General features: G+C 44.1%; 1 protein-coding gene across 5 annotated transcripts; it reads right to left on the reverse strand.

Annotated features, from left to right (window-relative positions):
- Positions 1–35168: 35168 nt before the first annotated feature.
- ltbp1 (latent transforming growth factor beta binding protein 1) lies at positions 35169–407132 on the reverse strand. 5 transcript variants are annotated; one of them, XM_060831322.1, is made up of 34 exons: positions 406455–407132; positions 404969–405039; positions 377664–377946; positions 331805–331965; positions 315538–315705; positions 284653–284868; positions 280855–281132; positions 278752–278854; positions 248926–249003; positions 227565–227687; positions 222054–222218; positions 210967–211209; positions 198746–198768; positions 196962–197052; positions 195505–195603; positions 174454–174579; positions 173796–173918; positions 172469–172588; positions 171205–171324; positions 166798–166920; positions 162991–163113; positions 160517–160639; positions 155900–156022; positions 127587–127712; positions 121347–121490; positions 110550–110705; positions 108777–108863; positions 103459–103587; positions 101216–101356; positions 98978–99118; positions 95129–95287; positions 43281–43445; positions 38837–38986; positions 35169–36320 (listed from the first exon to the last, which is right to left on the reverse strand). In XM_060831322.1, exons 1-34 carry the CDS (start codon positions 406844–406846, stop codon positions 36151–36153), a joined length of 5043 nt encoding a protein of 1680 aa, XP_060687305.1. In that variant the 5' UTR covers positions 406847–407132; the 3' UTR covers positions 35169–36150. The 5 variants fall into 5 exon arrangements, with proteins under 5 accessions (XP_060687305.1, XP_060687307.1, XP_060687306.1 ...); XM_060831324.1 differs by lacking the exon at positions 160517–160639; XM_060831323.1 differs by lacking the exon at positions 227565–227687 and having other exon boundaries at positions 406455–407131.
- Positions 407133–496633: the final 89501 nt, after the last annotated feature.

A 496633-nucleotide genomic window follows, 5' to 3' on the forward strand; every position in this document is an offset into this window, starting at 1 on the left:
TGGCCTTGTCTGTGACAAAATGTTTATTTCTGGCCTCACAAGGCCATTTGACCTCATCCTGCTGTGGGTCATTGTTAGGCATATCCTTTCCTTACCATTATCTACTCCCTCCATCTGTGCCGCCCCTCTCATACAGATCGTTAAGACCCTTTTAATTGGGGTTTGTTCCTGTGTTTCTGTAAAAGTGGGAAACAGATGTTTATACCTACTGTTTGTACAGGTGTATCTAGCTTAACTGCCTCTCCTCACAGCACCTTATCTATTTGCCTGTATTTCTACCATTGTTTTGCAGTCCCGTTTCTTTCTTGCATACATTTTTAGCTAATACAAAAAAAATTATGCATTTCCTCCACATAGATTCCATTCTTGTTGGCTCAGCTCTTGGCTGAAACAATTACATACTGGGGTGAGTTCATTTACTTTGTATAAGTAATTACAATTGCAGAAGTAACACTACTTTACCTATATCCCACAAAGGGAACTTACAGGTTGTGGTGTTCCCATATATCCGCTGACCTTGTCCTTTTAGGTGGTAGTGGCTGTGAGTTTGGATGGTGCTGTATAAGGAGGATGGAGAATTTCTGCAGTGCACCTTTGAGACACTGCTGCTACTGACCAAGAGTAATGGAGGCAATGAATGTTTATGAATGTGATGCGCATCAGTGCACCAGGGAAAACAGCCCTAGCCTATTCAACCTTTTCCTGTAGCTCAAACTCTCCAACCCTGGTAACATCCTTGTAAATCTTTTCAGATCTCTTTGAAGTTTCACAACAACCTTCCTGATAGGAAGCAGACCAGAAATACACACAATATTCCAATCAATGAAAAGTTTATGTGAACAAAGTAATTCCAAACAGGAGTGGCACCGTCAGAGTGCCCAAGAGTAGCAGTTCCTATTCCCTGTGAAAATCTTTGATTTCTCATCCAGACCCCCATTCTCCCACAGCTGCCCAGGCCTCCTGCTGACCACTTGGCCCACTCCCCTTCCTGACTATCTGGTCCAGGCTCATAGAACATAGAGCTGAAAATGTTTTGCTGGAAAAGTGCAGCAGGTCAGGCAGCATCCAAGGAGCAGGAGAATTGATGTTTCGGGCATGAGCCCTTCTTCAGGAATCTTAGAACATAGAACATAGAACATAGAAAAGTACAACACAGAACAGGCCTTTAGGCCCACGATGTTGTGCCGGACTTAATCCTAACATAAAATATAGTAACTTAACCTATACACCCCTCAACTCACTGCAATCCATGTGCATGTCCAGCAGTTGCTTAAATGTCCCCAATGACTTTGTTTCCACCACCTCAACTGGCAATGCATTCTATGGATTCACAACTCTCTGCGTAAGGAACCTACATCTGATGTCCTTCTTCATACCTTCCTCCTAATATCTTCAAGCTATGACTTCTTGTACCAGTCAATCCTGCCCTGGGGAAAAGTCTCTGGCTATTGACTCTATCTGTTCATCTCATTATTTTGTACACCTCGATCAGGTCTCCTCTCTTCCTCCTTCTCTCCAGAGAGAAAAGTCCAAGCTTATTCAAACTTTCTTCATACGACAAGCCCTCCAGTCCAGGCAGCATCCTGGTAAACATTCTTTGCACCCTCACCAAAGCCTCTTTATCTTTCCTATAGTAGGGCGACCAGAACTGGACACAATATTCCAAGTGTGGTCTCACCAGGAGCTTGTAGAGCTGCAGCAAAACCTCACAGCTCTTAAACTCGATACCTCTGTTAATGAAAGTCAAAACACCATATGCTTTCTTAACAACCCTATCCACTAGGGTGGCAACTTTGAGGGATCTATGTACTTGCACACCCAGGTCCCTTTGTTCCTCCTCTCTGCCAAGATTCCTGTCGTTAATCCTATATTCAGCATTTGGGTTCGACCTTCCAAAATGCATCACTTCACATTTATCCAGGTTGAACTCCATCTGTCATTTTTCAGCCCAGCTCTGCATCCAGTCTATGTCGCGCTGCAGCCTGCAGTAGCCCTCGATACTATCGACGACACCTCCAACCTTTGTGTCATCTGCAAATTTACTAAACCACCCCCCAACCTCCTCATCCAAGTCATTTATAAAAACTACAAAGAGCAGAGGGCCAAGAACAGAGCCCTGCAGGACCCCACTCAACACTGACCTCCAGGCAGAATGCTTTCCATCTACAACCACTCTCTGCCTACTGTCAGCCAGCCAATTCTGAATCCAGATGGCCAAATCTCCCTGTATCCCATACTTCCCAACTTTATGAATGAACCTACCATGGGGAACTTTATCAAATGCCTTGCTGAAGTCCATATACATCACATCCACTGCTTGACTGTTGTTGACCCGTCTTGACACCTCCTCAAAGAACTCAATAATGACCTGCCTCTCACAAAGCCATGCTCACTGCCTTTAATCACACTATGCTTTGCCAAATAGTCATAAATCCTATCTTTCAGAATTCTTTCCACAACTTTGCTGACCACAGACGTAAGAGTGACTTATCTGTAATTGCCAAGGATTTCCCTATTAGCCTTCTTGAAAAGAGGAACAATATTCGCCTCCTTCTAATCTTCCGGTACGACTCCCGTGGAGAGTGATGAGGCAAATATCCTCGCCAGCAGCTTAGCAAACTCCTTTCTCGCTTCCCGGAGCAGCCTAGGATAAATCTGGTCTAGCCCTGGGGATTTATCAATCTTAATGTTTTCCAAACTTTCCTGCACATTAACTTCATCAATCTTGATCTGGTCAAGACTGTGTCCCAGCTCCTTTAAGTTTTCATTTACAACAAGTTCCCTTTTCTTGGTGAAAACTGAAGTAAAAAACTCATTTAGGGGTTCCCCTATCTGCTCAGACTCCACGCACAAGTTCCCTCCACTATCCCTCATCGGCCCTACCTTCTCCCTGTGCATTCTCTTCTTCCTCATGTATGAGTAAAATGCTTTTAGGTTTTCCCTAATCCGTCTTGCAAAGCCTTTATCATGCCCCCTCCTGGCTCTCCTCAGTCTATTTCTGAGCTCCTTTCTAGCAAGCCTGTAATCCTCTAAAGCTGTGCTAGATCCTTGCTTCCTCCACGTAAGCTACCTTCTTCCTTTTGACGAGAAGTTCCTCTGTTCTCGTCGTTCAAGATTCCTTAATCTTACCCCTTCTTACCTGTCTCAGAGGAACAAATTTGTGCATCACCCGCAACAACTGCTCCTTAAATAGTATCCACGTGTCTGCTGTGCCCTTTCTGTGGAACAATTGCTCCCAGTCAGTACATCCCAACACCTGTCTGATAGCGTCATAATTTCCTTTTCTTTAATTAAATATCTTCCCTTGGTAACTGCTCCTTTCCCTCTCCAAGGCTATGCTAAATGTGAGGCAGTTGTGATCACTTTCACCAAAGTGCTCTCCCACCATGAGATATGACCCCTGTCCTGGCTCGTTGCCGAGCACCAAATCCAAAATGGCCTCCCCCTTGTTGGCCTGTAAGGAAACTGAGTAAGAAAACCCTCCTGAACACACCTGACAAAAACGGCTCCATCCAAACCATTTGCACTTAGGAGGTTCCAGTCGATATTGGGAAAGTTGAAATCACCCATAACAACAACCCTGCTACTTTTGCATTTTTCCAGAATCTGCCTGCCTATGCGATATTTAATCTCTCTACTGCTATTAGGTGGTCCGTAGAAAACCCCCAATGAGGTGGCTGTTCCTTTGCTGTTCCGAATTTCCACCCATACTGACTCAGTAGACAAACCCTCCTCAACAACCTTCGTTTCTGTCGCTGTGATGTATTCTCTGATTAGCAATACTATGCCCCCTCCTCTTTTTCCACCCTCCCTGTTCTTTTTAAGTGTTCTAAACCCTGGAACATCAAGCAACCATCCCTGCCCCTGTGAAACCCACGTCTCCGTTATGGCCACAACATCGTAGCCCCAAGTACTGATCCATGCTCTAAGTTTGTCACTCTTATTCCAGACACTCCTTGCATTAAAGCAGACACACTTTAACTGATGTCTATGTTTCATCGCATGAGAAACCTTCCTGATAGATTCAATACATCCTGTCACTGTCCTGTCTGCAACTGCCCCCCTCTCAGACATGTGGCTCTGATTCCCACCCCCCTGCCAAACTAGTTTAAATCCTCCCGAATCGTACGAGCAAATCTCCCACCCAGTACATTTGTACCCCTCCAGTTCAGGTGCAACCCATCCTTCATGTACAGGTCCCACCTTCCCCAGAAGGTATCCCAATGGTCTAGGTATCTGAAGCCCTCCCTCCTGCACCAGCCTCACGGCCACGTGTTAAGCTGCATTCGCTGACTCTCCCTCCTGACCCTCCGGCCTAGTCACCCTGTTGACCCACCTGCCCACTACCCCTACTGACTCTCTGACCCGCTCCCCTTGCTGACCTTCTGGCCCAATCCTTCTGTGACTCTCCAGCCCGGTTCCCTAACTCCTGACCCTCAGCTGCAAAAACTATTCACCTCTCCCTGCCATCTGCTGTGACCTCCTGAGCAATGAGACTCACTCGTCCAACTCATCCAATCACAAGTGCCCGCTCTCTCACCATTGTGGACTCCTCCAATCACAGATTCTGTTTCTTGATGAGAGAGAGGGTACACACAATTGGTGCTTTGTTATGTCTCTCGGTATATCTTTAAGAGATATCTTCAAGATACCTTAAGATGTATCATAGCACATATCCTGAGAGTGTAAGATCTCAGACTCCATCTTCCCTTCCCTTTATGGGCGGCACGGTGGCACAGTGGTTAGCACTACTGTCTCATAGCGCCTGAGACCCGGGTTCAATTCCCGACTCAGGTGACTGACTGTGAGGAGTTTGCACGTTCTCCCAGTGTCTGCGTGGGTTTCCTTCGGGTGCTCTGGTTTCCTCCCAGTCACAAAGATGTGTGGGTCAGGTGAATTGGTCATGCTAAATTTCCTGTAGTATTAGATAAGGGGTATGGGTGGGTTGTGCTTCGGCGGGTCGGTGTGGACTTGTTGGACCGAAGGGCCTGTTTTCACACTGTAAGTAATCTAATCATGTGCAGCATAGCACTCAATTGGAACCATGCTCCTTGTTATAAACTTATAGCCTCCTCGTAACCCAGACTCCTGTGTGCCTGTGGAGTATAATGTTTGCACAAAAAATGTTGTGACAAAATGCCTGTAAGACTTCAATACCACCATGCCCACACTCAGTTTATCGTGATACAAGAGATAATAAAAGCTTTGTCACATCCGGTAAAAGAACCCTGTTGGAAGCATACTCAAAGTAATTGGAGGTGTTGAAGCATGCTGTGTGTAAGAGACTGATTAACTAGTCCAGTGTTTGAATTTTCAGGGCAATTTTGGGACTCCCAATGGTATAGTCGCTTCCATTCCTGTGGATTTTGAGCACTCATGTGCAGGGCTCCCCCATCATTGAGGATGGGGATGTTTCTACACGAGGAGATGGTGGTGTAGTGGAAATTGAGGCTGGTAATCCAGAGGAGCAGGCTAATACTATGGAGGTTCTATCGCAGCTAGTGAACTTTAAATCTGATTCAACTGGACATGAGAGCTAGTCTCAGAGATGTCTTGTCACCATTGTCCCTCAGGGAAAGAAATCTGCCATCTTTACTTGGTCTGGCCTACATGTGATTCTATATCCACAACAATGTGGTTGGCTCATAACTGCCTCCTGAAATGATCAAGCAAGCCACTCAATTTAAGGACAATTCAAAACTAGTCTTGCCATTTGATACCCACATCCCATGGAAGAATATTTGAAAAAGTATGGAGATTCCTCCTGCTCCCGTTTGTTGGTTAATTACCCAACACCATTCAAAACTCAATCTAAAAGGACTGCAGAGTTCAGATCTGATTCTTCGATTATTGATGAATCATTACCCTTTTCCAGTGCTTGTTGTTTCTGTCATCTGTCATGAAAAGTAGTTCTGTGTTGTAGCTTCACCAGGTTGACATTATGTTTTTAGGCATGCCTGGTGCCACTTCTGGCAATCCTACTCCCCCAAAGCCCTCCCCCAGCCCACACTCTTCACTGAACCAGCGTTGATCCCCTGGATTGATGGTAATAGTGGAGTGGAGGACATGACAGACCATGAGATTGCAGATTGTGTTTGAATACAGTTCCCTGCTGCTGCTGTGGATGGGCCACACTAATTCATGGATGTTGAGATTTGTCCCATTTGTCCCATTCATCAGGATGGTAGTGCCACACAACACAGTGAAGGATATCCATCAGACTGTCTCGTCACATGGCTTTTGTGCAGTGGTCACTCCTATCAATACTGTCATGGTGTTCCTCACCACTGACACAATCTGGCAGTTATGTCCTTTAGATTCAGCCAGCTTGGTCAATAGTGGTGCTGAGGAGCCATTATTACTGATGGACATTGAAGTCTCCCATCCTGTGTAGATTCTGTACTCTTGGAACCACTCAATGCTTCCTCCAATTGGTGTTCAATGTAGAATAGTGCTGGCTCATCAGCCAAAGGGCTGTAGGAGGTTTCCTTGTCTCTGTTTGACCCAGTGGCATGACAATTCAAAGTCAATATTTCGGACTCTCAGGGGATCTCCTTTGTGACCATTTCACACAGCCCATCAGCTCTGCTGGATCTGTCCTGCCAATGGGACAGACATAACCAGAAACTATGACGGTGATGTCTGCGATATTGTTAAAAGGCAAAGTCACCACAGTCCATGGCATTGCTCTCTCATTGGAGAGTTAATCTCAGGCATGGGTCAATTTAGAGAAAGAGAGTCCTTCATGGTGCCCTCAGTCAGCACAGGATTTAAATCTACACTATTGGCATCACTCTGCGTCTCAAACAAATCATTCAGTCAACTGAGCTAACCACCCCCCAGTATAGTCTGTAAGATATGATTTGAAGAACATGACTATGTCAGATGGTTGCGTGATGAGTTTGTGGGACTGTTTTCCTAGTTTTGACACAAACCCCTAAATGTGAGTAAGGAGAATGTTGCAGGGTGAACCGGGCTGTGTGTTTGCAGTTATGTCCAGTGCCTAGGTTGAAGTCTTTTCTAAATTGGATCTACAAGATCAAAGCTGCACTGTCATAAAAAAAAACATCATAATGGCATACAGGGAGGCCATTCAGCCCATCTTGTCCAAGCAACTAAATGGCACGAATATGACTTCAATTGATTAGTAATTGGCAAGGAACTGTTTAACTTATAAAACAATGTTAAAATGCAAATATGCATTTAGTTTATCATAATTACAACTTTGGTGGTTACTAAAATTAAATGATTTGTCAGGTGGGACAACAATAAAACTTGTCTTTATTCATTTGTGCAACCATTACTTTATAGGAAATTATGTTTAACAATTGGGATAGACAATTAGAATTGATGGTCTCCCTATTCCCTGAGTCAGGAAATTAGTCTACCCTCTTGTTGCTGGATACACTCAGCAAAACATTTGTGGCTCTGTTAACCATTGCTGCCACCTATGGTGATATTTCTACATTACACCCTGTCTGATAGACTGGCCTCCACCCTTTTAAATTACAGAATTAATATTTTTTGAAAAGTAATGTTTCAACTTGGGAAGGAAAGGTTGCAAATTCTTTCTTTTTATGTTCAGGGCTATCCCCTACCTCGTTTTTGACACGATTTTCGGTGATGTTGTCCAACTGCGCTAATACAGAATCTGGAATGTAAGTTTTTAAATTGCGTCCTTACCATTCAGTTCCACATTTTAGCAAATGACGATGTTAAGATTGTACAAAGTTAGCAATCACACAACATCAGGTTATAGTCCAACAGGTTTATTTGGAAGCAATAGCTTTCAGAGCGCTGCTCCTTCAACAGGTGGTTGTGGAGAATAAGATTGTAAGATACAGAATTTATAGGAAACGTTTCCAGTGTGATGTAACTGAAATTATATATTGATAAACACCCGAATTGTTTAAGTCTCTCATCTTTTAGAATGACCATGTTGGTTTCAGTTCTTTCATATGTAAATCGCAAAACATTTTTTAAAAGTTACATTCTCAAGTGCACTTTAACAATTGGTGTCATGTCGGCCCAGATAAGATATTGTAGACTATAAGACCATAAGACATAGGAGTGGAAGTAAGGCCATTCAGCCCATCGAGTCCACTCCGCCATTCAGTCATGGCTGATGGGCATTTCAAGTCCACTTACCAGCATTCTCCGCGTAGCCTTTAATTCCTTGTGACATCAAGAATTTATCAATCTCTGCCTTGAAGACATTTAGCGTCCCACCCTCCACTGCACTCTGCGGCAATGAATTCCACAGGCCCACCACTCTCTGGCTGAAGAAATGTCTCCACATTTCTGTTCTGAATTTACCCCCTCTAATTTTAAGGCTGTGTCCACAGGTCCTAGTCTCCTCACCTAACGGAAACAATTTCCTAGCGTCCACCCTATCCAAGCCATGTATTATCTTGTAAGTTTCTATTAAAACTCCCCTTAATCTTCTAAACTCCAATGAATACAATCCCAGGATCCTCAGCCGTTCCTCATATGTTAGACCAACCATTCCAGGGATCATCCATGTGAATCTCCGCTGGACATGTTCCAGTGCCAGTATGTCCTTCCTCAGGTGTGGGGACCAAAACTGGACACAGTACTCCAAATGGGGCCTAACCAGAGCTTTATAAAGTCTCTAGTAGCACAACGGTGCTTTTATATTCCAACCCTCTTGAGATAATTGGCAACATTACATTTGCTTTCTTAATCACGGGCTCAACCTGCATGTTTACCTTTAGAGAATCCTCGACTAGCACTCCCAGATCCTTTTGTACTTTGGCTTTACGAATTTTCTCAGCGTTTAGAAAGTAGTCTATGCTTTTATTCTTTTTTCCAAAGTGCAAGACATCGCATTTGCTCACATTGAATTCCATCAGCCATTTCCTGGACCACTCTCCCAAACTGTCTAGATCCTTCTGCAGCCTCCCCACTTCCTCAGTACTACCTGCCTGTCCACCTAACTTTGTATCATCAGCTAACTTCACTAGAATGCCCCCAGTCCCTTCATCCAGATCATTAATATATAATGTGAACAGCTGCGGCTCCAACATTGAACCCTGCGGGACACCGCTTGTCACCGGCTGCCATTCCGAAAAAGAACTTTTTATCCCAACTCTCTGCCTTCTGTCAGACAGTCAATCCTCAATCCATCCCAGTAGCTCACCTCGAACATCACAGGCCCTCACCTTGCTCAGCAGCCTCCCGTGTGGCACCTTATCAAAGGCCTTTTGGAAATCTAGATAGACCACATCCACTGGGTTTCCTTGGTCTAACCTACTTGTCACCTCTTCAAAGAATTCCAACAGGTTTATCAGACACGACCTCCCCTTACTAAATCCATGTTGACTTGTTCTAATCAGACTCTGTTCTTCCAAGAATTTAGAAACCTCATCCTTAATGTTGGATTCTAGAATTTTACCAACAACTGAGGTTAGGCTAATTGGCCTATAATTTTCCATCTTTTGTCTTGATCCTTTCTTGAACAATGGGGTTACAACAGTGATCTTCCAATCATCTAGGACTTTCCCTGACTCCAGTGACTTTTGAAAGATCTCAACCAATGCCTCCGCTATTTCCTCAGCCACCTCTCTCAGAACTCTAGGATGTATCCCATTGGGGCCAGGGAATTTATCAATTTTAAGACCATTCAGCTTTTCTAGCACTTTCTCTTTTGTAATGGCAACCATACTCAACTCAGGCCCCTGGCTCCCTTTAATTGTTGGGATATTACTCATGTCTTTCACTGTGAAAACTGACGCAAAGTACTTGTTAAGTTCTCCTGCTATTTCCTTATCTCCCATCACTAGGCTTCCTGCATCAGTTTGAAGTGGCCCAATGTCTACTTTTGCATGTCATTTGTTTCTTATGTATTGAAATAAACTTTTACTATCATTTCTAACATTACTGGCTAGCCTACCTTCATATTTGATCCTCTCCTTCCTTATTTCTCTCTTTGTTATCCTCTGTTTGTTTTTGTAGCCTTCCCAATCTTCTGATTTCCCACTGCTCTTGGCCACTTTATAGGATCTCTCTTTATCTTTAATACATTTCCTGAATTCCTTTGTCAGCCATGGCTGTCTAATCCCACCCTGGATAATCTTTCTTTTCTTGGGGATGAACCTCTGTATAGTGTCCTCAATTATACCCACAAACTCCTGCCATTTTTGCTCTACTGTCTTCCCCGCTAGGCTCTGCTTCCAGTCTATTTTTGTCAGTTCCTCTCTCATGCCGTCATAATTACCTTTATTTAACTGTAACACCATTACATCCGATTTTGCCTTCTCTCTTTCAAACTGCAGACTGAACGCTACCATATTATGATCGCTGCTTCCTAAGTGTTCCCTTACTTTAAGATTTTTTATAAAGTCTGGTTCATTACATAGCACTAGGTCCAGAATAGCCTGCGCCCTTGTGGCTGTTCCAAAAAGCCATCCTGTAAGCATTCCATGAATTCCCTTTCTTTGGATCCACTGGCAACATTATTTACCCAGTCCAGCTGCATATTGAAGTCTCCCATGATCACCGTGACCTTGCCTTTCTGACATGCCTTTTCAATTTCCCAGTACATGTTGCGCCCCTGGTCCTGACCACTGTTAGGAGGTCTGTACATAAGTGCCTTTTTTTTTGCCTTTGTGGTTCCTCAATTCCACCCATACAGACTCCACTTCATCCGATGCTATGTCATTCAGTGCCATAGATTTAATTTTGTTCTTAATTGTAGGTGTTAACTCCCTGTGAGGCTGTCTGTTCCACAATGATCAGACTGATTAAAAAAATGGATTTACAGAATCTTACATTTGAACAAGTAAAATGAAATTCTGCAAGTACAAATGCACCCCACAAACTTATATGCGTATGTGTGCATATGTGTGTGTTGGTGGGGGAGTGGTATTATGAGTGTCTGTGAGAGGGTGTGTGCATGTGTGTGAGTGTAAAAGTGTTAAGTCTGTCACAGGGTGTGTGTGGGATTGTATGGGTGAGTGTATGAGAGAGAGTCTGAGTGTGTGTGTGTGTCCGTTAGTCTGTCTGTAGTGGACAGCGAAGATGGTTACCTCAGATTACAACAGAACCTGGACCAGATGAGACAATGGGCTGAGAAGTGGCAGATGGAGTTTAATTCAGACAAAGGCAAGATGCTGCATTTTGGGAAAGCAAATCTTACCAGGACTTATACACTTCATAATAAGGTCCTAGGGAGTGTTGGTGAACAAAGAGACCTTGGAGTGCAGGTTCACAGCTCCTTGAAAGTGGAGTCGCAGGTAGATAGGATAGTGAAGAAGGTGTTTGGTATGCTTTCCTTTATTGGTCAGAGTATTGAGTACAGGAGTTGGAATATTGCAAGCAATTCTGGTCTCCTTCCAATCGGAAAGATGTTGTGAAACTTGAAAGGGTTCAGAAAGGATTTACAAGGATAGAACATAGAACATAGAACATAGAAAAATACAGCGCAGTACAGGCCCTTTGGCCCTCGATGTTGCGCCGACCAAAGTCTACCTAACCTACACTAGCCCAATAACCTCCATATGCTTATCCAATGCCCACTTAAATGACCATAAAGAGGGAGAGTTCACCACTGCTACTGGCAGGGCATTCCATGAACTCACAACCCGCTGAGTAAAGAACTCACAACCCGCTGATGTTCAGGTTTGGAGGATTTGAGATATAGGGAGAGGCTGAACACGCTGGGGCTGTTTTCCCTGGAGCGCCAGAGGCTGAAGGGTGACATTATAGAGGTTTACAAAATTTTGAGGGGCATGGATAGGGTTACGAGGCAAAGTCTTTTCCCTGGGGTTGGGGAGTCCTGAACTAGAGGGCATAGGTTTAGGGTGAGAGGGAAAAGATATAAAAGAGACCTATGATGCAACCTTTTCATACACAGGGTGGTATGTGTGTGGAGTGAACTGCCAGAGGATGTGGTGGAGGCTGGTACAATTGCAACATTTAAAAGGCATTTGGAAGGATATATGAATAGGAAGGGTTTGGAGGGATATGGACTAGGTGCTGGCAGGTGGGACTAGATTGGTTGGGATATCTGGTTGGCGTGGACAGGTTGAACTGAAGGGTCCATTTTCCATGCTGTATTTCTCTATGACTCTATGACTCCATGACTCCATCTCATTTGCTACAGGCTAGGATGCCCTGACGCATGATACATCGGTAAGACCAAGCAGAGGTTACATAAATGGATGAATGGGCACCGCATAACAATCAACAGACAAGAATGTTCCCTTCCAGTTGGGGAACACTTCAGCGGTCCGGGACATTCGACCTTGGACCTTCAGGTGACCATTTTCCAAGATGGACTTCGGTACAGGCAGCAGCGAAAAGTGGCCGAGCAGAGGCTGATAGCCAAGTTCAGTAGTTCAGTACCCATAGGGAGGGCCTCAACTGGGACCTTGGGTTCATGTCACATTCCAGGTGACCCCATTGCAAGATACACGCACACACACACACACACACACACACACACACACACCTCTCCCCCAAATTATCCCCCCCCACAAACACACACTCGTGCACACCCACATGCACACATATGCATATAGGATTGTGGGGATTTTTATACTTCAGAATTACATTTTACAATACCTTATCTGGGCCGAAATGACACCAGTTGTTAAAGTGCACTTGAAATGTAACGTTTAAAAAAAGTTTGCGATTTATGTATGAAAGAACTGAAACCAACATGCCCATTCTAAAAGATGAGAGACTTAACAAACAATTCAGGTCTTTTTCAATATATCATTTCAATTACATCACACTGGAAACTTTTCCTATAAATTCTGTGTCTTACAATCTTATTCTCCACAACCACCTGATAAAGGAGAGCGCTCTGAAAGCTAGTGCTTCCAAATAAACCTGTTGGATTATAACCTAGTGTTGTGTGGTTTTTAACTTTGTACACCCCAGTCCAACACTGGCGACTCCAAATCATGTTAGGATTGGACCAATACCACGACCAATATCATGTCACCCATGGAAACAGGAGGAACAAGGGAGCAATGCTCCATAATAACATGACACCTGACTTACCAGGCACCTGAATTCCATCAATGGGCTCTATTTGCATCTCCCATCTGCTCCATGAGTAATGCACTGAGCCTCAATTGATGAAGAGGAGATGAGGAGAAAGTGAGGTCTGCAGATGCTGGCGATCAGAGCTGAAAATGTGTTGCTGGAAAAGCGCAGCAGGTCAGGCAGCATCCAAAGAGCAGGAGAATCGACGTTTCGGGCATGAGCCCTTCTTCAGGAATTCCTGAAGAAGGGCTCATGTCTGAAACGTCGATTCTCCTGCACTTTGGATGCTGCCTGACCTGAAGAGTAGATGACATTGGAAATAAAAGCCAAACTGTCGGCCTCCCTCAAAGCACTCTCATTAATTAGAAGTGAGGGTGTTTTCTTTAACTCAGGAGAGACCAGTTTTGTCTCTGTGTCAGAACATTATAGAACATATTGTTTGACATTAATCCCTTCAAATTTCAGTATTAGTACAAAAAGAGGTGAATTTCAATTTTAAAATTGAAGAACAGATTCCAAATTATTTCTTCTTTATGTTTGGGACTGTCACCCATCTTGTTTGAGCAAGATTTTCATTGGGGCTAAGGAGAGATAAAGGAGATTTGTGCATCGGCATATGGATTAGGAGGGGTAGTATGGCCATTCAGCCCTTCAGCCTGCTGTAGCATTCAAGAGGTCATGGTTGATGTGTTCTGCTCTAAAACCCATATTCCTATCCATCCCCAACAGCCTTCAGTTTCCCCCCTGCCTATCCACAATAATCTAACCACCTCCGTTTTAAAAATTTAGAATACCCCCCCCAGTGCTTGACGCACTTACAAGAGTTAACATCATTTCCACTTTCAATTTGTCAAGAATATACAGGATTTTATAAACTTCCTTCGAAATCATCCCTTGCTCTGCAAAACTGCCCATTTATCTGACCAGAATAATCAGAGCAGAGCTCTTCAGTGTAACAGTGAAGGGAGGGTTGCTTGTGCTGTCGGGGAGGTTTTAAACTGATTTGGCAGGGCTTGGGGCACAGAGTCAATGTTAAGTTGGGAACAAGATCCAGTCAGATATGGAAGGAATGTTGGGACAGTCCAGTAGGCAAAGAAGACGTGGGCAGGGAGCACATGGGAGATTGAGAAAGCTAAATAATGCAAGGAGCTTGACTGGTAAGGAGAATAAACTTACAGCATTGATCAGCATGTGGGAATATGACACTGTTGCAATCACTGAGTTATGGTTGGAGGAAGGACAAGGAGAAAGTGAGAACTGCAGATGCTGGAGATCTGAGCTGAAAATGTGTTGCTGGAAAAGCGCAGCAGGTCAAGCAGCATCCAAATGCTGCCTGATCTGCTGCTCTCTTCCAGCAATACATTTTCAGTGTGGATGAAGGACAAGACTGGCAGCTTAACATTTCAGTTTCAGGCATGACTTGGGAGAGAGTTGGGGATGGGGTCTAGGGCACATTGGATTATTGATGAAGGAAACCATCACTGCAGACATGTGGGAAGATATCCTAGAAGTGCTACTCCTGGTATCCTGGCTAACATTTATATCCTTAGGTCATCATCATGTTGCTGTTTTTCCAACATTTATTATTAGATTCCCCACAGTGTGGAAACAGGCCCTTTGGCCCAACCAGTCCACACTGACCCTCCGAAGAGTAACCCACCCAGACCCATTTCCCTCTGACTAATATACCTAAGACTATGGGCAATTTAACATGGCCAATTCACCTGACCTGCACACCTTTGGACTGTGGGAGGAAACCAGAGCACCCAGAGGAAACCCACGCAGACATGGGAAGAATGTGCAAACTCCACGCAGACAGTTGCCCGAGGCTGTAATTGAACCTGAGACCCTCGTGCTGTGAGGCAGCAATGCTAACCACTGAGCCACCATGCTGCCCCATTGGGTGTAAAGTATCTTGAATTGTCCAATGACTGTGAAAGTTGGTAAATAAATGCAATTCTTCTCTTTTTCTTATAATGGGAGACCATTATATAACCCTGAGGTGAGACATCAAGACATTATCCTGGAGATCATTTGTGAACACGGATGGATATTACAATCACAAAATTTTACAGTACAGAAGGAGGTCATTCCACCTACCAAGTCTGTACTGGCTTTGCTCATTTTTTAATCATTTTCATGAGTCTGTTTTTGTTTGTCAAGAATCAATTGTCCATTGGTCAGATTTATTGCCCATTATACAGTTGTTAATACTCAGACATACAATGTAGGACTGTTGTCTCATGTAGGCCAGATTGGGTTAGATTGACTAATTGTCATCCCTGAAGGACAATGGCGAACTAATTAGGTTTCCACAATAGTCCTGTTGGTTTCGAGGTTGTTGAGTCTGATGGCAGCCCAGGAATGATTAGATGTACTGACTTCAATTTCCAAACTTGTCAGAGTGAGATTTGAACTCACAATCTCTGGATTGCCAGTCCACTCCAAGACCACTCAGCACCCTTACCCATTTTTAAAGGACATGCATTATTTTGCTCTTACACGGCAAGTTGAAAATTAAATTGTGTCTCTCATTAATTCCAAAACCTGGATGAACTGGGAAATCCGCTGCCTACTGAAGACCGGGTATGTGACATTCAAGTCGGAGTAAACCCAGGAAAGTGACTGGTCCAGACAGAGTCCCCAGCCATGCACTCAGATCCTGTGTGTACCAGCTGGCCAAAGTATTCGCTAATGTCTTCAACCTTTCCTTGTTACAATCTGAAATCTCCACCTGCTTCAAGTATTAAAGTATTTTGAAAGACTGCTCATGATCCACATCAACTCCAGTCTCCCAGCCTGCCTCAATCTCCTGCAATTTGCCTACTGGCCCTGCATTCATCTCTGGAATATCTGGACAAGGACACCTACGTTCAGCTCCTACTCATCGACTACAGCTCTGCTTTTAACACTATATTCTCAACCAAGCTAATCTCCAATCTCCGAGACCTAGGTCCTCAGCAACTGGCTCCTCCACAAATCACAATCAGTGAAGGCAGGAAGCAGCACCTCCCCCACGATAATCCTCAACACCAGCCTCCTACAAAGATGCATACTCAGCTACCTACAGTACTCTGTGTACACTTACAACTGTCTACATTTACAACAATCTATCCCACATTGTCAGCAAAACTAATGAATTGGTTATTGACTTCAGGAAGAAAAGAGGAGGACATGCCCCTGTCTACATCAACGGAGCTGAGATGGAGTGGGTCGACAGCATCATGTTCCTTGGAGTGACGATACCAATAATCTGTCATGGACCTCCCACTAGATGGGATGGTCACGATGACACAACAATGCCTCTTCTTCCTCAGGAGGTTTTGGAAATTCGGCAAATCCATAAGGGCCCTCAGCAACATTTACAGATGCACCATAGAAAGCATATGGTCTGGGTGCATGATGGCCTGGTACGGCAACTGCTGTACCCAGGACCAGAGCAAACTACCAAAGGTTGTGTGTACAGCCCAGACCATTAGAGAAGCCAACCTCCCATCTATGGTCTCCATTTACACTTCTTGTTGCCGTGGAAAGGCTGCCAATATCATCAAAGACCCCTCCCACCTGATAATGCTCTCTTTCAACCTCTTCCTTCAGGCAGAAGATACAGAAGCTTGAATCAACAGGTTCAAGAACAGCTTCTTCCCAGCTGTTCTTAGATTGCTGAATGGACCTCTCTAATTTCAAATCTAATGTTGATCTTGCTTTTGTGCACCTCCTGTGCTGTTGTAACCTTGTATGGCTCACTCTGTCTAAGCACCTATGATCTGTATGTCCTTGCTAGCTATGATCTGCCTGTACTGCTCACAAAACAAAGCTTTTCACTGTACTTCAGTACATGTGACAACAATAAATCAAATTAAATCCAACTCATTCTGCTCATGGAAAATCTCACCTTTTAGTCTTTTTCACTCTCATGAAAGGGTCTAATATTTCTCAAGTCTTCCTTCACTCCCCTCCATTAACATTCACTCGATCATTGATGCTCAGTGTCATCAACAGGAAACACTGCAGAAATTCACCAAGGTTTCTGAGATAGCACCTTTCCTACTATCTGGAAGGACAAGGATATAGCAATATGGGAACACCGCCATCCACAGGCTCACCTCTAAGCAGCTCACCACCATAACTTGGGGATAGATCATTGTTCTTTCAGTATGACCCAGTCAAAATCCTGGAATACCCTACCTAACAGCACTGTGGACTGCAGTTATTCAAGAAGGCAGCTCACCATCACCTTCTCTATGGTAAATAGGGGCAGGGCAATAAATGCTGGCCAAGCCAGTCATGCTCACATCCCACAAGTGAACTTTAAAAACGTAAAGTCCCAGTGAATGTAAATTATACTTTCCGTCAGCTGCAATATAGCGATGTGGTGCAACTCCCTTCAAGAGCTGGAGCTGCGCAAACCCGGTGAGACCGAAGACTTCAACCGCTTTGGAAGCAAGTGAAGCAATGATTGAAATAGCAGAGCCATCTCAGCAGCCAATAGTGGAGCTGCATCAGCATGACATCAAAGAGTTATCAAAAACAAACACTCATTCTCAACACCCAAACATTACCAGCAAAGCCATGATCGATTGCCTATTGCCAGTTGCTCTGGAGAAGCTGATGGTGAGCCGTCTGTTTGAACAGTCACAATCTGTCTCAGGGAGTTACACCACAGGGATCTTCAGTGGGAAATTCTGGGATTTTGACCTTGTGAAGCTGAAGGAAGGGCAAAATATTTCCAACTCAGAATGGTGCATGGCATGGGGCGATGGTGTTCCAAAGCATCTGCTGCTCCCGTCCTTTTACACAAGATCAGGCAGGAGAAATTACACACCATATAGACTCTGTTGGGGAGGAAACAGAGCACTTGATTTGTATTGTCTATCAAATGCAGCATGGAGATTTATTTCCAGAACATTTAATAATGTGGAAGGCAAGAGCTTTTTCAATATGTATGTTATTTATGGTTCTGTGATGAGAAGGTAGAATATGTTTATCATGGGATCAATGTATTCTCCTCCTGATACAACTATTCACATTAGAGACTAGAGTACAATCGAAATGTACTGGGGAATGCACTCTGAGCTGTCCCTATTTGTTGAGACACTAATGAATGTCATTTCTTTCAATATCAACCATTGAGTTATATCTAAGGTGTATAATTCCCACAGAAAAACATCAGCATCACAGAATTCAATTCCAAAGTAAACTCCCTTGCCATATAAATGCCAATGTAATGTATGTCATCAACATAAACTGTACATCTAAGGGACTTGAGAGTGAATGCACCTCGGGGTTTAATATGTCCTCAGGGATTAGCTAGCTCATCCTGGTCATAGCAGAACAGCCACGAGAACAAGGAGGTAACAGCAGAGCATTTAGGCACAGTGCCAGGCAAGAACCATCGCCAACCATAAAGAATCAAACCATCACCTTCTGACATTAAGTGGCCTTACCATCACCGAATCCCTGCTGTCCATATGCTGGGGTTACCAGAAACTGTACTGGACTGGCCATTTAAATGCAGTGGCTACAAGATTAGTTCAGAGGCTAACAATCCTGAGAGCGAGTGACTCACTTCCTCACTCCCCAAAGCCTGTCCATCATCAACTAGATACACTGTAGAACAAAAAGGATTTTCACTGTGGGGAAAGGGCGGGCTGTAGTCACCCTAGCCAAGCTGGGAAAGAACTCAGAGGTCACTTGAGGACATTATTCTCAGTTAAAGTAATAACAGTCAGGCTCTCTAGCCTTCCCCTCCCACACACTGATCATGCCCCCACCGTGCCACCTCATGTTGTCTACTTCAAAATGGAATGTGGGTCCGACCATTTCCAAGTATAACAGGCTCTTCCTGCTTTTTCCCATCAAGAGGGGGATTAGTGTGGCAGAGAGGGGGTGAGGGGCCATGGGAGCACATGGTGAATTTAGCTTGGAGTGTGGAGAATGAGGGGCCATGAAGAGTAAGTAGAGGGGGGATTTCATAGCTTGTCATGTAGGCTATGACAGTCCCTCAGTATACTGGGTGCAGTTCGGTAATAGCAGGGGAGCACAGGTGAGATTTTATGCACTTTCAAAAGCTTCTCTCATCACTGCATTTGACAACCACCACCAGGCTAATCTGAACATATCCTGGCCTGACTCCCTAGATGCTGGAGAGGACTAGGCTAAGCATCACCCCGATATGGCAGAGAGCTGTGGGGTTAAAGCCTTATGATTCGAGTTCACCTGTGTCCCTAAAAAAGGAACGGCTGGGAATGGGCATTTCCAGAAATGAAAGTGGGGATCTCTCACAATTAAGTCCTGACCATCAGATTTCATCCCTCCACAGAGTCACCCTGAAAACCCAGCCCCAAAAACAGCTTCTCCCCTTCATGGTGAAAATCCAGCCCCACATTCACAGATCCACAGATTTGTGAAGGTGAGTGAGGAGGTTCTGGATTCCCAATCGTGCTGTTGCTGACCCTCCGAACATTTTAACTTCAGGCCAGCTTCTTGCCTTTTCCCTCCTAACCCTGCACATTATTTAACCCGAAACATCTGTCCAACATCCTCCTGAAAACCTCCGCTAAACCAATCTCCACCAGTCGGTGCATTCAAGACCCGAACGTTTTTAATCTCCCCTATTTACATGAATTCCTGATGTATTTCCAGATAATCCAGCTTTCCACATTTTTAATATCCTTTATACAAGCAAATAGCAAATGCTCCACTCACTGTGTCCGGCCAATTTTTTCCAATTATTTACTTTATAATTTCCTGCTACAGTCTCCCCTTTCTAAAATCCAAATTGCTGTTGTTCATTTCATCTTCGCAGTGTGAATGAGCTGCTGCAGGTTTGAGAATGAAACTTAAATGGGGATTTCAGTCTGCAAGCCACTACAGTGTGACTCAGAATCAGTGCACCTCCCCACTCCAGTGCTCTATCTGGGCAGATGAGTACATGAAGGACTTGAGAGGCTGGAGATTCTAAGTTTCTGTCCGTGAGGAATACCAGCTGGAGTTGGTTTCTTGGCTCTGGATAGCAGACCTGGACAAACATGGAATATTTCCCCACGTACATTTGAAACCAAGGTTGAAAAGGAGCTGCAGATTTGTGACAGAAACTACATTTCCCCTGCAGGTATTGGAAATGCCGTTAATGTTCCAACCATCATTCCTTCAAAAATGTAACATCCATTCCAGGCTCAGAAAGAGAATTCTGGTCATGTGAAGCCAATATAAACCAGGGAAACACTTATCATTGCTTTATAAATTCCAATAGAGTCTGGCACGTGAGATTAAGCCTGGGGTCCCAAAAGCTAGTTCTTCACTTTTGGCCACACATCAAACACAGCCTCATGTCTTAAATCACTCTTTATGTCTAACCCTCCAATCAAACTAAGTCTTATCTTTTCTCCTCATTTCCTTCTCATTCTCCTCCACCATATTTTGGCCCCTTACAGAGACATCTTTTTCTTTCACTCATTCAGAGGAAGAGGGTGTCGCTGGCTAGGCCAGCATTTATTGTCCATCCCTAATTGCCCGGAGGGGAGTTCAGAGTCAATCACGTTGCTTTGAATCTGGAGTCACATTATCCAGACCAGGTGAGGATGGCCGTTTCCTTCCCTAAAAGGACATTAGTGAACCAAATGGGTTTTTCCAACAATCGACAATGGATTCATGGTTGTCATTAAACTCCTGATTCTAGACTATTTTTTTAATTGAGCTGCCGTGGCAGGGTTCAAACCTAGGTCCCCAGAACATTACCCAGATCTGTGGACTAGCAATCTAGTGATAACATCACTAAATCATCACCTCCCCTTTTATACTGAGGCAAGGTTTTGCCATGGTCCCTATCTCTGTAACCTCCTCCAGCCCATCACCTTGCTGAGGTCTCAGTGTTCCTCCAACTCTGACCTCCTGTAAATCTCATATTTTTAATCACTCCACCAAAGTCATTATCCTGGTATGTGCCTGGATATTCACAACAGGGAGGTGTGTAAGATGCTGCACATGCCAGTTATTTGTGACAGAAGTTGCAAAAAGCTCAACCTTAAAGTTTCAGCTTCACAAGGGGACGAAAGACAATCAAAGATAAGCTTAGAATCAGAGACCCTTTCGAGTGGGTCTCAACCATTAATGCTCAATTATACTGAGTGCTGGTACCTGACCAGTAACCAGGTGTAAAAGCAGGAATGTGTGGGATTTTGTTATTGATTTATTTCTGCCAGTCCTTGTTGTTTATTCAATCATGGGATAAGGGTATCATTGGCCAGACCACCATTTATTGCCCATCCCTAGTTGCCCACATAGCAGTTAAGAGTCAATCACATTGCTGTGGGTCTGGAGTCACATGTAGGCCAGACCAGGTAAGGATGGCAGATTCCTTCCCTAAAGTGAACCAGATGGGTGTTTTTTCCTCACAATGGATTCATGGCCATCATTAGCCTCTTCATTCCAGGTTTTTTTTATTGAATTCAAAAAATTAACCACCTGCTGTGGAGGGATTTGAACCCAGGTCCTCAGAACATTGCTGGGGTCCCTGAAATAGTAGTCTGGCAATAATACCTCCAGTGCCCTGTCCTCTTTTCAGACACAAAAGAATGAAACAGCATGACACCCTCCGGTTGAATGAGCCACAGAGACAGTTTTGGGACAGGAGTGGGTCACTGCCTCCCCACATCTCTTACAATTCATCCCAGACCCCCCGCTGCCATTGCAACAAAAATCATGGACTATATTTCTTACTCGAAAACTACAAATGTATAAGATAGAAGTCGGGTGTAGTGACCCATAGTTAATATGAAACTGACTGGACAGTCCGAGGAGAAAGTGAGGACTTCAGATCCTGGAGATTGGAATCAAAACGTGTGGCACTGGAAAAGCACAGCCGGTCAGGCAGCATCCGAGGAGCAGGGAAATCCATGTTTCGAGGAAACCTGATGAAAAGTGTATGCTCAAAACATTGCCTCTCCTGCTTTTCTAGCGACACTCTTTTCGACTCTGGACAGTGATTCCATTGAGGAGGGACAGATGTATAGCACCTGACCAAACCAGAGTTCAAGCAGTTCACAGAGATCATCTGAAACTGAAATGAATTTGCTTTCATCTGTGTTTACATAGACCTGTACGTCAATTCGAAGATGGTTTTTGACACGGGATTGGATTAGTTGAGAGTTTCCAGGGAGAGGGAGACAGTGCATGCATTTGGTGGTTAGAAATGGAGACAGGTGCAGACAAGAAAAGCATTTATTAAAACAAGGGACTTGAGGAATGGAGTCTTTCAATTGGTGTTGTTTTAGCTCCAGAGTAAACCTTTCAGACAGAAGATGAATGTCTGGCACATGGAGCATCAGACAGTGTTTGCTATGAATATATCCTGGCTCTGCCAGCTTCAATAAGCAGAATCTCAATGTATTACGGAGAGGAATTTCTGTTTTAAAAAAACAAAGTTTGCTGCAACCTGTACAAGGCCATTATGATTAAATCCAAAAGAAAAAATGTACTTCAGTTCATAATTAGCTGGTGAGCCCCAGAGAAAGTGAACGAGTGAGAGAAGGAAGACAGTGCTGTCATGATAATGTCACTGGGATAGTAATTTTGAGATCCAGGCTAATACCCTGGGGAACTGGATACAGAACCCAGCAAAGCAGCTATTGAAATACAAAATCTAGAATTCAAAGCTGGTCTCAGTAATAGTGACCGTGATACTGGACACAGATATGAAAGTTCATCTTGTTTTTTTTGTCCATTTATCAAAATATTATCACATTTACATTAAAGAAAAATCGATATAATATACTTTTGAAACGAAGGGTGGACAGTTAAAGGAAAAGTTTGTTTTGAATTAGTTGTTCTAATAAAATGTTGGACTTCTGCTGCTGCTTTTGTAAGTCCTGAACAATTCCTTTGTTTTACCTATAAAGTAACAGCTGCATTTATCACTTAGTGTCAAAGAATCTCGAAATAATTCACACCTTATTTCTGGAATGTGTTGACTGGTGTTATGTCGACAGATGTGATAGGAATTCTCACAACTCAACTGATGAAAGACTTGTTTCAATCTTTGTCTATTGTAAATGCTGATTTTGAAAAGATTTTGGGTGTACAAAACTAGACAAGTTTCATTTAGGATCAATCAGATCTTTACTATAATTCACAATTGGCAGAAGTAACTTGAATTTAACCTTATTTGAAAGGTGATACCCCAAAAATTATGGCATCTCCTCAGCACTGTTTTAAAAAATGTGAAATAACTCCACAGCGGCCAATATCCCGTCACCAACTGACCCTTTGTTTACCGGTGGTGAGTCTTTGACACTGATCCAGCTTCCTCAGAGCTGGAGTGAGCAGAACTTTTGACACTCCTGGTTTTTATTGTGTGCAGGTGTTAATCTTGTTTATTCATGCCTTTTTTGAGCTGTCTTCATTTGGTCAATCTTATCTGACTGTTAGCCCTACCAGTCTCACACAGGAATTTTAAGAAGCTATGGTGGATTTAGCCTTCAAGAGCTTGAAATGCAGAACTGGCAGAGGAGCAGATATTTGTATCAGCACATTTGTCCGTCAACAATGGGGGAGTGTGCAACCAAATGCCACCCTAGACATTGCTATGGTCTATTAGAAAGTGGTGATATTCAGAGTCACACAGGTAAAATTCGGCACAGAATACCAAAGGTTTGGGGTAGGATTTAGGCTGTTGATATGAACTGGAAAACTAAGAACAGGAGTAGTCCCTCTCGAGCGTGCTACACCAATCAATAAGATCGCAACTATTCTGCTTGGTGTCCTTAACTCCACTTTCCTGCCTGTCCCCTATAACCCTTATCTCCCTCGTCCATCCAAAATCTGTCAAAATCAGCACTGAGACCAGCCTTCACTGCCGCTGGGGTATGAGAAGCATTCAAAACCCTCATGTTCCTCTGAGAGAGGAAATCCCTTCTCATCTCTATTTTAATCCGACCGCCGCAGGTCTGCAGTATAGGGAGACATTATGGTAATGAATCTAAAAAAAAAACCCAACAAAATTAGGTGTAGAATGTTTGGAGTGGAAGGTCCCTCCTCATAGACCTCTGTAGGTAACAGCGAGAAAAACGCTATTAATTATCCCTCAAATAAACCCGAACAAGGCAGTCAGATGCTACTTAAATGGACTAGTAAACTACTTTTATCAATATGCTGCACCCTGTGTGTGAATTCTCTGCAATAAGCCTAACCCTAACCCTAATCCTGACCCTGAACCTGACCCTACGATAATTCGTTACCTGAGCTCTCAGTGAAAGAACAACCAACATAAAGGAGGCAGAATTACTTGCAAAGGCAGATTCTGATTGTAGTTGGCACTTCAAGGGAAAGAAAGAATTGAAATGGAGAAGCAATAAACCTATTTCCTTTCAGCAACGTCCCATTCCACAGAAGTTGGGGCGAGGTAATGGTTTGGAGAAGGAATCAGTCAGGAGCATGCTCTTCTGTCTATCGTTCTCCACAGCTCTACACAGTGCTCTCCAACTTCCACAAAGATAGCAACTGGAAGCTGTTGCTGACTGATAATGTAAAAGGATGAGTTTCCTGGGCAGTCAAAAACCAGCAGGAAACCTTTATTTCCTTCCTGTGAGTATGGATGTCGTGGAAATGAAGGGCAGTGGAAATGACAGCTTGTCACAACATATACCGGAATCTGATTTGACCACTCGTGTTGCTAATCCTTGTGTGTGATAATGATCCTGTAGAAAATCAGTCACCCGTGCTATGTGCCAATGTCTGCACTGCCAGAATTGAACAGCAACCTCCATTTATATAGCACCGTTCACAGTAAAATATTTCACAAGAGTGCGAGCGAGTAACCTTTAACACCAAACTAAAATAGACAACGGTGGACGCTGGAAATCTGAAGAAAAAAATAGAAATTGCTTGGAGAAATCTGTAAGGTCTGGCAGTACCTTGGAGAAAAAGCAGAGTTAATGTCTCAGAAGACGTCACTGAACTCGAAGTGTTGACTCTGTCAGAGCTACAGAGTTTCTCCAGCAATTTCTGTTCTTGTTTTCACACAGAACAACACAAAGATTATATAATATGGGAAAAAAGGCCATTTGGCCCATCCACCTTTTGTGCTCCACTCTTAGCTTGCTCCTCATGTAACCATTGTCCCTCATATCCTTGCTTGGAAATATCGCACGCTATGATGGATTGCATACAGTACTCACCTCAACCACTGCTTGGATTTTATGGGGCACTGCAGCCTGATATCTTGGGGAAACCTGCCCAGAACGCTGACTCCTGCCCAGCAGCAATTTAATCTTGAGAGTGTGGTGCTGGAAAAGTACCACACTCTCAGACAGCATCCGAGGAGCAGGAGAATTGACTTTGTGGGCAAAAGCCCTTCATCAGGAAAGAGGCTGGGAGTCTCGGGGGTGGAGTGATAAATGGGAGGGTGATGACAGTCTGGAATGAGCTGCCTGGGAGGGTAGCAGAGACAAGTTGCCTCATATCCTTTGTGAAGTTAATAGATGAACACGAGGCACTCATCACAATATTCAAGGCTTTGGGCTAAGAGCTGGTAAATGGGATTAGGTTGAAGGTCAGGTATTTCTCACATGTCAGTACAGACTCAACAGGCCGAAGGGCCTTTTCTGCACTGTACGATTCTATGATTCATCTTATATCAAGCTGTGGCCCTAGATCTACTCTCTTCTACAAGTCAGCTTAGTCTGCCTCAATAAGGCCACCTCTCATTCTTCTACATTACAAAGGATTCAGACTCATCCTGTTCATTCCTTCCTCACGAGGCTACCTTTTCATTTCAGCACAAACCCTTTCCTAAATAAGGAGGCCAAAGTATACACGGTACTGTAGATACACTCTCAACAAAGCCGTGTACGACCAGAGTAAGTGGGGCGGGGGAGGGTTGAGAACTGAAGTTGGAGTTGGGGCAGATGGGGTGGATGGATTTAGCTAGCCAGGGCGAGAGTTGAGGACGGGGGTGGGGGGGATCCCAAAGGAGATCTCACTTCCTCCTTTTCCAACACGGTCCTTGCTGAGTTGGGGCATAGGGTATAAAAATTGTCAAGATTCACTTTACCCAACTTTAGTTCTGCCATATTTGGAATATTGCATATAGTTCTGGCTGTCACACTAACAGAAAGATGAGGAGGCGCTGGAAACGGTACAGAAATGGTTCATCAGGATTCTATCTGCTCTGGAGGATATTAGCTATAAGGAGAGGTTGAACAGTTTGTTTTCATTTTAATATCGGAGGCTGAGGGGTGACCTGATAGAAGTTTATAAGATTATGAGAGGAATGGATAGAATGGATAGTTGGAGAATTTTTGCTAAGGTAGAAATATCAATGACTACGGGACGTAGGTTTTAGGTAAAAGGAAATGTGAGAGGCAGGGTATTTACACAGAGGGTGGTAAGTGGGCGGCACGGTGGCACAGTGGTTAGCACTGCTGCCTCACAGCACCTGAGACCCGGGTTCAATTCCCGACTCAGGCGACTGACTGTGTGGAGTTTGCACGTTCTCCCCGTGTCTGCGTGGGTTTCCTCCGGGTGCTCCAGTTTCCTCCCACAGTCCAAAGATGTGCGGGTCAGGTGAATTGGCCATGCTAAATTGCCCGTAGTGTTAGGTAAGGGGTAAATGTAGGGGAATGGGTGGGTTGCGCTTCGGCGGGTCGGTGTGGACTTGTTGGGCCGAAGGGCCTGTTTCCACACTGTAAGTAATCTAATCTAAAGTGCCTGGAATGCACTGCCAGAGGAGGTGGTGGAGGTGGATACAAGAGCAACATTTAAGAGGAATCTTGACAGAAACAGGGATTGTGGGATACAGACAGCCTAGAGGCTAAAGGCTTTAGATTTAGAAGGGCATTGGCACAGTCTTAGTGGGCCAATGGTCCTAGTCCTGTACTGTATTGTTCTTTGTTTCTTCGTTGTATTTAACATCAGCCCAGGTTCCCCCTAAGGCAGGCACCACTCACTCACCCCATCACAGGTAAACTATCAAAGTTCTTCATTGCCACCTGACATCTCCACCATTGCCCCATAAATTGTCAGACAGGCCAGGGACGGGTGGTTAAGTGGCACTGGGTTTAACATGCTTCCAAAACCCAATGCACCAGTCATAAGGAATGAGTTCCTGTCAAATTCCTTGCTGAGTTCTGTCGTGAGGGTCTTCTTTGAGTGGTCTCTAATTATACTGTTCCCCACAAGAGGAAGCATTCTCTCCATGTCTACTCTGATTGGAACCTTGCATAATTCTCAAGATTTCTGTCATTCCTCAGCCTCCCTTTTTTTTAATATCGAGACTCGGAACGTTAAGGTTTTCCTGAAATGAGCACCCACTTGTTTCTGGCATCTCCTTTGTAGACTACCTCTGCATCATGTCCAGTGCCTCTTTGTGATGAGTATGGAAAACCAGTCTTAGCAGATGAGGTCAGGTGACTGAAAGCGCAGCTAAAGAGTTGGGTTTTGTGAGCATTTTTTAAAATGGCAAGTAAGGGAGGGGGAGCTAGCAGGGAGGGTTGAGAGACATTTCCTACTCTCATTCCCACTCCATCCAAACCCAATCTTAGGGTCTACTCAGCGAGAGATATGGTTGCCATTGGTGGAGTGAAGGGAATTGGAGCTGGGCTGGAGGACTCTATACAGGCCAGCATACCTTCCTTATGAAGAAGCCACCCAACAGTCTAGTTTGAGGACCGGGATGGTCTATGCAAGTAACATAAACTGGGATCTCCATGAATCATCAGCTTGTTACCCCCTGTACCAATGGAAAAGAAAACTGAGCAGGCTATAACTCAGGCAAGCATGTCCTTTCAACTGGAAACAGTAATTACTGGAGAAGCTCAGCTGGTCTGGCAGCATCTATGGAGAGACGTCAAGATTAGAGTGGTGCTGGAAAAGCACAGGCATTTCGGGAAGCAACTGAGAAGCAGGAAAACTGATGTCCCAGGCAAAAGCCCTTCATCAGGAATGGCTTTTGTCCGAAATGTTGATTTTCCTGCTCCTCGGATGCTGCCTGATCTGCTGTGCTTTTCCAGCACCGTTCTAATCCAGACTCTAATCTCCAGCACCTGCAGTACCCAGTTTCGCCTCTTTGTAGAGAAAGCACAGTTAACGTTTCGAGTCCAGTGACCCCTTTTCAGTACCGATAGTAATGAGGGAAAGGTGGTTTGTATCTTCAAGAAGGGGTTTGGGAGGGGGGGTGTCATTTTCTTTGTTCCATTTTTGTTCCAGACAAAAGTAGCTGTGGCAGAATGGTTCTGACACAGAAGTGGCCATTCAGCTCACTGCATCTGCATTTGTTCTAATTCCCAGTCTCCTGCCTATTCCCATATCTGAGCATATCTACCTGAATGATGGTGCCAACACCCTGGGCATTGCTTTGTGATCTCTCTAAGGCAGATCCTACTCTCACATTTCTTAGAATCATTCTGCGTTCCATTCTAAGTCTGCAAAAATTACTCTTGCTTTATGTACCTCCTGTGCATCCATAACCTGGTATGTCTTGCTCTGTCTAAACACCCTCTGATCAGATTGTCCTTGTTTACTGTGGTTTTCCTGTACTGCTCGCAAAACTAAACTTTTCATTGTACTCAGACACATGCGACTACGATAAATCAAATCATACACAAGTCATGCCTACCCACAATATCATCCAACGCCCTTTCGAATGCCTCAATGGAAGCTGCCTCTACCACATTTCCAGGCAGTGCATTCCATATCTGAACCACTTGCTGTGTGACACCTTTTAAAAGCAGATGTTATCTGTCAGGCTGCGATGAGAGGAGAACATTAAACAAAGGTAATGTAATGACTCGCTGTCATAGCCTGGCCAAAATGTAGCGACAGGAGGAAAATTAAATTCTGATAATACCAGGCACACCCCCCCCCTCTCCCCCCATTATTTGGTGCTTTATCCAACCATAAGTAGGGTGACACAGTGGCTCAGTGGTTAGCACTGCTGCCTCACAGGACCCGGGTTCAATTCCTGCCTCGGGCAACTGTCTGTGTGGAGTTTGCACACTCTTGCCATGTCTGCATGGTTTTCCTCTAGTGCTCCAGTTTCCTTTCATGGTCAGGTGAATTGGCTGTGCTAAACTACCCATAGTGTTAGGTGCAGGGGTAAATGTAGAGGAATGGGTCTGGGTGGGTTGCTCTTTGGAGTTCAGTGTGGGCTTGCTGGGCCGAAGGGCCTGTTTCTGCGCTGTCGGGAACCTAAATCTACATTAATCAATTAGAAACCTTTGAGTTAAAATCAGGTTACTGGCCTTTGTTTTAAGCTTCATGATCATTAATTTAAATTTACATTCTCCTTCCCCACCCTTAATTCGAGGTCGAGCATTATCGCATTTTATTTAATATTTGTGTGCTTTAATGAGGTTCCCCTTTTAACTACCACTGCTTGAGTTTTTATAGCCTTTCCTCAGAGTTCATTTGCTTTACACTTGGGATCTGTCTTGTGTCTCCTCTCCAGCACACATATATCATTTCTTGTGGTTGGGTGTTGGAACTGACCACAGTCCTCAGTGTGATCCAACCAGTGAAGTCTTGTGAGTAACTGCTGGCTAGTGACCTTTTCTTAATCATTTTTTTCTCTCTCAGTCAATAGTTCCCCATGTGTCCCCATGCTGTTGTGCTACAGTGTTAAGGTCTGGGCTGGGGAGATTTGTATATTAGTGTGATACCAATATACGAGCTTCATTGCACATCAGATTGAGACCAGACTCAACGCCAAACTGCACTACTCTTGCAAACCAGGCGTTCAGTGTGCATTATCTTGAAAAGAAACAATTCTTTGGCACCTGTGTGGATGCTCTCTTTGGTCCCGTGATTTCATTAAACTCAATAAACTCTTCATCATGAACATCTGTGTTGCTAAGAGACTGTCACTATAACTGGAGCCTTAAGTTACACTCTTGGCAGACTGGTTAATCATTCTCAAGTTGAAAATTCCCCAGAAAAATTCAAGCCTGCATATAATCGGAAAACTGCTTATGATTGGAACAAATAACACCCCAGCTATTAGATCGCTCTACTCGTCCAAATAAATTATTGATTTCATTATCTTTGCCTCCTTGTAAACTATATTAAATAACCTCACTCATGGACTTAATCACCACTGGATGCCAACATTGAAAAACTTGTGGCACAGTTTGTCCCTATTTCAAAACAATGTTGTTCTCTCCAGCTGGAAGAAACAAGGTATAGATATCTGTGTCAAACACTTCCAAATCTAACTTCATAATAGAGTTCAAATAAAACAGGGGGTTGAATCTGGGGACTATCAGAATAATTGGAAGCACATTTCAATCCCAGGAGATTAGGGGGTGGTTAAACCAGATTGGAGGAGCTGTCTGACATAGTGACCATTCGTGTGAGAGTAACCAGTCAATGACAATATATAGGTGCCTACAGGTAAACAGAGTAGACAGGTAGTAGGCTGGAAGAACATAGCAAGCTTGGCAGCAACAGGAGGTGCTGACGTTGACATTTCAGGTGTAATCCTTCTTCAGGAGCCAGAAATCAGAAACAGGCAACTCCCACCAACCAGTCTCATTACAATCCTTTGTACATCTGATCGCCTGTGCAGAAATAAGTGATTAGTGGTTGACATGACTTGAGAAGAGATTGATCTTTCCTAACTCAAACTCCTTGGCTTGGCTGAAGACGTGACAAGGGGATTGTGTTAAGCTGCACATTGTGTCATAGCTGGCCTTCTAGAAAGCATTTTACAAACAACCACACCAAGGCCAGTAATTGAGTTCAAAGCTACAGGGAATTCAGTGTAAATTTTGGACTGAGCCAAGAAATTGGCTGAAGGATAGAAAACAATAGAGTATTTGTTCGACCAGTTACGTCAAATGGGACTGAGATTTCCAGGGCTTAGCATTGTAACCAATTTCTAATTAAAAAATAGAAGAATAAAGATTACATTTATAGAGCACTTTTCCCAACACTGGATGTCTCAAAGTGTTTTACAACTAATGAAATACTCTCAAAATATAATCACCATTGTAATTTGCATATGGCTAGTCCCCTTTGTGTTAATGAGCAGATATTCTGTTTTTGTAATGTGCATTGTGGAGGTAAATATTGGTCAGAACATTGGGGATAACTCTTCAGCTCCTCCACAGAATAGTGCCATGGGACCTTTTACATGTACCAGACAGGGCACCCAATAAGATGCCACCTCCAACATGTTCCCTCAGTGCTGGACGGTCAGCTTTGATTATTGTGTTCCGGGCTGAGTTTGAACCGACAGCCTGCTGACTGAGCCTTGGATCTCACCGGATTAATGTAAATTGGTATCAATCACAGAATGACAGAGCAGTCATAGTTCAGGAGGAGGCCGTTCAGCCCTTCCCATTCATGCCAGGTTCTGATACAGCACATCAGCTCCTACCCATGTACCCCTCTTTTTCCAATTTCTTTCTCTTTGGATAATTGATGATTTCCCTTATAAACATCACAACAGAGTCTGCCACCAGCACACTCTCAGGCAGTGTATTCCAGGTCAGTTAGCTGGATTGTGGGACAGAGTAATGACAAAAGCTTGGGTTTGGATTCCAATTGCTGGCTGCATAAAAGTTTTTTTTCTCAAGTCGTCTGTGGTTCATCATTTATTCCTATTCAATTGGTTTCCTCCGGTTCTTGAGCCTTTCACCAATGGGAACAGTACCTCTTCTACTCTGTCCAGACCTCTCATGATTTTGAATACCTCAGACCAAATTTCCTCCCAGCCTTCCCTTCCATTAGATAAACAGCCCCAACTTCTACCCAGTCCTACATTCCTGAACCATAATCCCCCCTAAATGCGGTCTTGCACTCTCTTTGTTCACATCCTTCCCGAAATGTGGTGTCCAGGATTGAGCACAGTATTTTTGATGAGGCTGTGCCAGTGTTTTATAAAAAAATCACCACAGTTTAATTACTGTGGCAGTCTATGCTTCATTTTATAAAGTCTTGTTCGCCACTTTCTCCACTGGGCCTGGAACCTGCCACGCATTGTGTGTGTACACTCACAGGTCTATCAGCACATATTCTTTATATTGCCTCCCCTCATCTTTCCTACAAAATATGTCATCTCATAGTTCTCTGCTACAAATTTCATGACATATATCTGCCTTTTCTAGTGGTATTATTACTGGGCTTTAGATCAGAGTGGTCCTGGAAAAGCACAGCAGGTCAGGCAGCATCCGAGGAGCAGGAAAATCTTTTGCCTGAAGCGTCGATTTTCCCGCTCCTCAGATGCTGCCTGACCTGCTGTGCTTTTCCAGCACCACTCTAATTTAAACTCTGGTTTCCAGCATCTGCAGTCCTCACTTTTGCCTTATTACTGGGCTGTCAATTGAGAGGAAACACATAATGCTCTGGGGACCTGGGTTCAAATCCCGCCAGAGCACATAGTCAAAATTTGAATTCACTATTTTTAAAAAATCTGGAATTAAGAGCCTAAGTGATGGCCATGCAATCATTGCCAATTATTGGGAAAAAAACCCACCTGGTTCACTAATTCCCTTTAGGGAAGGACACTTCCATCCTTACCTGGTCTGGCCGACATGTGACTCCAGACCCACAGCAATGTGTTGACTCTCAACTGCCCTCTGGGCAAGTGGGGTTGGACAACAAATGTTGGCCTAGTCAGCAAGACCTCATGACATAATTTTTTAAAAAATTCCATTAACCTACCCATGTCCTTTCAAAGGAGAAAGTGAGGCAGATGCTGGAGATGAGAGTTGAAAAGTGTGGTGCTGGAAAAGCACAGCCGGTCAGGCAGCATCCGAGGAGCAGGACAGTCAACGTTTTGGCATAAGCCCTTCATTAAGAATGTGGAGGGGAGGGCAAGAGGCTGGGAGATAAATAGGGGGTGGGGCTGGGGGCAGGCGATAGGTAGATGCAGGTGGGAGGTGATAGTGATAGATCACAGGCAGATAGGTGGGAAGGAAGATGGACAGATAGGACAGTTCAAGAGACCGGTGCCAAGTTGGAGGGTTGGATCTGGGATAAGGTGGGGGGAGAAGAGATGAGGAAATTGGTGAAATCCACATTGCTCCCCTGTGGTTGGAGAGTTCCAAGGCGGAAGCTGAGGCATTCTTCCTCCAGGTGATGGTGGCTAGAGTTTGGCGGTGGAGGAGGCCCAGGACTTGCACATCCTTGGTGGAGTGGGACTGGGAGTTGAAGTTTTCTGCCACGGGGCGGTGGGGTTGTATAGTGTGCATGTCCCAGAGATGTTCTCTGAAACGTTTCGCAAATTGGTGTTCTGTCTCCCCAACATAGAGGAGACCATGTCAAGAGCAACGGACACAGTAGGTGATTGGATGTGCAGGAAAATCTCTGCCAGATGTGGAAGGATCCTTTGCAGCCTTGGACAGAGTTGAGGGGGGAAGGTGTGGGCATAGGTTTACACCTCTTGCAGTAGACAGGGAAGGTGTTGGAAGTGGAGGGTAGGTTGGTTGGTGGGTGGGTGGGGGGGGGGGGGTGGGGGGGGTGGTTGTGGACCTAACAAGGGAATTGCGGAGGAAATGGTCTCTGTGAGATACTGATCAGGATGGGGAGGGAAATACATCTCTGGTGGTGGGGTCTGACTGTAGGTGGGGGAAATGGTGGAGGATAATGCGCTGAATCTGGAGATCGGTGGGGTAGAAGGTGAGGACTGATCCTCACCCTCAGCAACTTGTTCTTCAAATCCTTCCACTTCCTTCAGACCAAATGGGTAGCCATGGACACCAATATGGGCCCAGAGATGCCTGTCTCTTTGTAGAATACGCGAAACAATCCATTTTCCACAGTTACACCGGCACTACCCGCCATCTTTTCTTCTGTTACATTGATGACAGTATCAACACCACCTCATGATCCCATGAGGTGGTTGAACAGTTCATCAACTTCACCAAAACCTTCCATCCTGACCTTAAGTTCAGCTGGACCATCTCAGATACCTCTCCCCTTCCTGGACCTCTCCATCTCCATCTCCGGTGACCGACCCAACACAGACATCTTTTACAAACCTACCGACTCCCACAGCTACCTGAATAACACCTCTTCCCACCCTGCTTCTTGTAAAAACACCAGCCCTTATTCCCAATTCCTCTGCCTCCACTGCATCTGCTCCCAGGAGGGCCAATTCTACTCCAGGACATCCCAGATGGCATCCTCCTTCAAGGAACACAATATCTCCACCCATGTGATCACCTATACCCTCCAGCGTATCTCCTCCACTTCCTACAACTCCACCCTTGAATCCCACCCCTCCAACCTCAACAAGAATAGAACACCCCAGACCTCATCTTCCACCTAATCAATCTCTGGATACAGCACATTATCCTCTGCCGTTTCCACCACCTACATCAGACCCCACTACCAGAGAGATATTTCCCTCCCCAGCTCTATCTGCATTCCACAGAGACCATTCCCTCAGCAATTCCCTCGTTAGGTCCACACCACCATCAACCCACCCTCCACTCCCTGTGCCCATGCCTCCCCCCCCATACCTTCATCCAAGGCCCCAAAGAATCCTTCCACATTCAGCAGAGATTTTCCTGTACATCCAAACACCTCAACCACTATGTCTGTTGCTCTCGATGAGGTCTCCTCTACATTGGGGAGACCGGGCGCCAACTCATGGAATGTTTCAGAGAACATCTCTGGGACACGTGCACCAAACAATTCCACCACCCTGTGGCCGATCACTTCAACTCCCCCTCCCATTCCACCAAGGATACGCAAGTCTTGGGCCTCTTCCACCACCAAAAACATGCCACCCAACAAGTGGACTTGACCTGACAACAAAGGTACCATTCCACTAGCCGACAGTTCAAGAACTAGGGAATTCAGCAAGAGTTGTAACAGAGTTGGAATTTGAGGAAGAACTGTGAGTGATAACGATGTGGAAATCCCAGGCTATGAGCGTAGCGGAAGTGAGGCAGAATGATTTTGCAAAGAATTGGACAGGCAGTTGAACAAAATAAAATGACAGGGTCATGGGGATAGCGCTCAGGACTGATGCATTCCTGGGCAGAGAGCCAGCATGGGCCAAATGATCACCAACTAATTAAACTGAAAAAGCATTTGGCTTTGGCTGCAATTAGTCACAAACCCATGAAAACGCATGCTCGTGTGTTGGAAATCTCGGTGCCCGCTGGTACCAAATGCACCCCCATACTTCTACAGGAGAGGTAGAGCAGTACACTTCCATAAGTGATTTATTTATAGGTTTTACAGAGGTTTAGAATACAGCTTTAATATGCTTTAAGATGATCATACAAGAGCTATCTGCTTGTGAATTATTTTTGTTTCAATTTACAACTTACAATACAATAATCTGGTTCTTTTATTTCTTCAGTGTAACTGTACACATCATGTCTCTATTGGCTGTCCTGTAGCAGCTTTGCAACCTGGCAAGTTTGAACTGTGTGGGTTGTAGTGCAGTATATAATGTGTGGAGAACATAACCAGGAACTTCACACCTCTACGGTTGTATAAAACTTCTTTTTTTTAAAAAAAACCTTATCGAAACAACACGCCTGCTCCACAGGGCAGACACTGAACAAGGTAAAAACTCACTGACCAATGTTCCAGACACAGAATAGCACGACCTTTTTAAAAAAAAACATACAAACGGACTATAAGTTGCTATCAAAGAATTTACATTTGTCATAAAACTCTAAAGTCAAAGCAGTATAAACACATACTGCATTTTATCAAATACGTAATACAAAATATTTTCACCGCTGTTATACATAGTGTAAACCATGTGCTAATAACAAATGCTATTTTGTGTGAATGATTGTGGATGCGGTGTGCTTTCTCACTTCGCATGTCCCTTATTGAGAGGGCTTTCCTTTCCATATAAAAAGAAGAAGCACATTAGGAATCCATTTGGTCTTTCCGTTCATTGGTAGAATTGGGGTTCACCCCCCCCCCCAGTTTGAGGAAACGATATGTCCATTTGGTGTCCCCTTCCTTAACGGCATCAGTGACTGACGGCAAACACTCATTGACAAGGGGGTGCTGCATAGGCAGAGTCTTTGTACGTCGCTTCTGGGTGGGATCTGGTGGTGGTGGGGATTAGAGGGTGGGGAAGAGGGAGAGGGTGCGGAGCGTAGGTAGGATTTGTACAGTAGTGGGGCTGGGGAGAGGGAAGGGGGATGTGCAGCTCTTCGCAAATTACTCCAACTTTGACTCTTTCTGTGCCTCTGTAGTTACGCAGTAATTAGGCTGCTCCGAGGGGACGTAGCCTGGCAGACACACACACTTGTACGATCCATCAGTGTTGATGCATTTGGCGTTCCGGCAAAGTGACATTTTATCATTGAGCTCGATACATTCATTCACGTCTATGGCACAGAGAGAGAAGACAGAACAAAGCACAGGGAATGAAGTAATGTTGAACAGGCCTGGTCTTACTGCAAGATGCTAGTCAGGGGCTGAATTTTATGGTGACATTCCCAGTTGAACATTTTGACAAAGGGTGTTTCCTCCACATGCTGGTGGAATGTTATCTCTGCTTCAATATCAATCTAATTAAAGGCAGTATTTCAGAAGTTGAATGATGAATGGTGTGATACTGTGAGAGCTTAGACACTGCCCAAAGGAGGGATCAACACGCTGAGTTCTCAGAAACTTCTTAAACAAGACAGTCCTGGGGGAGGTGGTGATAATGTCACTGGGCTAGTACCACTGAACCCCAGGCCCAGGTTCAGGGAAGCTGTTACACTGTAGCTTACCACCTGGTTCTGGATGACCAGAAAACTCCTGCTGGAAAGGTTTACAGATTAAAAATCAACCCCTTTAGAGCTGGCACATGATGCAGACTCTTCACGTCAACCATCGTCTCCCATCACAGAACGTTATTGGTCATTACTGGTCGCTATGAAACATGTGCGTGAGGATCGAGATTAAGAGCCACTCAGCCTCTGACTGGTCTCCTCAATGTGAGGAGCCCATGTCTTCCAACACAGTTGGCTTAGTGAGCTGATTATGTGGAGCATATGCCTTTGGAAGACAGGGTACATGACCCTATGAAGTCATCATGCCAAGGTGGTCAAAATCCAGTCATGCTGCGAAACAATATTTACAGCTGACTGAGTTTCTGCTCCTAAGCTCCACCCATTAAAGTAGCTGGCTCATTCTTCAATCTGCTTTTGTCTTCAGTTGTGGAACTGCCTGGAGTTATATCATTTGAAAGGAGGACACACTGACCTGACCTGATTAGAGTTTTGACAGTGATCAAGAGGATTAATAAGGTGATCTGGACAAACTGTGCACTGGGGTAAAGGGATCAGTTAATGTCCCTTGCAATTTAGTGCATTGGGATTATAAAAGGGAGTTCAGTGACACTATTACAAACAAAGAGTTGTGAATAACTGATAGTGAAAGACTATTGAACTGCACTGTATAGACGGACTCAAAACAACTTGGTATCTTTCTGAGGGGAGAAGGATTTGAGTCTTAAGGGAGAAGGTGGCAAGGGAAATTGAGATGATTAAAAAGTTGTATGTAAGTTTGCTTATTGAGCTGGAAAGTTCATTTTCAGATGTTTCGCCACCATACTAGATAACATCATCAGTGACCTTTCAGTGAAGCACTGGTGTTAGTGACCCACTTTCTATTTATGTGTTTAGGTTTCTTAGGTTGGTGATGTCATTTCCTGTGGTGAATGGGGTCCAAGTTGATGTGTTTGTTGATAGAGTTCCAGTTGGAATGCCATGCTTTTAGGAATTCTCGTGCGTGTTTCTGTTTGGCTTGTCCTAGGATGGATGTGCTGTCCCACTCGAAGTGGTATCCTTCCTTATCCGTATGTAAGGTTACTAATGAGAGAGTCATGTCTTTTTGTGGCTAGTTGATGTTCATGTATCATGCATGCTAGTGGTTAGTTTTCTGCCTGTTTGTCCAATTGTTACAGTTACAATTTATAAAATATCTTGCAAGTTCTGTAATAAACACTACATTGGACAAACAGGCAGAAAACTAGCCACAAGGATACATGAACATCAACTTGCCACAAAAAGACATGACCATCTCTCACTAGTATCCTCACATATGGATGAGGAAGGACACCACTTCGACTGGGACAGTACATCCATCCTAGGACAAGCCAAACAGAGACACGCACGAGAATTTCTAAAAGCATGGCATTCCAACCGGAACTCTATCAACAAGCATATCAACTTTAGATTAGATTAGATTACTTAGTGTGGAAACAGGCCCTTTGGCCCAACAAGTCCACACCGACCTGCTGAAGCGCAACCCACCCAGACCCATGCCCTACATTTACTCCCCTTCACCTAACACTATGGGCAATTTAACATGGCCAATTCACCTAACCTGCACATTTTTAGATTGTGGGAGGAAACCGGAGCACCCGGAGGAAACCCACGCAGACACAGGGAGAATGTGCAAACTCCACACAGAGTGTCACCTGAGGCGGGAATTGAACACGGGTCTCTGGCGCTGTGAGGCAGCAGTGCTAACCACTGTGCGGCACAATGACACAGTGGTTAGCACTGCTGGACCCTCTGTGAAAAAGAACAGGAAATAACATCACCACAGGAACTGACATCACCAACCCAAAGAAACCTAAACAAATAAATAGAAAGCAGGTCACTAAGACCAGTGCTTCACCAGAGACTCACTAATGATATGACCTAGTATGGGGACGAAACGTATGAAAATGAACTTTCCAGTTCAGCCGGCAAACTTACATCAGAAACCTCCACCTGATTAAAAAGCATTTGCACTTCTTGGGTCATATGACTGTCTTGCTGGCAATCATGGTGCTGCAGCAATGTCTTGTTATGTATGAACTAAATCACAGTTCCATTTTGAACAAGTACCCTGAGGTTGATCTTACCAACACACTCCAGCTTACTGATGTCCAGCTGGTAGCCATCATAGCAGTCACACGTGTAGCCCTCCTGCACTCTGACACAACGCCCATTCTCACAGCCATTCAGGATACCGCATTCCTCAGCCTGCAGTCCCTCGAAACTATCAAACGGATCTGGGGAGCAAAGTGGACACAGCCATTAACGAGCAGCGAAACTCTGACATGCTATAGGTTCCAGATGGGGTTAAAGCCAAACTCTGACCACACTCTTCCACACGCCCAGTTTGTCAATCCGTGACTGGATATGCCACCTGGTGGTTAGTTCTGTGGCATGGGTAACTCTCTGCCGACTGAGTGGGAGATTTGGACTAGCATTGGACAAGATGAGGGGTGAGGAGGTAGGTAGGGAAGTTTGGTATGATTCCCTTGCAGGGAGAAACTCTCAATGAAACTTGACAAAATTGACTCTTTGCTGATTTCGGATAATACCCAAAGCCCATCCATCCATATACACAGAGGAAAACTACCTCACTGAGGCTCCTTCTGTAAAACCAGGTTGAACAGACCAGGTCCCGAGGTCTTCAACAGCCCGAAACCAAAAGGGAGAGAGTGTTTAAATATATATCCCTGAATGGAGAACGGGAAAGAGCAGGAGGAGTCAGAAGTGGAAAGAGAGAGCAACGCGCAACACGAGTAAGGGAGGCCAGTGAGGTGGAGCTGATTGCTCACCCACTGTGGGTCACATGTTCAATCCCCAATGTGTGGGGGAGCGGTGAGGTCACGTACGGACACACACTGAAAATAAGGACCCATCCCCCGATCACTGACAGTGTGTCCACATTCTGACACCTCGGGAATGCACTACAGTTTTCCCAAAGAGGGGGAGCTGGAGGAAAGGTGAGAGGCAAAGACCTGCAGATGCAGGAATCCAAGGTAGACAGGCAGGAGGCTGGAAGAACTCAGCAAGCCAGGTAGCATCAGGAGCTGGAGAAGTCAACGTTTCAGGTGCAACCCCTCTTCAGGAATATGGGGGGGGGGGGGGTGTGTGCAGGGGGAGCTGCAGATAACAGGGTGGCAGGGGCAGGGTGGGAAGTGGGGATAGGTGAAGACAGGCAGAGGGTACAAGCTGATTGGCCAATGGGAGGAATGAATCCAGTTGATGGAAGAGAGGGGGAGGGGCTGGGAAGGGTGTCGGGGGATGGGAAAGGAGGCTATTTTCAATTGGAGGTCTCAATGTTGAGTCCTCCGGGATGTGGGATGCCCAGGCAGAAGATGAGGTGCTGTTCCTTCAATTTGCGGTGGGGTTCGTTGTGGCAATGGAGGAGGTCAAGAATGGTGAAGCAAGCATCAAGTCCACCTTCAACAAACTGCCCACTCGGCCCACTGAGAGCTGGGGAGGGGCAGAATGAAATTCTCCGAACAGGAAGATTGGGACACGACAGAACACAGGAGCATAGCAGCCGGGGTATACTCACTGTGGCTGCCGACTGTAAAGTACCGTAAACTGCCCCTCAAACTGAGGTGAGCGCATGGCCACGTAAAGTTAGCATCCTTTGATTCGAGCGGTTAACCGGCTGACAAGAGTGTGTTCAGACACTCACATGGGGCTCTCTGCTCTCATACCTGACCCCATTCTGCAAGACGGCAGCGGACTCCATCATGGCTGCCCCCTGCCTTTGAAAATTGCCAGATTGTGGTCAACTGGGTCTAATATCTCCTGATGTGGCATGGGGTCGTATTTTCAAACGAGATCACTAGAAGTAAATAAAATTACTGAAGTTACCACGTATGGGTACAGCAGGTGGAACAGAAGGCAAACTGGGTGGCTTGCTGTAATTGCACAAGACCTTAGTGAGACTGAGAGTATAGTGTGCAGTTTGATCTCCTTATCTGAGGAAGGATGTTCTGGCTATGGAGGGAGTGAAGCAAAGCTTTACCAGAATGATGCCTGTGAAGGTAGGATTGACAATATGAAGAGAGTCTGGATTGGTTAGGCCTAAAATGGAGTTTACACGAATCAGGGGGGCAGGGGTTAATCTCATCAGAATTCCAACAGAACAGGAAAGGTAAAATAGGAAGGATGTTCCTGGGAGTGCAAAACCAGGAATCACAGTTTCAGGGCTGAAACGCGGAGAGGTATCTTCACCCAGAGAGCGGTGAATTCTCTGCCACAGCAAGTATTTGAGGCCAAAACATTAAGTGTCTTGAAGAAGAAGTTAGACAGAGCTCTCATGGCGAAACGGATCAAAGGGTATGGGGATGGAGTGGGAAGAGAGTGCAGATGGTCAGCCATGATCACATTAAATGGCAAAGCAGTCACTGCTGCTTCAATTTTCTACATTTCAATGTTTGTTTTATAATGTGGAACTTGGGAGTTTTATTTTGATGCTATATGAATAAAAGCTGTTGTTGTACAGCAGCAATCCTGCTTGTATTGAATTAACACCAGTATAGTTACAACTTAGCTAACTTCTGCTTAGTCAGCAATACATTATGAGAGGGACACGTTGCCCCAGGGACAGGGACAGCTAACTTATACAGCACAGTCCTGCTCCCTCCAGCCTCTCAGCGTGGGCACATTCAACAGACCAGCTGGAGGGTCAAAGGGTACATGACAGGTGTGGCCTCCACTGTCAGTGAGCTCCTTCAGTAATGAGCTGTACACACGGTGATAAACATGACGCCTCACCCACTGCCCTGAACATGTCCAACAGGTAAACAACTGGGAAACAGCTCTGAGTCCCACTTTGTTTGACTTTTGAACTGTGAATGATCTGAGAGCAGGGCAGAAAGAGGGTAAACCTAATTCAGTCCTTGCAGTCTTAGCAATAATGAGATTACTCCAAATACATTGCTAATTGTCACACTGGACAGGAATAGGAAGTGAAGGTTACATTAGTCCCAGAGGACTACAGGCTGCTTCCTTGTTAGAGAGAGAGAGGGGGGTGGGAGGGAGGGGAAGAGCGAGAGAGAGAAGAGGGGGCAGACTGGTGGTAAGTTTGACCTGAGGGTCACCACACCTCAGGCAAGAGGCTTTCATGCCAAGGTGGGATCACCACACCATTAGCATTACTGTGCTATGCAAACCAGCTGTCCAGCTAACTGGGGTAAACTCTGGCCAAGGAAAGGTTATCCCATACATGTTCCTTCCCTCACCCGGACAGGGTAGACGAGGTGATGAGGGACTGACTTTGCTGCTGGGATTAACATTCAATGAAAGTGTAGAGATTTTGCACTCAACGTGTCCCCTTCATCAACAAAACTAAATAAAGAATCACACTTGGCTTGTGAAAGTGAGCTTCAGTTCACGCGCTACGCTCACTGATAAAGCTGATAGCTTCGCGTTTTGGTGCATCATGTGGCGCCTGGTCTGAAGGCAATTTACAGCTGGCTGGCACAGCCACCAGGTGGCGACAGATGCCTGTGGATTTGATGGAAATGTTCCTGTCTCATTGGCCTCGGAATAACATTTTGGTGACAGAGTGAACAGAAACCGTGTGTGCTATTTCTCAGCTGGTGCGGCCTGAATGAGTCACTAAGCATTCTGTACAACACACTTACTTGGTGCTGGGCTGACAGCTGCCTGGATTGGGAGTGTCAGGCTGAAGGAATGTTGGGCAATAAGCTACTTTCACCCCCAGCAGGACCACCCACCTCTAACTCAGAACAAATCCCCAGATGTTAAGGATGACTTTGCAGGGTTGACAGAGCAGGTGTACACTTTTCGTCTCTGACACTGGACAATCTGCCTGGTCTTATTCTCTCCCTCTCTCTCTCTCTCCCTTCCAACCCCACCCCCCCTTCCCCCACCTCTCTCACTTACCCCCTCTCTCCCTCCATCCCCCACACCCTCTTTTGCTTTCCCCACCTCTCTTTCTACCCCTCCCTCTCCCTCCACCCCTTTCATTCTCCCCTCTCCCCCCTCTCCCTCCCTCTCCCCCCCCCCCTCTCTCTTCTCCCTCTCTCTCTCTGCCTTCCCCTCTCCCCCTTCCTCCCTCCCTCTCTCTGCCCCTTCTCCTCCCTCCCTCTCTTCGCCCCTTCCCTTCCCCTCCCTCCCTCTCTCCCTCCCTCTCTTCCCCCCACTTCCCCTCTCTCTCCCTCTCTCGAGGTTCAGGGTAACTGAATAGTTTGCTTGAGGTCACTTCTGAGGGGAGGTAAGGGATGACTGCATTGCTGAGGGTCTGGAGACATACATAGACCAGGCAGGGTAAGGACAGTGCATACAATTCCCTGAAGGACATTGCTGGTGGGTTCTACCTTTAATTGTAGACCCTTTTCTCCTCGTCACATGCAGACGTAAATTTGCCTCTGTTCCCAGGTCCCTGATAGATCCCACTGGATCCCAAACTCTCCCCTGTACTTTCAGACACTTCCAACTGCATTTTGAGGCACTCGGTTCCTTGCTGTCTTTTTCCCCCGAAAGGACAAGAAAAATAACGTATTCCCCCACAGGGAGAGTTCAACTTACAGTGTGCGTCGACAAAGAAGGGCAGGTTACCACGTAGTGCCTGCTGGGAGTGGTACTCAGAGGCTGGGACTGAGTAGTCAGGCTGGTACGGAGGCATCAATGCATCCTGACCATACTCATGTCGTCTCCCAGGAACAGGAAGGTTACAAAGTCGTGCGTAGTCATCTGCGAGTGAACAAGAAAGCAGGAAAAACCATGGAGTTGATGCAACACAATTCGGACGCTTACACACCCGCATGCAAACAAATGGTGGACCGCGAGACCTTCATCATTGTTGGGCTCAAACATGGAAACTCTGCCCCCTACTGGCTGTGCCAGGAACGCAGCTCACCACCACCATCTCCGGAACAATTAGGGATGGGTTGTTCATGCTAGGCCAGCCCACGCGCCCACGTCCCTGTGATTGGATACTGAGACAGTGAGGTCAGGAGCGGCCAAGTTAAACAGTCGCCCCCAAAATTGGCTCAGTTGTCCGAATTGTTCCACGTTTAGTTCCGACTGGCTTTCCAGTGGCTTCGGTTGAAGGTACTGAGGGCAGAATATTGCTTGCCGTGACTTCACTGCCTGGCTGAAGAGTCTTGAGTCTGGCAGAGGAGGTTTGGGACAGAGTGAGACAGGGGGGTGGGGGGGGGTGGGGGTGTCAGACGGGTGGAGGGGTGGAGGAGTCTGGCTGGGAGTGTGAATGGGCCTAGGACAGAGGGGGTATGGGGGAGTGCAGCTGGGGAAGTGGGGGGAATGGGGATGAGGATAACGGGAGTGGGTCCGGGAGAAGGGAGAGTGGGTCCTGTTTTGGGGCAGTGGTCTGGTGCTGGGGGGGGGAACGGGTTTGGGGTGACATGCAGAGGTGGTTAGTGGATCAATGTGTTACCTCCTCAGGGTCAGGACACCATGACAGGATTTTATGACGATCAGGCAGCCAATGAGTTCCCAGAATCCAGACCCATGAGGAAGGAGGCCTTGCCCCAGTGCCGTCAGCCAATCAGAGGTCCAGCTCCTGGCCAAGCCCAGGCAGCGCCACCAGGGACAGTGGTCGCAGCTAGAACTGCGGTCTGTCCACACAGAGAACAGCAACGCAGAGCCGAGTTGGCTTCACTGGGGGCCAGTCAGGCAGGTTCCTGGAGAGGGGGCTGGCGGTGTGTGTGGTGGTGGGGGACATTATGAGGTCGATTCAGGAGGCAAGGCATTGACCTGTGTCGGGGGGAGAAGGGATAGTGCAGGTCCCCTAGGTGACCCCCCTCACTCCCACAACCCTGTGTAACAGCCACAACCCCCACCCCCCCAACCATCACTGGGGACAGTAATAAACCCTCAGTGCTTCCCACTGTCTGCCAGTCTGCTCATTCCATTTCAAACTGCATTGCAGACGCTCCTTCCCCATCCTTGCCCTGCCCCTCCTTCCCCTGCTGGAAGTCCTTGCAAAGCTTATCGCACCATAACATGGGGCAAATCTCCTGTGACTAATCAGTTAAAAGATGGCTCCTTATTTTTGTTTGGGAACATCCCTGGCCTGTTCCTCCTGCTCCTCAGCTTGCCTTGTACAGTCTCACTTTAGGGTGTGGTTGCTCGAGAGGCAACAGTGGTCACCCTTGGAGTGTAAAAGCTGCCAAACGTGTCCAAAGTCAGTCACCGAGGGAGAGTGTCTCCGAGCGGAACATTCTCTCGCAGCTTTTCCAGCAAACATCTGCAAGAATGTCTGACTTCAAAGCCTGGGCCCACAAAAAGGGGGGACCTCCATCCAGCCTTTCAAACAATGGGAAGATAAATGATCCGCGAATCTGTTGTGAGGGTGGCGCTGTCAGGAGGCTTTGTGGTACCCGTCCACCTCTCCAAGTAATGTATTCTACATCCACTTGAAAGGGGTTGAAGTCTCATTGGCGTCCAATGTTGCAACCTTCCCTCAGTATCGCCCATGGGGTACTGTACGCTGTGGTTAGGGCCCCGGGCCTGGAGTTGGGGAGGTGGTGATAAGAGGCAAGTGGTGGGTCTAAAAGGTTCCTGCAGAACTCAACAACCATTATCCCAGACGCACAGCCACTGAATTTGAAATTCACAAGTTAAGCTTTCACAGCTGGGACTGTTTTGATATTGGCTGCTGTGAACAGACAAGAATTTGTTGGGGTTTAAGTCAAAATGCAATTCAAAGGCCTCCTTCTGTCAGTATTAAAATAAAACAGAGTCAAAGTTAGAAATGCTCTTGATGTCCATGCATTTCTTTAAAACAATGAAAATGAAATAAATCTCATGTTTGAAATAATGTAATTGTTAAAATGTCTTGGGTTAACTGCATGTACAAGTAGGAACTCAAATCACACATCCGTTCAGACCAGAAGGTGAATGAACAGAGCTAGGCCATTCAGCCCATCAGATCTGCCCTGTCATCGGATCAGATCATGGCCTCAACTCCGTTCTCCTGCCTCTTCCCCATAACCCTCCGCTTCCTTACTGATTAAAAATCTCTATCTCGCGCTGGAATATACTTCACAGCTTGGCATCGACTGCCCCCTGTGATATAAAAAAATTCCACAGATTCCCTATCTCCTCGAGGGGAAAACCCACCCACCCCCTCCCACCACCCCCAGTCTTTGTCTTAAATATCTGACTCCTTATTCTCAGCTATGTCCTTCTCCCAGAAGGGCAAACAACCTTCCTACATCTACCCTCTCAAGTCCTCCTTGAATAGCTTGTGTGTCAATAAGTCACTTCTATTTTCCAAATTCCAAAGAGTACAGGCCCAAACTACTCAACCTCTCCTCCTTCTGCACCTGGTGCCTGTCGAGTGAACCGCCTGTGCACTGCCTTCAGTGCCTGTACAGCTTTCATTAGATAAGGGGCCAAAACTGTCCACAGTATTCCAGTTGTTGTCAGCCTCGTCTCCTGTGGACCCAGGCCATGTCTGTTCTCTTCAAATAGTAGGAGCACTCTATGGAGGGTTGAGGCCCACAAACCGAATGTCAAGTTCTGCTGCTCACCCCCTTCAACTTCACATGGCACAATCACTCTAATGTGGTGCACGAGGAGCAGGTGCCATATTTCCAGTTGTGTGTGGCCTTACACTATCCGAGCAAGTATCTCTGGAACATAAGAAGAGTTCATTGAGCCCCTCGAGCCCTGTCCAAGTGCTTAGTGGACAATTCCTGGTCTAATCCCATGTCCATATGGGCCTGTGCCCCATATTTCTTCACAAGTGTAGCTGTCAGAAATCTTTCAACCTCAGCTTTAACATTAACAACCGATCATGGAGCAGTTGCCACTTGGACTTCCTAACATAGAAACATGGAACATAGAACAATACAGCACAGGACAGGCCCTTCGGCCCACGATGTTATGCCGAACATCTGTCCTAGTTTAAGCACCTATCCATGTACCTATCCAATTGCCACTTAAAGGTCACCAATGATTCTGACTCGGCCACTCCCACAAGCAGCGCATTCCATGCCCCCACCACTCTCTGGGTAAAGAACCTCCCCTGACATCCCCCCTATATCTTCCACCCTTCACCTTAAATTTATGTCCCCTTGTAACACTCTGTTGTACCCGGGGAAAAAGTCTCTGACTGTCTACTCTATCTATTCCCCTGAACATCTTATAAACTTCTATCAAGTCACCCCTCATCCTTCGCCGTTCCAATGAGAAAAGGCCTAGCACTCTCAACCTATCCTCGTACGACCTATTCTCCATTCCAGGCAACATCCTGGTAAATCTTCTCTGCACCCTCTCCAAAGCTTCCACATCTTTCCTAAAGTGAGGCGACCAGAACTGCACACAGTACTCCAAATGTGGCCTTACCAAGGTCCTGTACAGCTGCAACATCACCTCACGACCTTTGAATTCAATCCCTCTGCTAATGAACATCCTGAACAGAATAGACTGTTTTCAAGAGAATCAAAATGCAAGGGAATGCTAATCATTCTCAAAATCTATCTGCAAATTAAATTTAGCTTCTGAAGCAAGTGTTTAGAATCAAATGAGAAAAGATACAAACTGTACAAACAGCTAGATTAAAAGGAGGACAAAAAGTTATAAACCTCAAAGTGATGGAAAGTCTCAGATATGCAAAATAATTACCTCCCCACCCTGTCCCCACCCCAAATCACTCAAACATAGTGACAAGAAGGGGCTTAAGGTTTAACTCAGTTCTCCCAGCTATTCATTCGAGGAGTTAATAGCATCAATTGATTACAATTCGTCTGCCTCACAGTGCCTGAGACCCGGGTTCAATTCCCGACTCAGGCGACTGACTGTGTGGAGTTTGACTTAGACTTAGACTTACAGTGTGGAAACAGGCCCTTCGGCCCAACAAGTCCACACCGACCCGCCGAAGCGAAACCCACCCATACCCCTACATTTACCCCTTACCTAACACTATGGGCAATTTAGCATGGCCAATTCACCTGACCCGCACATCTTTGGACTGTGGGAGGAAACCGGAGCACCCGGAGGAAACCCACGCTGACACGGGGAGAACGTGCAAACTCCACACAGTCAGTAGCCTGAGTCGGGAATTGAACCCGGGTCTCTGGCACTGTGAGGCAGCAGTGCTAACCACTGTGCCACCGTGCACGTTCTTCCCGTGTCTGCGTGGGTTTCCTCCGGGTGCTCCGGTTTCCTCCCACAGTCCAAAGATGTGTGGGTCAGGTGAATTGGCCATGCTAAATTGCCCGTTGTGTTAAGTAAGGGGTAAATGTATGGGTGGGTTGCGCTTCGGCGGGTCGGTGTGGACTTGGGCCAAAGGGCCTGTTTCCACACTGTAAGTAATCTAATAAACAGTTAGTACTGGCTGGTGCTGCAGGACGTGTCGGATTTTGTACTAATCACAAGTTGAGTCTCCTGTTATGATACATTGTTATGAGAGCCAGGTCTCCCCGATCCCACCCCCACCAACAAGCTTTTTGACTGACCTCCACACTACCCCCCACCCCGGTATTAAATCCGATGTAACAAATCTCAATTCAATCTGAATGCCCTGCTTTTAATTACAAAACTGCCCGAGATGGAAGAAGGTTCTGGAAGACACAGCGCAGGTGAATGGTGAGACAGGAGAGGAAGGTTCTGGGGATGGGGTTTATCACCCCGAGATGACAGCTCCATCCTGTCACCCTCCCTCCCTGCTGCCAGGCTGGATGAATGTTTCAGCATTTACCATCTTGTGGCAGCACTTAGAGTATTTCATTTTGTCAGTGAAGTTGTGGCCTGGGTAACCCCCAGGGGAACTGTTGGAACAGGAAATGGTCTTTTAAGGCCAACAAGCCTGACCCTTTCCCAGGCATCACCCTGCACCTACTCCCCTTTATACCTCTCAAAGCCTTCACCTTCTGGGAATCCAACCAGGGGGTCTCTTGCGCCAACTGAAAAGCCCCCTCTGGTAATCTATTCCATTGGCTTCTGGTCTGAAAGATCTATCCCCGAATCTGTCCAGCAAAATGTATCTTGCCAAACGTTTCCTCTCCCTTTATCTCGATGATTCCCCGTGTTGGGGCATCTTGCTCCAGCAGCTAGTTTCTCACACAGGGGAGCAGAGGCTGGGTTTGAGCAGGTAGTTCAACCTCTCTGGGGAGGGAGTCACAAACCTCAAGGAGCAGACGGGAGAAAAGCTGAAGGAGTCGGAATGAGGGGCTGGAAATAGTCATTCGGGAGGTGAAATAACTGCACAGAGCCTGAGTCCCGTCACCACGTCACACTTTCTTTACTAGTGCACAGTGCACTGGCTGTGGTTTGTGAGCCCAGAGTCACTTCTCAACTGAGGAGATTCTAACCTCCTGGGTTTGGTTTTGACAAGATAAGAATATATTTATGTAGCAACATACTACCTGAAACAGCAGTGGGAGAAGATTCAATGTTTTCAAAGAGGAACTAAGTAAACCCTTTAAATGGGAAAAATCTACAGGTTATGGAGAAAGAGCAAGGTAAGGGGGGGTGGGGGGAAAGGCACTAATTGGAAAACTCCTTCAAAGAGCTAGTACCAGCACAATGGGCTCAATGGCCTCCTTCTGTAGGAAGTGTTATGTCTTGCTTAGGATTCTTGACTGGTTTATTCTTTATACAAAATCCAATGAAGATGAATATTACTTGGTAGCTTAAATTATTTAAGATGTCGGAAATAATTCCTCAGAAGCTGTATCCCACCATCAAGTCATCCTCTATACATGGAAAGTCCCTGATACTCATCCAGCTTCCTCAGAGCCAGCTCTCGGAATGAGCAGAACCTATGATGCTGGCCTCCTTCTGCACTGGTCAGCCAGGCTTTCCTGACTGGTCCAGGTTAACAACCCCAATCAAGCTGTCAGTGAGATCCACCTGGTCCCAATCATGGCAGGAGGAAATTGTGGAAAGCTCAGCGTGCACAGGCCTGGCCTGTGGGGCCTGCTCTTTCAGCCTTCCACTTGGACATCTAAAACAGGTCCCCTCAAATAGGAGGCTTCTGCCTGCCTAACTCCCCTTTGACAAAGGAACTGGGTGTGACCTGCTCAGGATTCGACCACCAAGAGGCAATCTTTGAAATATATATTTTTATAAACCTTCGAATAGAGACAGACCACAACCCTGACTGCACCCCTGCCATTCTCTCACCTCTCCTGATAAGCTGTTCCAACATCCCTCAGTGCCCTCGCCCCCACCACTTGAAGCTTAAGATGGGGACCAGCTACTGGAGAAGGCAAGCCGTGCAAACTCGATGCTACGTACACAAACTCGTGGACAACCTCAACTGATCGCTTGGCCCTTCTTGCTTTGGCACCCGACATCTAGTCTCTCACATACATCTGGCCAGTGGTGCACTGTGTATGTTGCTTTAGTCTTACCAGAACATAGAGCTGCCCTCTCACTAGAAAGAGAGGTGACTGGTGGTGATTTAACTTGAAGGCCACCAGACCTCTGGCAAGAGGACAGTCCTTCGTAGTAACCTCATCCAGTGATGGGAATTGAACCCCCCCCCCCCCCCCCCCCCCCGCTGTTGGCATGACTGCTTCGTAACCTGTCCACCCAGCCAACAGAGTTAATGGTGCTAACAGATAATTGTCCGTTTGATAGGAAGTGTCAATATAGTAGCCCTTTCAGGACAAGATAAAACCTTTTGTTCGCTAGCACGTCGCTTCCCATTGCCAGTCAGGAAGCTGCTGAGAAACATTTATCTTCTTGAGTAGAATGACCACAAAATGAAATCTGCACAAGAAGTGCTAACTTTCTATAATAATCTCCATGGTGCCACCCTCATTCAGTAAGCAAGCTCTGGGATGCAGGAAAGCTACATCGATAACTTGTTTATAACATCAAATGGGAGGTCCATCTGCGGAAGGAATAAGGAACTGGGCCATTGACTGATATATCACACACTCGGCTAAGTCTGGGTGGGAGCTTCAGCTGGAGTTACCTCAGCATCCTCCCTGGAACAAGAGAGAACAATCTCTCTATTTCCCATCACCATGAGTATTGATAAGTCCAGACCCTGTAGGTAGCCAGCGAATAACAGCCTCCCCCAGTCAGGCATCCACTCCCCCCACGGCTTTAATGATCCTAGTGGATTAAACCAAAATTCCCAATGTCAGTCCTTATACTGTGGCAAATTGCTGGAGTCGATGGCCTAGTGGTATTATTGCTACACTACTAACCCAGAGACCCAGGTAGAGTTCTGGGGATCTGGGTTCGAATCCCACCCTGGCAGATTGATGGAATTTGAATTCAGTAAATATCTATAATTAAGAATCTAATGACTGCTATTAAATCTATTGCCAACTGTTGGAAAAACACACCTGGTTCACTAATGCCCTTTTGGGAAGGAAACTGCCATCCTCACCAGGTCTGGCCTACATGTGACTCCAGACCCACAGCAATGTGGTTGGCACACAACTGCTCTCTGGGCAAATAGGGATGGACAATAAATGCTGGTCTTGCTGGTGACACCCTCATCCCATGAATGAAGGATAAAATAAAGTTACCACTCGTCACCTTCTGAGACCCTGGATCTCAACAATTCTGCGTGTCTTGTACATCACCTCCTTTTCTCCCCACCACTGGTAACTACTGTCCCTTCAGCTGCCTGCACCCCATTCACTGGCGGATCCACCAGCACTAAATTAACACTCCATCATCTACCCCAGCTCGGATTTCAAAATCCTTTCGATAAAAGCCCACTTTCAGCATGGAGTCCCCAGGCCTCTTCCTATGCATCGATGAGTCAAAAAATAGTGACTAGGGATGTTTTTAAAAAATTCTTTCCCGGAATGTGGGTGTCACTGTCACGACTGACCATCACCAATTGTCCTTCAAAAGGACTCACCCCCCACCAACCCCCCACCTTTTCTCCCAACCATTCTCAGAATACAGGGGTCACAAATGAATGAGACTGCCTGGGGACCAACTTGAACTTTACAGTTGGCTATCTCTGGAGCAGCTTTCTAACATTGAATGCATTCCCCTGGCTTATTCCAGAGGTTAACTAAGAGTCAACAATATTTTTAGGGAATTGGAATCTTCAGAATCTCATAGATTCACCCTCTCTTTCAAACTGATCTGTGTTCATATTTTATTCACAGATTTTTATTTTCCATTCTTAAAAATATCAAACTCAATTTTAAAAGCAAACAAGGTGGGATTTGAACTCTTGCTCTCTGAATTATTAGTACAGGCCTCGTTACATCGCCTTGACTGATATATTTGATATGCTGATGCCTCTGAATTGCTTCAGGATGTTTTTCTATTTTGCAGACACTCTGTAATTGCTAGTGATGGTTGAGATACAACTAAAACACAATAATGTGGTTAAACAGCTACATCTGGCACTCGCACCTCAACAATGCTCAATGCCAGGAATGTTATTGGTGTCCAGGGTCACAATGGGCTGGGGACAGCTGTTCTTAATTTTCAATCTACTGAAGGAAAGACCACAGCAATCCCATTGGCCTCTTTCACCGTCACTCCCTGGTTCCTGGAAACACACTGCTGCTACAGTAACTCACCAAAACTGCAGCAACTCTCCAAAATTGGCCACAACTCACCAAGACCCGTGGCAACACTCCAAAACAAGCCATACCTCTCCAAAACCGGCCACAACTCTCCAAAACCTGCAACAACTCTCCAAAACCGGCCGCAAATGTCCAAAACTGGCCACGACTCCTCAAAACCTGCAACAACTCTCCAAAACCCGCAATAACTTTCCAAAACCCATCTCAACTCTTCCAAACCAGCAGAAACTCTCCAAAACCTATCGCAACACTCCAAAATGCACCACAACACTCCAAACCCGCCATAGGCGGCATGGTGACACAGTGGTTAGCACTGCTGCCTCACAGCGCTAGAGACCCGGGTTCAATTCCCGCCTCAGGCGACTGACTGTATGGAGTTTGCGCATTGTCTGTGTGGGTTTCCTCCGGGTGCTCCGGTTTCCTACCACAGTCCAAAAAAGCGCAAGTTAGGTGAATTGGCCATTCTAAATTGCCCGTAGTGTTAGATGAAGGGGGAAATCTAGGGGAATGGGTCTGGGGGGGTTGTGCATCGGCAGGTCGGTGTGGACTTGTCTCCACACTGTAGGTAAGTAATCTAATGTAACTCTCTAAAACCCGCAACAACTCTCTAAAACCCGCAACAACTCTCCAAGACCCGCAACAACTCCCCAAAACCTGCAACAACTCTTAAAAACACACACCAACTCTCCGAAATATACAGCAACTCTCCAAAACCTGGAGCAACTCTCCAAAACCTGGCGCATCTCCCTACACCCTGCACCAACACTCCAAACACTGCAATAACTCTCCAAAACCCGCAGCAACTCTCCAAAACCCGCAGCAACTCTCCAAAACCTGAAGCAACTCTCCAAAACCCGCAGCAATTCTCCAGAACCCACAGCAACTTTCTAAAACCCAAAACAACTCTCCAAAACTCACAGTCACTCTCCAAAACCATAGTAACTCTGCAACAACTACCGCAATGGTCCAAATCTGCAGCAATTCTACAAATCACACAACAACTCTCCAAACTGTGGGGCAAATCTCCAAAACCCGCAGCAACACTCCGAAACCTGTTGCAATTCTCCAAAACCTGCAGCAACTCTGCAAATCCTGCAACTCTCCAAAACACACAGCAACTCCCCCAAACCAGCAGCAACTCTTCAAAACCTGCAGAAACTCTCCAAAACCTGCAGCAATCCTCCAAAACCCGCAGTAACTCTCCAGATCCCACAGCAATTCTCCAAGACCCACAGCAACATTCTAAAACCCACAAAAGCTCTCCAAAACTCACAGTCACTCTCCAAAACCTGCAAAAACCCTCCAAAACCCGCAGCCACTCTCCAAAACCATAGTAACTCTGCAACAACTACCGCAAAGATCCAAATCTGCAGCAATTCTACAAATCGCACAACAAATCTCCAAAACCTGTGGCAAATCTCCAAACTCTGGGGCAACTCTCGTAAACCTGGTGCACCTCCCCAAAAGCTGCAGCAACTCTCCAAAAGCTGCAACAACTCTCCAAACCCGCAGCAACTCTTCAAAACCCACAGCAACTCTCCAGAACACACAACTCTCCAAAACCCACACCAATTCTCCAGAACCTGCAACAACTCTCCAAAACTGTAGCAACTCTCCAAACTCCACAGCACCGCCCCAAAACCTGCAGCAATTGTCCAAAACCATAGTAACTCTGCAAAAACTACCACAATGGTCCAAATCTGCAGCAATTCTACAAATCGCACAATTTCTTTTAGATTAGATTAGATTACTTACATTGAGAAAACAGGCCCTTCGGCCCAACAAGTCCACACCGACCCGCCGAAGCGCAACCCACCCATACCCCTACGTTTTACCCCTTACCTAACACTACGGGCAATTTAGTATGGCCAATTCACCTGACTCACACATCTTTGGACTGTGGGAGGAAACTGGAGCACCCGGAGGAAACCCACGCAGACAAGGGGAGAACGTGCAAACTCCACACAGTCAGTCGCCTGAGTCGGGAATTGAACGCGGGTCTCAGGCGCTGTGGGACAATTCTCCAAAACCTGGAACAAATCACCAAAAATTGGGGCAACTCTGCTATACCTAGGGAAAATCTCCAAAACCTGGAGCAACTCTCCAAAACTTAGGGCAAATTTCCAAACTCTGGAGCAAATCTCTAAAACCTGTGTCAACTCTCCAAAACCTGGCGCATCTCCCTACAACCTGCACCAACTCTCCAAACACTGCAACAACCCTCCAAAACTTGCACCAACACTCCAAAACCCACAGCAATTCTCCAAAACCAGCAGCAACTCTCCAAAACCCGCAGCAATTCTCCAAAACCTGCAGCAATTCTCCAAAACCCACAGCAACTCTCCAAAACCTCCAGCAACTCACCGAAACCTGCAACATCCCTCCAAAACCTGCAGCCACTCTCCAAAACCATAGTAACTCTGCAACAACTACTGCAATGGTCCAAATCTGCAGCAATTCTACAAATCGCACAACAAATCTCCAAACCTTGGGGCAAATCTCTAAAACCTGGCGCATCTCCCTACAACCTGCACCAACTCTCCATACACTGCAATAACCCTCCAAAGCTTACACCAACACTCCAAAACCCGCAGCAATTCTCCAAAACCAGCAGCAACTCTCCAAAACCCGCAGCAATTCTCCAACTCCAGCAGCAACTCTCCAAAACTCGCAACTCTCCAAAACCCGCAGCAAATCTCCAAAACACGCAACAATTCTCCAAAACCTGCTGCAATTCTCCAAGCTCCGCAACATCTCTCCAAAACCCGCAACAATTCTCCAAAACCTGCTACAACTCTCCAAAACCTTCACTAATTCTCCAGAACCCACAGTAAAAATCTCCAGAACCCACAGCAACTTTCTAAAACCCACAACAACCCTCCAAAACCTGGGGCAAATCTCCAAACTCTGGGGCAACTCTCGTAAACCTGGTGCACCTCCCCAAAAGCTGCAACAACTCTCCAAAAGCTGCAGTAACTCTCCAAAACCCACAGCAACTCTCCAGAACACACAACTCTCCAGAACCCACACCAATTCTCCAGACCCTGCAACAACTCTCCAAAACTGTAGCAACTCTCCAAACTCCACAGCACTGCCCCAAAACCTGCAGCAATTGTCCAAAACCATAGTAACTCTGCAAAAACTACCGCAATGGTCCAAATCTGCAGCAAATCTACAAATCGCACAATTTCTTTTAGATTAGATTAGATTACTTACATTGTGGAAACAGGCCCTTCGGCCCAACAAGTCCACACCGACCCGCCGAAGCGCAACCCACCCATACCCCTACTTTTTACCCCTGACCTAACACTACGGGCAATTTAGCATGGCGATTTCACATGACCCACACATCTTTGGACTGTGGGAGGAAACTGGAGCACCCGGATGAAACCCACGCAGACACGGGGAGAACGTGCAAACTCCACACAGTCAGTCACCTGAGTTGGGAATTGAACGCGGGTCTCAGGCGCTGTGAGACAATTCTCCAAAACCTGGAACAAATCACCAAAAATTGGGGCAACTCTGCTATACCTGGCGAAAATCTCCAAAACCTGGAGCAACTCTCCAAAACTTGGGGCAAATTTCCAAAATCCGGAGCAAATCTCTAAAACCTGTGTCAACTCTCCAAAACCTGGCGCATCTCCCTACAACCTGCACCAACCCCCCAAACACTGCAACAACCCTCCAAAACTTGCACCAACACTCCAAAATCCACAGCAATTCTCCAAAACCAGCAGCAACTCTCCAAAACCAGCAGCAACTCTCCAAAACCAGCAGCAACTCTCTAAAACCCGCAGCAACTCTCCAAAGCCCGCAGCAACTCTCCAAAACCTGCAAGAACTCTCCAAAACCCGCAGCAACTCTCCAATACCCGCAGCAACTCTCCAATACCCGCAGCAACTATCCAAACCCCACAGCAACTCTCCAGAACCCGCAACAACTCTCCAAAACCCACAGCAACTCTCCAAAACCTGCAGCAATTCTACAAAAACCGCAGCATCTCTCCAAAACATGCAGTCACTCTCCAAAACCCACAACAACTCACCAGATCCCACAGCAATTCTCCAAAACTGTAGGAACTCTCCAAAATCCACAGCACCACCCCAAAACCTGCAGCAATTCTCCAAAACCTGCAGCAATTCTCCAAAACTGCAGCAACTCTCCAAAACCTGCAACATCCCTCAAAAACCCACAGCAATTCTCCAAAACCAACAGCAACTCCCCAAAACCCTGCAAAAAATCTCCAAAATCAGCAACAACCCTCCAAAACCTGCAGCCACTCTCCAAAACCATAGTAACTCTGCAACAACTACCGCAATGGCCCAAATCTGCAGCAATTCTACAAATCGCACAACAAATCTCCAAAACCTGGGGCAAATCTCTAGAACCTGGCGCATCTCCCTACAAACTGCACCAACTCCCCAAACACTGCAATAACCCTCCAAAACTTGCACCAACCCTCCAAAACACGCAGCAATTCTCCAAAACCAGCAGCAACTCTCCAAAACCCGCAGCAACGCCCCAAAACCCGCAGCAACGCCCCAAAACCCGCAGCAACCCTCCAAACACTGCAACAATTCTCCAAAACCCGCAGCAACTCTCCAAAACCCACAACAATTCTCCAAACAACGCAGCAACTCTCCAAAACCTGCAGCAACTCTCCAAAACATGCAGCAACTCTCCAAAACATGCAGCAACTCTCCAAAACATGCAGCAACTCTCCAAAACCCGCAGCAACTCTCAAAAACGCACGGCAACGCTCCAAAACCTGCAACAATTCTCCAAAACCTGCACCAACTCTCCAAAACCCGCAGAAACTATCCAAAATGTCCAGCAACTCTCCAAAACCCACAGCAACTCTCCAAAACTGCAGCAACTCTCCAAAACCCACAACTACTCTCCAAAACACGCAGCAACTCTCCAAAACCTGCAACAACTCTCCAAAACCTGCAGCAACTCTCCAAAACCCGCAGAAACTATCCAAAACCTCCAGCAATTCTCCAAAACCAGCAGCAACTCTCCAAAACCCACAACAATTCTCCAAACCCTGCAGCAACTCTCCAAAACCCACAGGAACGCTCAAAAATGGCAGCAACTCTCCAAAACATACAGCAACTCTCCAAAACCTGCAACAACTCTCCAAAACCCGCAGCAACTGTCCAAAACCCGCAGCAACTCTCCAAAACCCGCAGCAACTCTCCAAAACCTGCAGCAACTCTCCAAAACCTGCAGCAACTCTCCAAAACCCGCAGCAACTCTCCAAAACCCGCAGCAACCCTCCAAACACTGCAACAATTCTCCAAAACCTGCAGCAACTCTCCAAACCCACAACAACTCTCCAAACCCTGCAGCAACTCTCCAAAACCCACAGGAACGCTACAAAATGGCAGCAACTCTCCAAAACCTGCAGCAACTCTCCAAAACATGCAGCAACTCTCCAAAACATGCAGCAACTCTCCAAAACCCACAGCAACTCTCCAAAACCCGCAGCAACTCTCCAAAACCTGCAGCAACTCTCAAAAACGCACGGCAACGCTCCAAAACCTGCAAACAATTCTCCAAAACATGCAGCAACTCTCCAAAACATGCAGCAACCCTCCAAAACCTGCACCAACTCTCCAAAACCCGCAGAAACTATCCAAAACGTCCAGCAACTCTCCAAAACCCGCAGCAACACACCAAAACCCGCAGCAACTCTCCAAAACCCGCAGCAACGCTCCAAAACCCGCAGCAACTCTCCAAAACCCGCAGCAACTCTCCAAAACCCGCAGCAACTCTCCAAAACCCGCAGCAACTCTCCAAAACCCGCAGCAACTCTCCAAAACCCGCAGCAACTCTCCAAAACCCGCAGCAACTCTCCAAAACCCGCAGCAACACTCCAAAACCTGCAACAATTCTCCAAAACATGCAGCAACTCTCCAAAACATGCAGCAACCCTCCAAAACCTGCACCAACTCTCCAAAACCCGCAGAAACTATCCAAAACGTCCAGCAACTCTCCAAAACCCACAGCAACACTCCAAAACCTGCAGCAACTCTCCAAAACCCACAGCAACTCTTCAAAACCCGCAGCAACTCTCCAAAACCTGCAACAATTCTCCAAAACCCGCAGCAACTCTCCAAAACCCGCAGCAACTCTCCAAAACCCGCAGCAACTCTCCAGAACCCGCAGCAACTCTCCAAAACCCACAGCAACTCTCCAAAACCCACAGCAACTCTCCAAAACCCACAGCAACACTCCAAAACCTGCAACAATTCTCCAAAACCTGCAGCAACTCTCCAAAACATGCAGCAACCCTCCAAAACCTGCACCAACTCTCCAAAACCCGCAGAAACTATCCAAAACGTCCAGCAACTCTCCAAAACCCACAGCAACTCTCCAAAACTGCAGCAACTCTCCAAAACCCACAGCAACTCTCCAAAACCCACAGCAACTCTTCAAACCCTGCAACAATTCTCCAAAACCTGCAGCAACTCTCCAAAACCCGCAGCAACTCTCCAAAACCCACAGAAAGTCTCCAAAACTGACAACTCTCCAAAACCAGCAGCGTTTCTCCAAAACCAACAACTACTCTCCGAAACACGCAGCAACTCTCCAAAACCTGCAACAACTCTCCAAAATCTCCACCTCTCCAAAACACACATCAAATCTCCAAAACCTGCAGCAATTCTCCAAAACCTGCAGCAACTCTCCAAAACCCGCAGCAACTCTCCAAAACCCGCAGCAACTCTCCAAAACCCGCAGCAACTCTCCAAAACCCGCAGCAACTCTCCAAAACCCGCAGCAACTCTCCAAAACCCGCAGCAACTCTCCAAAACCTGCAACTCTCCAAAACCCGCAGCAACTCTCCAAAACCCGCAGCAACTCTCCAAAACCCGCAGCAACTCTCCACAACCCACAGCAACACTCCAAAACCTGCAACAATTCTCCAAAACATGCAGCAACTCTCCAAAACATGCAGCAACCCTCCAAAACCTGCACCAACTCTCCAAAACCCGCAGAAACTATCCAAAACGTCCAGCAACTCTCCAAAACCCACAGCAACACTCCAAAACCTGCAGCAACCCTCCAAAACCTGCACCAACTCTCCAAAACCCGCAGAAACTATCCAAAACGTCCAGCAACTCTCCAAAACCCGCAGCAACTCTCCAAAACCTGCAGCAATTCTCCAAAACCCACAGCAACTCTTCAAACCCTGTAACAATTCTCAAAAACCTGCAGCAACTCTCCAAAACCCGCAGAAACTATCCAAAACGTCCAGCAACTCTCCAAAACCCACAGCAACTCTCCAAAACCCGCAGCAACTCTCCAAAACCTGCAGCAACTCTCCAAAACCTGCAGCAACTCTCCAAAACCTGCAGCAACTCTCCAAAACCTGCAGCAACTCTCCAAAACCTGCAGCAACTCTCCAAAACCTGCAGCAACTCTCCAAAACCCACGGCAACTCTCCAAAACCCGCAGCAACTCTTTAAAACCCACAGAAAGTCTCCAAAACTGACAACTCTCCAAAACCAGCAGCGTTTCTCCAAAACCAACAACTACTCTCTGAAACACGCAGCAACTCTCCAAAACCTGCAACAACTCTCCAAAATCTCCAACTCTCCAAAACACACATCAAATCTCCAAAACCTGCAGCAATTCTCCAAAACCAGCAGTAACTCTCCAAAACCCGCAGTAACTCTCCAAACACTGCAACAATTCTCCAAAACCCGCAGCAAATCTCCAAAACCCGCAGCAACTCTCCAAACCCACAGGAACGCTAACAAATGGCAGCAACTCTCCAAAACCTGCAGCAACTCTTCAAAACATGCAGCAACTCTCCAAAACATGCAGCAACCCTCCAAAACCTACACCAACTCTCCAAAACCCACACCAACTCTCCAAAACCTGCAGTAACTCTCCAAAACATGCAGCAACTCTCCAAAACCTGCAGCAATTCTCCAAAACCCGCAGCAACTCTCCAAAACCGGCAAATCTCCAAAACCTGCAGCAAGTCTCCAAAACCTGCAGCAACTCTCCAAACCAGCAACAACTCTCCAAAACCCACAGCAACTCTCCAAAATCTGGGGCAAATTTCCAAAACCTGCAGCAACGCCCCAAAACCTGCAGCAACTCTCCAAAACCCGCAGCAATTCTCCAGAACCCACAGCAACTTTCTAAAACCCACAACAACTCTCCAAAACTCACAGTCACTCTCCAAAACCTGCAACAATTCTCCAAAATCTGCAGCAACTCTCCAAAACCCACAGCAACTCTTCAAACCCTGCAACAATTCTCCAAAACCTGCAGCAACTCCACAAAATCAACAACTCTCCAAAACCTGCAACAACTCTCCAAAACCTGCAACAATTCTCCAAAACCCGCAGTAACTCTCCAAAACCCGCAGCAACTCTCCAAACCCACAGGAACGCTAACAAATGGCAGTAACTCTCCAAAACCTGCAGCAACTCTTCAAAACATGCAGCAACTCTCCAAAACATGCAGCAACCCTCCAAAACCTACACCAACTCTCCAAAACCCACACCAACTCTCCAAAACCTGCAGTAACTCTCCAAAACATGCAGCAACTCTCCAAAACCTGCAGCAATTCTCCAAAACCCGCAGCAACTCTCCAAAACCGGCAAATCTCCAAAACCTGCAGCAAGTCTCCAAAACCTGCAGCAACTCTCCAAACCAGCAACAACTCTCCAAAACCCACAGCAACTCTCCAAAATCTGGGGCAAATTTCCAAAACCTGCAGCAACGCCCCAAAACCTGCAGCAACTCTCCAAAACCCGCAGCAATTCTCCAGAACCCACAGCAACTTGCTAAAACCCACAACAACTCTCCAAAACTCACAGTCACTCTCCAAAACCTGCAACAATTCTCCAAAATCTGCAGCAACTCTCCAAAACCCACAGCAACTCTTCAAACCCTGCAACAATTCTCCAAAACCTGCAGCAACTCTCCAAAACCTGCAACAATTCTCCAAAACCCGCAACATCTCGGCAAAACGCACAGCAACTCTCCAAAACCCACAGCAATTCACCAACACCCGCAGCAACTCTCCAAAACCCACAGCAACTCTCCAAAACCCGCATCAACTCTCCAAAACCTACAACTCTCCAAAACCCGCAGCCACTCTCCAAAACCATAGTAACTCTGCAACATGCAGCAACTCTCCAAAACATGCAGCAACCCTCCAAAACCTACACCAACTCTCCAAAACCTGCACCAACTCTCCAAAACCCGCAGAAACTATCCAAAATGTCCAGCAACTCTCCAAAACCCACAGCAACTCTCCAAAACACGCAGCAACTCTCCAAAACCTGCAACAACTCTCCAAAACCTGCAGCAACTCTCCAAAACCCGCAGAAACTATCCAAAACCTCCAGCAATTCTCCAAAACCAGCAACAACTCTCCAAAACCCACAACAATTCTCCAAACCCTGCAGCAACTCTCCAAAACCCACAGGAACGCTCAAAAATGGCAGCAACTCTCCAAAACATACAGCAACTCTCCAAAACCTGCAACAACTCTCCAAAACCCGCAGCAACTGTCCAAAACCCGCAGCAACTCTCCAAAACCCGCAGCAACTCTCCAAAACCTGCAGCAACTCTCCAAAACCCGCAGCAACTCTCCAAAACCCGCAGCAACTCTCCAAAACCCGCAGCAACCCTCCAAACACTGCAACAATTCTCCAAAACCTGCAGCAACTCTCCAAACCCACAACAACTCTCCAAACCCTGCAGCAACTCTCCAAAACCCACAGAAACGCTACAAAATGGCAGCAACTCTCCAAAACCTGCAGCAACTCTCCAAAACATGCAGCAACTGTCCAAAACCCGCAGCAACTCTCCAAAACCCGCAGCAACTCTCCAAAACCCGCAGCAACTCTCCAAAACCAGCAGCAACTCTCCAAAACCTGCAGCAACTCTCCAAAACCTGCAGCAAGTCTCCAAAACCTGCAGCAACTCTCCAAACCAGCAACAACTCTCCAAAACCCACAGCAACTCTCCAAAATCTGGGGCAAATTTCCAAAACCTGCAGCAACGCCCCAAAACCTGCAGCAACTCTCCAAAACCCGCAGCAATTCTCCAGAACCCACAGCAACTTTCTAAAACCCACAACAACTCTCCAAAACTCACAGTCACTCTCCAAAACCTGCAACAATTCTCCAAAATCTGCAGCAACTCTCCAAAACCCACAGCAACTCTTCAAACCCTGCAACAATTCTCCAAAACCTGCAGCAACTCCACAAAATCAACAACTCTCCAAAACCTGCAACAACTCTCCAAAACCTGCAACAATTCTCCAAAACCCGCAGTAACTCTCCAAAACCCGCAGCAACTCTCCAAACCCACAGGAACGCTAACAAATGGCAGTAACTCTCCAAAACCTGCAGCAACTCTTCAAAACATGCAGCAACTCTCCAAAACATGCAGCAACCCTCCAAAACCTACACCAACTCTCCAAAACCCACACCAACTCTCCAAAACCTGCAGTAACTCTCCAAAACATGCAGCAACTCTCCAAAACCTGCAGCAATTCTCCAAAACCCGCAGCAACTCTCCAAAACCGGCAAATCTCCAAAACCTGCAGCAAGTCTCCAAAACCTGCAGCAACTCTCCAAACCAGCAACAACTCTCCAAAACCCACAGCAACTCTCCAAAATCTGGGGCAAATTTCCAAAACCTGCAGCAACGCCCCAAAACCTGCAGCAATTCTCCAGAACCCACAGCAACTTGCTAAAACCCACAACAACTCTCCAAAACTCACAGTCACTCTCCAAAACCTGCAACAATTCTCCAAAATCTGCAGCAACTCTCCAAAACCCACAGCAACTCTTCAAACCCTGCAACAATTCTCCAAAACCTGCAGCAACTCTCCAAAACCTGCAACAATTCTCCAAAACCCGCAACATCTCGGCAAAACGCACAGCAACTCTCCAAAACCCACAGCAATTCACCAACACCCGCAGCAACTCTCCAAAACCCACAGCAACTCTCCAAAACCCGCATCAACTCTCCAAAACCTACAACTCTCCAAAACCCGCAGCCACTCTCCAAAACCATAGTAACTCTGCAACATGCAGCAACTCTCCAAAACATGCAGCAACCCTCCAAAACCTACACCAACTCTCCAAAACCTGCACCAACTCTCCAAAACCCGCAGAAACTATCCAAAATGTCCAGCAACTCTCCAAAACCCACAGCAACTCTCCAAAACACGCAGCAACTCTCCAAAACCTGCAACAACTCTCCAAAACCTGCAGCAACTCTCCAAAACCCGCAGAAACTATCCAAAACCTCCAGCAATTCTCCAAAACCAGCAACAACTCTCCAAAACCCACAACAATTCTCCAAACCCTGCAGCAACTCTCCAAAACCCACAGGAACGCTCAAAAATGGCAGCAACTCTCCAAAACATACAGCAACTCTCCAAAACCTGCAACAACTCTCCAAAACCCGCAGCAACTGTCCAAAACCCGCAGCAACTCTCCAAAACCCGCAGCAACTCTCCAAAACCTGCAGCAACTCTCCAAAACCCGCAGCAACTCTCCAAAACCCGCAGCAACTCTCCAAAACCCGCAGCAACCCTCCAAACACTGCAACAATTCTCCAAAACCTGCAGCAACTCTCCAAACCCACAACAACTCTCCAAACCCTGCAGCAACTCTCCAAAACCCACAGAAACGCTACAAAATGGCAGCAACTCTCCAAAACCTGCAGCAACTCTCCAAAACATGCAGCAACTGTCCAAAACCCGCAGCAACTCTCCAAAACCCGCAGCAACTCTCCAAAACCCGCAGCAACTCTCCAAAACCAGCAGCAACTCTCCAAAACCTGCAGCAACTCTCCAAAACCTGCAGCAACTCTCCAAAACCCGCAGCAACTCTCCAAAACCCGCAGCAACTCTCCAAAACCCGCAGCAACTCTCCAAAACCCGCAGCAACTCTCCAAAACCCGCAGCAACTCTCCAAAACCCGCAGCAACTCTCCAAAACCCACAACTACACTCCGAAACACGCAGCAACTCTCCAAAACCTGTAGCAACTCTCCAAAACCTGTAGCAACTCTCCAAAACCTGTAGCAACTCTCCAAAACCTGTAGCAACTCTCCAAAACCTGCAACACCTCTCCAAAACCTGCAACACCTCTCCAAAACCTGCAACAACTCTCCAAAACCTGCAACAACTCTCCAAAACCTGCAACAACTCTCCAAAACCCGCAGCAACTCTTTAAAACTCACAGCAAGTCTCCAAAACTGACAACTCTCCAAAACCTGCAGCAACTCTCCAAAACCCACAACTACTCTCCGAAACACACATCAAATCTCCAAAACCCACAGCAACTCTCCAAACACCGCAGCAACTCTCCAAACCCACAACAACTCTCCAAACCCTGCAGCAACTCTCCAAAACCCACAGGAACGCTCAAAAATAGCAGCAACTCTCCAAAACATGCAGCAACTCTCCAAGACCCGCAGCAACTCTCCAAAACCCGCAGCAACTCTCCAAAACCCACAGCAACTCTCCAAAACCCACAGCAACTCTCCAAAACCCACAGCAACTCTCCAAAACCCACAGCAACTCTCCAAAACCTGCAGTAACTCTCCAAAACCTGCAGCAATTCTGCAAAACCCGCAGCAACTCTCCAAAACCTGCAACTCTCCAAAACCCGTAGCAACTCTCCAAAACCTGCAGCAACTCTCCAAAACCTGCAGCAATTCTGCAAAACCCGCAGCAACTCTCCAAAACCAGCAGCAACTCTCCAAAACCCGCAGCAACTCTCCAAAACCTGCAACTCTCCAAAACCCATAGCAACTCTCCAAAACCTGCAGCAACTCTCCAAAACCAGCAGCAACTCTCCAAAACCCGCAGCAACTCTCTACAACCTGCAACTCTCCAAAACCCGTAGCAACTCTCCAAAACCTGCAGCAACTCTCCAAAACCAGCAGCAACTCTCCAAAACCTGCAGCAACTCTCCAAAACCTGCAGCAACTCTCCAAAACCTGCAGCAACTCTCCAAAACCTGCAGCAACTCTCCAAAACCTGCAGCAACTCTCCAAAACCTGCAACTCTCCAAAACCCGCAGCCACTCTCCAAAACCAGAGTAACTCTGCAACAACTACCGCAACGGTCCAAATCTGCAGCAATTCTACAAATCGCACAACTCTCCAAAACCTGGAACACATCACGAAAACTTGGGGCAACTCTCCAAACCTGGGGCAAATCTCCAAACCCTGGAGCAAATCCCCAAACCCTAGAGCAAATCTCCAAAACCTGGGGCAAATCACCAAAACGTGGGGCAACTCTCCAAAACCTGGAGCAAATCTCCAAAACCTGGAGCAACTCTCCAAAACCTGGAGCAACTCTCCAAAACCTGGAGCAACTCTCCAAAACCTGGAGCAACTCTCCAAAACCTGGAGCAACTCTCCAAAACCTGGAGCAACTCTCCAACGCCTGGGGCAACTCTCCAACGCCTGGGGCAACGCTCCTAATCCTAGGGCAAATCTCCAAAAACTGCGGCAACTCTCATAAACCTGGCGCATCTCCCCAAAACCTGCATCAACTACCAACAATCTGCAGCAACTCTCCAAAACCCGCAACAATTCTCCAAAACACACGGCAACTCCCCAAAACCCACAGCAACGCTCCAAAACCTGCAGCAATTCTCCAAAACCAGCAGCAACTCTACAAAACCCGCAGCAACTCTCCAAAACCCGCAGCAACTTTCCAAACACTGCAACAATTCTCCAAAACCCGTAGCAACTCTCCAAAACCCACAACAATTCTCCAAAACCCGCAGCAACTCTCCAAAACCCGCAGCAACTCTCCAAAACCCGCAGCAACTCTCATAAACATGCAGCAACTCTCCAAAACATGCAACTCTCCAAAACCTGCACCAACTCTCCAAAACCTGCACCAACTCTCCAAAACCTGCACCAACTCTCCAAAACCCGCAGCAACTCTCCAAAACCCGCAGCAACTCTCCAAAACCCGCAGCAACTCTCCAAGACCCGCAGCAACTCTCCAAGACCCGCAGCAACTCTCCAAAACCTGCAGAAACTCTCCAAAACCTGCAGAAACTCTCCAAAATCCACAGCAACTCTCCAAAACCTGGGGCAAATTTCCAAAACCTGCAGCAACTCTCCAAAACCCACAACTACTCTCCAGAACCAACAGCAATTCTCCAGAACCTGCAACAACTCTCCAAAACCCGCAGCAACTCTCCAAAACACACAGCAACGCTCAAAAACCTCAGCAACTCTCCTAAACCGGCAGCAATTCTCCAAAACCCGCAACAACTCTCCAAAACATGTAGCAATTCCCCAAAACCTGCAGCTACTCTGCAAAATCTGCAACTCTGCAAAACACATAGCAACTCTCCAAAACCCACAACTCTCCAAACCCTGCAGCAACTCTCCAAAACCCACAGCAACACTCAAAAACCGCAGCAACTCTCCTAAACCGTCAGCAATTCTCCAGAACCTGCAACAACACTCCAGAACCCACAACTCTCCAAAACCCGCAACAACTCTCCAAAACCCGCAACAACTCTCCAGAACCCGCAACAACTCTCCAGAACCCGCAACAACTCTCCAGAACCGACACAATTCTCAAGAACCTGCAACTCTCCTAAACCTGTAGCAACTCTCCAAAACCTGCAGCAACGCTCAAAAACCAGCTGCAACTCTCCAAAACCTGCAGCAATTCTCCAGAACACACAGCAATTCTGCAGAACATGCAACAACACTCCAAAACCCACAACTCTCCAAAACTCGCAGCAACTCTCCAAACCCTGCAGCAACTCTCCAAAATCCACAGCAATTCTCCAAAACCCGCAGCAATTCTCCAAAACTTGCAGCAACTCTCCCAAACCAGCAGCAACTCTCCCAAACCAGCAGCAACTCTCCAAAACCAGCAGCAACTCTCCAAAACCAGCAGCAACTCTCCAAAACCAGCAGCAACTCTCCAAACCTTGCAGCAATTCTCCAAAACCCGCAGCAACTCTACAAAACGCAAAGCAAGTCTCCAAAACTCACAGCAATTCTCCAAAACCTGCAGCAACTCTCCAAAACCCACAGCAACTCTCCAAAACCTGCAGCAACTCTCCAAAACCTGCAGCAACTCTCCAAAACCCGCAGCAACTCTCCAAAACCCGCAGCAACTCTCCAAGACCCGCAGCAACTCTCCAAGACCCGCAGCAACTCTCCAAGACCCGCAGCAACTCTCCAAAACCTGCAGAAACTCTCCAAAACCTGCAGAAACTCTCCAAAATCCACAGCAACTCTCCAAAACCTGGGGCAAATTTCCAAAACCTGCAGCAACTCTCCAAAACCCACAACTACTCTCCAGAACCAACAGCAATTCTCCAGAACCTGCAACAACTCTCCAAAACCCGCAGCAACTCTCCAAAACACACAGCAACGCTCAAAAACCTCAGCAACTCTCCTAAACCGGCAGCAATTCTCCAAAACCAGCAGCAACTCTCCAAAACCTGCGGCAACTCTCCAAAACCTGCGGCAACTCTCCAAAACCCGCAGCAACTCTCCAAAACCCGCAACAACTCTCCAAAACCCGCAGCAACTCTACAAAACGCAAAGCAAGTCTCCAAAACTCACAGCAATTCTCCAAAACCTGCAGCAACTCTCCAAAACCCACAGCAACTCTCCAAAACCTGCAGCAACTCTCCAAAACCTGCAGCAACTCTCCAAAACCCGCAGCAACTCTACAAAACCCGCAGCAACTCTACAAAACCCGCAGCAACTTTCCAAACACTGCAACAATTCTCCAAAACCCGCAGCAACTCTCCAAAACCCGCAGCAACTCTCCAAAACCCGCAGCAACTCTCCAAAACCCGCAGCAACTCTCCAAAACCCGCAGCAACTCTCCAAAACCCGCAGCAACTCTCCAAAACCCGCAGCAACTCTCCAAAACCCGCAGCAACTCTCCAAAACATGCAGCAACTCTCCAAAACATGCAGCAACTCTCCAAAACATGCAGCAACTCTCCAAAACCCACAGGAACTCTCCAAAACCTGCAGCAATTCTTCAAAGCCTGCAGCAACTCTCCAAAACCCGCAGCAACTCTCCAAAACCTGCAGCAATTCTCCAAAACCAGCAGCAACTCTCCAAAACCTGCAGCAATTCTCCAAAACCTGCAGCAACTCTCCAAAACCTGCAGCAACTCTCCAAAACCTGCAGCAACTCTCCAAAACCTGCAGCAACTCTGCAAAACCTGAAGCAATTCTGCAAAACCTGCAACTCTGCAAAACCCGCAGCAATTCTTCAAAACCAGCAGCAACTCTCCAAAACCTGCAGTAACTCTCCAAAACCTGCAGCAACTCTCCAAAACCTGCAGCAACTCTCCAAAACCTGCAGCAACTCTACAATACCCGCAGCAACTCTACAATACCCGCAGCAACTCTACAATACCCGCAGCAACTCTACAATACCCGCAGCAACTCTCCAAACCCTGCAGCAATTCTCCAAAACCTGCAGCAACTCTACAAAATGCAAAGCAACTCTCCAAAACCCACAGCAATTCTCCAAAACTTGCAGTAACTCTCCAAAACCCACAGCAACTCTCCAAAACCCACAGCAAATCTTCAAAACCTACAACTCTCCAAACCCTGCAGCAACTCTCCAAAACCCGCTGCACCTCTCCAAAACTTGCACCAACTCTCCTAAACCGGCAGCAATTCTCCAAAACCAGCAGCAACTCTCCAAAACCTGCGGCAATTCTTCAAAACCCGCAGCAACTCTCCAAAACCCGCAGCAACTCTCCAAAACATATAGCAATTCTCCAAAACCTGCAGCAACTCTGCAAGACCTGAAGCAATTCTGCAAAACCTGCAGCAATTCTCCAAAACCCGCAGCAACTCTCCAAAACATGTAGCAATTCTCCAAAACCTGCAGCAACTCTGCAAAACCTGAAGCAATTCTGCAAAACCAGCAGCAACTCTCCAAAACCTGCAGCAACTCTCCAAAACCTGCAGCAACTCTCCAAAACCTGCAGCAATTCTCCAAAACCTGCAGCAACTCTCCAAAACCTGCAGCAACTCTCCAAAACCCGCAGCAACTCTCCAAAAAATGTAGCAGTTCTCCAAAACCTGCAGCAACTCTGCAAAACCTGAAGCAATTCTCCAAAACCTGCAGCAACTCTCCAAAACCCACAACTACTCTCCAGAACCAACAGCAATTCTCCAGAATCTGCAACAACTCTCCAAACCCTGCAACAATTCTCCAAAACCCACAGCATCTCCCCAAAACCTGCAACTCTCCAAAACCAGCAGCAACTCTCCAAAACCCGCAGCAACTCTCCAAAACCCGCAGCAACTCTCCAAAACCTGCAGCAACTCTCCAAAACCTGCAGCAATTCTCCAAAACCCACAGGAACTCTCCAAAACCTGCAGCAACTCTGCAAAACCTGCAGCAATTCTGCAAAGCCTGCAGCAACTCTCCAAAACCCGCAACAACTCTCCAAAACCTGCAGCAATTCTGCAAAACCTGCAGCAACTCTCCAAAACCCGCAGCAACTCTCCAAAACCCGCAGCAACTCTCCTAAACCTGCAGCAATTCTTCAAAACCAGCAGCAACTCTCCAAAACCTGCAGCAACTCTACAATACCCGCAGCAACTCTACAATACCCGCAGCAACTCTACAATACCCGCAGCAACTCTACAATACCCGCAGCAACTCTCCAAACCCTGCAGCAATTCTCCAAAACCTGCAGCAACTCTACAAAATGCAAAGCAACTCTCCAAAACCCGCAGCAATTCTCCAAAACTTGCAGTAACTCGCCAAAACCCACAGCAACTCTCCAAAACCCGCAGCAACTCTCCAAAACCCACAGCAACGCTCCAAAGCCTGCAAAAACTCTCCAAAACCTGCAGCAACTCTGCAAAACCCGCAGAAACTATCCAATACCTCCAGCAATTCTCCAAAACCAGCAGCAACTCTCAAAAACCTGCACCTCTCCAAAACACACAGCAAATCTCCAAAACCTGCAGCAATTCTCCAAAACCAGCAGCAACTCTACAAAACCCGCAGCAACTCTCCAAAACCCACAGCAACTCTCCAAAACCCACAGCAACTCTCCAAAACCCACAGCAACTCTCCAAACACTGCAACAATTCTCCAAAACCCGCAGCAACTCTCCAAAACCCGCAGCAACTCTCCAAAACCCGCAGCAACTCTCCAAAACCCGCAGCAACTCTCCAAAACCCGCAGCAACTCTCCAAAACCTGCAGCAACTCTCCAAAACATGCAGCAACTCTCCAAAACATGCAGCAACTCTCCAAAACCCACAAGAACTCTCCAAAACCTGCAGCAATTCTTCAAAGCCTGCAGCAACTCTCCAAAACCCGCAGCAACTCTCCAAAACCCACAGGAACTCTCCAAAACCCGCAGCAATTCTCCAAAACCAGCAGCAATTCTCCAAAACCAGCAGCAACTCTCCAAAACCTGCAGCAACTCTCCAAAACCTGCAGCAACTCTCCAAAACCTGCAGCAACTCTCCAAAACCTGCAGCAACTCTCCAAAACCTGCAGCAACTCTCCAAAACCTGCAGCAACACTCCAAAACCCCAGCAACGCTCAATAAACCGCAGCAACAGTCCTAAACCTGCAGGAACTCTCCAAAACCCACAACAACTCTCCAAACCCTGCAGCAACTCTCCAAAACACACAGCAACGCTAAAAAATCTCAGCAACTCTCTTAAACCGGCAGCAATTCTCCAAAACCAGCAGCAACTCTCCAAAACCTGCAGCAATTCTCCAAAACCTGCGGCAACTCTCCAAAACCCGCAGCAACTCTCCAAAACATGTAGCAATTCCCCAAAACCTGCAGCAACTCTGCAAAATCTGCAACTCTGCAAAACACATGGCAACTCTCCAAAACCCACAACTCTCCAAACCCTGCAGCAATTCTCCAAAACCCACAGCAACGCTCAAAAACCGCAGCAACTCTCCTGAACCGTCAGCAATTCTCCAAAACCAGCAGCAACTCTCCAAAACCTGCAGCAATTCACCAAAACCCGCAGCAACTCTCCAAAACCCACAGCAATTCTCCAAAACCCACAGCAACACTCAAAAACCGCAGCAACTCTCCTAAACCGTCAGCAATTCTCCAAAACCTGCAGCAAATCTCCAAAACCTGCAGCAAATCTCCAAAACCTGCAGCAACTCTCCAAAACCCACAACAACTCTCCAGAACCCACAGCAATTCTCAAGAACCTGCAACAACTCTCCTAAACCTGTAGCAACTCTCCTAAACCTGCAGGAACTCTCCAAAACCTGGGGCAAATTTCCAAAACCTGCAGCAACTCTCCAAAACCCACAACTACTCTCCAGAACCAACAGCAATTCTCCAGAACCTGCAACAACTCTCCAAACCCTGCAACAATTCTCCAAAACCCACAGCATCTCCCCAAAACCTGCAACTCTCCAAAACCCGCAGCAACTCTCCAAAACCTGCATCAACTCTCCAAAACCTGCAGCAATTCTCCAAAACCCACAGGAACTCTCCAAAACCTGCAGCAACTCTGCAAAACCTGCAGCAATTCTGCAAAGCCTGCAGCAACTCTCCAAAACCCGCAACAACTCTCCAAAACCTGCAGCAACTCTCCAAAACCCGCAGCAACTCTCCAAAACCCGCAGCAACTCTCCAAAACCCACAGTAACTCTCCTAAACCTGCAGCAATTCTTCAAAACCAGCAGCAACTCTCCAAAACATGCAGTAACTCTCCAAAACCCGCAACAACTCTCCAAAACCTGCAGCAATTCTGCAAAACCCGCAGCAACTCTCCAAAACCCACAGGAACTCTCCAAAACCTGCAGCAACTCTGCAAAACCTGCAGCAATTCTGCAAAGCCTGCAGCAACTCTCCAAAACCCGCAGCAACTCTCCAAAACCCACAGGAACTCTCCAAAACCCGCAACAACTCTCCAAAACCTGCAGCAACTCTCCAAAACCCGCAGCAACTCTCCAAAACCCGCAGCAACTCTCCAAAACCCACAGTAACTCTCCTAAACCTGCAGCAATTCTTCAAAACCAGCAGCAACTCTCCAAAACATGCAGTAACTCTCCAAAACCCGCAACAACTCTCCAAAACCTGCAGCAATTCTGCAAAACCCGCAGCAACTCTCCAAAACCCACAGGAACTCTCCAAAACCTGCAGCAACTCTGCAAAACCTGCAGCAATTCTGCAAAGCCTGCAGCAACTCTCCAAAACCCGCAGCAACTCTCCAAAACCCACAGGAACTCTCCAAAACCCGCAACAACTCTCCAAAACCTGCAGCAACTCTCCAAAACCCGCAGCAACTCTCCAAAACCCGCAGCAACTCTCCAAAACCCACAGTAACTCTCCTAAACCTGCAGCAATTCTTCAAAACCAGCAGCAACTCTCCAAAACATGCAGTAACTCTCCAAAACCCGCAACAACTCTCCAAAACCTGCAGCAATTCTGCAAAACCCGCAGCAACTCTCCAAAACCCACAGGAACTCTCCAAAACCTGCAGCAACTCTGCAAAACCTGCAGCAATTCTGCAAAGCCTGCAGCAACTCTCCAAAATCCGCAACAACTCTCCAAAACCTGCAGCAATTCTGCAAAACCTGCAGCAACTCTCCAAAACCCGCAGCAACTCTCCAAAACCCACAGTAACTCTCCTAAACCTGCAGCAATTCTTCAAAACTGGCAGCAACTCTCCAAAACCTGCAGCAACTCTCCAAAACCTGCAGCAACTCTCCAAAACCTGCAGCAACTCTCCAAAACCTGCAGCAACTCTCCAAAACCTGCAGCAACTCTCCAAACCCTGCAGCAACTCTCCAAACCCTGCAGCAACTCTCCAAACCCTGCAGCAACTCTCCAAAACCTGCAGCAACTCTACAATACCCGCAGCAACTCTACAATACCCGCAGCAACTCTACAATACCCGCAGCAACTCTACAATACCCGCAGCAACTCTACAATACCCGCAGCAACTCTCCAAACCCTGCAGCAATTCTCCAAAACCTGCAGCAACTCTACAAAATGCAAAGCAACTCTCCAAAACCCACAGCAATTCTCCAAAACTTGCAGTAACTCGCCAAAACCCACAGCAACTCTCCAAAACCCACAGCAAATCTTCAAAACCTACAACTCTCCAAACCCTGCAGCAACTCTCCAAAACTTGCACCAACACTCCTAAACCGGCAGCAATTCTCCAAAACCAGCAGCAACTCTCCAAAACCTGCGGCAATTCTTCAAAACCCGCAGCAACTCTCCAAAACCCGCAGCAACTCTCCAAAACATGTAGCAAGTCTCCAAAACCTGCAGCAACTCTGCAAGACCTGAAGCAATTCTGCAAAACCTGCAGCAATTCTCCAAAACCTGCAGCAACTCTCCAAAACATGTAGCAATTCTCCAAAACCTGCAGCAACTCTGCAAAACCTGAAGCAATTCTGCAAAACCAGCAGCAACTCTCCAAAACCTGCAGCAACTCTCCAAAACCAGCAACTCTCCAAAACCTGCAGCAACTCTCCAAAACCTGCAGCAACTCTCCAAAACCTGCAGCAACTCTCCAAAAAATGTAGCAATTCTCCAAAACCTGCAGCAACTCTGCAAAACCTGCAGCAATTCTTCAAAACCAGCAGCAACTCTCCAAAACCTGCAGTAACTCTCCAAAACCTGCAGCAACTCTCCAAAACCTGCAGCAACTCTCCAAAACCTGCAGCAACTCTCCAAAACCTGCAGCAACTCTCCAAAACCTGCAGCAACTCTACAATACCCGCAGCAACTCTACAATACCCGCAGCAACTCTCCAAACCCTGCAGCAATTCTCCAAAACCTGCAGCAACTCTACAAAATGCAAAGCAACTCTCCAAAACCCACAGCAATTCTCCAAAACTTGCAGTAACTCTCCAAAACCCACAGCAACTCTCCAAAACCCACAACAAATCTTCAAAACCTACAACTCTCCAAACCCTGCAGCAACTCTCCAAAACCCGCTGCACCTCTCCAAAACTTGCACCAACTCTCCTAAACCGGCAGCAATTCTCCAAAACCAGCAGCAACTCTCCAAAACCTGCGGCAATTCTTCAAAACCCGCAGCAACTCTCCAAAACCCGCAGCAACTCTCCAAAACATATAGCAATTCTCCAAAACCTGCAGCAACTCTGCAAGACCTGAAGCAATTCTGCAAAACCTGCAGCAATTCTCCAAAACCCGCAGCAACTCTCCAAAACATGTAGCAATTCTCCAAAACCTGCAGCAACTCTGCAAAACCTGCAGCAACTCTCCAAAACCAGCAACTCTCCAAAACCTGCAGCAATTCTCCAAAACCTGCAGCAACTCTCCAAAACCTGCAGCAACTCTCCAAAAAATGTAGCAGTTCTCCAAAACCTGCAGCAACTCTGCAAAACCTGAAGCAATTCTGCAAAACCTGCAACTTTGCAAAACACGCAGCAACTCTCCAAAACCTGCAGCAACTCTCCAAAACCTGCAGCAATTCTCCAAAACCTGCAGCAACTCTCCAAAACCCGCAGCAATTCTTCAAAACCCGCAGCAACTCTCCAAAACCTGCAGAACTCTCCAAAACCTGCAGCAACTCTCCAAAACCTGCAGCAACTCTACAATACCCGCAGCAACTCTACAATACCCGCAGCAACTCTACAATACCCGCAGCAACTCTCCAAACTCTGCAGCAATTCTCCAAAACCTGCAGCAACTCTACAAAATGCAAAGCAACTCTCCAAAACCCACAGCAATTCTCCAAAACTTGCAGTAACTCTCCAAAACCCACAGCAACTCTCCAAAACCCACAGCAAATCTTCAAAACCTACAACTCTCCAAACCCTGCAGCAACTCTCCAAAACCCGCTGCACCTCTCCAAAACTTGCACCAACTCTCCTAAACCGGCAGCAATTCTCCAAAACCAGCAGCAACTCTCCAAAACCTGCGGCAATTCTTCAAAACCCGCAGCAACTCTCCAAAACCCGCAGCAACTCTCCAAAACATATAGCAATTCTCCAAAACCTGCAGCAACTCTGCAAGACCTGAAGCAATTCTGCAAAATCTGCAGCAATTCTCCAAAACCCGCAGCAACTCTCCAAAACCAGCAACTCTCCAAAACCTGCAGCAATTCTCCAAAACCTGCAGCAACTCTCCAAAACCCGCAGCAACTCTCCAAAAAATGTAGCAGTTCTCCAAAACCTGCAGCAACTCTGCAAAACCTGAAGCAATTCTGCAAAACCTGCAACTTTGCAAAACACGCAGCAACTCTCCAAAACCTGCAGCAACTCTCCAAAACCTGCAGCAATTCTCCAAAACCTGCAGCAACTCTCCAAAACCCACAGCAATTCTCCAAAACATGTAGCAATTCCCCAAAACCTGCAGCAACTCTCCAAAACCTGCAGCAACGCTCAAAAACCTGCAGCAATTCTCCAGAACACACAGCAATTCTGCAGAACATGCAACAACACTCCAAAACCCACAACTCTCCAAAACTCGCAGCAACTCTCCAAAACCCGCACCAACTCTCCAAAACCCACAGCAACTCTCCAAGACCCGCAACAACTCTCCAAAACCTGCAACTCTCCAAAACTCACAGCAATTCTCCAAAACGTGCAGCAACTCTCCAAAACCCGTAGCAATTCTCCAAAACCTGCACCAACTCCCCAAAACCTGCAGCAACTCTCCAAACTCACAGCAACTCTCCAAAACCTGCAGCAATTCTTCAAAACCAGCAGCAACTCTCCAAACCCTGCAGCAACGCTCAAAAACCAGCAGCAACTCTCCAAAACCTGCAGCAATTCTCCAGAACACACAGCAATTCTGCAGAACATGCAACAACTCTCCAAAACCCACAACTCTCCAAAACTCGCAGCAACTCTCCAAAACCCGCACCAACTCTCCAAAATCCACAGCAATTCTCCAAAACCCACAGCAATTCTCCAAAACATGCAGCAACTCTCCAAAACCCACAGCAATTCTCCAAAACCTGCAGCAACTCTCCAAAACCTGCACCAACTCCCCAAAACCTGCACCAACTCTCCAAACTCACAGCAACTCTCCAATACCTGCAGCAATTCTCCAAAACCAGCAGCAACTCTCCAAAACCCGCAGCAATTCTTCAAAACCAGCAGCAACTCTCCAAAACCTGCAGCAATTCTTCAAAACCAGCAGCAACTCTCCAAACCCTGCAGCAATTCTCCAAAACCAGCAGCAACTCTCCAATTCCCGCAGCAACTCTCCAAACCCTGCATCAATTCTCCAAACCCACAGCAACTCTCCAAAACCTACAACTCGCCAAAACCCACAGAAACTCTCCAGAACCAACAGTAATTCTCCAGAACCCACAGCAACTTTCTAAAACCCACAACTCTCCAAAACTTACAGTCACTCTCCAAAACCTTCAACAATCATCCAAAACCCGGAGCCTCTCTCCAGAATGATAGTAACTCTGCAAAACTACCGCAATGGTCCAAATCTGCAACAATTCTCCAAATCGCACAACTCTCCAAAACCTGGGAAAAATCGCCAAAAACTGGGGCAACTCTCATAAACCTGGCACATCTCCCCAAAACCTGCAGCAACTCCCCAAAACCTGCAGCAACTCTCCAAACCCGCAGCAACTCCCCAAAACCCACAACTCTCCAAAACCCTCAGCAAATCTCCAAAATCTGCAGCAACTCTCCAAAACCAGCAGCAACTCTCCAAAACCTGCAGCAATTCTGTAAAACCTGCAGCAACTCTCCAAAACCTGCAGCAATTCTCCAAAACCCACAGCAACTCTCCAAAACCTGCAGAAACTCTCCAAAACCCACAGCAATTCTCCAAAACCCGCAGCAACTCTCCAAAACCTGCAACAACTCTCCAAAACCTGCAACAACTCTCCAAAACCCGCAACAACTCTCCAAAACCCACAGCAATTCTCCAAAACCTGCAGCAACTCTCCAAAACCTGCAGCAACTCTCCAAAACCCACAGCAATTCTCCAAAACCCGCAGCAACTTTCCAAAACTTGCCGCAATTCTCCAGAACATGCAGCAACTCTCCAGAACCCACAGCAATTTTCTAAACCCAAAACAACTCTCCAAAACCCGCAGCCACTCACCAAAATTATAGTAACTCTGCAAAAACTACCGCAATGGTCCAAATCTGCAGCAATTCCACAAATCGCACAACAACTCTCCAAACCGTGGGGCAAATCTCCAAAAACTGGGGCAACTCTCATAAACCTGGCGCATCTCCCCAAAACCTGCACCAACTCCCCAAAACCTGCAGCAACTCTCCAAAACCTGCACCAACTCCCCAAAACCTGCACCAACTCCCCAAAACCTGCACCAACTCTCCAAAATCCGCAGCAACTCTCCAAAACCCTCAGCATCTCTCCAAAACCTACAACTCTCCAAAACCCGCAGCAACTCTCCAGAACTCGCAACTCTCCAGAACCCGCAGCAACTCTCCAAAACCTGCAGCAATTCTCCAAAACCTGCAGCAATTCTCCAAAACCTGCAGCAACTCTTCAAAACCCACAGCAACTCTCCAGAACTTGCAGCAACTCTCCAAGACCCACAGCAACTCTCCAGAACACACAGCAACTCTCCAGAACCTACAGTCACTTTCCAAAACCCAAAGTCACTCTCCAAAACCCACAGCAACTTTCCAAAACCCGCAGCAACTCTCCAGAACCCACAGCAACTCTCCAGAACCCACAGCAACTCTCCAGAACCCACAGCAACTCTCCAGAACCCACAGCAACTCTCCAAAACCCACAGCAGCTTTCCAGAGCCCGCAGCAACGCTCCAAAACCCACAGCAACTCTCCATATCCTACTGCAACCCTCCAAATCTTGAAGAAACTTTCTAACACCCACAGCATCCCTCCAACACCTGCTCTGCCCTCTCAAGCAATCTGAAGGACTGTGAGACCGACAGTAGCAGGAACACTGCAGTCTGTTTTACACTGCCCCACCAGCACCTCCTGACACCACAAGCAGTGTTCAAGATCACAGAAAATATAGAGGTGGACAAGAACCTAAACTAGAGGAACAGAGAAGCAGTGAAGAAGCAAAGGCAGGGGACGGGAGGTTACAATTATATCCTCAGATAAACGAAAAATTTCTGATGACCAAACAGACTGAAAGTATGGAAGTAATTTAAAAGGTTCCATTCTTGTAGTACTCACATTTGTCAGTGTATAGGAGAGGGAGCTGGAAATTTATGGAAAGGTATTAAAAACAAATCTGATCTCGATGAGACTATTGCAACATACAAGGACCAGCCTCGAACCTGCAGTACAATACGTTGTGTAATGAGCCCAAATGAATTGTTTCATTCGCTCAGGCATTTCCAGTCATTGTGGATGTTGCCAATGGGACTTTCTGTTTTCTAACGTTCTGCAGAAACATCATGAAACAATTCGAGAAAGGAATCTTTCGTGGTGGAGCTCGATATTTGGGTCAGTCTGTGTCTGCTACTTCAGGCGCCACATTCATTGCCAGCTGACAAGAACATTGAGAATCTAAAACAAGTTTGCCCATCTGTAGTGGGGAGCAGCCAGCATGGGGGATTGTGAAAGAATGCTGCCTTGGCCAGATTTCTCACCCAACGCTGTCAGAATGTGTGGAAGATAACTTTTTTTCTCTCTTTCTTTCTCTCTCTCCCTTTCTCTCCCTGCCTGGTTTTTCTTAGATATCAAAAGAACTCTGAAACACGGGCCAGACAGAGCAGGTAGGCAGTAAGCCATGGTACCACTCTGTGGTACGGGCACATTACTGAAATACTTTCCTGTGAGTCAGCTAGCAGATCCAAATTTACTTAAGATGCCTCCCTTTTTATTTAGTTTTGCTGAGGCCTCGCCATCCAAATTTCAGCCTCGGCTTAATGCAAGTCCATCTTCCTTTTCAAAATGAATGATGGAATTTCCTTTTGCACGTGACGAGTGTGCCCCAGAGTTTGTCAGCCGTGCCTATTTGTCCTCGAGGAAAGTGGCTTGTGAGGGCCATTTCAGAGCCAACCCCGTTGACCTGGGTTTGGGGTCGCCATGACAATGCCAGATCTTCATCCTTAACAGGTATTAAGTGAACCAGATGGGATTTTAGCGATGGTCAACGTTAGCATTACACGCCAGCCTGAATCTGTCCTCCTCCAGTGCTTCCTTGGCTCTGGATTATTGCTCCAGTGGCACTACCACAGTGCCAGCCTCTGCCCACAATGTCATGCCGATACTTGTGAATGGCACTGGCCTCACGTGGTTTACCTTACTTTTATACTCTAGGATCCTAGTTATTCGGCTGTGCTTTGTTCTAAAGGATGAAAGCAAATTAGCGAAACTGCACCACTAGCTGTTGATCAAAGGCAGGTGAAGATACAAAGCAATGGCTTGGGTAAGTTCCTCTAGCCTGCTCCCACTACCCAATACCATAATAGCTCATCTCCTGCCTGAACAATAGCCTTTCCACCTATAACCACACAAATAAAGAAGGGTGGTTGCTGGCAATCCAATAGAATCAGAAATTGCTAAAAACAATAACTTAGCAGGTCCAGCAGGTGAGAAAGCAGAGTTAAAAGTTTCACGTCCAGTGACTCTTATTTAGTTCTCCCCCTCACCTTCATCCCAAATCCTTTGACACCAACAACAATAAATCTCAGCCTTACCAAGATGGCGGCACTGGTAAGGCAGGCTGCATTCAGGATCCTGGGCCCATCTGCTCCATATGGCCACTTTCTCCTATCTTCCTATGGAGAAGGTGACATCATGGAGGAGGAGGAGGAGGAGGGCAGCTGGCACGAGTGAGACATGACATGGCATGGCCTGGCAGCGGAGCCAGGTAGCCCTGGTTGTGGTAGGCCCGGGGCGAAGACCCCAGACATCAGCAAGGCAGCAGCAGTGTGGCACGAATCAATAGGGGACTGATAGCTATTGGTCAGGCAATGGCAGCAGCAACAGAGTGCGGGGCTGCTGGTTGCCGGGGGATTGCGGTTCCGGCATGGGACCCAGCCTTGGTGACCCATCAGAGAGGTGGGCCCAGTAATGAAAAGATGACACCTGAAGGGTAGCTACCGTGATGTTGGTGGGTCTGGCACAGGCAGTGTTGTAGGTATCATTGGTCAAGTCTCATGGTGGAGGTGGTGGGAAACATTGACGGACTTCCTTCCAGCTTTATCTTTCGATTCATAAAGTATTCAAATAGTGCCGGATTGTAGCCAACAGTTGAAACGTTCCACTGTATTTCATTGCACTGTTCACTGTAGCAAACAAGTGACAACAAATCATCATTCATTAAAAATGCTCAGTCTGGAATATCCAGAATCTTCCAAAGTAGAGAATTCTAAAGATTCACAACCCTTAGGGTGAAGGCATTTCTCCTCCTCACAGTGCCAAATGGTTGGCCCCTTATCCTGTCTTACTATGCGCCCTGTGAGGTAAGACAGCACTGCCCTCAGTGGCTATCCTGTCAAACCCCTTCAGAATCCTGCACGCTGCGACAAAGATCACCTCCCATTCTTCGAAACTCCAGAGAACCCCAAAGTCAAAATGGCAGACCAGGTGGGATTACTAGGATTGGTGACAGGAGGGGCAGGACCTCCCTTTTGAGCTGACTGTGACAAAAACAGAAGAATCTAACACGCACCAATGAGCTACAACATAGCAGTGCCTGAAATATTCTGAACAATAATGTACTTCCTGCAAACCTTTGCTTTTGCCAAATGGCATCCAGTGTGGAAAATAGATGGACTCGCTCTCTGTTCTTCGCTTTTGATTATTCCATTTATCCTCATTTTGGCAATGTAATCCACATCCCCGTCAGCTCCTGCTAAAGTATGCAAGCAATGTCTGGTCCCATCTTCTAACCCTGGCCCTTGGCACCTGCACCTCTGGACCCAGACATCTGTGTATCTGGTCACATTTATGCAAGTTTGGAACAAAGCACCCAATTCAAAAGTGAGCAGAGAGAGCCAGTTTGTACATTATCCATGGATTCTGAACATGACCTCACGGGAACATTGACCAAAACCACTACTTAAAAGATTTTTTTGTTTTAAAAATGCAGCTTATTCTGATCAAAGGTGCCAAATTTACACCGACATAAAACGATTTGATTTTCAATAAATAATGTATCGCGGAAATCCCTGCTGAGGCGTCAATCAGAGATGGGTAACAATTGCTTAACTTGCCAGCAAGACCCAACTGCCTCAGAAAGAACTAAAACAAAATATCAGCATCCTCAAAAGTTTCTCTCGATAGAAAAAAATCTCGCAGAGTACTGAATATTTTTTTAAGCACAGAGGGCAGTTGAGGATGGTTCGCTAATTATATTCAAGGCTGAGACAGACAGGTTTTTAGTCTGGAAGGGAACCAAGGGTGATGGGGAGACGGCAGTCAAGTGGAGTTGAGGGTTATCAAATCAGCCATGATCTTATTGAGTGGTGGAACAGACTCAATGGGCTGAATGGCCTACTTCTGTTCCCGTGCTCTAGGGTCTTATTAAAGGTGTACTGGAAATCTGGGGGCAAAATCAGAAAATGAAGAAAATATTCTTCAGTTTGATCAGCATAACATTCTGAGCAAGGGTTACACAAGATACGTTTCTGGCTGTCCTGCATTTTCTGTTTTCCCTAAAAAAGGAACTGTTTACTTCGGTTTTCCAGGAAAGATTGATGCATTTCTTGTTTAAATACGATGGTGTTCTAAGTCATAAAGTGTTGGACGCGATGCATCATTTTCTATTAATCTCTGATGTGGCAAAAATAAAAAAAGAGCAAAGTTAACTGCAGCAGTCCTGAGGTTTTAAAGACTTTGAAATTGGTCCAAGCATAACCAGGCAGCTGGCAATTATGAACGCTTTTCTTAGCCTCCTCAGCCACTGAGAATGTTTCCATCAAATGGAACACGTTTACCCTCTGAGTTGTGTCCATTCTGTGTTCTGAGGGCCACAGCATGTAACCTGTGAGGGACACGGCCTATCCCACAATCCCCTGCATCGCTGAGGTGCTTGGATTTCCCACGCTGCACCACTGGCCAGTTTGAGTGAGATAGCAGCGGGGGAAATGGGACTGCTGCCTCAATGGAGGTGAAGGGCTGACACTCCATTGCTGGCAAGCGGCCTGCCAAAACATTGCAAAGCTCTTCGCTGGAAGGGAGTGCCAATCAAAAACCTGAAAGCGCCAAAGGTGATGTGAGCAAAATCTTGGACAGAGAGTTCAGTTTTGTGGAAAGTCTTAAAGGAGAGGGCGCGAAGAAGTGGAGTGTTTTAAGGAGGAACCTCCAAAACTTAGAGCCAATGTTTTTTAAAGGCAATGATAAATATATTTTTGAACAGTGAAGAAATTAAGGCAAGTGGAGCTGAGTCCACGAGAAAGGTCAGCCATGATCATATTGAACGGCAGAGCAGGTTCGAGTGCCAGATGGCCTACACCTGCTCTGTTTCTTATGTTCTTGCAAAGCAGCTGAAGACACAGTCACCAACGGCAAATGGGAAGCACTGAGAGGCAGAATTGGAGGAACAGAGAAATCTTTGAGGGATGAGACGATGACAATTCAACAAATACAGTGATGCCTCCAATTTCAACTACTGATAAAATTACAAATATCGGGTGGTTCAACGTGTTCGCTAAGGGCTTTACAGGAGGAATCATTTGGGCAACTCTGCACGATATCTCATGCATTGACTCACGGTGCTTCATCCAGTTCTCAGAATACACGAATGGATCCCATAACAATACCCAAAATTCCACCCAAACTGCCTGAAGGAACTGTAATGCCAGTGGCACAAAGTTTTCCTTCCCTCGCTGAGTTCTTCCTCACTCACTCTTATTCGCGCTCCCAATTCTCCATCTCATCCCTGCACTGAACTTCCTGTATCTCTGGTCAGAGTCTGGGCTGCCATAGATGGGGGAATAATGCTGATCAGGAGAGGCAGGATGAGTTGAACAGTGACCATTAGGAACAGCACTGCCAACCGTGCCAACTTTGACGAATACCGTGGATCTGAGATACACTCCTGGTAGATTGGGCCTCTGTGAGGAATACCATAGCTCAACGATTAAGTTTCTTAGCTCGGAAAACAGAGGATGGGAGTTCAAATTTCGCCATAGCAGTGCAGGGATTGAAATTCAGTCAAATACCTGTGGATGTTATGTTGATATTGTACAGCACACTTTTGAGGTCTCTTCTGGATCGCCCTGTCATAGGAAAGTTGTTATTAAGCTGGAGAGAGTTCAGAAGGAGGCAGGATAGGCTGTAACTTTTTTAACTGGAGTGTCGGAGATTGAGGGTGATCTTTTAGAGTTTTAATAAAATCATGAGGGGTATAGATAAGGTGAATGGTAAGGTTCCTAGGGTGGGGAATTTCAAGACAAAAGGGCATATTTTTAAGGTGAGAGGAGAAAGATTTTAAAAATTCAAGAGGGGCAATTTCTTTTCACACAGAGGCCCATGCCTAGATCCAAGTGCAATTACATTGTTTAAAAGCCATTTGGATAAGTACATCAAAAGAAAAGGTTGGGAGGGATATGGCCAGGAGCAGGCAGGCAGGACTAGTTTAGCTTGGGATTATGATCGGCATGGACTGGTTGAATTGAAGGGTCTGTTTCTGTGCTGTGTGGCTCTCTTACTCTATATTAGGCCTGGAAGTTTTGGTTTTGTTTCTGTAATAGCGTACCAGGAAGCTGCCAGACTGTCATTTCTTTTGATGGAAACTGGATCACTTTGGGGAAGTGGGGGATTGGTGTAATCCAGAGGGCCAAGTTAATATTCTGGGGAACCTGGGTTCAAATCCCACTAGGGCAGAGTGTGAAATTGGAATTCAATTAAAAATCTGTAGTTAAAAAGCTCGCCTAATAGTGAACACATATCCATTTTCGATTGTTGATTACTTTTAAAAAACACATGGTTTACTCATGTTCTTGAGGGAATCTGACTTTCTCACCTAGTCTGGCCTATGTGTGATTCCAGATATTAGATCACAGCATGTGACTCTTGATTGCCCCACTGAAGACAATGAGTAAGACTCTTGGTTCAAAGGGGGACAATTAGGAACAGGCAGTGATACCTATCTCCCATACAAGAAAAACAATAAGAACAATTCGCAGATGTTATGAGTGAAGTAAATCCACTCTCCACACCCATCGTGCTTTCTTGTGACTCCAGGCACAAGGCAATGGGGTTGTCTCTTCAACCATCGTCTGAAATGGATGAGCAGCTGGAAGGTGATGGGGAGTGCCATTGTGATATGAGTAATGAATGTAGGTCCTACCATTGGTAAGACACCCACATTCAGTGAATGAATTTGAAAAGAATGACCTGCATTTTCAACAGATCCCAGTGCTCGCTTGTTGTTTGCAAACAGAATTTAAATATTGACAAGTACTCTGGGCTATGGAAATCATTCAGAGATTATAAACTATCCTCTCCGACGCTCAATCTTTTCTCTCTTGCTTCTTTACTGAAGCTGGTATCTCAAAGCATGTTCTAGCTCCCCTCGGCACACTTACATTTTACTCAGTGGGTGTCGAGTATCGGTTAGCTCAACTGGATGGACAGTTGGATTGAGATGAAGCGTGATGGGTGGACAGTGTGGGTTCAATTCTGACTGTGGCTAACATGAAGGACTCTTTTTCTAACGTCACCACTTGCCTGAGGCACAGTGACCCTCAGGTTAAACTCATGGCCAGGTACCTCTCTCTAATCTGATGGCGGTTGGATGGTTCTGTGGGAACTATGGCAACTTATGCCAGTGGACATTAACTTTGGACAGGCACCAAATCCAAGACTGACTTGACTCTCAACGATCTAACTCCCCTTCCAAACAGCAATCATTGGATCGTGACCTCCAACAGGACATCTTTCACAAATAAATTTCTCCTCCCGAGACGAATACCCAAATAGACAGGTTATACCCCTTGGAAAAGATCAAATGGGTCAAGTTCCTTTTCTCTGGAAAAGAGAAAATAAGGAGCTGCCCAGGAGGGGCAATTAAGGATAGGTAACAGCGGTGGGCCTTGGCACTGATATTCACATCCCATAAACAAAATGAAAGGAGGTCTTTAGGGACATTAGAGGATTTGGTAGTGGACAGGAGCAGGGTCAGAGGTCTGAGACAGTCACTGTCGAGAATTCAGAACAAACCATTTGACTAGAGGATGATGACAATGTGGAATCCACTAAAAAAGAAGTTGAGGGTAATGGTATAAAATTATTTAAGGGCAAGCTAAACATAGGAAGGTAGAAAAAAAATAATCAAATTGAGTTCTGATTGAGTTAAACGAAGTGATGTTTGAAGAGGTTCATGTAAAGTGTAAATACCAGCATGGGCTCGTTGGGATGAGTGGCCTATGGCTGCACTATAAATTCTTGGTGACTTTGTAAGGCTGCCCTTGCTTCTGCCTCAGGCTGAGATCAAGTAACATTGAGGAGAGATCAAATTAGGGAGAATCTTCCTAATCCACGGGGTTTCAGTCTCACATCTCGAGCTGAAGTTGTGAGAATTATGCTTTAATGTCTGGCTGCGGCTGGGTTTCTTGTTTGAAATTATCAGTCTAGTAGTTGTTTTGGCAGAGGTACACGTTCGATAGAGGCACGGTGGCCAAACCACAACACAACACTGTGTTTTGGATCGAGCTGTCCTCTCTGGTGGGTTTCCTGGCCTTTCACTTCTCCATCAATTACTTACAACGTCAGGAGGCCTTGTGTTCTGTCAGGCCGCAGCCTTTAATGGAACTGTTTGCTTTGGCTTTCACGGTTACTTTCCTACTTGGGGCTCTCCAACCTTCACCTGGCGCCACACAGGAAGGTCAGAATTTCAGAGTCAGTGCCACGTCACTCTTCATATTAGGCAAGTGGTTGGATCCCAGGCAGTTACTGTGACCATTAAATCCAATTCAGGCTCTTCCCAAGGACTGGTGGGGAAAAATTGCAAGGATCTGGGGAAACAGTGGAGACTGAGAGTGACCGCATCACTCCTCAAAAAAATCAGGCATAAGTTCAGCGGTTTGAATGGTCTCCTCTTTATTGAGCTACTGGGTGGTTCTTGTACCTTGTTGTGTTTGCAAAACAGTTTACATTATAAAATGAGTTCTGGTGTTCAGTGAGTGTCCAGTGGACAAAGAATAGCCTCTGAACTAGCTACTGCTCTGTCTCTGATAGAGACTTATATAAAAGACACCTCGCTAACCCTTTCTGAACGTAGCCAGACTCTGCTTCATAATGACTGACGTGCTGTGCAAGGCTACATCACGAATAAAAACGAGACAGGCACATTCACTCCGTTTGACATAAGTTTTAACAACATACATCATTTTTATCTCATCATTATTTTAACAATACGCCAGCATGTTATCCTGCTCTTGAGAGAGCACACGTCCCTGTGAATGTTGGTGAGAGAATATAGGGGCTATAGCAGTATGAAAAACAGATGTAGAGGTTCACGATCACACACTCAACCTGACAGCTACATTCGAGTGGTTGGGACAATATTTACATTATCACAAGGGAAATGTCAGTCCCGTTACAAGCAGACCTCATCCTCCAGTAGCTTATCACAAAGAACAAACCAAAACCCAGAAGGAGATGGTGAAAGCAAAATCTGAGAGAGAGAAAACAGATCCATTCCAGTTAAAATGGAGTTGGAACTGAATAATATAGAACTGCTTAAGGGAAGGTGGGGGGGCAGAATGGCCCACCCATGATCCTATTACCTTATGAACAAAGGGTATTATTTTCTTTAAGATGAAACACTTTATATTTTTTTGATTTTTAATACCTTTGTACTGCATTTGCCACAGAAATTACATCATTTCTCTTCACCAATTGTTATTCCCTCCTTTTCTCTCAGGACATCACACTGGCTGTTTGAGTAGGTGCTTCCCAAATTGGGGTCCGTGGAGAGTTTCCAGGCAATGCACAGCCCACGGCTGGCTTCAGAGGGAGACAACAGCCAAGTGTAATCAAATTAAAGACATGCTCATTTCCCCACAGTGTCCCTGCACTCCTACTGCTCCACTAGTGCTCTCTGCCACTCTGTCTCTCTCTCTCTCTTGCTCTCCCCATGCTCCCACTCTCTCCCCAAGCTCTCCCTTGTCCCTGCTTTCGCCCTGTGCTCCCACTCTCTCCCCGTGTCCTGACATTCTCCTCATGCTCTCCATCACTCCTGGTTTCCCGCCATCCTCCCACTCTCTTCCTGTCCTCCCTCGCACTCTCCCCCTGATCCCACTCTCCCTTGTTCACACTCTCCCCATGTTCTCGTTCACTCTGAGCAGGTACATCTATCTCACTGCTCTCCACGTGTAAACACATATTTTCATAACTGGCTTGTTAAAAGTTTCCCTGTATCACTGCCTTTCGATTACAGCCTCCCAGACCAGCTCAGGTGCTTACACCCACACACTCCATGTCTGAATGAAGGAGACTTCCCAAAATCCTAATATCCCTAACTGGCCAAGAGCTCCTCCATGTTTAGGTTCCCTCACACTCTCCTTCTTCAGCTCCACTTACCTCCCCCTCACACTCACACTCCCTCAACTCCAATAGTCTCCCCCTCACACTCACCCTCCCTCAACTCCACTCACCTCTCCCTCAACTCCACTCACCTCTCCCTCACATTCACCCTCCGTCCTCAACTCCACTCACCTCCCCCTCACACTCACCCTCCCTCAACTCCATTCACCTCTCCCTCACACTCACCCTCCCTCAACTCCACTCACCTCTCCCTCACACTCACCCTCCCTCAACTCCACTCACCTCTCCCTCACATTCACCCTCCGTCCTCAACTTCACTCAGCTCTCCCTCACACTCACCCTCTCTCTTCAACTCCACTCACCTCTCACTCACACCTCACCCTCCCTCCTCAGCATCACTCACCTCTCCCTCCTCAATTCCACCTCACCTCTCATTCACACTCACACTCACCTTCCCTCCCCAGCTCCATTCACCTCTCCCTCACACTCTCCTCTTCCTCACATTCTCCCTCATCTGCTCCACTTGCCTCTCCCTTGTACTAACCCTCCACAAACCTCTCACCTTCCATAGCACCACTCACCTCTCTGCAGGTAAGGGCGCTGGTCATCCAGCATTGCAGCCATTTCTGATTGGCTGTCCTGTCATCTCTGATTGGCTAACTTTGTCATTTCTGATTGGTTATCCTGCCTCAGTCACCCGATTACAGGTTACAGGGTGCCAGTGAGGATGCCACATCCTGTAAAGTTGCACCAGCAGCTGTCCCGACAGCACCCACAGGCCTGGGACCTCCATTCCACCCCAGTGCCTGTTGGGAAATTCTCCTTTGGTAGATGTAGTCAGCTGCAGGTTGAGAGAGATTGACTTGACATTGTCCATTTGGGATCTGTTTCATGGACTCCCCTGATCCCATTTAATTGACTGAATCTGTTGCGATTTCCGGTGTTTTCTATCTGTGGTAAAAACGCGTCTACACTCATTGCTACAGATATCAGCGTGACAGTGTCGCATGGATCCCCAGAGCAAAGCAAATTTTTAAGAAGCCATACTGCAGGATTTGAGCCCATTGCCTTGATACGTTGGAGATATCATCTAAAATATTCAACTGAGATTCCATTCTCTGGTCCTGGGATGGCTGTAAAAGATCTCATGGCAGGATTGGAATGGATGTAGGTTTGCTCGCTGAGCTGGAAGGTTCATTTCCAGACATTTTGTCACCCAATTAGGTAACATCTTCAGTGGGCCTCTGGGCAAAGCACTGTTGATAATTCCTGCTTTCTATTTATATATTTGGGTTTCTTTGGGTTGGTGATGTCATCTCCTGTAGTGATGTTATTTTCTGTTCTTTTTCTCAGGGGGTGGTAGATGGGGTCTAACTCGATGTGTTTGTTGATAGAGTTCCAGTTAGAATGCCATGCTTCTAGGAATTCTCGTGTGTGTCTCTGTTTGGCTTGTCCTAGGATGGATGTGTTGTCCCTGTCCAAGTGGTGTCCTTCCTTATCTGTATGTAAGGATACTAGTGAGAGAGGGTCATGTCATTTTGTGGCTAGTTGATGTTCATGTATCCTGGTGGTTAGTTTTCTGCCTGTTTGTCCAATGTAGTGTTTGTTACAGTTCTTTCACAGTATTTTGTAAATTACATTAGTTTTGCTTGTTGTCCGTACAGGGTCTTTCAAGTAAATTTGCTGTTGTTTTAGTGTGTTGGTGGGTTTGTGGGCTACCATGATTCCAAGGGGTATGAGTAGTCTGGCTGTCATTTGTGAGGTGTCTTTGATGCAGGGGGGAGTGGGTAGGGTTTCTGGGTGCGTTTTGTCTGCTTGTTTGGGTTTGTTGCTGAGAAATCAGCAGACTGTGTTCATTGTGTAGGGATTGGCCAAGCAGTAGAGTTTAAGTTGCTCAAACTGATTTCCTTGTCATAAAAGCCAGTGTCCCACCACTGAGGCCAAATGGAATTGAATGGGCTCTCAGCTGAGACAGCAGAAGTAACAATCTGGAAATTCTTAAGCAACAGTGCTGTTATAGGAGGGGTGCAGGACTGTGCTGAATGACCTCTGACTTCTGTACCTCTTGTGATATTTATTCATCATCATCATCATTGATGATCCCTCGCAGACAAGGATGACTCTGTTCCACTCTCTGGGTGAGTTGGTAAATGGCTGTATAGACTGATGCTGCTACCACAGGCTCTGTTACACCTGGAGCAGGTTGTGATCATGGCAAGGGATGGGTGCAGTATTGGTATGGCAGAAACCTTTCCTTGTTTTCTCCTGGCTTCTACTTATTCCCAACGTCAAGTCCTGAGTGCTCAACACCTCCCTGGATGCTCCTCCTCCACTTTGGACAGTCTTGGGCCAGTGATTCCCAGGTGGCTGTGGGAATGCCGCATGTGACCAGTGAGACCTTAAGAGTATCCCTGATATTTTGTGATATCTTGTGATATTATGATGCCACAAACATACAACAGCAAACTTGCCTTATTCAACAGTGTGAAATGGTTAATAGTGAATGCGCCACCCATTTCACATCTCTGTTGATTAATATCAATGAATAAAAGTCAGGACACAGACAGCTGATTCATTATCACCCACAATACACAATGCGAGAAAGTCACGGTTAGCCCAACGCTGTTTTTGCCAAATGCTTAATTTTTAAAATAATTTAGCTTATACTGTAATTACTTTGTCTAGTTTTCCAGGAATAGATTTCAGAAATGATTTAATTATGCATATTTTCTTTAAAAAATATCATTCGCTCTTGTGGCACAGTCTTGGTGTCCCTGCCTCTGAGGCAGGAAGCCTGGGTTCAAGTCCCACCTGCTCCAGAGCTGTGTTATAATACAGCATATCTGAACAAGTTGGTTCGAAAATACCAACAAGTAGTTCCATTATCAAGAGGGTAATCAGTTAGCTTAGAACAGCTTGAGCGTACAGTAGATCAATGCAATGTCACAAACTCAATGCCAGAACCACTTGTGACTGTTTATAGACACGTTCCTCCTGACCATGACCCATTCCCAATGAGGAATGCTGCTCATCCTGTTCTATGTATCTAATTGTCTCTGTCTAATGGAAAGAGAGGCTATTGAAAATGGCCTCACTTCCTGCATGTCAACACTGCAAGTTTCAAATCATAGAATCCCTACCATATGGGAAGAGGCCATTCAGCCCATCAAGTCCACACTGATCCTTTGAAGAGCATCTCACCCAGACCTAGCCGCTCTCCCCATATTGTAACCCCATATTTCTCATGGCTAACCCATTTCCTAACCTGTACATCCCTCAACACTATGGGCAATCTAGTATGACCAATCCACCCTAACCTGCACATCTTTGGACTGTGGGAGGAAAAACGGAGCACCCGGAGGAAACCCAGGCAGACATGAGGAGAATGTGCAAACTCCACACAGTCACCAAAGGGCAGAATCGAACCTGGATACCTGGCATTGTGAGGCAACAGTGCTAACCACTTAGGCACTTTGCAGCCCAAATCTTAGGAAGTTACCTTCCATATGAGGAAAAATGCTTCCAAAAGCAGTAAGTACTCATAACAGAGAATATTTTAGTCTTTCTGCTATCATTATACATCAGGGAATTCAAGAATTAGCTGAGTGGACAGTTAACACAGGGTGACTGAGCGACAGGAATGGTGTAAGGCATTGTGTGTTTCGGAACTTGCTGGTGGTTCTTCTATTTCTATGAATCTATAATGTAGTCAAAGGGTTAAGTGCAGAAAGCTCTGTTGTTACTGCCAGATATCCTGCTGAATGTGGTCACACTAAAGCACTGCCAACACAGCAGATGGACAGCTGCAAGTAACTCATGAATTCAGACTGCGTTAAGTTGCTTCAGTTATAGTTCATAACTTCATAGTTCATGCCTCTGATAAAATATTTTCTTCCGAGGAAGTGGGCATTTCTGGCTGGGCGAGCATTTATCACCCATCTGCCATTCCCTCAGAGAAGTAACTTGTGATCTGCGTCCTGGAACAGCTGCAGTCCAGGGGATGAGGTTCGGGAGGGTTTCCAGGGTGTTGGCCCAGCCACAGTGAAGGAATGTGGATACCATTCCAAGTCAGGATGGTGCATGATCTGGAGGGGAACTTGCAGGTGGGGATGCTCCCAGCTGCCTTTGCCTCCCAGACAGTCAAGGTCACAGTTCTGGGAGGGGCTGCAAGCAGCACCTTTACAGAGCTGCTGCCCGATATCTTGTAGAACACACACACACACACACACACACACACACACACACACACACACACACACACACACACAAATCCTGCATTTGTATAAAACCCAATCATGTCTATGCAACATCCCGAATTGCTTTGCAATAAATTCACTTATGCTTGTTACGTAGAGAAGGGGGTTAGGTTTCTCAGGTGTGATTTTGGAAATCTTAAAATTTGATATAATGTTGGATTTTTCATGCTGAGGGATGTAATCCTGGTGATCTTCAATGGTGCTTTGCTCACACTGTCAGGAGGTGGCAGTAGCGAACCTGACATCCATGCCAGTCCTTTTCATAATGTGCAATCTCAACTCAGGAAATTCCTACATTTCAGTTTAGTGCTGGAATATAAAGAGGCCAGACCTTTGGATATGGTACCATGTCTGGGTCAATTCAGAAGCAGTACATATTGATGGATATAACGCTGAATAAATTCACACTTTTGTCACATTATGATCCAATTACCAGGAAGACCCAGCCTCTGTCAAGAAGTGCTCCCAGCACGTTTCGGGTCTCCCAGGGAAGGCTGCAACTTGAATGCTTTAAAATTAGACAGCGAATGGAGTAAGTCAATGGAAAAGGCTTACGGGGTGAGGCTCAGATGTACCTGCCTTTGTACTGCAGCTGGGCTTTACTGTAAAGATCAAATTGTATAACCTTGCATGGCAATGAGACACCTTATGACACTGCAGTTCTCGCAGTGCGTTGCGATTTGCATACATACAGCACATGAAGGCAGAGAGATGAGGGTGGAGTGCTGGGGTCTGATATCACAGAGACCACCCCTCACAGACAGGAGGAAAGCCATCACCTTGCTCTAGTTCCCCACATCTATGAGCAAATGGACCAGTTATAGAGAAAGGCTGAATGGGCTGGGACTTTTCTCAGTGATGCACAGGAGGCTGAGAGGTGACCTTATATAAGTTTACAAAATCATGAACGGTATAGACAGAGTTAATGGTAGTTGTCTTTCCCTTCGGATGGGCACATTTTTAAGGTAAGAGGAGAGAGATTTAAAAAAGATATGAGGGCAGATTGTTTTACAGAGGGTGGTTCCCATGTGGAATGAACTTCCTGAGGAAGTGATGGATGCGGGTACAATTACAACATTTAAAAGATATTTGGATACGTATATGAATAAGAAAGGCTTGAAGGGACATGGGCCAGGAGCAAGCAGGTGGGACTAGTTTAGTTTGGATTAGGGTCAGCATGGAGTGTCATAGAGTCATAGAGATGTACAGCATGGAAACAGACCCTTCAGTCCAACCCGTCCATGCCAACCAGATATCCCAACCCAATCTAGTCCCACCTGCCAGCACCCGGCCCATATCCCTCCAAACCCTTCCTATTCATATACCCATCCAAATGCCCTTTAAATATTGTAATTGTACCAGCCTCCACCACTTCCTCTGGCAGCTCATTCCATACACGTACCACCTTCTGTGTGAAAAGGTGGCCCCTTAGGTCCCTTTTAAATCTTTCCCCTCTCACCTTAAACCTATGCTCTCTATTTAGACTCCGCTACCCTGGCAAAAAGATCTTGGCTATTCACCCAAACCCTGCCCCTCATGATTTTATAAACCTCAATAAGGTCACCCTTCAGCCTCCGATGCTCCAGGGAAAACAGTCCCAGCTAATTCAACCTCTCCCTATAACTCAAACTTTCCAACCACGGAAACATCCTTGTAAATCTTTTCTGAAGCCTTTCAAGCTTCACCCTTCTCACTGGATTAGTAAAAATCCACCTCAGCCCCCAACCCCAGCACATCTTCTATGTTGTACAATTATATAACATTAATGATATCGAGCTAAACCTATGCCCTCTCGTTCTGGACTCCCCGAACCCAGTGGTTGGACCAAAGGGTCTATTTCCATGCTGTCTGGCTTTATGACTCTATGATCCTTTTTTAAAATTCAGTCTGCTGGCTATGGAGTCCTGTTTGGCATCAGTTTAGACACCCTCAATCATTCCCAAGGTATAAGTAAATTACCAGCATCACTCCAAACGGAAACACCAAGCTGTTGTGTGGCTGACAGTGTTTTTGTAAGGTCGAAGTAAGAGTGAAAAAGGAATGAGAAAAACAAAGGCATCTGTTTATGATACTGCAAGCTGTCAGCCAACATATCACAGAGTGACTAAATAAAGAGTATTGGTTATTCAGAAGGGGAGTGATCATTCATAGAATGATTCCGAGTACTTTGGAATGATTATAAACCACAATCTAAATGAGGTTGTGGGAATGATGACTGCTTAATTATCACTGGGGCCTAAAATCTGCTTGGCAAGCCTCTGTCTGGAGATGGTCTGAGTAGCAGCAGGAATTGCAACAGCCGACTCCCATTCACGTTTGAGATGTGGGATGACAATGATCCGAATGATGCCCGGTGTCTCACCCTCTGCTGGCTCTCCACTGATTTCTCACATTCCTTGACATGGTCAGAACATGTACATTTCACAGATTATTACTGCCACTGCTTTAGATGGAGAATTGCCAGGCAAGGATGTTGCCAGCATTGGAGGTTTGAGCTACAGGGAGAGGCTGAATACACTGGGGCTATTTTCCCTGGAGAGTCAGAGACTGAGGTGTGACCTTATAGAAGTTGATAAAATCAAGAGAGGTATGGATAGGATAAACAGACAAGATATTTTCCCTAGGGTGGGGGAAACTCTATAACTAGAGGGCAAAGGTTTAAGGTGAGAGGGGCAAGATTTAAAAGGGATCTAAGGGGCAATCTTTTCACACAGAGGGTGGTGTGTATATGGAATGGACTACCTGAGGAAGTGAGGGGGCTAGTACAAATACATTTAAAAGGCATCTGGTTGGGTATATGAATAGGAAGGGTGTACAAAGGCTGGCAAATGGGACTAGCTTTAGTTCGGATATCCTGGTCGGCATGGATGAGTTGAACCGAAGGGTCAGTTTCAGTGCTGTACATCTCTGACTCTCTGACAATTCTAAGACAAGTTTGCAGAAAATTTGAAAATAAAGAGAAGTGATTTTGCACTGTGCTATTGCTAATTACTATGAATTTATCAACCCTTTTCCAAAAAGTATAAAACAGCCCTCAGACTCACAACACTGCATCAGGTTTATTAACTGGTAAACTGTGCTCAAATTAAACAGAAATATGTTTTACAATAAAACTCAGGTCATTTCCTTCCTCACACTTCCATGATCCCATCACTTCACTTCCATTCTTCAGGAAAAGCATTACATGTAAATGACTAGGTAACTCTTACTCACCTGTGTTTCGAAGGGGACAAAGAGCACAGTCCATACCCCAGGCTTCTCCATACATACAGCAGCACTCAGTGTAGGTGGTCCTCCGATCCACTAGGGGTGACCCACACACAACCTCACTGCTCACAGCCTGCCAGCACACATCCTCTTCAGTGGTTTGTTCTGAAAAAGACCACAAGACCATCAGACACAGCAGCAAAAATAGGCCATTCAGCCCATCAAGTCTGCCGTGCCATTCAATGTACCGTGGCAATAATCCTCAACTCCATTTGGCTGCTTTTTCCCTGTAACCCTTGGTTCTCTTATTGATTAAAGTTCTGTCTATCTCAGCCTTGAATATATTTAATGACCCAAAGTCTCAACAGCCCTCTGCAGTAAAGAATTCCACAGGTTTACTTCCCTCAGAGAGGAAATTCCTCCTCATCTCTCTCTTAAATATGTGACCCCTTATTCTGAGATTATGGCCCCTAGTCCTAAACTCTCCCACAACGGGAAACAACTTTTCTGCATCTACCCTGCCAAGTCTCTGAAGAATTTTGCATGTTTCAATAAGGTTGCCTCGCATTTTTCGAAATCCGAATGAGTACAGGCCCAGTTTACTCAAACTCTCCTCACAAAACAGTCCCTCCGTACCTAGTACCAGCTGAGTGAACTTTCTCTGGATTGCCTCCAGTGCAGTATACTTTTCCTTGCTTAAGGAGACCACAACTGTTGATAGAATTTGAGTTGAGATCTGACTGGGGCCTTATCTAGTTTTATAAAGACCTCCCCAATTTTATACTCCATCGCTTTGAATTAAAGGCCAACATTCCATTGACTTCCCTATTACTCACTTAAATTGTTTGCTCGCTTTTTTAAAATGATTTATGCATGAAGATGTCCAAATCCCTACCTGCTGCCTCTTTCTGCAGTCTTTCTCCATATAAATAACGTTCAGCTCCTCTACTCCTCCTGCCAAAGTGCTTAACCTCACATTTTCCCATATCTGCCAGGTTCTTGCCCACGCACTTAACCTCTGCCCAACAGTTTGTACCATCCTCCCCACTCACCTTTCCACCTACTTTTAGATCATTTGCAAGCTTAGTGACAGTTCAATCACTTCCCTAATCAAAGTCAAAGCCATATATATAAATAGATGTATATACATATATACATAATATGGTAAATAATTATGGCCCCAGCACTGATCCCTGCTGCACACCACTAGTTACATACTGCCAAGCAGAAAATGCCCACGTTATCCCAACTTACTGTATAAGGTTAGGGAAGGATGTCATTCAATGTTGCATTGGCATCACCTTGTGGATACACACGTGTGCTCCTTAGCTTCAGTCATTAGTGTTCATAGGGACATGAAGAAGAGGCCATTTGGCCCCTTCACCTGATTTTGCCATTCAGTTAGATAATGGCTGATCTATAACCCATCCTGCTCAATTTCCTGACTCTTAATCCTCTCAAAAAACAATCAATAAATCTCAGATTTGTACTTTCAATTGATCCAGAATCTCCAGTTTTCATTGTGATGGATGGAGTTCCAGGCCGACACTACATTAGCTTACTTACAGTGTGGAAACAGCCCTTCAGCCCAACAAGTCCACACCGACCCGCCAAAGCGCAACCCACCCATACCCCTACATTTACCCCTTACCTAACACTACGGGCAATTTAGCATGGCGAATTCACCTGACCCGCACATCTTTGGACTGTGGGAGGAAACCGGAGCACCCGGAGGAAACCCACGCAGACACGGGGAGAATGTGTAAACTCCACACAGTTAGTCGCCTGAGGCGGGAATTGAACCCTGGTCTCTGGCGCTGTGAGGCAGCAGTGCTAACCACTGCGCCACCGTGCCGCCCGCAATTCTGTGGAGCATTGCGAGCATCACACCCGCATTGTGCAGTTTATGCCCCTTTTGTTCTGGCCTTCCCCAGAAGCAGGAAATTGTTTCTCACTATCTGCCATCAAATCTGTTAACCACCTTGAGCATCATTCTTTTGAAGGTTAGCAGGGAAAACATGCTTGAAATGAGAAGCAACCCAGGGCACTGAAGTGACGCGATGTTGGTGGGAAAGCATCAAATGAGGGTCACGTGTGCATTTTAAGTGTGAAGGAGCGATCCTTCGCCAGGCGTTCTGACCGTGAATGACAAAATATTTTCCTGTATGTGTGGGTGGAAGTTCTCTGATAAATAAGTCCAAAAAATTAAAGAGGACTTTAAACTGAGAGGTCTCAGACACCAAGACAATGGGTGTTTGTACAGCTGCTGCTTTTCTAGATCTTAGCAAACTTTGGATGAATGTACCGCAGCAGTGCCTGGCCTCCCCCTCACCACGATTCCCCCCCCCCTTTATGTAACACAGTTGGATATCGATTCCTGTCACATCTGAGCGTCTGTGGAGAGGGACAATGTGGGTACAGAAATCAGGAGTGAGGGCTGTGAGACTTTAACAAATTACCACCAAGTGGTTTAAATAGGCTTCAAATTGGATAAACACCTAGGCCCAGACAAGATGAATCCCAGACTGCTATGGGAGGCAAGGGAGGAGATTCCTGGGACTCTGACATTAACTTTCAAATCACCTCTGGCTACAGAAGAGGGGCCAGCACACTGGAGGACAGCTAACGTACCACTAGTTGAGAAGTGTAGCAGGGATAAACCATGGAACTATAACTGAGGAGCAAATTACCGCAGATGCTGGAATCTGTACTGAAAACAACAAATGCTGGAGAACACGCGGGTCAGACAGTATCCATGGAGAGAGAGCAAACTAACGTTTTGAATCTAGATGACTTTTCATCAGAGCTGAAGTGAAGTGTGAAGGGGGCAGCATTTATGTTATAGTTGAGGTTGGTGATGGGGTATAGAGTGTTGAGGAGAAAAGATGTTGATAGTTCAGATTAAATGATCAGAATATGAGCATGGCAAGACAATGGTGCCAGATTGGAAAGGATGAATAGTCCCACTGGAGTAGGGGGACGGGAGAGAGGACATGGTGACAGAGAATGTAACGAGTAAAGCTAAAAGACAGGGAAGGAGTGGGGGTTGGTTCACAGTTTGAAAGTGATGAACCCAATATTAAGTCCAGAAGGCTGCAAAGTGCGTAGTCAGAAGATGAGATGTTGTTCTTCTGATTTGCGCTGTGATTCCCTGTAAATCTGTGGTAGGTAAACATTTGGAAAATATTCTGAGGAATGGAATTAATCACCATGTGGAGAAGCCAAGATGAGACAAGGATACTCAGCATGGGATTTCCCAGGGCGAGATTATATTTACCAGGTTTGGCTGGGTTTTTTGAGGTGGATTGATGAGTGCAGTTGACATGGTCGACATGGGCTTTTCTGCGGCTGTGAAGGGGTTGGGGGGGGGGAAAGAGGAGTCCAGTTTTCCTTGAAGCTTTACGTAAAATGTTGCTTTAGTCAGAACAGGCTGCACACTGGATAAATGCATGTCTTCTTTCCTCTCCTCCCATCCAAATAACAAAAATATGCATTTTTATCGCACATTTAACATGGTGAAACATCCCAAGGTCCTTCTATTATCAGACAGGGGTTTGATGCTGAGACACAGAAAGGATTGAATTAACTTATTGTCTCATGTAATGAAATGAATCCAGTGAAACTTATATAAGATACCACTTACAACGTTATCTTAGAAACAAAGCTACAGAATAGAGAACTGAAGAATAAAGGGGTACATTAGGACAAAGAGGTCAGTTTTAAGCAGATTAATGTCAATGACATTCAAGCCTCTTTTAAAATAAAGAGCATCTGATATAATCTGCAGTATAAAATGAACGTATATCATTGCAACCACGCCAACTATAGTAAGCTGCTCCTGCCACTGGGACTTACCACTAGTTTCTGGAGGCTCAATGCAACGCTTCCCTGAAGAGTCGAGGATCATTGGGTATGTGCAGAAACAGTTGTATGAGCCGTCAGTGTTGATGCATTGACCACCGATACAATTTGATGGATCCTGACACTCGTCGATATCTAAGAAATAAAATGAAATACTGCACTGTCTGACATCATGCACAGAAACAGTGGAAAGTTGGGCAGCAGAGAAGTCAAAAATGAAACAAATAATCCCAGTACCGAACGTCAGGTACTGCTTCAATTCCAAATGAGACCATCTTTACAGAGGCCATTTAAAATACAACAAAAAGTGGAGGGTATTTTTGTACATAATGATTTTCACAAGAGGAACTGAGGAACAGCAGCCAGGAGCAATGAATTGTCATAATAACACAGATCCAGAGCTTAGACAAGTCAGGTACAGGAAACACTTTCAAATTTCCTTTAGCAAGAAACATGATTCAGTGAGTGTACAACTTGATCATACCATTGATCTTATGTCTATTACACCTAGGGAACCCAGGCAATCTGAAACAAACCTGAGAAACATCCCTCCTAGTCTTTACTGAATCACAGCATGGGACAGCAACAGAAGCAAGTTCCACACCCCAGATGCAGACTCTTTAATAAAGCTGTCAATTTAGTCCCATTCCTCTGTGCTTTCACTTTTCTTTTCAAGTATTTCTTCAATTCTCTTTCTTTCACCCATCCATCCTAAGCCATAGGAGCAGCAATTAGGCCATTCAGCCCATCGATCCACCAATCAGTCATGGCTGATGAGTATCAAGGGGATCATGGGATACGGGGAGAAAGTGGGAGAATAAGGTTGAGAAACTTAAGATAAAATAAAATTATTGCAGATGCTGAGAATCTGAAACCAAAAGGGAAAATGCTGGAAAATCTCAGCAGGTCTGGCAGCATCTGTAAGGAGAGAAAAGAGCTGACATTTCGAGTCTAACTGACTCTTTGCCAGACCTGCTGAGATTTTCCAGCATTTTCTCTTTTGAGAAACTTAAGAACCTATTTATCTCAGTCTTAAATATATTCAATGACTGGCCTCCACAGCCTTCTGTGGCAGTGCATTCCTTAGATTCACCACTCTCTGGCTGAAGAAGTATTTCCTTATCTCTGTTCTAAAAGGTCTTCCTTTTACTCTAAGTTTATGTCCTCAGGTCTCTCCTACCTAAGTGGCAAGCAATCTGGCAGTTGTTCGTTCTGGTCAGAAAGGGGCTAGCACCATCCCATGTGATTTCGGACCTTCCCAAAGGTGAAATGTCAGTGACCAGAGAGGGTATAATTTGTAAAAATCTGATGGGAACGATGTCAGAATACTGAAGCAGAACAATGTCCACATGCAGTAAGACCAGAACAATGTCCAGCTCGGCCTGATAAATGGCAAGTAACCTTGGCACCACACAAATGCAATGTAATGACCAACTCAAACAAGACAGAAGCTAACCATTAAAACAAAACAAAGAACTGCAGAGACAATCAAAAACAGAAACAGCTGGAGATGCTCAGCCAGGCTGGCAGCATCTGAGGAGAGGAGAACACAGTTACCACTTCGAGTCCAGTGACCCATTTCAGAACAGTTCTGAAGAAGGTTCACAGGACTTGGTGGCTCAGTGGCTCAATGGTTAGCACTGCTGCCTCACAGCACCAGCGACCTGGGTTCAATTCCAACCTCAGACAACTGTCCATGTGGAGTTTGCACATTCTCTCCGTGTCTGGGTGGTCTAGTAACCTCCCACAATCCAAAGATATACAGGTTAGGTGAATTGGCCATGCTAAATTGTCCACACTATTCAGTGAGGTGTAGGTTGGGTGCATTAGTCAGGGGTTAAATGTAGGGGAATGGGTCTGGGTGGTTTACTCTTTGGAGGGTCAGTGTGAACTTGTCGGGCTGAAGGGCGTGTTTCCACACCGTGGGGATTCTGTGATTCTCAGACTTGAAACAATTTCCTTCGTTTCTCTCCACAGACGCTGCCAGAATCTAACCAATTCCCCTTGATACTCAACAGCGTTACCATCACTGTCTGACATTGAAAATTCTGGGCCATAATTTCCACTATTTCGTCAGGGTTTCCACAGATGTCTGGTGGTCATTCTAAAAGGATGATCTGGAGAACCCCATAGAAATGCAGCCCCAATGCACTGTGAGCCTCATCCCTATAAGCTGTATTTTATTCAAGCCTTTCGCCATGTAAAGTTTCCATAGCAACAGTGGGAACATACCGTCAGAATCTAAGGGCTGCGTGCAGCGTTTCCCTGAAGCATCCAGGACCATCGGGAGGGTGCAGAAACAGTTGTACGAACCTTCAGTGTTAAGGCACTGCCCATTTATGCAACTCGCTACATCCTGGCATTCGTCGATATCTGGTGTAAAGAATATTGTTTATATGTTACAGTCTGGCTCTAGAGGAAAAGCACAGCATGGTGACAGCTTTGCGTCAATTATCTCCTGAACCTGGGAGGAAGGGTAGGGAGAGTCCATCCATCTATGTGGCTCAGCTCTCATGGGAGTGCAGGAACTGAGAGAGACCTCGGGAGGAGAGTATAAGACAAACACTTCATTTAGGACTAAGCAATAAATGCCACCTTTGCCATTCATGAAGGGGCAATGAATCAGTAAACACGTTCATAGATTTAAGTGACAATTGTAGAGTGTGATGTGATCATTCCCTGATGTGATCTCACATGGACGATCTTTGTTACTCACAGCAGTGAGAGAGCTGTCCATTTATTTAACTTTTCAGGAGGTGCAATAATATATCAGTTCTGTTTGCTGAACAAGGAATAACTCTTTTTAAAAAAAAAATTCATGGACTGAAGGCACTTCTGGCTAGGCCAGCATTTAGTGCCCATTCCTAATTGCCCAGAGGGCAGTTAAGAGTTAGCCACATTGCTGTGGGTCTGAAGTCACATGTAGGCCAAATGAGGTAAAGTTGGCAGTTTCCTTCCCTAAAAGACATTAGCGAATCCATAGGCAACAGTTTCATGGTCATCATTAGACTCTTAATTTTTTTAAAAATTGAATCCCACTATCTGCCATGGTGAGATTTGAACCGGGGTCCCCAGAGCACTGCTTGGGTCTCTGGATTCATAGTCTGGCGATACCATCACAAGGCCAATGCCTCCTAAACTGATAGAAACCTCACAAAATGTGGACCTGAGGGTTGAGCACAGAGCAAGACTAACACTAAATTGTCGATGGCACTCACCCTGTCAAGTAGCAGAGTGTTAGGGCTCCCAATCGAGACACTGGGCAAATGCTACCAATCAGCTGTGCCCTACTTTGACCACTGCCATTGGGATTGGGAGAAAACTACGCAGGCCTGGAGTTTAACACAAGGCTGACTTGGTGCTTACAGATGAAAGAAGCAAATAAAACTCTCACTAGATCTCAAAGAAATTCCACTCTAAATCCAATAGCCTCTTACCACCCCCGAAAACATCCATTTCTGTCACCTCTTTATAACTGTGATGTGTACTTCCAGCTTTCCATGCTATTGACTGTGTTCTTTCACTATTGTGCCTCTGAACAGTTACAGTCAAGGCTTCACAATAGCAGTAAAGAATAAATAAATTGTGTCCACTACTATGTTTAACTCTTGATTGTTACTTTGTACACAGCTCAAAATTGTACATTATCAATGCCATAAATGTCTCTGATGTGTATTTGGGTCTTGGAAGTGACTCATTTCTCAAATTATGGTGAAAGTAACATTATCTTATTAAAATAATCAGGCAAATGTTACAGAAGTTAGGGAGAGTGCCATTTACACTGGCCAACAGCCTCAGCAAAACTGCTGGGAAAATCAGCAAGAGATTGACCAGAAAGTCAGGCAATCCAGAGGTCAATAGTTAGGCCCGAGGACTATGCTAATCGAGAGTCTAGCATGGGAATGGGAGAGACAGCGAACCGAGAGTCAGAGAGTGAGGCAAAGAGAAATGGCAGTGGTGAGTTCTACAGCAGAAAGGGAGAAAGACTGGGGAAGGGTTTCAGGAAACAAAGCTGATGTAATAGGGTTTGAATCTGCATGAGTAAATGAACTCCCCACCTCTGAAGAAAGTGCTTCACTTCCCTGAGGAACTGACTATGTAAGAGATTTCAGGCTGGCAAGGGCAGAGTATCCATTCCATTTTAACTGTTCAATATCAGTGTGCATTCTAAGTATATACGTCTACTCTAACTTCTTAGAAACATCAAAATGAAGAGCAAGAATAGGCTATTCAGCCCTTCAAACCTGCTCTGCCATTCAATATAATCATGGCTTATCCTGTATGAGAACACAATATCCTGCTTTCTCTACATATCCCTCAAAGCCTTTGTTATCTTTAACACTTCCATTCTTTATAAAAATCCCATTTCCTTCATCCTTCTCCTTGATCCGTCGCTCTTTCATTAATTGGTGACCTAAGCATAACATGGGCCACATTTGTGCTTAATTTTTAATGTTGCTATGAAGTAAACTTACCAAGACATTGCAGTTTGACTGGATCATAATACAAGCCTTGTCTGCAGTAACATTCAAAGCTGGGCTGTGTGTTCAGGCAAAAGCCATCCTTACAGATCTCTTGTCCAAATAAAACACATTCATCAGCATCTGTGAACAAAAAAAGTATGTTTTTTTAATGTAATAAACTGACCGCAAGATAACATCTGACTTTAATCAAACTAGAATGTAATGCATTCTGAAACATTCCCTCACAATCAGCCATCACTTGCCTTGGCACTGGTACTGCAGCCAACATCAGTTCCATACAACACAGATGTTATATAAAAGCAAAGTACAGCAGATGCTAAAAATATGAAATAAAAACAGAAAGTGCCAGAGGGATGCAGCACATCTGGCAGCATCTGTGGAGAAAGGAGGAAAGAGATAATATTTTGAGTCCATTATTCAGAAGTTTTGGAGAAGTTTAAAATTGGACTCAAATCTGTTTCTCTCTCTATAGATACTGCCAGACCTCTGCGTTTCTCCAGCACTTTCAGTCTTTATTTATGTTGTTTGATTTCAGAAAGTTAGTTAATGGAAGATGTAATTGGAGCCAATAGTTACTCAGTCTCACATTTATTTACAAAGTGAGATATTGCAAGCACCTCCTAATTCAATCATGCCACAGTTTCAATTAGTTTTATTTATGTGCGCTCAAGTGAAATCCATATTAATATCCTCCACATGCACATAATCAAACACAATTGATAAACATTTAACTACAATAGCCTTTGAAGCACAAGAGTGCATAGTCTTTCAAATTAACAACTGACACACTTAATAGAGTTATAGAGTCATACAGAACAGAAACAGACCCTTCGGTCCAACCAGTCCATGCTGACCATAATCCCAAACTAAACTAGTCCCAACTGCCTCCTAATATTTCTTCTGTATGCACTTATCTAAACATCTTTTAGACATTGTGACTCTATCCACATACAGCTCTTCCTCTGAAAATGCGTTCCACACGCAAACAACTCTCTATGCAAAAAGGTTGTCCCTCATGTCTTTTTAAAATCTTTCTCCTTTCACCTTAAAAATATGCCCCCTTGTCTTGAAATCCCTGACCCTCGGGGAAAAAAAAAATCTGCCATTCACCTTACCTATACCTCTCATGATTTAATAAACCTCTGTAAGGTTACCCTCATTATTACAGCTCAGAAGATTAAGAGGAGAATTAGTAGAACATCTGAAATCATTTGAAAGGCTTTAGTGAAGTAAATGATGACAAACATTTCCATTAGTTTGATGAGTTGATGCACAAAGAGGATTAACGTCAACAGCAAAGCAAAAAATGTGAGGTGTTGGCAACTCTGGCAAGACCAACTCCTGGCCCTTCCTAACTGTTCATGAGAACATTGCGGTAGGTCACTACCACCTTCTTGATGACTGAATGACTTACTGTGCCATTTCAGAGGGCAGCTAAGAGTTAACCATTTTGTTGCGGTTCCAGAGACACACGTAGGGCAGACTGAATGAGGCCACAAGATTCCCTTTCGTAAATACACGACCAAATGAGATGGGCTTTTCCAAAAACCTAGTTGTTTCACCTTTACCGTTTATTGATCCTAGCTTTTTTAAATTTTGGATTTATTTATTTAATTGAATTCAAATTTCCCAGTTACCACAGTGGGATTAGTTTTCAGATTACTCGTCCACTTGCATAATCATTATGCTACCATTTCTCTGAGTCACTGTCCATAGAGAGTTGCTAAAACATGGACTCGCCTCCCACAATTAAGGAAGTTGACTCTGTGATTGCTTTTAAAGGAGATACGGAAAGACAAATGACAAATGTTGGAAGCTGACACCAGAGAGATGAGCAGCAGTTTTGTTTTTGATTGAGTTCTTAGCTGCAATCCTCTCAACAAAATCAGCTTCATTTAAAAACGCATGCAAACTCTTTCAGGAAATAAAAAAAATGCCTAGGTCTTTGGTTCTGAGTGGCATTGGTAAATCTAGTGATAGGTCAACTCTGCAGGAAGTGTAAATGTGTCCAGAGGCCCACAGGGCTTCTCTCTCATTGGACGGAGACGACTAGTGGTGATTTTAACCTGAGGGCCAGCATGCCTGAGAAAGCGTGACCTTCATGCTGACCTCAGCCAGTGTTGAATCTGCGCTGCTGACATCACAACCCAGCCATCCAGCCAACTAAGCTAAGCATAGTGACAAGTAGATACACAGATTGGTAATTATGGCAGCAATCTGATATCGTGGTCTACAGAGCAAGTTATAGATTGCCAGTGACTGAGAGGAGATCATTTGAAACCTCAAAGGGACATCATCCCAGCTGTTGTACAAATTGCCCCCAAGTACAACACAGATTCTCGAGCCATTGCTAATGGGAAAAACCTGGTGGTGCTGGCAGAAGACTGAGAACCTTGAGTGATAATGGTTACCTGCAGCAGAAATATCTTTTGGGAAGAGGTCTTGTGTTTCCTTTAAGCACATGTGGAAAGTAACAACGAATGACCTGATGCATTCTTTCCCTTGTCAGATAACTCATAGCTCACCAAAGTTCAAAATGACAGGTTTCCATGAGCAACAGAAAAGAAAAATGTTAAGACAGCAGGGTTAGACTGATCACTATTACACACACACAGGCTTAGGAAGAGACTAGTTGCTACTGGGACGGGAAGAGACTGATGACTATTAGGACAGGAAGTGGTATGTATAGGGAGAGGCAATGACTGCTCGCTGTAGCGATTGGTAAAGAATGATAACATTAGAAACCGGCAGAGGTGGGTAACTATTGAGAATGTCAGTGATTGATAATTATAGGGACCAGTAAAGGCACTAACACATCCTGTTTAACCTGCCCCTCTGCTTCGTTTAACAAGATAGAGTAATTTGCTTGCATTGTGGCAACAGAATTATAACGCATCTTAGAACAAACAGTGAGTGTAGGCTATATTTTGCCCACTGAAGTTAACCCAAATGTTAAAGTCACACTTACACAGAAGTATTAGGATAGAACATGATAATCCCAGCTAAATGTAGTTACTCCCGTCTCTGTTGCCAGTCTCCACAGACCAAACATGTTGTGCAGCTGGTCCGATTCCGGGCTTTCAACAATGAAATTTGGAGACAGGTGCCGAGAGACAAATGGCCTGGGGATAGCCCCCTCCTTTCAGCCTTCCAGTCGAAATGTTCAAGCATTTGACTTTGGGTGATCATGGAGCATGGGTTTTAAAATGCCTGCACGTTATAGATCTCGACCAATTTTAATTCCCATGGACTTCAATGGAAATGAAAGGTGAATAATAGGGTGGCTGAACCATTCGTGATTCACCCCCTTTGCCCCCTGTACAAATTAGCCCTGAATTCAGTTTCTCGATCCCAGCAGTACTGCTGAGATTGGTAAGACAGAAACTCCAACTTAATATATCCAACAAAGTGCAAAGTTCTGTGAGCTCTGTGCTGACAACAATTTACATTTATGTGGTGACTTTAAAGCAATAAACATCTCAAGGCAGTTTCAGCAGTGTGTCATTGAGCCAGATGTGACAGCAAAGCATATAAGGTAAGATTACAGGAGATGGTCCAAACCTCAAGCAAGGAAGTGTGATTGAAAGGAGATGAGTGAGGCGGCATGTTGGGAGGATATAGGGAGGGAATTCCAAAGCTTCAGGACAATCCACCTGAAGGTACAGCCCACACTGATGGGTAACATCAGGGATAATCAAGAGCCAAAGTTCAAACAATACTGGCACCTCAGAGAGTCGTCAGGCTGGAAGACAACACAGAGATGCAGGTGAGGGGTGGAGGAATTTGAAATTAATGGTGAGAATTTGTAGGTCAGGGAGCACAGGAGTAAAGTGATCAGGTCTTGGTGCAAGTGAGGCATGGGCAGCAAGGTTCAGCTAATGGAGGAGGTAGGCCTAGTGCGCTCGGGAATAGTCAAATATACAAGTTGGTAAAAACTGGAATAAAGGTTTCAGCAGCAGGTGGGCTTGGCAGGGTCAGAGTGGGTGGTATTACAGAGATGGTAAGGGATGGTCTTAATGATGGTACATGGTAGGAGGATCACCTTGGGGGTCAAAGTTGAGTAGTATGACCTTGCTGAATAAGGAGTGTGGCTTTTAGCATTTCTACTCTGTCCTCTACCTCTGTCCAGACCAGGCAAATCAATCGTGGTTTCTACTGTCAAATAAGTTCAACTGCAAGTCAGTTGGAAATATATGACAAGTGCAGAATTGCAGCTGTTGTACCAACCAGCAACGGACTGTTGCCAAAAACTGCAATTGTACATGCACAAAGATTTGCACATGAATAACAAAGCTTTGCTGACACATCTAAAAATATATTAAAGCACTAAAGCAGAGTTGTCAATTCCTCCACATACGCAACTGCGCTTTTTTCAGAAGCTGACTTATTTTTTGAGACAGGTTGGATTCCATTTGAGCCAAAGAGTGGGTGTTCGAACAGACTGAAACACGGTTCATTCCTGTCGTCAGTGAAGTGTTAAAGCAGCTCTGTCTAGACTGACATGGTCTGGGTTTTATCATTCTCTGTTCACTTTGCCATTTTCATACTTTAAACATGGGCAAATGTGCTGCCCCTTGCAACAACAAATACATAACAGGAGTTTACAGAGAATAAGTCTTTTCAGTTAAATGGAAAATTGGAACATGATCACATTCAATGTCCAAGACAGTGACCGAAGTCTCAAATCTTTTTGCTGATCTGTGAATTTGAGTACGTCAATGCAGTGACCGGTTTTTCAGCACTGGAAGCACAAATACAGTTTGCAGACAGATCAGTCAATTCACAATTTATGCCAGGCAGAGAACATCTTGATTAGTGTGTTCTCACTCATTCTTGAAGGGAATGTTCCTGAATAGGGTCAGACTTGACATTCCACCAGCTTTTAGGTAATTACTCATCACCTGTTCTCCCAACTGTAGACAGGTAAGAGCGAAATAAGATTCTGTTGTTAACGGGGGCTACGACTCTGTTGCTAACGGGGTAAGATTCTGTGGCATTGAAGGAATAGGATGATCAGAACATGGGACTGGAGGGGAAATCCTGCAAACTAGTAGCAAAATGACACCTTGTGTTAGACTGGCTGTATGCCCTGGTGCATTCAAAATTGGGGTTATCTGTGTGGCATGGACCACTTTGAAAAGCATAATTTCTTGAGAGTGCCAAACCAAACAATCTTACCCAGGCACCTCACTTCAGTTTCTATCACGTTTTCAACTGGAAACATGGCTGACTACAGCTGGAACACCACCACATTGCTTCCTTGATGTCACGCAGGATGTGTTATTGAAAATGAATGGTTCGATTCTGACCTTTGTAGTTTTGTCCACTGATTCCATAGGCTGAGTCTCCATTAGGAATGAAGCCCTTGCCCTCAGGGCACATGGCAGCGAATTCAGCTACAGAATAAAATAGAGAAGTTGCATCAGAATAAAACTGAGGGTTGATGGAAGAGAATGTTCTCATATGTAAGCAATCCAAATCCATGAAGGCAAAACAAAAAGAGCAAATGCTGGAGAAATGCAACAGATCTGGCAGCACTTGTGGAGAGAGACACAGAGTTAACATTTCAAGCCTGTATGACCCTTCATCAGAATTGATGAAGGAGATCTTTATGATCTGCACTGGATGGCCAATCAGTTACAAGTGCAATCATAACTGGCTCAGACATTTGACAACATTCACTTTACCCTCTTCTTATTCTCCAAAACTACATGCTCCACACACAATGACTGTGCAATAATCTACAAAAGCATATATTTATTTAGCAATTTTAATCTAATGAAACATCCCAAGGTCCTTCACAGGAATATGATAAAACAAAGTAGCATGAAGTAATTAGAGGGTCAACCTGTGTTGCAAAACCCTGCCCAGAACCATATAATAAATATGTGCCCCAAGCAATATGTGGGCCTTTGTCCTTTCTATGCAATTTAGTCTTGGGTCAGCGCTAGCTTTACTCAATCCCAACAACAAGGTGGGAAGTGGAGCTGAGTCCATGGAAAGATTAGCCATGATTTTATTGAATAGCGGAGCAGGCTCAGCAGACCCGATGGTCTACTCCTGCTCCTAGTTCTTATGTTGTCACTGGAGGAAAGAAGCCACCTAACATGCTGTCTTGTCGAGTGATGCTGTCCCTGGAAACAACCTTAACTCCTGCTTGCCTTGTAAGTCCCTGGGACACAAAGGACATACTCTATCTTTTTTCAATGGCTGAGCGAGTCAAGCCAAGCAGCACTGTGACAGGCAGACAGACCCACAGGGGAAAGTGAGGACTGCAGATGCTGGAGATCAGAGTCAAAAAGTATAGCGCTGGAAAAGCACAGCAGGTCAGGCAGCATCCGAGGATCAGACTGAAGGGCTTATGCCCGAATCGTTGACTCTCCTGCCCCTTGGATGCTCCCTGACCTGCTGTGCTTTTCCAGCACCACACCTTTTGAAAGACCCACAGCCCCCCCAAAAGGAATATATGCCACACTAAGTGACACATGTAATCCAACCTCATTTTATGTGATGAGACCATCTCACTCCAAAGTTAAAAATCACACAACACCAAGTTATAGTCCAACAGGTTTAATTGGAAGCACACTAGCTTTCGGAGCAACGCTCCTTCATCAGGTGATAGTGGAGGGCTCAATCCTAACACAGAATTCTGTGTTACAATCGAGCCCTCCACTATCACTTGATGAAGGAGCATCGCTCCGAAAGCTAGTGTGCTTCCAATTAAACCTGTTGGACTATAACTTGGTGTTGTGTGATTTTTAACTTTGTACACCCCAGTCCAACACCGGCATCTCCAAATCAAGCTCACTCCAGCACAGGGTCAGGTCAATGGAGGGTGAACAGGTGGGGACTTTATTATTGAATCCTGTCCCTCAAACATACTCAGCTTCATGGACTGGTCACACAGAGAAAAGACCTCCTTTTCATTTGGAGGGTGAATACAGTTTCTTGTCAAACATATAAAGAACTCTCAGTTAGCAAGCAGCATTCAAAGTTTTTAACGCTCTGCTATCTAACCGTTTTCCCTATCAAATGCACGGCAAAAACATTACAGCCGGTCCTTTCTCCAGGAGCAAACTTACGAGTGCCAAACATTGGGCATGGAAACACTTCACAGTTGTCACCCCAGCCAGCTCCCAGTGTGCAGCAACATTCTTGTTTGGTGACGTTGGAAGCCAGGACATTGTCACAGAAGTGGACATCATTGAGATTGTAGTAACATTCCTTTTTCCCTTCCGCTGGAGAAAGAAAGCACAACAGTTGGTTAAGCTTTGAGGTGAATACAGTTCAGAGTGCCCCATATTCCCAGAAACCCTTAGCCTGTGGCTGTCCTGTTCATCTGAAGTCTCCACTGAATTCAGCAACACTTTCCAAATCAACAGAACAGTGGATGATCCTGAATATCAACAAGTGTCCTGCAATTGCTCGTGTATATGATTTGAGGAAATGGAACTATTCTGAACATTTCAATGAAATTATTTAAAAGCTGCCATGTTGACAACACATCATTTATATCCTTCATGTTTCTCTGTATCTAATTACTGCAAATTCTCTTCTATTGGATTCAGCAAATACATTATGTGCTTCCTCCTTTAAAGCCATTTTCCTCTATATACATTTGTATTCACATCAGCAGAACGCTGTTCACACATTTTACGGTGTAGTATTTATGCAGATCATTCTAAGCAGTGCAGGACTGAAACTATTCAGGCCAGAAGGGGAATCTCTCAAAGATTGCGAGCATTGGGCTGACTCAAATAACTGACTATGGTAATAGCCAAATCTAGCAGTGTGGGGAGGGGGCTTTTGGGGGTGGGGCGTGAGGGTTAAAACAACGTGGACAGACCATTTCGAGTGTCACCTCAAGGCTTCTGCTCAACAACAAGTGAACAGGCATATTTACTTGCTGAGGCCTAAGACAGGGTTAGGCCACAAACTCATATTGGTTTTCACTTAGGGTTACTTGGGATGGGTGCCCTCTGAGGACCTGACGCTCGGTGAGTCTGATGCCATATTCTATAGGCACGTCTTCATTTGGTCTTCTGGGCCCACATTGCCCGGTCAGAAATGTGCCTCATCCACGGGCAGTGGGAGGAATGCCCACATGATATGGGGAGATGGGGCCCCCAAAACTGCTGCTTCCACAAAAAGAGCCCTGGGCAAAGAGGAAATCAAAGCCGAGCCAAACGTTCTGGCCCCAACTGCACAGGTAGCCTGGGGTGGGCAGTACAAACACAAAAGGTGCCCTCAACCCTGAATTCCAGCCATCATTACCAGTCACTGATGGGCAGAACCTCTGTGGTTATGGCAACATGAAGGAATTGTCATACACCTCTGATTGTACAGTGCTTGTGGCATGCTGCAACTCTGTGGTGGACTCACGAGGAAGAAAAGCAGGTTATTTGGCCCATCCTGGCTGTGCTGGTTCTTTGAAAGACCTACCCAAGTAATCCCTTCAGCCAGTGCCCTGAAATCTTTCTATTTCACACAGTTATCCATATGCCCATTGTAAAATCACTGTTAAAGCTGATCCCAACCGCTCCTCAGGCAGTCATTGTAGAGTAGATCACTATGACTGCAGTTCAGAGGTTCAAGGATTGATGATTTCGCATCTTTTAAAAAATGTATTCTTTCACAGATTGGAGTGTTTTGGGCAAGACCAGTATTTGTTACTTGATTCCAATATTCTTACCTAGGGCAGTTAAGCATCAACCACATTGCTGAGGGTCTGGAATAGACCAGACTAGGTAAGAATGGCAGATTTCCTTCTCTAAAGGGCATTTGTGAGTCAAGTGGGCTTTTAGTGCCAATCATTATATAGCCATATTCATTAAATGAACTTCAATTCCTTCAGCATTTGGTTTTGACCCCATGTCCCACAATTGGGATTACTACCCCAGTGATGTTACCACTATGCTGCCATATCTTCTACTGGGCAATAGAACAACACTGCTCCTTTCTGTTTTTCTTCTTTCAAACGCTGAAGCCTAACATTCCTATTGGCTCTAGTAATTGCTTTAGGTCAGGCATTCAATCAAAAACTCCCTTACATATTCATTTATTAAAATGTTTTGTTTTCTAATGCAACACAGTCAAACAAAGCTTGAAGGCCAGTTTGCCAAGTCCTTTTCAAACAGAGACAGCTGGACAGTGACCAGGAATGGGAACCCCGAACGATTTTCTCCACGCTATAACTGAGCTCTCCTGAATCCAGCATTCCTGCTCCATGCCATCATTAACTGACTCAGCGCAATCTAACTCCAGAGATGACAGAAAAGTCCCAAATCACTCTCTGAACCCACTGGACAAAAGAGGTTTCTACTGAAAGGCAGAACAAGACAACTGCACCAATCCTCAAACCTCTGCTGATTCATCCGGGAGACTCTGCCGTCTGTCTGTCTACCTCTGCAATAGCGAGATTACTATCACCCATAGGCAAATAAAAATTTGATTCCAGTAAATAAAAATGGCAGTTAGCTTAGTATGGAAAGATCCCTGTTTTTCCTATTCTGTCCCTTCTAGGAATGTTATTACCAATAAATTGCTGTGTTGCAGGAATGACTTATTTCACTTTATAATGTGCTGCTGTCATACTCAGAGGAAGTAAAGGAGGACTGCAGAGCACGTTATTGTGCAGTAACTTTCAGCCAACTTCTTTCATTAATTAAACCAGACTTTGTGGAATCTCTCATCGGTGGGTTTTGCAATTGGCATAGTTTTAAAACCTGCAATTCTTTGCGACATATTGATTAAAACAGACCGCCACATCACTGGCGTTGACAACTCGACACAATTTCTCACCGAATGGGAATAGGAGATTTTGCGACATCGCTATTTGTCACTTTGACTGCAGAGCTCTCTGAAAGCAAAGAGAGTGAAACCAGCTCAAAGGTGTGCAGCAGAACTATGGGCAAGTGCTGACTGAAACTTCCAAAGTCTGGGCACCTGTTGACCTGCCTGTGAATGTCAATGTAAAGTCAGAGCACTGACTCCTAATGACTCTCAGCAGGAGTAAACTAGGTTCAGAAAGTTGGCTAGCGCTCTGCTGTACTTGCCAAGCAAACGTGCTCCAGTAATGTGCTCCAGTACCCCATTCACCCCCCTCACAGCTCTCCCATGCACATCCAAGAATGGAATTGGGAAAATAACTAACCCACACGCTTAGAGGGTGCCAAACGAGATTCTTCATGATCCCGGAAAGGAAAGGTGACCTTTCGAAAAAGGGGAACATCAGACAGCTCTAACAACCTGCAGGGTTACCTGCCATTCCTCAACTTTCCCAGGAAAGAAAGGCTTGCATTCATACAGCACCATCTGAAAGTGCCTCATAGCGAATGAGGCTTGGTTGAAGTGTCATTACAACTGTAATGCAGGGAATGCACTGGCGGTTTTGGCACAGCGAGCTCCCACAAACAGCAACGTAGCAACAACCAGATACAGAGGAACCTCGGTTATCCAAACAACATGGGCGGGGAGTATTTTGTTCGGATAATCAAATGTTTGGAGATTCGAATGCCGGATAACACAGCTTAGGCAAGCATCGGCACCTTGTTCGGAAAATCTGACATTTGGATAATCGAGGTTCCTCTGTAATCTGTTTGTTCATGTTTTTAATTGAGAGATTACTCCAGAGTCCTTCTTTAAAATGAAGCCTGGGATCTTTAGTATCCACAGAAGAAACATGGTTATGTAACAATATACAACATCCAGCAGAACTTAAATAATACAGACTCAACATGAAGGCCAGAGATATATTTGATTCACATTATTCATTGAGCCAGTCTTAAATCTTGAGCCTTGCTCAATGCAGTTGTTGGGGAGGAGTGGTTCTTGCCAGCTGGCAGGGGGAGCTGCTGAGAGATGGGCACTGATTCCTTCAGGCAAAACCCACAAAATCAAATGCAGCAGGGAGGGAGGTACCAGTGGGCCTTCGTCTGGAATTAGGACCCGGCCGGGGATGGGACTGGGGTTGAGGCTGGTGTGAATGTTGCAGATGTCCCACCTTGTGAGAGTCACTAAACAATCAGAGACCGGCAACAATAGTGGGCGGCACGGTGGCACAGTGGTTAGCACTGCTGCCTCAGCGCCTGAGACCCGGGTTCAATTCCTGACTCTGGCGACAGACTGTGTGGAGTTTGCACGTTCTCCCCTTGTCTGCGTGGGTTTCCTCCGGGTGCTCCGGTTTTCTCCGACAGTCCAAAGATGTGTGGGTCAGGTGAATTGGCCATGCTAAATTGCCCGTATTGTTAGGTAATGGGGTAAATGTAGGGGTATGGGTGGGTTGCGCTTCGGCGGGTCGGTGTGGACTTGTTGGGCCGAAGGGCCTTTTTCCACACTGTAAGTCTAATCTAATCTAATCTAATAAATTGGAGGTTAGGGCAGCTGTTGGAGGGGCGCTCAGGATCAATAAGCATTGTGTCAGTGTGTGTGTGTGTGTCTGTATATACCTGTGTATATCTCTGTATAACTGTATGTATATGTGTGTGTGCGTGTGCATGTCCCTGTGTCTGTGTCATGAGTGCGTGCATCTGTGTGACTGTGAGTGAGTGTGTGTGTACTAGGGGGTGGGGGAAGAGTGGGTAGGATGAATTATAATTAGAAGTTATGGGGGCGGGCAAGGGGTTCGAAAGCCAGAGCAGAGGAGATGCCTCTCACTGGTCAACTCCCTGCCCTAAATCCTCAATCAGGCACTGACTGCCTTTGGTCAAGAGATTCTCTGTCCAGTAAACCCCCTAAACCCCATCTGACAGGCTGCCCACACTGGTTAACCTCTTCCCCTCCATCACCATAACACAATAAGATATGCTTCGTCATTCAATCATGCCAGTGCCTTGTCCCTAACACTATGGGCTGGTCTTATTCAGCATTCTCCTGTGCTGCACCTTGTCAAAGGCCTTTTGGAAATCCAAACAGATCAAAGATGGCTCTTCTTTGTCTAAGTTGCTCATTATTTCCTTAAAGAATTTTAACAGATTTGTCATGACCTCCCCTTGATGAAGCCATGCTGACTCAGCCCTATTTTATCATTCACCACCAACCTGGTTTTCCCAGTCCACCTGCATGTTGAAGTCCCCCATGGTTATTGTAGTGGTGCCTTATCTATCTCCTAATTTAGCTGCTGGTCACACCCTGTCTACTGCCAGGAGGCCTTGACACAACTCCTATCATGGATTGTTTTCCTCAGCGCTTCCTCAAGTTACAATGTTTGGAAGACATTTGGATAAGTTCATGAATAGGAACTCTTTGGAGGGATATGGGCCAAGTGCAGGCAGTTGGCTGTAGTTTAGTTTGGGAATGCGGTTGGTGTGCACTGGTTGGACTAAAGGTCTGCTTCCGTGCTGTATGACTCTGACTGTATGACTCTGTAATTCTACCAATACAGATTCTACACCTTCCAATTCAATACCACTTCTTGCTGTTGATTTAATTTCATTTCTTACTAACACGGCAACCCCACCCTCTCTGCCTGTCCTTTTGGTAGGATGTGTATCCTTGAATATTTAGATCCCCTTGCATCCATGTCTCTGTGATACCCACAACATCATGCAAATCAATTTCATTCTGCTCTACTGGCTCATGGTCTTGTTCCAGTGACAGGTTCGCTTGGTACTGAGTTAATCCTTAAATGGCCAGCTAAAGACCTCAACTGACAGTGGGAGATAGACAATGGGCCTTCAGATTGAGCTCCATGTCCCCTGGTTGAGTGACATTCCCATCTCTGTGCACTGAGAGTTATTGATTCTGGTCCACGGAGTGGGGTAAACACAAAGAAAGAAAGAAAACTTTAGCTTGGAAGAAGATCAGATCAGGTTTGGAAATTTGAAATAATGGGCTGTCCACCATCAGTTTTGATGGTTGGAGCCATCCACAGAACCAGTGGCTAAAGTGACTGGGTAGTTGGAGATGAACATTGCCAAAGATGGTGGACAGCTCCTCTGGGTCCCCCTTTTACCACCTCAATTGGCAAACAGCTCGCTGTCCAGGTGAGCTCTTAACATGCCCGCCCTTTATACTAGGAGGTCACAGACACATTCTGCTAAGACACAGGCAGCTAACAGGGGGGATTCATTCATTGGGATAGAAGTTAGAACATGCTGAACTATGTGGAAAACTCACCTTAAGGAAAAGAGGCCAGAATCAAATACTTATGGGGAGAGCAGACTTCCAGACAAGAAATGAACTCTACACCATCACAATGAGCTTTGCTGCAGGTTTATCTGAGACTGGTTCATGTCTCACTGTGAGACATGAACCTGTGAAATATATAACTATATATTTCATACCCAAGACTACTGGGCTTAATTTTCCATTCAACAAAAAATTGAATTGCCGAATATGATCTCAAAATATTCATAAAAATCCAATGGAATAGGAAGGAATTTCACTTATTCAATCACTTTAAGTAGTGGCTTCAGTGTTGGTGTTTATCCGGGGATTTTTTGGTTCAGTTCTACATTGTTTTTCAAGCTGTCAGCTTTTTTTGGGTATGTGTCAGCTTTTTTTCAATCTAGCGGGTTGGCATGTACACTGCTCTGGGGAGACATAAACCAGAATGTAAAATGACCATCAGCAAATCTCATCAAAGCTGTGACTGCCAACCCCACAGAGTAATATCAACTACAGAGCAGGGTTTTACAATCCGATCAGACAAGATGATAAACAGCATCGCCCAGTTTATTTGCTCAGTTTAAGATCATGAAGATCGAAAGGGAAGACTCAATCAGAGCTTGTGTTCAAAGAAAAAGTCAGCATCAGAGTGTCTCACAAGGAAAGGTGAATGGATTGGGCCCACATTTATTGCAGTTGAGATAAACATGAAGTGATCCCATTGAAGTTTTTGAATTTCTAAGTGCTAAGTAAGATAAAGCTATGCGATTGTTGCCCTTAGCTACAGAGTCTAGAATTGCCTCAAGGTGTCAGCCATTTGGGATTACAATGAGAAACTCCTTCACTCAGAGGAATCTTTCAAATCCAACGCAAGATTAAAGAAACAGCTCTAAATAACGAAGAGTCTATGCCAGTATCATTGCTTAAAGCCATCAAATGAGTTAAATCCCTTCTCATTCCATTGGATTGCTATTAATGTTTCGAGATGATATTTGGCGATTCAGTTTGTTTTTTTAATGAAAATGTAGCCTCAGTAATCTCAGGTATGACATCTGGAAGAAAATACTTGCAAAGGAACTCCAGCGAGAAAGTGACATGTCTCAGAGAAAGCTGTAGCAAAGCCGAAAAGCCCACTTTGTGAATGGTGAGCATAAAACTGCGATGATGCTGACGTCTTTTTCTTTAACCTGTTCATGGGATATGGGCATGGTGGGCACAGAAGCATTTACTGACCGTTCCCCAATTGTCCTGAGAAAGTGGTGGTGAGACATTTGCAGTCCTTGGGGTGTTTTGACACCAACTGTGCTGTTAGAAGGTTCTAAGCATCAATGAAGGAGCAAATCACTGCAGGTGCTGGAATCTGTACTGAAAACTAAATCGCTGGAAATCACACTATCTCTGGAGACAGATCTCTGATGAAGAGTCATCCCGACTCGAAACATTAGCTTTCTCTCTGTCTCCACAGATGCTGCTTGTTCCATTGTGATTTTCAGTTTCCACACTGAAAATCAAGCCCTGAATTATAAACTGCAAGTACAGTACCCTGAGTTAGGCAGAGTAGATGTAAATGGTTGTCTCATCAACAATTAAAACCTCACTGCAGTTCCTGTAAATGGTGTGCTTTATACATTTCAGTGTTATTTATTGTATGTTTAGGATTTTGACTTTGAATTGTAACCACTGGATTTTTTTGTGTGTCTACAGATTATATCGTAAACATTTCCGTAAACATTGCATCTTCTTCTAAAACAGCGTTTGAACACTAGCTTTAGAATAAAGGGTTTTTTTTGTATGTTAGTGGGATTTTACCCCTGAACAAGTTTGAGTTTAGAAAATTGGCAGAGTTTTTTTAAGTTTAAGGGAAACACAAACACCTTTTTTCTCTAAGTTATGGGTGTTTAATTTTAACTTTGAGTTTTGGGTCAGACCAGTGAAGTCATTGAAACAGGATGGCGGTGTAAACCATGCTCCTGAGAAGGGAAGGACCTATAGTGGAGTGACTTACTTGGAATGAAGAGTTAATGTTAGTTCCATACCAGACGTGTTAGGATAAAACTCTGAAGAGAGTTACTTAATGCAAAGTACAGTAAAGCTGATGAAGGAGCAGCATTCCCAAAGCTAGTGCTTCCAAATAAATTGTTGGACGATAACCTGGTGTTGTGAAATTTTTAACTTTGTACAGTAAAGCTCAAGCACACTATAGCTCCAAGAAGATATTTGTAGTTCCATTCAAAAGTGACTTAAATCTATTGTCGAGTTAGGTACAGACACTATGGTAAGAGTATTATAGTGAGTGATGTTTCAGACACTGTACCAGTCATAGGTTTTCAGTAATATACAAAAGCCATTCTATTACTTCTCAGCGTTTTGGGAAATGTTGATATTATACTTTTACAGTCTGTTTAAAAACCTTCGCACCTCTATTATAAGTAGATGGTTTGGGTTTATCCTATTTTACCTTCATTCCTTTTGTTAATAATAAGCTTCTGATTCTTTTTTGTTATCTGCAGCATGGTGTGCTAAAATCTTAGCGACAAATTAAAAATTGATCTATCAAGCCAGGTTCCTGTCTGGGATCGGACTTGTCCGGTATTTACATCAGCTAGGATCATAATAACATTCTCCGTCTATGGATAATGCTGGTGTTTTTTTTTGCAATATCTGGGTCTGTTCTGACTGGGCAAACTTCCATCATAGCCACAGGTGCTTTGAAAAAGACACAGTCGCAACTTTCCACCAAACAATTACAGCACATGTAGGAGCTGCACTCAGATGTCAAACATTGGAATGTGTTTGGAATACTCGGCACAGAGAATGTCTCGATTTCTTCAGTGAAATGTGCAACTCATGTAACACAATATCTGAGTATTCATAGCAGACATCGCACAAATTATCGGGGGCTGAAATTTAAATCCGCAGCCCTGCCCCTAATACTGCCTTTGATTCTCGACTTATTTAGGGGGATTAGTTGGAGCACCTGTACCATGTAGATTCAATCACTGTGGTGGAATCTAACTGAGTGAAATTCAATCCAGGCTAGGTTTACTCAAGGAAGGACTGGAATCCGAACCACTCAATCTTTCTCCATTACTATATGAGCTTTAAATGAGTAGTCTCTCTTCGATATGTCACTTTAATTTAACCAGAGGTTTCAGCAGGATTGATTTGACAAAGCCACGAGTGTAATTTTACCCGGTCCCACCAGTGGATCTGAAGGTGAGGTAGGTTTGTGAAATGGAGTTTGTGTCCTTCCAGCTGCCTCCCGCATGTCTCCCATTCTCTGAAGGGGGAGGTGGAGACTTTGTGCCCTCTCTCAGGCCTTTAAGGGGCCAGTGAACTCAAGTACCTCTTTATTCTGACTGTTGTTTTACCCACAGCAAGGGGGATAGCCTACCAGCTTTAGCTGCGAGGACAGTGTGTAGGGCAAGAGGGCAGAAACTCTAAGTACGCCCTTCAGAGGTCTCCTTTGTTCAGCAGAGGCAACACCCACCACCCACCCAAACCACACAGTGATGCATCTGTTAGCTCATCCATCCCCTGTACCTCTCAAAACTAGCCTCCTTACTGGGCTCTGCCAACCAGGTCCCATTGATAGCCCAGACCTCCCAAATGCCCAGCCTCCATTTGCTCCTCAGGGGTCAGTTAGCTCAGTTGACTGGATGGTTGATTTGCAATACAGAGTGATGCGAACAGCGCAGGTTCAATTCCTGCACTGGCTGAGGTCACTTTCTTAACCTCGCACTGAAGCATGGTGACCCTCAAGTTAAACCACCATCTCCAATGTGAGGGCAACCCTATGGCCTGCTGGGACTTCCCTCATTTAACCCCGCCCCCTGCCCCAAAGGTCTGGCTGCAGTAGCCACCGTGTTGACCTGCCGCAGCTGGGACTATGGAGTCGCCAGCCAATCAGATTAGCTAGTAGCTCATTTAGGCAGGGCCTCCTCCCCATGGGGAGGGGGAGAAGCCTTGTCTTTAGCCAATTAACCACCCAACCCCAGCCAACATTAAACAGCCATGGAGCAGCCAATATTAACGGGGATATGTTCCCTGTTGACTTGACAGGACGTCACAGAAATCCGTCCCACAGATCAACAGAGTCTACCTGCTCCTAATTTACTTGAAATGATGCAAAAGGGGATTTTGACAGGCAGTAAGTTTACAGAGAATGTCATGTGCCATTCACAGTTGGGGGAGAGGGACAGGAAGATGGAAGCTCTGACGTAACATTTGAAATCCTTAAAGAATGCCAAATCCTTATCAGCCGACAGAGATTAAACTTGCAAGAATGGACTATTCATTTCGGAATGTCATCTGGGTTGGAAAGGGAGCAGAATCTGAAGCTTTTCCACTGCTGCAGTGAAACAAGAGCTTTGCTGTGTGAGAAAGGTTAGCAATACCCTTCAAATTAATGCAAAGTGATACTGTTGTCACTCTCAAAGGCATACTTCAGAAATGTGTATATTCTAGAATAGCTTGCTGTTACTGCAAAAGATGGTTCAGCGCCAACAACAACAGAACTAAATTCCGTCCGCTAGACTTTCAAACCAACCCCGAGGTATCTATCCATAACAATATTTCAGATATTATTAAGTGCTGTGAAACTATATATTAGAATCTGAGCTAGGTGTTAACATGTGGAACCCAGGTCCAAGAAAGAAATCCCTTCCAAATGTTCCTTCTTGCATTTACCCATTCTATATCCCAAGGATTATAGCACAAAGAAGATAAGGTTACACTGTTTGAATGGACCTCAGGGATTTTTCTTGCCATACCTGGAGGCTCAGGGGAGTGGCACTCCCCGGTCATTGGGTCAAATTCCTGGACATCATCTGGACAGATGCAAAGGAATGTGCCATCCACATTCTCACAGAGAGCTTCACCACAAACTCCGCTGATCATTTCACACTCGTTTATATCTGGAGGTGAGAAAGGGGGCAGCATTAAATGAGAAAAAGGAACAGCCCACACGCAGTGCCATCTCAATACTTCCATAACTGACGTTTCCGCCATCATCTGTACTTCCACTCACATTCACACATGGCTGAGATGATCATGTCTCTATAATTTTGAGGGGAAATTTTGGTTTCAGAATTGGGTCATTTTGAGAACCTTGCAACTTACACTCCAGTTCCAGCTCAAAACAAAGGAGTAGGGAGGAAGTTTGCAAACTAACCTGTTCAAAACAATTCCTAATTCTTTCTGTAAGGGAAAAATTCCCAGGATGGGTTGAGCTTTTGGATTCAAAGTTAAAATTGCAAAGATTAATTCCTGAGTAGGTGCAATCTCCATTGGACGATCATCAGGGACCTTGGATGGACAAGTCTTTCCAAACACCAAACTTATGGTGGTGGCTCAGTGGTTAGCACTGCTGCCTCACAGCGCCAGGGACCCAGGTTCGATTCCACCCTCGGACGACTGTGTGGAGTTTGCATATTCTCCCCGTATCTGCGTGGGTCTCCTTCAGGTGCTCCAGTTTCTTCCTAGTGCAGGTCAGGTGGATTGGTCATGCTAAATTGTCTCCTGGGATGTGCATTCTAGGTGGATTAGCTGTGAGGAATGCAGGGTTATGGGGAAGGGGGGGGAGGGGAGGTTGGGTCTGGGTCTAGGTGGGCTGCTCCTCGGAGGGTCAGTGGGCCGAATGGCCTGCTTCCACACTGTCACAATTCTATGAATGCATAAAATACAGATCCAGCACATGTCTCTTTAGGTTAAACATATACCAGCACCGTCATAGCACTAAGATTTGTTCCTAACATACTCTAATCAAGATTAAACAAATAATATCATCTGCATCAAGGTCACACCTCCACAAACTGCGTGTCATTGGAATGCTCTGCAGGAGATATGAACCTCAATCTAATCTCCACAACCTGGACTGAGCACAAAATGCACTGGCGGGGTTTACATGCTCTTACAGGTGTGCTTTCAACAGGGATTGGGGGGAGACAGACACCTAAAATCATGCAGATGCCCAGCTCGAAACCTTCCCATCCATCCCTGAGCTCACGGTCACAACTAGGTGGGGAGGTGAGCATTAAGGTTCAAAATCAGCAGCTCAAACATCACAGGTACATTAAATTCTACCCAAGGGCTTGTCACAAAGAACTTGGGGCAATGGAGCAATGGATCATGTTGTGACCTTGTCAGCACCAAGTGCCCCCTATTGAAGCAAACAGCTGACGGAATTCCAAGTGAAGCTCACTTGAATTGCATTCTTACGGACTTGAATTCCAAACCTTATCCTCAATCATCTTCACAGCACACTGAGAAAAGCTCTGGGCTCTGCTTTCAGGTCCAGCATTACAACCAACAAACTAACTTGATTCCCCGTGAGACTAATTTGATACATTGTTTATTGAGCAGAACTTTCCACAGAGAAGAATACAAAAAAAAATTAAAGTCACTGGTGGTGCCAAGCAAAAGTCAATCCTGACACAAAAGAATTAAACCCAATCATTTTTGTTCCATTTTCTTCAGAGCCAATTCAAGGATTGATTTAAAACTATGCAAGAAACGAGTTCCATGTGGAGGCATGTGGGTTCATCCACTTTGGGTTTGAAAGTGCCAAGCCTGAATATCTCCAGGGATTTGTTTGTCCGTGTCCCATCGTCAAGAGAGTTGTGATGGGGGATTATGGGGAACAGAGAGGGAAGCAGGATTGAGACTGTAGTGAGAACAGCCATGATCTTACTGAATGGCACAGCAGGCTTGAAAGGCCAAATGGCCTACTCCTGTTCCTGAGCTTTATATATCTTGGTGCATAGGTGAACAAAAAGCAAAATGGTGGTTGTGTTGCAGTTTATCCCAATGGGTTTGCAAGGCCAAGGTGAGGAAGTCTTACTTCTGCTGACCAAATTCTTAGTCAGGTCCAAACTGGAGAGAAAAAATACACATAAAAAGCTGCCGACGCTGGAAATCTAAAACAAAACACACAGATAGCTGGAGAAACTCAGCAGGTCTGGCAGCATCTGTGGAGAAAAAACCCTTGTTCCAGCGACCTTTGTTCAAATTTTGCGTACTGCAGCTCAGGAAAGGTATATTGATCTTGGAAGAGGCAGCATGGATTCACCAGCTGTAAGAGTTAGATGATGAGAAAAAGTCACATCAAATTTAGAAGTTTGCTGGGCCAATGACAATTTTCAAAACTGAAGTTGAGAGAATTTTGTAAAGGGAAGGCTTTGAAAGATAAGAAATATGGGATGATGCAATGAATTCGGGTCTTTCTCTGTAGTGATCTAATAGAGGGACAGGACACACTAGATGGGTCGAAGGCCCACCATATTCCCACCTGAGGATGATGTGGATGCTAAATAGGTGTATGACAATGGGAGGTCCTCTGGGTCCTTAAGAGGCTGTGTATTAGTCCAGCTCACAGATACAACAATCTGTCCACCTTGAACAGCATGATCAAACTACAAAGCATTGCTGTCTTTGTACACTCATGTGGGATATTGATTTTTTTTTAAATTTCACATATCTACAGTTTCCCACACGTTGAACATAAACTTAGTCAGATCATGTGAGGGAGTCCACCATGCTGGCAGAGGTGGCAACATCATGAGAGGGAAGGGGAGGCAGGAAACGTAACCCCTCGCTGTTTTTGCACACTTCCTGGCAGTGTATGCCAATGCCCAGGAAGTGGCTGTCTCCCTGTCCCCTCACTCAGGTTCTGTAACACCGTGCAATGGGTGGGAAAATGTGAGGAAGTTTATCATATAAATGGGAATGAAGATACCACTGATAGAAACTGCTGAGCCCAAAAGGTCACACTGCTGCTTATTCCATGGAAATCCACTCCAGTGTTTATTTTCTTTAAAGATTAATACCGCTCAAGAGGCCTTTTATTTGTAAAGCCAACAACATTCAGCAGGAGATTGCAAGGATTTAGAATTACAGCTTTAAGTCCCACTATTCTGAGTTTACCAACTGAGCAATAAATAAGCTATTCTGAGCACTTTGTTGATGGGTGAGAAATCCTTAGCAGTTTATCTTACATCGCTTCTGAAATGATTTGGAGGTGGCCGGTGTTGGACTGGGGTGTACAAAGTTAAAAATCACACAACACCATGCTATAAATTCTGTGTTAGGATTGAGCCCTCCACTATCACCTGATGAAGGAACGTTGCTCCGAAAGCTAGAGTGCTTCCAATTAAACCTGTTGGACTATACCTGGTGTTGTGTGATTGTTAACTTCACTTCTGAAATGTGCATGTTACATGCCACAAAGAGAGCAATAGAGTTTGGGTTCACTTTAGGTAGACAACCTATCTAAAGTTGGGGGTGGGTGGTGGAATTTAGCTCAGAAGATGTATAGAGAGGAAAATTAAAATACAAGTACCCCAATGAACTAAGGTGTCAGAGCTGGAGTGAGCCATTGAGCCCATCAAATCTGCTCTACCATTCAATGGCATCATGGCTAAACTGCATTTCCCCCCATAACCCTCAATTCTCTTACTAATTAAAAATCTGTCTCCCTCAAGTCTTAAAGATATTTAATGAGTCAGCCTGTACAGCCTTCTGTGGTCAGGAATTCCACAGATTCACTACGCTCTGAGAGAAGAGATTCCTCTTCATCCCTGTCATAAATGGACAACTCCTTATTCTGAGAGTATTCCTTCTGGTCTGAGATTCTCCCACAAGGGGGATAACCTACCCAGTCAAGCTCTTTGAGAATGGCATATGTTTTAATAGGTTTCAATAAGTTTAATTTGTTTCAATGGTATCAATAAAGGAGCAAAGATTCACGACTTAAAGGCTGGAAGCAGCAGCTACTACGATACTAATATTAAGCTTGCACCTAATGATACAGTAATGCTAATAATTTTAATTTAAAATAATTACAACTCATTATAAATCTTTGCTGCACACAGCTCCATCTTTCAAATTATGACAAACATTTCCACATTGCTCTCAGTTCCCTAAATAAATGCTTTTCCCCACCCAGAAATGGCAATGTTTAATGCAGAGATTTACAACAAGTAGAGCAGCTGTGTAAAATGTCTCTCCTCTCTGTGAGCATCTTCAGTCGATTTGCAGACTTCCAGCAGGTGACTTGGTCTTTTTCTGTTTGTCCTATCGAGCCACATCCCTCGCCTCAGACCAGCCTGTTTACAGATCATGAGTCCCACTCTCAGTGTCCGCTGTGCCAGGTGGGCGTAAAGTACAAGTTTCTACGGTGGAACCTCCATGCTGTAAATGTGATTGATGACGTGTGTGCCAATCCATCATACTGACTAAAGGAACGAGGTGTTGTGGTTTGTGCACTGACACACAGACTGGGGAGTGATGGACAGCCTGTTAGACTATGTTTCAGAATGAAATTGGAGCACTGGGATTTCTCACTTGAGATATACACTGCCTGACAGAACGAAGAACACTGGCCAGTGAAAGCAATTTTTCAAAAAAAAACTAGTCTGCAAAACAGGCCAAATGTCTACAGAGCTTTTTTGCTTAAGGAGGTATTTTATCAAACTCCAAGCAGCGAGTGTGCGTATCCAGCACCAGACAGTATTTCCGGCAGCAGATACTCTAGTCAACCAGTTCCCCATTCCAGATTTGGAATTTTATCCTTATAGGTTTACGCTTTCACTTCTTTTGTTTTTTTACAAATAAACTCTGCTTTCACGTTTGATTAATTCTGCTTCATAAATGTCAGGAAATAAATTCCATTTGACGAGCTATGGCTGCAGCTGCAGCAAAATACAAATTATTGCCGACTTTAGGTTTAATAAGCAGGTTCGTTTTCTCCTTAAGTATTCAATTACTGTGGTTTTAAGATGGCTTATTAGATTGCACCACTTCCAACAAGTGTTTCCAATCTCCCTCGCCAAGTCCAATATCTCTCTTCAAAATCTTCTCCTTTTCTCATTTTTTTCAGCTTCAAGTCTCCTAGAAACCAAGGGTTGGATCTCAAACCTGGATGGCGGGAGGCAGGCTGCTTGGAAGAGGGAGCAACAAAGGGCTCTCTATCAGACAGGGCAATCTGTCATAATAATGCTTATCCAATGCTCCCCATTGGGCTTGTGGGTTTTGGATGAGGATGGGATCAGTCTCAGTAGTGACACTTTTCACAATCAGATAATGCCTAATCACTAGGACAACTGAGAGGAGGCTAGTCCAGTCTGTTAATCCAGACGTGAGCAATAAGTGTTGGCCCAGTCAGCGACATCCACAGGCCGTGAGCAAAATACATGCATCTGGCTCTTTGGCCTCCCTGGAAATGGCTTCCAAAATAAAGGAAGACCCCAGTGAAGTGGGTCACAGTTAACGGAAGCCCCATTTCGGAAAACTGTAGCTGGATTCCACCCAAGTGTATGACACCCCACGGACATCGAGCAAACAGATAAGGGGGAGAAGCTAGATGAACACATGGTTGGGAATAGAAGGATAAATGAATGGGTTCTTGTGTGAAATAAGTTGAGAGGAGATTTGTGTGTAATATAATTTCTGGTAGGACCTTCTGGACTGTTTACTGTAAATTGAAGGTGAAAGCAGAATACCGCAGATTATAAGTGGAATTATTTGCTAGTTAGAGCTTAGTATTAAACTCATAAGAATGGATTCAGTGTTTTCAGTAAAAACTGATAGACCCTTGCAGCTATCTGTGATTTGTACAGAATGTACAGAGTGCTTTATTTCCCTTAATATTTCCAGGTATTTAGTATTTACATTTAGAAAGTTAATTTCAGTCTTTGCGGTTTGCAGTATTAGCTGCAGCCATGTATGAAAGCTGTCGTGTATTACGTGGACACGCTCTCTACCATCTCAAGGGAGCACCACGGATTAAAATGACTGAGAAAAGTGCAAGCCTAGTATCTTCTCTCAGACTTTGATGCTGCTGTTCTCTGTGCTCCAGTCTGGTGATCACACATAACCACACACTATCCATCCATTCTTTAGCTATTGAGCTTCACTGTTATCCCTGGAATGTGCTCCGATCCTGCTGCAGGTTGTCTGAACAGAGTCCATGGTTCAGCCTTTGAAGCATTACTTGGCAAAGAACAGGAACTCACCCACACAGCCTTGCCCCTCCAGTAGATCCTGGAAGCCCTGGTCACAGAGACAGCGGAAGGACCCAGCTGTGTTTTCACAGAATCCATGAGTGCCGCACACCGTGCTGTTTGCACATTCGTCGACATCTGCAAATAAGATGTTACAACGATCAGCCTGGCTCCAGGAAACATATATAAAAAAATTAATAAACCGTACTGTGAAGGACAGGATCTACTCAGAGTAAACTGCTCGGGAGGGAGGCAGATATCACAATCAGCTGGTCGAATTGACTGTCATGTGAAGGTCTCAGAGCAAAGGTCAGACCTGAAACTAAACTCGTAATGTTAACATAACTCCAGATATTTCGAACTAACACTGAATATGATGGACTCTGGTTTCTGCAAGTATTATTGCATCGTAATAGTGTACCTGATCAACTATCCAACCTGTTCTGTTTGAATGGGGAAGACGATGGGAGCTATGGGGCCACAAAGGAAAATGAGTAGGCTCAGGGAGAACCTGACTGATATTTAATGAATAATTCAGCGCATTTGAAAATGTAATTTTATCTATTCCCTTTTATTTCAAAAGTGCCTGCGGGAAGGATTAGGGTTTATAAATTGAATAACTAATAAAGCTCCATCAATATAAAATGTTGAGAAATCTCTCAGGGGCATGGCAGAAATGTTTTGTCAGGTTAGGAGGTATAAGTAAGCCCCTTTTTAAGTTAAACCTGAGACTTTCTCTTTCTGAGGTGCCACATGGCAATGAAGACTGAGGTCAAGTAAAGTGTACCCGAGTGTTCCACAGTCAGACTGCTCTCTACCACTCCACATCATTCAATGATATCCCGAAACATTCACTAGAAGAGCAGCCTATTGTCTATCCTTCCTGCTGCAGGGATTGCTCTCACCAAAGGGGGGGGGTACATCTTTACTGCAACCGCTGGTTAATAATCAAAGAAAAGAATGCAGAAAATTTAACATGAATGTTCCAAATGAGAGCTCCATTCACAGTAACCCAGAAACTGTGCTTGCTCTTAAAAAGCAAACATGTTATTGTCAACAGAGCCTGCCATTGGCTATGGATGACCACCATTTGTTAGCTAAACCAAACTCAACAAAACTCCTATTCAAGCTTGTTCTGGCCTGCACATTTGTTCCAGGTTTCGACCATCGTTCTGTTTCAGACAGTGTTGTACTTCAGGGCATTTTCTGTCCTAAGGTACTCAATGCAATGCAAGCTGGAGTTAAAACTTTTCATGAATAATTCTGCCGAAAAGGCTTATTGGAGAACGTCGAGGTTGTACAATATGTTGGAGTTTGACCGTACTGCTCCACATTTATGATTACTCTACAGTCAGCTATGTAGCCACAAGCAGGCGGAAAGGAGAAGCTCAGCATCTTGACGAAAGCAGGCCGGCTGGGAGAAGCCCGAGTCCTTTCAGTGCAAGGGGTTACCTTTAGCCACAGGGCAGTTGTGTACCTGAGCAGCTCATCGGAGAACACTGCATCATCAGGACAAAGAGTCGGGGGGAGGGAAAGCATCAAAGTGCTGACAAAGAGGATTGTCTGGAAAGTATAACGATGGGAGATTGTGCAATCTTAAACATAAAACGCACAAGGGGATCTGGCTCATTTCAGCAGTGAAACGGTGTCACGTTGCAATGGCACTTTCACTGACATGAATTATAACTCTCAGTGAGGCGTTCACACATCATCTTTCTTCTTTGCTGTGAAGTGGCTCCAGCGTCTCAGTGAGACTAAAAGTGGAGACGTAAACAGGGTCAAGGGGGGAGCAAATGGATCTCCAGATGCAGCCCAAACACATCTGCTGGCCCCTGACCCCTGACCTGCAGGTTGCGAGACAGCAGAGTCTGCTCGGGGGGAGGGGGCGCGACGTGGGAATTCACAAGAGTGAACCAAAATGGGACAGCAAGAGGGAGCCCTGGGGGCAGAGGGAGCCTGGCAGCATAAACATCACTATCCCACTGCACATGGCTGAGCAAGAGCAAGGATTGTGAGTGGGGTGGGGGGATAGAAAAACAGATGAATGATCTTTTGGTGTCAGCTGAGGGGCATGTATTAGCCAGGACACCCCCGGCCTGAAGCACAAAGTCTAGGCTGCCACTTTTGTGCAGACAAGAGGAGGGGATTTCTCGATTGTAGCTGTGTAATCATTTATTCATCAATTAGCCCCTCAAACAGAAGTATCTGGTTGAGCTTTACATGCACGTAACTGACTCCACATTCCAACAGTTCCAACAATAATTCCACTCCCAAGGGTCTTAACTTGCTGTGAACCACACTGGGAGAAAGTGAGGCAGATGCTGGAGATCAGAGTCGAAAAGTGTGGTGCTGGAAAAGCACAGAAGGTCAGGCAGCATCCGAGAAACAAGAGAATCGACATTCACAGCATGAGCTCTTCATCAGGAAAATGCTCAAAACATTGACTCTCCTGCTCCTCGGATGCTACCTGACCGGCTGTGCTTTTCCAGCATCACACTCTCAACTGTGAACCACGCTAGAATGGCTTGGGGGGGATTGGAGGGCTCTACCCAAACGCAAACCTTTCTTTTCCTTCACGACATGGTCTATTTCAGGAGCCAACATGAGAGGGATTTCAGATAATGCACTCCACTGTGTGGTGTGGGGTTAAGCATTGAAGATGCAGTGTGGGACTCCAGTAGTGAGGCTATAAGACCCTGAAGAGCCCACTAACATTGTCCATGAGGACCACAATTGATGGCGCAGTGGGAAATGATCCACTGGCCTCGGTGGTAAGGCAGCGGTGCCCTCCAATCGTTCCAATTGAATAATTCCCCTCTTTCATTGTGTCTCCAAACTAGCTTCAGGAGAGATAACCTTCCATATCCTCCACTGAGTTCAGAGAACAGAACAGTACTGTACGGTGGGTGTTTTATTTGATCCCAAAACAACTTCTTATCTCATATTCTCTGAGGCCACTATTGTTCACCTCGTAACATCATCCAACTGAGTCCTATCTCAGCTCATGTGCTGCTGAGGATCTCGCCCAGACCTTCATTACCTCAGACATATCCATTCCATGCACACCCAGCTGACCTCCCACATTCCCTTCATTGTAAACTTGAGGTCATCTCAAATTCTGCTACCTGTTTCTTAACATCACAGCCAGTCCTGTGTCAACACCCTCACATACCGTGCTCACTAACCTATACTGGTTCCTAGAGAAAGTGAGGACTGCAGATGCTAGAGATCAGAGCTGAAAATGTGTTGCTGGAAAAGCGCAGCAGGTCAAAATTCACCTGCACCTCCACACACATCATTTACTGCATCCGCTGCACCCGATGTGGCCTCCTCTGTATTGGGGAGACAGGCCGCCTACTTGCGGAACGTTTTCAGAGAACACCTCTGGGACACCCAGACCAACCAACCCAACCACTCCATGGCTCAACACTTCAACTCCCCCTCCCACTCCATCAAGGACATGCAGGTCCTTGGACTCCTCCATCGCCAGACCATAGCAACACAACGGCTGGAAGAAGAGCGCCTCATCGTCCACCTAGGAACCCTCCAACCACAAGGGATGAACTCAGATTTCTCCAGTTTCCTCATTTCCCCCCTTCCCACCTTGTCTCAGTCAAATCCCTCCAACTCAGCACTGCCTTCCTAACCTGCAATCTTCTTCCTGACCTCTCTGACCCCACCCCCACTCCAGCCTATCACCTCACCCTGACCTCCTTCCACCTATCGCATTTCCAACACCCCTCCCCCAAGTCCCCCCTCCCTTCCTTTTATCTTAGCCTGCTGGACACACTTTCTTCATTCCTGAAGAAGGGTTCATGCCCGAAACGTAGACTCTCCTGCTCCTTGGATGTTGCCTGACATGCTATACTGGTTCCTAGTCAAGCAACATTATGGTTTTAAAAATTTTATCCATTTGGCTGAATCTCCCACAGCCTCATCCCACCCCGCCTTCATAATTTCCACAATCCTCCCAAATATCTACACTCTCTAATTCTGGCTGTTTTGCTTCCCAGACTCAACATGGTGACTGTGCCTTCAGTTACCAGGGCTCTGAGTGATGGTATTTATTCCCTTAACTCCTCCACCTCATCTTCCTTATTTAAAACACCCTTCAAAACCCACCTCTTTGACCAACTGCCTCGATAACCCATGTGGGTTGAAGTCTTACTTTGTTTCACAATGTCCCTGTGATTAAAGATACTAAGTAAATAATTTGCCATTGGTGTTAAAGAGGCAGTTTTACAAATTGCTAATCCATCATCTAGGAAGGGTATAGGAAAACAAAGAAACTAAATGCAGAAATAGGCCATTTGTCCCCAAGAGCCCGTTCCACCATTTGACGTAGAGTCACACAGCGTGGAAACTAACCCTTTGGTCCAGCCAGTCCATACTGACCATAATCCCAAACTAAACTAGTGCCAGCTGCCTCACTTGGCCCATATCCCTCCAAAACTTCTTATTCACATGCTTATCAAAATGTCTTTTAAATGTTGTAACTGTACCCGCACCTAGCACTTTCTCAGGAAGTTCATTCCACACACAAACCATTCTCTGTGTAAAAGATTTGCCTCATATGTCTTTTTTAAGTCAAGAAATCCCCCAATCTTGGGAGAAGATACCTGCTATTGACCTTATCTACACCACTCATGATCTTATAAACCTCTGTAGGGTCAGCCGTCAACTTCCTACGCTCTGGTGAGAAAAGTCCCAGCCTAACCAGTCTCCCCTTAAATCTCAAACCTTCCATTCCCAGTAACGTCCTGGTAAATCCCTTCTGAACCCTCTCCAGCTTAATAATATCCTTCATATGGTCATGGCTGAGCCTCTATCTCAAGGGAATGGAGGAATAATCCAGCACACTTTAACATCACTGTTGCTTACGAAAAACAAAAGCAAAAAAAGCACTTTATATGGAAGAAAAGCAGGAAGACTTTTGCCTGCGGTAGATATAACAATTTACGTCTTCCAGACAGTAATTGAGACTGATCAAAATCCCGTATGCTCTGAGGTTGTAGATTATTGATCAGGTAAATAACCACCAAGGGATTCCCTACCCACACTCATTGTCCCATTTCTCAAATATTAACAGACCACACACTATATGTAACCATTATGGGCTTGAAATTCCTTCCTTGACAGTTTTAGGTAAAAAAGGCAGTGAGACTGTACTGCAGCCAACTAAAATGATCAAAGGAACCATTCCACCACTTGTTTTTACTTCTAAGAAGAGGAAAGTTCCCAGGATAGGGAGAAAGAGCTCATTACCATGTCAAAACTGACGGGACCTTTTCTATCCGTGCAAGCCTCAGGAAAGTAGATGCAGCAAATTTGATCCTGAGCCCAAATTCACATCTTTTCTATATTAGTCCAAACTGGTCCAATTTGACCACTTCCTAAGGAATTAGTAACATATTTCAGCTGCAGCTAGAACAGGTCTGCAGTCCTGTTCAGGATTGAACAAGGATCAAAGAGGAAATCAGAAATGTTAACTACAGAATCAGAAGTTCCCAAGGGGCATGACGAGGAGCAGATCTCCTGAATTTGTAGGCACATGGAGTCACAGAGTCAGAAGTTTTCAGCAAGGAGTAAGGCCTTTCGGCCCATCAAGTCTGTGCCAGCTTTAATTTTCCTGAACTGTTCCATGGTCCCTAGTTGAACACTGGCTGACCACATTCCATTGACTCTTTATTATCGTCTTGATCTAGGATTGGAGTCTCCCTATAGCACTCCTCTCTCTTGTGACATTGTCAAGTTCTGGTTCAGACAGATTGTGAACAGGGAGTGTATGACTTACTGGTGATGTCACACATATACAACAAGGTTGATCATCATCCTGAGGGCAACAGTGAATCAGCAACCCATTTTATACCCACTCCAATATTCCATTAAACTTAACCATTTAACCCAACATGCTCTCCCTTTGATTGCTGATATTTAATGCACTATTATGGGTTGCAGAATGGATAAGGGAAATGGGAAAAGAATCAAGGATGATAGGGCTCACGTTTGTGATAATTGGCAAAAGAAGCAATAATAACATCAGGAAGAATGTTTCTAAACTGGGACATGGCACGCGATGCTCAGGAATCTGATAAAGCTATCAAGGAATTACAAACTGAATTAGATTGTTAACTAAAGAGGAAAAATAGACAGAGGTTAAAGGGAGAAGACTGGGAGTGTGGAATGACACTAGGCACATTACTAATTGGGGGAGAGAGAGGTACAGAGAGAGAGAAAGAGAGAGAGTGAGAGAAGGTATGATCAACCCACAGGCCTCCTCAAATATTGTAACAATTATGTGATTATGAGAATCCCAGAGTCCCTGCTTTGCTGATTCCAGTGCCCATTACTTGACCTTGCTCAGTCAAAGGGATTAAATCTTCTTTAGTCAGGTGCTGCCTAAGAACCACAAATTAGCTCTTTAGTCCCAACAGATTATTGAAACTCAGCCTGCAGTTCCTGGAATGGAGGAGCCAAATGGGGTGATTTGATGGAGGGTTTTATGGTTTGGCTCAGGCTGAGTTTTGAATCCTTTTACTGTTGGAGGGGCATCCAGGAGAAGCAGATCAAACCTGAAAAGCAGAGCCAGGTCACCCACAAGTGACATTCCAAAATATTTCAGTGCACAAAAGGTAGCAGAAATGTAGAACTCTTTGACATAAAACGTGACAAAGGAACTCACTCAATCAATGATTTCACATAGAGTCATAGAGTTGCGCAGCACAGAAACAGAGCCTTCAGTCCAACTCGTCCATACTGACCAGATATCCGAAATTAACCTCATCCCATTTGCCAGCATCAGGCCTTTACTTTTTTCACCAGTTAGCAATAAAAAACATTGTGGATTTGGATCCAATGGGCTGATATCAGATTGGAAAGTCCATTGGGTAGAAGATTGATTTTACACTCCATTTGATTTTACTCTTCACTTACACGCCTCTCAAAATTATTTACCACTTAAAACCCACCCAATATCACTTCTCCTTTATACCTCGCGCACAGTTACTCTTCATTCAGCGCCCACAAACACAAACGCTGCTTCCCAGCCACTGACACAAGCTGTTTGACTGTTTGAGCGCGAACAAAATTGTTCCCCTATCTTGCTGTTGTATTTGACACTGAGAAAAGTTTTTGACTAAATAGTCACTCTGTTACCGAGACTGCCTCCTACTGCCTGTCTCCACTCATCTATTGCTGAGACTCTGAGATGAATTATCTGAGTGAGATTTGTTTGAACTAAAGCTGGAAGGAGGTATTTAAGAGGGCACTGGATTATTATTTGGATGTAAAAAATCTCCTGCCCTAGGGTATGGACAAAAAGCAGGAGATTGATACTAGCTGGTGCAGGCACAACAGGCTAAATAGCCTCCGTGTGCAATTCTCTGTTAAATATTTATGGAGTTAAGGCAGATGGGAGCAGCGCACAGGTCGGCCATGCTCTGACTGAACAGCAGAACAGACTCAAGAGCGTGAATGGCCTCCTGCTGTTCCTAGCTTTGCACAGATGAGCTCAGTGTGGTCTGATCTGACCAGATGGTTTCCTTACGCGAAATTTAATCTCAAAGAGTGGACTCTCACTGCTAACCAGTTCCACTACTATATATCTACCGTAACAATGTAGTGAGAGCTGAAAATGGTATGGAAAGCCTGAGGTGAAAGGAGGAGCCAGCTGCAGTGGACAGAGGGGGAGAAGGTGGGGCTTGAAGAAAATAAATGCAGAAAGGAATGAAGTTGACAGGGTGGGTGGGAGGAGGGGCACTGCCACAAAACTGCTGTGGGTTTTTACTGACAGGTATCTGGATTGGCGTAGCCACAAATGCCACACCTGAAGTTGAAGACAAGATTTAAAACTCTTAATTAAGGCAATTTACGCTGCTTTTATGCTGCTGTTTATTTAGGTGAGGTGCCAGGAGACCTCTGGTCATGAGCCAGCTCCTAATATTGACATTAGTGCATGTTATTCCCACAGCTCTGGGATTGTGCCGAAGGGATAAGGCAGCTGGCTTTAGCTGCAGGAGTGCAGGCAATTGTCTCACAGAGAGCCCCCACTTCCCACCTAATCACAATCACTGGAAAATGAAGCCCTTGTCAGCCCGACGAAGGCACTGGCATTCTGCCAGTCTTGAGGAAGGTCTGTTCCCCAGCTTTTCTCTACAATTTCAGAAATACCAAGGCTTACTGCTCATTCTCAAGGGCGGAGGGGGAAGTCTGACCTTTCTGCTAATCTTGACAGGAATACTTCTGGATTCAAACGGCCTCAGTTCCATCTACTAATAATTGCCTTTTTCTGCTGACTGAGTGTCAAAGCACAAGTCAACAGCCATGTAATGTCCTTCTCAGCTCTGGGCAGAAGAACTCAATGGCTTTGAAACTCCATTTCAGCTTCAGTTTAGGGAACATCCAGGTGACCACGAGGAGGGCCAGGAAAAAGAGCACTTTGTAGTTCAGGAGTCCATTATCATGAGCATTGCTTTCAGTAAAGCAGAACAAAGAGATTTCAGACTCCTTTGACAAAGTACCTGTTCCAACCTGAACTTTATAACTTCGATTTCCACCTCCCACCGAACGGCAATGACTGTGGCATGCCCATCCTATGCTTTTTGTTTCACCCATTCGTGTTCTTAGTGGGGACACTCGCATCCCAACTGGTGGTAAGCTCATTCTTAATGAAGAGCTTAGGCTTGAAACGTCGACTCTCCAGCTCCTCAGATGCTGCCTGACCGGCTGTGCTTTTCCAGCACCACACTCTTTGACTCTGCCTTCCTGAAACGCTCCAGTCCCCAGCTGTGGGTAGACCTACAATCCTGATAGCTGACAGCTACAAGATTTACACCCAGCGACAGGGAATGAATGGCAATAGAGTTCCAAAACTGGATGATGTGCAGCTTGGAAGAGAACTTGTAGATGCTAGTATCCTCATGCATCTGCTGCCATTTTCTTCCAGGTGGTGGAAGTCATTGGACCACAAGTTGCCGTCAAAAGAGACTTAGTGAGTGATTCCAGGGCATCTTATGGACAGCACATATTGCTGCTACTGAGTGCTGATGGTGGAGGGAGTAGATGCTTGTGGATGTGGGAGCAATCAAGTGGGCTGCTCTGTCCTGGATGGCGTCTAGCTTCTGCAATGTTGTTGGAGCTGCACATGTCCAGGCAAGCGGGGAGTATTCCATGCCACTCCTGGCTTGTGCCTTGTCCATGGTAGACAAGCTTTGGGGGGGTCAGGTGTTGAGTTACTTGCTGAAATTTCCCAGCCATCTCAAACTGACAATGCCAATACAGCTATTCTTGGACTATGCTAGCCTACAGTTAGTTTTGGGATAGGGACCAAGAGGGTAAAACACACTGTGTGTCTTAAATGTGTCCCCTTTTGGCATTCCATACAATCAGGGTCAGTCCTTCTCTATCCGCTCTACTTTTCTACAATTCTGTCTTTTCAAAATATTGTGTATTTTGGAATATTTATCTCTGGCCTTGGTCACATTCTAACCAGAGATTACTATCTCTGTAATTGTGATTAAATCAAAACTATTTGTCTCTATTTGTGCTGCCAGTTCATTTATTTTATTTACAAATGTGTTGCAAATTCTGACAAGGAACCTAAATCTTTGTTACTGACCTTTGCATTCACCTTATGCACTGATGAGCTATTACTGCCTTCTGTCCATTCCTGGTTTCATTCTGATGCTGTTCATCAAAATCGTGACAAGGCTCCATTCAACTTCTCTGTTTAGATTTCTGCATTTCCCTCCACCTGTCATCCACTTTCTTTGAGCTTAAAGCCCAGTCCAAGGTCCTTGGTATATACTGATCAGAGCACAGATCCCAGCTCAATTTCAGTGAAAGCATCCAAGTGGAACAGCACTTTAGTTACATTTGTAATTATTGACAGTAATGACTATCATGACCTAGTTAGTCAATAAAACCATGTAATTCAGTGAACCAATTTTCCCACCTTTAGCCACAGGTCACCATTGCACCTTGCATCCACAACACCTTCAGATTCATATCCTATCATAGTCCATCATTATCACCTTCACAGCACTTTCACTTGAACAAATGTGGATTCATTAATGAATGCGAGCATGGACTTGGCAATGGTACATTGTGCTGAGCCACCTTGGCAAGAGTTTTTTGATGAGGTCACAGAGTGGTCAGATGAGGGCTGATGTGGGTTGATATGGGAGCTTCCGAAAGGTGTTTGATAAAGTGCCACACTCTGAGGGTTGTCAGCAAATGTGAAGCGCGTGGAATAAAATGGAAAGTGGCATCATGGATATGCAGTCAGCTGTATGGTAGGAAACAGAGCAGGGGCGAACAGTTATTTCACAGACTGAGTGATGGTATTCACTGGGGTTCCTAGGGGTTTGTACTAGGACTTTGATTTTCTTGACCAACATCAATCATGGATATACAGGGCACAACTTCAAGATTTGAAGATGACACAAAATTTGGAAGTTTCTGTAAAGGCAATCCTGATAGACTTCAACAGGACGTAGACAGGCTGGTGGAATGTGAACATCTGGCAATTGAAATTTAAAGCAGAGGAATGTGAAGTGGTCTGAAGAATGCAGAAGGGCAAGATGAAACCGTGGATATAATTCTAGAACAGAAGGACCTGAGCTCTATCTGCACAAACTGTGGAAGGCAGTAAGAGAGGTCAAGAAGATGGTTTGAAATGCATATGGGATCTGAGCTTTGTAAAGAGTACAGGGGAACGTTGAATATCTGAACAAGATGGGCGGGCACTATTTTGTTCAGATAATTGATTATTCAATTAATCAATTCAATGCCTTTCCTCTGGGACTCCGAGTTTTCTATTAAGCCTGCTCCCTGTTCAGTCGAGGCAGTATTGCACCACACACAAGCCTCTTCCCATCCCCCAACCCCATCCAAAACCACTCCCCGCTCGCCCGCCAACACCTTCCATCACTGCCCCCTGCCCACTCCCAATCCCGTCCGCCTCCCCCACCCCCCCCCCCCCCCCCCCCCCCCGCGTGCTCCATTCGCCCACACCCTCACCCCCACACACCCCAGCCAGACTGGACACCACAACAAGACTGCTGCTGCTACTGCATTTTTGGGGTGTGAGTCTCCAAACAGTACAGTACACACACACACACACACACACACCTTTTTACTGCAACTTTTTGACAGGTTCCATCTCTGCCCTGTACAAGACAATGCTGGAGAAATTATCTGGGGAAGTGGGGTTTAGGGTACACCTTTGTGTAGAACTCCAGGGAAGTGTGGGGAGAGAGAGGGGGTGGGAGGTGTGTCATTTAGAGATGGTACTGCACTCCCATCAGTCCAGGACTGTTTTCGGCAACACTTTTAATCACTGTAAACGAAAGATACGATCAGTGTTGGACAAATGTCTTTGATGTAATGTTTCTGTTGAGACCTCGAGATCTCCTTCAGATAATCCAATTTTCGGATAATTCGTATTCGGATAATCGAGATTCCTCTGTATAGAGTATGAAAGCATGCAGGTTATGATGAATTTTTGCAAAACTCTAGTTTAGTCTCAAATGGACTATTGTATTCAACTTTGGCCACCACACTTAAGGAAAGAGATAAGGACTTGTAGAAAGAGTACAGAAAGGATTTACAGGAACGGTTCGAGGGTTGAGGGACTTCAGTTACAATGACAGATTGGAGAAGTAGGGAGTTGGTCTCCATCCAAGAAGAGAGATTAGGAGAATGGGCCTAGACAGGAAAGACAGGGAGAAACTGTTCCCATTGGACCAAAATCTCAACAGCCGGACAGTACCAAATTCAGGTAAACGGCAGAAAACCAACAGCGATAGGCTGAAAAATCAGTTTTACAAGGTGAATAGTTAGAACCTGGAATGCACTGCCTGTGAGTGAGGTGATGGTGTATGTGCATCGTGCCTTTGAGAAAGCTTGCTGTTAAGGATGCCATGTGCTATGTGTACACAACTTTGTGACTCTGCGTGATGTGGTCAACCATGTTGGAAAACATGGTGCTGATGCAGCCTCCCCCTCCTGAACAATCAGTGAGCTGGTTCATTTCCAGGAGATGCACATGATTGACAGGTTTAAGTTGTGCTGACATTTATATACAGAGGAACTTCAATTATCCGATCAACATGAGTGGGCAGTATTGTGTTCGAATAATCAGATGTTTGGATAATCGAATGCTGGATAACACAGTTTAGCCAAGCAGAGGGACCTTGCGATCTTGTTTGGATAATCTGAAATTCGGATAATCAAGGTTCCTCTGTATAGAATCATAGAGATGTACAGCACAGAAACAGACCCTTTGGTCCAACTCATCCATGCCAACCAGATATCCTATATAAATCTAGTTCCATTTGCCAGCATTTGGCCCATATCCATCTAAACCCTTCCTATTCATATATCAATCCAGATGCCTTTTAAACACAGTCAATTGTACCAGCCTCCACCACTTCCTCTGCAGCTCATTCCATACACGCACCACCCTTTGCGTTAAAAAGTTGCCCCTTCAGTCCCTTTTACATCTTTCCCCTCTCACCTTAAACCTATGCCCTCTAATTTTGGACTCTTCCCCCTCAACACCTTTGTTACAGTGACAGACTATATTGAAAACACAGTTTGGTGGTAAGCAAACAAATCTTTAGTGAGGAGTCAGTTTCAGTCACTCAAGAAAGGTAAGTGATCGGAGTATGTGTCACATTGATAACAGTCAAGGCAATATGAAAGGCATATTGTCAGGATGCCCACACCGTTCCTTTGTTTACATTGAGACATAGCAGGTCTTGGAACAGATTTTAAAAATGCTGTTTAAACAGCATTCAGAGTTTTGGTGTCTGCACTCAGGTCTGTCCAGTACAGAAAAGCAAGTCAGTAAGATTTGCGTAGCAAATGGGAACAGAGGTATGCACACACTTAACATGTCAGGATTACCAGCTAAAAACCTAAAAGATCCCCAAAGGACACTGACTACACTGGAAAGACTTTTAAATCTAGAGTCTGATTAAAATTTTAGATTGGTGTGACTAGAATTCCTGCCACTTAGACATAACCCGTAAACCGCTTCCTGTGCAGATGCGGAGAAAAAGACTCAGTTTGTGATATTTCAAATGGAAAGCTAGTAAACACAATGATCACATTCACCCCAAAGGACGTTCGCTCAACAAACCAAACACGTATCACATCAAAGAGCTACAGAAGGATGGGCATAAGCACGAAGCCATCCTTGCAGGTTGATAAAGCTGACAGATCCTAAGACAAACTCAATAGTTGAAGTAATCACTAGAACACTCAAACATACCATGAAATGTGGAAGGTTTGGTCTTCTGTATGCACCAAGGAAATACCCAGTAGTCAATCTATTTTGCAAGAAAAGCCCAGTGGCAGAGACAGTGCACAACAGTAAAGGTTGTTGCAGCTATGAAAAGCCATGCACATGCCCAATCAAACCAAGCACTCGGAGTACCTTCAAACTACAATAAAGACCATCGGCTAATCCACCAGAACATACATATGAAGCGATCAACAAACCAGAACCTGACGATATACAATGAGACAATGAATTGTGAACACTGTCAATCTCATAGAAAACTTTAAAGTCATCGCACCATCTCGAGTTTCAGTAAAAATCCTCAGAAAACAGACAACTATTCGCTACTGGCTAGGACTGACATAGGAGTAAGTGCCAATACACTACCCCTGTGAATGCTATAAAATATGTAGCGGAGACATTTGATGAAGCCTGTGAATGTAAAACATCCATCATAAAACACTGCTGGAGTGCAATTACAATCTGCCTGCCTGGACATCACCGATGTTTGATGCTAGACACTGCTACCCAATTAGGTGTGCCAACACGTTGTGACCTTACACTGGATCCAATCCATTGAACCTATCAAATATCTAAACGTCAACAGAAACTGCAGCATGCTATTGAAGAAACACTTGCAGAGCTTAAAAATCAAAAAAGGTAGAAAGGCCTCACTCTCTACCGAGTCAGGGCAGCTAAACCCTCACTTCTCTGCTATAGCAGCAGGAGGAAAAGGCCGAACCACAGGCTCAGTGTAAATCCAAACTTGAGAATACCATCTCTAAGGTGAAGAAGTCTTTAGGGCATACCATTGTGTATCTGCCAAAGAGGAACGAAGATCTGGAAGAGCTAGAAAGGCAGCAGGGTGAACAGCCCTGGATCACCAATCCTATGTGATACTTTTTAAACAATCAGGATATTGCTGACAGGGTCAACATTTATTACCCATCCTAACAGGATGGAGTGGCTCACTCAGCTATTTCAGAGGGCAGTTAAGATTCAACTACATTGCTGTGCCTCTGGAATCATGGATAGGCCAGGGATGGCAGATCTCTTCCCTTACATTAATGCACCAAATGGGAATATATAACAATTGACTAACGTTTAATTCCAGACTCTTAGTTAGTTAGTTAGTCAAATTTCACTATTTGCCATGATGGGATTTGAACCCACTTCCTCAGAATATTAGACATGAACGATGGATGACTAGTCCAGAGACACTCTCACTGCACCACCACCTCCCTCCTGGGATTGCTGATTTCCAGGACGACCTACAGCAACTCACATATAAATGAGATCAGGCTCAGCAGGAGCAAACAGGGTGGCACGGTGGCACAGTGGTTAGCACTGCTGCCTCACAGCGCCAGAGACTCGGGTTCAATTCCCGCCTCAGGCGACTCTCTGTGTGGAGTTTGCACGTTCTCCTCGTGTCTGTGTGCGTTTCCTCCGGGTGCTCCGGTTTCCTCCCACCGTCCAAAAATGTGCAGGTTAGGTGAATTGGCCATGCTAAATTGCCCGTAGTGTTAGATAAGGGGTAAATGTAGGAGTATGGGTCTGGGTGGGATGCACTTCGGCGGGTCGGTGTGGACTTGTTTGGGCAGAAGGGCCTGTTTCCACACTATAAGTAATCTAAAAATCACAGAAGCATCAGCTTGATCTCAAAGCAATGCTGGCGAAGATACAGGGGCAGCAAAACTACAGATGGAGCACAGTGCACATAATAAGGAAGTACAAATCACTCAGGAGCCAATCCTTTCAAAAATATCTAACAACAATACTTCTCAAGTGGATACCTCAATAGCAGAAAATCAAACCACCAGTGAAGTAGCAAGTGTAAGAGACCCAGGCTTCAAAGGAAACAAAATGAAGAGAAGGGAAGAAGCTGGAGAGTTATAAGAATAGGTTATAAAGACGAAGGAAAATTCACTAACAGAAGCCTAATACTTTGACCAAATTCAGAGTATCTGGCAGTAAAACCGGAAATTTCAAAGTGAGCTAGAAGCTGTTAGAGAACAAAACAGTAAATATCATTAAGTCTTGAACCACTCAAAACATAACCAGATCAGTCAGTGGGTGACCGAATGCAGAGCAATAGCGCGTAAGGAAAAGCAACTCCAATTCATGGAATAAAATTTAGCCACACAAACAACAAGAGCACTCAATATTACTTATGTCTTTGAGTCACCAAACGTACCATTATGAGATCTGCACATATCAGCAAATTACTACTCCACCATAAATACTCACTGGCTTACCTACATCTGTAAATAGGGTATGTACCCCACACCTTTAAGTGAGGACACCCATGTGCTCTGTGTGCACATTTGACTGAGTATGGCATCTAGGTGCCCTAGTAAAACTAGAGCCAAGAGGAATCAGGCGAAGATCCCTCCATGGGTGGAGTCATATCTGGCACATAGGAAGATGGTTGTTGGAGGTAAGGCATCTCAGCTCCAGGACATCTTTGCAGCAGTTCCTCCGAGTAGTGTCCTAAGTCCAAACATCTTCAGCTGCTTCATCAATGACCTTTCCCTTGCTCATAAGGTCAGAAGTGAGAATGTTTGCTGACAATTGCACAATGTTCATCACCATTCACAACTCCTCAGATACTGGTGCAGTCCACATTCAAATGCAGAAAGACCTGGACAACATCCAGCCTTGGGCTGAGAAGTGGCAAGTAACATTTGTGTCACACAAAGGCAGGCAATCAGCACCTCCAATAAGAGACAAACTAACCTTCAATGGCATTGTCGTCACTGAATCTTCTACTGTCAATATCCTCAGAGTTACCATTGACCAGAAACTCATTGGACTCACCACATAAACAAAGTGGCTCCAAGAGCAGGTCAGAGATTAGGAATACTGTCGCGGGTAACTCACCTCTTGATTCCCCAAAGCCAGCTCACCATCCATAAGGCACAAGGGAGGAGTGTTATTGAATATTCCCCACGTGCCTGGATGAGTGCAGTCCCAACAACACTCAAAAAGTTCAACGCCATCTAGGATTAAGCAACACATTTGATTGGCATCACATAGACAGATATCCACTCTCTACCACTGACACACTTAATCAGCAGCGTGTACCATCTATAAGATGCAGTAGACACATGGGAACACCACCTCTTGCAAGTTCCCCTTCAAGAAACTCACCAAACTGACTTGGAAATAATTTGCCATTCCAAAGTCCTGGAAATACCTCCTTAACTGTATTGTGGGTCTAACGACAGCACATGGACTGCCGTGATTCAAGAAGGCAGCTCACCATCACCTTCTCAAGGACAACTAGAGACAGGTAATAAATGTTGGCTCAGCCAGCGACACCCGCATCTCATGAATGAATGAACAAGAATGATATAATTTCGTCTTGCAACCATCCTGCTGTGCGTTTGCATGCTGCATACATAGTGGGACTGTTGTAATATCTGCTTCATAACTTGTAATATGTTGTACTGTTTCAAATAACTATATCATAGAATTAATCAATCCCTGACAAGGAACTTAATTTAAATCATGCTATGCCTGATTCAAAGTCACTTTTGTGTAAAACTACTGCTGTTCACAGTGATATCCCAAAGAGAACAGATTAAATCTTTAAAAGTGCCTATTTTAATGTGCAGCCAGCGATGGACTTCTAAGGTAAAGCTCAAGACATAGAATCAAACAGAAAGAAGAGATCTTTCAGGCCAACACATCTGCACTGACTAAACTACTCTTAATCTACACCGGTCTCATTGCCCCATAGCCTTGAATATTATGACATTTCAATGCTCATCCAAGTCCTTGTTGAAGGTTGTAAGTTTTCCTGCTTGAACTACCCTCCCAGGCAGAGCATCCCAGATCCTCATCACCATCAGTTTTCCTCAATTCTCCTCCAAACCTCTTTCCCTCCATCTTAAAATGATCCTAGACCTTTCAACAAAGGGAAACAGTTGCTTCCCATCCAACCTCAGAACTTTATGCATCTCAATCGGGTCTGGTCTCACAGTCTTCTCTCTTCCAAACCACTTAACACAATGAGTGAACGTTAATTAATTATCATTCAACTCCATTCTGATTTCTGAGCAATAATGCAGTGAGCTGAAATTCAAATGAGGATACCAATCAGTCCACAATTCTCGCAGCAGCACTACAATACTGTGATTATTCAAACAAAAAAAACCCTTGTACAAAGTGAGGGAGAAACAGTGACCAAAGTACTGACTGAAATCTATTTCCCACAGAATTGGATCAGAGCAGTGCTGAGCCTTTGCTCTGCTATGTCTGTACATCGGAATGAGAGACCATACACGCGCAGTTGTGAAATGGTGCTGCTCACTAAGACGTTTACCCCACTCTATACAACACTGTTGGGTGATCCTGCCTTTGAATCAACTGCAATGAATCTGGAATCTGATTGGCCACAGGTAGTGAGTGTACAAGCGCCCTGAGAACATTCACACCCTCCTTCCACTCTCTGAAAGGCTGATAATATTCAGTTTCATGTTTTACTCGAGGTGTGGGTCATACATTTCTGTGATCACAATTCCTTTGACAGTTCAAAGTCTGAGGAACCTACAACGTTAGAGCTGTAGTGTCCTAAAACCAAACCAGCAGTGGAAAATTAGAGTCAGGAGGTTAGTTCAGGTTGGTCAACCATTTCCCCCGAATGATGATTGGATAGCAATTTGGATCCATTGCAGTCATAAGACATAAAAGAGTTCAGGGAAACAAATCAAACAAGACTTTCCTCAGTCCCAGTAATCGTGAGACGAATAAAGCAATGGATATTTGCATTACAGCAAAGGGGTGAGAAGCAAATCCTCTACGGGCTGAATTGACACGAAACATAGTGCAACCAGACAGACCTAAAGAGAAGCTTATTGCACTGGTAGTATCACATTTAAGAAATGTCTCATTTGCTGCCTACCATTAAAACAAGGATTATTCAACACAAAATCTCTTGTGCCATATCTGTCATTTGGAGTCTTATTCCACATTACTATAAAAACAGAAAGGCTAAACATTGATGACTTTCTGCCAGAGAAAGGCTGAGAAGCAGCTTCCAAAGGTAGTCTCATATTCCTTCAACCCCTGTTACAGACCAGACCAAACCCCTTCAAATTATATTAAGAAGAAAACCTAGACTAACATTTTTCTTATTTTAGAGGCAAGTGCTAGGTGCTGTGTTCCAGATGCAATTCAGTGGGTCTATTCTACCAATCTTGAAGCAAAACACACTTTATTCATACACTTTAGTTAAAATACAATAAAAGAAAGAAGAGATTGGAATAACTTCAATTCGATTGGAACACTTAACAGAATAATAGATTATTTGGAGATGCCGGTGTTGGACTGGGGTGTACAAGTTAAAAATCACACAACACCAGGTTATAATCCAACAGGTTTAATTGGAAGCACTAGCTTTCAGAGCACCGCTCCTTCCTCATGTGGTTGTCACCTGATGAAGGAGAGGCGCTCCTAAAATAAGTACTTCCAATTAAATAGCTTATTTAACTACTGAACAGTAACTGTTCCAATATACTAACATCCCATAAATACATCTTCGGCAAAGGCAAAATCAGTAAAATAGATTGTTTCATATGAAATTCTCGCAGTAGAAAGAGGCAACATGGTGGCTCAATGGTTAGCACTGGTGCCTCATAGTGCTGGAGACCTGGGTTCAATTCTAGCCTCGGGTAACTGTCTGTGTGGAGTTTGCACTATCTCCCTGCGACTGCATAGGTTTCCTCCAGGTCCTCTGATTTCCTCCCACAGTCCAAAGATGTGCAGGTTAGATGAGTTGGCCATGCTAAATTGCCCATAGTGTTCAGGGATGTGTAGATTAGGTGCATTAGTCAGGGGTAAATGTAGAGTAATAGGGGAATGGGTCTGGGTGGGTTACTCTTCAGAGGGTTGGTGTGGACCTGTTTGGGATTCTATTATAATTCTATTAAATACTCACAGCTTTTAGCTATAACAGAGACAGGAAAAGCAGCTTCAAGATCCCAGCAACAACTGCTATTGAAAAACTAAAAGTAAAAGTCCTGGTCCTGTGTATGCTTGACCACACCCCTTCAGGCTGCTTCTATTGTTCCAACGATGGAAAAAAAAACCCAAGACCTCACAAGCTGTTTACTTTATGGGCTTTGTAGCAGACTGCTTGTCACCTCTGTCTCAACCTTTCTTCTTTCAAAAGAAGGACCAAACACACCTCTTAAAGCTGCACTTCCTTTTCAAAAACCTCTCACCACAGGCCAGGATTGTTATAGCTCACCAACACAGACCCTCTGCAGCTTCTAAAGATCAGCCAGGCCAACAAACCATGGAGCATCTCAGACAGTCAACAGCATTTTCATAAGGTGACTGTGAGGACTGCAGATGCTGGAGATCAGAGTTGAGAGTTTGTTGCTGGAAAAGCACAGCAGGTCAGGCAGCATCTGCGGAGCAGGAAAATCGACATTTTGGGCCAGAGCCCTTCATCAGGAAACCTGATTCTGAAATCCGAAAGGAAGCGCGTAAAATCGATTTTCCTGTTCCTCGGATGCTGTCTGACATGCTGTGCATTTTCAGCAACACACTCTCAACACAAGATCCACTGACATTGTTCCATTTAAACCTATTAAAGACAGTGTCAGCCGGTTCATGTGACCTCTCCTCATTCAACCTATGTTGAATGTTGTTTCATTCATCTCAGTGGTACATTTTGTCTCTACCTACATCCAACAGCATGTCCGAGGGCACCTCATGTTTGTTCTCACACCATCTGCCAACATTGCAATCATGCCCCACATAGAGTCATAGAGAGTCACACAGACCCTTTGGTCCAACCAATCCATGCTGACCAAGTCCCAAATTAAACGAGTCCCACCTGCCTGCACTTGGCCCATATCCCTCCAAACCTTTCCTGTTCATGTACTTATTCAAACAGAACATAGAACAGTACAGCCCCTTTCGCCCTTGATGTTGTGAGACCTTTTATCCTACACTAAGATCAAACTAAACTACTTCCCTTCAATTTACTATCATCCATGTCTTTTACATGTTGTAACTGTACCTGTACCTACCACCTCTTCTGGCAGTTCACGACTCACTCTGTGTAAAGAAAGTTGCCACTCGAGCCCTTTCTAAAACCTTCTCCTCTCATTTTAAAAATATGGCCCCTAGTTTTGAACTCCCCACTCTGCAGAAAAGACCTTTGTTATTCAGCTTATCAATGGCCCTCATGATTTTATAAACCTCTATAAGGTCAAATCCTCAACCACCAAGCCAAAACATCTAAGCCTCTCCAGCCTATTCTTATAACCCTCCAGTCCTGGCAACGTCCTGGTAAATCTTTTCTGAACCTTCTCCAATTTAATTATATCCTTCCGACAGCAGGGCGACCAGAACTGGACACAATACTCCAGAAGAGGCCTCACCAACATCCTGCACAACCTCAACATGACATCCCAACTCCAACCTCAACGGTTTGAGCAATGAAGGCAAGAATGCTAAACGCCTTCTTTCACCACCTTATCTACTTATGACGCAAATTTCAAAGAACATTCCTGAGGCTCAGGAACTAGGAATGTCGACTTGATGTGTGATGGATCCCAGGCACTCACCAATTGAAAAGTCGTTACACGCCATAATCAATCTTGACATTTTTCGTGCAGTAGACATAAACTTGACAATAACACACCAACATTTCGCAGCAGCGGTCTGTCAGGAATGTAACACTGTATCATGCATTCGCTCAAGTCATGGAAGTTTGTAATAGCCTGAGCAAGGATATTACTCAGTGACACCATTGCATTCAGAGCCAGGAACACACAGCTTCTAATTATTAAGAATGCATAAGACATGAATATTACTCTGTAAAAAAAATGATTACAGTGTGGAAAACAAAAGTGACAGTGTGGGAAACAAAAATCACAGGACAGAGACTGCATTTAGAGTCATAGAGACATACAGCACAGAAACGCACTCTTTGTCAGCGCCAACCAGACATCCCAATCTGACCTCATTCCATTTACCAGCATGTGGCTTATATCCCTCTAAACCCAATCATATACCCATCCAGATGCCTTTGAAATGTTATAGTTGTACCAGCCTCCATCACTTTCCTCAGTTCGTTCCACCCTCTGCGTGAAAATATTGCTCTTCAGGTCCTTTTTAAATCTTTCCCCTTTCACCTTCAACCTATGCTCTCTGGTTTTGAACTCTCCTAACTGGGGAAAAGACCTTGACTATTCACCCTATCCAAGCACCCCCCCCACCCTATGGTTTTATAACCCTCTATAAGGTCACCCTTTAGCCTCCAATGCTCCAGGGACAAAAACTCAGCCTACTCTCCCTGTAGCTCAAACCCTCCAGTCCCGGCAACAGGCTTGTAATTTTTTTCTGAACCTGTTCAAATTTAACAACATGCTTCCTATAGAAGGACAAGCAGAATTATATGCAGTATTCCAAAAGTGGCCTCACCAATGGCCTGTACAGCCACAATATTGGCATCCCAACTCCTATACTCAATATTATGACCAATAAGACAGGTGTAGCAAAAGCCTTCCATACCATCCTGTCTACCTCTGACTCCACTTCCAAGGAAATCTGCACATGTTGCAGTTTATGAGTTACCTCTAATAACTGTAATGTATAAGCCTAAATAATAATAATAATCTTTAAGTACTGCATATATAAGATATGTATGGCTAACTACGTGTTCTGGGGGATTTGCAGCCTTAAAAATGTCACGTGAAGATACAAGTGATTCAACAGTTTTTAGAAAATCATTCCAGTGCAAGGACTGATGATGACTTCAAATTCCATTCCATTTATTTTTCTTCCAAACGTTCACTGTTGACAGGGCCTCCTAACCAAACCTTCCAGTTAACAGTCTTGGGCAGCAATGAAGTGTTATAGGGGTGAGGATGGCATCCCTACCTAAGGGAGTTACCTGAAGGGGGCAGGGGTGGGTATAGTTCAGGCCAGTAGATCCAGGAAGGCCTCCAGACTGTAACTACAAAAAACAGACCTCCTCTGGGCTTCTCAGGCTTCTGGAGCACCAGCTGCCACTGAAAGGCCTGGAAATGTGCAGCTGCAGATTGGCCCTAGGTTATATCAGTGAGCTCAGCAGAGACGGTTTTGCAGTGCAATTGTGCCATTTAAACTGTAACCTGGTTTCTCTGGGACAAGAGAACCTCCCAGGTCTGATTGAAAGGAATTTGGGCTAATGCAGCAAGTTATGTAATAAGACACCTCTGCCATTTTAACACTGCCCTCGTTCCAGCTGACCTCGTCACTCTCCCACCACATTCCAGCCGCCAGACCCCACTCTCACCCACTTGACCCTCCAGCGACACCAGAGGGTTGATGTTAATATATTGAACAGGCGAAGATTGGGTGCAAACTCTGACTTGGCACAAGGATAGTACTCACCATTCATGCAGAGGATTCAAACTCAAGTTGGATATTTGCTTTTGAATAGGGCAGACGTGATGGGCAGTTTACAGAGCTCGATGACAATGTTGAGGTTGGAATGAAGGCCAGGTGGATCTCATTGACTATGAGATCCCTGATTGGGGTGGTTAACCTGGGCCAATCAGGGAGCCCTAGCTGACAGATATAAACAGGGAATTCAGAGAGTCCTCATTCTAGGGATTGGCTCTGAGCTGGCTGGGTCAGAGACCATGTACTGTACACATGTCAATAAAGAGTGACTTGGTGGCAGGATACCAGCCTCTGTGCAGTGATTTCAGACTATGACCACAGTCTGCAGGAGTTCTGCTGGACCCTAGAACAGCATTCACCATTCAACCAGCACTATCTGGCCATTTCTCTCATTGCTGTTTGGGGGATGTTGCTGTGCACAGATTAAGCAATGTTTTACAACAGCGACAGCACTTCAAAACTGTTTATTTGGCTGGGAAGCATGAAGGGATGTATGAAAATCTCGAACGGTGCCACAGAAATGCAATTTATTTCGAATTCATTTTCTCAAAGGTCTGACAAAAGCCTATCTGGTGGAAATGACAGCTTGGCTCACAATCTTAAACGTGTGTAGAATCTTTCTTTCTTTCTGCTCCTTGTGTGACAGTGCTGAGGTGAATTCGAATCAGTGAATCTTTCACCTAGAGAGCTGTATGAGTGCTATCACAGGAACTGACAATTTTGAAATGTTAAAGATGCACAGCCAGCTAAAGGAGCAGGACATTCATTCCAAAAAATGAATTACTTTGGATTTTGTACTCAGCTACCATGTTCCTAAGATGGCGCCTTGGATGGCGACATTGTAAACTTTTCACTGTACCTCTGTGTCCCTGTACTTAAAGACACATGACAATATAACCTGTTTCTAATCCTAATTCCAAATATGGGCTTGTGTGGATTTTAACGAAATACAGGTTGTGATATAGGATCAGTCTTCAAACAACTGGGACTAAAGATAATCTGATCATTTCACAACGTGTGCCAACAAATGTTACGCTACAAAATAACATGGAAAACTCGTGTAATGCAATCACTGTAGTGATAGGAATCAGGACAGCCAGATGGACCTCACAGAATATGAGTTCCCTGATTGGGGCTGTTCATCTGGTTCAATCAGGGAGCCCTGGCTGACAGATATAAAACAGGAGTGTCAGAGGCTCTGTTCACTCTAGGAGCTGGCTCTGAGGGAGTTGGGTCAGTGTCTTGTACCATGCATGTGTAAATAAAGAATGATTTGGTAATGGTATACTGATCTTCATCGAGTTATTTCAATCATGTTTTCTGATAACACAGAGTTTGAATAGTTTAATGGCCTTGTGGTCATATCATACTGAGCAAAGTTACTGGAGGAACAACACTAAGTTTTGCTCAGTTAGTTTGTCCATCTTTATTATTTGTTTCATGCACTTTGAAGAGAGATTTCTGGCAGCTTGAAGAGACCAGGAGGTGATTGCAATTCTCATAGTCAATGGATCTCTGTCTCTCTGATAGTTCCTCAAAGCAAAGAGGATGCTTGGCATAATGTGCACCACATTGCAAGGTCCAGGACATGTGGAATTATTTAATGTGGGTAGGCTGTTATATTGCAGCTACCAGGAAGCCCTCCCATAGGTATCTTTGGAAATATCTGCAGATTGATAATGATTCTGTGTGGCCACATCATGGAATTGCTCTGACGGCCATCAAGTCCCAGAGTTTCCAGCTGCTACCCCTACTCCTCCAATGTTACGACATGCAATGAACTACAATGCGTGTTTCAGCAATCACCAGCCCGTTCCGCATTGCACAGAGAGATTGTGAGAGGTGGGGGCTGAGGGAACGCAGGACCATAAAATAGATTTTACAAACATTGCGAACATTTGGTAGGTCTATTATTCAGCTCTGTGACCACCAGTGCGGGAAATGTGACTGATTTTCAGGAAGTGAGAGAGTGGAGGTTGTGAATTAAAATGGAACATCCATATGATACGGTGAAGCCAGGGGAGATTAAGTGACAAAACAGCTCATGTTGCAAGGCCAAAGGGATTAGTACGGAGACAAGTGAAGGAATAAAACCTATATCCTGGGGGAGGTGTGTGTGCAGGCAACCCAAGAGTTACCTTCTGAAAGTGAAGGCAACAACAGGAAACAGGAGGCAAACAAAACCAGCAAAGAAAAATGTCACAGAACGAGGACAGATGTTACAGGCTAAAACTGAACTCAGAACTGAGACCAGAAAGCTGCAGAGTGTACACCCGAAAGGGGAGGTGTTCCTCGACATAGAGACATAGAGATGTACAGCACGGAAACAGACTCTTCGGTCCAACCCATCCATGCCAATCAGATATCCCAACCCAATCCCTTGCCACCTGCTAACACCTGGCCCATATCCCTCCAAACTCTTCCTATTCATACACCCATCCAGATGCCTTTTAAATGTTGCAACTGTACCAGCCTTCACCTTCCTCTGGCAATTCATTCCATATACACACCACTCTCTATGTGAAAAAGTTGGCCCTTAGGTCTCTTTTATATCTTTCCCCTCTGATCCTAAATCTATACCCTCTAGTTCTGGACTCCCCCACCTCAGGAAAAAAACTTAGTCCATTTATCCTATCCATGCCCCTCATAATTTTATAAACTTCGATAAGGTCACCCCTCTGCCTGTGATGCTCCAGGGAAAACAGCCCTAGCCTGTTCCCAACCTTTCCCTATAGCTCAAATCCTCCAAACCTGGCAACATCCTTGTAAATCATTTCTGAATCCTTTCAAGTATTGCAACATCTTTCCAATAGGAAGGAGACCAGAATTGCATGCAATATTCCAACAGTGGCCTAACCAATGTCCTGTACAGCCGCAACATGACCTCCCAACTCCTGTACTCAATACTCTGACCAATAAAGAAAGTATACCAAAAGCCTTCTTCACTATTCTATCTGCGGCTCACTTTCAAGAAGCTATGAGCCTGCACTCCAAGGCCTCTTTGTTCAGCAACACTCCTGAGGACCTTACCATTAAGTGTATATATCTTGCTAAGATTTGCTTTCCCAAAATTCAGCACCTCACATTTATCTAAATTAAACTCCATCTGCCACTTCTCAGCCCATTGGCCCATCTGGTCAAGATCCCGTTGTAAACTGAGGTAACCCTCTTCGCTGTCCACTACACCTCCAATTTTGATGTCATCTGCAAACTTACAAACTGTACCTCTTATGCTCACATACAAATCATTTATATAAATGATGAAACGTAGTGGACCCAGCACCAGCTGGTGTTGAGTTCATTTGAACACTGCAGCTATCAGAGACAGAGAGGGCAGGGTGACAACAAAATGAAGAAATAAAATGACCCCCTCCCCAATTCAACTGCTTCACATTGAACACATCTCTAGCTTTACACCGTTTTGAAGAAAGTTCAAAGTCTTGAAAGATTAGACCTGTTTTCCCCTACATAAGTGCTGATGTATATTTCCTTCTGGCTTTTGCTTTTATTTCTGATTTCTAGCATCTGCAATTTGTACGTGCAATAAAACGCATGGATTTATCAGCAGAGAGGACCAGCAGCTGACTCCATAACAAACATAAAAGGGATACATCCTTCTGTACAAACTAAATATCCAATAGCTTCTTAGAACGATTCCAGGGTTCTTACCTGGAAGACCAGACCAGCTCACAATCCCTTTCTGGGAGAGGACATAGCTTGGTTCTTATCAGGTTATTTAACTAGCTAAAGAGACAATAACGTTTCTCATTAAATATCATGCTATTTTAAACAGCAGAATAAAGTTGACATCATTTGGTCTCTAAATATAACGTATTTTTCCCTTATTATTAAATAAATCCACATTGAGCTATCTGCCTCCTTGAATTTCACGTCAAAACAGAGTTGACAAAATGTATGAGAAAAATAGAAATGACTGGAAAAGCTCAGCAGGTCCAGAAGCATCTGTGGAGAGCAATCAGATTTAGCGGTTCAGGAGCGAAAATGTTAATTCTGATTTCTCTCCAAAGATGCTGCCAGACCTGCTGAGCTTTTCCAGTCATTTCTATTTCTGTCTCTGATTTACAGGATCTGTAGTTTGTTCGATTTTTATTTGGCAAAATTTATTAATGATTAAGTTATTATTTACTGATATTTAAATAGGATTAAGATTAAAACACTGTGCTTAATATACTTGCTCACATCACCCAGTGAGAATCACAATGTTAACTCTTTCTCGCCACCAGTTTTTTTTAAGGGACCCTATTTAAAACATTGACACTTTGAAAATGTCAAAACTTTCTCGTTCTTAGCATAGTTCCTGGCCTGGGGGTAATGTCTGTGCTCAGAATTTGGAAGCAACAACCAAAGTTAACACACAGAAGGAAACCAGATTGAGCAAATTGCTAGAAGATCAAAGGTAAATAGTTTTAATGGTTAGGGAAATGGTGCTGGTGTGGGACAGTTCACTCAGAGAGTCCAAGCATTTGTGGCAATACGCACTGTTACATACAGCTTCTAGTCTGGAGCTATGCAGTGTTACAGGACAGACTCTTAACTTTCTTTCCATCAGACTGCTGGATGAGGAATCTCTCCTGCTCTTAACATTTACCATTGCCATATTGGAACATTTCACAGTTAATACTCAAAGAGTTTGGCCATCAAATACTGGAGTAGGCCTTGAATGGGGCAGCTCAGTGGTTAGCACACTACTGCCTCACAGCAGCAGGAACCCAGGTTTGATTCCACCAGGTGACTGTCTGTGTGGAGTTTGGACACTCTCCCTGTGTCTGTGTGGCTTTCCTCCGGGAGCACTGGTTTTCTACTCCAGTCCAAAGATGTGCACGTTAGATGCACTAGCCATGCTAAATTGCCCATAGTGTCCAGGGATATGAAGGTTAGCCATTGGAAATGCAGAGTTACAGGGATTGAGATGGTTCTGAGGGGGTGAGTGGGATGCTCTTCGGAGGGCCAGTGTGGACTCGATGGGCCGAATGGCCCACTTCCACACTGTAGAGATTTTATGAAGTGAGAGCTTCACTGACACTGCCTACTGCGCTCCAACGAGAACATTTTCTCATTCATTTCCTGTGCACAGGGAACTCAGATAGATTCTTGGGCAATAAGAGCTTTGATAAGAGGATGTAAAGCTCTACCTTTTGCTGCTAAACCAAGGGTGTCACATCTCTGGAGGTCAATGGGCAGTGTGGATAGTGGGTGGTGAAGGGACACACTGTTCAGTGGAGATGCCAGGCAAAGGTAGGTTCATCCAGAAAACTAGCTTGAAGGAAGACTGGCAAACACAGATGGCACCCATCGAAAAACTCACTTTCAAGGAATGATATGGTGGGACAGAGATAGAGAGAAAGAGAGGAAACAGTAGTAACTGTGAATACAATGGCAGGGATGGACATGATTAAAAGTGGCACTGGCTGCTTGTATCCTCACAGACCTCTCGACTACATGTCATTAATGAGCAAACTGTAAACTACACTGACGTGAGCTATGTTGTGGAAATAGTTGATCTGATGTATTAGTTTTATTTTTTAAGAAACAGGAATTGTGATTTACTGCCATTTTTGTAACAGTAATTTCATCAATCCATTTCCCTCACAAAAAATAAATCAGAAGTTACCAGCACATGCTTCACCAGTAGGGTTCAAACGATAGCCTCTGGCACATTCACATCTATAGGAGCCGTCGGTGTTGACACAAGATCCATCATGGCATTTGGTGCCATCTGCGCATTCGTCAACATCTGAAAAATATGCACATTTCAGTCTAATTAGATCACACAGAATACTCAAATCACCAGCAAAAGGGAGATCTGTCTAAACTGCTACCCATGTGCACAGAGAGGGAGGGAGGAGTAGAGGGAAGGAGAACGAGAGGGACAGAGGAAGGTGAAAGGGAGGGACAGAGGAGAAAGGAGACAGAGATTGGGCTACCGAGGAGAGACAGTTTAGAGAACAGCATGGTGGTGAAAGAAGTGGAACGTGGAGGTGAGTGAAGGGCAAGGACAGACTCATTTGTAAAGAATAATTTATAATAGTTCTCAGAAAACTAATAGAGTCCTAGAGATGTACAACATGGAAACAGACCCTTCAGTCCAACCCGTCCATGCTGACTAGATATCCCAACCCAATCTAGACCCACCTGCCAGCACCCGACCCATATCCCTCCAAACCCTTCCTATTCACATACCCATCCAAATGCCTCTTAAATGTTGCAATTGTACCAGCCTCCACATCCTCTGGCAGCTCATTCCATACATATACCACCCTCTGTGTGAAAAAGTTGCCCCATAGGTTTCTTTTATATCTTTCCCTTCTCACCCTAAACCTATGCCCTCTAGTTCTGGACTCCCTGACCCCAGGGAAAAGACTTTGCCTATTACCCTATCTGTGCCCCTCATAATTTTGTAAACCTCTATAACATCACCCCTCAGCCTCTGACGGTCCAGGAAAAACAGCCCCAGCCTGTTCCCAATCTCTCCCTATAGTTCAAATCCTCCGACCCTGGCAACATCCTTGTAAATCATTTCTGAACACTTTCACGTTTCACAACACCTTTCCAATACGAAGGAGACCAGAATTCCAACAGTGGCCTAACCAATGTCCTGTACAGCCGCAACATGACCTCCCAACTCCTGTACTCAATACTCTGACCGATAAAGAAAAGTATACCAAACGCCTTCTTCACTATCCTATCTACCTGCGACTCCACTTTCAAGGAGCTATGAACCTGCACTCCAAGGTCTCTTTGTTCAGCAACACTCCCTAAGGACCTTACCATTAACTGTATAAGTCCTGCTAAGATTTGCTTTCCCAAAATGCAGCACTTCTCATTTATCTGAATTAAACTCCATCTGCCACTTCTCAGCCCATTGGCCCATCTGGTCAAGATCCTGTTGTAATCTGAGGTAACCCTCTTCGCTGTCCACTACACCTCCAATTTTGATGTCATCTGCAAACTTACTAACTGTACCTCTTATGCTCGCATCCAAATCATTTATGTAAATGACAAAAAGTAGAGGACCATAATGATTGAACACTTTAAATATTACTTGAGTAATTACTCTCTCCTTCTCCATTGCCTTCCCACCCTGAAGGAAAGAGGTAAAGCTCATTCTTAATGTGTATACATCGGAGGCAATTTCAGGAAGGTTCCTTTGGATGATTCTTCAGATGAAGGGTTGCCTTTAAAGGAAACGTGAAGCAGGTTCAGCCTATTCCATTCGAATTTAGAGGTGTCTTATTGAAACATACAATATCCTGAAGAAATTCTCATGATGTTGTGGTACTGTCCCTATTCTGAGCTAGAAGGCCCATTTGCTCCAGAAATGTTCGAACTGAAAAGGTTGATTACCCAAAAAAAGTCTAAGATTCTGAAAGGAGATATAGAGAGGCTGCTTCCTGGTGTGGGGGAAATCTATAACTTTCAACATGAGGGTTCAATTCAGAGGTGAGGTGGACTTCCTGCTTTTAGCAGGAATGCCCTGTTCCAGACAGTTGAGGAGGAGAAGTCATGCAAGTTAAATTAATGCCAAGGAAGATGGCATGAGTCAAGGGTTCTGGATTACAAATAGAAAACTGGAATTGGGGCCAAGATCAGATCAACCATTCATGATCTTATTGATTGGCAGAGCCGCCTCAAGGGGTCATATGGCTAGGAATTGCTTCTATTCCTTAAGTTTGTCTCTGACTAAAACAGTCTGCGAAAAACAGCCTCATTCAAAATTTCTCATTATTAACGATTGTGCCTTACTGTGGCTACTTCAGTCTCAGCTTGCTCACTAACCATAGAATCCCAACAGTGTGGATAGAGACCATTCAGCCCATCGAGTCTACGCCAACCCTCCAAAGACCATCCCACCTACTCCCTTCACCCAATCTCTTAACCCCACATTCACCACAGCTAATACACATAGACTACACATCTCACCCATCCAATCCCTGAACCCCACATTCATCATGGCTAATACACATAGATTACACATCCCACTCACTCCAGGGCAATTTAGCATGGAACATCCACCCTAGCCTGCACATTGTCAGACTGTGGGAGGAAACCGGAGCACCAGGAGGAAATCCACGCAGACACAGGAAGGACGTGTAAACTCCACACAGACAGTCACCTGAGGCTGGAATCGAACTGGGGTCCCTGGTGCAGTGAAGCAGCACTATCAACCACTGAGCCGCCGTGCTACACCATTACCCCAAGTCACAAGGCACACTTCAGTAACATCTCAACCTCTCTCTCACTTGCGAGCTACAAACATTTGGCAAAAGTAGGATTACAGGTTTCAAATTGCCACATGTGGATTATGATTAATAACTCTATTCAACTCAGGCATTGTAGGGTTTAGCAGGTTTTGATCTTTAGATAATGATCACGGGACTGATTTAGTGCCAAACACTCTTACAATGATGCTATTACTGTGCTACGCTCCAGTGAGATTGCACTCCATTTTTTTTCACTAAGGCCTCAAAGTACCAGGTACAAAGCCTTAAATCTTATACTCAGGACTAATTAAAAGCTTTGTTTTCTTTCTGAAGCAATAACTATCACTCATTCTATTCCACCCAAGGCAGTTTTCAGTCAGATGAACGCACATGAGAAGAAGAGAGAGAATCTGTCTAACATAAGCCGAATAAAGCATGGGATGAGATGTGCAGGTATCCATTGCAAGTTTATGGAAATTGTAGCAGAGTCTGCTGGGCCTTTTAATTCACCAGGCTGGAAAATTTCTCCTGCTACATCAAATTAGCACTAAAAGGAAAAAAGAAGCCAGGAATTGCCTGTAATAGAAAAAAAATACAATTGGAAGCAAAATGCATTTGATTCTCGATTGTACGAGTCAATGTTTACTAAGTACTGAGCTGAAAACTCCTGTAAAAGTCAAATAGTGTTCACAAACACCTGAGAGGGCAAATGTTCCACTCCCAAATATTCTCCCTTGTCTAGACAAGGCAACTCTTGGACCACTGAGAAGTTTCTGTTGAAGGATGTTTGTCACAAAAAGATTACCTTAAGAATACTTCTCTCTCCTCTGATACTGTCGATCTGATGAGCAGTTCCAGCATTTTGTTTGTCTTGCAGATTTTAAACACCTCCAGCATTTTCCTGGTGTGTGGAAGGGTCTCACTCTCCATTAGTGAGGACACATTAGTAGTTAATAAGTGGAATAAATAACAATTTTACTGACTGAATTGAGGATGCTCCATTATATTTTTTAAACTGCCAATGCCCTGTTTAAAGAATTTGAATGTGGCCTGAATGAATATTAGTACGTACTTTGAAATCCTAAGAGCTCTTTTCTAGCCTTCCTGCTTTTGCAGCATTATTCATGTCCATACCAGAGGCTGCCTATGTTACTTACGGCAGTTCCCAGCAGATATAACAGATCCAGCACAGTGAGGACTATGGTCCAAGAGTTCCGATTATAGGGGCTCAACATTAACTTTCAAACACTTTCTGGACACAGGACAAGGACTAGAGTACAGGGATACTGAGAATTAAAGGAGCAAAGATATCTCGGAGAGCCTTAGGGCTACAGGAGGTTAGAGAAATAGGGAGGTGCAAGGCCATGTGGTGATTTGAAAGCAAGAACAATAATTATGAACTCAAGGCACTCCTTGTTGAGCAGCCAATGTGGATCAGCGAGCCACAGAGGCAACAGCAAGATTTGGTATGAGTTAGGAGATAAGTAGCAGAGCTTTGGACATCCTCGGGTGTATGGAGGATGGAACATGGTTGGCCGGGAGAGTGCTGGAATGGTCAGGGTGCGGCAGAAGCAAAAGGCATGGAGAGGAGCTCCAGCAGCAGATCAGCTGAGGCATCCAGACAACATCACAGTCTTAGTGGCCGGATGGATATGTCAATGAAAGCTCGATCCTGGGGCCAAATGGGATCCTGGGGTTGCAATCAGTCAGATCAGCCTTAGGAAACTGTTTGCTCCTGTGTTACCATAACAGAGGCATTCATCTGATTAAATTAAGTGAGCTTAATGCATTCATTAATTTCATTGCATTCATTTCCAATACTGAGTAGTACATTTTTAGCCCAATTAAAAGACTTTTTTTGCAAATTTTGCCAATCTTTTGGCAAATTGGATGCATTTCTCCACACATGTGAGCATTCAATTCCAGGGTGAACTGCCCGGTATAACACAGGCAGGGGCCAGTTACAGGGTACACAAGGCAAAGGACAAGGGAAGATGTGGCACTTCCTGCTAGTATCAATTCTTTACCTTGGCACCTAACACCATTCACCAGCTGGAAGCCACCTGGACACGTGCATGAAAAGGAGCCAGCATTGTTGACGCACACACCTCCCTGGCAAGTATCCGAGTTTTGTTGGCATTCGTCAATGTCTGCAACAAATATGTTCAGAAAGCAGTTATGTTGATGCTGCCTCTAAATCTTACCAACAGAATCCACACTATTTATTGTTCCCTCACTAATGGGACACCAACACTTAGAGCAACAATTGCCTTGGTGTAGTTTCCAAAGACATATCGGAGCCTCCAGCACTTGGTTTGGTTATGTTGTCTGCAACCCTCGCCAAAGCCTTGAAGAAACAGCATTGACCAAAAAAAAAATGACCTTCTCCCTAGTTCGACTGAGGAGCCATGAGCTGAACTTATTGTTCAAAACAACTGAAGGTATATAAAGGATGGTGGACTCCAGAATAAAATGGATGGGTTCTTTGTAGTGAGGTTGTAAACACAGCTTTCCTTAGCTAAACTGAGAGGCCGGTCTCATTCTTTACATTTTTTACAAAGGACTGGAAAAGGCTGACCAATATTTTATTCCCACTTATTATGGCTGCACCCAATAAACAGGGAACACGCTTTTCTTTCTGGTGACCGTGTCTAACACGCGCAAAAAAAGTCAAGGCAAAGAAAGGGAGGAGGTGGAACAAGTACCATCTCACAAATGAAACTGTTTAGCTTTCTTTTCTAGAAGCTGATAGAATTATGTACAGCATACAGTGGCTCAGTGGTTAGCACTGCTGCCTCACAGCACCAGTATCCGAAGTTCGATTCCAGCCTTGGGTGTCTGTCCGTGTGGAGTTTGCACATTCTCCCTGAGTCTGTGTGGGTTTCCTCTGGGTTCTCCAGTTTCCTCCCACAATCCAAAGATGTGCAGGTCAGGTGAATTGGCCATTCTAAATTGCCCGCAGTGTTAGGTGCATTAGTCAGAGGAAAATTGGTCTAGGTGGGTTACTCTTCGGAGGGTCAGTGTGAACTGGTTGGGCCAAATGACCTGTTTCCACACTGTAGGGAATCTAATCTAATCTCTAACCATCATAGACAAAGGCCATTCGACCAGCCAGGGCTGTTTCAGCTCGTTAAAACAACAATCCCGCTTGATCCCACATTCCTGATTTTGGCACCTGAACCTGCAAGTTCCACATTCTGTTTAAATTAGCCAATCAGATCAACCCCTGCTGATTTTGTCAGGTGGAACATCCCAAATCATCAGAACCACAGAAACCATTTCTCTTCAACTCTCCCCGAAATCTCCTGCCAAAGATTTCAAATCAACCCGTAATTGAACCATGTCCTGGAGGAAATATTTTATCACTGGCAGCTCTCTTGAAACCTCTCATTGTCTCACAAGTGTCAATGGAAGGTTGATCTTTCAGACTTAAGTGATGAAGATCCCAATGGATGGACTAACTAAGCACCAATCACTCAATTTGAGCTCAATACATTTTAGAATTATAGAGTCTTAAAGTATGGAAACAGATCATTTGGTCCAACTCATCCATACTGACCAAGTTTCACAAACTAAACTAGCCCTGCTTGCCTGTATTGGCCCATATCCCTCCAAACCTTTCCTTTTCATGTACCTATTCAAATGTCTTTTAAATGCTGTACTTTACCTGCGTCTACCACTTTCTCGGGAAGTTCATTCCACATACAAACCACCCTCTGTTTGAAAATGTTGCTCCTCAGATCACTTTTAAATCATACTCCTCTCATATTAAACCTATGCTCTCTCGTTCTGGACTCTCCCACCCGAGAGGAAAGACCTTTGCTATTCACCTTATCCATGCCGCTCATGATTTTATAAACCTCTATATGATCACCCCTCAACGTCCGATGCTCCAGAAGAAAAATGTCCCAGCCTAACCAACTTCTCCCCATGACTCAAACACTCTAGTCCCAGCAACTTCCTTCTAAATCTTTTCTGTACCCTCTCCAATTTAATAATATCCTTCCTATTGTAGGGTGATGTCAACTGTATACAGTACGCCAAAAGTGGCCTCAACAACGTCCTTTGGAGTGGAGAGCATGCTCTGTACTGCAGAACGTGGACACATTCAGTCAACTGGGAGAAACCAATGCCCTAAGCACCCTCCATCTCTCCAAGCATCTTTCTCCGATGAATTTTCATGTTGCAAATATTCTCCTCCATTTTAAATAGAGGCTGGAAATATTACAGTGAGAAACAACAAAGGACAATTAACTTCCCTGACATTTTAAAGGGTGATGCTGAAGGGACTGTGTGATTTTTATGCAATATTCACCTCACTTTACAAAACAGCCAGCTACTGCTTTGGAATTCTAATTGACCCTGCTGAGCCAAGTCCTCATCCTATCTCAGTGAATGTTACCAAAGGGAGTTTTCTACAAACACATATACTGGTGCACAGCCAGTGAAAATTAAACCCAACAAGAGGTCTGCTGAGGGTATTCTATGAAATTGCTGTCACCTTCACACTGGTCCCCTGTGGCAGTCAGACGGTAACCCAAGTTGCATTCGCAGAAGAAGGAGGCCTCTGTATTCGTGCATTGCCCATTGGTGCACAGAATCGCATCTTGACACTCATTCACATCTGCACCAAAGAAGAAACAGATGAGTCATTCCTCTTTCCAATGTGTTGCAAACTTTGTTTCATCAAAAGTGAATGCCCTGATTAACCTCTGAACCAGAAAACCAAATTGGACAAATTTGCAAAGAGACAGGAAATCTGCCCCATCAAATTACCATCAAACCACTAAAGACCTTCTGGAAACCACTGGTTCTCAATACCAATTGTATATTAGGGAGTTATTACAGACACTGAGACATACTTAGAAATGCATCGCCTCAACTTTGAGTGCACAGATAATTGAAAGATTTTTTTCAGGCTAAGTAGAAACGAGGTGGAGGCTGGGCCTATTGGGTAGTGCCTTCAAAGAAAAACCACTGAATCAGGGGCTGAATTTTTAAAATTTATTCACTCATGGGATGTTGGTGTTGCTGGCTGTGCCAGCATTTATTGCCCATCCCTAGTTGACCTTGAGAAGGTGGTGGTGAGTTGCCTTCTTGAACCACTGGAGTCCATATCCAGTAGGGAGACCCACAATGCCCTTGGGGAGGGAATTTCCAGATTTTGATCCAATGACAGTGAAAGAATGGCAATATATTTTTCTGGTGTGCCCATGTATCTGCTGCCCTTGTCCTTCTAGATGGAAGTGATCGTGGGGTTTGGAAGGTGCTGTCTGAGGATCTTTGGTGAATGTTTGCAGTGTATCTTATAGGTGGTACACACTGCTGCTTCTGAGCATCAGTGACTGGGAGAGTGGACACTTGTGGGTGTGGTGCCGATCAAACGGGCTGCTTTGTCCTGGATGGTGTCAAGCTTCTTGAGTGTTATTGGGGCTGCACTCATCCAGGAAGTGCAAAGCGTTCCACCACAGTCCTGACTTGTGCCTTGTCAATGGTGGGCAGGATTCAGGGAGTTATCCTTTCTCTATTGTATCATCCTATAGGATATATATCCAATGAGCTGGAGGAACACACACAGTGATATACATGTACAGGCATACATACAAAAGTTTATGAGAGAAATTAGACCTTGGGCCCATGTTGGCAGATGGTGGAATGGGTGGGGTAATATAAATGTTAACTACAACTGAGCGAAGAATGCAGCTATGGTGAAGCTAGAACATGAGAATTGGGCAATGGAAGGAATCACAATGGGATGATGACAATATTGGAGCCAGTTATTTGGCACAAATCAAGAAACCAGTCAAGTTTGATAGGGGTCTCCATTGAAATTGGTTGCTGAAATTGGGTCAAATTCTGCCAGGACTAAACCCCTTCAAACAACAAGGAGGGAAATTTCTTCTAAACTTCTTGAAAAGACAAACAAGGATATAACCAAAATAGTAAATTCTTCAAAGGAACTGTGTTCCCTTTGGCACCTTCCGTGAACTCAGTTTGTCACAAATTAGCCAAACATGGTGACTTATTTTCCACACAGCAAGATGCAAACAGTAATTGAGGTAAATTGCAAGACAATGTTTTTGGTGATGTTCATTGAGTGATAAAAATTGACTGGAACACCGCTGGAGTTCCGTTTGCTCTACTGGGAGGCAATACCATGGGATCTTTTACAAACACCTGAGAGAGCAGAAAGGACCTATGTTTCAAACCTCACCTGAAGTTTTTCCCCAATAAACACTCAAGGTTCAGCCTTAAATGTCCCTAAATCTCTGCACTGGAGCTTGACTCCATGGTCTTCTGACCAAGAGGTAATATCACTAAACCAAAGCTGACACTGAAAGAGGATTATATTCTTAGGCTTTTCGGCTCTCTATTGGCTTAAAGTCAGAGTTCAAGTGGCATGAGGATGTCTGAGTGGTAATTCCTGAAGATAGTGAAGACTACAAATGTTAGAGAATCAGAGTGAATAAAGAGTGGAGCTGGAAAAAGCACAGCAGGTCAAGCAACATCAGAGAGAGGGAATCAATGTTTAATCCTGATGAAGGGTTCCAAGCTGACACAGCGACTCCCCCTCTCCTCTGATACAGCTTGACCTGCTGTGCTATTTCCAGCTCCACTCTTCATCCATTCTGCCAAGTACTTCCTCCCTCGGATCTGGGATGGATTCTAGAACTGTACTCCTGTACCTCTAAGCTCCAGTACAGCAGTGGGTTGTCCAACTTCCTTGTCGAGAGTTTGTCAGTTAAGTAGGGAGATCAAAAGAGGAAAATGCTTCATTTTGCTCAAACGTTGACTCACAGGCCTCTGCATGCTTCAGGACCCCATTCGGGGTAACACATGGGGGTCCACAAGCTCATATTTACCAGTGCACAGACATGGGAAGCTACTTTCCTAAAGGTAACCTCTCACATGGCCCAGCCCAGTGCCATATTAAGGATAGCCAACAGGCTCTCAATAATGCAGGCCCAATCACAGGGCAGGTAGCAGTCGAAAAGCCTTGTCCGCTCCATTGAGAGATGGGGGCGCTGCTGAGTCAGGGCAGAAAACACAGGAACACCTCTCAGAGAAATTGCCCTCAAGGTTTGGGGAGGGCAGGAAGGGGGGAAAGGATAGTAAGTCTGCAGTTAAATCTCAGTGGGATTGAGCTGGTCGAGCCTTCTGATAAGAGGGGAAACCCCTCCTGTACAGTTTTTGGGTCATGGTCATGGCCTGAGTAACTGTCTGCCCACCTTTAAGGATGGAGTGTCAGGTTCCAATATCCTCCTCCCCACCTCTCAGGTTGGCACAGGGAGTCTGCCTCTATTACAATGGTGCCTCCCCATGTGGCAACTGGATTGGAGGTGCCATTGCATGGCAAGCACAAAGTATTGCCTTGATTGGGCCTTTAATTACTTTAGTTAGCTGTCTGCATTGAGTAAGCAACTGATGCAAATCCTGGGCCTCTCCCTAGAAATGTAACTGGTGACAGGAACACATTGAGGAAGTCAAACTCCTGATTGGCAGCTGGTCAGAGAGGAGATCAGATCTTTACTCTGTTTCAAAGAGAATCCTGACAGATGCTTAGCTCCAAAATCCATTACCCAACACCGGTGTCAATATGCTTTCGCTTTTACACTTCTGATCAAGCGTTTAAACTAATTAACTAATCCAGAGCCAGTTAAAGGAGTGCTGTAACAAATAGAAAACTTCAAAGGAAGTTTACAAATTTTAAGGAAAATACCATTCCTGAGGATGGCCATGAACCCCAGCACACTCCTTATACCCACAGGTCACAGAAGACCTCAAGTGTATCAGAGGACCCTGTGTGTTACTCTTCAGGAACAGCCAGTTGTGAAGGGTCATTTTCTAGGCATAAATGTAATCATCTAATGAATGCATCCCATAACCACATACTTCACCTTAATCTGTTTAGTTTTCAGGACAATCATTCTGAATGGCTACCTATCAGCTATCCTGATTTGGAGATGCCAGTGTTGGACTGGGGTGTACAAAATTAAAAATCACACAACACCAGGTTATAGTCCAATAGGTTTAATTGGAAGCACACTAGCTTTCGGAGCGATGTTCCTATCACCTGATGAAGGAGCGTCGCTTCGAAAGCTAGTGTGCTTCCAATTAAACCTGTTGGACTATAACCTGGTTTTGTGTGATTTTTAACTTTGTACCAGCTATCCCACTGCCAGGCCCATCCTAACTGTCAATCAAATGTTTCCATTTCATAAACGAAGCCATTTAACTGCTTTACTTTGGTGACCTGATGCTAAATGATGTGGCCATCTGCGATGGTAATCCCTGTGGGAATGGTTACCTTTGCACAGTTTGCCATCAGGGGATGGTTCATAGCCTCGGTTACAGGTACAGATATAAGTCCCCTCAAGGTTCGAACATCTGCCATTTGCACAAGCTGATCTGTTGAGGCATTCGTTAACATCTGGGGGGAAAAAAAGAAGCAGGGGTCAAAAATCAGACTTCCAAGGACAACACAGACAAATCTCGGCCAATTTCAAACAGGTAACACAAGACAATGAATGTTAGAATTGAACAAATAGCCCTCAGGAGGAGAGTGAATGGTGAAAAGACAAAGAAACACCTGGAGTGCTGTTTCGAAAATGATACATTTATCATGGAACATCTGCAGCATCCATCTGCCGGTCCATTTAAGAAATGACTGTCTGAATGGGTCTCAAATTGCCTTTTTCTCAGCATGCGACCATATGTCCTACTGTAAAAGGAAACTGACAAGAGATACAGTTGATTCCTGATGAGCCCCTGGCCGGTTTGTCGGGAGGGATTAAGCTTGGATGAAGCTTTCCACACCTGCCTTCCAATCACACTTTCTAATATTTGTACCTCAGGGCATAGAATCCAAATGTAAATATCAATTGTATCTCTGATGATAGAGAAGGAAGAATTTGTTCAACCTAAAATTATATTTAACAAAGCATTGAAAGTCAAACTTAATACACTTGAGTGGCTTTGTTCATATAACACACCGTGTTATACACACCGTGGCCAGTACGTGTGCTAAAAAGGTGATATCTGCAGTGGAACAGATTCGATCTCCTGTAACATTGCACATAATAAGTTAGAGGAAATGATCTCTTCCTTAGCTACTTCTGTCTTCGCATTTCTCTCTCGCCCATTGTCTCTCTGTGTCCACCTTTTTTTTCTCTTTTTTTAACAGTCCACTTCATGGCTCTTTTTGCCTCAGCATCCTCTTCCCTATCCTTTCTCTTGTGCGACAGTCTGAGAATAAGGGGTAAGCCATTCAGGGCTGAGATGAGGAAGAATGTTTTCACTCAGAGAGTTGGGAACCTGTGGAGTCCTCTCCCACAGGAAGTTGTTGGGGTCAGTTTGTTAGATGCATTCAAGAGGGAGCTGGACACAGCCCTTGAGGCTAATGGGATATTCAGATTGCATGATCAGCCATGATACAGGCTCGAAGGGCCGAATGGCCCACTCCTGCACCTATTTTCTATGTTTCTATGACTCCAGGTAGCTTCTCCAAAGCCGCAGCAGTTGAGACAGAGATAGTGGGGAAAACGTGGCTAATAGGGTGCCCTTAGACCCCATTAAAATGTTGCATCTTTATCCAACAGGGGAATGTTGCAAACTATTGTCTTAAACAGATCATTGATAACAAACAGCTACACCAATTATTTTCAGATATGAGAGGTGACCCAAGAGCTATTAGCAATCAGTCTGTACAATTTTCAGAGTAGGCTATTAACCAGCAGAAACTATAAGCATCTAATCAATCTGCAACAAATTGTTTCAGGAACAGCGAAAATGACTTAACCAGGAAAAGGGGAAGGCAGCACACCGGGTACAATCCTGGAGCAAAAGGGAATTTTCACAAAAGCCCACACTCGACTGCTCATCAAAATGGACAGACGTTCGGTGATATCTTCACAGTAAAACGCAGAGAAAATAAAAAAAGAGTGGGGGAACGGGGAGACAAAATCTTTACGTTGAGCAGGTGGTGCCTGTTTGTATGACCACAACCAGTAAATGCTTTCATCAAGCTTCAGGAAGCAGGGAGCTGCACGCCAAAGCCAAAGTAAATATTGGCTTTGGGCTGGTTCAGATATTCAGCACAAGACCAGAAGAACTGAAGGCATTAATTCACAGAACAGGAACCACTACAATAAAACTGGCCGTGCGTTTATCAATGAAATTGAAAGTGTTCATGGAACAACCTGCAGAATTTCACAAAAACTCACAGGAGAAGAAGCAGTGAAATTTACTGGTTGAATAAATTAATGGCATTGGACACACACTATCACATCGCAAAGTGGATGCTTTTAAGGGGGTTTTTGTTTGCGATATTCAGCATTTCACCTGTAGTTATGCTTTCATTATTTCCCCAGATTCAAATCATTAACCAGAGAATCATGATGCTATATTTCCTCCCTACCCTGGTACATATTTATTTCTATCAGGTTATAATGTCAATATTGTTAAATTTGGCAGCACAAGATACTTGGGAGGTAGAATAGCAAACGCATAAACAGTAACAAAGTGATCACAGTACAAAGCTGGTAAAAGACTTCATTAAAAGAGAAAGGTATTGACTTTGTGTTAATCCAAGTGACATTCCCCCTTTGTCAACTTATATAGTGCAATGTGGAAGTATTGGAAAAGATGCAGAGGAGATTTACCAGGATGTTTCCTGGACTGGAGGGAAGGTCTTATGAGGAAAGGCTGAGAGACTTGCGTCTGTTCTCTTTGGAAAGAAGAAGACTAAGAGGGGATTTGATAGAGACATACAAGATGATCAGAGGATTAGATAAGGTAGAGAGTGAAAGTCTTTTTCCAAGGATGTTGACGTCAGCTTGTATGAGGGGGCATAACTACAAATTGAGGGGTGATAGGTTTAAGACAAATGTCAGAGAAGTGGTGAGGCGTGGAATGCCCTGTCTGCCAATGTAGTTAACTCAGCCACATTAGGGAGATTTAAACATTCCTTGGATAAGCACATGGATGATGATGGGATAGTGTAGGGGGATTGGTTTAGATTAGTTCACAGGTCAGCGCAACATCGAGGGCCAAAGGGCCTGTTCTGTATTGTAATGTTCTATGTTATAGTAATAGTGGAGTGTGCTCAGAGTTTTGGTGGACATGTGCTGGTACATTCCCCAAGTCTTCACCCATTCCATCTCTCGACTTTCTCCAACATTTTGATCAGGTTAATTCAGCAACTCAATGTTTCATAATGTGCCAACAGGCCTTTTTTTTCTATTTCATATCCACCAGAGATAACCAACCTGCTACTTGGTTGAAAGGACCCTCAAAGCCATGACTGTGATTATTTTCTGGAACCTACTTTTAAAAGGAGTGTTCTGGATTTTATCAGCAGGGTTAAGGTGTAGAATGGTAAGAGATCTGATGGTGAATTACAAATTGAGTAGTTCATTAAGCAAATCCATTATCACATTATCAATAAGTCCCTTTCTCCATTCTCTTCACACTTGACTTACTGTCTTGAAAAATGCCAAGTTGTCTATATTTTATGTTAAACAAGTCCCTTGCATTTTGTTTGGATGCATATTGCACTCACACTCAATGAGATGGTCAGTAAATGGTAAAGGAAACTGCTTTAGCAGCTGAATGCGTGATTAGTCCCATAATATTTCATACCTTAACATTTCAGCAACTAGATGACAACACACTCTAAACAACATAATTTATCGTGAATATATCACAGAAGAATAAAAACCAAAGGAACTGCTGATGCTGCAAATCAAAAACAAAAACAGAAATTGCTGGAAAAGCTCAGGTCTGGCAGCATCTGTGAAGAGAAATCAAGAGTTAATATTTTGGATCACTCGACCTGAAACGTTAACTCTGATTTCTCTCCACAATGCTGCCGCACTTGCTGAGCTTTTCCAGCAATTTCTGTTTTCATGTCACAGCAAAATGTAAGATACATTATTAAAGTGAAAACTTGTTTATGTCAGAGACCCAATTCACCATTCTCTACAGGAAACCATGCTCAAAGGGAACGTGGACCGGAAGATTGGCACCACAGGTTGGTAACTCTATCTTTCACTAACAATCACTTCAAGCTTAGTTCCCATCCAGGAAAGCAGGATTGTTGAATTCACCCTGAGATTTTATCTTTAGTCTTCAGAAAAGATTTAGAAGGATGTTGAGGAGGGTTTGAGCTACAGGGAAAGGCTGAATAGGCTAGGGCTATTTTCCCTACAGCGTTGGAGGCTGAGGCATAACCTTATAGAAGTTTATAAAATCATGAGGGACATGGATAGAATAAATAGACAAGGTCTTTTCCCTGGGGTGGAGGAGTCCAGAACTAGAGGGCATAGGTTGAGGATGAGAGGGGAAAGATATAAAAGAGACCTAAGTGGCAACTTTTTCACGCAGAGGGTGGTGCTTGTATGGAATGACCTGCCAGAGGAAGTGGTGAAGGCTGGTACAATTGTAACATTTAAAAGGCATCTGGATGAATATATGAATAGGAAGGGTTTAGAGAGATATGGTCCAAGTGCTGGCAAATGGGACTAGATTAGGTTGGGATATCTCACAGGCATGGAAGAGTTGGACCGAAGGGTCTGTTTCCGTGCTGTACTTCTTTATGACTCACATCAAATGTTTGCATGAAAGAACAACTTTTATTTGGAAACTTTCAAATGAGAATGCTTATTTGACAAACTTACTCTTGTTGTACCAGAACCAGTGAGACTACAGAACATACCTACGCATTGGCCATTTCTGCCTGTGTATCCATCTGGGCAAGACACACACTCATAAGAGCCAGGATTGTTAATGCATCTTCCAGACGGACATTTGTTGGAATCCTGGCATTCATCAACGTCTGTGAATTTAAACAAATCACAGAGTAAATTCAGCTGACATTTGAAAAAGCTTCAAGTTCAATTTCAGTGTTCTGAAATAACAGAAAAGGGTGACATTTTAAAGGGAGTCCATCCTTGTTCCAGAATTGTTAGGTTGTAGTTCAATTGCTGACAAAACTGCTGAGCTCTTTAAAGATTTGGTTATGACATTACGAGCCCACAAGGAGCAGATTTCTGATGGATATTTAAAGACACAACCTGCGCCAGTGTGCCTTTAAGATTCATTTGGTGTTCAGGGCTGATGTTAGACAGACAATAATGTCCCAGACACTTCGCTGGAGCAGTTCCATGCAGTGCCATCAGAATTAGTTCTGTTTCCCACCCAGCTTCTCAGTGGACCCTGTTGCATTGATCAGTGGCTGAGACTCAAGAGAGCAGTGAGTGGTCAGTCACTGCAGAGATGCCATTTTTCTTAAAGCCGGGATCATGGCGAATTGACCAAGTGCTTGGGCCCAACTGCAGCAAGACTCAAGGTTCAGAAGCTAGCATGACTAAAGAGACTCTGAGAGAGAGAGAGAGAGAGAGAGACAGCCAAACAATCATTAGCAACATACGAGCTGAGAGCTGCTTTCGTAAACTTTGTGAAGCAAAAGTGATTAGAATTGCCTACTTAGTGATAATAGTGGTGAAGAAATTAGTTAGGGTGGAGGTTGGGAGGGAGGACATAAAAGGCCATGGCAACATTTCTTCCACCCCACAACCCTTACCACACCCCATTTTCATGCCTTTGATTTCACTCTTGGCAATAGTTTTTTTGGGTGTGCATCCCTTTTGTTTATTTTTCTACATAAGATTTTCAGATTAATTTTCAGTTCCTCCCTGTAATTCTCCTGGCTCCAGTGTAGCAACTATGACACAACAATGGGTGGCTCGGAGACAAGACTAAATTGGACACATACTGCTGCTGTGATTTTTCGAAGAAATTATCCTCCCCTGCCTTCCATACTTCTCCATGTCTTTAACCATCACCTAATTCTGTTGGCAAAATAATGTAACAGAACGGTTTGTGTGAAAATATCCCACCCTATTGCCAGAACCTGCAACTTTATACTCAAAGATATTCAGTACAATAGGATCTGTAAAAGGTACTGGAGGCAAACTCACCTTCACACTGTCCTCTGTTCATTTTGTATCCAGCATCACAGAACTGGCATCTGTAGGAGCCTACAACATTAATGCAATGACCTTCTCCACAGATACTGGGGCTCAGGCACTCGTCAATATCTTGAAAGGAGATAGAAAAGTATTTGCATTTAGTTGCAAAATAAAATTTGCATCTAGCACAATTCATCTAGCAACATATATTTAACAGTGCATGAATAATGTACATCCGGCATTACATCAGTGGTCAATTTATTCTGTGCAATAAAATGTTTAGGTTAAACAATCTCTTACTGCCTTGACGGACTCTGCTATCAGATTAGTGCAGCATATTTTATCAAATACATACATAAAGAGTTTAACTTCTCCTGATCACTGTTGTTAAAGAAATGACATATGCAGGTTAAATTCCTCATGTTCTTTCAAATTTGGCAACACTCCTTCTAAACTAGACAGGTTAACAATTGGGTAAAATTACTGAGGATGAAGAGTTAAAGACAAGATATGCACTGGCATGCGAAAAACTGTGAGGACTAAGAAACCTCTTACTGAATTCCACTAGCACCAAAGGAAAATCCATCCACTCATACTCGAGTGAGTTTATCTTTGTTTGTCAGCTGGTGGCTGATTTTGACAGCATTGAGGGAGCATTGACAGTGAGATTATCCCCTGAGTTAACAAGTGGTGATTCCCAAAACACAATGACTGGGAATTTTCCTGAGGTTTCACCTGTTTCTTATCACACATGGGAAGGTCAAGCAAACTATGTCCCAACAAGGTGATGTATGTCATCTTCTGTTGGCGAGTGTGAAATTTCCTAATGAAATTCTTTTCACATACTGTTCCCCATGTTCTCCCGTTAAACCGGAACAGGAAAATTGATCAAGTAAACGTATGGGCTATATTTGAAGTTTGGAAGTGGTTCAAATTCCCTTGCTGTGCAATTTTTAAAATCGTAGAGTCCCTGAAGTGCGGAAAGAGACCACTTGGCTCATCGAGTCTACACTGACTCTCCGAAAAGCATCCCACCCACATCCAGACACTGACTCTATCTCCATAACACTGCATTTTCCATGGCGAACCCACCTAGCCTACACATCCCTGAATACTATGGGGCACTTTAGCATGGTCCCACCTAATCTTTGGACCATGAGGGGAAATCAGAGCACCTGCAGGAAACCCAGGCAGACACAGGGAGAATGTGCAAATCCCATACCAACAGTCACCCAAGGGTGGAATCGAATCCAGATCCCTGGCACCGTGAGGCTGCAGTGCTAACCACTGAGGCACTGTATCACCCTTGCAATCCTATCAATATGTCAAGCATTACCAGCGCATTCTGTTCCTCCGTCTGATGTGAACCCTCGATGACAGAGGCAGCGGAAGCTTCCTACTGTGTTCTTACAGTATCCATTGGAACACGGACGCGGAATCTGTGCACATTCATCCACATCTGGAACAGACAGACTGCAGTCAGAAGGAGTAAGGTACATTCATCCTGGTTTGGCTTTGGGTTTCAGAATGGGAGGAATGCACCAAGAGCATGGACAAAGTGAGGTCTGGTCCAAGATAGCAGAGAAGACCATGGATCCAAACAACATCCTTCAGTGAGAGAGTCAGGCTGAACAGTTCCTGATCTGCACAGCCATGCCTGACCCTTCGTTTGTACCTGTCTGTCTCCTTGCCCCTCTGTCCTTAAAATTGGTAAAGATCAATAATGGATTGTGATTGCCACTTGAGCTTTCTCAAGACTTTGAAATGTTTGCTACCCAACTTGAAATTAGCCCATCAATGGTTACCGCGTCTTCAAAGTTCACATACATGTGGCCTCTGACACCTGCTGTATCTGACTCGATCAGCACTTTGAAGCTGTCCTGATGGGGCAGTAGCAGAAAATAGGATGCGGCCAATATATGTCTGTTGCAGACACTCAGGGCCAATCTGCTGTATGACACTGAAAGGGAAAACTACGTGTTATATTGTCTTACCAATGCAAGCAGTTTTCACTGTGTTGAGCTGGTAGCCAGGATCACAGTTACACGTGTATCCCTCTGGTAGATTGATGCATTGTCCGGGTCCACAGATCCGAGGATCAACCGAGCACTCATCAATTTCTGAAAGCCAAACATTCCACGTTTCAGTGAATTGGTAATAGATATTGAAGCCACTTTGGTTTATTGGACCACAAATCTGTCATGATATATCTTGCTATAATAAAGATATTTTCTATAAGTGCAACAAGTACTTAGGTAAAATGTCCAAGCATTCATCAGTACAAGTGTGAATTGCATTAATCTGCACTTTGATAAATGTGAAACGGATCATGCTTTCCAACCAGACCATGCCAACCATAATGCCAAACTTAACTAAGTCAGTGTGGTATGGCCACATCAGCTCACTACACTGTACGAGTTGCTCTTCTCAGTGAAAATTGCTGCCATTATCCTGTTTAAGTATTGGAACAACAAGGCCTACTTGGTCAAGCATGGTAGAGAAAAACTGCTTCCTGGTCTTTCACTGTTAACAAGGTACAGTTCATTACACTAGTTACAGATGACATTGACATGATGGATTCTGGATCAGTGGTGCTGGAAGAGCACAGCAGTTGAGGCAGCATCCAACGAGCAGCGAAATCGATGTTTCGGGCAAAAGCTCTGACATAATGGTCATTATTACAGAGACTTGAAAGAAGACATGATGTTAGGTTGCTCTCCTCCAAGTCCCTGCCCCACAAATCTATGTGACATCAGAGAGTGGGCAGCTAATGAATGCCACAGTGTTAACCCTTTCGGACCCACATGCAACAAAATGTATTTGAAATATTGAACTCAATTCTCAATATGTTTCCCTGGGACGACTTAAAAGGAAGAGTATTAGCAGTTATAAACTTCGATGGTAGTATGAAAACAATGCCTGTGATTCATATCAAGTCGACATCAAAGGAGACCATTCAGCCTGTTGATTTCTTGCTATCTGCAAGAGCAATTTAACTAATCCCACGCCCTCTGACCTCTCTCCATTCCTCTGTAACTTATCCAAATCCTCTTTGCAAGCAACGCCTGAAATGACTCTGGCCATCCTTTCCAGCAATGGATCCCAGATTGTAAACACTTGGTAAATGGAAGAAAGTTTTTCCTCAAAGTCGCCTTTGTTTATTTTTTCAATCACCTTAACCTAATGTTGTTTGGTGCCTAACTCCTCAGCCAAAGGAAACAACTCCTCCTTGACATATCCTGCAGCCCTGTCCCTGCAAAGTAGACCAAACTATGTAAACTTTGATAAGTTTGCAGAGGAGAGGGAAATGTTACAGAGTGTCATGCTGCAAACCCTTCACCTTTTACCTCAGTTGTTAATTAAGTGGAAGCTGTTTGAATGCCCATCAAATTGGAAGCTTGCTGAAGATGGTGGCATGGACTGATTGATTTATCATTGTTACATGAACTGAGATACAGTGAAAAGTGTTGTTTTGCATGTTACATGGGCAGATCATACCATACAAGGTGCAGCAGGGTAGCAGAACAGAGCACAGAATACAATGTTACAGTCACAGAGAAGGTGCAGAGAGAGAGATCAGAATTAATATTCAAAATATTAATTCAAAAATTTGAAAACAGCAGGGAAGAAACTGTTCTTGAAACTGTTTGTACATATATTCAAACTTTATTATCTTCTCGCCAATGGCAGAGAGTGGAATAGCGTATAACCAGGGTGGGAGGGGTCTTTGATTATATTGATTGCTTTCCCGAGGCATTGGGAAGTATAGATGGGGTTAGTGGATGGGAGAAAGTGAGGACTGCAGATGCTGGAGATCAGAGCTGTAAATGTGTTGCTGGAAAAGCGCAGCAGGTCAGGCAGCAGGCTGGTTTGCCTGATGGATTGAACTGAGTTCACAACTCTCTGTAGTTTCTTGCAGTCTTGGGAACAGCAGTTGCTGTTCACACTGTGATGCATCCAGATAGGACACTTCCTACAATGCATCAATAAAATTTGGTAAGAGTCTTTGAGAACATGCTGAACTTCCTTAGCCTCCTGAGGAAGTAGAGACATTGTTGCGCTTTCTTGTCTGTCATGTCAACATGAGTGGACCAGGACAGATAGTTGGTGATCATCACTCCCAGGAACTTGATGCTCTCGACCACATCCACCTCAGCACCACAGCAGCGTGCCCTCCACTCCACTGCCTGAAGTCATCGACCAATTTTGTTAACGTTGACGGAGAGATTGGTGTCTTCACACCATGCCACTAAGCACTCAATTTCTTTTCTATGTTCTATCTCATTGTTGTTTGAGACTCGACCTACAACGATAGTGTTGTCAACAAACTTGTAAATGGAGTTGGGATGACATTTGGCCACACAGACCCTGTAGTTACACTGTCCCTAGCATCAAATCTTCCTACAAACCTGAAATGTGCAAGAGAATCACCTTGCTCACTGTTTTATAATGTCATGTTGCAGTCACAGAATCAAAATGACTGTTTTTTTTTGGCAAATGCTGAGATTAACCATAGCAGCCCGATGAGATGACATATTTACTTTTCATGGCAAGCTTCGAGGTCACAGTTGAATGGGTTTCCTAGATGATTTACTGGAGGAATCTGGGCCAGTCCTGCTGCAGATTATGATGCAAACAGAATGTTGATCTTCTTTTACAACATATACATCAAGTCCCTTCACTTTGAACTCCTTGACTTCTGACAGATGAGCTGGGGACATTGCCAATGAAGTTAAATTGCAGCTTTGGAAGAAAAGGCTCCATTATAGCAATCATTGTTATGGTTTGCTTGAAGTAAAACCAACACTTAAAAAAAGGAGCATACCATCTCCTGTATTCTCCCACAATCCAAAATACCACATTCTTTAATGTTCCCCAGGGTCCTTCCTGCCACAGTTTTCCGTGAGAGAGCCTGGTCGACTTTGGAACGTTATGAATGGCAATTCACAGTCCATCCTCTCTATTTACAACACCACGGCTATTGGCTAAAAGCTCCACAGTTAAGACTATGAGAAGGCCTTTGGCCAACGGAATTCCTGCGATAAATCAAAATAAATCCAACATTATTGATATTACTCTGTCCCCCAGTGTTGGTTTGGTTGGAATGGTGAAGACGACATTCTCACCAGTTTGCAATGCGTTAACATCCAGGGAATTGGTGTATCGTGTACTATGCTGAAAAAAGCCAGGCTGACCTTCATCCTGTACGCTGAGGAGTGTGTGTCATAATTAAGACCATAACTGACTTCACATGAACACAAAACTAAATATGTAAATCCTTGAAGGTCAAGTAAACAGCAAGGAGAATTGCTAATTTATAATGCAGGCATATAAAATAATTGCACATCCTTAATGTCAGTGCACAGTGTTATAGGGTATAGTGCAATTATCCTCACATGCACTAAAGCCCATTTAAAATTGATACTGATAAAATCAAGATCTTGATCAATGTTTCATACACATTAATATTCCTGTTGGCTCTAATGAACGCAACAAATTACATAAAAACCAAAGCAAAACATTGCCAAGACATTGTTTTGGATTAGCTTTCTTCCCTCATTCTTATTTATGATTATGGTTACACAAACATTCAATATTTTCTCTACAAATAATGTGAGTAAATTCAATATACATCGCAAGCACTTGGAAAACTTGGGTAAATTTGTATTCTCAGTCATTGTGTCTTCCCAATCCTGGCTGTGCCATTAAAGTGAGACAGAAACAGAAGGCAGGTGGAAGAAGAGAGAAAATCCAGACATAGTGGACATCAGGAGCAGCACTGTGTAAGGGAGTAGGACAATAACATCTGTATCCTGTTCTGGCAGGGCCCCAGCTTTCTGGAGAGACGTACACTTCTGAGAATTACCTCTTAGGATAATCAAAAAAAAAGAGTTCAGGAAATGTTTGGACATGTAGGGAATTGTAATTACCTACTGAGTCACTTTGGGGCCAATTTTCCAATTAGTTGCTGGCGGCAATGGGAATGTCAGTCATAGATTTTCATCAACAGAGGATTACATCTTTTTCTGACATGTTGTGCCAACAGTCAATGCCACTCAGCTACCAGAAGGTTACACTGAAAGGTCCTCGGGCATGATGGCATTGCATTTGCTTCAATTCCTGGTTTTGCCTCGGAAGGACCGGTGGTAAACATGTTCAGAAAACAAGACAGAATCAATCACCTGCAGTACAGAAAGCAGCCGCACGAGGAAGGCAAGTATAGTAGGATGGGCTGTTAAGGTGGAAGGAACGAGGCTGTGTGCAGAAACATGTCAGCAAGGACCAGCAGGGCTGAATGGCCTGTTTCTGTGCAATACCTGATTTCAGTCAGTGAGCAGTACTGCTAGAACCAAAACCTTCCTCAGGAAGGGTCATTCGACCTGAAACGTTAACTCTGATTTCTCTCCACAGATGCTGCCAGACTTGCTGAGCTTTTCCAGCAACTTCTGTTTTTGTTACGGATCGAGAGCATCCGCAGTTCTTTTGGTTTTTACTGTGATAAACAAGTTGGCAGCCATTGTCGACCAGTGCTCCCATCCTGCCCCGATTTTGAGGCTTGAATACTATCTTTTGAATACAAGGACAGAACACCCTCAACCCCAGGTCCTCATCTTCCATCCTCCTCTGCATACATTGCATCATCCTGTGCCACTTTTGCCACATCCAAACAGACCCCACCACCAGAGTGATATTTCCCTCCCTACCCCTACCAGCATTCCAGAGAGTCCATTCCCTCTGTGACTCCTTCATCAGGTCCACCCCCACCCCCAACAACACCCCCTCCTCGTCTCCACTAGCCCACACACCACATCCAGCACCTTTCCCTGCCACCACAGGAAGTGCAAAACCTGCGCACACACCACTCCCCTCACCTCTGTCCAAGGCCCCAAAGGATCCTTCCACATCTGACAGAAATTCACTCGTATCTCTACCAATGTCATCTACTGTATCCGTTGCACCCAGTGTGGTCTCCTCTACACTGGGAGGACAGGATGCCTTCTTGCGAATCATTTCAGAGAACATCTCTGGGACGCACACACCCACCAACCCCACCACCCATGGGCTGAACATTTCAACTCCCCCTCCCACTCTGCCAAGGACATGCAGGTCCTGGATCTCCTCCATCGCCAAACCATTACCACACGACGCCTGGAGGAAGAGTGCCTCATATTCCACCTTGCGACCCTGCAACCACATGGGATCAGTTTCCTCATTTCCCCTCCCCCCACATTATCCTATTCCCAAGTCTCCAACTCAGCACCACCCTCCTGACCTGTCCATCACTTTCCCCATCTATCTGCTTCACCCTCCTCTCCGATCTACCATCTTCGCCCTCATCTTCATCGACCTGTCGCATTCTCAGCTCCCTTACCCCCCAAATCCCTATTTATCTCTCAAACCCCTGGGCCCACAAGCCTCATTGCTGATGAAGGGCTTTTGCCTGAAACGTCAATTCTCCTGCTCCTCAGATGCTGCCTGACCTGCTGTGCTTTTCCAGCACCACATTCTCAACTCTTGAATACTGCCCGTGTTGTGATATTGCAGGTTTCTATGATATTGCATCAATGGTACTGTAGATGTTAATGATACGACATGTTACATATGACATTGTTAGTATCTATGATACTATATGTATCCATGATATTTCATGTATCGATGATCAGACAAACATGTATCTTTAAGAGAGTTTAATGATGAAATCAACATGATATCATGTCATGTGATATTCTTCTCTAAAAGTATTGGCCCCCTCATGAATTACTATTGCAGTCCTTTTCAATCCCTCAGGAAAACAGTTAGTCAATAAGGCTGTTAAGGAATAGAGCCCAGAGCATATAGATGTTTAATGAATTTAGTTTCTCTGTGGGTAGTTCTTCTGATATTTGATCTCAGTGAGAACAGTGTTCATGTTATCAGGGTTAACAGTTAGAGAACACATCAGTCATAATCTTTCATCAGTGGGAGTGACCAGGGTGCAGGGATGTGTAAGATCTAGAAGAGCATGGGGGGGTGACAGTATTGGGGAGAGATGCCATTGAAAATAGGAGCCCATCAGAGCTGGAAGGCAGCTGTTGTAACTCAGCCAGAGAATTGCAAAGACCATTACTGCCTTAGAGCTCTCTTTGCAACATTTCAGCTCACAAACGCACCGGTTTGGGAAGCTTTGGTGCAGGCTAATCTAAGGATTCCACACAGGTAGTGATCATGGAATTCTGGCCCACCCATAATCACATTCCTGGTGTAAACTGATCTCATCCCAGATTGTAGCAGGAAGCCAGTGGTCCTCTAACCTTGGATAAAGGAGGGGGAGAAACAGGCCAATCATTCCACTCTGGATTGCTATCCTGTGAGCCTTGGTGGAGACTGTGTGCTCCAGGCAGAGCCAGGATTAGATTCAGCTATGTTGCTCCCCACTGTCACTCCGAATGCACCCATCACCCAGACTCACTTTGACAAATTTTATATTACAGGAAGTAGCCTTTTGGCCCATCACACTTATGCTAGCTCTCTGGAAGAGGTCTCCACTTTTTCTCCCATTTCCTAGACTTTTGTGAAGCAATCTGTTTCCAATTTTGGGTAATTCCTTTTTTCTGGTTGTTATGGATTTTGCCTTCACCACAATCTCTGCCAATTATTCCCCTTCCTTCAATATTCTTACTCGATGAGCGGTCTGGTAGGAAAAGGGTTTCAGCAGCCCATCTCCCCCAACCCTGCAGCATGTCAGGCCTATTCCTGGCCAACATGTGTCTTCAGTTAGCAGGTCAGTTCCAGATTGCCGTGAAGCAGCTTCAACTGATGCAACAACAACAGGGTAGTTATAGTGGGTGACTTTAACTTCCCCAATATTGACTGGGACTCCCGAAGAGCAAAACGCTTAGATGGGGTTGAATTTGCAATATGAATCCAAAAGGGTTTCTTGAAACTGTATATGGACAGTCCAACTGGAGGAGGGGCCTAAAGGGACCCTGTTTTGGTGAATGAGCCTTGCCAGGTGACTGACCTTTCAGTGGGAGAACATTTTGGGAACAGTAATCACAAATCTTCAAGTTTTAAGATAGCTCTGAATAAGGATAAGTCAGGACTTCGTGGCAAGGTACTAACTTGGGGTAGGGCAGTGTTAGGCCGGAGTTAGGGCGTGTTAATTGGGAGGAGCTGTTATTGCGCAAGTTTGAATGTGGGAGTTGTTTAAAGGCCTACTGATCAGAGTTCAGGACCAGTATGTTCCAACCAAGGAGAAAGGACAAGGATGGGAATGAGAAAGTAAGGACTGCAGATGCTGGAGATCAGAGTCGAAGAGTGTGGTTCTAGAAAAGGACAGCAAGTCAGGCAACATCCGAGGAGCAGGAGAGTCGATGTTTCAAGCATAAGCTCTTCATCAGCTTATGAAGAGTTTATGCTCGAAGCATTGACTCTCTTGTTCCTTGGATGCTGCCCAATGGTATCTACCCCAAGTTATTGAGAGAAACAAGAGAGGAGATTGCTGGGGCCTTGACTGAGATATTTGTATCTTCACTCTCCAGTAGAGAGGCCTCTAATCATATCAGCAAGTAGCTAATGTTGTTCCTCTGTTCACGATTGGAAATAGGGATAATCCAGGAAACTATAGACCGCTGAGTCTCACACTGGTGGTTGAGAAGCGATTGGAGAGAATTTTTAGGAATAAGGTTTGAGTGCATTTGGAAAAGCACAGCCTAATTAGTGATTCTTTTGTGCAGGGCAGGTGATACACAAGTAATTTGATCGAATTTTTCAAGGAGGTGATTGAGGAAGGTAGAGCAATGGATGCTGCCTACATGGATTTTAGAAAGGCTTTCGACATGGTTCCTCATGGTAAGCTAAGCTTCAGATGCATGCGATCCACAGTGACTTAGCCACTTGGATTCAGAATTGGTTTGCCGGTAGAAGGCAGAGGTTAGTGGTGGAAGGGTGTTTGTCAGGCTGGAGGCCCGTGGTATTTCGCAGGGATCCATACTCGGACCTCTGCTGTTTGCGATATACATAAATGACTTGCTGGAAATGTAGATGGGTGGTTTAGTAAGTTTGCAAATGATACAAAGATTGGGGGAGTTGTGGAGAGTGTAGAAGGTGGTCAAAGGATACAGATCAGTTGCAGCCATCCGCGGAGAAATGGCAGATGGCATTTAACTAGGGTAAGTGTGAGGTGATGCACTTTGGGAGATCAAATGTTGAGGAAAAGTATACAGTTAATGGCAGGACCACAAACATCATTGATGTACAGAGAGTCCTTGGGATTCAAGTCCTTGTGTGGCCACACAAGTACATAGGGTGCTAAAGAAGGCTTATAGCATGCTTGTCTTCTTTGGGCAGGGAACTGAGTATAAGAGTCAGGATGTCATGTTGCAGCCTTATAAGATGTTGGTACGGTCACACATCCGCCACATTACAGGAAGGATGTGGAGACTTTGGAGAGGGTGCAGAAGTGGTTTAACAGGGTGCTGAGGAATCAGAGGGTATGAGCTATAAGGAGAGGCTAGACAAGTTTGGGTTGTTTTCTCTAGAGTGACCAAGGCTGAGGGGAAACTTGATAGAAGTCTATACAATTATGAGACACATAGATAGGGTTGACAGTCAAAATATTTTTCCCAGAGTTTAATACAAGGGGGCCTGCATTTAAGGAGAGACAGGGAAAGTTCAAAGGAGATGTGTGGGGAAAGTTTTTACACAGAGAATTGTCAGAGTCTGGAACGCACTGCCAAGGTTGGTAAAGGAGGCAGATATAATAGTGGCGTTTAAGGGACTTCTAGATGAGCAGACGAATATTCAAAGAATGGAGGAATGTGGACCAAGGGATTATATTAACTTGGCATCATGTTCAGCACAAGATCGTGGGTCAAAGGGCCTATTCCTGTGCAGCACTGTTCTATGTTCAGGGCCTATTCCTGTGCAGCACTGTTCTATGTTCAGGGCCTGATCCTGTGTGGCACTGTTCTATGTTCAGGGCCTGTTCCTGTGCAGCACTGTTCAAGTTCAGGGCCTGATCCTGTGCAGCACTGTTCTATGTTCAGGGCCTGTTCCTGTGCAGCACTGTTCTATGTTCAGGGCCTGTTCCTGTGCAGCACTGTTCTATGTTCAGGGCCTGATCCTGTGCAGCACTGTTCTATGTTCAGGGCCTGTTCCTGTGCAGCACTGTTCTATGTTCAGGACCTGTTCATGTATGGCACTGTTCTATGTTCAGGGCCTGTTCCTGTGCAGCACTGTTCTATGTTCAGGACCTGTTCCTGTGTGGCACTGTTCTATGTTCAGGACCTGTTCCTGTGCAGCACTGTTCTATGTTCAGGACCTGATCCTGTGCGGCACTGTTCTATGTTCAGGGCCTGATCCTGTGCAGCACTGTTCAAGTTCAGGGCCTGATCCTGTGCAGCACTGTTCTATGTTCAGGGCCTGTTCCTGTGCAGCACTGTTCTATGTTCAGGGCCTGATCCTGTGCAGCACTGTTCTATGTTCAGGGCCTGATCCTGTGCAGCACTGTTCTATGTTCAGGACCTGTTCCTGTGTGGCACTGTTCTATGTTCAGGACCTGTTCCTGTGCAGCACTGTTCTATGTTCAGGGCCTGATCCTGTGCGGCACTGTTCTATGTTCAGGGCCTGATCCTGTGCAGCACTGTTCAAGTTCAGGGCCTGATCCTGTGCAGCACTGTTCTATGTTCAGGGCCTGTTCCTGTGCAGCACTGTTCTATGTTCAGGGCCTGATCCTGTGCAGCACTGTTCTATGTTCAGGGCCTGTTCCTGTGTGGCACTGTTCTATGTTCAGGATCTGTTCATGTATGGCACTGTTCTATGTTCAGGGCCTGTTCCTGTGCAGCACTGTTCTATGTTCAGGACCTGTTCCTGTGTGGCACTGTTCTATGTTCAGGGCCTGTTCCTGTGCAGCACTGTTCTATGTTCAGGATCTGTTCATGTATGGCACTGTTCTATGTTCAGGGCCTGATCCTGTGCAGCACTGTTCTATGTTCAAGGCCTGTTCCTGTGTGGCACTGTTCTATGTTCAGGGCCTGTTCCTGTGCGGCACTGTTCTATGTTCAGGGCCTGTTCCTGTGCAGCACTGTTCTATGTTCAGGACCTGTTCATGTATGGCACTGTTCTATGTTCAGGGCCTGATCCTGTGCAGCACTGTTCTATGTTCAGGGCCTGATCCTGTGCAGCACTGTTCTATGTTCAGGGCCTGTTCATGTATGGCACTGTTCTATGTTCAGGGCCTGTTCCTGTGCGGCACTGTTCTATGTTCAGGGCCTGTTCCTGTGCAGCACTGTTCTATGTTCAGGACCTGTTCATGTATGGCACTGTTCTATGTTCAGGGCCTGATCCTGTGCACCACTGTTCTATGTTCAGGGCCTGTTCATGTATGGCACTGTTCTATGTTCAGGGCCTGATCCTGTGCAGCACTGTTCTATGTTCAAGGCCTGTTCATGTATGGCACTGTTCTATGTTCAAGGCCTATTCCTGTGCAGCACTGTTCTATGTTCAGGGCCTGTTCCTGTGCGGCACTGTTCTATGTTCAGGGCCTGATCCTGTGCAGCACTGTTCTATGTTCAGGGCCTGTTCCTGTGTGGCACTGTTCTATGTTCAGGGCCTGTTCATGTATGGCACTGTTCTATGTTCAGGGCCTGTTCCTGTGCAGCACTGTTCTATGTTCAAGGCCTATTCCTGTGCAGCACTGTTCTATGTTCAGGGCCTGTTCCTGTGTGGCACTGTTCTATGTTCAGGGCCTGTTCATGTATGGCACTCTTCTATGTTCAGGGCCTGATCCTGTGCAGCACTGTTCTATGTTCAGGGCCTGTTCCTGTGCAGCACTGTTCTATGTTCTATGTAACTGCAGAGAGAACTCCATTTTCTGCTCTTAACTGATCTGCCTAATTATTTCCAACTTCAGCATCTAATTCAGAGTTGGGAAGAGAAAATTAGCTTGCACCAAATTTTGAGAGTAAGGCACACATCAGTACAATATCACTGCGTGTCCAGAAGCTATTGAATTTGACCAAGCTCTCCGTCCATGACACCCACAATCCATGTGCTCACTAATGCTGCGATCTTCTGTCATGTCTGTGTAACGATAATAGTTTGACTGTGTATAGCCTGAAATGGTATTCAGAGCTCAATCAGTGCTAACTCTGCCTACTTTTTTCCCAATTTCAAAGCCAAGTCCTTAAACGCTAAGCATTATGGCACTCATTAACAAGCTCAATAACTTGATTGAGGTTTTTGGAGAAAGTAACCAAGAAGATTGATGAAGACAGAGAGACAGACATTGTTCGCTTGGACTTTAGTGAAGCCTTTGGCAAGGTTCCACATGGTGAACTAATTAATAAAGTTAGATCACATGGGATTAAGGGTGAGCTTGTCAATTGGATACAAAATTGGCTGAAAGGCAGGAGACAGAGAGTGATAATGGAGGATTGTTTTTCAGTCTGGAAGCCTGTGACCAGCAGTGCTCCACAGGAATTGGTCTGGGTCCACTTTTGTTTGCCATTTATATCAATGATTTAGATGAGAATCTAGAAAGCATGATTAATAAATTTGCGGATAACACCAGGATTGGTGGTTTTGTGGACAGTGAAGAAGGTTATTGAAGATTACAAATAGATCTTGATCAATTAGGAAAATGAGCCATGGAGTGGCTGATGGAGTTGGATATTGCATTTTGATACAACAAACAGTGGCAAGACTTATACAATTAAAAGCTGGGGCTTGGGCACTGTTATAGAAGAAAGATACCTCGGGATTCAGGTACATAACTCTTTGAAGTTTATATCAAACCTCCTGATGAAGGAGCAGCGCTCCGAAAGCTAGTGCTTCCAATTAAACCTGTTGGACCAAAACCTGGTGTTGTGTGATTTTTAACTTTACATCAAATATAGATAGTGTGGTTAAGAAGGCATTTAGCATGCTTGTCTTCATTGCTCAGACATTAAATCATAGGAATTGTGGTGTTACGTTGAGGTTGTACATGGTGTTGGTGGGGTCTCTTCTGAAGTATTATGCCCAATTCTACTTCGCCCTGCTATTGGAAGAATATTATTAAGCTGGAGAGGGTTCAGAAGAGATTTACCAAGATGTTACTGGGAACGTAAGGTTTGAGTTATAAGGAGAATCTGGATAGGCTGGGATGTTCCTCACTGGAGCATAGGAGGTTGAGAGGTGACCTTATAGAGGTTTATTAAATCATGAGGGCTATAGATAAGGTGAATGGCAGATGTCTTTTCCCTAGGGTGGGGATTTCAAGAGTAAGGGGCATATTTTTAAGGAGAGAGGAGAAAGATTTAAAAAAGACATGAGGGACAATTATTTTACATGGAAGGTGGTTTGTGTGTGGAATGAACTTGCAGAGGAAGTGGTGGATGTAAGTATAGTTACAACATTTGAAAGACATTTAGATATGTACACTAATAAGAAATGTTTGGAGGGATATGGGTCAAGCACAGGCAGGTGGGACTAGTTTAGTTTGGGATTATGGACTGGTTGGACCGAAGGGTCTATTTCCGTGCGATATGACTCTATGATTGTTTAAGGAAAAGTGCCAGGATATCAGAACATTGTTCGAGACACAATATTGTTTTTGACAAAATTGAAGGACCTTTGCGGCAGGGGTACAGACAACGAAAATTGTTTTTGCCCAGTTTTTGGGCCTACTAATTGGGCAAAGTGGGAACAGCAGCAAATACAGGCAGCAGTCAGCAAAAAGGCAAATGAGTGCTTCATCACTTAGCCCTCTCTTTAATGGCCGAACTGAAGGGGATGTTGAGTGAAGCTTGTCTTTGTTTCGGTCACTCAGAGGTACCAATCCCTTACGCTCTGTTTACAGAGTGCTGCAGCTATCTTCCAGCACACAACTGCAGGTATGAACCTTTTGCTGCACAGTGGATACAGGTGCCATTACAGCAGATGACAATGTTTGGTGTGTGAGGGAATCGCGGTGGAGGGGGAACTGTAGGTGCACTGTCTGCAAACTGACACCATTGATCTTCCACGTTTTGTAAGCAAAACAGCAATATAAGAATGAAGAGTTGCAGTAGACAAGTGGCTACTCAAACCCACTTTGTCTTCAATTCGGGCTTGGCAGATCTTCCATATTCCAATCTTTATCTTATTTCCATTGATCCATTTAGTGCCCAGCATCTGTCGCCCTCAGTCTTGGGCGTGCTCAATGACTGAGCATCCACAGCCCTTCAGAGTAGAGTTCTAAAAGATTTATAAACGTTCCAGTGAAGACACTTCTCCTCAGGACGGACATAAATAGCCAATACCTCGTTGCGAAACAAAATCAGAAATTGCTGGAGAAACTCAACAGGTCTGGCAGCATGTGGAGAGAAAACAGAGTCAAAATTTCAGGTTTAGCGACCTTTCTCTGTGAGACTAACCCCTGACATTACTTGGCCCAGCAGGGGAAAGCACTGTGTCAGTCCACAATAAATACCATAAATGCTTAGCTCCAAATAAAATTCAAGTTGCGAAGTCATCCAGTTCCAGCACTTTCACTGATATAGGGGTAATACAATTAGGAATGAGACTGGGAAGGAAATGAGAAAAACACATTTCTGAGACCAATATTTGACATGAATGCCTTGCACCTTTTAAATTCAATTTGAACTGAGGAATTCTTCAGCTTGTTGCCAAGGACAGGAAGAGGAAGTGACATTATTCAGGAGGTCATAGGTTACCAACTGGATGTGTCCCCCCCTCCCTGGCATTCATGACCAGTGGAACAATACCTCTGAATAAGAGGTATCGGTGAGAAATTCCACAGTCCCCTGAAAATCTGTGGGGGTCAACAAATACCCTGACACAGATTGGAGGTCAAACCCTGATAGCCATATGGCCAACACGTTAAAAAGAATTAACTCAAACAGGGTCATCTGTGCACAGCTCCCAGCTCTCAGTTAAAAGGTAACATTGTCAGCTGAGAGTTTGCAAAATGGGATATGTTGGAACCTGAAGCATGACAATTGTTGCACTGTGGTTTGTGAGGGGAACAAGAGTATATTTTTGGTTCAAACCAAAATTGTTTCACGTCACTTTGTTTAACCTTCAGCTCCTCCTCAGAAAGATGGCTTTGGGAATATCCGTGGCGTATCCGTGATTGTGCCCTGGGTACAGGTTTCAACCGCAGAGAAAATGTGAGGCATTTGCCACCGAAGCGAAAAGCAAAGCTGTACTCAGTGCAACCAATGTCCTTTACTCCAGCAGCCTGTATCATTCAGGCAAATGATCCAACACTAAAGCTGACACGCGCTTTCCCATTGGGAACACCAGCAGCCAAGGAAAACATCACTACGCTCCCCATTAGACATTTTCACCCCTGGTTACATCACCTCAAGTGATTCTGATGCAGTGCTAATTTGCCGAACCCAAACGTATTTTTACTTTCATTTGACCAACTCCAGAACAAATATTTACAGTACACGCTCACTGGGTAACTGCACTGTTAATAATATGATTCCTCCCGATATGCATCTACGAGAATAACATTCAAGATCAGATCAGCGCCAAAATACTGCTGAGGCTGGATTGAATGATGTAAGTTCAACAAGCAAATTGGATGAGTTTTTTGGTGGAAATGTTTATTGTGCAACAAATGTAACAGAGATGACGGACAGGTCCACCCGCCCCACCACAGTGTCTGGCTGTAGCACCGAGAGTTTACTTGTAACCAAGTACTTATGAGCTACAGATAGCCCCGAAAAGAAGGACACCAAATGGCTGCAGCTTGCAAATTGTTACCTTCCACGTTTGTTCATGTGTGGAATAGGGAGCTCCTCTGACTAACAGAAAGATACTTTGTTCTGTATGCCAGCTGATAACCCACAAACAACCAACCCCTGCAAGCAGACTATCTGGGTCTAACACAGGTTCTGTACATTTTGAGGAGCTGGTGGCATGTTGGTAATACTGCCACACCCAGAGGCCCGGCCGATCAATACTCGGGATACCTGGTTTAAATCCAGCCACAGCAGGTGGGGGCATTACAGTCATACAGCTCTACAGCACGGAAACAGACCCTTCGGTCCAACTATTCCATGCCAGCCCGATATCCTAAATTAATCCAGTCCCATTTACCAGCATTTGGCCCATTTCCCTTTATACCCTCCCTATTCATATACCCATCCAGATGCCGTTTAAATGTTGCAAGTGTTCCAGCCTCCACCTCGTCTTCTGGCAGTTCATTCCAGACACACGCCATCCTCCGTGTGAAAAAGTTGCCCCTTAGGTCCCTTTTATATCGTTTCCCTCTCACCTTAAACCTATTAAAAGCAAGTCTATGTGTGAGTCCAGCCCCACAGCAATGTGGTCGATTCTTCACCACCCTCTGAAATGGCCCATGAAGCTGCTTGCTGTAAGGACAATATGGAATTGCTGCAGCTTGCTCAACAAATTCTTGCCAAAAATGTCCACAAAAATACCGAAGAGTAAAAATTTCACCTATCTCCTCTCCTAATGTCTGTGTGTATTTAATTGGAAAGAAAACAGGTTCATTTCGAACATTTTCAGGTGGGCCACCCGTTGATGATATTGCCCCATACACCATGAAGACTGGTGACATGATTGGCCGAGTGTGACAACTATAGAATTACACTGAGGCTGCAGAAAGAGGTAGTGATGGGTTGGATTTAACATGCCCCCACTACTGGGATGGGGGGGGGGGGGTGCATGTTAAATGCAGTGCCTGCTACCTGTCCACCCATCCGTGCCTCTCCCTGCTACAATTTTACTGACAGCAGAGTGAGCATTAGATAGCCCATTGGACTAGTGAACCAATTGAGGCTCCTAAATGCATAACTCGAGCAGTAATTATCACCACCACTCGGATTAGGCTGGTGGCAGGAGACAGCTATAACATTCATTCAACACAGCAGCTCCCACCTTCTGTGGGCTGGGGAAAGGGACCTCCTTTATTGGCTTCCTGAGCCCACTAGATTGCCTCCATCCTAGGTTCCTTCCATAACCACTTTCCTAACTTTTTTTAACCCCTTCCCCCCACCTTCCATCAAACCACACTCCAAAAGGTGAAAGGATTTCCCAAAAGATTGGCGCAGACTTTGGCCTTGTGACACTATCGCTAGGCTTGTCATCCAGAGAGACTGGTAATATTCTGGAGACCTAGGTTTGAATCACATCATGGCAGATGGTGAAATTTGAAGTCAATTTTAAAAAATTTTGAAGCTAATTTCATCAAATGATGACCCATGTGGGCAGCACGATGGCTCAGTGGTTAGCACTGCTGCCTCACAGCACCAGGGTGCCAGGTTCATTTCCAGCCTTGGCCAACTGTCTGTGTGGAGTTTGCACATTCTCCCCGTGTCTGCGTGGGTTTCCTCTGGGTGCTCCGTTTTCCTCCCACAATCTAAAGATGTGCAGGTCAGGTGAATTGGCCATGCTAAATTGCCCATAGGTTAAGTGCATTAGTCAGAGGGAAGTGGGTCTGGGTGGGTTACTCTTCAGAGGGTTGATGTGGACTGGTTGGGCCGAAGGGTCTGTTTCCACACTGTAGGGAATCCAATCTAATTATTGTACAATCTCATTTGTTTCACTCATGCGCTTTAGTGATTTCAGTTTGTAAGTCCCTTCAGGGAAGGAGCATGCTGTCCTTATCTGCTCTGGCCGACATGTAACTCCCAGACCCACAATAATGTCATTGAATCTTAACTATCCTCTGAAATGGGCTAGCAAGCTACTAGGTTCCAACTGAGGGCAACTAGGAATGGGTAATAAATGCTAGCCCAGATAGCGGCGCCCACATCCCATGAATGAATAATAAAAACATTATGTATCAGTTGTTTCTCAAACACACACTGATCAAACAATACCACCTGTTCAAAGAACTGATGGAAGAAAATAACTTGAAGGATATCAAGATTAGTACGAATTCTTTGTCAAGAGCACAGTTTTAATGGATCCTGACGTTAATGCACAACTTTTCTATATAGTACTTTTAATACAATAGAAGATCTAAAGATGTTTCAAATTAATAAACAAAATTTGACATGAAGAGCTATTTAGACAGATAAGAGCAAAGTAGTAACGGTTGTCTTAACGAGGGAAGTGAGGAGGTGAAGGAGTTTAAAGAGGGAATTCCAGAACTCAGGCAGCTAAAGGTTTGGCCATCAGTGGTGTAGTGATTAAAACCAGGAATATTCAAAGTTAAAAATCACACAACACCAGGTTATAGTCCAACAGGTTTAATTGGAAGCACACTAGCTTTCGGAGCGACGCTCCTTCATCAGGTGATATCACCTGATGAAGGAGCGTCGCTCCGAAAGCTAGTGTGCTTCCAATTAAACCTGTTGGACTATAACCTGGTGTTGTGTGATTTTTAACTTTGTACACCCCAGTCCAACACCAGCATCTCCAAATCAGGAATATTCAAGAGATCAGTATCAGAATAGTGCTGATATCTCAGAGATCTACAGGACTCGGACAGAATACAGAGATAGGGAGAGACAACCTCCCAAAAGGATCTCAAATTAAAGAGGGCAACAATGTAGGTTAGTAAGCACAAGGGTGATTGGGTGAATGAGACTTGCAGACGATGGGACATCGACTAGGAGTGTGTCAAATTGGTCAATTCTAGAGTTAACAAAGGCACAAGTAAGGGTTTCAGCAATGGATGAGCTGAGACAAGGGCCCTGTCAGCTGATGTTATTGAAGTGGAAATAGGCTGCTTCATGATGGAGCAGAGATGGAGTCAAAAACTCATCTTATTGTCTAAGATGAACCCAAGGTTGTGACCCGTCTGATCTATCCTCAAACACTTAGTAAGGAGAGGGATGAATTTGAATAGAATTTGGAGATAGTCCAAAGTCAATAGCTTTGGTATTCCAATAATAAACATGAGGAAATAACTGCTCATCCAGTGTTGAATGTTGGATACACAATCTGGCAATTTAAAGATAGTGGAAGGGTCAAAGGCCATCGTGGGGAGATTGAAATGAGCTTCATTACTGATGCTGCAACTTTCAGATGGTGTTGAAGGGCCACATATAGTTGAGAAATTAGCCGTCTAGGCTCCACAAATAATGTGGTAAACAGAACAGGACTCCAAGCCCTCCAAGTCAAACAGCAGTTGCCTCTGCAATCTGTGGAATATTTCACTAGGCACAAGCTGTAATGTCCAACAATAACTCTGTGCCTACAATGTTCTGGTCACAGCTGTCTCGAATTTTAATTTTACTGGACAAGAGTCATTTGCAAACACCTAAATACAGAAGGAACCTTTGTAAGACTCAATCTAATCTTTAAATAAACATTGCTGAGGATGTTTAATAGGAAACTAAATCCACTGTACTAATTTAATTACTTTAGTAATCCTGTTTCCAAATATAGAGTCAGACTTGCTTTAAACATCCTTCACCTGTTTAGCTGCAGAGAGACAATAATGAAAGCTGGAACACTTAGATTCACTTTAAAAGCCAACAGACTATTTTTAGCATTATTTTAATTGTTAAAAATTCACATATCAAGGGCTACTATAAAATTTCATAAGACAGTTAAAAAGTAACCCTTTCTTCACCTTTACTCACAGCTTCAGTTTCTTAGGAGTCTCCATCATCTGTACTTGCAATAATAATTGGAAGAGAGTGAAAAGTCACGTCCATCACTGTAGATTAGTTCTGACAAAATGACACACCCAGAGTTCATTTGCAAGCCAATTGATGTTGGCACTATCACAAGTCATCATGTTAAAAATCACACAACACCAGGTTATAGTCCAACAGGTTTGTTTGGAAGCACTAGCTTTCGGAGCGCTGCTCCTTCATCAGGTGGTTATCAAGTATAAGATCATAAGACATAGAATTTATAGCAATAGTGTGATACAACTGAAATTATACATGCGGTGTCCTATGATCTTACACTCTACAATCACCTGATGAAGGAGCTGTGCTCCGAAAGCTAGTGCTTCCAAACAAACCTGTTGGACTCTAACCTGGTGTTGTGTGATTTTTAACTTTTCAACCCCAGTCGAACCCTAGCACCTTCACATCATAAGTCACAATTGTTTTGCTTGAACTTTGCCGATGTAGTTCATTGCTTTCTGAATGTGCCATTTTCAGTAACAAACCTTGTTCAAGTCACTCTCCTTTTATAATGTGACATGAATTTCATCTATTTACTACTTTCAGAAGACTGAATCATTTCCTTACTATGCCCAAAATACTAGCAAGGAGGGAGGGAGAATTGTCTTGAAGAAGTAATCAGAACATTGAGTGGAAGAGTTGGGATGTCACGTTGCGGCTGTACGGGACATTGGTGAGGCCACTTTTAGAATACTGGCAGAAGCTGTAATGTCCCAATGGTAACCCCATTCTTAAGATATCCTACAATGTTCTGGTCACAGCTGTCTCACATTCTGGTCATCTTTCCACAGAAAGAAATGTTGTCAAACTTGAGAGGATGTTGAAAAGAATTTACAAGGATGTTGTTGACTGGACAGTTTATTTTGCAGTGCAAGACTGAAGAGGCTGGGGGTATTTTACCTGGAATGCAGAGGCTGAGGGGTAACCTTATAGAAGTTTATAAAACCATGACAGGGCATGCATAGGGTGAATAGCCAAGGTCTTTTTACCACAGTGGGGGAGTCCAAAACTGGAGGCCATAGGTTTAAGGTGAGAGGGGAAAGATTTAAAAAGGACCTGGGGGGTAACTTTTTCATGCAGAGGGTGGTGTGTGTATGGAACAAGCTGCCAGAGGGAGTGGGGGAGGCTAGTACAACATTTAAAAGGCATCTAGATGGGTACATGGATAGGAAGGGCTTAGACGGATAGAGGGCAAATGCTGGCAAATGGGACTAGGTCAGATTGGGGTGTCTGGTCAACTTGGAATGTAGGGTGTGTTCATTGTTGTATAACTCAATAACTCTAAGTGAAAACAGGGCTTACAGCAGCTTGTGGAATTGGTGGTTGTGGTCAGTTAGATCAGTTCACTAGAGCTGAAAATGTGTTGCTGGAAAAGCGCAGCAGGTCAGGCAACATCCAAGGAACAGGAGATTCGACATTTCGGGCATAAGCCCTTCTTCAGGAAGGGCTTATGCCCGAAATGTCGAATCTCCTGTTCCTTGGATGCTGCATGACCTGCTGCGCTTTTCCAGCAACACATTTTCAGCTCTGATCTCCAGCATCTGCAGACCTCACTTTTTCCTCAGTTCACTAGAGAGCTAGAATGTGATGAAGAATGATATAACAGCATGTGTTCGCTCCCTGTTAGAACCCTGGTCTGTCACAGTTGTGCCTCCTCCTTTTATCACAGGTTTGTAGATTGGTGCCCTCAAGCTATCCATATCTAATTAGCTCTCTCTAATGGACGGGATACATATAGCCCTATGTCAACTTTGAGTAAATATTTAAATTATTGGTTTTCACCTAAGTAAAATGACTGGCTTTGATGCATTCATTGAAAATTACCTAGAGTACAATCATATCCCGCAATTCATACCATTCAGCACAATTCTGGCTTAGTGGAAAAAGTTTAAATGCTGCAAAAATAAAAGTAAATATTGGGGAATTAGCCCAAAGGAAGGAATTTGGTTGAATCTTTTAACTCAGTGGGCAATGGATTTGTTGAATAAGTTACCAGGTGTGACCACTGAAGCGCTTTAAATTAAGAAATATTTGGGGGTATTTCTCAAGAATTTGAATTAAGGAATATGGTGGGAGGCAGATGAATGCTTGATCTCAAAGTTTTAGTTCGAAAGAGAGTTTCCTCATTCCAACAGCTTTTCTCCATTTCTGACAGTTTGTAAATTTCACACTATCACCCCATCATATTCCTTTCTGGTCGAATCGGAATGTTCACAGAAATGAAATTTTCAAGAGTGGTCTAAACTAAAGTTTGATAATACAAGTCACCAAGATTAAGCTTCTTTATTTAGGTGATTGATGTTCCAACACAAAGGAACAAATAACTATGGCTTCTGCTAACGTAACTCTGGCACAGATAAGCAGAAATCCCAATGTATCTGGAGGCTCCTGCAGAAAGCTATGATGGTTGGTCAGGAGGGGCCCCGAGTTAACCCCAGCGACTCGAGTTTACTGTACCTGCGACTTGAGTAGATGCAATGAAATGGGTCAGACTGGAGGTGGACACATCTGGGGCAATGTGGACCGGGTTCGGGGGTGAGGTTTTTTCCACCACTGCTGTTATAAAATAAGAACAAAATAAAATCCACAGGTCAGAATGCAAAGTAGTGTAGCAGTTCATTTTCACCTTTAATTAAATGTAGCTTAACTTCGCCAAGGGCAGCAGATTCAGCACGGGCAGGAGAGTTCAAACACATTCTCACAGGTTAGGGTGAAGGTTACAGTCAGAGTTAGGATTGGGCACGGGGTTAGGCACAGGGTTGGGGACATGGACAGGGTCTGGGTTTGAATTAGAGTTCAGAGTTCGAGTTAGAGTCAGGGATAGTGTTAGGGCTAGATGTGGTAGAGTTCAGAGTCAGAGTTAGATTCAGGGATAATGTTAGGGCTAGGTGTGGTAGAGTTCAGAGTTAGAGTTAGATTCAGGGATAGTGTTGGGGCTAGGTGTGGTAGAGTTCAGAGTTAGAGTTAGATTCAGGGATAGTGTTGGGGCTAGGTGTGATGGTGAGGGTTATTTTAAGATGGTCACCCCAACAATCAATCCCTGTGGATGACAAAAGAAAACTATTGCAGGGAAAGAGGCCTTTTTACCATGTGCACCCAAACATGATTCTCCTAAGGCTAAGTCTCAGCCAAGAACGGGAGCTGCCACATCATGGTATATGTTGCTGGATTAATAATCCAGAGGCCTGGATGAATACTCTAGTGCCCTGGGTTCAAATGCCACCATAGCAGCTGCTCCATAAATGTGGAATTAAAAACTGGTCTCAGAAACATCATGAAACTGGCCGATTGTTATTAAAAATCCTACTGATCTACTCATTGGGGAGGGAATTCTGCTGTCCTCATCCAGTCTGGCCTACACAAGTCTCCAGAGCTTGCATTATACGTGAGACTCTGATTGAAATGGCGCTCCACGGTAACAAACTGCTTGCAGTCTGGGTTCACCTGGACAAGAGCAGTTTGAGAGGGCAGCTCACCAGCACTTTTCTGGGGAAATTTGGAATGGGTTAAAAACACTGGGCACATCCCAAGCAGAAACTAGTGTATTAACAGCACCCACACTGCCTGGGCCTTGCTGTTGTCCCATAACAAATATGTGAGAGGAGACTTTGGGAAAGAGTGGAGGCAAGGAACTCCCACGCTCAGCTTGTCCTGTTAAAATTTAGCAATTTGTTAAACTAACATCTCAATCAAATTTCATTGTAGAACTGCAAGTAATGTTCATCACCCTGATGATGCTCAAAATACAGATCAGCACCTGATACAGACAACAATCAAAAGTTAAAAGCATCAAACAAACCACAAATAGAACAACTGCAATATCCACTGTGGCTACAGCTACAAAAAGAGTGGGGTTGGGGAGAGATCAGAATCAATGCAAAGTGATAGTTGGTCACGATATAAAGAGAACATACCAGGGTAGCCCGAGTTGATCTGGATGGTGGTAATGCTGGGCGATAGCTGGGGCAGGCCAGATTCCACAACACGCTCATCTTTTACAAGTTCCTAAATGTAATGAAAAGATTATGTTATGTTTCAATTTAAGGGTATTTTGATGAAAGGTTAGTTTCAAAGACTCGGCATTTTTATAAGAGTGAGTACGCTGACCAATCCAGTGATTACTACATCTGAAAAAACCACTCTTAAAGTCAGACACAACCACATTTAAATGCTACTTGCATGACCTGATCTGCTTATTGTAGTTTTTGGATTCCTCAGATTGTGACATTCACAACTCCTTTGGTTTTATCCTCCTCTCCTTCTCTTTCCCCTTCCCTTCAGAAGTGTCTACCCCTCACCCTACTTCACTGCTCTGAATCCTGCATTACACTTCTGTTTCTCTCTTCCTCCAAATATCTCCTCCCTTCCTGAACAGCTGTCTTGTTATCCTCCACTTCTGTCTTCCTTTCAGCCAAACTTTCTATTTCTAATCTTGATTTCTTCTTCATTTTGGTCTTGGTTTTCCTTCCCTCATGTCTGTCTCTTTCTCTCCTTCTCCCCTCTTCTCCCCTTTTACTCTCTTTTCCCTCCTGCACTTTGGGGTCTCTTCTTCCTTTACTTTGAGCTCTCTCCTCCTTTCAGGAGTCCCTCTATCTCTTCTTCAGTACTCCCTCTATCCCTGCCTTAATTCCTACCTCTCTCCTGCCTCTTTACTCTCTTTCTGGAAGGGGTGAGGGTTTTGTAAACTGTAGAATGCACAATCATCGCTTGCAGGGTTGGCAGTTAAGTTTGGTTTGGATATTTTAATCCGACAATCCAGAGTTTATCAAATTAACACTCTGGCACTGGTTCAAGGTATGCCACTGTGTTTGTATTAAATGGAATTGGACACTAGCAGGATAGCAATAAATGATCATAACCCGTGGGATTCATGAGCAAACCAGAAAGCAGTTCAAATACTTGTCAGCTTTTACTAACAAAACTAACAGTGACAGTTGTTTTTCTTTAAGGTTATTGTTAAACTGCCATCCGAAGTTTATAGTGTGTTATGTCTAGGAGAAAGTGAGGACTGCAGATGCTGGATATAACTAGCTCAAGTATGTGGCGCTGGAAAAGCACAATAGATCAGGCAGCATCCGAGGAGCAGGAGAGTTGACATTTCAGGCATAAGCCCTTCATCAGGAAATGTCAATTCTCCTGCTCCTCGGATGCTACCTGACTTGCTGTGCTTTTCCAGCGCCACATACTTAAGCTTGTTATGTCTGACTGGTTCAGAAAAATAAATTACTAACGGTCAGATTTTCCAATGGCAGCAGCGATGAGTGGCTACAAGTGGGAATCTGAAAGCTGTTTTGTCCTGCTCAGAGTATACCTGGGAAGTTTAAATACCTGAGGGGCAGAATTCCATCCAGGTCCCTTTGAGAATATCTTCCAGAGCCTGGATGGTCAGCAGCTGTATTTGTGTGAGAAAGAAACAAACTGCCAATGACAATTTGTTACTGCAGTCTTCACAGGGAATGCATTCAGAGAGACACCTGCTCACAAAACTCTCAGCCACATACTCGTTGAACCTCCCACTATCACATCTGCTGTGAGTTTCATTACACATGGGCATCTTGTTGCCTAGGTTCAATTGGCACCCTATCTCAAGAATGGATTGGACTGATCTTCATGCCTAATTCTGTGCAGTTAGAGAATTGAAATATTCATAGCCAACAGCCTGTAATTACAATTGTCATATTAATGTTGAGTAACCTACCTGTTCAGGTGTGCTGGTAGCCACTGGAATGAAAAGAGTTATAAGAAGAGATTAATTTGAGAATATTGTGTAAATATCTAACATTAACACGTGCATAAAGGCAATGTTTCTGTTCAAATTCTAGAAAATAATGTGGTTTATTTGCAATTAATGATTTTGGAGAACTTTAGACTAACAAAAGATTTAGAAAAGCAAACAGTTCATCCAGATTGTGTTGAGTCAACATAATATATACCTCCCCACCAGAGAGGGTACCAGACAGGGCAAGATAGCAACACTGCTGGTCATGTCAGATGATACACTCTCTCCCAACTTAAAAAAATACAACTTACACATCAAAACATAAAATGGTATGTGACTAAAACAAAACCCTGCTTAAAATTTAACTGGTTACGTTCCATATTTAACTGGTCATGCTCTATATTTAACTAGTTTATGTTTCATATTTGTTTTTACTGTCATCATAATCTATGACCAATAATTACAGAGCAAGCAATATATTTTAAAAAGAGGTATTTTTGCTTAACTGCGGAACACGTCTCACCAAAGTGGAATTTTTGATAAGAAATAGTGAAGAGGACAACCTGCCTGGTCTTCTTTTTATTTCTGTCTAGGGATGAGTCTAACTCTGCTTTCTCAACATCTCAGCTTTGACATGAACTCCCAATTCCACTCAATAGTCAGGACTCTGACACTGATTTGTCTTACTCCCTGTGCTACTCTGGGGGATTCCGTAACACTTCCAAACTCCAGAGGATATGGGCTCAGCCTGTCTAGCCTTTCCTCACAAAGCAATCTGCTTATTCCAGGGATTAATTTAACAAAGTTTTCTCTGGACTGCTTCCAACACATTAACATCCTTATGCAAGTATGGTGACCAGTATTGTACACAATGTTTACCCTCAGCTTAGATGACTATCGAAATGCCTTCGTTCTTAAAAAGGCTTCCATTTTTTCCATCCTTTCCCCAAATACCCCATCAAAGTGTTATATTTCATTCACTGGGTCACTGTGCATTTATCATGTGGCCCTTTCAAATGTTCATATTTGCAATGCTCACAGCATTTGTGCAGGTCTCAAATATTCTGTAACCTTAATGTGACGATGAGCAGGAGAGTTCCCCAGATAATCTCCCTCACATTTACCTCTCAAACAACATCACCAGAAAGCAGACCATTTGATCATTTTAACAATATCTTTGCGAGGGCTTAAAGTACACAAATTGACTTTCTCACCTACCACCCCACCAACCTGCGCATACAACGTATTATCCGCCGCCATTTCCGCCACCTCCAAACGGACCCCACCACCAAGGATATATTTCCCTCCCCTCCCCTATCAGCGTTCCGCAAGGACCACTCCCTTCGTGACTCCCTTGTCAGATCCACACCCCCCACCAACCCAACCTCCACCCCCGGCACCTTCCCCTGCAACCGCAGGAAATGTAAAACTTGCGCCCACACCTCCACACTCACTTCCCTCCAAGGCCCCAAGGGATCCTTCCATATCCGCCACAAGTTCACCTGTACCTCCACACACATCATCTATTGCATCCGCTGCACCCGATGTGGCCTCCTCTATATTGGTGAGACAGGCCGCTTACTTGCGGAACGCTTCAGAGAACACCTCTGGGCCGCCCGAACCAACCAACCCAATCACCCCGTGGCTCAACACTTTAACTCCCCCTCCCACTCCACCGAGGACATGCAGGTCCTTGGACTCCTCCACCGGCAGAACACAACTACACGACGGCTGGAGGAGGAGCGCCTCATCTTCCGCCTGGGAACCCTCCAACCACAAGGTATGAATTCAGATTTCTCCAGCTTCCTCATTTCCCCTCCCCCCACCTTGTCTCAGTCGGTTCCCTCAACTCAGCACCGCCCTCCTAACCTGCAATCCTCTTCCTGACCTCTCCGCCCCCACCCCACTCCGGCCTATCACCCTCACCTTGACCTCCTTCCACCTATCCCACCTCCATCGCCCCTCCCCCTAGTCCCTCCTCCCTACCTTTTATCTCAGCCTGCTTGGCTCTCTCTCTTATTCCTGATGAAGGGCTTATGCTCGAAACGTCGAATTCTCTATTCCTGAGATGCTGCCTAACCTGCTGTGCTTTGACCAGCAACACATTTGCAGCTGCAACACTTCCTACATTATTACAATCATGACTCGACTTCAAACAAACAGTTCACTGAGAGGAGAACCGAGACATCGTGAGGTTGTAAAGGATACTATACAAATGCAAGTCTGCCTTTGACAATATTCGCTATGCAAATAAATTTGTTAGACACGCCTTACCATTTCACCAACTTGTGCCAACAGAGTGGCTCCAATGACTAGTCAGGCTGTTACCATCACCACTGGGTGATGCCAGGGAGCAGAGGAGAAAGCATAAGCAGTAGATTGGGAAACAATAAACTTAAAGACCCCTTAATCGAAAGTGCCACTGCTAACTGTTGTAGAATCTCATATGTCCGGACCAGAGGTATGCATACGACTGATGATAAAAAGGTAACTTGTGCCATTTATCTTTTACTCTTCATAAGTAACGACTTATAATGGGAAGATGCACCGACTGATCTCTGACGAGAGAGTCCCCTATCACAATCAACCACTTCAAATCTGGCATACCCCTTATTACACTGGAGCTATTCTCAGTACCAGAAACCTGGCAGTCAGTGCTACATTGCCCTGAGAGTCCATCACTGCCTACATTTTCCAAAACAGCATACTTGTTTGAGATGGGGAGAACCACAGGAGACTCCTGCACTACCTGCCTCCCTCTCCTACCTTTCCTGGAGGTAACCCAACTACCTGACTGTATCTTTGGTTCATCTCCCTTCCTGCAAATGCCATCCATCAAACGCCAGCTCCTGTAAATTCCTCACTGCCTCGAACTGCCACTCCAACTAATCCATGCAATCCGATGGGATTTGTAACCAAACACACTTCCTGCAGATATAATCATCAGTAGCATGGAAACTCTCCCTAATTTCCCACATCCAACAGGAAGAACACATCATGTTGCATATTAAAGGCCATCTTTGCAGCTTAACAATCTACACACCCAGAAAATAGCATTCTTAGTGCTCCAAAACACTGTTCCAGGTTAACTTAGCAGCTATGTTTTATATATTTAAAGTTTAATCAAGAGACAGAGCTCAATAAAAATATATAATCAAAAAGAACACACTATACTCACTATTGTAGATTCACAAAAAGAACTAGCCACTTAGCTGCTCCCCTGCTATGACCTTCTCTCACATGTTCCCCCAAGGTCAGATGTGAATTTCGCTCTTTGTTTATTTTCTTAGACAAACTCTGATGTCAGGAGGTACTTGAAATCAAACAGTAAAGGCAGTAGCTGTGAAGGTTCATTGCTGGGTCAGATAGCAGTGTAGGTTTCTTTCTCTGTTCATTCACTTCCCATCATGTGGTCACTGTCTTTGCCTCCCTTCCTCTTATTTTAAAGTGTCATTGTTTTGATCATTTTTTCCCCCAAGAGTCCCAAAATAGTGCATCAGTTTATAAAACAGTAATTACCACTCCTAAAATTTGAGAAAATTAGCTCCAACACTGAAAATACCTCAAAAAAGGAGCAGCACGTACAGCCACAACATTTTCCCATCCTCCATCTTGGATTACCCAGAATCCCCTACACATGTTGTACACATTGGAACTGACAACAGGAAGAGATAAGGACGAGATTCTGAGGAGACAATATAGGAAGTTATGCAGGAATTTAAAAAGGAGGTCCTCATGGATAGTAATATCTGGATTACTCCTGATACGAGTGAGTGAAGGTACAAATGGAAACATAGAGTAGATGAATGCATGGTGAGGAGCTGGCACAGGAGAGAAGTATTCACGTTTTTGGATCACTGGAATCTCTTCTGGGACAAAAGTGACCTGTACAGAAAGGACAATTGCACCTGAGTTAGAAGGATCTAATATACTGGTGGGGAAATTTGCTAGAGCTGCCTGGGAGGATTTAAACTAGTAAGGTGGGGGAGTGAGACCCAGAGGGATGGTGAGGCAAGAGATCAGTCTGAGCCTGGTACAGTTGGAAAAATGAGTAAGTCAAACAGTCAGGGAAGGCAGGAACAAAGCAGAGAATGAGGTAGGACTGATAAATTAAACTATATTTATTTCAATGCAGAGGTCTAACAGGGCGGTAGATGAACTGAGGGCATGGTTAGGAACATGAGACTAGGATATCAATAGCAATTACAGAAACATAGCTCAGGGATGGACAGGACTGGCAGCTTAATGTTCCAGGGTACAGATACTATAGGAAGGATAAAAAGGGGAGCAAGGCCGGAGGGGGAGTGATGTTGTTGATTAGGGATAACATTACTATTATACTTAGGATAAATATTCCTGGAATACATCCAGGGAAGTTATTTGGATGGAACTAAGAAATAAGAAAAGGCTGGTCACCTTGTTGGGAATGTACTATAGACCCCAAATAGTCAGTGGGAATTTGAGAAATACATTTGTAAGATCTCAGAAATGTCAGAATAATAGTGGTTATGTTAGGGGATTTTAACCTTCCAAACATAGACTGGGACTGCCATAGTGTTAAAGGTTTAGATGGAGAGGAATTTGTTAAGTGTGTGCAAGACAATGTTCTGATTCAGTATGTGAACATACCTACTAGAGAAGGTGCAAAACTTGACCTAATCTTGGGAAATAAGGCAGGGCAGATGACTGAGGTATCAGTGGGGGAGCACTTTGGGGACAGCGACCATAATTCTTTTTAGTTTTAAAATAATGATGGAAAAGGATAGACCGGACCTAAAAGTTAAAGCTCTAATTTAAAGGAAGGCCAATTTTGATGGTATTAGGCAAGAACTTTCAAAAACTAACTGGGGACAGTTTTTCGCAGGTAAAGGGATGGCTGGAAAATGGGAAGCCTTCAAAAATGAGATTCTGAGGGTCTAAAGACAGTATGTTCCTCTTGGATTGAAGGCCAAGGCTGGTAGGTAAAGGGAATGCTGGATGACTAAAGAAATTGAGGGTTTGGTTTAGAAAAAGGAAGCATATGTCAGATAGATGGAGTGAATCCTTAGAAAATTATAAAGGCAGTAGGAGTACACTTAAGAGGGAAATCAGGAGGGCAAAAAGGGGACATGAAATAGATTTGGCAAATAGGGTAAAGGAGAATCTAAAGGATTTTTACAAATACATTAAGGACAAAAGAGTAACTAGGAAGAGAATAGGGCCCCTCAAAGATCAGCAAGGCAGGCCATGTGTGGAGCCGTAGGAGATGGGGAGATAGTAAATGGGTATTTTGCATCAGTAATTACTGTGGAGGAGGACATGGAAAATATAGAACGTGGGAAATAAATAGTGATATCTTGAAAACTGTCCATATTACAGTGGAGGAAGTGTTGGACATCTTAAAATGTATAAAAGTGGATAACTTCTCAGAACCTGATCAGATGTACCCTAGAACTCTATGGGAAGGTAGGGAAGTGTTTGCTGGACCTCTTGCTGAGATTTTTGTATCATCGATAGTCACAGGTGAGGTGCCGGAAGAAGGTTACCTTAGAGTACAATGGTATCTTGATCAGATGGGCCAATGGGCTGAGAAGTGACAGATGGAGTTTAATTTGGATAAATGTGAGGTTCTGCATTTTGGAAAAGCAAATTAGGACAGGACAGATATACTTACTGATAAGGTCCAAGGGAGCGTTGACGAACTAAGAGACCTTGGAGTGCAGGTTCATTTTTCCTTGAAAGTGGACTCACAAGTAGATAGGATAGTGAAGAAAGTGTTTGTAATGCTTTCCCTTAATGTTCAGTGAATTAAGTATAAGGGTTGGGAGGTCATGTTGCGGCTGTACAGGACATTGGTTAGGCTACTTTTGGAGTCATGCATGCAATTCTGGTCTCTCTCCTATAGGAAAGATGCTGTGAAACTTGAAAGGGTTCAGAAAAGATTTACAAGGATGTTGCCAGGGTTGGAGGATTTGAGCTATGGGGGGATGTCTGCATAGGCTGGGGCTACTTTCCCTGGAGCTTCAGAAGCTGAGGGTGAGGGGTGACCTTATCGAGGTTTATAAAATAATGATGGGCATGGATAGGGTAAATAGACAAGGTTTTTTTCCCTGGATTGGGGGAAAAACTAGAGGGCATAGATTAAGGGAGAGAGGGGAAAGATTTATAAGGCACCTAAGGGGCAACTTTTCATGCGTGAATGGAATAAACTACCAGAAGAATTGGTGGAGGCTGGTAAAACTACATAATTTAAAAGGCGTCTGGATGGGTTTATTAATAGTGAGGGTTAAGAGCAAAATGCTGGCAAATGGGTTAGGATATCTGGTCAGCATAGATGAGTTAGACTGAAGGGTCTGTTTCCATGCTGTACATCTCTTTACTCTATGATTTGCTTCTGGGCAAGATATCACATTCTCTCACAAGATTCCTTCATGGTCTAAGATCAGAGATGGAGAAATATTGCTGGGGCAAAATACAGGAAGACAGTTGTGAATATCTAACTATTCACAGCATTGGTGAAGAAAAAGGGATAGAACCAAATTGGAGACAAAATAAATACAAGGCAGTTTGGTTTTGCTTTTGCAAGCTGCCACACATTGAAAAGGAATGGCAAATGCACCCAGATATTCCCCCCAAAACGTTTGCATTTTGTGAAATATTGCTGCTGTGTGAATAATTTGTACACCAGTCCCATCTAGAATTCTCTTCCCAACAGACGTTTGTTGGATCAACCAAAATATTAAAATAGTGAACCCTGTTGGAATTCTTATCTTCAATTAATATTTGATTGGAGGCTTTTGGGTGCAGCCTGCCCGTTTGTCAGATTTTGCAACGTTTATTAAAAAAAAATTGTGTCAAAATGGCAACGGCATTTTCCAAACTGGACAACAAACACAAGGGCAAATGTCATGCGGCATCCATGTTTACAGTAGATTGATAGAAATGTAGGGACATGAGAAGCCACACACCCCTTTACAGCACAAACCTGTTTTGGGTACTTTCAAATAGTTAATACTTCCAGTAAATCAGAGCTACAGTGTGTTTGGTAAAAGGGTCCCAGATCTCTTTGCCATGAGATGACATGCATATAACTGAGGCCACCTAAAACGTCCAGCTGTTATCATTTCATACATTGCTGGCTTCATGGTCAAGATACACCATCAAATTTTAACAGCCTGTTATACATGAGATATTTTACGGACGGAAATGTTCCTTAAAAAAGCACAAGTACTGAACTAAAATGGCTGCCGTGATCACCTGATCATTGACTGAGCTGAAAAATATGTTGCTGGAAAAGCGCAGTAGGTCAGGCAGCATCCAAAGAGCAGGAGAATTGACATTTCAGGCATGAGCCCTTCTTCAGGAATGAGAAAAATGTGTCCAGCAGGCTAAGATAAAAGGTAGGGATGAGGCACTTGGGGGAGGGGCGTTGGAAATGCGATAGGTGGAAGGAGGTACTCACTGAAATCCTTGTAGAGGGAGAAAGAGAGCTTTTTCAAGGAAGGCATCCTTGCAAGAGGATTTGCAGTAGGTTAAAATCTTCTAGGAGAAAGTGAGGACTGCAGATGCTGGAGATCAGAGCTGAAAAATGTATTGCTGAGGCAGGTTCAGGAGAACAAAATGGAATAAATGAAAATGTCTGCATTTAAATTACTGTTTTATCTAAAGTCATTGAAACCAGGCAACTGAGTCAGGTTTCAAGAAGCTCACATTGTATCTCCTATTTTAATTCAACCTGATATGGTAATATAATGTATTGAAGATGAAGAGTTTGCTGGCAAGTTGTACAATTTGGAAAGCTAATGAAGCTAAACTCATATGTACAAACAGAACAATATTTCAACAGCAGTTTTTAAGCGGCACAGCAGAGAGAAATAACATGGATTATCAACAGCAATAACTGAAAACCTCTCTCCCTCAGTTAGTCCTTAGCATCTCAAGACAATACTCGATGGAAAAGCAAAGTGGTCATCATCCAAAAGGTACCTACCAAATGTCATCACTATTGAGGATACAAGTCAACCATTAAACGGCGGTGGTCTCAGGTTTAAATTCTAACAGCTCAGGGACTCTTAAAGACTTTTAGACCGTGTTGCTTTTATTCTTTCTGCCAGTACCAGATGTTCTCCCATTTAAACTTATTACCTGTGTTTGTGGTATTTGATGTCACATTTTAAACATTTTTTCCTCAGGATTGGGGTTAGAAGGTAACAAAGTTGTTCTTTCTTCCTTTCAAGGAAGCCTTTTAATTAGATCCTTCATTTTGATTGAGTTAACTATCTTTAAATGGCAGATGAAACAAAAATATTTGTTGCAATTGACCAAGAGGGGATTAAAAAGGGAGCTGAATTATTCCTCCATACCTATCGCAACAACATATACAGAATTTCTGATTTCACTGAAAAGAAAATACAGCAGCTTTCTGTAAAATACGTTCCAGATTTAGAATGTTGCCCTTTTACAGTTTCAAAGCATTAAAGCTTCTGCATTCAGAACAGATGTTCATCTACCATTATATGGAATTAAATATAGTAACTTCAGTGTGGTAGATGTCCTTGGACAGTTCTTTAAGAGTCAGTGGATATAAGGAAGGGTAATTGAGGAGAGGTAAGCAGACATATGGCTAGAGGTAGACTTTAAGAAACCTTGCAAGTAGGCAGTGCAGATTCTAACCCCAGCAGTTCATCAGAGTGGGTCAGAGAGGGAAGGGTGGCCAAGTATAAAAGAGTCCAAAACAGAAGAATGAGAAGGCAAGATGTGATGTTATCTGGAAGAGGTTCCAAAGTTAGGTCAGCCAACAATGGCAGACATTACAGAGAATGTGTCAACATGTTAATGAGGCAAAAGGATGTATGTTCACGCACAGAATGTTTCAATCAAAGCAGAGCTAAGACCTTTCTAGTGGACTACCCCAGGGAATGTTTCCAGGAATGATGATATCTTTGAGCTCAATTTCATTGAAATGCCAAAGGTTTTATATTTTAAAAAAATTGAAATTACCCTCTAGTGATAAAAATCTTGGCAATTATGAATGTAATGTCACAGTAAGGCCTCATAAAAATTCCTCTGTCTGGGATTTCAATGTAAGCATTGGTATATTCAAAGTAGATCTTTGTTGAAACAGTAAAGAGCAAAATTTGAAACAAATGTGTTGAGTGTTCAGGCAATAATATTGCAAAGCATAGGCTCAGCGCTGCATTGCACCTGTAGTTATTCCACATGCTAATATTTAGAGTCTTTGGGGAGATGGTGGTGTTGCGGTAATGTCACTCAACTACAAATCCAGCACCCTCTCAGGCAGTGCACTCCATAGTTCTAACACCCTCTGGATAAATGCACTTTTCTCAGATCTCCTCTAAACCACTTATACCTCACCTTAAACCTATGTCCTCTGGTCTTAGCTATGTCTGCCACGGGGAAAGATTCTCATGATCTTACCTGTCAATGCCGTTCATAATTTTGTACATCCCAGTCAGATCCTCCCACAGCCTCCTCTACTCCAGCCTATTCAGTCTCTCCTTATAACTGAGACATTTCATCCCAGGAAAACCCTGGTGATTCTCCTCTGCACTCTCTCCAGTACAATCATGTGTAGTAACCTGAACTGGATATGGAATTCTATTTGCTGCCTAACCAAGGCTTATAACAAGGCTTCCTTGCTCCTATATTCTCTGCCCCAGCAAATGTAGGCTTACTCTCTTCAATATTAGAGTGGTGCTGGAAAAGCATAAAAGGTCACACAGCATCCGAGGAGCAGGAAAATCAACATTTCGGGCAAAAGCCCCTCATCAGGAATTCAGACAGCATCGGAGGAGCAAGAAAATTGACATTCTGGGCAAAAGCCCTTCTTCAGGAATGTCGATTTTCCTGCTCCTCGGATGCTGTCTGACCTGCTGTGCTTTTCCAGCACCACTCTAATCTTGACTCTAATCTCCAGCATCTGCAGTACCCACTTCTGCCTTACTCTCTTCAATACCCTGTCTACCTGCGCTGACACCTTCATAGATCTATGGGCTTGTACATCAATGTCCCTTTGGTACTCAATCCTCATTAGGGACTAATCACTCATTATGTAATTCCTTTTCTTATTAAACTTTCCATTATACATCACCTTGCACTTTTCAGGATTAAATTCCATCTTCCATCGCTCTGCCCAATTTACCAAGTGATTAATATCAGACTGCAGCCTCACGATCAACATCATCACTAATTTTCGTGTCATCTGCAAACTTACTGATTTTACCCTCTCTATTCACATCCCAGTCATTAACAGATCTAACAAACAGCAAGGGTCCCAGTACCAATCCCTGTGGTACACCCCTGGTCACAGGTTTCCGATCACAAAAACAATCCTCCACCCAAAGGGGCAGGTTGAGAAAGCTAGTCCTTCATGGTAACTTCAGCCAGTTCAGGAACTGAACCCCCTGCTGTTGGCATCACTCTGCATTGCAGATCACCTGTCCAACCAGCTGAGCTAACCGACCCCATTTATAATTGAAGTAATTAACTCCAGAAATGTACACGAATGTTGAAAATTACTGGAATCGTTTTGTGGTGATCCTGAAGGATGGGGTCCCAGCCAGGAGTACACCTCCCAAATTTAAAACAGGCTGACTTTCGAGAATCTTTGTGGATGCTGTGCTGAGAGATTCCTGGCAAACATCCATCCAGAATGGCCTGGAACTGATTGGAAGGGCAAATATTACTGGGCACTCAGTGACTGGAGGGAATAGCAACTGCCAGTGGTATGACCAATGCCTAACACATTGCTGGCTGGCCTCCAAAGACAGAGGTTGGGGAAAGAATTAACCTGACAGCTCCCAGATGTTGTGTTTGGAATGTCACTGGAGCAAAGCTTGGAAACTGCAAAGAGGCCACAGAGCTAATCCCGTGAATTGAGCAGCCAGCTACTGGGCACATGATCAGAGAAGGTACGGAATCTGCTTCTCAACACTCTCAAACAGTCTCGGATACATCAGACAGACAACAGACTCTCAGCACAAAGACATCCAGGGCCCCCTTTGTAGTGGCTGTGACAAGGTCAGCCAGGTGGATCTCATCGAATATGAGTTCCCTGATCGGGGCTATTAACCGGGTCCAATCAGGGAGCCCTGGCTGACAGATATAAACAGGCATATCAAAGGTTCTGTTCGCTCTGAGAGCTGGCTCTGAGGGAGCTGGATCAGTGTGAAGGACTCTCCACATGTAAATAAAAAGTGACTCAGTGATGGATACTGACCTCTGTAGAATTATTTCACTCTTGACAGAGGAATTTACCTTGAACTCAACCACCAACACTTCCAATTACACTCCCTCCAAAAAACACTCAGGACAAGCACAAAGCAGAAGTTCTAAAAGATACACATTAGACACGGCAGGGGGAAGTTATGAAGGTCAAAACATTACGTGTAAGGAACTAAACTACTCACTCTTCATTTCAATTTTCTCTAGAAAGTTGGTGCAGACACAATGGGCCAAATGGCCTCTTTCTACACTGTAGGGACACTCCATTCTGTCAAGATGGAGTGGACCAAAGCAGTTAAAGATTAAAAAGATGGATTCAGAGAGAGCCCAATGGGTGGTGTTGAGTCACTACATTATGCGAACATTTTGAAAATCATCTGGAGACAATCCTACCAATCCTATTCATAAATTCCCTCTCTATGTATCACAGTAGCAGCAGAGGCTGTTTCTCAGGAAAATAATTACCCACAAACCAATGAACAAGTTTACACTGTCCAAACAAGGAAACTTTAATGCAGGCTCTGACAAGAGACAGATTATAGAAAGTACATTTTCACCAGGGAACATAAACATAGTTCATTGTTTCCTGGTACACATGGAAGTCAAGTTACAGCCTGGAGATATCATGCATGTGTGTCCATTTACCTCAAACTATTGAACAGCAGACAAATCAAGCTGAGAGGAGTGCATTAATACCTACAAAGGAAATTAGACTCAAAGGATGATAATTTGCCTGCATCTTAGCTGTGTATCTGAATATCTTTGATTAACAAAAAATAAATCTGAGATTTAAAATTATTAACTGACTCAGAATCAACTGTTACTTGCAGCAACATTCCACCACCTTGTCCCGTGGTTCCTGGTTCCAAACCAGTGAAGAAAATGTCTTTCTTTACCCATGTTATAGATTCCACTTACCATCTCCCAAACGTTGATCAAAACACCCACAGCTTGCTTCTAACTGAGAAGCTGCTTACCTTCTGGTATTAACACCGCTGGCTGTTGAGTCTCGGTTGATGGGAAAGATTCTAAGGGCTGTTGTTCTGGTGGTATCTTTGCCGGAGTAGGTATCGGATCAGAGTGTTTAATCTCGGGATGAGTCATGGTCGAGTCAGGACGCTTCTGCACTTTAGTTTCAGACCCAGGCTTGATAGTCACCTTCTTGAAGGTTTGACTAACATGGTAGCCCATTCCACCAGGGCAGATTTGCTTGAAGGCAGCTGTTTTGGACAACACAAAATACAACAAAGCATCATTTAAATTACTCCAGCTTACACACAGATGTATTTGCAATGCTGACTAAACATTTAGAAATGTTTTCTAAAGTCCTCGATATTTGGAATTTTCACAGCTAACTTTTCAAAGGCCTCAAAAAAAATGAAGATATGATGTAAGTGTAGCAAAGTAAAAGGTGGCACAAAATTAAAATCCGAGATCTTTGATCAAACTGGCCATTGAGTGTAAACCTGCAATGCCAATGGCCGGCAGAATAAGCATGACGTATTTCTGGAAAAGCGCAGCAGGTTAGGCAGCATCAGAGGAACAGGAGAATCGACGTTTCGGGCATAAGCCCTTCTTTATACCCGAAACGTCGATTCTCCTGTTCCTTTGATGCTGCCTGACCTGCTGTGCTTTTCCAGCAACACATTTTTAAGCTCTGATCTCCAGCATCTGCAGTCCTCACTTTCTCCTGACATATTTCTGGTCAACATCTGGACCTAAGAATTTTGGAGCCTCTACCGTCACAGTCCATAGCTCCAGACTGCAATATGCCTGTTTCCAAAGCAACCCAGACTTCCTGAGAGAACTGTAGCCCACCAACTTCTGACACATTGACAGAGAGACATTAACAACGTGTGACAGATCTTGTTATGCATTCATTCTGATATGACATGTCTTGTTCTGGACCATTCTACCTGGAGTCTGTCAAATTGTTGGAGACCATTTTCATGTAGTAGCAGAACTGAAAGAGAGACATTGGGAAGGGTTTTGGCCCACAACAGGGTGTGGAAATGGAGGTGAGCTGGGGAGCAGTTTTGTACAGCCACCTGGCAAAGCCAGTTTACTGGCACTATCCTCCTCTTTGCCTAGTTTGCCAGAGACTGAATTGGGTCATCCAGCTACATGACCCCGAGCAATTGGCAACTCTTTAAAGCCAGTAAAAGCTAATGACAGCCAACTGGACCTTTCCAGTCAGCCTTAGGACAGCCTTCACACACTGCATTGGGAGTGCAACAGCTACTGTGGATCTAGAGGCACATGTAGGTCAGATCAGATAAGGGTGGCAAGTTTCCTCCTCTAAAGGACATTCATGAGCTAGATGTGTTTTTATGATCATGACTATATGGTTCCAGTAGATTCATTTTGAGTTTCGCATTATATTGAATTCAAATTCCACCATCCACTGTGATTGGATTCAAACGCATGTCCTCAGAACATTAGCCTGGGGTTGTAGATTACTAGCCCAGTGACATTACCACTACATTAGTGCCTGCCCATTCGCAACAGCTCCCTGCACCTTGGACCCCTCCTATTGGACCTCTAGTTTCCAATCTTTAAATGGACAGTATAGCCTCTTGCCAGTAGTTCCTCAATCCAGCCAAAATTGTGTCTGTTCTGAAAAAGGTTCACCGGAACTGAAACAGTAACTCTGCTCTCTCTCCCTCTCTCTCTCTCCACAGATGGGACCAGTCCTGCTGAGTTTCTCCAGTTGTTTCTGCTCCTATCGAGGTGTGGGATCAGGATCCCCACCTCCCCCATTCAATTCTCCAAAACCCCAGGTCGGGTCCAATATGTGAACTGGTTAAGCAGCGGTGAAGGAGGCTTGAATGAATTCCTCTGAACCGAGGAACAGGAGGAGGCCATTCAGCCTTCTCAAGCTTATCCTGTCATTTGATTAAGTCATAGCTGATCCAAATCTTAACATCATTTATCCAACTTGGTTCAACAACCTTCCAGATTTAAACCAAATAAAAATCCATCAGTTTCAGTCTTCACATTTTCACTTGAGCCACCAGCCTCAATAATGCTTCGGGAGATGGAGTCCCATATCTCAAGTAGCTCGTGTGTGAAAAATGGAGTATTGCTGTCGTTAGTAATATTTTCTTGGTATGGGGTGGCCAAGAGTGTGGAGAGGTGAGTTTCTTTGTCGTCTTTCTCTGCCTCCTTTGCCAAGGTAACTTCAGTGGATGTTGTTTGAAGACCTGGTCACCCGGATAAGCAGTGTTTCCTCACTGGAAAAGTGGAAGTCCTGAAGGAATTCACCATTTGCCAGCAATTCCAATGGAACACGAGATTCTGCACAGAATCACAGAAGAGGAGGCCATTTGGCCAATCGAGTCTGCACTGGCTCTTCAGATGAGCATCATTACCCACTGCCAATTTCCTGCCTTTCCTCCATTGCCTTAAACATCTAACCCAGATGTTAACTTGTCCATTGCAAACTTAGAGACATGAAAGGTTCAACACGATGTCCATCGCCATTTAATAAGATCATGGCTGATCTTTCATAGATCCAGCTCCACTTACCCGCCTGTCCACCATAACCCTTAACTCATTTACTGTTCAACAATGTTCGTCTTAAAAACATTCAGTGAGGTCACCTCAACTGCTTCCTTGGGCAGGGAACTCCACAGATTCACAACCTTTTAGGTGAAGAAGTTCCTCCTCAACTTAGTCCTAAACCTGCTCCCCCTTAGTTTGAGACTATGCCCACTCATTCTGGTTTCACCCACCAGCGGAAACAACCTCTGTCCCCTTCATGATTTTATATGTCCTGCTGGAGCAGTGCAGAATGCTGAGGCCAGACAAGTGGGTATGCAAGCAGGGAAAGGTCAGGATCTCGGAGTGCTCTGCAAAGCGGTCACCCCAGTCTGTGTTCAGTTTCTCTAATGCTGCATTGACCATATTGGGTGCAATGAAAGCAATAGACCAGATTGGAGGAGATACAGGTGAAGTGCGGCTAGAGCGTCGAACATTACACACAGTACAGGCCCTTCAGCCCTCCATGTTGCACCAACCTGTAGAACCAATCTGAAGCCCACCTAACCTACACTATTCCATTCTTGTCCATATGCCTATCAAATGACCATGTAAGTGCCCTTAAAGTTGGCAAGTCTACTACTGTTGCAGGTAGCACGCTCCTCGCCCCGATTACTCTTTCAAGTAAAAACTTGGAAAGAGTGTTTAGGCCCTTGGATGGTGAGCAGGAGAAAGGTGAAGAGGTACGTGTTGCACCTTCTGCAGTTACATAGGAAGGTGCCTTAAGGGGGACATTGGTGGTCATCGAAGAATGGACTAGGGTGCCCCGGAGACAACAATCCCCGTGATATGCAGACAGGGGAGTGAGAGGAAGATGTGTTTAGTGATGGCATTCTGCTGGAGTTGTCTGAAATGGTGGAGAATGATCCTTTGAATGCAGAGGCTGTTGGGATGAAAAGTAAGGGCAAGGGGCACCCAATCACGTTGCTGTGAATGATGGGAGGGGGAAAGGGGGGAAGCAGAGGTGATAGGTCAGATGTGGTTGAGGGCCCTGTCAACCACAGTGGGTGAGTAAACCATGGTTATGGAAGAAGGAAGCCATGTCAGCAGCACTGTTTTGGAAGGGGACATCATCTGAACAGATGCAATGCAGGCGAAGGAACTGGGAAAATGGGATGGAGTCCTTTTAGGATGTGCTGTGTGACGAGCTGTAGTAAAGGCAGCTATGGGAGTCAGTGGTTTGTAATGGATGGCACTGGATAGTTTATTCCTGAAATGGAAACAGAGAGGTCAAGGAAAGGAAGGGAAGTGTTGAAAATGGATGAAATGGAAGTTATAGAGGGGTGGAAATTGGAGGAAAAATGAACAAATTTTTCAAGGTCCAGGCGGGGAGTGTGAAGTGGTACTGAAGCAACTGTTGATGTAACAAGAAAAGACTTGCAGGAGGGGGCCATTGTAGGACTGGAACAAGGATTATTCCATATACCCCATAAAGAGAGGCAGAACTGGGATCCCCATGTGGGTGCCCACATCCCCTCCCTTGACTTGGTAAACATGTGATGAATTATAGGAGAAATTGTTCAATGAGAGAACACGTTCAGCCAGGCGGAGGAGAGTGGTGGTGGATGGGGATTGTTCAGGCCTCTGGTCAAGGAAGAAGCTGAGAGCTCCCCCAACTGCCCTGGTGGGGAATGGAGGTATCGTGGGATTGGACATCCATGGTGAACAGGAAACACTTAGGGCCAGGGAAGGGGTCCAAGTGGAGGGTGAATGCTGGATATGGACCATGTGCAGGCAGAAGGGATTAGTTTAATTTGCCATGATGTTTGGTACAACATCGTAGGCCGAAGGGCCTGTTCCTGTGCTGTACTGATCTGTGTTCTACATCTTCATGTTCATTACATTGTTCCCTTCCAGCAATGCTGCTTGGACAGCTCCGTGTATTCGGGATTAGTTTTGCCGATTCTCAGGATTTGGGATTCATCGGCAAGGCCAACATTTCTCACCAGGCCTGAACGTCTCAAGAGTTAACCACATTGCTCAGGGTCTGGAGTCACATGTAGGAAAAACCTGGTAAAGGCAGCAGGTTTCCTTCCCTACGTTAGTGAACCAGATGAGCTTTTACAACAAACCTGCAGTTCCCTTGACAACTGCCAGATTTATTTAAATTTAACTTGCCCAGCTGCAATGGTGAAATATCAACCCACAGCTCGGTATAGTTGAGGAACATAACCATTGCGCCACAGCAACCCAGTTAATAATCCGTCAATAAATGCCTTCACAGGAAACCTCTCAGTTTCCACCACTTGCAGTGCTGTTTCATCGCTATCTGAATGCAGAGAACAAACTGGTCTTTGTCAGCATGAACGAAACAAAATGTAAGTTGCCTCCACATTGACCAATCAAACAACATTCTGCTTCCCAGCTGTATCTCTGAAGTCCTGTCACCTTCATGTTGAATTTGGCAAGTGAGGGAAGGGTCAGCAAGATCCTCCGAGGGGTCAAGCAGCTCAATTCTGAAATGCAGAAGAATGGGGCGAACATCCCGCTTTCTCCACAGGGCCACGTGGAAATGAACTGAAAATGTGTTGCTGGTTAAAGCGCAGCAGGTCAGGCAGCATCAGGTTTCCTGATGAAGGCCTTGTGCCGAAACGTCGAATTCCCTGCTCCTTGGATGCTGCCTGACCTGCTGCGCTTTAACCAGCAACACATTTTCAGCTCTGATCTCCAGCATCTGCAGACCTCACTTTTTACACGTGGAAATGAGGTCTGGAGTCCAGGGTATGGTGTGGCTCAGCCAGCGGCGCTTCCCACTCGCCCTCTGACCTCACATCCACGGAGCGTCACAGGCCTCGGAGAGGGGCCAAGCCCAGCTCATTCACCTCTCAGTGTGATTTTAAGTAGCCCTCAGTTAGAAAAGAACAAATCCAAATCTCAAGAAGTGAGTTGAGTTTGTTCAGAAGTCTCACCGGTTTGGACAGGTTGAGGAAGTTACCATTACAGTCATCCACTTACTTGAGTGGATGTTTCCAGGATGAGTGCATTGTGCCAAGCCATGCTATGAGGTACAAGTACATCAACATTTGTTAAAAAGTAACACAAATTTTAAAATTTAGTCACAATTTCATACAGTTCCACGTACAAATTTTCTTGAGCCTAAACGTGGCATAGCACAAGGCCAGAACGTTTGGTGACATGACTGTTCAACTCTTTATGTTATCAACCCAAGTCACGTTCATGTGAAGTTGGTCATGAGTGTTCACTGATGACAGAATGTGCGCAGTGTGAGATGACTATCTGCACATTGTACAGTTTGTTGGAGCCATTTGTCTGAATGTGACATGATGCTAAAAATGCAGTGCAATATGATGTCATACACCAAGAAAAAAGAGATCATTTGAACTGGGAGCAAATACGTATTTTAAAAATTTATCAAAGTCAATGGGGAGAAGGGGCTGAACAATGAAGTGAGGTTACAAATTGTCCACTTGGTTCTGAATCCAGGTTCCACTGAAGGGAGTCAAACACTCAATCTTCTGCCTGTTAAACGATGCCACAAAATGACGTGGATGGCACAATGATAGGTCCGAAGGCAAGTGGTGAGGATAACACAAGGAGTCTATGGAGGGATATCGACAAGTTCAGTGAGTGGGCAAAAGCTTAGCAAATGGAATAGAATATGGCAAAATGTAAGGTGGCAGGAAGAATAGAAGACTTGAATATTATTGAAATCTGGAAAGGATTCAGAAAGCTGCAATCCAGAGGGATTTGGGAGTCCTTATCCATGAACCACAAAAAGTTAGCATCCAAATTGAGCAGATAATGGGGAAAACAAATAGAAGGTTGGCCTTTATGTCAAAGGAAATGGAGGATAAAAAATAGGGAAGCCTTGCTAAAACTAGGCAAGCCACCAGTAAGCTCACACATGGAATATTGTGAACAGTTTCAGTCGTCTTCTCAAAAGAAAGATCTCTTGGCATTGGAGGCAGTTGAGAGTATGGAGATACTTTCTGAGGAGGCGAGGTCAAGTAGATGAGACTTGTACTCACTATGGTTTTGAAGAATGAGAGGCACCCTGACTGAAACAAACATGATTCTCAGGGGATTTGACAGCATGGATGCGGAAATTTTGTTTCCTCTTGCGAGACAGTCTAGGACCAGTCTCGGTACAAGCTCTCTCAGAGGACAGTGAATCTGTGAAATTCTTTACTACAGAGAGCTGTTGATGATGGGTCATTAAGTATATTCAAGGCTGAGATAGATTTTTAATCAGCAAGGGTAAAAGGCAGGAAAGCGGAGTTGAGAGTTACCAGATTAGCCATAATCTCATTGAATGGCATTTCTTTTGTTCTATGTCATAAAGTCATATTGACTTAAGTGGAAGATGTACAAAAGATAAGGACCCCCTTCCCAGTGGGCGTGGTGTCATAGTTCAAAACCAACTCATCACCTAACAAGCAGTGACTGTCTGATCCAAAGTGGGCAGCTGGGTGGCCAATGAGAAAGATTCACTCTGCTGTGCCAGTTGGGAGATGAGGTTTCACTCGGAGACTGATGGTCCCTTTCCTGCCCCAGAGTAAAACCAGGTTGGCACTGGGTAAATCATTAAAACTTTGTTCTGTTTTTCTCACTTTCAAGAGGGAGGAAAATCAAAACTAAGTTTCAGAAAAGAAAAATTCAGAGCTACATCTCTCAAATTCCAGTAAGGGCCTGTGAGCATTCTCGATTGGTAACCTTACAAATTACCCATGTTTCATCATAGTCATTTGATATGATTATATGACTTGATATGATTTTCCATCCATCAGAAGCTGGGAGCATCGGGTAATGGCTAATGAATGCACCAAGATAACTTCTGATGTATCTGGTATTGAGTTACAGGATTCTCTGCATATTCTGTCACACAGTCTGCACATTGAGGGGTTAGACGTTCTCTCTGTTGAGGCACTTTGGTCTGAGGGTGGTAGCAATGTCCCGTGGGAGACCACACAAAAGTACCACCAGCAACTCAGAACCTTGGAAAACAATGGAAAACAAATTGTACCATAGCTGCCTTGTGGCATAGCCAAGGGAAATGATTTGTCCCTTTCTCCTTTGACGTGGCACTAGTGACCAAAGATTGATTTGTAACTGGGCTGACATGGCAGAGATCAGACATGGCAACAGGAACTGGCAGTGTGCTGTAAAAGGTTGGGTCCAATGGTTATAGCCAGACAGGGGAGCTAACAAATGAATCACATAATAAGAGACAAAGCTGTTTTAGTTAAGCGTGCACTTGCCCCACACACCTCTTCAGTAATGACTGTGCTCCCTGCATTATTCCGCTGGGGAGGAAAGAGTAAATGGTGGCTGCTGTCTCTATCAATTCTTCCCAATTCTCCTCTGCTTCATCCTGTGCTGTTCCTTGTCATTTGCTTTGGTATCAGCACAGAAGGTTTTATCCATAGGGAATGGTATGCAGCTTCTGAGAACCCTCGGTATCAGTAGGGTGTAACCAAAGTCCATCTTAGTAAGCCCAGGTTTGTACATGCATTTACATCAATAATAAAGTGTTTCCCAATTTGCCAGGGAATCCCCCCTCACTTGCCAAGCTCAGACACCAGTCACCTCCACCTCACTTTCAGTGGGCACTTGCGTCTTTGTCAATTCTCAGCCTGGGCTGCCCAGAGTCCATTAATACTCTCAAAGGAGGAGCCGGCACAATGGAAGTAAAGAGAGGCTTCATGACGGGTATGGGAAAGGCCAGAAAACACAAAGAAGAGCAATGCTAGAGTTAGTGTCGCGAATATACTCCAAAAAAACAAGGTGCAACTCACCTTCCCAGTGTCTGTCACCTCACACAAACCTGTGGTGATTCATTTGGATTGTATGTGGATGCTAAGTAAGTCTGGCTTACATTTATAGAGTTCACAAGGAATTGTGGTATAATAACATTTAAGATGAATACACGCATTTATTTCAAATATGAGAGGTTCCTCTCATCTCTGAGAAAAGGCGGCTGGGCCATAAATTATTGAGCTGAGCATGGGGACTGTGGGTAGGGCAATAATGGGGTGAAGGCTTTGACAGCCACTCTGTCTATTCATCCCAACCGGCCCTGCTCCTGTCCCAGAATTCCCAGCCAGGGTGGGCAAGGGGTGGCGAGCTGTTTTCTGAGATTATAACACGAACCCTAATCGAAGCAAGGGCTCCAGCTCCAGTATCTTTTCGAGGCAGTATGCGTGTGCCAGTGCCTGCAAATAATTTTGCTCAGCACTTTCACTGCGAGGTTGGAGATTTTTCCCATCAATATCAAGGAGCTTTGCAACTTTCCAGTAGACTGCAGTGTGCAACTTAAGCAACAGAGAAAATAAAAATTCATGGATTATGGGGGAAGGACAAGGACTATCTACATTGATCTTGCAAAGATTCTGCATGGATCTGATGGATTGGATGACCTCCAGCTGTGCTGTGTACATTGTATGATTAGAGCCACGCCGTACTGCACTGTCCCCTTGAGTGGCCGGCAACGGCGTTGCCATGCCACAACAGAATCTCGGCCTACTTCTGTGTCCAGCTCTTCCATCCTCCAGTTGGATTGCATCAGAATGTACATCACAGACCTCATTAACCACAGCACCCGTTTCTCAGGTCTCCCGTTGCAACATGGGAAAAGGTTTTGCAGGTTCAATTGAGGCTGTGATCTACTGAGAGCAGCAAGGGATGTTGGAAATACGGACAACATAATGGCAGCCAAGATTTGCTGTATCAGAGGAACAGCAAATAAAGTGGTGGCTCATTAGATATGACAGCTTTTCCAGCAACACATTTTTCAACTCTGATCTCCAGCATCTGCAGTACTCACTTTCTCCTAGCTCATTAGATACGGGTCATTTACTCCCCTCGCCCTGGCAGTAACTTGTTACAACCAGCCAACTGAGGAGGAGACAAACAAGAGGCAAGGCACACATGTACCCTACACAACCCTTTCTCCCAGATGTCAACGTTCGTAATATTACTTCCAATTGTCAGAAGCACAGGTCATAACACAGTTTCACAGTCAGCTTAATTTTAAAGAACACACTCCAAAGAAACAGAAAAATGTAAAAGACTTTGCTGTTAATCAAGTATGTGACCAAAATAGTTGGGTTTTTCCCATGAATATACAGTGTCAAAATCATAAAATCTCCAGAGTGTGGAAGCAGCCATTTGCCCCTTCATGTCTACACCAACTCTCTAAAGAGCATCCCACCCATACGAACCACCCCACCCTATCCCAATAATCCTGCACTTCCCATGGCTAATCCACCTAGCCTACACATCTAATGGACACTGTGGGTAATTTAGCATGACCAATCCACCTGACCTGCACAACTTTGGGCTGTAGGAGGAAACCGGAGCACTCGGAGGGAGCCCACGCAGACACGGGGAGGATGTGCAAACTCCACACAGTCAGTCACCTGAGGCTGGAATCAAACCTGGGTCCCTGGTGCTGTGACGCAACAGTGCTCACCACTGAGCCACCATGCCACCCCATATAACCTGAAAGCTATTTGTGATTAAACACAAACACAGATCAAAATGGGAGCTATGTGGAGTGGTGGGGAGTGGTTTGACATTTCCCCCCGGAACCTGATCATAATTCCTCGATGTTTCTGCTGAGTGCTGAACTGGATGAGGAGTTGTTCAATCAGACACTCTGTCTGATCACCAGCTGGGCTGTGCAATCTCCAAGAAAGTTCAAATCTGACTGGCCCATTTAGTTTAAAGATGACAGGTGAACTAACAATGGCCAAAAAGGCTACAAGTGACAAAAATGTGTAGAGATGAGCAGGAATGATGTTATTCTCCCAGCACTTTCTATTAGTGATGGATATGTGGGAGCAGCATTTCTAAAGGGAGTATGTGGATTACCCATTCCAGAACATTCAAGACTGCACTCAGCAGCCAGAAACCCTAGTCACTGGGTCATCTCCCAACTGGGAGCTCAGGAATATAGAAAGGGGTCAGCACCATTATTACTTTCAAGAAATAATTCCAGATCAGTCATCTCCATTGATCCTTCAACACGGTGTGCACAACTGACAGATGCTTTGACTCATTCCACTGTGTGATTCACAACATTCAGATTCCCTTTTGAAAGAGCGCATAAAAAAATACAAACAAGAACTATATATGCCATTCTGAATTAGTCAGTTCCAAACCAGCAAAGGTTAGTCAATTAACAGGATCTTTGAAGGAAGGTGTGTGGATCAGATGTGCTTTTGAGATGACAGTATAACTGCACGTACCAAATAAAGTGTGCACTTTGGGGGAAAAAGGTTTTGTTTTTGAATAAATGAGCTCAAACATTTGTCTTGATCAGCATTTTAAATCTAATTTAAAGGGAAGTGGGGTAAAAGAAACAAGGACGGGGTATATCAGCGTCTGCCATTCTTAAGTTGGGTAGCAACTACGGTTTAGCAATTAAAATCCTACTCTTGTATGCCACAGGATACAACAAGCATAACAGTAAAAAGCAGCCAGCAAAGAAAGACCAAAGAGCAGTATCTGTGAAGCAAAAAAAAAGAAAAAAAAGTTATTCGCTGGTTTCTGCTGCCCTTACCTGTTCCCAGAATGGGACATTTCTCGCAGTTTGTGCCCCAGGCCTTGCCAACGCTGCAACAGCACATCTGCTTGCTGAGCTGCACAGACAGAGGATGCATGCACTGCTTTCCTGCACTGACAAACCGGTAGCAGGGCCCTTTCTCTTCAATTAAAAGATTTTCAGCTGCAGCAGAGAGAGAAACAAAAAAGGGAGGGAGGTTGCCAGAAATGATCTAAGAGAGAAAAAAAAACCTGCAGAAATTCCATCACCAGCTGACAAGGACAGAACAGCGAACAAAGCTAAAAATAAAAACAACATACATTAAGGCGTGACTGTGTGTATATACATATGTGCGCCAACATAGACACATTCGGAGCATCCTTTCTACCAGATTAAAGCCCCAGGACATGAAGGATACAGGTTTTACATTGGCAACCATCTGACAAATACATGGAGTGTTAAACCTTATGAAAAGCAACATGCTCTAAGCAATAATAAGCAGGGTGTAAGTATCTTCTCACATGCATCTGTATTAGTACAGCAATAGCTCTAGCATTCAGGAATGGCAGAGAATTTCCATTACGCTCAAACCAAAACAAAATCTTTAAAACCAAATACAACTACCTCCAAGGTCACTATATTGAAATGACTTTGTCATGCTGGCAGGACAAACCAAATCATTCCCTTTGGCAGGCAATTGAGGCAATTTTCTTCCTCATTCCATTCGGGGCTTGGTTAGTTATAATTGCATTAGACAAACTACATGTGCAGAATGCTTATCTTCTGTTAGATTGTCATTCTTTCTTGACAAACAGGCCCATGTGGTGCCTAGCTAACATGGGACAGTATGTGCAGTTTAGTCCTACTTTGTCAAATACAATTGAAGTCATTCAGCATTCTCAAAGGATACCAAGCTTAGCCAAAGGAAAAGCTCCACTTTGACCTTTTGCACATCCCATTCCCACAGGATCCTTAAAAAAAGGGAGGTAATTAAATCCTGAAATAGGCTGAATCAGACCGACGGAGCCAAAAACGCATTTTAAAAAAAGCCTCGTTTTGCAAACATCCAAAACTAGGAATGGTGACGTGGCCTCTGCAACAGATTGTGGAGCCAAACACTCCCACAGTTCAGCCTTCAAACCTGGATTAAAGGAACTTCGGCAGCACAAATAGTCTGAGCAGCCAATGAGACGCAGGCACTCAAAAGGTGTGGCTTCAATTCCCGGCAGAGGGAAACAGGGTCAAAGCAGAACTGGTATCCACAACTGGCTCCAAAGTGACAGCAGCATTCATTCCACCATCATTGCTGCTACACCCGCAGTCAAAGCCACAGCTTAACCCCTCCCCAGTAGTCTTAAATTTTGGGATGTCTGTTTGCAGAACTTTATGGAGAAGTGGTGAATGCAAACGGTCAACAGGGAAGGCCCAGTCATGTAGCTATCTACACAACTAGTGCCAGGAAGTTTTATGAAGCATCTGCAACAACTACATTGGTGTCAGGCTGATAGTACGTTCTAATCAGTGTTTAGGATAATACAGTTGTTACCACTTAACATGCTGGCTTTGATGCTAATGTCCTTTCACAGCAGATTACCCAGTGTGGAATTTTATACAGGTGCATCCGTAAAATGTGGAATTTGGTTTGAACTTACACTTTGTCCATTTTACATTCACAGCAGTGTTTAAGAATTAATTCACAACCACAAACTAACCCCAACCCCAGTTATATATAAATATGCTTTTAGTAAGGTTTCACCCAGTGTCCGTGAACATTAATGACATCTTATGTTTTAACGGCGATACAAAAAGAAAACGAGTTGACCTGGAATTAAATTGGTTTTTCATGACTTTCTAAAGCTCAAGTATTCAATGCTTTAAGTACTTTGTCTTGGCAGAGAGTTGTAATAGTGCCCTAAGGTTTGTGTGCAAGAAGCACAGCATAGTATATGGAGGGGCTGAGCTTATTCTGCCAGTGAGGAACACCCTATTAAAACCTGCATGATAATCTCAAACTGCAGCATCTCTTGCTAAGTAACTTGGCTTCTTGCCGATCACAGCTATGTTTTGGCCTACACTGCAAAAGAACACTTATACATGCAACACAGAAGGGAGTCATTTGGCCCATCTTGTCCATGCCAACCCACATGTGTTGCTGGTCAAAGCACAGCAGGTTAGGCAGCATCTCAGGAATAGAGAATTCGACGTTTCGAGCATAAGCCCTTCATGAGGAATATTCCTCATGAAGGGCTTATGCTCGAAACGTCGAATTCTCTATTCCTGAGATGCTGCCTAACCTGCTGTGCTTTGACCAGCAACACATTTGCAGCTGTGATCTCCAGCATCTGCAGACCTCATTTTTTACATGCCAACCCACAGACAGGAAGATAACCTTCCTGCACACAGCCCATAGCTTGGCAGCATACAGTATTTAAGGTGCAGATCCAAGTAAGTTTTAAGAGAGATTAGGGTCTCTGCCTTCACCACTAAGTCAGGCAGTGAATTCCAGACACCTACCACCCTCTGCTTACAAAAGGTTTTCCTCACGTCCCCTCTAATCCTTCTGCTGCTTAGTTTAAATCTATGATCCCTGGTTTTTGAACTGTGTGCCAAGGGAAACAGGTTCCTCCTGCCTACTTTATTTCTACCCCTCACAATTTTGTATACATCAATCATATCACTCCTCAGCCTTCTCTGTTCCAAGGTAAACAATCCCAACCTCTCCAATCTCTCCTCATAGCTGCAATTATCCAGCTCTTCAATGTTCTAGTCAATCTCCTCTGCACTCTCTCCAGAGTATTTCCTGTCTTGTGGTCACCAGAACTACACACAACACTCCAGTTGTGGCCTTGCCAGTGTCTTATACAATTCATCATTATATCCCTACTTGTATATTCAAAACTCTGACAATGAAGGAGAGCATTCCATATGCCATCTTTGCAACTGTGCACTTGCATGTCATGATCTCCCACTTCATCCATCCCTCTCAGTATATTCCTGTCTATTGTGCATTCCCTTTTAACAGTTTGACCTTCTGGAACACATTATCTCATCAGAGCTGAATTCCATCAGCCACTTTCCTTCCCATTCCACAATTAGTTTGGAGCTTACAGCTCTCCACCACACTATCCACTACACGGCCAATTTTGTGTTATCTGCATATTTCCCAAGTATGTTCCCCCCACCCCCCCATGTTCAAATCCAAATCATGAATAGTATAAGACAGCAGGGGCCCAGCACTGGGCCCTGTGGAACACCACTGGATACAGCTTTCTGTTTGTTAGGGCAACCATCGACCATTCTTTGTTTCCTGTCACTGAGCCAACTTTGGATCCAATTCGATGGGCTTTTTTGACCAGTCTGCCATATGGGATCTTAACAAATGCCTTATTAAAATCCATATAGATAGCATCCAGTGTTCAACCCTCATCAATCCTCCTTGTCACTTCGTCAAAGAATTCAACTTAATATATAAGGCACAACATTCCCTTAACCAAGCCATGCTGACTATCCCTGACTAGACCATGCCTTTCTAATTGACAGTTTATCCAATCTCTCAGGACTGATTCTAACAATTTGCCCACCACTGAAATAAGACTATCTCGCCTATAAGAGTTTGGCATTTCCTCTGTGCCCTTTTTAAAAAAAAGAGAAGCACACTTACATTTCTCCGGTCATCTGGCACCTCACCTGTGTCTGGTGAGGATTGGAAAGTAATTCTACAGAGCATCTGCTATTTCCTCCCTGACCTCCTTCAACATCCAAGGGAACAACCATCCGGCCCTGGCAACTTATCCACTTTCAAGGATTCTAACTCCTTGAATACATCTTCTCTCGTCATGATTATTTTGTCCAATATTTCACACTGCTCCTCTTGGATTACTATATCCACATCATCCCTTTCTTTTGTGAATACAGCGTTGAAAAATTCATTTAAAATTCTTCCTATACCCTCTGCATCTTCACACACGTTCCCTTCCTCATCTCTGATAGGTTCCACTTCTTCCTTAACTATCGTTTTGCTCCTTAAATACTGGTAAAACATCTTTGAGTTTTCCTGTATTTTGCTCATATTTTTCATTCCATCTCTTCGATTTACTTTTTTTTCACTTGTTCCCTGTACTTTCTATACTCCTTTAGCTATTTGCAATGTTGAATTTTTTGTGACTATCATAAGCTTCCTTTTACTGTTTAATCTTCCCCTGTATTTTTCCAGATGAGTTGGTGGGGCAGGGGGTCCGGATTTGGAAGCCCCATATTTATTTTTGAAGGGGGCATGTCTGCTTTGTGCCATAAGGATCTCAGTTTTTCGCACCTCCCTCTGGCCTATCTCTGATTTACCCTTTAGCAGTCCTCCCCAGTCCACCTCAGGAAAATTATTTCTTGGATTTATAATATTTACCCTCCCCAAGTAAAAAAAAGATTTTTACTCCTGATTTATCTCTGTCCTTTTCCAAATACCAAATCTAACCAAACTGTGGTCAGGAAATGACCAACGTTATTAATTATAATCCACCCAGCAAGTTGGAGAAGCTGAAAATCTCTTGTTATCTGACTGTGGCATCAGAATAACCGCTGGTCTATCACGAAGAGTACTTTCTTTTAGAATACATTTTTTGGAAATATGATGTATGAAGATTCAACCAATGTCTATCTTTCAAGTCAGTGCAGAAAAAATTTGTTTTTTTTTGTACAGACATGAATGAGATGTGAAAATTAGGAGTGCCCTTTTCAAAGGGTGAGCCAACTCTTCAGAAACAGACTTAACCTTTGTGGAGATGTAAAATGGGATTGGGTGACAAATGTCGCTCTTAACATAGGCCTTGTTCCATTTTCTATTCCACTGACTTCCTACAAATTGTTCCCATCCACTTCGCTTTCTTGCAAAAAGAATTTCACTCTCCACATCAGTCCACCCCTGACCCAGAGTCCCATTTATATATCCTTGGGGTGGCACGGTGGCTCAGGGGTTAGCACTGCCGCCTCACTGCTGGGTTCGATTCCAGCTTCGGGTGACTGTTTGTGTGGAGTTTGCACATTCTCCCTGTGTCTGCACGGGTTTCCTTTGGGTGCTTCTGTTTCCTCCCACAGTTCAAAGGTGTGCAGGTCAGGTGAATTGGCCATGCTAAATTGCCCATTGTATTCAGGGGTGTGTAGGTTAGGTACATTAGTCATGGGAAATAGGATGGGGGAATGGGTCTGGGTGGGATACTCTTCAGAGGGTCAGTTTGGACTTTTGGGGCCGAATAGCCTGTTTCCACACTGTAGGGATTCTATGATTCTAGTGATTTTCCCTAATGGGTGTGGCAATGTTCCATGACTGAGAGGCACCTTGATCTTCAGGGATGGACTGTGAATCATTTTGATTTTTCTTTTCAGCTGAGATTAGGCAACTAGCCTCTGATGAACATGTTTCTAATACTTTACAGAAACCCAACTTTGGAAATGCTGGTGCATTGGCTTGAAATTTTCAGGGGCCTAGGGACCCAGTTCCAAACAGGCCCTGGAAAGGTTGTGGTAAACATTACTTACGGACACAGGCAGATTGTGCAGGACCTGGAACAAACCCAGGCTGGCATGTGCACCTATAGCTGCCCAGGGTATTCAGGCATTCTCCATGTAAGCACACCCCTTGGAGTTGGCATTCATTGATATCTACAAAATAAGAAGTAGTATATAAGTGGGCATCTAGGACTGGCAATGACACCATTAGTGTGGCATCAACAACTCCTGCATAACTTGGTGGCAATGAAGAAACTTTAACCATCCACAGAAGCTAATTTTGGAATCCCACTGCTACACCATTGCAATTTTGTTGATGCACTCTAACTACCCCTTCGTTCCCCCACAAAGTGTTTGTCATAAATCGTATGTGGTTTCTCCTGCTTCATTGGCACTGAGAACCAGGAAAAAGAAGCTTGTGATACTGGCTTCCAGGCTCCAGCCTACCATTTCCTGGCATTCCTTTGTTTTTCTGTATAATTGTAAGTGGAGTCAGACTGGGAAAAATAGCTACCTAGCAAATAATTTACCAATCTGGTATAAATTGAGGCATGGAACTTTGGTGCCATTTTAGATTTTGGAAAGAAAGAGCGGCCATTTGATAGCTGGACAAAACTGGTTCGAAAATACTGGAAAACGAAAACTTCTGCACAACAATCTCACTTTACTGTCTCCCTCCCTCTGTTCGACAAATTCCATCATTTCGAAAAGCAGGGGCAGCCTCGTAATTATGGACCGGTTTTCACTCTAATAATCACTCATGCAGCAGGAAAATAAAATTGCAGACAATTTCAGTCCTGAACTTATCATCCTTCCAAATGCTTGCATAGCTTGGCTCGGATGAACTATATTTCTGGCACCTTTTAGGCTGGCACAGCACGTTTCAGCATGGCAAGAACACATTCATGTCTGAGTCACACTGCAGTGAAAGCAACAGCATAAAAAGTGAGTGAGCACTGATTTATGGAAAGTATTCAGACAGAAATTCCTGAATATATAAGAATTGTCATTTATACTAAATCATGTTAAATAAAAAAAGCACTGTTGAACTCAATTCCATTTTAATGAAGATTTACAAGAAAGTACAAGTCTGTTCCTCTCCTTGGGTTTATTACATTGCCTAAAATTGCTAGTTTCTAAGCCTTCAACACTTCCACGTATTTTGTCTGCCTTGAACTCACCGCCAGCTTGCTTGTGCTCAGTTCTTTAACAAGTTTCTCGTAACCAGTCCTTACTTGGGCATCAACTCAATATAAAAGCTGTTATGCATTCTTCACTTTTTGTGTAATATCCTAGGGACTCTGGACAAGTCCGCACCAAATAATGAGCTGGCATCCATCTTTGGACAAGAATTGCCATTTTACGTAAGAAACAATAAAATGCATTTCACAAACATCCTTAACATGGTATCATGTCCCAAAGTGCTTCAAGGAGAACTATCATTAGATCACACAAGGCAATATGGACCAGGCTGCAACAAGTTTAGTCAACCAGGCAGATTTGAAGTTGTGCTTTTAAGGAGGAAGAGATGTGGAAAGACAGAGAGCTTTTGGGAGGCAATTCCAGAACTGAGAACATTGGCAACTCAAGGCATGACCACCAATAGCAGCACAATTAAAATGCAGGATGCTCCACAGGCTAGAACCTCAAGTGGTGCCAGGGGCTGGAGGAGACTGTGCAGATGGGGATGTCAGAATTTTATTAATCTAAATGCAATACTTCAAAATCCCTCATCACCTCATGATTTAATTCAGGGCCATCCATGTGATTGGCAAGTCTCTCATGCTGTTGGAGTTCTCAAATACCAATCCAGTTTGTCATCTCCAAAAGCAAACTGTAAAATGAAAGAAAATGACTTTTTTTCCCCCTTGTGTGAAGCTTTCTTGGATTACTGGCAATTTTTTTGTCGCCTGTATAAAATAAAAATCACAAGATGGCTGCAGCACAGGGGAAGACCATGTGCCCATCGTAACCAGATCAGCTTTCTGCAGGAAAACTCCTGTTTCCAGCTGCTTAATGATACTCTCAGGCACTGAGTTCCAGATCTTAACCACCCACTATCCTATCAGGGAATTCCCTCATATGGTTAGCACTGCTGCCTCACAGTGCCAGGGACCCAGATTCAATTCCCACCTCGGGCAACTGTCAGTGTGGAGTTTGCACATTGTCTCCGTGTCTGCGTGGGTTTCCTCCGGGTGCTCCAGTTTCCTCCCACAGTCCAAAGATGTGCAGATCAGGTGAATTGGCCATGTTAAATTGCCCATAATGTTAGGTGCATTAATCAGGGTAAATATATGGGAATAAGGCTGGGTAGGTTGCTCTTCAGAGGGTCGGTGTGGACTTGGGCCTGTTTCCACACTGTGGGGAATGTAATCTAATCTAATCTTAAATTTGTGTCCCTGGTTCCAGACCCTTTCAACAATGGGAATGTTTCACTCTCTTTCCGTCTATCACTCTTTCTTTCTCTCTCTCTCTCTGACCAAACACCACATGATTTTGAACAGCTCTGTCAAATTTCCTCTCAACCTTCTGTTCTCTCATGATGCCACCTTCTCAAACCTATTGACAGAAACTGAAACTCTTTCGGTCCTGGAATCACCCTCACAAATTTTCACCATACTCTTCCTAAATCTTTCACATCTTTTCTTGAATTGTTGCACCAATCAGAATTGGACACAACGCGTACAGGAGCCAGAGGCCAGTAGCATGGGCTGCTGGGTGCCAAGATGAGCTCTTCAAAAGACCTGGCATCATGGCCTGGACCTTGTCCCAGTTACAATAAAAGTAATAACACGAAAAAATTCCTCTAACTCTCACACTCCATAGGCATGCCAAATAACGCCATCTGATGCCCTCCCACCCATTCTCCATGGTCACACATATCATCCATACTATCTGTGACACTTTACCTACCTCCATTGCCCTTTATCGTACCCATGCAAACTTAATGCCATCTCAAGCAAAACTATGAATCCCCAGTCATCTGGATGAGCTGTTATAGCTTGTGCACCAACATATCGCTAACTCACATCAACCCATGCCTTCTCCCCCACCAACTCTTTACCTTTATACCCTCCATAGTACACTATGGGCAGTCCTCAGAAGCCATGGCAAGATGAAGTTAAGTACTAAGTGTCTATTGAAAATGCCCCTATATGTTTTTAAAGTTTGATTGATCATATATATATATATATATAAAACCCTTTGAAGTACCACAAAATTAAAATATCTTTCAAGTAATTAATCCCTTGCAAAACAAATATTTGTATTCATAGCACCACATTAAACAAAGCTAATCTCTTTGTAAACACTTGCATTTATTAATCAAACAGTGAGTTTACAGGCTAACCACTATGATAATGAAAGGGTGTGGAAGTCTTGAAGCTGATGCTGATGTCAACAAGCACTGGACTAGCTCCACTAATTTAGTTTTTCAACTGCAGACTAGATTTTTCTTTTCAAAAAGTGGAAGAGTTTGGGATGTTAAATGACTTGACAGCTTGACAGAGCTGGAAAATCAACGTTTTGGGCAAAAGCCCTTCATCAGGAATGAGGTTGGGAGCCTTGGGGATGGAGAGTTAAATGCGAGCGGGGTGGGGATGGGGAAAAGGTAGCTGAGAGTGCAATAGGTGAATGGAAGTGGGGGTAATGGTGATAGGTCAGAGAGGAAGGTGGAGCAGATAGGTGGAAGGAAGATTGACAGGTGAGACAGATCATTAGATGGTGCTGAGCTGGAAGGTTGGAACTGGGGCAAGATGGGGGGGAGGGGAAATGAGGAAACTGGTAAAGTCCACATTGATGCCATGGGGTTGGAGGGGCCCGAGGCAGAAGATGAGGCCTTCTTCCTCCAGGCATTGGGTGGTAAGGGAGTGGCGATGGTTCCATATTGATGACATGGGGTTGAAGGATCCCGAGGCAGAAGATTCTCATCCGTCCTCATGACCTGTCCGATCTGTCAATCTTCCTTCCCACCTATCCACTCCATCCTCTTCTCTGATCTATCACCTTCAGCCCCAGCTCCATCCACCTCCCATTTCTCTCTCCACACCCGAGGCTCCCAGCCGCATTCCTGATGAAGGGCTTTTGCCCTAAATGTCAACTTTCCTGTTCCTCGGATGCTGCCTGACCTGCTGTGCATTTCTAGCACCACTCTAATCTTGGCTCTAATTCCCAGCATCTGCAGTATCCACCTCTGCCCAGTTTGATAGAGCTTACCCACTTCTTACGCACATTCCTAAATACTGTTAACAATCCCAAAGGGCTACTTGACTTCTCTCCATGGATGTATGACCTCTCCCAGTGGATACCTCCAAAGAACCTTGATAGATTCAGGCCTTTTCTGCAAACGTCTAAATCCCACAAAACAGCACTTCCAAAATCGGGGATCCAGGCATGACCTTGGTTAAGCTGTAACACCCTTCTGTCTTTTTTGCCTCTTAGTAAAGTGCAGAAACGCATGCGAAATTACTTTAACCACCTCCAGCAATATGTGCATATATGCCCCAGGTCACTGTTTTTCTGCAGCAACTTATTTGTATTAAACTTAATTTACCTTATGCTGCTGATTCCAACAAAATACGCTCTCTTGAGGTCTATCACTATCTTTTTCACAGTTCACTTTATGGCCAAACTTTGGAAATTTTAAAGTGAATTTCTGGGAAAAGTAGGATTACGTATAATGTCTGTGACAGAGGGGAGTGCTTGTTTGTTCCTAGTGCTCATTAAATTTTTCAGTGACGCAAATTAAGACTCTCTTCAATGACCCTTAATTGTAGCATTGGCCCTTAATTTCAGTAAATTATTGACGGGCTTATTATTCATTAAATCTGGGTAATGACGAGGATTTTTCCGAATTGTTTTGGCTGACGGGGTGCGTTCATAATCCATGCGCAGCAAAAGCAGAGAGTGGCTTCCTAATCAGCAAGAATAAATCAGGTTGAAATCGCAATGCAGGGGTTTGTGGCTCCACTGTTTTGCTCAGAGTCCCATCTTGTGGATGGCAAATTCAACAAAAGTTAAGGCTCCTTTCGGTTCAAAAACTTGGATGAACAAATGTCCACTCAAATGCCACATTTTGCAGAATTTTTCTCTGAAATTAATGAGCACCGTGTGCTTCCCCTCACTGAGAGGGTTCGATGCAGTTCAAGATAGTCTCGAGTTCCCTCATTTGGCATTCCTACCGTTTAACTACAAGGTTTTTAATGAGACCAAAGGCACTTATCAAATCAAAAAGGCAATAATCCTGACTGCAGCCAGATAATCATAAACACACATTTCAAAGGGCCATTTATATTAATGACCCATAACAATAAGTACCATGATTCCTGAAAGATTACTTAAGTAAACTCGCTGATGCTCTTTTGACCAGAAAGGTCATGACCTTTCCTTCCTCTGCTGACAGCAGTAAAATTTGTCTTCAAAATATAAGCTGCTCCTGTTTAAACTGACCCAGGTGACGAAAGAACATTTCAGTTACATTTAGAGGGACTTCCCATCGTTTGAGCAGAATTATTTCTCAGTCACACGTATCGAAGGATAAAAACCACCATAAAGGTTGGGGGATCTTACTCCCGACTCTCTCTCCCCAAACCTCCCGCCCTTCACCCTAAGTTCCTGCTGAAGTTGCTGTTGCCAAAACTCTTCCAGCAATTATTTCCCAGTGACTTTATCATCAAAGCAGATATAACTTGGCAACAGAAATTGGTTTCTGGAAGAGTCAGTAATGATTTTCTTCTAGATGAAGTAAATGCTCAAGAATGTGTCTGTGTGTGAACGTGCACATGTGTACGTGTGTGTGTGCATGTTTGTGTGCATGCGTGAATGAGCATGTGCATGTGTATTTAAGTGTGAGTATGTGTGCAAGTGTGTGTGCGGATGTGTGTGTGTATGTGTTTGTGTGTGAGTGAATGAACACGCTCATGTATGCTTGTGTGAATGTGTGCAAATGTGTTTGCATGTGCGTTTGTGTGCAATGGCGAGTGTGTTCTTTATGTGTATGTGTGTGCATGAGTGCATGTGTATGTACAAATAAGTGTCAGCGTGTGTGAGTCTGAGTGAAGTGACTGATTGAACGTGTGTGTGTGAATGTACGTGAGTGTGAGAGTGTGTCAGGCTGTGCGTGATTCTGAGTGTGTGTGAGTATGATTGTGTGAGTGTGGGTATGAGAGTCAAAGTGTGTGTGTATCTTGTAACTATTTCAGAATTGTGTAAAGCACCAACAAGATTCAATACAAACTCGCTGAAGCACTTTTGACCAGAAAGGTCAAAAATCTCTTGTGCATCATCTGCATAGAGGGGTCTTCATGCACTGAAGAATCACAGAACCACTACAGTTGATGCCTTAACTCAATCTACCTCTATCCTTCTCTGAGGCAGTACATTCCAGCCTCCAACTACTCGTTACGTGAAAAAAGCTTCTTCTCATCTTGTTTTCTTTTTAGTTTAAATCAGTGCCCTCTCTCTCGCTCCTGATCCTTTCATGACTGGGAGCAGTTTCTCTGTATCGTTGCTGTACAGACCTGTGATGATTTTGAAGACTTCTACTAAGACTCTTCACAAGCTTCTCGTCCCCAAGGTAAAGAACCACAACTTCTCCCTCCATGACCATTTGCTTCAGGCTCCCCATGTGGGAATGTAAGGAGACTTGCCTAGAACAAGGCCGGCAAAGCAACCTTTCTGGAGCTAGCCTTCTGATTGGTAGCCTGCGAGCTCACCACCCAATTAAAAGCCTTCAGCGATTCTAAAACAGAAATTACTGGAGAAACTCAGCAGGTCTTGCAGCATTTGTAGAGAGACGGAGCTTGGGGGAAGGGAAAGACAATGAGGCAAACAAAGGGATGGATGATGGTAAGTTGGAGTATCCATCCCTACTTCAGCCTAACAGTCTCTCTCTCCCTCTGGGCTCTATCTCCCCTATTGCTCAATCCTTTACTACCCCTGTCTTCACACATACCACCTTTTCTGAGCTATTGCTAGTTCTGAAGAAGGGACACTGGATCTTAAATGTTTAACTCTGCTTTCTTTCCACAGATGCTGCTAGACCTGCCACGTTTCTCCAGCCATTTCTGTTTCGGTTTCAGGTTTCTAGCCTCTGCAGGTCTTTGACAGGCTCTTGACATCACCCACCAGCTTCAACAGGTTCAGGAGGCCAGCCCAGAGTGGCTGGTGCTGCAGAGGTATGGAGAGGATCACAAGGGCACCACAATACAGAGGCACTCTCGTTGACCTGAACAGCAGATATCAAACTAATAGGATCCAGCCTGGTTAGGACCTTACAATTGGCAAGAACATGTATTCTCTCTTGTGGTTTGGAGCCTCCAGCTCCAGCACTCTCCCCAACCCAGTCGGCGACAGCAACACAGACTCCACGAAGAGGAGGGGCTCTCCAATGCCCAGGTAATGACCACAAGCTCAAATCTGCTGGATCTATCCAGTCAGTTGGGAATGACATCACCCAGGGATAGGGATGGTGATGGTGGTGTCTGGGACACGCTCTGTAAGGTCTGATTCTATGAGTATGACTACGTCAGGTTGTTGCTTCACCTCTCTGTGGGATAGCTCACCCAACAAGCCTCCAGATGTCAGTAAAGAGAGTTTGATAGGACTGTGTTGGCCACTGTCATTTCTGCTGGTTTGGCCAGTTCCATGGCTTGCTCAGCCATTTCAGAAGGCAGCAGTTCAGAGTCAACCACCTTTCTGTGGGTCTGGAGTCAGGGTGCAGGCCAGACGTTGGTGGCAGGTTTCCTTCTCTAAGGGGCATTAGTAGGACCAATTGGTTTTTATAACCACATTAAACTACCTTTTACGTCCCGAATTGAAGTCAAATATCACCATCTGCCATGGTAGGATTCAAAACCAGGTCCTCAGAATATTACCTGTGTCTCTGGATTAATAGTGCAGCAATAATACCACTCGGCTGTCACCTCAGTAATTCTCACCCTTGTTGTTCTCGTTCTTTGTCAGTCAATATTTCTCCCCAGTTTCCCTCCCTTGCCATCACTTTGGCATGGATGTGACTGAGGTTAGAGGCTCCCACCTTGGCAGTGTTTAATACACTCACCAAAGGGCTGCTGATCATCAGTGAGGTGAGTAACCACTGTCAGACTGTGACACAGATGACCTCCTGCACACAGGTAACTGCTCACTCTCCACCAAGTGTGCAAGCTACTCTCAGACCCTTCAATACTGCAAATTGGAGACTCAGTCTGTCCTTGAATGTTATCACAACAAAACTCATATAAACCCACGAGACTGGTCAGCGAAATACTCCACTCCCATGTGTTAAAGGTAAGATCTTGGAACATATTCAGCATTTCCCACACCTTGGGAGCCGCCTCTCCCAAGAAGTCACCACTGTCGATGACATCCCAATGTCAGGTGCACCAGCTCAACCTCCACCACTCTTCCCCTACGACAGCAGTGAGTGTGTGACAGCAAAGACCTCTGCAAGTCAACAAAAGTCCCACATGTACCACCACAATGACTGTGTAAGAGTGAAGCATGAGAAACCGAAAGAAAGTCCCCCCAGAAAAGCCTGCTCCACCTCCCCCGATTCAATGGGGAGATTGTTGTACAAATCCCACTAGCGTCTGAACCAGCTCCACAAACAGTCAGAAAAGTCTCCTGAAACATCAGCTACAATCTGTGCCCAAATGGTTGAGAGAGGTGATGGTGAGCTAACCTCTCAAATACTGCAGTGGGCTAAGGACACACACAGCGAGGGAATTTGAGCCACAGTGAAGGAACGGTGATGTATTTCCAAGTGAGGATAGTGTGTGGCTTCAAGGGAGACTTGCAGGTAGTGATGTTCCCATGTATCTGCTGCCCTTGCTTTTCTAAGTGGTAAAGGAAGTGAGGGTAATGGATGAGGTGTCAATCAAGCAGGCTGCTTTGCCTTGGATGGTTCTTAAGTGCACCCATCCAGACAGATGAAGAACATTCCATCGCACTGTGACTTGTACCTGTATTTGGTGGACAGTTACTGGAGAGTCAGGAGGTAAATTAATTACTGCAGGATTACTAGCCTCTGACCTGCTCGTGTAGCTATTTATATGGTTGGTCCAGTTCAGCTTCTGGTCAATCCCAGGATGTTGATCGTGGGTGATTTAGTGATTATAATGCCATCGAATGTCATGGGTGATGGCTAGATTCTCTCTTGTGTGAGATGGCTATTGCCTGGCACTTGTGTAAAATGAATGTTACTCGACACTTAACAGACCAGGCCTGAAACTGTCCAGCTCATGGACACAGACTTCTTCAGTCTCTGAGGAACTGTGAATGATGCTGAATATTGTCCAATCATTGGCAAACATCCCCACATTGGGTCATTGGGTGTTATGATGGGGGTGGGGCTGTGGGGGGGAAAAAAGGTCATTAATGCAGCAGCTGAAGGTGAGTGGGCCGAACACACCATCCTTTCCACCGCTCCTGCAGTGATGCCCTGTGACTGAGATGATTGACCTCCAACATTCACAACCACCCAGCTTTGTGCCAAGCATGGCTTCAATGTGCGGGGAGCTTTTCCCCTGATCCCCGTTCACGCCAGATTTGCTAGGGCTTCTTGATGGAGCAAAAGTGTGGAAAATCTGTCTTTATTTTCACAAAGGGCTTAATCTGGACCGTGAAACTCAGTCAGCTACCAGATAAATCTAGCAATGAGCTAATCAAAAATGAGAAGCAGCTGCTGTGAACTAAAATTAGTGCATTCTTTCCTCATGCAGAATTTAGCATGTATGATGCTGCATTTCCCAATTCATGGTCAATGAAAGAACACACAGGCATTTTTCAGAGAAAGCCACTTCATTACAAGATGAAGACAGAAGGGATGCAGTCAAGGTGCCACAATGGCATCTTAAGGTGTATGAGTGAGGAGACTGTGTCAGTTTTGAATACCACCCAAAACCCATCGAGTGTTCTACACCCTTGGAAACACAGCAAATCATTTTCTGCTCTATAATAAGCACACAACTTCTTCCATATCCCCTTCCCTCACCAATTACTAAGGTTTCTGCTTACATTAGCTGCTTGACTTCAGACCTCCATCGCTCCTACCAGCTTTCCACTCGACCCGCCAAGTCTCACTGGTTGGTTTCACATCGACATGGAGGATGTTTGAAAGGGATTCCATAGGAAAATCAGTACTGACTGGTTTGTCAAATGTTGTGCTCAGTATCCAAACATTAGCAAGGCACAGCGACAGGGCCAGGCAAATAATCAAAAACAAAGCTCACAATTGAAAAAGAAAATAACGCAAGGAAATTTTAGCTCACATCATGTAGCTTTGCAGCTTGTATATTCACTGAAGTTGGAGGTTATTGCAGTGTTGGTGATGAACATGCAGCAGAAGAAGTCACACAATGAGAGAAGCATATCGATGACTAAACGTACATCTAATGATTCAGGTAATGGAAGTGCTGAAAGGGGAGTATTTCATTGCTCTCCCAGAGGATCCTCACTTTATGGAGGAAATTCACTGCTCTCTGTAACCTTTCAAATGCTTTAAGTTGTTTCAGAGCTTTACAGGAAAAATTAAATGCCAAGAAGAATTTATTCATACATATTGTTGAAAGTCTGAAGAACATTTCATATTCACATGTTCTGCCAATTTTCTGTTTCAACCAAAATCTGCTTGACAGTTTGAAAATGCCAAAAGAATCACAGAGGAGTACAGTGACAGTAGAGACTTGATGGTCGAAGGGACTGTTCTCTGATGTATGATTCTATGGAGCTGATTTTTAATTTTTAACATTTTTACCAAGTTGCTGTGAATATGGAGAGAAAAAAGTCTTTATGTTTTGGGTTTGGAGGAGCTGGTGTTGGACTGGGGTGGACAAAGTTAAAAATCACACAACACCAGGTTATAGTCCAACAGGTTTATTTGGAAGCACTAGTTTTTGCAGCACTGCTCCTTCATCAGGTAGTTGTGGAGTATAAAATCGTAAGGCACAGAATTTATAGCAAAAATTTACAACTGATGCCCCTGAAATTATATACCGTAAAATACCTGGACTGTTTGCTATCTCATCTTTTAGAATGACTATGTTAGTTTATGTTCTTTCATATCCAAATCCCAGAACTATTTTTAAAATAGTTCTTCAGGGGAGCATCGCGAAAGACCTACTGAGTTTCTCCAGAAATTTCTGTTTTGTTTGAGATTTGCATTTGCAGTTCTTTGTTTTACTATATAATTGTGAGTGTGCAGATTGGAGTGTAACTTCCAAATGGAAATTGGAAATACAGTTGAGAAGGAAAACATTGCAAATTTATAGGGAAAGAGCAAGAGAATTGGACTAATCTTTCCAAGAGCTGGCAAATAATCTCTATTTAGAGAGAAGCTAACCATCTCCCTTTGCAGTCAACAGTCTGATCCTCAATGGATTCCCTCCCATTAACATCCAGGGGGTGTACCACTGACCAATAACTGAAGAGGACCAGCCAGTGACTACAGGAGCTGTTCAGAGTCTGGGAATAATTCAACCTCTGATTCCTCAGGTCCTGTCCAGCATCTAAAATGCACGCATCAGGAGTGTAATGGAACACTTCCCACTTGCCTGGATGGGTGCAGCTCCAACAATACTCAAGGGTAAAACAGCCCATTTGATCAGTAATGTTTCACATTTATTGTCTCCAACACTAGTGCAGAATGGTTACAGTGTGCACCCACTGGTGGATAGACTGTAGCAATTCGCCAAGATTCCTTTAGCACCTTCTAAAACCCACATCCCTAACACCTAGAGAAACAACAGCATTAGACACAGGGGAACAAGCTCTCCAAGTCACACACCATTCTGCGTCGGCACTATATCAGAGCTGAAAATGTGTTGCTGGAAAAACGCAGCAGGTCAGGCAGCATCCAAGGAACAGGAGATTCGGCATTTCGGGCATAAGCCCTTCTTCAGGAAAGGCTTCCTGAAGAAGGGCTTATGCCCAAAACGTCGAATCTCCTGTTCCTTGGATGCTGCCTGACCTGCTGCATTTTTCCAGCAACACATTTTCAGCTCTGATCTCCAGCATCTGCAGTCCTCACTTTCTCTTTGGCACTATATCACCAATCCTCAACTGTTACATGGACAAATTCATGCAAGTCTCCCCTAACAGCACTCTCAGTGTCCCGACAGCACATGGACTATTTTTATCCATTCATCGAAGGTGTTGCCACTGGCTAGGCTAACATATATTGCCCATTGGAGCAGCTGAAGTAGGCGGTTCACAACCCACCACCTTCTCAAGGGCAGTTACAGATGGGTAATAAATCGTGGTTTTGACTGAACTGCTTACATCTCAAGAATGAGCACAGTGGCTCAGTGGCTAGCACTATTGCCTCACAGCACCAGGGCCCTGGGTTCGATTCCAGCCTTGGGTGACTCTGTGTGTGGAGTTTGCACATTCTCCCTGTGTCTGTGTGGGTTTGCTCTGGTTTCCTCCCACAGTCCAAAGATGTATAGGTTAGGTGAATTAGAGGTGCTAAATTGTCTGTAGTGTTCAGGGATGTGTAGGGTAGGGGAATGGGTCTGGGTGTGCTACTCTTCAGAGGGTTGATGTGGACTTGTTGGGCCAAAAAGTCTATTCCCACACAGTAGGGATTCTATGATACAAATGATTTTTTTTAAAATCCCTAACTTTCCCCCTCAATCTTTTATCACTGTGTCCTCTGGTCTGACAGCTCCCTGCCAGTAGAACAAGTTTCTCCAGATCTACTCTATCAAAAGGCTTCATGATTTTGAAAACATCGATTAAATCTTCGAGTTGGCAGATCGTGGCTTGCTGGAGTGCTGGACAGGTCAGTGGGAGAGACTCAGCTATTCATAATTGTCTGGTAATGACTTGCACATAGAGGCAGAGTGATGGATGTAAATTTGCTGATGATTCAAAGCTAGGTGGGAACGTCAGGTGTAAGGAGGACACAGACTGCAAAGAAATGAAGACAGGTTAAGTGATACAAGACGGCAAATGGAGTACAACATGGGGAAGTGTGGGCTTATTCATTTTGGTCGTAATAAGAGAAAAGCAGAATAATTGTAGAAGGCTTGAAACTTGTAAAAGCTGATGTTCAGAGAGACTTGGGTTTCCTCATAAAAGAAGTGCACATCTTGCAGGTACAGTGAGTAAATAGAAAGGCAGGTGCATTGGAGTACACAAATAAAGAAGCCTTACTATAATTGTACAGGACCTATCTATAATACTGTGCAGTACTGGTCTCCATATTGGAAGAATGATATACTTGCAATGAAACAAATAACACAAGGTTCACTAGATTGGTCCTTGAGCTGACAGGGTTATCCTGTGATGAAATTGGGTTTATATTCTCTAGAGTTTAGAGGAATGAGAGGGAATCTCATTGAAACATTCCAAATGCAGAAGGGACTGAGAAATGGTAGATATTGAGGGATCGTTGCTGGTGGCTGTCGAACAGTCTCAGGACAAGGGAATGATCATTTAGGAATGAGATGAGCAGAGATTCTTTCAGTCAAAAGCTTGTGATCATTTAATGTGGTGGGTGCTCCATCGTTCTATATATTTAAGACTGGGGTCGACAGATTTTTGGTCTCTTGGGGAGTTGGGAGCATCAGGAAAGTAGAGTTGAAACCCAAGATCAGCCACGATCATACTGAACAGCGCAGCAGGGTCAACAGGCCTGCTCTCAGCCCTTGTGGTTTTCAGTGCAGGAGTTCATTACAACCTGGGGTACAAGTCAGCTCCCCAGCTTTCTTTACATTATTAATGACGACATTATTAGTGGGCGGCACGGTGGCACAGTGGTTAGCACCGCTGTCTCACAGCGCCTGAGACCCGGGTTCAATTCCCGACTCTGGCGACTGTCTGTGTGGAGTTTGCACATTTTCCCCATGTCTGCGTGGGTTTCCTCCGGGTGCTCCGGTTTCCTCCCACAGTCCAAAGATGCGTGGGTCAGGTGAATTGGCCATGCTAAATTGCCCGTAGTGTTAGGTAAGGGGTAAACGTAGGGGTATGGGTGGGTTGCGCTTCGGCGGGTCGGTGTGGACTTGTTGGGCCGAAGGGCCTGTTTCCACACTGTAAGTAATCTAAAAAGAAGCAGCAGCAGACACTCTAGTCCCAGCACTGCGACTGACAATGGGTCTGTTGCCGATTGGAATATATACATAGCTGGAGTCTTTGTACAGGCTAATCCAACAATGTCACTCAAAACCTGGACCAGTATTATCACGTAGCAACATGATATACTATAAAAGTAGGGTAATGGAACTAAATTGTAGCACTTTCAGAGAGTCAGTTGAGAAACCTTGTTAGCTAAATAGCCTCTTTCCACACTGTTATTGTATCCCAAGCCTAAAAAGGCTGTTGAAGAATGAATGCCCATTGAAATTCATGAGCATCTCCTGCATGTGTGAAAGATTACTGAAACCAGATCTCCCTGTCCTTCCCAGTGTGGCATCTGGCCAGGTAAGTGCAGGATCCGCAAGCATTAAGTACTGTGCTTTGGGCTGAACGTTTCAAATTTACCCTTGTCTCACAAGTGACCCCTCGTGTTTACTGTTCCTCCCAGTAAATGTCACTCAGGTGCTGGGGCTCCAATTCCTGACTGTGAGGCATGTAAGAAATGAATGTTACGGTCGCTGCGACTTTCAATGTTCCAAACTTTCCAGATGCACTGGCTCAAGTGCATCAGCTGCGAATCGATACAACAGCAATGCAACCATTCCTGGATGAGACAAGATGCATAATCTCACTTGGAAAGGACGATAAAACCAAGAGGCAAGTCCCTGCTTCTCGTATGAACACAGCTAGGTTTTGTGTTTGCAAGGAGCACAGAAATCAGAAAACTGCAATGAGACCTTACTTTGAGGAAATACCGAATTGTCCACGGTCTAGTTATTAGTCAGTTTAAGCCTTTTTAATTAAAAGATCATGCTTGCAGACTGAGCTGAACCAGGGCACAGCCAGTCTGTGAACTTTCCAGTCGGTGCACAGTGCTGAGATTTACTCTCAGACAACCAGCAGATGGATTTTTTTTAAACAAGAGACAGCTCTAAGTTCTGCTGTGCAGACCGGTTTACAGAATGTTGCTGAGGTGTTTCAATCACTGAGTCTTTCTGCCCGATTCTGCAATGCCAGCTGAAGACAATTCACTGAGGGTGTACCGCTGCGGCTCTGGTTACAATGGCCCTTTACTTTGGCTTTGTGGCCAGGGTCTGAAGGGAAACCTTTTACACTCTTAAAGGCTGAGTTGCATTCCAATGGCTTTGTTTCCCACAATTACAGCCTTCCTAAACGTAGAATGGAGTTTGATGTGACACTGTGCTTACAGTTTAGAAACAGTCCCTTCAGCCCAACAGCTTGATGCTAGACTGAATTAATTTCATTTGACATTGGTTCAATCTAATTACCAATAGCGATTCTTGTAAGAACATGAGAAAGCAAGAAATGGAGACAATTCAGCCCCTGGAGCCTGCATTCAGAACTGATCTGGTATCTCAACTCTATCTTCCTGCACCTGCCCCAAATCTCTTAATTCTCTCAAAATCTGCCGAGCTCTGACTTGAATGTATTCAAAGATTGAGCGTCCAAAACTAGCTTAGGTGAGAATTCCTCAGATTCTCAGTCCAAAGTGAAGAAATTTCTCTTCATCTCAACCCAAAGTGGCTGGCAATTAATTTCAAGAGTGGAACCCTCTGGTCTAGGCTCCCCAGTCACAGAAATATCCTTGCTCAGCTCTTTAAGTCTCGTAATTGTTCCACTGAGATTACACGCTCTTTTCTCGAAACCACCAGGAACGTGGCCCAGCCTACTAAAGGTCTCCTCTTGGGTCAATCCTCTCACTCCAGCAATCAATGTGTTGCATTCCTTTTCGGGTAAGTACATTAGTTCTCAGGTAAGGAGACCAAAGCATTGTACTGTACTCTGGGTGAGGTCTCAACTGAGGTCCCATCAAACTGCAACAAAATTTATGTATGCTTATACTCCAGCTCCCCTGTAATAAAAGCTCACAGAACATTTTCTTCCCAAGTTGTTTGTTGAAATTGCAAGCTTTGTTCTTACCACTTGATCTCATCAATCAGTTGTCAGTATTTATTCGTTGTCAGTGAAGACTCTCATTCCTGATGAACAGCTTTAGATTGAAACATAGACTCTCCTGCTCCCTGGATGCTGCCTGAGCAGCTGTGCTGTTCCAGTGCCTCACTTTTTGACTTTGATCTCCAGCATTCACAATCCTCACTTTCTCCTAGTTGATACCTGCCCTTTGTTTAAACATTAGAACATTTTTCCTTGTTGTGCTTCCATTCTCTACTTTTAAGTACCAACATTCATTTTATTTTTTATTTTCTTTCAGAGAAATGAATACAGATGTGTAGCCTGTGAAGTGATCAATGGTTTTTGATGCAGTAAGAACAGGAAAGGGTTGGCCACATTTCTAGCCCTGTGGCTCAGTAGTTAACACTGCTGCCTCACAACACCAGGGTCCCAGGTTCAATTCCAGCTTTGGGAAACTGTCTGTGTGGAGTTTGCACATTCTCCCGGGTGCTCTGGCTTCCTCCCACAGTCACAAAGATGTGCAGGTTAAGTGAATTGGCCGTGCTAAATTGCCCATAGTGTTAGGTGCATTACTCAGAGGGAAGTGGGTCTGGTTGGGTTACTCGTTGGTGTGGACAGGTTGGGCCAAAGGGTCTGTTTCCACACTGTAGGGAATCTAATCTGTCTTAATACTTGCTTGTATTTCATCACTATGCTGCACTTGCCCTGGATCCTTTAATGTGACAGCGTAATGGAACTTTTACTCTGTATCCAATGGGTTCATTGTCAGAGCTTTGATTCAATACTACATTTTCTTTCCTGGAGTCATACAGCACGGAAACAGACACTACAATCCAACAGTCCATGCCGACCATAATCCTACCTGCCTTCTCCTGGCCCATATTCCTCCAATCATTTCCTATTCATATACTTATCCAATTGTCTTTTAAACATTGTAATTATACCCACATCCACCACTTCCTCAGGATGTTCATTCCTCACGCGAACCACCCTCTTTTATAAACAGTTTGCCCCTCATGTCATTTTTAAATCTCTCTCCTCTCACCTTAAAAACATGATCCCTGGTCTTGAAATCCCACATCGTAAGGAAAAGACAACTCCCATTAACTCTATCTATACCTGTCATTATTTTATAAACTTCTATATGGTTAACTCCTGTGCTCCAGTGAAAAAGTTCCCGGACTTTCTTTATAACTCAAAATTTCCACACCCGGCAACATCCTGGTAAATCTCTTCTGAACCTTCTCCAGCTTAACACTATCCTTCCTATAACTGGACCACAACTGCACACAGTACTCCAAAAGAGGCCTCACCAATCTCCTCCTCTTCCTTCTTCCAGCGTTAATTCAATGCAAGTATTAGCTATTTTTTAAAAAATTAAGTTATTAAGAAAAGCAAATAAGATGTGTATCCTGTGAGCAAACTTGTCAGTTTTTACCAGCATCAATGTACCAATCATTATCGACGGATTTTATTGCGATGGTGCACATGCTCTTTTGTCGATGGCTTCACAACTACCTTTGGGCCCAAAGGCCTATTTAAGTTTCTTTGTGCCATCTGAACGGGTGACCTGAGTGTGCTGGCGAGATGTCAGTCACACAAGCTGCCAACAGAACTTACCAGGAGATGCCTCATACTCCAGCCAGAGCTCTTCCGACACCACTCCATATGCGCCTCAAATACCTCACTCACACGTTTATCAGAAATATTTTACAGTACCTATCGTTGTGCCAAGAGCAAATTAAGAAACCTCACCTTTGATCCCTTCACCTAGGTCACTGTAAAATACTGAAGCCCCAGCACTGATACCAGTGACACACCACTCATTATATCTTGCCGAACAGAAGGTGACCCATTTATGGCAAAAGTGAGGACTGCAGATGCTGGAGATCAGAGTCTAGATGAGAGTGGTGCTGGAAAAACACAGCAGGTCAGGCAGCATCTGAGGAGCAGGAAAATCGACGTTTCGGGCAAAAGCCCATCATCAAGAATTCCTGATGAAGGGGTTTTGCTCAAAATGTCGATTTTCCTGCTCCTCGGATGCTGCCCGACCTGCTGTGCTTTTCCAGTACCACTGTAATCTAGATGGTGATCCATTTATGAGGAAAAAGTGAGGACTGCAGATGCTGGAGATCAGAGCTGAAAATGTGTTGCTGGAAAAGCGCAGCAGATCAGGCAGCATCCAAGGAACAGGAAATTCGACGTTTCAGGCATAAGCCCTTCTTCAGGAATCCCATTCCTGAAGAAGGGCTTATGCCCGAAACGTCGATTCTCCTGTTCCTTTGGTGATCCATTTATGCCTACTCTCAGCTTCCTGATGGCTAGCCAAGCCTTTTAGCATGGTGAGCTTTTATTTTATGCATTAACTTTTGATGTGGCACCTTATGAAGTGCTTTCTGAAAATCTAACCACAGGACAATCGCTCCTTCCCCTTCATTCACAGCACATTCACTTCTCCAAAGAACTCCAATAATTTGGTTCAACTTGACTTCCCTATCACACAGAGTCAATAAAGTGGGGCGCTGGAAAAACACAGCAGACCAGGCAGCATCCAAGGAGCAGGAGAATCAACATTTCAGGCTTAACGTTTCATCAGGGCTAGGGAGGGGAAGGCAGCTGAGAAAGAAATAGGGGAGAGTGGATGGGACCGGGGGGTGGCACTAGGTGGGCGAAGGTAGGAGGAGATTGTGACAGGTTGGTTGGGAGGGTGCAGCGGATTGGTGGGAAGGAAGATGGGCAGGCAGGTCAGGTCAAGAGGGCAGAGCTGGGTCTGAGGGTTGGATCTTGAATGGGGTGGAGGAAGGGGAGATTTAGAAACTGGTGAATTCTCCTGCCACTAAAGAGGTGCAAAACCTGCTCCCACACCTCCCCTTTCACCTCCATCCAAGGCCCTAAAGGATCATTCCAAATTCGGCAGAGATTTATTCGCGTGTCCTCGAACCTCATTTACTGCATCCGTCTCCTCTACATCAGAGAGACTGAGCGCAAACTCGCGGAATGGATCAGGGAACGTCTCTGGTCCACACGCACCAACTAACCCCACTTTCCTGTAGCCATCCATTCCTGTAGCCTCCCATGCTCCCCACCCCCCCATGTCATGTCCACTCTGACCCTCCTCCACTGCCTACACAAACTGGAGGAAGAATACCTCATCTTCTGCCTCGGGAGTCTACAACCATACAACCTCAACTTTGACTTCACTTGTTTCCAAATCTGCCCACCCCCCCCCCCCCCCCAACTCATCCCAGATCCAATCCTCCGACTCAGCTCTGCCATCTTGACCTGACCTACCCGTCCATCTTCTTTCCCACCAATCCGCTGCACCCTCCCAACCGACCTATCACAATCTCCTCCTACCTGCATCCATCTATCGCTGTCCCAACTACCTTTCCCCCAGCCCCACCTCCGTCTCCTCCTATTTATTTCTCAACCACCTTCCCCTCCCCAGTCCTGATGATGGGTCCTGCCCGAAACGTCAATTCACTTGCTCCTCAGATGCTGCCTGACCTGCTGTGCTTTTTCCAGTGCCACACTCTATCCGTTCTGACTTCTCCAGCATCTGCAATCCTCACTATCTACTATTCCCTTTCAGACAACCATTTTGATTCTACCAATCATCTTGAACTTTGCTAAGTACACTGCTATAAGATCTTTAATAAAAATGACTAACATTTTTCCCTGTGACAGATGCTAAGCTAACTGGCCTGTAGTTTCTCTGCTTCCCATCTCCATTCATTTCCAAATAATGGGGTACATTCACTATTCTCTAATTTGGTGGAATCTTCCCTGAATCTGTGGAATTTTGCAAATTAAAGTCAACACATCAATTTTCTCATGACTCATTTCTTTTCAGACTCAACACTCAGCCCCCAGCTCAACAATTTGCTCAGTATGAGACAAAAAAAAACTGCAGATGCTGGAATCCAAGGTAGACAGGCAGGAGGCTGGAAGAACCCAGCAAGCCAGGCAGTATCCGGGGGTGGGTAAGTCAACGTTTCAGGTATTAACCCTTCTTCAAGACTCCTGAATTTGCTCGGCACTGCTTCCCTGGTGGTTGTAATTTCCTGCAATTTCTCCCTTCTTTCCAATTCTGGAATTATAACTATTCTGGGAAGTCACTTATGGTGATCCATCTCCAATGAAGACTGGTGAAAAATATCTATCCAGTTCATTGATCATCTATTGTTTTCCTTTACTCATTTCCCATTTTCTACTGGATGAGTGCTCCCTTTGTAAACTCTTTTTTAAAAAAAATTCATAGATACTCTTACTATCTTCTGTTTTAGTATTTTTAGCCAGGTCTCTCATGGTGGGGTTTTCTGTCCTTATTAATTGTATAGTCTGCACGCTCACCATGACCTCAACATCCCTTTCTAAACTAGTACATATAAGCCTGTCTACACACAATAGGCATAACCTCAACTTGGCCAGAGATATGGGACAAATAGCAGCAAATCAGTGACCCACATTACAACCCACTCGATGCAGAAGACCACTGAGTGAACTGTCTAACAAGCTGTCAATCATTACCACCCCAACAAGGATGACATTTTTGCCAGTATTCTAAATGGGATCTGACCATCTCTTCCACCTCTGGCATCTGTAACTTAGAACCTGTTTCCCCAACTATCATTTAAGCCATTTTTTTTATCTGAAAGACATCATGGAAGCTATTGTCTCTGAAGAATCACTTGACTGGATTTGCAATAGCTGGGGATTTAAGTTACTTGAATACGAATTATAGAAACATATTATGGCCTACGTATTAAATAATTAATACATGCCCTTTCCTATATATGCTCACAGCATTTTATTTTACTGAGACCTTTTCCTATTCTGTTTCACATCGCTCCTGAGTTCATGCCTCCCTTCATTAAGGTTCAACTCCTCAAAAATATGACATATTTAATTTGACTGCTGTAATTTCTTGCCCATCGGTGAAATATGTTATAGGGGGAGAAATATGTACTGACAAAATACATTTTTTCAGATGCGAGGTTGCATAGTTACACATAAGGTGTACTTAATGAAAGAGAGGGAGAATGTCTGTGTGCATTTAAGCTAAAGATGAAGTCAACTGCTAACAGACTGAGGTTTAAAAATCTAAATTCACCCCCAGGTTTGGGTTTGACGTGTGCAATCATTATTTCACGGGAACGTCGCCTGATGTCGAGCAAACCTCTCAGTTTCTCAACAGCAGCAGCAGTGTGACAGACGTGAGAGAAATCATCTGAAGACAGACTTGTTCTCCTGTCTCTGAGGTATTTTCACTGCAGTTGAAAACAACAGGCTCCAGTGAAGTGAGCCTTTGAAATGGCATTCACTGCTTACATAAAGGTATGGCTGTAAAATCTTTTGAATGAAGAGCTCTTAATGCACTTACCCTGACAATGTGTTGCATTAACCTGCTTGTAACCCACGGGACACTCCACCACTTGTCCATTCCCTCGAATGGGGAAAGCTGAAATTGAACAAAAACAGATCATTCACAATTATTGGTTACCTATATCTGTGCATTATCAAAACATTGATGGTGATGGCTGAGGGGAGGGGGGGTTGGCAGGTGGCGGTGAGAAATAGATACCATGACATTAAAAAAAATTCAATAAAATAACAGGAACACTAAGACAGTAAACACCTCAAACCACGGAGAACATTACTGTTTCGCATCATAAACAGATACAATCCCTTCCTGAATACGCAGCAAGTAACAGTCTTTCTCATGCACCAGAGTCATCTGCATTAAATAAGCTACTGCTTGCCAGACAACCATTTTAATATGGATGTGCGTGGGACTGCTCTCCCACTGCTTCAGATCAACTGCTCAATGTGAGTGACTCAGAAGATGTTGCTAACTAATTAGCACAGCAAATGCTCAAAACTGAGTGCTGCTACACATAGTGGCTATGAGTGAAAATCATCCAAGGGTTATCCTATATAGAAGATAATTTCTTGTCACATGTACTCAAGCGAGTACAGTGAAAACTTCCAGTGCCATCTTAGGTACAAGGTACCTAGGTACAGATTCCTAAGGATAAAAACATAGAAAAATAGAGAAATAAAAATCTACCATTATAGATCATTGCAATAACTTCAAAGCAGAATGGAATAGAAAGTTCAGAATGACAGTCCTTCCATACCTGTCCACACAAGCACCTAGATCCCAAACAGCACACAGACTCCAGCCTCCACCCACACGTAGGCCTGCACGCACACCCCAGCCTGCAGCCACACCCCAGTCTGCTCCCGCACCCCAGTCTGCTCCCGCACCCCAGTCTGCTCCCGCACCCCAGCCTGCAACCGCACCCCAGCCTGCACCCACATCCAGTCTGCACACACACACCAACCTGCACCCACATCCAGTCTGCACCCACACCCCAGTCTGCATCCACATCCCAGTCTGCACCTCGACCCCAGTCTGCACCCACACCCCAGCCTGCACCCACACCCCAGCCTGCACCCACATCCAGTCTGCACCCACACCCCAGCCTGCACCCACATCCAGTCTGCACCCACACCCCAGCCTGCACCCACATCCAGCCTGCACCCACATCCAGTCTGCACCCACACCCCAGCCTGCACCCACATCCAGTCTGCACCCACACCCCAGCCTGCACCCACATCCAGTCTGCACCCACACCCCAGCCTGCACCCACATCCAGTCTGCACACACACACCAACCTGCACCCACATCCAGTCTGCACCCACACCCCAGTCTGCATCCACATCCCAGTCTGCACCTCGACCCCAGTCTGCACCCACACCCCAGCCTGCACCCACACCCCAGCCTGCACCCACATCCAGTCTGCACCCACACCCCAGCCTGCACCCACATCCAGTCTGCACCCACACCCCAGCCTGCACCCAATCCAGTCTGCACCCACACCCCAGTCTGCACCCACACCCCATCCTGCACCCACATCCAGCCTGCACCCACATCCAGTCTGCACCCACACCCCAGCCTGCACCCACATCCAGCCTGCACCCACATCCAGTCTGCACCCACACCCCAGCCTGCACCCAATCCAGTCTGCACCCGCACCCCAGTCTGCACCCGCACCCCAGCCTGCACCCACATCCAGCCTGCACCCACATCCAGTCTGCACCCACACCCCAGCCTGCACCCACATCCAGTCTGCACCCACACCCCAGCCTGCACCTATACCCCAGTCTGCACCCACACCCCAGTCTGCACCCACACCCCAGTCTGCACACACACCCCAGCCTGCACCCACATCCAGTCTGCACCCACACCCCAGCCTGCACCCACATCCAGTCTGCACCCACACCCCAGCCTGCAGCCACAACCCAGGCTGCACCCGCACCCCAGTCTGCACCCACACCTCAGTCTGCACGCACACCCCAGCCTGCAGCCACAACCCAGGCTGCACCCGCACCCCAGCCTGCACCCACACCCCAGCCTGCACCCGCACCCCAGTCTGCACCCACACCCCAGCCTGCAGCCACACTTCAGCCTGCACCCACACCCCAGCCTGCACCCACACCCCAGTCTGCCCCCGCACCCCAGCCTGCAACCGCACCCCAGCCTGCACCCACACCCCAGTCTGCACCCACACCCCAGCCTGCCCCTGCACCCCAACCTGCAGCCCCACCCAGCCTGCAGCCCCACCCCAGCCTGCCCCCGCACCCAAGTCTGCAGCCCCACCCAAGTCTGCAGCCCCACCCAAGTCTGCAGCCACATCCCAGTCTGCACCCACACCTCGTCTGCACCCACACCCTAGTCTGCACCTCGACTCCAGCCTGTACCGACACCCCAGTCTGTACCCACACCCCAGCCTGCCCCCGCACCCCAGCCTGCAGCCATACCCCAGTCTGCACCCACACCCCAGCCTGTATCCACACCCCAGCCTGCACCCACAACCCAGTCTGCGCCCACACCCCAGTCTGCACCCCCACCCCAGCCTGCAGCCACACCCCAGTCTGCACCCTCACCCCAGGCTGCACCTCAACCCCAGGCTGCACCCACACCCCAGTCTGACCCACACCCCAGGCTGCACCCACACCCCAGTCTGACCCACACCCCAGTCTGCAGCCACATCCTAGCCTGCAGCCACACCATAGTCTGCACCTCGACCCCAGCCTGCACTCACACCCCAGCGTGCACACACACCCCAGTCTGCACCCACACCCCAGCCTGCACCTCGACCCCAGTCTGCACCCACACCCCAGCGTGCACACACACCCAAGTCTGCACTCACACTCCAGCCTGCACCTCGACCCCAGTCTGCACGTCGACCCCAGGCTGCACCCACACCTCAGCCTGCACCCACACCTCAGCCTGCACCCACACTCCAGCCTGCACCCACACCCCAACCTGCACCTACTACCCAGTCTGTAGCCACATCCAGTTGTACCCACACCCTAGTCTGCACCTTGACTCCTGCCTGCACCGACACCTCAGTCTGCACCCACACCCCAGTCTGCACCCACACCCCAGTCTGCACCCACACCCTAGCCTGCACCCACACCCCAGGAGTCCGAGTCCATGTCGGGGCCTGGAGTCCAAGTCCACACTGTGACCGGGAGCCCAAGTTTGGGACTGGGGCTGGGAGTTCAGGACATCATGGAGAAGGAGGAAAAAGAACACAAAAGAGAAAAGAAAACTGAAAAAAAACTGAAATGAAACAGACCGAGATGCTAAGCTTGGGCTGAGGTTACCGACTCTGCCGCCATCTTGGATCTGAATTATGCTTTCATTGTCACTCTGCTGTTAAGTAATATTGCCATTATGGATTTCTAAGTTGAATAATTAAATGCCAAGATCAAGTTTCTGATGGAAAATAAAGGGAAGCCGAAAGCAGAGGTCAGTGGAAACAGTGTCATTTGAGTAGAAATATTTGGAGAGTGACAAACAATGCAATAATCTCGCATTTTGTCCTGGGGTATCGAATCGTCATACTATGAATGAACTGTCGAGGTGTCAAAAAACATATCAGGCTAGACCTCTCCCAGAGTTTGCCTGATCTTGCACTGAAACTGCAGCCGAGATTCACAGCAGCTGAATGAAGATCTGTTGTCCCCAGTTTATCTGGGTTTCCAGCCAAAGTCAATCTTCATACTCAAAAGCAGGTACCTTAAAGGTTTCAAGGAAAGACAGAACATTGCAGCATTCAGATCATGGAGGAGTAAAGAAATATTGAAGAGTTTAACTCTTGGTGAAGAAATTAAGAAACTCAAGTCGTCAAAATAACAAAGGAACTCAATATTCTAGTGGTAGAAGATATCCTTTGCAAAATCACATTCAGAGAACCAGATGAATAGAGGAACGTGGTTATTGTGGTTAGGTAACACTCTTGTCTTAGTGACTTGAAGAATTCAAAAAGGAAACAGGCCAATTTTTGATTCAACGAACAATGGTTGAATTTAAAGGCCTTGGAATGGTAAAGGGTGGAACATGTAGAGCTCAGGTTTGGATACATTACAATGGACTAATGCATAGTTCTAACATCTTCAGTCATGAAGAAACACTGAAGCTCTTTTATTATTATGAAGATCATTTATTTCTCACAAAGAAATCACTAAAGTACCATAACTACAAACATTTCGTTCAGAAAGCAAAATATACAGTCTTAAGATTTGTAGCTCATTTCAAATTTCTAACCATACCCTGGCCATTTCATTTCTAATCTAACAATCCAGAACCTTCAGTTAAGAGGCTAATCTTATTCTGAGGATCTCAATGAAGGTGTCAACATCACACCGTCAAACATCGGGAAGGTATGGTCCAGTAATCTTTTGCACCCTAACCTACAGAAGATGAATTCAATTCACCTTGAAAAATACAAGCTGTATCTATTTGTTATTTTTTTCCACAAGTTTACAAAAGAAAACTAAAGACCCAAGTATAAACATTGATAAATCTTAAATAAATGATAACCAAAATCAGTCAAACAAGAAAACAGAAATACCAAGAGAAAAAAAAGGACAAAAATCAACTAACTACTCGTCTAACTTACAACTAACCAGAGTGCATCATTAAAATTCTTACATTATTCAAGAGAAAAAAAAATCCAACGGATAACACATAAACTGAGCAGTGATATTCATGCTCGGAATGTGTGAACATCAGATCACAACAAAACCCGTATTAATCCAAAACATCCCGAGCACAGAGCATATCAAATTCACAAAAATAAAAGCTCTTTAGTACATTCAGATCAATATAATAAAAAAAAATTTCTAAATAGTTAAAAAAAAGTAGAAAACGTATTTAAATGGAGATCTTCCCCCTTATTCCCAGGGGCATCACTTCCTTTTCAAAAACCCATCATAACCTCTCCCAACCAATGCCCCACCCTTGACCCAGACACCCCACGATAGGATAAAGAAAATTCAAATATACTACTGAACTAGAACTAACAGTGAGTATCCTATCCCCCACTCCACCCACACCAACACCTGAATACATTTGGTAATGTTAATACCATATATGAACACATATGACTATAAAAATTACAGTCTCAGCAAATAATAATTAAATATATTAATACAAAATAACAGGGGAAAACAACCCCTCTCTCAAGGACAAAGATAAAAGAAGATAAGGTAGCCACCTTCCCCCCATCTACATTAACTAGACCCCCTGGCCTATAGGGAAAGGAAATCGCTAAGTAAAGGATGAATAAATAAGCCCTTCTTCCCACCCCCCGGAGATAATATTAAACAGTAAGATAATGAAAGGAAAAAAAAAGGCGGGGTAGACCGGGGTGGGGGTAGGGAAAAACAACATCAATTAACTCTTATAGTTTGTCTAAAAGAGTCCAAAAGTTCCTTGGCCTTCTCCTGTGATCCAAAGTTAAACACGGACCCTTCATGGCTAAAGCATAGTATAGCTGGGTAGCGCAAGGAGTATTGAATATTTAAATCTCTTAAACACTTCTTTGCTTCATCAAACACCTTCCTCTTTCGAACCAAACCTGGAGAAAAGTCTTGAAATAACATAATATTGGATCCTTTATGAGTCATGGCTTGTGGATCTTTCCCAAGATTTCTGGAGGCTTCCAAAAGCATCTGCCTCACCTTATAGTTCTGCAGCCGACCGGGCGGGGGCGCTAGTTCAAGCCGGGCCCGCGTATTGCGACCCGGTAGGCCCATTCCACCCTTTCCTGACCTGATCCAGCCTCCAGATTCAATAACTGCGGAAACCACTGTTCAAGGAACCTTGTAAGCTGGCCTTCTTCTTCCCGTTCGGGAAGGCCCAGCAAACGAATATATTTTCGATGACCTCGATTCTCGAGGTCGTCAATGTGGTTCTCTAAAGTCCGGACTTGCTGCTCGAGTGTCCGGATCCGATCCACGGCCAATTCTGCAATGGCCTCGGAGGTCGCGGCCTTTAGCTCCGCCCCTCCGACTCAGCATTCAATTTCTTCGGTGTCTCAGCCGTGCTTTTGTAGCGCGGCTGAGAGTGAATTCCACCGACTTTGGGACTCTTCTATGAAAGCATTGACCTTCGCGTTGAGTTTGGAGATTATTTCCGCGAGGCTCGCCACTGTGGGTAAGTCCCCCGGGGCGGCTGCGGACGCCTCTGCTGCAGCTGGGGAGGGTGGGGGAGGGGCTCCTGCCTGCTGAGAGCTGCACGCTCTTTTCCCCCTAGTCATTTTTACAGGAGACTGAACTGTACAAATTTTTTACAGGAGACTGAATTGTATAAATTTAGTACTAAACCACTAATTACATTAAATAAAAACTATTTTTAGTTGATTTGGTGAGTGTGGTGAGGGAGGGTGGCCCACTTTGCCTAGGTCTTGGGAGGAGCACTATAGACTCAGACTTGCTGAGTCGCTGCCATCTTGGATCTCCACAAGCTGTATCTATAAACTTGGTGGAGCAAATATCCAATGTCCTGGTGTAAATTGACATGCAATGGGTGGACCAGGGTTTTCTTTTGTAGAATCTGCAGTGAGAAGCTTGGGATTATTGGTGATTATTAAATGTTGATCAGTCAATCAGTAATCAAGGCGTTGAACATAGTGATAGCAGTGATGGCTCAGGAAGCCAGGCTTGAGCCCATTGCAGCCATTTCCAGGAAGCCAGGCACCTCAGGGGATCTCCCATCCACCGCCTCCAACCTCATAGTCCCACAACCCCGCACCGCCCGTTTCTACCTCCTGCCCAAAATCCACAAACCTGACTGCCCCGGCTGACCCATTGTCTCAGCCTGCTCCTGCCCCACCGAACTCATCTCCCAATACCTCGACACGGTCCTGTCCCCTTTAGTCCAAGAACTCCCCACCTACGTTCGGGACACCACCCACGCCCTCCACCTCCTCCATGATTTTCGCTTCCCCGGTCCCCAACGCCTTATCTTCACGATGGACATCCAGTTCCTGTACACCTCCATCCCCCATCACGAAGGACTCAAAGCCCTCCGCTTCTTCCTTTCCCGCCGCACCAACCAGTACCCTTCCACTGACACCCTCCTTCGACTGACTGAACTGGTCCTCACCCTGAATAACTTCTTTTTCCAATCCTCCCACTTCCTCCAAACTAAAGGAGTTGCCATGGGCACCCGCATGGGCCCCAGCTATGCCTGTCTCTTCGTAGGATATGTGGAACAGTCCATCTTCCGCAACTACACTGGCACCACCCCCCACCTTTTCCTCCACTACATCGATGACTGTATCAGCGCTGCCTCGTGCTCCCAGAGGAGGTTGAACAGTTCATCAACTTTACCAACACCTTCCATCCCGACCTCAAATTCACTTGGACTCTCTCAGCCTCCTCCCTCCCCTTTCTAGACCTTTCCATCTCTATCTCGGGCGACCGACTCAACACAGACATCTACTATAAACCGACTGAGTCCCACAGCTACCTGGACTACACCTCCTCCCGCCCTGCCCCCTGTAAAAACGCCATCCCATATTCCCAATTCCTTTGTCTCCGCCGCATCTGCTCCCAGGAGGACCAGTTCCAATACCGTACAGCCCAGATGGCCTCCTTCTTCAAGGACCGCAGAGTCCCCCCAGACGTGATCAACGATGCCCTCCACCGCATCTCCTCCACTTCCCGCTCCTCCGCTCTTGAGCCCCGTCCCTCCAACCGCCACCAAGACAGAACCCCACTGGTCCTCACCTACCATCCCACCAACCTCCGTATACAGCGTATCATCCGCCGTCATTTCCGCCACCTCCAAACGGACCCCACCACCAGGGATATATTTCCCTCCCCTCCCCTATCAGTGTTCCGCAAAGACCACTCCCGTCGTGACTCCCTCGTCAGGTCCACACCCCCCACCAACCCAACCTCCACTCCCGGCACCTTCCCCTGCAACCGCAGGAAATGTAAAACTTGCGCCCAAACCTCCTCCCTTACTTCTCTCCAAGGCCCCAAGGGATCCTTCCATATCCGCCACAAATTCACCTGCACCTCCACACACATCATCTATTGCATCCGCTGCACCCGATGTGGCCTCCTCTATATTGGGGAGACGGGCCGCCTACTTGCGGAACGCTTCAGGGAACACCTCTGGGACGCCCGGACCAACCAACCCAACCACCCCGTGGCTCAACACTTTAACTCTCCCTCCCACTCCACCGAGGACATGCAGGTCCTTGGACTCCTCCATCACCAGAACATAACAACATGACGGTTGGAGGAAGAGCGCCTCATCTTTCGCCTGGGAACCCTCCAACCACAAGGGATGAACTCAGATTTCTCCAGTATCCTCATTTCCCCTCCCCCCACCTTGTCTCAGTCCATTCCCTCGAACTCAGCACCACCCTCCTAACCTGCAATCCTCTTCCTGACCTCTCCGCCCCCACCCCACTCCAGCCTATCACCCTCACATTGACCTCTTTCCACCTATCACATCTCCATCGCCCCTCCCCCAAGTCCCTCCTCCCTACCTTTTATCTTAGCCTGCCTGGCACACTCTCCTCATTCCTGATGAAGGGCTCTGGCCCGAAACGTCGAATTTCCTGTTCCTTGGATGCTGCCTGACCTGCTGTGCTTTAACCAGCAACACATTTTCAGCTTACATTTCACTGGTCATCTGGCAGCTAACAGCCTGGCATCCAAACATCCATATCTGTAAAGAGGAATATTCCACCTTCAAGTGCTGCCATCCGTTCAGAAAACCAGCAGTTCTTCAGTTCCAGCAATGCCACTCAAAGGCAGCAGACACATCGCTTCCTGCAGGATCCCCTCTGACACATGCACCATTCTGACTTGGGACGATATCACCAGTTCTTCACTGTCGCCGAGTCAAAAATCCTAGAACGTCCTCCATTACAGTCCTGCGGGTGTACCTTCACCACAAGGGTGGCAAAGGTGGCTCATTGCCTCCAATAATACTGGCCTGGCCATCCACATCCAGAATAAGAAACCTCAGGAGGGTCCAATTTTGGGATGGGAGCTGGTCAAGAGCAGTGAAGTGCAGGAGGCCTCAGAACTTTCAGGGTGCGGGGGGGGGGGTTAAGGATTTACTGTTGAGGGTCTAGGCAATCATTCCAAAGGGAAGCAGGCCCTTATTGTTGGGGAGACATCTGTGAACCACAGGCTTCTGCCCTGCCAGCCTTTACTGGGGATTACAGAGAGTCAGGAGGGTAAAGGGCATTCCAGCCCAGTCTTCCCTTTTGATACTAAATTCCACTCCTATCTCTCAGCTCTTCCCCAAGGACTGGTTTAAACTCTGCCCACCTCCTGCAATAATTGGGAATTCGTGTGTTAATATTTTTCACCAATGTTGCACAGCACCATTTCAAACTAATGAACGGCAATCATTACAATATTGTACAGTAGGGCTTTGACCCAGTGCATTTATTTCTCACAAAATAAAACCCAGATGTTCTCCATAGAGTCTCACTTATATCCAAAGATCCTCCACTGCTATTTGCTAAATTACAGAGCAGGTCAAATACTCCTTCCCTTCACCACTGAAAACCTCATTTCTTACCTCTGAGAACAAAACTTATATAATGATATAATGACAGACTTGTCATGGGATAAATGCTGGATGTGTTTCCCCTATTTGACAGGACCAAAAGAAGGCATAGAACATTGGATGTTCTCCACACCTGACATTAACAACTAGTTATGCCACTAATACTAGGTCAACGTTTGAAATTGGCATAAGTTCCTGATCTGCTCCTATTGCCTCACATCAGATCTAACAGTGGCTGGAATAACATTTTCAAAGTGTTTTACACAGAGCACATTTCCCCAGTGCCCTGCCCTTTCTGATGTTATCAGAATATTTTTCCAGTCTGAAACATAAAGTGTGCTGGAACAGTCATCACAACCACATCTCAGACTGAACAATCTGTGTAGCATTGCCAAGTAAACAGCCTTCTCCCTGAACTGTACAAAACAGTAGATTAAAAAAAGTGTACAAGGAACATATTGGATTGATTCTTGATTGTTAATTTAATGAAGAATCTCAATGGTAATATAAATTCTGATTGAAGGAAGAAGCAGTTTGTAACTTTCAATTTTGGGTTTGGACTAAAACATTGAAACTATTCTCTTGAACCTGTTAACCAATGTTATTACATTTGAAAATTTTTAACAATATAACTGGACTTTCAGTTACAATACTCAGTGGATTACAGTTAACTCATTACGCCCTCATGGGGCTAATCTTTCAACATCCCAGCAGAAACAGAAACCCACCCATTCCCTCAACCCTGACCTCCCTCATCCCATTGCTCCCTGACAGAATAGTGCGTCTGATCTTCCTCTCCCTACCACCACAATTAAGAGGGTCTGCTTAGCTACAGCTGTACAGGGTGTTGGTGAGGCTACACCTAGAGTTCTGTGCACAGTTTTGAACTCCTTACCTGACAAGGGATGGGTTGACACTAAAGGAGTTGGACAGGAGGGTTAATTAGATTGATTCCAGAGTTGAGGAGGTTGGTTTATGAGGACAGATTGAGTGTACTGGGTCCATACTCACTGTAATTTAAAAGAATGAGGGGGGTCTTATAGAAACGTGTAAAATTATGAAAGGAAGAGATAATTCAGAAGCAGGTGGGTTGTTTCCACTGGCGGGTGAAACTCTAACTAGAGGTTACAGCCTCAAAGTAAGGGGGAGCAGATGTAAGACTGAGTTCGGGAGGAACTTCTTCACCCAAAAGGATTGTGAATCTATGGAATTCCCTTCCCAGGGAAGCAGTCAAGGCTACCTTGTTGAATGTTTTTAAGGCAATGATACATAGATTTTTGAAGAGTAAAGGAATTAAGGGCTATGGTGAGCGGGTGAGTAAGTGGAGCTGAGTCTACAAAAAGATCAGCCACAATCACACTGAATGCCCGACCAAGTTCAAAAGGCCAGATGGCCTACTCCTGCTCCTATTCCTTATGTTCTTATGACCTTTTCTCAGAAAAGGACCATCTCCCTCTGCAAAATCCTCTGAGGGATTTCAGTCTCAACCACTGTCTTTATTTCTTTGCCCCTCTCCAGTTCTCCACCCACCGCTAGCCCATCCCTCCTGTCCCACGTCTATTCTCCAGCAGTCTCTGCTCCATTCCCTGAGCCAGAACAGTGAGAAGGGCATTTTGTTCATCCTCATTTTGTCCAGCAGTGTGCTGAGGATTCCATAAACTCAGAACAAAAGTGTTATGTGCGTCCACCATTTCGCCTGAGGGAGACCCAAAGTGTGGGTGGGAAAGTTACTGTCGTTTAACTAGATTCAGCCTGTAACAGAGAACAAGCTGAACATAGTACAATGGCAACAACTTGTGAAACTTGCCTTTCCAAAAGAAAAGTTGGCAGACACCCTGACTGTTGTAATTGCTTAGGGTTTATGGGACAGACTGCTGGCCAACATCATCCTCCATTGTCCAACACATCGATAGAGTACTCGCCCATCCCATTGACAGCTTGCACTGGTTTATTGGCTGAATGCACCAACCTCATAGTCCATAAAACCAACCCAATGTGCTGAGGGCTCCTTGAACAGAGTGGGCTTTGGGGCACTACTTGCTTCTTGTTTCAGAAGTCAACCCTGGTCTGTCATACAGGAAAGAAGACTTGCATTTATATCGCAACTTTCACAAACTCAGGACATCCCAAAGCTGAAGAAGTACCTTTGATACCTCATTTCTGTTGTCAGGCTACAAAGGAATGTGTCAAGCGATACCATATTAATGGAGGCTAAAGGTTATCCTTTTGTAAAACCCACAAACAGACATTTTTAGAAAGAGTCAGACCTAGCTTACAAACACAATACTTCCTGCACAACACTGTGACTTCCTTGATAAGAAACTATCCACAGCTACAGATAAAAGGTATTTTACAGATCTCTTCCGGACACTAGTAACTGACATACAAAGTTAATTAAAACCACAATCAGACTGTTGAATATTAGACGCCAAATAGAAATTGTTGGAAAAGTTCAGCAGGTCTGGCAACATCTGTGTGGAGAAATCAAGAGTTAACATTTCGGGTCCAGTGACCCTTCTTCAGAATCTAGGATTGTCACTTATTTGATATCACTCTTGACTTTAAGTCAGAAGAGAGTTCTACTCCAAAGTTGAACACAACGATCAAAGGTAATATCCCAGTGATGCACTGATGAAGTGTTGCACTGTCAGAGGTACAGCTTTCAGGTGAGATATTCAACTATGAACAGACGTGTTCTGAGGAAGGGTCACCAGACCTGAAACGTTCACTCTGATTCCTCTCCACAGATGCTGCCACACCTGCTGAGCTTTTCCAGCAATTTCTGTTTGTGTCCCTGATTTCTAGCATCTGCAGCCCTTTGACCTTTTAAATATTAGACCCTAAGCCTTGTTATCTTGGGTTGAAGCTGTTTTTTTGACTTAGCAAAGATGAACTAAGATAGTTAGCGAAAATTCAGTTTTCCAGAAACAGGTTCAAAAGAACATTTCAAAGAATTGAACAAATCCCTTCAATATAAGGCACACTTTCACAAATTTTAAGAAAATCAAAAAGGGCTGGCTGCTTATGAATAATAGAAATGTTATCTATTTAAAATTAACTTTATAACACCCCAAAATTACTCCATAGAGTTAGATGTATTTTGAACTTAATAATTCAGCAATAAGATTACTTTAATACTTGTCTTTTCCTTTCTAAACTATGATCTTTGAAACACTTGAAGGTTAGGTTCTCTCTTCAGATTCCCTGCTGAAATAATAACTAGCTATCTTTTCTTTGTGGTGAATTTCTCTCATATTACAACTTATGCTTTTTATGTTACACTGATTATTATTTTAATAGATTTGTGTGATCTTTAAAATTTAAATTGTCTACTTCTCTATATCAATAACTAAAATAACTCTCTTTTGGGAGATAACTAACTGAGATCATTTCAATCAAATCGTCATAATTTCTCAGAAATGTACTATCAGGTGAAAACGTAGTTAAAAGTATAAAGCTATCAGCAAATAATCTCAACAGATTCCTTTCCTTCAGGTACTGACTGATCAGACTGTACAGACCCAGTCAAATGCCCATGAAGTCTGGATTACTTCATGTGAGGTTGAAGGGGTGGAACTGGGAGCTACACATAAACCAGAATTACCCCCCACAAAGGGGCTAAGGTTATAAGACACCAGAATGTGAAAAAAAAAAGCCAACTTGCACATAACCAGCTAAACAAAAACTACTGGAAAAGCTCAGCAAATCTGCCACCATCTGCGGAGAGAAATCAGAGTTAACGTTATGGGCTGTGTGACCCTTCCTTAGAACTGTACTCCTACTTGGTTCAGGATCAGAGTGGGCTTAATATAGCCATCCTAAAGAAGCTGAGCACCAGATGGTTTAACCCATGGTTATAAATCAAAGTGTGCTTCAGAGAGTCCAGATGCCACTACTGACTTTACAACGGACTGGGAGAGAGAAGGGGCTTATGCGTTTCAGAGAACTTGACAAGACTGAAGCAAATATAGAAATAGAATTCACAGGGAAAGGTTGACCAAGAGAAACTGTACACAACACAGCAACACTAGTTGGACAACAGAAATTAGGAAGCCAATGCTTATAGTGATGACATTGACTGGTTTCTGTCTTATCTACTGCAATATTAAGAGAAGAATGAAGACATACCAAAACGTTTGGTCCAGACCTATTTGCACCATCGTTGTTGGAATTTATAATTTAATTGATGATAAGGTTGAATTAATTAACTTGATGTTGAAAGATAGCCCCAGTAACAGTAGCATATTGCTGTTAAAAACCCATCTGCTTCACTAAAATCCACGTGCCTTCAGGAAGGAAATTTGCTGTCTCTACCAGGTCTGGCCTACATGTGACTCTCGACAGACAGCAATATGGCTAAATCTTGGCTACCCTTTCAAACAGTCCTGTAAGCCCCTCTGCTCAAGGGCAATTAGAGATAGGCAACAAACACTGGCCTCACTGCTGATGCCCACAAACTGTGAAAGGATATTAAGAATATAAACAATTTTTTGGCTTTGAAAGTGTTGTAAGAACTCCCATGCACATTTGAACCTAACAGACCCAGTCAAATGCCCATAAAGTTTGGATTACTTCATGTGAGGTTGAAGGGGTCGAACTGGGAGCTACATATAAACCAGAATTATCCCACAAAGGGGTTAAGATTGTAAGATGCCAGAATGTGAAAAAAAAACAGCCAACTTGCACATAACCAGCTAAACAAAAACTGCTGGAAAAGCTCAGCAGATCTGCCACCATCTGCAGAGAGAAATCAGAATTAACGTTATGGGCTGTGTGACCCTTCCTTAGAACTGTACTCCTATTTGGTTCAGGACCCAGAGTGAGTTTAATATAGTCATCCTAAAGAAGCTGAGCACCGGATGGTTTAACCCATGGTTATAAAACACCATCTCTAAAATCTGTCTTTTTCCACCTCTAACTCAGCTTCACTGCTGCCCCAGCCCATCTGCTACCGAAACCTTGAGTTATGGCTTCGCCACCTCTTGACTCAACTACTCCAACTCCGCCCCGGCTGATATCCCACATTTTACCCTCTGGAAAGTTGAAATGATCCAAATATCTGCTGACCCAGTCAGAATGAGCACCAGATCCCATTCTCCTGTTATCACTGTGCTCACTGACCTACACTGGACACTAAGCAAGAAAGCATTGGTTTATATTCTCATCATGGTATTCAAATTCATCCATGGCCTTGCCACTTTACTATTTCTATTGTTTTCCCAGCCCCACAACTCCACTTCCTCGAATTTTGGCCTCTTGTACTTTTCTATTCATAATTATTCTATCATTGGTGGCCACATCTTCAGTTGCTAAGGCCCCTAGCTTTGGAAATCCCCCTCTACACCTCTCTATTTTGCCTTTCTTCTTTAAGACCCTCCTAAAATTAACATCTTCGACTAACCCTACTGTCATACACAGGTATCAGGTCTGGCAATCAGCCTACACCTGTATGCCTTTAAGAGACATGCTCACAACATTAACATAGAATATAGAACATAGAAAAACATAGCACAGTACAGGCCCTTCGGCCCTCGATGTTGCGCCGAGCGAAGCCTACCTAACCTACACTAGCCCAATAACCTCCATATGCTTATCCTATGCCCACTTAAATGACCATAAAGAGGGAGAGTCCACCACTGCTACTGGCAGGGCATTCCATGAACTCACAACCCGCTGAGTAAAGAATCTACCCCTAACATCTGTCCTATACCTACCACCCCTTAATTTAAAGCTGTGTCCCCTAGTAACAGCTGACTCCATTAGCGGAAAGAGACTATCATAGCACTATCATAGCACGAAACCCGAGGGCAGAAGGGTCTCAGACTCCAGCTTAGCTGGGACCATCTGAAGTATGACACTCTATTGTAACTTAATATTAGCCCAGATGTTCGCAAGGAATGTAATGTTTGCACATCACAGTTGTAATAAATGTTTGTTGGATTCTTAATTGCCACAATATCCAAGCCCAGCTTTTTATATTATGGAGGATAATATAAGCATCACTGCATCAGGTAAAACATACAGGTGGAAGCAAATTCACATCATATCCAAGATAATAGCTCTATAGGTGGCTCTGTGTCATAGTGTGTTTTATAGCCTTACCATAAAGTGCCTCCAGACGTTTCATTACATTAAAAGGTACTGCAGAAATATAAGTTGTTGTTTAATGAGTTGGGGTGGGGGGGGTCTAATTACAAAAGAAAAGCCCATTTAAAAAGCGTAACTGGAAGGATTGACTTTGTCCTCATCTTACCAAAACTCAAGTAATACTGGCATCTGAGCTGCTTTTGATCTCTTTTAAAAAAGAATCACTCTTCAACATCCGTAGATAAATTGCATTGTACAATAGTGAAAGTTCACATTACCTCCATTACGGTTTGATTGCTAAGTAACATTTTGGGAGAAAGATGAAAGGGATCAAGCAGCTCTTGTGTGAAAAGACAGATAGCCTATAACTGTTCCTTGCAAGTATGTAGCAATTATGTTGTCATGGTAACATTCTTGACACAGAAGTACTCGCTACATTACCCTGTCACTGAACTGCTGCATGTATACATGGAAATACTGCCCTTCTCCTCCGCAAATAGACCCCAGCTTCGTTTGACAAGGCGAAAGCATCTTGGCAGCCGTAAAAATAGATTCCACAGGTCTTGACATAAAAAAAAATGTCCTTGGGAAAGTATTAAAACAGAGTTTCAGCTATGGGAGCAAGTCTATTCCTGTGAAAATCAGAATCTTACTGACAGGCAGGATGCCCTCTGGAGAATCGGCGCAGTTCTCCAAATGGAAGCTACACCAATGAACTGGGGTTGCTTCAGAGACCAGGGTCAATACCTGCTTTAGTCGGTAAAAGCAAACTTGTTCCAGTAAGATGGTGGTGCAGTAGGGTTCCGGAGCCCAGGGCTCATCTGCTCTGTCCACTTTCCTCGTTTCTTTTGTCTTTTTTTCTCTCTTTTCTCATTTGTTTCTTTTTTTCTTTTACTTACCTTCTGGTGGAGATCTCGGTCGTGGTGAGCGCAACGGTGGCTTCAAGGGAACCCAGTGCTTCTGAATCAACTAGACGGTGCAAGAGCCGACTCAGGCCTGCTGCGGGGGAAGTGGGTTTGGGATCCCCGTGGCGTGTGGCTGACTCACAGAGATGGCGGCAAGTTTGGGCCTGGCAGCGGTCACATCGACGAGGTGGGCCTGGACTGGACTCAGGGGGGTGGAGGAGTGGTGCAGTACCTGGTGGCATTTGGTGGCGACTGCATTAGAGAGGCCCAGTGTGGTCTCATGATGGTGAGGGCATTGGTGGAGGCAAAATGGTGCCAAAGAGTGACATCTCTTATTCCAGCAATGGGCAGCACTATGACTGCTCACCAGGCCCATGGTCCATGATAGAGCGCTTAACAAAAAGGACTATAAAGTTGAACACTTTCTCTTTAATCTTCTGCCTTTATGTTTTGATTTATTTTTCTGTGTTTTAAAGTGGCGCCAGAGAGTGGCGACACTATACAACACTTTTCACTGTATTTCCTAACAAAATTCACATGACAATAAATAAATAAACAAACATAATTCATTACATAAATAGATGCTGCCATTGCTGGGGAAGTGCTCATTAGCACCTGACAGGCAGAGGTAGTATTTCGGCTTGGTGACCTGTCGTCAGGATGGGTGACCCAGGAGGCGCTGTCCACTCTGAGATAGGAAATGATCTCAGAGGCAGTTTCGTGTGTGTGTGTGTGTGTGTGTGTGTGTGTGTGTGTGTGTGTGTATTGCTGACTGCTCCTACAGTTCTGGGCAGCTTCCAAATGTTCTTGGTACAGACATAAAAACTGCTATTCTCACATCAGCCGAAAATATGGAGAGCTGCGCATGAGGCCTCACGCAAGAAATGTAGGCGTCGGGGCATTTGAAGCAGCAGTGAATTCTCATGTCTCACACTGGCACTGGATTTGATGGTTTGGAATCTCTTTGGTCCCATTAAGTAAACAAGCAGGCAAAGATTATCCTACTTTACTTTGTGTGGGTGAACATAAATCTGGCGGCAGACAGGAAGTGTCAGGTTCCATTCCCACCGTCTGGGAGTCTGCAGCTGAACTGCAGGATGGATTATTAGTCAGCCAGTGTGGGCTGGAGGAAGGCAGTTGGCAGCAGCTGGTGATACCTCGAGCAGTGGAAAGTGACTTGAAGTGCAGACAGAGCACAGCAGCCAGCTCCCCGACCTCACTGAGGTTCAGTGTTGGGCTCAGCAATGTTGGAAAGGAAGACCTCGCCTGAACCTGCCTACTAAGTAGTTCTGAGGTTTACCAGCCACCCTGGCGCCATGTTATGGACAGTTGGGTGGTGTGAAAATTGACTTCAGAGAAAAACATACTCTTTATAAGACCCACCCAGAAGTCTGATCAACTCTAGCACAATGGCTCAGTGGTTAGCACTGCTGCCCCACAGCATCAGGGACTCAAGCTCGATGCCATCCTCAGGCAACTACTGTGAGGAGTTTGCATGTTCTCCCTGCTGCTGCATGGGTTTCCTCTGGGTGCTCCAGTTTCCTTCCACAGAAGATGGACAGGTCAGGTGGATTGGTCATGGGAAATGCAGGGATTGTTGGGGTGGGGATCTGGGTGCGATGCTCCTTGGATGGTGGTAGGGACTCAATGGGTCGAATGGCGTGCTTCGACACTGTGGGGGTGGGGAGGGAATTATAACTGTCTTCAGTACCTCTGATGGCAGATGGGAAAATCCTACCCAATTCAAACCCCACTCCTTGTGTATTTCAGAACACAGAGCTGAATGTTACCTGCCATTGGACCAGGCTGGTGGGGGGTGGGGGGATCTTGAAACATATCAAGGAATGTTACCAGCTGAGGGGCCCTGGGGGTAACATCCACCCACTGTAGTGGCCTGGCGATTGCCTGAGGCAATTGCCCATTTCTCAGTGCCCCCTGGCATCTCATGTGTCAGGTGGCATTGACACCAGGCAAGGTGACCAGCCAGGTGAACCCTCCATCCCTCCCTGAGACTGGGGGTGTTCCTTGATGAATGATCCATGGCCCATGGAGAGGTGAGACAAGGCAACATCATTGGGATAACAGCCCAGTGACACCCTCCACACATCTCACTACCAATGTCCTCTCCTCCTCACTCCCACGTGCCTCCCCCCCGAATTTCTATATCCACCTTGGCAGGTACCTCAGCCTCTCCTTTGGCAAAGCAGCCACAAGAACAGCTGTTGATATTGGCCGTGCTTATTGAGCTGGCAGCCCTCTGATTGGACAGGATGCTCTAAGGGAGCAGGGAAGGTCTTTAATTGGACTTTGCCACCCCAAGGTCCCCTCATCCACCACAGCAGGGTCCACCCCCACTCCCTGGCCTGACAGTTAGTCTTCCAGAAAATAATTCACCCCAATGCCAGACAACTGAGCAAACCCACAACAATGTATATCCACAAGAATGGGTTTGAACAGTCAGAGGGCCCACCCACTGATTCCTCAGGTGGACCCCTTCTGTTGCATCACTAGGTTTTACTGAAGGGCCAAGAACAACACATGCATTGCTCAACAGACCATTACAATTGTATATGAAGAGGGGCTCTATGCACGTCATCGGACAGAGGGGCTTCCTACGCACTGAATGGTTTCAGAGCCATAAGAGGCTGTGACAATACTTTGGATTTTTTTTTAAAGAGAGGTTTTCAGGCAGAGGTACCCAGCAGTAGAAAGTGAGGACTGCAGAGGTACCAAGCAGTCTCCCAGAGCCACTAGAGTAAACTGTGTGTTTTTTGGGGTTTTTTTTTGAAAGGTGGAACAATAGAAGCAGCCTGAGTGGGTGTGGTCAAGCTCCCACCCACAGAACCAGGATTTTTAGTTTTAGCATTCAGCAGTTGTTTTGAGGTCTCAGCAGGGTTGGAAGACAGTGAATCTCTCCTGGCTGCTATAGCATCTCTCGGAGATTTCCCTGGATGTTTTTCCTCCTGGGCTACTGGAGTTTCAAGTGAGACAATTCTGTTTTCTGAATTTGCCCTTTGCCAAGGGTGTGTTTATGCGATGTTACTATGCTCCCTGTTCCTACAGCAGGAAGACCAAAATTGAACACAGTATTCCAAAAGTTGTCACAAACATTTGTGAAAGACAAAACCAGTCAAGGGTTAGAATCAGGATTAGCATTAGATGAATGAAAGGGGAAGTTACAAATAGTTTCCTCAAGCAGAAGATTATTAGAACACAGAATGACCATTCAGGGAGGTACTGCAATAAATTTTGAAAACAGAATATAAATAGATCTTAAGAAAGGCCAAAGGAATAGGCTAGGAAAGCACTAAAATAGGAACGAACATTGAAACTGGTACAATGGACTGCACAGTCTGGCTGTTGTTGCAAACTCTCTGACTGTGTGCACAGAAAAATACCCGTAATGTTAAACATCCCAGCTTGCTTAATCCAGGTGGATTAAGTATTGCAAAAAAATTACTGTTTTGAATATTCTCATCTTGACTGACCTGTTATTAAGTAAAAGTGCAGCCTGAGAAGTTACTTACAGTGGAACGTCTTTGTTTTTCCAACAATTCAGGTCCACACTGCAAGTCTTGTTGCTTTCAGATTCTCCTCAGAAGTGAAGTAGTAATAAAGAAACCACTAACAATCTGCTGTCATTTTGACCATTTTAAATCCACTTAATGGCAGCCCACATGAAAGCACATCATGTACGATAGTGCATTCCTCATGGGCATCATTTGTGGAGACTGGAATTAACTCAGGAAATAAATATTTCCCAACTTCTATTAAGAAAGGAACTGGTTAAGAAGTGAGTGCTGTTGGATCGAGAGTTTTGCAGGAAGGAAAAAAGCTGAGAATCTCATCGTCCAGCAGATAGGAAAGCTACAACATTATTTAATTAATATAGACTTGAGTCCTCACTGTACCCATTTATTCTGTACAATTCAGATCACTAATGCAGGAATGTAATGTCCTCTTGTATCTGGAGGGTACATGCCACCTACTATCATGCAACAGCATAGCTGTCTTTTACCAAATCACTAATAGCTGGAGACTCCCAAGTCTTACAATTCACTGCCCAATTTCTAACCCAATGTTCTTTGTATAAAACTCACCTCAATTGTTTAGTGTGTCCTCCATTCAAATAAAACTGCAGAAAACAGCCACTAGTCCGACCAAATGGACTTCAGGTCTAAATATAACGTAACGGTTGCATTGACTAATTGTTACCTCTTTCACACTGATACGTACCAAAAAACATAAAGCCCAATGGTCATGAAAGTAGCAAATCAACCATAATAAACTGATTAGGTGGAAAAATAAAAAGGTTTTAAGCATGGATGGAAAATATTGACCACTGCAATAACAGTGCGACCAACAACGATCCAATAATGATTTTGGGAGAGCATCAGGCTGTTCCTCTGGTGTTGCCATCATAATGGAGATCATCGAGGAGAAAGTGAGGTCTGCAGATGCTGGAGATCAGAGCTGAAAATGTGTTGCTGGAAAAGCGCAGCAGGTCAGGCAGCATCCAAGAAGCAGGAGATTCGACGTTTCGGGCATAAGCCCTTCTTCAGGAATCATCGTCATCTCCATTAGTGGAACTGTCCCAAGTGTCAAGGAATCATTCAATGAAGTGACCATCTATTATTTTTTCTTACAATCCACTGCACAAATGGATGATTCAATGCAGGAATTAATCCTTTCAGTTAATGACAGCAATACACTCAATGAACACAGTGTTCATGTCGTGAAAGTAGTACTGAAGTCAACAGGCTCTCAGTCTATGGTTGACTTTTTACACGAGACAAAAAAAAATCAAAGCTCCCTCAGTTATAACAGCAGAAAGTGCTTCCTTGACATGTGATGAAGGAAGAGAGTGCTTTGATACCTCTGCTGCAGTTTAGTGGTTGACCTCATGCTAAATGCAGGAAGCAGTCAGTCCCTGCAGTTGTGTGAAATGTTAGACAATTAAGAAAAGGAAATTGAAGACAAGCTTTTCCTGAAATGTACCCTTTGGCCATCAAAGCAATTCCCTGTTGAACTCTGATATTTGATGAGTGGTAAGCTCAGTACAAGCTCATCAGTGCAGTTTTCTGGGGAGGTTTCGTCAAGAGAGAAGAGACAATGTCATAAAAGCAATTTTTTTTAGAATTCCAACATTACCTGACTCAGCCGCCAGCTCTGAACATTTAGTATAATTAGTGTAGTCTGCAGCAGATGCAATTCAGACCCATTCAGCTGAAGGTGACATGGGAAGCATTGTCAGTTTTAGAAAGGAGATATGTCAATGTTTGTGACAGATAGTATCACCAGTCCAGCTTAATGTGGCATTACCCTGCGTCCGCCAGCACACTGTAAAAATACACCCACGTTGCTGCCCAGACGGTATATGTCAAAGTGTACTGTTCTAATTAACTTTCACAGTCAAGATTAAAATGAGAAATCACTGTAAGTATTCGGCTGCATTCTGGGAAATATTCCAAACTGTTTCCAGACATATTGCCACCCAAGGTGTTCGGGTACACAGCCAATACAATATAGAGTGGCATGGTGCCGGAATCATTCACAAAAAATGGCGTCTGTTCGATTCAAATCCACCTATTTTCAGGACCATAGTCTGAGGCATTGATTGAGGGCACTTCCTTTATAAATTATCTTTTCTTGGAACAATGAAAATCAACAGGAGTGTCACTGCCTGGGAACGAGGAACACAAGAAAAAATGGCCACTTGCAGCCTGTGGTTTCAGGTCCATGAACTGCCCTTTAATTGTTCCTGTGAGTGAGTTTTCAACCCTCTCTCACCGGATGCAGAAAAACCCATCAAGCTTTTCTATCCCCTTACAAAGGGTCAAAGGGAAGTGACTACCTTGCTGCATGAGGTGGGCCTCAGAATATTTCAAACAGGTTTCACATCAAAGATAGATAGAAAGCCCTGGCCATGCCATGTCTTTGCACTGTAGACCAATACAGAAACATAGAAAATAGCCCGCACCACCATTCAATATGACCAAGGCTGATCACACAATCTCAATATCTCATCCCCACTTTCTCTCCATTGTCCTTGGTCCCTTTAGCTGCAAGGCCCATGTCCAGCTCCCTCTTGAATATAGCTAATGAACTGGCTCCAATAACTTCCTGTGGGAGAGGACTCCACAGATTCACAACTCTCTGAGTGAAGACATTCTTCCCCATCTCAGTTCTTAGACTGTGACTCATAGTTCTGTACTTCCCCAACATCAGGAACTTTCTTCCCACATCTAGACTGTACACTCCCATTAGGATTTTGTATGCTTCTATGAGATTCTCTCCCCACTTATCCCTTTGAATTCCAGCGAGTTCAAGCCTGGTCAATCCAGCCTTCCTTCACATGTCAATCCTGCCATCCCAGGGGAATCAGTCTGTTGAGGCCTTCGCTGGAATCAGTCAATAACAAGAATGCCCTTCCTCGGGCTAGCAGACCAAAACTGCAGCCAGAGTGTGGGATGATGACTAGACGTGAATCATTTTCATTTCTGATTTGAAAGAATTAAAATGAAGATGGTTTCAGTCAGAAATTCCTGATCCAATGCTTCTTCTCCTGAGAATGAGTGATGGAGAGTTTGTATCTCTGGTGAGGTTACTGAGTTTGCAAGCAGGGAGGAAACATTGTTAAGAGGCAGCGGCTATTCCTCAGCTGGAAGCAGATGATCTGGGTTTTGTTAACACACCAGGACTCTGGCAGAAGAACTCAGTAGAGATTGTACTCCTTTCATTCTCTTCTGCTTTCCTGAATCTCAAACGTTGCCCCAGGCACCAAAGGGAAATGCACGACAGAAGCACACTCACACAAAAAGGCTTGTGTCTTCGGGTTGCTTTTGTTATGAATTTGCTCCCAGATGCTGGCACGTCCCCAGCTTCCAATATTTGATCAGACTGCCAATAGAGAGACAGCAGCTGCAGAGATGAGAAACTATCCAAAACCGATTTCCTCAACTGCACCCGGGCACAGGCCCAATGTAAATGGTTAGCAAGCTGCATTGAGTTTGGGCCATCAGTAACATAATCAGCCTGACTGAGCCGCTTTCTAAACCCTACACTGTAAAACACAAATGTAACGGGGCAAAGGTGATGGGACTGCTGATGCACACCTTTCAGGCCATCTTCGGATTAGCCTCGCCTCACTGGCAATCTCCCAGTTTCACATTCAGAAGGTGATGAAGTTGTGACCCTTTGCCACTGCAAAGAAAGCATCACACCCTCAAAGTCCGGCTGCCTCCCACCTTGGACTCAGCAGAGGGATCACACTGCGTTGGCTGGAGAACGGCAAGGCGTTCCGGTCAATCCTTATCCCTCAAATCGACACCACTAAAATCAAAAAGAGAACATAGATCATCTGCTCTTCATTGACACCGCCTTCTGTGGGATCTTGCTGTGCCAGGCAACAACAGTGGCTGAACATCGAAAAGTACTTTGAGTCATTCCTTGTAAAAGGTGCTCTCTCATTTTCTGTAAAAGGCACCATACAAACGCAAGGTCTTTCTGAAATGTAAGCAGCCGAGCTCTTGGTTATGCACTCCCAGATGGCAGGGTGAGAAGGTTTACTTCCAAGAAATTACCAACAGCATCCGACTGCGTGGCTAATGCAGCATGAGACTGCTCAACATTCCCTTGGCTGGAGGGAAATCAGGAGAGCAGGATCCGTTGTCTGGTAACTTTCTCTTTTACCCATTCATTTAAAATGAGTAGATTCCAAAATCAATCCTATTCAGTGTTCGAAGAGTCCAACAATATATCCCAGTTTCAAGTTAATGTATCTAACATGCTGACTTGCAAGCAGTTTTTGTGGTGAAGGCTAATACACCATAATGAATGTTGCTGGAAGCAGAAACACATTGCCAATGCTTTTGTTTTGAACTCATCAGGATGAACACAAGAATGCCAACATTTCAACTTATCACAACGATTTACATCCATGGGAAAACAAAGGGGACTGACTGCTTGGCACATCAAGACTGACTGGCGGAGGCATTTCCAAGGAGAACACAATCGACTTCCCAAGCTCCTGGATTATTCACAATCAGTGCAAGGCTTGAATGTGTTCCTTTTGTGTGCAGAGAACAGATTCCTGCGTGTTCGCTTTGAGGGAACATTGGTGAATCAATGACTAGAAATGTCCTCCTTCATCATGGCAAACTGCAGGGCCACCAAGCTGTGTATAAAAAAGATTCTGCAGTATGGTGGAGCGATCTCATAAATGTCACGCCAAGTTTGCTCTTTTTTTTTGAAAATGTCGAGTCACATTTCACGGTTTTCTCATGATTCTAAGAGAAACGGTATCATGATTATTGCCCTAAAGTACATTTACTGAATCATTTACATTTGGTAAATTATAACTGTCTCTGTTTAAAGAAAGAGTATCATTTTCAATACCAAGGCTAGCTCAAACCAATTTTTCCAGGCCTGGGTCCTGATAGATCCATATTTGGTAGTTTGTACTGAGTACCCACAAGGAAAACTCTTTCTACGTACTGAAAGACTCGCATTCATGTAGCACCTGTCAATCAAAGCCACTGGACATCTCAAAGTGCCTTCCAACCAATGGTATATGTTCAAGTGTTGTAATGCAGGAAACACAAAATTTCATTTATGTACAACAAGCTCCTTCGAATCATAATACAGAAAATGACCAATAACTCTGTTTTTGTGATGCAGATTGAGGGATGAATATTGGTCAGGACACAGGGAATCCCTCCTCCAACTCTTCAATATAATACCATGGCTCACAGGGAACTGGCATGGAGCAATGATCCCTCAGAACTGTTCTGGAGAGTCAGCATTGGTTTCATGTTCAGTCCCTGGATTGGATGTTGAATCTTGAAGCCTATGACTTAGAGTTCCAAGTGCTACCACTGTAGCCATAGCTGGCTGTCAGCCTAATTAATACAGATTCAGTAATAATTCAGCAGCACTCAGTAATAAATGTTTGCACAACGTGCTGACGCAAATAGAGTTGGAGGGTTACACAATTCCTACTATCCCACTGGGGCTCCATAGCTATTTCGCACTTAGATTCAATGAGATGATGTTGAAAAAACTATATAGATATATACTTGTACACCGACAATAATTAGAGTACAGATTGCAGTAAATAACTACGGTCTTAAATTTATCCAACCGTTATAATTGATTTCTCACAGTGTAGGGGTGGGAAATGTAACTGCTCCTCTTCCTGTCCCTGATGTGTCGTTGCTTCTCTATTCCCTTCCGCCTCCAGCTTTCATTACTCAGCTTCTTTAACTCTTCCAGACTTTTTGCTCTCATCTACATTCCGTTTACATCTCTGGCTTTTCTCTTTTTGCATGAGAGAAGAGGCATTGTACGAAACAGTTGGGGAAAGACCCCCAACAGTTGTGACAATTTTCCAGGTTGCCATGGCTCCATTCACATCATCTCCCCCAATCGCTTTTCCCTCCACCAATCCCTTCAATCAGGTGTAACCTCTACATTAAAACCGGCAATAGGAGCTTTCCTAACCCCTCAGAGCAGTTACTAACTGTTCTTCATCACGAGTATCAGCTTGATCCTCTATTTTGTTCCCTGCCCCTTACTCCATTGATTTTCACGTCAAGAAACAAAATGTAACAAAAAATAGGAACAACAGAGGCCACTCAGCCCTTTGAGCCTGCTCCACCATTCAATACAATCATGGTTGATTATCCAACTCAATAGCCTGTTCCTGCTTTCTCCCCATTCCCTTTGAGCATTTTAGCCCTAACAACTATATCTACCTCTTTCTTAAAAACATTCAATGTTTTGTCCTCAACCGCTTTCTGTGGCAGAGAATTCCACAGGCTCACCACTCACTGTGTGAAGAACCTTTTCCTCACCTGAGTTCCCCATCTCGTACATTGTGGCCCCTGGCTCTGGACTCCCCAGTCACGTCGAGTGGTGGTGGTGGTGTTTTATAGGTTTCTATGAGATCACTCTTCATTCTTCTCAACTCCAATGAATATAGTTCTAGCTGATCCAGTCTCCTTTCATATGTCAGTCCTGCCATCCCAGGAATCAGTCTTGCAAAACTCTTCATCCTCTCCCCACAGCCAGAATTCCCTTTAAGCTTCCCTCTATTCTCCCCCATTTCCATTCTCCCTCCCACACCCAGTGATGGTGAAAGATCAGTTTACTCAGTCTCCATGAGTTTGTCTCCTGTTCTCTCTCTCTCTCTCTCTGCCTACCCTTTCTGAAGAAAGGTAGCATTTGCTTTCAAAATTCAACTTTTCTTCAGAAATCAGAATGAGAGATGACACCACCTTACATTTCCATCTGCCTTCTACACTTGCACTTGCAGTCATTTCTGACTCAACAGGTGGATGGTAGCAGTATTAGCCTTTGTGTCACCAATACACCATTGGCTGAAGATGTCTTTCTCTCTCTTCCCTCCTCCTTGTCTCTTTATTTCATTCTGTCTCTCTCTGTCTCTCTTTCTCTCTCGCTGTTTCTCTTTCTTTCTGTATCTGTCTCTCTCTCCCTTGCTGTCTTTCTCTTTCTCTCTCGCTGTTTCTCTTTCTTACTGTCTCTGTTTCTCTCTCCCTTGCTGTCTTTCTCTTTCTCTGACTCTCCCTCCCCCCACCTCCCCAACTGTCTCTATCTCCCTCTCCCCCTCTGTCTCTCTTCCTCTCTGTCTCTACCCCTGCCTTTTTCTCTCTCTCTTTCTGATACCCCATTCTGCCTGACCCTAGTATCTCTAAACCTAATTTTGATACACCACAACAGAGAGGGTGGGGTCAAGTCAGATATAAAGATCATAAACTTCAACCCCAGCCTGTCTACCTCTACGTTTAACAAAGATATTCATGCAACAGGCTGAATTAACAAAATATCCAAAGTCCCATGCAATAGAGAAAACAAAAACTTAGCTCGTTGGTTTAAGATTTCTGTATTACAGACTGTACTCTAATGAAAAAAGCATTGTCATAATTTCCTTATTCACAATCATAGGATGTGGGCGTCGCTGGCTGGCCAGTATTTATTGCCTGTCCCTAGGTGCCCCTTGAGATGGTGGGGATGATCTGCCTTCTTGAACTGCTGCTATCCACCTGCTGTGGGTTGACCCAGCATGCCATTAGAGAAGGAATTCCAGGATTTTGACCCAGCAACAATGAAGGAACGGCAATATATTTCATAGGCAGGATAGTGAGAGGGTTGGAGGGGAACTTGCAGATGGTGATTGCAGTAATTATAACAAGGTCAGGTGGATGGACCTCACAGAATATGAGTTCCCTGGTTGGGGCTATTAACCTGGTCCAATCAGGGAGTCCTGGCTGATAGATAAGAAGAGGGGTGTCAGAGGTTCTGTACACTCAGAGCTGGCTCTGAAGGAGCTAGGAGGAGAAAGTGAGGTCTGCAGATGCTGGAGATCAGAGCTGAAAATGTGTTGCTGGAAAAGCGCAGCAGGTCAGGCAGCATCCAAGGAGCAGGAGATTCAACGTTTTGGGCATAAGCCCTTCTTCGGGAATGGAGAAGGAGCTAGGTCAATGTCAAGGATTCTGTACATATGTGACTTGGTGACAGGATCCTTGTCTCTGTGGAGTTATTTCAGTAGTGTTCCCATGTATCTGCTGCCCTTGTCCTTCTAGATCGAAATGCTGGTGGGTTTGGAAAGTGCTGTCTAAGAAACCTTGAGAAGTTATTGCAGTGAGTCTAGTAGACAGTACACACTGCTACTGCTGTACAGTAGGAATGGAAGGAGCAAATGTTTACAGTGCTGATCAAGCGGGCTGCTTTGTCTTAGGTGATGTCAAGCTTCCTAAGTGGTCTTGGAGCTACTTATGGGGACAAATGGGGAGTATTCCATCACTCTCCTGGCTTATGTCATGTAAATGGTGGACAGACTTTGGAGAGTCAGGAGGGGAGTTAGTTACAGTAGATTCTCAGCTTCTGACCTGCTCCTGGAGCCTCTGCAAATACCTGGAGAGTCCAGTTCAGCTTCTGCTAACATTCTGAAACTGCCAGACATTTCCTGACAAGTTGACCCTTGCTGATGCTTGTTGTTAAATTTTGACAAGTTGAATATACCCAGGGTATTATGCACAAAGTTCCAAAATGCATCTGACACTCCCAAAGGATCCGTGACACCACCCCACCCAAACCTCAGTTCTCCAAAGGGAAATGCTGGCTTTCCAAAAAAAAAGTGCAATGAGAACAGATCTGTTCTTCTCTGGTCTAACCTCCTCATTCCAGATTTCAGGAACTCTAAAATCCATTTGAAGGGAGGTTGGAGGTCATTTCAATGACCCACTACTTTGAGGAGCCAGGTATGAACCAGGGCCCTCCCCTGTGAAAATGAGAAGCTCAGGTTTGGGAGCTGCTCCCACAATTCCTGACAAATTATTGCATCCTTGCAATTTGCAAAAGTGTGGCTGCTCCACATCCTGGTGGAAATCAGGGCGAAAGCCAAAAGGCCTTTTGAGAAAGGTTGGGACCTTCATATAAAAGCTTTGAATGAGGAAATGCTGCAGTATGATTTGAAATTAACATATGCTTCACAGATGAGGAATGGTTGAGGACTCTGGGACTATACTCCATGGAGTTTAGAAGGATGAGGGGATAATCTGATTGAAACTTACAGAATACTGAATGACCTAAACAGAGTGGACGTTGGGAAGATGGTTCCACTGGCAGGGGAGATGAGAACCCGAGGACACAGCCTTAGGGTGAAGGGAAGACCCTTTAAAATGGAGATAAAAAGAAACGTCTTTAGCCAGACAGTGACGAGTCAGTGGAATTCACTACCACAGAAGACTGTGGAGCTCAGGTCATTGAGTATATTTAAAACAGAGATCAATAAGTTCTTGATTGTCAAGGGGATTAAGGGTTACTGGGAGAAAACGGGAAAATGGGGTTGAAAAACCGTTCAGCCATAATTGAATGGCGGAGCAGACTCGATGGGCCGAATAGCCTATGCTCTAATGGAAAAAATCATTTTTAAAAATTAGTTTAAACAACATTGAAATCTCAGACATTAGAAATTTCAGTCACTGTGGAATTTATAGCAATAAAAAGTCACAGAATTTTGAGCAATGTGTGCCCCTGGTGGCCATACTGAGCAATAACATGCTGCTGCCTTCTCACTATAAAACATTCATTGCCATGTATCACCCAGTGAGAGCCTTTTACCATTGAAAACTATCAAAACAAAGTGTAGTAACAAGCAGTTAACAAAAGGTTTTCACCGCATTAAGTGAATTTTGTACCAAAATAGATCAATATGTAAAATCATACACAGGTTTGTGAGCAAAGACACCACTTAAAACATTATTTTTCACTTAAAACAAGCAAATATACTTACATGGCTTCTTAGGACATTTCTGGCATTTGTTGAAACCCCAAGAAGTCCCCACAGTTCCACAGCAATCTTCTTGCTTTGAAAGGCCAGGAAGAGGTTTCCCACACTGCAAATAGCCAAAAACGTTGGAGTTAGTTCTAGATCTCCACAGGCACCAAAGGCAAACAACTCTTAATGTATTTCTATCCCACTTCTCAAACTATTCCTACCTGTCTAAGTCTGCCCATTCAGCCTCCTGCCCAATACTCAGACTGTGAATTACTTTGGGACAACTGGTTGTATTAAAGTTTGCTGCTGGGTGAATGTGAATTGTTACAGACGCTGCAACATGGCTGACGATCATTATTCTCCATTCAGGACGTTGATATTTTTCAGTCACCCATGTCCCGTGGGTAAGCACAAACATGTCACAGCCTTCCCGAGGGATAAAGAATGGGAAGTCAGGGAAGGAGACAACTTCATTGGCTATTTTTGCATGCTTCCTTGTGATTGGCAATACCGCACTCTATACACTAGTGAAAGTCAAGAGGCAGGACTCTGGAGTCCATCTCAGCCCAAAGTTTTGGAAGATCCATGATAGCATGAGGCAATATCACACAAATAAAATGTGCGGATAAGGGAAACCTCCACGTTGTGGTTAGGAAAAGGCAGATTTAGAGAGGTGGTGGTTTGTGAGGCGGGGTAGTTGGGGAGCTAGGGTCCACTCTTAGCAATGTAGCATCAGCTAATTTACACTGATGCCAGTCCTTCTGAGTTTCTCCAGCACTTTCAGTTTTTATGTCAGATCTCCAGCATCTGCAAGACTTTACTTCTACACATCTTGTGTGTGTGCAGGCTCTACTGGAACTTCCCTTCAAGAGGAAACCGGTCTGCATTGAGAGGATTAACATTGCAAAGTCTAGCCATGATCTGGAGAGTGATTTCAAAGTTAAGAGGTGCAAAGACAGTGCTGACAGCATGCAGTAACACAGTACATAAATTCACACACTCTCTCTTTCTCATACCTCCGTCAGCAGAACAGGGAGAGAAATAAAAAGGAAGACATCATTTCACCACACACGTTAACTGTTCACACTAAAGGTGAAAATATGCAATAATCATTTTTCTCATGCAGGTTGCGTTTTCCCTGGGCGCTTCATAAACAAGTGTAAGGAAAACAAATAACCAGCCAGGAAAGGACAGATTTTGAATGGCTGAAAGAGTGGCTGATTAGATGGGTTTCGATAACATTTTTAAAAGACAGGTGAGAGTCGGATTAGTGAGCTGGTTTGGAGATTGAATTCCAGAAAACATGAATCACAGCCACCTGCATTTACACCTCGAAAAAAAAACTAAAATGTTCCTCAGCAAAAAATATCACACGAAGAAACCAGTTCTTGACCACAACATAAAGCAAGTACAGTTTCAAAATGTTTCTTGCTCCTGACCAATTAAACAATCAGGTCAAAACATGCAACTAAACTCAACAATGATTTATGTGCATCAACTTGATAGAAATTATTAACGGGTGATCCCAGCAAATGGGAAGTTTGTTGAACAAGTTTGCAAGAGTATGCTCTGTGTAACATTAGGGTTTGAAATATTCACAGCTTTAACCTCTTAACAGAAGGGTCTGTGAGGTAACAGATAGTAGGAGGGAGGGGTAATGTCGACCATTATTTTGTGAAAGAAATGTATCAGCTGCCCATTTTCTAATAATGTGTCATCAAATCTTCAGACATTCCACAGGTAAAGGTTTGACATTCAGAAATCTGGAGCATAGTTAGCTTCCATTATTAATGAGTCTAGAGTAAGATTTAAGAAAATAACCCTGTATGAAAGTCTGCATCAGTAACTATTTTCTGCCTCCAGACATCTGTAGCATAGCTAAGCGAATATAATACAGTACAATAATCGGTAAATTTGTCAACAGCATCTAATGAAAGTCATCAGTACTACAGAAGCCTTTATTTATATTAAAATGTTTAGCTATCCGGTACAGAGCAGTAAGGGTTAGATTTTTGTAGCATTTCTCCAGGACGTTTACCATTGAGTATTTCCACTCTGCGATGGCATGTTTGACACAAAGCTTACAAAGAAGTAAGCAATAAGCCTACAGTGCCTCACCTGTGTACCTGTAGTTTCCTGGAAGCAACGTCCTAACTTGGTTTGTGTTCGGGGAAAATGATGGGTGCGAACTTGCTGCTGGTGTGTGTACACAGAATTCGGTACGTGAGGGACTGAAGGACTCAGAGCATGATAAGTGATCTGTTGTTGGCTTGACTTGACACCATTGACCTTCTGTCCCAAGGAAGAACTGTCCACTCTGGAGACCTGGTGGATCTGCACATTTGCCTCCGGTGGGTGTTTAACATGGATGTTCACGATGTTTGGAGGGAACTTCACTATATAGTTATGAGAGGAAAAACAAAACATGAGGCTGGTGAGCAAGCATTGTGGAAAACAATTTTTTTCAAGTAACATCATTACCACTATAAAAGTTACTTTCAAGGTAAATATTATATTAAGAACCTAACAGCAAGAGTAGGCCATTCTGTCCCTCAAGATTCCATGAATCCAGAGTTAGGATGGCTTCACCATCTGAGATTACCCCCCACCTCTCAACTATCACCAATCTGTGAATTAACCTTGACCTGAAACTGGACTGGACTCACCAAATAAAGGCAGTGGCTGCAAGAATAGGTCAGAGACTAGAATCCTGCAACGAGTATCTCACCTCCTGACTCTCCAAACCTATCCATCATCTCCAAGGCACAAGTGAGGAATGTGATGGAATACTCCCCACTTGCCTGGATGGGTGCAGCTCCAACAACACTCAAGAAGCTTGACACCATACAGGACAAAGCAGACCACTTGATGAACATTACATCCACAACCATTCACCCCCTCAACCACTGATGCTCAGTTGTAACAGTATGTACTATCTACAAGATATACCAGAGAAATTCATTAAGGCTCCATAGAAAGCATCTTCCAAACTCTTGGCCACTTTCACCGAGAAGGACATGGGCAGCAGATATATGGGAACACCACTGCCTGCAAGATCCCCTCCAAAATACTCACCATCTTGATTTGGAAATGTACCGGCTGTTCCTTCAGTGTCACTGGGTCAAAATCCTAAAACGCCCTTGTAAAGGGTACTGTAGGTATACATATACTAAATGGATTGCAGCCATTCAAGAAGACAGTTCACCACTACCTTCTCATGGGCAATTATACATAAGAAACAAATGCTAGCCCACCCATTGACCCCTATGTCCCATAAATGAATAAAAATCATTTCTTTAAATCATGCCTGATCTTCTACCTCAATGCCCTATCCCCATATCCATTCTGACATTCGTAATGAAAAATCTATTGGTCTCAGTCTTGAACCTACTGAACTTACACAACCCTGTGAGGAAAACAATTCCAAAGATCCACACCTCCTCAGAATGGCAAAACTCATCCTCATCTCAGTCCTGATGGGATAATCCTTATTCTGAGACCAAATCCAAGACCTCAACTCCACCTTGAAGCCAAGGGAAAACTCCTTTCTGCATCTATCTTGTAAGAATTTGGCGAGTTTTACAAGATCTCCTCTCACTCTTCCTAAACTTTCTTCTAGAAAAAATAATTCATGAATGTAGCACATATCTAAATCTATGCATCCAGTACTATGTCTCTGTCAAAGAGTGTTTTGCATAAGAATGCGCACGTTAGGGTGATAACTATATGAGCAATCCATCCTATAATATTCACAGGAGTGTTGCATTACTGATGTGAGTTAATGCAACACAGGCCAACAATCAGATCTGTAACCTTCTGGGAATCTATATAATTTATACTCCCTTGCTCCTTGCTCATCTACACTTTGCCATCAGAAAAGCAAGACTGTTTTTTGATTTGTAGATCACTATCTCAAGGCACCCACCACTGTCTCGATTTTACCTTCAGGAAAATGATTAACAGCTACTGTCAGTGTGATTGCCAACATCACAACATGGGCAGAGAAATTTGAAATGCAAATATGGTGACCAAACTTACAAAATTAAAATAATTAATGAGAGACAAAACACAATGAGTAAAAGAATTTGCAAGATTTATTCCACTGACGTTTTTCTTCTGGTTTTTATTAGCAGCACTGTTTGTTCCTTAATTAATTAGAATTTGCTGGCAAGTTAATGCATTAAGTATTGTTATTATTTGAAATGCTGGAGAGTCTCATGAGATATGTCACAACATTGTGCAACACACACTGGGGCTTGCTCTGATTATGTCTGCCTTCTGGAAGCATTAATCAGCAAATACAGAGCTTAGTTAAGAAACATTTGCAAAACTGAAACAAAACCAAAATTGCTGGGAATATGCAGCAGATTTTCCAGCCTCTGAAAGGAGATATTAATTGCCTGGCAGATCTTTAACAGAATTACACAGTCCTCACCACACAGAAAGAGGCCATTAGGCCCAGCTGGTTTGCGGTGGTATTTATGTCCCACACAAGCCTTCTCTCACATCTATTCTTATCAATATATCCATCTCGTCCTCTCTCTCTCTCCCTCTCTCTGTTTATCTAGCTGGTCTTGAAATACATTTATGCTACTTGCCCTAACTACTCATGTGGTGGCAGGTTCCACATTCCAACCACTTACTGGTGAAAGAAATTTCTCCCAGATTCCCAGCTGGATTCCTACACATTCCTTATGTCTGGATATCCTGAACCATCATTCACCTGGATGGACTTTCCAGTGTTCTGCTCCTCTCTAGAGTAATAGCCAACTGATGTCCACCTACCAATGATCACCAGCCTGAACCTCTCACTTGCAACAGGTTCTCACTGAGCTCCACATGCAAGAGATTTCAATCTGAAACACTCCTCTAGTCTCCTCTCTCTTCAGATGCAGGCAGACTTTGCATGTAAAGAGCTCTCTGTTCTCAAAGTAGAAAATGTGTGGGTGCATTCAGTAGCTGACCATCAAATACCAGCAATACCTTCCGAGATCTATAATCCTATTTCGCAATCTCAGCTTTCCTCCAGTTCCCATCCCCTGAACATCTCCAATTCCCATGTTGCCCCAGCAGTGTTTCCTTCTCTAAACCTTTCCTCCTGTAAAGCATTTCTTCAATCCTATCTCATTGACCAAACATTTCTGAAGTCTCTCTTCGTGACTCTGTGTCAAATCCTGTTCTGTAAAACTCCTGTGAAGACCCTCGGGATATTTTATTACTTCTGAATACAAGTTACTGTTGCAGAGATTAAAATAAAGAGTTGGTTGAGTCCACACTTCACTGAAGCAACACTAGGGTGCCATGATGCAGGCAATTTGCACCTTCCTGAATGAAAGCAAAATACTGCAGATGCTGAAAATCTAAAACAAACAGAGTACACTGGAAAAACTCAGCAGATCTGGCAGCATCCGTGGACAGAGAAGCAGAGGTAACGTTTCGAGTCTGGTATGACTCATCACTGTCCTCGTCAGACGACTGATTTAATTTGTTTGAACTTATTATTGCCAAGCTCTTTGAACGACATCTTATAAAATGCAAAGAGCAAATGGTTTAAACATTACCGAGCAAGAATGTCCAAGGGAAAGCCACTTCTATTTTATGTAATTTACTTAAAAATCAGTAACTGGAAAATAAAATCCCTGAATTATAATGTACTGAAGAGAAAACATGCAACTCAGCCCACTGAGTCATTCCCAAAAGAGTTCTGAAAAACAGCCATACTGGACTTGAAATGTTACCTCAGTTTCTGTCCTCCACAGATGCTGCCAGATCACGATCAGAAAGGTTTTGGCCATTATTAAACAGAAAAGAATTGACTAAGAGAGTTCTCTACTTTGCTAAGTTGCTGGCAGACCGAAGGAGAAAAATAAACGTATATAACTTGAGAGAGAGTTTGAAAGACAAATTGAGCCTTACTCTGTAGGCCGGGCTTCCCACCGTGAGACAGAGGCAGTGTGTGTGTTGAATGAACTACTGGCGAGGTCGGAGCTTTGCCAGGCTGCTGGTGATGCTGCTGGCCATTGGAAGGCTGCACTGGGATATGGCAGAGCTTGCCGGTAAAATGAGGAGAGCACTGGCATTTGTTCCTGGAAGTGCACTGTCCTCCGTTCATGCAGGGCAAGTGGCAGACCACTGGAAAAATAAACCCAACATTAGTGGAATGCAACAATCTAGCACCAAACAACAATGTCTTCTTTCAGTGGTATGACCTTCAGGATCCCACTTGTAAATAGTTGCGGACCAAGAAAAAAAATCACTGCAACAAATTGCTTTTCTATAGCATCTTTGAAGTGTGACAAGGAGCTCCCCAGGAACCATGCCAGGCCAGATTTGATACAGATAAGGCAATATGACAAGGGGCCAAAAGCATGGTCAACATTTTAAAGTTTTAAGAGGCAACGTAAAAGGGAAAAGAGAAAAAGTAATGGTTAAGATTTTCAGTATTTGGTGCCTAGACTAAAGGAACCGACACCATTGAAGGCAAGGGGTAAATCAAGAAGGTGCAAGAGACCGGAACTATATTTTTGATTTGTTCATGGGGGTTGCTGGCTGGATTGGTGTCTCTTGTGCATCCTTAATCGCCTTTGAGAGTGTGGGGGTCAGCTGCCCTCTTGAACTGCTGCAGTTTTTTGGGATTTAGGGGTACCCACAGTGCTGTCTGGGAGTGGGATCCAGCAAACTAACCCAGAGACAGTGAAGGAACAGCAACATCTTTCCAAATTAGGACAGCAATTGGCTTAGAGGGGGACTTGCAGGTTGTGGTGTTCCTGTGTATCAGCTACCCTTGCCCTTCTAGATGGTAGTAATCATGGGTTTGGAAGATTTATGTCTGGGACATTCGACCTTGGACATTCGGGTGACCATCCTCCAAGGCAGATGTCGGGACAGGCAGCAGCGAAAAGTGGCCGAGCAGAGGCTGATAGCTAAGTTCGGTACCCATAGGGAGGGCCTCAACCGGGACCTTGGGTTCATGTCACATTACAGGTGATCACCATTACTTACAAACACACACACACACACACACACACAACGCACACAGACACCCACACACACCCTTACAGACACACACATTCCCACACTCATACATGCACCCCCCTCCCAGACTTAAGACACTCTGCACTCACTACACACACACATATATGCTTTCTCACACTCACAACCCCAACCCAGACACACACTCACACACAGACAGACAAAGACCCACAAGCACACATATATTTTGTGGGGTGAGTTTGTACTTGCAGAGTTACATTGTACTTTGCTCAAAAACTGCATGAATTCATGTAAAACTCCGTTATCTCACTTTTTAGATTAGAATCAATCTAAACATCATGGCATAGACAGAGAACACAGGGGGCCAACACCTTCAACATATTGTCTAGCTATCACCATTGTTAGCAGCTAACCTGAGAATGCAACTTTTTTAAAAAAAGGTTTTGTGATTTACACATGAAAGAAGTGAAACTGTCATGGTATTCTAACAGATGAAAGGCTTAACAGACAATCCATTTTTCAATGTATAATTTCAGTTACATCACACTGTAAATTTTTGCTATAATTCTGTGTGTTAGGGTTGAGCCCTCCACTACCACTTGATGAAGGAGTGACGCTCCGAAAGCCAGTGTGCTTCCAATTAAACCTGTCGGAATATAACCTGGTGTTGTGTACATCTGACTCAAGCCATGACCTTGCATAACTGGAAACCAAATGTAGTAGTGGAGCAATAACAGGATGAAGTTGAGGGGTGCAGTAAAATGACAGATTTATAATAGTAGTCTACCTCCATCCAAGGCCCTAAAAGAGGCAAAAACAATGACTGCAGATGCTGGAGACCAGATTCTGGATTAGGGGTGCTGGAAGAGCACAGCAGTTCAGGCAGCATCCAAGGAGCAACGAAATCGGCGTCTGGTGGTGAGGGAGCGGCGGTGAAGGAGGCCCAGGACCTTCATGTCCTCGGCAGAGTGGGAGGGGGAGTTGAAATGTTGGGCCACAGGGCGGTGTGGTTGATTGGTGCGGGTGTCCCGGAGATGTTCCCTAAAGCGCTCTGCTAGGAGGCGCCCAGTGTCCCCAATGTAGAGGAGACCTCATCGGGAGCAACGGATACAATAAATGATATTGGTGGATATGCAGGTAAAACTGTGATGGATGTGGAATGCTCCTTTAGGGCCTTGGATAGAAGTGAGGGAGCAGGTGTGGGCACAGGTTTTACAGTTCCTGCGGTGGCAGGGGAAGGTGCCAGGATGGGAGGGTGGGTTGTAGGGGGACGTGGACCTGACCAGGTAGTCATGGAGGTCTTTACAGAAGGCGGAAAGTGGTGGGCCCTAAAGGAGCCTTCCACATCCATCATAAGTTTTACCTGCACATCCACCAATATCATTTATTGTATCCATTGCTCCCGATGCGGTATCCTCTACATTGGGGAGACTGGACGCCTCCTAGCAGACCGCTTTAGGGAACATCTCTTGGACACCTGCACCAATCAACCACACCGCCCTGTGGCCCTACATTTCAACTCCCCCTCCCACTCTGCCGAGGACATGGAGGTCCTGGGCTCCTTCACCGCCGCTCCCTCACCATCAGACACCTGGTGGAAGAACGCCTCATCTTCCACCTTGGAACACTTCAACCCCAGGGCATCAATGTGGACTTCAACAGTTTCCTCATTTCCCCTTCCCCCACCTCACCTTAGTTCCAAACTTCCAGCTCAGCACTATCCCCATGACTTGTCCTACCTGCCTATTTTCTTTTCCACCTATCCACTCCACCCTCCCCCCCGGTCCCAACCTATCACCTTCACCCCCTCCCCCACTCACCTATTGTACTCTATGCTACTTTCTCCCCACCCCCACCCTCCTCTCACTTATCTCTCCACCCTTCAGGCTCCTCTGCCTGTTTTCCAGATGAAGGGCTTTTGCCCGAAACATCGAATCTACTGTTCCTCGGATGCTGCCTGAACCACTGTGCTTTTCCAGCACCACTCTAATCTGGACTCTGATTTTTAACTATATCTGGGGAACGCAGAGTAAAGCAGAAGATGTGATGATACACAATCCCTTCTCCTTTAATGGTGAATGGGGTTCAGTTGTGTCAAAATTTAATGCAAGATAATAAGCCTGAGAGACTGGGCAACAGTCCAGAAGAAAACAGGTACATAAATACTCCTGTTAGGTATGGAATGTTCCTCTTTATAAATCAAAAGTACTGAGTAAAGCACTTGAGCAATAGTGAACATATATTTTAACTCTGCTATGCATGACTGTATTCTCCTCATTATAGTTGAATAATTGAGAAGAGTGCGGTTTGGTGAAGAATTGAGCTCGTGGGGATTCAGCATAAAAAATTCCACAGACAAAGAAAAATGCACTCAGTCTGCAGAACCTTCCAGAATCATAGTTAAAAATCACACAACACCAGGTTATAGTCCAACAGGTTTATTTGGAAGCACTAGCTTTCGGAGCGCACTCCTTACTTGTACAACCACCCGATGAAGGAAGAGCACTCCTAAAGCTCGTGCTTCCAAATAAATTTGTTGGACTATAACCTGGTGTTGTGTGATTTTTAACTTTGTCCATCCCAGTCCAACACAGGCACCTCCAAGTCATTCCAGAATCATGTACTATTTGGCCTCTCCTTGATTCCATCCAAAATCCTATCAGAAGGTTCTGCACCATTTTCTCCATCTGCACAAAAGTACTGCTTTAAAAGCTTTCCACCTTTGTGTAGAGCAACGCCAGTCTGTACTGTCAATGGCACGGCTACTCATTGTCCCTGTGGTTCAGGAAGCACTGCATTCCTTCACGTGTTTGGTCACCTTGAGGTATGTTTACCCTCCCAATCTGTTCAGAGCAGCTATTTATCCAGCTGTTCTCAGAGGTGTTAATTGACACTGTATTAACTGTAGCAGCTGAGTCCCGTTCCACAGTTTAGTGAGGAAATGCATTCATTCTGATTTCCAGCTAGTCATGTTCACGGAGTCTTTTTTGTAATTCACAGCCCAAGATAAATAGCCAGCTTACATTCATGCCTTCTGAGAGAGATAGAGAGATAAAGTACAGAGAGGATAAGATTAGCAAAAACATACAAATTGACAGAGATAGGCCCAGACAAGAAGAAACAGAGACAGACATTGCCAGAAGTCACCATCCTTCCAAACCTGCATTGAATTTAAAGCATACTGTTAAAATGATAGCCAATTTTCTTCTTTATCAAAAGGAACAAGAGAAAGTAGTTTTAACCAGTGCTTAGAATGAATTTACTCCTGTACCTTGTGGATGCAGCAACAAACTAATGTAGTTTCAAAGACAACAACATCTTCATGTCTGCAGGATGACTCCTTGTGTCTAACTGAACAGGAGCTAATCACCAAGATAGGAGAAAGTGAGGACTGCAGATGCTGGAGATCAGAGCTGAAAAATGTGTTGCTAGAAAAGCGCAGCAGGTCAGGCAGCATTCAAAGGAGCAGGAGAATCAACGTTTTGGGCATAAGCCTGAAGAAGGGCTTATGCCCGAAACGTCAATTCTCCTGCTCCTTTGATGCTGCCTGACCTGCTGCGCCTAATCACCAAGATGCCTTCATTTTATAAACCCTCTGCTATTGGAAGGTGACAGATAGTGACAATACGAACATGTTACCTTTCCTTTACTATCTTTGAGTCAGAATCCTGGAATTCCTTCATACCATCACCTCAATAAACCATAGTGACTGATGAAGGTGACTCACTACCACCTGTCCAAAAGCAGTTACAGATGTGTAATAAACACTGCCTTCACCAGCGTCACTAACATGCAGTAAACACTGGGTCTATGGTTTGGTTCACTGCATTGGAATTTTCGGTGAAACACAGAATTGATCCATTAAAAGGTGACTTTGTGGAATGATACCTTGCATTAGCTCCCACTCTGACCGTAGCTTGGCTTTAAAATTCTCAGTGTTATTTTCAAACCCAACCATGGCTTCACCATTCCATATGCTTCACCATAATGTCCTCCATCCCAATAATCCTCAAACTCCTTCAGTTCTAGTGTCCTACGTATCCCTGATTTTTGTGTCTGTCCGATTTGCAACTCAGTTTTCACCTGCCTGGACCCTCCATACCTCTCCTTCTTTCCTAAAGCTCTCTGTAAAACCTACCCATTTAATCTAATGTTTCGTCACTTGTCCTAATATCTCCTCACATAAGGTGGTGAGAGGTTTTACTTGATTATCACTCCTGTGGCATGCCTTGGGACATTTCACCACCTTATGAGGTGCTACAGACATGCAACATGCTGTTGATATATTGTTGTACCCCAGTCAATTGTCAATCTCTCATCTTTTCCCGTATTAAGCCTCCAGCATAAACTCTACCACCATGTATGCACACCGAGAACTTCCAAACCACCTGTGCAGGGCTGAGGGCAGGGGTGGAGTCTGTGGGCAAGTGGTGAGGTGGGACAGCTAGTGGTCAGTTCCAGACCAGTACGGCTCCACCAGCCAGGCCTGCCAGTTTCAAAGGATCGGAGTGAAATGTGGGCCTGAGAAAACACATGACAAAAGAGTGAAATGAGAAGCAAAATGAATGTGAAGGACAAGTTAAAGGGCAAGAGTGTGATGGCAATGTTCTGTCATGTTCTGTTCTGTCAAAAGTCTGTTCAGATTTCACAAACCTCGTGTGATGCGACACCTGCAACTTGCTGCATCACAGACAGATCAGGAATGGGAGTAGGCCATTTGGCCCCTTGAGGCAGTTCTGCCATTCAATACGATCATGGCTACTCAACAGCTAACCTTAGGTAGCCATCAAAATGCACAAGGTCAGACATAATTTTCAAAACGTGTATATGAAAATTAGCAAGGACATTCACCACTGTACAGGTTACTCTGATGACACACTGGCATGGTTAATCAAATACAGTCAGTTCTGCCATAATACAGTAGTTCCATTCTCATATGTTATAAGAAACCCAGTATTGTAAGAAAACGATGTAATAGCAACACAATTTAAACCAATGAGGTCCAAATCATGTTATAACCAACACATACTGTAAAAGTTCGCGCTATAGAAACAGTGTCTCCAATTTGTCATAGAGTCAACCATGTTATGGCAAATTTGCATGAAACGAAATGTGTGTTACAGCAGAACAACCATCTATAAACAATGCGAACAATCTTAGGCTGGAAAACAATGAATTCCTTGCAAATACCTCTTGTGTGAAAAGGGATGAAATCTCCCTTTGAGCTGCTTTGAACATGGACAGCAACCACTATGATTTAGGGAAAAAAAATCAAAAATTAAAATGTCACCATTTGGACCTATCTCCACTCCCAGCTTTCAAGTGCTCATCTTCTTTGACCTCCCGTTGAAGTTTTCAAACACTGAGTATATTTACAGCTGAAGATACACGCCTGTGTGAAGATTTGCTTTCACAGGTCACGGTTTTATTATCAGGGCAGTTCTCGAGCTGTCAAGTTCATGGAAGCTCTGCCAGATTTTGCTTGTTAAAGGTTAGCACAGATGCCTCAATTTCACAGAAGTCTCCAAACTGTAGCCTTGCTGTAATCTCACAAGCATCCGCCCACTTTCCAGGGACTGCTATTCCAACATGTTCAATCCTTCTGGCCAAAATGGACAATCTATTGACAGCAAGAACCCAAAGAGCTGTAAATATGTCACCACTACTGACAGAAAGCTCCTGAACACAAGCATTGCCACATCCACATCATTTTCTCAGGTCACTCAGAGAGCTTTTATTGTCATTTCCTTTATCCTTGCGTGTCTTCAGAACGTAGTAAATACAAAATGAATAAAGGGGGGGGGGCGAATGCACTTTTTAATCGACTCTGCTTCACCCTGCTACTGCATTCCTTGAAGAAAGCAGCAACCAACCATTCTTACATTAGTAAAAAGAAAATGCCAGTCACAATTAATTAATATTCCACACACGAAAGCCCTCCACTCCACTGAGACCAGACCTGCTTCCAATAAGACAATGTCGCATTGATTTTTAAAACAAACTAAACTCTTCTTTGAAGGTCCTTGTTACCAAGTGCTGCAGAATATACCTTTCAACCCCAGTCAGCTGCAACTAGAACCTTTGTGTCCTTTTATTGCCACAGAAATAAGCCATTACAATACCACTGCCCCTCAGTCTTATGACTCTATTAAAGACACTGACGCAATTACACAGCTCGGTTCTTTTCCCCCTGCAGCCTTAAAGAAAAGTAAAGTGTTAAGGTTTTTTTTCTGAGATTCGCATTTTTTTTAGTTGAACTTTCAATGTAAGTGCTTTCCATCAATGTATGAGCAAAAGGGACATTGCAGTTCCAACTGACAATTACTGGTCGCTATATCTGTGTAGGTTACTCATCAAGCTCCTGGCACACCACGGCAGCTCACATCAATATAAAATCATCACAAAAAGGAGGAGTAGGCCATTCAGCCCTTCAAGCCTGCTCTGCTATTCAATACAATCATGGCTGGTCATCTAATTCAGTCCCCTATTCCCTCTTTCTCCTCATATCCGTTGTACCAAAGAACGATAATCAAACTCCTTCTTGAAAACAACCGGCATTCAAGATATTATGGCTGGGTATATCTCTGATTTTCTCCAATTTCAGATTAGAATAGAATGGCACATAGAATCCACACAGTGTGGAAGCAGGCCATTCAGCCCATTGAGTCCACATCAACCTTCCGAAGAGCATCCCACCCAGCCCCATCCCCATACCCTAACCCTGTAACCCTGCACCTCCCGGGACACAATGTGCAATTTAACATGGCCAATCCCACCTAACCTGCGCATCTTTAGACTGTGGGATGAAACTGGAGCACTCGGAGGAAAGCATCGCAGACACAGGGAGAATGTACAAACTCCACACAGACAGACACCCGAGGCTGGAATCGAACCCTGGTCCCTGGCACTGTGAGGCAGCAGTGCTAACTACTGGGCCACCATGCCGCCACCTTTTACAGTGTGGAAGCAGGCCATTCAGCCCATGGAGTCCACACTGACGCTCCAAAGAGCACCCCGCCCTCCTATCCCTTTAACCCTGCACTGCCGTGGCTGAATAACAGCAACTGAGAGGGTTTTCCCAATGTGGAATCACAATGTACACCAGGGAATGGAGATGTCTCATAGCTGGGCAGTTTGGATATTGCACAGTTAACCAGCACAATAGAAGGAGGATCACAACAAAACATCGTCTTTAAGAAGCATTTTAAGGCAGTAAAGATGGCACGGTGCCTCTCAGATGTAGGAACTAAGCTTGACACCAAAGCACCTGTAGAGATATTCAGACAGGTGACCTAAACCAGGTCAGAAGGCTGCATTGTCAGGAACATCTTAAAAAGGACGTTGAGGTGGCAAAGGTGGTTTAATAAGTGAATTCAACAGTTCAGGAATGGAAAGCATGTCAGCCTCTGGTGCAGTGATAACTATCAGGGATGCATAATAGTTCAGAATCTAAGGAGACATTAAACGGGTTACAGGCTGACAAATCATTTTCAAAAGTATTTATACAGCAACATGAGCCAAACACCTTTGCTTTTTCAAATGCTGACAGCCCTGCTTTGTACTTTCAATATTTTCTGAGCTTTCTTTTATATTTTACTGCATGACACAGGGAAAGCCTTGCACATTTTCTCTGAAGGATCTACCAGCAGAAGCTTCACATTTTTGTTCATTTTTCGAGACCCGTGGAAGTTGATGCTAGGTTTTGTGGCTGTCAGGGAACCACTGGCAGTAGCTATTGGGTATAACATGAAGAAGGTGGGGACTGCAGATGCTGGAGATCAGAGTCGAAGAGTGTGGTGCTGGAAAAGCACAGCCAGTCAGGCAGCATCCAAGGAGCAGGAGAATAGAATCGATGTTTCGGGCATAAGCCCTTCATCGGGAATGAGCATGCCTAACACATGCTCTGGCAAGTGATATTGACCAATGGTGGCAGGGGCAACCATGATAGGCAAGCTATTTTGTCCCACATTTGACTATCACTTCAGTGGACTGGGGATTTCCAGTACTCACAATGACAGGAGATTTACTGATCAAAGAATCCCTACAGTGTGGAAGCAAGCCATTCATACTGGCCCTCCAAAGAGCATCCCTACTATATCCCTGTAACTTGTATTTCCCACTACTAATCCATCTAAGCTACACATCCCTGGACACTATGGGCAACTTAGCATGACCAATCCACCTAACCTGCACACCTTTGGACTGTGGGAGGAAACTCACACCGACATGGCGAGAATTTGCAAAGTCCACACAGACAGTTGCCCGAGGTCGGAATCAAACCCACCTTTCTGGTGCTGAGAGGCAGCAGTGCTAACCACTGAGGCACCGTGGCACCTGACTGTTGTGCCAACAAAACCCAAGCCGTGTTTGACTGTGAGCCAGCCTGGGTGGTGGTATGAGTCAAGATTAGAGTGGTGCTGGAAAAGCACAGCAGGTCAGGCAGCATCCAAGGAGCAGGAAAATCAATGTTTCGGGCAAAAACCCTTCATCAGAAATAAGGAGGGCTTTTGCCCGAAACACTGATTTTCCTGCTCCTCGGATACAGCCTGACCTGCTGTGCTTTTCCAGCACGACTCTAATCTTGACTCTAAATCTTCAGCATCTGCAGTACCTACTTTCACCTGGGTATGAGCTTATCACATTGGATTGCTAAAAGAAAATTGAAATTCAACAGCTTTGTGAAGCCTTAGGCCATTGACAACGTTCATCTTAACTACTGCCAAGTTAGTAATGTAACAAATAGATGTTAAAGATTACAAATACAAGCACATGGATGTCAACAATATTAAAATTGTAGAAGAAAATTTCCATTTTTACCGTGGTTTCACAAAACCTCAGGAAATCTCTGTGGTTTTGCAGTCAAGTAAATGCAGTTTTTGAAGCTGAACTTTCAACATTCTGACTCGGAGGCAGCAGCATAATCACATAACCGTGACTGACGTGTAAAGTGATAGTCAATACTATCCGAAAATAGTTGATCACTCTGAACATATACATATAGAGTCATAGAGTCATACAGCATGGAAACAGAGCCTTCGGTCCAACTCATCCATGCCGGCCAGTTTTTCCAAACTAAACTAGTCTCACTTGCCTACATTTGGTCCATATCCCTCTAAACATTTCCTATTCATATACCTGTCCAAATATCTTTGCAACTGTACTTGCATCTACCACTTCCTCTGGTAGTTCATTCTACATCTGAACCACCCTCCGTGTGAAAAAGTTGCCCCTCAGGTCCCTTTTAAATCTTTCTCCTTTCACCTCAAAGTATACTCCCGAGGGAAAAGACCGATGCTATACACCTTATCAATGTCCCCCCATAATTTTATGAGCTTCTATCGGGTCATCCCTCAACCTCCTACACTCCAGTGAAAAAAGTGCCAGCCCCTCCTTTATACCTCAAACCTTCCAATCCTGACAACATCTTTGTAAATCTTTTCTGAACTCTCTAATTTGATAATAATATCCTTCCAATAGCAGAGTGACTAGAACTGTACACAGTGCTCCAAAAGTAGCCTCACCAACATCTTCCGCAACCTCAACATGACGTCCTAACTCCTTTACTCAATGGTCTGAATAATGAAGGTAAGCGTGCTAAATGCCTTCTTAACCACACTATCTATTTGGTTAAAAGAACTATGTACCTGAACCCCTAGGTCTCTCTGTTTGACAACCCTACTCAGGGCTCTACCATAAATCGTATAAGTGCTGCTCTCGTTCATTTTACCAAAATGCAATCCTTCGCATTTATCCAAATTAAACTCCATCTGCCAATCCTCAGCCCATTGGCCCAATTGGTCAAGATTCCTTTATAATCGTAGATAAAATTTGAGGACAAGAGACTTCCAAATCTTCAGATAATATCTATGCCTTGCTTTTGGAGTGAATATCTAATTTGAAGTAGAATTGTTTTTCCTTCATAATAGATGATGTTCATTAAACCATTCATCCTGGATATCCCAATACACAGCACCATTTCTGTTCTAGATTTATCAGTACGTGACTAAACTAAGGCCGAGGCACCTTCTGGAGAATGCAGCCCTCTCCGATATAGTAATGTGCTAGCGGCAGTAATAAATTCCTGCTGTCACTATCTATGAAAGTAGTCATTTAGAGATCATTTGAAAAGTTGTAAATGGCTTATTGCAACAAACTGAATCTGGTGTATGGACAACATAATAGACCATGAGACCAATTTATGATTAATAGCTGAATACACAAGACTTTGAGAGGTGAAGTAAGGAATAGTGGACCTATCATTAGGCAGATCACTACTAAATATCTGATCTCAACAGGTTTATAATTTATGAAAAATGTACTGATCATTAATAATACTGACTGGATAGTAAGTTTCTCTTTTCTTCTTGTCATGTAGTCTGCAAGTGCTCCAAAACATAAATGTTGGTCACAGACAATGGGTGCTATGATGTGGAACCCAGTGTATATATTAAGCCGCAGGACAAAAGCTGTTACACCTGTTTCTTCCTCCTCCCATTAGATTAAAATTCCAATTAAATTTCAAACTATGAACTCTTTAAACTTGTGGTAATTCAACACTCTGCTGCATAAATCTTAATGTGCAGCAAGCCCCATTCCACTATTGGCCATGTGCTCATGATTTACATTGGCTCCTGGTCAAGCAAAGTCCTGATTTTAATGTTCTCATCCTTGTTATCAGATCTCTTCATGACCTTACTCTCACCTGCTCTGTAATCTCTTCCAACACCCCTTCTCCCACTAACACCGCCCCCCATCCCCCCCGCCACACCACCCCCCATCCCCCACCTTTCGTAACACCTGTATTTTTCTAATTCTGAACTCATGTGCATTCCCAACTACAAATGCTCCATCACTGATGAACAATTGCTTAAGTCCCAGGATCTGGAATACTGTTATCACTTAGAGGTAGTGTGTTGGTAATGTCTGATAATGACATTTGACAAATAATTCTGGGGACATGCAACTGATGGGAGTTTAAATTCAACTAACACATTTGGAATACAAAGCTAATTCAGCATTCTGAGAACAATTATTATTATCGACGCGTTAAGAGTGCAAGGACTCTTCACCGTCGGTAATTAAAGGCACAAACCCACAAGTGAAGATTCTTACAAAAGCAACAAATAGTCCAATCTCCTGTTTCAGTTTTCTCCCTGTTTTCCGTTGACCCACCTAAAACATGTAAGGAGTGGGTAGGGATAGTGCTGTCAGCAGCCACTGTCAAAGGTGATAGGTGATTAAAATGGCCGCTCGTACACATCGGGAAGTCAAGAATAACAGGAGGAAATGTTGAAGTTGGAGAAAAACAAATTACATTGCGGCTTCATATAAGCCAACACCCTTTAGCAGCAATTTGAAGTAACAACACTGAATCATTCAGAGTCATTTGTGCTGTCCTTAACTACAGACCAGCTGCCACCCACACAGTGCGGATTACATGTGAAAACACGTCAAATGAAAGTGCCTGGGCATCTTCACGGAACTGAAGATAACTTGTGAAGGAGCAGCAAGAGATTCTTCTCACATGTTTATCTGGAATTGTCACATTTCAAATCTGCTACTGTCCTTGGACTAAGGAGCTGAAAATCTTGCCAACTGTCACATTTAACATTGTGCAAAAAGTAGCCTGATACAAATGGGTAAAATATGGATGAAGATTTTCTGTAATCTAAGCCATTAGTGCTTCTAAATAATTAGTAAGAGAATGATTAAACATTCCAGAATTTCGATGACAAGTGAAGGCAGCTGCTTGTGGTATTTACTCTCACTAAAGGTTTTCTGGGGCGATCTAACCAAGGAGGAAAAAGTGAGGTCTGCAGGTGCTGAAGATCAGAGCTGAAAATGTGTTGCTAGAAAAGCGCAGCAGGTCAGGCAGCATCCAAGGAACAGGAAATTCGACGTTTCGGGCATAAGCCCTTCATCAGGAAGGGCTGATGAAGGGCTTATGCCCGAAATGTCGAATTTCCTGTTCCTTGGATGCGATCTAACCAAGGAGCCCAGTATGATACAATGTGGAGAATGTTGGAGTGGCTATCCTGTGACACACCCTAAAATCCAAGACACTTAAGAGTCCAGACCAGAGTTGGGAGAATCCTGTGACACAGCCAACGTGATAATGGAGCAACTTAAAACAAACAAAGCAGTCTGACACCAAAATGAGGAAAAAGTTCCAGACAACATCTTCACACTTCTCCTTTCACCTGTGAAGTCTATGTCAACTCGAACCTGGTCAGGAAATGAAAGCCAACCTGCCCCTAGCTCTTATTAAATACTCTATGGATGGTCTTTGACTCCCTGCATTCATTTCAAACTGAACAACCTAGTTGTTAAGCTCCATAAAATCCACTTATCGGTCTTTTTTTATCCCTCAGTTATTTTGAACCAGAGTGGTTTTGACTCTGAGGATTATGCTGTGAAAATTGAGAGAAATTGCAGAAGTTAAGGACAAGAACAGCAAGGAATTAGGTACAGGGTAAAGCTCTTTCTACACTAACTCCCCCATCAAAGACTCCCAGGGCAGTGATAGCACAGGGTTAGATACAGAGTAAAACTCCTTCAACACTGTCCCCCCACCCCCTCCATCCCCCGCCCCACACCAACCCCAATCAAAGACTCCCAGGACAGTGACAGCACGGGGTTAGATACAGAGTAAAGCTCCCTTTACTGTATACCAATCAATATAGGAGTTCAGAAATCATTTGAGGTTGTACAAGACCTCATGTGAGGCCTCTTCTGAAGCACTGTGTGCAGTTCTGGTCACCCTGTTATAGGAAGGCTATTATTAAATTGGAAAGGATTCAGAAAAGATTTACCAGCATGTTGTCAGGACTGGAGTGTTTGAATTATAGTCTAGATTAGAGTGGTGCTGGAAAAGCACAGCAGTTCAGGCAGCATCCGAGAAGCAGTAAAGTTGACATTTCGGGCAAAAGCCCTTCATCAGGAATACAGGCAGACTGCCTGAAGGGTGGAGAGATAAATGAGAGGAGGGTGGAGGTAGGGAGAAAGTAGCATAGAGTACAATAGGTGAGTGGGGGAGGGGGTAAAGGTGATAGGTCGGGGTGGTGGAGGGGATAGGTGGAAAAGAAGATAGGCAGGTCAGACAAGTCATGGGGACAGTGCTGAGCTGGAAGTTTGGAACTAAGATGAGGTGGAGGAAGGGGAAATGAGGAAACTGTTGAAGTCCACATTGATGCCCTGGGGTTGAAGTGTTCTGAGGCGGAAGATGAGGCGTTCTTCCTCCAGGCGTCTGGTGGTGAGGGAGCAGCAGTGAAGGAGGCCCAGGACCTCCATGTCCTCAGCAGAGTGGGAGGGGGAGTTGAAATGTTGCGCCACAGGGCGGTGTGGTTGATTGGTGCAAGTGTCCCAGAGATGTTCCCTAAAGCGCTCTGCTAGGAGGCGTCCAGTCTCCCCAATGTAGAAGAGACCACATCGGGAGCAACGTATACAATAAATGATATTAGTAGATGTGCAGGTAAAACTTTGATGGATGTGGAAGGCTCCTTTAGGGCCTTGGATAGAGGTGAGGGCGGAGGTGTGGGCACAGATTTTACAGTTCCTGCAGTGGCAGGGGAAAGTGCCAGGAGGGCGTGGACCTGACCAGGTAGTCATGGAGGGAGTGGTCTTTGCGGAAGGTGGAAAGGGGTGTAGAGTGAAATATATCCCTGGTGGTGGGGTCCGTTTGGAGGTAATGGAAATGTCTTCAGATGATTTGGTTTATACGAAGGTTGGAAGGGTGGAAAGTGAGCACCAGGGGCATTCTGTCCTTGTTACAGTTGGAGGGATGGGGTCTGAGGGTGGAGGTGTGGGATGTGGACGAGGTGCGTTGGAGGGCATCTTTAACCACATGGAAAGGGAAATTGCAGTCTGTAAAGAAGGAGGCCATCTGGTGTAGTCTGTGGTGGAACTGGTCCACCTGGGAGCAGATACGGCGGAGGCGGAGGAATTGGGAATACGGGATGGCATTTTTGCAGGAGGACTATAGTTCCCGGTCCTCACCCTCGCCCACACATCAATGAATTTAATACACGCCATGACATCAAACACTTCTTCCGCCGGCTCTGCATCCGAGCTTACTTTCACAATCAGGACTCCTGCCCATCTTCCGAGGACCCCTTTGCCCGCCTCCAACACACTACATCCACCTGGATACCCCGTGCTAGCCTATTACCTGCCCACGACCTCTTCATTTCCAACTGCTACCGGGACATTAACGCCTCAACCTGTCTACCCCCCTCCCCGACTCCAACCTCTCACCCTCAACGCGCAGCCCTCCAATCCCTCTGCTCAAATCCTGTTATCACCATCAAGCCAGCAGATAAAGGGGGCGCAGAGGTAGTCTGGTGCACTGGCCTCTACACCGCTGAAGCCAAACGCCAACTCGAGGACACCTCTTCCTACTGCCCCCTCGACCATGAACCCACCCTCCATCACCAAACCATCATCTCCCAGACCATACAGAACCTCATCACCTCAGGAGATCTCCCACCCACAGCTTCCAACCTCATAGTCCGGGAACCCCACACTGCCCGGTTCTACCTCCTTCCCAAGATCCACAAGCCTGACCACCCTGGCCGACCCATTGTCTCAGCATGCTCCTGCCCCACTGAACTCATCTCTACCTACCTCGACACTGTCCTATCCCCCCTAGTCCAGGAACTCCCCACATACGTTCGAGACACCACCCACGCCCTCCACCTCCTCCAAGACTTCCGTTACCCCGGCCCCCAACACCTCATCTTCACCATGGATATCCAATCCCTCTACACCTCCATCTGCCAAGACCAGGGCCTCCACGCCCTCCATTTCTTCTTCTCCCGACGTCCCCAACAGTACCCTTCCACTGACACTCTCATTCATTTGGCCAAACTGGTCCTCACCCTTAACAATTTCTCCTTCGAATCCTCCCACTTCCTCTAGACCAAAGGGGTAGCCATGGGCACCCGTATGGGCCCCAGCTATGCCTGTCTCTTTGTTGGCTACATAGAACAGTCCATCTTCCGTAATTACACCGGCACCACTCCCCAACTCTTTCTCCGCTACATTGATGACTGCATTGGCACCACCTTGTACTCCCTCAAGGAGTTTGAGCAATTCATCAACTTCACCAACACATTCCACCCTGACCTTAAATTTACCTGGACCATCTCTGACACCTCCCTCCCCTTCCTGGACCTCTCCATCTTCATTAATGACGACCGACTTGACACTGACATTTTTTACAAACCCACCGACTCCCACAGCTACCTGGATTACACCTCTTCCCACCCTACCTCTTGCAAAAATGCCATCCCGTATTCCCAATTCCTCCACCTCCGCCGTATCTGCTCCCAGGAGGACCAGTTCCATCACAGAACACACCAGATTTACAGACCACAACTTCCCTTCCCACGTGGTTAAAGATGCCCTCCAACGTATCTCGTCCACATCCCGCACGTCCGTCCTGAGACACTTGCCCTCCAACCGTAACAAGGACAGAATGCCTCTGGTGCTCATCTTCCACCCTACCAACCTTCGCATAACCAAATCATCCACCGACGTTTCCGCCACCTCCAGACGGCCCCCCCACCCCCCCCCCCCCCACCAGAGATATATTTCACTCCCCACCCCTTTCCGCCTTCTGCAAAGGTCGTTCCCTCCGTGACTACCTGGTCAAGTCCACATCCCCCTACAACACACCCTCCCTTCCTGGCACCTTCCCCTGCCACCGCAGGAACTGTAAAACCTGCACCCACACCTCCTCCTTTCCAGCACTACTCTAATCTAGACTCTGGTTTCCAGCATCTGCAGTCATTGTTTTTACTGGGTTTGAATTATAACAATAGACTGGACAGGCTGGGACTTTCTTCACTGGAGCAGAGGAGGTTGCCTTTTAGAATCATTTGTAAAATCATGAAGAACAAAGATAAGGGTAATCGGGAAGGTCTTTCTCCTCAGGTGGGCAAATTCAAAAATAGGGGACATATTTTTAAGGTGACAGGGGAAAGATTTAAAAAGAACAATTATTTTACACAGAGAGTAGTTCATGTGTGGAATAAACTCCAGAGGAAGTGGTGGATGCAGTACAGTTACAACATTTAAAAGACATTTGGATAAGTACACGTATAGGAAAGGTTTGGAGGGATATGGGCCAAATGCAGGCAGGTGGGTCTAGTTTAATTTGGGAACGTGGTCGATACGGACTAGTTGGACTGAAGGGTCTGTTTCTATGCCATATGACTCTATGGCTCTTTGATTCTAAGTCAGTAATACGGAGGGCATAGGTATCCTTGTAGATTAATCATCTAAAGTTAGTATGCAGCTATAGCAAGTGAAGACAAACATACTGTTGGTGTTTACTGGAGGGGAGTGAAATACCAAAGACAGGAAGTCTTGCTGCAGCTATAACGGACTTTGATGACATGTGAAGGATTGTGTGCAGTCTTGGCTTTTTTACTTGATACAGGATATAGTCGGATTAAAAGCAGTTCAGGCAAGGTTCACACAACAAATTCTTTATCTCATGAAAAAAAATGGGTGGGCTTATACCTGTCAGGGTTTATTCCACACAAAGCAGTGGAGGTATTGAAGTATTCAAGGCTTAGTTAGATTGATCGTTGATAGATAACAGAGTCCAGAGGGGCAAACAGCAAAGTGCCATTGAGATCCCAACCAGGTCAGTGATGATCTTATCAAATGGCACAACAGGTTCAAAGGACTGAATGGTCTACAACCATTCCTAAGTCACAAAGACAGCATGAATTTAATGACAGAGGGGTTGGTTAGCTGGACAGCCATTCTGTGATACAGACTGATGCCAAAGGCATGACTTCAATTCCTTCATTAGCTGAGGTTACTATGATGGATCCACCGAATTCAAACTCTCCCCTTGCCTGAGGTTGAACCACCACCAGTCATTGCTCTCTCTCTCTCTCTCTCTCTTTCTCTCTAAGGAGGGGGCAGGCCTGTGGTCAAGTAGGGTTATGGTAACTATGCTTTAGCTTTAACAACACTCAACACTGGGGTCGAGATTAGAGTAGTGCTGGAAGAGCACAGCAGTTCAAGCAGCATCCGAGGAGCAGGAATATCGATGTTTCGGGCAAGAGCCCTTTATCAGGAATACAGGCAGTGAGCCTGAAGGATGAAGAGATAAGTTAGAGGAGGGTGGGGGTGGGGAGAAAGTAGCATAGAGTACAATAGGTGAGTGGGAGAGGGGATGAAGGTGATAGGTCGGGGGGGGGGGTGGAGTGGATAGGTTCCTATCTTCTTGTCCACCTATCCACTCCACCCTCGCCCCCCCCACCCGACCTATCACCTTCATCCACTCCCCCACTCACCTATTGTACTCTATGCTACTTTCTTCCCACCCCCATCCTCCTCTAACTTATCTTTCCACCCTTCAGGCTCTCTGCCTGTATGCCTGATGAAGGGCTTTTGCCCGAAACGTCAATTTTCCTGCTCCTTGGATGCTGCCTGAACTGTTGTGCTTTTCTAGCACCACTCCAATCTAGACTCTGGTTTCCAGCATCTGCAGTCATTGTTTTTACCTAACACGCAACACTGGTTAGCATTGAACCAGCCTTTGAGAGTATTCGCGTTTCACAATCCGCCATGATGGGATTCAAGCCCATGCTCCAGAACATCACCCAAGGTTCTGCATTGTCACTCCATTGACATTGCCACAATGTAACCACCTCCCATTAGCTTTAAATCTTCAAAGTGACCACTGTAGACCACAACCATAAACTTGATGAAAGAGATGCGATTGAGCGTGAAGCAGAGAATAGGATTGCTCCTCTCTGCCCCACATTAAAACCATGGGGCACTGTCAGGCAGTGGGCAATGCCCACTGAGCACACACGGAATGCACCTGCGCCCCACCGTCCCCACCCCAACATTGGCACATTGATCCTTGTCCAAACATCACTCTGCATGCTCCCAATTACTCTGAACCATTATTCTCAAACACAATTACAGATCGTAAAAGAAATGCAAGCGTAGCTGAATAAAATAATTCCAGCACTATCTATGGTACAATGTTCAGTGAATGGCAAGGAGATTGGGTCCACTTAGTAGGTTAGGGGTTCAAAAGTCTTGCTGCAAAGATTGTTTGCAGTAGTTAGAATACCACAGGAAATGGGGTTAATAGATGGTTTGCAATGTGTGAGAATAGTGCAAGGAATCAACTAATGAGTGAAACGGCCTTTACACATTCCATCATTCCAGTATTTTCATCAATCCTCAGAAAACAGGAAAAAATTGGACCAATATTTTAAAATTGCACTCTGTGAGTATGAAGCAATTAAACTCCCTATTTCTCACTAAGTAATCGTCAGTTCGATTCTCAGTTATTCAGGTTACATTCTGTACTTTCTATTTTCTAAGCTTATATGGGCAAAAAGAACCTACCTCCGAGCCAAAGAAAAACATTCCAACTCTCGGAATAATAACTGAGGAGAGTAAGGTGCTGCAGTCTGAATCAACCCTTTGTTTGTAATTTACTCTAAAAAACTGTTTTTTTTCCAATAAATGTTAAGAATTGTCAAGCACCCAAAGCTTAGTCATGTACAAAGGAATTTCCTCTGGTGTCCAAGGCTGTCTGCACACACTTGTACTGTAGCTCTGGCCCAAATACACATACAGGACACGGGCAGTTTTATTTTAATCAGGGGTCCAGTGGTGTCACAAATTATTCCCGCATTTACAAGGATGTTGAAGGATTTGAGCTATGGGGTGAGGCTGACTAGGCTGGGGCTGTTTTCCCTGGAGCGTCGGAGGCTGAGGGGTGACCTTATAGAGGTTTATAAAATCATGAGGAGCATGGATAGGATAAATAGACAAGTCTTTTCCCTGGGGAGGGGGAGTCCAGAACTAGAGGGCATAGGTTTAGGGTGAGAGGGGAAAGATATAAAAGGTACCAGAGGGTGGTGCGTGTATGGAATGAGCTGCCAGTGGAAGCAATGAAGGCTGGTACAAGTATAGCATTTAAAAAGCATCTGGATGGGTAAATGAATAGGAAGGGTTTGGAGGAATGTGGCTGGGTGCTGGCAGATGGGACTAGATTGGGTTGGGATACCTGGTCAGCATTGACAAGTTTGACTGAAGGGTCTGTTTCCGTGCTGTACATCTCTATGACTTTATAATACACAAAAAAAAATGTTTGTGACAGAACTTGGTCAATGAGGGGCAAGACATCAATGTATTGGCAATGCAAATGTTTAAAACAAAACAGTTTGGGAAGTTATCAGCACAGTAAGATGGGGTTGTGATCAAGTTTTGTTGACTTTGGTGAAGAAAGAAAAATGTCCTTTTCTCGACCGACCCACATTTTCCATGTGACTGTCTTCATTTGAGCAACTGTGCAAGTTAGACCAGCTCTGGTTGCCCATGCATATGACTGAGTAGTTTGCAAGGCCATTTCAGCATGAACTACATCACTGTGCATCTAGAGTCACACATAAGCCAGAGCAAATAAGGATGGGAGGTTCTTTCCTTGCTTCAGAGGTGTGTAATAATATTCCTAAGCAGGTTGATTAGGAAAACAGATTGAATAAAAACATTACGTTTTTTGTAAAATTATAATGCAGTCCCAGGGATAGGTCTGCCGCTCGGTCTGTCCTGGACTGGGACTAGCCTTTGTATGCTATGAGTAGTGGCTTTATTTTGGTGTTCAACAATGAACAGTGTTCCTTTCCAGTCAGGCTTCCTGAGTTATTACAATGGGGTTAGATCAGACTGTACCATTAAGAGATTAAATGAATCTGGGAGAACTATTCTCTTGTTCCGCATATTGTTTTTTTCTTACTGGCCAATAAAACATAGGGTTTGCTAAAAATGACTTGGTTTTGCAGCTAAGTGCAATTATAGTGATGATGAGGGAGTTAATCGTATTATGCAATTGAGCACATCTCACTTAATATAATAACATTAAAACCTAGTTAAAATATGAGATTCAGTTACTGTCCTTTGCATGATTAAAACAAGTCACCGTTAACTATTAACATCTAATTTTGGCAAATTGGAATAATTGGGCCACTGTAATAAGATGCAAGTCACATCTACCAAATCAGTCTGCCAATTTGCAAAGGTTATGGTTCCACTCCATTTCATTTGTTCTGATTAATGACATACCTTCGAGTGGAAAAATGCTTGGCTTAGATTCCATCCTCAACTGTCTGTACATTAACCAAACTCATTCTGCAGCCTGTACCCAGGTGACTCTATTGTTGTTCCAAACCTCAGCACTAACTCACCTGAAAATGCTGAGCCTTCAGTTACCATGCGGTTGAGGTACTGTTTTAGAATGGCTTCTGTGCTTTAAGTAAGAAAGTGGGATGTACATTTCAACCTGTTTGCAAAAATCACATTGCAGCTTTTCACTGTATCAGGAGCAGGCCATTCAGCCCCTTGAGCCTAATCCGCCTGTTCAGATGGTTGATCTGTAACTGATTTTGTTCAACCAGCTTCGGCCCTATAACCTCTAATATCCTTGTCTGATGGAAGTTCATCAGTTTGGACATTTCCAATTAACGTCCAACCTACACAGCTTTCAATTTTTGAAGGGATCCAAGATGGTTTGGGATTGGCACATCTCTTTCTGTGAAGAAGTGTTCCTGTCATCACTCACGTAGAGATCTCATTTTAACTTCTGCCCTCTTGTCCCACAACAGAAGAAAGACATTCTCTCTCTCCATTACCTAATTATTATCTAACTCCTTTAATCACTGCAAACACCTCAATTGGATATCCCAGTCCAGGGGTCAAGACACTAGCACTGCACCACAAGAGGGCCCCAATTTTTTTTAACCTATTTTTCTAAATAGCCTCTTCAAGACGTTATTACATAGTTCTGGAGCAGGTGGGACTTGAACCCAGGCTAGCTTGCTCAGAGGCAGGGCCACAACCACTGCAACACAAGAGGGCCACAATTTTTAAAAAATATTTTCTCTAATCAATGCTATTTCACAGCTCTGGAGCAGGTGAGATTTAAACCTAACCCTCCTGGTTTGGGGTAGGAACATCACCGCTGTGCCAAAAGAGGATAACAATTTTTTAACCTATTTTTGTAATCAGTCCTGGAGCAGGTAGGATTTGAACCTGGGTGTTCTGGTCCAAGGGGTAGGGACACTATCACTGCACCGCAAGAGGGTCCTGGGTCTGCTTTATTTTCTAATCAACCTGTACAGCGATATTATTACACACCTTTGGAGCAGGGAAGGAGACCCCCATCTTTACCTGCTCTGGCTTACGCATGACTCCAGACCCACAACTCTGAAATGGCCACGTAAGTCATTCAGTTGTATCCATGGCCAACCAGAGATGCTTCACCTTCCACAAGTGAATTAAAGAAACCTTATTTGTAACTCCATCAGCAAACTGATAGTCTTCCCATGCCTCTCAACATTCAAAAGGAAATGTTCTTCCTTTTTCCTCTACCTTTAATAAAATTCTCCTCAATTCTATAAACTTGGCATCGTGACTGAGAGCTCAAAACCTTACAAACAATGGTCTCAATCCAAACTCTAGATGAGAACTTATCACAAAGTTCCGACACATGACAGCAGAAGACCCAAACTGTCCCGTTACCGCCTTCTCCAATGTGTAAGGAATTTTCTGGCTATCGGTTTTCTAACTCAGCAATGCGAGTCACATGACAGCACTAAAGGAGTTTGACAGTTTCCTACAAATCTTTCTTGAAATCTAATTAAACGAATAAACAGATAAAGGATTAATATGTCCTTTGTCTTATTTTTCCAGTCTCAACAAGGCATGAGAAGGTCATTATTTTTATGCCAAACTGATGCTTACAGCACTGCAGCCAGCAAACAGAAGAGCAGTTATAACATAGATCAGCCAAGCTACATTCCAACTTTTTTGCCACACTTTCAGACAGATCCCTTAAATAGGAGGCTTATAGTTTAGTGGGCGTGACATTAGCAACAGGACATAGCAGAGACCAGCAGTGGCTCAGAGAAGAGCTGACTTCTCTACCTGATTAGGCAAACCGTGAGGACTGCTGGAAATCGGAGTCTAGATTAGAGTGGGGCAGGAAAAGCTCAGCAGGTCAGGTAGCATCCGAGGAGCAGGAAAATCGACATTTCGGGCAAAAGCCCTTCATCAGGAATGCCGATAAATGGATTCAGATTGCATGTTGCTGGATGAACTGAAGAAACTAGGCTACTGACAATGAAATGGTGCTGATTTTATTTTAAGGATCTTCACTTGTACTAAATGTCTAGCAACAGAAACACTCTCTGGATAATGGTGGGCTAACTCAGTGTCAGATTCTCCTCCGAGGGCAGATCACAGTGAAACAGAGTCAATAGACAATAGACACTAGACAATAGGTGCAGGAGTAGGCCATTCAGCCCTTCGAGCCTGCACCGCCATTCAATATGATCATGGCTGATCATTCCTAATCAGTATCCGCTTCCTGCCTTATCTCCATAACCCTTGATTCCACTATCTTTGAGAGCTCTATCCAACTCTTTCCTAAATGAATCCAGAGACTGGGCCTCCACTGTCCTCTGGGGCAGAGCATTCCACACAGCCACCACTCTCTGGGTGAAGAAGTTTCTCCTCATCTCTGTCCTAAATGGTCTACCCCGTATTTTTAAGCTGTGTCCTCTGGTTCGGCACCCACCCATCAGTGGAAACATGTTTCCTGCTGCCAGAGTGTCCAATCCTTTCATAATCTTATACGTCTCAATCAGATCCCCTCTCAGTCTTCTAAACTCAAGGGTATACAAGCCCAGTAGCTTCAGTCTTTCAGTGTAAGGTAATCCCTCCATTCCAGGAATTGACCTCGTGAACCTACGCTGCACTCCCTCAATAGCCAGAATGTCTTTCCTCAAATTTGGCGACCAGAACTGCACACAGTACTCCAGGTGTGATCGCACCAGGGCCCTGTACAGCTGCAGAAGCACCTCTTTGCTTCTATACTCAATCCCTCTTGTTATGAAGGCCAGCATGCTATTAGCCTTCTTCACTACCTGCTGTACCTGCATGCTTGAATGGGCACTGACATTATTTCATACCCCAACGTCAATTCGGCTTTTCTCAAACAAAACTTGTGGTCTCACGGGTCTTCCGCACCTCATCCCCACTGAAGGTCCCTCGTCAAGTATCGATAGGGTTTTTCCTCCATTGCTCCGTATCGACAAGGCTCCTGCCAGGTGACTGATGCACATATCACATTTAGATTAGATTAGATTACTTACAGTGTGGAAACAGGCCCTTCGGCCCAACAAGTCCACACCGACCCGCCACCCACCCATACCCCTACATTTACCCCTTACCTAACACTACGGGCAATTTAGCATGGCCAATTCACCTGACCCGCACATCTTTGGACTGTGGGAGGAAACCGGAGCACCCGGAGGAAACCCACGCAGACACGGGGAGAACGTGCAAACTCCACACAGTCAGTCGCCTGAGGTGGGAATTGAACCCAGGTCCCTGGCGCTGTGAGGCAGCAGTGCTAACCACTGTACCACATTTAGTCAGGCATCAACAAGAAAAGGAGAACCAATGTCAAAGCATAGCTTTGGCTTGGCTCACGCGCTCTCGCCTTGGAGTCAGAAGGTCATGAGGGTTAAGCCCTGACCACAGCGTTGATACTGACACAAACACATTAGAACTGCACATGTCCCATGTTATTGCAGCTGCCGGCTTTCAAATGAATTCCTGAACTGAGGCCCAGTCTGCATCTTAAGGTGGACACAGTAGACCCCAAAACAGTCGGCAAAAGAAAAAGGGGACTGCCCACAATGTTCTGGCCTCAAATCTCCCCTCACAAATGCCCTGTCCCTCACCCGAAAACAGATTAGTCAATCATTTCTCCACTCCTTCTGAGGCAATGCATTCCTGAAATAATTCACAAGCTTGAAAACACTTTAAGATATTTGAAGAATGCGAAAAGTGCAGGTTTGCTTCTCTCCAAATATCATTTCACTATTGCAAGTGTGCTGTGAGAGAAAAATACTCAATAGACGAGGAGAGAAAACAAATTGGCAGATCCATTCTGCTTCATTTTAATTAATCTGTGGCTATGACACCACCTCCAGTGGGACTTGAACCCGGACCTGTTGTCTCAGAGTCATGGACACTACACTCTGCCACAAAAACCCGAGGCTATTAATCCGTCCTGTGAAATAGAACCACGTACATTAACACATCGCCGATGTCATTCAGTAAAGAATTTAACAGAAGCCACTCCCTCTGCTGACTAGGAAGAGCTCATACCATTGCAATGGCTGTGATGTAAAAAAGGAAAGTAATATCCCACCTTATCCCTGCTTCGCAAAATAATTATGATGCAGAAGGAGGCCATTCATCCCATCATGTCTGTGTCAGGATGTAATACAACAGGGGAAGAGGTTTGAAACATTCATAAAGCATGAGTAAAAGTCTTGAAGTCCCTCGGGGGTTCTCCCTGGTGGCTGCTGTATCTCAATTCCCCTCCCACTCCCCTAAGAACATGCAAACCCTGGGCCTTCTTCACCGCCAGGTCCAAGCCATTCGCTAACTGGAGGAAGAATGTCTCATCTTCCCCCTCAGGACTCTACAACCATACGGCATCAACATCAGTTTCCAAATCTCCCCTCCCCCACCTCATCCCTGATGCAGCCCTGCAACTTGATCCCTCCCAATTGACCCGTCCCACCCATCAATCTTCCTTCCCACTTATCTGCTCCATCCTCCCCACCCACCTATCATAGTTACGCCCCACCCCCCACATCCACCTATCGCCATCCCAGCTACATCGCCCCCAGCCCCACCCCTACTTCCTATTGATCTCTCATGCAATTTATGTCTCAGTATTTAATAAGTCCCACTGAAAATCTTGTCAGCAGAGTGTACCTTACAGTGAGGCACCATTCCAATGCATTAGATATCAATCAGGTTTTTAGCTCAAATATTTAACAGTGGATAAATTCTTCTTACTTTGCTGCACCTTATGAAAGGAGAAAGGGTGCTTTTGGTTGAGGGATCGTGTACTTGGATCATGTCCATCATTAATCACACCACCGTCACTTGCTCACTTAACTATGACCACTTTTCAGAAAATGGAGCACAAGTCATTCAGAGATGGAACATAATCCAACTCATTGATAAGAATGGAATTCACTCATTCACCCTTTGGACTAAATCGCTTCTATCCTCAGAGACATATTCTCTATATCCTATGATATACATAAATAATTATATCCTTGGATAAAAGACAAGGGATGGTGGGGGGGGGGGGGGGGGGGCGCGAGCAGTGGTGTTATGGTAAAGTCGCTGACCTAGCAACCCAGAACCCCAGGCTAATATTGTGAGGACATGGGTTTCCCCTCTGCTGTGGCAGACAGCAAAATTTGAACTCAAATCTGAAATTAAAATCTGGCATAACAGAACCCATCAGGTTCACTAATGTACTTCCGGGAAAGGAAATCTACCATCTTTACCCGGTCTGGCCTACATGTCCCGAGACACTACAGCAATACGGTTCAATTCAATTAAGTCTGGCCAATAAATACTGGCCAAGCCAGCAACATGCACATCGTCTGAACATTTTTTTTTAAAACAGTATTTTATTGATATTTCTTCCAATTGTTTTTGGAAATGGTTTTGTTGTCATCTTAATAGCACAGTAAAAATGTCCAGCTTTTTTTTTAACTTTTAGACCACAAATGTGCTTTATCTCTAGAGGTTAACTGCCAGCCCATAAGGTGAGAGACAATTCTCTGACAACTAAAGATTCTTAAGAGCTTTATTCACAAAAGAAATAAGAACTGAATCAGGCCATTCACCCCCTTGGGCCTGCTGTCCCATTCATTAAGATCATGGCTCATCTGATTGTGGCATCAACTCCACTTTCCTGTCTATTTGCAGAGCACTTAACTCTCTTGTTGATAAAAAATCTCTCAATAGAATCAATGTCGCAGCCTGTGTCGAAGGAAGAGAATTTGAATGACAAATAGCCCACTGAGAAAAAAAAACAAAACCCTACTCATTTCAGTCTTAAGCACTTAATTCTAGACTTTCCCACAAGCTGAACCATCACCCTCTCAGCGCCCATCCTGAGAAGTCACCTCAGAATCTTACATGTTTGATAAAATCACCTCTCTTTCTAAACGCCAGTAGAATCCTAGAATAGATGAATGGATCTCACAAACTATCCACAATCTGGTACTAACTGGCCAGAGGAAGATGTAGGAGAAGCCATTTTCACTTCCGACAGAGGTGGACAATAGAGGAGTCAATAGAATGCTTCACGCCCTGCCTGCTCCAAAGTCAACCCATCCAACACTACCCATTCCACACCCTGTGTGCCTCACATACACCACACACCCTGCATTCCACTGTCCACCCACATTGTCATGGGTGCACCTCCAGCTCAAGCATGCGTGTGCAACAGCCATACTTAATCCTTTCCCCCTTCTGTTTTCCACATGCAAAATGGGTGCACTGGGAGTGAGAGTCCTTTGGGATGAACGGAACAGTTCAGGAGACTGAGCCAGTCATTCCCATGGATGCAATCCCCGGGGTACATCTTTACACAGTGAACGCTGCACTGTGTTCCTTGGTGCTGGTTGGCTGAAGGCCAGGCCCCAGACTGGCTTGAGCTGATGTTTTAATGTTGAAGGTGATGCTAACTCATAAAGAGGTGACTGATCCCACCAGCAATGTCTGCTGTCGATCGGAATTCTGTAGACAGGTGCGGTGCCTGCTGTGCGGGGTCTGTACACTTATATCACCTGAAAACCTCCAAAGTTACATTTCCCTTCAGTCAACTGTTAACAAGGGGAACATTCATTTCAGTTGTCTTTCCCTTTCTGTCTATTTTCTGTCCATATTATAACAACAATGCCGCTCACCCCTGACACAGACACGGTTCTCATTTCTTACAGGCTCTCACATGTGCCGAGGTGTTTATTTTTCAAGGTTTCTCGCACTATTTAGTTTTTTGGCTCCCAATTTCAGAGCAGCTACAAATTCACTCAGGGAAAGATACTGGAGTAATGAGAGGATGAGTAACACACAGGCAGCGCTGGAGCCACCCAAGGGGGTCAAAACATGGAAGCAAACTGGCACAGGCAATTGTTTAGGAGCTTCCTTTTTTTTGACCCCTCCGTAACCCAGTCCTCCTTAACATGAACAGCAACAAACTACATCTCGAGATAACACACTGTAGTATGTAATAATATGGATATTATTGGGACATATGGATACAAAACAACATTATATTTCATCCAGGATATTTGCCCAGACCTGTTACTTTATCAATCACAGAATTATACAAAAACAGTCATTTGAGCTATCCATTAGTCTCATGCTTTTACCTTTTTAAGTGTTTGATCAATTGCCCTTTGAAAATTATTATTCAATCTGCTTCCACTGCACTTTCAGTGCATTTCAGGTCAATACAGCCCACTCCATCAAATGTTATTTTATCCTCATGCAGCTTCTGATGTTTTTGCCAACTGCTTTACATCAGCTAAAGCCCCAGCTGTTGAGTACCATGTCCAATTCCGGTCACAGTGCTTTTGGCCAAAGCCCTAGACGATGCAGAGATTTACTCAACTGCTACCAAGAATATATTGGACTTCAGTGCTGAGGAGGAACTGGGCTTGTTCCTCTGACAGTAACGATGATTAAGACAAGATTTAACTGGGTGTTCAACACCTTGAATGATTTTTTTGTGGAGTACAGAGTAAACTGTGTCCGACGCAAGAAAATCAGTAACCAGCCGTATGGTAACTGGCCAAGGAAGCAGGAGTGAGATGAGGACTTTTATTTTAACACAACAAGTTGCTCTGACTTGGAAAGTGGAAGCACACGAAACATAAAATAAAATAATTAAAAATGATGTCACGATTGGCAGGGTTATAGGGAAAGGACAGAGCAGTGGGACCAATCAGACAGCTCTTTCAATGACCCAGCACGGGAGCAATGGGCAGGATGGCCTCTTTCTCTGCTCTACCATTCTATAATGACAGGTAAAGGCTTCTTTGTGGAACTCTGTAAAAAGGCACTTCAGAAAACAGGACAGACAAGGGGTGAAGCCAAGAAAAGCCTTCCCCTCTGCACCTTCACTCCAGACAAACAGAGGTTGATTTAATAGTCCCATTTAGAAAAATGTTGAGTTGGAGGTGCAAAGTAACCTCAGGATAATGTCAAGTACTTCCAAGTATTAAAAACCTACAAAAACCTTCACGGGAGTCTCTACCAGACTGTACCAAACAGCTGACCAGCACGAGAACTCCAAATTACCCTGCTGTGGTGCCTGGGTAACGTTAAAACCTTCAGGAGAAAATCTGAGACAAGGGGCTGAAGTAACAGCAATGACATTTACATGTACTATTGCACTACCCACCTACTACAAATATCCTTTAAATAGGTGGCAATTAATGACATCAGAAAGGCTCTTGTGACACTACGTTAGCAGCCCATGGATTCATAGAATCGTACAATCACACAGTACAGGAGGGGCCCATCAGGTATGGACTGCCATAAGGCACTACTACCCCATACTAGTCCCACTTTCCTGCACAAGAACCACAGCCTCGAATGTTCTGAGACTTACAGATGTTGATCCAAATGCTTTTTGAAAGGTTGTGAGGGTTTCTCCCCTCCCAGGCAGTGCATTCAGACCCCCACCAGCCTTTGGATGAAAACATTTTTCCTCCAAACCTCCTGCCTTCCATTTTAAAATTCTATTGGAAGGTCCTTATCCAATCCCACCTGCCGTGGAAATGTGTCCTTACAGGTTGATAAAAATATATAAATGGAAATTTTTCCACGTATGGAGTCAGCTATTACGAGGGGGCATAGCTTTAAATTAAGGGGTGGTAGGTATAGGACAGATGTTAGGGGTAGATTCTTTACTCTGCGAGTCGTGACTTCATGGAATGCCCTGCCAGTAGCAGTGATGGACTCTCCCTCTTTATGGGCATTTAAACGGGCATTGGATAGGCATATGGAGGATAGTGGGCTAGTGTAGGTTAGGTTGGGCTTGGATCGGCGCAACATCGAGGGCCAAAGGGCATGTACTGCGCTGTATTTTTCTATGTTCTATGAAATCAGACAGAGTTGATTAGGTATTCTCTCAATACTCAGGATGTTATAAACCCTTTGCAACCTACCATTTAACAATGAGTGTGCAACAACTTCAGCTAAAAACAATATTGAAAAACAAGCAACCCAGGTTATGATCAGAACACAGCAAATCCCCATGAAAATGAACATTTCTAATGGACACCTTTGCTTACAGGGAATACTTGTTCAGTAGTTAATTCAGTCTTTGGACAAACTTTCATTAAAATGTTTGAAAGACTGAGAAGCTGATGGAGTCTTTCCATAGTCTCTGATCATTCACCAGCGAGTAGCATTTTTACTGACAATCTGGGTGTCAAGTGCCTTCAGCTGCAGTTACTTCGGATGAGGGCGGTTTGGGGACAATTAAAATTCACAAAACAGCTGCACCAAGCATTCAAACACCGAACTCACAGGGAAAAAGAGAAAATGCTTTACAGAGGAACCAAACTGCAGGGACAGTAATTTAAAACAAGCTGATGAGGAAATGCCAAACACTTTGATCAGGGAGAACTTGAGACTGCTCTGGTAACATGGAGACAAAGTCACAGTGTTGGTGAACTGCTATTAACAGTGAAAAGTTAAATCTGAGCTCCCATTAACTTTTGGATCCATCTCTGGATGCAGTGTTCCTGCATTGACTACAGCCCCTGATTTCAGGACCAAAGTCCAAACCCAATGTCCCCCTCCTGACTGTCCTGGTATTCATGCAGATCATTGAGAGAGAGAGAAAAAGCCCCATATGTTACTCACCCACACGGAAGTTCTGCGCTGTCAGAGTGTCAGCAGCATGCCCGTTCTCGCTGATGAGGGTGGTGGTGTTGCCCTGTTGGCAGCTGTTATGGCACTTGCCTTTGATGCAGGTCACTTTGCAGATGGTGGGGGTGAAGACCACCTTGATGCGGCCGGTGTGGTTTCCGACTGAGAGCGAGGGCACAATGAAGGAGAAAAACAGAGAGATCAACTTGATATCCATCGGTTTCGCCTGATGAAGGGCAAGGGAGAGGAGGGTGGGAAGAGGTGTCTTTTTCGGGGAGGTGGGGGAAGAGTGGGAGGATTTGGAGAGGAAGGGGGAGAAGGCTTGTAAAACCTTTCCACTGTCCAGACACCTTTCTGAACCGGGAGAGGCAAGTCCGGCAGAGAGAGAGAGCGCTCCGGGGATGCAACTTTTTGAAGTTAACGTAGCACGACAGGATTAGGAATTATAGAGCTGAGCTTTATTTTGACTCAGATAAAGGGCATGACAGGCGAGAGGCGGCTTGAAAAGTCAGGCTGTGCACTTAACACAGAGCAAACACTTGCTTTCACCCGCATATTTCAACTGCTTCGGTTTGGTCGACATTGAGTCATTTGCAGCTCACCGCTGGAAATGTTTTAGGCATGCCGCATGTCTGAAAACATCTGTTTCAAATATCTGGCACTCGGCTGCAGTGTTATCAAACTCCCTGACGCTGCTGCTTGGCCGATTCCTCCGCCAAATGTTGGCACGGCCTCTTGCCCCAGCTCCTCGCACTGGACTCTCAGACCGAAGCCACCAACATCCCGCGACACAGAAGACAAAATAACAACCAAAACCCAAACAACAACAACAAAAAACAAAAAAACACGCGCTCACCGGCAAATTCGGAGCTGAGTAACTCACTTCAAGATGGTCCGAAGACAGGATTTCCAAGAAAGGGCAAAACTGCGCCTTGTGCTCATTTTAAAACGATGCATGATTCAACCTGATTTCACGTGCAAACTATTTCACTCCTTTCTCTTGCATTTTTTTATGATTAACATTGCCAAATTCACACTTGTGTTCAGGACTTTTTCGGCCAAATGGGAGCGAACAGCTTTATCCCCTCGGTGACTTTATCCCTGGGGAGTCAGCAGACAGCAACATCCAGTTCTATGATGCACTTTGATGCATTTCCACACTATCCTGTGCTTCCATTTCTCTGGATCATTCAGAGAACCCAATTCAGAAGGACAGGCCATTAACCAGGGGTCTAAGAAGTGTGCATGTGTGTCTGTGTCTTTGTGTGTGTGATGTGTGGGTGCATGGTCTGTGTGTGTGTGTGTGTGTGTCCGTGTGTGTATGGGTGTGTGTGTCAGTATGTGTGTGTTTGTGAGTGTGTGCGCGTGGTGTATGCATGTGATGAAAGCGAGAGAATCCACATTTAACTGAATAAACACCGAAAAGACTGCAGATGCTGGAAATCAGAAACAAAAACAGAAATTGCTGGAAAAGCTCTGGCAGCATCTGTGGAGAGAAAGCAGAGTTAATGTTTTGGGTTCAGTGACCTTTCCTCGGAATGTAATCTGTGTGTGGTTTCCTGTCAGTTCAAGACTGTGAGTGAATGTTTTGTTGCAAATCAGACAGCACAGTTTCTGAGGAAAACCGTGTAAGAAGATGCACATGACAGACTGGGGAGTTTGAATGCCTTACCAGTGGATTATCTGTGGCTCAGTATGACACACGTTTACAGCTAAATAACAAAACTTAGCTGGAAAATCTGGCAAGCAGCAAATCACAGTGGGATGCAGCAGTACAGAAGTGAGGAGAGGCTGGGGGAGGGGGGAGTGCTGAGAGACAGGAGATTGAAGATTGAGCCATCACTGGGAGCAGGGTGGAATTATAAACAGACCGCTACCAGTGTGGCACCCTCTCTGTGTCATTGTACAAGGAAAGCTGTCAGATAATCATGTTCCTCAGAAGTAATTTGACAACCTTGCTGTAGCATCAGTTGTGATTGTACAGTTCACTCAGGGAGTCTGAGTTGCTATGGTGACATTCACTTCAAACACGCATATCTGGGGCGATGGGCAACAATGATCTTTCTAACATGTGGCTGACCAGGAATCTCTCCCATTCTCTCACCTGCCAGATATTGGAACGGCTATCTCAAACTGTTTGGCCATGTCATCAACTCACATTGAAACCAACAGTCGGAAAGTGGCCCAGTACTTTCTTTGACCAGTAAATCCTGAGGTGACACTCATAAAACCTGGATCTCCTGATTGAAAGGCCACACAGCATGCATCATGACCTCAACGGGAGAGGGATTGCGCTCTGTCTGTTTCAGAAAGACAGAAGCTCAGACACAAGGGGAAGGTATAGGGGCAACTCTCAGAATTTTCACAACCTACAGTTATCTGCAGGCCCAGATCAGAAACTTGAAAGTGCAGCCAACCACTTCCTCACCATCAGCCTTGAATGGACAGAAAAACCACAGACACACACAGAGTACATTCACATTTTCAACTGTGAGCCCGAGAGGGCAAAGTTGGAAGATTAGCGACGAGAGTTCTAAGGGAACACAGTAAATTTTCAGCAAAGTAGATTAGTCTGATTGCATCGTGCTGCTTGAGCAGGTTGGAAATTAGTGCATGGGGTTTAATACCTTGCAACTGATGTACAAGTGGTTTAGTGCCAGAGCTGTCCTGTGACTCGCATAAATGCAGGGTCATGACCCTGTCCTGAAACTTGGGCACATAGCAAAAGCTGGCAGTTTGGTGTCTGGCTGGGGGAGCCTTGCTTTGTTGGAGCTGCTGCTGGTGTTCATTGTAACATTAAAGGCTTTTTCAGACTAATGTAAAACATCCCACAGGACCATTCAAGGAAGAGCTGGGGAATCCCCGAAGTATTATTTAAACAATGCACCTAAAACAGATTATGTCGTCATATACCTCATTGCTCCAGGTGCCATTTGCTACACCAATAATTCCCTTTCAGAACAGTGACTGCACCTCAAATGTATTTCTTTGGCTGTGAAGTGCATTGGGGTATCTGGAGGATGTGAACTGCACTATATAAATGCAAGTGTGTTCTTTCAAAGCCTGTGTGCCTGACAGAAGGTAGATGCATCAGCAAATTCACCACACAAGTAGCTGAGTGTATAAGGTAGACCCACACTGTGTGGAGAGAGGCAAACCAGCAGTATACCTGTCTCAGCTGCACACAGTCAGTGCAAAACCCACACATTATTCCACTAACCTGGGAAGCTTGAACATGGAGTAACATGCAGGGCACACACAGAGTGACACACAGACACAAAGTAACACACAGCACACACAGCGACATGCAGGACATAGAGTGACACACAGGGCACACATAGAGCAACATGCAGGACGCAGAGTAACACACAGGACACAGAGCAACACGCAGAGCACAAAGTAACACGTAGGGCACACACAGAGCAACACGCAGGACATACACAGAGCAACAGGCAGGGCACAGAGTAACATGCAGAGCACACGCAGAGCAACACACAGGGCACAGGGTAACATGCAGGGCGCACACAAAGCAACAGACAGGGCACATGCAGAGCAACACGGAGGGCACACACAGAGTGATACACAGGGCACAGAATAACACGCAGGGCGCACACAAAACAACACGCAGAATACAGACTATCATGCAGGACACAGAATAACATGCAGGGGGCACAGAGCAATACGCCGGACACAGAGTAACATGCAGAGCACACACAGAGTAACATGCAGGACCCAGACAGCAACATGCAGGGCATGGAAAGCAACGCACAACACACACTGTAATACACCAGATATGCAGGACACAGAGTAATACACAGGAAACTGAGCAGGACACAGAGTAACACACATGATAGACAGAACAGGATATGCCCAAATGACGCGCACAGCAACACGCAGGATACAGAGAGCAAATGGGACTTGGGGTGAACACCGGCAGTGATTTTAGAAACGTTACTGATACCTGTAAGTTTACATTGCCACTGACTGCTGAGAAATGTCAGGACTGAATTTGCAGCTGTCACTCAAACCACACAGCATGTGAGCTCAGCTTTGTAATGTGCCCTGATATTAGACCATTTTAAACAAGAAGAAGGGTTAACTGACAGAAATGCAGGCATATGACATCCCCTAAATCAACATGACTTAGACAGCTGGTCTGATCATTAACATCATTCTGTTATATCATTGGGAGCTTGTTGTGTATATAGTGGCTCCTTATGTCCTACATTACAATAGCCTCTACACTGAACATACTTTGTGTATATCCTACAAAGTGCTTTGTAACATCCTGAGGGAGCTCTACAAATGCAAATCTTGTGTTATTTCCTTCCACTCACTGCCACTGATGTATAATGACATTTAAAAAGTTTCTCTCTAAGGGTTCTGGGTCTGGGTGGGGTGGTGAGGACTCGATGAGCCAAATAGCCTGCCTCCAAACTGTAAGGGATTCTATGATTATTCAACTGACTCCGTCCACATGGAAACTTGGAACAATGGATTTAGACCTTCACCTGAGTCCAAGGTACCAACTCAAACCCACTCCAGGTGGGATTGAGGACTCAGAGAGGGAGACGATTGGGAAACCTGCTGACATTCTAACCATGGAGCCTCAGTTCAAGGCAGCACAGAGGGAGGAGAAGGGAAGCAAGCGGCAGGATCAGCTTCGGGAAGGGGACAAGCATGGGGAGAGGCCATGGAAGGAAACGGCTCAACTTTTACTGTGGAACAAACTGAAGATGGAATTCTCCATGGCAATGTTTGACTGCCCCCAAAACGCCCCACTACATTGAAACGAATATCTTTGGCACCCGAAGCTCCGTAAACATCTCAGGCACTCCTGGGAAACAGGTGATGGCATGGTAGATGTTTGAGACCCACTCCTGAACTGCTCAGCTTCTTCACCGGATTGAACCAATTGTCAGCAGAGGAGCAGCCAAGAATCAGTACACCACAAAGAGAGTGTTCATCAGTCCTTACAGAGTTAGCTAGTCTTCCCGAGTTGTTCCACACATGAACAGTTAGGGCTTCTTGTTTTCCATAACCATCCCTTCATTTCTTTCCAAGTGTGTTTGAGTGTCTGTCACTTTACTCCCCACCCACCCACCCACCCAGCATTCATTTTGCAGCAAGCACGCATTAAAGAGGGCGGGCAAGGGACAGTATGGAACAAGGCACAACAAAGGGATCTTGGTGCACTGTGCATTCCAAACTAATGAACAGTGAAGGCGGAGCAGACGCTGAAAGCCCGAGTCTTCTCACAAACAAGACAATTGATGTCAAGGTCCAGAGATACTTTGGTGGAGAGTTTACGCCAAAGTGCAATAAACAGCAGAGCCCAGGTGGAAATCTGAGTATATAACTTACAGCAAGAGCAAAGTTAAAGATCACACAGCACCCGGTTATAGTCCAACAGATTTAATTGGAAGCACTAGCTTTCGGAGCGACGCTCTTTCATCAGGTGGTCGTGACAACCATTTGGTGAAGGAGCAGCACTCTGAAAGCTAGTGCTTCCAAATAAACTTATTGGACTATAACCTAGTGTTGTGTGATTTTTAACTTTGTATACCCCAGTCCGACACTGGCATCATGACAGCAATAGCAACACACACATCTACAACATCTCTTCAATGTAGCAGAAAACTCCTGAAGGTCAGCACACAAAACCTGACTCCAGGGCACATATTAGGACAAGTGAAGGAAAGCGTGGTCAAAGAGGTAGTTTTAAGGAACATCTTAAAAGGAGGAGGGAAGGGTGAGGAAGTGGGTGTGTTTTCGGGACAGAACTTTCAGACTTCAAAGTTAGGCAGTTGAAGGCACAACCACCGATGGTGCTGCCATTAAAATCAGGGATGCTCAAGAGCTCAGAATTGGAGGAAGGTTAAAAACTTAGGAGGGATGTAGGACTGGAGGGCATACAGAGATGAGAGATGCCCACAGTGGGATCTGAAGACAAGGAGAATTTTAAAAATCACGTGTTTCTGGACTGGGAGCAGCCCAGGGATCAAGGGAGGCCAATGATTGAACAGACCTTTGTGCCAATTAGAATGCAGAATCAGAATTTTAATGAGAGCATTTAGAGATGGTGAAAAATGGAAAGTTAGTCAGGATAACACTGGAATAATCCAGTCTGGAATCAACAAGATGGATGAGAATTTCGCAGGACAAGCTGGGTAATACTTAGAAGATGAAAGGTGACTCAACTGAAACATATATAACAGCTTGACTGAGTAGGTGCTAAGAGGCTGTTTCCATTGGATGGACAGCCTGGATCTAGGGCTCTTGGTCTCAGCATGAGGCGTCAATTGTTCAGGTTTGTGATGTGAATAAATGTCTTCACTCAGAGGGTTGTGAATGTTTGGAACATTGTCCCAGAGAGTTGTGGGTTCATTCAATGAGTCTATTCAGGACTTAAGGTGGGAACTGAGGTAAAAGATACTTAGGAAATGCCCTATACAAAAGGAACAAAGTGCAGGAGTAGGTCATACAGCCACTTAGGCCTGATCATCATTCAGGAGAAAGTGAGGACCACAGATGCTGGAGATCAGAGTCAAAAGTGTGGCGCTGAAAAAGCACAGCAAGTTAGGCAGCATCTGAGGAGCAGGAGAATCGATGTTTCGGGCAAAAGCCCTTCATTAGGAATGGCAAGTAATATTCATGGCACACAAATTCCAAGCAATGATCATCTCCAATTAGAGACAATCTAACCATCACACCTTGACATTCAATGGTATTACCATCTCTGAATCCTCCATTATGTGGGGTGACCGTTGACCAGAAACTCAGTTCGACTTGCCATATAAATACAGTGGCTACAGCAGCAAGTCAGAGGTTAGGAATTCAGTAGCAATTAACTCACTTTGTGACTTCCCTAAGACTCTTCACCATCTACAAGGCACAAATCAGGATGCGATGGCATTCTCTTTACTTGCCTGGTCCAACAACACTCAAGAAACTTGATACCAACCAGGACAAAGCAGCCTGTTTGATCGGCACCACATCCACCAACATGTATTATCTCCACTACCAATGCTCAGCAGTAGCAATGTGTACCATCCACAAGATGCACTGCAGAAATTCACCAAAGATCCTTAGATCGCACTTTCCAAACCCACAACCACTTCCATCTAGGATAGCAGATACATGAGAACACAACCACCTGCAAGTTCCCCTCCAAGCCACTCACCTTCCTGACTTGGAAATATATCGTCATTCCTACACTGTCCCTGGTCAAATTCCTGGAATTCCTGACCTAACAACATTGTGAATCTACCAATAGTATGTGGACTGCAGTGGACTGAGCAGTCAACTCACCATCACTTTCTCAATGGCAATTAGGGATGGGCAATAAATGCTGGCCAGCCAGTAATGCCCATACCCCACGAGAGACTATACAAATGAAATAGTTCCTCTCTATCTCCCTCCCTGCTTGATCGGTCTCCCTTACTGTGAAGCACGTTAAACAGTGTGGGCTTGATAAGCCAAATGGGGTTCCATATGTGGATGGTCTGTCAACAAATGCGTTGAACTCCTAAATCCTGCTCCCAATTCCTGGCTTCATGATACACTAATAGCTGATGACAATTTTATTTACTTCATCATAGAAAACTGAAGCAAGTGTCATTTCTGAGATAAGGATGGGAAAGATTCCAATATACAAATGGCCTTTCATGAAACTCCCCAATCCAGATGTCTACTTGAAACCCTCCATGAACTGAAGAGTTAACTAGAATGTTTTGGATGGCTGGAAGTGAATTGTAAAGCTGCAATAGAAAGAAAAGAATCGGATGAAGTCATAAGCAACTAAATTGAAAACTAAGCATATTCGAAAAGCCAAACCCATGATTAGATTTCAACTCCATACCTTACACTTTGCCAACTGTCACTTTTTAAAAACAAATATATAATGTTACATTTGAGTGCGAGTTCTACACACCACTTTTAAGGTCTGTTTTGGTTGGCAGTAGCTGACAACATACATTATCTCACTGATTTGTAGTGACAGTCATTAAAGAATATTTTGTCTTGTGATGTTGAAAAGAGCTATAAGTATAGAGCCATGGATGATTGGGATTCAGTAAATAAGGCTGCAATTTACCTTCAGGATTCAGATTACTTCATAAACCACAGGAGCAAAATCTGACAGTGTTATCAGTTTCATCTAAACCTGAAGATTAAATTTCAGACTCACACCTACTCTCTACTAGCTATCATTTTCTTTCGTAACATGCATTATGGGCTGAGCGAAAGACTGGCTTAAGGATAAATATTGTCAACAACGTGTGCTACTTTCTAAGAGAAAAAAATTCCTTCACATCTCAGGTTTAAGCGAACGTCCCATTATTCTGTAATTGTTTCCCCTAGTATTTGATACTCCCACTCATTGAAACATCTTCTCAACATCAAGGCCCCCTCAGAATCTTAGGAGCAGGCGAATTGATGTTTTGGGCATAAGTCCTTCATCAGGAATGGTTATCAGGAACCACATTCACTCCAGATGAAGGACTAATGCCCAAAACATCAATTCTCCTGCTCTTTGAATGCTGCCTGACCTGCTGTGCTTTTCCAGCAACACATTCTCGACTCTGATCTCCAGCATCTGAAGTCCTCACTTCCTCACCTCAAATCTTGTCTGTTTCAATGAGAGCTGCAAATGTGTTGCTGGTCAAAGCACAGCAGGCCAGGCAGCATCTCAGGAATAGAGAATTCGACGTTTCGAGCATAAGCCCTTCATCAGGAAGGGCTTCCTGATGAAGGGCTTATGCTCGAAACGTCGAATTCTCTATTCCTGAGATGCTGCCTGGCCTGCTGTGCTTTGATCAGCAACACATTTGCAGCTGTGATCTCCAGCATCTGCAGACCTCATTTTTTACTGTTTCAATGAGATCACCCCTCATGCTTCTAAGCACTAATGAACAAAAGTCTATACTGTTTAGCCATTCTTGATAAGTCAACCCCTTCATCCTATGTAACAGCCTCGCAAATCATTTTTGAACTTCCTCCATTAGTAATATATACATTAGGAACCAAAACTGGACACAATATTCCAGTTACAGTTTCAACAACACCCTGTACAAATATAACAAGACTTCCTATTTTTAATCTCCAAACGCTCAGCAATAAAGGCTAAAATCCTACTGCCTTCTTAATTACATGTCTTGTGAGTCAATTACAAGCACACCCAGATTCCTCTGCACTGTAGGTTTTGGAGTTTTTTTCTCGATTTAAATAATAGCTTTTGATTTTTCCTAGTAAAACGCATAACCTCACCGTTCCCACCTGCCAGGTTCTTGCCTACTCATTCAATCCATTAATATCCCCTTGTAGATTCCTCAAATCCTCATCACAAGATGTCCTCCCATCTATTTTTGTATCACCGGTGTATTTCAATACATTACACTCTGCCCCCTCCCCCAGCTCATTGATATAAATAGTAAATAATCAGAATCCACTGATTATTTACTATGTGGATTATTATGTGGATTATTATCCACATAATCCTTGGATCCACTTGTGAGATTGATTGACCCTGACTTTGCTATGCAATGTCACCTGGAAGGTCGGGAAGCCATAGAGATATACAGCACGGGAAACAGATTCTTCAGTCCAACTCGTCCACGCCAGCCCAATATCCGAAATTAATCTAGTCCCATTTGCCAACATTTTGCCGATATCCCTCTGAACCCTTCCTATTCATATACCCATCCAGATGCCTTTTAAATGTTGAAATTGTACTAGCTTCCTTCCTCTGGTAGCTTATTCCATACACACACCACCCTCTGCATAAAAATGTTGCCTCTTAGGTCTCTTTTAAATCTTTCCCCTCTGACCCTAAACCTATGTTCTCTAGTTTTCAACTCTGCTACCCTGGGGAAAAGACTTTATCTATTCACCCTATGTATGCCCCTCATGATTTTATAAACCTCTATAAGGTCACCCCTCAACGTCCAATGCCCCAGCTTATTCAGCCTCTCCCTATAGCTCAAATCCTCCAACACTGGTAGCATCATTGTAAATCTTTTCTGAGCCCTTTCAAGTTTCACAACATCCTTCCTATAGCAGGGAGACTGGACTTGCATCCAAAAGTGGTCTAATCAATGTCCTATACAGCTGCAACATGACCTCCTATACTCAATGCACTGACCAAAAAGGCAAGCAAACCGAACGCTTTCTTCACTATCCTATCCACCTACAACTCTACTTTCAAGGAACTATGAACCTGCACCTACATCCACCTATCGTCATCCCAAGCCCTTCCCTGAATATACTTCTGGGCTCCCTCCTCCTCCCCAGTCCTGATGAAGGGTTTTGGCCTAAAATGTTGACTCTTCTGCTCCTGAGATGCTGTCTGACCTGCTATGCTTTTCCAGTTTCACATCTATTGACTCTGATTTCCAGCATCTGCATTCCTGGCTCTCTCCAAGCTCCTGCACTCCAAAGTCTCTGTGCTCAGCAACACTCCTCAGGACCTTACCATCAAATGTATAAGTCTGCCCTGATTTGCCTTTCCAAAATGCAGCACCTCACATTTATGTCTTGGGCAAAGAAAAACATCCTCACTCTTTCTAGACTGATCATCAGAAATGGTGTCAGATTTCACAATACAAGCAGTGATCTTTTTCGGAAAAGGGTGATCTTCCTGTCAATCACAAGAGGGAATCTATTAACATTCAACTGGAGTTTCAAAGTCAATGAGATTATGACTGAATTATCTGTGAACAAACATAATTGAATTATGTGACAGTGCAACATTTCTGATTGAGAACAGAAACAGTCACACAGTTCACAATTTCTCACTATGACAAGTTCCCTATCTTGGTCATGTCTGCAGACAGACTGGAGGCTACATCAGTTTCCAGAGAGACAAACAGGTTAACATGCAGATTTGGTCATCTAGTTACATGAACAAGGGGTGCCTAATCCAGCATTACTGGCATTTGAGGACTGGTCAGGTAACAAGAAATAGAGACTCCGTGACTCGATCTGTATGTATTTACAGGAAATGACTTGCATGAACGGACTAAATGCATGGTTGCTAAATTTGCTGACAATGCGAAGATATGTGAGAATAAGTTGTGAAGGGGACATAAGAAGTCTGTAAAGGGATATGTATGTGCTAAGTTACCAAGCAAAGATTTGCCAGTATAATTGGGAAAATCTGGGCTCATCCAGTTTGGCAGAAAGAATACAAGAGGAGGTTATAATTTAAATGAAGAGAGATTGAAATACAGAGGCAATTTATGTACCCTGGTACATGAATCCCAAAATAGGATACAGGTAAGCAAACTATTCAGAAAGAAGATGTCATTTATTGAAAGGGAATGAAATTCAAAAATAGAGAAGCCTTGCTACAACTCCCTTCTCTCTCTATAAATCAATCTCTTATAGGACAGTGCATTGGTGAGATCACATCTGGAATACTGTGTACAGATAGTTCTTCTGTAATGCAATGGTTGTGTGATTATAGAAAAACCACGCTTAATGTGTTGCCAATGTAATTGCATTACAACCAACACGCATTTTAAAAGTTTGCACTTTAGAAAAAGTGTCCCCAATTCATCAATCGTGTTACAGCGAATTCACTTTAATAAAATGTGTGTTATAGCAGAACGACCTGTACAGTTTTTAGATTAGATTAGATTTCCTACATTGTGGAAACAGGCCCTTCGACCCAACCAGTCCACACCAACCCTCCGAAGAGTAACCCACCCAGATCCATTTCCCTCTGACTAATGCATCTAACACTATGGGCAATTTAGCATGGCCAATTCACCTAACCTGTATATCTTTGGACTGTTTGGTCTCCTTATTTAATAAAGTATGTATTTGCATTAGAAAGTGGACAGAGAAGATTCACTTGACTGACTTCTGGGAAGAAAGGGTTGTCTTGCGAGGAAAGGTTAGACAGATTGAGTCTGTATCCATTGAAGTTGAGAAGAACAAGTGGTGTTCTTTCTGATGTGACTTGATAGGGTGGATGCTGAAAGGATGTTTACCCTTGTGAAAGTAAGGGACGCTATTTAGAAATTAAGGGTCTCTCATTTCAAACAAAGAGAGTCTAATTCTGTTGGCGGGTTATTAATCTAGAACTCTCTTCACCAGTGGAGGCAGGGGCATTGAATATTATTAAGGTTGAGTTAGATAGATTCTTGACTGATGAGGGAGTCAAGAGGTATGGGATAGATAGGAGATTGGAGGCCACAATCAGATCAGCCATCTTCTTATCAAATGGCAGAACAGACTCAGCGAGCCAAATAATTTACTCCTGCCCCTAACTCATATCTCTTGTGATTCCCACAAAGTAACATCAGTACAAGAATCAAACCAACACCTTTGGTTTTGCTTTGTCAGTTCATCTTTCTTGGGCACAAAAAGAGAGCTTGTTTGAAGCATTCCTGACCAACCTGTCGTGTCTAAGGTGTTGGCTGGTGACTTACCTCGGCTTGAACTCAGAAGGTTATGATTTCAAGTCACACTGTAGCCTTAAAGCCAGAGTGATTTTCTAGTGGCCACCCAATAGACTGCTGGAGTACCAATGGAATACCACATTTCATATGAACCAAAGGCTCACCTCCCATCTGAGGTGCATGCAAGAGATACTGTTGCTGCTCTTTTCAAAGAAGAGAATGGGTGCCAACAATGGGGTTGTGTGAAATAGTTATCCCTTGACCATCTCTGAAAAAGTGATTATGCAGCTCTTTACTCTTTTGTGACCTTCCAGTGTGCAAACTAGCAACTCCCTTTTTCTCCATTCTAAGGGACTATATTTTGAAAATATAGTCAATGGTTGTGGAGCATCCTAGGGCACTGTGTAAATCCATGTCTACCATTCAATCCTCTGACAGCCAGACAATAACGAAGCAGCGCGGCACAATGGCTCAGTGGTTAGCACTGTTGCCTCACAGTGCCAGGGACCTGGGTTCATTTCCAGCCTCAGGCATCTTGTATGTGTGGAGTTTACACATTCTCCCTGTGTCTCTGTGGGTTTCCTCCCACAATCCAAAGATGCGCAGGTTAGGTAAATTGGCCATGCTAAATTGCTCAACGTGCTCGGTGCATTAGTCAGAGGGAAATGGGTCTGAGTGGGTGACTCTTCAGAGGGTTGGTGTGGACTTGTTGGACCAAAGGACCTGTTTCCACACTGTAGGGAATCTAATCAGTGCTGGAGACCAGAAGAAGTGGGAAGAATGCAATCAAAGCTACTTGAGTTAGAAAGCAGACAGTGGCAAGTAGTATGCTGGTTGTTAATCTTTCTTGTCAAAGAGCATGTGCAGCAATACCAAACTGGAGTGCATTTTCTATTCCCGACTCCAGTTCAAAGGACCTGAAACCACAGAGATGAATAACACAGCATCCCACATCGTACAATCTGGATCAGGAAGGATGGGGCAATGGAATTTGGGTTTCAATAAACTATCCTTAATACAAATCAGGACATTAGGAGAAATATATTTAAAATTCAAATAAATAAATAAGAAAACACATCAATCTCTAAAAGTTTAACATTAAATAGCAGGTGAAGGATAAAACAAAATGGTTTTCCAGGCAAAGATTTACTTTCATAGTTTGCACATGCCTTTTCCCTCAAGTTTAATTGCAGTGTTTAGACTCAATTCTTTTCCAGGGTTTTGTCTTTTGACATTAAGACAGGAGAGTAGTGGTTACAGGCACGGCTTTTAGGTTAGATTCCCTACAGTGTTGAAACTGACGCTTCAGTCCAAACAGTCCACACTGATCCTCAGAAAAGTAGCCCATCCTGACCCATTTCCCCTCTGACTAATGCACCTAACACTATGGGCAATTTAGCATGACCAATTCACCTAACCTGCACATCTTTGGACTGTAGGAGGAAACCGGAGCACCCAGAGGAAACCCATGCAGACACAGGGAGAACATGTAAACTTCACATAGACAGTCGTTGAGGCTGGAATCAAATCTGGGACCCCGGTGCTGTGAGGCAGCAGTGCTAACCACTGAGCCATCGTGCCACCCTTAATTGGACAGTTTTCACTTTGATGTGTCTCTCAGTAAACATTTTGGCAAATATTCATCCCAAAATATCTGGCAGCTGTAGCGTCACAACTCAATGGGATCAAAGTTCCCCTAACGCTGTGTGATGGCTGCACCCTGGTCAGATACACAAACTTGATGGCTCAGTGGATAAGTCAACAGAGAGGGTGTGGCAACCAGAAGGTCCTAAGTCTTGGCAAGGGAAGGATTGGCACATTATAACTGGGCTTTAGTGAGTGGAGGATTGAGAGAAAACTGCCACAGATTGCTACCTCATTTTTATGATCAAGCTTGGTTTCATCTCAACGCACCAAAGTGAATTACTTTTGGAATGCACTAACCATCATGTCAATTGATTTTGACTGCACTTATTTCATTGATTCTTTCATGGGATGTGACATCACTGGCAAAGGAAGGACACCACTTGCTGCCCGTTGTGACCTGCCATTGAATTGTGTGGCTTGCTAGGCCACTTCACAAGGGCAGATCAGAATCAACCGCATTGCCATGGCTCTGAAGTGAACGTAAACCTGATTGAGCAAAGATGGTAGACTTCCTTCACTAAATGGGCTTTGAAAACAATTGTTGATGGTTGTCATGGTCACCGCAACCAACTTCCAATTCCAGATGCTACAAACTGAATTTAAAATTTCACCGGGTGCCTTGGAACACTTGTCCCCAGAGAATTAGCCTGGCCCTCTGGATTCCTACTCTAGTGATACTGTGTCACTAGATCCCCACCATTTCAGCTTTGTCCAGTATTACCATCAGCTGAGATCAATAACAACAAGATTTGTAGCAGCACAGCCTGCAGGGCCCCTTTGTAGCACAATGGTAGTAACCCTTCCCCCCTAGACTGAGAGACCCAAGTTCAAATCCTGTCTGGTCCAGAGGTGTGCAATAACATCTGTGAACAGGTTGATTAGAAAATAGGTTTTAAATAATAATAAAAATGTAGCTATGCAGTGGTAAATAGTTAATACACTGAACCTGCTGATGCAAGGCACCAAACCTCAATCAGTGTCCAAATGAGCTCGTGTTCAGTTTATTAGTCAAGCACAGCATTGGTGTCCACTTCAAAATACTGGTTCTTCTTGAAAGAGCAGTCTATTGAAATATATTGTTTGTGCGTCAGGAATAGTCACTCGGGCAAGATACTGGGAGAGCTGCTGATTCACAGGATGGAATGGATGGGGAGCGTATGTAACACGGAAGTAATCAGGCTTCCAATACAAAGTGGGAGGATGGGAATTGCATCTTCAAGCACAGAATTGTGTATATTGTAATAAATATTCAGACTGGGATGAGTTTCAAATAATCATCTTCCACAGAATGTATATAATAGAAGCAGATACTATAGCAACATTTAAGAGGTATTTAGGCAGCTGCATGAACAGGCAAGGATTAAGGGGATACAGACCACATGCAGGCATCTGGTATTAGTTTAGAATGGCATCAATGTCAGCTCAGACTCAATGGGCTGAAGGGCCTGTTCCTGTGCTGTACAGTTCTATCTTCTGTAAACCTCAGTTATTCTAACATCATATAACTCCGCTGTTTGTCAAATTATGTTGCAAGACAAACATGTTTTTAAAAAGGAAAATTTCTGACAAACATTCCATCGGTTGTACCCTAGAATTCAGATTTCCTCGCGAATTGAAGAATGAAGACCTCAACAAAACACAACCTCTGCTACAGCAATGTCCCCAATTCCTGGAGGTTAGCAACTACAGCCAAATAGTACATGAGATAGACACAAGGACTGAAAGGTTGGGACTGTGCTCCTGAGAAAACCTCGCAAAAGGATTAACAGGACATCATAAATAATAATTGCAAAGAAATGGATGTTTGTAGCTCGCCTTTGAACCCAGAGATGATAGGTGTGAAATCACTCTGAGATATCCTTTATGTTTGATTGTACGTATCGTGACCCTCAGATACTATTTCATTCAGAGGCAGCTCTTCCTCATTAACTGCAATTGTCACTGATGCCGCAGACCAACGTACACAGTAATATTCACACGGAAAGACTTATGCTGGCAATGTCCTGACTACAGGTTTATTACAGGTCAATTGCTAATGATCAATTGCTAATAAATTGCCAGTAGTATCCTTGTGTGTTACAGTGTGTGGAACCTTTTAAGTGAAGAGACCCGTATTGGAGTACATTCCAGATCACTTTCCCTCCATTTGTTTGTATTATTTTAAAAGGTTTGCATTTGGAATCTGAGAGAGTCAGAACAGTGAAACTAACCTTGGAACTGGCTCCCAGATGAAGCCTGAGGCAGCGAACTTCCTGCAGCCTGTCCTCCAGGATAAAACTTCTGGCTGTAATATTTGGGTTTAAACGTGAATTGTTGAGATTGGCCCCGTTGCACAAGCATCATCAGTGGTTGCGATGGAAGGGGTACCATGCTGAGGGAGAAAAACAATTCGAGTAGTCAAACAGAAAAATACCTACAGCACAGTCACTGTGAAATACAACAGCATTTAAACAAGTTACAATTAAAATAGCTTCTGAAAGTACAATTGATTTATACACCATAAAATCATAAAATGTTTACCGTGCAGAAATACATTCTGTTCACCATGTCTATGCCAGCTCTGTAAGAGCAAATCTCTGCTTCCCCCAAACCCTGTACTGTCACCCTGAAAATACTCTCTATACAAATCATAACCTCAGTGCCTTTTGAAAGCCTTTACCATTCTCTGAGGCAATGCATTGCAGCTCAAGTCTCGTGTTCCACCAAACCAGTTGTTATTTAAGTTGAGGCATTGGATATTTGATTGGGGTACTGCAGAATGGCTAATCGCTGGGGTAACTGCATTCAAATTTGAAACACGCACTTGGAAATGTCCTCAAATCACCAGCTCAGCTCCAACGGGGGAGCTGCCTTGAAAGGGGAACACAATTCACACACAATCCTTGAATCTACAACAAAGCAATGGAGGATGAATGGAATCAGTCCTATTCACCTCAGAGGAACCACAACCCACAACTTGTTACTGAGAAAAGAGTCAGAATAAAAGTTAAACTTACTGCTGTGGCAATAGCATTTCCCATTGTTACATTTAAAAAAGAACGGCATTCATTTATATAGCACCTTTGACACCATCATATGTCCCAAAGCGCTTTTCAGCAAATGAAGTACTTTTAAAACATAGCCACAGTTGAAATGTAGGAAATGCAGCAGTGAATGTGCACAAAGCTCAATTCCATAAATGGCAACTTGAGATAAGGTTTTAGAGATGTTCACTGAGAGAAAACATCAGCCAAGAAATAAATCTCTTGCATTTCTGTGAAATAACATTGTGTGATTTCTTTGCACTGTACTTAACAGACCAGACAATCCCTCAGTATTGTCCAGATGGATGTGTTCAGGTTGCTGGAGTGCTGCTCAGATGTGAGGATGCTATTGTTGTGAAACCGTGCCTTACATCAAAAAAGATTTTCTTTGACCTTATTGCTGGACACACTTCATTAAAGATTTACTAAAAGGTGAAGTCACATTCCAATTCCTTTACATCACTCTCAAAGATGGTTGAACATTTGCATCACTGCAGTTTTACATTCTGAGGCCACAGAATTGGAGGCAATCAGTTTACAAAGCTGCATCAAGAACTCCTACTTTGAAAGATGGTGAATGAGGCCATCTCTTATCCCATGAGCAAAGTATCTAGACAATCAACTGGATATAAATCATTGTATCTCATCACTGGGATAATATAACCTTGACTATGACAGGAGTGTGCCTGTATGTAATCTAAACCAACCAACCCAACCACCCCATGGCTGAACACTTTAACTCCCCCTCCCACTCCGCCAAGGACATGCAGGTCTTTGACCTCCTCCATCGCCAGACCATAGCAACACGACGCCTGGAGGAAGAGCGCCTCATCTTCAACGCCTAGGAACCCTCCAACCACAAGGGATGAATGCAGATTTCTCCAGCTTTCTCATTTCCCTTCCCCCCACCTTTCTCAGTCCCAACCCTCAGACTCAGCACCGCCTTCCTGACCTGCAATCTTCTTCCCAACCTCTCCGCCCCCACTCCCTCTCCGGCCTATCACCCTCACCTTAACCTCCTTCCACCTATCGTATTCCCAACGCCCTTCCCCCAAGTCCCTCCTCCCTACTTTTATCTTAGCCTGCTTGGCACACCCTCCTCATTCCTGATGAAGGGCTTATGCCTGAAGTGATGATTCTCCTGCTCCTTTGATGCTGCCTGACCTGCTGTGCTTTTCCAGCAACACATTTTTAAGCTGTAATGTAAACATGTAAGCCAGGCAATTAGAATCTACTACTCATGACCACACTTGGGTGACTGGGCAATTGGAGGGAGAGACTGACTTGTGTTAAGCCACTTAGCACTTTATGTACTTAACCAATTGCTCTTCTGCAGGGGATAGGAGACATGCAAATGAGATGCTGGAGAAGCAACGTCCTAAGTGGATCCTCTTTCTCTTTCTCCACTCAAGTCACAAGTTTTGAGCCCTGTTTGTTATTTAACTGGGTATGTGCTGCAGGCAGAGAGCAAACAATCAACCTAGCAGCTGCTGTCTCAGGAAGATGTGATGAATCAACTTTCAACATCTTCACCAGCTCAGCGCCAAACCCAAGTTCAGCCTGAAGCCAGCCAAGCCACCAACCTTCAAAAACCATAAACTCCTTTAACATTACTGGAAAACACATTGCTTAATCTAACCGCTTACTCTGTAATCGCGCGTGTATATATATGTGTGTGTGTAATTTGACATTTCTTTACACTTTATTTAGACTGGTTAAGTACAATGAATGCTATTCTGTTTTTTGTTAAATAACTGAACTGTTGGTGTGTGTCTTTTACAGTCACAGCATTGTAGCTGTTAAATTATCATCGCACTGGCAAGCCCAATCTCTTTTTTTAACAAAGTGCAGTTAAGTAAAGAGTGGGAAGAGAGAGAAACCATTTTACCCCTTCTCACTTGATCATAACAGTTCCCTACCAATCACCAGCTGACACTGGGGGATCTAGTGAGTCTCAACAGCAGCAGTTTGCGAGAGATACAATCAGTGGTAGGTTGTAGGGGCATGGAGAAACAGTAGAAAGGAAGTGATGGTGGCAGTGCGTTTGGGTTATTAAAACTGCCCTGGATGACTGCCTCAGAAACTACAAAGAAACCCATCAGAGCCAGCGGGATCTTTTGCAGCAGATCCATGTCACTGGAACTCTCAAGGAGGTGAAATAACGCAATATCAGACAGGATCAGGTGTCATTCCAGACTCAGTTAAAATAACTTGCCACTACATCCCCTGACTCTGCCCACTCGCCATGAGGCAGTTTAGCCACTAGCTTCCCAGACCTACCAATGTGCGTACAGACCATGGAGCAGTGTGCCATGCCCGGCCAGCATGTTGGTGTGCTGCCACATTGCCTCCTGTGCCCTAGTCTCAGGGAGGCAGCCTCAGGGACTGGGCCAGCAGTTGCCCACCTGCCAGTGAGAAGTAACCAATCACAGTGCTCACTGAGAGCACTCTTTAGCAGCCACCTGGGTTTCCCACAAGTACATCCGTTGTAACACAGTGAGCAGCACCAACCCCTCTGTGTCACAGGATTCTCGTTTCAAAGCTCACCCCAAAATGGGAGCACAAAGAAGCAAGGTTAACATGCCAGGGCAGGACTGAGGGAGTCTGCTCTCTCAGATAGGCGTAACAACCCCACAGCTCTCGTTGGAGGTGTGGTTAGCTCAGTTGGCTGGATGGCTGGTTTGTGATGCCAACACCATGGGCTCAATTCCCATACTTTCCGAGGTCATCGAGAAGGCCCTGGCTTCCCTTGCCGGAGGCAGGCAGCCCTCATGGTTCAGCCCCAGTTGGCTCTCCTTTTCTCGCTGTGATGAGGGAGCTGTCTATGTTGGATTTCCATACTCACTGCCCACCTCCACAGAAGGCTAGTAACCTCCCATCAGTGGGGACTGAGACACACCCGTCAAAGCAGCCCACTATGGGGTTCACTGGGCTGTCAGCCTCATTTTTTCCAGTCACAGGGCGGATATCCACTCCTCCTCTTCCCAAATCTCCCTCCCCATCCCAACGCAGAGATGACCTGGCAGCTGTGGCCAAAATGTACTTTGTTGAAATTCCAACTGTCCAGAGGCTGTCTGTCTCTCCCTGTATTGCCATCCGTCAGGATGGTAGAGGTCACTTGACATCCTGGAGAGAAGGTCACCTCAGGAAAGAGTCCACTTGCAGACTGGGTTCTGGCACATGAGGCGCTCAGACACGCACTTGGTCCTCATGGCATGTTTACAAAGCCTGGGAGAAAATCCAGATTTGAGGTTAAAATCTCCTGAACATGGCCCCTTTTCCCCAAAGTGAATGGCATCAAAGGCCACCTGCTTGAAGACTGGGCCTCAATTAAACCTGAGGTTAATGTATGATGCTTATGGGTTATACTTTGTACCTCAGAGAGAAACAGCACCATTATAAACAGACCACTTAAGGTACAAAGAACAATTGTGCATTAATGGGTAATCTCACATTAATGTTAAATAAAAACCTTCACCTGACTTCCATCATTTTTACTACTCATCTTGTGTGATGCAAACAAAATCTAAGGATCGGTGGAGTATGGCTGTATCCTTACCTAATTTATTCATAAACTGTCAACCCAGCCCTGTATCCATGTGCAAATTGTAGCTCATTCCCTTTATACCAATGCTGTTTGCCACCAGTATTGATCTAGCACATTAAGAAGATTTACAAATACAATCTATAATAAATGCAGCTTCCACTTTGAATAGATTCAGCCAGACCTAATCATCTTGACACAAAAGCCAGGCAGCTGGGCTTTCTGGACACAGAGAAATCCCAGACACAGAAACCCAGAAAGGGAGAGGGACGTCACTGCAGCTGGGAAAAGCAGTGGGAAGACAGATTAAAGAAGCCGCTGTGCAGGATGCGGAGGAGAACTGATTTTCTGTTTGATAGGAGAGGATTAAGATCGAAGGTTCAAACTGTCATTGGAGAGGGCCTTGATGTGAGAAGTTAGTTTCAAGATACTCAGAAGACTAAGTGAAGCTGCTTTCAAAGGTGCTGCGAAAAGCGAGCTTACTTGAAATCCATGAAGCGTTTCGAACTGAATTATCAAAGCTACATATTTTGTGTCCAAGGTTTGTACCTACTTTGTACCGAAGATGGCGCCATGAGGGGCCACATTTTCACTGGACTCCTGTACTTCCTGTACACATGATAATAAACCTAATTCTAATTTTAACACACAAATGTATCGTAAAGTATCTTCAGTTCGAGAAGCATGTTTTCTACACTTTGGTGTATCCTCTGCCAGTTGAGTTTGTTTAGTCTATGTTGATTTTAGTTTAATTGTTAAAAGGAAAAGTTTTAAATCATGAAATCTTGCATACGTTGTACATCTCAGCTTGTAAGTGTATCATTTGAAACATGCAATGTTTATAACTAGTGAGAATGTGATATGACCTGACAACATTTTAAAAATTTATTACAGTGTGTTTTGTGTTTGACATAAATGCTTGCATACCTGTGTACACTGACACACACAAGTAGGCATAATCATCGAATCCCTACAGTGTCAAAACAGGTCATCTGGCCCAACAAGTCCATACTGAGCCTCTGAAGAGTAACCCACTCAGACCAATTCCCCTATCTTATTACTCTACATTTACCCCTGAATAATGTACCTAACCTACACATCCCTGAACAATTTAGTATGGCCAGTATATCTTTGGATTGTGGGAGGAAACTAGAGCACCAGGAGTAAACCCACACAGACACTGGGAGAATGTGCAAACTCCACACAGACACCCACCTGAGGCTGGAATTGAACTGAGTCCCTGGTGCTGTGAGGCAGCAGTGCTAACCACTGAGCCACTATGCCGCCCCAAAAAAAAAAGCAATCAAGAAGAAAACCAAGAGTTAAACATGAAATTCAAAATGTTGAAGAAATAAAGACTTGCATTTATAAGGTCGTGTCCGTGGCCTTTAGTCAATGAAGAAATGTGTTTGAAGTTTAGTCACTGTTGTGAGAAACATGGCAAATACCTACTGCCCACAAAGTTCCCATAAACCACAATGTGTGAATGAGCAGATAAATCTGTTTTTTTGGTGTTGATTGAGGGATAAATATTGGCCAGGAAATCATGGATAAACCCCCTGCTCTTATTTGAAACAGTGCCAGAGGATCATTTGTATCCAATTGTGGGGTCAGATTGGACTTTAGCTTCATTTCTCTTCCAAAGGATAGTACCTCTCAACAGGGCAGCACTCCCTCATAGTGCACTGTAGTGGCAGCCTAAGGTAACAATCAGAATTGCCTTCCCTTCCTCCTAACTCAAGGCAAAAGACAAGTATAAGTCAAAAAAAAACACAGAACTGCAGAGGCTAGAAATGAGAAACAAAAATATGAATTGCTGGTAAAACCCAACAGCTCTGGCAGCATCTGTGGAGATAATGTTTCAGATCCAGAAATTCTTCAGCCCTGGAAACAAAGACCTGGAAACAAAAGGCAATGATTTTAATTGAAAAATGGGTGCCCGGCAGTGGAGAATAAGGAAGAGATAAAACATATGATGGAGCTGGGGTCGATAAACCTTCAGAATTGGCTTGGAGTCTTGAGAGATTGGGGATCTATCTCAACAACACTACTGCATACAACCCTGGATATTTTAAAAAAGGCTGTTTTTGTCGATTTCTTTGAATGTTGCTCTTTATAAAATAAATAATATCCAAAAAAAATGGAAAAAGGTAAAAAAAAATGTCTATTTGGCTGGGAGTCAAGCATCTTCCAACTGGATAATGGGTCTTTCCAATTGACGTCACTCGGCTGGATGTGTTGGTGGATTGATGGCTGGAGCACAGGACAAGTCATGTGATGAGAGCTCCAGGAATAGGCTTAATCACAGTTGGCGACCCTGGACTGAGCAGAAACGAAGAGAGTTATTTTGAGAAACGGAGGCAGGCACTTTCAGTCAGAGAGACTGAAAATGCAGGCGAGAGAAAATGATCTGAGGACAGGGCTCGAAAGAAAAGACTGGTGTAGGCTTTCAAGTGAACAAGCTGACATCATGATGTTCTCCTCCTCACAGTGACAACATGAATGGGGATCGCTGCCCACAGACTCTTGAGGGAATTCCTATTTCCCATTCATCACTGCAGCGGAACCAATGAGGTCACCACAGGGGAGAGTTATACACAGAAGGAAAATTCCAGCTTGGTCTAACCAGCAGCTTTCGAAGATAAAATGAGGAAGGACAGCTGATCATCTCGCGCATTAACTCCCCCGCACAATTTTAAACAAATAACGCAAAGCTGTCTTGCCCAAAATTACTTAATCAGTGAGACACTCGCAGTGATTAAAACAAGAGGAAACATTATATTTGTAGAATGTAGGAAAAAAAACGTGGTGTCACATTGGCAGAGTAGCCAACCCCATTCGTACATTACTGAGCTAATTGTTGCACAGACCCAGGCCACAAGCTGCTAACATGTATCAGAGATGACTAATTAATCCCTTTCGCCATGTCCTTCACTGTCAGCTGTAACTGGACAGTAGTTCGTTTCCATCCCCCCCCCCCCCACCCCACCCCCACCTCCATTATGGGCAGAACCTGTTCCCTAACTCTTGTCATATCCCTGTTTTTTTTATGTCCTCAATGGCACATCAATTACCATGCGAAATCTCCTTCTCTTCTCAAAAAGAAGCAACTGGGGCTGTTTGCCGCTGGTTGAGGTTGTCACCAGTGCACCTTTCCCTGGGGCTGTTTTGTCTTTGAGACTTGTAAACTTCTGTGATGTGTCCCAGCCAGAGGCCTGGTCTGTTCTCCTGTAACACAAACAGAAGCTTTTTGTGCACTAAGGGAGGGTCACCGGACCTGAAACGTTAACTTTGATTTGTCTTCACAGATGCTGTCAAACCTACTGAGCTTTTCCAGCAACCTCGGTTTTTCTTTGCGCGCGTTGTTACTTCTAAAACTAGGAGCTTGTTTCTTTAACCACACACCACTCCAGTGTGGTAAGGGCCAAACTAAGGCCTATTCTGTGAGGATGAAGTGGAAAAATTGCTGATCTGAAGACAACCTACAGTCAAAGCATTGCTCTAATCAGGCTCTGTTCATTGGCAACAATGGGTGTTTTCCTGACGGTGGAGATATTTTACACACACACACACACACACACACACACACACACACACACACACACACACACACACACACACACACACACACACACACAAAATGGGTGATTATGTAGGGGAAAACAAAACCAGGGGACTGACCCTGAGCTGACTGGCCACAGCCAGTATACTGTGTACATGGAAATAGAGGTTGACTTGGTCACAGTATAGCAGCCTCAGTGTAATTATAATCAGTGGTGTTGGGACAAAACAGCATTTGCCTGAAAATTAAACAACCTACAGTCGAGCGAATATTTGTCATCAATTCGTAAGCTGTTCAAAACATTTAATTTCAAACTGAGCTTATTTCTATGTGATTGTGATTCTCCACTCAGTGATTGTAGAACCGTGCCCCATCTGGAATGCCCTGTTAATTTATAGACTCTTTCGCACAAAGGAAACTATTTGGTTCGTTGAGGCAAGGCCGGCTCTCTGTAGCACAATCCAGTCTGTTCCATTCCCCCACTCCTCGCTGTGACCCAGCAAGTCTGGTGCAATCAAGCTTCCTTTCTGAAACAATTGGTCACCTCTGTTTCCTCCACTCTCCTAGGCAATGATTTCCAGGTCATCACCATTCACTGCATAAAACAGTTCTTGCTCATATCCAGCAGTGAATCCCTTGCCCAAAACCTTACTTTAAAATTAGAGCCAGGACTGTGAACATGGATCTGAGCCGGGTTAAAGAGCTGAAAGCGCTTGGAATGGAGCACTTCATCTAGACTAAATAAGCCAAACATGAATGCGGCTAAAAGGACAATATTTACTAGAAGTCTAAATGGTATTAAGTCAATAGCTATTCAGAACTGGCATTTTACTCAGTACTGGAATGAATATAATCTCTCTGAAAGAATTCTTAAATGGTCCCAGAGATTAACGGTCTGTACACATTCTGCAATGTCAGAGCTGAAAAATAATGTGTAAACACAGTGTAATCTAACCTCCTAGAAATGTGCCGTAATTAAGAAACTATTTGGAGCCTATTTTTACAGTGCTGTAAGAAACTGATTTTGTGAAAGCATTTTTTTTGACAGCCTCAAGCCATGTTGTAGACACAGCACTTGGAGGATATTGACTTGGCTAGACACCTGCTTTTTGTTTTATATTGAAGATTTGCACGTGTTTCGTTGACTGGGACCCACTAATATCCTTTCACGGTTCTAATTAAGGTTTGAAGTCAATAAAACCTTTTGCAGAGTTCACTGCATCCACTCCCCCTTCTCTGTTCCAGGAGCCTTAAATATGAGCCAAATTCTAAAGCATCAAATTATTGCTGCCATTTCAAATAGTAACTGACAGAAAGAAAATGGAGAGGGAAAGGAAAGTGGAGGGGTGGATGTAGTGAACAATTGTTCTGGTCACTGTACAGTGACATGAGGGATATGTTGAAATGGAACATATTTACTGTTTCACCAGAATAATTAATGATCACAGCCACTCCTTCTCAAACATATTACATTGTGCCAACTGACAAAGGAAATGTTTCTATATCTATAAAATATTACAAATCTTAACTCAGACTTTGTGTTAAGAATAAGAATGGGGCCATCAGCACCCACTGTTATTATGAAGTGAGTTAGACAGCGTCTGGAGTATACAAAATGTGGAAATTACTGAGTTGCTGCCTAAATGACCCTGCCCTTTCACTGGCTGTGCTGAAACAGTGCCTTGCCAAGAAACTAAACTGAAACACATGAAAGGTAGGAATCTGTAACGTTTAACCCACTCAATATGCACTAAATATGCTTGATAAAATGTGCAAAATTTTAATAGCATGGTAAGTCTTAGTTGATATTGGACAAACACTACAGTGCTGAACCTAAGCATTTACAAATGTGGGTTCTCATTGCTTCCAATTTGAATTTTTGTTGCAGATCTTTTATGGAAGAGGTTTTACTTCTTGTCTGATTGCTTTGTTTTGCTGTCTGATCAATTTAAAATAATTAATCAAGCTCATAACATAACTCATTTGCACTTGCTTGAAACATGATGGATTTATATAGAGAGACCTATTCTTTGCAAACAAAGGAATATGTTCAAGCCTTGCACGTTCTGACTGAACCATAACTTTGGTGTATACGTTGTTAGTGTGGTAAAGGGGTTGCTAAGCGTTTTTCTTTCAAATGTACAAACAACATGCGAAGTCACTGAAATCCAGCTCTGCATTAATGCTACCTAACAAAATCATACTTGAATCTCCTGCCTGTTCCATGCTCTAAGTTGAAAGAAAGGCATTTGCCAAGGACATTATTATCATCTCTTTAAAGCATACAACTTTGCGTGTATTTGATTAATATGTTCATTATCTCCTTTCAACTTGTAAACCTTTGTTGCTGAAATGTTGCCAAAGCTTTTCTCGCACTGGCCAGGACAGATGCAAGAATTCCTAATTTCAAGCAACCACAGCTATTTAGAGTTCAGAAGAAAAGAGGGCTGATTGCTTGGAAATTGACTCTGACTGGGTCAGGTGTCACCATCGAGAAGTCAAATGCAAACAGCTAGCAGATTGTTAAAATGAAAAAAAATCTCTCCAACAAGCCTAGGCTCAGCTACCTCTCTACATTTTTACTCAAGATAACATCTTCTGAGACTGACCTCAATGACAATATCACAGTGGGGTCTCCAACCTACACCCTCTGAACTGATTTTATTACCCCCCCCTCACCTCCATAGTGATTAAATGCCATCCTGGCTATGTTTTCTATTCATTTATAGAATGTGAGAGTCGTTGAAAGAAATAGCTTTTGTTGTATACAGCATTTGTTGAATTGAAGGAATACCCTTCTCAGTCTTCACTCCCCAGCAGTGTTCTTGCTTCAATGCCAATGCTATGTGCCATAGGAAACAACTCGCAGATTTCTCTAGACATAAGGTACAGTGTATGAGACACCACAATAATCTCCTCAAAGGCAGTTGATCATCAAACATGCATTCATTCATTGGTGCTCCCTCAAAGGTAACAAACCCACAGCAAAGTCTATCCTGCAGCACTTTGATAGCAAAAACCAGAAGGAAGATTATTATCTGAATGGTTATAAATTAAGGGAGCTGGATGTCATCAACTAGACCTGGGTGTCCTCTCTAAAGTTAAGCATGCAGGTGCATTGGATGGTGAAGGAGGCAAATGGTATGTTGGCTCTCACAGTGATAGGTTTCGAGTACAGAAGAAGGGGTGTCTTGCTGCAGTTAGACAGGCCCTTGGTGAGACTACACCTGGAATGTTGTTTGCAGCTTTGCTCTCCTTACCTCACAGAGATTGCAGTGAATTGATGCCTGTCGCAGTCAGAGTCAATTATGAAATTAATTCCTAGGATAGTGGGGCTTTATGTTTAAGGAGAAGTTGAATCAATGAGCTTATGTATTAGTTATAGTCACTGGAGTTCAGAAGAATGAAAAGGAGTGTTGTGGAAACCGATTCTGACAAGACTCGATAGGGTTGATGTTCCTGATGCTTGGGCATCCAGAATCAAAGGTCATAGTCTAAAGGTTCAATGTAAATCATTTAGGACCGAAATAAGGATAAATTTCTTCACCCAAAGAGGGATGAGTCTGTGGAATTCGCAACCACAGAAAGTAGTGGAGGGCAAAACATTCTATGATATCAAGAGGGAATTGGATAAAGCACTGGGGGCTAAAAGGATCAAAGGATATGTAGTGGAAATAGGAACAGGCTACTGAGTTGGATAAATTGCCATGATCATAACAGATATCAAACAGATTTGAAGGGCCAAATGGCTTATTCCTGCTCCTATTTTCTAAGTTTCTACACAAAGCAAACAGCAAAGTGAACAAAATCTATTTACACAGTGCATTTAAAAGTGGTGTCCACAAGCAACAGCAATCAGAGGGCATCTACCAGTTGAAGCAGGGTGAATTCTCCAGCAGTTTTCACAGAGTAGAGAACAGTTACAGGATAAAACTTATCAGTGTACTTCCAGCCTCATCCCTTCGAATAGTACAGTTTCCTGTGGTGATTGACGGTGAATCTACTCAGTCACCTCTGTACTGTCTAGGATTAGTGGTGTCATGAAACACTGTTCAAAATAATACACAGTCCTTGTCCGGCCAAAGCTTATTTTGCTGAACACATGTTGAGGAATACAATGAGGGTTTAATCAAGATTCAAATGTAAAGTATCAAAGAATCATAGTCTATACCCACAAATCTCTAATAAACTGAAGAATATCTTGAGCTAATTGATCAGTTATATAAATAATGGTAGGCCATCTCTCACCACTTTCACAGCAACTAATTCTGATTTCAAAATTATATGACTCCATCAGTCTAAGAACTGTAAAACCTGGTTTGCTGTTGCTGTTGCAGTTTTAGAAAGCTTTCAGCAGGTTATAAACATATTTCTGAACTTAAAAAGTATTAATTGTCAACAGAACCAGAGGAAAGGTCAGGAGACATTTCTGACACGGTGTATTGTAATGTTATGGAATATGATGTCTGAAAGGGGAGCAATAGGCAATTTAATCCTCACTTCGAAAGGGAATTGGATGTCTGGTACGAAAGGAAACGCTTACGGGGCCATGGGAAAGAGCAGACAGTCGCAACATACTAATAGCTCATTCAAAAGACTGGCACATCAGGCACAATGAGACAAAATCAGGTTTCTTTGTGCCTTATAAATCAATCTAAAATGTGTACGTTTGACAAATGAAGATGGAGAAGAGGATGAAGTTAAGGATGATAAGCTTAAATCATCACAAAGAGAATGTTCTTGTCCTCCCTTTAAATGAATGGTTTCATGTGTTAGCATTTGAACAAGATGTAGGGAATCTCTAAATAAATCTGAGGTGTTACACTCAGTATGGAGTCTCTTCCCCAGTTCCAGGTTCTGTTACTTAGAGACATAAAGTTATACAGCATGGAAACAGACTGTGCTGTCCAATTCATCCGCGCTGACCAAGTTTCCCAAACTTAACTAGTCCCACTGGCTCCGTTTCACCCATATCTCTCCAAACCTTTCCTATTCATGTACCTGTCCAAATGTCTTTCACACATTGAAACTGTACCTGCCATCTACCACTTCCTCTGGCAGATTATACCACATTTCAACAACACTCTGTATGAAAATGGTGCCCCTTAGGTCCCTTTTAAATCTTTCTCCTCTCACCTTAAAAATATACTCCCGAGTTTTAAACTCCCCCACCCTGGGGAAAAAGACCTTTGCTATTCACCTTATCTATGTCTCTCATGATTTTATAAACCTTTATAAGGTCATCCCTTAACTTTCTATGCTCCAGTGAAAAAAAAATGCCCAGACTATTAAGCCTATCCTTCTAACTCAAAGCCTCCAGTCCTGGCAACATGCTGGCAAATCTTTTCTGAACCCTCTCCAATTTAATAATATCTTGCCTATAGCCGGGGGACCAGAACTGTACACAGTACACCAAAAGAGGCCTCACCAACATTCTGTACAACTTTAACATGTCATCCCAACTCCTGTACTCAATAGTCTGAACAATGAAGGCAAGCATGCTAAACACTTTCTTAACCTTCCAAACACCTTCTCAAAGTGAATCATGAGTCATTGTGAGGGAGCTGATCCCAAGCCAATCTCTTCAAAAAAGCGCATCACAAAACATGTCTGAGGAAAAAAATATGTAATAGATATAGTTCAACCTACACTTTGGCGATCTTACCATGTTATAGAGTCATAGAGTCATAGAGATGTACAGGATGGAAACAGACCCTTCGGTCCAATCCATCCATGCCAACCAGATATCCCAACCCAATCTAGTCCCACTTGCCAGCACCCGGCCCATATCCCCCCCAAACCCTTCCTATTCATATACCATCCAAATGCCACTTAAATGTTGCAATTGTACCAGTCTCCACCACATCCTCTGGCAGCTCATTCCATACACGTACCACCCTCTGCATGAAAAAGTTGCCCCTTAGGTCTCTTTTACATGAGTAATTCATTAAACTCAACTTGCACCCCAGACATCTGTCCATTAAAATCTACAACCCAAGTCAATAGCTTTGTTCATTTCTGTACCCAGGTACGAATGACAAAAGATGGCAGGTCTTGTACCAGTTCACAGGACAAATCATCCAGGGTGGTGCCAATTTACTCAGCAAATTCCTCAAACACCTGTCAACAAAGCATAGGTTTCCAGGAATGTGTTTGGAGATATTCCCACATGCATACACAGAAGAGCAGAAGCCACATAAGGGGGACATTGAGGCCATGGTGTCAGCTCAGGCTAATATATACAGTCTGCTGTATTTGATCAGAAATGGGAAATATTGCAGCATGCAAATGGCAAGGTGAACAGGATATTAGTCAATCTAAATAATCATAAGTATCCATTCGAGAATTGAAAGAGAGCGTGGAAGTTAAGTCCAACGGGTCACTGCCTGAGAATCAAAGAATCTTTATGGGGAGATTAAATGACGCAAACCTAGCCATTTATACCCATAGCCCTGTGACACACAGAATCCTGCAAAAGGAGATCACTTCACTTATTGTACTTGTCCTGGCTCTTAGAAAGGGCTGTCCGATTAAGTCATGCCACAATTCCCCGTAATCCTGGAAATCATAATCACTTTCACATGCAGCGAGAAATATTACTTCTCTAGAGTTTGCATCAAATTACAGAATAACGATGCATTCCCAGAGTGCGATGATAATATGCTGTGTAAAAATGTAAGCATCAGCTCATCCCTTCCAGCACACAGGATCTCTTTATGCCAAGTAAACTCAACAAGGCAGGTGCATTTTCTTAATCAAACCCATCAGGAATTTATAACTGGAAAGCATTCCAGGCTCAGTCTATTCCCAGCTCGTGCCCAATGTGTCCGTTATTTTCTGGTCTCCTTCAGGTTGATAGCACAGTTCATCATTTCCCTGGGTGGTTGGGTTTGGCAGAATTCTGCCAGTGCTGGATGGATGCACTAACACTAACCATGTCTGTATCTTTCCATTCTGGCTCCACTCTAGCTCTTACTCAGTATTGGCTTGAGTTAGAGAATTTTGTCCACAAACTTAGGTTCTAATTTTTGAAACACAAAGAGGAAATTTTGGAAAACTCAGCAGGTCTGGCAGCATCTGTAGAGAGGAGCAGAATTAAATTTGAGTCCAGTAACCCTTTACCTGAATTCAACCAGGGAAAGGGTGGTATTTATGTAGGTGCTGCCAGACCTGTTGAGTTTCTCCAGCACTTTCCGTTTGTGCTCTAGACGTCCAGCATCATATTTGTTTGGTTTTACTGTCAATCCAATTTTTGATGGAAATTAACAGCTCGCATATTGAAGCCTCCATGCACACTCACAATAGGAAATATGTTAAACGACAGAACATGAAACTGCTAACATTCATTCCAAATGATGGACTTGTAGTAAAAGGCAGACTGGCAGAGGATGGGATGTGAGGAGCCGTTCAGATCACAGCTGGAACCACTGTAAAGGAAGCTGTGAGTGAACAAACTTACAGAATGGACATATAATTGGCAAATGACTTCTTTTCAAGATGTGACAGTAAAAGATACAAGTTACATTGACTGGTTTGGCATAATTACAGATTATCAGGAGCTAAAAAGGACATTCTGTATTCATCGGGATCGTGTGCTACACTCATTCCTTTCTGCCCAGACTGAATTCCATCATCAGACTGGATGGAGCTTAATGCAGTTAAAGCCTAACTCTTTCCACACCATTACCTTATAGAGTACTGATGTTACCTGACTCTCAATATTTCCTCATGGTTTACTTTATATACCCTGGAGAGAACAAGCATTTTCCCCACAATGACAACTTGCACCTGGAAAATGAAACTTGCCAAGTTGCAGGTAGTTACGAGCTAGTGAATCTGTGGAATTCTGTCCCACCGAAGGCTGTCCAGGCTGAGTCATTAAGTACTTTCAAGACTGAGATCAATAAGTTTTTAAATCAGTTGGGGGCATCGAGGGTGATGGGGAAAAGGCATGCAAGTGCAGTGGAGGATTAGTGGATCAGCCATGACCCCATTGAATGGTGGAGCAGACTCGATGGGCTGAACGGCCTACTTCAGCTCCAATGTCTTACAGCAGCAAGCTCTTTATTCAATGTTGTGGGGATTTGCCATTCTATTACATCTCAAGCTGATTGGTGGGTGTGATTTTGGTCTTTCCATGTTGAATATTGTTGCCTCTCTCCTCATGATGCTGAATACTGGTGTCAGTGTTTGTTCAGTACCACTGAGGTGGCAATAAAAACTCAATATCACTCCACATCAGAGTCCAATTTAATTGGAGCTAGTCTATCAAGTAACAGTTAGGAAAGAATTAATGCTGAAATTACACCAGTTTCACCCATTCCATTGGTGTCATGCATCATCTGCGGGTGGAGACAATGAGCTCTATGGGAACAGGTGTATTCTGTACCACGCCGGAGAGTCCTGAGTAAACTTGCCACATTTACATTGTAACCTGTACTTATTGATAGTATGCAATAAACCATCGTGTTCACTCTAAGAAATTCCTCTTGTGTTTACACTCACCAGTGGGTCCATCCACTACCACAGATAATTAGACAGACCCTAGATGCAGTACCAAAGAGGATCTGGTGAGGGCACGTTACCTGAGGCAAACTGAAATAGATGGCAGATAGCACAAAGTGCTAATAGTGACAATGAGGTTAAATATCACAGCTGCCCACATATATTTGACAATCACTTCCAGTGCAACATAAATTTATGACCAAAAAAGGGCAAGTTTTCACTTTACAGGCTCCTGGTGGAGGGTCCAATCAACAGTAGAGCAGCAAAATGGTCTCTTTTGTCCCTGGACACACTTATAAGAATGAGGCGCTGCAGGGCAGTACATATGGAACAGTAAACCAGCCAAAGTTACCATCTTTAGGAGAAGGGAGAAGAAATTCAGGTGCAAATCTTTCTTCCATACAAGTGGGGAAGGGCATCTTCCCACAGAAAGTACAACATTAGACATTCTTTGAAAATGGCATAATACACAGAAACCCATCGGTGCCCAAACTGATCGCAAGTAGAGCCTCGGGTCCTGTTGACTAATTGAGGTGGGCAGTTGCCGTGATTCACGCTGGAAGAGGCAGCTTGCCCAGTCTGGGAGTCTGTCATGTTTCACCAGGAGTAGTCTTGGTTTCAGTCCCGGGAAAGAGGAAGGAAGTGAACCAGGGGTAGCGAGGGGGTAGCGAGCGGTTAGAGAGGGGGTAGCAAGGGGTTCCAACAACAAATTTCTGAAATTGTTCCAGAGCTAAGAAGACATATCTCAGCAACAAGATTAATCTTTTCTCCTGGGGACCTCAATAAGATTGTAAGACCATAAGATACAGAAGCAGAATTAGGTCATTCAGCCCAGTCTGTTATGCCATTTGATCATGGCTAATATGTTTCTCAATCACATTTCCTGCCTTCTCCCTGTAACCCTTTATCTCCTTACTAATCAATAGCTACTTATTTCTGTCTTAAATACATTCAATGACTTGGCATCCACACTCTTCTGTGGCAATAAGATCCACAGATTCAATATCATTTGAGTGAAAAACTTCCTCCTTATCCTCAGTTATAAAGAGTTGCCCCTTCACCCTGAGGCTGTGCCCTTGTGTCCCAGTCTCTCCTACTAGTGGAAACATCTTCTTCATGTCCACTCTATCCAGGCGTCCCAGTATTCTGTAAGTTTCTATCAAATCCCCCTTCATTCTTCTAACCTCTACCAAGTTCAGACCCAGAAACCTCTACTACTTCTCATACAACAAGCCCTTAATCTCCGTGGTCATTCTTGTAAATCTCTTCTGGTCCCCATCCAAGGCCAACATCTTCTTTATTAGATACGGGACCCAAAACTGCTCACAACATATCCCAAAAGTGGTCTGACCAGACCCCTATAGAGCCTCAACTGTACAATGCTGCTCTTGGGTTCTAGTCCTCTTGAAGTGAATGTTAACATCACATTTCCCTTCCGAACAGCCATCTGAACCTCCGTGTTAAGCTTAAGAGAACCTCTGAACTATGACTCCTAACTCCCTTTGCGATCTCAATTTCCAAAGCCTTTCCCCATTTAGAAAATAGTCTGAGCCTATATTCTTCCTACCATGGTGTATAACCTCACACTTTTCCACATTGCATTCCATCTGCCACTTCTTTGTTCACTCTGCTAGCCTGATCAAGACCTTCTGCTGCTTCCCACCTCCTCGTCACTCTTGTCACTCTACCTACCTTTGTGGTATCTGTAAACTAACCATCAATGCCTTCACTTCCTTAATCCAGATCGTTAATGTACAATGTGAATAGTTGTGGTCCCAACACTGACCCCTGCAGAACTCCACTAGTTACTCGCTGCCATCCTGATAAAGATCTTTTTACTTCTGGCTGAATAATATCCTCCTCATCTGAATTCTAAAGGGTCGCCCCTTCATCCTGAAGATTTTTCTTTCGTTTTTATGTGGTCACTGATGTCCCTTGTCAGCCATGTTTGCCTCTTGCTCCCCTTAGTATCTTTCTTGTTCCTTAGGATGAATTTATGCCGTACCTCCCAAATTACCTCCAGAAACTCCTGCCATTGCTGTTCTACCATCTTTCCTGCTAGACTCCCCTCTCATCAAATCTGGCCAACTCTTCCTTTATACTTTTGTAGTTACCTTCTCTCAATTCTAATACCATTACATGTGATTCCAACTGCTCTTTCTCAAACTGCAGGCTGAATTCTATCATATTATCATCACTGCCCCCTCAAGGTCCCTTCACTTTAAGCTCCCTGATTCAGTCTGCCTCATTACATGCTACCAAATCCAGAACTGTCTGCTCCCTAGTGGTTTCTATCGCAGGCTGCTCCAAGAAAACCATCCCATAGACATTGCATGAATTCCTTTTCTTGGGATCCACCCCAAACCTGATTTTCCAAGTGCACCTGCATATTGTAGTCCCCCACGATTATTAATAGTGCCTTTCTGACATGCTTTTGCTATCTCCAGATTTATTTTCTTTCCCACATCCTGACTGATGCGAGGAGGCCTGTACGTAACTCCTATCAGAGTCATTTTTCCTTTGCAGCTCCTCACCTCTACCCAAATAGATTCTCTGCCTTCCAGCCCTATATCTCTTCTTGCTATTGATTTAATTTCATTTCTAACTCACAAGGCAACCACAGCCCCTCTGACCCGTCTACCTGCCCTTTAATAAGAACGTGTATCTATGGATATTTAATTCCTAGCCCTGATCCCCTCGAATCTCTGTGATATCCACAACACTATACCTGTCAATCACAATCTGCCCCTCAAGCTCATTGACCTTATGTCGTATACAGCATTTAAGCACAACAGCCTCAGTCCTGTGCTGACTCCCCTCCTTCTCATTGTTCTCCCTTTAACAGCTGTGCCTGACCCTTTACCTGCTCTGAGTCTTTTTACTTGCTTTTGAAACTTTATTAACCACCCAGAGCCCTTCCCACCTTTAACTTTTGCCATATTTTCCATGCATTCCCCCACCTCCCCTGCCCACCATTTAGTTTAAAGCCCGATCCACAGCCCTAGTTATGTAGTTCACCAGGACTCTGGTCCCAGCAATGAATTCAGGTGAAGCCTGTCCCATCAGAACAGCTCCCTCCTTCCCCTGGGCTGGTGCCAATGTCCCATGAATTGGAACTTGTTTCTCCCACACCATCTTTGAGCTACACGTTTACGTCTTTAATCTTGTTGACCCCCTGCCAATTTGTTTGTGGCTCAGGTAGCAATCTGGAGATTGTTACCTTTTTGATGCTGTTTGTTCATTTAGTCCCTAGATGCTTACACTTCCTCAGAAGGACCTCCTTCCTCTTTCTACCGATATCATTGGCACCTACATAGACAACGACAACTGGATCTTTCCCCTCCCATGCCAAGTTCCTCTGCAGCCCAGATGAGGTCATCTGAATCCAGTCACCAGGCAGGTAACACAGCCTTTGAGACTCCAATCCTGCTCATAGAGAACAGTGTCTATTCCCCTGACTATACTATCCCTCATTACAACTTCATTTCTCTCTTCTTCCCCACTTGAATAGCTCCCTGTACCACTGTGCTATGGTCATTTTGCTCATCCTCCCTACAGCCCCTATTCTCATCCACACAGGGATGGGGAGTTGGGGAGAAGTGAAGTCGGAGCATGGAGGCTATTGGGAAAGCAAGTGATTGCTATTTAAGTAGGTGTGTTAAGAAGGACTCTCCTGTGCTGTTAAGGTAAGGCTTTTCAATTAATATGTCTTGTGGATCATGTGATTGATTAGAAGTTTAATTGGTTAATTGAATAAGACCCCAGCAGAGAGGTACTGGAAATTATTTAAGACATAAATTGTAAAAGTGAATTAAGTGAGTAAAGATAGCTGAACAGGTGATGTGCTGTAGCTGTATGATGTGGGAACTGGCTGATCACATTGTGAAGGGCAGTGACCACATCTGCAGCAAGTGTTGGTTGCTGGAAGAACTCTGGATAAGTGTTGATGATCTGGAATCTGAGCTTCAAGCTCTACGGTACATCCAGGAGGGGGAGAGTTACATAGACACTTGAAGTACAGGTTCTCAAGAGTCACAATCTCCAGATTATTACCCAAGCCACGTGCCAATTGGCATAGGGATAAGAAAATTAGGGAAGTAAACACGTGGTTAAGGGATTGGTGTGGGAAAGAGGGATTCCACTGGTATCAGTTTTGGAAATGAGGGCATCCGTACCAATGAGACGGTCTTCACTTGAACCGATCTGGAACCAGTGTTCTCGCGAAAAGGTGGTCAGTAGGACTTGAAACTTGTGAGTTGGGGAAAGGGAAAGTTAAAGCGACAGGGAGCATGGAGTTAAATGGAAAGATAAACAGCAGGATAGCATGTGTGCAGGTGGGTTTAACCTCAAGGCAGACTAGAAGTGCAGCAAAAATGAAGGATAACTTCGGACATCTTATGATTTCCAATATCTCTAATAATAAGACAGTTAGCATTAAGGTACTTTACCTGAATGCTCATAGTATTCGTAACAAAGTAGATGAATTAACAGCACAAATCAACATGAATGATTATGATGTGGTAGGCATCACAGAGACGTGGTTGCAGGGGGGTCAGGACTGGCAGTGAAACATCCAAGGACTTACAACTTATTGAAAAGACAGAGAGGTGGGGAGGGGGGTGGGGTTGCCTTGTTAGTTAAGAATGAAATTAAATCAATGGCTCTGAATGACATAGGGTCAGAGGATGTGGAGTTTGTGTGGGGGGAATTGAGGAACCACAAAGGTAAAAAAAACATAATAGGAGTTATGTACAGACCTCCTAACAGTGGTCAGGATCAGGGGCGCAAGATATACCAGGAAATAGATAGGGCATGTCAGAAAGGCAAGGTCAGGGTGATGATGGGGAACTTCAATATGCAAGTGGACTGGGTGAATAATGTTGCCGATGGATCCAAAGAAAGGGAATTCATGGAATGTTTACAGGATGGCTTTTTGGAACAGCTTGTGATGGAGCCCATAAGGGAGCAGGCTATTCTGGACTTAGTGCTATGTAATGAAGCAGCCTTTATAAAAGATCTTAAAGTAAGGGAACACTTAAGAAGCAGCGATCATAATATGGTAGAGTTCAAGCTACAATTTCAAAGGGAGAAACCACAATCTGATATAATGGTGTTGCAGTTAAACAATGATAATTCAGAGGCATGAGAGAGGAACTGACAAAAATCAACTGGAAGCAGAGTTTAGTGGGAAAGACAGTAGAGCAACAATGGCAGTAGTTTCTGGGTGTAACTGAGGACACAGTAGACATTCATCCCAAAGAAAAGAAAGATTATCCAGGGTGGGGGGGGGGGGGGGGAGGGATTGGGAGGGCTACAAAAACAAACAGAGGACAACAAAGAGAGAAATAAGGAAGGAGGGTATCAAATATGAAGGTAAGCTAGCCAGTAATATTAGAAATGATAATAAAAGTTTCTTTCAATACATTAAGAAACAAAGCAGGGGCAAAAGTAGACATTGGGCCACTCCAAATTGATACAGGAAGGCTAGTGATGGGATATAAGGAAATAGCTGAAGAAAGTATTCAATACTTTGCATCAGTCTTCACAGTGGAAGACATGAGTTATATCCCAACAATTAACGAGAATCAGGGGGCAGAGTTGAGTATGGTAGTCATTACAAAAGAGAAAGTGCTAGAAAAGCTAAAAGGTCTAAAAATTAATACATTTCCTGGCCCTGATGGGCTATATCCTAGAGTTCTAAGGGAGGTGGCTGAGGAAATAGTGGAGGCATTGATTGTGATCTTTCAAAAGTCACTGGAGTCAGGGAAAGTTCCAAATGATTGGAAAATCGCTTTTGTAACCCTCTTGTTCAAGAAAGGCTCAAGAAAAAAGATGAAAAATTATAGGCCGATTAGCCTAACCTTGGTTGTTGGTAAGATTCCAGAATCCATTGTTAAGGATGAGATTTCTAGATTCTTGGAAGTGCAGGGTCAGATTAGAACAAGTCAGCATGGATTTGGTAAGGGGAGGTCGTGCCTGACAAACATGTTAGAATTCTTTGAAAAGGTAACAAGTAGGTTAGACCAGGGAAACCCAATGGATATTATCTATGTAGACTTCCAAAAGGCCTTTGATAAGGTGCCTCACAGGAGGCTGCTGTGTAAGGTGAGGATCCATGGTGTTCGAGGTGAGTTACTGGCATGGATTGAGGATTGGTTGTCTGTGAAGGCAGAGAGTTGGAATAAAAGGTTCTTTTCTCGAATGGTAGCCGATGATAAGCGGTGTCCCGCAGGGTTCTGTGTTGGGGTCGCAGCTATTCACTTTATATATTAATGATCTGGATGAAGGGACTGGGGGGATTCTGGCGAAGTTTGCCGATAATACGAAGTTAGGTGGACAGGCAAGTAGTACTGAGGAAGTGGGGAGGCTGCAGAAAGATTTAGACAGTTTAGGAGAGTGGTCCAGGAAATGGCTGATGAAATTCAACGTGAGCAAGTACGAAGTCTTGCACTTTGGAAAAAAGAATACAGACATGGACTATTTTCTAAACAGTGAGAAAATTCATAAAGCCAAAGTACAAAGGGATCTGGGAGTACTATACAGGATCCTCTAAAGGTTAACTTGCACTTGCGACAGATGTGGTCACTATGAACCACAATGAGATCCACCAGCTCCGAGCGAATGCAGTTACAACACACTGCCTAGCCCTACATCTCTACTTTAATTACTTTAAGTTCTTAATTTGTTTTTTTTTAAATTTGCTACTGGTCTTTTAATTTGTCATCCGTAGATGTTTCTCCTTCTTACCTTCAATCTGAAAGTAATCCATCATGGTTAAAATAGTAGATATTACCAACCAATGACCATACAGGTTATCTGTGATGTCACTACTTCGTGTTGGTACTTCAATTGATCCTGTTAAGAAAATCCCTTACAAACTATGAGCCAAGAAAGCAAGCAAAACGTGCCTCTTTCCTTCTGTATTAAATTCCCATGCTGTCTTCAAAGTTGCTGAATTACAAATTCACTCGCACTCCAGATGTGAAAACTCCTACCTGACTATGTGAGGCTTACTGCCGAAGGAAACCCAGCTCTTTCTAGATTCCTCTGTGGGTTTGAAAGGGAATTTAGGCCTTTTCTATTTGAGCAGCCATACTGCTGTTTCAGACAAGTGTTGGCATACTTTGGCAGCTGCGTGTGACAATATGATATCTCTGTATGCCAGTAAGAAAGGTCAATGGTGCACTCTGACTTTAGTTCCTGTTGTGTTCACTTCACAACAGGGGTGTAGAGAATCAGGATGCACCCCATTGCCTTTCTATGCTCATCAATGAGAGCAATACCACTCTTTCATTTTCACTGCATTTCACCACAAGGGGCTAAATGACCTATTCCCCTTTCAAGGACTATGTTGCAGGTATGATCCTAACAGGCTGGAACTGTAAACACCGACAGTACTGAGTCAATATTCACACTTGTATTCCATTTCTTTTTTGAAAGAAAGCTGTTGATAGTTAAACTTCAACAAACCTCGAGTTATTCCACAAATGTTAATTGTGTGATTTGATTCATCCACCCACTATTCCTGGAATTCACCTCCACGTGCTGTTACCAACATCAACTTTCACGTTTGGTCCTTTCCTTAAAATGATCGGTTTTATTTTGAGATTAATGTCGCAGTGGTAGGTTGCGAGCAAGTGTAAACAAACATCTTATAGCAGCAAGAGAGAGAAGTGCCAATTGAAAATTGTTGAAACTATTCTCATTTAACTTATCCAAGCAAAGCTTTGTCTTATCAAACAACTGGATCATCACACATCCTTGAGCACAAGTAATGTCCGCACTTCTGACTTTTTGAGCTTGCATAGGCTTGTAGTCTGAAAGCTCAAGTCTTAGGTCTGACCTGAAAATAGCGCCCTCATACAGATAAGTGATGTGAAATTCCAGCATCTCCAACCAACCATACATTATTCCCTATCAAGGGGTTGCCTCCCAGTCACACAATAATCCTTTGTGTTCCATGCAATTATCTCATCTATAATTACCCTTATAACCGACAGCCCTGCTCGTGCCTAGATCTTAATCCAGTGCTGTCCAACACAGCATGAACAGCTTTCATTGACAACACCCAGGCAATATTGCTTGCTGACAATTCATTTCAGTAATTTTGATTCTGTTAGGGGTCAATCTTCTACCAGCTCAACAAACAAGATTCCCGAGGGATTGGGCAAAATGCCATTCAAACACCTTGCCCACATTTTTACACTGCACTGATTTTGGAGGAAAGCAAAATGCAACGGCCAGTGAAACGAGCCTTCCATTTCATCCCATTTGTTTCTTGTGCAGGCAGATAAAATTGACCCCAATTCCCTTCCTATTTCTTCCCACGTTTTTCATCACTTCTTGATGGCTCTTCCTCCAACAGGGAAAGGGCAAACCCGAATCAGCCTACCAGATCAGAGAATGTGAAGGTGGTACTACAGAGAACAGGGTAAAGGATAAGGAAGGATTTACACACTCTAACACCGCAAAAATCACCGGATCAGCTAGAGACCCCCATGACCGTGCTGACATAGTTTCATTATGTCACTGACGCGACAGGACGATTGGAATAATTATCACGTTGAGCAAATTAATGTCGAGAGGTTTAATTGGACTCCTGTCATCATAATAGCGGAGGATAACCATGGAAAAGGAAACTGCTTCTCATCAAACATGGACATAAAAGGAATGGTTATGTAGGGCTGTATGCCTGATTTCTTCACAATTTGTTCAGTGCTTACTGACAGAATTCCCTAACCAGCAATAAACATACAAGTGCGCTTCAAATCATGCTGTATTTGGCACATTTCATATTTACAGATTGTAATTAACTGGCCTCCTAAAAGAGCCAGGGACACTTTATTTACAGATACAGCTATACAGATAAACAGTTACCTCACTAGCATCGTGTGAATGGGGGCTAGCGCAGAACTGCACACAAAATATTTTTCCCTCCTTATATCCCAAATTCATTGAGAGTAACTATCAAGAAGGCTTTGGCCTTTTGTATCTCCCTCCTCGCTTCGTAGAGTCCATAGTGTCAAAATCTAACTTAATTCCACAAAGCATGGCAGTCCCTCAGAAATAACTGAATGAGAGACAGCTCAGAGGAGATTCATTCCACTGATATCTGGGATGGGTGTGTTATCAAATGAGGAAAGGTTAGTCCAGGGTCCACTGGAGTTTACAAGGTTGAGAGATGATCTCAGTGAAACATTAAAGATCCTGAGGGAACTTGACAAAGTGGACACTGAGAGGATGTTCCCTTCTTATGGAAGAGACCAGAACCAAGTGTGAAGGTACTATGGCTTTAAGAAGTGTACTTTGTACTGGTTTTAAAGGTTTTAATACAGAGGCACAAAGTTGTCTATTTGAATCCAATAAAGTAAACAGCTTGTGAGACCTTGTGGTTTTCTCTAAAGTTGAAACAGTAGAAGCAGCCTGAATGGGTGGCATCAAGACCCTCCCCCCTTCTCCACCAAAAGCCAACATTTTTAGTTTGAGTTTTTCAGTAGCAGTTGGTGGGGGTGTTGAAGCTGGATGTGGAAGCTATTTTTCCTCTCTCTATTATAGGTAAAACCTGGGGGGTTATCTTCCTGCTGCTAGAATTGCATGAGAAATGATCTATTTTATTGAATTTGTCTTTGTCAAGGGTGTGTTTATCAGATGTTACTATATTGGAACAGCTACTGTTTAGGAGTTAAATAAGCTACTATTCTGTTAAGTTTTCCAATCCAGTTAAGTTAAAGTCATAGAGGCATAGAGGTCTGCAGTATGGAAACAGACCCTTCAGCCCAACTTGTCCATGCCACCCAGTTTTCACAATTTAAACTAGTCCCACGTGCCTGCACATGCCCCACATCCCTCATACCTACACTATCCATATACCTGTCCAAATGTTCCTGAATTTACAAAATTGTATTCACTTCCACCACTACCTCTGAAAGCCTGTTCCAGACATTCACCACCCTGTGTGAGAGAAAATTACCCCTCTGTACCCTTTTGCATCTTTCCCCACTTACCTTAAACCTATACCCTCCAATTTTAGACTCCCCTACCATGGAGAAAAAGCTATCAGCTGTCTACTTTATCTCTGCCTCTCATGGTTCTACAGACCTCGATAAGGTCACCCGTCAGTCTCCTACGCTTCAGGGAAAAGTCCCAGCCTATCCAACCTCTTTTTATAGTTCAAACCTTCCAGTTCAAGTAGCATCCTAGTAAATCTTTTCTGCACTCTTTCTAGTTTAATAGTATCCTTTCTATAATAGGGCGACCAGAACTGCACGCAGTACTCCAAATGTGGTCTTACCAAGTTATTCCAATTTCTTCTCTCTCACGTTTAAATAAATTGTGTTTTGCTTCAAGACTGATAACTTGACCAATTGAACTGCATCCAGAACACAACTTCTGGCATTTGGTTTAAAATAAGAGAACCTTGGGGTCTACATTATCTTCTTCATATATTTTAAGAGGATTTAGTCTGGTCCATAACACAATGTAAAAATAAAGGAGGTAAGGAATTAAGATAGAGGCGAAAAGATTTTTTCTGTCTCAGAATAGGATTAACCTGTGAAATTCTCTTCCCTGCAGGCTGGATCACTGGATAATTTCTAGGTTGAGTCAGTCTTAAAGTCACAGAGTCATAGAGATGTACAGCATGGAAACAGACCCTTCGGTCCAATTCGTCCATGCTGACCAGATATCCCAACCCAATCTAGTCCCACCTGCCAGTACTGGCCCATATCCCTCCAAACCCTTCCTATTCATATACCCATCCAGATGCCTTTTAAATGTTGCAATTGTACCAGCCTCCACCACAATGCAGCATCTCACATTTATCTGAATTAAACTCCAGCTGCCACTTCTCAGCCCATTGGCCCATCTGATCAAGATCCCGTTGTAATCTGAGATAGCCTTCTTCACTGTCCACTACCCCTCCAAATTTGGTATCATCTGCAAACTTACTAACTATACCCCCTACCTTCACATCCAAATCATTTATATAAATGATGACAAGTAGTGGACCCAGCACCAATCCTTGTGGCACTCCACTGGTCACAGGCCTCCAGTCTGAGAAACAACCCTCCACCACCACCCTCTGTCTTCTACGTTTGAGCCAGTTCTGGATCCTCATGGCTAGTTCTCCTTGTATTCCATGAGATCTAACCTTGCTAATCGGTCTCCCATGGGGAATCTTGTCGAACGCCTTACTGAAGTCTACATAGATCATGTCCACTGCTCTGCCCTCATCAATACACTTTGTTGATTGAGAAGAGAGTCAAGGGCATAGAGAGGTAGATAGAAAGTAGAGGAAAAGTCACAAGCAGATCAGCCATGGTCTTATCAAATGCCACAGCAGGTTTGAGGAGCCAATCAACCTCCTGCTGCTTCTAAAGGATGGGCTATCAAACCCAAACTCCTGAAGGATGAGCTTCTCAAACTAAAACCATTCAAGAGCAGGAAGCCTGTTCCCAAATGCTGCCTCAACAGAAACAACAACTGTATTATATAGCAACCCAAAGGTAAGAACATCCAAAAGTACTTCATTAAATCATAATAAGGAAAATTTGACACCAAATTTCATCAGGCAATGTTAGGACAGATGGCCCAAAGCTTGATCAAGGGCTTTGATTTTGGCGGGCTTTGACTTTGGAGGGCTGTTTTAAAGGAGGGGGCACAGTGATGTACTGAGTGAAAATTCCAGAGCTTGGGCCTCAGTGACTGAAGGCCCGGCCACCAATGACACAGCAAAGAACATCCAGATACTTTAAAGGTCAGGGTTGGAAGGCTGTTGGGCTGGAAGAGGTTATGGAGAAAGGGAAAAAGTAAGCTATGGAAGTTATAGACGTCAGGTATCATAGAACCCCAACCGTGTGGAAGCAGGCCCATCGAGTCCACACCGACCGTCTGAAAAGCAGCTCACCCAGACTCACCCACCCCACCCCTTAACCTTGCAGTTCCCATGGTCAATTCACCAAACTTGCAAATCTTCGGACTGTAGGAGGAAACCAGAGCACCCAGAGGAAACCCACATAGACATAGTGAAAATGTACAAACTTCACACAGTCACCCGAGGGTGGGATCAATTCCCGATCCCTGGTGCTGTGAGGCAGCAGGGTTAACCACTGAATCACTAAGCTGTCCTTATTGGAGAGCTGGAACCTGACTTAACTGTACGATTCTGTTCTAAACTAATCACACATCAAAGGCTTTGCTCTTTAAATAGAAAAATAGCATCAATCAACAGATAAGGATTTCAGGAAATCAAAATTCCATTTCATTATACTTTCTCTAAAGATTCTCAACCCTTAGAAATTCTATAAGTGCTGGCCAGTGAAGCAGTGTCACTGCGGGCCATAGTTAGTGCTTCCAAAAGACCTGAGCTTAGGTTTTAACCTTCCAGATCTCCCAACCCAGACTGGTGACCACACACATAAATAGGACTGTAGCAAGGAAAACAGCTCAAATGCCTGTTGCTATTTACTTCACCACTTCTATTGGAATGTTGTTAAATAAATAGTTACAGAGCTCAGGATTTCTAACTCTGGAAAGCTACTATTAAAATAGTTTACATGCATTGGCTTGGTGAGCTTATTCCATTTATATTAACAACTTTAGCAGCTCATACAAATTTGTTAGATTAATAATGAAAGCAAAATATTGTGGGAACTGAAAATCAGAAACAACATCAGAAGGTGCCGGGAGGATCTGGCTACTCCTGTGGAGAGAGAAAAACAATAATAACATCTCTTGAAAATGTTTCTTCAGATCACTCTGTGACTGATTGAGGGACCTGACCTTAGGAAGACGCTAACAGCTGCCCTGCCTGTCCTTACACATGGATATCTCCTGTAACCCTTACCCTATCCCATCCTCACATACCTGTGGCCTAGCTCTCTCACTGATCCGGGGCCTCTGTTGGATGCACTGCTTACTTGCAGCCAACGTTCTTCTGGTGGTGCTACCTGCAATGAAGGGTCACCGTTCTCTGATGGTCAACAGCTCCTAGTGACTCCAGGGTCCTTGAAGACCCATAGCTGGCCACATTTGGCACTTAACACCTTGGGCCTTCTGCAAAGGAGGTGATGCCGAATTCTCAGACAGCCCTGTCACATTTTGATGAAATGGGTGTTTAAAATGGGAGATTAGCAAATACCAGCAGAAATTCTGTAATTAATCTTCGAATGTTGCTATCAGAAGGTACATCCTCTGCCAAAGCCGTTATGGCTGAAATACACAGTGGGAAATGCACAAGAGACCTTTGGGTTGGTGCACCTTTGTGTTTCTCCTTCTCTCTGGGACAATATCTAATCCCAGCAGCTCAGCCAAACTCAGGAATTGTTCAGAGTTGTCATCCTTCAGGTGAATTAACAACAACCAGCCTGAACTCTGATGTTATGCATAATAAATCGGATCATTTTTCTTGCAAGTAATTCCAGCCACACAACACTGTGCAACCATCTTATATTTATGTTCCTCATTAAATAATTCAACAAATGGTAATGTTACTGGACAAGTAATCCTGAAACTTGGACAGATTCTATGAAACGTTCCAATCCCATGATGGCAGCTAGGGGCTTTTAAGTTCAGTTTATTAATCAAGCTAGATTATAAAAATTCAACCCTCAAAACAACTGCACCGAAGCCAGTATCCTGTCACCAAGTCACCCTTTATTTACACGTGCACAGTACATAGACTCTGACCAACCAGCTCACAGCCAGTCCCTAGACTGAGGGGACCTTCTGAATCCCCTGTATATATCTGTCAGCCAGGGCTCCCTGATAGGCCCATGTTAATAGCCCCATTTCTGGATCTCATAGTCTATGGGATCCACTTGGCTCTGGTTCCAAGCACTACACCTCATTCAGAAATATTACGAAACAGCAGAATTGTTATAAAGCCCCATCTGGTTCACTAACATCCTTTGCAAAAGAAATTCTGTTTTCTACACTTGGTTTGACCTGCATGGGACTCCAAACCCACAACAAATAGTCCAGGAAGTTACCGTTGAATCAGAATGTGTCAGAGAAGCAGGATGACGCAGAGTACGGTCAGTGAAGAAGGCAATTCAGTCTCACCTACCTGAGGTGGGGCAATAAATGCTTACCTCACCCATGATGGTCAAATCCCAAGAACAATTTTACTTTTAAAACCCACGTGACCATCATTGGTAGGCTAATGATATGCAAGGTCAGTAGTCAACTTGGCATTGCATGCTGCAGATTGACAAAAGACTGGTGAAATGGTGAAAGAAAGGTTTGTAAATGATGCTGAACATAGAGGCACTGTCAGTAAACAATAAAAGCTGATTAAGCAAGTTAATCAAACAGGGCTTGCTTTCTCAGACATCCCTTGTGGTAGCTTTCCTGAATGCAAGGAATGGTGGGATGAAGTGCTTAAAATGGCCGATAATTGCCCATTAGAGGGCCTCGATTGGTTTCCATACTGGGAGGTGATCTGCGAGGTTTCCCAATCCAGACTTAATCAGGCGCAAGTTGGGGTGGGATCCCAAAGGCCCTCCCTCCTCTTAACCCACCAGCATGGGGTGGGAGTCAGAAAATTCCACCCTGTGCAAGCTTCTGACCCTCATTCAAGCCTGACAGGGGGCCCAAACTATTCACAGTGATAACACTGCCTCATGATTCAACTTCAATGAGGAAAAGGAATTCAAGAGTTTGAATTACAATTCTTCCATACTCATACTTCATTATAACTTTAAATCTAAATGCATTTCCTGGCAACTTAGCATCATCAATTACTCTGGCCACTGTAATATTTGTTAACTGCAATTCCGCCCTCCTACCAGTGGAGACAGTGCAGCAACACCTCTGATAGAGTCTAACCAAAGGGTGATGAGTTTACATAGGCAATCTCCATTTGAAATGTGGACATAGGAATTTATAGTGGAATTATAAAAATGAAGACATGTCCTGTGTATACCATAGGAGCTCAGCCAATGTTGATCTGTGGCTGCTGTGCTTAATTATTAACAAACAACAAACAACCACATTAACTGGTTTCGTCAAAAGAAATTGCAATTACAATAATTTGCAGAATATTTGGATTTCCACAGAAACAAAAAAGCAAAGTAGCACTTTTACAATCTGACTGAGCATCCTCAGAAGAATTCCAAAGAAAGAAAAACAAGGAAGCCAGCCAAGACAAACATCTGGGGTTTTTTTTATTTCTTCAATAAGTTTGGAAGGAACTGCAGGTGCAAAACATGGAAAAGGTTTAAAAATGAATATGTGTCAAATGGTTCAGACAAGTTGAAACTTTGAAAAAGAATCTTAATGTCACATACTCTCTCTCTCTCTAATTCCATCAAGAGAAGTTGGAGAAATTGTTTTTGTAATCTTCCACTTCCCATTTTAGGAATAGTACTGTGCGCCTATATGACTAGTCCATGCTATCTGAGATGATGGATAACCACTCTAATTAATGAGTAGTTAGAATAATCCAAAGTATGTTTTGTATTCAAGATAAAGATAATAATTACAATGAAATTAAATTTGTTAAGTATGTTTTGTATTCCTTCTTACCTGGCAGCATTTCTGTCATAGTTCTAGATGGCACATTGATAAGCTTTCCAACAATAACTTATGTTTATAGAACACAATTTAATGGAATAAAAGGCCCAAGGGTGTTTTACAGGAGCATTTTAAAACAAAACAAAACATTCAGGGACTTGATTTATTAAGGCAAATGATTGAAAGCTTGGTCAAGAATTAGGAGTGTCTTCAACAAGGCAACATAGATAGAGAGAAGGAAGCATGGAACCCACATAACTGGAGGTAACAGTGTAGAGATTATAATTGGGAACGCACAAGAGGGCAGAGGATGGTGAGGCGGCTGGAGATTACAGAGGTTGGAAAGGACAATATCATAGAAGAACCCTGAAAACTTGGATGAGAATTTGAAAGTCAAGTTGCTGCTTGACTGACAGCAAATGTAGATCAATGATAATAGGGGTGAGACTTACTGTAGGTTAAGGCACAGGCAGCAGAGAATTGGATGACCTCAAGTTTACAAAAAGTAGAAGATATTATTGGAATGGCTGTAAATTGTGGGCGGGAAATGATCGACAATGCCTGGGTGTCCTCATGTGTAAGTTACTGAAAGTAAATTCACAGGTGCAGCAGGCAGTAAAGGAAGTAAATGGAAAGTTGGCTTTCATGGTGAGAGGGTTCGAGTACAGGGACAAGGATGTCTTGCTGCTATTATACAGGGCCTTGGTGAGGATGGAATACTGTGTGTAAATTTGGTCTCCTTATGCGATGAAGGATGTTCTTGCTTTGGAGGGAGTGCAGTGAAGATTTCCCAAGTGGATCATTTGGATTGCTGGACTGATATATAAGGAGACATTAACCTGGTTAGGTTTGTACTCACTGGTTTTAGAAGAATGAAGAGGAATCGCATGAAAATTCTAACAGGGATAGGAAGGGTAGGTGCATGACGGATGTTCCCGATCGTGGGGGAGTCCAGAACCGGGGGTTAGAGTTTAAGTCTAAGGGATAAATCTTTTTAGGACTAAGATGAGGAAAAATTTCTTCACCGAGAGAGTGGTTAGCCTGGGTAATTCACTGCCACAGGAAGTGGTTGAGATCAGAATAGTGTGTGTTTTTTGAGAAGGAGGTAGATGTGGCTCTTGTGGCTAAAAGGATCAAGGGAAATCGGGGAGGAGGGCAGGATTAGGGTATTGAGCTCAGTGATCAACCATGATCATATTGAATGGTCGAGCAGGTTGGAGGGATTTAATAGCTACTCCAGCTCCTATTTTCTATGACCAACTAGGAATGCATCAGAATAGTCAAGTCAAGAGATACTAGCAAGTAGGAAAAAGAGTTTCAGCAGTGGATGAGCTAGGACAGCAACAAAGTTTGGAGATAGAACTGAGTGGTACAGTGATGCAAGGCTGGAGGGTCAGCTCAGAATCAAAAATGTGATGTCAGAGTTGTGAAGAGTCAGTCTTCATCTCAAAATGTCATCAGGGAGAGGAGAGAGTTAGTCATTCCACAATGGCTTCAGTCGTCTGAGAGTTAATTGAAATAAATTGCTATTCATCCACTGCTTGATGTCAGATAAGCAGTGGGACAATTTAACAAGAGTGGAAGAGGTGTGAGTGGTAATGATGTGGTCATGAAGGAGATCAAAAACAAACACTGTGACTCCACATGATGTCACCAAGTCGATGTCGCTGAGGAATAGAAGGAGATCATGGGCAGATCTTTGGGTGACACAGGAGGTAAACGAGTGGCAACCTTCTAAACACAAATGGCTAGACAAAAATAGAGTGCAGCCTATCTACTTTACCGCTGACTATTCTGGTAGTTCCAGAATATGACAGCAGTGAACAATCTTTAGCAATTAGTCTTCAGCAGACGCAGCTCAGGGGCCAGGAGAACTCTCAGTGCTGGAAATCTTTGCATCAAAACTACCTGTTCATCCCAAACATGTGGCACGTACGACATCATGCCTGTGTTCCTCACATACCTTATCCAAAATAAACTCCTGAATGGGGACGTCGTGCCATATTAGTAATGTGAGTGGGCTATTAATACTTTAAGGACATAGCAGCTGGTACATTTAAAGCTACAATTATTAAATCTGGAATGTAAAAGGCTTGAGTTCTGAAGAAGTGTCATTCCACATTCAAAATGTTATCTCTGTTTCTCTCTCTCCAGCTGCTGCCTGACCGACTGAGTTCCTTCAGCATTCTCTGCATTTGTTTCAGATTTCCAGCAACTGCAGGATTTTTACTTTTATTTGAATGTAAAAGGCTTGTAATTGGTAATGGTAACTATGACAACTGCCATTGACAATTGCTAGTGTCTTTTAGGGATGGAAATCGGTAAACCTCATCAGGTCTGGCTGACATTGTGACTCCACGCCCTGAGCAATAAGAATGGCTAAGCAAGCACTTAGATAATGAGGTATCATTAATGCTGATCCCATTAGTGATACACACAGCCCACAAAAGAATAAAGATATCTCATTTCCTAATATTGCCTGTGGTCACTATCTCCCAAAGGAGCTCACTTCATGGATCATCCATGCATCAGAGAAATATAACCTCAATTATTTTTTGATGTTATCCTGTAAATAGTCCCCACCCCATCTCACCATGCCCCTTAGTCTTCTATTTCAGTTTCAATCTTCTGGGTCTAGGTAAAGAGATTGTCATGATCTCAGGTTAATACAAGAATCCTAAATCAAACAGCAATCACATCACCTCCGAATCTTCCCTTCTCAAAAGAGAATTTGCCAATTCATATAATTGTTCATAATAATACAGTTTTTCCTTCCTCTCAATCATTCTGGTTGCTTTCTTCTAAGTTATTTCAAGGTAAAGTATCCCAGAAGTACGGCAGCAATCTCTACTGCATGCAGTATTCTAACTGGAAGGGCGCCAGAGATTAATAAAAGTTGCCTCACTGCTACCATTCCACCTTGACCCTTAAATACATCCCGATATACTCTCGACCGCCAAGCATTGTTGAGATAGCTTCCATTTATTGTTAGTCAAGACTCTCAGAATTCTTGCATTTTCTATGCCAATCACACTGAGGCTGCAGACGATATTGCTGGGGAGATGTGGAGTCCCACTCCTGGAACTCAAACTCTTTGATGATGTATCCAGAGGAGCACAGGAGGACTGCTGGACTGTCAAACTTTCAGTTGTTGCAGTAAACTGAGGCACCATTTCCCTCTCAGGTAGACAGGAAGTATCCCTCCTACATTATTTGAAGTAGCAGAGGTGAGTTCGTCTCAGTGTCCAGCTCAATGTTTATCCTTCAACCCAAGTCCTTACAACAAATTACCTGGATTATTATGACATTGCTTCCTACAGAATGTACAATGCACTAACATACCAACAGTGCCTACATTACAATGAGTGCTTCAGTGACTGAGAGGCACTTAGGAATGTGCTAAGGTAATGAAAGAGGCTATATAAATGCGGACTTAAAGCCTTAGCAGATTTTTAACATTAAGGGAATGAAGGGTATGGGGGAAAGGCAGGCATGTGGAGTTAAGGTCTATCAGATCAGACGGGATCTCATTGAATGGCACAGTAGAATAGATGGGCTGAATGGCCTACTTATGATCCTATGTTTTAGATAACTTACAGTGTGGAAACTTCGGCCCAACATGTCCACACCGACCCTCCGAAGAGCAACCCACCCAGACCCATTCACCTATATTTACCCGTCACCTAACACTACGGGCAATTTAGCATGGCCAATTCACCATGGGAGGAAACCGGAGCGAACCCACGCAAACATGAGGAGAATGTGCAAACTCCACACAGACAGTTGCCCAGGGCGGGAATTGAACCCGGGTCCCTGGTGTTGTGAGGCAGCAGTGCTAGCCACTGAGCCACCGTGCCGCCCTTTCTCTAAAGCACTTGGCAAAGCAAATTCTGCTTTTGTCAGTGGAATCCCAGGAATGCCAGAGTCTTAGATTAAAAAAAAGGAACACCTTCTCATTCATTTCAACTGAAGCGAAGACACCAAGTACATGCTTTGTCTCGATTAGGGTTTCAATTAACACACGTTGCTAGCTAAAGGGATCACCGACAGCTGGAACAAACTCACTCCGTGGACTGGGTCTCTATGAGGTCTGGATTGTTGAAATGCATGGATACTGTAACTAGTTTCTTTTCGCTCTGCTGTTAGTATTATGACACACCCATTAAGATGGCATTGTCCCAGCTACTGTACATCATGTAGATTGCAAATGGAATTGGAAAGATTTTGGCAACCTTTCAGGGGACTGAGTTTCATGCTTTGCATAGCTACCATAATTGTAGCACTTCCCAGCGAGATTTCCTGCTGCAAGAACCCTGCCTAGACTGGCTTGCGTCTGCCCCACAATTGAGACATGATGAAGTTTTACTTTCTTTTAAATAAAAAAAACCTGAGCACAAGATTTTCCACATCAGTGGAACACTGACACATTTCTCGAGCAGCAGGGAGATGGTCCTATAAAATGTAAAGCTCTCCTGCTTACTCTATAGCAACAGCGGAATTTGGCGACATACGCCATGTTTGCAGATTATTGCAGCAGAAGAAAAAGGAAATGTAACGGGTTCTGAGAACACTGATCAAACTGGATATTTGTTAGGACCTGGCTTGATAGACCATAATCACTTAAAGAATAGAAAGTGTGGAAGAACATGTGAAAACATAGAAGTAAGAGTATGCCATTCAGCCCCTTGAGCTTGTTCTGCCATTCAATGAGACCATGGCCTATCTGTGGCTTAAATCTATATGCCTGCCATTGGCCCATATCCCTTAATACCATTGTTTAACAAAACTGTATTTCCATCTCAAATCCCAGCAACTGCAGTATTTTGCTTTTATTTGAACGTAGAAGATTTGTATCAGTAATGGTAACTATGACAACAACTACCATTGACAATTGCTAATGTCTTTTAGGGATGGAAATCGGTAAGCTTTATCAGGTTTGGCTGACGTGGGACTCCACACCCTGAGCAATAAGAATGGCCAAGCAAGCACTTAGATAATGAGGTATCGGCAGTAAATGCTGGCACCATTAGCGATACCCACAGCCCATAAAAGAATAAAGATATCTCATTTCCTTATATTGCCTGTCACCACTGTCACCCAAAGAAACTTATTTCGTGGATCATCCATTCATCAGAGAAATATAACCTCTCTTGTTTTTTTGGGGCTGAGAAAGGCTAAGATAATAAATGCTGAAAATATGTTGCTGGAAAAGTGCAGCAGGTCAGGCAGCATCCAAGGAACAGGAGATTCGACGTTTCAGGCATAAGCCCTTCATCAGGATAATAAATGCCTGGAATCCAAATTGAAGTGAAACATCACAAAGAATCTTTACTGCACAAACCTGAACAAAACCAACAAAACCAGTGTGGTTCAGCACTTCACAAACTACATGCTTGATGCGATCAAGACAGACTGCACCCAGGCATTAGTGGGTAATGAGATGACTAGCGCAGTGACATGACCACTTTGGCACCACATTTATCAGCTCACTATCATTCATCCCCGTAGGAAACTGTCTGAGAGATTCATCAGGAAGGTTCTTGAGAAAGGTGAGGAAAGAGGTTAATGCGTGGCAATGCAATAGGAGCATTGAGTAACAACTTACAATTTGGTCATATCTTAACATATGAAAAACAGCACACATACTCAGCAGGTCAGCCAGCATCCATGAAGGGAAAAAAAACAGAGTTAACACTTCAGGTCTGCAACTTTCATTGACCTGAAACGTTAGCTCACTCAGTCAGACTGACTGAGAATATCCAGGAATTGTTTGGGGGTATATTTCCTGTTTCCAGCATCTACAGTATTTCACTTCGGTATTTGTGGTCTCTATGCCAAAAGCTGAAAATGTGTTGCTGGTTAAAGCACAGCAGGTCAGGCAGCATCCAAGGAACAGGAAATTCGACGTTTCAGACCAGAGCCCTTCCCGAAACGTCGAATTTCCTGTTCCTTGGATGCTGCCTGACCTGCTGTGCTTTAACCAGCAACACATTTTCAGCTCTGATCTCCAGCATCTGCAGACCTCACTTCTTACTCTTTGCCAAAAGCCCCATCATACCACCCTCCCCACCTCACATTTATCCATCAATCTCTCATGTTGTCTTTTACACAGTCAGTAAGCTGCGATTAAGTATTTCGATAACAGCAACCCTAATGCAGCCTCCGTGTAACAGCTCCCAGTATATACTTCCGATAATTGCTTCCCAGAAAATTGTTTCTCACAGGAGCTAGCCACGCCAAGTGCAGCACAATATCCATATTGAAAGAACAGGAAAGAATTTGTCAAGACCAGATACACAGAAAGCAAATCACTTCACTGTTTTCTTTAATGATGCATCAGCAATATTTTCCACTGTGTGTCATCCATGAAACATGTTTTTCTAACCACATGCATCTGTTTCATGGTGGCGAAAGAAAACATTTGAGATTTTCGAAGTCCATGGTGGGATTAAACCACCAGACCTCAAAGGATGTGTTGTACCAATGTTGGAACACTTCCTGGATGTACAAGTAATCAAAACTGAAATCTTCTAAAGCAACAGTGACTTTGAACAATGTCTGTGGTAACTTAAGCAGATACTTAAAAGACATGCCTGTCGACAGTATAAAATTCTGGACGGCACAGTGAAAGACCTGAATTAAGTTCAGCTCTTTCCTATCCACTCCATTTGTGTAATAACAGTAAAAGCAGTGATAATTTGATCAATACCAAATTAAAAAAGGAATTCATTGCCAAACAGCAGCCAATTTCAGTAACATTGGTCATCAAGGCGAATTGTGGAATGTACAAAAATGCTGGTATTGCAAATGTCACCACATTGTAACACAGTGATAAGACAAAGTCTGGTTATTTTGGAGCAAGTTTCCTGACCTCAGGATATCCCATGGCTTTTCACAGCTCATGAAGGATGACTGAGGTGTAATTGGCACTGGAATGGAAGGAAAGGCAGCATTCAGTTTCCACACAGCAAGGTCCCACGCACAGTAATGTGGTAAATGGTCAGTTAATCTGCTTTGAGTAAAATGGGCTGAGGATCAAATATAGAGCTGAAAATGTGTTGCTGGAAAAATGCAACAGGTCAGGCAGCATCCAAGGAACAGGAGATTCGACGTTTCGGACATAAGCCCTTCTTCAGGCTTATGCCCGAAACGTCGAATCTCCTGTTCCCTGGATGCTGCCTGACCTGCTGCGCTTTTCCAGCAACACATTTTCAGCTCTGATCTCCAGCATCTGCAGACCTCACTTTCTCCTTGAGGATCAAATATAGGACAGGAAACTGGAAGCATTCTTTGTCCATTCTTCCAATCATGGCGCAGGGTGTTGTAATGTCACAGCAAATGAGAGAGCAAATGGAGAGAACCTTATTTTATTTGTTTATTTTAATGTCATCCACAAGACAGTACAGCACCGGCTCAGACCATTGCGAGGAAGTCATGTCGGTGCATAATCAGAGTTTGACTCAACCAGCTCCATTGGTGAGGGTGGAGACAGCAATAGGAGCAAACAGAGCACTCACTTTAAATTTCACTTCCCCCACCTCTCCAAAAGCACAAAGACCAATCCCATAAGCTCAGATCATGAGAGTTGAACTGGGGTGTAACAGTCCGCTAACTGAGAAATAAGAATCCAGACTGAAAACTTGGTCAGTATCCAGACCAGTCTCATCCATAAAATAAGAAGCCACTTAGTCTGCTTCAGATCCTATCCCACCGTGGACTGATGGCTCTTCTAGAAAGTTGGCAGAAGGCTACACTTGAATACAGTTCTTTTCATAAGTTTGACGGGAATAGTAATTTATGATGCAATTGACGGTAAGTGCAACTTGTATGTAGAAGAGTTGTGCTGGATTGGAATGAGAGCCTGTTTATCAATTGGACAAGAATTTGGAGAAGTGGAAGATCCATATAATGCCATGGTCAGACTACATCTGGAGTATTGTGAGCTTTTCTGGACAGCACATCTTTGCAAGGTTATGGCAACCTTGGAAGAAGTACAGCATTGATTCACTAGAACGATAGCTAGACTCGAAGGATAAAAGTAAAAGACGTGATTACACATGTGGATTATATTCCCTGGAAGTGTAGGAATGATTTTACCAAAGTTTCAAAGATACGAAGAATAATAGATGGTGTAGATCCTGAGAAGCTACTTCTGGTATTTGGGGAGTGTAGGACCAAAGAATGTAATGTAAATATTAGAGCAAGACCTTTGAGGAATGGAATTCAGAAACACATCTACAGGCAAAGGGTAGCAGAAATTTAGATCTCTCTTCGAGAAATGGCAAATGCTGTAGGATCATTTATTAATGTTAAAATTGTGATCAATAGATGTCAGTCAATGTTATTATAGTGTTGAGTCTCAGGTCAGCCATGAGCTCTCTGAATAATAGAAGAGCATCAAAAAAGCCCACTCCTGTTCCCGTGAGGTCTCAGTGGCTGGAGAGTGGGACAGTGAAAAAAAAAATCAGACTCCCCGCTTCTGGACACAATCCTGATCAGACTTTCAGGGAGTAGGGGGGACGGTGAAGCATAGGACCTTGAAAATAGTTATTTTGTATTACCTGCAGTGCCATACATTAGCAAGAGTAGAAGTAGGAAGACAGAGGGATCAATCTCTTGGATGAGACCTGGTGCAGGTGAGAGAGCTTCACATTCCTCCTGGGACCAGCTCTAGGGTAGATGCACCTATTCAAGAGATGCAGTTTGCACCTTAACAGTACCAATGACAAGGTTGACTCGTGCGGCTGGAGGGGATTTAAACTAAATTGGCAGGGAAGTGGGCACCAGCATGCAGAGGTAGAAAAGCAAAATAAGGTGCATAAAGCGTAGTCAGAACCAGAAAAGAAAATCGAATTGGAGAAGATCAGGTTGAGAAAGATTACGAGGGATACAAAGACAGGATTAGAATGCAGGTCATGTCATTGCACAATGTATGGCAAATAAGCACAAGTAGCCATACAAGAATACAATGCAGTGGCAATGATGAAAATATGAGTTAAAAATCGTGAGGACCAGGCACTTAATATTCAAGGGCACAATATTCTCAAAGAAGATAAGGGAGGAAAAAACTGAGCTGGGGAAGCAATGTGGATCAAGGAAAATATTGTAAAGATATTGCAAAGGGAGGATGTCAAAAACAAAATCCATTTGGTTAGAGTTGAGATAATTGTGCAACTGAAGCTATTTTATTGGATAGTAAGAGAAAAAGAGAGAAAGAATGAGCAACATAGACAAAGATTGAGGAGATAACTGTAGGGAAATCAGAGATATGTTCAAGTAACACATACTTTAACAAACTAATTGGGACGTTGGTAGAGTAAAGCGTAAGGCGGATGAGCATTTTCTGAACCATGCTCAGAAGAACGTCCTTGACTAATATATTCTCTAACAAGCTAGAAAGGAGGCATTACAGGATCTGCTTTCAGGGAATGAGGTAGACCATGTGGGACAAGTGGCTTTTGTGGGAACACTCAGGAAAGAGTGATCATTAAGTTTTAGATTAGCAATGAAGAAGAGCAAGGAAAGTACAAAAGGTTGGTTAACAAAAATGCGATTGAATATTGCTGGGAAAAGACACTTTATGGAAGCTTTGCAGACTGTACTTCTGAGCACACTTGCAAGATACAATAATGTAAATGGGAACAATTTTTCAGATGCATGAAATGAGAGAGCTGATTGGTTGGCAATTGGGGGAGGCATTGCCATGGAGAATGCATCAGTTAGATGATGACTGACAGTTTACCACCAAATTTTGTTTAAACGTAAACTAAACAGTTGGACTTTAACTGATCAAGACATTGTCCTCAGGAGTGGACTAGAAAATGGTTGTCACATGTTTTGTTGAGTTGAAGCAGGCACAGTGCGTGTTTATCTATTCTTTCTGTCTGCAAAGAATAGGGCCTTGCTTATTAATAAATGTAGGTTCCAGTACACACAAGTGAGCCAACACTACAAGTTTGACTGACAATCTTAAATTGGTGGTCAGAGTAACTGAGGTTCATGGGATAGAAAGGCTAGTGTCAGCTTGGATTAAAAATAAACTAGTCTATGGTCAGGAAACTGAGAATTCTGGTTATTTTAGACTGGAGACTGGTATTAATTTGTTCTCTTCAATGTTACAATGCTAGGAACACTGTTTATTTTACTCGATAGAAATGGCCCAGCTTTTGGAATACATAGAAAATAGTCAAAATTTGCCAATGATGCAAAACTTGCAAGTGTGGCTGATGGTTAATCAATTACAATAGCATGTAGATAGGCCAGCAGAACAAAAGACAAGATGCAGTTTAACACAGAGAAGTCAGAGGGATTGCACTTGTACAAACAGAATAGAGAGAGAGACAATAAAAAAACTGGATGGCTCCTTTCAAAAGAGTTTGCAAGGAAAGATGGACTTGGAAGTTCATCTACAGAGATCTTTGGTGGTGACAGAGAGGTCCATCAGCAAAAAATATATTATCTTGACCTTTCTAAATTCTGTTGCTGGAGTATAAAAACAAGGATGTTACGCTAAATCTTTATAAAGTTCTGGTTAGATTTTTGTACTGCATCCAGTCTGGTCACAACATTTCCAAAAATGCTGTGTGGATCCTTGACAGGCTGCAGAAGAAATTTACTGGAACAGTACCAGGGATGAGGGAATCTAGGGACATGGTTAGGATAGCAAAGTTGATATTTTTTTCTTCTTGGAGAATAGATATTTCCAGAAAAACTTAATGGAGGTGTAAATGATTGTGATGGGTTTATACAAAGCAAACAAAGATGCACTGTTCCAAAAGGCTGATAATCCAAGAACTAGGAGACAGTGATTTAACATTTTGAGCAAGAGATGCAGCAGGATTGTCAAGAAAGAACGTCAAGTGGTAGTGACATGGAACTATGTTGTTAAACTTGAAAGGGCACAGCAAACATTTATAAGGATGCTGCTGGGGTTGAAGCGTTGAGTTATAGGTACAGGCTGAATAGGCTGGAGCTATTTTCCCTGGAACGTTGGACACTGAGGAGTGACCTTATAGAAGTCTATCAAATCAAGAAGGGCATGGAGAGAGTGAATGGCCAAGGTCTTTTCCCCAGCATTGGACAGAGCTAAACCAAAGGGCATACATGTAAGGTGAGAAGGAAAAGATTTAAAAAGGACCTAAGGGGCAACATTTTCATGAGGGGGATGGTACGTATATGGAATGAGCTGCCAGAGGAAGTGGTGGAGGCTGGTACAATTGCAACATTTAAAAGGCATCTGGATGGGTATATGAGTAGGAAGGGCTTAGAGGGATATGGCCAAGTGCTGTTAAATGGGACTGGATTAATTTAGGATATCTGGTCGGCATGGATGAGTTGGACCAAGGTCTGTTTCCATGCTGTACAGCTCAATGACTCTGTGTCTATTTTTGAGAGTGGTAAAATGAATGAATTTGAAAGGAAACTGGATGGAACTTAAGTGAACTAAATCTGCACAGATCGAGTAAGGGAATGAGACTGGTTAGATTGCTTTACGGACATGATGGGTGAATGGCTTCCTCCTGTGCTGTAATTAGAAAACCTGCTGGAAAGTATCTGTTCATGGACTTTGAGTGATGATGGGATTAGACTGAATTGCCTCGGGTAACAAGCCAGTCTGCCAACAGCTGGTGAGCAGCCGCAGTCATTGGAAATACACCCATATCTGTAAGGGTGGAAAAGATCTTCAATAAATACACATTACAAGTTCAGTTAGGATTGTGGGCACAAGAGGAACACTCTTCCAAAAGTAACAGTAACTGTAATTATTCACTGTATAGTCCACAAAGCAGCCAAACATTAACTATAAAACACTTTCATTACTGCAATACAAAATCACAAACGCTGCTTTCATATTGGCCTTATTTTATTGCAGAAGCCAATGGAAAACTGGCTGTAAAATCTTCCGAAACTTTGTGTCTGCAAGGCTGCAGACTGAGTGCCTCCTACACGTAACCAGGTATTATCAGTCATGTGCTCCGCAAGGTCTAGTCTTCAGAGGGACAACTTCAAAGAGAAACAGAGACCGATAACTCTCTGTCCTGCTACACTAGAACCAGTCTGAGGACTACTCCCTTACCTGTTGCATTTTTCTCGTTCCTGGTCACTTATCAATCTAAGCACCTCCCTGCTGTGTGATCACACTCCTGTCTCAGACCAGTCTTCCCAATAAGCCTCAAGGAGTGTTACAGAAGATTTGAGCAGCACAATGGCTCAGTGTTCGATTCTACCCTCGGGAGACTGTCAGTGTGGAGTTTGCACATTCTCCCTTTAACTGCATGGGTTTCCACCAGGTGCTCTGAATCCCTCCCATGTGCAGGTTAGAGTGGACTGGCCATGCGAAATTGCCCATAGGGTTCAGGGAGGTGCAGTCTAGGTGGATTAGCCATGGGAAATTCAGGGTTACATGGATAGGGGAAGGGCGTGGGGCTGTGTCTGGGCGAGATGCTCTTCAGAGGCTCAGTGCAGACTCAATGGCCCAAACGGCCTCTTTCTGCACTGAAGGGATTCTTTGATATAAAACAGTGAGAATCATGTAACAATTTTGTTCACATGACAACTAGCCCCTCCTTCCTCCCTCATTGATCTGTTCATGCTTCTGAAATGAAAGCAATGTCACATTAACAGCTTTTTTTAAAGTCATAGTCATAGAGATGTATAGCACAGAAACAGAGTCTTTGGTCCAACCCGTCCATGCTGACCAGATATCCCAACCCAAACTAGTCCCACCTGCCAGCACCTGCCCCATATCCCTCTAAACCCTTCCTATTCATATACCCCTCCAGATATACCCCTCCAGATGCCTGTTAAATGTTGCAATTGTACCAGCTTCCACCACTTCCTCTGGCACCTCATTTCATACACGTATCATCCTCTGTGTGAAAAGGTTACCCCTTAGGTCTCTTTTATATCTTTCCCCTCTCACCCTAAACCTATGTCCTCTAGTTCTGGAGTCCCCCATCCCAGGGAAAAATTTTTTGTCTATTTATCCTATCCATGCCCCTTAATAAAACTTGAAAGGGTTCAGAAAAGATGTTGCCATTTCAGCTATAGGGAGAGGTTGAATAGGCTAGGGCTGTTTTCCCCGGAGCATCGGAGGCTGAGGGGTGACCTTATAGAGGCATCTACCCTGTTAGCGTCACTGTGTTTCCTAGCTGCTAACAGTTCTGAGGAAGGCTCACTTAACGCGAAACATTAACTATGCTTTCTTCCCTCAGATGCTGCCATACCTGCTGAGTTTCTTCAGCAATTTCTGTTTTTGTTTAATATCTCCAGTATTGCAGTTCTTTGTTTTAATTCCCCTGTAGGGTCCCCTAACAACCTTATATGTTTCAGTATGGAGTTGCCTCGCATTCGTCTGCATTCCAATGAACAAATGCCCAACCTACTAACCTCACTCAGAAGAAAAACCCTCTCTATCCAGGATCAACCTACTGAATCTTCTGTGAACTGCCTCCAATATCAACAATCTTTCCTTAAATAAAGGGACCAAAACTGTTCACAGTATTTTCAGTACAGTCTAACTACAGCATTTGTTTAAGCAAGACTTCTCTACTTTTAGACACCTATTCCCTTGAAAATAAAGGCAGGCATCCCATCTCCCTTCACTATTCATGTTGAACTTCTATGCCAGACTTTTGTAACTTGGACATTAGGACCACCCCAATTGGTCTCTCCTGCAAAGTTCTATGTTTAAAATAATATTCAGCTCCTCCATTCTTTTTGCCAAAGTGCGTAACCTCACAGTATCCCACATTATATTCCAGCTGCTCAGTTTTTGCCCTCTCATTTAACCTGTCTGTAAGTCTCTGCAAACTCTTTGTGTCTTCCTTCACCATTTGCCTTCCACCTTATTTCTGTGTCATCCACAAACCTGACGCCCGTGAACACAAAGTCTCATAAATTACAGTGCGAGCAGGACTTACTGAGACTGCTGGGGCACCACCATGGAAGGTTTCTGCTTGACAGTCAAAGACATGTGGCCCAGCGAATTGATCTTCTGAGGAGGCTGCACCAATCTCTGGGTCATGGTTTGCTGGGGCGCCTGTTGCGGGATGGGCTGAGCCTGGGCCACCGTGTCTTGATTGTTTGTGGGTTGAACGCTGGACGACGTCTCCTCGCATGCTTTACCTTTGGTGCCTGGCTTACACACGCAAAGCTGGGGTCTTAGACACATCCCTCCATTTTGGCACTTTGGAGAACAATTCGCTGTCAGAAAAAGAACATATTTCATTGACAATACTAATGCCAGACTAGAACAAACAGCTATCTGGAAAGTGAAGGACAAAATTAGAGGTGGATTTGATGATTCTTATGATTCTGCAAAGAGTGATTGAGGCAGGTATTAACACTGAATTGGTACAAAATACGCAATAGTGTGTGGAGTACCTCTTTTACTTCTCTTCCACTGTTAAGGCGAATAAAAATATATGAGATGCATACAAACCAGGAGCAGATTTAGAAGCAAAAACAAAAGTTGGTGGAAAAGCTGAGCAGGTCTAGCAGCATCTATGGAGAGAAATCAGGGTTAATGTTTCAGGTCAAGTGACCCGAAACGTTAACTCTGATTTCTCTCAACAGATGCTGCCAGATATGCTGAGCTTTTCCAACAATCTCTGTTTTTGTTTCTGATTTCCAGCATCCACAGTTTGTTCAATTTTTAAAGGAGCACATTTAGGCCATTCAGCCCTTCAAACCCTTTCCACCATTCATTAGGAGCATGGCTGATCTGTTTTCATTCCACATTCCACATTCCCATCAATTTCCAGCATGGAGCTACGAAGAATCACATGATTGACCCCGTTGCTTGAGGTAGGATGACAGAGGAAGATTAAAATTGGATGACCAAGTGAAGCTAACTGTTTTCCACTGCTGCTCTGCAGTAGCAACACAAGTGGCACTTTCCAATAACAGGGTGTAACCACCAAGATATTCTGCCTACCGTACAAAACAGTGACACATTCAATGAGCAATCCCTCGTATGCAAGATTATTGATCAGGCTCACAATGTGGTTCAATAACACTTGCTTGGAGCTATATATGTTCATATCAAATTCAATTCCCATACTGACTGAGATTACCATAACTGTTCCAGCTTCTCAACTTCATCCCTGAGGCATGGTGACCCTCAAGTTAAACTCACCACCAGTAATCTCTCTCTCTCTAATGAGACAGCAGCCCCATGGTGCTCTACAATTTTTTTTAAAAATGCATTCGTTTGTGGGATGGGATATCGCTGCCTGACCAGCATTGATTGCCTGTCCCTCATTGCCCCTTGAGAAGGTAATGGTGAGCTGCCTTCTTGAACCATCCAACTGCTGTGGGTTGACCCACAATGCCATTAGGGAGGGAATGCCAGGATTTTGACCCAAGACATTGCAGGAACAGCAATATATTTCCAAGTGAGGATAGTGAGTGGTTTCCAGGTCAACTTGAAGATGGCGGCATTTCCATATATCTGCTGCTAACAAGGCTAACTATGATGGCATTACCATTACCTCATATGCAGGGAACAACAACATGGCATTTGTAGTAACATGAGATCTACACTTCTGGGGAATGTGGCGAGATTCAGCTGGCAACAAATTGTTCTGGGGAATTGTGACCAGTTGTCAATGAGAAAGGTTTTCTGCCTGCCAACTGCTATGTGATTGGCTCCCAGGTAGCTGAACAGCTTGTGGGTGTGAATGTTTGGTCAGAAGCTGTCAAATCTCTTTTAAAAAAAGGAAGCTGACCTTTTTCTCAGCAGTAAAACCCTGAAGGAAGGCCAGTTTATTCCCCTCAGCAGTTGTTGTAAGCTGTGGCTCTTAACCAATAAATGAGAGGGGTAGGTGTGACCCAGTCACCCTGCAAACAAATGGAAATTCCTGGAGAAGGAAGGTCACAGACCAGCAGGTCCTCACAAACCAAAAGGATCATCTGAGCAAACCCTGTGGACATGGGCCATTGAAATGCCTTCCCGGTTTTTCCCTCCATCCATGAAACCCTTTTTTTACATTTATGTCTGTGTTAGAACAGTTTTACAAAGAGGATTAGAGCACTAACTAGTAAAGGTATATGTTAACTTCTCATAATTTGCTTATCTGCAGCTATCTGTAGGTTATTTTATGAAACAGTAATTCTTGTGCTGGCTTTCTCTCAGCTGGAGGCTAAAGGACAAATTGAGGAATTTCACACACTTTTGTAAGTATCATCAAAACCAGCAGTGAAAATATGGGGGTTCTTGTAAAATGGCAGTGTTCCCTAAAGGATGTTTGTTAAACTATTATGCAAAGGAGAAAGTGAGGACTGCAGATGCTGGAGATCAGAGCTGAAAATGTGTTGCTAGAAAAGCGCAGCAGGTCAGGCAGCATCCAAGGAACAGGAGAGTCGACGTTTCAGGCATGAGCCCTTCTTCAGGACTCTCCTGCTCCTTGGATGCTGCCTGACCTGCTGCGCTTTTCCAGCAACATATTTTCAGCCACTATTACGCAAAGCAAGGCTCCCACGTGGAGTAAGGAATTCAAGAAAGACTGTGAAAGATACGGTGACATCAATTAAAAGGTTGACTCTGTGACCTTTAGGGAGGAACATCTGCTGTCCTTACCTGTCTGGTATACATGTGACTCCAGACCTAGGACTATAGTTTTGACTCCTAACTGCTCCCTGAAATGACCAAGTAAGTCACGTGATTCAAGGGCATCTAGGGATGTACCCTGCATCCCAGGAATGAATAAATGTAAAACAAATTCTAGTTTTGGTCTTCTCTACACCATGGATCGCAGTTCACTTAAACATTAGTCGATGTGTCTTTCAGAAGTTGCAGATGCTCAAGTGAAGCCACATTCCCAGGACTGTGGACTATTCAACAAATGGAGCTCTCCCATTATTACATCTCCAATCCCAAATCATACATCTGCATCATAGTTAGGATAATTCCGGAAGAACATCTGGAGCGGATCTGAAATCCATAACAGTTTCAATTATTTAAGCAGCTGAAATAAAAATGATTTACTGCATTATAATTTTTGACCAGGCTGCTTTTTAGCAACATCGAGGACATGGCTCATTCAGCTGTGAACATTCAGCCCTAAGAGTAATACGTTAATTCCTCTGAATGTAATGAAAGAAAGATCATTTACAGCATGTTTGATTCTTCTGTCTTTATGGAAATCAACAATTCTCCAGACTGAAGTCCAGAGTACTCAGTAGGATCTGTGCTGTAAATCTGTTTGGTTTGGAGGCGGTATTCTGTTCAGCAGTAACTCAAGATCGTCAGACGTCAATGCTCAACATGCAGACACCTGCTCTGAATAGTGACCTAACAATCTGACATGCCATTGAAGCAGTTTTTTTAAAAAACTTCTTGTATCTCAATTTTATTCCATTTCCTGACAGTCAGTGAATGACAGGAAACATTTGCAGACATACATCTGGGGTTCATTTGGGAAAGTATATACAAACCCAGGGCCAACACGGTGCGTATGAAATAAGGCATACATTTCACCATCAAAACAACTGCTTTCCTTGGATTGGTACATCATCATTTTCCATTTCCGGCTCAGGAAGGCCATGAAGGTAACAATTAAAAAAGTTTATTTTGTATATAAAAGTTCAAGATTTGTCATTCGCACTCCAGGCATGCTGTACATGTGCATATTTTAATGGGGTCTTTTTGAATAAACTAAAACTTCCAGATGGTTTAACCTTGGGAAGCAGTTGGGCATTTACTAGCACTTGCCAAAATTGGGTGCGGTAAAATAATGGTTATACCACTCAACTAACAATCAGGTCCCAGAAAGGTGATCGTTCAAATTCCACCATGACAGCTTGAGAATAAGTATATCTGGAAATGATAAACCTCAATAATGGTGACCAGGAACCTCAGATTCCTGTAAAAACCCACTGGTTCATTAATGTGTTTTATGGGAAGAAGCATGCTCTGCTCACTATGTGACTCCAGACTCCACAGTAAGGTGGCTGACTCTGAAATGGCTACATAGGTCAAAGGTAATTAGAGATGGACAATAATTGCAGGTCTTTCCAGTGATGCCCACATCCATAAATTAACAGAAAATAACATCAGGTTAACCAAGAGCTGATCTATTTACAGAATTTGGGCCATCTGTACCTAGAGGGAAAATACAAGGCTCTCACAATTACAAAATAATATTTTGTGCATTCGTTTGTTTATTACTCGAGTTCTTATAAGCAGAAGCATTCTCCTCCTTTGTATGACCAGCACTACAGGAATAAACAGTGGTTTAACTAAATAAGTAGTCATTACACAAGCACAGAGGATCTCTGCTGACTGTGCTGAGGATTTGGAGCATAGTAGTGCAGTTGTTCTACTAATCTGCCCTTTCTCGAAAATGAGTAAATTACGGACTAATTCTGGGGATGCGTTAGGGCTACCCATGACTGGGTGGCACAAAATGGCCGACGGCTGGCCATGCGGTTAGAGCATGTGGGAAAATACATGATTAATAAAGTCTCCGCAGGTAAACAATAGCTGGTCTGTCTTAAATGAGAGAGAATGTGCAGCTGCCAAATGTTATCCGTTGTGAAAAGCTTCAAGAAGGAAGATAAGAAAGTCTGTGAAAACATCATGACCAGGGGCTAGATCATCAGCCTGCCCATCTCTTTAAGATGCTGCACCAGAGAGCCAATCACAGGGAGACAATCCGGCACTGCTGACCAGTTGTAGCTAAAGGGTGTGCGTGCCCTCTAAGGTTTTTAACTGTATATAATCTCAAGTTTCCATGTACCTTACTGCAAAGTAAATCTGAAGCTGTAATGAAGTTGTACCAAAATAAAGTTGGAACTGAATCTACCACCAGACCCGGGCTCTCACTGGAAAACATGAGATCCAGCAGAATGTAAGCTATTGTATCCTCTCCCAAATTGTTAAAGACAACTGAGGATGAACAAATTGCCTGTTCATTAACAGGCTTCAAGTCAGAAAGTTGAAAAGAATCCAGGATGAGCTGCGTGACAAGCTTTCACTTTCTTTCTCATGTGTCACAAAATGGTCCATTCAGCATGTGGTAAGAACATGCTCCACGCAACATCAGCTAATATAACATTGCACTGAGCTGGTTTACAAGCCCTGCAGGAGAGCCATTAATCAAAATCACCAAATTTGCCAAATAGCATGCAAATTAAGGAGCTCTCCACAAGACTTAAGTTCTTATAATTTTTACATTACAATGAATAGCAAAATGAATGGAAATGAAAATTAAACAATAATTAACAGACAAATTATACATCAAAAAGATAAATCTCCGCTTAAATAGAAAATAAACAAAGGTACAAGAACCTTACCCAACCGGAAACACCTGCATCCCAATCTCCATACAAGCTTTCCAGTCTTTCCAACAGGATCTCTAGTTCAACAGCTCTCTCATTTCCCCTCAATTGATTTGGCTCTCGAATTATATTCACCAGTAGCTGCACTCCATTCAGTTACAGTCAGCTCCAACAAGACACATGCCTCTCTCAAAAAGTCATGTTGATCTTAATGGCATCGACTCTCAGTCAGTAACTTTTGAACCAACCAACCAACCAACAGGTCCTCCGATACAAACTCGACTGTTAGGATTCCGTCTTTTTTAGCTCAGGTAATCAATTACCAATGCGTTTCTAATTTTATTTGTACTGCTAAACTAACCTTGAAGCAGAAACTCGACTTGCTCCTAAACACACCAGGAGTTTAACAGTTGTGTTGTGCTATATTTCTTGTTTATATCTGCAGTTGTGTGCTTCTGCCCCTGGCTTTCCTTTGAGCCTGACAACTGTATGGCTTTTGGTCTTAACTCTCTTCCTGTTGGTACTGCTTCTAGGTCAAGGGTAGCCAGGTCACATGGACTATTATTTCTTATTAACCTGGAAAGTTACAAATAAGCCTTTTGCAACTAAAATAACTCTACAGAGGCCGGTATCCTGTCACCAACTCACCTTTTATTTATATCTGAACAGTCCTTGACTTTAGTACTGCCTCTTCAGAGTCAGCTCTCAGAGTGTCAGGATCTCTGACAATCACCTTTTTAGTGCTTATTTCCCCCATAGCATCTATGTTGTGTGTGCGCGCAAGTGCATGGACTCAATGAAGACACTATTGTGCAAACAATTTTATTCAATATTTCCACCGCCACGAAAAACACCCTTGTGGCTAGGGAACCAGTAAGGAGCAAAGCTTATGTGAAAAACATGAAGGGGAGGTGGGGATTATATCAAAATAAAATTGCAGGGGGTAATAAAGCACTCCATCCCCCTCAGGGCTCCTTTTCCCTAAAGGCATTGAGTGTTAGTGGACATCACATGCTACCTCTCCAAGGACACCCAGACATGAACATAACCGCGGAAGAGGGGTAGACAGTCGGCTGAAATGACCTCCAAAATAATAGGCAAATTCAAATATATGTATGGAAATATGATAGATTTCTAATCTATCGCCTTAACCACTCAGCCACAACTGCAGAGCTACACTCCCCTTTTAAATCTATCAGCCAGGGCTCCCCAATTGGACCAAGTTAACAGCCCCAATCAGGGAACTCATATTCTATGAGGTCTACCTGACTGGCCTTGTTACGGTCATTACAACTGATGCAAACCCTTAAGGGGTCTCCTCAAACATTCTTAAAAGTAAGTGCAGATTTCTTCAACATTTTAAATAAATTACAGTACTTGGGTCTAGTTTCGAAGACTGTTTTTAAGCTGAAATTGGGGGGTCAACTTATACACAAGGTATCATTTTCAAAGGGATGAAACTCATGCTTGGCATGAATCAAAAAATGGGTCAACAAGAGCCAGATCTCTATATAAAATAACAAATAACAAAAGGAGAAAGAATTATGGCAATTGTTGAATATTTATCTACAAAATAACTGTCTCTATTCTGCCTGCTACTGAATCCATCTTTTTCTGCTTCATTTTTGGCACGTATTCTGGTACATTGTTGAATCACTATGCTTCCGTTCTGATGACACCTAATTACTCAGTCAGCAATCTTTCGTTCTAGTTGTGGTCACTTGTTCAGCTTTCCTCGATTGGCATACCCCTGTTTTGGTGTAGCCTGTAACTGTGAGGCTATTTTCCTCCAATCCCTGACAAGTTTTTCAGAAACTCAGAGCTTTGCTATTGGCGTTCTTCTCTGCAACATCAATAATTTTTAGTTTAAACTGTGCTGTTTTACTTGTTTCTTCCATGATGCCATTTTGTCAGAAAAACTTGGGAGAGTTTTACAATAGGTTCAGAGCACAACTGTACATGACATCTACTTCTAAGAAGCTGAGGCAACAGCAGGAGGACAAGGCCAAGGGCTGCCATAAGGTATCGTAGATATTTGCATGCACAGGTCAGATATATGTATGTAGATATTACATAAATAAATATACACAGTATATATTTCCTGACCAACATTCAATTTAACAATTTGAAAATCGTGTTGTGCAAACATATACTGGTGGCATATGTGATGACATGGGTATTGCATTTGAATCAAAAATGGGCAAATCATGTCCTTTAAGGCTGCATATATGGCCAGGAAGAGACCCCTGAAAAGCTAGGGTCGACATATATACAAAGTATATGAAAATTACCAGATTTTTGGCCAAACTAAGGGGTCAACTGAGACATTTGATCGACCTTTACATGAGTATATACGGTACAAGTGTTTTTAATTGTGCTGTTTCCCGGACCATGGCATTATTTAGGATCAAGGTAACAACAACTGCTGTCAAATTCTATTCTTGATGTTGCTTAGGTTTGAACCAACTGCCAAATGTTGGGAGTAGCAATAGCTTTGTACTGTTACTTATCCAGAGTTGATGGTGGGCCAGGACTTACAGCAACTGAGCAGTACAGTGATAGATAAAGAAGAGGTGTTGAAAAGGCCAGCAGGCGATGGCACCCTAGATTGTTGAGAGAAGAGAGCAAATTGAAGGGCCATTGACAGTAATTTTCCAGCAAGGTTCACAATGCTGTAGTTTACCGTAAACAAAAATCCATTCAATCAGCAAACAGTGCACTGTAACAAATATTCTACATCTATTTTTAAAACTCTCCATAAGCTACAGCAAATGGATTCATGACCAAAACTATTACAATATCTCTTAATAAAAGCAAAGGTTTTTCCAGCAAAATGTAGCACATGCAGTACAGTTACTTACAACATAATTAATAGTTCTCCAGAAAAATACTGAGTACAGGATCACTCTTTATTGCAAATTATGCACCGAAGACCCATCATGAACAATTATAGGTATGATTCATCTCCATCGAGCCTCCATCAATTTTCCCATTGTTGATGTCAAGCTGACAGGTCTATAGTTTCCTTTGTCCCTTTTTTAAATCATCGGTGTCAAATTTGTAATCCTCCAGTCCCCCAGGAATTACCTTGTGTTCGGACAGGCCTGGAAAATTTCCGTCATTGGTTCTGCAGTTTGCCCCCTTACCTCTCAGCAATCTAGGGTGCATCCCCTGCTGGCGTTTTCAGCACCCCTTCTTTATCTATCACTGTACTGCTCAGTTGCTCAACACACACATTTTCAACAGGGCCATTGTCATCATCTGCTAATTTGTAAAGATAGAAGCAATATATTCATCTAGCACCTCTGCTATATCCTTTGCTTCAGTGAGCAGCTTATTCTGCTTGTTCCTTGTATGCCCCATCTATCCTTCACTAATCTTTTAATAGTAATATGCCTGAAGAACACTGTTATTTGATTTAGTATTGTCTGTCCATCCTTTCCTCACGCTTCCTTCTCTATTTTAGCTTTAGCCTCTCTCCTGCATTTGAGATTTCTACTACTACTATTATTCCAGAATGCATCATATACCTTCTTTTTCTTCCTTACTTTATCATCAATATCCTTAATCATCCAGTTACTCTAGGTTTGGATACCCCATATTTATTTCTCATGGGTAGTGTGCACCGTACTAAATCTCTTTTTTGAAAGTCTCCCATTTTTTTATCCACTCTTTTATTCACCAAAATGCATTTCTAAACAATCTGCTCCAGTTCAACTTTTTGACCATTAAAATCTTCCCTTTTCCCATTTGGGATTTTATCCCCTTCCATCTTAATGTTGAACCTTTTTATATTATGATCACTATTTCCTAAATGTTCCCCATTCTGATGCTCTCTACTTGACCTGCCTTATTTCCTAAGACCAGGTGCAGCACAGCTCCTTCCCTGATAGGAATGGGAATGTACAGTTCTAGAAAGTTCTGCACACCTTACAAGAATGTCTCCCCTTCCAAGCCCCACAGACGACCTTGTTCCCTGTCTACCTGAGGGTAACTGAAATCATGACTTGTTTTGCAGGTTTCAGTGAGCTGCCTACAAATGCTCTCTTTTACCTCCTCCCCACTACATGGAGGTCTTCCTGTTTCTCACCTCTAACTATCGAGATTCTAGTTCGGGAACTGCATCTTGTTCAAAGGCTGAGCTATTACCTTTAACCAAGAGCACTGCAACTCCTCCTTTTTTACCCAACCCGTTTCTACTGAAAGCATTAGAATCTGGGATATTCAGTATCCAGTACTGTTCTGGCCACAATCAAGCCACGTTTCTGTCAATGCTCCTATATCATATCGCCATCGAGCAATTTCTGCTTCCAGCTCCACAGATATGTTCACTACACTCTGTGCATTTACGCATGTACAACTTAATGCTGCCCTTATCACTTTCTTGATCATTGGAAGGTGATCATTTTTGTGTTCACTGTCAACACTCTAGCCTTCCTTCAATTCCTTCTCCCCATTCCCCTCCATCTCTCTTTTAATCTCCCTGCTACTTCCAAAACTAGGCCCATTAGTCAACCAACCCCACCGTCTCAGTTTACAAGTTTAAATCCATCCCCACTACGCTATTTACTCTCTCAGCCTACAGATTAGTTCCATTTCGGTTCAGGTGATTCTCATCTTTTCTGAACAGTTATCTCCTTTTCCAAAAGTGATCCCAATGTTCCAAAAATCTAAACCCCTCCCTTTGATGATATCCCTCTCGCCACATTTGTTCCTCCCTGATCTGCTCTCACCTAAATGCTGGAGCTCATTGCTCACAGGTAGTATTTCTGAGGTTACTATGTTGGAGGTCCTATGTTTCAACATACACCCTAACTCCTGAAACTGATCCTGAAAGATCTCCACGCTGTCCCTCTCTATGTCGGTGGTTTCCACGTAAACCACCCTTACCAGAAGCTTACTTAGGTTTTCTGTTCTGTTCTGAAGACCTGCAGCTGGGAGGCAAATCAGCTGATCATCTCTACTTTAGCTGCAAGCAATGGTGTCACCTTCTGCAACCCATTGACTTTACAAACCAACTTCTGTAAAAGTGTGAAAGACAGGAAATCACCACCTACTTATGAAGCCAAGATGAGCAATTCCTTGTTCAAAGTTTACTTCACTTCAAAGGATTCCAGTATTGTACCAATTGAGAGATCCTCATCCTTCAAAGTATCTCACTTCACAACTTCAAAGTCTGAACTGTTCACACTTGTTATTGTGCAGTGATAAAATATCTCAGTATTATGTTATGTTTCCTCATGCACTCCGCAATACCTTGATGGGCAGTGAAACATGACTACCCACCATCCTCAATCCCCACATGTTACACCCATTAATATAAGGTGGAAGAGCAAATTGAAACTTAACCAATAGTGTCTTTTTGCATTCAGCGAGTTGTTGCAATGCAGTATTTAAGGAAATATAGTAATTTTTCACATAATGTTTGCGGATTTAAGCTTCTTGAGAAAATGCCTTTTTTTTAATCAGCAATCTGCTTATCTTTGATGCTGAGCTGTCCTCAATAGGACCATTCTTGTATTCACTGTGGCGAAGTTGCCTCGGAGTCACAAGATTCTAGGATCAAGTTCAATTCCAGGGCTGGAGCCAAAACACCAGGCTGATGCTACAATGCAGTCCAAGGGAGCGCTACACTATCAGATCTCTGACCTAAACTGGGGACCTACCTGCCATTGAAGAAAAGCAGGGGAAATATCAAGAATGTTGCAACCCATCACTATCCCTCAATAAATGATTTGCTCACTTTCACATTGCCGCTTGTGGAAGCCTAGTTTACATTCTGGCTGCTGCATTTTCCACATAACAACGGCGACTACAGTTCAAGTGCTTTGCAGCAGCTAGAGGTCATGAGGGGAGTTAGGTCTGTGTTATTGTGTCGATCATTTTTCCCTTCATATAATTGTTAACTTTGCCACTTTCAAGTGGCTTGCATCTCTAATATGAGCTTGTCCAGTCTTCACTACTGGAGCACCTCAGAACATAGAATCCATACTCCGTGGAAGCAGGCCATTTGGCCCATCATGTCCACACCGACCCTCCGAACAACATCCCACCCAATCCCTGTAACCCTGCAGTTCCTATGGCTAATCCCTCTAGCCTGCACATCTCTGGATACCATGAGCAATTAAGCATGGCCAATCCACCAAACCTGCAAATCTTTGGACTGTGCGAGGAAACTGGAGTACTCAGAGGAAACCCACGCAGACACGGGGAGAATGTGCAAACTCCACACAGACAGTTGGCCGAGGCTGGAATGTAACCTGGGTCCCTGATGTTGTGAAGCAGCAGGGCTAAGCACTCAGCCACCATGCCACCCCTAGTGCAGAGCATTGCATACAATTACACTCCAAACGACTTTCACAAATTCACGGCTTCTTCACAAGCTCAATTGCTGAATCATGTTAACCTGAGCTCTGCTTCTAGAGTTGATCATGAAGCTCTCGCCACATGGGGGACAGAGAGATTGCAGTACCATACTAGTGGAGAGCAACATAATATGCCACCCCGTAAAGCAGGCCACCACACAGGAGGGGGGCCTGCTGCAACGCTAAGGTAGAAACGACTCATTTTGTGATGCACGATGCATAGGAATCTCTCCTGCACTGCACTCAACCCTAATCTGGCTGCTCTTTCTCTCCAACCAGCAGGCAATTTGCTTACAAACTCTGCCAACACAACATAAAAACAGGTGGCTCCCTGATCGGGAAGGCCTTAACCTATTTGACCAGCAGGTTGCTGATCTGATGATGCAAGTGAAGGCATGCTCCTCAGCAATGTGATTACGTAACCTCTGCAGCAGGTAGGATTTGAACCCAGGCCTCCAAGCTTGGAGGTAACGACACTACCACAGCACCACAAGAGTCCCCAGTGATATATATGAGGCTGCGCCTGCTTAATGAGGACATGCTGCAGGATCATAACAGGCTTCACCACTGGGTGTTCACCAAAGACAGGAGCAAGATTATAGATTCCTGTTTGTTGGGAATCCATTGGAATGGTTTTGTACAAAGGCAGAGTGAGCAAGTGCCTTCAGGGGTAAGAAAAGCAAAATAGTGCCAATGCTGAAAATCTGAAATAAAAACAGGAAGTGCTGCAGAAGCTTAGCAGGTCAGGCTGCATCCATGGAGACAGAAACAGAGTCATGTCAGATTGGAAGTTTATCTCTCCACTGACATTGCTAAACCTGCGCCGGCACTCTCAGCCTGTGTACATATACGTAGCCTCTGCAAATGCTGCTTATGCTGCAAAAATGACTGGCCACTCTGACCAAAGGATGAGATAGCAAAATGGAGAAAACATAAATGAGCCTCCATTTCAGACTCCTGATCCCAGCACTGACCCAAAGATGGTCTGGGCCATCTTTTGATGCATCGACATGGTGGTCTCCTGGACTGGCGTGGCAGTCTCCCGGCCTGGAGTGGCATCTCTCGGTGTGGCAGTATCCCAGCGTGGCATGGTGATCTCTCAGAGTAGCAGTCTCTCGGCCTGGTGCGGCAGTCTCCCGGCCTGGAGTGGCAGTCTCTCGGTGTGGCAGTCTCCCAGCGTGGCATGGTGATCTCTCAGAGTAGCAGTCTCTCAGCCTGGTGTGGCAGTCTCCCAACCTGGAGTGGCAGTCTCTCAGTGTGGCAGTCTCTTGTCCCAGTATAGCAGTCTTTTGGTGTGGCAGTCTCTTGGCCTAGCGAGTCAGTCTCTCGGCCCCATATGATGGTCTCTCGCCCTGGTGTGGCAGTCTCTGGTCTAACATGGCAGTCTCTCAGCCCTGTATGGTAGTCTCTCGGACTGGTGTGGTAGTCTCTTGGTATGGCAGTCTCTTGACTTGGCAGGGTGACCTCTCAGTGCAGCAGTCTCCCGGCCTGGAATGGCAGTCTCTCAGCCTGGCATGGCCTCAGTGTGGACTTCCAGTGATTCAACACCCAGCATGAACTACAGGTTCGGTGCTGGCATGGACTGAGTTGGAAGGACAATTATTCTCAACTTCTTATTTTTCTATTTTTCAAATTTATTTCCTAAGAACCTGTTTTGAAGAATCTGTACCTAGATGGTGCCATAAGTGGTCACTTGTAGACTTTTCACATACTCATTTGAGTACATATGACGATAAAGCACACTCAATTCCATTCAATTCAATTTTAAATCTCTCCTGATAAGTAGGACAGAGCAGGGTCACCTATCAACAACTACATTACGAGCATGATTGTTTGTTCAGGCCTGCTCCATCCTTCAATAATATCAAGACTGATTGGAATATTCCACATTTGCACTTACCCCTGTTGTACCTTCCATCCCCCTTGGACATCAAGAATCTATCTCTCTCTGCTTTAAAACATATTCAAACTCTGCTTCCACAGTCTTTTGAGGAAGAGTTCCAAAAGCTTAAGAATCCATGTGAGAAAAAGATTTAACCTTATCTCTGTTTCAGATAGAAGAACTCCTTATTTTGAAACAGTGACTCCTCGGTTAAAATGGCAATGTGGAAACATGACCCCCAATCTGTCTCTAACAGTGACTGAGCTGTGAGGAGAGCACAGGGTGAACATGTCCCTTGTCAGATACAGGTCATTCTGCTATAACACATGTTTTGCTCACGCGAATTCGCTGTAACATGATTAATGAATTGGGGACACTGTTTCTAAAGTGCAAACTTTGAAAACATGTGTTGGCTGTAACGTGCTAACATCGCCACATTTTAAGTGTTGTTTCTAAAGTATGATTTTTCTATCATGCAGGGTTTCAAAAAACCATCACATTAAAGAAGAACTGATTGAACATCCACACAGACACACCATGGCAAAAGGTAGTATTCTGAAGATCAAAAATCAAGATTTGAATCTTAGGTGACCGTTCAGGGTATGTCAATGTAATAATTAGCACTTTCAAATATGGAAATTCAGAAACATATAAAGTGGTATCTATCCCACAAAGATGTCAAATCTACACATTCAATTTTTTTTTGAAGATATTGGTCCACTTTAACCAGAATTTTGTTAAAAGTGGATCCAGTGTTGTGTCCCAAATAATTCCAGAGGGATTCCTCTCAGTGTCTGGGTAGAATGTTTCCAAGAGGTGTTGCATGATAGTGTAAAAAATGAGGTCTGCAGATGCTGGAGATCACAGCTGCAAATGTGTTGCTGGTCAAAGCACAGCAGGCCAGGCAGCATCTCAGGAATAGAGAATTCGACGTTTCGAGCATAAGCCCTTCAGGCTTATGCTCGAAACGTCGAATTCTCTATTCCTGAGATGCTGCCTGGCCTGCTGTGCTTTGACCAGCAACACATTTGCAGCTTGCATGATAGTGATCAGCTATTACCTTCAGTAGGCATGATTCCTCAGTGTCCTTATAAATACTCAGTGTCTATCTTTTCATTAGAAATTCCTGAATCAGTGGAAAGGTAAGATTATTCGCAATGAGGATTCAGACTAGCCCCAGAATATCATAATAAGTTGCTGCTGTGCTTGAGGATAGCTTCTTTTTGTCTCTCCTTTGTTTGTGCAGAGGAATTTCCCAATGATACAGTTAAATTAGAGCTGAACTATTCCTTTCTGAACTACCCGTGTCAAACAATCAAGGCCCCGACAAAGGTGCAAAGGAAGTTTGTTATTAATAAGTACGAACATGTGTTGACTCTCAAAACCTCAAAAATCCTTCGCCAGATGGAGGTTTAATTACTACTTATTGTAAAACAGGGCCAAAAATTAAGAGGAAACTGAAGCAGAGGAGAGGTCTATTCTTGTTGAAAAAGTAGTAATATTTGCTCAGATCTTTCTACAGGTCCAGTAGTATTGATGGTCAGTGCCACTCTTGCTAGCTCTTAGCTGTGGTTATTTTATACTGGGACCTGCTCCATGCTGACTACAAGGGAGTGGGTCCACACATTACTCAGACCAGTTGCTTCATCTCCACAGCAGAGTCACACTAACTGAATGACGCAAGTGGCCAATTCAGGCGATGGGGAGGGGGGGAGGGGGGGGGTTGGGTGGGGAAGAGCTGGTTTAATATAAAAGACATTAGGAGGTGCACTCCTCAGATCCCTTGCTCCCAAACATACTGGCCGATGTGAAAAATGACAAATGTTGCATTTATATAGTGCCTCAGACAACCACTGTCCATTTCAAGATGCTTTACAGCAAATGAAGGGCCTTTGAAGCATAACGTAGGAAACACAGGAGTCAATGCACTCAAGCAGCAATAACCTGATCATCTGTTTTTTGTGATGCTTGTTAAATGATAAATATTGGCCAGGACACCAGGAGTAAGTCCTTTGCTCTTCATTACCAGGGGAACCTTTAATGTCTATCCAAATGGACATTGGTTTAACATCTCTTATCTTAAATTGGCACCCCTTTATCCTGAGACAATGCCCTCTGATTCACGACTCTCCCATGAGGAGAAACAACCTCTCAGTACTTACCCCATCAAGCCCCTTAAGAATCCTATATGTAACAATAAGATTAACAGTCTTCTTGCATGGACAGTAACTCAAGTAAGCCTAACATCCTGAAAATCACAGACTTGCATTTGTGGGCGTCTTTTGGAGATATAAAGCCTGCTACGTATCTGACATTTCTGCCATTCAGATGTCCCAAGTAAGTTTCCAGATGGAATGGAAACAGCAGGAAATAATCTTGGACACGTTTTATGTCACCATGGGATTCAGAACAGAAGTTGCTTGATGAGTGGCTTTCAAGAATTTATTATATAACCAGAGAGCAACAAAGCTGCAAGTAGATGATACTAGCCGGGGGAAGAGTGGAATTCCTTCCATGCCCACACCAACGTCACATATTCGGCTTATGCTATATAGTTTCACAGAGGAGCTCAGAATATTTACCACAAAGGAAACTGCAGAAATTATTTGTGCAGTTGACGAACAAATCAGATGGCTAGAAATCCACATTCTCCTTTAAGTTCACCTAAGTTTTCCACAGTATTGTTACAGTAAAGAAAATAAATTCTGAATTCATCAAATCACACAACGCAGAGGTGTTGGCCCATGAATTCTAACAAAGCAGCATTCAGATTTGTAACATTAGCTCTGTTTCTCTCTCTGACCTGTCGAGTTTCTCCAACTCTTTCTGCTTATTTCTTCAATCTCTAACATCTGTAATATTCTGTTGATTAAAGGTGGCCATTTGGACTCTCAAGTGTCTTGAAAGAGATTCCCAGTTCATCCCATATCCTTGCCATTTCCCTATAGCTACATCACTCCTTATTTTCTCCTTATTCTCTGATACTTTTTCCCAAAAAGCTCAAATCCTGATCTTCAGCCTGTGTGCTCTAGTCACTGACCCTTCTTCCTGTTAATCCTTTTGCAAGCCTTCATCACTTCTGAAACTGGGCCTCCTATATAGCATTCATGCTGGTATTGGAGGGAAAGTAAGGACAAGCTGAAAGTCAGAGGTGCAATCCAGTCACATGACCAAGAAACAAAAAATGCTGTTGCCTAGACTGCTTCTATTACTAACAAGTTAAATAAAGACACAGCTATTTATGGTTGTCAAACATCAACAAGTTACCACATGTTGTTATGCATTTAGTATGGTTGTTAAGTAGTTACCGCTGATATGAACTTTAGAAGCAGTTGTGTTTACTCCTCTGATCAGGTTTAGATGGGAAGAGGTCTGATCAAATACAAGAGAGTTTTCATAACAGAGAAAGATTTAGCTAATGGTGAACTATCAACATCAGGGACAAGAGATTTTATGATCAAAAGGAAGTGAGACAAATCTCAAATTCTTTTAAATTGATGTGAGGCTTCAAAACAGGTTACATCTTGAAAGTAAAGTGAAGACGTCTCACTAGGGTAGGAGTGAATTACTGCAGAGGCTGGAATCTGAACTGAAAACAAAAACTGCAGGAGATCACAGAGAGGCAGGCAGCATCAACACAGAAAAAAACCCAACAATTTGAATCTAAATGACTCTTCCTCAGAGCTGAAGTGAAGTGTAGAGGGGGCAGCATTTATGCAATAGTTTGGGGTAGGGGGAGGGGAGGTGGGAGGGTAGTGGGTGTAGGGTGCTGGTTCCTATCACTCCCAACAATATGTTTGGGACCCCATTATCCTCACTAGTCATCCCACTAGTTTCCGCATTCAAAGGATCATTCTCAGCCAACTCTAGCAGAATGCCACCACCAAACACATCTTCTCCTCACTTGTCCTGTCTGGATTTGCAGGGATCGTTTCCTCCAAGACACCCCAGTCTGTTCCTCAATCACCAACACTACACCGCCTTCCCACAGCATCTTCCCACGTAACTGCAGAAGGTGCAACATCTGCCCCTTCACCTCCTTCCTGCTCACCATCCAAGGGCCTAAACAGCATTTCACCTGTACCTCTTCTAATCTTGCGTATTGTATTCGCTGCAATGGGGCCTACTGTACAATGGAGAAACCAAGCGCAGACTGGGAGACCACTTTACAGAATACCTCTGGTCTGTGTGCAAGCATGACCCTGACCTTTCCGTGCCTGGTCATTTTAACCCAGTGTCCGGCTAGCATGCCTGTCCTCGGTATGCTGCAGTGTTCCATTGAATCACCGCGCAAACTGGAGGAACGACATCTCATCTTCAAACTGGGCACTTTGCAGCCTTCTTGACTTAATATTGAGTTCAACACCTTCAAATTGTGAACTATTTCTTTCCTTTCTTTTAGCTTGTTATCATGTCATCCCCTCCCCCATCCCAGTTATTGTCCTTTCAAGTCTAGCAGGAGACATACCATTGTTCTGCCATTCTCACATTCCGATCACTTAATACAAATTACTAACATCTTTTCTCTGTCAGCACCCTACACTCATTACCCCTCTGAACACAGAGTCATTGAAAGGTACAGCATGGAAACAGACCCTTCAGTCCAACTCATCCATACCGACCAGATATCCCAACCCAATCTAGTCCCAACTGACAGCACTCGGCCCATACCCCTCCAAAGCTTCCTATTCATATACCCATCCAGATGCCTATTAAATGTACCAGCCTCCACCACATCCTCTGGCAGCTCATTCCATACACATCCAACACTCTGCATGAAAAAGTTGCCCCTTAGGTCTCTTTTATATCTTTCCACTCTCACCCTAAACCTATGACCTCTAGTTCTGGACTCCCCCACCCCAGGGAAAAGACTTTGTCTATTTATCCCTCCACACTTCCCTTCAGCTCTGATGAAGAGTCATCTAGACTCACAACATTAGCTCGCTGTCTCTCTCCATGGAAGCTATCTGACCTGCTGTGATCTCCAGCATTGAATGTTTTCAGTACAAGTATCACTAAGACACATATAATTCTTTATGATGCTAATTGTTCTGCTTACCTGTTTATTCCTCAGCTCATCCCTACTTTATCTTCTCCTACCTCTTGCCTCCCCACACCATTCCTAATATGGAAATCAGTGGGATGTTCCCAACACATTCCTAACACTGCTGGTGAAAGCAGTCTCTTTATGGACAACTGGGTTGTCTCCCAATCTTTTGTTCCCTTTACTACAGACAGGCCTTTGCACTACACAGGCCCCACTGTAGCGCCCCCCCCCCCCCCCCCCCCCCCACCCCGGTCCGCCCCACAACTTTGTGTGGAAGCTGGCTCTGTGAGCAAACACTAGCACAAATTAGCGTCCTACTGTCTCTGACCCAGCACGTCACTCCAGCAACCCACTAAGCCTTTGTACCAGCTATTCTATTCACCATATTAAAAACACAGCACTCATCACAAAACGCGACCCCCAGTTTACCCTCAGTCTAAATAGAAAATACTTAGCAAATATGAACCAGTGTACTCATCGACTCTCACTTCTACTGGAGTACAATTAACCCAGGTTAGTGCCTTTGCCTTTGAAATAGTTTACGATCAAAGCTTAGCATATAGTTTCAGAGATCAGTACCTACACTTCACACCGACAGTAATTCCCTTCAAGATAACCACCAGATTTTAGGATGTTTAGAGGGGTATGATAAGACACCATAAGTTAATCACTTTCCTTTTAACATGGCTGCCAACTAAAATAATGGTAACAATTACTTGTCTTAAATAGCCAGGCTCCCAAATAATTGTCCATTGCACTAGATAATGTTTAACCTAAAGACTTAACATGAATCATAGGGATATTGAATGGTACAGCACAGAAGGGGGCCACTCGACCTACCATACTTTTACTTGGTCTTTTGGAGTCCCACTCCCTTCAATTTTCATCATGGCTGTGTAAACATCTCCCCTTTAAGCATTCATCCAATTTCCTTTTGAATGCTATTACAGAATCTTCTTCCATCTTTTAATCATCGTAACTCACTGTGTAAAACACATTCTTACCCCCCTCCCCCCCCCCCTTTTTAATTGATTAATTTGTTGATTAATTTGTTGATTACTCTGAATTTGTGATGGTTACGTTTTTTTCCTTTCCACAGGAAGGAGGTGGATAAGCAGCTCTCAGGCTGATCTGAAGAGGCAGCTTCAGCTGAACGGAACGGACATCCACTGGATCACATGCAATGTTCCTCCATTTAAAACCTGGAAAGACTGAAGCCATTGTCCCTCCTTGCTAGCTAACCAATTCCATCTGTCTCCCAGGCAACAACCTAACATTTAGACGGTCTCTTCACAACAATGATGTTACATTCGATTCCAAGTTGAGCTCCCAAACTCATTTCCATTTTATCACTGTGACTGTCCATTCCCACCTCTACAACACTACCCAACATCCACCCCATCACAGCTTACCTACTGTTGAAATCCTCAAGCAGACCTCTGTTATCTCTAGAATGGATTATCCCAATGTACTTCTGGTTTGTGTCCCATATTCCACCCTCTGTAAATGTCAGGTCATCTCAAGCTACAGTGTCCTTGTCTTAACTCACAGCAAGTCCCATTTCCCTGTCACCCTGTGCTTCATGGCCTACACTGACTCCTGATCAAATAATGCCTTGCCTTTCCAATTCCAATCTTGTTTCTACATTCCTCCATGGCTTCGCCTCTCCCTAATTCTGTAATTCCCTCCACTCCCAAAACGTCTGAGACGTTTGAACTCCTCTAATTCTGGGATCTTGTGCATTTCTGATTAGAATTGCTCCAGCATTGGTGACCATGTCTTCAGTTGCCTAGGGCTCAATTTCTGGGGCTCCCTCCCACATATCTCCACCTCTCTACCTCTCTTTCCTGTTGTAAGACATTCCTTAAAATATCTCTCTTTGATAATTATTTGACCCAGTATACCACGTGGCTTGAAGACACGCTTTATAATGTTCCTGGGAGGTGCCTCAAGACATTTCAGAATGTTAAAGGCACTATATAAACACAAGGTGTTGTTGTATATTACAGAACATAGGGAGCACAGGCATGAGTGGGCACCTATGATAGCTTGCTCCACAGACAGTATTTTCTGGCGGGTAACAAATATATCTTCCTTTGTCAGACATAAAGGAAAAAGAGAGGGAGATTAAAAGTGTATTAAAGTGAAAGTACTCCCCAGAGTTAATTTGATCCTAAGATAATAGAAACTAAACAGCAGTGCGATCAGATTTCATTCACTATTTCATTTAGAGAAGGTACTTTCTTGCTTTGCCAAGTTGAAAAAGCAATGTCACCAAAACATGTGTTAAGAGACACTATAATAAGTGAACTTTGCAATTTTAATTCTCAAACTAATTTTCTCTGTTTATTTCTATCAGTTGTCCACCTCTAGCTGAGGTGTATGTTTTGCTCTATTTCATTGGAAAGTGTTCAAATGGCAATTTTTGGAAAGTGTCAGTAATTCAGTTAATTGTATTTTTAAACAAAGTTATGCCAATCTCCGATTTTTTTAGATCGTCCACCCAGAATAGACAACAGGCCCACACAATGCTAATGGAAGAAGAACAATGATACAAAAGCACTTTCTGAAACAAAAATCTTCCAGACAGGAGATGCCAATGGACAAATCAAATATTAATGCATGTGACCCATTTGAAACCCAGCCTTTTGTTTTTGAATGAGAAATTGAAATATAAATTCCATCTGTCATTAGTGGAATCAGTTACTCCTACATGTGTATCATTTCAAGCTTTCCCCTCCAAGTCTCCTCATTATAGTGTACTTTCCAGCCTTATTTGGATGTTAACCTTTCAAAGCCATTTACATTGGCTGAAGCAATGAGTCAGTCAGTACAGGGTAGGTGGAGTTTCAGATTTATATTTCACTGGGATAATGTAACTACATGTTTTATGAATGACATCACCCTAATCTCAGTGTGCAGGTTTAGATCTCCTGACAATGAGTAAAATAGCCAGCTCTTCGTGGTGTTGGCTGAGGGATAGATGTTAGGCCTGTGCACTGGTGATAACTGCTGTGATCTTCTTCAAACAGCGTCCTCGTGAATGGATCTCAGATCCATATCGTTACGGAAAGGTGCCATTTCCAGCCCTGCAGCACTCCGCTGAAGTTTCAGACTTTATTTTTGCGTTGCAAGGGCTGGAATGGGATTTAAACATCCAACCTTCTACCTCAGAGATATGATTCCAACTGAGGCACAGCTGTCACAATCACCACCCAGGTTTAACTTAACATCAATGAAATAGGTGGTATTTTGGATGCAATATCTGGCTCACTGGATCCTAGTGCAAACTGCGGTGTTAGAAATGAGTGCACTTTAAATAACAAGCTTTAAATCCAAAGGGCAGCTCATTTATTACTGAATGTCTCAGGGAGATTGGGATGTCACGATTGTTATTAGTCTTGGCCATGAGTACACTGATATTCTGAAAGACAAATAGAGGCATTGTCCACAACTTTTCAAGCCTGACTTAAGGAATATTGCATTCTCTAGCTGTATTCATTTTACCTGCAGGTCACTTGGACATAGTAAATTAAACCTCTTTATATTAAGTAAATTTATTGCTTTGGAGAATGTTCACCTTTTTCCTCTGTGACTGACAATATAGTCACAAAGTAATCACCTCATCAAAAGAATGTAATGGAGTCGTCACTGTTTCTTCCAGCCCAGAAATACTAAGAATGCCATCTAGTGGTAACTTAATTCAAGGTCCCGCTTTGGACCCAACACCATGGCAAGCATAAATGAATATATTACAAAATAAAGACCATCTATCATTTACCTATCTGCTACTTATAAAACAATTGTCCCCAACTTGAAGATTGTGTATTCCCTTAAATTTCAGCCATAAACACAATAGTGTTTTGAAAAAGTACAGCTGGCTGACAATTAAATCTTCTGATTTTTATCCTGTAAAGTCAACCAGTTGTTACGCTGCAATAGAAATGTGGTTTACTAATTAGGAATAAAAACACCTTTTATATTCAGAGACTTGCCATGACAACAGCAGTGCACAGAAATGCATGAGAACCCCACAGGGAGATCTAGAGGGGGAGGGAAGGTGAAGTTGGTCTGCACAAAATGGGTGATAGTGAACTGGCAGCATGTTTCTCCACTAAAACTGGGCAGGGTGTAAAAACAGGCTGCTAACACCTGAAACCCATGTCACCTGTAGTGCTCTCGGTCACAGTGCAACAAGGTGAGATCTTGATCACACGTGGTGTTGGTGAAGCTGAAAAGTGCCTGATAAAGGGGGCCAAAAAGACAACACGCTCATTTCACCGGGGAGAAGATGGAGGCCCAAGTGTAGGCCTTCATGCAAAGTCAAGCCCCACTGGGATAAATCCAGGGGCACTGACCTTCTTACAGCGCCTAATGAGCTGAGCATGGGAAATATGTCTGGCTCAGTGTTGGGAGACAGTCCACAAGTTTACTTGGGAGTTGAGAGGGTTAAGGCCACAAAATGTGTCAGCGCAGGCCAGTAGCAGCTCAAATGAAGACAGGAAGGGCACTCCTGGCTCCACAGTAAGTCAAACAAAACTTACCCTCCATCCACCAGTCTCTTTAACAATCACTGTTGAGACCATTAAAGAACATGAGAGACTAGTTACAGCTTGAGCAGTGCAAGCTCTAACTAGTTTAAGTGAATTTCCGGGAAATAAGGGCAGGACTCTCATTTCAGCACTGAAATGAGGCCCATTCTTATTGAGGTGGCCTGTGCAAATTAGGTGTGAGGCAAACCCACTCTTAAATCTTTCAGCGTTGCACCAATTTTCTGTACATAAAATAGCACAGTAATGGTGAACTTTGGCCCCAGCAGACATCACTAAGTAAGGGAGTCAATAAAGAATTTTTTACCTTCACTGATCTGGCATAATAGATTAAAGGAATATTGTTGCCACCTAAGCAATTTATGGTGATCTTAATTTGAGGAATTTAATCATTTTACCTGCTAGCTAAGCCTTCATGTTGGATATACTTTAATTTGAAGCCATTGTAGTTGCTGGGAAAATTATTGCTAAGGTAAACAAGGAGTGAATCAAAGATTGGCAGAGACACTGTCAGAGGGATAGTGACATAGAGACACACACACAGAGAATGTAACAGAAGAAACAAAAGATTTGAGTCAGAGAGGGACAGAGAGAAACTAACACAGGCTGTGATAGAGACAGACAAAGAGACAGAGAAGCAGATTGACTGAGAAAGAAATATATTGAAGCATGGAGGTATATTGAGAGGGACAAAGAAAGTCAGAGAGAGAGGAAACACCCATTTATATAACCTCTTTCATGTTACTTAGAGCCTCACATACAATAAAATCATTGAAATGTTATGCATGTTGTTATTTTACTGCTGCGTCTTCTAATTCTCTTCGTTCAGTCTTCATCTTTAACACAATATTCATATGCCGAGTCATTATCGATGATAATTTGAACTGTGTGTATAATAACAGGTTAATCTTACAGAGGTCAGCTCCTGCCAAGGACTCTCATCCACATTGAGGCATTGTGAGCTCATCCCCCACAATGCTTCATCCATCAGAGTTGATGGGTAGAAATGTCATTGGGGCTGACCCCACGATTTCCTGAGAGATGCCCGCTCACCTCAGAAGTGAATCATCAATTCAACCCTTTGCTCCATTAGTGAAGGGTTTGGGAGTCATAGTACACAGTAGAACCATCAGGACTGAAATCCCGATCAATAAAAATATTTCAAAATAAGCTATAGATTGTTACTGGATAGCTACATATAAAAGGCTGGGAGTTGCAGGGACACACACCAATGTTACAATTCACTCAATATTACTCCAGAGAGTCCCAGCATTGTATCTGACCTCATCATTCAGCAATCATTCCCCTTCCCCCAGTTTAATAAATCAGCCAGTGTCAATGTCCCCCTTTAGAACCTGGGTGGCTGGTAATGACCAACATGACACATGGGCGTTTCATTAAAATGAAAGCAGCACCCAAGTGATCTCCACAGGATTACAGAAAAGGGGAATGGATGTGTAGAAGTGATTTCCATCACAGCAGTTTAAAAGATTCAGAAAACTTTCACTGCTGCACTCTCGAGCTCAGGATGTGATGGTGGAGGCGTCATTGATGAACTCACAGATCCCGTGCATCAGCCCTTCTGAATGCTTTTGGTTCACTTGTCGTTCCATTGATGAATGGGAAGAGCTATTTCCCATGTGGGAGAGAGAGAGAGCCCATTGCAGCTACAGTTCCAGCCGGCCCTCACCTGGAAACATGCCTCTTCTTCAGGAAACACATGATTCAGAGGCAGAGGCAAGCTCCCAGCTGCCCCTCTCCAGCCCACTGCGTTTCAGTTTTCAATAGCGGTTTTACAGCATTGTACTTGCATGGTAAATTAATTCCGCATGCAGATTCCTACCACTTTTGATGGCCTGGCCGTTTGCTGAGTGAACATGACCTCTCTGTCCCTCTTGGAACTCCAACCTGAAACTCACTCCCTTTGCCATTTCACGGACTAACATCTGGCTCAGAGTACAGCAACAGTGATACAGAGGCCAGGTGTGGTACAAGATGGTAAGGAGGGGCACTTTGGAGCTTGAGCCTATCATTTTTGTTCAGATGGTGACACAGGGTGGCTTAATGCCCCTTCAGTGGTCAGTTTGTTGGCTGCAGCATGGGAATGGGGTACTTAATCAGGAGTGAACTTTGTTAGACATTTTCATGTTTGTACTGATAAGGTACATTACAGAAAGCCTTCCCACTCCGCCACCACCAGAGACCCCTAATGCCCCCTTCAGGATCCCACTGTGCCACTGCTGGAATTTATCAAGGAGTGAGCAGCAGCTTTGTCAAACAGGGAACATGACAAGCAACCGCTGTGGGGAGCATAAGGCTCCCTGGAGAAGGTTCCATTGTTTAAAAGGACTCAGTGCTGGAACAATAGACCTGGCATTGGGACAAAGGGACGGCCCGTTGTGAGCTTCATTCCCTGCCCATGCTGCTCACCTCATATACACACACACAGACATACTCCATATAGACCACAAACACACAAACACACACTTACACACACAGAAACAGACACATACACACAGACACACACAAACAGACATATACACGTACACACGCGGACACACTGACATAGCACTCACACACAGACACACACAAACAGAGACATACACATCAACATACACGGACACTCAGGCATACCACTCTCATCCACAGACACACACAAACACATGTTTGGTGGCTTTACTCGAGAGGTGCCACACTAGTCCCTCATTGACTCTCCAGCCAACAATGAGTTCCCCTTTGCTTCCAGTATGTACTAGTTTGGGAGTTGGGGTTAGATACCATGACGACAACGTTTCATTTATGTAACAATTCAGGACAATAAAACTTCAAAGCCATTTTTTAACAATTTTACCAAACACCACTTGGATAGACAATATGGTGTCACAAGAGCAAACACTTGGTTAAAGAGAGACATGAGGGAGACAATTAGGAAGGGAATTCCAGAATGTAAGCCCCAGGTATCAACAGTGCAGCAGTGAAATTCGGGATTGCTCATGTGGCTAGAATTAGAAAGGTCCAGGTATCTCAGAGGGTTACAGTTGTCAGAAGGTTACACAGATAACGAGGGGTAAGGCCATTGAGATAATGAAGACTAAAATAGGGATTTCAAACCGTACTTGAAGCCAAAGTTAGTTAGCCAACACAAAAATGATGAGTGAATGGAATTTGATATAAATTAAGATGTGGGTAGATATGGCTATAATAATAATGTGGCCACAGATTAGAAGCTAGGAACTCTGAGGAGATTAATTCAAAACTTCACTCTCCAATGCCTGGCCACCATCTACCAGAGACAAGTCATGAGTGTGATGAAATATTTCCACTTTCCTGGATGAGTGCAGTTTTTAGCAATGCTCAACATAGCAGCCTGCTGGTTTGGCAACCCATCCATTAATTTCAGCATTCACTCCCTTCAGCACCAACTCACAGCAGTAATGTGTATTTCATTGACAAATTGCACTGCAGCTACTCACAAAGTCTCTTTGGACAGCACCTTCCAAACTCACAATCACTCCCAACTAGAAGGACCAGGGCAACAGATAAATGGGAAATACCACTCTCTGCAAGTTCCCTTCCAAGCCATGCACCTTCCTGACTGGGGACTACATTGCCGTTCCTTCACTGCTGATAGGTCCAAATCCCGGTACTCCTTCCCTACCAGTGCTATGAGTGTCCCTAGTTCTCAAGGACTGTAACAGTTCAAGAGGGCAGCTCACCACAATCTTCAGAAAAAGCCATTCGGGGCATGCCCAGCCAGCGAAGCTCACATCCTGAGAAATTTATGCAGGAAGAACAATGGGAGGCTGGCCAGGAGTGTGTCGGAATAGTCAGGTCGAGCGATAGCAATGAAATTATCAACAGTGTTTTGGGGTTCCAGCAGCAGATGAGCTGAGGCAGGTGAGAGGATAGCAAGGAGATAATTGACTGGTACAAATCAATGGTGAGGTGACATGGGATTATGGTCCGACGTGACAGCTCAAAGGGTGATTTGGTGCCAATGCTGCTATTGTCTGGTGAATCTTCAGATTTAAGATCTCTGAACAAAGCTCAACTTGCCAACACAAGAAAGAGTTTTTGTCATGCAATACAAATCACTTACGCTTGGTGCATCTTTGAGAGCCAGGAGCTTGGGCCCATCCATGACAGCACTGACCGCCACAAACATTAACTCTGCAAATCATAACATGACACATTTACTGGAGAGAAAAGGAAGATGTAGACTAATAAAATACTTATCTGACAGTAAACTATCCATCAAACTATCCCATAAAAAAAATTAGTGTCTGTTCAAACCCTGCAGGCAACAGCTGAAGTTAACAAAAGAAGAAAATGAGAAACAGTTTCAGTTTTTAAAACAAACCCACTTATGAACATTTGTTTTAAAATTTCCTACGGTTTTATTAAAGTATTGACAGGAAACTGTTTCTGTGTTTTAAGGGAGCGGGGGAAGTCATTCATCAATAGTGACACAGGAGTTCAGTGCTGACTCTGCTTAGCTACAGTCGATCAGTTGAAGCGAGAGTTGACCCAAGATTGGCAAGCAGTAACTTCCCCGTGTTATAAACGCAAGCCCAAGGTCTCTCTCCAGTAAACAACTTGCCAAGCCTCCTTTGACAGCACCTTCCAAACTTGCAGCCTCCCCACCCCCTTGAAGGACAAGGACAGTGAAACATGGGAACACCTGCAAATTCCCCTTCAAGCCACAGTCCGACATGGAAATATATCGCTAGCCCTTCACTGTATCAAAACCTGCATCACAGCTTGGAAACTGATGTAGGGTGCGCCTACATCACAAGGACTACAACAGTTCGGGAAGGCAGCTCACCACCGCCTTCTGGAAGGGCAGTTAAGAATGGCCAGTGACTGCTGGCCCAGTCGACATCCTGCGATGGAATAAAATAAATTTCCAGGGTCAAGATTCTTAACAGTAATATACAACCTGTCAAAAGCTTCCACCCAGCCACAAAGGAAATATTGCCCAGAATAACAATGGGCCCCCTTCGTGGAATGAAGGTGCCTCCTCTCTCTTTACAAAGAGATCATGTTCTGAGGATTTGTACGCAAACATTAGTGATGGTTTGGTACCCATGAGGAAATGCTTCCTACGCATGGCAGACTGCACCACAGTCACCTGAATCCCCCGCTGTGTGCAGAGAGCTGTGGACAAGGATTCAAGTTGGAATCACTTTTTTTTACAGGAAGAAAGTAATTAGGGAGTTTTTGAAACTTCACTGCTGGCAGGAGTTTGTCTGCATTGCAACACATCACTGTTCTCAAGGGAATTTTGTTCTTGGGTTAAAGTTTCATTGTAGGTAGCTTCGTGTTCCCCAACATATTGTAAATAATCAAGACAATCGTAGGTTATATTGTAAAAAAAAGTGTTTGGTATTATAATGGGTATAAACTCATTCTATTTATCTTAAAGGGGTATAAAATAAAATATTAGGAGGTGTCAAACCGGAATATTTCTTTAGTGATGTTATGTGGCTGAGGGTTTAAGTGATGTCCAGAAATGCTCTAGAAGGTCATGGGAAGGGATACAGCCAGCAATGATCTGGCGCAAAGTTCAAGGGAGTTTTCCTTACCCGTTAAGCTGTTGTTTTTGGTAGTGCACAGGGTGTCTAATGGACTGCTGCTGGTAGTACTGGTGTGGATGGAACTGAGCGATGTGCTGCTGCTGCTGCTGTTGCTGGACGTGCTGGCTCGCCTGGCCCATCCGCCGGGTCCTGACCTGGGGCGAGCTCCTCCTGTAAGTGGTTTTCACCTCCAGCACCGGTGCCGAGCCCTGCGCCCTGACTGTGTAGGAGGAGGGAGCACGGTGCCTGGTACCGAAAGCAAAGACACTGCCCCGGCCGTGAGACTTGCCCGAGTGAAGCACGTAAGTGATCCTCCTGAGATTCCTCTTCTCAGGGCACACTTGGTGCGGCTGCAAGACGGAGAGTAGCCACACCAAAACGCTGTACCTCACCCACTCCATGTTGATACAAACTTGTTCGTTAAGAGGACTCCACTCCAGTCAAAACGTATTCCTCTGCAGTGCCTTTTAACAGTGAACTGGCCCCTTCTCTCGGTGGATTTCTAAAGGCGGCTTGTTATATATATAAATATCTATTATCTTTATATATAGAACAAAAAAAAACACGCTGGTTGCCAGATGTCTCCAACAACAGATAACTTTACAAATTAAGAAAAATATAGCTGAAGGGAAACAGTCAGCACAAATAAATAAGAGAGACACATTCACTCACTCACACACACACACACTGGAGCAGATGTTAGATGGTATCGCGATGGTTGTAAAATATATTAGTTTGAACAGATTGAAAGTCTTTAAAAAGTTTTTTTTTGGAGGGGGAGGGGAGGGAGTTTCGAGTCACAGTCCTACCATCCAATCTCAAGCAGACATGACGTCAGGCTCAAAGAAGATCTGGAGTTAGAACTGCCCTTTTCCACAGAATCAGGAGAAACACGTACAGACACACACACACACAGTTACTCACATACAGACGCGCACACAGAGCTACTCTCTCTCACACACACAGCCACTCACACACACAGCCACACACATACAGATACATACACATAGCCACTCACATACAGTCACACACACACCCACTCGCATACACACACAACCACTCACATACAGATACACACACAACATAGCCACTCATACATAGATATACACACACAGCCACTTACGCACAGACACACACACATAGCCACTCACACATAGATACACACAGCCACTCGCATTCATAAACACACATACGGCCACTCACACACAGACACACACACACAGCCACTCACATACAGTCACACACACAGCCACTCACATACAGTCACACACAGCCACACACATACAGTCACACACACACCCACTCGCATACACACACAACCACTCACATACAGATACACACACACAGCCACTCACACATAGATGTACACACACAGCCACACACACAGACATACACAAATAGCCACTCACATATAGATACACACAGCCACTCACAGACACACACACAACCACTCACATACAGATACAACACACACAGCCACTTACGTATAGATACACACAGCCACTTACATACAGACACACACACAGCCACTCGCAAACAGACGCACAGCCAATCACACACAGACACACACAGCCTCTCCTGTACACACACACTGCCACACTCACACACAGCCACTCACGCACACACACACAGCCACTCACATACAGACACACACAGCCACACACATAGAGACACACACACAGAGACATATAAACACACATGTAGAGATGCACACAGACACGCACATGCAGAGACACACACATACAGAGACACACAGACACGCATGCATATACAGAGACACTCATACGCAGAGATGCACATACATAGAAACACACAGACACACACATGGCGACACATATAGACTCATTTATAAATGTGTGAAAACATAGAGGTAGACACATTGAGGCACATGCATAGAGAGACAATACAGATACACAGATATAGACACAAACATGTAGACACACACAGAGACAGACTCATATATAGACACAAAAATGCACACATTGATATGTACACAATACACAAAACCCACATTACAGACACATATACACACATAAACATGAAGATTGGACACACATCTACACATACAAATAGTGTGAACACAAACACACAAATACAGAAATATAGACAAACAAACATTCACAGATACAAAGACAGGCACACAAACATATAAATACATATCATACACTAAGACACACAGAGACAAATACACACATGCAAGTACACAAACACACAGACACTATATAAACATGAAGACACATTTACAAATGCATACACATAGATAAATACATGCAGACACATACAAACACACAGAAACGTGTAAGTACAGATAAATACAATACAAGCACAAACATAGACACACACATGAACACACAAACATACAAAAACTTACAAATGTGTACACATTTAGACAATACATACACATATAAGTATATATTGATAGGCAAATACACATGCACAGACACACACGTACAGACATAGACAACACATACTTACACAAACAACATATACACGCATGCAAATACACACATATATACAAACAGGTACACACATCGACACATATGGAAACGTACACACACATAGACAAGTACGGGGGACCATGATTTACGAACGTCCAACTTATGAATGTTCGTACTTAGAAACGCAATCCCATACAAGGGTATAATGTTAAATCCTGCCATACAAATATATGTGTACTTATGAATAATTGCTTTATATTGTCCTGCATTTTGTTCTGATTTGCGCACAAGTTGACTTGGGATCGAACACCGGAACAAAATCCGTTTGCAACCCGGAGACTGCCTGTACACACACATAAGCATATACATGGACGTCCAGACATTAATAGACACACACCCATGCACCCAGGAATGCATAGATGGACAAATGTACACATAGTTTTCCGCACATACACATAGACATACTCAAATGCAAATACTTATATATCCAGAGCCATAGAGAGGCACACACGTACATACAGACATCCACACAGGGATATACCCACGCACATTGGAGTTTCTAGTCTGATGATATGCAATGCTCAGCTCCCTTTACACATTAAGCTTTGAAGCTAAAGGCATTTTGTCACATCGCACAGTCAGAGTCAGTCAAAAACTTGGAATGCCAGCGTGACCCAAGCCACTTGTATTTCCGGATGTTTTTACTGCCCCTCAGTTTAATTTGCATTAAAATTATGATTACGCTATTGTGTTATTAATTGTCTTTGTCTCATATGAACAAAATACATTTTAATCCAAGTTTCATTGTGGGAAAATTGCAATGGTGGTAAATGAGTCACAATATATCGATATGTGTTCCAGCCACATCACTGTATCGACTCGATTTCACGTTCGCTTTGCACGTCCATCCAGGTCCCAGACCGAAGCCGAGTGCAACTCACTCACGAACACAACACGGTCAAATTTTGAACAGCGGTGAACACTTGCAAAATAAACATTATTTCGGGTTATTAGTGATTCTGATGCAGTCCATGTGCAACGTGCATTTAGCATTTCAACGTCACTCCCGTCAGCGGCAAAACAAAACATTGTACCGAGTCCAGTCCAGCTGCAAGGTGAGAGTTTAACTCCGAGCATGAATGAGTTAAAATTGAGCCCCGGTTAATTTGGATTCGGCAGTATCTCGACTAATAGCAGTGGGCACTACTCATGAAGGGCACAATTGTAATTGATTCTGTGCAGGGAGAGAGCTCAGGGAACTCTCAGAGTTAAACCATCTTCAAACAAGTCTATCTTGAGATGTGGTCCAAACAGTTAGCTATACCCTAGAGGCTGCTCTCTCGTCAGAGAAAGATGACTGATGGTGATTTAACTTGACGGTTACAATGCCTCTAGTGAGGTTGAGAGAGCAGGATCTTCCTGGTGAGCGCACTTTGTGCAGGAACTGAAGCTGTGATGTTGGTATTATCCTGCAGTGCAAGCCAGAAACCAGATTCATTCCTCCCATCAACCAAACAGGTGGTACCCTCTCCCTGTGTTCACCTATCCCTGCCTCACCACTCTGCCCCTCTCCCCACTCCTCCCATCCCTTTATTTGCAGCTCCCCCCCTCCATACCCATCCCCATTCCTGAAGAAAGGCTACACCCGAAACGTTGACTTCTCAACCCCCTGATGCTGCCTGGCTTGCTGTGTACTTCCAGCCTCCTGTTCATCAAACTGAGAGAACCAAACTCTCTTTTAAATAAGGTCCCCTTATTGAAGAAAACATATTATTTCATTGGGGGCAGTTCACAGAAGCCCATTGGGATGAACCCTGGTAGGAAGGGATTGCCTTATGAGCAAAGGCTGAAGGGTTGGGATTCTGCTCTGTGCAATTTAGCAGAATGAGAAGAGATCTCATTGAAGCATTTAGGATTCTTTAGGGTCTCGACAGGGTTAACACAGAGAGAAGGATTGGCCTTGTGGGAGATTATAGGACCACAGGGCATTGTCTCAGAATAAAGGGGCATCAATTTCAGGCTGAGATGAGGAGGAATGTCTTCTCTCAGAGGGTTTGTGAGTCTTTGGAACTCCTTGTCACAGAGAGCTGTGGGGGTAGAGTCCTTGTGTATTTTTAAGGCTGAGACAGATAAACAGATTCTTGATGAGTCAGAGAATAAAGGATTATGGGAAGAAGGCAGCAAAGTGGACATGAAAAATGTTGGTCAGATCAGTCATGATCCGATTGAATGGCAGAGCAGGCTCCAGGGGCTTACTCCTCTTCCTGTTTTGTATGGTCTTAATAATGGGATTGAATGAGATTCTGTCATAGAGTCATAGAGATGTATAGCACGGAAACAGACCCTTCAGTCCAATTCGTCCATGCTGACCAGATATCCCAACCCAATCTAGTCCCACCTGCCAGCACTTGGCCCATATCCATCTAAACCCTTCCTATTCATATACCCATCCAGATGCCTTTTAAATGTTGCAATTGTACCAGTTTCCACCACTTCCCCCAGCAGCTCCTTCCATATACGTACCACCCTCTGCCTGAAAAAGTTGCCCCTTAGGTCCCTTTTAAACCTTTCCCCTCTCACCCTAAACTTATGCCCTCTACTTCTGAACTCCCCCACCCCAGGGAAAAGACTTTGTCTATTTACCCTATCCATGCTGCTCATGGTTTTATAAACCTCTATAAAGGTCACCCCTCAGCCTCCAACGTTCCAGGGAAAACAGCCCAGTGTATTCAGCTTCTCCCTGTAGCTCAAACCCTCCGACCCTGGCAACATCCTTCATCTGTGTGTTTTTAACCTGTGGGACAAGGATCCAGGGATTTTTTAAAATCAGTAACTGTGGGGAGTGAGGAAGATATTGTGATTTTCAAGAAATGGATGCATGGTGATTGATGTCACTTTCAATTCTGGAGAAAGCAATATTAGCTTGTAAAACCGCAGTGCAGTCTAAAGTGGCCATTTTAATCGTAAATCATACTCCCCAACCACACTCAGAGAGAAAAAACAGAGCTGCACTTGGACAACTGAAACCTTTCTCTCAACCTCAGGGATTCTCAAAGCCTGCAACAACACCGATCTGCATTTTGATGGTGCCTTCTGCATAGCTAGGCCATCCAAGGCATTTGACAGCAGCCAGCATTATCAAGCAGAAACTGGCAAAAAAAAACACTGCAGGAGATTTAGGACAGAAAACCAAAAGTTTGAAACAGGAGGTAATTTTTGAGAATAAAAATAACATATTAAGGGAGGAGGAATAGGTGGAAAGGTTTTGGGAGGGAATTCAAGAATTTCAACCATTGCTGTCAATGGGGGAGCAATGAAAACAAGGCAGATGCCAGAATATAAGGAACACAGAAGCCTGAGAGGATTGTGGAACTGGAGGAGATTGCTGAGATTGGGGCAGGGCAAAGCCACAGAAGGATTTGCAAACAGAGATGAACATTCTAAAATTCTACGACAAAACAAAACAATCTTTCACTATTTCTGAAATGCTGTAAAATCAAGCTGCAACCTACCGTGTTGGGAAGACACGAACTTCCCCACTTGATCCGAGACCATCCTGACCCTGCTTCTTCCTACCTTGAGATGAACAGGGGACGTGATCGGTACAAAGATAACTGGAGAAACATCAGACCATAGGAGGCCGCTCAGCCCATCGAGTCCACTCTACCATTCAGTGAGATCAAAGCTGATCTGATTATCATAAAATAGAATCCCTACATTGTGGAAGCAGGACACGCAGCCCTTCATTGGACTGTCTGAAGAGCATCTCACCCATCCCTATATTACCCATGGCTAATCTCCCTGTGAGAGCAAACCCAATCAGACAGGGGAAGAATGTATAAACTCAACACAGACAGTCACCCATGAGATTGAACCTGAATCCCTAGCATTGTGAGGTAGCAGTGCTAACCATTGAGCCACTGTGCCATTCTAACCCTCAACTCCAGTTTCCTCCCTTTTCTCTATAACCTTTGATTCCCTTACTGTCTGTCCATCTTACCCTGAATATACCCAGCCTTGACAGTCCTCTATGGCAAAGAATGCCCCAGATTCACTACCTTCTGAGAAAAGAAATTCCTCCTTGTCTCTCCCTTAAAGGTATGACCTCTTGTTCTGAGCTTATGCCCTTTGGTCATAGACTCCCAGACAAGGGGAAACAACCATGTTGAGTTCTCCAGAACCTTGCATGGTTCAATAAGATCACCGTTCATTCTTCCAAATTCCACGGAGTGCAGTCCCAAACGTCTCAATCATTTCTCATAAAACAGTGCCTACACACCTGTTTTCAGCTATGTGAACCTTCTCTCAAGTGCTGTTAGTGCCACTATATCTTTCATTGTACAATGGAGTCATGATTTGTTTACAGTGTTCCAGCTGTTGTCCGATTAAAGCCTTGTATAGTTTGAGTAAAACCTTCCTACTTTTATATTACATTTTCTTTGAAATAAAGGCCAACATTCCATTTGCCGGCCCTATTACCTGCTCAACTCAGATGCAAGATTTTTGTGATTCATGGACAAATCTCTCTGTTCCATATCTTCCCGCAGTCTTTCCCCATTTAAATAATATCCAGCACACACATTCCTCCTGCCCATATGTATTGCCTCATATTTTCCCACATTATATTCCATTGAACACATTTTTCTCCAGTTGCTTAACCTGTCTATGTCCCTCTCCAGATTTTTGTGTCATCCACAACGTGGCAATAGTACATATGCTTTCCTCATCAAAATCATTTATATATATTGTAAATAATTGTAGCCCCAGCATTGATTCCTGTGGTACACCACTACAGGGCAACCTCAATTATCCAAACAATACCGACAGGGAGTATTTTGTGTGGATAATCAAATGTTTGGATAATCGAATATTCAGATAACACAGTTTACGCGAGCATCGGGACCTTGAAATCTTGTTCGGTTAATCCGAAATTCCGATAATCGATGTTTGGATAACCGAGGTTGTTCTGTATTACAGGCTGCCATTTTGAAAATGACCCCCTTATCCCAACTCTCTGGCTTCTATTAGTTAGCCAGTCCTCTATCTATGCTAAAATATTTTATCTCCAACATCTTGGGCTCTTTTCTTATTAAGTAGCCCATTGTGTGGTGAATTATCCAAAGCCTTCTGTTAGCCTTTTGTGATTCATGCAAAGGCACTCCCAAATCTTTCTGTTCTATAGCTTTCCAAAGTCTTTCTCCACTTAAGTAACATCTAGCTCCTATATTCCTGTCAAAGTGCAAGCTTCCCTCTTGCTAATTGTCAGTTGATAAATTCTACAGTGTCAGTGGCCTCTTGATGACTGCACTGTGCAGATTTGGTGACAGTATAGTGTCATCATCATTGAATTTTCATTTTGTTGGTGCATGTAAGTCAATGCTGTTGCTACATTAAATTGCAGTGAAATATAACCATTTTTCTGATCATTGTAATTCCATGAGCTTAACTGTCAGATTATGTTGCATTTATGAAAAAATGATCAGACTGCGATCAAGAAATCATGAGGAAATTTGGTTAATTTCTTGTTTTCCAGATTATATCAGTCTCAGCCTTCTGGAGGAATGCACAGCAGTGTTGGAAGAAAGTCAATGATCTTCTCCTTTCCACCAACATAAATCCCAATATCTTCTCTCTGTTATAAGACGCTCACTCTATGCCTGTGTCTACATGTATTTCCCATGCTCTGCATTGCAAACCAGCCATCCAGAGGAGAACTATGTACATCAGCACAGGAAGTGATGCAATGTCAGATGATTTTGCTGTTTCATGCAGAGCCTTGTGGGAAAATGTAGGCCATAGTGAGAAATTCTCCAATAAAGTTATCATTGGGCGGCACAGTGACACAGTGGTTAGCACTGCTGCCTCACAGCGCCAGAGACCCAGGTTCAATTCCCACCTCAGGCGGCTGTGTGGAGTTTGCACATTCTCCCCGTGTCTGCGTGGGTTTTCTCCGGGTGCTCCGGTTTCCTCCCATGGTCCAAAAATGTGCAGGTTAGGTGAATTGGTCATGCTAAGTTGCCCATAGTGTTAGGTGAAGGGTAAATGTAGGGAAATGGGTCTGGGTGGGTTGCTCTTTGGTGGGTCAGTGTGGACGTGTTGGGCTGAAGGGCTATTTCCACACTGTAAGTAATCTAATCTAATTTGACTTACCTTAAACTCTCCATAGATATCCTGCATTAGTCAGACAATGCAAAGAACATTGAAGGTAGATTCTCTGCTGCTGAAGATAACCATTGACTGGCACTTGTGCGCCACACTTAACCAGCTCAAGCCTGAATGCTTTCAAAATCTTGCTAAATATCAGTATGGGCTACTAGCACCTAAGGAGTGTCACCACTGAGCCATGGCTGGTACAACATAAGGCAAAGCTTGTGCTTGAAAAGCTTGAAGATTACTGTGGGCAGAAAAAACAGGAAGAGAAGACAGTCATAGCGTTGAAGTCCTGGGAAACAATGAGCTGGAAAAAACAGTTGAAGGATGAATAGGTCTTGAAATTAATATAACCAGAAATAGAGAAGGAAGAGTATTTAGGATTGGTGCCTTTGGAGTTTAGGAAAAAAATAAGGCTCAGTGGAGCAGGGACTATGACAAATATAAAAAAGAAAAAAATCAGTTATGACTTTAGACAGAAAGGTTAGAACGGAAATAATTCACCAGCCAGATGTCATAGTCATAGAGTCATAGAGATGTACAGTATGGAAATAGACCCGTCCATGCTGACCAGATATCCCAACCCAATCTAGTCCGGTTTTATTTTGTTTCATTTTCAGCAGTCTGAGAAAAATATGAAATTAATAACATCAAGAAATATAAAATAGAAGTCAATGCCACCAAAACTGGAGCCTTCCCCACCAAATACAGAAGAGAGAAAGGTTAACCTTGAACAAAGATATTCATGGGAGGCTAAAAGACTTAATTGCAAATCAAACTTTCTTTCACCCCAGTATACCTGACTAATCAATTGTTGAAGTGTTCCCATCCAAAATACATCTTTGATGATGAAGAATGTGAGGATCTGCTATAGAAGAGAAAACAGAACTTTTCTCCGATGATACTAAAAGCTGGCTAGATTCTGTCACGAGTTTAAAGTCTGGTTGAAGATTTGTAGCTCGGGTGTCCGTTGTTGTGGTTCTGTTCGCCGAGCTGGAAGTTTTTGCTGCAAACATTTCGTTCCCTGGCTAGGGAACATCATCAGTGCTATTGGAGCCTCCTGTTAAGCGCTGCTTTGATGTTTCTTCCGGTATTTATAGTGGTTTGTTCTTGCCGCTTCCGGGTGTCAGTTTCAGCTGTAGTAGTTTGTATATGGGGTCCAGGTCCATGTGTCTGTTAATGGAGTTTGTGGAGTTGGCCACTCTGTCATGAGTGGCCAACATAGCAGTTATATAGCAATAGACAATTGGCATGTGAGATAGGCGGAGGATTTCAAGAACTTGCCAAAGAAGACTCCAGAATTAATCAGGATTAAGGAGTTTGTTTATTGAACTCACTCAAGTGAAGTGTAAAATTTATTTAAAATGTGAAGCCTGATGAAGGGCTTTTGCCCGAAACGTCGAATTTCCTGTTCCTTGGATGCTGCCTAACCTGCTGCGCTTTAACCAACAACACATTTTCAGATTTAAAATGTGAAGACCTGCTCCAAATTCTGCTGCATACACACATGCACACCAGCATGCAAGCAAACAAGATGATGTACCGAGTGAAGGATAGTGGAATTGAAAAGAAAACACTTACAATCCTTCAATGAAGGAATTACATGTTGAACTGATGGATCTTCTGTATGGTAAATATCACCATTTCTAAAAGAATCTGGTTCGCAGTCAATTTTCTCTAAGGGCTGATCATTTTTTAAATGAAGTCGCGCCACCAAGACAGAGAGAGTCTTTATTCTTGAGGTTATTGCTGTGATCAAGCTGCTCCTTTAACAAGGTTATGCTGTTTTGGCTTTTTTCTTCAGAGAGGTCATAAACAACATGGACTCCGAAAAGTTTGGGGTTGAAGGGTTTTAGGGCCAGTTTGATTATAGTTAACAGATATTGCCTCAGACAAAAAGCTTTCAAGTTTTAAACAAAACAGTTGTACAATGAAAGGAGAGTGGCCAGTTCTCCTAGTTCAACTTTTCTCCAGTTTGTTTTGGTTTGGTTTTCAACAGTAGTGGAAAAAAGCTGCTGGACCCAAAGAAGCAGGTCCAAGTTGGTACGCTGTCTCTCTGATTTCTCTCCTGTAAGACCCTGTGTTTGATTTTACCTTTTGTGCCGAGGGGTGTTAATGGGGATTGTCGCAAGTATTGGAACAGCATCATTAAGTTAGGATGATCTGCTGGGTTTTAGAGAGGATACGTTATTCAGTATTCTGTTTTTTGTTGTTTGTGTTTCATTCAGTAATCTTGTAAATAAATTCTGTTTTGTTTAAAACTAAGTGGTTTGACCAGCTGCATCTCTCCTGGAATATCCACTTCACACCTACTTAGAACAACTAGCAAAGTTAGAGTCTGGGCTACCTTCTTGAAATGTTTTGAGGGGGTCTAGCCTGGTCCTTAAAACTGGAAGTTCTGAGATGCTATTTCATGTTTCTGGGTGTCTCTTTTTCTGAAGTGATAATGAACATCCTAAATCATGGCTACTTGCTGGTTGGGGGATTGGTTAGTTCAACTGGTTAGACAGTAGATTTTGATACTAGTAGACATTAACAGTGTGGCTTCAATTCCTTTGCCAGCTAAGGTTACTGTGAATGACTCTCCTACTCAACCTCTCTCTCACTTGAAGTATCAATGCCCCTAAGTTAAACCACCACCAGTCATCTCTCTCTAATGAGAGAACAACATATGGTGACTTTATCTTTACTTCACAGGAGGTAACTTCAATGTGGGAAATATCTGGCTGCTAGGGGGGCAGTCCTTTTTTTTTAATGGCCTCTTGTATTGCAGTGATAATGTCCTTACTCCTGAACTGGTGAGATCTGAGTTTAAGTCCCACATGCTCCAGACATGTATGATAGCAATTCTGAACAGATTTGGAGAATTTAAAATACTTCTTAAAAACAATTGATTACTTAACTACTAAACAGCAACTGTTCCAATATAATAACACCCCATAAAAACACCATCAGCAAAGACAAATGCAATAAAGTAGATTGTCTCATATGCAATTCGGGCAGCAAAAAGCAAACCTAAGTTTTTAGCTGTAACAGAGAGAGAGAGAGATGTAGCAGATTCGATAACCAGCTTCAAAACCCCAGCAACTGCTGGAAAGCTAAACTAAAACCCTGGTTCTGTGGGAGCCTGACTCCACTCAGTCATGCTGCTTCTACCCTTTCTAACTTTAAAAAGAAACCCCATGGCCTCACAAGCTGTTTACTTTATTGGCTTGAAGGAGACAGCTCAGCGCCTGAGGCTCAAAACCTTTCCATAGTAAAAGAAACCTCTGACAGTCATAGTATAAGATCATAAGACATCTGGGAAAATTAACAAACAGTGAATTTCACAACTGATCTTGGAGAAACCAGTTTGGGTGAAGTTCACAGCACAGAATCAGATAAGTTAATTGTTGTTTTAAGTCTGTCCGAGAGAAAGGCTGTATTAGTGAGTACAATGGGTTCTTTCTTGACTATATGTTTTTGGAGATAAGTATCTTGATTAAACTTAAAATATAAGCCAAAGCTATTAATTTAACCTGGTGCAGTGTATTGTAGAAGAATAAGACAGTGTTATTTTCTGGGTCTGTAGATTGTAAAGGAGCAAAGATGGCCTTTGCAGTGATATGTACTTCTTGTCAGATGTGGGAATTTAAAGAGAGTTTAAGGGTTACTGCGGATTATATCTGCCATAAGTGCTGTTGGATGTGAATCTTATCAGATTGAGTGGATCGGTTGGAGAGACAGATAGAAGCGATGAGGAATTTGATGGATGGCAGTTATAGGAAGGGGGGGAAAGTCTCAGATACAGTCACATAGATGGGTTAACTCCAGGAAGGGTAAGAGAGGTAGGCACCTAGGGCAGGAGTCTTTTGTGGATATACCCATTTCAAATAGGTATGCTGTTTTGGAAAATGTAGGGGGTGATGGATTCTCAGGGGAAGGTAGCACGAACAGCCAAGTTTTTGGTATTGAGACTGGCTCTAATGCAATGAGGGGTACATCGGCTTCCAAGAGATCAATTGTGTTAGGGGACTTTGTAGTTAGAGGTACAGACTGACGTTTCTGTGGCCAGCAGAGAAAAAGCAGAATGGTGTGTTGTTTCCCTGGTGCCAGGATCAAAGATGTCTCAGAGAGGGTGCAGAATGTTCTCACAGGGGAGAGGGGCCAGCAAGAGGTCATTGTCCACATTGGAACCAACGATATAGGAAGGGAAAAGGTTGAGATTATGAAGGAAGATTACAGAAGGTTAGGCAGAAATTTAAAAAGGAGATCCTCAAGGGTAGTAATATCTGGATTACTCCCAGTGCTACGAGCTAGTGAAGGCAGGAATAGGAGGATAGAGCAGATGAATGCATGGCTGAGGAGCTGGTGTATGGAGAAGGATTTACATTTTTGGATCATTGGAATCTCCTTTGGGGTAGAAGTGACCTGTACAAGAAGGACGGATTGCAGCTAAATTGGAAGGGGATTAATATACTGGCAGGGAAATTTGCTAGAACTGCTTGGGAGGATTTAAACTAGTAAGGTGGGGGCGGGGGGGGGGGGGGGGGGGGGTGGAACCCAGGGAGATAGTGAGGAAAGAGATCGATCTGAGATGGGTACAACTGAGAATAGAAGTGAGTCAAACAGTCAGGGCAGGCAGGGACAAGGTAGGACTAATAAATTAAACTGCATTTATTTCAATGCAAGCGGCCTTAGAGGGAAGGCAGATGAACTCAGGGCATGGTTAGGAACATGGGACTGGGATATCATAGCAATTACAGAAACATGGCTCAGGGCTGGACAGGACTGGCAGCTTAATGTTCCAGGATACAAATGCTACAGGAAGGATAAAAAGGGAGGCAAGAGAGGAGAGGGAGTGGCATTTTTGATAAGGGATAGCATTAAAGCTGTGCTGAGGGAGGATATTCCCGGAAATACATCCAGGGAAGTTATTTGGGTGGAACTGAGAAATAAGAAAGGGATGATCACCTTATTGGGATTGTATTATAGACTCCCTAATAGTCAGAGGGAAATTGAGAAACAAACTTGTAAGGAGACCTCAGCTATCTGTAAGAATAATAGGGTAGTTATGGTAGGGTATTTTAACTTTCCAAACATCAACTGGGACTGCCATAGTGTTAAAGGTTTAGATGGAGAGGAATTTCTTAAGTGGGTACAAGACAAGTTTCTGATTCAGTATGTGGATGTACCGACTAAAGAAGGTGCAAAACTTGACCTACTCTTGGGAAATAAGGCAGGGCAGGTGACTGAGGTGTCAGTGGGGGAGCACTTTGGGGCCGGTGGCCATCATTCTACTCGTTTTAAAATAGTGATGGAAAAGGATAGACCAGATCTAACAGTTGAAGTTCTAAATTGGAGAAAGGCCAATTTTGACAGTGTTAGGCAAGAACTTTCAAAAGCTGATTGGAGGGAGATGTTGGCAGGTAAAGGGACAGCTGGAAAATGGGAAGCCTTCAGAAATGAGATAACAAGAATCCAGAGAAAGTATATTCCTGTGAGGGTGAAAGGGAAGGCTGGTAGGTATAGGGAATGCAGGATGACTAAAGAAATTGAGGGTTTGGTTAAGAAAAAGAAGGAAGCATATGTCAGGTACAAACAGGATAGATCGAGTGAATCCTGAGAAGAGTATAAAGGAAGTAGGAGTATACTTAAGAGGGAAATCAGGAGGGCAAAAAAGGGACATGAGATAGCTTTGGCAAATAGAATTAAGGAGAATCCAAAGGGTTTTTACAAATATATTAAGGACAAAAGGGTAACTAGGGAGAGAATATGGCCCCTCAAAGATCAGCAAGGCAGCCTTTGTGTGGAGCCGCAGAAAATGGGGGACATACTAAGTGAATATTTTGCAGCAGTATTTACTGTGGAAAAGGATATGGAAGATATAGACTGTAGGGAAATAGATGGTGACATCTTGCAAAATGTCCAGATTACAGGGGAGGAAGTGCTGGATGCCGTGAAACAGTTAAAGGTGAATAAATCCCCAGGACCTGATCAGGTGTGCCCAAGAACTCTGTGGGAAGCTAGAGAAGTGATTGCTGAGCCTCTTGCTGAGATATTTGTATCATCGATAATCACAGGTGAGGTGTCGGAAGACTGGAGGTTGGCAAACGTGGTGTCACTGTTTAAGAAGGGCAGTAAAGACAAGCCAGGGAACTATAGACCGGTGAGCCTGACCTTGGTGCTGGGCAAGTTGTTGGAGGGAATCCTGAGGGACAGGATGTACATGTATTTGGAAAGGCAAAGACTGATTAGAGATAGTCAACAAGGCTTTGTGCGTGGGAAATGTCTCACAAACTTGATTGAGTTTTTTGAAGAAGTAACAAAGAAGATTGATGAGGGCAGAGCAGTAGATGTGATCTATATGGACTTCAGTAAGACGTTCGACAAGGTTCCCCATGGGAGACTGACTAGCAAGATTAGATCTCATGGAATACAGGGAGAACTAGCCATTTGGATACAGAACTGGCTCAAAGGTAGAAGGCAGAGGGTGGTGGTGGAGGGTTGTTTTTCAGACTGGAGGCCTGTGACCAGTGGAATGCCACAATGATCGGTGCTGGGTCCTCTACTTTTTGTCATTTACATAAATGATTTGGATGCGAGCATAAGAGGTACAGTTAGTAAGTTTGCAGATGACACCAAACTTGGCGTAGTGGACAGTGAAGAGGGTTACCTCAGATTACGACAGGATCTTGACCAGATGGGACAATGGGCTGAGAAGTGGCAGATGGAGTTTAATTCAGATAAATGCGAGGTGCTGCATTTTGGGAAAGCAAATCTTAGCAGGACTTATACACTTAATGGTAAGGTCCTAGGGAGTGTTTCTGAACAAGAGACCTTGCAGTGCAGGTTCATAGGTCCTTGAAAGTGGAGTCGCAGGTAGACAGGATAGTGAATAAGGCGTTTGGTATGCTTTCCTTGATTGGTCAGAGTAATGAGTACAGGAGTTGGGAGGTCATGTTGCGGCTGTACAGGACATTGGTTAGGCCACTATTGGAATATTGCATGCAGTTCTGGTCTCCTTCCTTTTGGAAAGATGTTGTGAAACTTGAAAGGGTTCAGAAAAGATTTACAAGGATGTTGCCAGGGTTGGAGGATTTGAGCTATAGGGAGAGGCTGAACAGGCTGGGGCTGTTTTCCCTGGAGCATCGGCGGCTGAGGGATGACCTTATAGAGGTTTACAAAATTATGAGGGGCATGGATAGGATAAATAGACAAAGTCTTTTCCCTGGTGTCAGGGAGTCCAGAACTAGTGGGCATAGGTTTAGGGTGAGAGGGGAAAGATATAAAAGAGACCTAAGGGGCACCTTTTGCATGCAGAGGGTGGTGCATGTATGGAATGAGCTGCCAGAGGGAGTGGTGGAGACTGGTACAATTGCAATATTTAAGAGGCATTTGAATGGGTATACTAATAGGAAGGTTTGGAGGGATATGGGCCGGGTGCTGGCAGGTGGGACTAGATTGGGTTGGGATATCTGTTTTGCATAGACGGGTTGGACCGAAGGGTCTGTTTCCATGCTGTACATCTCTATGACTCCGTGATTCTATGAGTGGAAGTAAGGCCATTCGGCCCATCGAGTCCACTCTGCATTCAATCATGGCTGATCGACATTTCAACGCCACTTACTCTGACTCTCCCCGTAGCCCTTAATTCCTTGCAAGATTAAGAATTTATCAATCTCTGCCTTGAAGACATTTAACGTCATGGCCTCCACTGTGCTCCGTGGCAATGAATTCCACAGGCTCACCACTCTCTGGTGAAGAAATGTCTCCTCATGTCTGTTTTAAATTGACCTCCTCTAATTCTAAGACCTTAGATAGAGTAGAATATAGCAGAAAAAAGATACTGTCTTTACACATGCACCTTCTTGTTCTTCATCTCTGAGCTGATTAGTTTTGAGTTCAGTGATGGAATCATCAGAATCAAGCTCTTCCTCAACTCCAGCCAAAGTCACTGATGATTGAAGTGTGAACTATGGCCAATGTTATCTCCTAAACCCAGGAGACTTGAGGCCAGATCTAACTCAACTATCACTTGAACTCCATTAACTCAACACATGCTTGAAGATCAAACACAGGTCCCCTTGTCCTATTCAATGTATACAGTGAGCCCTGTGAATTTGGTTCCAACTGGCCTCCTCTCACAATCATTGGCCACAAGTTGCAACTTGCATCTACTCCCTCCTATTCCTGATCAGACTTACCACATAGACTGATTATAGCACAGGAGGCCATTCAGTCCCTTGTGTTGTGCTGGCCATCTGCAAGTTTAGGGCTAGTCCCACCAACTCCCTTTACCTTTCCAGAGCTACAATATTTTCTTTTCAGGTGCTTATCCAATTCCCTTTAGAAAGATACAACAAAACCTGTCTCCACCACCCTCCACCCTCTCAGGCAGTTAAACCCACATCCTATTCTTGGCAATGAAAGCTAACATTCCCGATGAAGGGCTTTTGCCCGAAACGTCGATTTTCCTGCTCCTCGGATGCTGCCTGACCTGCTGTGCTTTGCCAGCACCACTCTGATCTAGACAATGAAAGCTAACAGAAAACTGAAAAGGTTCTGTTGGAAGAAGGTGAATTTGATATTGATGAACAAAGATCTCATGAGCTTCACTGATGGAGATATTTATAACGTCTCGCTGCTATCATTCTATTTATGCCATAAATTTTAATTATGGCGTTCAAGCTAATTGATGTTTTATGAGGTCACAGGCAGACATGAAAATTATCTTTCCAGGTTCCAGACCACCCACATTCTGGTTAACTACTCATTAAGGCAATACCTAAGAATGCTAAATGGTTAAGTAGGACAAGTAGCTATGTATTCTGCAGTTAACTGGGACAATAGAGGCATTCTAAATAATCTTTGTTGGACTTCACCGTTTGAATGCTCCAGATGAGCATTTTATGCTCCCTTCCCGCCATAATGCAATGTTAAACAATCAAATGAAATTAGGAATACAAATATGGTTTGTTTGAGTTGAAGCAATTAATTGTTCACCCCATCTAATCAAAAGTAGGTGATGCTTATCCTGTAAAAGTAACTAAAATTTGTCAAGATTATGCTGAAGGGATACTTACCAGTAGTATTTCATTTGTTCATTAGTTGTAAAAGAATTGCACAGGCATTCATTTTGGATTCATTACGGTTTTTCTGGAACTAACAGGGCGATCATAACATCCTAAGAAGTAGGAACAGGAGTAGTCCATCCAGTCCCTCAAGCCTTCTCTGTCATTCAATAGGATCACGGCTGATCTGAAATTCTTCATGTCCACATTCCTGCCCATTCCCCATAGCTCTTGATTTCCTGACTGATCAAATACAGAGGAGCCTCGATTATCCGAATGAGATGGGCAGGCACTATTTCGTTTGGATAATTGATTATTTGGTTAATTCATTTCCTCTGGGCTCGGTGTTTTCTGTGAAGTCAGCTCCCCTTTCAGGAGACTAGGCAGCAGCGCACCGTGCTTGAGTCCTTGCCTCCCCCAGCTCCCACACTGCCCCAAACCAGTCCGCTCCAACCCACTCCCCCCCACCCACCCCAACACCGACTGCTCCCACCCCGCTCCCCCCACCCACCCCCAACCCCGACTGCTTCCAACCTGCCTCCCCCACCCACCCCCAACCCCATCTGCTCTCACCCCGCTCCCCCCACTCACCCCCAATCCCGTCTGCTCCCACCCCGCTCCCCCAACCCCGTCTGCTCCCACCCTGCTCCCCCCACCCATCCCCAACCCCGTCTGCTCCCACCCCGCTCCCCCCACACACCCCCAACCCCATGTGCTCCCACCCTGCTCCCCCCACCTCCCCCCAACCCCATCTGCTCCCACCCTGCTCTCCCCACCCACCCCCAACCCCATCTGCTCCCACCCTGCTCTCCCCACCCACCCCCAACCCCATCTGCTCCCACCCTGCTCCCCCCACCCACCCCCAACCCAGTCCGCTCTGCCCCGCCCCTCCCACCTATCCACACTCTCCATCTGACCCCTGCCCCTGCCCCACTTCCCTGTCTGACAATCACCCCCCACCCCAATCTGCACTCCCCCACCCCAACCCCTCCCGGCCAGCAGGACTGTACACCAACAGTAAAGCTGCTGCTGCCTTTGTGGGGTAAGTCTCCAAATAACACACACACACACACACACACACACACCTTTTTGACATTTTTCCCACTGTGGCCTGTACAGGACAGTATTGGAGAGATTATCTGGGGAAGAAGGTTTTAGAGTATGTAGAACTCCAGTGAAAGTGTGTGGGGGGAGACGGAGAGGGCAGGAGATCAGTCATTTAGAGACGGTGCCTGGACTATCCAGGACTGTCCTTGGCAGCATTTCAGTGAGCTGAGTTTGTTTTTAATCATTGTACCTGTAAACAAAAGACACGATCAGGGTTGAAACAGCTCTTTGACATATTGTTTCCATCGGGGCTTTGAGATCCCCTTCAGATAATTGATATTTAGATAATTGAGGTTCCTCTGTACTCAAAAAAGACTTTGCTCCCACAGGTCTCTGTGGCAAGGAATTCCAAAGACGCACAACCCTCTGAGAGATTAAATTTCTCCTCATCTCAGTCTTAAATTAGTGCCCCTTTATTCTGAGCCTATGCCCTCTGGTCACAGACACTCTGTGAGGGGAAACACCCTCTCAACATTTACCCTGTAAAATCCCTTAAGAATCCTGTATGTTTCAACGGGATCATAATCTCTCACTCTTCTAAACTCCATAGCTGAAGCCAAACGCCAGCTCGCGGACGCCTCCTCTTATCGCCCCCTTGACCACGACCCCACCTCCCACCACCAAACCATCATCTCCCAGACCATCCAGGACCTCATCACCTCAGGGGATCTCCCATCCACCGCCTCCAACCTCATAGTCCCACAACCCCGCACCGCCCGTTTCTACCTCCTGCCCAAAATCCACAAACCTGCCTGCCCCGGCCAACCCATTGTCTCAGCCTGCTCCTGCCCCACCGAACTCATCTCCCAATACCTCGACACGGTCCTGTCCCCTTTAGTCCAAGAACTCCCCACCTACGTTCGGGACACCACCCACGCCCTCCACCTCCTCCAGGATTTTCGCTTCCCCGGTCCCCAACGCCTTATTTTCACTATGGACATCCAGTCCCTGTACACCTCCATCCCCCATCACAAAGGACTCAAAGCCCTCCGCTTCTTCCTTTCCCGCCGCACCAACCAGTACCCTTCCACTGACACCCTCCTTCGACTGACTGAACTGGTCCTCACCCTGAATAACTTCTCTTTTCAATCCTCCCACTTCCTCCAAACTAAAGGAGTTTCCATGGGCACCCGCATGGGCCCCAGCTATGCCTGCCTCTTCGTAGGATATGTGGAACAGTCCATCTTCCGCAACTACACTGGCACCACCCCCCACCTTTTCCTCCGCTACATCGATGACTGTATCGGCGCTGCCTCGTGCTCCCACGAGGAGGTTGAACAGTTCATCAACTTTACTAACACCTTCCATCCCGACCTGAAATTCACCTGGACTGTCTCAGACTCCTCCCTCCCCTTCCTAGACCTTTCCATTTCTATCTCGGGCGACCGACTCAACACAGACATCTATTATAAACCGACTGACTCCCACAGCTACCTGGACTACACCTCCTCCCACCCTGAACCCTGTAAAAACGCCATCCCATATTCCCAATTCCTTCGTCTCCGCCGCATCTGCTCCCAGGAGGACCAATTCCAACACCGCACAGCCCAGATGGCCTCCTTCTTCAAGGACCGCAGATTCCCCCCAGACATGATCGACGATGCCCTCCACCGCATCTCCTCCACTTCCCGCTCCTCCGCCCTTGAGCCCCGCTCCTCCAACCGCCACCAAGACAGAACCCCACTGGTTCTCACCTACCACCCCACCAACCTGCGCATACAACGTATTATCCGCCGCCATTTCCACCACCTCCAAACGGACCCCACCACCAAGGATATATTTCCCTCCCCTCCCCTATCAGCGTTCCGCAAGGACCATTCCCTTCGTGACTCCCTTGTCAGATCCACACCCCCCACCAACCCAACCTCCACCCCCGGCACCTTCCCCTGCAACCGCAGGAAATGTAAAACTTGCGCCCACACCTCCACACTCACTTCCCTCCAAGGCCCCAAGGGATCCTTCCATATCCGCCACAAGTTCACCTGTACCTCCACACACATCATCTATTGCATCCGCTGCACCCGATGTGGCCTCCTCTATATTGGTGAGACAGGCCGCTTACTTGCGGAACGCTTCAGAGAACACCTCTGGGCCGCCCGAACCAACCAACCCAATCACCCCGTGGCTCAACACTTTAACTCCCCCTCCCACTCCACCGAGGACATGCACTTGGACTCCTCCACCGGCAGAACACAACTACACGACGGCTGAAGGAGGAGCGCCTCATCTTCCACCTGGGAACCCTCCAACCACAAGGTATGAATTCAGATTTCTCCAGCTTCCTCATTTCCCCTCCCCCAACCTTGTCTCAGTCGGTTCCCTCAACTCAGCACCGCCCTCCTAACCTGCAATCCTCTTCCTGACCTCTCCGCCCCCACCCCACTCCGGCCTATCACCCTCACCTTGACCTCCTTCCACCTATCCCACCTCCATCGCCCCTCCCCCTAGTCCCTCCTCCCTACCTTTTATCTCAGCCTGCTTGGCTCTCTCTCTCTTATTCCTGATGAAGGGCTTATGCTCGAAACGTCGAATTCTCTATTCCTGAGATGCTGCCTAACCTGCTGTGCTTTGACCAGCAACACATTTGCAGCTGTGATCTCCAGCATCTGCAGACCTCATTTTTTACTGAGTAGAGTCCCAACCTATTTAGGCTTACAAACAGGATGTGGGGCAATGGATAGTGTCCCTCCCTCTCGATTTGGATCCCACCTCAGGACCTGATGATGGGCACTGAAGGTGGATTTGTGATGGTCAACCTGTCGGTCCTTACCAGACAGCCAAAACAGGTGATAACAACAGGTGAGTTTCAGAGTCAGTCAGATCCCACATTTCTGCAGCTATCGTTCTTACAGCCTCCTCATGGTTAAAAACTGAGACAAGTGTCCTCCTTGCTTCAATTGGCTGCTATTGAGAGAGATAACAGAGAAAAACAACCCAATTTGTTTAACTTTGCCACAGTGTCAAACATTAGTTGATGTTGCTGTGAGTCAAACCTGTAATGTGAGTCTCCTCTCAGTTTCCCCCTTATTTGCAATATTCCATACAGTGGGGTCTTTGAATCAGGCATCACACTATTTCAATCGACAGTGTTAACACTTTCAAGGAAACCTCTTCCTCTTGCTCAGTTTGAATTACAAAATAATTTAATCATTCATCAGAAGCAATATTTAAAATCCTGCTACTCCCTTTTGAGAACAAAATCCCTCTAGGCCTCAACAGTTTAGAAATTGTGTCACCTTATGTTCACCAAATCATGTGTACCTGCCAGAAAAAATGTCCCCGCTCCCTCTACCATTGAAGACAGAATTTTTAGCAAAAGTGTCACTGCACCTTCAACTTTATTTTCATAACAGTTCAGCCTTGCTACATTTTGCCCCACTTTTAAAATGCTGCTCAAAATCTGCCTCTTCACTTTTGGTTTCAGACTTCTCCCCTGATTATTTACCTTGGTGAATATCCAATCTGCCTGTTTTAAATCAGTTGGAATAGTTTGTTATATTGAACATATTTTATAACTGGAAATAGTTTAACTTTGAAGTTATTCTTCACTGAGTTGGAGGGTGCCAATTCAAATCCAGGCCAGTCAGTGAAAAAGAAACTGTTCTTTGTGGATAGAGGTTATGTACTACTCCATCCTACAGCCCAACCACCAGCCAGTCCCACCTGTTCCCCTACAGATAACATCCAGTGAACCTCTTCAGCAATGCTATCCCACAGCTCTGGACTAGAACCCAAGCTTCTGAACCTGATGTAGGGACATGACTAATGCACCACAAGAGCCCTCTACATATCAAACTATTAATTTCTTAATCCCCTACCCCCAGCAGATATCTAGATCTTAAGCAAGTACATCAAGTGTCTTCCTCAGCTCTTCCCAAATAGGACGATAATGTCCCACCTTCTTGGACTGATAAAATGACAGGTTAATGTTTTCAAAGACCATATCAAATCAGAGGGAGTTCCAATGAACTGCTTTGCTCACACTATTATTCGGTATCAATATTAAGGAACTTAGCAGGTAGCACTTTCAACTCAGAGTTGGAATGGTCTGGGTTCAAGGCCTGGTTCCTGATTTGAGAATATCAGCTCATCAGGGAGAAGGTTCTATCTGAAACATTGACTTCTCCACCTCCAGATGCTGCCTGGCTTGCTGTGTTGTTCCAGCCTCCTGCTTGTCTATCATAAGGGTGATGATGACATGGTGGTGATATTATTAATGAGCCTGTTACCCTCCCTAATGTTCTGATAACATGGGTTCAAATTCCACCAGCTGGTAGAATTGAAATTTCGCTACTTTATTTTTCGGTAATAGTGACCATGAAATTATTACCGATTACTGTCAAAACCCATTTAGTTCACTTACGCGCATTAGGAAAGGAAATCTTCAGTCCTTACCTGCGTTGGATTACATGTGACTCCAAACCCCAGCAATGTGGTTGACTTTTAACTGTCTTTGGAATGGCCCTCACTAACTATTCCATTCATGGTCACTTAGGGATGTTCATCGAAAGCAGGACTTTCCAGAAATACCCAGAAGCAAAGCAAAGAGAGAAAAAAAAACAAGGCTGAGACTCCCATGCAGCACTGAGGGAGTTCCTTTTGAAAAAAAAGTTAAAGCAATGAGTTACCTGCCCTGTTTGGTGGTCTTCAGGATCCCACATTATTATTTTAAAAAAGAGTCATAGAATCTCCATAACAGAGAAGCAGGCCATTCAGCCCATCAAGTCCATACTGATCCTCTGAAAAGCATTCCACCCCAGGCTCACACCCCCACATCCCCACCTTGTCCTTGTAACACTGGCTAATCTATTAGCCTGCACATCCCAGGACACTATGGGCACTTTAGCATGGCCAATTCACCTAACCTGCACATCTTTGGACTGTGCGAGGAAATCGGAGCACCCGGAGGAAACCCACACAGACGCGGGGAGAATGTGCAAACCCCACTCACCTGACGGTGGAATCAAACTGGAGTCACTGGCATGTGAGGGAAGAGTAAGGAAATTATGCATAATGTCCTCTAATTGACATCACTGAAACAGATAATCCAGTCACAGAGTCATACAGCACAGAAACAGAACCTTAGGTCAAACCAATCCATGCTGAACATAATCCCAAACAAAACTAGCCCTGCCTGCTTGCTCCTGGCCTATATCCCTTGAAAATCTTTCCTATTCATGTACTTATCCAAATGTCTTTTAAATAGTGTAATTGTGCCCAAGTCCCCCACTTCCTTAGGAAGTTCATTCTACACGCAAAACACTGTCTGTGTAAAGAATTTACCTCTCACTTCTTTTTAAAATCTCTCTCCTCTCGCCTTAACAATGTGTCCCGTTGTCTTGAAATTCCCTTCCTAGGGAAAAGACAACTACCATTAACTCTATCTATACCTCTCATTACTTCATACATTGCTATAAGGTCACCTCCCAACCTCCTATGATCCAGTGAAAAAAGTCCCAGCCTATCCAGCTTTTCTTTATACCTCAAGCCTTCCATACCCAGCAACTCTTCCAAACCCTCTCCAACATGATAATATTCTTCCTATAAGTGGGTGGCCAGAACTGGACACAGTATTCCAGATGAGGCCTCACTAATCATCCACATTTCTGTTTTTCAATGCTTGCTGTATGCAATCAGCTGTCACATTTCACAGATTGCAACAGTGATTACACTTCAAAAGTGCTTTGGAATTTTGAAACCTGGCCTGACCTGCTGTGCTTTTCTAGACTCTGATTTCCAGCGTCTGCAGTCCTCACTCTTGCCCAGTAATACCAACAGAGGAATTATTTATCAATACACCAGCTTTGTTTATAGCTTTCAGCTTTGTCTCCCAAGCAGGAAGATGTTAGACCAAGAGACCTTATGTAGAGTGCCTTCAGCAGAGTAACAATAGCCAACACTTTGTTACCAAGTCAAGCTGTCCTGTGTGATGAACATTCAGATTTGGAAAGAATCCTCAAGAGAACTATTTTTTCTGTTATCATATTGGATGCCATGCGTGTGTTTCACCAAATAGTAAACTATTTAAAGTACATGGATTGATCAGCAAGATCTTTACTCCGGAACTTTCATATTGTTTAATAATATTCCTGATTTTAAAAAAACTTAGGTGTTTTGCTTAATTATAAGGTCCCCCAACTTTTAAATACCTCACAAATTTTTTTTGGTTTCTCAAGAGAAACATGTGCCAAAACCTTCAGGGTCCAGACACCATTAATGAACTTTAGTTCTATTCTAAACTACAAAATCTACAAATCAAAATGAAGACGTTTTCAGTTTTTTATGAAGTCGTAGAATCGTACAGCAAGGAAACTGATGCTTTGGTCCAACTCATCCCTGCAAACCAGATTTCCTAAACTGAACGAATCCCATTTGCCTGCTTTTGGCTCATTATCCCTCTAAACCTTTCCTATCCATTGACCTAGTGATGGTAATGCTATTAAACATCAAGAGGAGATAATGAAATTCTCTCTTGATTGAGGGCTTTTAAAATCATTCCCTATTGTTGTTAAGCTAGAAAGGGTATGGAAGGAATTTGCAAGGATGTTGCTGGGACTGGAGGATTTGAGTTATAAGGAGATGCTGGGATGGCTGGGACCCTTTTCGCTGGAGCATTGGAGGCTGAGGTGTGACCATATAGAGGTTTGTAAAATCATGAGGGGCATAGATAATGTGAATAGACAAGGTCTTTTTCCAAGGGTAGGGGAGACCAAAACTAGAGGGCATAGGTTATGGTGAGAGGAGAAAGATTTAAAAGGGACATGAAGGGAAACCTTTTCACACAAAGGGTGTGTGTCTGGAATGAGCTGCCAGAGGAAGTGGTAGTGGAGGTCACAATTATAACCATTTAAAAGACATTTGGACAGGTATATGAATGGGACTGCCTTCCTAACAGCACACTACCCTCCCAGGAGTGGAATGATTCAAGAGGGCAGCTCACCCATCATCTTATCCAGGGCAATTCAAGTCACAGAGTCATAGAGATGTACAGCACGGAAACAGATCCTTCAGTTCAACTCGGCCATGCCGATCAGATATCCCAACCTAACCTAGTCCCATTTGCCAGCACTTGGCCCATATCCCTCTAAACCCTTCCTATTCATATATCCATCCAGATGCCTTTCAAATGCTGCAAGTATAGCAGCCTCCACCACTTCCTCTTGTCGCTCATTCCATGCACACACCACCCTCTGCGTGATAAAGTTGCCTCTTAGGTCTCTTTTATATCTTTCCCCTCTCACCCTAAACCAACACCCTCTAGTTCTGGACTCCCCCACCCCAGGGAAAATTTGTTGTCTATTTAGCCCATCCATGTCCCTCATGATTTTATAAATCTCTATAAGGTCACCCCTCAGTCTCTGACGCTCCAGGGAAAACAGCCCCAGCCTGTTCAACCTCTTCCAAGAGCTCCAGCAGTAAATGCTGACCTAGCCAGTGGAGTCCAATAAACAAACAAACTTTAAAAATGCAATTCTTAATTAATGGAGTACCATGCTCACTCTCTGTGGGGCATTAATAACCAGTGGTCTTGATCAAACTTAGTAACATTTCAGAAAGAGATTTTTAAAAGATGTACCAAATACATCTTAAACTCGCATTCATTGTTAGATAGGGTAGGGTTAAGTTAGCTATCTGTAATAGCAGATATTCAGGACATTTTATTTTTTGAATTCAATCCTATTAGAGAGCCTAAGAAAAAGTTTTTATTAAAGTCACAGCTCTGGGGGTCTTTGCAGCCCCACCTACCCACTACTGTCCACACGAAATAAAATTCATGTCTTAATACTTGTGTTTGTCACTGCATAAAATAATGGTGCTGTAAGGGTTAAGGTTAGTGTCTGCATTAAGGCCAACCCAATCTGATTGTGGCATATTGGCTTAGGTGAGGATAATGCAGAACTATTCAAGTATCATGGAGTGCCACCCCAGGAGATATGTATAGGTGTCCTCATAGTTCTACTGGCTACCAGTTGGACCCAAGAGAGAAGTGTGCTGGAATGTGGGTGATGTAGCTGTTATGTCTATGTTAAATCTTGCTTTAAATGTTGTTCCCTTTCACAATTTTGGACTTCTCACTGAAGCATGCAGTCACTCAACAATGCCATTAACACTGGCTGCACACTATCTCATGTTGCCACCACTGACATCTCAATTGCATTGGGAGCAATGGGCAAGGGTTAATCCCAGATCACTATCCACAGCCCTTTCCTCATGATTTCCGCCCACTTTAATATAAAAACTAAATGTGTTCATACAAATGACTTAAGGGCAGTAAAACTGAGCTGGAACGAGAATATTTGGGAGCTGATTGACTCAGTTAAGACTGCCTGATATGATCCACTCAATTACCTCATCCTTAAACCACAAGATGACCCTCATTGAAGAAACTGAGTAGTCAGCATTTTCCTTGTGTCTCCCTGAGGCAAAGGACAGAATGTTTCCTCCCTGAAAGCAGAGATCTAATTTTCGTAGTGATGGTAACATTTGTACATTCAAGTGCTAAGCTAGCCAAAGAGAACACAGTGTTGGCTGCCTGTGAACTGCAGAGGACAGCTAGTTTGATTCATTAGCATGTGCTCCCACCACAGCTTTGATCTTCTTGTACAATAGGACATTATGAACATCTGGCAAATACCCCCAATTTAAAGAGGTGGGGTCATTCCAGTTTGGCTCAGTATTGATGTAGCACATTTCAATCTCTATACAAGCCCCAAACCATGGCACGGCCAAAAACCTCCTTTGAAGTACACGTAAACACAACAGTCCTTTTAGATACCATGGGATTTCACCCATACTAATGTCTCCACAGACTTATTGTACATCCTGATAGCTTTTCACAGTCCTTTGTCTTGTCCGGTACCATTTATTCCTCAAACTCCAGTTTATGTTTCCCCTCAACTCTTTCTTTACCACCTCAGACCAACCTTTCAGTCACCAGTTTCCGGATTCTCTCCATGACGTGGAGGAGTTGGTGTTGGTCTGGGGTGGACAAAGTTAAAAATTACACACAACCAGGTTATAGTCCAATAGGTTTATTTGGATGTACTAGCTTTCAGAGCGCTGCTCCTTCATCAGGTAGCAGGACCATAGAACACAGAATTTATAGTAAAAGATCAAAGTGTCGTACAACTGATGCGATGTATTGAAAGAACCTAGATTGCTGCTAAGCCTTCAATCACATAGAATGGGTTGCAGGTTTCGATTCATTAATGTGTAAATCAAGTCACATTCCTGAGATAACTTAAGTTCTTATAAAAAATAGTGACATCTCAGTTCAGACAGTGCAGTAAAGGTGTGAGGTTAGCCTCTGTCTGTATTCCAACCTTGAGTCAGACTGGTTCTATTTCCACAGCAGGAATTTATAAAATGTCACATTGACTGACTGTCGACAGCTTGTGTGCTTTTTGAACAAAATAGAATGTATTTGCAAATGCAAATCTGCACATGCAAGTTCACTGCGTAGATGTATATGTATGTGTATACAAATGAGTTTGGCATTTGCAGAAACATTCTATTTTGTTCAAAAAGCATACAATCTGTAGGCAGTCAGTCGATGTGACATTTTATAAATTCCTATTTTGGAAACAGAACCAGTCTGACTCAAAGCTGGAATGTCTTACAACTGTGTATTCCACAATTACCTGATGAAGGAGCAACGCTCTGAAAGCTAGTGCTTCCAATTAAACCTGTTGCACTATAACCTGGTGATTTTTAACTCAAAGCTAGAAGACAGACAGACTCGAACCTCACACCTATAATACATTGTCTGAGCTGAGATGTCACCTTTTCTAATAAAACCTTAAGTTATTTTAGGAATGTGATTTCGAGTCAAAGAGTCATAAAGGTGTACAGCACGGAAACAGACCCTTCGATCCAACTTGTCCATGCCTACTGGATATCCTAACCCAATCTAGTCCCATCCGCCAGCACCCGGCCCTTATCCCTCCAAACCCTTCCTATTCATATACCCATCCAAATGCCTTTTAAATGTTGCAATTGTACTAGCCTCCCCCACTTCCTCTGGCAGATCATTCCATACCCATACCACACTCTGTGTGAAAAGGTTACCCCTTAGGTCTCTTTTATATCTTTCCCCTCTCACCCTAAACATATGCCCTCTAGTTCTGGACTCCCCCACCCCAGGGAAGAGACTTTGTCCATTTATCCTATCCATGCCCCTCATGATTTTATAAACCTCTATAAGGTCACCCCTCAGCCTCTGATGCTCCAGGGAAAATAACCCCAGCCTAGTAAACCTCTCCCTATAGCTCAAACCTTCCAATCTTGGCAACATCCATGTAAATCTTTTCTGAACCCTTTCAGGTTTCACAACATCCTTCTGATAGGAAGAAGACCAGACTCGAAAGAAGTTCTGGGATTTACATATTAATGAATCAAAGCCTGCAAACCACTTCAAGTAATTAAAGATTTAACAACAATCTCGGTTTGTTCAATATATTGCATCAATTGTATGACACTTTGATCTTTTACTATAAATTCTGTGTCCTATGATCCTGCCCCACTAGTTACCTAATGAAGGAACAGCACTCCGAGAGATAGCACTTACAAATAAACCTATTGGACTATAACCTGATGTTGTGTGATTTTTAAATGGATTCTCTCAACTGCTTTGCCTTGCTAAATCCTCCCCACAAACTTCCTAAAATCCCATCATTTTGTTGCAGCCATCCCTATCCTTAAGGTTCCTTCCTTTTCTCTCCACTTTTGCCAGCTACGTTCTGGTTGTTTGTTTGATCACTTAGATATAAGCAAAGTAGGGCTTCAAATTTGGGAAACTTCCAAAATCGGCTGAGGTTACCAGGAAGGACTCTCCTTCTCACACTCTCCCTCCACCTGAGGCATAGTGACCCTCAAGTTAAACCACCAGCAGCCTTCCCCCAAATGAGAGAGCAGCTTTGTGGTCCTCTGGGACTACGGCAAGTTTATCTGCTTCAAATGTACTCCTAAATTATCATCTATTAAAGGGAAAGGGAGCGAAAACGAAATTCAATGCTGATTTTTATATTTGTGTCAATGTGTTCACCAATGAGAGTATTAACAGCATAAATATTCCCATGTATTTTATTTTGTGGAACCTCTAGAATAAAGCCAATGCCAATATTTCCCATTATGCGATATTTCTTTGGTACAGTATGTGCCTAAGCATTTTTTTAAAAAATGGAAGCCACATTGTAACTTGCTGATAAATTGCTATTTGCTGCTTGAGTATTGAGTCACATGTCTGCGTCACTCAAGTGCTTATTCTTTCCTGATAAGAGTTCACTGTGAACACTTTCAGTTGGTAAGACATGGGTGGCTGGGCAAATTGCTGCTGTAATTTAAGACTTGGATCAGAAAATTGCAGTTTTTCATCTGGGCAGCAACTGAGCAGGATTATGCCGACAAAGTTATCAGCTTAAGCTCATCTTAGACAGCAATGGAAGGTGTCAGAATTCTCTCAAACAGCCATGAAGTTATCTACTCAATAATCAGTCACATTTATTTCAACAGAAATTAATAACTGGCCTGGACATATAACCATCATGGTGATGTCCATATTCTGCAATCTCACTCAAAACAAGATTTCTATCACTCTATCGCTATAAAGTAGAAAAAATTCTCAAATGGCCAGGGTTCCAAGAGAAAGTGTGTCAAAGACACTTTCCTTGATGTATAGCAGCATTGAGATGAATGACTGGGAGGGGCATGCTCCCAATCATTCAGAATAGCGACAATGTATCTGTCAAACTGCATCCCACTTCAATACCCAATGCCTAAAATGATATAGAGGAGTATCAGTGATGAAGGAGAGAAAAATAAGCAAACACTGTACCCCAGGTCCCAATACCTCATGGTATATCCTACCTCAGGTGCCTAATACATACATGGGCAAAAATCTAACTGCTCAGTCACAAGAACATCTTTTTGCAAGAACTCACAATCTTGAATAGATGGCATGCTCAATTCAAAGAGTAGCCAATGACAAGAAGTACAATATAAAAAACTGGGTTAACAGTTTGGATAGGCACTACTCTAATGAAAGAGTCTCTGTTGTATACGCAGATAAACCAAGTATCATCCTCTTTATGTGGAGGGATCTACAGGGTCTAATGCAATCAAGGAAAACCATTGACTGGTCTAACTAGAAGTGATTCTTGTATTGAACAAGAAATATCTGATCACACGTTAGCAACAAGTTGTATTGATATGATGGACATTGTTACAGAGATTTTGAGGAGGATCCAATGTTAGGCTGCAGTCATCCAAGATCCTAAGGTTTATACCCACAAGTCCAAATGACATCATTATTGTGATGGTGCTCAAGGCACTTCTGAGTTTTAACCCTTTCAGATCCACATCTAACATTCTCAACCCAAATTAATTCTCTATTTGCCCTTTTCAAATGGTGAAGGCGATGCTATGTATTTCAATTATTTAAAGTTTTTAAGATTTCCAACATATACATGATGTGTATATTAATTGCTATTTTAAACAGTAGACATTATAAAATAATAATTTCAGGATTGAAGACGGATATATTCTGTAGATATGAGAGCACATCACTTTAATCTTGAGCTTTCCGCTTACTGGAGCTGAACATGACGTTGCTGATCTCCATAGTCTATCAAGGGATCTTCAGGATAAGGTTGAGTGTGGAGGTAAACAAAGATTTTAACTACAAAATATGCCTGTGTACACTATCTGGGCAATATGTCAGGACAGGGAAACATAAACAATATAATCCTTGGACATATCTCAAAAAACACAGCCATTTCTCCCCATAATCTAAAGGAAGGAGAGTAAAAAAATGTGATTTGGATGGCCCTTTAATTGACAACTGGATTCCATTAAGTTAAATGTCTTGAAATTAGCCATTTGCATTGGACAAATAATTAACAAATTCACCAACACATCTGGCTTCAGTAAATGTCTCTAGTAAATTCAAATGTATATGATGCCTGTGGGAAATCTTTCTGCAAAATGGGTGCAAATAGATACATGGGTGTCTTCTCAACATTATGGATTATGTCTGTTACATTGTTATAGGATTCCAATATGAGATAGAAACTATATTCTCGCACTTATGTACTTAGAAGGGCACTGCCTTATTCACCACCACATTGCTCTCTGAGTATCCAACCGACAGTATATCAGTTCATAAAACATGGTGTGATCTGAGGAATAATCCAATACAGCTCCCCAGATTTTGAACTGTTATAATTTTGAAATTCTGGGAATCGCAGACTTAACAATGTCCACATTCTGATGGTAATTACTGTCACTCCTCAGGTATGATCTCTCCTCCCACAAGAGCTCAGGCTGATGCTGGAACTCACAGGTTCTGGGAACCCTCTGGTTCCTTGTCTGAATAACTATTCTTCCTGAGTAATTCCAGAATGGTTATTCTGGTCCTAAATAGCTTCTGTTAATGTTCATATCTCGCCATTAGTATAGATGGTGAAATCCCCTCCTCGGTCAGCATGCTATGTATTATGGTCATGTTCACCAGAACCATCTGGGATGCCTTGGGAAGGCCCACTGCTACCAATCCTTCATTTGGAATTAGTTTCAGTTCCTTATTGTATGTTGGGAAGGAAGCCGCACAATTAGCTCTATTTTGATAAAGAGAATAGGTTTATTTTATAGCACTTTAATAGCTTGGCTTGGCTTAAGGGAAAGAACACATTATTTTGAAGGAAAGCAGGGAAGTTATTTCCAACTAATAAGCATTACAAAAACAGACTGCCTGGTCATGATCATATTGTTGAATCAAAAAATGTGGCGCTGGAAAAGCACAGCTGGTCAGGCAGCATCCGAGGAGCAGGAGAGTCAACATGTCAAGCATAAGCTCTTCTTCTGTTGCTGTTTGTTGGAGCTTGGTATGCATTGGTGGGTTGCTAAGTTTCCTAAGCTAAAACAGAAACTGCACATCAGAAATAATTCATTGACTGCAAAGTGTTCCTCAGGTGTTTATATCTTTGAAAAGTGCCATATAAGTTTATGTCTTTTTTTTTGCTTGCACAACCTTTAGTGAAAGAAAGGTTCACCTGAACTATTCTTGTTCCGCCAAACTTTCAGAGAGACCATTTTGTGTTGAAGATCCTTTGTTTTTGACTTCCCAATCATGGCAAACTAGTATTTTCCTGTTCCCTCTTTTAAAATGCAGCAAGACATTAAGTCTCATCTTATCTAATGCCACTCCTATGGAAATAGTCCCAGTGTTTCTGTTATCTATAATTTCCTATCCCTCATGTCATCCAGGTGAATCTATGCTCTCAATGATATTAATGACTTTTTTGTTAAGATGGCAGCCATAGCTGTACACAATCTAAGTAACATTCTGGACACGTCTATCACAAGTTTTTTTTTACATTTGCACTTTATCTGCCTACTTCTAAACACAAAACTGATGCTGATCTCTTTTGAACAGTTTAATCTCAACTTGCAATTGCAGAAAGCTACATTCTTTAACCCATTGTGTCACCATTCATCCAATGTTCACCTTTCATCATCCTTTCATTAAACATAAGCCCCTCCATGCTTTGATTTTCCACCCAAAATCTATTACTTACACATTTAGTTAGGTAAACATATTAAACTTCTCACATTAAATTGCATCTGCCACCTGTCTGTCCATTCTGTGAAATCTGTTACTTTTTTAAATGACTGAATTTCAGAAGTAATTAATTGTGTGAAGTATTTCAAGATATTTATGTGTAAGAGATGCTGTACTAATGCAAGTATGATTATTTTTATTGTAACTTATAATCAAGGATTGTCAACATTATCCAGATGGCAGTGTGTTGAGGCATGTGTTATGTCAGCCCACCACCTAACTTGGCCACCAAATGAAAAGTCTTTCTAAGTTGCTCACTTTCCTTCAAGTTCAGTTCTTTTCTGTTTGTAAGGCCTCCAGGATAATAACATTTGGGTGACATCATGGTTGGGGAAGATTTCACATAAAAGTATTACACACATATAGTTTAATGCTGCTCATCATGCCCATATTAGATTGCCAAAATCAACTCCTCAAAATGTCTCATTTAACCTTAAAAATTCCCAAGATGATTTCTGCATTAAAAGCCAAAGTTGGGTATTTGTGTTGTTAAAAAGTGATGATGTAAAAGTTGTCCTGCCAAATGAAAGGTCCAATATTAAAAAGTATGAGACTTCCTTGAACTTTTTGCTTTTTTGTTTGATCTTCCAAATATTGGTCTGATTTAATAGAGTAATGAGATTTAGGACTGATGGAACTTACTCACTGACTTTGTTCAAGCTTTCCAAATATGTAATAGCCAAGTAGAAGTAGAAGTACTTAAAAACCTCAGGGGACAAATTGCATGTTGAGATCCAATGGCACATTTATCAAAGTTGGGAGAGCCAATGTCCAGCAATGTTAATCATCCAGCAACATTTCTACCCACAAGAATTAATGTCTTTTCAATTATAGATCATTCAAGTGTAGGAATAGAAATCTTCCAGTTCCATTGATCATTTTCCAACTGTTGCGAAGGCTTTTTTGGAAGAAGGTATGAAAACTTGACATAAACCAATCAAAGAATATACTATCCAATGCCATTGCCTCTGCCTTATAAATGCAAGGAGAAGATATTTACCAGGTTGTTGCTTGGAATCGAGATTTTGAGTTATAACGAACAGCTGGATAGGCTGGGACCTTTCTCACTAGAGCATAGGAGGTTCTGAGGCGACCTTATAGAGGTTTATATAAAAACAAGAGGGGAATAGATAAGGTGAGTGACAGGTGTCTTTTCCCTAGGGTGCAGGATTTCAAAGCTATGGGCTATATTTTTAAGGTAAGAGGAGGAAGATTTTAAAAAGACATGGGGGGGCAATTTTTTTACACAGTGGTTGGTGTGTGCAATGAACTTGCAGAGGAAGTGGTGGATGCAGGTACAGTTGCAATGTTTAAAAGACATTTAGATATGTAATGAATAAGAAATGTTTAAAAGGATATGGGCCAAGCACAGGCAAGTGGGACTAGTTCAGTTTGAGTTTATGGTCAGTATGGACTAGTTAGACTGAAGGGTCTGCTTTTGTGTTGTATGGCTCCGTGACTTAGGCTCTAAACAGTATCCTTCCTTGCCCAATACATGGGATAATTGGAAAGTGGGAGAGAGGAGAGTACAGAAAGAGGCAGGTAAATGGAATCATTCTACCTCCAGCATCAATACATTCTCTATAGAGTTCACTCTGAGCACTATTACAAGCGAAGGCCTCTTTATGTAGTGTTTGATTATTGCATAAACCAGCATGATAGATTGTGTTACCATTGCAGAGTGTTTTGTTGGTGGGCTGTTAGCTTGAGTTATTGTAGATTAATCATTTCAGAATTTTCTCAAGAAATTTCACTTTCTTGTCAGCACCAAATCTCCACTGACACCAAATCTCCACTAACACCAACATCTCCACTGACACCAACATCATTGTAACATCAGGATCTGAAATTTGAGGTCTATTAACATTTCCCAATCACTCCAATTACAGGGTTTTGTAATTGCAGGGTTTGGTTCTGATTTGATGAAGTAAAGCACTGAGTGTTACATTTTAAGCCATGTTTGTTATCCATCAACTGTGTTTGAGTAATGTTTTAAAGGTTAAGTCAACCGACCAATTAATTTAAAAACAGAAATTGCTGGTGAAACACACTAGGTGTGGTTATTTGTCAAGTTTGAGGGAACAGAACAGGCATGTTTTAAATATGACCAAATGTGTATTGTTTCTGAATTTTAATATATCAAAAGCTTGCATGAGTCCAGACAGTTATTTAAAACCTTTATTAAAAGATCATACCACCTCACAAAACAGGTCTGATCTACTATAATACAGTTAAATGCTAATTAAGCTAACTTATAGGCCACAGAATAAATGGGCAAACATCCTGTGAGTTGGATATTGCTTTGATTGTCAATAATTTTGAAAAATTAAAATGTTATGATTAAGATCAAATTCTGCTGCTATGTCCTAAGCATGCCAATGTGTGTTACTCACCAATCGAAGGCCAGCTATTTATAAGTTGTTTACATGAAGCCTTTGAGATCCACCTTATTTTTAATTATGTTAACAGATTCCTGTCAATCCCAGATACATTGGCCAGGACTTCGTGACTCCAGAGAGATGGGGTGGCTGTGGGGCTTGGAAAATAGTGGGAAGCAATTTTAGGATGGCTCCTCAAAAGGCCACCACTGACCACCAGGGGCGTTTCTCAGAGTTAGGTTGCAAACACAGTCAATGTTCGTTCCAGCCAACTTATGTGATTGAGCTCTCTTATGGGGCCAATGTAGGCTATTTTAGCTCCATCACAGCTCTGCTCTGTCCTGATGCAGCCAACCTGTGATGATGATGATGCTCCTTTAACAAGGTTATGTTGTCCTTGGTTTTTCTTTTCAGGAAGTCGAAAAAGCACAGGTTCCGAAAAGTCTGGGCTTGGATGGATTTTAGGGCCTGTTAGATTATAGCCAACAGACCTTGCCTCAGGCAAAGGGCTTTCGAGATTTTTTTTGATAACACTTGTAGAATGAAAGGTGAATGACCAGTTCTCCCAACTGATTTTTTCTGATTTGGTTTGGTTTTAGCAGTCATGTTGTGAAGCTGTTGTACCCAAGAGAAGCAGGTCCATGCTGACTCTCTCTCTCTGACTTCTCTCCTGGAAAACCCTGTGTTTGATTTTACGTTTAGTGCCAAGAGGATTAATGCAAGTATTTGAACAGCATCATTGGGGGGTTAGTCTATTGGGTAATTGGATATCTTCTATTTTGTTTGTGTTTCATTTGGTAATCTTGTAAATAAATTCTGTTTTGTTTAGAACTAAGTGGTTTGACCAACTGCATCATTCCTGGACTATCCAATTTATACCTGCTGAAAGCAACGAGCAAAGTTAGCGTCTGGGCTACTTTCTTGAAATGTTTTGAGGGGGTCTGGCCTGGTCCATAACAAACCCTTACAAAGTGGCTTCCCACTGCCAGGTCAAGGAGCCATTGGAGATGAAGGTAACATTAACAAGGCTGCGGGGATAAGAAGCAGCAGCCCTGGGTTGGAACAGGCCTGTGAAGGAATGGCCCCTCCAGTCTGATCGTACTACCTACTTCAGGCCTCAGTAATCTCTCAGTTCACCTTCGTATTAATGAGCCCTCATACTCACCTGCCGGTTTATATCATCTGGTGCCAGTTTGACCTCACTAAGGGCTCTGTGTTGAAACCCACAGCTCTAGAAGCTCACACATGACGGGGCCAATTAGGAGACCACCTTCCCCAAGAGACAGCAGGCTCAGGGTCCATAAGGAGCTTGAGTAGGCCACTTGGCCCATCTAATCTGCACTGGGATTCAACAAGATCATGGCTCATCCAATAATCCTCAATACCACGTTCCTGCCTTTTCCCCATAACTGTCGACTCTCCCACATCGGGAAGAAACCTTTCCAGATCTATCCTGTCAATTCTCCTACAAATCTTGAATGTTTCAATAATGTCTCCACTCATTCTGCTAAGCTCCAGTGGTAACAAGAAAATTCCTCCCTATTTGGTATCAGCCTAGTGAACATTCTCTGGCCTGCCTCCAATGTCAGTATAGCTTTCCTTAGGTAAGGAAACCAAAACTGTTCACAGTATTCCAGCTGCCCCTACACCAGCCCGGAAATCCAGCTGTCGGTTTACACACTTTTACCACATATTACTTTGAATAGATGCTAAAATGTAGTCCTGGGCACAATAATATCTTTAAACAATTCCCTGCAATAAACTTCAGCACAAATTGCAATGGGTATCGAGTGCCTTCACTTCATGGAGATGCAGATTTTTGTAACTTTACTGCGTCTGGACAGTCCACTGAAACAGCTACTCATGTTCCTCATATTGGCTGCTGGTGTCAAAAGCTAACACAATGTCTTCAAATCAAACCATTGGGACAGACCTCACAAAACCATTCAAGTCTTCCGGCAATGCAATAACCGTGCCAGTGTTTCAGAGCTGACCCACCAGACCCTGGGTATGCCAAACCAAAATCCAGCTGTCGTTTACTTTGTTGCTGTGCCACTTCCAAAACGATGCCAGAGCCCAGATGATCCTTTATTGCATACTATTCACGCTAGAATTCTGTTCTGACTTGGAGATGCCGGTGTTGGACTGGGGTGTACAAAGTTAAAAATCACACAACACCAGGTTATAGTCCAACAGGTTTAATTGGAAACACTAGCTTTCGGAGCAACGCTCCTTCATCAGGTGATTGTCGCTCCGAAAGCTAGTGTGCTTCCAATTAAACCTGTTGGACCATAATCTGGTGTTGTGTGATTTTTAACCTAGAATTCTGTTGGCGGGGTTTCAAAGGAATTGAATGAAAGAGCTCACCCAATTTTCCTCGTCTCGTTCATTAACCCAGTTTCTGCCAAGATTTGAGATCGGCTGAGGGAGGATTCAAGTGGAAGAAAGAAATAGTGGCCAAGGAACTGAAGAAAGATGATAAACATTACAGAAGAAGGTGGTTACGTAGAGTGGTATATATTTTCCAAATCTCTGGGCCAGCTCCATAGGCGGGCCTTGCCAAATATGGAAGGACAGAGAGCAGATTAGTAATGATGTCACTCATTTACCCATCCTCCCTGTCAACATGTGTAGTGCTGACCATGTTGTGCCTCCTTAGTTTCTGTGAGAGCTACTATGACCCAGAAGGCACTGACCCCTTAAGACAGAATCACTAACACCATAATGTGGATTTCCTAGTCAAGGGTGATTCTGCACATGCATACAGCCCTTCACTGTACAAGGGAGTGGGTAGTTTCCCATGAAGAGGATTCGATGAATGGATGATTCTGGGAGTAGGAGAGGACAGCAATTGGAGGTTGGGTTTTATGTGGGTGAGTTAGGGAGTAGCAAAATGATCACAATTAAATCACACAGTCTTTTGTCACAGGAACACTAAATGACTTAAAATCAAATCTCAGGATACTAGACAAGATTGCAGGTCTACTGATTGAATGATAAATGTAAAGTGGGGGCTGAGGCCAATCAGTAGTTACTCGAACTTTTATTGTGACTTGGTTCTAACAGCAAAGGACCATCCAACTGCTCTTGTCTCCTTCCCTGCAGCTCAGCTAAAAATCTTCATTTCTGACACAGAGTCTATCCATTTCTCTGTCACATTCTCCAATTATCTGTACCTCAGGAATGACTTTTCCGTGACCCCCCAAAAGAGTCCTGAGTGATCTTTCACAAAACCTGTGGTAAATCTCCTGCCCTTACACTCCCCTCGGCTAGAACTGAATACTGTCACTTCACCATCTGGAATGGGATGTGCTCCAATGTTATGTTTCAGAGTACTCTTGTTGTCCCCATGTTACAATTGGACATTCAGGAAATGGATTTGATCACGAATGCTGAAATATGATAAACCTGTTATTGAATTCTGCTGGGGGACACTGTGAAATCGTCTTTCCTCTGTCACAATCCAGAATTGTGTCTTTGCACAAACTCAGAACACCTTCAAGGGCTCACTTTGACATTTGCAATGCCCCGTTTCCTTGGCTTGTTTCAGGGTGACGAGTTGGATAGCTCTTTGAGAAACTCAAGGCTGATGTTTACCAGGGATCGGCAGGGTTTCATTGTCACGGGGATTCCTGGAGAGTTCCTCTCTACGAGGCACAGTGAGTTTTCTTGTGCTGTCACCTCAAACTCACCTCATTAACTATGTATCACATCCTTACGGCCACCACCAAAACCCCCAGCACTCATCCAATGCTAGCCTGATTTACACACTCGACAGAAATAGAGATAGTCCCCAATGCTGCCTTTTACTAGCACCAGTACCATCTTTCAACTCCAGCTTTGCACCTGGCCAGGCACCAGCAGTCTAGAGCTGTCCTTCACTATCCACACCGTAGGTCAGCAGCCTCAAACCAAACCAAGGTAACACAGCTGATTCATTTTTACACAGACACACACACACAGACACACATACACACACACACACACACACACATAGACACAAACACACACACAGGCATACACACTGCGTGCGCGCACACACGCACACACACTGCACATGCACACACACACTGCACACACAGACTGCACATTGCTACATCTACTGCTGTTTAAGCACCAGATCACACAGCTTGCCCATCCTTAGCTGCGTCCCATCTTACATTCCTCTCTATGTAAATGCCACTCTTTCCCCAATGTCCACTGAAGCCCAGCACTTTATCATTGTTCAGTGTGGGGCCATCATATATAGGAACCCTTCGAAACAAATCACTGTTGTTCAACAGCAGTGAAAGATAACAGAAAACACAGAAACTGAAATTGCTGAAGATTACCTCTCGGAACCGAAATGGGCAGCCTGAGTTTCAAACAACAATTAATTTACAGACATTGAATGATCACTTCCCCCAGCTCACATCTACTGGACCCAGCAATCAATTCCATCCTGCTTGGCATGTTGTGCCTGATGCTGTCACGCTCCATCACGCTGAAGGTGACGTTCCTCCAACTCAAAGTCTTCCCATCCTCATTGGAAGACTGCTCCTGCTCTCTCAGCTCTTCAGCCTCCATCACAGCCCCCTCCTCGTCTGCTCCAATTATGTAGAGCACAGTGTTTAAAGATTGTGCAGCACACTCTGTCCGGACTATGCTGCCTCCCCCAGATACAGTTGAAAATGTGTTGCTGGTTAAAGCACAGCAGGTTAGGCAGCATCCAAGGAACAGGAAATTCGACGTTTCGGGCCAGAGCCCTTCATCCCGAAACATCGAATTTCCTGTTCCTTGGATGCTGCCTAACCTGCTGTGCTTTAACCAGCAACACATTTTCAACTGTGATCTCCAGCATCTGCAGACCTCACTTTTCATTCCCCCAGATACAGCCAATTGTCAGATCCTGATCCTCAGCAGGCCTGTCATCTGCTCCACAGTGGCTCTGATCAGAGAATGGACTGCATTGTATCTGCACTTGGCCTCAGTCAAGGGCTTGTGTGGGTGAGTCATCACCCATGTTCACTGAGGGTAGCCCTTGTCCCCCAGCAACCATCCTCACAAGGCATGTGGCCCCACAAATGCAGCAGCAACACAAGAGTTCTCACAGATGCAGGTGGCATGGCAGTTTCCTGGACACAGCCTTCCAAGATGTGGTGCCGATGATTGTAGATGGCGTGCACATTGCTGGAAGGAAACTTATTCTGTTGATGAACTGAACGCATGGCCCTGTCAGCACAACGTGTGTAAAGTACATCGCGCCCGACCCTTGGGGTGAGAATGACTGACAAAAGTGGACAACTGAGCATACACTAGCCTGTGAATTGCTCACAAACAATGGCCCTGACACTCACACCCTAGCTGACAGTAGACCCCTTTTGTCTTGACTGAGGCCTACTCCTCCTTGACTTTTGAGATGTGGCTATTTGCTTGAAGTGCATGCAAGTGTGTTTTTGTTGGATGGGGTGCTGGCACATGCTGTGGGTGAGATTGCGATAACATGGCGCCACAGAGCAGCATGTCCACCCTCCAGACTGATCATAGCTGTCCACCTTTGTGTCTGTGTAAAACAGCAAGGAAAGACAGGGTACTGTGGGGCTTTATCAGGAGGCGAATGACTAAAAGGCAAGGTAAGGCGGGGAAGCTGTGATCATCAAAGTAGGCACAAAATGTGTGAGTCCTAAGAGAATAAGCAAACCATCCTGAGATGCAGCAGGGGCTAACCCATGAGTTGGGTTTATGTCCTTGCACACAAAGTGTCCTGGCAACAGCATTACAACAAGCAGTGCCAGTCTGCTCCAAAGTGCAGGTGGATCAGGCATGTGCCATGTTGATACAATGAGGCTGACATATGCCAGATGCCAAGGTCCCTGAACATGTGACCACTGCCCATTAGGATGCTGATGCTGGGTGTTCACAATGGATGCCCAGAGGAGCGAGCGGTGAGTTGGAGTCACTAGGTTCTCTCTGACATTCATGCTGGGGATCCTTAACGTCTAGTTTCTAGTCAGCGATTCGGACAATAGGAACCTGCACGTTAGTGAGGTTTGGTTAGGTAGTGACGAGGGTAATAACGAGTGGTAGTCCATCCCAGTAGGGCCTCCCACTGTCCAATGGTGAGAATCTTGTCTCATCATTCAACACTTGTTGGAAGATGGGACGTTTCACCCATTTCCCTTGGAAATTTTCACTGATGATTTTACAACCTCCAGTGGCGGCCAGGTGTTAGGCTCTCCTCTGTTTGCACATTGTGCTTCCCTTAATCTCCAACTTCTCCTCTTCAAATCTTGAATTTTCTAGTTGTTGTACAATACTCATCCATCCTGCAATCCCAGTGACTGGAAATTTTAACCAGACCTCCTTGATAACATACTGCCGTATAAGAGGGTGGGATTGGCAGGAACACAGCCCACACCAGTGAGGTGGTAGCTTTGACGTCAGATATTCTCACGCGCAAACACAAGGGGCTGAACAGCTGGGTTCAATGGTAGACCATGATTCAGTTTGGTCCAGAGCAAATTCAGAGGTAAACTCTGGGTAAGTTCAAAGAGTTTGAATACTTTTGTTTAACATCTAAGGTCAACATATGTAGGAGGTATATGGAAAAGGTAATGACTTTTTGACTGAAGGTCAGGAATTGACTTTTAAACAAGGTCAACTGTTCTTCCAATGTATACATGTCATAGAACATTCAGGTTAACTTGTCATGTAGGATTTTTAATCTTTCCTTTCATTCCAAATACGCCTAATTATTTCAACCTGATAATTCCCTTCAAGTTTCCCTCATGCTTGAGGAAAAACTTATTCAAATTCTGATGCTTTCCAAAATTTAACAGGCACAGATATTGGACACAGAAAGGTTATCTGTAAGATATTAAAACTGTTCTCTTATGTCCTGGAATGGAACCAAAAACCTAAAATCTAAGGGAAAACTTTTCCTGATAAATATTTCTGTCAAACTCTCTGGTCTTTAAGAGGTAGAGCTATATTATACGTCCAAGTTCTATTTAGATTTTCTCAATCATGTTAGAAAAATGGCAGGATTTCCCTTTTCTCAAATGAAGCCTTTGTTCTCATGTCCTTCCTTTGTGTTCACTTTCCAGATAACACAGATGTCAATCTTTCTCCTTCTCCACCATCCTGTGTCTTGCTTCCCCTTTTCTCTTCCTTCCCTCACATCTGCAAGTTCATCATTATCTACCTCACTTTATGACATCCCACACTCTGCAACCTTCGCCACACCCCATACTATGCCTCACCATTGCCACAAGTAGGCTCTTCATATCAGTCTATCCCATTGCATTATCTCATCAGTTGTTGCAACCCATCACTAAGTCAATCATTCTTTTTATTCACATGTTTAACTCTGCTTAGTGACCACCCTGTCTGGGTTACCACTTGTCATATCGCAGACTTTAATAAGTTGTAGGCCAGCTTTAGTAAGGGTTACTGGTGCAAGTGCTTCCAAATCCTCCCAACATGTCCCACATTCCAATACTGCAGCATGCTGTATCTAGCCAGGATGGCATTTTTTGGAACTACAGTCTGATGGTGAGGGATGACCTTATCTGAGGGTTGGACAGATGGTCCATCGCCAATCGCTGAACACAGACAGCAAACAGCTAAAAGGAGGACATAGTCATGCAATGTCATTTAGAAATAGTTTCAGCTCACCTTGAGAATTATACCCAATGTCTGGTGCCATAACCAGGTTGTTAACCCAACAGAATTACCTGGGGTCCAGGAATTTAAAATTAACTGCAGAGAGTATTCATTGAACACAATGGAACAAATTGTGTTTTCTTAATCTCTTCTTTGAACACCTCTGCTTATTAGTTATAAAATGTCAAATAATCAAAATATCTGAAAGATTCTTTAATGGACACTCAAGGATTTGCTGAAATAAGAGACATTTATGGAGTCATAGAGGTGTACAGCATGGAAACAGACCCTTTGGTCTGAATCGACCATGCCGACCAGATATCCAAACCTAATCTAGTCCCATTTGCCAGCACTTGGCCATATCCCTCTAAACCTCTCCTGTTCATATACCCATCCAGATGCCTTCTGAATGCTGTAATAGTACCAGCCTTCACCACTTCCTCTGGCAGCTCATTCCGTACATGCACCACATTCTGCGTGAAAATGTTGCCCCTTTTAAATTTTTCCCTCCTCACCCTAAACCTATGCCCTCTAGTTCTGAACTCCTACATCCCAGAGAAAAAACCCTGTCTATTTATCCTATCCATTCCCCTCATGATTTTATGAACCTTTATAAGGTCACCCCTCAGCCTCCAACGCTCCAGGAAAAACAACCCTAGCCTGGAGGTTTAGTGGACAGTGAAGAGGGTTACCTCAGATTACAACAGGATCTTGACCAGATGGGCCAATGGGCTGAGAAGTGGCAGATGGAGTTTAATTCAGATAAATGCGAGGTGCTGCATTTTGGGAAAGCAAATCTTAGCAGGACTTATACATGGAATGGTAAGGTCCTAGGGAGTGTTGCTGAACTAAGAAACCTTGGAGTGCAGGTTCATAGCTCCTTGAAAGTGGAGTCGCAGTTAGATAGGATAATGAAGAAAGCGTTTGGTATGCTTTCATTTATTGGTCAGAATATTGAGTACTGGAGCATCGGAGGCTGAGGGGTGACCTTATAAAAGTTTACAAAACTATGAGGTGCATGGATAGAATAAATAGACAAAGTCTTTTCCCTGGCATTGGGGAGTCCAGAACTAGAGGACATAGGTTTAGGGTGAGACGGTAAAGATATAAAAGAGACCTAAGAGGCAACTTTTTCACACAGAGGGTGGTGTGTGTATAGAATGAGCTGCCAGAGGAAGTGATGGAGTCTGGTACAATTGCAACATTTAAAAGGCATCTGGATGGTATATGAATAAGAAGGGTTTGGAGGGATATGGGCCGGGTGCTAGCAGGTGGGACTAGATTGGGTTGGGATATCTGGTCGGCATGGACGTGTTGGACCGAAGGGTCTGTTTCCGTGCTGTCCACCTCTATGACTCTATGACTCTGTGACTCTATTCAGCCTCTCCCTGTAGCTCAAATCCTGCAACTCTGGCAACATCCTTGTAAATCTTTTCTGAGCCTTTCAAGTTTCACAACATCCTTTCCGATAGAAAGGAGACTAGAATTGTATGCAATATTCTAAAAAGACCTAACTAATGTCCTGTACAGCCACAACCTTCTAACTTCTATACTTAATGCTTTGACCCATAAAGGAAAGCATACCAAATGCCGTCATTATTCTATCTACCTGCAACTCCACTTTCAAGGAACTATGAATCTGCACTCCAAGGTCTCTTTGCTCAGCAACACTCCCTAGGACCTTACCATTAAGTGTGTAAGCCCTGCTTTGATTTGCTTTTCCAATATTTGCTGTAACCTTTTGTCTTCCACTCATCAGGCCAAATGGAAGAATGCCAAATTTCAACGATCACGTCAACTTACAGTGCAGGAGAAAAAGGATGCTGATTGGTAGGCAAGTCAAGTGACTGGTGAAGAATAAGAGGTGATTTTACCCAAACTTGCAAACTTCTTACAGAACTTGACAGCATAGACACAGGAAGGATGTTTCCCCTGGCTTAGGTATGGTTCTAGGATAAGTGTCAGCTTATTTAGGACTGAGATTGGAGGAAGCTTCTTGACTCAGATTTGGTGAGTCTATGGAATTCTCCTGTTCAGCTGTTGATTGTGTTCAACACTGTGATCTATTGATTTCTGCATATTAACATCATAAAGAGATATGAGGACAGGGCAGGAAAATGATGTTGAGATAGAAGATCAGCCATGATGTCACTGAAATGCTTCAGCGAACCCAATGGGCTGAATATGCAACTCCTGCTTATATTCCTTACGTATTATGTTCAAAATAAAGCTCCACCAGTACTTTCTCATGAAAATGAAGGATGGGTAATAATTACAGCTTAACCAATGATGACCACACCCTGAGAATCAACAAACATGTTACTGCCACAGGAAATAATATGGCAATGAGACACAGTGTTCTCAACATTCCGAAACTTTAATGCGAAACCAAAATTGGCCCATTATGTGTCATAAATACTCAGGAAGTTTTGTATCTGGCCGATGAAACATACAATTTGCATTTGATAAAATGTGGAGCTGGAAAGGCACAGCAGGTCAGGCAGCATCAGAGGAGAAAGGAAGTTGACTTTTGGGGTCAGGACCCTTCATCAGGATTTGCATCGGCTTATCATAGATTGGCCATGTTATCTGGGAGAAAGTCACTTCCTCTTTGGAGAGGAGAGGTCAGAGCCTGGCCAGCCTGTAGTGCCCTCATCTTTCTATCGCAAAGGACTGAGAACAGTCTTGCATACGCCCTTGCATTATGTGATATTGCTCAAAGTAATGTAAAGGTGGGTGGGGAGGGATAAACCAAAAGCATAGTGGAACCTAAGAATTAAGTCCAGGAAGATGGAGACTTGAAGGAAAAACAATCTTTTGAGTTCTGTTTGTTAAAACCTCGTGTACATTCCATTGTATAAAACAGAAAACTTTATTTTGTCCAGCATCTCCCATATTCCCACTCCAGTTGCGATTTGTTCAACAGAATAAACAGCATTCTAAAGCCTTTGATTGGACTAATTATAGGCCATCGTTATTATGCAATTTTACATACTTTGCTCCAAATATCTCTATTTATTTATAGTGTATCCCTGTTCTGGGAATTCCAAAGTAACATTGAGTAAATATTTTTATAAACAGGAGACAGGGCAACTCTTTGTTTATTGCTGTTTATGGCCTCAGATAGTCACTGAGCCATAACATGCACTTGAAGGCAGAAATAAAACGTGTTTGGTGCTACTGGAAAACTTGGAAACAATGTTTCCTCCAAATCCTACCCCTCACCTTAACCCCCTTCAATGTCACCATTATTCACACCCCCTGCTGTAATCAGAGTAATATGAGTTACCAACACTTGCCATCCTCAAGAGTGAGAATTCTTGATTGTGAAGATTGTTTAATTTTCCAAGTATTTGGTGTTCCCCATATTGGAGAATTGCTTGTAACATACCTTTAATCTTAAGTTCTTTACCTCCTGAACTGTTGTGAGCTATAGACAGTATTTTCTCAGCCCTAGATCACTATCTTATAACATTCGAGCATCTAACATGAAATTTGTAAAATGACCATTGTAATAAATTTCAGTTGTAAAAATGTCAGCTCTAGATCATCTATTTCCCTTAGGAACATTTTAGGTTATCTGCTGTAAACTGTTCTACTTCATGACCTTCTGGCATGGGCAACTATTTGATTTATTGCATTACTGAAACTGCATCAGCACATTTTCAGAAAGTGACCTACAGTGTGAGAGACCAAGCACTCACTTCTATTAACTGACTACTGTCTATGCCTGGTGGGATTCTTCACTTGAACCATTTGATCTTTGGGCTACAATAAATCTGACAAAGACTCTTCAATATTTCGTACAAATCTATCTCTCGTCTAAATTACGACCTCAAGTGTCCAGAATCATATCTCTCCACTAAATATTCGAGACCATGAATGAAATCATCTATATTTTCACTGGTCATTGAATTCTTCTATTATATATTCAAGAATATTATTGGTTCTGGGTATTAAAGACTTGTTAAAGACTTTCAGGACCCCGTGGCAAGCCATAACGTACAAGCTATACTCCCAACTCCATATGAAAGTGTATTTACTTATTCAGTTTTGGATTTACCTCTAATTTGAAAGATATTCTGTTTCTCAGAAACTGTTTACTCCAAGATGTCCAATTCTATGTTCCTTTTTGACCTGCATGCAAACTTAGATGTTCCTATCAATATTTCCAGTTGCATGTTTTTCTTGTCCAATTGTACATTTTACTTGCTTTAAAGAGTTACTTTGCAATAATCGTAATTTCACTGGTATTTGCTGTTATGTCTGGAGGTTTCCCTCCAATGAGTGGCTACAATGGAGGATTCTTACTTTCTTGGGGCTAAAATGAAGGATTCCCACCTTTGAAGGGGTAAAATAGAGAATGCCTGCAATTCTTGCAGCTTCCTTATATGAATCCTGTGACTGCAGCTTTAAAAAATGATTTCCACTTCTTTAAAAGTTTTGCTCAATGACTTCCAGTGTCTGCAACTTTAATAACAATTCCAGTTTTACTCACAGTTTGACAGAATGATATATTTTTCTCACATTTTAAATAAATGTTTCTATCCTTTATCGCGACTCTTATAAAGGATCTCCCATTTTTTTTTGCAAACTGAAGGATCAGTGGACTCGACAAGTTAACTCTTGTTTTCCCTTTACAGAAGTTTCTCCAATATTCACTGATTTTGTTTCAGATTTCCAGCATTCAAGGTTCTTTGCTTTTATTTCAATGTGTGTGACATCTGGCATTTAAGTTTTTTTTTTAATCAACCTGTTCAGACTCATATCTAGAGTAGGTGGGACTTGAACCCAGGCATCCTGGCTCAGAGATAGGGACACCACCAACGTGCCACATAGTACCTCATATATTATCTAATCACTTGTTCAGAAATGGTATTACACACTTCTGGAGTAGGTAGGACTTGAACATACACCTCCATGCTCAGAGGTCGGTACACTACCACTGTGCCACAATAGCCTTCACATGGCACTTAATTTCTGTTTCATTTAACCTGTTTTTCTAATCAACCTGTTCAGAGATGTTATTTACACACCAGAGGAGCAGATGGGACTTGAACCCAGACCTTTTGGTCCAGGGATAGGGACACTACCACAACCCACAACACCGTGTTAAAGCATTGGCAGCTTAGACTGGCCCATGAATGTATTTTTTTAAGAATCATAGAATCCTACAGTGAAGATAGAGGCCATTCAGCCCATCAAGTCTGCATCGACCCTCTGAAGAGCAACCCATTGAGATCCAAACACCCATCAGATCCTCATAACCCCACATTTACCATGGATAACCCACCTAAGCTGCACATCCCTGGACACTGAGGGCAATTTAGCATGGCCAATCTACCCTAACCTGCACACCTTTGGACTGTGGGAGGAAACCCATGCAGACACGGGGAGAACGTGCAAATTCCACACAGACAGTTGCCCGGTGACTAGAAGCAAGCCCAGGTCCCCACACCACCACGTTACTTTATGTGATAGCTGACAGCAATTTCCAATTAATGATCCCATGGAATTTTTCGAGTTGTTCTGAAGGGATGTGGGTTGTTTTAATCTTGTGGTAATTTCCCAATCCCTTTGGCGAGGAAAGAATCAAAACCCTGTGCGAACAGTTCCCAACTTGGCAGCCTGACTGAATGCAGCATCCCCCTTCCTGTCATCTTACTGAGCAGCAGCACTATGGCTGTGACATTCTGACATTTCAATAAATGTCAATTCCAATTGAAACAGTTGGGACGAGTGGCGTTTCACTGGTTTGCTCATAAACACAATGCATTAGGATTGCGAAGATCTGTCCCACCTTCATGATGGGAAAGCTTGAATTGGACTTGCTCCAGGCAGCAAATCCAGGAGAGCAAAACACTGCAGCTCTAATCACAACCTGGTTCCAAGTGAAGAAAGCAGCCACTCCCTCATCACCATTGCCCTATTGTGTGAAAGAAAACCACCTACAAAGGTTTCATTTTCTGCCTTAGCACTCCGTGCCCTTGAGCAGAAAAGTGCACTTCTTTGTTCTGCAAAGAAGGTGACATTTCAGTAATCCAATACTTTGCAATCTTCATTAGCCAGGAGCATTGACTGTAACCTGAAAGCAGTTATCAGTTTCAGGCTGATTTTCATTTTTTAAACATAAAATGTCATGATTCTGGCTTCCCCAAAGGCTTGGCGGTTTTCACCGGCAAACGGAAAAATTAAAGGAGCCGAGTCGGTTTACCCAGTCTGTGATAAAGGGAAAGAATTGTGGCTCAGGGGTTAGCACTGCCGCCTCACTGCGCCAGAGACTTAGGTTCAATTCCAGCGGCAGTGTGGAGTTTGCACATTCTTCCCATGTTCGTGCAAGTTTCCATCGGGTGCTCCGGTTTCCTTCCTTGATCCACATGTTGGGTGATTTGGCTGGGCTAAATTGCCCATAGTGTTCAGGGATGCATAGGTTAGAGGTATTGAATGTAGAGTAATAGGGTAAAGGAATGGGTCTGGCTGGGTTACTCTTCGGAGGGTTGGTGTGGACTTGTTGGGCCAAATGGCCTGTTTTCACACTGTAGAGATTCTATGATTTATATCATGATTCCTGCTAAGGGTGAATATTTATAGACAGGCAGGAGGCTGGAAGAACACAGCAAGCCAGGCAGCATCAGGAAGTGAATGTTTGGGCCTATGGAACGAAGGGAGGGTCAAACTCTCCAACTTGCAAACAGGCCACCTAATGTCACTGTAGTTCCATAGTTCCTTGACGTGGAGTTGCAGGTGGACAGGGTTGTGCAGAAAGGGTTTGGTACACTTGCCTTTGCTGGTCTGTGCATTGAGTATAGGAGTTGGGAGGTCATGTTGCAGCTGTATAGGAGATTGTTTAGGCCATTATTGGAACACTGTTCAATTCTGGTCTCTCTGCTTTAGGGAGGATGTTGTTAAATTTGAAAGGGTTCAGAAAAGATTTACAAGGATGTTGCTGGGTTGGAGGGTTTGAGTAATAGGGGGAGGCTGAACAGGCTGCGGCTAATTTCCCTGGAGCGTCAAAGGCTGTGGTGTAACTTGTAGAAGTTTATAAAATCAGGAGGGCCATGGACAAGGTGAAGAGTCAAGATTCATAGGATCCGGTGTCCAAATTAAAGGACATAGGTTTAAGAGGGAAGGGAAAGATTTAAAAGGGACCTGAGGGATAAGGTTTTCATGCAGTGGGAAGTATGTGTATGGAATGAGTTGCCAGAGGAAGTGATGGAGGTGGGTACAATTACAACACTTAAATGGCATCGGGATGGGTCCATGAATAGAAAAGGTTTAGAGGGATAATAGACCAAATGTTGGTAAACGGAACTAGATTAATTTAGGATATTTGGTTAGCATGGACAAGTTGGACAGAAGGGTCTACTTCCATGCTGTACAACTCTGTGACTCCATGACTCAGTGCTCCCACGGGATAAATTAATGTTTAGCTTGAATAGTAGAGGGTGATGAGTGCCTGTGAAATGGGAAGAAATTCTGGTGAGAAATGGAGGGATATTATTTACAATCATAAAGAGAACCTTTCCTTGTTTGCCTAGCAAATTCTTAGACAATGTAGATCCTTAGACTTCAGGCATAGCAGCCAATAGCAGTGGGTTTAAAACAACTGACGAATGTCAACTGATAATGGCACCGCTGAAAATGTGGTGCTGGAAACGCGCAGCAGGTCAGGCAGCATCCAAGGAGCAGGAGAATCGACGTTTCGGGCATGAGCCCTTCTTCAGGAATAAGGAAAGTGTCACTTTCCTCATTTCTGAAGAAGGGCTCATGCCCGAAACGTCGACTCTCCTGCTCCTTGGATGCTGCCTGACCTGCTGCGCTTTTCCGGCAACACATTTTCAGCTCTGATCTCCAGCATCTGCAGTCCTCACTTTCTCCTTATATTGGCACCTCCAATAGTCCAACTGAGAAAGCAGCAAAGGTAAAAACCATCACACCTATATTAAATGCCGGCTATGGAAACCTTCACATTCAACACTGTCATCACTAAATGAAGTAATTGAATTGAAATTTGGAATAACCACAAGTCTTCAGAGTTACAAATGGTACATTTCTTCTCAAATAAAGTTCACATTTTTGAAAATATTTGAAATTTTACTTTTGAAAAATTAAACCTTAATTGAATTTGAAACACAACTGAATCTCTTTTTAAATCAGATTCTCTTTCCATTACCCCATTTTCCTATGTGTTCTGCCATCCATCATGCTCTGGCCCTTCCAAGTCTGTAACATTACCCTTTTATCCATTAGCCGGCTCAGTCCTATAAATTTAGCTCCGAAGGGTTAACCTTTAAACCAGAAATATCTCCTGAAATAACCAGGACTGGGGTCAGTTCCAGATTTGATCTTATAATAGATTTAATAGCAGCAAAATTCTTGAACTCCTCAACAATTCGAGTATATTCCCAAGTAACTATACTATCATATAGCCAACATCTGTCTGAGCTGTTTATCCCTCCACAGCATGGTCAAGTTGGGTGTGCCATATTCCTTATTTTTAATATGTTTGAAGTAGATGCTGATTGACATTTATTATTACAACAGTCCAATTCCTTTCAGTAAGATTGTTTAGCTTTGACCTGCCTTCCCCCTACGTGAGTGGAGTCAGCCAAGTTTAGAAATTTGCCTTAAATTTATGAATTTTGCAATATATTTATTTTTATTGTGATTCCTGCGTTCCGTTTATTTCTGATTGATTTAGGATTACTTTTACTATGCTTAGAGAGATAAATAGTCCACACTATCCTTGTAGAGCAGAAATGTCATTACAGTAACAAATATCCCACCAGCCTTCTCAAACCCAACTGCAGTTATTAAATCATCCTTTTCAGGTTCCTTTCTCTGACAATAGACAATAGGTGCAGGAGTAGGCCATTCAGCCCTTCAAGCCAGCACCACCATTCATTATGATCACGGCTGATCATCCACAATCAGTATCCTGTTCCTGCCTTATCCCCATAACCCTTGATTCCACTATCTTTAAGAGCTCTATCCATCTTTTTCTTGAAAGTATCCTTAGCCTTACTGCCTTCTGGTGCATAGCATTCCATATGCCCACCAATCTCTGCATGATAAAGTTTCTGCTCAACTTTGTTCTAAATGGCGTAACTCTTATTTTTAAACTGTGTCCCCTGCTTCTGGACTCACCCATCTGCTGAAATATGCATCCTGCCTCCAGAGTGTCCAATCCTTTAATGATCTTATACATCTCAATCAGATCCTCTCTCATCCTTCTAAACTCATGTATATAAAAGCTCAGTCACTCCAATCTTTCAACATATGATAGTCCCACCATTCCAGAAATTGACCTCGTGAACCCATGCTGCACTCCCTCAATAGCCAGAATGTCTTTCCTCAAATTTGGAGATCAGAACTGCACACAATATTCCAGGCGCGGTCTCAACAGGGCCCTGTACAGCTGCAGAAGGACCTCTTTGCTTCTATACTCAATTCCTCTTGTTATGAAGGCCAGCATGCCATTAGTTTTCTTCACTGCTGCCTGCTGTACTGCATGCTTGCTTTCATTGACTGATGTACATGAACACCTAGATCTCATTGTTTTTTTTTTAGATTAGACTTACAGTGTGGAAACAGGCCCTTCGGCCCAACAAGTCCACACCGACCCGCCGAAGCGCAACCCACCCATACCCCTACATTTACCCCTTACCTAACACTACAGGCAATTTAGCTTGGCCAATTCACCTGACCCGCACATCTTTGGACTGTGGGAGGAAACCGGAGCACCCGGAGGAAACCCACGCAGACACGGGGAGAACGTGCAAACTCCACACAGTCAGTCGCCTGAGTCAGGAATTGAACCCAGGTCTACAGGCGCTGTGAGGCAGCAGTGCTAACCACTGTGCCACCGTGCCGCCCACGCACGGTGTATTTCCCCTTTACCTAAATTGACTCTATTTAGATAGTAATCTGCCTTCCTGTTCTTGCCACCAAAGTAGATAACTTTTACCCACATTTATCCACATTAAACTGTATCTGCCATGCATCTGTCCACTCACCTAGCCTGTCCGGGTCACCCTGTATTCTCATAGCATCGTCCTCACATTTCACCCTGCCACCCAGCTTTGTGTCATCAGCATATTTGCTAATATTACTTTTAATGCCTTCATCTATATGATTAATGTATATTGCAAACAGCTGCAGTCCCAGCACCGAACCTTGCGGTACCCCCCTGGTCACCACCTGCCATTCCAAAAGGGAGCCGTTTATCACTACTCTTTGTTTCCTGTCAGCCAGCTAATTTTCAATCCAAGTCAGCATTTTGCCCCCAATACCATTTGCCCTAATTTTGCTCACTAACCTCCTATGTGGGACTTTATCAAAGGCTTTCTGAAAGTCCAGGTACACTACATCCATTGGCTCTCCCTTGTCCATCTCCATAGTTACATCCTCAAAGAATTCCAGAAGATTAGTGAAGCATGATTTCCCCTTCATAAATCCATGCTGACTCTGACCTATCCTGTTATTGCTATCCAAACGAGTTGTAATTTCATCCTTTATAGTTGACTCCAGCATCTTTCCCACCCCTGACGTCAGGCTAACCAGTCTATAATTCCCTGTTTTCTCTCTCCCTCTTTTCTTGAAAGGTGGGACAACATTAGCCACTCTCCAATCCATAGGAACTGATCCTGAATCTATAGAACATTGGAAAATGATTACCAATGTGCCCACAATTTCTAGAGACACCTCTTTAAGTACCCTGGGATGCAGACCATCAGGTCTCAGGAACTTATCAACCTTCAGACCTAACAGTCTATCCAATACCATTTCCTGCCTAATATAAATTCCCTTCAGTTCATCCATTTTCCTAGGTCCTTCAGCCACTATTACATCTGGGAGATTGCTTGTGTCTTCCCCAGTGAAGACAGATCCAAAGTATCTATTCAACTCTTCTGCCATTTTCTTGTTCCCCATAAGAAATTCACCCGTTTCTGTCTTCAAGGGCCCAATTCTAGTCTTAACCATTTATTTTTCTTTTCACAAACCTAAAAAAGCTTTTAATATCCTCCTTTATATTTTTGGCCCGTTTGCCTTCATACCTCTTTATTTTTCTCGGCATATTGCCTTTTTAGTTAATCCTCTGTTGCTCTTTAAATGTTTCCGTGTCCTCCAGCTTCCCACTCATCTTTGCTATGACACTTCTTCTCTTTTATCTTTATACAGTCCTTACCTTCCCTCATCAGCCAGGGCCATCCCTGCCTCTCCTTAGGATCTTTCTTCCTCTTTGGAATGAACTGATTCTGTACCTTCTGCATTATATCCAGAAATACCTGCCATTGTTGTTCCACTGCCATCCCTGCTAGGGGATTGATCCATTGAACTTTGGCCAGCTCCCCCCTCATAGCACCATAGTTCCCTTTGTTCAACTGCAATACTGACACTTCCAATTCTCCCTTCTCCCTCTCAAATTCCAGATAAAAAATTATCATATTCTGATCACTACCTCCTAATGGCTTCTTTACTTCGAGGTCCCTGATCAAATCCAGTTCATTGCACAACACCCGATCTAGAGTTGCCTTCTCCCTGGTAGGCTCCAGTACAAGCTGTTCTCGGTATCCATCTCAGAGACACTCTACAAATTCCCTTTCTTGGGGTCCAGTACCATCCTGATTCTCCCAGTCTACCTGCATGTTGAAATCCCCCATAACAACTGTAGTAATACCTTTGCAACAGGCCAGTTTCAACTCCTTATTCAACTTACACCCTACATCCAGACCACTGTTTGGGGGCCTCTAGGTAACTCCCATTAGAGTCTTTCTACCCTTAGAATTTCTCAGCTCTATCCATACTGACTTTACATCTCCTGATTCTAAGTCCCCCCTTGCAAGGGACTGAATATCATTCCTCACCAACAGGGCCAATCCACACCCTCTGCCAGTTAGTCTGTCCTTTTGATAGCACCTATAGCCTTGAATATTCATTTCCGAAGCCCTGACCACTTGAAGCCACGTCTCAGTTATCCCCACAACATCGTACCCACCAATTTCCAACTGAGAACTCTCTGACTGAGAACTGGATGCAATGTCTAAGATTGCTGATGATATGAAAATTGACGATGTGATAAATAGCAAGGTGGAAAGCCTTCGACTACAGGATGATGTAGACAGGCTGGTTAGATGGGCTGAACAGTAGCAAATAGAATTTAATCCTGAAAACTGTAAAGTGATGCGTTTTGGTCGGCTAACAAGGTAAAAAAGAACACGTCAAATGGTAGGACTCTAGGAAATACAAAGGATCAGAGATTTTTGAAGGCAACAGGACAGGTAGATAAAATATTTAAAATGACAAATAGGATATTTACCTTCATTAGTCAAGGCACTGAATACCAGAGCTAGCAGGCTATGATGGAACTAGATGTCATGTTAGGCCGGCATAGAATATGCAGTTCTAGTTGCCATACTATAGGAAGGATGTAACTAGACCAGAGAGTGTGCAGGGAAGATGTTTGCTGGGCTAGAGATATTCAGCTATGAAAGAGAGGTGAGATAGGCTGCTCTGCTTTCCTTAGAGCACAGAAGGCTGAGGGGGGCCAGCCTGATTGAGGCGTACAAAATTATGAAGGGCATGGATAAGGCAGATAGGAAGAAACTGTTCTCCTTAGTAGAGGGGTGGGTAACCAGGGTACAGTTTTAAAGTAAAGGAGCAGGAGGTTGGAAGGGGATTTGAGGAAAAACCAACTAGTAATCACTGCCTTAAAGAATGATAAAGGTGGGTACTTTTAAGACATTTATGAAGTATTTAGATGAACACTAGGAACATTATAGCAGACATGAACAGGTTCCTGCCAGGACCCCAGACTCAAAGGGAGGACAACCTAACATCATGAAGCCTGGAGTGTTAACTGGAACTTGCCCCTAGTAAGTCCCTTTATCTTCCTTATTGGCTACCTCCCACTCCACTGGACTGGTCAGATTCCACCCGATGTATCTAATGTTACATATGGGAGTTCTACTCTCTTCCTCAGCCAATTATTTTCAATTATTCCATAATCATTGAGGTAATATTGAAAGCATCATCAATTCCCAAGATCCGATGAAGTGTACCAATCTCTTCCTGCTCCCCTGAGTTAGCTGAGTTCCCATGAGAAGGATAATTGATATCCCTGTTCTAACATGGAGAACTGTGGAGGTATGAAGGAGCCTGACAGGAAATATCTGTCAACACTCATTGTATCCTCCAGAAACACACATATCCTTTCACCCTGTATTAAGTATCAATGCAGAAATGGACATAAATCCCAGTACAACTCAAAAATGACAATTTTTGAAAGGAAACTATGAAAGGAGTAAACTTAAAACTTAAACACATTACTAGAGTCAGAGCTCTAACTGTTGGTTTATTTTATTCCTTATGAGACTTATTGTTGGGCACCTTCCACTGAATGTCATGAGCCTTTGGATAAGAACCTTTGCAGTGTCCAAAGAAACATCACAGATGTTTGAACGTAGACACTGTTGCATCTCATTTGATCAATAAATTATTGAACAAGCCTTCGATGGATGCTCAGCCCAGTTTTGGGATGTATTTCTCTGTTGCTTCACAGAGTTTGGAGATTCTAATTTGCCATTTGATATGACAGGACGTGGAATGTACTGAAAAACAATTCCCCAGATTTGGCAATCTTGTCCTGATGAATGCAAGACTATGAATGAAGAGTCAGTGCAGACAGGACAGGCCAAATGGTCTCCTTCTGGGCTGTAATAACCCTATGATTCAGTGATCAAATGTTTAGGCAACATTCCCGAGTTTTCAGCCCCTCTCCAGTTCTAAACGGTCCTCTTTTCCGATCTACACCCATTGATGGGACCAAAGATACAAAAACTGCTCTGATTAACCCTTTTGGAATTGTGTGATATCAGTGGAATCTACTCAATAAACAATGGAAAAATCATTCTCTATTAGAGAAAAGAAACTGGTGTCCATCATCTGTACAACAATTACAACATTTAAAAGGATGGGTACATGAGTAAGAATGGTTTAGAGGGATATGGGCCAAATGCTGGCAAATGGGATTAGATTAATTTAGAATATCTGGTTGGCATGGATTAGTTGGACCGAAGGATCGGTTTCTGTGCTGTACGTCTCTATGACTCTATCCTTCAAAGATTCCATCCAAGTTGCTAGGCAATTATTGTTTTTTTTAAATTATAGAATGCAAAACAACACAACATTGTCAAAATCATAACAGTGGAATGTGCTGGAGAAACTCAGCAAGTCTAACAGCATCGGTGGAGACAGAAACAGAGTTGGAGACTTTCCAACTCCCAAATGAGTCTTTTTCAGAACTCTGAATTTGGGATCAGAAGAAGAATCATATTGGTCTTGAAACATTAACTTTATTTCTTTCTCCACAGATACTGCCAGACCTACTGAATTTCTCCAGCACGTTCTGTTGCTATTTCAGATTTCTAGCCTTCATAGTATTATGCTTTTATTTGCTAAAATTCTGCTAACTTCTTAGAGTCATAGAATCATACAGCCGTACAGCCTGTGAACAGACTCTATGGCCTAGGTCATCCACGCTGACCAGCTTTCCTAAACTGAACAAGTCTCATTTGCCTGCATTTGGTCCACATTCCTCTAAATATTTCCTATTTATGTACCTGTCCAGATGTGGTTGAAATGTAGTAAGTGTAACCTCCACTATCACTTCCTCTGGCAGCTTTATCCATACCCACACCACCCTCTGTGTGAAAACGTTGCCCTTCAGGTCCCTTTTAAATCTTTCTCCTCTCACCTTAAACCTATACCCTCTAGTTTTGGATTCCCCTACCCTCGGGAAAAGAGCTTGGCTATTCACCTTCTCTATGCCTTTCATGATTTTACAAACTTCTATAAGGTCACCCCTTAGCGTCCTATGCTCCAGTGAAAAACACCCCAGCCATTCCAGCCTCTCCTTATAACCCAAACCCTCCATTCACAGTAACATTCTTATAATCCTTTTTGCACTCTTTCCAGTTTAATAACATCCTTCCTATAGCAGTGTAACCAGAATTGTACACAGTATTTCAAATGCAGCCTTACTAATGTCTTGCACGGCAGTAACATAACATCCCAACTCTGTTACTCAATGCTCTAGCCAACGGAAACAAGAATAGCAAATGCCTTCTTCACCACCTTGTCTACCTGTGACGACACGTTCAAGGAACAATGTATCTGCACCCCAACTCTCAATCAGAAGTTAAAAATCACACAACACCAAGTTATTGTCCAACAGGTTTATTTGGAAGCACTAGCTTTTGGAGCGCTGCTCCTTCATAGGTAGCTTTAGAAGAGGATCATAAAACAGAGTTTATAGCAAAAAATTATAGTGTCTTGCAAATGAAATGATATATTAAACAAGCAGCGGTCCGAAAGCTAGTGCTTCCAAATAAACCTGTTGGACAATAACTTGGTGTTGTGTGATTTTTAACCTTGTCCACCCCAGTCCAACACCCGCACCTCCACATCATCTCTATCAGAACGCACAACTGTCCATGAAGTATAGTATTGTATTACGGCTGTATAATATAGTTATATAGCTTGATGCCATAAGTTTATTGACATGATAAAAATGACTGCATCTCCACTTCACATTTCATCTACAATGCAGTCTATGCTTGCTTGGTGTGTAACAATTTCAATTGATTAGCTTTAAGGCAAACCTTCAATTACTGCTAGGTTTCAAATATCATTCAAAGGAGACTGGAAGTGAGGTATTAATTTTTCTTGATCTCTTGTTCCAAGAAACATTAAAAGTTATAACACTGCTGTTAAGCAAGCTGATCTCCTCCAGCAGACCTTTGGTCGAATAAATTGAGCCATTCATAGAATCATAGAGTTATAGAGATGTACAGCACAATTCGGTCCAACTCGTCCATGCCGACCAGATAACCCAACCCAACCTAGTCCCACCTGCCAGCACCCGGCCCATATCCCTCCAAACTCTTCCTATTCATATACCCATCCAGATGCCTTTTAAATGTTGCAATTGTACCAGCCTCCACCACTTCCTCTGGCAGCTCATTCCATACATGCACCACCCTCTACATGAAAACCTTTAGGTCACTTTTATATCTTTTCTCTCTCACCTTAAAACTATGCCCTCTCGTTCTGGACTCCCCCACCACAGGGAAAAGACTTTGTCCATTTGTCCTGTCCATGCCCCTCATGATTTTCTAAACCTCAATAAGGTCACCCCTCAGCCTCCAACGCTCCAGGGAAAACAGCCCCAGCCTGTTCATTCTCTCCCTATAGCTCAAATCCCCCAAACTTTGCAACATCCTTGTAAATCTTTACTGAACCCTTTCAAGTTTCACAACATCTTTCCGATAGGAAGGAGATCAGAATTGCATGCAATATTCCCAACAGCAGCGTAACCAATGCCACAACTTGACCTCACAACTCCTGTACTCAATAATCTGACCAATAAAGGAAAGCATACCAAATGCCTTCTTCACTAACCTATCTACCTGTGACTCTACTTTCAAGGAGCTATGAACCTGCACTCCAAGGTCTCTTTGTTCAGCAACACTCCCTCGGACCTTACCATTAAGTATATAAATCCTGTTAAGATTTGCTTTCCCAAAATGCAGCACCTCGGCATTTATCTAAATTAAACTCCACCTGCCACTTCTCAGCCCAAGTGTCATAGAGTCATAGAGATGGACAGCATGGAAACACACCCTTTGGTCTAACTTGTCCGTGCTGACCAGATATCCCAATCCAATCTAGTCCCACCTGCCAGCACCCGGCCCATATCCCTCCACACCCTTCCTATTATTATCCTGATGAAGGGCTTTTGCCCGAAACATCAATTTTACTTCTCCTTGGATGCTGCCTGAACTGCTGTGCTCTTCCAGCACCACTAATCCTGAATCTGGTTTCCAGCATCTGCAGTCATTGTTTTTACCTTATTCATATAACATCCAGTTGCCTTTTAAATGGCCCATCTGATCAAGATCCCGTTATAATCCGGGGTAACCTTCTTCACTGTCCACTACACCTCCAATTTTGGTATCATCTACAAACTTACTCACTTTACCTCTTATGCTCACATCCAAATCATTTATATAAATGATGAAAAGTAGTGGACCCAGCACCAATCCTTGTGGCACTCCACTGCTCACAGGCCTCTAGTCTGAAAAACAACCCTCCACCACCACCCTCTGTCTTCCACATTTGAGCTAGTTCTGTATCCAAATGGCTAGCTCTCCCTGTATTCTATGAGATCTAACCTTATTAACCAGTCTCCCATGGGGAACCTTGTCAAACGCCTTACTGAAGTTTACATAGATCATGTCTACTGCTCTGCCCTCATCAATCCTCTTTGTTACTTCTTCAAAAAAACTACCAAGTTTGTGAGGCATGATTTCCCACGCGTAAAGCTATGTTGACTATCCTTAATCAGTCCTTGCCTTTCCAAATACATGTACATCGTGTCCCTTAGGATTCCCTCCAACAACTTGCCCACCACCGACGTCAGGCTCACTGGTCTATAGTTCCCTGGCTTGTCCTTACCATCCTTCTTAAGCAGTGCCTCGGATAGAATTTTGAAGTCCGAATTTAACAGCGAAATAGGCCTATGCGAAGCACTGTCCTTCAGGATCTTCCCTTTCTTGAGAATGAGAGAGATGTTAGCCTCTGTCAGGGATGGCGGGAGGCAGTCATGACTGTATGAATAGTTCTACGTGTCCAGCATCGGCCCTGACAGGGTATTTATATATTCTTTGTAGAATTCACTCAGAAGACCATCAGGGCTGGGTGCCTTCACACTTTGGAACTGTCTTACCGCATCCTGTGTCTCCTGCACTGTCACAGGGACATTATGAAGAGACACCTGTTCCAAGGTCAAACCTGGAAGGTCCAGGTTCTTAAAAACGACTCCACCTTAGCCGACCTATCCTTGCAGCATTCCGACCGATATAGTACAGAGTTAAAACCTCCGAAATGCTGCATTGATCTTTTTGAAGTCACAAGTAGGAATCTCAGTATTTTCTCTGATTAATGTAATGGATTGAGGGGCTGCTCTTTCTCCTGGCCAGATATGCCAGGTTTTTGCCCGGCCGATCACCATAGTCAAACAGCCTTTGTTTTGCGAAAGAGAGTTCTCTCTTCACTTTTCTGAGTGAGCATGGAGTTCAAAGTAACCTGGAGAGCTGTGACTCGCTGCAATTTAATCACCGGCAGCCTGTCAAAATATGCCAGCTTGGCTGCCTTCAACCATACCTCGAGCAGACGCTGCTGCTCTCCCTTCTGTCACCACTGGCTGGCTGAATAAGAGATAATTATCCCCCCAGCGTAGGCCTTGGCAGTCTCTCAGTGTATAGATGGGTCACTAAGCCATACCCAAATTGATAGCCAAAAATGCTTTAAATTCACTCAAGAAGTACTCGATAAACTTACTGTCCTTGAGTATAAAAGGATCCATTCACCAATGCCAGGAGCCTGTTCCATTGCCCTTAATCTCAACCACCAAATACACTGCAACATGATCAGAAATAGCTATGTTTCCAATTATACAGGACATCACCGAATCCAGAAATACCAAGGGAGCTAAAAAAAGGTTAATCCTGGTATGGTACTTGTGCGGAATAGAAAAAAAAGGTGAAGTCCCTACCCACAGGCTGGAGACATCTCCAAACATCCACCAGCCCAATTCCATGCCTAAGTCAACCAGTTGCTCGGATTGCGGAGAGATGTTTGAGAACTTTGGGCATTCTATTCACCATGGGGTCCATGAGACAATTAAAATCTCCCCCTATAATAGGATGTTGTGTTCCAGGGCAATCAATTTCGAAAATGCATCAGTCAGGATTTGAGGGGGTGTGCCGGGGGACAGTAAACATTTAGAATACCATACTCCTCACCTCGTATTACAGCTTTAAGGATTATGAACCACCCATATTCATCTAATAACCTAAATGGGAGATTCTTCTGGAGAAGTATGGCCACTCCCCTGCTCTTAGTGTTGAAGGACACATGAATGAATTCTTAAAATGACTTTATTTACAAAATTCTTTGCTCTGGCACTGTACCTGACCAATTCTTATATATTTCTATATCAAGAAAGAGAATTGATTAGCTTGTGCACTAGATGGCAGTATCCTGGTAATCAGGATCCCTCTTTCAAAACACTATGTCACCTTTCATATTGATCCTTTGGTGAATTACTTACACAGTAAATTCAACTTTGAAAAATTGAAGTTACTCAATTATTTTCCAGTCCACTGTCGTAGCTGTGATTCAGTTGGGAACATTCATGTTACTCAATCAGAAGGTTCAAGCTTTGCTGCAGGACAAGGTCTAATCTCACTGTCCAGTGCAGTATTGAGGGAGTGCTACACTGCCAGCAGTGCTGACTTTCATGAGATGTGAGATACCATCTGATCTTAAATAGGACCAAAAAATGTCATGGGACTTGACATCCAATTGCATTAAAGTCAATGTTAACTCTTCGCTGTTTGTGGAACCCTGCTGTGCTCAGATTGGCTGTTCCATTTCCAACATTAAAACAATGACAACACTTTCAAAGAATTTACAACAACAGCTTGTATTTATGTCATGCCTTTATCAAAATAAAATGTCAATAACTTTATTAAGCAGCAATAGCAGAGTCTGACACATCCCCATATGAGGACACGTTGAGGCAGTGGACCTAATGCAAGGCCAAAGGGGTAGATTTTAAAGAGGCTTATCAAAGAAAAAACACAAAACTCGAGAGGTTTACGAATTGAATTCCAGAGCTGAGAGTCCTTGACAATTGAGGGATTGACAATGATGAAATTGTTAAGAATCAGCGATGGTCGAAAAAACCAAAACTGAAAAGGAGTTCAGACAGCTGGGAGGGGCTGGAAGAAATAACCAAAACAGGAAAAGGTGAGACCTTGGAGAGAATTGAAAACAAGGATGAGAAATTTTAAAATCCAGGCATTGCTTAAATGGGAGTCAATGTAAGTCAACCAATGCAGGAACGTCAGGTAAACGGAACTTGCTTCAGGTTGAGGACAAGGAGAGAAGAGCCTTGAATGAGCTGAAGTTTATTGAGAGCAGAACATGGGAGGCCATCCAAGAGTGAGCTGGAATTGTCAAGTCTGCAGATAACAAGGTCCCAGATAAGCTGAACTAGAAACAGAGTTAGGCGCTGTTACCGAAGCAGTCACGGTGATGGCACAGACCTGTGATCAGAAGTTTACCATAGGGACAAATTTGATGCCGAGGCTGCAATTAGTCTGGTTCAGCCACAAAGCTGCCAGAGAGAGAGAGAGGGACAGAGTCAGTGGCTAGGATAGAGACAGTTCTGTTCAGGACAACATGGGAGGAATTATCAAGGGATAACGTTTACTGAAAGAAAGATCATCAAATGGAATATTGGTCCAAATCGCTGACTACCATGGTGTCCGATGGTGATGACGTCAAAAAGTGACCATTGAGTTTGTTGTAGGGGCAGAGTGTGACCCTCCCAGATGCCTCTATCACAGCCTGAAGTTTAGACCTCAGTGCCATTCAAGTGGGAGTGAAGCATTGGTGGCACAGTGCCTGGAAAAGGCAGCAAACAGAATAGGGTTCAACATGGAAGTGGGCATAACTAAACTTTCAAAAGTATTAGATAGCTTCTCATTCCTTTTTTCTGTTTCTTTGAAAGATTTAATGTTGACTAATTTATGTGTAATTATTTTTTAAAAGTTCTTTTGAAAATGTTATGTTATTGCTATTTATTGTCAACGTAATTAGTTGTTCTTAGTTAAACTGGGTAGGGGGTGAGGGAAGGGGGGCATTTGGTCTGGGTGATAAGATAAAGTGTTGGGTGGATAGGCTGGCAGATTAGTTAACGCAGGATAGGTTCGGGGTGTGGTTGGTGTTGTAGCTGGCCCACATTCGGAGGGGGAGGTGTAGCAGGCAGGGGTGTGGAGGGGTGGTGAACAGTTGGAATGGGGTGGTGGTGCAGAGGAAGAGGACTGGGTAAGCGGAGGCTGTGAGGGGAGATGGGGGTCAGGTTCCAAGGGGGAGGAGGGAATCAGGTGACCGGATAAAAGCAAATTACTTTGACAAAGCTTTCACAAAGGGTCGGTTAGACTCGAAACGTCAGCTCTTCTCTCTCTTTACAGATGCTGCCAGACCTGCTGGGATTTTCCAGCATTTTCTCTTTTGGAATCAGGTGTTCGGATTGGGAAGGGTTTGGTGAATGTGGGTGGTTGTTGGGTTGCGGAGAGGGGCAGTAAGTTGGAGGGGGTGAGTCGAGGGTCGGTTTTGGTTGGGGGGGTGGGGTTCAGTGGTGATTCAGTAATTAACCAGGAGTCAGGGTCGGTTTTAATTTATCTAAATTCTTCTGAGTAACCAGCAAAACTCTTCAAACTCTACCCCCTCGACCTGGGGGGGGGGGGGGGGAGGAGGATTCCACATGTCAGCTAAATGCCCAACATTTTTAACTTTGCAGGCAATCACTGCAAAGCCCCCCACCTTCCCAATGTGTAATCCCAGGGGGGGCCAACACTCGGAGGGACTGGGCGATTTCTGCTGAGAATTCCCAGCGTCTTCTCTTCGTCGCTGGCTCGAATCTTGTAACGGGAAGTCCCGAGGTGACCAAAGGTGTTCCCATCTCTCTTCCGCAGACTTGGACATTGGCAATGCTGGCGGTTTCTTGCAGTAAACGGTTCCCCCCCACCCCCCCCCCCCCGCCATCACTGTCCTTCTTAAAGGGTGTGTAGCGCAGAAGTGCACGCCGATAAATTCACGTTACAGCCAGGTTCCCATCTAAACCAAACTCCCTCATGTGTCAGGGGTCAGCCCTGTGTGAGAGTGGCTGGACGGTCAGGTTAAGGAGCTTTACCACGGCCAGTGTAAACTGTACTCTCTGCTCCTAGCCCCAAGGTTCATCCAAGGACAGCGTGGGAGAGACTGAACTATTTAAAAGGGACAGAATTGTCAAGGAGCCACACTTGGTTTCCAACCAGGGAACACAATTGAGGGATATGATCGCCATAGATCCCTGACTTTAGTTTTAATAGAATCCAAGAATAGTTATAATTCAAAACGAGACTTGTTTCAGAATAGCATACAGACACCAAAATAGCAACGGAAGTTTGAAAGGAAACTTTCCATTGAGCTCTGCTTAACTCTGAGAAGTTCGGACGGAATCGTTCCGTGGTTCATTAAGGGATATTTTCATCCAGTCCCTAACAACATTATTCCCTGCCTGTGTGCAATTAAATAAAGGTGTAGTGTTAGGTACTGTAACTCTTAATAGACGCGGTAAAGTTTATAAACACTTTTATGTACTTGTTCAGCGTTGTTACAAAAAAAGGGATGTGTTGTATTTATGGCGTGAATCATTTGGTTATTATTTCTGAAGCATGCCAGATTGGAGCCTGTTAACTTGTCAGCCGAGTAAATAGTTATTACCCGGGAAGTTGCTTCCGTTGGATTCGGGGCGATGTCCCAGGAGGGTCCAGGTTAGAGTGGTGCAGGTCAGGCAACATCCAAGAAAAATCGACGTTTCAAAAAGCCCTTCATCAGGAATGAGGCTGGGAGCCTCGGGGGTGGAGAGATAAATGGGAGAGGGTGGGGCTGGGAGGGGAGGTAGCTGGGAGTGCAGTAGGTGGATGGAGGAGGGGGTAAAGGTGATAGGTTGGAGGGGAGGGCAGAGCAGATGTCCTATCCACTGCCTTCTCCAGGGAGCAGACCTTTTGTATATCCTTTACATTTACAGGGAAATACTACTGGGATAAAGCAGGCAGATGTATCACCATAAACAACAGGAGCTTGCACATGGATGGTGCTCTCTCCGAATCGAAACTGGTACAAAGTCCAGCACCAAAGTCAACATAAACCCCACCCCCCCCCCCCCCCGATTAAGTCAAGATTAATCACTTCGCTGCTCGTTCAGTTTCAAATATCTCTGCCCTTGACCCAACCCTAAATTCTGCTCCCACACAAAGCTGTGGCACTGGATTTGTTTAAACTGCAAGATGTCAGTCCTGGAGCTTGTTGAACCCTGTGGAGAGAAGCACACACAAAGCTGCTTGCCTCCAGCTCCTGGTTAGAAATGAGTAAGATAGTCACCTTTTCAGCCTTTGAAATTGGATCGACCTTCTGAGTTTCAAAGGAAAAAAAAACTTCTGTTAAAACATCAAACGGTTCACCTAGGGGGATAATGTAACACGTTCTCAGTGGAAAGGTTCATCCAGCTACTAGAATAGCCAACTCTGAAAATTCGGGCCTTGTCTCTATTTCACATCTTGATGCTTTTTCACACCATTATCTACAGGTACAGCATGACTTTTCAAATGGACCCTGACAATTCATAGAGTCATAGAGATGGACAGCATGGAAACAGACCCTTCGGTCCAACTCATCCATGCCAACCAGAATTCCCAACCCAATCCCACCTGCCAGCACCTGCCTCATATCCCTCCAAATCCTTCCTATTCATGTACCCATCCAGATGTCTTTTAAATGTTGCAATTGTACCAGCCTCCACCACTTTCTCTGGCAGCTTATTCCATACACGTACCACCCTCTGTGTGAAACAGTTCCCCCTTAGGTCTCTGTTATATCTTTCCCCTCACCCAACATCTCTACTCCAGTGAAACATTGGGAAGCCTGGAGCTAAGATTTTCAGTCCACACTCCAAATCCCATTCTCCAGCTACACTATCTCTGTCCCTGGTTGTAATCTGAGATTAAGCTAAAAATCAGATTACACCAGGTTATAGTCCAACAGGTTTAATTGGAAGCACACTAGCTTTCGGAGCAACGCTCCTTCATCAGGAGCATACCCCCGAAAGCTAGTGTGCTTCTAATTAAACCTGTTGGACTATAACCTGGTGTTGTGTGATTTTTAACTGTGTGCACCCCAGTCCAACACCGGCATCTCCAAATCATGAGATTAAGCTGATCTGTTTGCTCTCTCTGCATCACAATTGAACCAAAGATGAGTCTCTCACCACACATTTGTGCCGCCACTAAGAAACCTATTCCAGCCCCTTTATTATTTTTACAGGTATTTTTATCGAAAAAATAAAATGCTTAAGATATTTTTACAAAATTACAAAAGTAATACAAACAATAGTATTCCACTTTACAATATGATAACAGCACCAATATAAAATTAAATAAATAAAAAAGGAAAAAACCCAACTAATTTCTAATCTATTCTACAAACAACCAAAAGATAAAATAGGATATCAAACATTACTAACAATAAACAACAAAGTAATTGAATAACTAGATACACGCTCAAAATAGATTTACATCAAGTCATAATAGCAATTGTATTTATACGGGATTTCTCCTCACGGGGGCTGCCGATCTAGCCAGAACCATTACCACAGCTAAACTAAAGCCCTGGACAATATGGCCGAAATATCTGTGTCGATATAGTTCGAAAAAGGCGGCCATGTCTTATTAAATAATCCCGTTTTTTGGTGCACCATATTTGTGAGGAAGTCAAGGGGGATATATTCCATAACTATCCTGTGCCAGTTTGAAAGTCCTGGGGGGTCCTTTGGATACCCAATTCACTAAAATATTTTTCCTCGCACAAAAAAAAGGATAGAAAATAATTTCCTCCCATATACGTCCAGGGAGGGAAAATTTGGAGAGCCCATAAGTAGGGACATTGGATCCGATCCAATCTCCGTACCCAAAATCTCTGACAAGGCATTCGCTACTCTATCCCAATACCTACAAATATTATGGCATTTCCATAGACTATGCATGAGACACATTGGGGATGCTCCTGCCTTGAACTTTTCGAGTCGTTCAGATGCTATGTGAGCCCTGTGAAGTATCTTTGATTGAGTAGCCTCAATTCTGTTACAGATAGAGATCTTTCTGGCATTTTTCAAGACGTCCTCCCACATTTAGATGACTTACTTACTTACAGTGTGGAGACAGGCCCTTCAGCCCAACAAGTTCACACCAACCCGCCGAAGTGCAACCCCCCAGACCCATTCCCCTACATTTACCCCTTCACCTCACACTACGGGCAATTTAGCATGGCCAATTCACCTAACCTGCACATTTTTGGATTGTAGGAGGAAACCGGAGCACCCGGAGGAAACTCACACAGACACGGGGAGAATGTGCAAACTCCACACAGAGTCGCCCAAGGAGATTTCCAACCCTAAGTCTTGATTCCAGGTTTTATATAGTCATTGCATGTCCTTCGAGACCTGATTATACAGTGAATTATAAAGAGTACTGACCAAGGGCAGTCCCATCGGCCAAAGCACTCTCCTTTCCCTATCCCAATTTGTAAGGATCGACTATCAGTGTGGTCTTATTTTGCATAAAGTCTCGTATTTGAAAATACTGAAAGAGGTCCTTGTTAGACAGTCCAAACCTCTGGTGCAGCTGCTCAAAGGACATCATAACCTCCCCATCAAACAGATCTCCCAAACAGGAGATACCTCTGGACTCCCAAGTTTTAAATGTAGCATCTGTCAGCCCTGGCTGAGATCCCAGTGCTCCCACTATAGGGGTATAAGGGGAGGTTTTTTTGAAGATGACCCTCATCTTGTCGCATTGTCCTCCAGGCTTTAATTGTTTGAAGTACAATAGGGTTTTTACAATAGTCCATAACAGCTCTCATCTTGTCCATAAATAATAGATTGATGAAGGGACATTTTGCTTGGGAGGTCTCAATATCTAACCAGATTGATTGTGGGTCACACAAGACCCAATCAACTATATAAGATAATCCGGAGCTCAATTGGTACCTCCTGAAATCCGGAAAGTCCAGTCCTCCCCTGGCTTGTGGGAGCTGTAGCTTTTCTAATTCGATAAGGAGCTGTCTGTGATTTCAAATAAAGGAGTCGAGCCAGCCGTAAGGCTTACGCAGCACCAGTCTTCGGTAAAAAGTGAGGTCTGCAGATGCTGGAGATCACAGTTGAAAATGTGTTGCTGGTTAAAGCACAGCAGGCCAGGCAGCATCCAAGGAACAGGAAATTCGAGTTTCGGGCATAAGCCCTTCATCAGGAATCCTGATGAAGGGCTTATGCCCGAAACGTTGAATTTCCTGTTCCTTGGATGCTGCCTGGCCTGCTGTGCTTTAACCAGCAACACATTTTCAGCAGCACCAGTCTTGGCAACATCAAGGGGAGCATTCTTATAGGATATAAAAGATGAGGTAGGATATTCATCGTAACTAAGGCCACTCTGCCTAGCCAGGATATTGGGAGATCTCCCCAGCGTTGAAGGTCCTGCCTTATTTTCTGTAATAAATGTATGTAATTGGCTTTATACAGCTGACCACATATTGGGGTGATAAAGATACCGAAATACAGAAAACCTTCTAGTAACCACCGAAAGGGAAAGCAAGTTCCGTCCGGTAACTTAGACACACTGGAGTGACCTTCCAATGGCCTGGCCTCCGATTTCATAAAATTGATTCTGTAACCTGAGAACATACCGAATAAATTGACTACTTGAATTAAGGGGGGCATGGATGTCAAAGGATCACTTAAGAAAACGAGGACGTTATCCGTTTAGAGAGTAATTTTGTGCTTGCCCGACCCAACACTCAAAGCCGTTATATTAGGGTCTATTCATATAGCTTCCGCTAGTGGTTCAATCACGAGCATAAATAGTAATGGTGAAAAAGGACATCCCTGACGACAGCCCCTGCCAATGCTAAACCTATCTGAACTTAAACCATTGGTGATCACCGCTGCTTTGGGATCATTATATTTGGGGCGGCACGGTGGCACAGTGGTTAGCACTGCTGCCTCACAGCACCTGGGTCCCACGTTTAATTCCAGCCTTGGGTGACTGTCTGTGTGGAGTTTGCACATTCTCCCTGTGTCTGCGTGGGTTTCCTCTGGGTGCTCTGGTTTCCTCCCACATTCCAAAGATGTGCAGGTCAGGTGAATTGGCCATGTTAAATTGTCCATAGTTGTTAGCCAAATTTTTAAAGCAGGACTCCATCTTCCCTGTTCTATCCCAACAGTCCTGCGACTTATACAATTCAGAATAGAACTTTCTAAAGGCTGTATTGATCTTTTTACGATCACAAGTCAGGGTACCAGCACTTTCTCTGATGGACATAATGGCTCGGGGAGCCTTTTTCATTTTGGCAAGGTATGCTAGAATATCACCATATTCAAATAATGTCTGCTTTGCGAATAATATATCCCTCTTTGCCATTTGGGTAAGTGCGGTATTCAAGGCTGCCCAAGGGCTGTGATCCTTTGTAGCTTAGTAATGGAGGGCCTGTCAACATACACTGTCTCAGCTGCCTTCAGGCGAGCCTTGAGCAGGTGCTTTTGCTCTCCCTTTTGTCTTTTCCAGGTCGCAGAATATGAGATGACCAAGCCTCAAGCACATGCCTTAGTGGTCTCCCACATCATCGAAGGGTTACCAGTCGCACCTGAGTTAATATCCCAGAACGTTTTGAATTCCTGCGAAAAATACTTTATAAATTTGCTATCCTTCAATAAGAAGGGATCCATTCGCCAATGTCAGGGGCCTATCCCATCATCCCTAATCTTAACTTCCATATATACTGCAGCATGATCAGAAATAGCTATATTACCTATTTTAAAAGACACTATCGAATTCAAAAGTGTCGAGGGGGCAAAAAACATATCAATTCTGGTATGGCACTTGTGTGCGTTAGAGTAGAAAGTAAGTCTCCACCCTGGGAATGAAGACATCTCCACACATCTACTAGTCCTAGCTCCTTGTTCAGATCCACCAGTTGTCTAGATCTCAGAGATATACCCGTAGTGCTCCTAGGTATCCTAGCCATCTCTGGGTCAATAATACAGTTAAAATCTCCTCCTATAATTATATGGTGGACCCTGAAAGCCATTGACTTAGAGAATGCTTCTGTTACAAATTTAAAAGGGTGTGCTGGGGGCAATAAAGATTCAAAATTCCGTATTCCTCTCCGTGTATTAGGGCTTTGATTAATATATACCATCCAGACTCATCTTTTATCTGGCTTAATATTTGGAAAGGAAGATTCTTCCAAATAAGAATGGCTACTCCCCTACTTTTTGAGCTGAAAGATTAAAAGAATACTTGACCAAACCCACCCTTTTGTAGCTTTGAATGTTCTTTGTCAAGTAGGTGTATCTCCTGTAAGAGAGCTACATCAACCCTGTCTTTTTTAAGACTTAATCATATCATTTTCCTTTTGATTGGCGAGTGGCTCCCCTTGACATTCCAGGTACCCCACCTAAATGAATGGCTAGCCATGATCATCCAGGCAAGCCTGAGACCCCCCCAGGAGGAAGAACCCCACCCAAAAGACCATAGAAAATTCACAAATAAAAAAATTTGTTAAAACTTTTAAATCAACACAATTAAGAACTGATCCTAAATTAAAATAACGGAAAACATATTTGAAAGGAGACTTTCCCCCTTGCTCCCAGGGGGCATAACTATCTATCAATGACCCCACCATAACCTCTCCCAGCTGGGGCCCTGCCCTCAGCCCAGGCATTACAAAATGGAGTGAATAAACTCAAGCGTCCTATAAAACAGAAGTGAGTGACCCACCCCTCCCTCCACACCAACACCTGGGTACATTTAATAAAAGCAATATAAAATAGAAATATATAAAGTTACAAAATTACAATCACAGCAAGTATTATGCAACTAAATAAGAAGAAAAAAGAAAACCCTGTTCTGGAGAAAACCTCCCCCACAAGAGCTGTAAAAAGGAGGCCAAAGAAAGAGAAAAGAATAAGCAGCAGTCTCCTAGGCCGTGATCCGTTGCTCCGCCCCTCCAACGGGCTGCTCGATTTTTTCAATCTCTCTCGACTCCGATCTGGACCAGGCCTCCCTGATGGACGTGTCGATCTTCTCATGGAGTTTGACGATCTTGGAGATCTGGGCCGCCTCTGCATGTATGTCCCCTGAGGCAGCCGCGGACGTCCCTGCTGCTTCGGGAGGGGATGGGGGAGGGGTCCCTGCCTGTTGCGAGCTGCGGGAGTTTTTGCCTTTAGTCATTTTCTAAAAAGTATCAAATTGTTAAAGTTTGATGTGAAATGACTAAGTGTCCTGAATAATTTAAAAGGTCAGGTGAAGGTGAGTGCCCCACTTTGTCCGAGTCTTAGGCAGAGCACTGCAGACTCAGACCTACTGGGTTGCTGCCATCTTGGATCTTCATTCCAGCCCCTTTAACATCATCTGACTGCCCCATCTCACCTCAGCCATTGCTGAAACTCTCATTCATTACCTCACTATCTCTTCACTTGACTATTCCCACATAAACCTGGCCTGGTCTCCCACATCGTACACTCCATAAACTTGGGGTCATCCTGAACTCTGCTGCCTGCGTTTTAACTCACAGCAGACCCTGTTCCTCTGCCAGCCCAGTGCTGGCTGCTCTACACTGGCTCTTGGTCAAGCAGCATCTTGACTTTAAAGTTCTCATTTTTGCTTCCACACCTAAGCCTGGCCTTGATTCTCCCTACCTCCATGACCTACTCCATTACCACAAGCCTGGGAGGTTTCTGCACACCACTGGCTATCTTTGAGTTCAACCACACTGCCATTGTGCATCCTGCTTGGCTCCTAATCTCTGTATTCCCCTTCCTCGCCCTCTCTGCTTCCACCCATCTTCTTTCTCCTTTAACATGCCTTAAAACCTACTTCACTTCCCAAGCATTAATTCATCTGGCTTACCATTCCCTGTGGGGTTCATAGCTACCTATGAAGGAGCAGTGCTCCGAAGGCTAGTGCTTCCAAATGAACCTGTTGGACTATAACCTGTTGTTGTGTAATTTTTAACTTTGTACACCCCAGTCCAACACCGGCTCCTCACATCATGTCTCTTTATTTGACTCAGTGCCATGATTTCTTATCTGGTATTCTGTCAAAATCAGCTAAGATGTTTCATTGCTTTAAAAGTTGCTATGTAAATATACATTATTGTTGTTGCAGAGAAAACGCCTGCTTCTATTTCCCCAAATCTCTCCTTTCACCGATATACTGGGCCTGTTGGGTGTCAGAGGTCAGGTCTGATTACAAGAGCTTCCTGTAGATTGGAGACACAGCTGGGACAGGGGATTCTTCAATGACTGATGAAACCCCACTGTGGACATAGTCCCACAGTATTGAGTCCCAGAATGCAGGAATGATGACTCTTTCCCGGGGAAAATCCCAGTCAGTGAGCTGCCTGTCTCCATCATGCTTCCACAGAGTGGGTATCAAGTACAGACCATGGGGACTGGAGAAACCCAGTGGTGATGTTCCTTCAGGGAACCCCTTGTGGTCTCGCAGAGTAAGAGCCACAGATCTGTTAGAGCTGGCCAGCCAAGACAACAACAACTTCCATTTGAATAACGTCCCACCTGTAAAATAATTCCATCATGATACCAGAAAGGGGACAATCATGATACCGGAAAGAGATATGAACACATCCAACTAACAATCTAGCTGGAGAAGGCCATTCGGCCCCAGCCAGTCTACTCCACCATTCAATCTATCTTCACTAATCTGAATGTGGCCTCAACCCCACCTTCCTTTCTACCTCCCAAATGTTCGGACTCCCTTGTTAGTCAACAATCTTTCTGAGATAACTCCCCACAAGTTGAGTGAATCTTCTCTGAACTGATCTAATGCAATTCAGATCTTTCTTAAACAATAATGTGGGGGAGGGCAGCAGCCGATAGTGAGAAAGTCCACTGTTGAGGGAACAATCGGATGTAGCAAAGTGAAAGTTTTGGCAGAAGATTGCAGTGGCAGTAAGATTGCCCTCTGAGGGTGCAGCAGGAGGTGGGGAATACAAGAGTCTGTCACACAAATAGGCCACTGAGAGTATGAGCCAAAACGAACGATGAAAATCCATCTTCACATATCAACAAAAACAATTATTCTGATCTTTGCAACAGAATGTGGTTCTCAGAATGTGGTCTACCCGCTGCTCCAAAATCTAAGTCAATGATGTACAACGCTGGCTAGGACTATGCCAGAGATTAAATCAGTCCCTTCACCACACCCACTCACAGGCTGGGACACCATGTGTAAAGGAAGACATACAAGTGACAGTAATATAGCTTTATAAGCAGGATTTATGTTCCTATCCATTTTGTCTAACACAGATGTAAAGTAATATTAGACCACAATATTATTACGGTCTCCTCTACATTGGGGAAATGAAGTATAGACTGGGTGACTGCTTCTCACCTACGTTCTGTCCACAAAAAAGACCTTGGGCTTCCAGTTGCCTGCCACTTAGAGTCATAGTCGTAGGGATGTACAGCATGGAAACAGACCCTTCGGTCCATCTCACCGATGCCGACCACCTAATCTTGTCCCATTTGTCAGCACTTGGCCCATACCCCTCTAAACCATTCCTATTTATATACCTAGAGGAAAAAGTGAGGTCTGCAGATGCTGGAGATCAGAGCTGAAAATGTGTTGCTGGAAAAGCGCAGCAGGTCAGGCAGCATCCAAGGAACAGGAAATTCGACGTTTCGGGCATAAGCCCTTCATCAGGATTCCTGATGAAGGGCTTATGCTCGAAATGTCGAATTTCCTGTTCCTTGGATGCTGCCTGACCTGCTGCGCTTTTCCAGCAACACATTTTCAGCTATTTATATACCTAACCAGATACTTTTTAAATGTTGCAATTGTATCAGCCTCCACCACTTCCTCTGGCAGCTCATTCCACACACTCACAACCCTCTGTGTGAAAAAGTTGCCCCTTAGTTCCTTTTTGAATTTTTTTCCCCTCTCACTCTAAACCTATGTCCTTTGATTCTGGACTCCCCCACCCCAAGGAAAGAGACCTTGTCTATTTATCCTATTCATGCCCTCTCATGATTTATAAACCTCTATAAGGTCACCTCTCAGTCTCCAACACTCCAGGGAGATTAGCCCCAGCCTATTCAGCCTCTCTCGATAGCTCAAATCCTCCAACCCTGGTAAAATCCTTGTAAATTTTTTCTCAACCCTTTCATGTTTCACAACACCCTGCTAATATGAGGGAGACAGAACTGTACACAACATTTCAAAAGTGGCCTAATCAGTGTCCTGTACAGCCACAACATGACCTCCCAACTCATAGAACTCTGTGGGAAGCTAGGGAAGTGATTGTTGTGCCCTTTGCTGAGATATTTGTATCATTGATAGTCACAGGTGAGGTGCCGGAAGACTGGAGGTTGGCCAATGAGGTGTCACTATTTAAGAAATGTGGTAGTGGAAAGCCAGGGAACTATAGACCAGTGAGCCTGACATCGGTGGTGGGCAAGTTATGGAAGGAATCCTGAGGGACAGGGTGTACATGTATTTGGAAAGGCAAGGACTGATTTGGGATAGTCAACAAGGCTTTGTGCGTGGGATGTCATGTCTCACAAACTTGACTGAGTTTCTTGAAGAAGTAACGAAGAGGATTGATGTGGTCATGATCCATATGGACTTCAGTAAGGCGTTCAGCAAAATTCCTCATGGTAAACTAGTTAGCAAGGTTAGATCTAATGGAATACAGGGAGAAGTAGCCATTTGGAAACAGAACTGATGCCAATGTAGAAGACAGAGGGTAGTGATGGAGGGTTTCCTTTCAGACTGGAGTCCTGTGACCAGTGGTGTACGCACCACCACGTTCCCTGGCTCACACCTCTGCCTCAGGCTTGTTGCAGTGTTCCAGCGAAACAAAGCTCAAGTTGGAACAACACCACCTCATTTTCCACTTGGAAACTCTACAACTTTCTGGACTCAATATCGAGTTCAACAACTTTAGGGCTCGAGGTACCTTCTCCCATGTCCTTACCCACAACCCCTACACACCAAGCCTTGTGATCACATGGTTTGCTATCACACTTTACCCTTTATTAGCCCTGAATAGTCCACTTTAACAGACATTCATTATCTAGACTGATCATTATTCATTCCTTGTCTGTCCAATTGTTTTCCTCTCTCTTTGGGCTTTATCTCCACCTGTCATTTCCTCCTTACAGCCTCCCATCACTCTGTCCTCTGCATTAAAAAACAACTTCTTCTGAGCCACCATCAGTTCTGAGGAGAAAGTGAGGACTGCAGATGCTGGAGATCAGAGCTGAAAATGTGTTGCTGGAAAAGCACAGCAGGTCAGGCAGCATCCAAGGAACAGGAAATTCGACGTTTCGGGCATAAGCCTGAAGAAGGGCTTATGCCCGAAATGTCGAATTTCCTGTTCCTTGGATGCTGCCTGACCTACTGTGCTTTTCCAGCAACACATTTTCAGCACCATCAGTTCTGAGGAAGGGTGACTGGACTCAAAACATTAATTCTGATTTCTCTCCCTGGACTCTCTCGGCAGAGCAGGTAAGGGCTGTTTGGCAGTGTCTCTTTGTAGTCGCGGTTAAGTTTTTTTTAACGGCTTAAATTTAAAAGTTTTTTTAAAAGCGCGGAGCAGACCTGGAAGCTGGTGTAGCGCAAGCTTCCCTGGGTAGGTTCGTTCAATAAAGGCACGCAGGAGAGGGAGCTAGGTTGGAAGCTCAGAGCCAGAACAGAGTTGTTGTCTCTAGTTTGTTACCTGTGCCACGTGATAGAGAGTCGAGGAATAGGGAGAGAGAGCAGTTAAATGCATGTCTACAGGGATGGTGTAGGAGGGAGGGATTCCGGTATCTGGACAACTGGGGTTCTTTCTGGGGAAGGGGGGACCTCTATAAACAGGATGGTCTACACCTGAACCTGAGGGGCACCAGTATCCTTGGGGGGGAGGTTTGCTAATGCTCTTTGGGGGGGCGGGGTTTAAACCAACTCTGCAGGGGCATGGGAACCTGGACTGTAGCTTTAGGGTGCAGGACCTTGAGTGTAGGGAGGTTAGAAACATGGCTGAAAATGTGTTGCTGGAAAAGCGCAGCAGGTCAGGCAACATCCAAGGAACAGGAAATTCAACATTTTGGGCATGATCTCCAGCATCTGCAGACCTCACTTTCTCCTTAGGAACATGGCGTCAATCTCGAAGGAGCGTGCCTGTAAACATGAAGGTGGCTTGAAGTGTGTATACTTCAATGCGAGAAGTATACGAAATAAGGTAGGTGAACTTGCAGCGTGGGTTGGTACCTGGGATTTCGATGTTGTGGCTATTACGGAGACATGGGTAGAACAGGGACAGGAAAGGCTGTTGCAGGTTCCAGGGTTTAAATGTTTTAGTAGGGTCAGAGGTGGGGGTAAAAGAGGGAGAGGTGTGGCATTGCTTGTCAAGGATAGTATTACAGCAGTAGAAAGGACGATGGATGAAGACTCGCCATCTGAGGTAGTTTGGGCTGAGGTTAGAAATAGGAAAGGTGAGGTCACCCTGTTAGGAGTTTTCTATAGGCCTTCTAATAGTCCGAGAGACGTAGAGGAAAGGTTTGCAAGGATGATTCAGGAGAAGAGTGAAAGTAATAGGGTGGTTGTTATGGGGGACTTTAACTTCCCAGATATTGACTGGGAAAGCTATAGCTCGAGTACATTAGATGGGTCGGTGTTTGTCCAATGTGTGCAAGGTTTCCTGACACAATATGTAGACAGGCCAACAAGAGGTGAGGCCATACTGGATTTGGTTCTGGGTAATGAACCAGGCCAAGTGTTAGAATTGGAGGTAGGTGAGCACTTTGGGGACAGTGACCACAATTCGGTGACTTTTACTCTAGTGATGGAGAGGGATAAGTGTGCACTGCAGGGCAAGAGTTATAGCTGGGGGCAGGGAAATTATGATGAGGTGAGGCATGACTTAGGATGCGTGGCTTGGAAAAGTAGGCTTCAAGGGAAAGGCACAATCGATATGTGGAGCTTGTTCAAGGAGCAGCTATTGAGTGTCCTTGATAAATATGTACCTGTCAGGCAGGGAGGAAAGGGTCGTGTGAGGGATCCGTGGTTTAATAAGGAATTTGAATCCCTTGTTAAAGGGAAGAGGGTGGCCTATGTAAAGATGAGACTTGAAGGTTCAATTGGGGTGATTGAGAGTTATAAGGTAGCCAGGAAGGATCTAAAGAGAGAGCTAAGAGCAACAAGGAGGGGACATGAAAAGTCCCTGGTTGGTAGGATTAGAGAAAACCCAAAGGCTTTCAATAGGTATGTCAGGAATAAAAGAATGACTAGGGTAGGAATAGGTCCAGTCAAGGATAGTAGTGGGAAGTTGTGCGTGGAGGCTGAAGAGATTGGGGAGACACTGAATGAATACTTTTCGTCAGTATTCACTCAGGAACAGGATATTGTTGCCGATGTGAATATTGAGTCACAATTAATTAGAATGGATGGCTTTGAGGTATGTAGGGAAGAGGTGTTGGAAATTCTGGAAAGGGTGAAAATAGATAAGTCCCCTGGGCCTGATGGCATTTATCCTATGATTCTCTGGGAAGCAAGGAAGGAGATTGCAGAGCCATTGGCCTTGATTTTTATGTCCTCGTTGTCTACAGGAACAGTGCTAGAAGGCTGGAGGATAGCAAATGTGGTTCCCTTGTTCAAGAAGGGGAGTAGGGATAACCCTAGTAACTATAGGCCGGTGAGTCTCACTTCTGTTATGGGCAAAGTCTTAGAGAGAATTGTAAGGGATAGGATTTATGAACATCTGGATAGGAATAATGTGATCATGGATAGTCAGCATGGTTTTGTGAAGGGCAGGTCGTGCCTCACAAACCTTATTGAATTCTTTGAGAAGGTGACTAAGGAGGTGGACGAGGGTAAAGCGGTAGATGTGGTGTGTATGGATTTGATAAGGTTCCCCATGGTAGGCTACTGCAAAAAATACAGAGGTATGGCATTGAGGGTGCGTTAGAGGTTTGGATTAGGAATTGGCTGGCTGGAAGGAGACAGAGGGTAATAGTTGATGGTAAAGGTTCATCTTGGAGTGCAGTTACTAGCGGTGTTCCGCAAGGATCTGTTTTGGGACCATTGCTGTTTGTCATTTTTATAAATGACCTGGAGGAGGGGCTAGAAGGTTGGGTGAGCAAGTTTGCAGATGATACGAAAGTCGGTGGAGTTGTTGACAGTGAGGAAGAATGTGGCAGGTTACAGCGCGATATAGATAAGCTGCAGAGCTGGGCAGAAAGGTGGCAAATGGAGTTCAATGTAGGTAAGTGTGAAGTGATTCACTTTGGTAAGAGTAACAAGAAGATGGAGTACTGGGCTAATGGTCGGATACTTGGTAGTGTGGATGAGCAGAAGGATCTTGGCGTCCATGTACACAGATCTCTGAAAGTTGCCACCCAGGTAAATAGTGCTGTGAAGAAGGCATATGGCGTACTGGCTTTTATTGGTAGAGGAATTGAGTTCCGGAGTCCTGAGGTCATGTTGCAATTGTATAAGACTCTGGTGCGGCCGCATCTGGAGTATTGTGTGCAGTTTTGGTCGCCATACTATAGGAAGGATGTGGAGACACTGGAATGGGTGCAGAGGAGGTTTACCAGGATGTTGCCTGGTATGATAGGAAGATCGTATGAGGAAAGGCTGAGGCACTTGGGGCTGTTTTCATTGGAGAAAAGAAGGTTTAGAGGTGACTTGATAGAGGTGTACGAGATGATTAGGGGTTTAGATAGGGTTGACAATGAGAACCTTTTTCCACATATGGAGTCAGCTATTATGAGGGGGCACAGCTTTAAATTAATGGGAGGTAGGTATGGGACAGATGTTAGGGGTAGATTCTTTACTCAGTGAGTCGTGAGTTCATGGAATGCCCTGCCAGTAACAGTGGTGGACTCTCCCTCTTTATAGGCATTTAAACGGGCATTGGATAGGCATAAGGAGGATAGTGGGCTAGTGTAGGTTAGGTGGGCTTGGGTCAGCGCAACATCGAGGGCCAAAGGGCCTGTACTGCGCTGTATTTTTCTATGTTCTATGTTCTCGATGCTGCCAGTTTGCTGAGCGTTTTGCATCAATTTCTGTACTTGTTTCTGATTTCCAGCATCCGCAGTTCTTTCAGCTTAAAGTATTAGTGATGAATAATAACACATCAAATTTTTTGAACAAATGTGTATTAATGCTTGCAATATGAAGATTTTTGACATGGATTGACCATTTATTTGTGATATGGGCAGTCCTTGGTTTACAAACGAGTTCCATTCTTGAGTCCGCTTGCTTGTTGATTTGTAGAAAAGGCAGAACATAATTCAGGGCAGTATCAAGCAGCTGTTTGTAAGAATGAGGACTGTTCACATGTTAGTTAAGGTGGCAGCAGAGTAAGACACTCCAGCCACAGCTCCCCTGCTCACCAGTTCCTTTTCTTTTCCTAACTTTGTTTTCCCGCTTCCTGTTTTCTTTCCCCCTTCCCCCCACAAGACAGACTCTAACCTCACACCTTTAATGCATTGTCTGAGCTGAGATGTTACCTTTTCCTTATACAACCTTAAGTTATCTCTAGAATGTGACTTAAAAGCAGTTGTGGATTTATATTTTAATGAACCGAATGATGAAAGACTTAACAGCAACCTAGGTTTGTTCAATGTAGCATTTCAGTTGCATGACACTGTAATCTTTTGCTAAAACTTCTGTGTCTTATAATCCTGCTCCACAGCAACCTGATTAAGGAGCAGCGCTCCAAAAGCTAGTGCTTCCAAATAAACCTGTTGGACTCTAATCTGCTGTTGTGTGATTTTTAATTTTGTCCACCCCAGTCCAACACTGGCACCTCCACATCCTGGACACACCTAGGCTAGGAGCAGATTATCATGCCTGAGCAGAAACTGTACCCAGCTTCATCCAGATTAACGATCGGCATAGTTACTGAATAGTTATCAAACAACTATTGGAATATTGCGTGCAATTCTGGTCTCCTCCCTATCGGAAAGATGTTGTGAAACTTGAAAGGGTTCAGAAAAGATTAACAAGGATGTTGCCAGGGTTGGAGGATTTGAGCTACAGGGTGAGGCTGAACAGGCTGGGGCTGTTTTCCCTGGAGCGTCGGAGGCTGAGGGGTGACCTTATAGAGGTTTACAAAATTATGAGGGTATTGATAGGGTAAATAGGCAAAGTCTTTTCCCTGGGGTCGGGGAGTCCAGAACTAGAGAGCATAGGTTTTGGGTGAGAGGAGAAAGATATAAAAGAGACCGACGGGACAACGTTTTCATGCAGAGGGTGATATGTGTATGGAATGAGCTGCCAGAGAAAGTGGTGGAGGCTGGTACAATTGCAACATTTAAAAGGCGTTTGGATGGATATATGAATAGGAAGGGTTTGGAGGGATATGGGCCTGGTGCTGGCAGGTGGGACTAAATTGGGTTGGGATATCTGGTCGGCATGGACGAGTTCTATGACTCTATAACTGCAGATATTTATTTCCAGATCATTCTGTTTCCTAAAATCAGAATCCACAACATCAGAAATTTACGTCAGAGAAACTGATCATTTAACCCTTTAGAGTTAAGGAAGTATTTCTCTGTACTAGGTCACTTAACTTAACCTTCAGACCATTGAATATTTCTCTTCATCCAGCAACTATTTAATTCTCTTATTGACTCTGCCTCAACAGGAGCTAATGGCTGACTGTCTCCTGTAAGGCATTTCTAAAAATAATTTTCAAAAATCTCATTTTTGAACACACTTCATTTCAGGGAGTTCTAGATGAGAGTGAAGAAAAGGGTAAAAGTATTTCTTCCATTTATTTTCACAGCATTTTTTTTAATGAACTCAGGAGCTCGCCGGACACCTTTATGAAAAGGAAGAAAACCCAAATTTATAGCATAAAAAGCAGGACAAATCCAACCTGGCAGATTACCACACTGTTCTTGATCAACAACAAACTGACGAAAGGGCCTGTCAACAAGTTCTAGTCAGTGGCATTTTCTCAGCAATAACCTGCCCACTGACGCTCAGTTTGGTTCCATCAGGGCCACTCAGCTCCTAACCTCATTACAACCTTGTTACAAACATGGACAAAGGAGCTGAATTCCAGGGGCGAGGTTGCCCTGGACATCAAGGCTGCATTTGATTGAGCATAGCATCAAGGAGCCCTAGGAAGACTGGAATCAATGGGAATCAGAGGAAAGCATTCTGCTGTGTGGAGTCATACCCAGCATGAGTGAATTGTTGGAGGTAAATCATCTCAGCTCCAGGACATCCCTGCAGGAGTTCCTTGGGATAGTATCCTAGACCCAACCATTTTCAGCTGCTTCATCAGAATGCCAGAATGCTCAAAGATGATTGTTCAATGTTCAGCACCATTTGTGATTCCTCAGATACTGAGGAGTAGTTGGGGAAGTGTTGACCTAATGGTATTATCATTAAACTATTAATCAAGAGAGTCAAGTCGTGTTCTGGTGTCTTAGTTTCAAATCCAGTCATGGTAAATGGTGGAATTTGAATTCAATTAAAAAATCTGGAATTATGACTTGAAGGATGACTGTGAAACTGTTGTCAATTATCAAGAAAAACCTATCTGATTCATTGATATTCTTTAGGAAGGGGAACCGCCATCCTTACCTGGTTTGGCTTACATGTGACTCCAGTCCCACAGCAATGTGGTTGACTGAGCAGTTCGGGGATGGGTAATAAATGCCAGCCAGCGATACTGACATTCTGTGAATGAACGAAAGAAAAGTCTAAATGCAGCAAGACCTGAATAGCATCTAGCTTTGGGTGGATAAGTAGCAAGGAGAAAGTGAGGTCTACAGATGCTGGAGATCAGAGCTGAAAATGTGTTGCTGGAAAAGCGCAGCAGATCAGGCAGCATCCAAGGAACAGGAAATTTGACATTTTGGGCATAAGCCCTTCTTCAGGAATCGTAGCAAGTAAGGTTCACGTGTGCCAGAGAATGACCACTTCAGCAAGACAGAATCAACCATCTCTCCATAGTGCTCAATGGCATTAATATCACTGCATTCCCAAATGAATAGAAACTCAACTAGTCTAGCTATACAAATACGGTGGTTATGACAGCAGGTCAAGGCAAAGACTTTTGTGGCATTTAATTCATTTCTGGTCTAACCAGTTCCTGTCCATCATCCACCCGGCACAAATCAGAAGTGTGAACAAATATTCTCCACTTGCCTGGATGGATAAAGTTCCAACAACACTCAAGAATCTTATTGCCATCCAGGTCAAAGCAACCAGCCTGAATGGCACTCTATCCACCCCCTCACCAGCCAAGCACAATCACAGCAGTGTGTACCTTACACAAAATCCATTACAGTGACTCAGCAAGCCTCTTTCAACAGCACGTTTCAAACCCGCAACCTCTATCAGCTGGTTGGAGATGGGCAACAGAAGCACGCAGACACCACCATCTGCAAGTTCCCCTCCAAGCCACACACCATCCTGACTCGGAAATATATATCCATTCTTTCACTGTAGCTGGGCAAAAAGCCTCCCTTTCCAAACAGCACTGTGAGTGTCCCTATGTGCCAAGGATTGTAACATGGAGAAAACTCACCACCATCTTTGCAAGGGCAACTAGAGATGGGTGATTACTGCTGTCTTAGACAGCAATTACCCACATCCCAGGAATGAATATAAACAAACCAAAGAAAAGACTGTCTACACGGGGAAAGAATACAGCAACAGATGAGGCAACACTATAACAGTATAAAGCCTGGGATTGATTTTCATTAAAGGAATCATATCAGTGCTGCCCCCTCCCCCAAACCCAGTTAAATAACCTGCTAACACCTTTGTATCAATGTGAGAAATGGGTGATGCAACATAAGGAACCTTTCAGAGTGGTTTGCTCCGGGTGATCCGGTTTCTTCCCACAGTCCAGACGTGCAAGTTAGGTGGATGAACATGTCGGGTGACAGGGATAGGGGACAGGGTTAGGTCTGGGTGGAATGCTCTTCAGAGGGTTAATGTGGACTTGATGGGCTGAATGGCGTGCTTCCACACTGTAGGGATCCTATCATTAAGTAATGAAAGGTTGTGGAGGTGGTGCGGAGAGGTAGGGAGGGTAACCATCAATCCTATTGTGCAAAGCAAAACTAGTTTCACCAGTGCAGTAATAAGTTAACATCCTAGATATTAATACTGAGAATATTTAGATTCTCAGATTTGTGAAAGGTTCCCGTTGTCAGGTTTGGAAAAGATTTCGTGAATTGTCTTCACAGTCCTCGGCAAAGAAACTGCCAGGATTCCGTCAAGTAGGAACGTAAGCTGTTGGGATAGGTGTATAATTTCTCTGGACACGAGACTGGGTAATGAATAGTGTTGGGAAATGGGTTCAAACTTTGTTTTGCTGTGTTTTAGAATCGTTTTAACTGCCTTCTGTATTTACACAGCTTGGTTTGTTTTGTCATATTATCTTTTGTGTAACACACTTCTGTTCTGTGGTGAAGGGAATCTGTTGCTTTTGTGTGAATATTACTCAGTGTCTAACCACCACATTAACTAACAAATAAAACTAAGACAAGCCATGTTTCAGTGTCCAGTAGCTTCAACAGCTGGGAACGTAACATATCACTGAGCTTGGACCAGGTCAATTCCTCAGAGCTACACCAGTGAACATGTTCACACAGAGGCCAGTGGAAATATTTCAGAGACAATATCAAAGACTCCATGAATGTTTGCTCCCATTAATATCAGCATAAGGGAAGTAGATGCCCAGTTGTGACAAAATGGTGATCCAAAAATGGTATCAAGACCTTCCGATCCACAACAGCAACTCCAGAGAGAGGACCACGAGAGCTTTGAAAAGAGAAGTCAGCTGTTTGATTGAATAATCCACCACCCCCTTTACCAGCAGACCATTGAACCCACTGCCAATACTGACATCGCACTTCCACGCAACCATCAGCAAGCGAGAATCACCCTCGAAATGAGGAACTGCCCGTGATGATGGAGGAGGGGAAAGGATAGCATACAAATGTACATATCAGAAACAGCAGTAGGCCATTGCAGCCTGCTCTGCCATTCAACAAGATCATGACGGCTCCGATTTCTCCACGTTACTGCCTATCCCTATTTCCATATCAAAAATCCATCTACCCTCTGGATGTTGCCAAGACTAGAGGGTAGAAATAGCTCTGCAGAGACTGACATCCATTAACAAGTCACCCTTTATTTACTGGTTGGAGATCCTTGACACTGCCCAGCTCCCTCAGAGCCAGCTCTGAATGAACTGACAATCCGGTTTACAGCCAGAGTTCCCTGATTGAACCAGATTAACAGCCACAAACAGAGAACTCATTCTATGAGGCCCACTTGGCTGACCTTATTGCAATGACTACAGATTTGAGCTATAGGGAGAGCCTGCATAAGCTGGGGATTTTATTTTTCCCTGAAGTGTCAGAAGCTGAGGAGTGACCATATATAGGTTTAAAATCATGAGGAGCATGGATAGGGTGAATAGGTATCTTTCCGAGGGCAGGGGAGTCCAAAACTAGAGGGCATAGGTTTAAGGTGAGAGGGGAAAGATACAAAAAGGACCTGAGGGTTAACTTTTTCACGCAGAGGGTGGTGGGTGTATGGAATGGGCTGCCAGAGGAGGTTGGTAGGGTTACAACATTTAAAAGGCTTCTGGATGGGTGTATGAATAGGAAGGGTTTAAGAGAGGTATATGCCAAATGCTAGCAAATGGGACTAGGTCAGATTGGGACGAATAGAACTGAAGGCTCTATTTCGGTGCTGTATGATTCTGAGTAAAAGACCATGAGGTATAGGAGGGGAATTCGGCCACTTGGGCCATCGGGCCTGCTCTGTTATTCCATCATATGAATTCAATGAATATTCTAAAATATTGAAAAAGGTCTGCTTCCACTGTCTTTGAGAAAGAGTTCCAAAGACTCATGACTGTCCCTAAGAAAACTGTTCTCCTTATCTTTCTCCTAATTTTCCGATACCTCAATTTCAAAACTGGTCCCAAGTTTTAGACCTCTGGGCTGGATTATGATCACTTCTTCCTCAGTCATCCGTATGCTGGTTTGTGGTATTTTAAAAATTCTCTTACTTAACTTCAGTAAATAAAAACAATTTTTCCTACAGATGCTGGCTCCAACCAAAGAAAATAAGAACGGCAGTGTTTTGTTCATATTTCTCTTCACCTTCCTCACACAGAGAGAAAGAGACTGATGCTGGCCAAATTTTCAAAGAGAAAAAAATACAGTTCCTGGATTTCTGTAATTCTAATCACCAAGTGTGACCTGCTGGGAGCAAATGTACCACAGGTGAAAAATCTGAGCCATCACGTTCCTGGAATGACAATTAAACGCCAGGGTAGACATTCCAGAAACTTCAAACTCCAGACCCTCAGCTGTGGTGCCTCCCCATTAATAGGCTGACTGAGTCACGCGAAATCTTGTAAATGTCAGCCGCTCACTCCTGAACTTATCGTTCTTCTCAGCCAATGCACTTTGCATGGACAATTCTGATGTCAGATCACAGGCTTCAGAAAAGCTTCACAAGGATGTTTCCAGGGTTGGAGAGTTTGAGTTACAGGGAGAGGCTAAATTGACTAGGGCTGTTTTCCTTGGAGCATCGGAGGCTGAGGGGTGACCTTACAGAGGTTTATAAAATCATGAGGGGCATGGATAGGGTAAACAGACAAGGTCTTTTCCCTGGGGTGGGGAGTCCAGAACTAGAGGGCATAGGTTTAGGGTGAGAGGGGAAAGATATAAAAGAGACATAAGGGCCAACTTTTTCACATTGAGGGTGCTGCATGTGTGAAATGAGCTGCCAGAGGAAGTGTTGGAGGCTGGTATGACTACAAAGTTTAAAATGCATCTGGACAGATATATGAATAGGAATAGTTTTGAGGGATATGGACCAAGTGCTGGCAAATGGGACCAGATTAATATAGGATTTCCGGTCGACTTGTGCGAGTTGGACTGAAGGGTCTGTTTCCATGCTGTACATCTCATACGGTCACATTCCTGCAGTATGAAAAGCGAGATCAGTCCAGGCGTCTTGGTAGCCAGAGATTCATAGGAGAGTGCAGAGTAGAGTTCTGTGTCAGGACTGTGTGGAATCACAGACACAGCAGACTTTGTATGAAATTTGGAAGATTCTAATGGCAACTCCCCTATATTTGCAATCCCCCAAACTCCTTAAAGTCAGGAATTTCAGAGGGTGCTGACTCAGTTAAACTTAATATAAAAGCCTCTGCAAAATCATGTGACTATTAAATCAATCTGCCCCAATTTTACCACCCCTCAACTCTTACATCCCCTCAGACTCTTAAGAATCAAAACGCTTTCAGCCCCTACCTACCTCCAATCCAATCTGATTACATGACCGACCCCACCAACCCCAACCATTTTCCCGACCCAAGTCGACTGACAGTGTTGAATGAGTTACCCCTTTGCCAAGCTGATCATCGCCCCCATCCTGACAATAGCCCCCAAACACCACTCACCCCAGCAGAAGCCACCCTGCATAAGCACTCATTTCACTTTGAATTAGAATTAGATTAGATTACTTACAGTGTGGAAACAGCGCCAGAGACCCGGGTTCAATTCCCGCCATAGGCGACTCCGTGTGGAGTTTGCACATTCTCCCCGTGTCTGCATGGGTTTCCTCCGGGTGCTCTGGTTTCCTCCCACAATCCAAAAAAAATGTGCAGGTTAGGTGAACTGGCCATGCTAAATTGCCTGCAGTGTTAGGTGAAGGGGTAAATGTAGAGGAATGAGTCTGGGTGGGTTGTGCTTCGGCGGGTCAGTGTGGACTTGTTGGGCCGAAGGGCCTGTTTCCACACTGTAAGAAATCTAATCTAGAATTACTTTTATTGTCACGTGTACTTCAGTACAGAAATACATGAGTATAGTGAAAAGTATATAAAGTAGCCAGTCTCCGGTGCCATCTTGGTTACAAAAACAGAATTTTAAAACAAAGCAACAGCAGAAATAAAAGCAAGCCAAAAGGTAGGATAAATGTCCAGAACTTAAAGTCAAATCAAGTCTAAGTCCTATCTCCATAAAGGTGTTTGGAACCACCAATGCAGACACCCAGGCCTAGCCAAGGCCTCGAGTTAGGCCCGGGCCTGGCGTCTCAGTCAGCTCTCAGGTCGCACATCCATCACTGGGAGAAGCCACCTTTTAGCCGCTGTCACCTCCGATCACTGGAGGAGCTTTGCTGCCAGCCATGAACGCTGGGAGGATCCACATCCTTGCTGTCACCATCACCTCCAATCAACAGGAGGCTGCTGCCATTCTGCACACGACCCACTCTTGCTACCGATGGGATGATTAAACCTCCACAAAAGGCTTTAAAGAAAAACAAAAAAAAACAAGTGAGAAAGAAAAAGACCAAAAGTTTGAAAGGCTATGGGAGAGGACGAGCCCTGTGCTCGCAGCCCTGCTACTCTGCTGCCATATTTTAAATAGCCTGGTACCTCACCAGGCACCTCACTGATCTTACCATCCTTGCACAATCACTCCCCTCATCCAGCTGGTACCCGAAACCTTCAACCAACTGCCACCAAACGCACACTTAGCCTCTCACGGAAGTTGTCAAATTGCATAGCTGTGCTGTTAGACATTTACAGAACACACAACACTGATTGCAGCAAAAGAGGGCTTGATTTCTATGGCGATTGTCTTTGCTGTTGGATTGGTGGATTTTGGGGCAGATTCATCACCAGGGGCTTCTGCCAAGGAGTCTCCAGTGTGTAAATCATTGAAAGGTAAATGGGTAATTTCTAATCTAGTCAGGGCTGTCCAACTCTAATCAGAATATCTGGAACTTCATTTTGCACAGAATAATTATGCAACATTGAATGAGATTTGTGAAAACCGTTCCACTTCACTCCATACTCTGTACAATACATGGTATTTACTTATTGAAGAACATGGAAGATCATATCTTTCCTGATGGCTTCCAGGTTCCAGACATACAAGCAGTAAGTTAACCTTCATTGCAATGTGATCTGAGTACAACAGTAAAGACGTCTAAATGTCAGTCATTTTAAAATAGCACAGGCAATTACATAGTTGCAGTTCAATTCCATTCAAATGGAGTATTCTTCAGGGTTATTTGTTCAAAAACCCAAATGACAATCAGCACTAATTAGGACAGGCAAGATACAAACTGACCACTCTTCTTGTCTGAGGGAGAGACAAACCAGGTTGCGTGTGGAAAACAGATATTTATTCACATTTATACCACTATTAGTAATGGGTCAAACCCAAAGCTGAGGGCATCCAAGTAAAATCTTGAAGCAATTGCTGCTAAGCTTGATTTTCTACTTCATGTCGTCATGACAGCAATATGAACATAATGACTGCTGCAATGAAAGATGTGGTTTTAAAGCATGCATTATGCGAGAAGAGTCCTAATTTTACAGCAAAACTGAATCTTCTGGTTTCTAGGGAAACATAAAACTGAGATTGGAAACCAAACCTGCTAGGAAACTGAACCTGGTTGATTGGACACAGAGCCAAGCCCAGAAGATAGACCCAGCGATGCAGAATACAGGTGGAAATGTAAGACAACATAGAAACAGTAGCACATGTAAGGAAATCATAGAATCCCTACCATGTGGAAGCAGGCCATTCAGCCCATCGAGTTCACATTGACCACCACACTTCTCCCGAAGGACATCCCATCCGAATCCACCTTCCCACACTATCCCTATAACCTGCATTTCCCATGCCTAACCTATCTAGCCTGCATGTTCCTGGACGCAATGGGTAATTCAGCATGGTCAATCCACCTAAGCTGCACATCTTTGGATTGTGGGGAGGAACCAGAGAATCCAGAGGAAATCCATACAGACATGGGGAAAAAGTGCAAACTGCACACAGTTGCCCGAGGTTGGAATTGAACCTGGGTGCCTGGTGCTGAGAGGCAGCAGTGCTAACTACTGAACCCCCACACTGTCCCTAAATATCGCCTTAATGGTTTACCACCCACTGTTTTTCTGTTCTCCTTCCTTTTAGCCTTGTTTCTCAGTTTACTTTAGCCACTTCTTCCTTCATGCCATTACTATATGTTGGTTTTGGTGTGGCTTAGATCACTGGTCTTAGAAG

The sequence above is a fragment of the Hemiscyllium ocellatum genome, chromosome 10 (genome assembly GCF_020745735.1).
Source record: "Hemiscyllium ocellatum isolate sHemOce1 chromosome 10, sHemOce1.pat.X.cur, whole genome shotgun sequence".
NCBI classification, from domain to species: Eukaryota; Metazoa; Chordata; class Chondrichthyes; order Orectolobiformes; family Hemiscylliidae; genus Hemiscyllium; species Hemiscyllium ocellatum.

Bases quoted from the DNA above. Each gene is read 5' to 3' on its own strand.
- ltbp1 (XM_060831322.1), bottom strand. From the start codon at position 406,846: ATGGAGTGGGTGAGGTACAGCGTTTTGGTGTGGCTACTCTCCGTCTTG. The intron at 315,706-331,804 runs GTTAGTTTCACT...CCTCGCTCTCAG, and splicing joins ATCTGGGAGCCAGTTCCAAG to TCGGAAACCACACCGGCCGC. The intron at 171,325-172,468 runs GTGAGTTTGCCT...TTAAATTCACAG, and splicing joins GAACAGAGGACAGTGTGAAG to ACGTTGATGAATGCCAGGAT.